The following is a 434,523-nucleotide window of genomic DNA, read 5'->3' on the forward strand; positions in this document are numbered from 1 at the left end:
GACTGAAAGGGATGTTTTTTGAAGCTAGACTAAAGCTAAATGTTGGCCTGTTAGTGGCTACATACGTGCATTGTGAGAGAAGGGAAGAGAAGGGAACAGAGGAAGAGAAGCGGGGAAGAGGAGAGGAGAGGAGAGGAGAGGAGAGGAGAGGAGAGGAGAGGAGAGGAGAGGAGAGGAGAGGAGAGGAGAGGAGAGGAGAGGAGAGGAGAGGAGAGGAGAGGAGAGGAGAGGAGAGGAGAGGAACTACTTTCAGATGAGAGGGATTGTGCCCTAAATGCGCCTCTTAATTTCCAGTGAAAGTTAGCGCCCTTTAAACTCAGATGTAGATACATATCAGAGTTGATCAGAGGAATCCCATACTTGGTAATTTGAATTGCCCGTTTTAACAATGATATAAGCAGTAAGCTTCTATTTTTAAAATAGTGATGCTTGTGCTGCTTTTTTCTTGTCTTACTGCTTTTCCTATAAAAGGTTCATTTTCATTGGTTAGAAAAGCAATTAAAACAAATGAACACTTCATGCTCAATTTGTTGCTTGGGATTTTTTTAGACAGAAAGGACACCTACGGAAATATTTATTTAAGCTATTAAATACTTGAATGTTTATCCATATTCTCAATGTTTGCATTTCCTCATCTTAAAAAATGGCAAATAAAGCATTTCTTACTTACTGAATTGTAATTTTTACTGTGGATTTTATCAAGCTGCATTTAGATTGAAACTGTAACTTGACTGCTAATGGTCAAAAGCCGATGTTATAATTTTAGTAATTTACTTGTCAGAAAGTTTTGTGTGTAAAATTAATAAAGATAATGGCTCTATGAAAGAAGCCATAATGATATCACAGGCTCGGCCTGTGCACGGCCGTGCTCAGCATGGTATCGAAGAGACATGTAAGGTAATCTCTGTCCTCGGAAGGATTTCTGGAAGAGCCCAGCCAGCTCAGTGCCCAGCCAGCTCAGTGCCCAGCCGCTTTCATAGTAATCAGTGAGGGATGAAGCCAATGGGAATTGCACCCCCTGGAACATCTATGTTTTCTCATGCCTTTGAAGGGTGGGTGCCTGTTCTCCAAGAACTGATCCTGATGGTGGATATGCTATGTTCAGTGATTTCAACAGGGAAATCAATTTTCTTGCTTTTTTTTTTCAACTGTCTTATATATTTTTCAGTGGTGCAAATGAAGTAAAGATTCGTCCTGCTCCTGTGAGCTAACTTAAATGCTCAGCGCAAATTCAGGAAAACTTTTTTTTTTTTTTTTAATGTACAGCAGAGTCTGAAAGTGCTTTCAGTCAGGAGAAATGTAAATATCAGAACTTGCTCAATTGCAAAGACTGAAAATAATGTAAATATTTAATGTAGTGCATGACTTTGCAACATATTTATAAGGTGAGCTGACCTCAAAAGTTTCCTTAACTACATATACCTAAAGAATAGCACCTTTTATCTCATTGGAGTTTAAGGAGAGCTCATTGACTCAGAATATTTTTAAAGTGTACGTAAACAATTTTCAGGTATTAAATCTTGGCCTTAATGTAGTGTGTTATAAAATTAAATGTAACTTTAAGCAGGCCTATTTTTTTAAAATAAAAGTATGTTTAAATAGGAAAAAATACTAGCTGCTATAAAGCAGCAAATGTTATCCATCCTGTTAGAATTGTTTAAAAATGCATCAGTTTTATAGGTTATTTTGGCTCACGTAAATCAAAATTTATCAGGCTGGCTGAGGCTGGTGATGCTGATAGCCTGTGTCCTTCTGTCCAAGGGACTAAAGGTCTGGCAGTCAGATGGTGAGTCTGGCGTGGGCGTTTCAAATGTGGAGACTGATCGAGTTGAAGTCTTTAGACAGAAAGGCCATTTGTTGCCTCAGCCAGGAAAATAAGAAAGCATTGTGGGAGCTGATAGACTGGCCATGGAAAGCAGAGGCTGTTTCCTTGACTCCCGGTGGGGATCGGGATCCCACCTTCTCGGCAGGGTGTGGTTGACCAGGTTGGAAACCAACCCACGTCTTCATTTGAAGAACAAGGAAATGGCTTGTGGAAGCAGGCAGAAGCAGAGCCTACCTATGCATCATTTCTGTGACCGTGGTTTGCCTCTTCTGCCTATGCCCTCTGCCATCCAAACTCATCCTCACCACCTTCATCTGCAGGGAGCCACCTGGGCAGTGGGTGATGCAGCAGCATCAGCCAGGAGCTCTTTGAGATCTGTGTGATCAGGGAGGAGAGGTACGTAGAATGGAGAAGAAGATGCATGGGTCATGGAGAAATCTATCACCAGGTCATACATCCTTTACACAGCAGAAGCACCACTGGTAATACCTAACACAGCTCAGTCACACTTGTCCCCGTGAAGTTTGATTCACCTTTTACACTGTTAATGCAACAGCAGGTGAGTAAACCAACAAGACGAAATGATAGACTCCAGTTGAGTGGTTCAACAACCTCTCATCCTCCTCGTGAGCCTGCGCCCTGGGGGCCATATTTCCTTGGGAAAGGCCAAGAAGATTGTTATGTCTGTAGAAAATGCTGCTTTTCTTTGCAGACATTTCTCTTTAAGAGAAAGGTGTTTCAAAGGAAAGTTAAAACTCAGCATATTAAGCCTGCCTCAAATGGATGTGTCACTTTTATTGGAATTCTAATTAAATGTAGACTCATAAAAAAAGTATACCTTCCCAATTTAAATATGGCTGGCTCCCACGTCCATACAATTCCAAAACTTATGACGACAGATTAATGACTAGGCTGAAAGTCTGTCATAACCTGGTAGGATAAAGCTAATCTAAATCGACTATATGCCATGATTTTATGACACAAAGTTATTGAAAAGTACAAGTATAATTAAGTGGAAATATAATAGAGGAAGCATTTTCTGAGCTCTGGCAGTGTGGCAGAGCCTGCCACCTGATATGGTTGGTTAGAATAGCAGGTCTAGAGTAGTAACACATTTTTATGCTACTTTTTAAAGAAACTGTGGCTCAAGTAGTCCATCACTGAAATTCATTCTGAAAAAAAGTGTGACAGCTTTGGCACTTATAAAACAGAGGTGCCTTGTTTAACCGGGTGACACTAATTATAAGTAAAAGCTCTATAAACACACTCCTTTGTTCTCTGGAAGCTGGACAACATATAATAAAACTCTGGCATTACAAAAATGTCGTCTATAAATAAATAGAAAATAACTGCACTTGTTTAATTGAATACAGATAAGAAAATAAGTTAGGACCACTTAGGCTTATTTTTGAGGCTTTGTTTTTTTTCTTCCGACAACGCTGTTGAAATGGTTTTTGGAGTACCTCCATCTGTGGCTTTCCATGGTGTTACTTACATACAGGATCAGCTGCGCACTGACCAAAGCTAGTCAGCTTATAAACTGAAGGTAGCAATTTCGGTCCAGATCTCCCTGTCTGCTTCAGACTGGCTACAGGTACAGTGCAGATGCTCAGGCTAATGACTGACAAAGTCAGAGGCAACACAGTCATGTCAGCATTATGTTCTGCCTGAGCCAATACGTCCTAGTGAGAGGCTGAAGTCACAGCTTACATGTGATTTAGAGACAGAAGTAGGACCTGTAGCCCTCCATGCGACATACCGGCTTATTTAATGCCAGCTGGATTTGCCCACCCTGTGCCTTGCCGTTGCACAGGGGAGATGTACGCTAAGTGATGTTGCATCCTTACCGTGGAAGTAAGAATGGACAAGTATAGATAGATGTCTATTGGTATAGAGAGATGAGACTTTAAGGAACAGATGAGTTAATTACAAGTATTATATAAACTACAGGTGAGATTCATGGCCATTATCCCGTGTGTCTGAAGCCTACACGAAGCTCATCTACGCTATTTATCCAGTCCTCTCTGTAGCTGGTGGAGGGAGTGGTGCTCTTCCAGAGGATGAATTACCACACAAGTAGTAGACACCTACGCTGCGTTGTGTTGCTATTACAGAACAATTTTTTACTTACTTGAAAATGCCTCAAGTATTGTAGGTTCAACATGCTTTGTCACTACTTTACACACCATTTTGACGTCAGGCCTTAATATATTTCAGGTACTTCGGTACAAATAATATTTTAAGTACTGCCATACTGACTATGAATGTAGAACCAAAGAAACAACCTAAAGTTGTTCTCGTTTGTGATTAGGAATATGTGTTCTGTGTAGATGAAGTATGTTTGGGACAAGTGAGGAACTGCACGCAGTGGAGGTTTGGGTGGTGGATGAGGCTCCCCTGGCAGGTGGCAGGTGCTGAGGCACCGCGGTGCTGAGCACAGCACGAGCAGCCCTAGAGTGGGCTGGAATTTGCTTGTGAGGCCAATGTTTCATCACCCAAATGTGGAGTGAGGGAACAGGGATACTGCTCCTGTTCAGCCTTGAAAGCCTGAGCTTAAACCATTGCTTACCACTTCTACAGAAGGGCTTATTCCAAGTCACTGTGAAACGCCTTCCTCCCTCAGATTCGTCTCTCATTTCACTGTTTGGAAATCCACCTGCTGATCTCTGTTGTGGTGGTCACAAGAGACGTCAGCAGGTCCTTCAACATGGTGGATTTTTGGAGCGTGAAGAAAGGTGGCTGCGGGCTATGTTTATGAGATTTTTGCGGTCTACTTCAGTGGCTGATTTATTCGGGGTGGTTTTTACGTGTCCTTTTATCCCCAAACCTATCCTATAGGCCAAGCTGTACTTTGATAATTTGGGGCAATGTATTGTAACTGCCCTCGTGTAAATAGCACGAACTCCAATGATCTGGGTATTTTCACAAGTTGTGTTGGCATCAGTCGTAAAGTCAGTAACAGCACAACTGCGCTGCTGACACCACTGTGGACAACGGGAGGAATTTGCTGTCCCTCAGCTTCTCCTTTCTGCCTCCCCGTTGAACCTGCTATGTTTTTTTCCCCTCTGTGTTGCACTGAGGAGCCGAGCTCCAGGCCTGGTGCAGGATGGTTGGGGTGGCCACCGGCTGAGCGCAGCCAGATGTGCTGGGCAGCGGCGGTGCGGGAGCGGTGGTGTGTGGGGGGCAGTGATGCCAGAGATGGCGGTGTAGGAGCAGCAGCAGTGCTGGGGTGGAGGGGCAAGACCAGTGGTGTGTGGCGAGCGGCGGTGCGGGAGCAGAGGGGTGCGGGAGTGGATGTGCGTGGGGAGTTGCGGTGCGGGAGCAGAGGGGTGTGGGAGTGGAGGTGTGCGGGGAGCAGCGGCGGTGCGGGGAGCGGAGGTGCGGGGAGTAGCAGTGCGGGAGCTACGGTGCGGGAGTGGCGGTGTGCGGGGAGCGGAGGCGCGGGAGCGGCAGTGTGCGGGGAGCCGCGGTGCGGGAAGCGGTGGTGCAGGAGCTGTGGCGCAGGAGCAGCGGTGCGGGGAGCGGAGGTGTGGAGAGCGGCGGTGTGCGGGGAGCGGAGGTGAGGGAGCGGTGGTGCGCAGGAGCAGCGGTGCGGGGAGTGGAGGTGCAGGAGCTGCGGTGCAGGAGCAGCGGTGCGGGGAGTGGAGGTGCAGGAGCTGCGGTGCAGGAGCAGCGGTGCGGGGAGCGGAGGTGCGGAGAGCGGCGGTTCGGGAGCAGAGATGCGGGCAGCGGAGGTGCGGGAAGCGGCGGTGTGCGGGCCCCTCTAGAGGGAGCCCTCCGCTGAGGAATGGCCCGGGAGTCAGGGCAGAGCCAAACGCGCATCGCCGCGCTTTCCTCCCGTCCTGTTAGAAACCCAGCGCGCCCGAGCCCTCTGGTAAGCCTACCCCTACCTAACACAAACACACAGCCTTATCATCCTTCATTTTCCAAGGAGCAGCACCGCCAACGCTTCCTAACCGTCCCCGAGTTGGGATTGTCGGCATGGCTGCAGTTCTTCGCCGGAGTTTGATACTTCAGCGCACGCCTCCAAAAGGCTGCTGAGAAATGCTATTTGTGCGGAAATACGGGCTGTGGGTCGTCGGTGCCAGAGCAGATGGGCCGTACGTAGCGTTAGCGAGGAAATACAAGGAATTACAAGGAAATAAGTGTGCGTTGCGGCTTATACAGCTTGCACATTTTAAGCATGAGACGTAAGGTGAAAGGCCAAGTGGCTTTAATTACAATTGCAGGCGTACAATTGGCAGCCCGAGTGCTTTCCTGGGATCAGAAAATATGCTTGTATTATTCGGGATGAAGGAAGAATATAGACAAAGGTATTTAATAAGTTAGTTTTAAAAAAATAAATCTGTATTCTGAGCAAGTTTTCATGCCTTTGCAGTTACTGTACTTAAATTACCAGATGTATCTCACTTTTCAGCAGACACTTTACCAAAGTTTCAAATAATATTTACTGATATTTAGTTTCTTTTAAACCAGTTACTGCGGAGCAATAACAAAATTTTAGGATAACTTCATTATAAACCAGAGCCAAACTAGGTAGCTGACTCTTAGAAAAGCTGAAATAACTGAAGTACTGGAAGCGCAGCAGCATGCAAAAAGTGTGCTAGTTAGAGCTTTGCAACATGGAAATAAACACAAAGTTTTATGTGCCTTTCCTATATTATTGAGCAGTATATTTGAAAACTCCAGTTTGCCCTGGAGTTGTGAAGAACATTAAATATGTTGGCAATTGGAAATATGACTGTTTACTTTAAGTGGCACCTGTAAATTAAAAATGAAATAGAAAATCAAACTGAAAAGAGAAATTAATTAAATTGAAATAAGCCTGAGTGAATAAGTGCAATCTCTCACACACATGAAAAAGCACGGGGCAAGAGCTTGCTTGCTGGAGACTTTTTGTCCTCCTTAGATAGTTTTTAGCCTGACATTTCTAAATGGTATAAATACTTAAAAGTTCTGGGTATTTTCAATTACTATTGTTAGACAGAAAACAAGCTCCGGTTTCTTCAAACCTTATTTCGTTGAATGTGTCTGAGTCATAGGAAAAGTCATTCCATCATGTCTAGAAACTGTTTTTATTCAGAGCACTTGTCAGGAAAGAAAATAAACAAGTATTAGTTCCTGCCACCATTCATTTCAGAACAGTTACAACCAATATAATTAGGTCTCAGATTTTTTAAAAAAAAAAAAAAGTCTGAATGAAAAGATATAAGATTATATGTGTCAGTTGCTGAGCATTTGGCATGAACAGCTTTTCCAACACTTGCTCTGGTTATTATAAGGTTTGCGTTGTAAATGACTGCATTCAGCAGCAAACCTGTCAGGTTGGAGAGCTTTTCATTAAATGTTTGATCTAGAAATTTTTAATCAGCGCACAAATAAAACAAATTATTAAAGCACTACATCAGCTACAGTATATGTAATTGGGATGAACGGGGTGATGTAACTGGTGGGGAACAGCACAAGCATTCTTAACAGAAGGCCTGGAGCTACAGAACTTGTTACCACTGGAGATGAAACAGAGCCTGAGTCTTAACCTGTATCTTGAAAGTGGTAAGATGCACCTATTAAAGACATTCCCAAATAACCTGGTGATAAATCATGTACCTTGTACAGCTTTACTGGAGAAGCTTGGGAGCCGTCCCCTTCTAGAACACCTTGTGTTTGTGAAATAACACTGGGGTGAAGCGCGTGCTGAAAACACAGCAGATTTTATTTATGAAAGGAAAAACGAGCATTTTATGTTCTCAAGTGTTTACCGCTGTTCTCTGTCCTAGATGAAGGCAAGTCTGTAAGATCTACTTTAGGAAGTTATCTAATTAAAACTATTTTGTGACTTCAGTACATACATCGGGGGTCGCAGTTATAGTTGTGCTGAAGTCGATGGACCTACTCTGACGTCTGTGGTCAAGGCTCTGATACAAGTATCATTAACATTTTAACTTAAAAACAACGGTTCTTTTAGCTAGCCTGAAATTTCTGAAAATATCAGCAACAGGATGTTACAACTAGGCTAACAATTAAAACGGGAGCTCATTTACATGTAGCAGATTAAAAACCAGCACCACATAATAATCAGACACAGTGTTACTCTGCACTTCCTAGCAGGTTTCTAGGACTTCTGTTTAATTTTTGTTTCCTGTCTTTGAAGGAATCAATTTAGGAGAGCTAATGCAAAAGTGAGGAGTTACGTTTTGCTCTGAAGGCTGCAATAAAGCTGATGTTTTGTGGCTGAAGAGTCTGCCTGGTGTCACTCTATCAGTAGCTGAGAATGAGACTGTGGCCGGCAGGTTTGTGTGCCTGAAGTCAGCAGCTGAGGTCGGTCGGTGAGAATTCCCGTCATCCAGCTCAAGGCTGAAATCTTACCCTCCATACGAATCACCAGAAAATCTACTGCTGTTTTTAGAGGAGTCAGAACTTCACTTTTAAACATTAGGTTTGGCGGCAGCAAGGGATGCCAGCAATCCAGAGGGGCGACATGCCAATCCAACGCCTGTCGGCTTCGCGTTGGGCTGCACCTACGACTCTACTGAAGCTGTACATTTTCAGCTTCAATCCCAGATATGACAGCAGTAGAGAAACTCCAGCTCTGCTTCTGATCTGGAGCCTCACGAGCTCTGAAACAACAGGAGGAGAAATACGTCTTGAAAATGCAGGATCTGTCAAGGTTAAGCACAACCCTGGTGACAAAAATTCAGTGCAACAAGCAGATCTGGCTCTTGGTCTCTAGACACGTATGTTAGCTAATATTCGCCACGCGGGAAGGCACCAAAGATAAAAGAAAGCAATTATTGGTCAAAAATCTTTCAAGCCCCAAACTTTAATTCTGTTATAGCTGCCAGGCTTTGGTGGTGCCTCCCTGCAGGGTGCAGGACCTGGAGGTGTTGGAGCACCGGCCAGAGGGGCAGGAATGGTGCCGGGGGACTATTACTAGTTGCCTTTGGCAAATGTGCCTGGAGTGCTCTATAGGATAAGGGGATTAAGAGGTTTTAATAATTGCTTTAGGATGGGAGCTAGTTCTGCTGTGGCGCCCTGGGCCGTAGGCAGCCCCACGTGTAGCTGCACAGCCCGACGGAGCTGCTCCATCTCCCTCCCGGCGTGTCCTTCCGGACCGCTGTGGGAACAGAGAATGTGCCTAACACAGTTTTCCCTCCCTTGTAGTCTTTACTGCTGCCGTGCCTTCAAAATAAAATGTTTCTTTCCTTTTTTTTTTTTTTTTTTTAATTTTATCCCTTGCCTTTCAAACAGCAATTTATATCCTATGTGCCTTATCTCAGGTAAGATAAAAATAGTGGCTTCACTCCATCGGTGTAATCAGTTGTGTTAATATCTCTGATAGTAGGCTTGGCTCAGAGTTTGCATTACCCCATAAGGGCTTTGTCTGTGCAGGCAGAGTCTATAGATCCTTTAAAAAACCACCACACATTAAAAAAAATAAAATCTGCACGGTGAGATAGTAGTTTTAAAGTTCTGTTTTAAAACAAAAAATTAAAGATGCTTTCCTTCAGTTTACAAAAATCTTTACAGCGCAAGGAACTTTTCTCAGATTGACCAATTTAGGATGTTTTGGGTTTTAAATTGCTTTTTAAACACACTCTACGAAATTACAAGCTGCTGCTTATATACATTGAAAAAAGATTTCAGTTACAAAGTATGAAAAATTGTCATGTGTTTCTCTAAATATGGTAAACAAAAATACAATTAGAGCATTCACCATCTCTGAAGAGGGATGACTTCGATACGGCCAAGTATCTAATCATATCTCTGTAAGCTCTGATCGGTTGTATTTCTTTTCTGATTCCCTGAAAATGTCCCCACATACTACATCTCATGATTTGCCTGGCTATTTTTTGCTCCACTTTTAAGCCCAATGCTTCCAAAAGAAATTAAACTCCTTAGGAAAGGCTCAGCTCCCTGTTCCAAAATTACTCAAATCCAGAGTCTTTCTCTTCTAGAAATATTTAACAGCAACAGACTTCTAGACAAACTTTCTCTTTGTAATTTCATTCCTGAGTCGTCGACGGCCTCGGCATTTATCTGTGTGTGTGTTTTAGTAACTCACAGCACTTCTTCACCGCCTCTGATCGTCTTACCTGGTGTGTCTTTTATGTCCTACCCAGTGGGGAACAACTGGGATGTAAACACTGAGTCAGCAATTAATAGTAAGACTTGCATGAGCATCACTGAGTCTAGGATTTCAGCGTAAGTCTTTTTCCCCTTATGTTTCCAGCAGGCTTTTTGCCATCTCTTAGGGCTTTCCACAAACAAATTGATGTCTCAATCAGTCGCAATTGCGTTCTTTTCTTCTACTCTCCTGCACACAAATACGCCGTCACGTGTCTCTGTTTTCCCAGGTATTTTTCCTAAAGAAAACCAGCTCTATCGCTGTCTGGCCGTTTAATTTCCATTCTAACCCTGTGATCTTTACAGCACTGTTTATTTCATGCTACCTTGTGCTGGGTGTCATTGGATCTTCTGGCAACAGTTGTGTCGGTTTTCTCTCCTGACATTAGCTATTTATCTTCGCTACTAAAACAATACTTGAAACCGTTTAGAATTACAGCTTCAGAAAAACAAGTTCTCTCTTTTTTCCATGATGCACCTGTATTTCTTAAAGGCATTTCTAGCCAACCGAGCTATAGTGCTATAGAAACACTACTTTTTAGTAGTGCTGTTTGCTTAAAGGGGGTAGGTAATTCATCCTGGATGTTTAAGTGCATTCATCTTTTCTAGCAGCAGAGAATATGAAACACTGTTTTCGTCCCCATTCGAGCTCCGATATGTCCAATCCAACTATACAAGTGGGGGCGATGGGTCCTCTGTGCCTGGCTCATACAGCAGTTATAGAGGTAAAATTCCCTGGAATTTAAGGTGGGCTTTTATTGAGCCAGAAGGATGAGATTTAATTTCTGTGCTTCGCTGGTTTTTGTTCATACAGAGCGCCCCGTCCAGCCATGCTTCCTTGTAATCTATTGATGGGGCCTTGAGAGACTCTTATGATGACAAATATACTGGGAATTTACTTTTATTGTTGCTCTTATGAATGAAATATATCACTTCCAAAAGAAGGAGTTAACTTACTATATCATTCTGTACCAAGTGAGTCCGAATTGGAATTTCTTGTTTATTTACATAACATGTTAATTTGGTTGCTAAAGTTCAGCTATGTCTGAATAAGTGTCTTATTTATAACTTTGTGTTGTATGTGAGAAAAAAAACTCTCCTTGGAGCTTTCACTGCACTTCATGTACCTTGTATTTTAGGAACCCTGGGCAGCCGTTTTAATTTGCTCCTTTTAAATATTACATTGCAACTATAACTGTCTTTGGAGCATACATTGTGTTGCTCCATCTGTGAGAGGAGCAGGAGGAGAAGAGAAAATCAGGGTTCATGCCATGTCCTGTGTCTGTTGTCCTACTTCTTCATTTTCTGTCACTTTCATATGTCATTTCTTCTTTTTTTCATACTACTATGCTGAAGTTTGGAGACAAACTTAACACATCGCAAAATAAAATAGGTGCCTTGCAAATATTTATCTGTCTTGTTTTCTTGCATTATCATTTACGATCAATGAATGTCTCCATTTCAGAAGTGAGGATATTTGAATGTTTCTCCTTTTCAACCAAAGACCAAAATGTGCAAAAGAAACTTGCAAAAGTAACAAGTGAATCATTGAGAAAGAGTTAAAACTGATGTATTTTTTAGTGTCAAATATAGAACATGCTTTGAAAAATCCAATCTGGAACTCACCTACATACATGTACGAGTTTTGTAAATGTTTTTCTAGGAGTAACTAGGAGAGGCATTAATGCCCGAGTCCCGTCTCCAAAATATTTGCAAACTGCTCCAAGTATTTTGCTGTAATTTTTTTCCAATGTAGTCACTCATTGGACCCTGCTACATTTTAATGATTGATTACAGACACGGGATGAAATGTTGGCCCCACTGAATCCATGGGAGTTTTCCTATTGACTTCAGAGAAGCCAGGATTTTACCCATGGATTTACGGCATCAAAACGCAACAAACCTGATTCTGTACTTCAGCTAAAATAAAACCCATGACACATTCTGTGTTACAAGAACGAAAGCAAAGCTATACCCTTTCTCAAGGTGGTTTTGTGCATCTATAAGCTTTTGATTAAATGAATGTTTTTGCACCTGCTGGGGTAAAAGTAATAAAAACTCAAACTGCTGTCGTTGTTTCGGTATGTATATCTAATTTTATAATACATACTGCAGTAGTTCTACCTAAATTAAAAAATCGGAAGTTAAAGGTTTTTTTTTCATACACTAGTAATATAATCTCTATGTCACATGTGAAAGTACCGTGTAATTTATATAGTCATGATGTCAGCAGTATATTATGTAAGTTCTTAGTGGCAGAGGAGGTTTAGTAGCGCAGGCTGATTTTTGCGTTAGTGATTTTTAGTAATTTTCTCGGCGCAAATAGTATTTTAACCCTTGGGTTGCTATAGCTTTTCATTTCTTCCTGATAGGGCTGCTCTTTGCACGTGTCTAAACCGAATCGCACCAAGAAGTCGTTACTAACTTTTTGTACTGACTGTGTGAAAAGCTGGCAGCGCGGCGCGGCAGCCAACACTCTCCTTCTCCTGCCGCACTCTCACAATTACGAACGTCGCAATTGCACGGGAACTGCTGGAGTTATTCCTCGTCAGCTCCTTCTCAGCTTTTCAGCTAGAAAATCAGGCAGAAATTTGACTCTCCCTGCACAAAGCCTAACTAAGCAGACTGCGCAGAGGGCTTTAAGAGGGGCTGTGAATCCAACAACTGTGGGGAAGCTCCATTACAACCCCTCTGCAGCCCTCACCTATGGGCCAGAAAATGACAGTCCGCACTTTTGCCCTTGATTGACACAACTTGAGCTTCTGTAGGACTCCTCTGTTAGGGCAGCTCATGTATTTCTCCCCATCTCTTGGGTTGATGTAAGCGCCGGTGTTAGTGGAAGCCTTTGAAATAGAGGACCTGTGGATTCTCATGCGAAATATTTATTCCCCTTCTGTTTCAAGCAGCAAAAAACTCAAAGTGAGTCATATGAAGGCATGAATGAGCCGTCTTTATAGCACATTTAAAGGAGGAAGAGCAACCTTTGTATCTCTGACATTCTTGACACCCCCAAGAAGAGAATAGGTAAGAGAGAGTCTGTTAAAAAAAAGTTAATTGCACTTCAGTATCTTTAAGACCTTTTTGCCATATGACCCCATGATTTTTACGCATAAATAGAGCTGCTATGTTATTCTAGTCCATTAAGAATCAGAGATGTGACCAAGTGATGCAGATCAGAATTTATAGAAGAGTTTGTGGCTTTTCCTTCTTATTTAAATATAGTTTCCAAATTGGACTCTCAGAAACATACTCTCTCACCTCTTATTTCTCATTCTGCTCCTAAGACTAGAAAAACCAACAAACCAGGCAACAAAAAACAGGCCCCAATGCCCAATCAAAGAGCAAAAATCTATATAAACCTCCGTTTGTGTTTGACTGGAGCTATTCTATCCAAAAAACCTGTATCAAATCAGTCTTCTATATTCATGCACTAAACAGTTAAACTATAACTAGGAGTATTTCAAAAAGAATCAAAAATATCAAATAAGTCATGCAGGAGCTCTATGAGAGAATAAAAATGTGAATAATTTTGTGATCTCATCCAAAAAAAGTATGAAATAACGGTGTCCAAGTATGGCGGAGACAGACTGTTGTTTGAATTGTTAGGGATCTAGAAGGAAATATAAAGTCTCTCTTTTCTGTCTCCCTGGAATAGATCACATGGCATACAGCTACGATGAAGAGATCGTTCGGTATCAGAGATCAGAGCCACTTGGAGGACCATTGCGTACTCACTCATGCACAAAAGGCGAGGAGTTAAATGGCGTTGTGTGTCAGAGCTGAGAGAAGCAGCGTGCTCAGCACAGGCATCAAGAACATATGTAGGCTGTGACCTGAAGGAGAGGAGGTTGGACAAACACCGTGTGTGCTTCCTGACATACTGGGATCCCTCATGAGCGGAGCAAGAGAAACGATGAAAGAAGAGAAGAGACGACTCTCTGTCTTGCAGTTCTGGGCCTTGCGTGTGCCCTGGCTGTTCTCACCGGGTTGAGGAGGCCAGCACACACCTTTCTGCATGGATTAGCTTCCTTCAGGGTCTTATCTGCAGGAAGGACTGTGCCTCTCCATTCTCCTGCCCATTCTTTTTTATATGGCACAAACATAACCCATAGCTCCTCTTAAGTTTACCAAGAGTAAGAAGCAGCATGGAATAAAACTGACTTTGGGTAACTTGGGAAGAGCTAAAAGCCATCATTTTAAAGTGTTGCTTAAAGCTCAGTTAGATGTCCCTGACCAGCACATCGCGAACTTTAGTTAAAAGCCTGCAGGTCTAGAAAGAGCCTCCTTCCAGCACCACCTCTGTTGCTTCTCAGTAGTAACGCACACTGGTTTTGTCCTACAGACACTCGGCAGTTTAGTTCCGACCAGGAAGCTTGGCGTTAAGAGATTTTATACCTCACAGGTAACCCTCCAGGAAACGGAAAAGAAATGGCATCATTTCTGGGCTGTGGCTTCTGCAGTACAGATGTGTCGAAACACAGATAGCTCCTGTTTGGTACAACCGAATTCAAGTCCGTTTGCAGATAAATGCTGTCAAAGAGAACGTGAATCCCTTGTGAGGTCCATTCTCAGTGTGACACAGTAGCTGTAGGAGTGTCAGAGCCTAGGACATCATTCAGAAATAGGAGACGATTAAGATTTCTATTTGATGTTGTAAAAACCAGGAAGCATCTTAATTTCTAGAAAAGAGAGAACTGTGGCAGTTAATACTGTTACGGGACCAAATATGCTGCCATGTAAATCAATCCCATAGGGGTACGTAGAAGAAACAGGGCACATCATTAGCCTTCTCTCGCAAAGCACTTTTTTTTGCATTGCATGTGCTCCTACTGAGACCTGGCTCCCTTTATTTTATGTCACCTGCTTAAGACAGAAGAATGTCATTAGGTAAAGGCGAGACCATCAGATGAATGAGCGAGGAGATGTACTTAGAGCAAAGAAATGCAGCTATGCCTTGCTCGGTATCCCACAGGACTGTTTCACATCCCTGTGCTGTATCACACTTCCTTTCCTCTCCAGCCCACTGGAGAAATGACAAGTCTGAACAGGAACATTGCTTACCTTTTAAAACTCAGCTAATTGAAGTTTTGAAAAACGTTGAATACTGCTTAACTTCTGGTTAACTCTACTTATTCTCCAATTTCTCTCTCAGCTTTAAGACTAACCTGGTACTTTCTAGTGAGCCCCCGAAGCCATAGAGAGTACTTGGTTCCCTTTGCTCATATCCCTTTCAGTCTGTTACTAAAATAAGTAGAGATGAGACCTGAACAGAGATATCATAATTACAGAATAAAGTGTTGCATAAAACCACCAGATTTACATTTCTTCAGGATATCACTAGGATTATTATACATTAAATAGCATATTTTTACCCCCTTTTAAAATGCATTTTACTATCACCATGGATTAAAGCGTACGTTAAGATCTAGAAATCAATTTTTACCCTTAGCATTTTATTTCTAAGGCTTCCCTTCTGTGTGCCTAGGATAGATCTTTACTAAAGAGAAAAGAGTGCCGAATGGCTTGGTTTTACTTTTTGCAGGTAGTTTCACATGATAAATGTGGAGATCTGAAGTGTTTGGTAGCATGTAAGGAGGTGAATAAATTACTGTTCGATTAGACGAAAAGATATTGCTGAAAAGTACTTGTAACGAGATAATTGCAAGTGCCAAAGCTGAGAGTAACACTCAACACTGGCAGCAGCTTAGTTAAACATGTGGTTAATGATGTTATAGGAAGAATGGGTATGTAAAATATCCAACTATGCTAGCAGTAAATATTAATTTTATGTGACAGCAATAGTGTCTCACTGAGACTGATATTTGACATACAAAACTCCTATAATTATTTTAATATCTTTACTTCCCAATGATTTTAATGATATGACAAAGATTTTAGGTGTTTGCTGAAACAGCACTACTGTCATTTACCATCAATCAAACCAAATGTCATTCTAACTCATTTAACTGCAAAAGTCTGAGTCGTTTTCATACCAATTAAGCTACTGCTGTAAAGAATACATTCTTTTTTTGGCCTTTTATAATTAAAGAATAAAAGCGACAAAGACCTATCTGGAAAACATTTATTAGAACATATAATACAGAAAAGTATTTAAGGAGGGATTTTGCCATCAGAAGAAAGCAGCTTTATAAAAGCCTGACTATAGAAATGGAAAAGCACCATATGACTTTCTACCTTTAAAGTGGTTGTGAAACAACATTACAGATAAAACAGGTAGTTGATTGCTCATGGACTTGATTGCCCAGTACTTTTTGTTATAAGTTTCTTCAATTGTTTAAAAACATCGCCAAGTTTTGAACCGTTCAGGATGGAGTTTTCCATGCCAGGTGCCTGCCCTAGGCAGGAGTATTTTGGAAAGCTGCTTCCAAAAGTCAGTCATTCCAGAAACAATATTCCAGAAAAGGTACGTTTCCTTGCCTTATCATTACCCCAAATCTCACAGGGCTTTTTTTTTTTTCTTCTTTTTTTTCTGGGAACATCTGGTGCTTTTGGAGCAGGAACTTGAAGTTCTGCAGAATGATCGTCTCACTGTCACAGGAGGTGCCTTTGATGAGCCTCTAAGATTTGCCCAAATGTGTCCCCCATATAGAGCACGTTCTCAAGTTACGGCTTGTCAGATGAGCTGTGGTAACTGACTCTGCGTACATTCCTCATTTGCTGAGTAAAATATGCTAATCTAAACCACCTTTATAGGAGTTCATATTAAAGAGATGTTCTTCACAGTGACAACACGCAGCAGACATCAGCTCAGCTGGAAAGCAGCAACTTTGCAGGCAGGGGAGTTCCTCTTGTCCTGTCATCACCCCGCCGTTTGTATCAAGAAAGAACTCGGCAGTTACGTTTTCTCAATGTCCCTTCTCTGGTGGGGGTCCTCAGGCTGGGGGATCAACACATTTTGTCCTCTGTGAACTGCTCGGCAACCAGGCACTGAGGTGAGCGTAGAACAAAACAAAGCTGCATCTCTCAGTGCTCCTTTTCACATCCCCATTCAGAAATCAGAGGAGTTGCCCGAGGATGGAGAGAGGGTTGGTAACAGGTGAGAAGAAAGCAGAAATAGGTGAGGAAAGAGCTGGACGAGGCAGGGGGAGCAACAGGAGCTGAGGGTGACAAGTGAAGCAGAAGCTGGGCATGGGGGAAAGCAACGCTATGTGACACATATCGCAGCACATTTAAACCCGAGAGGAACCGTTACTTTACTCTGTACTCATTCCCCGCCAGGACTACAGCTCATTTCAAGAGTCAAGAGTCTTCCCTCGGGACGTAAGACTCATTTCAGGAATCCAGAATCTCTCTGCTCTTCTGTCAGCGAAAACCAAGGTAACCACCCCTGAAAGCATTTGTCACCACCCTCCCAGTGGCAGACACACACACAAACCGCTGCTGAGAGCTGCCCGTCTCTTCAAGTGGTAGAGATCTGTCCAAACAGGTACGTGGCAAGTAAAGTTACTGATCTGACTAACGTGGCAGTCTTGTTCATCTTGCTTTTCGGATGTCTTTTTTTGCATGACACTCTGCACAGCGCGGGAGGACACACAGAATATTTAAGTCAGGAACTTTAAACAAAACCTATTAAATCAAAGCACACTGCACACCCAAAGTGGGTCCAGTTATGAATTCACTATAATATGTGTACATGTCACACGGGGTCTACAATATCATTCATAAGCCAGCATCACCACTAGACTGATAACATAAAACTATGGCTAATACTTCACCTTGCATTTTTGTTTTGCTTCTATCTGTGTCAAATTTGCCATAACTGATTCTTACTACACAGGCACCTGGGGGATTTAGGCCCTGTTACCCTTGACTGGCATCTGAATTCTCCATTGCCAGTTCCAGTTTGTTCTCATTGAGAAACCTGGAGAAAAAAACCGCTGTGCCTAGCCCAGGAAAACCCCATCGATCAGCCACAGTCACGGCTGTGCGTCTGTAAAAAGTGTGAGTACATAAATTGTCTGATGAAATCTCAATGAGAGATGCAGAGCTGCTTCCCGCACTTAAATCTTTTTGTCATGGCCTTAAATAACTGCAGTGTTTCTGTATGTTAAAACCCTTCCTGTGTGACAGAAGTAACTGCATTTATTAATTTAGTCATCTCTGTAGTTTATAATTTCAGGACGTTTAGAGGTAAGGCACTTTGCACTCAGTATGCAATTTCCCAGGATAATACCTGACAAAACGAAAGCTTACAGTGACAGCATCATTAAGCCTTATCCTAAGTAGTTAAATGAGTTCAAAACCTATCATCAGTCACTGAAAGGATCCGCTTCTATCTGCTTTAAATCCTGCATAAAGTGCCAGTGAATTGTTAAAAGCTGAGGAAGACTATTAGATTGCCTAATATAAGCCTGGAAAAGAATGGCATTATTGGGAGAAAAGTGCTGTATTATTGCCATTTATAAAGTATTTCCTGATTTTGGCAGTGCACGTTATATTACTCGCTCCTCTGCTAATTATCAGAGAAAAACCAAACCGAGCAATGTGTTGCAGATTCTAAGACCCTGCCTTGAAACACTGAGGTTTCCTCACGAGTCACCCCAGGCTTAGGTGCTAAAACACCGCACTGAAATTAAGTCATACCTCCTGGCATGAATCAGCAGCTAAATCCAGTTAATTATCACGTATATCTTCGATAATACCTCCTGAATAGCTACCGCGTGGATAGTTAGCTGCTAGAGGAACCTCCAGACCCAGGTGCTAGAGGCAGTGCTGAGGAATTAATACAAGAAAACCCAGGAAAGGAGGTACTCAAGTCGTTCAGGGTGGAACAACAAACTTGTCACTGTCCCAGATACCCACAGACGTTCTGTAACTACCTGCAGAACGTTAAGCGTCGAAAAAGCAGCGAAATACCCGATTATAGCAGTTAAGGCTCTTTACCGCTGTGCTGCCCCAGCGCCCCTGGGCCCGCCGCGGCACCCGCGCCCTGCGGGGAGGACACGCGTGGATCGGGCACACCTGGGCAGGCGGGGACGCCCCCCCGCAGCTCGGGACGGAGGTTCCCCCCCTCCCTTCTCGGATACTGCGTTATTTATTAGCCAGTTGCTACGTAAAAAAAACCCAAACAAACAAGCGAAAGAGTTTGGGACTGCAGGACCGAGTCCCAGTTGAGTGCGGGCCCCCCCCACCACTGCGCCCGCGGCTCGGTGGGGGCTCCGCGGCCGCCCGGCGGCGGGGGCACCTCCTCGCCACGGCCGGGACACCGGCTGCCCCCCCGCCCCAGCCCCGCGCCCGCTGCTCCTTGCCAAGCCGCTGAGCCCGGGGGGAGGCAGACGGGGCCGGCAGCTCCCCCCCGCCCGCAAAACCCCATCGCCGCCTGGGACGGGCGCACAGCCGAGATCGGGAGCCCTCTCCCCAGGACTGGGGGGGTCCCCGCGGGGGCGACCCCCGCCCGGGCGGTGCCGGACCCCGGCGCGGGGGGCGGGACATTGTTTCCAGCCTGACTCACCCCCGCCCCGCCTCCCGGGGGGGCGGCACCGAGCGGGGACACGCCCCCGCCCCGCGCGCCCGGCCGTCCCCCCCCCCCTCCCCTTTCACCCCCCCCCCCGCCCGGCACGGACCGCAATGATTTAGAAGTTCAGGAATCCCACGTGACGTCACGGAGGGTGATGTAATGCTTCTCTAAATAGAACGTATTGTAACCGTCCCTCAGTCCAACGTGGTTCCTCCGGCCGCGCTGCCGGTCCCGTCCCCGCCGCGCCGCACCGCGCCGGGCGGTAAGTTCCTAAAAATACGGGGCTGCTCTCCCCCCTCCCCACCCCGCTCCCGGAGAGGCGCCCGGCGCGGCCAACTCCGCGCTCCGTCGCACGGCGCGGAGCGGGGCAGCAGCGCCGGGGTGAGCGGCTGGAGAGAGGGGGCAGCTTGCGGCTGGGGGGGCTCTTCCCTCCGCCACCGCATCTGCACCGGAGGCGGGAGCAGCCGGTCCCTTGCCGCGCCGCTGCCGCCGGGTGCGGGGATCCCGCGGTGCCCCGCCGGGGAGAAGGGGTGTGCACGACCCCCGCGCCCCGCGGAGGGTCGGGCAGGGTGGCGGGGAGCTGGGGGTGCACGGCCGGCGAGCTGCGGGGCAGCCGGGCTCCCCGTCCGCATCTCGGGGAGTTTGGGAAGTCTCTGCGCGCCGCTTCCCGGGATGGGATGGGGATGGGGCGGCTACCGCGGGGCGCAGGCAGCAGCCCGCTGCGCGCTGCAGGGTGGGCAGGTCCCGGCGGAGGGTCCGCGGTCTCCCCGCGCCCCGCGGAGTGCTACATGGGCTCCCCGCCTCCGCCTGCCCCGGCGGCACCCGGCAGTTGACAGCTCGGCTGCCCCGCCGCCCCCTCTCCCCGCCGCCCCTAAACTTCTGGGCAAGTTTCGCGGCGGCGCCGGGGCGCCCCACCGAGCCGGGAACCGCCGGCGGCGGGCGCGGAGGGGTGCGCGGTGCGCGGCCGCCTTTCCCCCGTGGGAGACCCCGGGTGCCGGGCTGCTCCCAGCCCTTACGTCATGCTGCGGGCCGGTGCGGGGCTGATGCTCCGCTTCTGATGCCGTCGGGTCCCGGGTGGTGGTGGTGGGGGGGGGGAGGAAGGAGTGCTGACAAGGTCCCCTCTCTGCAGCCCCGTTCTCCCTTTCCAGCCCCGCTGCTCCGCTCGTCGCCCCCCCCCTTCCCCAGCTCCGCGCCCCCCCTCCCCCTCCGCCACTGTCCTCTCTTACAGGGGTCTCTCTCTCCCCAGCGAAGTTTTCAGGACGCTAAGAGCTTCAGGAGTGTAAGGGGAATACTTGCTAAACTCTGCCTCCTCTATTATTTATGTCCAAGCATGGTGAGTGATCCTTCATCTCCAGGGCTTAATATAAGCTTTACAATCGGAAAGAGAGAGGTCGTTCGAAGATGGGGGTAGGAATAAAGGAAAATGAAATGTCCATATGTGTGTGGTTTTTTTTTTTTTTTGAATCCAGACCGATATTAGGAGTATCTTAAGCAGCAAGATTAAAAGATTTCCATATATTATCAGTAAGAAACAGTGCTTAGCTAGATGAAATTATAGCTGGAACGGAAGCATAATAATTACCGCGAAGCATCTTGCTTGGGCTTTCCTTGAGACCGTGCAGTTTTCAGAGAGATACTTGCCCGCTGGCTTGCACCAGCCTTTCCTTGTCGGGCCGTTTGGACAAGCAGCAGTCTGTCAAGTAACAGTGGCGAAGGAAAACTTTCTTGTAAGGCACTGTCAGACAGAAATAATCCAGAAAGTGGACTGAAAAAAAATTGGGAGCTGGAAGGTGAGAGCCGAATGCAAAAATGTAGCATAATTTGGGGGGTGTGTGTGTGTTTGCTGAAGGAGGTACACTTTTATAAGGGTATGGTTTATTTTCAGTAGAAAAGTGTGCAGTGTTGAAACTCCTTGCTCGCTGTTTTGTAACTTTCATGTGGTGAATGAGGCTGTCGGTATCAAAAGCTGGAAATTCTTTATTAAAAAAAATGGCTGAAATCCTTATTTGTGACTCCTTAATCCTAAGGGGAGCTGTACAGGTCGCAAAGCACTAGGGAAAAGTGTGATTAATGATCAGTGATTAGTGATAAGTGATTAGTGGTTTTATTCAAACTGTTACCTCTGACCAGAAGCACACATCAGAGGATTAACAGGCTCTTTAGATAAATGCTCATTAGTGGAAGGGGGAAAGCAAAGATAATAGGCGTGCACACAGGGACAACTTTCTAGGAAAATCATTCCTGTCTCTGGCATAATAAGCTCTATTAGCAGAAAGGCTCTTTAATTTAAAAGTTGCTTTTATCTTGTAAATCAAAGATAGATGTAGAAGTTCGCTGCGCTATTATAGCCTAAATTTTCCCATATCCACTAGATGTGGATTATCTCAGTAGTGATATTTTATTTGAAAAAAAAACAAAAACAACCCAACAATTGAATCTTTAAGAAAACTGAACATTCCCAAGTGCTAAAGCCCTGCATCCCGAGGCATCCGCTCCCAGCAGTTAACTAGATGGCGCAGTCCTGTTCTTTGCGAGTATATAGTCCTGGGTTATGAACTTAGCAAGTAGCAGCTTGCTAGGTGTCCTTCAACACTTACAACAAAGTTGATTCTGTGCTGGCTTGGAGGCTAGACAGTGCTCTGAGTTTGTAGTCACATTTTCCACGGCAGTTAATCTAGTGAGTTAAAGGCTACTGGAAAAATTAGTCTCATTTACTGAAAGAAACGGCGAGAGAAAGGAGAGAACGAGAGAGGGGCGAAGAGCTACAACCTGGGACGTAACTCTTGGTTGAACTGTGTTATACGGCTTTAATGAAGTACAGTTCTGATGGCCTTGATTACTGAAGCCTAAAAGCTCTCGGGAGTTTTCCCCCCAGCTATCACTGGCAAAGTGAGGTGCTTTTTTTATTTTATTTTATTTTTTTTAAAAGTCACTAAAAGGAAAGAACAGTTGGTGTGGTGGTTGAACAAAACAACTTGAACCTGACTGTGCTCTGCAGAAAATGGTAAGGAATCTATTTTTATGATAACTAACCAGGGATTTCTCATTACTCTCTATCGTGCATGGATTTGTGAAGAACTCGTATCTACTGCTGTCCAGAGATTTGGGGATGTTTCTGCCGTCCTGTTAGCTTACGTGGGATTTCTGTTTGTTTGCATCTGTGGAGAACATCAAAGTTTCAAAACTTTAAATGAAAAACTTGAGTGAAACAGGAAATAAAAATAATGAATTTATGGCATGAAAAAGAAACTGCGGTGGTCTTCTATTGTTACATCTTTAATTGGAGACTGTTAGGAGCAGTCAGACTAATGCTTAAAATCAAAAAGTTTTGTAATAGCGTATAAAAAAGGCAATAAGCTCTGTCTGCCATTCTTGAATATTGGATGGCACTCTTCCAGGAGTCAAAACTGCAGTATTTTAAAAACTCTACGCTTTTAGAACAATCAGAACCCTTTACCCTTCACCAAAATATCCATTAATAGTTCAGCTTCAATTTATCGAACTCTGCCTCTGCTAATTTAGCCCGGGGAATGTAAAGGGAAGCAAACCATGTATATAGATTAAAAGAAAAGATAGAAGCGAGATTGTACATGTCATTTTATTTACATCACCATTTATCAGAATTAGAATTACTTTCACAAATAAAGTGTCATAGGTACTTTTTAATTTGATGGTCACTTCCTCACGTTGAGAACCTAAAATAACGCTTACGTTTATCCCGTGCACTGCAGAGGAGTTTTCTGTGAAAGATGGTTTCAGTGAGAGCTGGAGTTCACTCTGCAGTTGGTGAGCGAGAGGCAATCTCACAGAGCCTTCAGAAGGCAGCTTTTTACCTACTAAACCTTTCAGCTTTGCGTGGGCAGAATCTCTGCGAGCTCAGTGAGTGCTGCAGAGCGATTGGGAACTTGGTTATTAACTTGTCTGCTTGTGGCCCCCTTTAAAAACCCGTCTCTGCGCCCCTAATCAAGGCACGAGGATCTTAACTATTGGAAGAGTTCTTGCAAGGTTGTTGTTGCTTTTAAAACAATTTATTTGATCAAGGACTTTTCCTCTAATCTTTGACATTCTGTGTCTCCAGTTTCTGCTGTTAGTTAACTTTCTGGATTTTCCATAAACCTGTTGCTTTGAGGACTTATACCTACGTTTATGTATTATTAGCCGTCTTTCAAGCTCTATTTTAATTCCAGTGACCATCTTTCCTATAAACCCTTTATTATGAGAACGTTATTTCTGGACAAGATTTTGCAATAAAAGAAGAGCAAACTGTTTCTACTTAAATATTTTTTTTTAGTATTATTATTATTATTATTATTAAGGACCATATGATTTATTATTGGAACAAAATGGTAATTTTTCTCAAGACCCGCAAATACTGATTTTTCTTGTAGCTCGTTACAGGAAAACTCTACTCAGTAGATGCAGTTGCTGGGAACACGGACACATGTATAAAGCAACAGGTCTCTCGGTTCCGCTTCATAGGTCCAGGTGATTCTTTTGCTTTGATTTGGTTATGGTTGTCTCATACTAACCAAATTAATAGGTAGACGTATATAATTAAGATAGCTTATTTGGCCTACTCTTTCCTGTATAAATTCTCGTTGCGACGAATACTGATGAGTCCTAGTGGAAATATTTAAAATGCTTTGAGATTCTGTCAGTCGTGAGTACTAACGGCAGGACTGATCAGGCAGTTTGGTAGGTCCTTACCACTCTGCAATATCTCAAAAGAATTTTCTGTTGATTTGTCTTCTCCACACTATTTAACCCCTGAAAAAACCCCACCCTTATTTCTAGGTAAATGATATATTCTGCTCTGCAAATTTATAATGCTCTAGGGCTTTTAGGGCTCTAGCCTTAAAATAGTATTTTTAGGACTTTTGCATTTTTCTGCCTTGAGAAATGATCAAAGTTGATCGTAAATTTAAAGCAACAGTTTGGAATAAGAACTATGAAAACACTTTTTCCTCTTACCAAAACTTGTATTACTATGCCAATTTTTAAGGTGTCGTATTCCCTGACACTGGCAAAACAATGATCTCAGACAATATCTTATCATGCCGTATTTGAACACTGGCCATATTACAGCAGTATGTACAGAAATTAGCTCTTGTAGACTTGACATGTGAAAACAAAATGCTGTTATGGAAATACCTTTTTTTGTGTGTGTGTGTGTGGTTATACATAGAATCAAAGAAATGATTTAAATTGTCTCAGGTGTACGTAACAAGCACAACATAACGTACATAAAATAATGATTTCGGTCAGTGAGGAGGTAGAAAGACTTGTTGAAGCAGACAAGCTGTTGCGTCTCGTTACATCCAAGGAGCTGTTCTGTTGGTTTGTGCACTGACCGTTTGCTCCTGCTAAGGCTCAGCTTGAAGGGGCAACCCCGGCACTTTAAAATAATAGTATGCCTACAGTTTTTTCACTAAGGTGTTATTTTACTCTGTAATTAAAAATAGTGAGAGTCAGCAATTTTTTTTTTACTGGCCATCACATGGGAAATGCAGCTGTTATTTGCCCTTAGAGAGTTTGGAAAGGGTTGGTTGGAGTGGTTTGTAGGCTTCTAGACGGTGATATCGAATGCTATTTTAAAAACACAAAGAGATTTTCCAAGGATTTTGCTGAAGGCTGTAGGATTTTCGAAGTAAAACATTGAAAGCTTACGATAATTTCCTTAGCTTAAAAGATGTTTTGCTTTTGGTTCTTGTTTCCGTCTTATGTATTTTTATTTTTTTTTTTGAGAATTTGTTCAAGGAATCAGTCCCGCACACAATTTCAAACTAAATGCCCCGAAACATTGTCATCAGCAGTGTCTGTCTAGGTGTGTGGTTTTAATTAGCTCATCCTTTGAGATGGCTCATGTCACTGTCCTGACACCCTTCCGCGTAAGGTGACTTGAAGGTGTGGGGTGCAACCCCGCTTGGCCAGAGAGCTCCACTCAGCGGGTGATAAGAAGGGCAACATCTTTAGAAGAAGCCAGGAGGAACGAGATTTGAATTTAATTGGGGGGAAAATACTACAAATCCCCTACTACCTTTGCCAGCATCAGGAGCCGATTCTGCTTTTCTTTGGCTCTGAATGTTTTCATGACTCTTACTAGGGTACCGAGACCTCTGTTAGCTCAGGGGCTGGGCATGGTTTGATCTCACTCTCCACTTTCTACCCCACGTAAACTCTACAAATAGTTTCTATCGCTTTTTTTGGCCTTTGCAGTTTTTTCTCAAACAGCTTCCTTTGCTCTCATCTCAGTTTCTTTCTGTCCTCAGGGCCTTGTCTTTGGGTGCCACCACGCCGTGAACATTTTGATGCAGTTGAAGTGCGTGGTCCCAATCTCAGTATATTTCTGTGTTTTGAAGTTTTCTGTATGGGGAGGTACTGAGCTTAAACTGGTCATCCTTGAAGACACTGCCTAAATTTAATACAAGGGTTATCACGGAAATTTATTTAATTAGGCTGATCTTCCTCTCATTTAGAGGAAAAAGTGGCCTTTTTACCTTTTTGCTTTGTGGGCTTATGCCTTCAGTTACCCTTCCATTACCTGTATGGCAGCGTTATTCATAGCCAGCTTTTTTTTTTTTTTGAGCTGTTTGCGAGCACTCAGAAATTAATTTGGCTCATGTGGGAAATTAACCTGAATTAGTGGTTCCTAGATTTAACATCTGGGTTTTTTTTTTTTCCTTCTGGCCAAACGTAAGTAATGCTAGTTAATGTGTAATGCTCAACACAGGGGGCTCTGTAGCACAATAAACGGAATCTGAGATTGGGTTTAGGATGCGTTGTATGGAGTGACTACAACAGTAAGAACTAAATTGAGATGTTACCATATTGCACTCTCTCTCTATTTTTTTCCCCTTTATCGTGCTTTAAATCTTTCAATTCTGGAGTGCTGAGTTGGTATGGTAATTACCTGTAGAATAGTATTCTGTCTAAGTAAACAGCAGAGCACTCCAAGATGTGGATGATGGTATTAGTGGGTCACTCTGTTGTGCATTGATGCTGCAAATCAATTGGCAGTAATTCAGTCATGTGTGAACTAGCCTACCATCATTTCCAGTCCAAATATACGCCTTATTTAACTTTTTTAAAAAAGTTGTATTTAATAGCAACAGTTGTTTGCTAGGTGAGGAGCTTCAAATTGTGAATTCATACCTCTGTAGGTACTACTCGGAAGTGATTTTTAGCTGATTGGTTTAATCTGTGCCTGCTTTTGGTTCTGGTCAAGTCAGTGAATGAGTTTGTCACTAAATATTATTAGGAGCCCAGCTGCAACTCCAAAGGTGACCCGTGTGTGTGATGGCAAAGAGCTTGGAATTGTGTTTGTCCAGAAATGAGCACTGTCTGTATTAGAAATTTGGGCACGCTGATACCTCGCTTAAAGGGAACTTCTTTTCTTGGAATAGTAGTAAAATACAACCTGAAGAAACTAAAAGCTGAGCAATGAAGTAGGAAAAAGATAATCGATCACATTGTTCAGGAATATCTTTTACTAACTACTGTTTAACTTCATTACTGAGTGAACGTTTTAGGAAGAAGAAATCTTTGTTAAGGGTTTGTGACGATTTCAACCACCACATCAACTTCATTTTTTTGTGACTTTAAAAACAAAAAAAAGGCTGCTTTTGTTGGTGATAATCGGGGCGGGGCGTTGGGAAGGGGGGCATTTGCACATTTTTATTTTAAGGTTGGAGAGATCAAGATCAACATCTGTAGAGACTTCCATCATTTCCCAGGGAGTGCGCAAAATGAAGGAAAAGAAGAGATTCTGTAGTTAAAAACAAGTTAAGGAATTTTCCTTCTTTCCTCACTTCCATATCCTTAACTGTATCTGTGTAGCACTTAAACTTATATTATACCTGCTATTAAATAAGGTCAGCGTATGGTTTTTTACTGGCTGTGCAGTGGAAAAGTATTTTAAAAAGACAGTGGGGTAAAAATGATGTAAAAACTAAACCACATTCTACAATTCTCGTACTGCTCTTTTCATTCTTCAGCACAAATAAAGCAGCGCAAGGACTCGAGCATGAAAATAGGTTAAATTCGAGTAATTGCTGGTTTATCACAAAAAGTGAGAGAAAGCAGTAATTTAACTATTTTCATGTGAATCTTTAAAAGACAAGTTTCTCTAAATAACCTTCTATGAAAGTAGAAAGGATCAAAAGAGCCCTGGGTTTTATGAACGGGTAAGGAGAATTACATTCCTGTGGATTTAAAAAAAATATCATAGTAGAGCCTAATTCTCCACTCACCCCGATACAAATCTGGAGCAACTCTATTGAAAGCTGTGGAGTTACCGACTGCTGTAACACTCATTGAGAAGAAAATTAGATTCACGGGGTCTATTCTGAACGTAGCCTGTCCGTTGTGCGCTGTGCAAATCCCATTATTAAAGTAATAGCCTGACATGTCACGTTAAGGACGGCTGTTTCCCCAAGATGAACACGCTTGCAGCTCTCCTCATCTTGTGACTACTTTTAAGGGGGCAGGGGGATATTGAGAATACTTATTTTGTGCTCAATTAATATTCCTTCCGTGCACTCTCCTTCCTCTCACGCGCTTTATGTGTGGGTGCGCAGTCTGCACTCTCCATCATCTATCTGTCTGTGTCTCTTTGGCTGTGACAGTCACCACGCCGGCCTCAGGCTTGCACGACGTAGGCGAAAAGCCCACCGCGATTTTCAGTGAGACGGGGCAGGATCTAATTCTGCTCCTAAATATGATGCGCGTTTTCACTCTTAACAATACATATTGTGAATTGGGAGGAACGCCTTAGGCTTCAGTTATGTTTTATTTTTTGTGGAGTTTTGTAGGTTTTTTTTCCTTTTTTTTTTTTTTTTTTAAAAAAAAAAAAAAAAGAGATGGAAGGTGGAAAGAAGCAGGAAGTCAGTGTAGCCCTGTAGTTTTAATAAGTTTAAGTATTCATTTGTAGGACTGGAAAGCAAGGCCCAAGCCACTTGAGCATCTTGCACAGTTCCCAGGCTGACCTGTGAGAGCAAAGTCTTTCAGAAATTGGGAAAAATCTTGTCACTGACTGAGCTACTCTGATTTTTTTTTTTTTTTTTAAACTGCAATCAACAGGGAATACTGAGTAAGAAAAACATTGTAAAGATTGGTAAATAGACAGTGTCCAGCGTACAAACATTACCTTCCCTAATCGTGTCCACTTGCTTCCAATTTTCTTAATTTGACCCAGGATATGTGGGGTCAGCTCTGTAACTCTTGAAACTGGTATAAATCCATTGACTTCTCTGAAACTGTGTGTACAGAGGGTATGGCCCACAGTTGTTTTATTAGTGGCACGCAATGGGCAACTTCGGCATATAATCTTTTGTGGGAGGATGTAACAAAAAGTTTTAGGTCTTATAACTGACCCTGGTGTGGAAGGGTTCTCTGGAGCTTTAACGATCCAGAGGTTAATTTATAAAAAAAATAATAAATGAAACAAATGCACAACTATTATTTCATTGCCAAACATTTTAAAAAAGCACTATTTATGTAGGCCCTATATAAGCACACATTGTCTTATGTTCCTTCTGCTGGCTTTGCGTTTGACTAAACCATTATTCTCGGAGTGCTGCTGTGCTGAGATCATCAGTGATGATGGTGTGAAAACAAACGAGTTTTAGCATGAGAAGTCACTATATAATTTGACGGGGAGGTTGTCAGCACCAAAACATCCACATTAATTTCATCTCTGGTTAAAGCAAAATAAAAATCAGGTGGCTAGTGGGAAAAATACGTTCTTAGGAGGAGGGGAAGGGGATTGGATGTAATTCTGCAAGGTGCTGTGTCAACTAAAAGGAGGACCTGTCTCAATCCCCATTGAAGTCAATGGGTGTTGAGGGCACTCGGGGACTAGTGGCTTTGTGTCCTTTTTCTCCAAAGTTTAGAAAAACTGCTGAGATGAAACTTAATTCCTCATTAATTCAAACTCCTAGCAAGTTCTTGGGAGAAAAGCTCTCTTTGTTAAAGATTGAGATACCCTCCATCTCTTCAATAGAGGGCTAAAAAAGTACGTGCTCTAATTCTGTAGCCTTCAAGGAGTCCTTCAACGCAAAGAGCAACAATAAGAGCTGATATTCTGCACATACCTTAACGGTACAAAAATTCCACTTCAGAGAAAAACATTTCTGGCCTCTGTTACATTACATAAAATAAGGACACAGCTTCCTATTTTATTCCATTGAAAGTGATCTTTAATGTTACCAAGAAGGATTTTATATTCCCCCATGTGAAATTAAAAAGCTTTGGGACTAATGAATGCAGCTACGTGTAGTCAACTAGGTGCTGTGATAAATAAGCTATCAAATGATGTGCATGCCATCTGCCCCCTTCTTTTTTTTTTTTTTGTTTCACAGTGAAAAATTACGATGGATTCTTTTCAGTATAAGTAGTTAAAGTCAATGAATCCCAGATGAGTCAATCAACTTAATGCCCTAAAATTTAGGGGTTCCAGATAGTTTATTTTACTGCTATACTGTGGCCTTACACTTGTACCTCTTACTGGATTATCTAAATTGAGCGAAGTTTGCAGGATACACAAGGAAACGCTTTGAAAACATTGCTCCCTCTGTAGCAGTTAGGATGTTACGTCTTGTATTTTCTCTCTTGCGTGATGTCTGATTCTATACAATTTTTCTTGCCAAAAAGCTGGCATTCCAAAATATTAGGACAGCCTATTTCTAGGCTGTCAGTCTTCCAGTTTTCATTTCAGAGTTTTTAGTCAGTGCGCCGTCAGCCAAATGCTTTTCAGCAGGCTGAAAGTTTTCAGGGACGGAATAAGCTTAGGAAAAATATTTTAGGCGTTGTAATGAATGCTAAATTAATTTATAATGAGGACAATAAGAGATACGACGATGACTGTCTTATCAACCTAGTCATGGAAATAGATACTTCTTTTTTTCTTTTAATTTGAGCTTGCTATGTACTGAGGATGCCTTGCAGCGAAGTGTTGGTTTGGCATGCTGCGTACGATGAGGTCCTTGTTGTAGCTCTTCTTTTCAGTAAACGCCCTTCTTTAAACAGGGGAAGATGCGGTATTGGGAGTGCTGCTGAGCCGCGTGGCCACGTTGCGGGGTGTGGGGGCACCGCACTGCACGGCGGGTGCGAATGTGGCAGTGGAAGCCACCACCTTATGCCTTTTCCCATTAATAAAATTGCCGGCCACCAGGGTTCAAATGCCTTCAGAAAGCCCAAGAAAGATTTCAGCCAACTCCTCCTTGGCTCCAGTGCTTGGAAAATACCGGTCTATGACAGGAAAGTGCCCCTGTCTACATTTGCAGAGGTTTTAGTGCTACGTAGCACCTGAAGCGGGCAGGTATCACACGGAGAATGCATTTTGTAAAATATCGATTGTTTGTAGTTCTGATGTTGCAGAATTTTAAGAGCAAAACCAAGGCTGCAATCAGGCAAATTGGCTTGTATGGAGAGGCTCTTGTGTACCTAGTAAATGATACACAGCAACAAACGGTGTAGCTTATTGCTGAGGGAGAAAAAGGCGAAAGCAAATACTCAGCGCTATGGAAATAAGCCTGTGTTAAAGGCTGGTTGTGAAAGAGTGAAATGAAAATGCAGAAAGTGGTACTTTTTAGCCTTTTATAATTCTCTGGATAGCATTTCCCTCATATGCCCAGTGCCTTCCTAATAGCTATCATCAAAATATACCCTAAAAAAGCGTCATCCTTTTGGTGCCCACATTAAAACACTGGTTATTTCTCCACCTAATGACCAATTCTGCTTAGAGCCACCCGTGCTTTCAAGTATGGTGTATGTGAGATGGACTTTAAAACGTCGAGGTCCTGACAGAGTCTCTTGTCTCTTGCCAAGCCCCATATTTAGCACAGAGGGGATTTCCTTGCCGTTGTGTAGAGAGAAGACAGTTGGGCCACAGGGTTTCCCTGCAGCCCCATCCCATCCTGCATTAAATCAAGTAGCAGTTGCCGTGGGTAAGGTGGGCATCCTGCGAGCAGCAGCTTTGGAGGGGAGTTCGTCCTGTGCAGACAGGCCGGTGACTCTTTTGGAGGCAAAAATAAAATCTTCACTGAAGACTTTCACGTGAAGAAGTTCACTGAAAAATGCGGAGGCCTGAAAGCGTTTGCCGTTACAGCTCAAATTTTGTGACTATCTTCAGCCAAAATGAAAGGGGAGGAAAATATGTGAAAAAGTAAAAATACTCTATTTCAACATTTTTTCAAAATGAGATACGTCTCCTTTGGAAACTGACTTATATTAAGGAAGACACAAGGCATTAAATCTTCCAGAGATTAATTTTCTTTTTCTTTTTTTTTTTTTTTTTTTTGGTGCTGAATAAAGTCTTTCAGGTTGATGCAAACGTTTTTGTGTTTATCTGTATTTGTCTGCTCTCGGTTTGGGGGGCTTGGGTCTCTTTACCTTTCTTGCCTGCACAATATAACGCTGTGTATGTAAGACAGGGGCAAGCTCCTGGAAAGCTGTGTTGGTTGAGAGCTTCTTGTGGCTATGTAGAGGCCTTTTGTTGGCCAGATCTCCTGAATATTTCCTAAGGCTTGGTCTGATCTGGTTTGATCTGACTGGGACAGAGAAGATGACTGCCTTCCCTGGAGGGCAATGCAAAATTGGCTTAATCAACCGATGGGATCAGAAAAAATAGTCTGAAAGAAACCAAGTCTTTGTATGGCAACTTCGCTGAGAATAGGTTTAGTAGAGTCTGTTCTCTAGGAACACTGTCAGAAATATCTTGGAATTTATTTTCAATTAAATCATTGCATAATTGTGAAATTCAGAATTGGAGTAAATGGAGAAATAGTCTTGGTTTTGCTGCTGGCGTAGGTTTTTAGGGTCTTATTTATTTCTTCTTTAGGGGAAATGTGGATGTCTTAAATGGAAACCTATTACTGGGAATTATCTGGTGGAAGTTCTGATAAAAGGTTAGATTAATTTGAATATTCAAGGATGGATTCAAAGGGAGCTGAAGGAACAATTAATGTTTTATAGCTACAGATTTTTTGTTTGCCTTTGAGCAAATTATTTTCTCAGTTTTTATCGTGAGACATATCGGGTTTTGGGGAGGAAGAAATTCTTGCTTATTCTAGTTAAAAGTGTGGAATTGCATTTCTTGCAGCTTTTCTTAAATCATGTGGAGTATTTAATCTCCATGTGATGGCTCTTTAACTTGTCTTTTCAAGTGTGTTTTTTGGTGGCTTGATGGTATGTAGAACATTTCCTTCCTGTACTTCAGCATTTCCAACCAAAATCGGAGCATGTTTGAAACCTTAGCTTATTCACACTTCCTAATCATAATCCCCTTGGTTTCCTTGTCAGCACCTTTTTGTGGTATTTCTCTGGACACCTCTATCTAATATCTCCAGAGGTTATTCTACAGAGTAACCTCTGACAAGATCTATTACTTACTACTTACTGCTTTTAACAAGGTGAAAAGAGGTCAGGCTCTGTAAAAGGCAGGCATTATTAGAAGACTGCTGTAGAGTCTCTTGGTGGCTTGTCCATCTCTTCTGGCAGCACCGTCTGTGAATCAGTTCAGAAGCCTCCACCAAAGCGCAAAGAAAATACATTTATGACTGGATATGTTCATATGTAGATAACATACATCCTCGGGAAAGCGGTTACTACGTGTATTACAAAGCTCCAGGTTGTTTCTCTGTCAAGGTTGTAGCCTCCCAATGTGCCCACTGGAATTTGTGAGATTTCTGCTGTCGGCTTCAAGGGTAACAGGTTTTGAGGCTGTTTAGTTTTTGTATGATCCATTTAACTGAGCTTCGTGACCAATGCTAATGACTTCTGCTGCTGCCAGAATTGAATTGGTAATTTGGTTACCCCTCCTGTCAGAGTTCAGGATCTTCTAAATGAGAGTTGGTGTTGTCTATTTCTTTAACCAAATTAAGATGCAAAAGCTACCTCTTCTTCATTTGAAAAAAAACAGATTGCAAAATCTCACTTTGTCAAAAGAGTAACTACAAGATCCTTTTGGCTGACATACAAAATCTTAGAAATTAGGCAAAACATATTTTCTCCCAAATTAATTAAAAAGCTGAGAAATTTTACAGGAGAGTTTAGACAGATCCCAGAGGTATCTAAAATGCAATTAAAAAAAAAAAAGTCTAGTCGATTTATATGCATGCATCCTCTAAAAAGGAATGAAGAAAATCTTTCTAGGGAGCTTTGAAATATCTTACTCTGGGGTTTTGCCAATGAAAGTTGATGAATTTTTTTTAGCCTGGTTCTATCAGTTACTTACCGCAGCTTGCTCCTTTGTGATTTCTGTACATGTAGAACCTACAGAAACTGCCGGTGTACCTTTCAGATGCAAATAGCTATAGTACAGGGGGAAAAATAACCAACTCGCTATCTGAGGCTTAACGGTAAGTCATAAGGATTTTTCCTCTCATCCCCAAACACTGAAAACCAGGCTAACTTGTTGCAAACATAGCTTTCATTTTTTGTCCAGAGCCTATCAATTAACCGCAGGCATCCAGTGACTGAAGTGCTCTGCCTTGGGATAGACTTTAAATTTGATTTACCTAATGGGAACCGATTGCCACATGACTACCGTATGTGCATGGCACGGGCAGCTGGGGCCGAGCCCTTCGCAGAAATTAGGCATGATAACTGGCTTGAGAATATCTAAAGGTATATAGGGAGAGCAGGGTGTAAACGTGAAATGTATCTTACTTATTTTTGCTTCAAACGAGAAAATGAAGAGAAGTAACGCTTTTTTCCAGTATGATCACGTAGAGGTTAATGTATATACTGCTAAGGCAAACCAACTTTCTGCTAGGTGAAAGGAGGTTTCCTTGTTGGTTATCATTCTTGATGTTCTGTTTGTTTCCCATGTCAGCAATGTCCCAAGAATTCATTCACTAAGAACTTACATGTAGGAGTGTCTTGGAATATTCCTTTTTGCCAACCTCACTCTCTATTTTTCAGCATGCAGACAAGTCCTTTTTTGATTTTTTTTTTAAAGTGTTTTTAATTTTATTTATTAATTTATTCTAATTGCATCTCCCCCTTCGGTTCAAACTCTTTGTAGCTGGACACTTAGTAGTTTACCAAGCAAATTGGCCTTCTGCTTAAATGTTAAAATTAAAAGCTGTATCCTATGGGCAGAGTAAGGGCTCCGTGCTTGCTCAGATGAACAAGCGTTTGCAGAATGTTTCTTTGAGACTGAACCCTAGAGAACAAGACCAAGAGGTTGTAAGGTGACGGGATGCATCAACATGGTAGAGCAGCAGAGGGATAAACGGATCCTTACAGAGAGGTGGAAAAGCTGGGAGTCAGTTTCCCGGCCCATTTTTGGAGTGAGAAAGATGAAGACTTATCTAGTGGGGGCTTGGGAGGCAGGAGGTGGTGTAGAGGCAGGGTCGGGCCAGCCAACAGCAGGGAGAAATCTGCTTCTCTCTAAAAGACTTTGCGTTTTGTGGAGCCTCTGAAAAAAAAGCCATGAAGTCAACCTCTGCAGGTGGAATCCATCCCTGCTAGAAACTGTTGACCTTTTACAGTAAACCTAGGCCTTAATACAAGTTCAATACAATGATCCTAGTATTAGGATTTGTACATTTTAAGTTCCAGCCACAGAAGTAAGGTGCTACCAGAATAGAAAGGAATTGCTTTCTTCTCTCTACCCTGTTTTGACTAAGATACAGTAACTCACAGTTGGTGAATAACATCTGATTTACATTCTCTGAGATGGTTGTATACGTGCTTCTTTGTATTATTTTTCCCCTAAAACTGCCACAAAAGCCCTACTGCTCATTGGTGTAAAACCTTACACTGTCTTAAAGGGGAATTCCAGGTACAATTGCAAAAAAAAGATGCAGAGCCCGTAGTGTGCGGAAAAATAAGGGTCACGCTCTCTCTCTCTTCACATCTGCTTTCATGCTTCCTTTTACTCAAGATTTTAAAATATTAGCAGTGTTAGAAACAGTGTATGCCCGATTCTTGTTGCATTGGTGCTGTAAGGCGCGTTTGCATGGATTTCATTTTGCCACAGATGAGAGAGATGGCTCTGCACAATGGGCAAACTGTCACTTAAAACCAAACTCCCGCTTGGCAGTTCCCTTCGCCAAGTTCTAGGTGACACCCAGCTTTGCCTCCAGCCCCGACTCTGGTGGCTGGGAAATCTCTCTGCTGAACTACCAAACCCCTTATTAAGTGTAGAAGACTGTGAAGCTGTAAATACAGAGAGAGTGAGTACTTGGAGTGGTAGCTGAAGGTCAAAGAAGATTAGAAGAATAAAATTAAAAAAAGAGGAAAAAAGGAAAAGGCCCAATGAATCCTGCTGGGTGTGGTAACCGAGAAGATGTGAATTCTCTTGACTGTTAGCTTTTGCATAGCCTGGTTGGGAGAATTCAGTTCAATCTAAATGCATTTTAGATTTTCTTTAACGTACCTGTGTGACGGTTAACTTTTATGCAGATGAAATTACAGCTACAAATCTGTTAGCAGCTGAGAAACTCACCGCTCACCACCTCCTCTCCACACGTACCAATGGCAAGACCAAAAAAAAAAAAAGCAGCTACAGGGCTTCCTGTCCAAACTCTTTGCTTTTATTGTAAGTTTTGTTTCAAACTTGGAAACAAGAGATCTGCTTGGCTTAGCTGGGAGCTTGCTTGTCACCGTGGGTATGGTCTTTTCAAGTAGTGGTTGACCACGTGCTTGGTTTGCATCAGCTGGAGCAGAAACCTGGGCCCTGCTGGGAACTGAGGCTCTTCATCAAGAGTTTGGGCTGTGTTAGCTCCTGCCACTCATTTGACTCCTGCCCAGGAGGATGCATCTGTCTTCCCTTCATGGGTTCCTCCTGGATAGGGGGAAGGCAAGTCCCATGCCCTGCCTTCTCCTGTAATGTTCTCTCTAAGTGGTCTGCCTGGGCTCCCTGGGTGAGCACAAGCTGTGGCACGTATATCAGGGAATTCCCCCAAATCTAGGGTCATCAAAATTATGTCTAAACATGGTGTGCTACAGCGTTTCTAACAGGAAGCACCGGTTTACCAGAGCAGAAGGGATGTTTGCAGGTTTCCGTAGGTATTCAGTTGTGGTAGGTGGGTGAATATTCCTTCCCCATGAGCTGGACCCAGTTTGGAAGATGAGATTTTCCTTTCTGGCAGGCCGTGCTTGCAAGGAGAGAAGCTCTTTCCTTCTAGAGCAGCATCTTCTGGTGGCCTCCTGTGCTCAGTCTCTTAAGGCTGTTGAAACAGATTCGGAGGAAACAGCCCCAGGTGAATTGGAAGAGGGGTGAAAGTGCGGAAATGTGTTATTTCCCAATCAGTGATGTTCTCAGCCCCTCCCACATCTCCAGGATAAGGTTCATTTGCCATAAGATAAGGTAGGTTTTCTTATCACGAACAGAAGACTCCAAAACAACATTGGCTTTAATTTCAAAGCAAAGGGGAAATGCTAGTTCAGAGGAATCTGTAAGTCAGTGAAGGTGTTTTGTGTCAAAAGACAAGTTCTTTTCTGGCTGTAAACATTGTTACACTATTTACAATATAATACTGCTGTTTATACTTTAACTTCTTGCCTATTAGAACAAATTTACTTTCAAGATGATTAAATGCTCTTACTTTTTTAATGTTCTTCTTACCAAGTTGTGTAGCGATCATGACTTCTTACGGAATAAATGATCCAGGTTAGGTGATTCTCCTGTGCCAGATGGATAAAAAATCTTGCAGTAAATTGGTACGGTATTAAATCAGATTGCTGCTGTTGTGCTGGGCCTCTGCTCTAAGATGCTTGTAACTTCTGCATTTCCAAAGGCTTGGAAAAATACTCTCATGACAAACTAAACATAGTGGGTAATGAAGGCTAAAATCGTTTATACTCATCACATCAATTGGAAAATAATCTTCACTCAGCAACTCTCTTTTACCAGCAAATTAAGACAGGCAAGTGAGTATGTTGGTGTTAGGGATTGGGTTTACTTTCCAGCAACTTCTGGTGGGCTCTAGCGCTGTTTTCTGCCCCAAACCAATATAGAATCGTAGAATGGTTCGGGTTGGAAGGGACCTTAAAGATCATCTAGTTCCAACGCCGCTGCCATGGTCAGGGACACCTCCCACTAGACCAGGCTGCTCAAAGCCCCATCCAGCCTGGCCTTGAACACTTCCAGGGATGGGGCATCCCCAGCTTCCCTGGGCAACCTGTTCCAGTGCCTCACCACCCTCACAGTAAAGAATTTCTTCCTGATATCTAACCTAAATCTCCCCTCTTTCAGTTCATCCTCTCTTCCTCTGGGTGAGGGCTTTTCTTCTCAGTTAAGTCATTTGTGTAAAAAAAAAAAAAAAATTCGTATGGATATGTTGTAACATGTTGCAGTCTATCGAGTAAAGTCTGGGTTTGTTGTCTTTGCTATCTAGGCTTTTTAAGTGACTGCAGGCTGTGTGCATCTGCCCGCACTTCACTAAACATAATTTTTTGGTTACTTTTCACGTTTTGTTTTTTTGTGTGGGGTTTTTTTTGGTGTGGGTTTTTTTTTTTTTTTTTTTTTTTTTTTTTTTTTTGAGATGGAAGCTTGCAAACCCCCCGGAACGCCTCGCGCTCTTTTCTAAATAATGGGAAGGAGGGAGATCGTGGCGCTTGGAAGCAAAACACGGCTCCTCGCCCTCCCGAGCGTTCTCGCTTTTTATTTTCCGCCGGTCCTTCGTGCTGGATTAACTCCGTTTCGCCAGCAGAGGCTGCTGCCAGCCCGCGCCTGCTGGCGGGGCGTGGTCTGGGCGTGGCAAGGCGTGGTCTGGGCGTGGCAGGGCCGGGCGGGGCCGGGCCGGGCCGGGGCGGCGGAGCCGTCCCGGCCCGGTCCCGGCCCCGTTCGGCCCTGCCCGAGGGTTTGGTGTCAGAAATTATTACAAAATTCCAGAAAAATGAGAGCCTGACGCACTCTTCAAGTGACACCTGCTTAGGAATAATTTGTTAATTGCTACTTGGCGGCTGGTTCTTGTGTTCTTCAAATGAATAGGTTTTCGTTAATATCGCGTACTAATTTACCGAAGAGCTACTCGCTCTAATGCAACAATAATAACGGGTAATTACCTGCTGCAGTTACTCCAGCCTGCTTGCAGGGTTCTGCTCTGGAGGAGAGGGAGGGGGAAATATGTGGGATAGAGAGGAGGTTGTATTCTTCTCTGGTGTAAAGTCACTTTATTCCCTCATGTCAAGAGGTTGTAGTTTGTAAATCCACCACCCACTTGCTCGGTGTTGGAAGCCTTTTTCCCAAGGAGCTCTGGCGTGGTACGGTCCTGGCTTCCCGCAAAGAGGGCTCGCCGGAGTCAGCCTGCGACTGCAGCGCTGGCGTTTGCACAACTGCTGTTCTGCGGCATGTAACATCGACATTTTAGTCTAATTACAAGCCGAACAGCTGGCCCACGCTGAAAATGATTGAAAATTTTTCCTAGTGAGACAAAGGGAGTTCAGTTTTTTTGGTGAAGTAATTCTGCATATTTTATTGCTATGCCCGGTTTGAACACGAAACGTGTATCTGACATTCTAGCAGACTACATATATGCGTGTATGTACTTTTGGTAATGTTATTTACTTTGTATGCGTGGAAATCTGTTAACTCGGAATGCGGGACTTCAAAGCGAAGCCAGGCACGTGACTGAAAACTGAAGGTACTGTGTTGGGCGTACGCCACTCTCACTGCGGTCAGCTGGAGCTGTAAGTGCTCAGTCGGTGAAAGGTATTTGCTTTGGACCTATGTACTGCTGCTGTAGGCCAGATTTCTGTCCATGAAATGGTACGTATTTCTTTTTATGCAACTGTAGCGAGTGCTTTTATTGGTGAATATTTGGTTGCTCGCCATAGTTTTGTTTTCATGGCATGTACCACCATATACACCAGTAACGCATACAGTGCGTAGTGATACCTCCCAGTTTAGTGCAGGACCCTTAAATTAACACATGTAAGAAATTTTATATTCTAGCAATGTACAAGAAAAGTTTAATTAGTCACTTTACTATGGGAAATAGATCGTACTGTCCTGGTTTCAGCTGGGATAGAGTTAATTTTCTTTCTAGTAGCTGCTGTGTGTTGGGTTTACGATGAGAATAATGCTGATAACATGTATTGTTTTAGTTGTTGCTGAATGATGTTTACATTAGTCAAGGACTTTTTCAGCTTCCCATAGAAGCTGAGAGGGAGCATAGACAGGACAAGCTGGCCAGAGGAATATTCCATACCACAGACATCACGATCAGTGTATAAATGGGGTCTGGCTGGGGGCCAGGAATCTGCAATTGCTGCTTGGGACGGGCTGGGCAACCCATCATTGGGTGGTGAGAGCGACTTGTGTTGTGTCACTTATTTTGTATATTCTTTCACCATGATTATTATTTTTCCGTTATTGTTCTGTTAAACTGTCTTTATCTCAACACGAGTCTTTTTCCTTTCCTCTCCTTTTCTCCCTCTTCTCCCTATCCTAGCAAGCGGGGAGTGAGCGAGCAGCCGCGTGGTCCTAGTTGCTGGCTGGGGTTAAACCATGACACATACAAAAGTATGTAAACAAATGTATACCAACAAGTACAGTATGTAAATAAGTATATAAGTTACAGTACATACAGGAGAGTAATGATGGCAGTATTTGTCATTGATTTCCCACTTGCTAGTAGGTCTATGATGGTAATGCATTTGGCCACAAGGACAACTATGAGAGAAAACCTTTTGGTTTATAGCTCTCCTCTTCTATACAAAACGTACTACTGGCAAACAGGAGGGAGACTCCTGCTGTGAAGGGGCAGTGGCCACTAAGCGCATGTTGGTATTTCGTGTGCAATAGTCTGGGTATTAACGTGAGCGGACACCATGTTGCTAGGAGAAGCTACTTTTAGGAAGATAACTGTTTGCAGGAGTACTGCAGCTTTGGCTATCATTAAATCCAGGTGCACGTAAACCGTATGCATGAGCTGCAGTCACTTGGGTGATCTCACAAGTGGGTTTGGGCTTTTTTGGTGTGGGTTTTTTTTTGTTGTTGTTGTTTGTTTATCTGGGGGAGGCTGGGTTGTTGCTCACTTATGACTGGTGACCAGGTGCCCATTCATGGTTTGGGAGTGAACTGCTGGGATTGCTGTAGTCCATCTTAGCCGCTAGGTCCTTCTCAATTGTATATACTTTTTTTTTTTTTTTCTTTTTAATGTGTCTGCTAGACATTACTAACAGAAGTCTGTGGGTGGCTAGCTTTGTTCCTGGGCTTCCCTGTTCATGTTTTTGCTCTGGCTGCAGCTCGTGCTTATAGTGCCTGAGAGCTGGCATCTCACAGCCGCCTTTGCTTGTTTCCACTATCTGGGCTTTGACTTCCAGGCTCCCTGCCACCCCCACCCCCTCTGCATTGCTGGATATTAACTGAGTACAAACATCAAATCACTGATGCATATCAAATCTGGAACGATGGTCAAACACTCTACCCACTTGCGTCTGGGTGTTTCTTGCAGGTTTTGGATTTCTTAGGATTTAGCATTGAGTCCCCATGTCCAAAGCAGGAAGTCGGATTGCTTTTCCATTTCAGCTTGTGTTTAGGAATAACTGAAACCAGTTCTTACAGTCTTGAAATGCCTCTTCCTTAACATCTTCTACAATGAGAGCAACACTAAGACGCAAGTCTCTTATGTCTGGTCCAATTTACAGTAGGCAAGGCTGGTGCCCTTGGTGTTTATATTTGGTAGCCAATAGATGCGGCAACATGCCAGACCTACTTTTATCACCATAAACAAAGATGCCCTGGATGTATCTTGGTAGAATTGCCTCAGCTGGTGCTAATGGATTTTGACCTCTTTGCTATGCCTTCTTTCTTAGCATTTTTGAATTGGTGTACATCCTCTGATTTTTATCCCCCCCCCCCTCTTTTTTGCTAGGGCGGCTGATCTAATCTTTACTAGTTTCTACAGGTAGAGTGCCTTTTTGCAGGATTGTTGGATTCAGCAGCTCTCCTCAAGCATAGAAAACTCCGCATTTTAGTGTTTTTCTTTTTTTTTTTTTTTTTTTTTTGGCTTGGCTCTACCTCATTTTCTAGGTGTCCTTGTCTTTGAAACTTAACCTATGTGTTCAGCCAGAGCACTGCGTGACCTACAGTGGCTATTCATCCTCAGGGTATTAGATGAAGGAGCTGTGGTGTTGTATTGCATTCAAATCAGTGTCTTGCTCTGCCCCCGTTGCCCAGCGGTGGGTGGTACTCCTGTGAGTCATCTACTATAAATGCCAAATGATAGCATCTTTTGCTTCATGATGTTCTTATTGGCAGCGTCGCGCATCACCAGCACTCGGTCACATTTCTCCTGTCTAATATTGCTGCTCATCACAATTGCAGTGATCATGTTGCAGCTGGCTCCGTAACCCGGCTGGAATCTAGCTAGTTGTTTGATCCAGTAGCACAGTTGCAGATATAACTGATAGTTTTCTTATAGTATTTGCACACAGACAACCTCTGCTTAAGTTCCATGTAATATATTCTCCTCTTATAGGGATTTTTTTTTGTCCTGAATCACTGCTCGTACAACTATGTGAACTACTCACCTACCTCCCCAGGATTACTGCGGCATTAGTATATAAAGCAGTTCTGTTTCCCACAGTTGTCCGTAGTCTGTGCATTTATTCTTTTTTTTTTCCTTTCAGCCTTTCCTGATGATGCTTTCCAGATCCTGTGCACAGGATCAGGGTGCCAGCAATCTCAGTTAGTCTGTCTTTGTTCTACCCTTTAAATTCTTCAAATGTGTCTCTGTGTACCTCATCTTCACTAGAACTTATCACTGTTTTGATCCTTTCCCTGTGTAACTCAACTGCCTGTTTTGTTTGCAGATATTTAGCTTGGGTTAAATTTGTTTCCTTCTATTGATTGTTCTACAAATGCTCTTGTCCTAAGTAGTGATTTTTGTGTCTCTGAACTTGAAGTGGATGGCCGCATTCTTAGTTCTGTAATGCAAGTATCTATTCCTTCCTAATGTCTCATGGCATCAGGTTGAATTTTTTTTTCTACAGTATCCTTTTATTTGAGGTCACAGAACTCACTGTACACAATTTATATTTTTTCCAATATTTCTAGCATTTTAAACATAATCTTTTCATTCACTTTTTGTGTGTTTCTTTCCTGTACTCTTCACTGTCAGTCTGGGGGAATGATGGGACAGTGAAGTAGTAAAACTTCTAAAAATTCATACAAATTCAGGTCTTGCTCCTATGACTGTGCAATGGATTTTGTCTGGAAACTGAACTTTTTTGGTCATCTGAATCCCTTCATGTTGTCAGTACTTTCTAAACGCTACATGTGTGTCTGTTTTTAACGCTCTCCCTTGCAATATCACACTTAGGCTGGTTGCTGCCATGTTTTTTTAGTATGTTGGGTGCTGGTTATTGATGCTAAAGGATCCCGTTTCTAAAGCGAAACTTTAAAAAAATAAAAAAAATACCCCGCTACTTTTGTCAATGCAAAATGCTACATAATACCTCTTTAACTTTCTGAACTTGTGGGCAGTTTTATAAAGTCAATGGCAATCAACTGCTCTTCATCTCCTGGCCTACAGGTGCCTGGGGGTACCCTACGTACCCGGTATGCTCCGGATGTCCCGGTGCAGGAATGCCGCAGTGATTTAGCGCAGGGCAGTCCAGGTCTGCATGACCCATGGTGAACCACGCCGAGGCAGACCTGGCTGTGGCAGAGCTGCTCAGATGTCTCTGGACCATGTTCCCTGGTGCTCTGACTCCTATGGAGGTAAATTTGATATGGCGCACACTAGTCTGCATTGGTCTCGTGACAATAGCTCAAGCAGGAGAGCGGCGTTTGAACCATCAGCCTGACCTCAGAGCCTTGCCAGAGCCTCACGGGCTCCGTGTAGCACCGGGTACAGCATTTCTCTGTCTGCAGCATAGTTAATCCAATGAATCTGGTTAAACCACCCATGGATAATTGAGAGCTGAGAGTGCTTGTGTGTGCTGAAACTTAAGCATGCAATCCAGAGCTTTGATGAATCGGCGCACTAATGATTACCCAAGGTGCAAAGCAGTGTGGAACTGGAACCAGGATTCCTGGGACTTCAGTGGGAACATGGAGAAAACAAAGCAAGTAACCCGCTTTAAAGCTGATTTACAGAAGCAGGTGTGCTAATCCTGCAACCCCCTTACTCATGAAGTTAGCTTGGGAAGACCAAAAATACTAGTAATACTCCCGTTTTTTCTGCAAACTTGTCCCTCCTTAAAGTTTTAACTTTGAAGCCTGTCTCATTTTTCATCTGTTCTGAACACAAGACTTCATGGTGCATCGTCTCTTGTTTTAATTTGTTCTGATATTGATGCCATCTCTCCCCTGAAGTCCCTTTGCTCGTGGGCCCTGTCAGTAGAACAGAGAAGTTACCACCTCCGTACTTTCTGATGTTGAAAGTTTATGTATGCTAAGCTCTTTACAACTGAAAAGTGCTTATCATTATTATTATTGCAGCATTATTTTACTGCGGATCTCCTAAAAGTTTTTAACTTTTCCAGATTAGTTCCAAACTTGCATTTCTCCCGCATTTGCCAAATCTTGAGACTCTTTCCAGATTCAGAGCCAATAACATTATCACTGTTAGTCAGAACTTGCTTGGAAAGGGGATTTCTTCCATATTGGCCTGTGTTCCATCATGGCATCGAACACTTGGAAGGTCTTGGCCCCTTTTCTGAGCACTGTTTCAAACACATTCATGCCAAAGGAGGAAAAAGTAATTGGCTAAAACCAAGTGATCATCATATCTATCTTTTTTAAAAGTCATTATGTTAATTTTCCTTGAGGGACTTCTCTTTGGATTGTTCTGTAACTTAATTTTTTAAAAAAAGTGATCTTGGTTGAAAAGCTCTTTCACTGGTTATGAAGGGATTGGTACTTTGCTTACAATGAATTTATCTCTTTTTTATTTTTTTCTTTTTGTGCAGCAGAAGGCAATCAGTATTTAATAAATTAAAGACAAATGAGGAAAATGCAAATATTCCCTTCTGCTGGAGGGATATATTTCCGGGGAGAAACCAGGCCAGGAGTGGCTTTCAAACTTCTAAATCTGTTTTATGTGGTGTATAAGAGATTGCTGTCATCACCCAGATGCAGGAAATACCAGCGCTGGGCTTAAGGGGGACAAAGTAAACTCGACAATGGACTGAAAAGAAAAATAAACAATCGACCAACCATTTTTATGGCTTGTTTTTTTCTCTTGCTTTAACAGTAACATTCACCTTCATTTACCAGAGTTCTGTGAAACATCTGTATCAAGCCTTAAACTTGCTTGACCTTAGTTTAGGTTCAAGGTTCAATATATTCCATGTGCATGGATGATTTTACAAATCCACGAGAGCTCTGACTCTATGCAAACCTTTTTCCCTGTCCCAGATTTGGCCTCCTTCTCGCTAAATAAATCCAAGGACAACTTTCTCTCTCTGTCTTTCTTTCTCTGAAGATTGCTGCAGGGGTGCCCTTGGGGCTTGCAGGGTGTTACAGGGTTTAGGAATAGAGAGGGAAAGTTGCCTTAGAGGATGAAGTCAACCTACCATAACAACTGCCCTGGATGCAGTCTTTTATAACTTGAAGAACTGAATTTAAAGGCTTCGTTTTGCTAAATCTTCCAAAACAAATGGTTCGGCATCTGTATGCTGAATTACAATTTTAAAATCTGTACTAGTTCTCATTTGTAAAATCGGGACCAATCTCTAAATGTCTCTGAGCAAGTCTCCGAGATGAACAATTTCTCTCCTCCAGCTGCCTAGCTATATTTCTTCCCAGGGCTCCTGCGGCTTAGTTTAAAGCTATATTACAAATAGTTGCATGTATAAGGTACAAAATTTGGGTCTTAAAGATCCTGATGGCAGCCAAACCACGAGGCTGGAAACAGAAAGGAAGTGCTACGAATTTGTTACAGCTTCCCAACACAAGTTATATTGATAACATTATCATTTAAATCTATTTCAAAAGTAACTTCTGTATGCAATAGCATACAAGCTCAATCGATATCTAAAGTGATATTACAGCTATTATCTGAACATGGATGGAGTTTGGGGAAAGCAGGATGAGAAAACGTGGCTTGTTTTCAGTGGTTAGACAGTCTCTGTGCGGGATTGCCCCCACAGGATGAGATACTCCACCCTGCTCGGCGTCCTGCGTCATGGTTGGTTTCCACCTAAGGAAGGCCTGCACATGCTCAGCTGGAGGGTTGTTCTTACATGATCAGGCAGGTAACCATGTGCAGGGCGAAGGCCTCCTTTCCCCTGGGATGGTGTGGGATATTTCCTCGCGCTAGTTCCAGCCAGTCCCACAGCTGGGTGGTGCCATGTGAATGGAAGTGTGGAGGCTGGAGGCAGCCTTCTGCTCTGGTGGCAGCAAAGCATGATCTGGTTGCAAAAAAAAAAGAAAAAAGTGACCCATCTTGGACACTTTCTTAACCTATCACTTTCTCTCTAATCTGTGCTTTAAGAACATGAATAGCAAGTGTCATGCTTTTTTTTTTTTTTTTTTTTTTTTCCTTCCCCCAGTGTGCTCCTACCCATAGGTTTAAAGGCACTAAACGGACAGGCAGCCAGCATTATCCTAGCTCAGACAGCTGTGGCAACTTTGGGTATGGAGGAATGGGTTTTTCAGACCACATACAGGCATCTGTGTGGTGTCTGAGCTAATCCTCTAGGCTTCTTTCGGAGTCAGTAGAGAGAGATTGGCAATTCTAGCTCATGATTCCTCTCTTCCCAATATGGATGTCTGCGTCAAGTGGGTAGTGTTCATGTGCCTGTTTCTCTCCATTGATTATGGAGGAAGTCTGGGCTGATCGACTGAGATGGAGGTGCTGAGGATGCTTAAAGTCAAGTTGATTATGTGTGCCTCATGCACCGCAGAAGCCTCTCAGATTTGCATGGGTTGGCAGATTTCTATCTGGAAGGGGCATATCGACATCAGCAGAGTTTTGTGTGTGGATTAGTCAGTCCCGCTGAAAGACATGGCTGATTAGCTCAAGAGCAATGTTGTGCTGATAGTCCTTCCACAATGTGAGCTATAGTATCTCTGCACAGCTCTGCATCGTGCCACCTAAACAAGCATGTTCCCTCAGAATCGGCTCAGATATTTTGTGTGGCACAGCAGGGTCATGTTGTGAGCCCAGGCATAACTTTTTGAGGCAACAGACTTAGAAGTTAATTTGAGATTTTTACATACCTATGGGCATGTTGTTAAATTGAAAGCTTTGCTTTCCTGAGGGCAGGAGTTTTGTTGAAGAAGCACGCAAGGCACTGTTGTGTGCTGCTTCTTAATTGTTCCTCTTACCCCTGAGTGGAAAGTGCCTCCCTGCAGGCTGTCAGGAGACAATTCTCCTGTAATGATTTTAATGTCATGAGATGCAGGCCTTATTTATCAATACACCTCTGGGAAACTATAGATCCCTACCGCCCTTTCATCCCCCCACAATCCGTTCAATTTTTGCCTTGAAGTAAATAAACTTTTAAAACAACTAGGGTTTATGGAAGAGGGTTCACGGAGCTGTGATAAAGCACTTCAGGCTGTAAGTTACACTTGTTTCTGAGGCTTCACTTTTATTGCTTTAAAAAATTCTCATATGATCTCATTTTAGAATTGGGTACTTCAAAGGTTGTTCAATCCATGTTCCTTCGAGGCTGCCTATGCAGGCCTATAATTTTTTTCCCATGTTCTGGTCTCTTTTTTTTTTTTTTTTTTCTCCTTTCATCCTTATTAACTGGAAAACACCAAAGGGATTTTCACACACCAAAATGAGTAGTCTTGCAATATTCTACCCATGCTTCTTTCAAAGTTACTGCAAAATCACAGTCCATGGTGGATATGTGTTTTCATGTTCATGCTCTATCAGCAAGTGCCCGAACTAGTCTTGCTACCCGGGCTCGCTTACAGTAGATCTGCAGGCAGAACTGTTCTGGTAAAGCCCTCCAAAAGGGATCGAATTTAAATTAGAAAGCATTGTTTTACCAACTATGAGTTATCACGCAATTAAAACCTTCCATCAAAAAGCACAAGCTATACAGGCTTTGTGAAAAGAGATGAAGGAAAGAAGGGATCTTTCCCAGCACTTATGTAGTCAGATTTTCTTCGCTTCCTCCTTCCTGCCCCCCGAATATGGAGTCATATCCAGTAGTGAAATGGGCTTGACCTGTCCTGAAATTGGGATCTTCACCATTATGAGGTCTGCCTGCTTGAGTTGTGCGTTCTCTGGCTGGAAGTAGTGATGGCCTTACTAACATTGCCCTGTCAACTCCTGCAAAATGGATTTCGTTGTCAGTCACGTTATGTGTGTGAATGGGAGGGCCGATCTGGAATTGTAAAATTCCCTAAAGGCTGCATTGAGGATGAAATGCAAATTATTCTGTAATTCTCCCCTGAACTCTGTCACACAAACACCCTCCACAAAATATTTTTTGCAGCGTGGTTTCAGTTTCTTCTCCCTTTTTCAGTAGGAAAATAGGAGAATGGGAATGAGGTTGCCAGAGAAAGCCATCAAGAAAAGAAGATAGAGAGAACTTTCTTGGAAAAAAAAAAAAAAAGTACATTCCTTAAGTTTCTTGTTAGTGTGAAGGAACACAATGACTGAAAATGTTTTTTCTTTTTCTTTGCTCTAATACTTACCTCCCAAAGTGATTCTTTTGCTCTCTTGTACACCTAAGATTGAAACCTATAAAGAAAAATGTAAAGTCTACTTAAAGAGCTAAGCATTGGTGCTAGAAGCAAGACCACCTGTGAATACTTCTCACAAACAATTAATTGAAATGAAATAAGCTTAAATGTGTTGATCTTTGCTCTTTTATGTTTGTTACAGCCTAGGTAATGCTCAGTAAAATTTTTTCAGGTTAACTTCAAATAGAAGATGCAGCCTGTATCTCTACATGTGTTTTTTCTTATTTGTGGAGTGAATCACCAGGAGAGATCCTTGTATTTTAAATTGGTTAGTTAGCCCAAATGTTCTTTCATGAGTAAGGATATTTCTCTGCTGCCTTTCTTACCATCGCCTGCGTAAGGGAGTCTACAGCCCAGCCAAGACAATACCGGAGGTGTTGGTTTACTATCAAAGTGCCTCAGAGAAGGACCTAATTTCTTTTAAACGCCAGAACAAAAAAAAGTTCGTAACACAGTGTGTACTGCAGCCACATGCATGCTATGAAGTAATACAAAAATGCATAAAATAAATTGTTATGTATGTAAATGCAAAATGAACAGTCCAAGATCAGAGGCTTCTTCATGTGAGACCAAGGCTGTACGTGAGAAAGGAGACCAAGGGGAGAAGGAGAGAAATGTAGCACAGGAGTCTGCTAGAGGTGGTGGATGGTAGACTCATGATAGTCCCATTTGTTCTCAATGCTCTCCAAACATTTTTTGTTCTGCAGAATTATGCAAAGAATCGTATTATTTGGATGATCCAGTCAAAATGGGTGTTAAGAATTTTTTTGGCCTGTTTTGACACATGAGAAGATACTAGAACCTGCTAACGGTCCCGAAAGAAAATCTAGTGGTATTAATGTTCAAAAAGCTATTTGTGGCATTGATAAATGCAAAAGCATTAGTCAGTATCTGAAACTGTTCATATAAATAGCTCTCTCTGTGAAGAAAACTTAGCCTCACCTATAAAAATATTGGATGGTATATCAGGCAAAATCACGATACCTAGAGTATACAGACCTAACGGCCTTCGTATCGCTAGCATATACTTGTAAAGAAGTATTCTGCAGTAATACAGCTTTCTGAGAAGAACTCCTGACCCTCCTCAGGTGCCTGATCAGAGGCAAACGGTGGACCGAGAGGGATCTGTCAAGCATTTAGGATGAAAGCGTCTTTCAAAAAGTGCTCTGCAGTTGCAGACACTGAAGCCCGCGCTTGTAATCCCTTTATTGGATGCAGTCACTGGTATTACTAACCTGTAAAATCTGCTTTCACAGGAATTCTGACACCTCTGCCACCTCAATTACATCTTCATTTTATGATTACATTACCTCTATAGCATAGGTACTGTGAAGTATAGATAGATCTGGTCAGTTGATATAAGATATCCATAGCACGTTTGCTCTCCAGGCATATAGATGACAGTAAGGTTAGTGACTCCGTATGCAAAGATCATGGCTCTTTGTTTTGTTTTGTTTTGTTTTTTTTGTAGCGGGTTATAGAATCTATATTATTAGGGAATGTTAACCGTTACATTCTAATTACTTTCAAAATAAGGGTATTTTCTCACTGTCCTGGTACAAATCTCAAGTGACCTTCTGTTCCTGCAAGGGGGGGACAAAGGAATTATGTATTCATATGCTTGCTAGACCATCAAAACAGCTTATATATTAAATGCTCTTTTTAGAAACTGAGGCAATTACGTGTTGAGATAGCTTTTTAGGTTTTTTGAAATTCTATTTTAAGTTCTCACACAAAGAATTCGTTATTCATAACTCTCTGCACCCTAGTTCAAAATGAGATAAATTGTATTAATTAAAAATGCAAAAAGCCAGATCAGTCTATGCAGTCCAGTCCTAAAATAACGATCTTGTAGTTAAGCAGCACACTGTAACTATAAATATATATATATTTATTTCCTGGCTTTGCCACCAATTTTGCATGACTTGGGATATACCATGTAAGCTAGGATTTTTCAGATGAAACTACAGATCTAAGATATTGAAAGCTTCTTCCTTATTATTTTGGGTATCTATAAGCTCTGTTAAAAAATAATATATCAGTCTTTAAATGTGTATTCTTTAGCCTCTTGTCTATAATTCTGGTGCAGTATTACATTTTCATGTCAGAGGGAATACTGAGAGAAGAATGATCAAAATAACATGTGTGTGTGTCTGCCCTTTCCTTATTTGCTTACTTTTAAAGATAAATATTCCCTAAAGGGATACGATTGGAAGAGGGTGTGTGCAGCATGAGTTGAAAATGAAGCCTTTTAAAGTATTTCTGATTGGACACCTAAAAACTGGAGGCGCTCAGTATCGCCGCTTGCTCTTGAAAATCTCAGCCAAGATTTTTTCATTTTTCCCAGAAGAGCTATGGCCAGGATGGCTGAGGCTTGAAAGCTGTGTATTTACATAAGCGCAAGTTACAAATCTGTGGTTTTTAGAGATGTTTGAATTTCACCGCTTTACACTTGCAGCATGTTATAAGTTGCTGTGAGTTGTTCGCAGATTGTGAATGTACAGCCTACAGAGAATTACTCCTTACTTTGCCTCTTTCTTTTTAGGAAAAGTAATATTTTTTTTTCATGTATGTCGGCTTTTAATATTCTCGTTTGTAGTTATGGATTGGTCATTGACAGAAATTTGTGGCTAGTCACTGGCTGGGAATTGTTTCATTTTGATGTACTGCCTCCTTAACAGAGGCAATATCCATCAGCCAGAAAGGTTGCTTTTTTACTGCGACGTAGCGGTCTTCTGAGAAGATTTCTGGGGAGTTTTGTATCACTCAGATGTACTCGCTGCCCCTTAGGAAGAAAAGAAATGTCCCTTTACCCACTCCCACCGCACAGATGTGCATGCCTGTGCACACTGACTCCTCCTCAGTGCCTGTTGAGCAGATCTCTCTGTTGTGTATCTGCTCCTGGGAGGGTTTCTCACGGTTTACATGTGCATTTGCCTAATGACGGGCAGCGCTTAATTGATTCTGGAAAGCAGACTCAGCCCTGTGCCCAACCACTGGTAGCCGTTTGCTTTGCAGCAGCTGTATTAGTCGAGAGCAGAGTGGCAACCCGTGTCAGATGTCCCCTGCTTGTCGAGCGGCAGTGGAGCAATGACTGCATTTCTGTCCCTTTACCTCTGCATCCCAAATCTCTCACTCCTTGAAGTAGGGCTTGAGGTCTGTCTAGGCAGAGGCTGTACCGGTCTGGGTTTGTTGCAAGAGTCCTGGGTCCAACCCTAGACTGTGTTGGCTTGGGAGTGCTCCCAAGGGACCAGCAGCTGAGCAGCCTCCCCGCAAGGGCTTTGGGCTGTTTAACCCACACAGCCCCCTCCAATAGAGACCACCAGGAAAGCTGTATGTTGGGGCCAGCGGGGCTCCTTGAGGCTGGGTCCGCAGGGGACTCCTGGGGGTGTCAGGGCAGGACCCATCCCACCTCCCCAGCCAGGGAGCAGGGCAGCCCCAGCCCCAGGCGCCAGCACATCCCTGCCTGCCCTGGGGCTCCTCTGAGATGCTGATGTTAAACTGCTGCTCCAGGTAAGGAGGAAGAGGTAGACTTGTTTGTCTCTTGCGTGCATCAAAGGTATTTCATAGAACGGTTAGAGTCAGAAGGGACCGTAAAGATCATCTAGTTCCAACCCCCCTGCCCCGGGCAGGGACACCTCCCACTAGACCAGGCTGCTCAAAGCCCCATCCAGCCTGGCCTTGAACACTTCCAGGGATGGGGCATCCACAGCTTCTCCGGGCAACCTGTTCCAGTGCCTCATCACCCTCATAGTGAAAAATTTCTTTCTGATATCCAATCTAAATCTACCCTCTTCCAGTTTGGAGCCATTATCCCTCATCCTATCACTACCTGCTCTTGTAAAAAGTCCCTCTCCAGCTTTCTTGTAGGCCCCTTTCAGATGCTGGAAAGCTGCTATAAGGTCTCCCTGGAGCCTTCTCTTCTCTCGGCTGAACACCCCCAACTCTCTCAGCCTGTCCTCATAGGAGAGGTTCTCCAGCCCCCTGACCATCTTTGTGGCCCTCCTCTGGACCCGCTCCAACAGGTCCATGTCCTTCTTATGTTGGGGGCTCCAGAGCTAGATGCTGTACTCCAGGTGGGGTCTCATGAGAGTGGAGTAGAGGTGTCATTGTTTGCTGGTGTCATTAGTGCTGGGGGCTGGAGGAGCCCCTCCGGTCCTCCCGAGTGCCACTGGGGCACTCTCGCTTTCACATGAGTTGCAGGGAAGGCAGGGATCACTGCTTTTGTGCTCAGATCAGGCATATATTTGCAAAAAAAGTCTTTGGAGACCTGTATTGGATTCTCATCAAAGTTAGCCCCTCTCTTGGGTCCAGTCTTTTAATGGTCGAGAAGCTTGACCCAAGGGTTGCAGACACATCCAGTGCGGAGGCGGGTGCCAGAGCCAAGCTGGGGGGTCTGCAGGAGGGCAGGGGGAGCAGCACGAAATGGTTTGTGTTTTTTGTGTTTTGTGTTGGATGTCTGCCAAGCAGTTTGTGGACTGTCCCGTGTTCTTTCCAAGTCAGAGACCTGAGTTGCCTGGGCAGAGGGTCCTCAGCCTTCGCTCCGGTGCTAGCTGGAAGGAGTCCTTGGGTGCTATGGGGGGACTCTGTGCCGCTGGCCTGCGTAATGGGGGGAGAGGAGGGGGCTTCAGCGCTGAGCCTGCCTGCCCCCAGCATCGCTGGCCTCTCCTGCCATGTTTGGCTCCAGGCCTCAGTAGCGGCTCCTGATTTTGGAGCCCTGGGGAGGGCTCTGCCCACAGCAGGGTATCATTTATTGATGATACCTGCACCGGACGTCCCATGATTATTGATGTCGCTTCAGGTACTCCAGGTGACTGAGGCTAAAATACTTTCTCCCCTTCCCCAAAGGCTTTAATTAACTTTTGTGAATTGTTTTTCTGGTCCATAATTTTAACTGTGTTGATAAGATGAAACCCTCCAGTCTGACAAAAAAAATCTCCAAGAAGGAGCTGGCTGTAATATGTAAATGGGCCACCAAAACCCAGAAACTCTTGTTTTAACATCTGCAACTTCTCTGAGTGTATCTCTTTTTCTGAGTTACTAGTTAGTTTCAGCAAATCCTTGCTTACTGCTTTACTTGCGTACTGCCCTTTTAAAGCCCAATTGCACTCTGCTATATTCAATGCAAATAGTAAGGATGATTTAGAAACAGCTTTTTAACCTGGTTCCAACCCTCAAAACCTCTTATTTTAATGAAGGCATTTTAACAGTAGGATGACTCCATCTTTGCATTCCTAAAAACATATGGATAAGCCTAAATCCAAATGAAATGTACCCAAAATAGGTTGTTTTGCTGCTGTTAGTAAAACGACGATGATGAGAAACTAAGTGTCTGAAGGTAAGGTGTATGTATTGGAGATTGCCGGGAGCTTTGCACTTACAAAGTTTAAAGTGCTGCAAATCAGCCTGCCCTTGATTTATCAGGGCTGAAAAGAACAGTTTTTAGTTTTTAACGTCTAAGACTCTCGAGTGCTGAGTTCTGCCTGAGGGGACGTGCGGGCTGCCAGTGTTCTCAGCAGAGATTTGTAACCCCAGAGGATTTTATCTTATACTAAGAACAGCGAATGCTGAAGGTTTGATTCAGGATTTTTTTTGGTCATTTTGAAGGGAGAGAAGTTCCCAATAAAAAAAAAAATCTTTAGAAATTGTAATTAAAAATTGGTGAAAGTTAATTATTAATGGCTTGTAGCTGATTTATTAATGGCCTCATTTTTCTATGTAATGAAAGTCTTAAGCTGTCTTGTATGTTAACTATAAAGCAAAAAAAAAAAAGTAAAAAGTGAGATTGCCTTTAATTTAAAATTATTTTAAATACACAGAATTGCAGAGTTTTATCCATAAAATGTATAAAGTTGGTTTGCAGAGTTCTGGCTTAGGGATTATTTTATATAATAAACCAGAAGGAAAATTTGGGCTGGCAGAATTTTCAAAGCTCATGTTAAAGCCCCTAACTGCTTCTGGTATGAAAGTCAGCTAAGCAGCCTTGTGTTGTTGTTTCCCCCAGGATATCTTTTATGCTTTCTTTTTTTTCCTTCCTTCCCTTTGGAAATCTAAGCGTTTATTTGCATGCAAGGTAGGTGAATTCTTTTATCTATTTGTGTATCGTAAACCAAAGCAATTAGCATACTGCAGTTACAGTACACTTAAAGAACAAAACAACCCTTCAAAACCTTCAGTCAATATTATTCCTGGAGGGAAAACTCTTAATTAAATTGTATGCAAACTACAACAATAGGCAAAGTTGTTTGGTGTTTAATAATAACTGTTGGGGGCGGGGGGAAGAGTGAAAAAAAGTAAGTGTAGCAGAGAGCTTTGCATGCCATTAACCCAAGGATAGAAATGAGGTCAGCCTTTGAAGGGACAGACAACACACTTATCTGCCAACATTGGAAAGTCCCAAAAGATTAGCTTATTTGCCAGATGTTACTCGGAGTTCATCATTGACACCCTTTGCTTCATGGGCTTCATCTCTCGCCACAGTTGCAGTTGCCTTTTCTGCCCTTTGCAGGCTTCCTGGAGATCTTCTCCAGTGCATAATACTTGATTTTTTTCCTTGAAGTAGGGTTGTTATTTTTTTTTTTTTTTGTTTCACAGCAATAGGCGTGATGAGCCATCTTAACTTGTGAAGATGATCTGAAGACTCTTTGTTTTTCTTTCAGACACCCACGATAATGCTCTTGGCATAGGAACCACTGACGTGAAGCATAGTGACTTCTACAGCTCTGGGAATGGGGCTGTGTTTGTGAAGGGGTTTGTGGAAAGGAGAGGACCCACCTCACTTAATAATATTAACCTTTGGGAGATGAGTGAAAATTGGGGCAGACTATATGACAGTCTAAGCATCTTCTGTTCTTTGCCTGGAAAATAACTGTAGGTACAATTTTAAGCAGACTGTTCTTATGTTTTAAGACAACTTGGTAGGACATCAAATATTGCACTGTAGTGCTGTTAAGAGTGTAACCCACTAAAAATTAGTAGTGAGAGAGAGTGGGTGCGATTAGATCCATGTTAATCATGACTGTAAGCGCCTGGAATGGCGTTCTCTGCGTGTATCTTCTCCTTTAAATCTTTCAAGAGTTTGGTAGTAAATATTGATTTCCGCTAATGGTGGTTTTAACTTCTGTGTGTGTATTCTGTGCCCCAAAGGACTGTGTCCCAAAACAGGGAGAAGCCAAGACTTGCTCGTAAAGAACAGAGCAAATATATTTTTCCTTTAAAATGCTAGCTGTTAGTGGTTGCCTCTTGAAGCAAGATTCCCGTCGCTTGTGTTACTGCGGTTGTTCTGCATGTTCCCCACCTCCCTTTCTGCAGAACAATTTGGGAGATGGACAGTGACTTATGTAAAGGCAGATGTTACCACCGTGTACCACAGGGTGTCCGATCTAAGAAGTCTGAGGGTTGGAGCTTTGAGGTAGTTAGTGGAGAGTCCTTTTGTAGCAGATGATTGAAAGCATCTGTTTGAATCCTTCATACTTTCTTTCCATTGACTATCCCAAGATCCTTAAGTCTAACTTAACCTTCTAACGTGAGCACTGAAGTCGAATGCCTGGTGACATGCAGCAAGAACATTCATTTATTTTGAGATAAACATGAAATACTGATGCTGTTCGACTACCGATAGACACTTGACGTTCTCCCTAACATTTGGCATGTTGAGTCCATAGACGCAGATATTGGTTTTACTTCAGTAGGTCTGGGTTAGCTGTGGAATTTCCAGCACCAAAAAGATAATAGAAGAATTGCACGTGGGGAAAATGGAGAAGTGATACAGGTGTTGTTTCTGTTTGCCGGTGTGTGAAATGTTCATCGTTGAATAGTGCCTTTTTCTTGCATTGCGTGACTTTGTGGTTATATTGCTACAGCTTGTGCTGCTGCTGCTGCGTGTTAAGAGACCCTCTGTGGTGTCAGCGAGGTTACGGTCTGGTCTCTTGTGTCGTTTCAGACTTCTAACAAGGGAGAGCAGGTATTGGGGTTGTTCTGCAAATGCCATCAGTGGGGGACAGTTGCGGAGCTACAAGCCTGGGACGCTTCCAGGTCAGGCCGGCCCTATTTGACCAATCACAAAGTGCAAAAGAACCACGTTATTCCTCAAAGTGTTTTTCCAGAGTTGAAGTAATAGCCATCTTTCCCTATAAAGATCTGATTTCTCCTATAGAATATTTCTGTGCTGAGATAACTTTCATGAACTGTTTTCAAAGGTGCTGCGTTTTTGGCGTTGTGGGGGTTTTTTTGTTGTTTTAAGTTCACTCTTAACTCCGTTCTCCTGTTTCCTTTTTTTGTCTTCTATTGCTTGTGCTTAATAACCCTATGGCCGTTTCTGTAAAACAGCAAATCCTTTTGCTCTATACCAAGTAAATCCATGATGGGTTTCCTATACTGAAATGGAGAGCCCAAGAAATGTAGAGTAATCATTTAGGCTCGTGCATTTTCACCAGACTTGAGATACAGCTCATCCAGCATAGAGGACAACTTGTGTCCTCTACCAAGTACTCTACCTTGCATGGATGATATACAGTGTTGGGCTCTCACGCTGCTGTTACGTGGGAAGGCAGTAGGTCATCTGCGTTCTATTTTGAGTTCCTTTTTCAGAGGTGTCCTTTTACTCCCTTCCTCTTCCTCATCCCAGTCCTCAGTGATTTACAGTCCTCACTTCCACTTTCTTTCTCTTTTCCGTTTCCACTGGTGGCTCCTTGCCCCCAGCCCCTTTGGTGGTGTTGTTCTTCCCTTTATTTCCCTCTCTCCTTAATTCCAGAGTTTTACAAACTTCATTCCGGTTCCTTTTTGAAATTTCCTATCTTTGCACCTTAATTTTTTTAGTTATCCTCAGTTCTGCTCATTCTTCCGTGAGAAGAAAGCAGCTCTGCGTAAGCAGAAGAAAGCCAGGAGGCAGCTATTTGGTTTTCTTTGATAACAGAAACAGAGTTTTTCAGTGAGGGAGCAAAAACTCTTCTCTCTCAGCTGATCTGGAGGCAAATGGCTTTACCTGGAAGGTGGGACAAAGCCTTAGGACTGCTGGGGAGCCTTCCCAGCACTGTATTTTGTTTGGACGGGCACTAAGCAAACCGAGGGTTAATTTTAACTGAGTTTTAAAAGAACTGGGGTGGTTGGCAGTGTGAAACAAGAATCTTTTCGGTACTCCATTCGCAAACGATCCTGAAACATGCCAGTGGCCACTCGCTCCACAGGTGGCAAGGGGCTGACTACTAGCCAGGCACCCCCTCGGTGCCACACAGAGGGCGCTTGCTGCTGGGCGGCAGTGCTGCCAGCCACGGGGAAAGGACCGAAGGCTGCTTGCTGTTGAGGCAATTCACACATCAACCGCTTTTTGAGAGTGCTCGGCTCTGCCCAAAGATTTATGGGGCTCTCTTCTTTTAAAACAAATGAATAAAGGCCCAAGCTGAGTGTTTTTCCACATATAAATGTCAGAAATGCAGTCACAAAAACTTCACTGGAGTACCAGTGAGGGCTCGAGCCTCAGCTCAAATGTGCATCACATTAAGGCCTTCTTGGGGACTCCAGACACAAATTGCTTTCCAGCATCCAGAACCATTTGGAAATGCTTTAATCCTGAAACGAGGGGGTTTCTAATGGAAATGCTGACAGACCCTTGGTTGTAGCAGCCGAAGCAGGCAGGGCCGTGATAATGAGCCCTGTGTGTGTGCATGTGGAAAGCATGATGCTAGTTTCAGAAAACAAGCACTTCCACTGAACAGCCCACGACGACCAGAAACACCATACACCGTTTCGGCGCAAAGATACCTAAAACTGGCTTTGCTCATGCAAGGACGTATTGGTAACCACCGTAGGCATTAACCCTGCGTGTACTACACTTCCAAAACCAACAAGTCTTAATAGCGTTTGTAGTAACACTGTAATTACCTGGAAATAGTGCTGTACTGAATAGCCACGACTAGCAGTTTAAAATGCTGCATACACCGAGGGGGTTCTTTCATATTCACAAGCGTGCCATAACCATGTCTCCTCTCACTTTTTACATATTGTGGCCAGGACCCTGAAAAATAGGCGATGCTTCATTTATTACTCGTGTCTGCACATACTGCCGCTAACGTTAGTGACTGTGTGTTTTGTACTTGTATTTGGAAATCTCAGTGACCTTGGTCACACCAGGCTGAAGAAACCTGTCTTGCAAGCATGTGCCCAGGTGATTAATTTCAACAAACAGGTTGCTTATAAGAGTGTAATTACTCACTCGTGCAAATGGCAGGATGGGTGCACTGACCTGTATTAGACATGTTGTAGTATACACCTCCCCATCGGTTCTTTTTCACTGTTAATCAGAGGACTGAAAACCTTGCAACATTTAGACAGCTTGAGGTTGAAGGCTGAAATGTCACTTTTCAAAGAGGGTTAAAAAGGTCGCGCAGCTGCAAATAATAATAGCCCAATGAAAATCAGATTCTTACTGCAGCCCACTTCAAGAATAACATTGAAACAGGAAACAAGCCTGCTTGATGTTTTTACCAGTAAGGCAATAAGATTACTGCTGAGTTTAAAAAGCAGGAGAGAGAGAGAGAGAGACAGAAAGGAGCATGCTTTCTTGGTGTTAGAACTATTTTTCTGATTCAGAAAGGATGATCATGGGGCTCTGCAAAAATCTCCTTGAGGAGCCCGAGGACGTGGGGTCCTTCCCTCTGGATGCTGCTGAGAGGGGATGTAGATTGTGGCTGTGTTCTCAGGGTGGTTTTGTTTCTTTTGTTTGCTTTTTATTTCTTTGTTGTGTTCTTACATTCCTCGCTGTGGGCTTCAGTTTTATTAATTATAATAAAAAATGTTTAGAAGTATCTTATGCAGAAGTCAAGGAATAGAAGAAAATCTTGGCTTGCTGCAGAACTTACTTTTTTCTGTTCCATGTGACATAGCTTGGAGAAGTCTTTCTGTGTTTCTTCTGTATTTCTGTTTGTTTATTTTTCTAATTAGGACACCTTAACCTCTCTTAAGCAGAGTGATATTTCAGGAGAATGGCAGGCTACAACAGTGTAGCAGATTTCCTCACTTACATATTCTGCCAATAAGGCTCTTTACGTGGTCACAATAGGGCAATAAATGCTGACAGATGTTGTTAACATGTCTATTAAAATTCAGCCCCATTTTCTGCTGCATAATGCACTCATGCCTATTTTTAATAATATCAGAACTAATGCTGATATATCAATATTAGCGCTCGCTTATGTTCATAATCCTTGTTTGTTTCTTCGAAGAGGTCACAAAGTTGCAGTAAATTTAGCTATTGATAACAGAAGTAAAAAATTCAGGCCTGAGCAATTTTTTAACTTTTTAGTCATTGTCGATTTGCCTGATATTCTTCATGCGCGTTAATTGCGGCAGTCCTATGTAGTACTGTGAAAGGTGCACGAGTGTAGCTTGAATTGTTAAGATCCCAAAGGTTAATAAGCACCTTAATTTAGGTGGAAAGGTGGGTTTGGTTTTTTTATTTATTAGGTGAAGTCGAAATATTGCCGTTGGTTGCGTTATTTCCTTTGCGTATGTTGAACCACCTGCACACACGAGGTGGCCCAGCAACACACGAGCCGTATGAAGAGAACTGTGTGCCAGAGGCTGTGCACCCCTGTCTCTGTCCCGAACTGAAGGATGGGAGATGCCTTCATCTTGAAAAGGATGCCGTGCAAACCATGCCGTGCCTAACACAAAAACCCGAACTCCTCTGTTGCTGAGAGCTCCCATCCTGCTGCAAACCTGGGGTGAGATCCTGCATTGCTTGTGCATCCGCAGCTCTTGCGGAGTTCAGCAGGGATGGGGGTGGCAGGAGGTTCACACTCACAGCCCAGGTTTTCAGCTGCTTGTTTCTGGTCAACATTTAAGCATAAAGCTTGAATTACTGCCATAAGATAGCCAAGCACTGAACACCCTCTTAAAAATTGTGGGTAATAGGCAGTTTCTTTCACTCATTTACTATTGTAAGAGAGTCAATAATACTACAGTCTCAACCAAGGTCTCAAGCATCACATGCAAATACAAATTCTGCATGGTGCATATTGTCTTGAGGGCACTGTACTATCTGGTAACACGTTATATGGGTAAGTTATGCGAGACAGTATCCTGGAGGGCACGCACGATATAGCCACTCTGGATTATTATTTTTAGTTTCTATGAAGAGTGATTCTCATGGGAACCCGCAGTTGCTTGGACGTTTGTGGTAAACAACTAGACGTTGAATCTGACACCTTTTCAAAGTACTGAGAATAAAAACGAAGTCCGTGTTTTCCTGCAGTCAATCCCCACGTTCAGGATTCTGGTCCTCATCGAGTATGTTGTTTTGGTGCTCACTCCTTGTTGATCTATCTGGTAACCTTGAGAATCATTTAATTGTATCAGAGCGTGTACTGATGGATTCAGGGACTAAAGCTCAAGCTCAGGGCGGGGAGGGCAGTTTTAGACTTGCAATACTCAATAAGAAAACAAGCGCCAAGTAATTCCTGGTAATGTTTTGAAATTCACTTGGACACTTGGGACCAGAATTTTTACTCTCTTGTTTTCTTTAACTGAGTCTCATCCATTGTTCTGCTATTGAAAATGCAGTTGTCGCTCTCCCCTGAGGAGGGGAGAAAAGGGTAACAGAAAGCTTTGGCAGTGCTTCAGTTGCAGGAGTAATTGAGATATCAGATAAAGCCTTTCATTATCCACACATAGCTTTTCTTTTTTTTTTTTTTCTTTCTTTTTTTTTTCCTTTCTGTGAAAAGGTCTTTAGGAAAGACAACATCCCGGGGTCACATCCCATAAATAGAGGTGGATTTAAAAATCAAACTTAGCTGGAGGTTTTGGTTTTGTTTTTGTGGGGGTTTGTTTGTTTAGTCAGTTATCTCTCCGCTGCTTGGCTTGTTTCTTTCAGACAGAATAGCGTAATTCAGGGCATTTTTATTGCTTCACCTCTGAAGAGCTTGTCTATGCACAGTCTGGAACTGAAATAACCGAAATTAGAAGTAATTTAACACCTTTAGTTATTTTAGTATAAGTCTTTATCCGAACATGCTCTTTCGTTTCTGATTATGAGTATCCTATTTCAGTTTAGCATAGCTGTAAGTTAAATCAAAACAGGATATGAATAATCTTAAAGGAGTAAATTAGGTACAATTTTAGTTATTTCAATTCTAGCCTCGTGTAGATAGATAGGTTAGTCCTGAGTTAGGGTCTTTCTTGACACCTGATTGTATTTGGTGCAATAAATCACTTGTCTCGGGCCAGATATTGGTAGAGATGTCCGCATCAAGAAAATGAGTTGATGCTAATCATCACCTTTACGGGGTAGTGTCCTTGTGGAGGTTAAAGGGCAGATAAAAATAGAAATTCTTCACTTCTGGATGCTGCTTCTGGGAGTCAGTAGAGTCAGGCAAAGGGTGCTCTGCTGCCTTCTTTTTCTTTTTTTAGGTCAAGCAGGAGAATATTCTGTCAGGCTAATGCTGTCCACCAGAATGAATTTTAATTAAAAAGAAAAAGTTATCATCCAAAATTTTGGTTTGGTTCGGTTTTTTTTTTCGAGAACTTAGGACACTGAAAATAATTGCTGTAAGTACAGGTCTGGCTGATGTTCAAGTTAACGGTGTGTTTATTGTTTGCAGGGGATGGTAGCAGCTCTTCTGAAAATAAAGCTTTTCTAACAACAAGTGGAAATGTAAAGATATTCCTGATAATAGGAAGCAATGAATCATAGTTTTAAAAAAAGAAAACAGGGTTGAGTAACTTTAGCATGTGTCCTTCTGTGGATTTTTGTAATTTTAAAATCAAATTCTGCATCTCCACCAAGGTATTTCTCTTAGTTTTATGAAAACATCAGACAAACACAATTCAGGTATTTGCCTAAACGGGGCTGCGGTGAGGCTGAATTTTGAGGGTTTTGAGGCATAATGTAAGCAGAAGTCATATGTTGTGCTTTAAGGTGGGTTATCTACTATACTCTAGCTTGCAATGCAAGTTGTACCAACAGGCTCAAAAGATTTCTGCAAGAAGTAAGTGACTTATTTTAAGTCCTAGAATGTTACTAAAAACTTACTTTGTTGATGCTAGTGAGGCACACTGCCGTGATATTGACCCAAATTCAGTTGCGTTACTGCATTCTGAGCATAAATGTTTTCTCCTTCAGTTTTATTCGAGACCTGGGAGCTCTCCCCCAGGCTTTAATCCAAGGTTACAGGACTGGAACTGCTATGGGAAAGCTGCAGTTTTAGGCAAAACCTCACTTCTCAAGCTCCTGAGGATCTAGTTTGCCTTTTAAAGGATGGGGAGGCACAATTATCTTGTGTGTATAGAGAGCATGTATGTAATGCATTTAAGTTATTAATATCGAACGGTATGGATGAAGAACTTCAAAAAGTGGGTTCTTTCTCAGAAGTAACCTAGACGTCTGTTTTTAATGTTGTTCAGCAGGAACTGAAAAAGGAAAGGTAAAAACCCTTAATTCGAGATATTTCTGAGCAGACACGGTCTTATCTAATAACAACACTGAACATATGCTTTTTTCTGAGGCAGATTTCTGCTGTGAAAGCTTAATGGGTTTTTTTTCTTCCTTCAAAGTAAATATGTGTTCAGGAAGGAGTAATAAGAACTTAGACTGTAGGGAGCCTGCTGAATATTAGCAAATTTAGTACTCTGAGGATGAAAACTTTGTTCTGGTCTGTTTTGGGAGTTTGAAATAAAAGCACAAACCGTGACAATGGTATGTTGCATGTATGTGTGAAGTTTAGAACGTGTATATTCATAGGTTCCCTTTTTTTCCCCCCTCCCCCTTTTAACATGTAGATTTATGAGGAATCAAAGATGAACTTGGAGCAGGAGAGGCCTTTTGTCTGCAGTGCCCCAGGCTGCTCACAGGTGAGTGGAGTCAGCAGTGATATTAATTGAGTCCTCAGCACTAGCTCTGGCTTGTATAATGCCTCCTGATATATTAACACATGTCTAATAATAATATGTGTGTTGGTTTTTGGTTGGTTTTTTTTTTTAAGTCCTTCCCCCCGCCTCAATCCCCTCCTTACCCCACAAGACATTATTACAAAATACTTAAAATACAACAGCCAGTCAAAAGTGAGTTGGTAGAAGTGCTTCTCAAGCTGCTTTTGTGCCTTCCCTCATCCCTGAGCCTAATGTTTCAAGCCAGGTATTGCAAATTCCTTTAGTAGCTAGCAAGAAAGGACGCACTGGGCAGGACACATTTGTCTGTCTTCTACTTAGATGTATGATAGAATATATTACGTTTCCTATTGGATGTGGGTTACCACCTCCTCATTATTTTTTTCTTTAATACTTAAATGCAATGATATCTTATCAGCTTTTTTTTTTTTTTAAAAATCTTTGAGACATCTTCCTACTAAAGATTCTCTATAGAAAGTGCAGCCTGTAGATAAATTCTGCCCCAGGATGTGCATTTGGGATTCCTCTTGACTGGTGATCTGCCATGTGCCTCTGAGGGTATAATCTGACCTGTAACATTAGATATTTAATGATCTTAAAAAACCTGAAGTGACAAGGATTTTACCTGCTGAGATTTTGAATTGGGATTTATGTGTTTTTTCGATGATTTTGCAGTGGTGAGGGAAGTTCCCCTCCCATGCAGTGATGAGGGAAGTTCCACATGTGGTGCTTCTGACCCTAATTCAGTTTAGTGACAAGAGATTGTGAGTAAAATCTTCAGGCAAGGGCATCTTTTGGGCTTTTGCCACAGGCTCCTCGGATGCATCTGTTTTAAGTGATCTAGCTTACCCATTTACCAGAGTCCTCTTCTCTTAATGAGGGTAACTTGTCCCTGCTTTAACTGTGTGTTGGGAGTTTTCAGCTGGCTAATATTTTTACAACCCTTTAGGTTCTTGTGGTGGAATGATGGGTGAGTGTTACTGGAGTGTAGGTGTTGATTTTGCCAAGAGCTGAAATAAGGAAAGGGAGAAGCCTGAGGTCTGGGTAACAACTGGCTGAGCAGCTTTGCTGTTTCAGTAGGTGGGAGCCTTCCTACGGGTGTCAGAGTGCATCTTTTGGATTGTCCCTCCAGTCGAGGATTTGTCACCTCAAATCTCCACACGCAGGGTTAAACTTTCACCATTCTGTCACGCAGGTAGAATAAAAGTATCTGAGTTTTATAGTCAAGTTTTGTTTACCTTTTTGTTGAATCTTAAAACTAACTTCCACTCAAATCAGTGGACATAGGTGTTTTCATGTCAGCTATTAATTAATTTCTTCAGTGGAGGAGAAGCTGATCCCAAACAAGCTCATTTAAGTTTTCAGAGAGCGGGTTTGGTTGTGTGCTGTTACAATTTGGAAAGACAAGCAAAGTAGGTGTGATTTAATGTTAAAAAACATTTCATTTCCCATTTAAAAACATGACCTCCATTTATTGGAAATGAGGACTTGACAGAAGTGCACGGTGCAGCCCTGCTATCCAGCTAAGCTGCCTGGGGACTGGCTTCTCCGTCAGCCAGTGCAGATGTGCACTGAGGGCTGAGGGAGTTGACCTTCTGCACAAGGAAGAAAGTAGCCTTACAAAAAGGACAGAGAAATCTGGGTTGGAGGAATAGCTTCTCCTCAGTTGCCCCATGCGCTCTTTAAGCTGGCTGATTTCACCCTGAAGACAGAGCGTGGCGTCCATGAAGGAAAATCCATTTCCACAAGAACAAAACGTGGGTTTTTTTTGTTTGTTTTTTTTTTTCCCCTCGCAATTTCATCAAGCAAGGTCTTTCACATATTCCCTTTGTTCTTAGCATGAATTTCTAGTCCTGCATTTCTTCCAGATGAGTAAGCAATGAACCAGGATTTCACAGTGAGGAAAAGGTCTTCGGGATTTTTTTTTTTCCAGAGAATTCATTCCTATTATTTATGCTGCTTTGTCTATGGGCTTAGAGAGATTCTCAGAAGGTGTAACATACTGCAACTATTTATGCTATAGCCACAAGCAAAGTCACTTAGCCAAGAATACACTGTGCTGGAAGCATTAAGTCACTTTAACTCTGTTGTTGCCAGTTTTTTTGCAGTCTCCTACATACCTGTTGCTTTAAAAAGCTGCTTTTAAATTCTTTTTTTTGTTTTCTCAAGCCCTGCTGATACAACTTTTGGCCTTTGCTAGCCCTGGAATGACCTATTACAGTAGCAAAGGTCTGTGTATGCACCTTAAGGAAACTTAACAGAACCAGTCTGCTTTTTGAGCCCAAGTGTGCAAGTGCTTGAACATTTATTCAAGCTTGTCTCTTTGTCTTCTTCAAAAGAACCTATTTGTTGTAGAAGTCTGTTATCAGACTGTGAAGCAAACTTAGCACACTGATTAGTTTCTTACAAAGCACATCTCTCCACCTTCTCTGCTTGAGAATAATTTAATTTAATATCATAAAGGGTCATAAATAGTTGTTATATACTGAGCACTATTGCCTTGCCACTTTGAATCAAGTCAAAGTATCAGAGGTTTCCGAAATTAAAGATGCATTTTGCCTGAATACTTTTGGGTAGGGAAAGGCTGGCTTATTTGATTATTTTTATTGCTGTTCAGCAGATACCGGTTGCAGAAAGACACAAAAGCAGAAAAATCCAGTAAAGTGATTTAAGATATGCCACATTACTTTGCGTTTGCCGTGGGCTAAGAGCGTACACAACAGCAGTTATCGCAGATCCTCAGGCACGTGGTGACTTGTGAGGCTGCGGTAGCTGGAGCCCGTGTCTGAGACCCTCAGAATCCAAAACTTGGTCTGCAACTTTTTCAAGCAAATGCATGACACCTTGCGGTTTGCAACCCCAGAGAGCACTGCAGCAAGTACGTTTCTAAGTAGAGTACAGCTATTTGTTACTCATACTCACTTGCTTTTTCAAATATTCTGTTTCCTGTGCCATTTGGACACATTTCTAGCTGGATACATTTCTTTCTCTCTCTCATTTTTGAAATTCTGTCCAATGCCAAAAGTTTATTAGAGAATTAAATTCTTCTTTTTTTTTTTCTTTCTCTCTCTTCCTCTCTCTCTCTGTGTTTGCCTGACAGCGTTTTCCAACAGAGGATCATCTGATGATTCACAGGCACAAACATGAAATGACTTTGAAGTTTCCTTCAATAAAAACAGATAATATGTTATCAGGTAAGAAGACACAAATTCAAGAGTCAAGATAACTATTCAGATGATGTTGAAAGCATGACTCCTACTGGAAAGCTACTGGCAAAATACCTCCAAGATTGGTTTTAAAGAGCCCCAGCTCCAATTAAATAATAAGTAGAGGTGGAATAAGCTAGAATGCATATCTTTGAACAAAAAGACAGTTGCCATGCTTATGCCTTCCTGCAGTTTTGGCATGAGAGGGAGAGAAATTGTTGAACCTCAGCCACGCTGGCAGCTCTATCGCTGACTCCCGTGTCAACATGCCGGTGAAATGCAGGCACTTGAGCACATGTCACCTGGGAGCCCAGCAGTGAGCGTGTTAATGAAGTGCATTTGTACTGTTCCTATAAGACTCACTATTTAAGTTTGACAGGCTCGCTTCAGCAACTGTGACTGGCCACATCGTATGAGCCACCTTTATGGTGGCTCAAGACCTGCCCACTGTAAATAGCTGTAACCAGAAAGGTAATATCCAGTGGGTAATACCCAGTACTCTTTCCCCTTAAAGGTAAACATCTTTCTCTGCTCTTCCCCTGTCATACACAGAGATTATTTGGTATTATGTGCAATTACATCCTTTAGTTTCCTATGTAGTTTTTTCATACTCTTGTCTGAGAAACCATGCATCGGTGGCTTGCTGGCATTCAGTGAGTGCTGGGTACGGTCAGGCTAGCCTTAATCTTACCACTTCTCTCCTCTCCTATTCCCTTTCCTATTGTATATTCCTTGGGCTATAGTAATGGATTATTAATAATATCACTAGGATTTTTCCGGTTTCAAAGTAATTGTAGAAAAACCCCTATGATGCAAATGTGTGTGTGTGTATGTTAACCAGTGTTTGATATTTATCTTTTGAAATGGGCTTCTTCACGGTAAATTGTGCCATTTTAGGTGCAAATATATCATGGTTAAAGGGTCTCCAGCAGACTACCCCTTTTACGGATAAACCGCTTTCATTTTTATGAAAATCATAATTGGGCAGCAATTGCTTGCAAATACTTGATTTAGGCTTTTTTTGTTGTTGATGTTGTTTTGTTGGGACTTTTTAGGCACCAGGTGAGAAATGAGACAGATCTTGTCCCAAATAGAATTTATGTTCCTCTTGCACTTGAAAATGCCATAGTGGACTAAGTTTAGAAAGATGTACACAACACGTTGAAGAGTAGGACTTGTAAAGCGCCTGCATGCCAGCTATGCCCACAGAATCCTGTGTTTGCAAGCACGAGTGAGAAAATGCTGCTCTTGCACTTGGCCGTGTCCTCTGGCAGTGAAACCGCTCGAAGACATCTGTACTGTGGGCACATTCAGCCTGTGAAAGTGCTGGCTTTTGTTAGAACTTTCTGTTTGGCAAGACTTTTACTCGAAGGCAGTTTCTAAGGAGCATATTCTGTCGTCAGGAGTCCCCTGAGTAGTGTAGCTCCATTTATGTTTGGTAACTTCTATGAGATAGAATCCACTGCTACTTCCAGTGGGTTGCTTTCCCAGGCAAAATGCTCTGACTGGCTTCCTCCACCACCACCACCAGTAGTGGGGCCCCTAGACCTCCCGTTAGCCAACTAAGTATGTAGAAATGCAGAATTTTGTGCCCAGAAAGGCTCCAAGATTGCTTTTGAGGGATGTACTCTTTGCGCTTTGCGGATGATGATCCTCTCTAGTAAAGAAAGAGTAAAAAGCTGCACGTGTTCTCAAAGGCTGCGGCAAATGTGCCTGACCGTAATGGTCTGGCAACCTGGTTCTGCTGTGTCTGATTTTTCTTTTTGTGTTCGTTTGGTGGATTTGTTTGGCATTTTGAAATCCTTAGTTTGGAAGCATCATAGATCATCTACTCTCTGCAGGGAGACATTGAAAAATAGTTGTTTCATTACCCACCTAAACCCTGGGGAAATCTAAATACCTTAAAGTTTAAGATGTTTTATTCTTAGATTTTGTAATGAAAAATTAATGATATATGGCGAAAAGAGACAGACTTTTCTCGTAGACATTTGTCTTCATGTCTTCCTTCTTGTTTTTGCATTTTTGCTTATTTGACTTTTTTTTTTTTTTTTGGAAAAAATTGTTTCTGTCATCAGTAGGTTCAAAGAATGGCAGCAGCAATTGCCCTATAATAAGCCAGGTGCAGTGTTAGTGTGCATTTTTTCCCTCCTCTTTTTATTAAGGTACCTAGATGTCAGTCTTTCTCCTTTTTTCCAGTATGTCGTATACTACCTTTTCATGTGTTGTATTTGAATCCATTCATTATTAGAAATTAGTAATGCAAAATAATGGACTGTATGCTTTTAGGTAGCCATTAGAATGATCTTTGATTCCGGAGGTAGCTAGTACCCAGTCTGGGGTCAGTATAACATCAGTAATATTTAACACATGTTAAGCATGTCTTCTATAAACTGTTATTGGAGGTAGTCACTAAAACTGAGGGGCTGTCGGTCTTGTACCAATAAAAAAATCTTAGAAACTAAGCAAAATATGACTTGAAGTAGGAACTTGTTTCTTGTGTGAAATCTGTGGTAGAGTTCTGAAATACCAGTTTGTAAGTGAGACGTAAAGTTATGTTATGCGTTGTTATGTAGGTGGGGATAGTGTTTAATAAACAAGGCTCTGTGACCTTATTGAAATTATTGGTGCTATGGTGGTTTATCAGGTATGTCTAGCCAAGAGCTTCCTGGTTATCAACAAGCTCCACTATATTTCCTTAAATTTTTTTGATGCTGGCTGAAGAAGGACAAGTCTTATTAAATCCAGTGACTTCTAAACTAATTCAGAAACTCCAGGCACACACATACACTAAATAGCTTTATGGTCTCTGCCTGTATAAATGGAAGGCACATTCGCTAAAGGCATTGCATGAAAATGCAGCTGATCTTTTTGTTGGATATTTTGACATTTGTTTAAAAAGACAGAAAAAAGACTGTAATATTATTTGTTCCTTTTTGTGTATGTATTTTTATTTTTGTTTGTTAGAAAGCCTTGTTGTGAGTATGGATAGAGAGTTATTGACGGTTTCCATTTCCATCTTTCTTAGCCAAAAAAGAGCTGTTTGAGATAACACAGAATATCTTGTGTAAGTTTTGCATGCTAGTTATCATTGCAGTAAACTCTGTAGTTAGGTTGACTGAAATAGATGTCATCTCTACTGTTGTGCTAACTAAACACTGCATTGCTTTGAAACGCTGTAGTTTGTTGTGTGTCAAACCTCTTGTTGTTTTAACACCAAAATATTAATGTCCATGGGACAGGTGGTTTCCTCCAGGTAAGGACTAAAAGTGGTGAGGAACTGAACTTTGGGAGTTGGGGACACTGAAATTCCTGTGGTATCAAACTTGGGAAAGGAAGGGATGACACCGTACCATCACTGGAGGGCGGAAAGTCCTTCCAAAAGAGCTGCTAGCAGGTACAGGAGAGGCCAGGACTATCTATATAGAAACCTTGTTTCTTCCTGCTTCTATTTACTTGAAATCCAATCCTCTAGATTTTTGGTGGTAAAGCCCACTGTGGAGATAGAAACAGTCTTCTCTAGATGAAAAAGGGTATGTGCTAAAAGTAATGCAAATGTATTACTTTTCCCGGGTAGTTGGGTCAGTGAGGTAACTTATGGCATCCTTGGTTGACTTATTTTTTTTTCTCCTTGTGGTTTACACAGGGAGGTTTATCTAGGTATGAAATTGTGGAGTGCAAAATGATTGGTTATCAGGAAAAATAATTTTGTTTGATTTCTTGTTCGCTTGTGTGTCCCTTGCTTTACCAAATAATGAAATGAAAAGTCTTCTAAAATTCAACTGGTCAGGTTCTGAGTGACCAGACGAGGTAATAGATATGTTGTACCCAGTACGTGTACCCCAACAGAAAGTCCAACCAGTGCTTTAAACAGTGAATCTTTAAGCCGTAAAGTTCTTGGGAGCCCTTGTCTGTGAGCCCCTGGGTGAGGGCAGTTCCACCACTTATGACTGGGTGCACCTCTTTCTCCTCTTCTCTTCCATCACCTGCTTGAGATGTTGAGACCTTGAGCTTTTTGGTGCACTTGGGAAGTAACCTGCCAAATCAACAAAGAAACCTTCTTGAATTTCTCAGGACGTTCCTCTTTCCTTGTGGCTGCTTGATGGGCAGCCCTTCAAATTTCAGTGCTAGCCTTATTCCTCTGACTTTATTATCATTGTGTGAAAGTATAACATGGGTAAGTATATAGCTTCAACAGAGCCCACAGCTGAACAAGCCAAATGCCTGTTATTACTGCACATCAGACTAAACATTATTTTTTTTTTTAAAAGAAAGATGAAGAATCAAGTTACACACTTTGGCGCTGTGCTGTTAGATATCTCTTACTGAATCTGGCTTTGTATTTTTTTTTTTTTAAATGAAAGCTTGTTTCACATAACTGTCCTTTGGTTCTCCAAGTTTTTCCTTAACTGGTATCATGCTTTAAAGTTTTCATTCGTGCTTTGGGGGATGAAACTCTAGGATCCAAGGTAGTTTTACAAAATGCATTCAAATAAACTCTCTATAGAGCAAGCTAATGTTGCGTTTCCTGGGCTGTTATTTTGAAAGCAATATATTGAGATGGAGTGTCCTTTCTTCAGTAATTGCAAAAACAGCCCTAAACCAAACAACAACAACAACAAAATTAGCATAGCTAAACATAATGAATATATAATGTGATCTTTTTACTGAAGTCTTCAAATTTCCCATTGACTTATACGATATATTTTTTAATTACTTTGGAGAATCAGGCATCGCTTCAGACACTGAGGACAGGTTTTCAAAATGGTCAGCAGCAAAAAGATATTCAGTATGTCAGGTTCTGGTCAGAATCCGATTGCTGAGTGCTTCTGAAACCCTCTCCTGTAAGATACAGTAGGTTGACTTGGGATCTGCGCAGGTGAGACCATTTGATCTTGCTCTGGGGCTTTTATGTTGTCCACTTACGTTTTTGAGGTTTATTTGAGCTTAATGTTTCTTGCGGCCTTTCTGGCCACGACTGTGTCATCAGAGAGGCCGATTATTCACCCGAGTAATAGGCTGAACAAAACATTTATTGCCTAGTCTGAAGCTCGATGGGTTCTGTGTTCAATCTGGTGGTAGAGGAGAGATAGAAAGTATTTCCTAAGTAATTGTCAGGTGACGCAGGTTCGCCTGTGAAGTGGCAGGTGGCTAGAGGTAGATGCCTCAATGCATACTAGACTAGTTCTGGCAGCAGTTGGGGATGGAAAGATTTTTATATGTTGAACAACGGGACTGGGTTGGGACGGCTGGTCAGTACGATAGCCAGATATCCAGGGTTAACCCAGACAGACCTGTATCCCAGGCTGCCCAGTTCAAAATGCATCTTGGGCCATTAAAACCCTGGGTTGTGCATGTGACAGCTTCCTACAGTAACGCGTGTCCTCAGCAGGAATGCTGAGAGTGGTGCTAGCTCTGTCTGAGTTTTGGTCCAGATGGGTCTGGCACATCCAGTTGCTGAAGTACAACAAATCAGAGCCCTGTTCTCAGTGAGCCTGCAATAGTTGTGGGCGCTGGTGATAGCAACAAAAGGTTTGTTTGTACCAACAGGGAACAGTGAGGTCAGGCACAAGCTGTTGGAACTATTAATGCATTTTTAAGTGCTGAGAATTAGGAATATTTTATTAATTCTGGGAGACCTGAATGTACAATTTATGCTAGGGTCTCCTTTGTGATATCATTCTCAATTAAAACACAAGGGCTTGCCTAATGTAGGTAAAAGAATGACCGTGGTATTGAGAGTAATATCTTCTACTAGTTTCCCCACCTCCTGAGGGAGAACTGGTGTTTGGTAGGGGCAAAGTAGTTGGTTGCCTCAGGAGCAAAGAAAGCCCATTGGACTTGGCAGCCCCAAAGTCCTGAAACCAGTGAGTGCAATGTATGTGAAATGTAACTACTGTACTATGTAAAGTCTCAACATTTTAAAGTCTGGATCTTTATCAGTTCTGCTCTCATACAAACACAGTGGTTTCGTGGACTTCTGTTTTCTGTGAATGTTGAAGGCCGAACTATTGTAAGGTAGAAAGGCAGCTCTTGGTTTACATCTCGCTGAGCTGGCTTCCAGAAGGTCTGTGGATGGAGTTTAGGGGGGTTTGGTCCCGTCCTGTCCCGTCCCCCGCCCCTGATTCTTGCTGGTCTCATTTCTGGATCATGGAAACTACAGTAACTGCATAGGAAGACTGAGGTAGTAATTTAAGATCACTGTGTTAATATGTAGGTGGTGTAAATAGTGTCATTAATCTATCAGCTTTGATGCTTAAGATAATAAAGTAATTAATTGGGAAGGTCAAATGTAGGCAACACAATGCATGTGATTATCTCAGGCCGCTTGTAGTGCAGAAGATACACTTTCAGCATGTGCGGAGAAAAGCCGATGAGGCATTTGTGCTTTTGAAATCACATTCTTGCTCTGGACTGCTTGGTTTCACTGTTAAAATGGATTTACTTTACTGAGATAATTTTTTTTTTTTTTTTTTTTTTGCCTGTCTGTCTAACATTCATGGAATAGACGCTGAACAAATTGGGAGCTTCAGCTGCATGTGCCTGATCACCATCTTGTTACCCATGAAGTTGCCTCTGGCCTAATGTAGCCTGTTGTAGCAATGCCTGATTTCTGGATCAGCTGCATACCTTGATGAAAAATAATATGACTTTATCTACGTTAGTGTATTCTCTTCTACACTGCCTCCCAGATTCTGGGATCAAGCAGCTCTGAAAAAATAATACGATTTTTGATTTTAGTGAAAGTGCTGCCATCAACTTCTTTATGAAACCCTAGTTTTTCATCTTGGTCATAAAAATGATACCCTGCTTATTTGATAGGGATATACCGCTTCTGAAACCTGTATTTGCTTCACAGTCAAATACTAACATACCCTTTATGTCCAGGAAGTCTTGGCAATGATTATCTTTGTTTTTCTACAAAGCAATCGTGTTGTTCACTAAAGTAATATTTAAGCCTCTTTGGAAATAGAATCTATTTCGCCTGCTTTTTAGTGTACTTCATTTCCAGTACAAATTCTAGTTCAAGGGCCAAAGGCAACCCTGGTGTAAATCTACTAAGTTCAGTGAGGTTACCCTAGAGATTAGTTTGGCACTACTTATTTAGGATATGGACCTGTAAAGTGACGAGTGTCCTCAGCTCCCATCAATGTCAGCACCTCATTGACTCCTTGTGCTGAGTTCTTGCAAGATCCTTGGAAAGCCTTATGTTTCTGACTCTGGTAATACAGTAGTTAGTTAGCTGTGGAAACTAATAGATAAATATGTGTGCGTTCCCAAACACTCGAGTTTTGTTTCCTTTAAGCTCCCAAGTATGATGCTCAAGCCAAAAGAAATAAAACAGACTTTTAGCATTAAGGACTTACTTTTTATGTTTCATTAATATGTTCTATCAGGAATATAAGTGCAAACAAGTGTGTTTACCCTTGAATTACTTGAGAAGGTCAAACCTGTAGGACCACACCTTATACAGGTGGAAATTGGCTTCAGCTGGCTTTATGATGGAGGAGTCTGATCCTCCCTCTTAGTTTCCAAGTGGAAACTGTATTTCCTTTTTTACGAGTTCCTTTTGTGCTCCTTTTGTTTATGGGTTGCTGTGTGTTTCTATTCTGATCATGTAAAGTTATTAGTGTCTGGTGACTGTTCCCTGTAAGGGGGAAATATTAGAACTTGACCCAGCTTAGCTAGGTGCAAGAAACCAAATTTTTCTTCCAGAACTCACTGAAGCGGGAAGCTTTTTTCCTGAGGTCAGAATTGGCCCAATATGGGCAACTGGGATTAGTATGACAGGGTTTTCATTTTTTAAAGAATGAATTTCAAACAATAGGGTAGTTGTCAATGACTATGCAGAAGATTATTTTTGAAGAGTGAGTCTAATCTTTCCATAAAATTAGGTACCACAAAGCAGCTTGAGCTGGAATGAAGGCTTGGGAAGAAGAAACTAACATGCAGGAGAGGACTTAATTTATTTTCTTTTCTTTTAATTTGTGTAAAGCTGATAGAACCATATGGATTCTCCCCTGCTTTTGCTAATATGGTTCTGTATTGTAATTTTGAGGGGAATATGGGGAAGCTGGGGTGGAGTTGTTAAGAGCTCGCCTCAGAATGAATGGAGTTGCCTCAGAGCTGACCTCTGAGGAGTCCTTCGTTCCCAAATTTGGGCTTTATTTTTCACTTTCTGAAGAAAGACTAGCCAAGGTCATCACTGAAACTACAGTGCACAGGGCAATTTAGCTTGTCTCTCTTGTGGGCTTTTTGAAAAGGCATCTGAAAACTTTGTACCTTCTTGAGTCCCTCCTGCCTGTGGCATTAAAGAGAATCCCAAATTATTTCTGAGAGGGCAGAAAAGTCCCTAGAGATGAAGGCATGCATTAAAAATCTTTTTGACTCGAAATCTCATGTTTTATATGTACTATCAACACTTCTGGGTATAAAACACATAAGGATACTTCTTTGTGATAGAAGTTTAACATTTCATACCTTTCCCAAGTGTCGTTTCGCTCCTTCTTCAAAAATTGTGTTAGAAGCAGAACTCCTTCTCGCTGTGGGTAACTTCGTGTGTTTTGCAAAGTATGTGTATGATTGAGGTGGTTTTCAAGCTCTTGAAGGTGTTAACTAGTGCGTATCTGCGGCAGTTACCTGCATGCTACCCTGTAAACGTGCATTGTCACATACACTGTGAGTTGTTCTGCGTTGCACCTATTATTGGGGATTTATAGACATTTATAATGACCATTTGCGCAAGTGAAGGATATGCACTTGTGTCACGTGCTCTTGTGAAAACCTGGCTTCTTGTCTTTCTGGTTGAACGATGACTGCTGCCTGGTTTTGCACACTGTTGGCGAGCGCTGCCTGCCTGCTGTCCGTAGCATCGAAATTCAACGCTGTGGGATTTGTTTTTAATGATGGTGGGATGGGAGTGGGAAGGCATAGAGAGGTTAACTAGGACCTCTCTTTTCCTGGCAAACTACTTAATTCTCTCCCTCTCCTTTTGATATTAAATACCGATGATCCTTTCTTGTCATATTCTCAGATCAGACTCCTACGCCAACACGCTTTCTGAAGAACTGTGAGGAAGTGGGCCTCTTCAACGACATCGATTGCTCCCTAGAACACGAGTTTAGAAAGGCACAAGAAGAAGAGAACAACAAAAGGGTGAGTGTGAACACACTGAGCCTTTCCTCCCCTGTTGGTTCCTTGAAATGTTAAAGGACTCTGCGTGAAAGCAGATTGAGCTCTAGTACCTGGTAGTAACCTTTTGGTTAGAAACTAGGTGGCACTGTAAGTTGTGACATGCTTTTTAAGCTACTGAAACAGTTAACAAAAATAAACCCCCCGAACCAACAAAAAACCAGCATTAAATTTCCAAAAGCGTGTAACTGTGTTTGCCAGGGTTTCATTCCAAGTCTCTGCTTTTAAGTAAACTATAACACAAACCACACACCTCTTGAGGGAGAGGCTTGGGAAAATTATATCATCTTTGAAGTGAGGATTGCAAACTTGCTCAAATACATTATAGGGAAGTGTGGATTATGAAGGGGCATTTACTTGAAAAAAAAAAAAAAAAATTTTTGCCCTTTCCTGCGCAACACGATGGGCCCCTGAATTTATTTGTCATCGTTACCCGCTTTATCGTGTTTCTGTATTTCTCATAAAGTATTCATGTTGAAGGGGGAAACTTTAACTTGTAATACCTAGTAGATAACATATCCGATTTCCAATTAGTATTCTTTTAGTCTCAGTATTTGTAAGTTTTGGTTGAATTATATAGGCCACTTTGTACGGAGTTAAGTGTACTCCCGTGCCCAAAGGTTGTTAGAGTGTTTTGAGGGATCCTAAAGAGCTGTTAAAATTTTCAAGGAATTGTAAAAGAGCTTAATGCACTACAGAGGCCATCAAGAGGTAATGCATGAAATTCTAACTTTTCAATTAAGATGCAAAGTTCCCGTTGCTTTTGAGAACTAAAACACATGAGTAATGTGGGGCTTCATACAGGAGCATATTGCTCCCGGCAGCCCTCCAACAACCTGCCCAACGCCGCCCCTTCACAACGTTCCCTTTTGTGCCTCTGTTTTCCCTCCTCCTGTTTCTGCAGCTCTTGGAAATTATTGTGTAATGTGTCCCCTGCAACAGGAGTTCCCCAGTTATTGAACACTCTGTTATTTGGCTTAGTTCTCACAGTAATCTCTATTTGACTAATTTGAACATTAACCGGGACCATAGACTAAAAGTCGGAAATGGCGGCCACGAAGGAGCTACGGTGCTGAAGCCAGAGGGCACTTCTCCTTAGCTTGCCTCAGCATTATTTTGCTTTTCGAAATGTCTGTGCCTCCAATTGCAAGGGCTTCCTATAGGTACTCTTTCTTATAGCTGCTGTATTGCCATTTGCTTTGCCTGTCGGTGATTGCTCTCCAATGCAAAATTCATATGTGCGTGGCATACATGTGCTGCTGGGGCTCGTGAAATTTGGAGGCAGCAGCCTTTAGGGATCTTGAGGTCTGCGAAGTAACGGCCCAAGAGAGCTTTTTGGAAAAAAAGAGGTAAAGCTGATTGCTGAGGTGCAGAATGGGAGAGCAGGCTGGTAGAAAGAAGATGGAAAGGGAGTCTATGAGCGGTTTGGTTTTGGCTTACAGGGAAGGGAGCCTAGGAATCATTTATTTGTGGATCATGAGGAGAGAGACTGGGACAGATAGAGGAGAGAGGCTGCAGCATGTTATTCTGAGCAAGGAAAAAGAGTGTCCAAATGTGAGAGAGTCCAAGTTTTTGGTCAAGGATTGGGAAAACAGCCCAGCCTGACCCTCACAGCTTTGTGTGCAAGACCAATACTAGGAAACAGCGCTTAATGAGATGTGGCTTAATTTTAGATGTGACTTGTTAATACTTTGTTTCTTGTGTGCTGCAGAGGAGATGCTTGGCCAAAATCAAGGAGAACATTTCTGTACATTCCTACTTCTTTGTGAATTAGAGGATTCCTCAGCATTTCTTTCTGCGTGGTGTTTGTGTTGCAGGAGTAGGAGATGAGGAGAGATCTACTGATGTGGAGTGCTCGGCAGTTAGCCACAGATTGCAACGCCTGATGTTGCAGAATCCATTTCAGCTCACAAAGGGTAGTTGCACAATCTGATTAAAACCTAGACATGGGCATCAGGTTACCTGATAATACCAGTTGTTTAACGGTCTCTGGAAGTCTTATTCTGCCCTTCTTCTACCAACTCCTGCAGCTGCCACTGGTGACCTCCAGGGAGCAAATGAGTGATCCGGGGAGGGAAATAATTAAAAAAAAAAAAGGGGGGGGGGGGGGGGGAAAGAAAAAAAAAAAGAAAAAAGAAAAAAAAAGGAAAAAGAAAAAAAGGGGGAGTGGGGGGGCAAAAGTCCTGCTAGCTAGCTAACCTGTGCTCTGTGTTTCCAATTAGTCTGCTCTATGTTCATTCTTATGTTACCGACTGACTGTCAGATAGGAATCTGAAGCGGGCCCCAGTAGGGCTTTACGCAAATTCAGGAGACCAAGGCCATGACAGAAAGGGACTCCTCTGGGTGCAGCTATCGCTAACGAAATGCTTCTAACAGCCTGTCCCTGGAATATGAGTGCGATGTAGCGTTGCCCTAATGGACCTACCAACACTTGGAGACTAATAGTAGCCGCATGGAAGACTTACTCATGGCTCAGAAAAGCCTTCCAAAAATATTTTGGCCGTGTTAATTTCTCTGGACTCTGAAAGAAATAGTTTTGTTTATTTTAGTATATTACTGTGGCTTAGCACACAGCTTGACACTGAAATCTTGTAAGAGAAAACCTCTTTAGATTATTTTTTTTCATCCTTGAGAGTTGTCGTTTGAAAACTCAAAAGAATAAAGTCCAATTAGCTGCATTCTTTCTTTTTTTTCTTTTTCTGAGTGGGAGCCCATGGATAATCCATGATAATTTGTTGTGATTAAGCTGGTTATATGGACTAGTGACATTCCGAATCTGCTGTGAAAGCCCTGAGCGCACGGTTCTAGGAACACCGTGTGTACCTTTTTTGTAAAGGTAGTATTGACGTGAAAGCACTTGCATTAATATCCCAGCTGCTTATCCAGGAACAAATCGCTTAACATCTTTCTGCCATAGTTGCTCATGTGTGAAGTGGGAGTAGTGTCTCTTTCTGCTCACCATACTTGATATGTCTTATTATCGTAACCTTATCTGTCAAGGACCATCCCTTCGAATATATGTGGGTCAGCCTTTGCTTGGGGACCGAGTGGACTCAAGTAATAATAATGATGATGACTTCCAGGACCTGAACTCCAATGAGAAAAGTTAAGTTATAAATGGAAGTGAGACTATCAGTTTGGTTTGGCTCCTCTGTTGCCTACACCATCAAATATTAGCTGGAAGTCTCTGCTTGAGAAAGGCCTGCTCCCTAAATGCCAAGGATGCTATAGATCAGCAATAAGCATATGAGAAAGAGGCTCTTTGCATCCTCCTGACAGCACTCTTCCTGGTACAAGCATCCTACCTGCCAAATTCAACACCGAAATTAGCACAGGTAAAAGCACACCTCTACTATATTTCTACTTGCAAAAGTGTAAATATTAAAGCTCTTGGGAACTTGAGGCAGGCAGCAATTGACAGCTCTGCCCCAGACAAAATTTGCAACCCAAATCAACAAGGCGGGTAGTGCCAGCAGATCGGATGACGATCTCAGCCTGCTAGCTGCAGGTTTTAGGTTTACACTGCTCAGAGCATTGAGTATCCAAAGCATTTGTAACAGGTTATACATGACCTTTGCTGCTACTGGACAGGCGCTGCTGTCGCCTCTTGTTTTGAGCATTGAGGTTGCGTCTGAGGGAATAACGTCAAAGACAGGAAGAGTCAGGATGTGTTTCTGAAGGACTAATTGGATGTGCTTTATTAAAATGCATCTTGCCTGACCCCTCTGAATGAAATGAGAAAGAGTGGAAATATGCTTAGTGTAGCATGTAGAGTACTACATCAAGTAGTATTTAGAAATAGCGAGTTGAATATTTTCAACATGAGGTTATTTTTAAAATCACATTCTGCTTATGCTAGAATTCCTACGGTTTATCCTGCCATTTTGAAATCTTCTAACCCGTGCTCAGTGCTGCAAGGTAATATGTAAACTGTGCAAATGAGACAAGGAAACAGTTATTCTCAACTACGGCTTGGTTTTAATGCGAGTTGTTCAGTGTCAGTTCAGGAAGGCCACAGCCAACAAGTCCTCTGCGTGGCGTAATATTCCTGTTCCAAGGATACTATCCCACCACAGGCACCTCACTGCTAGAAAAGCATCAGCATATTGAAGTAGTCCAATGAAGGAAAAAAACCCAAAACAATCAAAAAACAAATACAGGGCATTTGGTTGTTGAATAGGCTTAGTCTACAGAATGATTAAAAAGTCTTGAACATTCAGTTTAGTTGTGTTAAGCAAGGGATGATGCTAGAGTCTGATGCATATTTGAAAGGCATACATTTGTTTTGTACCTTCTATGTTCTCCTTCTGCCTTGTATACACCAGGATAGATTTCTGTCTATCAGCGTAAGACGGTAAATAAATTGCACTTGTCTAACTTATACTGCTTCACCATTTTGTGCTGAACTCAGTGACTCTCTGAACTCCAGAAGAGAATTCTGGCAAATATTTTCTGAGTGTCGTAGCTCTGTGCTGTAGCCTATGAGTATGGGGAGGATGATCTAATTCAAGGCAAGCTGGAAATGATAGAACCTGTCTCTTGGGCAGGTGTAGTTTGGTGGAAAATTTCACTTTGTTTCTACACCTTGTTTAAATTTTACGCAATGTATACCTGGCCCATAGTTTTTTTTCCCTTTGTCTTCTAAAAAGTATGCAGGAAGAAAAAAGTGTGATGGGTTTTGCTTGATTTAAGTATTATTTTTTTTTAAAGGAAACATTTTACATTACAACAAGGAGGTAAAAGGTAAATACCAACTCAGTAGCCCTAAATTTGATGGAATAAGAATGTCTTTCTTGTTCAAGCATTTCTTGTGTTCCACAAACTTGGTGGGCTTTGCTGCTGTTTTTCTTTTTTGGAGGCTTATTTTAAAGTAACGACCAAACCTCCCAAAAAAGGGCCTGATCCTGTTTGCTCACGTCAGTGGTGGAAGAAGCAGGCCCTAGGAGACATGCTGCTTGTTTGCAACAGATGCCACTTTTAAAGCTTCTGACTTTCCCAGTAGGACAAGCTGCAAGAGCTGTGTTGGCTGGATATAAGAAAAGACTTCATATCTTGTTTTAATTTGGTCCCTCATTTTATCAAAGCAGAAAATTCACTCCTGCATTGACAATACAGGCTGAAACTAGCAGTGCGGCAAATGGCACCCCTTACACAGGAAAGGGTGGTATTAAAATAATACGGTACCCATATATGACAAGAAAAAAATCTGTATGATAAAGCACATTGTATAAGTGTTTGGGTTTTTGAGGCCTATATTGATGCATATAGTAATGTTGGCAATGCACTGCGTGAAAGTGAGGAACAGGGATGAAGGGTTCATTGTGGTGATGGACTACAAATTCAACACTGTCCATTTATGAAAAACAGCCACCCTCCCAAGGAGTGCCCTCACCTGACTCTTTCCCCCTCGCGTGATTAATGTGCGGCACAGAGCCTTGTTTCAAGAACACGTATACGCTTTCTGTCCAGCAGGACAGGAGATCTGCAGGTTCATTTTCTCTTAAGCATGGTCTTGTGGGAGGTGTTGTCAGTGCTGGAGCGCGCTGGTGCAGAACAGCAGGGCTTCTGAGTGTGTGCCCTGTCTCTACAGCAATCACGGCAGCGGTGATCTGCTCTTGTTGAATACTCTGAAACCCCCGTGGGGTCATTGAAAAGAATAGTGTGCTGGTGGACATTTCAGAGGCAAGTGCTCTGAAACAGCTGAATTGCACTCATCAAGTCGTACAAACCAACAAACTTATAAGCCTGATCCCAGAGCGCTTTTGACTCATTGACTGACAGTCTGTACAGCAGAAGAAAAGACCTATGTTTAAATGCTTGCTATCTTGATTTTTTAAAAAAATATGCAATTATAAATACACATATATACATTCTCTTTGCATTTGCCTAAACGTGGTGTAAGAATGTCCATATTTTTTTTCACGTCAAAGGTCCCTTTGATGACTTATTCTCCCACTGAGATTGAGTATCTTATAATATAGTGAGTATGTTCTAGGAGACGGAAAATAAGACTAGGAATGATTTATGTTAATGTAGTGCTTAAAGGCCAGGGTACCGTTGTTGTAGGTATTGTAATAACTTCAAGCTGTTACTTTATCAATCAGTTAAGCTGTTGTCAAGGTGATACCTGAAAATTCTTAAGTTCTAAGTCCAAAATATCACCCCAGATTCAAAGATTTCAGTATAATAGATCCTATACTTCAAATTTAACATCTGTATGTGTGAAGATGTGAGTATCTTCACAGCATAGCATTTCTTCTGGGTGATGCATTAAGGTACTTTAAAGATACATAACAACTCTGTATCGGAATTTTCCCAATGCGTTATTCAGAGTTTTCGTATTCATTAATTGCATCAGGTTATTGATCTGCTTTATGGGCTCACTGTTGGTTTATAAAACCTCCATTTTCTTAATTATTAACTTTTGCAGCATTCCTATGGAGAAGGGAAATGCTTTGTCTCTTATTTTCTAAGGAAAAACAGATTCCAGAAGATGTGGTTTTCCAAAGCTTGCTCGTAGTGTGACACCAAGCTCTTGAAGGGATCGCAGACATGGAGTGAGAATTGCAGGGGAGCTGGGTCCTCTCCACTGTTCTGCCAAGCAAGCAGCTTTGTGTCTCTCCTGGTTCCTAAATATCTTTAGCAGTGTGGCCCCAAAAGATTGATAGACATCTTCAAAGGCATTTTGGTGCCTTGCTCTCACTGAAATAAAGCAGGAGCGAATCAGTGAGCTACCAGAAAGGATCTGGGCTCAAGTGACGTGCTAAAAATTGCACAGGAAGTCTGTGGCAGAGCCTCGGATTGATTCCATATCTCCTCGGTCTCAGCATAGGGCATCCCACAAACCATGTGTGTTAAAGATTTATCAGCTGTTGTTCAGTGTTGCTAAAGACAGGAAGAATGCTCTCCTCCTCTCTCCAGATGGGTAGGCTTGCTGTATTTTAACTGCTTTTCTAAACTTGTGGAGCTTTCATGGTAGACATGGGGTGGTATATTTTTTTATGACAATTCTGCAGTTGGCACCGTAGTCCCTTGACTTGGTGAGTCCTGTTTTGAGCATATTTCTATGTCCAGGCACTTAACTCCCACACTGAACTGTTTTACAAAAGGGATGCTTTCTGCATAACGGTGCGGAAAAGCTGTCAAGACAACAGAGTTCATAAGATGACCTTGCAAAAATATTCAGAGGAATAGGCTTTAACTTAGGCTTATCACTGACTTTACAACATCTTGTCTTCTGCTGGCGGGCAGGCCTGTCTTATCTTCTTCTGTAGCAATGGACTGTGTTTGGATGGATTTATGGATTTAGGTCCTCGTACTCTGAGAGAAGACCTAAATGTTTTTCCAGCATTAAGTGCCTATATCATGCAGAAAGACAGTTCTTGAGGGCATAAGTTTTTGATTGAGCTAAACCTCCCTAACTATAATCCTTCCATGTTCTTCTGAATTCCAGCTGATGAATCATCCTGCAGAGCTCAGTCAGGACAGTCCACTTTCCTTCTGATTCTTATTGTCTCTGTCCCAAAGAAGTTGAGTCACCCTCTTGTAATGTTTGGGTTTTTGTTGTGTTTTGTATATTTTGGCTACCCCCAAGAAAAGGAGGCCTGTCTGATTTCATTCTGACGTTTCTTTGACAACAACATGGCATAGTTGTGCGTTTTGCCTTGGTCTTCCTATGAATGTTTTTAATGGCACAGCTTTCTTGTTGCAAGTTCAGATTTCAGCAGCATGGACTGGATGGCACATGATGAAGGGATAAAGCTTCCCCGTAGTGGCATTTTTATAAGTCTATCTCTTAGGTAAAACCTCTAAATCTTGGCAATCTCTTTAGAGCATATGCTCTGCTATTAAACACAAGCTCCATGCTCCCCAGAGTGGACTGCAGCCGATATGGTTGGGTAGGTAATAAGATACTGCTGATACATTTCAGAGCAAGGTGCACTTTTACTTTATTTATGAAGATAGACATGCTGGTCGAGGGCTTAATCACAGCTGATAAATCATTTTAAGAAAGCCTATTAGAACCATATGCTGATTCTTTGCATTAATATGGTGTGTCTGTTTCTAGTCTAATAAGGCAGGGTCTCTTCCCCCTCTCCCTTCCCCCTGCCTGGTGTGCGAACTATTTATCTGTTTAAGTGATATCGCTTGCTTGGGGGCATTTCCCTCTTTAAGAGGTATCATTAATAAAGCAAGGTGAACAGAGGAGAGAGGGATTCTCGCTCTCCAGAGTGAGTGAAGTTGCGCGTTTTTGGTCACCTTTGTTGAGATGGAATTGAAGAGCAAAGGTCCAAAAGCTGAGACGAGGAAACCTATCAGTTAAAGACTGGAGAACCATGGCATGGCCTTCACGGCAGCATAAGGTTGTCATTTTGGCCCAGGTGGTTACAATCCTGGAGCCCGAGAGCCGCGAGGGGGTGGGTACGCTGACATTTCGGTTACCTCACTTTTCCCTCGCTCAGAGAGGGCTGCTGCAGGAACAGGTTCCACGGCCATCTAATGAGATCCACATTGGTGAAGTTATCCCGTGCCAAGTCCTATTTATCATTAATTGGTGGGTTCGCTTGCAGATCTTTCCTATTATTTGCTGATTATACCCCTACACATTTTATTATCTTGCCAAAATTCAAATGCTAATAATTTCTTGATTTATTGTTTGTTTATAACTCTGTCTACTGCCTAAATGGATGTAGTTAGAAGATTTCAAAACAGCAACTGCTCTTATGCTGACTGGGTTTCTTTCACGTTTTGCACATGGCAGTCGTCTATTTATAAACCTCCGTAGGGACTCCTAAACCTTTACAGTTGGGTTCCTCCCACCATTTCAACCCCCTTTCTCCCTTGCTTCCCCAAGGCAGTCTTTTTTTTTTGGCATGAAGACAATGATGGTGATTGTTATGTGGAGAAAATGTCCACAAGTCATGAACCGTGCGTAAGGATTTTTAATTTGTACTGCAAGCAAAATAAATTGGAAATTAGAGACATCCATGAGAGTAAGGGTATTTTCACCATAAGGTAGGAGAGCTGATCTGAGTTGCTGGTATTCTTAAGTCTTACAAAATGTGAAACTGAAAAACTGAAAACTTGGTTGATGCCCGTTGTGTGCACTCTGTGGCATGACCCATTTCCAGCACTGTACCAAATTACTGTATTTCTAAAAGCCCCCAAAGTTAACTGTTAAATCGGAAGTACTTTGGAGTAACAGAAGGAATAGTGGAGAGGAGAAAGAAGCCAGAGCAACTGAGCACGTGCCATGGCAGTTAATGAACGCTACAGTTGGATGTATAGCCTCATACATCTCTGGGACAGTTCCATTGACTTTAATGGAATTTAAATTTTTAGCCTATTACAACTAGGCAAAGATCTGAAGGGAGAAAAGCCTTTGCTCAGAGACTAGAAAGAAAACCAAACTGTGGTCATGAAGTGATGTGAAGTATCTGGGTACTTGTTGATGTCCTGATGATATGTAAAAATAGAGTCTTTAAAAAAACATACTGGGGAGGGAAAAAAAAAAAAGAGTACATTTTAACCGTTTCCGTATTTTAGTTTCTCTCTCACATGCTTCTCTACAGAAGTTGCCGACTCCACTCTTATCAAATAAATATCAGCTTGCTTTCTTCCCTGAAGTGTGAGTAAACTGCGTGTGGCTCGGTCTGGTCCCTGGGAAGGGAACAGACATGGGTTCGCCATGTGAATGTACATGTCAAAGTGCAGCTCTGCCAGCCAGTCTGGGGCTGGGTGGGGAGAGACACGGGGAGAATGAACTCAGTGTTACAAACCGTCTCTTTTGAATTTCTACAACCTATTAGTCACAGCAAGCTGCCCTTATTGATTTTGGTAAGAGAGGTCACTTTTAATCCTCTAAAGTGGAGAGAGCTGCATGCACTCTCCATGGCATGACATTAAAATTGACACAGCTCTGCATCAGTTCTATGAAAATGCCCTAAACCTCCTAGATGGATTATTGCCTCGCCTTTCAATGGATACAAGCTGCTAACCAGAGCACGCTAACCTAGATTAGGTGTAAAAGCTTTAAAATACTTGATAAGGAAAGCACAGCCAAAAGAAGCTAGAAAATATGTGAGCAGACTAAAAAAAGCTGCCCTTGCAGAAATAGGCCATTAGTCTTAAGAAACTTCATTTTCTCCTTTTTTAAAAATTAAAGAAATCAAACCAGAGGAGTTGAGATTATCATATGAAAGAACAAACAAAAGCTGACCTTACTCTATGATTATGAGGAAAGCTTTATTCTGGCTTATGGCCCTTGCTAGTTTTGTTTATGTTCTTTAGAGAACTAAGTCTTTGAATACAATTAGAATAGTCCGACTCGAATCTTAAGTGTGCTTCAAAATAAACAGCAGAGGTGAACTCTCAGCAGTTTTCTTTTCATCTTTGTTATCCTTCCCCTGACCCGTTTTTCCTGCCTAATGATCATTTGTGGCATACTATTATTTAGAGAAGTCTTCTTGATGGAAAAATGTGCTTAATGGGGATAGGAAAATTGTTGTGAGCCTGGAGAAGTTTTGTGTATTTTTTTTTTCTTTCTGTGGAATTCCAGAAAATGACTACTGCCTCTTGATTTTATGCTAGATTTTATTTGGAAATTTGTTTTCTGAAGGTCTCGCTGATTTTTTCTGTGAGTCTCAGTAAAAATGTACAATGTAATGTTTAGGGAAATTTGTTGGCTTGTCATGTAAGCCCTTGTGTTCTCCCTTTTCATTAGTTGTAGCTTGCTCCAATATTTCTTATTAAAGGCTAGAAATTCCCTTTCTAAATAAAAGACATCTGCAAGAGGAACTGCAGTAAAAGAAACCATGTTAATGTTAAACTCTAAGCTGTGTAGCCTGTAAGTGTAATGTGCGTGATGATGGAGGTGCTTGATTTCCATGCCAGAGCACCTTTCAATAAGCTAAAAGTACTCTACAGTTGTTAGTTGAGTAGATTTCACCTCCTTCTCGACAAAGATTAAAGTATGTATGTGTCTGTGTGGGCACCGTGGCTTCCCCTCCTACAGTAAGAGAGATTTGCTCACCTGAGATGGGGGGTGGTATTATCTCCTTATTTGTGGACTTATCAAGACAGGGAAATTCAAAGTGGGCGTGGAAAGGGAGCTGGCTTTTGGCTTCCCCACTCTCAGTAAGAAATGGTGCAGTAGTGGCACCTGGAAGAAAAGGTAAAAGCTGCCCTATCTGTGGATTGTGTGTGCTTCTATCTGTCACTTTATTTTTGTCCCAGTACTGCTCGCTCTTTCCCTATCATGGGAGAAAGAAAAATAAGATATGTTGCCAGTCCCTCCTTCTTTGTGTTGGAAGAGTCCTCCCTGATGTAAGGGATAGGGAGGAGAGAGAAAGGAGATGATGGGAAAGTGTGGGTTGATGAAGGGAAGAAAGGAATGAAAGGAAGAAAAGTATCTTTCACTTTTACTTATATGAAGGACTTATTCCCGGGTCAGACTTGGTGGGGAAAATGGAAAGGAACATTCACATGGAAGAAGAGGAAAAGCAATATTAATCAGACGTGGAGAAAGCTGAGTGATACTGTGAGGCTGTACAAAGGAAAGAGAAAGAAAGCAAGCGAGAAAGAAAGAAAGAGAAAGAAAGAAAGAACAGCACTTATATGAGGCAGACATTAAAAAGGCAGTTTTTGTTTTCTGAGAACTGGGGTATTAAAATATTCCTGTGATGTACTTGTTAGCAGAATTGGATGAGCAGAGATAGAGGAATGTGAAAAATATAATTTCCTTTTCTGTCCCCCCACTGCCCTCCCCAGAAAAAAAAAAAAGAAAGAAAAAAAAAAAAGAAGAAAGAAACTTTGCTTCAGGGAAACTGAGTTAGTTTCTCGGCTTAATGTTGAATTGAGATGTGAAGGGATGTGTCTGTACAAGAGAAGAGGAGAGATGGAGATGCTCGGTTGGTGTTAGGTATTAGAATAGTTTTTCCCTGAAAAAGAGGAAGGGAGAGTAAGCCTGGATGCTGTTGTTTTTGCTTTCAGTGGTCTTTATAAAATATTCTTTCTCTCATCACACTCCATTTCTTATCTCTGAGATTTACGTGTATCTTGCTTGGGATGTATAGATCTATGGTAAGGCCTGTTTCTCTAATGACAAGTAGTTACCATAGTTCTCTCCCATTTATGCTATTTATTTTTTTTTTCAATACACTAAAGTCATGCAAGTGTAAATGCCAACATATATATTTCAGGAAAACCAGGAAAGCTATTAAGTGTATTACACCTCTGCACATAAGTTCTTATTTTGTGGATTATTGTTTGGCTGGAATCTTTTTCAGGTACAGTTCTCTTATCCCGATTTCTTTTCTTTGCTTCATCCATCTCAGCCAGTTAAATGTGTATATAACCGATTTTTCTGAAATGGGGCCAAAGTCCGTGTACTTCAATAGCTCTTAAACATGTGGTTAACTTCAAGCATGTGTGTAGAGGTTTGCTGAATAGAGATAGTTTGCTGAATCAGGACTTCCCAACACTAAGATCTTAAATTGCAAACAATCCTCTATTTTAATGTATTTTAACTACTGCCTCCCATGGACTATAGGTAACCGTTGTTACTTGAGTCTTGCAGGTGAAGAAAGTTGTAGTTGGTTGAACAGCAATTTAAGGGTAAAAACAACCTTTCCGATACCCTGCTGTGGCAACTATTTTTTTACTTCCTCCTAATAACTTACTTAATTATGTTACATGAAAAGGAATAATGATTGGAATTTCATGTTATGATTAAAAACTTATTTTTCTGGATGAATAAAAAAGATCTGTTACTTTAAAAAAAAGTTAATTTGTTATAGCTTTTTTCATTTTTTTCCCCCTGAGATTTCTGTACTTTCTAACAAAAAGTGGTGCTAAGATGGTAGTATATGTATGCCATTATTGACCAAGTAAACATGAGGCACCTATCCAGTCTTCTGTATACATAAATTTGTGTGACTTCTTGAGAAAGTACTTTTAAAGAACAATAAAAATGGAAGAAAAAAACAACCAACCCAAAAAAATCCAGTTGCTTTTCTCCTTCACTTGCACCCTTCTGTGTGCAGGAATAAATGGGGTAGAGCTGCCTGCCCCGTGTTGTTTTGGTTTTCTCCGTCCTGGATCACAGGTAGGGTGGGGTGGAAAGTAAGTTCCACAGAGCAAATGCATCTGTTGGAAGGTGCAGGCAAGGGGAAATGGGCAGTGAGGGAAACGTGCCTTTCAAAATACTACTTTAATATGCTATTAGTGATGGAGTGCTCAAATAGCCTTCTTGATGACAGTCGGGGAAGGAAAAACACATATTTTACTATTGTGGTTGATAAACTTAGTACAGTGTTTTAAAACAAAGTGCTCTTCCCTTGTTTTTACATAAGGTGGTAAGTCTTAAAAATATAATTGGGCTTTCCCCTTCTTTTCTTACTACTGCTTTTCAGTCTTCACTTCCTCACATTCCATCTTCAAACCAGCTAATCTGTGTCCCCTTCTTCTTGAATTGCATTATCCTGACAACAGAGCAGTGAAAAGAGCCGAGACTGCAGGACTTCGAACAATGCCGGAGGGCCCCAGGAACAGGAATGCCCTGAAAAAAATGTGCTCCCATCCAGCTGCCCTTCATATTGTTGTCTCCCTATCCAATTTACTAGAGAATTTCCCACTGGCTCTTGGCTCATTCCCAAATGAGAATGTAATCTTTTAAAGATTACACTGCATAATGGAGGGACAAGGAGCTCTTTATTAACTGGGATGGGGAGTCACTTGCTATTAGGCAAGGGAGAGAGGGATGGGCTGTAGTAGTGTTTTGTGAGCTCTGCTTTCTGCCCTTTCTTGTCTCCGCAGCGATAGGACGGCAGGTTGGGAGTGGGAAACCGCTGCAGCCGCACTGTAGCAAAAGAAATAATTCAATGTAGGTTATGATTATGGCAATTACTTTTATAACATGAGGGATTATACCATAACTATTATATTGCCAACAAGATTAAATTACTAGCCTAATACCACAGCATGTTTTTCCAAGAAAAGAAAAAAATCTCTGCTTGTTCCAGAGTTGATGAATTCAAGGACTATTAATACAGTGTGAAAGAGCTGAGCAGCTAAGGAACCTAATGTGCTTTCTGTACAGATGTTGTCTGGATCAGATCCCTGTCACTTTGACTTCCATGCCAGCAAGACACCCTCACCCCTTTTAGGATGTAAAGCAATGTGGTACTCTGGTAATTTTAAATGCTCCTTCTCTTTCCTGTCAAGCAGATAAGCTTCTGCCAGTTATAGTTAATAAAGAGATAACCAGAAGTTATACTTGCAATGCAGAAATTTTTAAAACTTCAAAAAGGGACCAGATTCGCTCATGTAAACCCATCGAACTGATTGGAAAGCTCCAGTTTAAAAATATTTTTATAGTGCACTCTCCTTTTACTACATCTTTTGAAAATGTTGCTTGATACAGAGGATATCTGTATCTTAAACGAGGTAATCTTAGGTCACCTCTAGCATGAGGTCAGTTTTGCTGGAGTTGTTGGAGTGTGATTTTTGCCTGCATGCATAGCAACGCCAGATGAGACTGTCATATGGATAGTACAGATATCGCCTTGTATAGACTGTTCATGATAGGAGTATAAGCTAAGTTAATTATGCAGGAAGAGCAGTTTCCTTTTGTTCATCAGCTGGAAAATGAGTAGAAAATTAAATTTTGGAGACTTCAGAAATATATCACGTGTTGATCATTACCAGCAAATTAACTGGCTTCATGGAAAAGCCAGTTCTTATTCTGAAGAGAAATGTAGGTGAACAATATCATTTTACAAATATTTTAATTAATTTTTTACATGCTGTGTGCTGAATGATATCTTAAGCAGTTGGTTTCAGTTTTGTTATATGTACATTTAAGTCCTCTCATACTGTTGTGCCTTATGAAAATACCTGTTATCACACAAAACTATTTGATGCATTCGGAAAGATTGGACATGTGTTTGTAAAGCAACCTTTTCTTCTTCCTTTTCTAGTGAAGAACTGGAGTTACAGATTACAAATTGAAGTGAAATGGGAACACATTACCATTGTTTTTGGCAGAATATAAAACCTCTGAATGGCAGGCTGCACCTTTTTTTTTTTTTTCCTTCCTTCCTGCTGAGTCTTTAGTGTACAGAAGAGGAAGTGAATCTGATTTCGTGGTGAATCCTTCTGTCTTGTAGATTGCAGATCTGATGAGTGCCACGTATGTTTGCCTCCATTACCTAGGCTCTTTGCTTTTTAACCTTGCTCTTCACCTGAGCTTGAAAGAGAGAGCAAAAGGTGCTCCCGGTTATCTTCTGGTCTTGAGAGCACTGTGTCCTGTTAAGAAGCTGGTATTGAAAGTTGTTTTCATAATTTCTTGGTGGTGTCTAACCAGGCTGATGAGGTTATACCTCTATTTGCTAACTGCAAAGCATCTTTTTTTTCAGATGAGGGTATCTTTCCATTCCCTCCCTTGGCTTATATCACTTTCAGTGATAATACAGTTCCTATGTTCCAAGAGAAACATCCTGTATTAATCTTCTCCAGAGGCTTTGTAGGTTTGCCCCTGGTGCATCAGATCCTCAGTGGCAGGAACAGTTGCACAAGGAATCAACTTGTTTTCTTATGTCTCCTCTTTCCAGGCATCTTATTAAGTCTTCAGTTGCTGCTTACTTTTAGAAAGAAGGTGAAAAGCCAGGGGTCAGTACGGGTTTATGGCACATTTGCCAATAGGTTGCAAAATGCTGGATCCTCATAGTGGCATATGTGCCCACCAGGCAAGTGTTACCTTTCCGAAACTGTGTGGACAGAATCATAACCCATGGAAAGGGGCCGACCAGATGCCTGAGGGCCATACTTCGAGCTGTCACAGGAGTTTCACCAGTTCTTGCTGTTCATCAGCTTTCCTGACCTCTGTGCACCACGTGCTTAAGCACCTTCTTAAAAGTCAGGCTGTGGCTCAGGGCATTAACTGCAGGCTGTAGTGCAACATGATCTGCTGGAAATAGTAAAGTCAGGGATACAGATTTGTGTGGACTTCTGTGTGTGCCCTCTCACTGTTAATAGGTAATAAAACACTAACGTTCCAGTGTGACGGGGTTTGGGTTTTTTTTTTTGTGTGACCCTGTGTTTAACTGCCATAAAGACACAGGTGTAAAAATTTTGAAGTTCTATGAGAAGTACTGTAATACCACCTAGAAATGCTGGTATGTTCAGAAGCTCTTGCAGTAAAGTTTGGGTGGTTTTCTTGATAATGTTGATCCTAGAGCATAAACTGGATTGAATACAATTCTCTTTCTCTCTTTCTCTCTTTCTCTCTTTCTCTCTTTCTCTCTTTCTCTCTTTCTCTCTTTCTCTCTTTCTCTCTTTCTCTCTTTCTCTCTTTTCTGCAAACATCCCAGTGGAATTATTTTTAGAGCCAATGGGAAATTTCTGTAAGACCTTCTCGTAAGCCACGTTTTTGTTTTTTTCTTGTTTTCCTGATGACCTGTAACTTCCCTAAGTGTCGCCTTAACACTTTGAAAACTTTTTGTGTTTTTATGTCAGTGATGTTGAAATCAGTTTCAAAACCACACCCAGAACTTTTATTTACCAAAATATTTAGCTTTCAGGGTAGCCTGGCCCTAGACTGAGCACATCTGAGTTAAAGTAGCCAAACAAGTTTGCTTCTTTTTATCTTCTCTGACATGCGACTGGCCATGCGAATACTCAGCTTGCCCTAAATATTATGGATGGAGGGAGAGAAGCATGTAAAGGTCATTACTGTGGTTTACTTGATGGACGGTAGTTTATTATAAACTGAGGTGACTCAATTGTTTTTGATACTCTGTTTATCATATCTCAACTGAAAGATGTTAGGGAAGCTTCTGATCTTTCCAGCAGTTAGAAGAGCCACATCTCGTGAGACATTTTTTTTCTCCATGACACAATATGGACTGTAAACTGCCTGCATGAAGCATCATATTGGCTACATGTTTGTAGAAGACCAAGGTTTTGATCGCATCTTTAAGTAATACTGTAGTGCACATAACTCCTAAATTATGAACCTTATTTTAACATTGAATCTTTTCAGCTGGATGATTTTTTGTTGCTTTAAAACAATACGTATTTTTGTAATACATGAGTGTAACATAGAAAACGTATTGCAGTTCCTTTCGATGATTTTTTTGTTGCTTGATATAGTGACACGGCACTAGCATCTAGCAAGCAAATACATTCCTGTGGTGTTTTCAAAAGCATATAAGAAACCATATGTTTTCATAGGAAAACAGCTGTTGCCAAGCGTATGCTTTCTTAGATAGAGTGACAGTTATTAAAAGGGCAAGGTAGGACAACGGCTTGTCTTTTAAGTTGAATAAAGCTGGCAATAACTGTCGCTTTGAATGTGCAGTGGCGCTGCCTGTAGATATTGCCATGTAGACTTGTAACCGGAGGGGAAGAGAGGGGGAGAGAGAGATTAACGTCCATAGTCTGCAGCTTGGAAGAGACAATATAAATCTCTGTCCTGCTTTGAGCTGTGAATGCCTCTGTAGGAGTTATAGTAACAGACAAATTAGCATAATGTAATTGGCTGGCAAGGTCAGCCCCTCTCCAGGAGCATTAGCAATGTTTACTGTAAGAAGAGACAGACCAAGTATTGTAGGGTAGTACGTTGTCTGTCCTTTTTGAAGAAAGAGTAATCATTTTGGCCTCCCTACATCACAGGCTCTTTACCATATCTTATTAAAATTCAGACTATCATATTGCTGCCTTAAAGCAAATAATCTCAAAGAACAAAGAATATTCTTTAGTATCACACAAATCTTCATTCATTTTTTTTGCCTTGAATCTCATTGAGTTTACATCTTTTTTTTTCTCTTTCTCGCTCTTTCTCTCTTTCTCTCTCTTTCTCTCTCTTTCTTTGTTGAATAGCTTTTCTCTGAATGCTAAACTTACATGCGCATCCCTGCCAATACCTAATAAATCTTGTTGGGAGGATTAAAATTTCTGGTCTTACTATATGGGAAATAATTAGTAAATCCAGACAAACTTACCAGCTTTTTTGTTTGAATCTTTTGAAAGTATGAAACTCTGGGCAAAATTCTGGGCCAGCTTTAGCAATCCAGACTCACTGGATTCAGCTTTGCAAACTCATTCACAACTGTGTGTCAGAAATGTGAGATGGTGCCCCGTGTTTTGAAGGAGACCTTACGCTGAGTCACAAACAGCACTGGCTTTTTAGCCGTTGATCTCAAATATGACAATTTGTGCCAAGTATTTGAAATGAGTTCAAGCATTCAGTTATGAGATGTTTGGGAAATGGCTTTCAGAATATCACACACGGGTTGCATTGCCTTTCCTATATACGGATCACCGGGAATGCTGAAGGTTATGCTATTTAGCAGCTATCTTCAGCTTAAGTCTGTAAAATACTGTCTGTGACCAGGAGTTGCCACTGTAATTTTCCTAGAGAACTGGCAGACAGACTAAAACATGCAGAGAATCACCTTCAGAGCACTATCTTACTGGAAAACCTATTTCCTTGTGTTTAGACAGTGTGATCCAATGGATTTCCAAAGCCCAATCCTTTCCGTGGTCTTCTGATGATGAAGAAAAACCAGACAGCACTTCCTGGACTCCACAGCAGCTGTATTTTGAGTCTTGTGTAGTAATAACTTCCAACCTAACCGTAAGTTAGGTGGGTTTAAAAAAGCTGCTGTGTGGAGAAGGGCAGTCACTGAGAGTACCAGTTCTCCTTGTGCAGCTAGGTTGTTCCTCAAGGATTCACACCTGCACTGTTTCGTTCATGGCTCAGCTGAAACTCCTGCTTCCCATTGCCTGAATTATGTTTTGCCTCCTTGTATAAAGTTGTCCATCTGGCTGGATCACACCACTACAGGAGGACCAATTGTTTATTATGTAGGAAAATGCGTGTTGTGGCTCCTCAGGTGGAATGAGGCCTCCCCGAGCCATTTCAGAAGCGTGTGGTACTCTAAAGGAACAGCACGTAATTTCCCCAGGATGGCTCCACACCACATTTAATTAGTGTGACTGGAAGCGTGTACATCTGGATGGTTGTCTGGTAGCATTATCAAATATAGTGTGGCTTGTTTGTTGTTCTCTCCGTTTACTCCGGTCAGAAAAGAAGCTGAGCCGTGTGTCCTGTTTTTACAATTGATCATTCCCTGCCTCCTCCACCACCACCACTGTGTGACTTCAGTAAGGTTTATAGCCTGACTCTTCTAAAATGACTTGCGACTTTTAGTGCCCAGATTTGGATGCGCACCCAGGAGTGCTTTAATTGTGTCCAATTTTCTGCTGAGGATGAGCTCCCCTTCTCTGAAGAATAGATTCTACAATGCTATCTGGACTTGAGCATGCAGTCATCCTTCGCTTTTACTAATGGACACGTTCTCTGTTTTCCTCTTTCTAGTCACCAAAGAACTGTTCTTTTGTTTTGCTAGTCTTCTAACGGTATTCATTATATAACTCTTCTGTGTACTAATTAGAGTATCTTGGTTATGATCTCTTGTCATTTCTGTGAGGTTGAAATTCAAATGCATGTGACTCCTGTAGAGTTGTTCTCTTACCAAAAAACCCTTCTGCTCTGTCACTACTATATTACTGCCTTCCTAGGTATACTGTGTTGTCTCTAAAAGCTATTCATGTCTTGTCACTTCCAAGCACTCTGTAGTTGTTGATACTCATCCTGTTTTAGATGTCAGGCAGAAGAATGTGAAGTAATTTGCTCAAAGTTATGCAGTAAATCTGTAGCAGAGTGAGGAGAAGGACAGCTATGCAGTTCCTGGTGTACCTGACCTGCAGAACACCTTTGGAGTCCAAGGGGTTATTATTTCTGATCTCTTCTGCTGTCCCAGTCCTGGGAAGCTCTGTGTCCCGACTCGAAACCAGTTTGCTTATTTGATTTATTTCCTGTTAACAGTAGCTCTTCTTTCATTTCACCAGCAAGCTGTGCTTTTAGACAGTTGCGTCCTTTCATCAATGGGCGGTCAACTGTTTTTTGCAGGAAGACTACTATTGGTTTCTCTTTCTTCCAAGCACGTTTGTTCTCCGAGTCTTAGTGTTTTTTTCCTGCCTGTCTGCCGCTGCAGAAGGTAACTGCTGAAACCAAGGCAGACATGGACAAGGGCGTACTTCTCTTTAACCAAACTGCAGAATGTTAGAAACATCTTTGAGGATTCAGAAAAGACTTTCTTGTGATACCTGTTTGTCTTTATCCCTTGCTGTACACACTGAAAGTGAACTTTTCTTAGCTACAAGTGTATTTAACTTTTTTGCCTTCTGTGTACACAGTCTGATTACCTTCCTAAACTCTAACGTTTTAAACTCTTATGGCTACAAAGATTATCAATTTTGTCTGAATGTTTCCAACAGATGAACCTCATTCTCTAAATTCTTTCAGTCCAAGATCTAGACTAAGCTAGCTTTCCTCTCCCAAAACATCAATGTAAAATTGATTGAAACAATTGTGGATGCTGCAAAACTGCATGCTTGCCTTTGGGATTACTTCCCAGGAGGTCTGGTGAATTAACTTGATCTCAGCTTGATGCTTCGGTATTCCTTGTATGATTTTCACTGACAAAACTACTTCCTACCGCTTTGCTTGTCAACCCACTCCACTGGTTAGACCTATGGTCCCTTGTATGTAGCAAATGGTCTGTCTGGGTGCTTTTTGAGGCCACCGTTGGCCTTGGCTCCTGGACTTTTCCCAGCATTTTGTTTTATCCCCCATGTAGTCCTAGTCAGCCTGGCCCAACATAACTGATACAGTGAGGTGGGATTAAAAGAATATTTAGGAGATCCATTTTATTACCAGGGTAGCAGCGTTTCCACTTGACTTCTTAGCAGAAAAGTTAAGCCTGCTGGTTTTCTGCTTGAAACTGCCTGAATGGAAAATCACTGGCTGTTTTGTTGCTATCATCCTTGCTCTCCTTTACCAACTGCTCTGTCTAAAAAATGCTCTGGTCATTGAATGCAGTCAAACAGCCATTGCTGTAACTCGTGCATGATGCCAATAACTTACGCCAGTGAAATCAATGATGAGGATTTCAAAGAAGCTTTAAATAAAATATAACAAATTTAAATGCCAAAGTCCTGTCTCTGTGAATTTGCTAGTAACAGATTATAAATGGCTTGCATAATGTTGAAAGGCCTAGTGCCTTCAGTTAGCAGTATCAAAGGCTTGTTTAAAGCAATTCCTGGAGGGCTGCCGCCTTCCCCCCCTCCCAGCTTTCTGTTTCACGATGGATAAAAACAAAACTCCTTACAATAAAGAAAGGAAAGCCAGGTTTTCAACTACCCTCTGACTGGCCTCCAGATCTGGCAGCTGCTTTTGGACGTCTAATTGCTTGTCCTGCAAAAGTTGACATGCACCTACTTTGAGAAGGTTCTTTGAGTACCCACTTTGTACATGCATTCTGTCTGATTTACAGAAATGAAATTATAGTGCTGGAAAAAATGAAGAGTAGAGCTTATAATACTGTTTTTTTCATTTTTGCTTTTTTTTTCCTTAATTTAAAGTTTCCTGGTTTTCTGAATTCATATATAAATATTAGATGCCGAGAAACCACGCAAAATAGTGGCTAAGACACTGGACTTGGAAAAAAGATCCCTTCCATTGAGTCCTGATTTTTGGCTACAAAAATCACTTTCTCTTTTTTTTCGTTCCGCTTTCCTTACTTTGTCTCTGGACTCTAAGGCTTGCGAGCAAGTGTAGTCCATCAATGTGTCTATACAGATTTTAGCACAATAAGGCCTTGATTTCAACTGAGGCCTCTAGGAATTACACCTAGTAAGTATACTAGCAAATCTCTTTTCTTCCTTTTCAAGTTTCTCACTATCCCTTCTCCATTTGAAATTCATAGCAAGCTCCCTTGTTTACAGCAATCTAATGGGACCATAATTGGGTCCCCAAGATAACATTACAGATATAAGCCAGTTTTTCCTTAGACAAAGTTCTATGGAGAATGTATTTTCTTATAAACATGCTTTTTATAAAAGGGTTTGTTGTTTTGTGTTTATTGGTGTTCCATCTGCTCTAGAGAATACATTTGAGAAAAACTAGCTCCAGCATGGCATATAATGTTTCATTAGCAGGCATAACCTTGTTTATTTGCTTTTTAAAATTGTATTTAGAAAAGGAAATCAGTTTGCACCATTGACATGCTGCCAGGTTCCTGTTTATAAATGTCACAATAGGCAACTTGGAAGAAACGAAATAGTCAGTTTATGGCTTTTGCATAAAGTATGACAGAACTGGGTAGAGCCACGCAGCCAGTTGTGCTTCCCCTGTTTTGCAGCCTCCCAATTAGCAGGACGTAGTGTGGTGTCAGCAGTGCAAAACACCCTGAGTGACCCGAACTGGGCTATGCACACTTGGTGTTACTGATGTTTATTTGAACAGAAGCAGCCCTTTGTGCTATGTTGCTTAAATCGCTATCTTGGGCAAGTGGTTGTGTATGAAACAAGCAGCCCTGAGGAAAATAGGAGATATCTGTAGGAAACTTCAAGACATAAGCATGCAATCTGATGTCATCTTTTCCCATAGAGAAGCTATTTCCTTTCAAACTCTGGTGAGACCAGTCTTTCAAAATTTCCTTCTCCTTTAAAATATATTCGTTGCATTTGCTTTATATTGCTTTTTTCCTTTCCCCTAGTAAATGGTTTGTCATGGGTACATCTGGTACGCACCATATATTACTTACTGTGTATGTAAAGAAGGCTTCATATGTCAAAAGCATAGTCTGGACAGACACGCTGAAAAGGGCATGAGGAGGGTAGTGGGGGAAGAGGGGAGGGAATCGTGGAAGACAAGGGTCATCTTTCAGTATTCATTTCTACTGGTAATTAGAGGGCACCACTGAATGTCTGTAATTAGATCATGTCACAAAAATTAAGATAAAAGACCAAAAATTCTAAATCTCCCGCATTTCGTTCACAATATCAGAGGAGTCGGAGCATTTGCTCAAACCAGCAGCCGAAGTGGAGGATGGGCAGGGAGGCTTAACTTGCCCCTGGAACAAGTTTCACGTACGTTTTCCCCAGAAGGTGCAAGGAAGAGACCAGAGGAGGTGACGGTGCACTCCGGGAACCCAAGGGCCAGAGGCCAAGTGGAGGCACGTCAAAGGTTCTCCCGCGCCGCGAGCTGTGTTGCGGAGATTTTGTGCAGGGCTGTCACCCTTCAGGCAGCGGCCTTGAGAGGATTAGTAGTGCTTACATGGGCCCTTCGGACTTCGAGTTATGGTGGTGACTGCTGCAGCCTTGAGATGGCTTATACCTGGCTTAGCACTTCATATGTCTGTCCTGTGCCTTGTGCCAGGCTTCTTAGCAGCACCGTGCAGTCTGCCGGAGATAAGCAGACCTGAGGTTTCATTTGCATCATTCAGTGTATCTCAGAAAGCCTTTGTGATAACAAAGTAACAGCTATTGAAAGAAAACAGGATAAAAAGATTATTTATGAGTTTTTTTTCTGGTTTTTTTTTTTTTTCTGTTTTTGCCACTTCAGGAGCAGCTAGCACATCTACATTTAAGACTAGTCCATCCTATCTTAAAACAAATAGGAAGTTTCCCTGCACGCTCCAGCATATTTAGGAAAAAAATTTGCAAGCCTCCCGCCAGCCCCAGAACACAAGTCCGATCTATTAATTAACAGTAATTGTTTGCTAAGGCTCCAAAAGGCTGAAGACATTTTGAAAAAAAAGGACTCGTGCTACTGAAGTCTGTATATACCTTTAGAAATGTTATCTCTTTTTGTCAAGAAATTCTCGTCATGGTGCTCTGAAGCGGATTTTGGGTGATGGTTAAACTTGGGTCTGTGAACTGCTGGTGGTCGCAAAGCTGCGGTGAGGCATCTGCAGCTGGTCTGTGGAACCATCTTGCCTTAATTACACAATTTATGATAAGAGCACAGAGTGCTCTGTGAGAAATTCAGAGGGTTGACAGAGGTCTGTGATCCAAAAAATTGGAAACCAGTGGCCGAGACTGATAAGTACGGATTCAAAGCTTTATGATTTCAGTGAGAGTAATGTTTCCCTTCTTCCCCCATCTGCCTATCATTACTTGTCATTTTTGAGTAAGGGGTTTAATTTTTCTTTACATTTTTACCCCTAAGAAGATCAGGTTGATAACATTTGACTGAGCAGTGGTGCCCGGGGTTCAAGAAGTCAGATGTACTCGTACTGCTCGTGGCTTTTGAGTCTCCAGCATTGTGTCCAGTTCAGGGGTAGACGTTAGATGGGGCCTGGGGGCAGGGAAGAGTCCTTCTGCATTCTGGGATGTATCATGCCTGCTGGTTCTTTTTAATGTGCCGTTTTTATCAAGTAGCTGTTAAGTGAGCATTTGCCTTTCTTTGAAATGTTTTGAGGAATCGATCCTTTGGCACCAGTTCTGTATTTTTTTATGTGTCAGCCTCATTCAGTGACTTCATACCTCTCGCTTAGTAAAGGAGCTAGATTTTAGCAGTCTGCAATAAGATCTTCCTAGGGCTTTGTCCCTGTGTTTAATGGTACCACACAGCGTTTTCCAGCAGTTCCTTTCTGTGTCCTTTTTTTCTGCTTTAGTGCTTTTTCTCATTCGAGCTATACAGATGTTACAGTTTAAAAAAAGAAAAAGTATTGATTTCAGTCTCCACCAAGTTTACATTCTCTTGCATAATGGAACTTTTTCTTTTTTTAAAAAAAATTTAAATCTTTGTAATAGATTTTCTTTTTCCTGTAATCCTCGAACTGCATTAGTAATATGATTCATTTTTTTTTATCTCCGTTTTCTTCCCTAGTTCCTCTGCCATGTTTGCTGGCTTTGGGTGGACAGCAAGCTCGCTTAGTTCCGTGCTTATGGCAGTTCAGATGTTGCACGCTAGTAAGAGATGAAGCAGTTGTGATGGGCTGGTGTTGAGGGTGTTTTCTTTACACATTGATCTGAATAATGAGAAGATAAATGAGTTGGTGCTGTTTTCTGGGGAGATTTGATAACTTTTGTTTTGAGATGAATTTTTTTTTTTTCTCTGGCGGGAGAGAATTCATTTTGATGGAGGTTGTATATGATTAAAATAATTTTGAAGCCTGCCGTGATTTGCCACATTTAGTCTATAATTTTCTTTACGGCAATGTCTTCCAAGTTTCTAAGGCAGCAGGTAGTTTGGTTGTGTAAGCAGCGTGTGCAATGGGTGAGTGAGTCACTGGTGGCTTCCACTCATGTGTGCATTATATGTATCATGAAGTTACCATCTCCATAATCAGGCAAGATGCTACTGTATGCTTCTTAAAAGGGCACATGTAGCTGCCATTTCAATGTGTATCTTGGTTGCCCTCAATCCTGTGTCTATAGAGCCTTCTGGAAGACATTAGGTTATGTGTTTTCTTTCTCCATAAACTGTAAAATGCTTGAAAGTGGGACAGCTTAGAATATTTATCCTTGTTAAAAGATATTAATTGAGAGGCCAGGCTATATAAGTTCTAAAATATTGCTGTATATTTGATTTCTATTTTTTTTTAAAGTTAATGCCTTTTTTCTTGAATTATTTGAAAAATATTTAAAGTTGCTGTTTGGGAAAGCATCGTTAAATGATTTTTTGCAGAAAACAGAAAAAAAATGCAAAAAAAGTGCTTTGTCTTTGTTTTAGACGAATTGGATTTTTCTGTCATTTTTTAATGGCAAATACCTTCTGACTTTAGAATTTACATAATAATCTGCAAAATACATTTACATACAACTGGTTGTAGGTGACAGCTCTGTTGATCTGAAAGCTCACTCTGAACAATCCTGAATGAGTCTTCAGTTTGTATAAAACTAGTATTTGCAATTTTCATTAAACCTCACAGCTGAAAAAGAATAGTAGGAAAATATAAGCTGGCTTTGGTTCAGAAACTAGCTCCTATGGTTTAAAACCACAAACACAGTCTGTTTGATACTCAGAATATTATACTGGATGGTAAAGGATGTATCCACGTTCTTCATCCTTTGCCTTCAGTAGATGGAGATGTGTGACACAGGTGGTGCCGTGTGACATGGATGGGTGTTTCTCTGGAAGAACCGGGGTTTAGTGGAAATGGTGACTGCCTGGAGACGCGGGGTGTATTTCGCCTGTGTCTGTGGAGCCGTCATTTCTCTGTTGTGCGTGCCAACAGGGTGTGTGTTCTTGCGGAGTGATGTGTAATCCTCTCCACCAGAACATGGAAGCATGACTTCAAGAAGTTTTTAGCTTTTAGAAAAAAGAAGTGTGTTGCCTATCCAACGTTAAATGGTTGCATGTGGGAGAAAAATGCTCAAACGTTTTCTTCAAAGTCTGAAGCTAAAATGGGGAATACAGTGTAACTGGGGAGAAGTCAAGCTGATGATGATCTATTCCCTTTCCTCTGGCAGCTGGAAAGGTTGAGAATGAGCATGTTGATTTAAAAGTGGTTTGTGGATATGGCTTCTTGTTTTTTATTTTTTCTATTTGAATGTTAAATACCGCTGGAGAGTACAGTATGAGCGCATGGACAAAGGTTGCATTTCTGTAAAAGCTCTTCAATGTTATAATCCTAGTTTCTGCTTCAGTGGGAGTGACTGGGAACTTTGGTGAGGATGAAACTTAGTCCTAGAGGAGATAAATGTCTCTTAATTTATTGGATCTTAATTAAGATTCATTAAATGAATGTTAAGGGCAGGGGATGTCTTTCATGTCTCTACAGGTCCTGGCATGCTGGTGGCCTGTTCCCTGTGTGAACATTTAGGTTCAGTTTAATAAAATGGATAATAATAACAATAAGCTCGTATGCCCTCTTCTAATGCTGAAGGACAGTTGTGAAGATCTCTGAGAAAACTCTGAGTGTGTGTCATACTCTCTCAGAGTATGGGCAGGTCTTGGGAGCGTTAAAAGCAGAGGGAGAGCTCTGTCTGCATCATTGCTCTCTGAGTTGGAGTGCTGGGAGCTCCCCACCTAGTACCAATTAATCTTAACCATCGGCTTAAGAGCTGGAAGAGAGTGAAAAGGGGAGTCAAAGTGAGATGTTCTTCATGGATCCTTGATGGAAGAGCAGGCAGAACTCCTTAAGAGTAAAGCTGGAAGCAGCCTAGCCAAAGAACAACTCAACTATATGTTGCTGAATTTGTCCTGTTTCTAGAAGGGCCCAAAGTCTTGTCTGCAAGGAGCTCATTAATATGCTATCCAGATCCATTCAGAATCAGGTGCGGAGCTCAACACAGCAAGGCCATTTTGGGAGTTCTGAAGACCGTCTGCATCACATATGCAACGAGTCTAATCTTGCTGTGCTGGTGATACAGAGGTATTCTGCATGTCATGATGCATGTGACTAAATCACATAGGCTTAGTGTCAGATCTGTTGTGCGTTACCTTCCTGCTATCTTTCAAAGCACAGGCATTGTCATTTAAGTATGAACTTGCTTGAACTTCTCTGTAAATTCACAGGCATCTCACTGATGTAAATTATTCTGATATTGCCACATCCTTTTCTTATGAATGTGAGAGTCATGCTGAGTTTGACATTTTGCTGGGAAATCTTAAGCTTTCTCTTGGCAGCACAGTACAAAGGTATACACAACCTGCCCAACAACAGCACTTGTGTTACTGAGAAGAACGGACATCTGGATGCATTGACATGTTTTCATTCTATTTTTGCTTTCCATGCATCACATATTCAAAAGATACAGTTTATTGGAAATTGTTAAAACTTTTGAAACAGCGTTACAAGTTTATGCGTGTAAGCTAGCAATTACAATGTCTTATGTGCAAACAAAATTTTTCATAGCTATCGTAATTCATACCAGTTGCACCTTAGAGAGGTATTATAGGAGACAAGGGAAACAGAAGGAGAAGAAAATGGAAAATACCGAATCTAGGAGCACAGGAATCTGATATAAAATCTTTAAGTTCTGCCCTGCCACGTTACAACAAAATCCAGTCAAAATCTGGGCAAGTGCTGGGGTATCACTTGTGTGAAGTTCATCATGGGTTTACATCCTGTCCCTTCCCAGGCCTCATGGACTCATGGCACCATCCACGTTTCCTTTAAAGATCCTCCCACGTAGCAGATCAGTGTTCTGTAGCTCTTGGAATTCTGTGGAGCCTGTAATCTAGAGAAAGGCTTTCTGAATCCTGGGCAGTTACATGCCAATGCTCTGGCTTCGTGCAGGCAGCCCTCCTTGGAAGCAAGGCAGGCGTGTGCAGGCAGATCTGTGCTGGAAGCGGCAAGGGGCAGTTGTGCAGCACTGCAGAGGAAACTCCTTGTGAGTGACTGATGGCTTTCTTCTTGGTTGCTTCCCTGTGGACCCAGAGGTACACGTACTGTATACCTGTCTTGCAATTTAATAGTTACTCTAATAAACATACTACTGAAAAGCAAACAGGCAATACAGAAATATATGGAAGGATTCAGAAACTGGAGGGCAGTGTAAAGGAGAAATTAAATGAGGGTGAACTTTGAAAAAATTAAATATGACATATTGATAGGTTTTAATTGAAACACACACACTTAATATAAAGGGGAAGCTTTAGGAAGTGATAGTGCTAAAAGATTTACTTGCAGATGGTTAGATATTAGACCTGGTTTTGCAAAACCTTGTAATGATCCAAAAAGTGAGCGCAGTTTTGAATGCTGAACTAGATTTGGCTGGTTTTATTTAGTTATTTTTTAAACAGAACAGGTTTTTCATCAGAAAACACTAATCCGTTGAAGAAGCAATATTTTAATAGGAATGTGGTAGATGAGGGAGAACTTCTTTTGGAAAAGACTCCATATATCTAAGGTTATTCTCTCTTGTTGCCTGGTGGTCATGACATACTAGTGGGCTATGAAAAATTACAGTTAAAGTCCTTGGTCCGGCTTCTTCATGCAATCCATGCTCCTCAGTGAACACTGGAGCTGCTGGACCTGATTCATACTGTGTAAATAATTTTCTGGAAGAGGAACTCAGAGCTGGGTTGTCTTCATACTGGGTGAGTGGTCTAACCATGTGGCTGTCAGCAGCACCTCTGTGTCTTTACGTGTTTATGAAGACTGGAACAACTCCTGTAAAAGAAACAGAGAGATGCCTGTGTCCACAGTAGCCTGGGAAATCACCTGAAATATATAAGAACTGGGAGATAGGGGGATAACAGCTAAGGCCTTCAATGTGGATCCTCAAATTATTGGCTTCTTTTTCACGAGGAATGTAATACAAGGGGTTTATTCTTGTTTTGGTTCAGAATTCAATCTTTCTTTTAGGTCTGGGATTCAGTATGATGTCTGCCTGTCCTGTCCTCCACATTTGATCAGAGCTCTGAGTTTCCTTTCTCACCAGCTTTATCTATCATCATGCTGCGGTTTTTATGCGTTTCCTAGACAAATTAGCTTATAAATTGGAATTTTGAATGAAATTTAACTTTAGTTTTCAATCCTGAGTATTGCAGTGGTCAGGAAGATGCTTTATGTGAGTCTTGGTGGCAGAGCGTGTGTGTAAAGATTTTTTATTTTTTTTTTTCCCCTCTTTTCCTCAGTCTAGTACAAGGTGACAATGGAAAGTTTCTTTTTCCTCTTACTGCTAACAATTCACAGTTTGATGCCTGATAGGCAAAATAATGCTTTCAAGGTTACCGTATTTTTCGTATGTATACACTGTGGGTTATCTCTGGCTTGAGAGTTTTGTTTGTTTTTAAACGCGGGCCAAGTCAAACCCTGCGGTTTAGCAGCAGCATGTATTGTGTGTTCAGGCATAACAGGAGAGAAGTTTTATTCCATGGTGACTTCCTTAGTAGTATCATTATCTTCTGTGGCTTGTTTGCTCTGTGGATGTGAATTATCTGTGAACTTTTTTCTTTTTTTTTGGAAGAACCTTTTAAGGGCTCCAAGTTACCTGAAGCAAAGGTTATATATGTGCAAATACAGTGCTATTATTCTAGGCTTCTGGGATATTATTGCTCTGCAAAATATATGCAGTCTAATAGAAATGGCTGTTTCGTGACGTACCATGTACTGTTTGTTACTTTGGGACTATAAAACTTGATTTGCTTGTCAGTCTAAGCAGACCTAGTACACAGTAAACAACCCATGTAGTAAATCAAGGTGCCGTGCACTCACCACAGAAGTCATTTTCAAACAAAATATATATCCTGTTCAGTTAGGAGAATATGCGCTAAATATCCCCATTATAAATCACAAGTCAGAATCACAGAAGAGTGATTAGTCAGCTTGCGGTTATTTTTCCATTTATATTGTCCTGTAAAAGTAAATAGTTATTTTTCATTTCTTTATTGTTGTTGGTTACGAGATCTATTGACTTGGGATTTACTAGAAGCCAGTAACTTTTCATATTGTTGATACTTTCAGATTTCTAATTGTATTCCTATAGAATGGAAAAGCAAGATATTTCTTTTTCATTTTCCTCCACCATCTCCCATTTCCCTTATTTTTGCAGAATATCTCCATGCATAACACAGTTGGAGGAGCAATGGCGGGACCTGGATCTCACCAGCTGACAAATACAAGGATGCCAAACCACGACACCAGCGTTGTGATTCAACAAGCCATGCCATCTCCACAGTCCAGCTCAGTCATTACACAAGCACCTTCCACAAATCGACAGATTGGGTGAGTCTTTCCATTTTCTCATTTCTCCAGTTCTCTGGCTCCAGCAGCTGCATGCAGGACCAGATGGTGTCCTTGTGGTTCTTAAGGTTCAGCTGCATGCAGGACCAGATGTTGTCCTCGTGGTTCTTGAGGTTAGGGAGTTTGCACTTGATCCTGCCAACGTGTGGCAAGGACCCCCGCAATATGTGTTGCAGACTGTGGGGAAATGGCCAGGTTACTGCATCCACTCCAGACCTGGCACTGTGGTTCAAAAGGGGCAGAATGCCGTACTTGCAGGGGAGTCCTGCTTTCGCCGTCCAGTTTTTTTTTTGTTTGTTTGTTTTTATCTGCTTACATTCAAAGTTCATATTGTTTCTATAACTGCTCTGGGAAGAAAGACAGAGTATTTCTGAAGCTGATCCGTTCACTTCCTTCAACGGGAATTCTGGGTGCTCAGTGGCATTGGGCTATTTCCTACGCGCTCTGTTTAATTGAGAAATTCTCAAAGACAAAATAAAAAGACCGTCAAGATAAATGGAGCTTGGCACAGAGATCTCTGCGAACAGTTGCTCAATTTGTGATGATGGATCCATATTTATTCCCATAAATTGACAGTATGGATGCTTATTGTATTGGCTTGAATGCCAGTTGTGTGCTTATGTTTGGAGAAGTGTGTGAACAAAAACATCCGTGTTTTGTACACTTGGTTACTTCCAGCAAACATGAGGTCCTTGTAAGTCACAATAACTTGTTTTTAATTATAGAGAAACTGCCCAGATGGTTTGAGGGTACAGTTTTTTGTCACACAACTCTGAGAATTTGGGGGGTTTTATGCATGAAAACATATGAATAAAAAGATAAATCAGTAGACTGAGAATGAAGCAGCAGTGTGGATTCATTATCTGTCATTTGTAATTTGGTCACATCCATTATATGACAAGTGCAAAAGCAGTCTCTGTCCCCAGCCATTGTCTAAATAATTGATGAGCATCTTGCAGTCTCTTCGGAGTAAAACCAAAAAGTTAAATCTGGCACTGAAAACTCAAAATCCAGTTATTCTTGAGTTTTCTTTCAATATTCCTGATGGGTGGGGCAGGATATAGACCACATGCTCTCTGTCTCCCAGTGCCGTGGTGGCAGGGCTGGCCCCTGGCTCTTACTTCTCCGTAAGAAGTCAGTCAGCCAGCCAGCCAGCCATGCACAGGACGCAGAGTCCATCCCCTGCCCCAGTTTTGTGCTCCTGGCAAAGTTCCTCTACTTTCCTTTTTACTGCTACTTCAGGATTTGATTCTTAATATAGAAATCTGATCGTATGGGTCAGGTAAACATATTTGATAGATGTGCCTTTGTATATATTACATATTGACAAAACACAGTGTTCACTGAGGTGTCACATGCAGTACCGTTCACCTGTGAATCCAAGAAAGTTGTTGTTATATATATGTCCCATTCTGTTCAAAGACAGACGGCTGAGAGGGAGAAAGGGAGGAAGAAACAGTTTCTTTTTCAGTTTTAGAAAGAAAAACAGCTAATGCCATTATTTGGGTTAAGGATGATTAAGCTCCTGTTCAAATTGTGACTTAATAGGTCTAGTGGTAATTATGATCCTAATTAAAAACAAAAAAAAAACCCCAAACAACTTTTAATACTCAATGGTGAGGTGTTTTATATGGGATTGTACTTGGCTTCCAAACAATTGTTTCTATATAATGAGCAAAAAAATGCATGTGGTTTTGCAAGACCCTGTCAGTCAGGTTTTAGGTTTGTGTTGGTTTGGGGCCATAGTGATTAGAATCTCCAAAGTTGGAAGGGTTGGGGATAAAAAGGCCTGTTTCCTAGTCAGTGGTGAGCATCTTGTTTGGGAAACTTTGTCATGACATATCTTAATTCTCTCCTGTGACTGAATCACACAAACGTTTTCTAAGTTTGAGTCTGAAGCTGCTCTATTGGGAGGCAATTGTCAGCATTTTAGTCTCTGTGTGAGTTGGTGTGTGAATGAGACTTATGGTGTGACTCCAGCATACTCTGTTCCCTATTCTTCCCTCTTCCTAGGAGGTTTTGTTTTTTGTTCATGGTGTGTCCTAGGAGATAATTGCTGCATTTTGGACTTCATCTGCTTGCCAATGTGTTGAGCATCCTTGTTGTCTTTTTTTCCTTCAGTCTTTTCCCTGTGGTGCCTGTTTTATTTATTCAAAGAACATATCTTGTCATTTCCATTTATCTTCATCTTATCCTTCTAAACGTGCTAAGAATTATATCTAAGACTCACTCATGAGGAATACAGACTGGACAATGGTTTCAATATTAGGCAACAGAAGAAAAATCCAGATGGATTCAGAAAATGTTTGAGTTCTGCAAAGTTTGGTGGTTTGGGCTTGGCTTTACAAAGTTGAGGTGGTTCAGCTTTTTAACAAGCCCACGTTCTGAGGTGCCTAAATCAGTGGTTTTGGGTTGGGTTCCCCCTTTTTTTTAAACATCTGAAGCTGCCCCAGAGGGTAGATGAATCCTTACCATGGAGAATTGTGCCTTTTAATGAGCAATAAAACCAGCGGAGAGCAACGAGGCAAAACTCTCATTGCGCTAGTTCTGTAAGAGCAGGATCAAGCCCTAAAGGTTATATAGAACCATCTTGTAGCAATATTCTGATTTTTATCACAACCACAAATATTTTAGTGTCAGACTACGGCCAAGCCACCTGCAAATGTTTGTGATGGCCTTACTCCAATGAAAATAGGGAACAGCAATGAAAGTCTTCATTTAGACCCTGCTCATAGGCTGTGCTCCAGTAACAGAGAACGGGACCCACCTGTGCCCGCACACAGCTTGTTCCATGGTGAGGAGTGGGCGAGTTCACAGCAGCTGATGTTCCCGAGGGATGTAATTTTTCCTTACTTTCTTCTCTCCTCCTCTCTTTCCTCCCTCTCCCTCTGTGCCTCTCTCTCTTTTCATATCCCCTCCTCTGGCTCTGGGGGCTCGCATATAAAATGAGCTATTGACACAAGGCATGGGAAAACATGATAGCATGAGCGTTGTTGGGCATGCCTTACTGGCACAGTGTATATACACACATTGTTTCAGGTATTAAACTTCAGCTACTACTGAACGGGCATCCAGCCAGATTAATCAGAAAAAGGGAAGAGCACGAAGGTTAATAACTTGAAAAAATAAGACAGGGTGCAGTCCCACTTTCCTCCCACCATGGACTTGGTTGAGAACAAACAGCAACATTATCATTACGGCAAACTGGCAGGTTGGTATAAAGGTCCCAGATAGCATTTACACGGTGAGGCAGTCTCCTTGCCATCCCTCCTCCCTCTCTCCCCCCCCAAGCCTTTAGCATGTGGGAGGAATGCTGTAACTAGTAACTACTTGTGCTGATGAAAAATCAGTTGAGGAACACTTAGCAGTGAAGGGTGTCTTTGGCTGATTAATAACACATCATTTGGAGATAAGATACATGGAGGGAAAGCAGTAAGGCATATGGAGGAAGGGGAGAAAAAATGATATAAGACATACATTTGTCAAAGGTATAGAAAGGCAGATAAGCTGAATCAGCTCAAGATATGGGACTCTGGACTAGGCTGTACAATAGCAGTGTTCATCTTTTTTTTTTTTTAATAACTACATTTTTTTCAGTGACTGAGTATTCATCATTGTATGTGAAAATTATGGTTGGACAAATTGGTGACAACACAGTAAACTGGTTGCTTTATCTGGGCACGTCTTTTGCTAGGTAAGATGTCTTTTTCAGACCAACAAAAACTGTAGGTGGCTGCAGCCTAACAGCTCAGCTTTTCTGGAGAAAGGAACCTGCTGCTGTTTTTCAAGCTAGTAGCAGACATGACTAGTAATTATTCCAGCTCGAAACTCATTGGTACAGCTCTGTAGCTGAAAGGGAACATGGGAGGATTCAGGATTGTCACAGATCCAGCAAGTTGTTAACACTGTACTAAATGGAGAGAGAGATGTGTGTCCAGTTTCAGTGAACTCAGGCTCCAAAGTGGACATAGAGCACTAACCATGTGATGTAGATTATCTGTTTTCAAAGTGTTGCAGAGCATTTTAATCAAGATAAGATGGTCTTCTGGCACAGCATCAGAAGGGAAAAATTGCAACCACATTTGGTGAAAGGCAAGCAGGTAGGAGAGGCAGCAAGAGGGATTTGGAAGATGCCTCTGGTGCCTTTACGTACCGAAGAATCATGGTACCAGTGGGAGGACATCCTTTCAGTCCCCACATGCAGCATTCATTTTAACACCTATGCATTTCCTTCCTGTTCCTCTCGCTTCCCCCTCGTGATGCCATATGTCTCTCTCTGTGTCCAGTTTATCATCTTTTCATGGGGTTGAATGCTTTCCAAACAGAGGGGCATGGGAAATGAAGTGGTCATGAAAACTGCATGGGACTAACAGACATTTGGTGACACAGTGAAGAGTAGACTCATTGTGACTGGTCTTGGGGATTTGGAAAATGAGAAAAACCTTCTCAGCTGTAGTCTTAGTCTGAGGGACCCAAGATGGCAGAAGGACAAGGCTTCTTTCTGGCAAGCACAGGAGTTTTGACATAGCAGCAAGCTATCCGAGACTGCAGCTGCTGGTTGAGTTATCAGAGTATCTTGCTATCATCCTTTATAGCTTGAGGAAACAGAAGAGACTCCTGTAATAGACGTTCACCGGCAGAAACCCTTCCATAATGCAGCTAGTTCTCGGAGGCACTTGGAACAGGCTAGTAACTCAGAAGGGTCTTTGTACATGCCAGAGAAAGACTCTCCTTAAGCTCCTAGTAAGTCGGAGGAGTGCATGGCATCAAAGAGGCTATGGAATGATGTGCTTTTACTAAATACAAAGACTGGTTCCCTTTCCAGGAAACATGGGATAAAAACCTCAGTTCCAACTCATGTGTTTGAACGGAACCACCACAATATGTTGTGAGATGAGAAGAAATGTGCAGTGAGAGATGAAGTATAAAATCATGTCTCAGTTACTTGATCAGGTCCATTCCATACCCTTGGTAGAGCAGAATGTAAGAACATCAATTAGATCACTGGAACAGGAGGACAAGGGAGAGGTGGGAAGAGGGAGCATCTGACAGTGTTGTTCTGTCCAAATATTATTTTTTTTTCTGTCTTTGTACTCAAAATTGGCCTTTATTCCCTGATTTTTTTCCTTCTGTTTATGCTAAAAAATGTTTTCTGTAGTCCCTTCTACTACGCTGACCTCAGCCAACCTTAACATGGAATTCCATCAAGCCACATGTGCTCAGCAGCCACGAGTCTCTGGGAAGCTCAGGTGAATTACTTAGGAAATTATTACAAGTGAGACATTCACAGAAACAAGTTTTTTCGTAGCTTATGGCTAGTAGAAAATGGACTCTGATGGATCCTTTCAAGCCATTTCATCCCTTTTAGCTAGCTGCTGCCCAGGTCCACACATTGACCTGCAGACTGAACTGTGCCGCTCTGTGTGTGACGTTTGGAAGCTCTGTCTGCTCCCCAGCCTCCCCCATTGTTGTTTGCAGCGGCGTGTTCAGGAGCTGCTGACTCAATCTCTCCTGACACTGCTGAGTCAGGCAGAAAAAGAGAAAACAGCACCGGTCTGTGTCAGACACAGCACAAAGGGGTGATTGTGCACCACATCTCTCTTCTATCCACAACCGCATACTCCCGTGCCTTCCCAAAAACTCTTGCTTGCTGTAAGGTCTAGGGAGGGGTTGGAAAGTACTGGCATATATCAAGGTGACTTTCAGAGGACCGAAAGGAGGATCATTAGCTAGCTAATAAATAGCCTGTCAACCAGGAATGGAGGTGGTTTAGTGTGTTTCTTATCTGACTTGAAGTTAACTGTTATCCTGAAAGTTACGCGCCTGTTATACGTGTCAGTTCAATTTTTTAATGAACGTTGTATCTTATGCCTCATACTTTCTACTTGACAGAAGTCCTAAGCTTATTAGAAAAGTTGCTTGTTTACAGCATGAACCGCAAAAAAAAACGTGTTAGGGATATTGTGTGACTTCCTGATTCTTTTTAGGATTGTTGTCTTTTGTTATGAAGAGAAACCAGCTCTCTCCCTCTCCTGATGGTTGTTTCAGATAAGCAGCGAAACCACACTCAAGCCAATTCTTACATGAGTGGTTTCTAAGAAATGGATCATGACGTTTCCACTCTGGAAAGCTCATCCCACTTGAGTAGTATAGGAAAGCAAAGTCGGAATAGCGTACTGCACCCATAACTATCTGAACAGAAATAGCGAGCTTTCATAGGTGTAGGTTGGCTCTCACATCGGACTGTCATAAATAGGACTTAAGTATGATATACGGAACATGAAGAATACAGGACTCATTGCTTAATTTTAGTGGTTGGTATCTCTTATGTACCTCTCATATATATATATAAAATACACACTGTATAAATCTTCTTTAAAGGTGTCATCAAAATTTATAGTCAGAGCTTCTGATTTATATGACTCTCTGAACTAAACCAGATGTAAAATCATTTTCGGAGGGAAGAGGATCTCAGAGTTGCAGTGGGTTTGATGCGACAGATCAAGCTTTCCTAGACCAGAAATGATCATTAGAGCTCTGCACAGCCGAATCGCATAGCTCTGCTCTTCATCACAGGTTTGCACTTAACGTGCCCTGATGCATGATTCCAGCATGTGTTTTATCCAAGTGTCAGCCTCTTTGACAGGTTACTAAGCCGCAGTAAAACACTAACTCAAACAATATAGACTTTGTTTGGTGTAAGGCTTTTTTAAATTTTTTTTTTTTACTCTTCTTTTTATTTAAGGGAGTAATTTTGAGGTTTCAGAGAAAGAGCAAGCTTTGGGATGCTGCCCCACACCATGTCAGTTCAGAGGAGGGCTTAAATGTTTGCTGGGGGTGGCACAATGGCTATAATGATGGAGTAAAAAGTGAAGAGCTTTATGTGTAAAGAATTTTGATAAATATTTAGTTGCTCACTAATAAGTTATGCTTGTATCTGTTTCAATAAGGGAATTGGCATTGATGTGGTGAACAGAAACCACCTCGATTTTACATGGTTTGTCTTGCCAGTGTATTTTTTGAACATTTTCAAAGGAATATAAAAACATACTATAAGTTAATAAAGTGTTAAAGGTTTTCAGTTTGTGTTTTCTGTTTTTTTAAGTTGGTACCTGGCTGAGACCCAATGACAATAGTTCAGACAAAAATGCCTGGGGGAAAACATAAAAATTATAGACTATGCGTAAAGTGTGTGAATCCTAGTTTAGCATCTGTAAAACGAGGCCTCCCTATTAATTGATTAGTTGAGTTTTAGAAATCAGTGGTACAGTATGGTCCCACGTAAGACATATATATGGTTTTGTGCATACTTATGAGAGGCCAAATGCCCATGTGGAAAAAAACCACAACCAACCACCAAAAAACCCAATACAATCTAAATCAAAACCATAGATAAATCTAAGATGACAGCAGCACCAAAATGACTTCTTTTGAACAAATGAAATGATGCTTGATTTAGAGGGAAGAAATAATTTAAATAAATCTGTCATTTTGGAGACCTTCTAGCAAAGTTGCACATGATAAATCATAATTTTAAATTATCTTAGCAATGTTTAGTATCAAATTGCAAGGAGCTGGTGACTAGACAGAACCTGCAGGTAGATTGAGAGGTGTTCATTTTGATGAGTGCATGAAAAGTGTTCCTTAGAAGAAGGAACAAATTAGTGCGTTTTAGAAACATTTGCTCTATGAGCATCTGTATTCTGCCAAGAGAGACCCTTATTCTGAGCTCACATAAATGAAGTGGAATTTTGCCAGTAAAAGAAGGGGTTGTGTTACTCCAGTTGTAGGATCCAGGTCCTAATTGGTTTATGAAATGAAGGGGGCAATCTTTGAGCTATTACCAGCTTCCTCTGCTGCAAGTGAAGTGAATCGCAGCTGTTCTGATGGGGTCCATAAAAACTTGGTGGGGTAATAAAATGTTTGCAGCGGACAATTCTCCAAATGAGTGAAATCCAAATCCCTCGCTTATTTGACGGTCTTTAGAGAATTGTATATACTTCCTGGGGAATTCTGATTTATATTATGTTACTTTTATCTAGTTCTTTAACCATAGCATCCAGGCTGACCGGTGCTGTAAATATAAGGGCTCAAAATAACATTCTTACTTCTTTTTAACCCTACAAATTGAAATACAGCGTGTACATATCGAATGCTTGATAGAAGAAAAAAGTTGTGACTGTTGTTCGTTTTCTACCTTTTCTTGCGTGTGTCTTTGTGCTTTTCTGTCCCCTCCAACTCTTGCTCTTTTTTGTGAGATAAAAAAACCAAAGGCATGGTTAACATCAAATGGTTCTAGACAAAAATTCTTCTGGTGCTTCTAGTCCCACGATTTCTTTACTGGAAATGGTAGCTTTTGGTCTTCGTATATTTTCTTCAAGCAACTAAAAATTTTCTAGACCTGTTCAGAAGTCAGATATGTTAATCCCAACTTCTTAGAAAAGCAGTTGTTCTGAACCATTTGTTCATTTCATGGCGGTTTTGAGAGTGATTATGTACATCTAATAGTCCCTAAAGATGCCTGGCATGGGTTCAAGTGCAACCTGACATTTGTGATATTATTGTCTAGGTTAAGGAATTCAGTTTTCCATAGGGACCATTGAGTGTTTGCTTGTAATTCTGTTCTTCTCAGCATTCCCGGCATTAAGGATTTTTATTTAGGGCCTGGATATCTTTAAACATATTTCCCACCCCCACCCAATGTCTGTGATTTCCCAGGCAAAGACAGGATGAGCCTACCTTGAAAGTAAGATGACCTAAAAAGAATAAAAATAGAGAAGAGAATGAAAAGTTTCTTAAGGACTAATGAATTGTGTTTCCACGTTGGTTAAATCTCAGCTCATTGGGCTTGAGGCTCACGTTGATGAGAGAATCCATTTTCATACCTTTAGCTGGGCATTTATACAACATATTATTGAAGCGTCTCCCTTTATATTAGTCCTTGTATGGCAGATGCTGCTTGTCGTATCTTAGATTGCTGCCTCTGGTGTCTAGAGAGCAACCGTGCCACTGCAGTTCAGCTGCAAGGTGCTGGCTGCGGGGGTGTCTCTGATCCTTTAAGCACTTTGGAAGCAAGTGCTAGCTACAGTTGAACTTTCAAGCTAGCAAGTGCTAGCTGAAGTCGGCTTCCTTTTCTGACTGGTGATTTCTCATACCACATGTCCCTGCCTTGTAACGTGCAGTAAGGTTGTCCCACGTATTGCATAGGAAGATGATGCACAGACCTGAATGGGGATGCTCTCCTGCAGCATCTGTGCAGACTTGCATGCAGACAGCTTCCCTGGCATACTCATGGGTAAAGCTTCTGTTCTCAGCAAGTGTTTTTGGGCTGTTACTGGAAACTGCCCCTGGAGGGTTGAACTGTTGACTTAATGTGCCTGAAGGAATCTCTCTTTGGATATGCTGGGCTTCATTAATTCATTATCGCTGCAAGTTGTTGACATAACTTTTTTGGGCAGCACATGTAAATGAGCATTATGAAAGTGGGCAAAAGGCAGCAATAGTTTTTTAGATACTCAGTCAAACCAGAAGGTCTGTTAAACTCAACAGACTGTTATGGGTGGCTGATCCTGGTTGAAATACTATTGCAACATTTGAAGACGTGAACTGGAACTGGTAAACAAAGGAGACCAAATTTGAATCAATTTCCTATTATTTATCTCAATTTGTGCCTGTTGTGAGTGGTTTCATTTGTCTGAGGTTACATGGTACAGGTATCGAACTAAATCCATACCGAAGATACGTGGTCAGTATTTTATAAAATCAGAGCCAGTTAATATATACACCAAATGGAAGAGTTGTGTGGAAAACTTTACCTCTTTACAATTAATTTCCTTTTTAGCCTGTTTTAATTTCTTCTTTCTCTGCAGTCCATTCTGGGCCCACAAAGGAAAAAGACCTAGAATGTCTTTGAATCATTTCTGATCTGTGGGGAAATAAAATAGGAAGCAGAATAATATTTCTACTGAGAAGTAGCAAAGAAATCTGGAAGAAAGCAGCTAGTGAGTTCCCTTTGTGCCATACTAAATGGTTGTGGAGAAAGATATGGATTCTGGGCTCCACGAGAGGGAAGAAAATCCATACTTGCTTCCAAATTTTCTCCTGGCCTCTATATAGTTCTATTGTTCCAATAAGAAATTTGTGACTCAAAGGATTTATTCAAAATCTATATAAAACATAATAGGCAAAGTTCATTCCAGAAGCCATCAAGTGAAACTATATTTTTCTGTGGGGAAAGCTGGGGTCCCTTCCAGTCTGGTCTTTTTCTGTACACAGCCTAGTAGCATGGAGCTTTTTGTTGCACGTTAATGCAACATCAAGGGTTGTGGGGCCCTAACTCCTATAAAGCAAATGCTAGAAACAATATTGGACCCAAGCAGAACCCATAAATGCAGAGGGAAGCAGAAACCCATATATAAAAGAAAACAGGGGCTGAGAACAAAAGCAAAAAACCACATTTCAAACCTCCAAGGAAAAAAATCAATTTTTGTTTTAGAGGAAATGTCCTTGGAAATGTTCAATTTTCCTTATGACCAAGTTGGGAAGCTGTAAGATGTGTCCTCGAAGACAGCGTAAATGACTCCAAGCCAAAAAACCTATTCCATGTTGACAATAAAACCCCACCACTGAGGTATACATTTCCTTCTTGCTCCTCCTGCCTGCCCATTATATGAACAGGAAAATAGAGACACCCCTGCCAGGTTTACAGGCCTTGCCTTGTTATTTGTGTGATGGACAGAGAGCTAAAAACTGTATTGCCAACGCTGCTTATTGGAAAAATCTGGAACTAATTAAGGGACCTCATTTGTTAGTGCTCATATGTTCACCAGTGGAAATTACTTGAGAGAACAGTTCTACTAGTAAAGAACAGTGCTCTGTAATAGAACTTTAGAAAAATGACAAAGGCAACAACAGCTTTGGGGGAATGGGATGAAAAATATTAACCTAAAAAAATTTACTACGTTGGCTTTGAAAGTCAATTTGTTTTTTTTTGTCTTCCAGTGGGGAAAAGAAAATGTAATTTGCCTGAAGTAGATGATGACTTGTAGTCTTTCTACTTGTTAATGATTTACTTACTTGAACGGAACTTACGAATTGTAGTGGAAGTTTTAGTTGAGTAATTTTCAATATTGGGTTATGTTATTTTATTATTGGGTCTGCTGAGTGTTCCTTTCTACAGTGTCTTCTTCCAAGAGCTACGAGCTCTGTGAATCTTTTTCATGGTATTTTTTCAAAATCATAGAATACCAGGTTGGAAGGGACCTCAAGGATCATCAGATCCAACCTTTCTTGGCAAAAGCACAGTCTAGACAAGATGGCCCAGCACCCTGTCCAGCGGAATCTTAAGTGTCCAGTGATGAGGAATCCACCGCTTCCCTGGGGAGATTATTCCAATGGCTGATTGTTCTCATTGTGAAAACAAGCTACCCAGGCAAAGGGACTTTTAGTATTTCAGCACTCTGCTCCCTTTCTCCCTACGCTTCTCCTGAGCTGTCTGCTTAATTCCAGATCTTCACCCGCAGGCTGACACAGGTCTTTGTTTACAAGTCGAGTCACAGGATATGAGGTGAGTTTACCTGTTGTACAGTGCCGCCTTTGTTGTTGCTGAGATGTGATGTGCTTTTCTGGATGGGAAGCAGCAGAACTGTTGTTTCATCCCAGCAAGGCACATGGCATGACATGGTGCAACAGAGAGGAGAGTTTATGAGCAAATGATAAGTCATTGTTATTAAGGTAACGCAGTGTATTGCCAAAAGAAAAAAAAAATCCAAAATCAGTTGAAGATCAATCTCTGAAGATTTCGGGCTCTGCTGTAATTTCTGTTTGCAGTCGCTTCTGTATCATGTAGTCTGTGTTGGATGCATTCTCTGTTTTGACATTTGCTGGGACAGTGTAAGGCATACGTATGTACACATGCTTGTGCACGTTTTTTTAGGCTACGTGATCACTTACAGTTGCGCGTAGATCTTCTCTTTCCCTCTGGTTCTCTAGTTTTGCAGAGTTGCAAGGGGACATGATCTTTTGCTACAAGCTGTGACATTTCCACTCCCAGTTCAATGGTGGCTCCAGGGTTCAAACTTGCAGCCTAAAAATGAACTAGGCTAAGGGGCCGTTACTGTCAAGAATAAAGCCATGTACTGTAGCTGAGTGTAATCAGTTTGGATCACATTCGCAGATTCTTTGTATTAGCTTTATCAGGTCGGGCCATCAGAGAGCAGATAGACAGGTAAGACCGAAAGACCTCTGAACCCAATTAAAGTTGTACCACAAAGAAATCAAATTCATGTGGTTTACATTTCAGAAAGTTACATTTGGTGGGCTGTACTTACTTTTATTCTGTAACCTAATGCAGACCATGTGAACATTTGAAACGCTTTTAACAGTTAAACCAGCTCAAATAACACAGAACCAGAGCAGCAATAAAGAGTGAATTAAGACTGATTGCAACTACAGCCAAATTTTTTTCCTCTTAAAGAAATATAAATGAGTGATATATTTAAAAACTGCCATATATTAGTAATTTTGTCTTCAGCTTTTAGCACTACAATAGCCATTCCCTTATCTTTTAAAATAAATGTTTGTTTGAAAAAGCAATCCTAAACCCACCATCTTTTATTTGCAGTGTTTCAGGGTGAGTTTGGATGTGCTGTGGAACCACTGATATGCCCATTGATGCGCATAGTTTGGGGACTGGTCATACAGCTCTGAGATAATCCTCAGGAGCTGACATTTAAAATACTTGGCACAATAAGAGCACCAGTACATGAGGGTAAGAAGATAGGTGTTTAACTTGCAGTCTCCTTTCTTATGAGATGTGTGTGCAGCTTTTCATTCACAAACACTCCTTGCTGATGCTAGGTAGAGCAAATGGGGGTTCAACCGGTGCAGACTGGTACGTGTTCAGCTTCTCTATTTGCTGAACAAAGAGACTGAATGGAAGTCCTAAAGCTTCCAGAAAATCTGGCTGGAGATGGTCAGTGCCAGATGTGCCTATGTCCCGCATCTAACTTCAGGAAAGTGATGTGGTTTACATCCAAAGGGAACAAAATGACTGGCTTAGTTAGGACCAGGATCATTCAGTGAATCAGTTTCCTCATTTTTGCTCTGTAACAATTTTCCAGGAGTCTGGGAGGCCTTTCAGGCCTTGGCGAATGAGATCAGGCCCGCAGCTCTTGTCTGTGGGATTTTGAAGGAAGAACTTCCTAGGGCCCCAACCCTTTCCCAGTATCTCCAAGACACTGAAACGCAAACCTTGTGCCATTCTGCTTTTTGGCACAGAGCCACCTGGCTATCAGCAATGGAGCCCAGCTTCCTGGCTCCGGAGCGCAACTGCTATCCTGAGTGGATATAGCTCCTTTCCCCCAACAGCTGTCCTGATGTGTCTGTGTGTATAACAGCTTTCCTCACTGCTCCTCGTGTAGAGCTGGCTGCTGTGTTATCTTTGTCCCCCCCCAGCTTTTCCCGTAAGCTTTCGGGGCTGATGTGGCAGAGAGCGTGTTCAGGCACGGGCCTCTCAATTTGGCTGAGGTTCTGTATCCCTGAGACGTATTTGTGACTGCCCTTCTTTCCATGGGACACAGGCAGGAGTTCAGAAGCTCTTCTCCTCTCCCTGGGGTGAACAGCTCGAAAATCTGCCCTCGTGCTTACTTTCCAGAATCAGGCAATTAGAGAGGAAAGATCTATGTAATTCTTTTTTTAAAATTTATTTTAAAAAAAAAATCTTACTTAAAAATGTAACAAAACACTTGTTTTCTGTAAAAGAATGTCCCTTGTATCGTTGTTCCCAAGCAGCGGCTGATGTACTGCTCGTGAAATGCAAGCTGTTTCAAAGTGTTAATGAAGGGAGCTGGGGCTGCCGTTGCTAATTCTCAGAAGTGGGGGGACTGGAAGAGAATCTCCATCTGCACAGATGCATAGAGACTCTTCTAATTTGTGGGGACCAGAACTGGTGAAGCAGAAGAGGACACAGGGACACGCTTCCTGCTGTCTCTCACTTTTGTTATATACTGGGCTTGGCAGGGTGGTTCAAGATGCTTGCATGGAAGTAGGGAAAAAAGGGATGTATCCTGGGAAGATTAAAATAGGAAAATGGCTGCTACTTCTAACACTACCCTCTATCACTCAGAAATGAAGGATACCAGACCAAACTTCATCAAGTTCTTTAGAGAACAGACAGTGTAAATGCAGAAAACACTTAAGTTCTGATTATAATAACAACAGAAAATCTGTCACAGAATAAATCAGATCGAGTGGATGTTGGATGATGGGCAGAAAGCAACATCAGAAATTATTAAAGTGCTAGCCTGGACCTAGGGGAGTTCACTTTGGTTTCTTTTTCACCACTGATTTCTTTATAATCTTTGGCAAATTCCTCAGCCTCTCTCGGCCTCAGTTCACCAACTGTAAAATTAGGAAAGGAATACTCCTTCACCTTACAGGTATGTTAAAAGGAATTTAGGTATTACAGGAGCAGAAAATTCCTCTGATACAATGTCTTGAACATTTGATGTAAATAAACATCAGGAATTTTTCTGAATATATAGTTCTTTGTCACAGAAATAAAGAATGATAGTAATGTGTAATCATGTCTAAAATAAGGTACTGTTAATTTCCTGCAATCTAAACTGTACCATGGAAGATGCTTTAAACAGAGTGAGAAAAATCAGAATGCTTATACTAGACCTTATCCAGACATTATGATAATCTAGTGTGTCACCCTCCCATGGCAAAGGGGTTGGACTAGATGATCTTTAAAGGTCCCCTCCAATGCAAAACCATTCTCTGATTTGCAGAAAACAAAGTGAAATGGGAGTTAATTATCAGATGTATTTTGAAAAGGCAACAGAATGCTAATAACACACAAGAAACATAACCGAAAGTAATGTAGGAAGACACTAATTTTCCTTCTCTCTCTTTTTTCCGTTAAAATAAATTTGTTAATGTCCTGTTGAATCAGACATTCACAAATCCTGCAAACACTGATTTTTCTTTTGAAAAAGTATTATGCTTCAGTTATGTTTTCTTTTCTTATTCTGGTTAATTAATTCTATTATAGTAACCCCCAAAGACTCTAAAACAGACTCCATTCTTTGCAAAATACTCAAAAAATGAGTTTTGTGTTGAGACAAGTATGAGCCTACAATCCTCTCCCTTGTCTTCAATCTCTCTATTACATGCTTTCTTCTCTTTCTTTAGAAGGTATCCATTCATTCATCATCTTCTCTGTGTGTGTGTGTTTGCCTTGTTTTCCCGAGACTGGGCTGTATAAACTGTCTTAGTGGCAGACAGACTCCAAGGAAGCTTTCCATCCTAATTCCTTTCCGTTAATGAAAGTTATGAAGCACTGCCAGCGTGTGTACTGCCCGTGTAACAGAAGTGAAATTAAAGTAATAGACCTCCCTAACCCCTCTCCTTCCATGGGGTGAGTCAAACGTGCAGCAGATAAAAGTGGCCCTATGACAGCAAATGTTGGGGGCATGTCCATGCAGACTATTTAAATTAGACAAAGTGTTTTAGAAAGGAAGAGAATTAAGTTTTCCACATACATCCAAGCAAAAGGAACTCCTTTTGCTTCCCCCTAATGGCAAGAGCCTGCTGAATTCCACAAGAGTTCCTCCATGGCCTTCAATGGACAGTCTGCAATGGCCTCACAGGGCAGCTGGAACGGTGATTAGAGACTATAGGAAAATGCTGCATGGGCTCTCATGCCAGCAAACTTGAGCTTCTCATTAGGGTATGAGAATACCAAGCTGTAGGTGTAGGAGAGGAAATCCGTTATGCCATACCCAGCTTTATGATCAGGGACACGCTGAACACAAACACTCGATTGTCCAGCAGCCCTTCAACCCTTCAAAGTAAAAACCTTTCTAAAATAACTTCCACCTGGTGTGCTTTCTAGGCTCCTAGAACAGACTGCTCCAAGAGCATTTAATGTCTTTTGTTTTTTCTAACAAGCTATTAACAACAGATGAAGAATAACACCCTCCAAACAATTAATGCAGCCTGGGGCCTAACCAGAAAAATCATTATTTCCCAAAAGTCCTATTGACAGAACTGCTGCAGCAACCTTTCAAAGCTGCACCCACATCCGACGACAACAACAATAAAATGCTGTGCTATTTTTCTTACCTCGTAAAGTTGTCATCTCAGCATAGCTAAACATCTTAGTTGCCACCCAGCCCGTAAACATCCTTATGTGGGGAAGGTTATCAGATAGGTCATTGAGAAGCAGCTCTCACATTATCTAGAGTATTATCTAGAGCCCTCAGATTTCCTGGAGCCCTTTCAATCTGGTTTAAGACATGGTTATGTTACAAAGACACAGCTATTTCTTGGCGATTGCTAGTCTCCCTGATTTATTACCTTCTGCTAATGGATAAAGACTAAGTGCTCAATCTAATCTGACCTTTCAGACATGCTGGCTGTCAGAGTGCCTTTGCTGGTCAACCCGTCTATTTTACTGGTGTCCCTCTAGGAAAGTGTAGCGATCTAAGGAGGAGAGTACATTCCCTTTGGGTTACCAGCTTTAAGTCTGTGCCCTTCACCACCGTGTAGTACTAAATGTGGAATACCAGGCTGTTCCTTCTGGGAACAGGACCAAGCACTCTACCGTTCTAATCCCCTCGTAGCAGGCACCCTTTCAAAGATGCCCTCAGTTGAACAGGTAACAGTCTGCGCAGCATTTGCACCAGTTTGAGAAACCATCTTTAGTACCTATTTGCCATGCCAGCCTCTAGCCTGCTGGCTGCCGGTCCCTCCTTTCCCTGTTTTCTTTAGGACTACTAAAACAGAGAGTATGCACCGTTCCTATTCTGCAGATTTAGAGGTTCTGTAATCAAGTTTTGCTGACATTAAAATTGAGATTACATAAAATATAGATGCCTTGAAGTATTAAAAAATGAAGTGGTGAGGGACACTATCTCTAAAGATCAGCTTTCCCCATTTAAAAGCAGTGTATTCCCAGATTCTGGGTCCCCTTAAAGACTTCTCTCTCTGCACAGCCAAGCGCCTGCACCTCATCAGCAAACAATGGAAAAAAATCACGTAGCAGGATCCTGCCCAGTTCACATTTATTTAACCCTTTGTCGCCACTAGATTCTTTTCACCAGGCATCCTCTGCTCTGTCTAAAGCAGATGCTGGGATGGCTGGTGCCAGAGAGTTAATCTTACTAATAGTTTCTGTGTTTATTGTCAGAGGGACTTGGTTGCACTCTCCGCTCTGGGCCAGTAGGTCAAGGGGTTCAAGTTCCCCACCGAGGCTTGGAGCGAATCTCAGTGCTGACTGTGCTTGTTGGCCTCGGAGAGGGGGAACACGCTGCACTGGTACAGACCCTGATTTTCCAGTAAAACATTAAAGTGAGCTCACACCTGTCTTTTTCAAATACGCTCCAGGTAGAAATTACTGAACTGCTTCAACATTAGGGTATTTGGGGGCTTTTTTTGTACCCCAGGATATAGACTTGGTTCACTGCGCAGCCCTCCCTCCCTCCCCGAGGGATGCTAAACACCCGTATCTGCCTGTCTGCGAGTGCTGCACATACTAGGACACCACAGGAGATTGTAAAATGATGCAACGGTGCTGTCTAGCACCTTGTTTTGTTAAGCACACTTTTTTATTTAAAGTTGGGAGAAAGGAAAAGGCAAAAAAGAAAGTCAAGAAAAAAAAGAGAAAGGTTTGAGTGAACGCGTTACCTGAGAGCTTTGTTTGGGCTCTGTGAACTTGTAACCTCTGTAGTAAGATGAACGTATTGGGTATAAAAGCCAAATGTTGGCAGCTGCACTTCACTTTTTTCAAACAATGGAAAACAGTGAGTTTGTATACCCCACACTAAACTCTGGAGAAGGGAGCACAGTAAGGCTAACTCACCACTCTACCACCCAGCAGGGAAGTGTCCTCTTCCCTTCCGTCCCTTAGGAGGGATGGCGGGAGGCAGAGTTTTAAGTGTCAGGGAGCAGGGCCCGTGCACTTGGGGTACAGGGGACTGACACGCTCACTTCAGACTAGTAGTAAGTAAACAGATTTATGTTGGGAGCAGGAAAGAATGAGGAATCCAAACTCCTTTTCATGGGATGGTGTGATGGCTGAACTCACAAAAAGGGAAAGGAAAGGAAGGGAAAAAAAGCTGAGAAAGTTGTTTTCTTTGGGCTTTCCCGGGAACTGTCCCTTTGTCTTCACTAAGTGGAAACTTCAGGAGTTCATCTCAGCCGTTCACCCACCACTCCTCTGCGCTGGGAGAAAGCAGCAGAGGGGGTAAGAATGGAAAATTGGTCGTACTCAAAGTGTTTCCAAATGTTTCACAGCCATACGCATTTATCGGTTCTCACCCTCCACCCTATCACCACTCCCTCCACATAAAATCAGACACTGAGCTCAGGCATCCAGGCAAGAAGGAAGCCTCCTTCTCCTTTCATAGAATCCCATGTAGTGTTTATAATGCACTAGGACTCAGCTAGGACAACTTGCCAGAAGGCAATGTCAGAGGTGCTGAAAGAAATGCAGTTCAAAGATTTCCCAGAGAGTCAGGTCATTCAGTGCGGGAAGCAGGCAATAGTCCTTTCTGGTCTCATGGACGTAAGGAGCTTCAGCTAGACTGAAGTGAAGGATTAACAAAACTATTCTCCCACCGTACCCCCTGCCTTCGCTGCAAAAACAGCAGTTACTTTCCACTCCACTCCGCGTGCAAAACAAGGCTGAAATATGATATTTAAATTATTCCCAAGGATGCATCTGCTGAAAAGGAAGGCACAAGCCAGATCCTCCCTTGTGCTTGTTCTTTGTCACAGTCTTGAATTTTGGATCGTTATAAGGAGGGAGAGAACACACTAATTCCTAACACTGCTAGTGTTTCAATGAGCACTGCTATCAATCATTTAGGTTCTCACTCTTTCTTATTATATTTGGATAAGTAAAATTGCCAGTAGTGCGACAAAATCAGCCAAAGTCAGCCCGCAGAAAAAAACAATAGGATTGAATGTGCTCCATTGTCTATTTCTGTATGGTACAGAAATAGTAAACCAGCGTGAGTGTATGAGAGGAGCTCGTGCTTAGATGGAGCCATGGCGCAACGGATGCCGAGCTTCTACGTACAGGCTGCAATACTGCAGTGCTGCTTTGCTCTTGGCTACTTGAATGGCTGGTTGTGTGGCCAGGTCGTTTAAATGCTCTGGACCTGAATCCGGCCTCACTGCTGCTGTTCTGTCTGCTTTATAGGGACAGTGCAAAGAGCCCCATGTTTATGTGTCAATGCAAGCATAAAACGGACTTTAGAAACTTTCACTCAATGTCATTATTTTCAGCAAGAAAGTAACTGCTGCAAACTGCTTTACAAAACATGCATTTTCGTCTTTTGAAGTAAACCTGTTGCTGTTCCTTGTATTACCAACAAAGGGAGCAATATTAGAATAGTTACTACATTTTCATATGCAAGATTTAAAAAAAAAATAATAAAAAAATTGAGAACGTAGGGGCTCTAGAAAGACACCAGAGCTGGGTGTGCAAACTAGGGTGCTCCTTGTCACAGCATTGCCCACAGGTGACTTCGTTGCACATCTTGCCATTTGGTGTTCATTTAGTGAAGCCCCAGCTTCCACATTTCCGCACCTGTAGGAGATGTTTAACTTCCATTTTCAAGACATTTCAAATCCTTACAATTGGAGAAAAATCTTGAAAACAACCCAACAATTCTCTAAGAAGGGAAAAGATGTTTGCTTGTTTTTAATCTTTCTGGCTCCAATCAAGAGTGAGGCACAAACATTAATAAAATTGATAATAAAGTAGCTGTTCCTTTCGTTTGACATCTGTTTTTTCATCCTGTGGGGTTATGTTAAGACATGCTTTCAGGTCTTGCTTTCAAGGTTTTCTCTGTGTCCGTGAGGGCTAGTAATGTAAGTTTTCTTTTTAAACGGAGCATTAAAGTCTTCCAGAGCCAGCATTTGAAGAAAAGAAAGACACGGGGAAGCTCATGGTAATAATGTTAACACTGAAGAGATAATAACGGAAGACCAGAAAGGGTCTCCTATAATCTTGGCAGTACTCAGTTACCTCTTTTCTCAATATCTGTCTTGCTACTGGGGTTACTTACAGGCTCTGCTTATGTAGCTTTTCACATCTTTTTGTAAAGTGTCAGAACCAACTAACCTACTATAGATGAGTGACAGAGAAGATAGGTTGAATGGTTTGACCTAACTCTGAGATTTCACAATGCCGCTCTGCAGTTTTGGTGTGGGCCTTCCGGTGAAGTTTCTGGGGTCGCTTTCCCGGTGGTGGCAGCCATCTCCACTACGTGAGCTGTGCCTGGGTGAAGGGCTGCTGCCTGGATGTCTGGTTTCACCAGCAGTTACTTACACATGAAAAACATCATGGAGACTTTTGCTTGTGTTACAAATCCTGGTGCCTCTTAACTCCTGATGGTTCTATAAGTGCAGGATGTGTATGTATTTTCTTTGTATTTTAACAGTGATGAATTGCAGTTGCAGGGAGTGGGAGGTGTAAATGATGTTAGCTACTGTCAAGGTCTCCTCCTGGAATCCTGTCTGCTCTCCGCATCGGCATGAAAGGTAGATCGCGTTGAAATTGAGTGCTTGCTTTTTGTTGTTGCTGTTGCCTACCCCAACTAGGAAGCTTTCCACCCACAGGAGACGACAGAATGGAAAGGATGGCGACTGTGCTTTAATATGTGCTCTTTCAAAGAAAAAGAAAGAAAGGGGGGGGGGGGAAAGCTGGTAAATAATCCTTGCCCTGGCGCAGGGATGGCTGGCGTGCTGCTGCTGAGCGCAGCCTGCCCCTTTGGGCAGGGAGGGATGAGGGCTGGCCGGCACGCTGGCACTGTCAGGCTGCTGAGGGACCCGTGTCCAGCCTCCCTCGGCTGGAGGGGAATTGACTGGGAGAGTCATCAGGCCTTTGGGGATGGGTGGGAGAGAGGGAGGGAGGAACAGCCTGCTAGCAAACACATGGTAAAAGGCTTCCACCTCTCAGCTTCGGAAAAGTCTTGAAAAGCGAAGTCCCGTGTGTGTGGCGTTCGCATAGTAATGCACTAAGAAAGTACAAATTTGGCTGGTATATAAATTAATGCTTTTTTTTTTTTTTAATGAATGTATCTGTTAATAAAACTTGTGTGGAGAGCTTGGAGGATAACTCATGTAGATCTAATAAATATCTCAGTGTTTTATTGACGAAATGATTTGGAAGTCAACTTCTTCAGCTGGTTCTTAGTCCCAGTGAAGCTATTGGCGAAACTTTTATTGGTTTCAGCATCGCTAAGACTTCTCTGTTACACACTACATCCTTTTTTGTGGAGCAAGTTGCCATAATCCAATTTACCAAGACTGTCCATTTTTGTGAGAGCTGAGCAGTGGCGTGTGCATTTTAAAAGGCAGTGTACCTATAAAGAACGTTTTGTGCTGAATAAGTTAATTTTTCTTTGGCATCTTGGTTTAGAAGAGTTACCACAATTTTTTTTGTTTCCAGAGAAGTCTCTTTCTCGTCTTTTATTCAGAATGTTCTCTGGGAAACACAGAATAGCACAGGACACAGGATTTTCTGGGCTATGTCACTGGTCGAAAGAATTGTTTATCAGTTCTGACATAGGGGCATAGATATTTTCTTATATTTCTTCATCTTGTCCTAGACAGATTTCCCTGAACCCCCTCTGCTTTTCTTCTCCATTCATGTCTGCCCTTCCTCTCTAGCTGGAATCAGGATGTGGATTTCTTCCAAGTGCCTTTAACGTGCTTTTTTTCCTTTGTTTTGTTCTTGTTGCTTCTTAAAAGGTTGATAATTCTTAAAGTTAGAAGAGACGAAAATAGAGGAATTAAACCACGTTACCCTGAGCAGAATGAAGCTAAATTATTTGTCTTATTTTTGGAAAATGGAAGATGAATTCTGGAAAATTTATGAAATGGTGACTTTGGTAAATGCTGACAGGTTTGGGAAGAAAATAAAAATGCATTTTAAAGAACCAAAGTTCCTCTAAGGAATTGCTTCTGAACTGCTACTGAGTTTGCCATAGCTGACTTCTTCCTCTCAAATTATACTTCGGACTTACCCTCTCCATTCCCAAAAGCCCAAGTCAAGGACTGGCATGTGTGGTCCTTATTGTAGCATCAGGACCTATGTCTGAGGATTGAGATGAAGCCAGTACAGCACTTCTTTCTCCCCTGTTTACCACCGCTGCCCATTTAGCACCGTCTCTCTAACCTTAACCGTGCCCACTGTTTTGCTTTGAAATCTCTAACTGGACACATTGTTTTTGCTTTGTGTCTTGCTTGTCAAAAGCTTGCTGAAGGTTTCGAAAGAATTTTGTCATGGGCTGAAACTTGTCAGAAAAAAGGGAGCAAGTGTAAAATGTTATAAGATTTAAGCCAAAACTATTTTTGAGGCTGTAGCAAATTTATGCTTCACAGGGGCTTTTTCTCTCCAGACTTTCCCAGAGCTAGGTCCACGTCCAGGTCTGATGCTGCTGAAATTAGCTGGTTTCAGTTTCAGGACATCCTGCCAGGACACTGTAAATACTTTGGGATGTGCAAACTTTACATGTTCTGCTGACTTTGCAGCACTACTTACCTGCTTGCAGTGAAGCCCAGGCTGAAATAACTAACTGCCTCAGAGCTATATCCTACTGTTTTGCAAGAACTTAAGATGTACAAACTTACTTGTGAGTCGTCTTGCTGCCTGAGGTCTTTCAAAACACTGAATTGAAGGATATTCTTGAGATGTTTGACGATGCTTTAAAGAGGTTTTTTAATTTCACTGAAAATTAATTGATTATATTCCTAAATAACTTCTGAAAATGAATTTTACTTATGCTTACTGAGCCATAACCCTAATCCTGCATTTACCTAATTTGATGTTCAGGTAGTCACATCTACTTCCACATGAACAAACTTAATGCAGTTGAAATCACTGCGGCTAGAATCTGTCAGCTGCTTAACTACCCTCCTTAAGCAGGGTATCTGCAGTAAAGATGAAGTAAGGACTTGTGTCTGCTGTTGTGAGGGAACTCCCTCTGCCGTGTCAGTGGGGTTGGTACCTAAGCGTCCACAATGACAGCCAGCTGCTGCAGAGCACATTGCCTTGTGCTGGCAGTGCTTTCCTCCCTCTCCACTGTCCGTGCTTTTGTGATAGCTCAGGCAGGCTATCGCTGTGCAACGCACCTTATCTTGCTCTATCACTACCAGCTCCATAGTGCTCCCTGACCTTTTCCAGTCCTGATGTCTCTGAGCTGACAGCAGCTTGTGCCAGGCTGGTTTTTTTTTCTGTTCTGCGATGATGGACGAAACATGATGTAGCTCAGCCTTGCGCTGTGCTCCTCTGATCTGCACAGGGAAGGACACTGAACTTGTCAGAGGTCTAAGAGTGTTGAATTGACTTGTAAATAATGTGAACAGTTATTAATAGCAATTAAATACTTTCTTTCCTTCAGTTCTGTTGTCTTTTTTTCCTCTTTTTTCTTTTTTCTCTGCTTAAAACCAGAAACTGGTAAACAAGTAAAGCTGCAGGTTTCTGCAACATCGCTTGGGTCACATTAAAATCCTGTACCAGAATTTAACTATCTTTAAAGGCTTGTTTGCTCTATGAGATATTTCAGTTTACAACATCTACTGAATCTACAGAACCGGTCTTAAAATGAGACTTTTCTCCACTCGCCCTGCCTTCTGTCAGGAGCCCGACTGCGGAGCATCAGTGGTGGTTTCGTCTCCTGCCGGCAGCTATTACTGTTGTGTCACACCCTACCGTACACATCGTCCCCAGCCCACAGCCAGCGTGTGCCCCAGCCGGCTGTTGGGGAGTTAGAGCTGGTGGGTGGGAGAGGGGTGCCAGGCTGGGTGCCGGTGGGTGGTGGCCCCGGGCAGAGAGGAGCAGACCGGCGGGAGGACGCCACTGCCAGTCGCAGAAGAGCTCCGTCATACAGCAGGAATCTCTGCCCTGGGTGACGGACAACGCTGATTAGAAAAAGGCTAAATGTCAACATTGTTCTGAACTGGTAATTGGAAATTTTCCAAGAGCATTTTAGACACGAGACTTTGGAGGTTTTCTCCTCCCAGGCTGCTTTCCCTCCTCCTCCTCCTCCTTCCCCCACTAACCGCTGTAACTCATTCTGTCAAGTACTGAGTGCCGTCCCTTCAGACCTTCAGATAAATCCTTTACAGCAACAATTTTAAAAGCTGCTGTAGCGTCTCTTTCTGTCTGTCTGTCTTTCCGTCTCTCCTTCCTCCTTCCTAATTTATATGGTGGCGAGGGGAAGGTGGCTGCATGTGGAAGGTGGGGGTGGTGCAGAGCAGAGGGCTGAAAGCCGTGTTTTGACACATGTGGCTTTCCATTTTTGCAGAGGTTGTTAGCACTCTGCTTAGTGACCGCAAGTTGATTACAAACACCATGTAGCAGTGATGCTTTGCCAAAACGCTTGGAGAGGGGGCCTGCGTTTTTGCTCCCCTTGTCCGACTCATTTTAGAATATATTATTACCAAAAAGATTTAAAGAAAAATTTATTGCTTGCAAAGAGGGACCCAAATCCCCAAGGCAGAATAAATAAAATAAAAACATGAGAAGTGCATTTATAGTACTCCTGAAAATAAGAGTGCAGTCTTAAAAAGGTTTCCTTAAAATGAAAAATGGATGACTGAGTCGCCAACTGCTACTAATCTAAAAGTTAGTGCTTTTGATAGTGATGGCTGTGCTGCTAACTCTTCGTTAGCAAGGGTATTTAGTTGTAGGATAAGAGGGCTTTATAGAACATTTGCTCCCCTGTGGTTTAGAAATTAGCCTGTATATGGAATAAGTGAGCAAAGAGGGAATGTATTTTCCATTGCCCTGGTTATTCCTATGCATGTGTTTGTGTGTGTTGGTGTGCTTTTGCATGTGTGTGTGCATGTACTAATAGCTTTGTGGCGATGATGGAGATGATCAAGATGATACAGAATGGAAATACTGTGTGATTTTCTGGAGTCAGCCTTTTAGGACTCCCTTTAAATGGGAAAGGCGAGGATTTCTGGAAAGCAGGTTTGCCAGCAGGCTGCAGTTAAGATCCTCAGATGGTATTTACTGCAGAAACTTACATTCCTGTGATGTGTTTGAATCTGGAAATAATTTTTCCCACAAGGGAGAAAACACCTTGTCATAAAATATATTGTATTTTACTTGTTTATTCAGTGTTATGTCTTTCTAATAAATTGTGGACTTAGCCTTGTTTGCATTTATGTTAGTGGAAGATTTTTGCTTGAATTCAATCTAGTAAAATCAACCGTATCTAGTTCTGATCCCCAGCATGAGATTTGTCTTACAAAGCTAGCAGCGGCATTTCTGAGGTCAGAAGCTGCAGCTCTTCCTCAGGCCATCAGCAGCAATGTGAGACCCAGCAGCGAACACGTAAAACTTTTTCTCCTGCATTAGCTGCTGCTTTTTCAGCCTGTGTCATACTTTGCCTGAGGACTACATCCAATCTTCAGTGGTCTCGGGGCAGCAGGAGCAGAGGCACTGAGGTAGGATTACACGGGAGCTTTCCTCCAAGCCTTGCAGAGAAGCGATGCCCGCTGGTGGGGGCAAGAGCTGGGAGAACCACACGGGCAGGACTTTCAGTCCAGCCGCCAGATCTGCTTTTTTAAGAGCGGCTGGCAATGGGGAACTGAGGTGTTCAAACTGATGAGAGTCTTGCTTGTACTCTAGAAAACGGGAAGTTTTCTTCTAACTATGCTCTACTGGAGGGAGTATGGTTTTCTGCTTGTTCCTGGGAGAATATCCAGAAGAAATCCTTTTTTTCCATATTGTTTGTTGAGCTGTCCTCTGTGCGGGTGAAACTAAGTCCTTCCCACTGTACACTTCACTCACCTCACTGTCTTTTTGTCAATTGGTTAAACAGTGTTGAACCGATGAATAGCTTGTGCCCTGGGGCAATTTCTTCATACTAGTAATAATAACCATTTATGTAAAATTTATATTTTTTTAAATTGAAAGTGCTGCTAGCAATTAAGCGAACCTCTCATTAGGAACTGCAGTGGCATAAAGCCTTGCGAACAACAGCAGGAGGACTCTTGGAGAGATTGTATGTACAGTATCACGCCGGCACCATTTGCTGATTTCAGTTATTTCGTCTCAGCGCAACGCTGGACATCCTTGGCAGAGTGACAGTGCAAGCCTTAGTCGTTGAAACCCTTCCCAGCACTGCGGCCACGAGAACACCCCAAGTATTTTAAGTTAGCTACGTAGGTCCTATTCTTAACTTTTCATCTCATCAGATACTTTTCTTATTAGAACTTGAGAGCCTTCCCTCTAAGGTAATGATGATGTACGTTAAACCTCCGTGATCAAGTCCTAGCTTGTGCGTTTCTAATGTGTTATGGCTGTGATCTGTGCAATAGCTGTGCTCCAGCCTTGCTGGGCCATGTGACATAATGGCGTTTTTAATTTCCTCCTTCCAGTCCCATCGGCTGTTCGCATGTAGGAAATTACTTTGTTTTTCATGTTAATTGATAGCACGACCTGTTTCAGCAATTCACCATCTCAAAGGTATGTCTGAGATCTCCAAATGACTCACTGACATAAATGCAGATGAGCTAAAGCCACTTGTGTTGCAGAAGGGCCGAAAGCCAAAGCAGAGTATCTTGATATCCGAGATAGCCTTTTAGCCTGTCGGACCGTGAGCCCGTGGCCCGCTTTGTTAATTACCGCGTTAAAGTCTAGTGGCAAATGGTAGGTTGTAAGAGGCAGCCTGCAGGAATAGTCATGTTAAATTCATGGCCTCTAGCTCACTTGATCAATTGCAAGCTGGTAGACATTTATTTAAAATTTATACCACATGAATGTCTGAGGTAATAGGTGAATACTGTAAAGGGTTTATTTAAAAAAATATTTGACCAGTAGGGTCTTTGGAGATCAAATATTTCATTTTCAAGGGTGTCCTGAGTATTTGAAGAGGAGGAGGGGGAAGTAAAGAGGGATTTGGATAATGCGAAATACCACAGAAAGCAAGATTTTCCAAGGAAAACACCAGGAAGCTTGGTATGAGCATTTAATGTATGCTGGAGTTTTTAAAAGGAAACGTTAATGGTGAAACATGCCCTCAAAGGACAAGCCAGCAATAAATTTTGTGTCACAAAATTACCTGTCAGTGAGATTATGTTTAAATAACGTAGAATTGTTCCTGCTTCTTGAGGGGTTGGGAGAAACTTCACGGGAGAGTGTTCAAAGTATTCAGAATTATGTGCACAAATCCCATTAACAATAATGGGATTTGTGTGTTCAACCCTGCTCAAATGGCATTGAAAAATGTGGCTGTTGGTTGTTCTTCCCCAAAGCATAGACATAGCAAGGGAGCAATGAAATCCAAAATATTTTCTCTCAAGACTTCTTTTTTTTTTATTACCTTCCAGACACAGAGTATCTCACTAGCAGCCTGTGTGTACTGCACCATGATTAAAGCCCACAGGCAATTCTTCTTTTCCTGTGGTGAGGGGTGGGAAAGAACAGCAACAACGAAAAATCCCACCAAACCGATTTGACATGTCACTGTTCCCATTATCTGTGACAATGGGGAACGTTATGGCATAAAAATTCAGCAGGACAGTGAGCGTTTTGAGGGAGTGGACTCCAGTAAAAGGGTTTCGGTGTGGTGGTGGGTTTTTTTTTTTTTGCTAACGTCCTTGTTTAAAAAAACACGGTCTGTGTTTTGACGTATTGTAGAAGAGACTAAATCCTTGTGAACTGGAGAACGGTATAGGACAGAGAATGCTCTGAAGGTGGAAAGCACAGGAAGCAAGGGGAAAAACATACAATTAAGACTTAAATACGACTGAACATGTTGCCATGGGATTTGATCTTATCCTATTTACAAGAGAAAACTTATGACTCATGGGTGCTAAATGATCGAGCTATTACTCATTTATGGAGTAAAAAAAATGGATACCTTTTATGGGATTTTTATAAATAATGATTATTACTTCCCCATATTTGTGAATACTGAGCAAATACATGCTGCAGTCATAAAGCTCGCTGCGTGCTCGGCTTCTGTGCAGACTTTTTACGAAGTATTTAGTGTTAACTGATTGTTTCTCTCTTCAGAGTTTTATTCTCCGTGGTGTTGTGCTCATTGCCAGTGCTGAGTTGTAACCCTCATTTCACAGAATCACAGAGGGAAAGCAGGGTAGGTTTTGCCAAAATCCAGATTGATGACACCTAAAGACCTTGTAGTGCAGTTCAGGATGGACATGTTAGAGGTATTTTTTTTAACTGTTTTCTTCCCATCCAAGCCTGGGAGGGCTGTGCAGGATGCCAGCACTGCCAGTTGCCAGTGGTCTGTTGTGGTGGTCATGATGCTGCTTACCACGTACTTTTCCCTAGTGAAGACTCTTCAGCTGTGCCTGAGGAGCTTAAAAGACATTATCCTGGCCCTGCTACCTTTCGGGACGCTCCTGACTTGTGGGTTATCACCCTGTGGCTATCTGGTCCAGCTTTAGTGCTGGTTTCTCCTGCTGGTCAGTGTAAGGCACAGTTAATGCTTTCTTTTATCACTACCACAGCCCTCACTCACAGAGTTATTAAAGAGTAAACACTATAATCTGTTTTTGAACTCTGGCTTTTTGCCCTAGGAGGGATCCATGCCTTTATCATGGTGTATGTAAAGTGTTAACCTTTTGTACTGCTAACTTTCCTATATGGGTTTGAAGAAGTGCATGTAACCATTAATAGGAAAGAGATATCTGCATATCAAATTGGAATCTGATTCGGTGAGAGAGAAATCTTTTAGGAGCTTGGATAATGTAGACAGTCTTAAAAAAACTAATCTTTTTAAAAGTTTTGTTGTGTGACAGCTGGGCGGACGTACTAGGAAGATGGATTTTTCTGAGTGGAGCAATTGTATTTTTTAATTTTATTGTTTGGTGCACAGCCTGTGCAGTAACATTTTCCCTTGGGTGGGTAGTAATTTTATGGCGGCCCACAACTGGCTTCTGACTGAATTCACATCAAGAGTGTTCAGGATCCTAGGGGTCAAGCCAAGCTATAAACTTTGCATTTGAAGTTATTCATGTTTTCCTGGCAGAGCGCGTGTGAAGAGGAGAGGATGTGGGAGCAGTGAATGCTACATTCAAATCTTGGGTTACAGTCTACCTATAATATCTTACCAGTTATGTTTGTGTATCCATTTTCTTCATGTCCATGAAAGTATCTCTCTCTGAAAATCAGACAGATGCTCTACAAAAAATTCATGGATGTGAATTCTTGAAACAGCTGGCCATGGTATGGAGATACATTTCCAAGGCTTTACTTTATCCTCTGGAGAGGAGAAACAATTGGAAGAGATGTATAAAATCAGTATGCTCATACAAGAAATGTAGACATGAGAAAACCCTTGATCACATTAATTCCCATCCCCAGTCTAGTTGTACGGCGATGCACAGGGTGTATTTTTAGGTAAAATGACACTGGATGCCAGAAGAAAGTGGCCTCTACTTTGTTGTTAATTCTCTTTTTGTGCCAAACTGTGTAAGTGTGTGTGGGAGATTATGGCTTTTAATGTACTGGGCAATGAAACCCAGTATTTGACTTAGTATGATTCTAGCTGGCCTATGACATCCTAAGTGTTACAATAACATTGACACATTTTAAGTGGTTGCTCCAACTCCTACAACCAGTCAAGGAGAGCCACAGGCTGCCCTTGACACCGTGAAACTGTCCCATTTTAAAATGAGAATTAGGCATTTATATTTCCCCCCCTCCTCTGTATGTATCATTGAATTGCAAGCTGTAGAGAACCCTTTGAAGTAAATGGAACTTAGATTATTGTCTTGAATAGAATTAGATGTATATCTTGAATAGAAGACATACAAAACATTCGCACAGACTTTGCTGCAATTTTACTCTCAAAAGCCTGTCAACATCGTGTTCTCTTCCATGGGACATATGTATTACCAGCTCTGTGGTTTTTGCTGCGCTAGGTCAGAAAATGGCCGCTACTCAGCTGGGGCTTGTCACACTTGACACTTGTAGCACTTACGCGGCGTACTGTCCTTACACACGTCGTCGATGCTGCCGATAGTTCCCTCTCGGAGGTGTCATCCTCTTCTGTCACCGTGGCAGGTCTGACCCATTTATCTATCGTATGTGCACCAGAGTGGTGCACATCGCCCATCTGAACACAGGAGTCCAGGGGAGCTGCAGGGTTTGGGTTAGCAGTTAGGTGACAGGAGAATGTGGGATGCTTTTTAGGAAACCATATGGGGACCAGTTGCAGTGTGGGAGCTGAGGGGGCCCAGCCTTTGCATGGAGGAGCTTCGCATTGTGCGAGCTGTGGGATGTCTCCTCTAGTGTGATTTGCAGATGACATCCAAAATCCATTTAAGCTCAAGGGGTTTTGTCAGGACAGAAAATATTGAGGGAGCCCCTTGTTCGTTGTTGGCAGAACACCACTATAGCCGTGTCATCTGTAGATCTGAGGCACTGAGAAATTGTTCCTCAGCAAATGCTTTTTAGTTCTAGTAATCTTTTATTGGCACTACCCAGTGCTCAAAGAGCCCTTTTTTGTAAGTAAAAGAAGCATTAAAACTTCACACATGCTTTAACTTGAGGATGTGGAGAGAATTCTGGACAGCCGCGTTGTTCCTGTGAGCAGAGCCAATAAACTATTATCCAAATCCTTCTTCTGCTTTGGTGTCATACAGAGAAATCAGCCAAACTGCTGGACTTTCCTGGCCTGTACTGGGTGTCAGATATGAACAAAATCCTAATGCCAGCTACCAGAGTCATATCTCGTATCTGCTTTCAACAAGTTAGATCAAGAAAGCTGGTTTTTTTTAATCATTCTGCTCTGTGCAAGTGAACTAATGGTAATTGCGTTCTGGATGGCTGTTGGACATCACAGCTGTAACAACAAAAAGTAAGATTTTCTTTTTAACATCATACTTCAAAAGTTAAATTAAAAATTCTCCCGCAAAAATAAGACTGTAATAAATCGAGTATGCATCAATAAATGTACTGAGGAAGGGCAATCTGCACCTGATATAATAAAAGTATTTCTCACGAAAGCTCTGTTCAAAGAAGTGTAACATTTAATCGTGATTGGTGACTTCTCTACAGAATTTTAGAGTTCACCTATGGGATGGAATTTCTGTTATAGTAATGTCCCATTTACACCATTTTGGCTTCATAAAAGGCACTTAAATATATATGAAAATCTCACCTATAGAACGTTTTGCATTCTGAGAAGGATTCTTTATTAAATTTTACAGGTTACCATAGTTTTCAGGTCCCTTTTTGTAGAACTTAGAAGTAAGTTAGTGTAAATATGGTAGGCACCTATTGCTTTAATTCACAACGAAGCATTTAGCATTTCCCGTTGTATAATTATGATTAAGTTTATGCTTAATTTATGCTTAGAACAGCAGAGAAAGATGCTGAATTGTCCTGGAAACACTTGACAGCATTGAAACTATATTAAGCCAAACTCCTGCTGGCCTATCTGACAGAAGTGATTCTTCTGGCAAACTTCTTTTGGTTTGTAAATACTTAACATGCGGTAAAATCACTGCCTGATTGAGAATTGCACATGAGATGAAGGTCTCTGGCCTTGCATCAAGCTGGTGTTTTAAGCTAGCTTTTGTTTTCTCTCTCTCTTTTGGTCCCCTGCCTTGTGGTTTTCTAAATATTTGTATATAGCTCTTCCATCACGGACAATCATACACTGGATTTAAACCTGCAGGTCATGTATATGAACTACTGGCTATTTTGCATGAAGTTTCCAATGCCCTTATTTATCAAGAAATTGTATTTTTTTCTTACAAGTGAACACATTCAGTTATATCAATTTTAAGACAGTAATATATTAATTACTGTGCTACAGTCTGCTGTGAACAAACTGCAGCTGCTCATGTTATGTGATCTGAAAAATATCTTTGTGGAGTCAATGGGGTGTTTTGGATTTTGAAACTACACATGATTCTGCAAACTGAACCGGAATGGTCTAGCACCTTTTAGTCAAGTCACTGAGTAGTCACGTCACTCTCTTCTGGTAATTATCAGGTGTACGATGTTGTCTCTTATAACAGTGATAAATACCATATCGTGATAAACAAAGATACAGTTTTGATGTGTTGTAGAAACAAGATGTGCCTTGATAACAGAAATGATTTCTCAAGTGTCATGAGATTTGGTTTCCACTTAGTAAACTAATAAAGCTGAAGAACTATTGCCCCTTAATACTCGTATTGCCTGTGTAAGTGATACAAATGGAAATGCCTGATTTCTGCTCCTTATACCGGAACCATTGCTACAGGAAAGGTGTAAAAAGGTATGAGGCACTGCAAGCACGAACAAGATAATGCATCTTCTGCCAACCTCTTTGTGTGCTTGAAATCCTGCTTACATACATTACTGCACATTTTGAACAGGGATTATTTAAGACAGGACAGACAAATCTTTCACAGTCTAACAGCCAAGAAATGAAGTAAAGGATGATGAGGAGTTAGAGGCTAGTGTCAAAATTGGAGAGATTGCCCCCTCTGCATCTCCCACTGCTCCTGCCTCGTACATGCACCTCTGTGCTTACTACGTCCTAACTCCTGCTGCAGCATCACTTCTGTTTATCCCTGTATCTTCAGCTCTAACAAAATTTAAAGAACTTTTGGGTTATTAGTTATTATTCTTATTTATCATCATTATTCTCTTTTTCTACCATTGCTGCACTTTCATCACAGAAGAGCAAGACATTGCTCAGAGGTGCTGGTTTTCCGCCCCTCGCTGCAGGATTTCTCTGTCCTTCCTCCCGCTCCTCTGCGTCCCCAAATTATTATGCTGAGAAAACTTGTCTCTTCTGTCTACAGAGATAGCCTTTAATTCAGGGTAAGGTTTACTTCATAGCCTAAAATTGGCTCTTACTCCTTGATCTGACTCACTGTGTTACAGTACAGTCACTTATAGATCAATTTATTTTTAGAATCTCAAAGAGACGGATTCTATGGGGAGCATTTGTTTCTGATCAAGAGATGGCTCCAAACCGAAATATGCTGCTGGAGGGAATATCCTTTCAACTTGACCCTTAATATAAGGACCCTCTGACAGTTGTTTCATGCCTTTTGAATCTCTGTTGCACCCTTCTGCACTCACTTTTTGTGATCAGCTTAGGCAAAAAATATGGGCAAATGCAGATACACCCATGTCCCATGAAGCATCTGAGTTTTTGTTTGCTGCTTTTCTTCCTGTACACAAGGTAATTGCGTTGAGGGTGGTAGGTTTTGCTCCTATCTGCTCTCTGAATTTTCCTTTTCTAAGAGGAGAAATGGGCGCGTTGGTGAAAGAATTTGGATCAAAATCCACATCGTCATAGAGTCATCACTCAGTGTTTAACAGTTTTTAAGACAGTTTGCTTTGATTTTCCACTCAAAAGTGGAAGGGTTGGGAGCACTGTGGTGCACTCTGTGCTCACTCAATCCTACCTGACAGAAGTGGTAAATTAATGCGTCTTTGTACATAAGCTGACATTTCTTGGTTTTTGGAAGGACAATAAATACTTCAGAGAGTTTGTGTTGATGCGTCGTCACTACTAGCTGGCATGTTAACTCTATATTCCCCTTAGTATTCCAATTTTTTTTTTATGCTTTACTTTTTTTCTTTTGCATTTTAAAAAAAAGTTCGTAATGAGAAGATGTTAGCATGCATGGTAAAGTAACAGTATGCTGATACTGTCAAAAAGGAGGGAGTCCCCAGACCTACCTACTGCGGACCTCTAACATTCAGCCAAGCCCCTTCATGATGCTGATATGTTATCAGATGTTTCTGTCTACTGGATCCAAACCAGCCACTGAAACTACCGTGTCATGCAGTAGATCCACAGGGGAGAAAAGACGTGTACACATCTGTAGTAATCACGATGAAAGTTGCTGCTAAAGTAAAATGTAAGGATAACTTCTTGTATCCCGGTGGCGTATCTAATTATTATTCGCAGAAGTTAATGGTAGATTTAAAATGTTATTCTCTATATGCTAAGAGGATAGCAGCAAGACAATCGAATTTTACCTCTTCCGGTGGAAACTATTGCTCCAGCTTTGACCTTTGAACACTTTTTTAATACAAGGGAGACACTCAAGGATCAACAGCCTGAGCTTGCTGTAACTGGTAAATAATTATTTTTTTTAAAGGAGCGAAAAAAGACAACAGTTTGTCTTTTCTTTGTTGAAGAAAGAAATAGAAAGGGAAGGAAAAGAAGGAAACAAAACCAGACATGCCTTTTCCTCATGAACAGAACTGCAGAGACACATTTGTCTGACACATAAGACTTTTGAAAGCATTTGTTTTGCTTAGAAAAGAAAAGGAACAAAACACCTACAGAAAGTTTGCTTACAGATTTTCCTTTAAGCATGTGAGGGAGAGCAGATATGGATTTGAATACTTGTATACTAGCCTTTTGCAATCCTTCTGGCTATTGCAGAAACTTCTATTTGTCCTGGTACTAAGTACCTGAGTGTTTGGACTGAGGACCATGCTGGGGGCTGCCACGTGCTGACAAGGGGTCGGTGAAGTTAGAATGAAGCACTTGGGCATCACACAACATGTGCTCCACAGATAACCCAGGAGGAATTCTGGCTGAGTTAGGGTTGTCCTTAGGCTATCCCTATTGCTTACTCCCTATGCTCTTTTCAGCTAATTGTAAGAGATAATGCTCTCTCCAGGCTTTTAGTCTTTTTCTGTATCCCCACAAGACAATCTAATTAATGCCTATTACAGCGTTGCCTCTGTGAGAAGTCATTTAAATGAAGCTATCAATCTGCTGTCCAGCTGTTACCGATCCAAGCTGAATTTGAAATTCAGAATTTGACAGCAGAGCTTGAGAGGAGCTGTTTATGTCTTTACCAGTTTCTGATGCATCGCTTTAAAAGTGTGCATGGTGATACACAGGGTTCCCAAATCTGTATTTAGGGACTTGACTTCTAAAGGGGGTGAACACCTGCAGCTTTCAGTGAGTTGTGTTGAAACTGCAGATTATGCCTCTGCAGATCAGGCCCACTGGACTTCTTGAAATGGGATTTCAGAAGTGTGTTCTGTGGGGAACTTCATCCAGGGATCCTTCTTGATCACCGTTGCCTCTCACATACAACACCAGGCCTACCACAACCACTCCTTCCCTCCACACAATTAAAAATGGGAACTGATATCCCTCAACAAGCAATTCAGCTTCCCCTTCAGATGACTAAAGCTTCCTTGATGCAATGGTTACCACTCATAGCGTAGTGTGACCGTTTTCCTTCCTGCCCACACTTCATTAAGGCCTCCTGTCACATACAACACTAATTTTTGAGTTACAAGGAAAATTACAGAGGTTTACGGAGGTCAGGGCTATAAGCCAGCAACTCTAGTAAATTTAACTCTACACAAGGGCAATGGAAAAGAGATCCACTTGGATGTGAGAAATAACTGAGCAAGGGAAAGCTCTTTGAAGTTTGAAAGAAGTTAATGTGTTTACAAGGTTGCCAAAGTATTTTGGGCTGTAAGCAGTGGGAGATGGGAATGGGGGAGAGGGAAGGGTGGGAGGCTTGTGAATTCTTTAAAGGCGATTTTGTTCTTTCCTAGAGTGTGGTATTTTTCAATAGTGGAAGTTCAGTTACCACCCATGTGCTAGTGCTTCACGCGTACAGCATTTATCCTTGTCTTTCGCCGTGGTCCATTTGATAATATTGGTGATCCTTTTCTGTCAGTGATGTACTTCTAGAGTATCACTAATAAGCTTTGTGACTTGCTTAGGAAAAAAATCCTTTAACTTCTTCAAACTATAGACAGCTTTTGACGTGGAGGTGGTGGTGGTTGAGGCTTGTTACTCTGGCTGTGATCTAAAGCTTGTTGAAATGAGTGGGAGTCTTTCCACTTACTTCAATAGGCTTTAGATCTGTATCCCTCTGTGTAAGTGGAGCTAAGTCTAAAACATTGAATATTTGGAAGAAGACAGCAACACAGCTTACATTTCCTGGTTCTGGGGTTTCCTTTATGTTGTCCTCAGGTCAAAACTTCTCTTCAAATTCTGTCTCTGCAATGTTTATTCCCACAAAAGGAGGTAAAGGTCTTTGTTCCTCTAGAAGTCCCTAGATTACTAGATTGAACAAACACAGCAGCAATGTTCTCACTGTTTTCCATCACCTACTAAAGTGCAGAACCTTCTCCCTCCCCCAGCGTTTCCATTTCCTCTACTTCCTGTCTTTGGAGATTGGGTAACAAATGCTGAATATTTCCTGAAGTTGACTAATGACAGGACATTGATGCCTGCAGCTGAGCAGCCTGGCTAGTGCTGGGTTGAATTCTTGACTGAAAGGAGGTGCTACGGCTGTGTTTATGCAGCCACCCCCCAGTACGCTTCTGTCTTTTTAATACCTTTAGGGTATTGTGTCAGCCCAGTCTAAGCACTCTGTGGCAAACATACTTCAAATGACTTTTAATTTGTTGCAGTATTGCCTTAACAAAACGAAGATTATCTTAGGCCAAATCGAGATACAGTACTGTGATTATATAACCTTTTTCACATGTTTTGCTCAACAAAGACCATTAATGATTGGGAAAATCCATTATTTGAAATGAATGACCTTTACAATTAAGAGGAAAAGAGGATAAGATCTTCCACAGGTGGAAATTAGGTTGTGTTTGTTTTACACAAAGTTAGGTTATGCACGCCCAAAATGAAGAATGTTCAGAACTGGATTTCTTAGGTCTCCCAGCTATCTTTTACACTGAGAGTATAACTGCCAAGAAGGAAAGGAATTTAATGAATTTTATTTTATAGCTTAGGCTTATGCTCTTCCTCTGAAATGGCTAGACTGTCTCTCCTCTTGGCTAGGGGATTTCTTTCTCATTATGTCATTAAAACTTCAATTGCTTCATTTCTTTTGTGTCGACTGAGATGCATAGATTTATGTTTCTATATGTATCAAATTATAATGATGTTCTATGAGAAAAAAATCAAATATCCATGTACCCTTACTATACATCCCTTGGCCTGATTAGTAATGGTATTGATGTGAGCAAATAGAGTCCAGTAGCAAATTAAAACTGACTTACAGTTTCCTTCGCTGACATGCAGTGGCTGTCGATTCCAGTGTCCTAAAGTGCTACTTTATATGCTTGCTTTGGAGCGGGAAGCACCTCTTGAAAGTTGGACAAAGACTGGCAATCAAAAAAGTGGGCAACAGGAAAAATTAAGCTTCTATGCAAGGAAGATGGAAAGATGGGATAGAAATGAGTTGTGTAGTGATACAAGGGTTAAGAGGAACACGGAGTCACTCCCCTGTGGTAGCACTGCTACATGGATCTCTGATCTAGAATCAGATTATTCCTTTGTGGGTGAATCTAATTGATGTAATCCACACCGAAATACCTGCTGGGAAATACACCTGTGAAGAAATCTTAAAACAAGTGGGCACAACTCCTGACATACTACAAAAAGCTTTTTCTTTAACATATATGCTTAGTTTGATGGCATTGGCTTGTTCTTGACTTAAATAGGATTTTAGCCTTGTTTGGTGAATTAAAGTAGAAGACATCTTTGAGTTTTTATAGCAGTAGTGAAAGATTAAAGTCCTCTAAATTTGGGATACACTTAGAACCCTTATGACTACTTCTGGGGCATGTTTTTACTGGCTATAACCACCCATTCTTTTTCAAATTGAATAATATCTTTGCTTTTAAATAAATTAAATTTCTGGACGTTGAATATTGCAAAACTAGGAAAAAATGGGCAGTTCAATAAAAAACCTACACACCACAAAATCCACAATGCTTTTCTTCCTTTTCCCCATCTCTTCCATTACTGTATTATTTTTTCCCTTTGCTGTATTCTGATTCTCCAGTGTGGAGACTTTCCAATGAAAGTTAACAGATGCTATTCTATACAATCTGACTGCTCCTGGGGGGAGCTTGTTCCCACCAGACGTTTTACAACATCTGTTTGAAGCTGACTTTGCGCTCCTTCTGTTCCATCTCAAATTGGAAGCCCCGATGAGAAGAGATGAGAAGGTACATGTACCGAGGCAGGGCTTTGATCCACGATGCCACACACTGACTGACATTTCCACTTACATTGAAACATGCTGCTCTCAGATATATGGTAATAAACAGGACCGTTCAGCTGGCTAACAGAGATGCTGTTGAGACAGCAGGAAAAAAATAAATCACCTTTGTTTGTAGAAAAGTCTTTTTTAAAATCTAAAACTCAGAAATATATTACATTGTTTATACAGGCTGGTTAATCTTGTGTATTTTATTCACCTACAGCATGAAACACTGTGATTTTATTGATATAGTAGCACTATTTCCCTTTCTCCCTATTGGGTTTACTGGAGTTCCTAGGCAGAGCTTGAGGATTTTTCCCTATACCCAATTATATCACTTCAAATTTATGCTGTTATAATGTGCAAATATAAAATTTTCTTCGTCGGAGCAATGCAAACCTTTCTGTTCATATTAAACTTGTCATACCAACAATTCTGTCTTTCTGTTCTTAATTAAAAAAACTGTTGCCTTTGAAATGATACCATTCAATGCTGTCTCTTTAAAAAAAATAGGGAAACAAAGATATGCATTTTTCAGAGGGGAGGATATTGCAAAATTGTTTTCACAATTGTTCAATACATCTAAAAATATAACACTGCAGAAAGAAAGAAATTATTTCATTTCAGTGACATAATACTACAGTTCTGAAATTAACTCATAACTTTATCTACTAATACTGATGAACAGTGTTCTCTAGATCTCTCTTTCTTTTTTAATGTGTTATCTTTTGAATGCTGATCTGGGAGAATAAAGACATTTTATGCAGCATTTAAAAAGCTTTGATAGGATGTAACTTATTTTCCTTTTTTGAGACCTGTATGTTTTGTTATTTTAATCTATAGGCTGAATGCAGTAGAAAAATGGTGAAAGCCTTAATTTATTCTGAGCATTTTAAGTAAAGGTTCTGAAGGTATATAAATGCTTATATACTTTGAAAATCTGTAGGAATTTTACCCCTAGACGTCCCCCTGACCAGTGATCACGTCGCCTCTCATTCACTTCTGGCTCCTCAAGGTTTCATAAGATGTTGAATCTCTAGTCCTCTGAGAGAGGAATTTAGGAATAAATTGGGTCATCTTTCAAAGTAGTAGTGTGGACCAAGTAATAATTGTAATAAGATTTCGGTGATCTTCCCTGAGATTCTCTATATCTATACTGACAATATGTCTCCCATTCAGATTTGGCTTGTAGTGCTTGAGACAAGGTGGCCACACTCTGCAGGAGAAGGACAAGGAGAAGTAATTGGGTGGAGGGAAGAGCAAGAGTGTTGTTTTGTCAGAGTCCAAGAACAAGCTTCTGGGAGACTCAATTTAACGTCATAACCACCTCAAACATCCTATCTTTTTAAAATGCTTTGGAAGGGAAACAACCAGAGATTTTTCCTTCCTTGCTGAACTTGAAATACCTCCCTGGGATATAATTTGGGGTTTTCAGTAAACATAAAGAAAATATTCGTGTACTACTTTCTATTCTAAGATCACTCATTTTCCTCATTTATTGTCTACTTCATTGTGTTGTGTTAGCGGCTGCTGGAAACAGGGCTTAGTCAATGAAATAGCAACTGTGCCATAACCCTAAGAGTCACAATACTTTCCAGACTCAGTATTTGAACTGCTTCTAGTTGAAACATCTCTTTAAAATTGTCTCCCAAAAGGTTTGAACTCATCCTCAAGGCTTCCCAGTTGTTTATATGCTATATTGTGTGCATCATGTGACTGACTGACTGCATATCTACTTGAAGATCATCGCTCGGTCTCACTATGATGGACACCAAGGGACACAGGAAGTCCTATGAACTCTCTTACTTTGTCCACAAACTAAATAATTTGGCACAGTAGTATCTCACCAGATCAGTAGTGCTGAATCAGTGAGCCAGGCAGGGGAGGCTTCTCCCGGATGTGAGAACCTGGTACAAGAGTTTCTAAGATTTGAGTCTTCTGAAGTTTGCTTTCTGTCTCTTGGGAAGGAGTCTGAAGTTGGCTTTTGACAGGACCAAGCACTTTAGTGGCAGTATCTGACAGGATGAGGCCCAAGTGACTTTCCCCATCTTCTTCCAGACCTTTGTGAATTACTGTATCATGGCAGAGAGAAAGTGTGGTATTGTCTTCTCCATGCATTTCAGCCTCAAAATCCATAGTTCCTTCCTTTCCTAGATGGTTAATTACAAGAAAGATTGGAGATTTAGACAGTCTGGTCACATCACTTCGGATTCATGGTGGTAGGTCTAGTGTCAGTGACATGGATGAATTACTTCAATAAAGAAGTACAGTGGAACAGCATCTTCCACAAACCTATTTGTACCATATGTTATGCCCTAAAATGCTGTTTTAGTAGAACCCCCAACCTTGGGACCTTCTGTTTGTTATTAGTAACATTTGCTTTCAGTTCCTCATCATTTTTTGCGGGGTGGGGTGGGGGGAACACAGAATATCTGAAAACAATAACTCTTGTTCATTGACATAAACCGGCTGTCAGTTACTTGTGGGACCCAGGCTGATAAAAACCAGGGAAAAACTATTTTATTTGCAATGTAAGGAATTTTAGCCTGTGGAGATTTTTAGTTCAACAGCAGTAAAGGTAGGGATAGCAACCAGTGAGGCTGTTAAAGGTTACATTCTCTCCCACCCTCTCCTTTTCCCAGTCCCTTGAGTCATAATTAAAACTCCAGAAAGTGAGAAGCTGTTACTAATGCTAACATACAGTTTGGCACAACAGAATCATGCATTTACTGACTTGTGTTTTTTATTTAATTTCATTTTTTATAGGTCAAGCTGAAATTTTACTTTACCATTTGGTTTACAAAGGGCTTTTTCTGAATCTGAAACTTTAAATTTGATTTGAGAGTTTCCCAGGTATAACGATTACGGAAACAAACACCTTGTTCAGCAGCTTGGCAATAATTATCTCCTAATGGAACAATTAGGCACTTTAATCAGATGTGAATTCGGTGCCTTCAAGTTGAAAATGCTGGAGATGGTCTCTTGTGCTTTGTACTGCTTAGGATTTCTCCCAAGAGAATAGCTGGACACAGAGATGAGCTAATTACCCTTCATATCTTTTTGAGAGCTGTCCATATTTGAAAGAGCAGTTGCATAATGATGGTATTTATACACCGTCTTTCTCAGGACTGAGACACTGTACAGGATTACTTAGAATACCCCTACTCAGACAAGACTTGGTGAATTTGGTAGGTAAAGACTGAGAAGGAGTTTAAGATTTTGTAATACTGCTTTCATCCATTTCCTTAATGCTCAGAAGTGTTTTGTGACACATTCGTAAGAAGGACCCTCTGTCAACACAGGGCTCCTTTGAGTATCTGTTGAGGAGGTTTATTTACAAGTCTTTATAGCCACTCATGTTGTAAGTAACTACTCACAGGTCTTAGAAAGACATTCTTCATCAGCAGGTGATTGTTTTTTTAAGAAAAGTTGAGTTGGAAGGGCATTGCTCAGTCCTGAGGCTCCTCTAGTGTATGAGCTTATACTTCCCATGTACAAATATCAGCAAGGCAATTTAAACTGGTCAGTGGTATCCTTGGAAAATCTCTCAGTGAAGGAGAAAGAATTTTTGGCACCTGTTGGATCGCCATTGCCATTTCTTAAAATAAATAGCACCTTTTAAGGTCATCCATTAAACTACTGGCCACCCCTGACCCTGCAACCTGGTGTGATTTCAGCCCAAGGTAATATGAACTGGTAGATTAAAAAAAAGTCTCCCTCCTGCTGCAGACACATTTCAGTGCTTAATAGCCATTTCTGTGGTCTTTTTTTTCCCTTTCTTGTCTATGGGCTAAGCTGCATTTCGTCTCAGAAAGCCTGGAGAGCCTTAGACCTCGGTTCACCTGAGGGTATACTGTTCACAATGGATCTCAATTTTTCTTGCATACTGAGATCACAAAGTTTAGACCAGTCATTCCCCGTGTCCTGGTTTGGTGTTGCTGTGCAGGACGTGACTTACTGAGGCAAGAGATTTCTTGGACTTACTGCAAGACCCCTTGCTGGTGCAAGAACCCAGACGTGTAGATGAAAAAAGAACGCATCTCTTGAAATGCAGCTATAATCCTTGAACAGTACTTCATCAGCTGCCATCGTCACAGTATGCCTTGATGTTGCTGTCCCTCCAGTACGACACCAGAAATGTAAATTATGGAGAAAGCTTGCCTAGTTTTCATTCAAAGGATAGCAGACAAGGGCTAAGTCTTCTCCATAAATTGCAAGTAACCGAAGACTATTGGATCAAGCTGCTTGCAGAGAACAAGATACTGCAAATTATGAAATCGAAAAGTACTTCCCCTCTAATTGTCTAGATAACATACCAAAGTGTACCTGTTGCCATATTTAATAAGGCAGAACTGAAATTTTGCATTCAATTATAAGATAGAACCCTAAATATAAGTGCTTTTTATTAGCTTAGCCAATAAGATTGGAAAAGAGAATAGAATTACTTAAGAAATTTACCTGTGCTGTTGCTTCTTGGAGTACTATTTTCTTGTGCTCATTTTCTACAAATATCCATTCATCCGTTTTTAATAAGAGTGAAACTCAGACCAGGATACCAACTTCCAGATGCATTTTTGCTATCCTGGGGAATGTTTATTTTCATTTTGAAACAAAGTGAGCTTTACTATCACAGAATATTTTAAACTCAAACAAAAAAATCTCAAATGGTGTATTGACACAGTGCACTTGTTTCTAAAACCTCATAAGAAGCCAAATAAGTATCCATACTGAGTAAACAGATTATTTACTTTTTAAGTATTTTTAGCTTCTGGTACTGCTCCCAGTTTAATCTCTGGCTTCTTGATTATTGAAACCTGAGGGTAGGGTCAGAGAGCCAGATGTTCGCTCTCTTGCTTTAGGTCAGGAGTTGGGAGTACTTCTTTCATGTCTTCACGGTTTGTGACCTGTAGACACCACCAGAATATAAGTAATAATAAACACATTGATGTGCGCCTGGTGGAACTCCTCTGAAGCCAATGAGGTTATGTTAGTATAAGGTAAAAATTAGTCTGATTATTAGCCTTATGGGCATCCTACACTTTTATATACCTGTAAATATTATTAACAATTAATATCTGGGTAGTATTCACAGCTATGGTGCAGGTATGGTCCTATGGTGCACATGCATGAGCTTTTTCTAATGGTTTTCATCTTTTTCCATCTCAAAATGATATTTAAATGTATGTCACCATGGAGGATTATTAGTGCATCCCTGATATTGCTGAGCACCTTCTTATTTTGTAACGCAGAAGCATTATACATGGCAGTCTCTAGTGCCATTTACAGTAGTACATCCCAAGCTCCCAGGACTGTTCGCCTACATGCCATGATGGGAGATGGTGCTTGGATTGACATTCCAACACCTTTCTTGTCCATACAGCGAAGCTCCAGCATTGCCAGCTGACACCTTCTTTTCACACTGGAATTTAGTAGTTATAACTCAGTCTGTTTGCACGTCTCAGCTTCTATTTTTAAGCACTGCTAATCCTCAGCGAAGGGCCGGCCTCCATCTGGCCTTACAAGGGTCGCGGTGGTGAGGGAGGTATAAGGAGCCTTCCCAGAACTTGTACAGTCCTCCTGAGATCCAGGCGCAATCGCTACCTTAAAAGAGGGGCCGGGCAAGATGCTTTTGTGTTGTCTTCCCCTTGAATGCAGAGACGGCAGTGACTGGAGGAGCCGTGCCCCACATGCGCCAGAGGGAGAATGCTCCCTGTCTGAAGGACACTCCTCAAATGGCAATGTGAATCTAGCGATCTCTTGTACCGCAAGCGTTGTCTGGAGCATGCAGCTGGACTTTGAGGTGGTCAGATATATTTTTTAAAACTGCGAAGGTCCTCACTTTGTGTGCATTCCCTCAGGTTAACAGTTGTCAGTTCTCTCAGGGAAACGTGGGCTGTAGTCCGTGCAGAGGTAGCCTTGCATTTGTTGCATATTTCCCTGAAAAACAGGAAAGTAGAGATAATAGAGTGGAAGGCATGGTGCAAGCTGAGCAAGCAGCCTGAGTGCTGCTGAAATGGGTAGGGAAATGGTCTTCTGCCTGTCAGAGGGATATTGTTTCTGCTGGAAAACTCTGTTGACGAGGAGTCAGGGAACCAAGATGTGGGCACTTGAGCAAACAGAGAACTGTTCGTTTGAGAGGACCCTGCTCTTGTTTTTCTTTTGTGTGGTTTTGCAATCCGTCTCCTCCTCCAGTGAAGATGTGGAAGGAGGCTTTCCTGCCACAGACTCCTCTGGCTGCCCAGCTGCTGTTGCATCCAAATAGACCGTGGAGACTGGAGGGCTGGTTTTATAATCTTTTGAAATAGTTGCCTTATTGAAGCAAGGCAGGATCAAGTCTGCTCTCTTGTTGCTCCTGGGAATGTTAAAGACCCTACAGATAGGGAATTATGTTACGCTTTCCAAAGAAAAGAGGGTTAGTATGTGCTATCGCTTCCTGGTGAAGGCTCTTGTTTGTTAAGCAGCCAGCAGAAATCTAACTGCTAAAGCTTGAAGAAGACATGGTTTCAGCGTGCTTTTACAATCAAAGTAGCTGAGAATGACATGGTCTTTTGGAGTTTTTATTCACCTTCCGTTTACTTCCTTCAGTCAGGTGCTGAAATCTGTCTCCTGTTACGTCTCAAGCAGTCCACCTAGGTCTGGAGCAAGTGTTATTTTAGCAGGGCAAGGCCTTTGGCTAATGGCAGTTGGAAGAAGGATGGTGGTTTGGAGGACATGCACAAAGAAGATCTAATCAGTACTGCTATCAAAGGATGTCAGCCAAGCTTGTCTTGTAGAAGGTATAGTGGCTATAAGACATCACGCTTACTGTGCTGAAGAGGCCCAGACAGTTGACGTGCCTCTAGGTTTAAAAGTTTCTATCCATTAACATTAACCTTTTGTGCCAAACACATTCAATTAACTTTTTCTTTCAAGTTAGGATTCTCAATTAAATGGTTTTTCACCTTTCTTTCTATTTGTATATGTTAGGGCCCACTTTCCATCTTGTGCCTGACTCCCCACTATCTTTTAAGACCAACTGGGGAAGTCTGCCACGATGAAAACTCATCTGCCATGTGTCATATGCAAAGCCTAAGAAAGAGGGGCAGTACATCCTGTGCAAGTTAAATAAGTTTATTTTCCAACAAATGTCTTTCCACATATCTTGAGAAACTCCAGTTTTTCCATTACTCGCTTGCACTGATACTTAGTGGGATGGTAGAGGTTGTGGTACTTGTGTGCTTGTGCTGATGTTGTTCTGCTTTATTCACTAACTTCAGTTACGGTGTTTCCTTGAGTAATGTTAAGCTTGTATGAAATTGTCCAAGTTTGGACCTGAATGAAACATGCTCATTAGTATCTGCATCAAATCCCATTCAGTGGCGAGCAGCACACAGTATTCGGAAAGAATCGAGTATTAAAACTTCATTTTGTTCATTTTTAACAGTAGAAATGAGAAAAGGAAATAATTGGTGCTCTGTGTATGAAGAAGCTATTAACAATTTTTTGTTGTTTATTATTTTACTTCATTATTGGAGAAAGAAAATATACTATACATTTTGTTTTGCATTAAATTATATAGGCAGTAAAAGTTTGTGAATGAAGAAACACATTTTGCACTAATTCCACTGCACTTCTATTTCATTTTATGATGTTTTTTATTTCACTTCTGAGAGTACTTCTCCTGAATTTAGGGAACAGTAGGAAACCCACCCACCAGCTAATTTAACCTGTAAAAATTGTCTTTCTGCAAGGGAAAAAAAAAAGAATTAGCCTGCTGGCTATTTTATATATCTCGTTTCTGTTTCCAAGATTATTCATTCATATCCTGTTGAACTTTGATTTTGTCTTGGCTTTTTTTCTCCATTAATTTTGTAATGCATTTCTGCTACTACTCTAAGCTAGGAAAAAAGAGTAAAACCATTTATGTGCTTAGAAAATCAATCAACAAATTTGCAAAAAAAAAAAGATGAGCTATATGTATAGATGTGGAATCTATTTTTTTAAAAAAAATAAGGAAAAAGGCCAGCTGTTCTATTGGTCAAATGAAATAAGACAAAATCAGACTAAACATTCTAAAATAAAAGCCTGCAATCATTTAACGGTTTGTCTCCATGTTTATGTAGCAAGCCTTTATTGACATGCCTGCTTATCTAGGTAAGGCATCTTTATATGGCTTAATTGCCCTTTTACCAGTTGTCTTTTAAACTACCACGTGACATATTTTTGACCTTCAGTTATAATCCTGTTTGATGCTTATCTGAGAGTATTTCTTCTTCTCATTTAGAAAGTCTAATTGGAAGGTGACTGCAATCTTTTCTTTTACTTCACAATGATTTTACTCAAATGTTCATGTTACTTCTTCAGAGTAGTGTTTCCTTGTAGCCGTTTTCTTCATTCAGTCACTGTAGATTATGATAATCAGATAATCATAGCTATGGAGTTACAGAGCGGAGGGATATTTTATTTAAATCCAGAAGAGAATAAGGATTTGAGTTTTGCATTTAGTTGACATCTTTACACATCCTTTTTCTATTATTGTGCTTTAGTCCATGGTTCCAATTCATTTAATTTATCATAAGAAAAAAAAATACTTCCTTGTTCTACTCCTCTTACAGACACATGCATTTATAAGGCTTTGAGCCATCATGCCCCTTCACATTATTTATGACCTGAAGAAAGCATGCTTATTTAGGAAGTTATGCGACTTAGACAGCAAACGCTGTTCAGTATCCAAAAAATAAGCTGTGGAGACAAAAGCATTATTATTTAAGAAAGAACATATTTGATAGAATATTTTACTGAATTCCTGGAAAATTCTCATCCTTGAATCGAGTTCAAATCAAAACAGTTTGCGACTATATACAAAAGAAATGTATGTGAAAATGCAGAAGTAATTTACATATGCACTACTTCAGCCCTGCCTACGGGGCTCCATCTGTGCTTGCAGTGAAATGGGGAATTAGCAAGCCCGTGTATCTTAGCGCATGTGCCACAGGTGGAGGTTTGACCCAATCAATTACACATGTGATATTAATAGAAGTTGGGCTGTGCATTGAACTCCTTACAGGAGCAGGAGATTTATACTTGTGACGAAGATGTATTTCAGGTTGAATTATGGCATGGTTCCCACCTAGGTTTTATTCTTTGCTTTTATTGTGTGTCAGACTTCTTCCTTTTGCACTCCAGGACAGCCGTGTAGCTGGCACTGCTATTTCGCTTGTTCCCCACAGGTAAAAGTTGATGTTGTATTGATGGTTGAGTCTGGGGCACAAGGCAGAAAGGAATAGTATTTCTCCTTTTTCCCAGCACCCTGCCCTGAATTTGGGTCAAGGTAAGCCTAGGGTACTTGCAAAGGAGCTTTGCAGAAGAGCAGTCTGCCACCCTGGTATTTAAACACCGTAGAGCAGTGGGAAGTTTCATGTGTAAGTTTTGGCCATTCACTCCATCTGATGTACAGCATTTATTTTCTTCCCTACCCCTCACCTTCAGTCCTTTCAATTATTTAGCATTATATAGAGCAAGCCTTGTGTGACTCCTGTGTGGTCCAGCAGATAGTAGGCTACTCAATATCAACAGTTTAAAACCTGGGATTAAGGGGAATGTTGTACCTAATTTATCTACAGAAGGACTGTGAGAAGAGAAGAAGTTATCTAAACTGGTACTTAACATTGAGAATAAAGTGCTAATCGTTAGTCTTATGAAAAATGATGGGGGAACAGCATAATCGCCACTCTAAGTGGCATGGACTTCAAACGTAATCTTGCAGAGCCCTGCCAAAGAGCTCCTAATACCAATACAAGGATTTGACTTGTCGTCAATTGACATTCAGCCAGTTTTGACTCAGAGGGTAGAGTGCTACTGACTGAATTGTTAACACTGAGCAGTTGGGTTTTCCTAGGAGGCCACTAAGCCAAAAATGTGATCTTGCAGAGCAATGTAGTACCTAATGGAACACGATGAAATCATAACTTCATATGCTGTGATTTCCTTGAGGCTGATAACTTTTAGGACTTAGCTGGCCATCAGATCTGGACCAGTTAACTAGACTTTCTAGGCTATGAATTGTGATGATTGCAAGATTTGCTTTTCCACTATTCGCAGCTGTTGTCCAACTATGACTGTTATCTGCAGGCTGGGAACATCCATTCTGTGGTTCATGTTACTTTCCGTAGGCTGGCTAAACTCCTGTCATCTCTGCAGGCTGTGCCACATGGAGGACAAGCGAGTAGTCCATAATAACCTCTCCACTGTCATGGCTGTGTTGCTTACAGACCCTGAGCTACATAGCATCAAACCGACTCGGCATACTCTGTGAGTTACCGTCAATGCAGTAGAGGCTTAATCCAAGACTATGGTGAAAACTAGTTGGATCAATCCCAATCCCCAAAAGAATCCAAGTCTGGCATCAGCGTAGCTTTTAACCTTGAAATATTTCCTTTTAAAACCAAGTTTTTTGCCATGTCCAAGCTATTTCTTTCGTGTCATTTTATGACATGGTTTTTCAGCTATCAGTGCACATGAAACTCATGTTTGTGTTTTGTGTACTAACGTGCATTCAGTACCTCTTTATGAGGATTCCCCATCACTGCAGTGCAACCTGTTTGGCGCCTTAGGCTTTTTTCCATACCCCGCAGAATGAATGACTAATATGAAGGATCACTGGAACGCTGATCTTCAAATACAGCTTGCCAGATTAATAAGTAAGTGATCTAAAATAGAGGCTCAGCTCATACCTTTTACTACTTTACCCTTTGCACCTGGAGGTCTAGTTTGGACTGTGCCTCTGTCTCATGGTATGGTGATGGTGGGGTAGTTCGTTGTCATTTGAGGCTCCGAGTTTTTGCTTGAATAATTCATTTTTCAAAATTCTAGCTGGCCGGTCTCCCGTGTAATATAGTGGAACCAATCAGCCATCTTAAACCGGCTGGTTAGAGACATGCTGGCATAGCTGTTAGTGCAGTCACACGCTCGTTCACGGCGATATTCTGGGAGATGTTTTTATTGCTTTATTATGTTTGTAATCTCTTTGTTTGCGCATGCTGAATACTGATTGAGCAGAATGATCAACTGCTAGTTATAACTGCTGGGCCGTTTATTGAGCAGGTGTAATAGCCTGGCTTGTGACTCTCTCATGCTTTTAAATCAGGTACGGCTGACATTGTTCACTCTGCACCTATCACCTCTTTAATGAACAGGCACAAAATAAGGTACATGGACAGGACTGTGTCATGTGCGGCTTGAGCCCTGCCAGTAGTTACTGCTAATGAAATAATACGACGTGATGCCAATTTCTGTCTCTCCACCATCTCTGCAGGCAATTGTCGAACTGCATGCTTCCCTGTACTGAGATATACTGATTATCTTATGTACTGGGAGTCCAAAAGTAAGCCCAGTTTCAAAGACTGCAACAGAACATTTTGCAGCCGTGGATAACAGTGGCTGCCAATTTCTATACATAACACTTTCGGAAATACTTCTCAAGTGTGCCCCCTTGTCATGCCTGGCCCTGATCGCTTTTTCCTCTGCGCCTCGTGCGTGTGCACACGTGTGTATCTTTTCATGTATCTTTTCTTTTTTACCCACGCTGTATCTTCGTTATAAAAGATCGCTCAGATCTCACAGCTGTGCTGGAGGGCTCTGGCACGCACCAGAAAGAGCACGTCTGCACTGATTCACACAGAAATGTAGAAGACGGTATCAGATAGACAGCTAGAAGAGGTCTAGCCCACTGGCCCACAAGCAGCTCCGAGTGCTCCCAGGAGGACTTAGGCCGGGTTTCTCAGGCTCCAAGCTGATTAAAACAAGAGGTAATGTTAAGGCCATATCAAGTCTCGATTCTGGGGTTAGGGGAAGAAGCTGACAGCTGTCTTGCAACAGGAGGTAAAAGGAGCGCAGATAGCAGCCGCGAGTATGGGAAAATCAACTTTAGGGAGAGATGGTAAAGAATAAATTAAATTCTAGTATGCCTGTGTTTTTCTTCAGGGTATGCATATGTGCACAAAATAGTCATTACATTTCTGAGTAGATGTAGAAGGTCAGAATTAGGGACCAGAATGCTGTGCTTACTGTCTCTTAAAACAAGGCAGTGGTGCTAAAAAAAATTTTAAGTATAAATAATACTAATATACTGAACGCCATGAGCGCTTTTTGTTGTAGAAGACACATGGTATATACAGCCCCTGTCCTAAAGACCCTGCAACATAAGCAGCATCTGACCCAAAACAGACAGAGCTCACTGGGAATAACTAGGACACATATGTGGTGGTGTTTATGTGCTTTATAGTTGTGATTAGGAGTGTCACAGGAGATCCTTTTGAAAAAAAGTAATCTGCGTGGTTTGTCCCTGGGCATCATGTAAAGGTATTGCTTTCTTCTGAGAGGAGGCAATGTGTTAGGGAGTGGAAAGCAGGTACTGGTTTGGGGAACTACAGACATGCTTGTATGGAAAAGTAGGCTTGGATATCGGTCCTTTTGGCATATCATAAAAATAGACATAACTGTCGCTGTAGAAACACAGGCACATCATCACAATAAAATCTAGACCCCATCTCTTAATTTTGCAAAATTCATAGTCGAGATTTGTTGAGGTCTTTTTGCCTTACAGAAGTCACAGAAAACTCAGATCTGAAAATCTGCTGTGACATGGGGTTTTTGTAATCACATTTTTTCCCTACAGCTCTTCTCCTAAAATGTCATTGTTACGTTGCAAAGTGCCTGATAGGAGTTACCAAAGTTCTGGGCAGAATTTTAAAGCAAGTACTAAGGCCTATTGAAAATGTATGAATGGGGTTTTATGCTCCGTTTAGCTCATGTTAAGTCCTGTAAGGTGAGAATCTTTTTGAGAATTTGTAATGCTGAATCTGAGGAACATATGAAGTTCAGAGGCCTTTCAGAAAGGATTTGGATTCTATAATGCCTACGATGTGAAGCTACCAAATCCTGTTTGACAAACTTTGCAATTACATACTTTCTAAAAGTCTCATCAGTGACTTCAGCCAATAGGACTTACACAGAAAGTTAAGCATCTCTGAATTTGATCCCTTGTTTTTTTGGTTTCTTAAAGAGTTGGTGCCTAACTTACTTTCTTATGATGGACCATATGATAACAGCTCTTCAAAAAAGTACAATAAATTCACTGTAGTCATAAATAGACAGCTTGCCAAAGACTTACTCATTTGCAGAAAGTATTCTTTCCTAACTGATTCGCTGGTGTCCTTTGAATTTTCTGCTCTGAAGGCTGTTTTTATAGGTAAATTCAAGATTGTGTGGCTTCAGTCAGATTGCTGTACAGTTTACAGTTAAGGATGGGCTGAAGTCATGAAGGATGTGGCCAGCAGGTCGAGGGAGGTGATTCTACCCCTCTGCTCCGCTCTTGTGGAGTACTGTGTCCAGCTTTGGAGTCCTCGGCACAGAAAGGACATGGACCTGTTGGCATGGCTCCAGAGGAGGGCCATGAAGATGATCAGAGGGCTGGAGCACCTCTGCTATGAGGACAGGCTGAGAGAGTTGGGTGTGTTCAGCCGGGAGAAGAGGAGGCTCTGGAGAGACCTTATAACAGCCTTCCAGTACCTAAAGGGGCCCTTTAGGTGGAAAAGTGGGGAGGGAGTCTTTATCAGGGAGTGTAGTGATAGGACAAGGGTAATGGCTTTAAACTGGAAGAGTGTAGATTTAGATGAGATATTAGGAAGAAATTCTTTCCTGTGAGGGTGGTGAGGCACTGGAACAGGTTGCCCAGGGAAGCTGTGGATGCCCCATCCCTGGAAGTGTTCAAGGCCAGGTTGGATGGGGCTTTGAGCAGCCTGGTCTAGTGGCAGGTGTCCCAGCCCGTGGCAGGGGGGTTGGAACTAGGTGATCTTTAAGGTCCCTTCCAACCTGAACCATCCTATGATTCTATGATTCTAAGTCACACAGGCTGTAGTCCTGGGCTTAACTTCTCACCCATACAGTCCAGGTTTAACTGCCAGAAAATGAAGTAATGCAGTGCATACCATATCATCTCCTTAATTACCTCACCTGGTCTTTTAGCTGACTACATAATGGAAAAGAGGAAGAATATTGACTGCCACCTCTTTCCACTAACCTCTTGCTCCTTGACTACTTACTCTTTATAAAATGAAGTGCCTTGAGCTCCTGAAAATGAAGACAACAGCTTGAATGTCTTTCGTAGCAGGCAGATCAGTAGTTGCTTTGTCAGGTTACAGGGTCCATAAAACACTTCTTTCTCCGTTCTATAGTTCACTAAAATCATAGTGAGCTCTAGAATCATTCCACTAGTAATTACGCAAGCTTCATGTCAGCTCTTTTAAAAATAAATGTATTTTTTAAAAAAAAAAATCCATAACCAAACCATTGCATCTAAAGAGTAGTTGCTAGTGTAATGGACTGTTGACACTAAAAGAAAATTATTTTTACTGATTTGAGTGCAAATTTCTGCTCTACTTTCCATGCACTTCTATTACATACTTCAGGTTCCAAAATGCTTTTCAAGCTGCAGCTGAGCTTTGCAAGCTTAATTTAAGATCCCTTTGACATTGAAATATGAGCAATTTGGTGCTGCAAACCCTGTACTAGGATCACTATGAGCATCACTAATGCTTCAAAGCAGCATCCATGACAGGTAATAGGTACTCAAGTAATAACTATTAGAAATTTTAGGAGAACTTATGTCAGAGAGTGTCGTTTCCTGAGTTGGATCTGAGCTGTGGTATCAACCAGGCTGTCTCAGCAGAGTGGCGTAACCATGGCGTTTATTTCTCTGAAAAAAATATTTTTCTCAGGAATAAAATAAAGCAAAAAATTTCAGTGGCGACTATCTGACTTCTCACTCAACACCCAACAGTGTTGCCATGTCAATTTTCTGCTGGGCTGGGGAAATAAATGAGGGCATTCTTGTGGAAAGCACATTTTCTTTGTGGAAAGCAAACATTTTCTTTGAAAATGAGAAACTACAAAAGTTCTAGTTTTTCAAAGGTTCCTCCCTCTCCCCAAATTTAGCAAAATATTCTTAACCATCCCTTACCCACACTGTTATTAATTTTGCCATGGGTTCTTTAGAAATCAGAGATAGACTCCACCGTCTAGTGGACAATGTAGATGAAATGCTTTTTTCCTAGCTTAGTGACTTTTCTGATAACTTACTATCTTTCCTGATACTGCGCTCCGAAAGCACAACAAATGTTTTTGCCTAGCCTATGCATGTATGAGGCTGATTGATGTGGCTGGGATTTCTAGCAGAAGCAGATGTGAGGAATGGGAAACACTGCTGATGAGAAGTGTTGCCCGCAGGGATGGGATGTACATATTCTGGGGATAAAGGAGTGGCTAAGCTGCTTCCTTAAAAGGGAAAGTGTACCCTAAAGTGATTTTCACAAGCTGTCATCCTGAAAGGAGTCATGCCTCATTTAGGAAATAGATCTTTAAAAGCAGGCAACATGGGGGAAAGAATACACCTTGGACTTTACAGAGTATTAAAGAAGCTGAAACAGGGCTGAGAGACTGAATGTTGCTTTTAAGAGCTTGGGAGTTTTTGTCACTGCTGGAACTTTTCTGGAGGCGGAAAGAAGTCTTTCTCCTAAGAAAATGTGGTGCTACAGATGTGGTCTTACTTAGTTAGCAAATCTTGGAGAATAAGGAAGACCTTCCTCTTTTCCAAGTTGCACGTTGACATGGTGTATGCTTGGGAGAAAGTAATTGCAGCCACATCATGCTCTGGGTGTAACCTCACTGCAGAGCGCAGTGGGAAAGGGTGGTACCTATTTCTTGAAAAACCAGCAAGTACAAGAACGTTGGAGTTTGAAAAAAAAAAAAAATGCTTGTTTCACATGAGACATCGTATCTTGAAGCGTGGAAGCACAGTCATTGATTTGTCAGTATATAGTTGGTCTTGTACATCCCCGTTAGCCATGTCATACATGTTGGAAGCATTTTAGGCACGCTGCTCTGTTTGCTTTAGCAGAAGGAGCAGGCAGTGGCGTTCCCATGCGTGGACTCCATCACTGCCTGCACATGTGCCTGTCCACAAAACCGCAGAAGCACCAGGGGCACGCGTGCTTACCTGACTGCTTTGGTGTCTTTGAAACCACGTCCACAGAAGATTTAGTCTGACTTCCCACAAGGCGTTTTCCAAAGTGCGCGTTCTGGTATTCCTTGTGCTTATTTTGAGGAATTTTCCCCCCCGCCACTAGAAGGGTAAAGCTATTCTGCAGGACAAATCGTATACATGTTGGGAGGGAGGAAATTAGTTCAAGGGCTCATAAACAACAGAATATTACTGAAGCGAGTTTGAGTTACAAAAAGCAAGAACCTGCCTTGCACTTTTCTGGCTATTTTGTTTATATTAATAAGCAACTAATTGATTTATATTTCCAATCACATTTTGTGCTGACGGGACTCTATTTTTCTCTCTAGCATGGCAGCACGGGTCGCATTTTTCTGTTGTCATTTTTGAATTGCTACCCATTTTATGTTACGAGCTTTCCAAGGCACGTTGTAAGAGTTTATATTAAAACCAAAGCAAGAATCCCACATGCCTATATGTGTGTATATAAAATACACCGAGAAAAAGAAAGTTGTGAGCAAATGATAGTTGCCCCTGAAACAACAGGCAAACCAGCCAGCTGTGAAGGAAACTAACATGATGTACTAAAGCAGAAACACAATATAATGGGGAAATGCGGTTCTTTGTTCAGATCCGTTTCCTATTAACACTTATAATGTTATGCTTGTGCATGCCATCCCCTGAGGACCACTTGGTCAGCCTTAAATGAATAACAGTGGAATATGTAAAAACTGCTAGATGCATAAAACTTCTGTGCACTCTTAGTCTGTTGTGTGTATTTGTTCCTTTTAAAGGAAATCTGAGCTATTTATTGCATGGAAGTTTGAGTTAAAATGCTGTTGTGTTGCCAGGGGCCAACCACTAACAGTGATTTTAAAAGGTGAGAGCAGAGTGAGATTAGGGCAATTTGAGCATGATACTTAAGGTCTCTCTAGCTATTAGTGAAGGAGAAAAATTATAGTATCAAAGGAGGGGAAACAGACATTGTAATGCCACTCGGACGGGCTGATAGCAGTGAGGAAGGCTGCAAATTCGATGCCCTGTTGAAGTCATCTGTTTCTTTGCGCTGTTGGGTACCGAAGCAGATGCTAGACAGGTGCGTGATGGAGGTTCATGGGGAAGGCTGCTGCGAAGCACTCTTTCCTGTTGATTCAAAGCTGAGGTGGAAGATTTAAAATAACGGTCCATATGTCAGATCTTATATTCTTTGCCTAATTTGGGGACGGTTGTTGAGCAAACATTTCTCATTCATGAAAATGTGTTCAGTTGAGAGAGTGTGGGCACACACATGAAAAGAAGATAATGCGGATAAATGTAAGGAGCTGTTTTATTGACTACTTTAGGTGCAGAACTTCCCCCGATGTTAAGAGATCATGATTTCGGGTATTTAAGCATCTAGAATACATGAGAAAATTAACACTGTATACAGTAAGACTGCAAAATAATTCTGAAAGAAGCTGAATGTAACAACCTGAACTACCAATGACACAGGAGCTGGCCTTTATATTCTGGAAAAGTAACTGAGTTTGCTAACTGATACATGGGTTGCTGCACTGGGAGGATGTTCCTCTGGCTGTGGACTATCTCCTAAGCCCATGCGATGTTTTTAGGGCTGTGCTGCCCAGGGAATCACCAACGCTGCTTGATCCAGAGCTGTGGTCTTCCCTGAAGGGCGCTCTGATCACCATACGAGGATATAATAGCCATGGTCTGGATGTAAACTATTATTAAAAGGAGAGGATTTTTCTGTGTTAGACAGCTGTATGGCTTACTTAAAAGAGTAATTGCTGGCCTTCCTTCCAGGGAAAAAATTAATTCAACATATATTCAAATAGCGAAATAACCATTTTCCTGTTCAGTCCTATTCTAACAAGGGTGGGAGCTAGGAGAGGAAGCTAGGTATTAAAAATAAAACAACAAACTTTTTTAAGTGTAACAAAATTGGGATCTCAGCATCTGTAAGGGCAAAAGAAGTGGATTTTTCGTCTCAGCTTGTTAACTACCTTATTTATATCCCTCCCAAAAGCACAGCTTCAATATGGCTGTAATTAAGCAGAACTACTCCCCTAAAAACTCTCTTACCACAAGACGTTCTCTCAATGTCTCCCTGTGCAATATTTCTGAACACTCATCATGTCCATTTCTCCACCCTGAGGTCTGACTAGTTGAGACTGATGAAGTCTGAACACAGACTTCGAGGGATTTCTAATGGGATAATCAGGAGGTGGGTGTTGAGCTTCAGAACATAAGTCATTTTCAGGCCTCAGTGTTTGTTTTAAATCCTAAAGGGCACCTTAGGATTCCTAAAAGATTAGCGAACAGGGCCTCCCAAATCTGCGCTAACGCTCGTTTTTTGACAAAATTGACAGCACAGTCGAGAACCTGTCAGGTAAGGGAGATAAATACAATGGAAGAGCAAACAGCAGGAGAAAAGAGAACTTGTGCGATAACATATTCTCCCTGGATGTCATAGACCATGTGCAAATAATGAGCACACTGAAAGAAAGGCAGAACCTGGTTAAGTATTGTGTCAGGAGAGCCTGTGATCTCAGGCTATTAAATACTACAGCGCTCTTTCAGAGCATCATAATTCAAAAGGAAGGTGACAGTGTGGTAACCGTGAGCTGCCGCCCAGCATCGGGCTGGAAGGGAGGGGGGGAGCAAGATCAGAGCAGGCTTTGGGATGAAAGGAGGTTATCTCATTTTCATAAGGAAGATCGCTCAAATACCTGCTTTGACCTCCCGTGTCAGAGCATGAATTTCAATGAAGGGATAAATGGTGACATCTCACCCATTAGCCAGTTTTTGAGGATCGGGTTGTGTTATATTAAATCATGCTTGGAAATCTCTGGTTAATACATTTAGAGAAACAGCTCTCAGGAACATCTACCTCCCTTCCTTCCTCCTTAAAACAGTAATGAATCCAAATTGCTAATAAAACATAAGAGCTCAAAGATGTTGTACACAGACCATGTTTCTAGGCTGGGTATTTTTTTAATGTCAGTTTTCCCACAGCTGTTAAAATGTTACAGTCATTAAGGTATCAAAACTGTCTAGCCAAGAAGAGAGACTTTTCTTTCTTTAGGCTCTTGAATTGTTTGAATATTTTGTTTAGAAGGGCTCTATTCTTTGTTTCTTTCTATGGAGAAAGTAAAGCTTGTAATCTGTCTGTACTGTAAATCTCAGTTAAGAGCCATTCATTGAAGAATAAACTATGCCTTCTCCTGCGAGGCTATTTTTCTAACAAATCTGATTATGTGCCTGCAAACTAACAAAGGCAATTAGCAGATACATGTCATCCTATCTACATTCTGAAACTGTTTACCGAAATCGTAGGAAAAATGCATTTTAAGGTTTATAAGAAATTTAATTTGCTCACATTCAGGGTTTTTTTCTGCTTTGACACAGGTTGCCAAGCAAGACCCGAGGGGCTGTATTGTTGTTCTGAATTAGAAAAGGAATTGTTGAAGGGATCAGGAATATTTTGAAGTATATATATATTTACTGCAGGAAATTAGGTCCTTTTCTCATGAGCGTGGGGAGCAATCGAAGGACCAAGGATGGCGTCCCCTCTGCAGCCCCAGACCCCTGTACTCAGCATCCTGACCCAAAAGCATGTTTTTTCTCAGGGCCACATGCCAGTACTGCTCAGGCTGTGTTAAACCTTTCTTCTTCTTATATTTATGTACTGCCTCTTCATCTCTCTCCAAGGTGACAACGATCTACCCACATGGCCTTCCCTAAAAAATAACTTGGCAAAAACTTTTTCCCCCAGATCATCCAAATTACTGAGTAGCTTTGTACTTTTTTGCCTTTGTTCAAAAGAGAAAACAAAACAAAACAGGGAAAGGAAGGGAAGTTTCAAGGGTGTTTAAGCTGGACTTTAGCAATATATTCTCTGGGACTATGCTTTTTTAATGCAGGGTGCAAGAGGCCCCATCAGAAAAAGGGTTATCAGTTAGTATCAGTGTAACTTAAGCTCCAGGGGGGAAGACCCAAACTGCCCTGAAATCAGGAGCTAAACAGGTACCCAGTTGAGGAGCAAGCCTCCAGGAAAAGTTGGTGTGTTTGTTGAGGTCGTAATTGTGCTTCAGGGAATGTGTTTCTTTTTCCCTTTCCCCCTATTTTCCCCCCTTTCTTCTTTAAATAGAAAATGATCTGACACTTCCCGAAGTGTTAGTAGATTCCTCATTGTTCATGGCATTGCTTATTGACTCAGATATGAAACTCATCTCTTCTCTGTGACTTTCCAAGGAAAGAATGGTGGAAAGCTCTGATTATGTCTATATAAAAGAAGAGCAAGATCACAAGACTCATTTTGCATAAAACTTTTAAGAATGTGTAATTTTTGCTGTCATCCTCCTAAAATCATGGCACAGTTTTTTAAGGCTATCAGATGTGATGTGTTTTAGGCTTTTTTTTTTTTTTGTAGGGTGGAATTATTATTATTTTAAACTTAATATAAATAGGAAGAAATCTGTAATGCTAAAGCTATAAATCTTTTGCTTTCATAAAAATTATGGAATCACTGAGCTATATGGCTGGAGGGGACTTCAAGTGTTCATCCAATCCTCTGCCCAAAGTAGGATTAAGTAACATCTACATCATTTCTGACAGAAATATCTCTAATGTGTTTTTGACAACCTCCAGAAATGCAGAGCACACATCCTATTGCTGTGCTTAACTGTATTCAATTTGAGACAAGTTTTTCTTTCAGTCTAACCTGAATCCTCCTTGATGCAAAAATAAAAGTTCCTTTTATTTTTGGTTCTACTCAATGTAGATAGGGAGAAAGATATTATTTCTTCTTTCTGTCTTCAGCAGCCTCTTGTGTATTTGAAAATGTACGACGTCCACCCTGTCTTGTCTTCTGTAGACTAATCAGCTTGCTCAATCTGTCCTTACTTCTTTTCTAGACTTCCAAGTGTTTCTCTAGCTGTCCAAAGGTTTCTCTCTGTCCAACCCACCTTTAGGTAGGAACAGTACCTAAAAGTGGATGTGGTACTTTAGATGGGACCTACTGATGCAAAGGAAAGGATTCACACACCTATGCTTAAAACTGTGGGTAGGAGGTAAAAAATTCGCTGGGTATTGGTGAGAAGCAAAAAGCCCAGCAGCACTTACCGATGGTTCCCATTTGAAACAAAAGGTTTGCAACTGAAAAAGCTAGAAATAAATTCTTTCAACTTCTCCAAACCAAAGGAGCTCTGCAGAGAGAGGACTGCTCAACAGCAATGACTTCTTTGTTTTTAACTGCAGAATCCATAGCTTCACTAATAAATCATGACAGTGTGACAAATGACCAGTCTCAGCTGAGGGATCCTGCCTGAAATCCCATTTGGTTAATTGTGTTGCACCTACCAAGGTTTCCCTTGGAGTGGTTGGTTCATTGCTGACTCCAGGGGAAGTGTGCCACCTACTGAATCACCGTCTCTGCTTCCTGAAGCACCCTGGGATTTCCTTGGAGGGCTCCCAAATGCATTTGGCCAAGACCAACCCTGTTTAGCTTATGAGAGCAGACCAGATCACAGCCTGAGGCTGTTATGGCTGCTGGCCATATTACTCATTGGGGATGTTTAGTCATGTATCTCTATGAAGGGAGACCATATTGCATTAAATGTCTCAAGTTAGTTCTGCGTATATTGTTTGTAAATTGCTTTGTGACCCTTTCTGAGTGGAGAGAGCTGCATATGTATAAAATATTAAGACTTAATGGAGTGTATATAACGTGTATGGATACTTTCAGGTAATTTTTATAATAACCTTTCATGATATAGCTATATGATAGAAAATGCAATAAAACAGGCTGGGAAGGCAGTCTCTTTTAAGTTCTGCTGTTTTAGGACAGAATTATTCTCCTTTCACTGCTGAAAGTCTGGTTTTGATGCTTAAATATTGGTAAATCTTCATGAGTCGTAGGATCAACGCTACCCAGCTAACTAATTGGAATACAATTCCACTTGACTGCAACAAGTCCTAACTGATATTTTGTTATTAATAAATTTACAAATAGTAAATGGCTTTGCACAGCACCCCTCATTCTAGATAAGCCCTGCCCCCTAATAGGTGGCTTACAGCAGTATTGTGTGAGTCTTCCAATATTAGGAGAGGTTATAACTGAAGAGAGCAGCTGCTGCTATATTTTATAAGTTATTTACTTTCTCTCTCTCTGGTTTTTGTAGGGGCTAAGATCTAGGCAAAACAGACATTGGTAGCTGAGTATCTTCACTATAGGCTGGACTACCAGAGTTGGTCTAGTTTCAAAAGCAAAAATAAACCCCAAACCACCACAAACTGGCATGCTTTATAACTCTGTGCAGATTACTAAACCTGCCCTTATCTTTTTTTTTTTTTTTCTTTTGAAGGTACTAGTGTATGTCTGGGATCTTGTTCTCTATGAATGGTCTCTGATCCTGCCGTTAACAACCCTTATGACTTCCCTGTCTGAAGTCCTTGCCTCATTGTACCCCTGCTTTGAATGTATACAGCAGGAATTGAAAATAAAAAAGCATTAAAGAACTGCTGGCACCTTGTGGTAAATGTTTGAAAAACATTTTTAGCAACAGTTTAGACTGTAAAACATATGAATTCTGAATTTTTTCAGTTATTAAGACTATTCTGATGAAAAAAGGATCCTTATTATTTTATTCTATTTATATCCATTCTGTGACCCTTCAGTCCATTTTCTACCTAAAACGTTACTGGCACATGCTAAAAACATGTTTCTTAAAGCAGTTTGTAAAGGTACAGTGGCCCTGGCTGTTTCCAAATGAGATAATTTTGTTTGCAAGACTACCGAGTGAGAGGCAAGGCTACCGAGCGAGAGCAGATTCATAGGTGGGAAAGAAAGCTTAGCTCAATGCAAACATGTTTAGGCAGAGAAGATACCTCAGCTGGTCCCTTGTGCTGGTTTTGCAGCTTATTAGCTCGATGCAGATAGGCAATATGAAGGATGTGAGTTGGGTGGGATTTGAAAAAAGAAGAGTAGTGGTTTGGTGAACTGAGTTGTGAGTTTTCGCTCAGGAAAAAGAAGAACGAGACTTCAAGGGACTGGTATTTTTATTGCAAGGGAAGAGATGGGGTGGAAGGGAGCAGAAGGACTAGGGAGGTCACAGATGTAGCCTGGAGTAGGCTGAGTAAGTGAGAACAGGAAGAATAAAATTGGTATCGTAGACTAGGAGAGCCAACAGATTAGATCAAATATATGTGTGAAGAAGACAAAACAGAAAGCTCTTATATGAAAACATTTCTTGCAAATGAGCTGAGCTGAGTTCCAGACGGTATATCACCCTGTCTCTCATCTGTGCTTCTTTCTAAATTCACTAGCACTCTGCACTTTACAGACCTTTTTCTTAGTCCCTATAAATTTTTTATGGAAGCCAGGTTAGCTGAAATGAAAAATAGAGTTGTTTTTCTGAGGTGCGTGATTTAAAGCTTAGCAAGAAAACTCGTGGAAAACATAATTGGCCTAAACAAAACAAAACTTTGAAGGGCTTCACCAATTAAAACCTAATTTTTATCAATGCACTCTAAAGCTTTTTTTTTAGTGGACTGTTTTCATGGCAAAGGTCAACTCTCAGTTCCCAGGGTTTCTGACTGTACGACTCTTTACACTTTTCACTGTCCTTATAAAAGACAGACAAAATGGTTTAAGGAAATATTTTTTAAAATATTCATTAGCTGGCAAAGACCAGGCCTGCAGTATTTCAGCCTAAAAAGGGAAAGTTTTGGAAGGTTTTAAAAGTATCTAAAAAAGGGAGATAGAATGAAAATGAAGATGCAACTGTAAACATAAGTTTTAATGTAACTAAATGTCAGCTTTATCTTTTTACATAGTCACAGTTGTAATATATGTATAATGCTTTCTATATGATAATATCTTTTATCTAGGTATGTGTGAGATATATGCCCCTAAATATGTGTATTATGAGCACAGCAGCAAGGCAGGTGAAGTCACATCACATCAATCACATCCCAGAATTAATTTTGGGGTTTTGCTTTGTGTTTACCTGATCAGCTCCCGTTTGACTAAATCTCTTTAAGAGTAGTTGCAAGTATTTAATACCTTTTTGTTTGAGCACTCTGAAAATGCTGACCAACTAAGGAATCAGATGCAACTGAATAGAGATTTCACGAATTGGCCTCCAAAATATAGAGGAACGAGAATCATTATGAGCTTTTCTGGGTAAGAGCTAGATGATGATTGTGGTGGTGGCCCATTCTTAGGTCTCTTCAGGCTGGAGACACAGAATGGCCAACATGGACAACCAAAGCAAAACTAAAACACAGCAAAGTGAAAACATATTAACTGACCAATAAAAATAATAACATTCATGATAATCAAGCAACCCGACTGCAGTTTGTGCTCTGAACCTTGCCAAATTTGGGGCTGCTGGCAGGCCACCAAGAATAACAACTCCAACAGACAAGGGCCCCTCATCTGAGAAAGCCTTGCTGCAGTCCCCGGAGAGCTTTGCCCTACGAACCGACGGCAAGAGCATCCCAGCCACTCCGAACAGACAGCGTGGAATTACACCATGACATTGCTGTGAAGGGAGATTAAGCTAAACTTGTGTTTTGTGTGAATTGAGATTAAATGAAGGGACTCAGTTGTTATTTAGTAAAAACAGTTTCCTAGGTTACCTTGGAGTCATTTTTACTGTGTTGGTATGATGTAATCGGCTGGTTTAACATTTAGAGCTAGTAAAACATGTGCGTATAAATTTTTTTAAAAAAGGATGTGCCTAATCACTTTCATTTTGCACTCACTTAGCTCAATATTAATAGTTTGGATTGGCTGAGGATTTACAAATGGTCTTAGGAGTGTAACGGTCTAGATTTCTACATCTGATGGCCTGAAAGTTAGAGGGAGTGAAGAGTTTTGTCAGACTCCTAGATTTTTCCTCCCACACATGCTGGCCACAAGATAAATCATGTGTATGAGTTTATAGTGGAGTCGGTGCTGGATGTTAAGCAACACCCAGAAGTGAAGTTCTTGAAATAATTTCCTGTGAAAGCAACAGTAGACAGATTTGTAATCACAGATCACGGCATTAATCAAGTAAACAAACCATCCATTTTTTTGCTGTGGCATTCCTGAAATCCCTTTTAGGAACGCTGAAAATTCTACATAATGATACTGCCTAATAACGAGCGTAATCAGAGCAGAACGGCATGCAGCGACACAGGGGGCTTCTCAGGTCTGTGGGGCACAGGTGCAAAATTCCTCTGATAAAAGTGCTGAGAGTCAGGAGACATCTGAAATGTTGCTTAAATATTTCAGTAGTATTAATACAACTTATCTCCACTGTAATTAAAACATTTCTCCTCTTCAAAACTTTCCAAAAGGTTGTTTATCCCACCCTATCCGCTAAGAGAAATTTCAGGCAGGGCTGGGAGTGAATCAGTAAATAAGGGTAAACTTTGTCCTGCACTGTTATTCACACGGACAAATTCCCACTCGGTAAAAGCTGCTGACAGCTGTGGTCTGCTCAACAGCTACGGCTAATGTGGGGGAATCTGCTTTAGGAAATAGGGCAGGTAGGTTTCGTTCAGCATGCTTAAAAACGGGGTTTGCTGGCGGGGAAAGAACCGGGTGGTGTTGAAAAGGAAGGTGTTGTGTTGGAGGAGGCTACTTGTGGAGCTACACAATGTTCAGTACAGTCCTGATTTCGTTTAGTTTTCACTAATGACGGTAACTCAAGTATTACAAGTACTGCTGGTGACGCAGGGTTTGGAGACATTGGCAATACAGAGAAGGACCTGGATATCGTACAAAAAAGAAAAGAAAAAACAACCCAGAAAAACCTGGATGAGCTTTGAGTACTGAAGTAACGGCAATGGAATGAAATTCAATATTAAAAAATGCAAGGCTGTGCCTGGGGGGACTAATAAAAATTTCTAGAAGAAGAAGAAGCTGGGAGCTCATCATGCGGAAACAGCTATGTAGGAGGAGGGCTCATGGAGAGTGGTAAGTGGTCATGGAGTGGCAGGAAGCTTTTGTGCTGGTCTGCTATTTCCTAGGTACCAGCACTCTTAAATAATGATGCATCAGGAAGACGGCTTTCCAGAGGCATTGGGAGGTATTAGACTGGCATGGTGGACTGATCTGGAGCTATGTTTTAATACTGATTAGAACACTCTAGGGAAGGTGGGGGGAGGTTGGTTACCAAGGGTCTCGAAAATGAAAGTAAGTAATTTCAGGAGGAAAGACTGAGCTGATTAAGGAATGCACAGAGAGAGTTGGCATGTTCAACGCAAAGGGTTGGGAAAAAAGTCTTTGCAGCAGGAGTCTGGACAGATATGAAAGAGGTAAAATTGCATTGGTAAAAGCCAGAGAAAACGATGTTGCAACTATTGACGTGCAGGGTGGTGAGACATATGTTCCAGTTATGAAGCAATTACAAGAATATATAAGCCCTGAAGTGGTTTCAAGCTGAATCCAGATTGGCATCTCCATGCAGAATAATTAATGCAAAAAAGCTTGAACATGCGGGACAAAGACAGTAGAAAATTTCTAAATCCTAAGAAATTAAATTCATGCTACTTGGAAGGAGGAGGCAAAGGGAAAGTTTTGGCGAGACGAGAGAAACAGTAAAGGCTCAGGGTTTGGAAGGTTGAAAACTGAAGGGACACATCCCAGTTAAGCAGGGAAACTGATCTAGGCACTGCTTCTTTTGTATCAAAACTCTTCAGCTATATTCACAAAAGTGTCCACTTACGTTAGAGGGAATCTTGGGCTGTAAGTGAACTCCGCAGGTTCTCAGATGAGTTAGTCATCATTGTTTTAATCTGTTTATTCTGTTTCCATAATAAATCTTTTTTTTCTTTTTCATTTAAACAACTTAACAGTCTAGTTTGTTGGGGTTTTTAAAATTGAGCTGACTGCGGTTCATTTTTCAACAGAAAATTAATCTTCTATCCTTATGTGAAAAGTCACCAGGGATGCCAGCATGCCAGTGAGATTTTTCCAATACAGAATTTACAGAAGTGCCTCACTGACATGGGCTGTGGTCACTAAGGACAAACACAACCATTTGGTTTTGCACGGTGGCAGGCAGGCTGGTGTTAGGGGGTATGCAAGCAGATGACTGTTCCATGTGTAAATCTGGTAGGCACAGTTAGTGTGGTGTATGTCCTTACCCACTGGCTATTTCAGTGCACACAAACGTTTTGTAGCTAGGTTTTTTTATTCTGCGTTTGTTGTTTGGGTGTTGTTTTTTTTTTTTAATGCAAGAGTAGAAAAGCTGTCTGTACATTTTGATTCACAGGAACTGGTGTTAAAAGTAAAGCAGCATCCTGCTCCACAGAATGTGGAAGTGAAGTTAGAAATAATTTCTCTTTCATTTCTCATTACAGCAAAACCGGTGGTGTAACTCTGGCGCTGATGTCAGTAAAATGCAGATGCTTTCCTTTCAGAGTCCTGAAAGGATTTGTGTGAGTGTCTGAGAGAGATCTGTTTATTTTTAATATGTTTAGAAGTAATAGATAGCCATACTTTTCCAGGAGAAAAGCATTGGAGTACTAAACAGAGTATGTAAATCCTAAAAACATAAGTGGGTGCAGATGGACCTCACTTGGTTTCAGAAATGAGGCTGTGACTGGAGAAGTTACTATGAAGGAAACTGAACTAGGATTTCCTGTTTCATTCCCATTTCAAAAAAAAAAAAAGGAAAAAGACAATAGTTTTCCCTTTTCAAATAAAATGCCTAATCATGTAATAGCTTTATGTCATCAACAATAGAGTTTTAATTCTTATGGCTGACTTGTTACGCTGAAAACTTTACATTACGTTATGTTTCAATGGGAGTCACCGCAAGTTAGGGAATTGCAGGCTGGCCCTCGGCTGTGGCCACATCTGAGTCTCAGTGTTGCAGACTCTTTGTTTTTCAAAAACATTCTCGAAAAATTGTAATCTGTACTAAAAGTACAGATCAGGTCTTTGGATAGAGCCGAGTTAAAAATGGTACCACTTGGATAATGAATTCTCATCATCCTGATAGTGATTGAGTGGTGTAAACTCTGTGCCTGAGGATGAGCCAGGACCAACAGAATTACTTGGCTGCCCGTAATTCATGGAACTTCAAAACTTAAGTCAATTTGTCCAGCAAGAGTGCAGCAAACGTTTCCTAGTGGTTGCTTATAGCTGTTCGTTTTCATGGAGGAACTATTGTACTATCAGCTGGATTACTAGCAAAAGAGGATGTATCTTTAAAAGCAAGTGGTGTGTGTGTGTTTTAATCAGATAGCACTGTAAATCTCTTCTGCTGTAATGAGGGAGATCTGAGTTCCAGCATTCTCCTTTTCCAACTGGAACCCAGTCCCAGAGCTTTGGCTATTTTTTTAAGCATCATTGGAATATCAATTATTTTTATCATGCTGACAAATAAAGATGAGGGCTAACAAAAATGCACGAAGAACACTGTTTAGGGAAAGACTAAAATTTGTTTCAGAGCTAATCTGTACTATTGTTCAGTGCTTACCATACTGTGCTCTGCAGCGCATATTTAATTACAGCATATGAGTTTGCTCTTTCAATCCAGATTTTGCAATTTCATCTTACTTTTCTGTCCATTAGAAGCACAATGGGGAAAGAACATCAAAACCAGATCCTTTTCCCTGCTCTAAGAGCAGTGATGTGACTATATGTGATACAAGTTTTAACCTGGGTCCAAGGTAAAGCCTGCAGAGTTTCACATTAAAGATTAAGGTGTCTGGGGTCAAAATATTTAGGGTACATGGATGGCAAAGCTTCTTCAAGCAACTCTAAAAATAGCAGTGGCTCCACTTTTCAACCAGCACGTGCTGATTATCCATTAGAGCAATCAGAATCACACTGGGGGAAGGGAACCTCCTGTTCATTATGCATGAGCGTTAAAGATTACATGGCATTTTTAAAATAATTGCAGCTGTTTACTTCTGTCCTTAGTCAACATCTCCCCTCTGCGCTCCTGTGCCGTGTGCTGGCTGGCTGCCATCTCCCGTGTCAAGGGTGATCGCATTGCATGACTTTTTATGGCTGGCCTGCAAGGTGCTTTGGGATCTTTCAGGGTGAAAGGTTCTACAGAAATGTAAAGCATTATTTATTATTTTGCATAAATTGCTGCGTTATTTGTCTTAGGTTTTTGTGGTTTACAGTGGTAATAAAATAGCTGGCTACTCGGACCGGATGACTCAGTGATATGTAATTGGATACAGAGCTCTTTGCTTCCAGATCAGACGCTCATCACTGGCCCACAGCTATTTGGCGAGTGTATAATAAGTAGGCAATTCCATTTCCTAGTGGTTGAGTGTCCCCAGCACAAAAAACATCATCCCAAGTGGTATTAACGTGCTTAGGACTGTCACCAGGGAAGGGTTTCTTATCTTGAGATCGTCCTTAAAGATTTGGGTTAATATTCATTGCCAAAATGTTGTGGAGAAGTCTCCTGGGTATCGTGCCCATTGCACATATGCATGGATTGTGGCAGAACACCTGTTTCTAGCGCTGTTGGACCCAAACTCTTGGTAGTTCTTCTTCCTTAAATATTTTCAGTAGTGCGTTTCTAACTTAGCGGCATGTTTGTGCATATGAGTGAGAGAGGGAGATCTTTGCTCCAGGATTCATTTAGACTTAGTCCAGTCCAGTTTCTTACAGTGCTTCTGTACGAGAAATCTGGGGCAGTCCTCACAAAGGATATTTCCACGTATTCTATTTCATAACAATTTGGAGAGCTCATAGAAGAAACAGCTCTACCTCTGATACAGCTCAATGCTGAGCACTTCCACCTGAGTCTCCTTCAAGGAGAACGGCTTTTACCGAAGCACCCCAGTGACTTGGGAACATGCGTCCCATTATTTCATAAGCAATTTGAAAAATCCACTCTTGACCCCGCCTTACTTTAGTTCTGCTGAAATTGGTGGACCTATGCATTCTTACGTCCCTGCTAGGGACAGCCAGCCTGCTCAGACCTCACAGTCTCCCTGTGCAGGCACTTGTAAAGACAGTCCCTCTGTCCACTACAAAAACATGGGACACCCAAGTTGAACTGAACACTGAATAACACCACATGGGTTTGCAGTGGTCTGTAACTGAAAAGGTTCACTGGAAGCAATTTGCAAAGAAATCCTTAGGAAACCACCTGGATGGTTATTTTAAATTAAAAAAGGAAGAGATGCCACTTTAAAAAAATAATTTTTAATACTAGGTTTAAGGTTCCATACATGTGATAGTCATTAAAGCTTATTTAACCCTGAAATTATCTGGCCTCTTTAATTCCACAGGGACTGGAAGGCTCTTGGGTTAGAAATGAAAAATAATGTCAGAACGAAAATGAGACTTTCCTGAGTGCAGGACCATTATTACAGAATATTTTCTTAATCAAGCCTCTTTAAGAGCCAAGTAGTGGAGAAAAAAATAATCCGGCTAAACAGCTTTCATCCACAGATAGGGTCTTAGCCGATGCTTTGGGCCACTGATCAAAATAGGCACAAGTCAGTCCCAAAGGCTGTGATACACTCACCTAAAATGCATGTAGAACTGATGATTTGTCCATCCTCAATCTCAACTGTAGTACACCCAGTTCCTTGTTACAATACGCTTTTGAGACGATCCCAGTGCGCTCTGACATTTGGGCTCTCAAAATTCAGAGCTTTCTGGTTGTTCAGACTGGAAACTTTCAGCAGGAGCAGTGATTTCTGTCGAGTTTCTGTTACACCAAACATCTGTGGTGTGCCCCACCACCCTCTCCCCAAGGATGAAACATGCTGCGGGGAGGGTGTTGCAAGCATTCCTGAACTAGACAGCTAAGCTGGAGTCATAACTGTGCTGGCCAGGGCGCTGCTTTGAAGAAGGCTCCCATTAGAATTAAAACATCCCACAACTCTCATCACAACAGCCCTATTCTTGAGCGTGGCTGAACATGGAAATTTAAGGATGGGGGCGGAGTGGGGGGGGGGGGGGAAAGACAGGCGAGTAAACAGATAAAGAGGGAGCTCTTGCATGCAAGTGGAATTTCCTCTGAGCACAGGACATTCTTTATCATTAACTGGTCTGTCACAGGAAGGAAAATGGGAAAACAGTGTTTCCTGTTAGGGGGAAGAAAAAATCAATAGGCCTTGGAAATACCTGCCTGGAAAGAACCTTTTGTGTTCCCACCAGCAAGCAAAATAAGTTTTTAACTCCTTTGGAGCGTGAGCTCTGTTTTAAAGCAGTTTGCTTCTTGAAATGGGAATTCTGTATAAACACAACAGTTAAAAATGACTGGCAGTTCAGGCTGCTTGGATTTTTCTTGCTTGTTTCAGAAAATGCTCTAATTCCTGGAAATATCTTCTATGAGACAAAGGCTGTTTTCAGGACACTTGAATTCTTCTGAGTTTATGCCTATGAAGGTAATACTAATTAAAAGGGCCATTTGCCATACAAATGCAGTCACTCCTCTAATATTTTGATTAAGATGCTCACAGGTGGACAATGGGTCTGCTCTTGCTTCTGGTAAACAAAGTTTTCTTAAAGAGCACAGTTGCCAGGCAAGCGCTTGAAGCCTGGGGAGGACAGTGACCTACCCTGCAGCTCCTGCATCATCTGTTTGGCTGCATTTTGCCCCGAATACAGCCGGGTGGTGGAAGCGTGGGTCTTTCAGAAGGGTGAGAAGAGGCCGGTTCACTGACAAAGGCTACAGGAATGGATGCATATGCACAAGCAGTAACCCGGGTTCCTCAGGGTAAATCATTTTTCTCTTTGGTGGCAGCTTCCTTCCTTCCAAAGGTGGGCCTGGAGACTTAAGTTTGTGCCTCAGTTGTAGCCACATTCCCCATCAGTTTCAAGCTGTTCTGAGCCAGGGATCTGCCGGAGGCCCATGACAAAGTTTATAGCAATGCCAGTGGCATAACTGGCTGAGCAGAAGCTATGTAATCCAGCAGTGTAAATGTAAGAGGACAAAATAAAAAGGAGGAAGGAGGGAAGATGACCTCTTAGACATGCACAGAAAAAGGGTTGGAAGTCACATTTTTTAAATGGAGAGGGAGAAGTGGGCTGAGCTTAAAATGAAACTATCAGCAAGGCTGGAATTAAAAGAAAGCTTTAGGAATGATCTAACTTTTATTTTATTACATTACAGAAGACAAAAAATCAATAGCTGGTAATTCAGACATAAATGAGTTATACAGGCCATTGACACAATGGACCAAACTTTATAACAACCACATCTGATGCTGTCAAGCCACAGGCTTCAGTGGCGCCAGTAATAATTATGGCCGATCACCTCTAATTCAGAGCTGCCTTGCTTGATAAAGGTGTCACTCTGAGTGGCTGCAGCATCAATATCAATTGAGGATGTCATCCAGCAGGTCAGCCTGCTGCAGAGAACTGTGTTTTTTTAATTGAATAGGATAAACCCTTGGTTTTTCTGCTCTCATTCTGTCTGTAAAAATCATATATACCTTAAGCAAAAATCATTTGAACACATGTACTTGAATTCAAGACTGAACCCATGACTGTGGGATCCATTGTGTTGATCCACAGAAATATATTCTAAAGATAATTTATAACCCTAAGAGCATCCCTGGGAGGAAAGTTTGGTATTTTACAACAGTCCCTTTTCCTTTGCTACATAAGGAGCATTAAATCGCTGCTGTGATCACTTAAGGAATCCCCTCCCAAAAAAAACCCTTTTTGGTAAAATGCTGCTAGGCAATAGAAATTGTTTTTCTATAAACTCACATCATTATAAGGAAGAAAACACATTGGCTTTGATGTTTTCCTGTTGCTTTCTGAATTTGGGGGGATAGGTATGTCTATTGACTGTCGGAAAACTGAGTTTCACTCTGAGACATGGGGTGAGGCGACTTTGTAAAATATGCCAAGTTCTTGATTTATAAAGAAGGGAATCACTTTTAAATACCTCTCCAGTGTTTCAGGTGCTATTAATGCTTATGTCTCTGCAGCCTGACATTGAAACTGTTAGTCTTTGGATTGCTGAGGGATGGTATGTCTGCTTAAGCATTTTCACGTACTATTGTTATTATTGCTTAGGCTTTGCATTCTTTTGTGGAATAACTGTTTTGTACTGTGTTGGTTACAATTAATTTAATTGTGAGTGATGAACAGTGAAAAAAACCTCTGTAGGGGAGGACACAGGAGGTATTTCAGCCCTGGTCACTGTAGCATTCAACATGAGGAGAACTTAGAAACCGCAATGTGATGCAGCAGAGCAGTCCGCACCACAATAGCTAATGCCTGCACACTTGAAAAGCTTCTTTCTGTTGTGAAAAATTATTACTAGTTCCACTTAGAAACATTCTCTATCCTTAAAAAAGTCAGGAATATCAGACTCAGGAGATAAACACCAGAAGGGAACCGTTTTAAATGCGGGGTAAGCAATAGCAGCAACACATCGGTGAGTTGGTTCATAATCTTGCAGTGCTGTACAGTTTGGGACTTTTCTGGTACTTTTTAAGTAATGGAGGAGAAAAGTGCCTTGCACCTGTACGTTTGCAGCAAGAAACAGCCCCGTAGTTAGCCTTCAAAAACTCGAGCGGGGCTGTATTCCAGCCCTGCGCGGCTGAGGCAGAGAAATCCCAGTCTAACGGCGTACCCTGTAAAAGCAGCGCTACTCATTCTCCCCAGACCCACGCAAACACGCTGCCTCCCCTTCACGGCTTTTCCGCTGCCCTCCTCGTCTACCGGCTCGATCTCTTCCTTTCCCAATTGCCGGATCTTCCCGAAGCTCGGGACCATGCGGGCATCGGGGAGCGAGCCCGGTTTGTGCGCAATATCTTCTGATCAGCCCCCGTCAATCATGTCAGCCCCATCCCTGGGTTTTCCTGCAATCCGGCCGGCAGCTGCGCAGGCCCTTCAGAGGCGGCACTGTTTCTTTCTCTGTTTACTCGTTTCCAATGGCAATTGCACCACCGAGTCTCAGTACGGCTGGAACTTGGCCTGGGGCTGTTTTGGTTACATTGAAGTTTTTGCTTCAGCTCTGCCAGATTTAAATGGTGACTTCACCAGCAACTGAGCTAAAAAGGAGAAAAGGGGAGGAGGGAGGTAGTGTAGCGAGCGGGAGCGAGCGAGGGAGAGGGCCAGAGCATTACATCATCACTTGGACGGGAATCAAATGGGAAGGATATGACTCACTCGGGCTAGTTAAGCTTTGGCTCAAGTTCTACATACACTCATTCCAGGGCTCTCATGTTCTGCACCTCAGCAGGGAATTCAGGCTCAGTGATGTCCATGAGGTTTGTTTTTAATTTTCTTTTCCTTTTCTGATTTCTATATACTTCCCCCCCCCCCTCGCCTTCCTCCTCCTCTCCTCCTCCCCTCCCTAGTCCCCCTTTCCCACTCTCTTTTCCACTTCGACAGAGTTTGCTTTCTGGTGCGTGTGTAACCTCGACTCTTAGCAGCAGAAGCTGGTTTTTCGACCAAACTGAACCCAAACAAGGAGCACAAGCAAACTTGAGCGAAGTTTGGTGGCTTGTTGTGTTTTGTTTTTTCTCCCCCGCCTCCCCATCATTGTGTTGCTCCTAATCGGAGGAGACGGGGAGAGAGTTAAAATGCAGGAACCAATCGCTTGGACGGTGATGTAATGCTGGAACTGCAGGGCTGTTAAGTAATGTGAGAGGAAGGGGGTCAGGGTTGCAAAGCATTTACCTGCTGTCAAGGGGCTTTAAGTTTATTATCAATTGCAGTGACTGTAACTGGCTTCAGACTGCACTCTCTAATTATTCACAGACTCCCCTTTTTTATCTTTTATTATTAAAAGTAAAACTATATTACGGTATTTTAAAAAATGTGATATTATCACAGCTGCAAATTATTTTCCACCAGGGTTTTTTGATATTTTTTAAATGGCTTGAAACTGGGTGTCTCTTTCACAAAAAGCCCGGAGAGAGCAAAAAGAAAAGAGAAAGGCAAAGGCAAAAAGGGGTGGTTCTTCGAGCGGAGCTGGCTAATTTGAAACTGTACGAGGAGAGCAGTTCAGCCTCTGCCTAGCAGAGTGAGTAAAAGCTCCTGCTGTTGGAAATCCGCTGTAGAAAATAAAACATTTAAGGGACGCAGTTTGCAGAGCTCATGCCGAGGAGGAGCCTCGGCGTTTCATCCCTAACACTTGTCAGCCAGTGTTCTGATCCTTAGCTCGCCCCAGGCTCCTTGCTTGTTTGATGGGCTGCTCTCTCACCATTGCTGGGACCGCTGAGGTCCCGATCCAGCAGGCAGATCCCCCTCCTGTCACACTTCTGCTCTCCAGAACTACCTGTGATTTGGGGCATCTGCCCATGTGGGTTTCTTTTGCGGGACAGAGCACTGCGATTGTCTTATTAATGCTGTCTGTCTCCCTACGGACCTTTTAGTCTTTTTTCCACCTAGCAAACAGCTTCTAGGTCTGGGGGGGAGGGAGAAAAGTTACCTCTTCCTCAAGTTCACTGCGAGTACACCCCCTTAGGGTGGGCCACGTAGGGTTTAACACTGACTAAGCCCCTGCTCAGGCATTGCTTGTGGGATGGATGTGGGATACCAGGTGTATGCTGGTGTCCTCGGGATACCCGTTCTGCTCGGAGGAGCTCTGCATCAGGTTTCTGTGTCAAGAGCTGTCTGCTCCTAAGAATGCTCTCGGAAGTGCCCCCTTCAGGGAATTTCTGTCTCAGAGGGAAGCACTGTATTCATGTCCACTGGGTCATCAGCGGACCAAAGATTTGCTTGTCAAACTAAAGATAGCGTTAAACACACTTTTGAGGGTTTGGTGATGTTTTAAAAAACCTGTATTGGGGCCTAACTGAGCAAAATACCAAACAGTGTTGTTCTGAGGTGATGGCAAAACCTCCCCATCTCCGTCTGAACAAGGCAAGAGCCCCTGACCAGCTCCTCCTGCCTTTCCTTCCCTCCAGTAGCCCTCTGCAAAGCCATCTCGTGTCTAGCTGTTATGTCCCTGCACTTTACTCCCAGGTTTTTCCTAAATGCCCTGATTTTGAAGCTCCTCAGTCAACTGCTCAAGCACAAACAATTGCTCATGTGCCAAACTTTTATCATTTGAGAGCCTAACGTAAGGCCGCACCCGGCTCTGGCCCACGTTGCAGTGCAGATATACCATATGGATTAGATTGCGCAGTGCTCTGTTGAGGATGTGTGGGTTGTGGAGGGAGCTGTGCTGCTGCAGGAGTTCCCGTAGGATTTCTGACTCATATTTTCTCCTAGAAATGTTGGGAAGTGCAGCTCCACGGACCATCAGAGTAAAGCCGCGTAGATTCCTCCCTTTGCCTGCCCACTTCAGATGCTGGGGTGGACTTGTCTTCACTCTTTCCCTTCCTGCTTTTTCTGGCTGGAGGCTTTGTGCGGGAAAAGTCTGTCACTGTTGTCCTAGGACAGTGTCTAGCCATGTCGGCAAGATACTGGGCAGAGGATGACAGACTGTCACGTTCTATCTTTGCCCACGCAGAAATGCATCCTTGCTGTTTCTCTTACAAAAAACACATATAAAGTATGCTGTGCAACGTGGCTTGGAATTCTTTGGGCATGGGGTTGCATTCCACGGGGGATCAGAGTCTCCCTTGTCTGGTACTAGCTATTAAAATTTCACCTGGCTGGGAGGGCAGCAAAGGAGAACATCTTGGTGCTTTGGTCAGCCTGGACTGACTGATGACCCTGCCTTTTGCTCGTGATTTTCACAGAGCAACTTCATCTTCTCCACCCTGCTGATCCGTGCTTGGTGAAGTTAAATAGAGGATGTAAAGATGTAAATCCTTCTGCACTCTCAGCAGTGCATTACAACTCTTAAGTTACAGTTTACTTCTGCTACTTCACTGATTTCAACACAGCACCACAGAAAAAAACAGTTTTAAAGGCTTCTTTCAAAAAGTTGCACTTGTAAGTTCCATATGTGTACTTGTGTGTGTCTGTGTGTGTGTGTGTATGTATATATCTCCTATTGAAGCAACAAAGCATATAATTAATGAGGTATAACTGTCCTGATGAGAGCCAGGCAGCTCTGGTGCTCTGGTTGTGGTTGACAGGTGCTTTTGAAATGCACATTCATCTTGGATAACAGAAAAATGAAAGTAGCTGCCCATCTTGTGCTACCTTGGAGCCAATCTGCAGGTATGCCTGTGGACAGTCAGAGGTCAACAGCTCCGACAGTCAGCCTCAACATGTTTGAAGCCAGGCCTTCTGGCAAGAGGATTTTCTTACTGAAGGATGATATCTTTAGGGACCTAATTTTTAAACAGCAGCCAAGAGAAACGTTAACAGCAGTCTGAAAATGAGCATCAGAAGATATATTCAGAAGCACATGTAACCTGTCAAACAAACCAGAGGCCAAACACACCAGAGCTGGGAAGCGATGTTTGCACTGGAGAGCCGACCGTGCACGGTCGCCCTGTGAAGAAAGGCAATCTGCACAGAGCAGAGCTGGGCTGGAAGAGTCCCAGTAAATTTTCCCCACCAAGATCCCGAGTAACATTTCCGCCTGCATTGTTGAATGTGTGCATTGGCAGAACGTCCGCTCTATAAGCTGTGTGATTTTAAGCCGTAATTTGGTGCTCCGTAGCTGGTCTCTGCATGCACAAAAGGATTGGCTCTGCAGTTGCGGTACAAATGCAAGAGGTGAAAATCAGAGTGCTTATTTTTATTTCACTGAATGTGATCCCTCTGCCCCTGGATTCCTCAGTTTTCCTTGCTCTACAGTGAGACTATTTCCCTTAAACAGTTTTGAAAGGCTTGGCTGGTATTTGTGAAGCCCAATGAAGTTTTCAGAGTTGGCGTGGCGAGTGCTGGGGTCAGAGCAGGCCAGGTGTTGGGCAGAGGTGGTGGCAGGGCTGGCCTCTCGTCATGTTTCGGACATGGTGGGCACGAAGGCCAAGTTGTCTTGCGTACGTGGGTGAGGGTGCTGGGGCAGGAATGGGCCTCCTCCTCCTCCCTTCCCCGTCTCTCTCTGCTCGTCTTCCCACCCTTCTTTTGTTCGTCCTGCACATGCCTGGGCCGAGTTCAGCCCAAACTGTTGAGATCAGCTTTGCCGAAAATTACACTTCAGATCAAAATGTGAGTTAGGTTCCTCCAGTGTGAAGTGAATGCTGGGTCTTTCTCTGCAGCTATAGATAAACCAGATATGAAGGTAATTACATCTCATTCCTATCTGACTCTCTTATTTGCCATAATCTCTTTTAATCCCTTTGATACTCATCATAATAATGTTAATCTTAATGAACTCATTTGGTATTAATGCGGATGTGATTTGTAAGTTCAGAGCAGGCTTGCCATCCTTGTTTAGTGTTCATTAATATCCACTTAACTGTGTTTATGCTCTCTTTCTCCTGCAAATGGACTTGCGTGTCTCTGTCTTCCACCTAGCTGATGTGGCAGTTCCTGTAGTGGAACTCTCTTTCCATGCTCACGTTTATATTTCCTTTCTATTCCTCTTTCTACTTATACAATCCCAGAGAAAGGAGCTGATGGTTTCACTGCATCCAGCTGCTAGTGGCTTTCTGTACCCCATCACTTACTCATTTCTTCCACTTTCGACGTCAAAATTGAAGAAACCCTTATCCTCTTGCTCCTCATTCATGTGGCATTCCTCCTTAGATTGCCTCAGAGATATTACCTTACTATAGCCTTTGTTTTATTGTCTGAGAGGGTGAACGAGTAGGAGACACAACCCCTAATCTTGGCAAAGAGACAAATTATTTGTTGCTTACTACCGTACTCTCCCCGAACACTCTGTTTATGGGTGGGGTACCTTGCCCAAACAGTTTCCGACGTGACCAGCCAATTCTAGTGAGGGAGGAATACGTTTGGATGTTGAACCTGATCCAAAGCTTATTGCAGTGAATGGGAGTGCTGCCTTGACGGGCTCTGGATAAAAATCCGTAAAACTATCCTCTTTTCATTCCTTTGAGCACCCACGTATTTTTCAACATCTCTAGTTTTGGGATGTGCCCTGCTGAAAAACTACTTGTTCAGCCACAGTGATCCCAGAGACTGATGAACCTTGGACCCCCGTTAACGGGCGATTTCCTCTCTACGTGGGTGCTTGTGGTTGTTTTTAAACATGGTGTGGAATTTCTGTGTTGTGGTTCTTGCCATCTTCCCTCCCCACTTCCTCCAAACACGTTTTTAAGGCCTTGATTGTCAAATGGCATGAATTATTTTTCAGCCCCAGTGACACACATTTTACTTTTTAGGGCTTTTGGATCTTGACAGAGCCAGGAAAGTATCATTTACTTAGCAGAACACTGTTTATTCCATCCCCACTTCCATTCTTTATTTTATTTCCTGATGTTTCCTTGTAGCATCAACTTCCTATGTTAAAACGAATAACTGTACTGAAAACATCTAACTTTCAATTTACTGAAGGATTTCTGCATATTATAATAAAACCGGCCATTGTCTTGGTAAACTTACTAGTCGAGAGTGAGAACTGTAGTCTCTCAGATCAGCACAAGCTGTATTTCTGTTGTGGTCTTTGTTTTACCGTACTATCTTTCATTCAAGAGCATCACAGGATGTTTTGCAAATTGCAGCCATTAGTCAAACATATTAAGTCAAACATATTAAAGCTCTTTATTAGTATGAATACAAGTTGTATTCATATAAATAACAAGGTGGAGGGTTTTACTGCAGATATCTACAGCTCTTGTGCTGCTCCATGACCATAAAGAATACGGGCCAATGTCATTCCAATGGGCACTGTTTTCTGGAGATCAATAAATCTGTGCCCATTAGCAGCAGCAAAATAATAATAATAAAACTTCATTACGTTGTCTCTAAATGTCAACTAGTTATCAAAAGCCCTGTCAAAAATAATACCAGTAGAATGTTTTACCCCACTGGAAAAGCCCATCAGCACCAGAAATTTTATATGTCAGTTTTAACATGAGGTAGTTTTTTCCAAACCGAGTCTCAAAAACCAGAACAGAAAAAAATTTACTGGACCGAATCGTCTCTTGACCTCAGTTTGAGGGCACTCAGTATCACATAAAAAAAAGTTCCAGTGCTGTGTTCTTTGTTGTTATTCGGTTTCCAGATCTAAGTGAACTTTTCTTTCACTGCAGCTAAGGGGGTGAGCTGTATTTCTCTCGCGCTGTCACTCACAGGACTGCAGGAATTCGCATTGCTCTGAAACATTTTTAGTTTTCTTTTGTAAATTCACGTAGAAATAAGGTTGACTAAAAATTCAAAATAAAGACTAAATTAAGGTTGAGTTTACAAATTGCCTGAACCAAGAGACTCCTTGGAATCCAGTGTTGACAAATACCTCCTGTGGCCATTTGTACGAAGCCAGGATGTGGTGCACCAAGTGCAGATTAGTACAGAAATCTCTGTATGCGTGGATCTGTATGTGTATATAGTCACCCTGACCCCCTCACCCCCCCCCAGTATATTTAAGGCTGCAAGGCAAAATTAACTTCTGTTATTCCTGAGCAATCCTATCAGAAAGAATTTATCACATGAATAAGATTCCAAGTTGCATGACTTAAGGTGGTGATGTAGGTGTATACATTGGAATGCCAGTTTCTCTCTGTTTGAAATTGAAACCGTATTAGCACCCCTCAGCTCTACCTCCCACTTCAAGTTTTTTCAGAATGAGAAATCAAATATTGGGCAAAAATGTAAACAACAGTTAAAGGGGGACATTGCTGTGCATCACTAAGTGTTTTGTTCTGTTTTTTACTTGCTAATCTTGTGCAGTATGGAACGTTTTCCATTCAGAGCAAAACCCGATGAAGCTACTGCAATTCAGTAGGTACTGTAATATGTTGAATGAACAAACACTATGTAGCAAGTTACCTTTTAGTAATTAATTTAGCCATTTTTTAGTTTAGTTTAAACTATTTTGACAAGACTTCGTAGTGCCCTGTGACAGAGCTGCAGAATACTTCAGGAAAAGTACGAAACCTTACCAGCAACATCTATAAAAATATAATGAGAAAATAAATGAATATTACAGGAAAAAAATTGTATAGAGTTAGTTGTAAAAGCATGGATTTGTAAAGATCTATTTAGAAAAGTGAAATGTGGTTGATTGAAAAGTTTCTAACAAGGTTCAATAATTGTTGGGCTTTTGACAAATAACAATTGTTTTAAGGGAAATTGGGAATTGCTTGAAGAGAAAATGCTTTCTCTTCCAAATTGGTAATTGGTTTTGCTGAGAAATATTTTTTTTTTGTTATTTAAAAAAGGTCTTGAAAAAGAATAGCAGTTTTGCACTTGCTGTACACTGAAGGATGATTAAGCTTCGTGCATTTTATTTTCTGTTTGATGGCCAGTTTCTCTTCTCAGTGGTTCTGTTCCTTCTGATTCGTTTCTGTGGGAAAATGCCCAGAAACTGTGAAGAGTAGCAAATGATAAAACAGGCAATAATACTCTGGCAATCGCACGTGTTACATTCCAGAGTTTTAAACTTCGGTCTCACCTGGTGCCTGGGACAAATTCTTGACTGATAGCAACAGCCAGCAGCAGTGCTATCTGACATCTCCTTTTTTTTCCTTTTTTTTTTTTTTCCCCTTAAAAGATAGTTCATCTCGGGGAGACTTGTTTTAAAGAAGCGGACTTTTTGGAGTGTGGAACTCACTGAGCTGGATGTAGGAATGGTATGAGTCTGCTGCTTCCCCATGCAGCACTGAGCACAGGGGCACTGGATTTTGGTGGCACATCTGCATTGGCATGTGCCTCTCGCGCATAGTAATTATCAAACAGGACAAACACTAGATATAATAATTAACTGATTGGCTCAGGGTCACATATTTGGGTTTGCCCAAACAATCCCCAGAGGACTTAGAAAGTTCTTCTCTACTGTGGGGAAAATAAAAAATCTCTGCACCCAGCCAGAACCTTGGGGAGTTTAGGGTGAAAAATGTTTGGACTGCTGAATAGCTCCAAGCAAATGGGCACCCCAAAACTGCGCACACGTCCCTGGGTGAGCCTACAAAGACTTACGGCACTGCAGCCAAGGAAAGGTGGGTGAGTTGCACAGAGGACAGATGTCGTTACTGCCATCTTCCCTGGGTTGAAGGGAGAGAGTATCAGGAGAAGCAGAGAGCAGGAGAACTCGGTTTATTTAGCCTGGGAGAAATGGATAACGGGGGATCTAATTGCAACCTTCAGCTACTTATAGGGTGGTTACAGAGGAGACAGGGTCTGCCCCACTTTGCAATCTGAAGACAAGAAACAAGTCACAGTTTCAGTGAGAGAAGTGCCCCTGGGACCTAAAGAAAGGCTCCCGCAGGAGGAGTGTGGCAAGACACAGCAGCCAGCTAGAGAGGTGGTGCAGTCAGTCTCCTTTGCTGGATATTTTCACACTTTGTCTAGAAAAGGCCTCCAGCAGCCTGCTCTGATACTGCATTTAACCCTGCTTGGAGCAGGAGGTTGGACAAGGTGACCTTCAGAGGTGCCTTCTGACTGGAACCGTCCTCTGGTCCTGCACTGGGCAGCAATGGCAGCACCAGCTAGCTGTGCAGCGGGGGAGGCAGCAAGAATTTTGATGAGGAAAAAGCAATAAGAAAAGCAAATGGCGAGATAAGAACATAATGTCATCTAAGGCATAACCTGTGCCTGCTTGTGTCCACCTTGTTTTGAGAAGTAAAGAACATCTGCACCTTGTGTGAGAGGTGTAACCGTGGACTCTGAATTGCTGCTACTGGGGAGAGAATGAATTATGCTTCATTTCCTAGCTTTCCCACCACACTGTAAGTGACAGTCACCTACGTTTTAGGAGATGCCTGATAAACATGCAAAGATAAAACAGGAATCCTGACAACCAGCCATTTTTGACTGAAACGAGAGCCAAAACGAAGCCAAATATCTTTTCAGTTTATACACAGCTGAACGAAGTCTTGTTCCCTGCTTGACTAAGCATCTGTATTTTCTGATTATAGTCAAGAATTGCAAAGTTATAAAATGTTATAATATCCATCTCTGAGGTATTTCCAAACCAGTCTGCCGTTTTAAGTACCACTTTTTTCTCCCCCTCCCCTCCCATTTCTTTTTACAAAAATAGGGGAATTAAATCACAACAAACAAAACTTTTAGGCCTTCATGGTAATTTTCAGCATATTTTGCAAAACTAGGAGACAAGCTTTGTCCATCACCATGTGAGGGATCCATTTGCTAATATCCCTGTAAGCTCAAAGGTATGTTTTACAGGAACTTGGCTAGCAAAAGCTGTTCCCACTATAAAAGTAATGGCACATTAATGCCTTTTTGCAGTGAACCCCTTGTATACCTTATTCTGCATTCATATATGTCCATTAACTAATGACTATCCAATATGCTGTCACTAATATCACATGTAAAATCATGCCTTCCCCTTCTGCATGCTCAGTTATTTTTTTATTGCAAAATTAATAATTTATTGTGGAATATAATGTAAAGACTGAGGAACAGTCACTGAACATGAGTTTTCACTGACAAAAGCCTGTGCAGTGACGCTGACTCAATCTTACATTCATCTTGAGCTAAAAGCCTTAGAGAAGGATATTGTTCATGTTCATGAAGTTTCAAAAAAGTGCAGTCCTAGAGCGTCCAGCCTGGCTCTCGCTATGCTGCTGACACATTCTTTACTGTCATGCATTCACCTGGTTTGCATCCTCTTTTCTTCTAATCAAGACAAGCTTCGTCCTTTTAAAGCGCTGAGCCTGACCCTTCGGTAAATCTCAAAGATGATTTTGTACCACTGTCGGACCTGGAGCAAATCACTGGATCTAAATGTGTGGTAAAAACTTCCTGGCTGGAAGAGCTAATCCCCTTGGAAAACAAAAAGTCCCATACTTTCCTGTAGAATAAACTATTTTCCCTTTGCCTTGAAAACAACATTCCTACCCGGTTTATTTATTAATGAACCTAATCAGTCTTGAAGTAAGAAAATATCAGTGTTCTGTTTTTCATTAATACATCGATATTGATGTTCAGGTCTCTAACTAGATAAATCAGTTAGGAAAAACCTAGGAGAAAAGACATAAAAGAAAGGAACGAGTTGGAGTATTACGTTGTTTTTAATACAACAGGAAATTAAGAAAAACTGTCAGATTTAAGGTTTCTTTTGTGTCATTCGTGTGCTTGTGGCAGGTGAGCTGTAATGCTAACTAGTTCTCTGTGAATAACAAACTTGTTCACTTAGTTACTGAAATCAAAAATAATTTAGGTTAACTCAATATGACTTAATTTCTTAATTATTCTGTTCAAATAAAAAAGAACAAATTTTTTTTCAGGTTTACAAGAAAATTAGCACTTCTAAAATGAGCTAGGTAAATTTCCGAATTAGTATGCCATTTTAAACTGCAACATTTAGAAATGTTAAAAAACTCTCCTTTTCCAAATATCTATTCTTGTCCACTTGAAAGAGTTATTAAATATAATTTATTAGTGAATTTAATAATTTTGGTCAATCTGAAAGTACTGCTTTGGGTAAATTTTCTATTTGACTGGGAGGAAAAAAAGGTCCAGGTCTAGCTTTTGAGCTTGGCTGCAATTTTCTGTGTAAATCACATCTGTTACAATGCAAGGGACTTCACTGCAATAAAGAGTATATTTAATTCGCACATACTCTGTAGATAATCGAAGTCTCTGTCCTCATGTAACTTTGGCATTTGAGTTGGTATCGGGAACCTCTCGAAAAAACTTTTCATCATTTCTAATACAAGCAGGGCCCCATTCACGCTGTGAAAAATAAGGGGGTTGGTGCAAAAAAAGGCTTTTGCAACTTGATTTTTTCCGGTGTGGCTCTGTCCTCACCCCGTGCGAGTTGCAGGGCCAGCAATGCCCCGTGCTGTGCTTTCGTCATCTCCGCCATCGGTAGAACGAGCTACGCGTGGCTGAAGAAATCTTGCAAGGTTTGTAAAACTGGAGAATATTAAAGGAGGGCATGTAAATTCATGTAGCTAGATGCTTGCAGGATTGGAGACTAGATGTCCATAGAAGATGATTGAAAAAACTTGTTTTCTCGCCAGTGACAGGTTAAAAATAACTCTCTACTTCAAGCTGCCTGTAACACCGTTTCCAATCTTTGCAAGGCCTCTGGGAAAGAGCTGCTTTTTGCTTTGCACAGTACCTCGCGCGTACTGACCTAGAGAGTTAAATCTTCTGTTTGGTGCCTGTATTCCCTGGAGTTTCAGTGACTTACGATTTTGTCTGTCTGGGTTTTTGATGATTTGAAATACCAAAGGGAGCCGTAAGGGTTTTCATTGTCACGTAGGCCTGAGGGCCGGTGGTCAGTAGGGCAGGTGTGACTGGGTGCCCAAAATGTTCATCGCCTTTGAAAATCATGATTCTGTTCTGATGGGAAAATTCGCAATAATTTTTTCTTCTATTTTGTTCAGGGAAGAGTCAGAAGTTAATGAGGAAGCCCATAAAACTCCATTTTAAGGTTGCATTCTTTAAGTTATAAAATGAAGGTCCTTTGGGTGAGACAAAATGCATTAAATCTTAAACGCATCATTCAGGATGTCTTTTTTAATGGTCATTTTCCTCAGAAAAGAACACAACTGAAAAATATGTATACCTACACAACTGAAAAATATGTATACCTAAGTCTAAGAGGAAGCCTGTCAAAACCTGCCAAATTTGTGGGGGGTTTTGTGTTTGGTGAGTAGCAAGGTTCATCCTGGCTGGGATACACTTTCAGTTGGCATCCTTTTTATCCAGTAATGTGGGGTTCTCATTTGGTTATTTCTCTTTGCGCTGATTCTTGATATGTCGCTTAAAAAAAAAAGAAGTCTGAGCAGTTGAACCATATGTTTATATCGTAGCTCCTAATGTCAAAATTTTAATTGATTTTCTCATATTCGGGGTTAGGAGGGGGCTGTATCGTGTTCCACGACGTCATAAAACCAAAAATATTTAAAATATGTTTCAAATAAAATGAGGGGGGAGAAGAAAAAAATGCTTAACTTAGAAAAGATGTGGGATTCATTAACAAAGGAAAATACTGGCCACGGACCAACGGCAAGCCAAATGTTTTGCCAGCAGTTTGCAGTTCCCAGTCATCATTGCATGTCACTCTGCCTGCTGCACCAGCCCCTCCAACCATATATGCCTTCCTTTTAAAGAGAAACCTGTCTGGTTTGAGTTGAATAAATTAATTTGGGTTTACTTAGTTTAAAAACAAAAATATAGAGGGCCCAATTTTATTTCATTATGCCCGTGGGTAAAGCAGTCCAAGGTAATTACAACCGCAGTGCTGGTTGCTCTATCTTAATTAAAGAGGGTTTTTTTTGCACATAGGTTTTTGCACAACATAATAAAATAGTTTGTGGTCTGGCTAGCCTCAGTGTCACAAGAGTGTACTCACTTGAGAAATTGTCCAGCTTTTCCAAAAGCTGAGGCCCTTCCATGCGAGAGGAAGCGTGGAGCTGCTCAGCGCAGCACAGGTAGTTTACAGTCCCTCCTATTTGGTGTTAAGGGCACCATCGTAAATCACGCAGCAAACAACCTTTCATACAAGCTCGTACACTAAGTGGCATGCTTGTCAGCAGCAATGAATGTGGGCTTCAGTAAGACTTTAAGCAATAATGTGCTCTAGAAATGTGCAACACCGGTTACACACCTGTGACCAAACTTCTTATTTTTCCAAACTTTCCTAGTAATGTTTTGGGTTGCTTGGAATTTTTTTTTTTTGGGGGGGGGAGGGGAGGGTCTCCTTTGCAAATAAATATGATTTATTGCTTAGCAAATCCTTTTAAAGAAAAGGCATCAAAGACATTTAAATAATGTACTTGGGATGGTGATTAAAAAAACCCCAAACTCAAATCCCAACAAGCATGGCTAAGATGGCCTGTTATTAGAAAAGTCAAAGGAGGCATGTTTGCTAGTTGAATAAATCAAGTAGCGTTGTAAAAACACTGTCTCAGGGATGATTAAGGGTAAGTGATTTTCATTACTACATTAAGTTCTCCTTTCTGTTGTGGTGCTTTTTATATCACATCAAGCTTAGCTATTCACTTACGCTGCTTTAAAAAGCCCCAGCGCCTCAATTACTTAAATCACGACCCGGTGCATTGATTCAGAAAGACAGCAACACAAGCTAGCTTTACTTAATGCTCAGGAACCTGACATGGGGCCGTTCTTTGGCTGCTCTGTCTCACGCAGTTGGTAAAACTGATTGAATTCAGTTTTGCAAATACCGGTGGACCAGATCCCTGGGTGGCTCAAGTCAGTAAAATTTCACTGCCCCCAACAAGTTCACCTCCCCACCTGGCGCTTGTGCTTTCCTTCAAGTTGCACAACTTTCCCTTTTCTTACATTTGTATTGTTAGATAATTAGGGCCACCAATTGTCCTCGATCCAGATCACAGTTCATAGAATCATAGAATGGTTCTACCTTACTCATTTGCAAGGGCAAGGTCCACCAATATTTCTGAACCTTGCGAGAAGGGTCTCAGGGTTGGAATAAGGAACATCCAAAGGGCCCTCGATGCTTTGGTCAGTGACCAGCAGTGGATTTTGTTCCTCTCTGTTGGGGATCCGGATTCTCCTATGGAGGGACAAGCAAGTTTAGCTTCTGCTGCTTGGTCTGACACAGTTTCACCTGAGCTTGCATTTACAGAGGAGAAAATGCCATGGGGCTGTGCGGTGTACCCCAAGCCAGGACTCCAGCCAAGCAGAGGGCGGCCCTCAGCTGCTTTTGGGCTGCTCTGAAGCACGGCTAGCAGTGGCTGCCTGCGGGACAAGGGGAGCTGGAACGTGTGGTGCTTGACAAAGCTGCTCTTCCAGCCTCCCTAGGCATGGCCCAGGTCCTTGGCAGCACTGGCTGCGTAGGGCTGGGAGTGTCATCATAGACACCTGGGCTTTCTAGAGGTCTGCATGCCTAGAATTAGGCATGTGTAAGTGGGGAGAATTAGCCTAGAGGTGGACCAGGGAGACTTCCACCCCCTTACTTAAGTTCAGGACATGAAAATACTGATTTACTTTGCACTCTTTGTGGTGATACTGAGGCAACAACATCCAAATATGCTTCTAGGATGCAGCTGCCAAAGAAACGTTTCACAATGAACACAGAGGGGCATCCCTGTGGCAGCCTCAGCTGAGGTGCTAATGATTTCATAACCTGTTCTTTTATTATGCAAGCTATAAAACCTGCTGAGACTGTTCGGCACAAGGGTGCCTGCTGCCAGGGCAGGAGCCAGGGCGCAATGGTGGATTGATAATGGGTTTCCATGTGGAACAGATCTGCACTGTGTGTTTTACATACATGGCTTTCAAACTACAAGAAAACAGCCACTTTCTATTTCCATTTGCATGAGAGGCTTCTCATGAATATCTGAAATAGACATTTATTGTGACCGTAGCCCTACCACAAATTAAAATCAGATCCTAAGTCCCCTGTGAAAAAGCTCCTCATTATAATGTATGGAGATGTCAGAAATGATAGTAAATGACACTTAAATTTAAACCCCCAAACACTATGCTTATCCATGGCTTAGAGTTAAATCTACAGTGGATATAAGACCAGGAGCTAAGCAAGGTTTTCAGGGGTGGGGGACGTCCCAGTAGATGTATAGCCACAAGCTAAAGAACAAACAGCTGGTTGTATGTGTCTGCCAACTGCAAAGCGTCTTGCATATATACTGCTGCATTTTCTTCTTCTAAGCCACAGATTACTTTTGTTACATATCCTGCATAGACCGGGCCAGATTTATATGAGGTGCAATGTCGTTGATTCAGACGGTTTGTTGCTATAGAGAAAGAGATAAAGGCAGATTTCTGTGTTGGTCTAAAAGGTGCACATCTGAATCATTATTCCTGAACACTTAAGTTTTCATAAAATTTTATGCATAAGCCATTTTAAAGACTTGCTATCTGGTAGGCTAATACCAGGGCTAAATCACAAAATAGAGTCCAGGCGGGGAAAAAACCCTAACTGTGCTGACCTGCCATCTGACTTTGCCACTATTGTTTGCATTCATCGTATTTGCCTTTCCTATTTAAAAAAAAAAGAAACAGAACGACAACAGAAAACGCAGAGCGGAGCGAGTAAGCCATGGCTTCCGACCCCTGGAAATCAGCCATACTCACTGCTGTGCAAATTCCTGCTGCTCTCTGAGCTGAGATCATACTGTTGGAGATGGCAAGTGTAGAGAGCACAGATCTGTATCTTTCTTCCATTGCTAAATATTAACAGTAAAAAATAAATGCAGGTGATGCAACAGGCTTTGACCGGGCCTATTTATGTGACTGCTGAGATATTTTAACCAGATCAGTCAAACGTCTGGCTCCCTGAGAGCCAAATCAAATAGATCTGATGTTATTGTAAACTGAGCGGAGCTGCCACTTCGTTGTTTAGGTAAATTTAACATTTTTTGCACGTTCACCTGCACTGTACTGGCATGACTCAGGGTATGTGTGTGACAAACACTTTGCTTATTTTATAGGAGACATCTAGAAAAGGGCACGTCTTCTTGTTTCCATTCTCCCTTTCCTGCCTCTTCCCCTTCCTAAGCCGACAGTCCTTTTCCTCTGCCCTCCCAACAGCTCTAAGCAAACAGTTTAAAAAAAAAAAAAAAAAAGGAAAAAACCCACCCAAACCAACTAATGTTTCTTGAATGTCAGCATGTTCTGACTTTGTCAGGCCAGCAGGAGAAACAAATTACATTGTCAGAGGCCTTCCACTGACAACTCCACTGTACCCATTCCCACAGTTTAAATCTGGAAACTCTTAATGCCAGTGCTGCAGTTGATTCCGATGGCTGTAGTGGCACTTCAGTGGAAAGTGGTACTTCGGAGCTGGGTGTTGCAGCATCAGGCAGTCAATGCGAGTTGAAACAGATGCTCGTTTTCCTGGAAGGGCTGTTTTCAGAGCCACATTTCTACGGGACACTTGGGCCGTGTCTAGACAAGTGGCATTACTTCAACCGTGCAAATGCAGCTAGCGAAGGTACTTTTAGCCTGGTCGGTCTGGTCTTTTTAAATTGTTTTATACAAGGATTATTCCTACTTGCTGAATTATGATGCTGAAAACTGTGAGGTGAATCAGAGAAATGTGCAAAATCTTAAGGTTTTCCAGTACCCTCAGAGTTTCAAAATTCAGCTAATTCAGTTTTTGACTCTGCTGATCATACTTCCGCTACATTACTTCCCTTGACGTGGCAGCTTTCTAGCTCAAGCACTGTTTCAGCAGTGGTTCTCAAAGGGAAAGTGGGGGAAAAAGAAACTGTGCAAACCAAAAAGTATTCATGGAGTGTGTGAACAACTTACGGTTCATGTTAAAGACATATAAAATAAATAATCAGGGAAAAAAAAATTAACAGTGTGTTAGTTCATACTGCACACTCTTGGAAGCTGGCAGGATGACCTGGGCTTTTGCATGACTGCCTACTGACCATTAAGCCCTTTTCTCTAAATTGGTGCAGTGGATGTTGCACAAAGTTCTGTTTTGGGAGAATGTTTCCTCTTTGAGACAACATGTCTCTCAAGACCAAAAAAAAAAATAAAATCAAAAACCAGCTGTGAAACACTACACCAGAAACATCAGCACAAACTGGAAGGTAAAACAAACTTTTTTTCTTAGTGGGATGTAGTGTGTTATTAACGTGTAAATCAGCGTTTCAGGGTATAATTTAGGAAAATATCTTCATAGGTGTCATACATTTTTACGGATCTGATTTTGTTCTAAATGACTGTATTAGCAGTACTTCTGTTAACTTCAATGGCAAGAGCATCAATGCCTGAAAGAACATCTGCCACAGCAGGGTCAGCCTCTCCTTGTCTTTCTCAACTGTGCTGTACGTGCTGCTGCACGAGGCAAATATGATGAATGCAAAGAATAGTGGAAAGCTGGATTGCAGATCAGCATATTGGCTTCAGTGATGGTATCAAGAAGAGCAGCAAGGGTAGAATTTGGCCAGTGCTTTCAGGAGAAATGCTGTGACTTTTGTACTGATCCTCCTGCTTCACTTCATAAGCTAGTCACCACCAGGGGTCAGGAGAAATTACTCAGTAGTAGTCCACAGATGTCAAGGTGTAAGGTGGGGATTTTTGTTTTCTTTTGAAGCGTAAGACATAGATCACTGTCAAAGCTTGCTTTACAACTAGATGTAATGCATGTTATATACTGCGTGTTTATGGAGTGTGCGTGCATGTGTGCGTATGAGTGAGATTCCCAGTTGGTTTAAATCCATTGTCTTTGGCAAAGCTGTGCGCTGTACACCATTGAGAATTGGCTCTATTGCTGTTGATATATTCATGCTTCTCTTATTGTTTTCTCAAATTATTGAGTTAACTAGGCTACAGCTCGTGAGCTTTCTTTATTTTTCAGGTTTATATTTCCTCGGTGATATTTTGCTCATAAATAAGCACATTTTGAAGGTCACCAGGTAGACTGGTGTGCAGAGCTCTTTAGGAGGAAAGTTTTGAATGAGCTTCTGATTTGCTCATTCCAAAGAATGATTCAAAAGAGAACAGCAAATTCCTGTTAAAAAAACCTAGAGATATTTGCCTTTTCATATTTTATCCGATTTCCACTTGCTTCTATTTAAAACATCTTGTAATAGTAAGTATCCTTTCTGCTTTAAGCTGGAGAGTCTAAAAAAAAAAGTGCTTGGTATCTGACATTACTGACCACTTAGACTTGCTGCTTTTTATTATAGCTATTGGCTGGTTTGCATGCATATTTTTAAACTAAGATTTAAGATTTACATGTTATCTGGAAATTGATCTATAACTTGAAAGGCTACTGTAGCCACAATAAGAATGAAAATAACCCTGAACTGTTGAAAATTCAACTTGAAGCACCCAAAGTGGTAATGACTGCAATAGTAGTTTTGTCGATATTTATAAATCAATGTAAACCAGAAACTGGATGTTTTAATTTACTACAGTTTCAGTGTAACTGATACCCTCAAGTTTAGAGCTTTAAGCTTTGTGAAGAGCAGTGTTATTGCAGGGCATGCATCCAATTTTTAAAACATTATATAGATTGGAGACAGATGAGCTTTTCAGAATTATTTTAGGCCTATTTTGATTGAATGCCTGAGATGCATTTTCCAGTGGAAATTAATTGCATTGATGTGAAAACAAATGAACTCCAACCTCAAAATTAGCTGCAGGTTCATGCTCAAACCAGTACTTAAAAGGGAGGGAGCGGGCACAGATAGCGACTGGAAATTACAGTGACAATATACACTTTGTTGCAAGAATAAAATAACATTTTTTTCAATGCCTGCTCTTTTTTTTGCTGTCTCTTAGCATGCATGCATGTGTAGGAAGAGAAATTTTCCCGTGTATCCCATGCATGTGTGGACCGTGGCTTTTACTAGCTATCACTTCTTCCCCTTGCATATTTCTGGAAACCTTTGCTGGCCTGTGTCGGCATCTACGTGTCAGCAAAATCTCCAGCAGCCACTCGCTACCTGTAGTGCTTCTGTCATTGCCGTGGGGCATTTCTGGAGCACACCGTTCAGTAAAATACACCGTTCTGGGGGACTTTATTAGCAAACAGCAGCTAACATGATTTCCACCCTTCGGTGAAATTTGCCTTACCTATGTAAAAAATGCTGTAGATGAGTTTGGGATTCCTGTTTGCTTGACTGATGCTCTCAATCAGTGGTAACTCCCATTGAGATGTAGGCAGAGAAAGCAACGTGAGCTCTTTAAATAACGAGAGCAGACAACGCTGGCTCGGAGCTGATTTGTGTTGAAGTACAGCTGCAGCAGTTCTCCCCAACTTTGTTCTTTCTGCCTTGAGATTCACCTCTTCCCTGTGCTTCTCATCATTTGTACTAATACAGCTGTCACTTGGGATTTTTAGCATGTTTAAGAGATGAAGCGCGTGCAAAGGTTCCTCCCAGGAAATGGCATATATTCATTTTGATCTTTATGAAAGTTTGAAAGGAATCAGTGAAGTGGGTTGGGGGTGGGAAGAGGGTCACTGAAGATATATAGCTATTTGGCAGCTCTAAGATATTTTTACACCTGGAGGTGACTTGCTAAACAGATAATTGAGAATACACCCTCATGTACGTACTCTTCTCCCTCCTCCCCCACTGCCACCCCCTGAAACAACCAGCAGCTTTGAGACACTGGGCACATCTGGGGCTGTGACCGTGGTGGGCCATGCACAAGTACTAACTTTTCTCTGGGCTGCAGAGAGAGCTTGGCACCGCAGGAGCATGTGCTGATGGCAGAAGTTCTAGGGAAGCAATGGGTGTTAAAAATCACAGAGTATCTCTACGGTATTCTTGTTAAAGGATGGGATTAAGAGCTGGATTTTGGTTCGCTGCTGATGTCATATGTCATCTGAGACTTTTCGAAGCTTCTAATTTTCTATTTCACTTATTTGCTATTTTGTTTAAGAAATCATGTTTGTATTTTCTTATATAATGCCTTTCTTAAGGATTTCTACTTTTGTAGTGTTTTTGGTGTTGAGGGTAGAATTTAAATCTCAATAAATGAATTATCTCACATGTATATACCTACTTGTTTTCCTCACTAGTGACTGTGGGCAAACTCTGCTTTCCATAGTGTATACAGCACGGTTGTGTCTTGTCGGTGTTAGACAGCTTGAATCTGCCAGCAGCAGATGCTGGAGTGCTTTTCTCTCACTGAGACTGTTTTCAGTAATCAATTTTTTTCTAGCAAAATTGTGACCAAATCAACACTCCAGGTCCAAGTGCAGTGTTATGGCTATGTGTACTTGATGATCTCAGAGGTCCTTTCCAACCATGAAGATTCTATGATTCTATGGTCTTGAGACCCAGCAACGTTTGGAGCCACTGTCTTTGGCTTTGTACAAGCTCTAGACTGACGAAAATGAATGAGAAGCTGATGGATAAAGTTTTATTCATTTTCACAGATACGGAGCTGAAGAAATGTAAAGATTCAGATTCACCCTTGTTTAAAAAAAAAGTAAAAATTGCTGGAAGCTCCTTTTGGGGTGCACCATGTCTTTCTGTTGACTATGCACAGCAGCTGTATTTCTGTGGAGACCTAAGTTAGGTGCCTGAAGTGAATTGTCCACGATCAGAAACCAGCCTGGGGTTGAACTCCTGTCAGTTAAGTAGCAACCTAATGTTTTAATTCAGGACCCTTTTCCCAACATCTTTGGGGACAAGAAACTTTCTGCTGTAACTTATACAACACTGGCTGTGGGGGCACATGGGGGCATGTTGAGGAAGTAAAAGTCAAGAGATGTTAAGCCATCCAAAGCATACGGTCTCCATAGCAGTCCCGCCTGCCTGCAGGCATATGAGAAGACCAGCGAGTACATCTTTCTTAGACACCCAGGCAGGCAAACCTCTCCGAAACACAGGGGCATGAAACTGCTGCCGCGGCATCCATCATCCTCTGGAGGACAGTGAAAACATGTGCTGTCATCTTTGACATTTTAATTGAAAAGAAAGCTTACACAGATTTCGACCTTAAGCAGTGTGTTTATACAAGTGTATACAGAGAAATAATCTGTCAGTTCAGAGCAGGCTCATTGCTATAGGAGTTGGTTTAGTAACTGAACAATCCAACATTAGCTCACACACCTTGCCTTGTTCCATGCCTCAATAATTTTTAGTAGAAATACTTTGCCTAGAGGCATGCAGTTATTAAAAAAGAGGCTCAGCTTGCTTAAAGTCTGGAATTATTAGCTCATGGTAACAAGCCTGCACTGGAGAAACTGTTGGTTCTTTGTTTTCATGACTTTGCTGTAATTCACCGTCTTATTTTCAGAGACAAACTTCTGCTTTGTTTGGGAAGTAAAAAAAAAAAAAAAAAAAGAACAAAAAAAAAGGAAAAATAAATCACTTCAAAAAGATTCTTTTTTTCATTTTTTATTATAAAGCAGGGTTTACAAAACTCTTTTATCTTAGTATTTCTGTTAAATTGCACTGGTCCAAATAATAAGGGTAAATAGAAAGAATTTTGAGAAATTTGTTTTATCACGTTTCCAGTATAGGGCTCTGTTGGTACTGAGTACTCACGGAGAGCTCTCCAAATACCCTCTCAGCCCTTTAAGAGTAAAAGGAGCTTTTTCTCTATCTTTTTGCAACCTACTGTTCTTTTTGATTGCAAAGTTATGAAGGTCAAATAAAATCCATTTGCACTGTTGTAACGTGTTTGCAAATGGAGCCCCTTGAGCAAATGAAGGCTCCAGCACCTTTAGGTAGCACAAACCTGGCACTAGAGTTACTTGGTGTTCAGTTGTCACTTTTGTCTGGATGCTGAGGTTAGGTTTCTTTCGAGCTGTTTAACTGGTTGCCATTTTTCCTCAATGAGCCTTAAATTTTCAAGTTTTCTTGAATTTACTTGCTGGGCTGCAGTCTTAAGCCCAACTCTCAAAAAGAATGGACGTGCTAGCAAGGGTTTCTGTAAGCTTTATTGCAGTTATTATTCCTGGTTTTAAATCAGCTGCCATTTGGTACGTTTGTGTATTATTGCTACCTTTTTTCTTCAATTAAAACTGATATACCTTTATTTGTGGTGATGCAAAATTACTTGATTTCCTGAAGAGCTAAGCTTGGTCCTGTCTGAGCTGGGAGACCATGATGACAGTGGAATCAGTCTGACATTGTTGCTTGCTTTTACGATCAAATCATGTTTATGCTTCAGTTTCTTGCTTTTAATCCCACTTTTTTTTTTATTATTTTATTACAAGAATGTGCTTTTATATGAGTTAGTTCTTTATAATCCCTTGAACCTGCCTTTCGCAGCGTTTCCTTGTTTTGCTTTAACTACACCATTATCCTCCACGTATCATTTGTGAGTTCCAGCTGTGTGCATAACACTGTGCAGAACATAAACTTCTCCAAGGAGGTTACAGTCTAAGAAACCATTCTAGCTTTTCTTATTTTTCTTGTAATGGGTCAGGCAATACGACCCAGTGAAATATTTAGAGGGAAGGGAAGATTGAAACCAGCAGTTTCTAAGACCTGTAAGAGCCAAAAGGCAAATGTTAATGGGTTCTGTGAGGCTTCCAAGGACCTGCTGGTCCTTGTACTTATGCTGAATTTGCAGAGGTTCCTTAAACATGTGTTCAGGAAATATAGGTGGCATTAGCACAACTGAAGTTTCTAAAGGCAAGATTTATCATTGACTAAATCTTTAAATAAGATTTTGGCCCACTAAATACATTACAGCAGTGGGGCTGCTGATTTGTGGGACTTTTCTCCTACAAGCTCGGGTGAAAACTACAGAATTCTTAACAAATTTTGGAGGCATTTTTCCACAGGTTTCTAGTATTTTACTGTACATATATCTATCCCCTGTCCTTTGGTTTTGTTGGGGGTTTTTTTGTTTTTGTTTTTGTTTTTTTTTTTATTATTCTTTCCCTTCAGTTAGATATTCTGTCCCTGGGAATTAAAACAAGTGAGTAAGAATGCACTTCTGATGGAGTTGCTTTTTTCCGAGTGAACAGCTTCTCAGGTGACATCAAGGGGTATGTGAATTGAGAAGTAACATCTCTTTGCTTGCTTTTGACTTTGTCTGTATCATTTCGTATCTATGTGCTGCATCTTGCTCCTTTTGTGATGCTTGTTGCTGAATTCCTTCTACCCCTGTGCCAATATATAGCTTGTTATCTTAATTGTGCCAGATCTCCTCAAACACTTAACATGGGCTATCCCTTCACTTCTGAATCAAGTTTCTTGTCTTTAAGACTTTTCGCAGCTTAGCCTTATCTTATCTCAGTCCTCCAGTTTCTCATTACAGTGTCAAGCATCACTTTCACTTTGCCAGTGTCTTTACCGTCAGCTAGTTTCTCTTTCCCAGGCTGAAATCTCTTCTTGTCCAATACTGGGAAAATACTTTAACACATATATGAAAATATATGCACACTTTATTTAAAAATGTCAACAAAAAGTATAGCTTTGTCTGGATGCTCCCCAAATTCTCTAAGTTGAGCCACAATTTTCCCTCTCTAGAGTATTGCCCTTCCTGTGTCTCAATCTTAGTTACTCCCTTCCTCTTGCAAACTTCCTCGGTCCTGTCATTTCTGAGCATGTGAGTTAAATAAAAAACATACAAAGAAACAAAAAAGCAACCAGAGGAGTGCCACTAAACTGTCTCCAATTCTTTAGCATATTTATTTGCTTGTGTGTTCTATCTCCGTCTTCTACTTTTCATCTGGTTTTTGTCTCTAGATTGTAAACACACTGTGTAAGAATTGTCTCTTATCTGTGTTTGTACAGTGCCAGGCTCAATGGGGTCCCGGTCCCGACTGGGACCTTTGGGCACCACCGCAGTATAAATGTCTGCTACTGATAATAATAATCTACCCACATCACGCAGATGTCTGAATTGTCTGAGAAATACAAACAAGGATCTTTGCTAGGTTGGCAGGGAGCCATGAATTTTAGGTGCCAGTTTTCTTTTCCCCTGAATATGGTTTGGCTGTCTGAAAAACCTGGTGACACAAACCTCCCACTTCTTGGAAAGCTTGGCGCTCTGGTGATGCTGTGATTAAAACATCGTTAAACATGGGATACAGCAGGTCAGGTGAGGTCCTTGCAACTATTCGAGGTATTCCAAGTACTTGTCTGATGCTTTGTGGTTGCTTTCCTTTGTGTTTGTTTTTTCTTTCCTCCTCTGAATGACAAATGAATAAATTGAAACTAGACAGAACTGCCCTACTTTTCTGGGGGGAGGGAGCACCTCAAATAAAGGGCCACAAAAGAGGAAAGCTATAGTTGGACTGATAGGCTTAAATGATGGCACTGTGGATCAAACAGCCGCAGACCAGCAGTAAAGGAGGCAACCCCTCCAGTCAGTACACTTTTCTCAGGGTAAAACATCCCCTCTACATCTTTGCCCTCTGACTGAATTTTTCAAATATTGAAGGCCAAAGAGAGCGCTTGGGTGCTCTGGCCTCAGTAGCTGCTGTGAAAGGGGTTTGCTGTTGGTCTGTAGAACTACTTTTTAGCAATGAAAACTTTAATTATGACAATACCTGGTTATCCATGAGACATTCAGAGAGTAGACCATAGCCAACTGTGCTCATTCTTAGCTGCTGGTAAGAATGAGGCTGCTGGTATGCAGTGATTGCTCCTCATTGCATTGATCATAATGGTATCATTGCTGCCGTATTCACCCCATGTCTCCCTATTGCTTCTACTTGCTCTTCCTCATTTTATCCTTGGTCTATAAGCTTTTTGGAGTAAGACTTCACCCACAGTTTCTAAATCACAGCTTCTAGGCACCGTTGTAATAAATATATATATGTATATATGTGTACATACATATATATACATACATATATATAAAAATGATGAAAGTCTGGGCAAGTCTGCGTTGCGCAACTGGAGCGTGGTGCAGAAATCCCTGAGCCAGTGCTGACCCAACATGGCAAATTGCCACGGCACAAGCAGCCACCTGTGGGCTACTGCTGTGTGAGCTGGCTGGGTCTGGAGGCCACAGAAAGTCAAGAGATGAGTTCCTTTGCTCCAGTGCAGCTCCATATACTTACGACTTTACTTTTTCCACACCAGAGCTAGCGAAAGTAGAACAAACTGGGTTGTGGTAGGTATTCTTGCTGACCTTGCATGAATACTACATGCAGGAGAGTAAGGAGCAGGAGAGAGGTCATGGTAAGACCCACTGACCTGCAGTGCTTTGCCATAATAGAAAACATACTGCAGTGGTACTTTAAATAGTATCAGTCCTTCTGCACGTAGCCCTGAATGGTCTAGGTCAGTATGGACCTAATCTCATGAGACCTCTGCAGCAAATTGTCACCTCAGAAACTTTCCTTGAAGACTTCGAGTTAAGGGAAGCCTAGTCTTTTAATAGACAAATGTAGTGTTTAGTCATCAGACAGTCTAGAAAACTGGGTCAGATGGGTGTTGCATCATAGCAGACAGAATATTTGGTATTAATCAAGAAGGCACATAGCGAAGTATATAGCATAGATATTTGATTACATTAGTAGAGTTATCTTTAATCGTTGGGTAGAGTCATATGATGGAACATGATCGAGTCACCGTGGCTTAGCGGGGTACCGCCCATCTGTTTAAATGTTAGTAAGGATGACTCACGGTGTTAGCACGACCGTGCGGAGGGAGGGGAGCCAATGTGGTCAGTTACAGCAGCTTGGCTAACGCGTGTTATTTTACTAAGCCATCGTAACACTATGCATCCAGGCCACGTACGCTCAAAGAGATAGTGTATAAATGCTGACTGGGACTCCATTGTGTCCAACAGCAGGCTCCTGTTGGAACACACTGAAAATTCTTAAATGTGGGAAAAACCCCACGGATGGCCAGATTTTCAGCAAGGTTGAGCAGTTCCCAGTTTTCTATCTTATCTGTCCTTTATTTGTGGGCTGTTTGCCCAACAACCCTATTTATTTAGCAACACAGGTGCCAAGGAATTAAAATCCCTCAGTCAGCAATATTGACTGACAGGCTGCGGGCAGCACCTCCTCAGCATTTACAAAGAGAGGAGCAGAGTCAACGTGTCTGACATCAAAAATAACAATTATAAACTCTCATTGACTTTCTTTGCTGCAGGATAGAAAGCAACAACAAAAGAGATTGTGTTGTCCTTGGAAGGAGAAGAAATGTCTTAGACAAATTGAGTATCTCAGCCTGTTACGGTTCTGTGCCATACGCATTCCCTGAGCTCTGTGCGAGTGAGTGCGTGCGAGCACGTGCTAATTGATGACCTGTATTCAATGTGGAAGCAGTAGAAGTATCCATGAGTACTGGCCAATGTCAGCTTCCCCGATGGGGAGTGGAATCTGGTGTGCATTACATAGCGCTTTTATTGGTGGCAGGAGCAGGGCAGACTTTTTGACAAAGAGGGTCAATCTTGAAGCACAAGGTTTCTCTGACTGCTCTTCACCTCTTTGGAAAAACACACTTGGGAACAGACTAGCAGGAATGTAGCAAGAAAAAATACCTGAAGTACTGAGGATTTTTTTCCTTCTAGCTAAGTGCAGATCCCCAAAGCGAAGCAGCATTAAAGGTGAAACTGGGGACAGCAAGGAAGCTTCTTTGCCATTTTAATAAATACCAATAATTCCCTTTTGCCCAAGTCCCATATTCCCAAACTCATTAAAGCAATTTCAGAAATTTTTTTGGCTCTGGAACATATAAGCAAAACTCAAACCGTGCAGTCCCTTGAGAATCGCTTGCACAAATTGCATAGGTCAGGCCAAAATAAGTTTCTGTCAAACAGCCTAACACCTAAGGTTATTATGAAACTGGTGAATTGTACAAAGGGTCTGTATGTGGGACAGTCTCAGAATGAATGAGGCGGGGAGGGGCTGTTGTCATGGTACTTGTTTTACTTTGGTCCCACTGAAAACTCAAGTGATAGTTTTATTGAATGCGTTACTCCTGTTAACCAGCGCCGTTCACGTAGGCTGTGTCTAAGCCGGTGGACCCAGAGGGCTCCAGAGCTCCGGCAGGTGGGTGTGTGCACACCTCAGTCTCATCCCAGGACAGGCATGAGAGTGCACCAGCGCTTTGTCCTCTCCTGCCCTCTCCTCCCTGCCTGGTCGCCTGGGGAAAAACCCAGGGTGCGTCCCCTGCAGCACACTCTCTTCTGCTCCTCAGCCCCGTCAGCGTGGGGGTCTCAGCCTTCCTGTCTTGTGGCTGTCGCACGGACTTTAAAGTACAAGATAGAGAAGACCTGTTTGAGCTTATGGTCTGCTGGTCTGTAGTTGCAGTGACGATGGGCTGGTGGGAGGTGGACTCTGCTTGTGGGAGGTGGACTCTGCTTGTGGGGGTCACCACAGCCTCTGGAAACCAAACCAAGATCAGTCTCCTCCTCACATTCAGCCTGGTACCTCCTCACTTTTTTCTTTTCAAAGGATCACTGAATCTGTTTTTCGTGCTGTTTTGACCCTGTCCTAATGATTCATCAGCCCTCTTGTGTGAATGAGTGCTGGTATATGGAGCAGCTGTGTTTTAAGTGGAGAGGAGGATGGGTCAGGGGCTGTCTACTCTAAGTGTATTTTCTGCGCTCATTTTTCCTGCGCTACATCCATTCCAGTTACATGACCTCCACAGCTCCCCAGGCTTAGCCTTGTGCTGAGTGTAGAGTCCCCTATCCCAGAAGCTGATTCATGCTCCCTCACAGTGCTTCTTGCACCCTCTCACAGGGTTACACCATGTATTTGGGAGACATTGTCCTGACTTTCTTTCGGGGGTTATGAAGATGTAAAGTACATCGTATTCCTCTATCAGAAGCCAACCAGGGAGGCATAGGAAGAGCTTCTTGTCTGTATCTGAGATACATTTGTTGTTGTTTTGTTGGTTTGGGTTTTTTTCCCCCTTCTGAATAAGTACTGTATGTGTCTGGGAGGATTTTTAAAACATCTTTTAAAACACAGGCTTTTTCTCTCCATGGAGAACCAAGACAAGAGGATGGGTTCAGTCATGTGCAGCTGCTAAAGAGAGGGCAGCTGAGGGCAGAGGGGTGGGAGGAGCAGGGGTGGCTGGGAATGAGGGAGTTGGCAGGGCAAGGACTTTGAGGTGGCATTTGTTGGGATGGAAATGTTTCTGGAGGGAATGGGCTTGAAGAGAGGAGGGTTAAAGGACTGAAAGTCCAAGGATGGGAAATACTGGGGAGTTTTTGGGAAGAGGGGATTAGGTGGTTTGGGGTCTGGGCAGAAGAGATTGAGACTTGTAGGTCAGAAGGAGCTGGTGTTGCCATGAGACAGGCACCTCCGCTTTGAGAGCCTGGATGTGGTGTCCTCCCTACGAGATGTCTGTGAATCCCATTGTTCACAGCCTTTGGCCTCTTCGCTCGTTGTTAGATAAACGGGAGTGACGGCTAAAGTTAGCGAAGGGGTGGATGTATTCATGATTGCCAGTATCACTTACAATTGGAGGGGCAAGAAGTAAAGTCCCATCATTTGGTGTGACACGGTTCAGACCAAGCGGGAGAAGCAACTGTCCTTCCCCTCGCAGCTCTGAGGTTATGACTCTGCTTCCCCGAACCCGCCCAGCACGATTTTGAAGCTTTCATGGCCAGCTGTGGATTCGTCACTGAAGGAAAGGATGCTTCTGCCAAGGCTGAAAATCAACCCTGATGTTTAGAGGTTCCAAAGGTCTTTAGACTCTTTCCATGTTGCGCCCTGCAGAGGCTCTTCAAGCTCACGAACTATGCCCCCTTCTCTCTGGTCGTTCTCACACCTTTAGGGATATTTCTCCTGCCTAATAGACTGTGTAAACCACGTACTATGCTGCAGAGCATCCTACTCTGTGAGAATTTAACATACTAATCTGTACTAGCAATGTTTTTGAAGTACTGTATGTGAAAGCTTTCCTATTTTCATGCTTTTTGAAAAGGTTACAAGTTATATTTACCCCAAACTTCAAGCAACTCATACGTTCTTCAAAACTAAAGGAAAAAAAAAGCCTGATTAATTTAATTAACTCCCAAGACCCCATTCTTAAAGGCTATTTTCAAAGTGTAGTCCCAGTTTTGTTTAATCCATTAATTTTATGATTGTTCTTCTTTGTGAGTGGGCCTGCTTTCTCACATGCAGTCTTTTCCCTGTGGTGTACTTAGAAAAATCCTTCTAATCTTTTGAACTCCTTTTGCCAAAATAACTCATTCTGGTTTTTTATAGTCCGTAATTTTTGCCTTTACAAGCTGCTTAATCTGAATGCAATTTTGCTAGTTTTCTTTCTTTTTTTTCCCATTTTCTGTGCCTTGGTGGCATGCTAACTGGTAAAATCTGGAACCTTCCTTTGGAACAAAGGCTTGCTAGAGTTTCACAGGAGAGAATATCAAGAACAAGGTGAAATACTCATTTTAGAGTAGTTTATTTACAGGTGACAAAATTTCAAAATTAATTTAAGAGCGTTTCATTTTCTGTCATAGTCTGGGAAACTATCATCCAGATACTTTTGTTCCCGAGGGCTGAATTTACAGCAGTGCCCTGATGTGGCATGCCAGGACATTTTCCTGCTTTGCCTGTAGAAATCTTTTGCTGGCCACTGTAAGATGCAGAGGTGCACAGGGCGAGACTGGCTGTTACGTTTCCATTCATGTTCTGCCGGATGAACTGTAGTGGTGCTTTAGCTGGTAAATAGCAGAGGGAAGGTGATTCATCTGTTTCTTGAAAACTTTCTGTTCTACTGATTTATGCAGGAGAGGACAAATGCTGGATTGGTTTATCTGTGCCTGCTTGTCTAGAGTTGCCTGTGCCTAGCAATGGCTGGCACGGTAAGGCTGGTTTTGGTCTCCCTAGCCCATGACGGCTTTCTTCGCTTTTCTCCTAGGCCTGTCCCAGGTTCTCTGTCTTCACTGCTGCACCTACACAACCGACAAAGACAGCCTATGCCTGCCTCTATGCCTGGCACCCTGCCCAACCCTACCATGCCTGGATCTTCTGCTGTACTCATGCCTGTAAGTTTTTTGGTTGTTTTGTTTTGTTTTGTTTTGGGGGGAATGTTGTTTTTTCACTCGATTCAGCGTATGCAGAGGTGAAAGTCTGCTGGATTTTCTAAAAAATCAAAGTGTAATGAGTTAAGGAAGCTGGACCTTTTTCACACAAGCGTATTTCTGATGCACTTAATGGCATGTTAATTAGCGTGAGAGTGATTAGAAACAGTTTACATGAGACTACAATTTCTGGTTCTCACAGCTGGTCATGTAGGTGAGATCAGTACACTGGAACAAAAAGATTTTTCTCAAGTCAGACAAAACTGGAAAATCCATGTACGTAAGTTATGCCAGTGAACTCTAAGTAATCCTCTTGTTTGTGGGAGATAATCAGCTAACGAGAAACAAATGTGGCTTACTTTTCCAGCCTGGTAAATTGCCCTTAATTAGAATTTGGTCATGATCGCTGCTCATCTTCCACTCATTTCTGCAGAGTTGGGAATATTCCCCATCTTCTAGGACAAAAGGAGTGCAATTTGCAATTGTAGCTTCAAATTCTTAACTGATTTGAACCCCGATAAGGGGTGGAGATGAATAAGGATGGCATGGGAAAGAAAGGATTGGGAAAGGAGAAGTTTCTATTTCATTGCATGATGTTTGGAAGGACACCTGAGAGCGATTGACCATGGGTGGGGAAGAAAGCGCTGCTTGTTCTGGCTCTTTTGGAGCGAGGGGGATGTTTCACAGGGCTACAATGATTCAGGTTTGGCTGTTATTTGAGCAGGCATTAATAAGTTATTAGTTAATAACTTATCAATAAGGCTTTCCGGGAATATCGACCAGGAAGTTCAACAAAAAAAAAAATATTAGACATGTCACTGTGGGCAGGTTTTTTTCTGGCATGATTCCTGAGGAACCTGAAATGGAGCAAACATCCTGCTTCAGTGTAAGCTCAGGGGCTTTGGGTTGCAGCCGGGGAGCCCTTTGGGCAGCTCTGCTTGCAGACAAGCAGCTGTGCTCCGGCTGAGAGCTCTGGAGACATCAGCATGGAGGCAAGAGAGACCCTACCAGCTCTGGTTGCCCTGGCCACAGCTGCTGTTCCACAGCCCTCCTGAAAGGGCTGCAGAGGAGATGGCGGTGGGAGCTGCTCCTGTCCCATGGAGAGGGTGAGGGCCCCTGCTAGAGGCAGCTTCTCCCCGCCAACGATGTTGTCCTCTCCCCCAGCCCCAGCACCCAGTCTTGCTGGGATCATGGAGGGTGGGAGTCACTTCCTCACCACAGGGCACAAAAAATAGCTCCCCCCCTTGGAAGAGCTCAGGAGGATCCAAAAGGACTTTCTTGTATGAGCCAAAGATTCAGGGGACTGGCCCGAAGCAAGGCAGGATGCTCAGCTCCAGCTGAAAGCAGCACCGTAACCCTATTTATCACCCCTAGCAATACCAAGCAGTGTTACAGGGCTTGCCTCTTTTTGGGGAAGACAATCCAGGAAATTATTTTATCCAGGCCTTACTGCCATTAGGTTGTGTTTGAAAACTGTGTCCCTCCCTCCCAGCCTAGTGAGATTTGCTTCCAGAAAGGGCTCTGAATAGCCAGGAGGAGTTCTCCTTCGTATTTTGCTATCTCAGCAGTACATGAAAGCATCCCTTACACGACATATGGAAAACTCTTCTCAGATGAGCAGTCCGAGTGAAGGAAAAAGAGCCAACTCGTTTTCCATATACTCGAGATTGTAGATTTTTATTTATGTTTTTAACAATCTAAGTTGGGCTGCACTGACAGGGGAAGCCACAACTTTATACAATGATGCTTTTAAAACCACTTAACTCCGAGTGTTGTTATACTGAAAGGGAGAAAATCATTACAAAAAAGCACAAACCTGGGTGGCTGCTACATTTGTTTAGTAAAGAACCCTTTTCTTTATAATTGGCTGTGAGTTTTCAGGGCCGATTCTGACGAAACACACACCGGCGTGCATACACACATGCGATTCACGACACAGATGATTGTTATTTTTCCAGTCATGACTTGAAGAAATAAAGCTGAGTCCATTTAAAGAGAAACTGAGCATAAATTCTTGCAAATGTCTCCAGACGATTTCAAACCTTTTTTTTTTTTTTTCTTTTTCTTTTAAAAGATGGAGCGACAAATGTCAATGAACTCCAACATCATGGGGATGCAGGGGCCGAACCTCAATAATCCATGTGCTTCACCTCAAGTCCCCCCAATGCATTCAGAAGCCAAAATGGTAAAAAAGACAAAATTTTTAAAAAATCATTTTCTTTTCTTATATTGCTCTTGCGTACTGGTTACCCAGACAGTGGGGGATGTAGCCAGACACTGCTTACTTCATTCTTAGTCATATGTTATACTCTTTTTTAATACGCTGCAGTAAATTGCCTTTGTGTCTATGAACTTTCAAGATGTTCCTAGTCCTAGCTGAACTCTCGGTGAGAGGGAACTGAAGTGAAGGGTGGGCTATCTGATCCGTACTGTGTTAAATAGGATTTTTTGTGCAGATTAGTAGAATTTAAGTAAATGGTCTGGCTGGTTCTCTGATGGTGTCAATGCTCCACAACTTGGCTTAAAGAAAATTGTCAGTTAATAGAGAGTGAAGTAAAAAGTGTCTAATGTGGAGGGAGTGTACATAGTCTTTGTTTTTTCCGGATAGGTGCATGGTATGCCAGGGAAATGGCAGTGTTAGAAAAGCAGACCAAGCAATGTATATAAAACTGGGATATTTTCTTTTGCTTGAGTGCAACAAAGGTATTACTGTCAAAAAGAAGAGTCAGAATTTGGACAAAAATAATTGATTTGTATGAGTCAAATGTCACAAAGAAGAGTCAGAATTTGGACAAAAAGAATTTATTTGTACAAGGCAAATGTCACAGTGTTTTTTAAAGTTGTTGTAGGTCTTACAAGGTCAAGGCTTCTCAGGATATGTACTGGTATAGGATTAATGTAGGTAAACTAAACTACAAGTGGGCGTTCGTAAGTTTTCCCCAGCTTTATATGCACTCTCATGGAGGTATTCATCACTAATATCCCTGGAACCGAGTTCATCAATGTAGAAACACTTAGGCTTTTTCAGCTTCAGAACTGCCATTTGCTGGCTAGTGGAAATACGAGGACACAAGTTTGCAGTTTAACTCTGTAGGGTTTTTATCCTCTCAAGATATCTCATCATAGTGGAAAACAGGAGTAACTTCATTGAACTTCTTTCAGTGGCATTTCGCCAAGGTAAAATTGTCGTAAGTGAGAGAATGAAATCAAGCCGACAAAGATTAAGCAACCACATGTTTTTATATATTTCTACTTTGCATGACTGGTACAGCTTTTAAAGTTGTTGTCATCTATCCTGAGGCAAAGAAAAATATCATCGCGTCTATAGGTATGGTGCATGCAAGAGATTCTGGGTTAAGAGCAACAACATATATGAGCTTATTCTATCTGTTTTCTTAGATTGGATAGGTCATGCCTTCACCTCACTGTTGGTCTGGGTTAGGCTGTTAACCCAACCTCTGTTAACACCCCGTCTAAAACCACACTCCGTAAACATGCAGCCAGTTGGCCAGAAGAAGAGCGATAGCCAAAAACGCTGGCTCCCCCAGCCAAGGAAAACCTGTGGTCAAGAGTTCTCTCTCTTCCGTACCACACAGTGACGGTGACATGCCAAATGGCAACAGCATCTGCAGCAGAGCTTGTTAAAAACTTTTTGGAATAGGCAAGTGTTTTTTCAACGCAAGCGTAGCTGAGCCAAACTAAATACTCCTTGGCTGAATAAATCTAAAACTGGCATCTGTTTTGGGGACTAAAGGTTCTGTAGTTTACTCTACCCCCGCACCCCCTGCCTTTTTTTTACTGGAAGTGTGAGGCTACTTAAGAACAAGATTAAATTATTGGTGCATATGGTGAGAATTCTGTGCTTTAATAGCTGAAACTGTGCATTAATACAAATTACTTTTTAATCTGGATAAGCAGGTTTTGTCCCTAAACCTAACCTATGAAGGCATGGTTCTTTCAGACAGAAATTGCTATCGGTTCCAAAACACAGTATAGTGAACAAACAGTGCCTTTGCTTCTCAGGGGCTTTCTGCCACTCTTCCAGAGGTGGAAAAAATCTACATGCATTAACTCTTAGGAGTAAGAGGCATAATTCAAAGCTCCAGGACCTTTCTTCTTTTCCAATGCAGGGTTTTTTTTTAATATTCTGTATTCTGGTTTTATACTTCATTTCTGTTTGAGCACACGCGTAATGTAAAAAGCCTCTTCGTTTAGCCACTGCTTTGAAGAATACGAATCTATTAACAATATTCTGCATGAACAAAAGTGGAAAAAAAGTAGGAAATATTCAGAGCAAAGTTATTTCTTACGTGTAAGTTCATGAATTTTAATTCTGAATCATCTGTATTACAGGCATGTTTGTTCTTATTATTAACTATTTCACTTTGCTTCATGCTCAAAGCATGAGACTTTGCATACTCTGGCGACTTTTTTTAAAGAGTCAAAAATGAGGGTGCTTAGTACCTTACCGGCTTGCGTCCTGCATTAGGAAGGAATTTCAGATTCTGCTAATGCTATTACTGCTGGTGCATCCAGCACTGCTTGTGTTCTCTTTGGTTGGCCCCACTCTGCAAAGAATATACATGTTAAACATTAGGCAGAGTCATCCAAGCTGCTTGCAGCTAACGACTGCAGAAACTGGAGAAATTTGGGGGATTTGGGGCCTGATTCATCAGCCGTCCAAATCCGTGGCAGATGGATCCACAATTTCTTTGTGCCTACATGAGAGAATGCAGGACAGGCTCCTCTAGAAGTGAGATCCAGATGTGTGACCAAATCTTTCTGGCCTCAGGGATGTATGTACCTGTGCAATGCAAGCATGATTTGGTATGCAGCAGTCGTAAGACTATTTGGTGACACATGTGACTTCATCTGCTTCTATAAAATAAATATGAAGAAATAATATCAGTATGGATGCGGTATGATGCCAGGTTTCTTCGAGAAAGAAGGTAGATGGCAAAAGATTCACACCCTTGGTTGGTTCGTTATCACTTTGTAGCAGGAAATGGAAGCCAGTCTGATAAATACATACATTATCTGATATGCAAGCACAACTAAAGACACATACAGAATATGTGTTGCATTAGTGTTATATTTCTATAATAAGCAATTTATTTATCTATACATATGTTAATAAGTTTGTATTACCTGTCATTTATAGAAAGCCACACTCTGCCACCCAAGGTGCTCATTTCCTGGTTTAATTTTTTCGGGAGAATGTTCCTTCAAATATTAAAGTATTGTGGATGACATCCCAGAGCTGATTTAATTTATCACAACAATCTCAGTTTCCCTCACAGTGTGCCTCTCAATTAGGTTATCACCTAATGCTTTAAAACTGTCCTAGGAAATGAATGAGTGAACATCTAAATCAATACTGCTTTCTCCTTAGATTCAGAGCTGAGTGGATAAAACCTTTTTTCTGCTGCCCACCAAAAACACACATTGATTTTGTATTAAAATATATTGCATTGGAAAGTGGAGGAAACGTATAGCTCTAAGTGTACATGGTAAAAATATGCAGAATAGCACGTGTAGCATATTAACATGTGGTTCAGTAGGCTGAGAATATTATGCACTCGAAATTGTTGGCGGTGTCTTCGCCTTAATATACTGCTTACATACCTTTTGGTTTGCAGTTTCAGAGTATTCAAGGTTTTATAACTCGGAAGTGCAATACCGTGTGGATTACCGGAGTGAAAGATAAATAGCGTGCACTGAACTGCTGGAAGGCTGCGTGAGAGCAGGTCTTTCCAGTGGAGCTGATGCCTCTCTATCTGAATTTTGCACAGCATTGATCGTTAACCTGTAGAGATTTATGAGCTCTGAAAGGAGATATAAAAAGCAGAATTGAACTTTTAAATACAGTTTTCAATTTGACCAGTTAATTTTTTTCTTTTGCCCTCTCTGTCTTCCCCTGGCTGGATACATAGCTTTATAAAATTTAAATAAAATGTAATATATGTGGCTTGGCTGTGCCTGCCTTCCTGACAGAATCTATATGGTTCTTTAAAAAAGAAAAGAAATTATTTTCATATCAGAAGCGTGTAGGTTTGTGGGCTATTGTTCTTGCCTTACTAGGCTGAACAGTAGTAATAAGAAAATTAATTCCAAAGTGTCTATCAGATGTAAGACTGAAAACATAACCAGAAAAGAAAAGTAATAAACCAGTAATGACCATGTTCCTAATTATAATGGTAAAATATCCATATTAACCAAACCTCATAATTTACCTAAGAATGCCGGACAGCTTTGGCGGCGGAGGAGGAGAGGTAAAAGAAATTGCGTTTAGCCAGTTGTCATCAGCACTAGTTTTTATTCGGCTTAATGAGAGTTAAGGGTCCAGATCCGACTGGTGTCTGTGAAAAACATGGTCCAAGTGCCTCTGAGCTCTCCATCCTAGCAGAAAGGCAGGGCTGGCTGCGGGGACACGGGTGCATTTCGTATGGCTGTCAGGCAGAGCTCGCTTTCCCCAGGAACAACCGAGTGGGAACGGCTTGGCCGCAGAGGTGGCTGGTTTTCCTCGGGTGCAGTTTGAGGTCTGCATTTGGATGGAGTCTTCTGCTGCTTCTTGTTTCTGTGCCCGTGAGCTGTGATGCTGCAGGGAAGGGAGAAACTGCTGGAGCAAGCTCTTACCCCGGGCCCCGGTTTGGTACTCGGCTTGGCCCTTGTAGCAGCCGTTGGATGGGGAAACAAGAGCGCTGCCCAAACAGCAGTGGCATCCTGGGACAGCTGGTGGCCTTGGGAAGGACATCCCACTGGGTACCAGCTCTGGGACCAGGTCTGCAAGCGTTCCATACTGATTTCAGGGCAGGAGACTGGCGTAGGCAGTCTGGACAGGATCAGAGTCGCTGAAGCTCTAGGTTTAGCTACTTAACACTTCATGACTGAAGGTATTTTGTTAAATATAATAAAAGGTTTGAAGTCTGTGTTTTCCTATCGAGCTGGCTGGGAAAGGAATCGCTTTAGTAGAGCAACACGCATTGCTTCAGGGCCAGAAGCCTTTGCTTCGCAGGGATTCTGGACTACCGAGCAGAAAGAGAAATGTCGCATCTCTGCAGAGCTTTCAACAGCAATTGCTCATCTTGTCCTCCACAATAAAGCAATGAAAGCAGCGTAAGAAAAAATAAAAAGTGCAAAGTGAAGCCTTCCAATATAAAAAAAAAAAGAGTTGTGACAAAATTTCCTGTATCGGTAACTGAGACATGTTTTCAAGAACAGGACTGTTAAATAGTTAAAAAACACAGTGCTTCTGCAACTGTTGACAAAACTCACTGTTCTGAAATCATATCTCCTGTTACATTTGCGCTCGTGTTTTGAAGTCCCCAAAGCAACCTTTCAGTGTGGTCCTGATCTACGCTGTAAATCCTCCCTGGGCAGTAGCTTTGCCTGCAGACAGTATGCCTTGCGGTGGATTAAGGTATTATCGTGATGGGTGAAGCTAATCATATTTTGTTTTGTTTACTGAAACAGGACCTTGTACCCGTCATGCCTAAATGCTGGATTATGAACTAGGCTGGGTAGGAACTAATTCTTCTTAAGCTGTCAGTGGCCCAATAAGCACAATAGAGAAGCGAGGGGGCTCAGTTACTCATAGCTGCTGCGAATACGTGTTGAATACTTGATCTCGCTTCTCCCAAGTGCATACAAATTGCGTTGCCTGTTGCAGACACAAGTTGTAACAATTCCTTGCATTTTTCTTTCTTTGTGTCACTTTATCCTGCGGTGATCTTATCAGTGCTGTTTCCCTAGAAGAACTTGGATTTTTATTATTTTGTTTGCCTTTATTCAGCTGGGTGTTAAAATGACCTCGCTTTCTCCCCCACCCACCAGCCCTCACCCTTTCTCTTTCCCTCTGTTTCTCCACCACCCTCTCTTTCCTCAGAGGATTTACTGTCGTCGTAGATTTGTTTCTCTTTCTCCTTTTCCCTCCGGTGTCCACCCTGATTTTGTAACCATAGCAATAATTGAAATACAATCCCAATATTTGCTTGCTGTAGCTATCATCTAGCCCAACACATGAACTGCTGGCTTTTGTGTGTTGCAAGGTTTTGAAACTTAAGTCAGATGCATCTGTATACATGAGGGCGACTCGTTTGGTGCTGAACTGTCCATTCCAGAAAAGATTTTGTTTGTGTAAAGTTGTGTGTCAGTGGGAGCTGGTGCAAGTGAAAGCAAGTCCTTACAGTAGTGAAGCCAGGGAAAAGGAAATTATAAAAATAAAAACAAGGTCGTGTTATGGGGAAGTTCTGCTTCACATAGATACGTTTCAGTCTTTTGCTTGGACTTTGTACAGCTTTCACTTTCCAAGATTTCCAAGATGAATAATGGAATTTGTTTTGCACTTCAGGCCGTTGCATGTTAAGCCCGGCATTTGCTTGGGATGTACAACTGCATCTTATGACAAGTGATGGGCTTTGGGGTGGAGGGGGTGGTGTTACACATTTTACCAGCTCCATATTTTAACCAACGAGGACACAAGAGCTGGAAGCAAAATTCTCATGGCAATAAATCTCTTCTTTATGGACAGGCTTAAAAAGCATTTTCTAAAAACTATACAGTAGCTAATGAAGCAGTTTATTAATTATGATAGTGTTCCTGTGAGATAAATAATTTTAGTCTTGAACTGAGAGAGAAAAGTGAAGTGACTCACTAGAGGCCACACAATTTGTCAGTGGAAGAGCTGAAACAAGCACAGAAGAATTTCTGGCTGCCACTTCCAGAAAACACAACTTCTGTCTGAGTAGAATTTATGTATATGTATTTTTGTCACGTTAATATTTATTATTAATATTGGAAATATCAATATAATTGTTGAAATATAGTGTCTTTTCAGGACTAGTGGAAGAATGGGGAGACTCTGGACTCCTCGAGCTTATGGTGGGGCAGGCTCAAGTTTAGGGTTCAGATTCAAATAAAGGCGACAGTTTGTGTTTGGATTTAATGCCCCTGAAATTTCCTGAACTTTACTGATGAGATTTTGGCTCAGAATGACAAAAATTAACTGATCTTCTGAGACTTCTGTCATCTGAGATGATGGAAGCCTTGTGAGATCAGCTTCCCTGGCATCGTGGCTTTCACTGAAATCTCCGGAGAGCACTTACTTTCACATAATGTCAACCGTATCCAAACCAGGACTAACGAATACCCCTGTAGAGCTCCTTCTAAGATCACAGGCATATTTGAAATACTGCTACAAGCTGTGTTCAGTCTGAGGAAATGCTCACAGCATTTGTTGTTTCTTCTGTCAGATACGGCCGGTGACACTTTTCAGCGGTGGGAGGGTTATATACTGTCTTCCAGATGTTCATTAGTGCAACTTCTCTTATTTATGTTCGGAGAGTTATCAAGGAGGTAATTTAAAAACTGGGACAGGCTGGGTCTCCCACCCTGGAAACACTTACGCAGCAAACTTTGCTCCGCTTGCGGTTTTTACTAACAAATCGCTGGCCAGTAATGTTTATCTGAGATTTTAGTGGATGAAATGCTATGAATAATCTTCCCAAATGTGCTCCCTAGTGAGACTGTATGGGATGTAGTGTAGTTGGCTGTGTCCTCTGCACTCTGTATCCTCCTTATACTACAATTACTGCATAACCCACCTTACCCCCCCTCCCCCGGCCCAGGGGACCGGAGCAGTCTTTACTCACAGCCTGTTGCTCGCATGCTTGAGGACTGACTGCAATTTCTCTGGCAGCGTGGGCACCTCCAAGTTACTTTAGATAGTTTACCCCATTTTAAGTGACTTATGTTACAAAGAAGACAGGGAAATACTTGATTTAACTGGAATCATTTCCCATTAGTGTTGCAGAGGCATGAGGAAGATGGACTGTGACCAGCTAAAGATGAACTTCAAAGATTTAACTAAAACTAAAACACTGTCTTTTAGGAATAGAATTTAATTTGTGCAAACCGTCTCTCCTCTAGTCATGGATGTGTTACTTTTATTGTATATATTAAAGTCACACTGAAAGCAACTCATTACCATATTGAAAAATGTTCTAAAAATCTTATTTTAAGATAGTATCAAATTCTTCCTTTAGTAACAATATCAGTGTGGAAGTACTTTAATGTAGGATTGGTACCTTTGTGATATTACATTTTCATTCACAAAAGCTTGGTCTTAAAACTATGTTGTAAAAAAAAGAAAGCTTTTGTAAAATAGAAGATCAGCAACCGGGGTTCCTGTAGCTTTGTTTTTCAGTCTACTGGGAATGATTTAAAACAAAATAGACACCTTTTCACTGCAGCTCTGCTCTGCTCTGCTCTGCTCTGCTCTGCTCTGCTCTCCTCTCCTGTCCTTTCCTCTCCTTTCCTCGCCATTTTAATTTTCCAAAATAAGTGTTCAGAAAGAAAACAAGCCCCACGAGCAGCTTAAAGTAGAATTTCATGCTCCTCTACCTTTAAAAAAACAGAAGCAACATTTTTTGGTATCGTCAAAGATTACTTTTAAAATCTAGCCCTGATCCTCAGCTGCTGTAAACCTGTATAAATTCTTTGACTTCAAAGGAACTGTGTGGTTTTTGCATCAACTGAGGACCTAGTTTATACTTCTGAATCTCAAAATTTTCCTTTAGGCAAGCTCTGGCCCTTCCACAGTTTGATACTGCCAGGTAAGCATTTTGTTGGTTTTGGCTTTTGGTTTTAGTGTTATTCTTTTATGTAGAACACAGTACAGATTTGCCTCTTCTTTTTGCGCACTGGTGTTTTGCCAACTCTTCCAGCATCTTGTATGAACTTTTTCTGACTAAATTTTTCAACTCTGCTTCCTATAAGTGTTCATTACATAATATTTAAAGATAAATTATTTTCTCTATGCCCCAAAATAATATCAGGAAATTTTTTATAATTGATTCATCATACCAAGTAATCACTGGGAGTTTTTGACTCTCCTGTATCAGTCAGTGACAGGTATTGGTACCTGTCCCTAATGATTCATAGTGAAGAATTGTCAGATCTTTCTTTGAAACTGATGGATCATTCATGTTGTTATATTTAGGCCACATTATTCTGGAATGTTGAAATTAGACTAAAAGCCACCTCTGAGTATACATGTGCAAACATAGGGTACATTTTTAGTTTCCCATCTGGAAATACATATAAAGTCCAGGGCTGTTTTCAAGTCGCAAGAAATATTGTTATATTTTTATTATGGTATTTCAGTTCACACTCATGCTAATATGAAAAGTTTAGTAATGGCATATCCTCAATACTGCCCTCAAATGCCAAGGTTACACGTGAAGTCCAATGGGATCTAGCAAATGTTTAAACTTTTATTAAAGCCCAAAGCCCAAAATAGACTTTACTAGACCTGTACAAATTATTTTAAATTATGTAAATATTTTTAATATGTCTGGCTTCTGACAGAACACCACTATACACCAAAGTATGACATTTGCCTTACTGTGCCAACTTTTTGATTTTTTTTTTTTCTTCCCAAAATACCTAGCATCATTACTGGATTTGACTAGAGTTTGCTTTATGTGCTGCTTGTGGTTCAGGAGAAATATATGTAAAGAGGATGGACTGTGTTTTCCGACTGTTAACAGAAGCTCTTTAGCACAAGGTTAAGCGTGAACTTTGTTTGGCTGCCAGCATAGCAGGCAGGAGATACCCAGGATGAGGGTGGGTAAAGTCCTGATCTGCTTTCCATCTGATGGACATGTACAGCTGCTCTGTAGGCTGGTGTTGGTGTGCCGTGTGTGTGTGTGTGTGTCACAGAAAACTACGTATTTCGGTTTTTGTAACAGCTATTGCTCTAACTTCATCTTCCAGGAATCCTCTTAAATTAAAAAATCCTGCCAAAACATTAATATCTGGATGTGTACGAAATCTGGACTGAGTACTCCATTTAAACAAGAGGCAGTGGGAGACGATAGTAGAACTAACAATCTGAAGAGCTCCAGCTTTGTTGGCCAAATGTCTGCAGGTGTGCGTGTTTGTGCACATGTGCATGTGTGTATTTTTTTTTTTCTTTTCTGTGATTCTGGTGTTGTTTTTTTTTTTTTCCATCTTTATTCTGTGCACTTTTACTGTGCAAGCATAATCTTGCATATGCCTATTTTGCCAACTTTGTCCATCTGTTTATTTGTGCATTGCCTTATCTTTTGTTAGGAAACCACTTTTCCTGAAATATTTCACAATGTTGAAGAACAATAAATAACTGAATATCCATCTGTATTATCCAAAAATCACTTACTAACATTTAGGATGACTACCATTTGCATGAAGAATGGGAAATTTGTTCTGCTACATCAATTTGCTGAGAGCTGTCAGTCTTCTAATTAATGTTAGTGATGGATTAGTTTGATTGGAAACTTGATCCAAACAATCTTTGAATTAGTCAAATAAACAGTTCCCAGAGTAGTCTAGGGTTTATGTGAAAACTGGTATATAAATGTATTACTGCTGAGAATTAAAATAGGAATGAATAGTCCTTGGTGAAATTTGTGGTTACTGGGATTGTCCAAGGATACCCAAATCCTTCATTTTAGAAGATAAGGCAGCTTGATCCAATTTTAAAGATTTTAGAAAGTAAAACTTCCCTTTCTTCTACACTTAAAATTCAAGATACGTTTATACTAGTCTTAGTAAAACTGGTATATGTGAAACTATTTTAATACTGCCCACAAAAATCTAAATGGCATAGCTATGAGTTGTAGGGCTTCTGACCACCACAAACTGGGCAATGACCAGCTGGATGAAGTAGCTTGAGAGTTCCTCACTTTACTAGTTCCCATCTTTGGTTTGTCCCCTCCACAGTGAAAACAACAGAGACCATGAACATGCATTTCGTTGGAGCATGTGAGATATTTCTGCAGAGATTTTTAAGGTCTCAAGCAGAAGCGAAGGTTTCTTGACCTGCATGTGTGAAGGAGATGATAAGCAACCAGGGTTAAGTCCTGGATGTCTTTAAGCAGAGATGCTGTAGATCGTGCTGAGCGCTACATTTCCTGAAGTGTCTTTCTTTCAGAAACACGCTGCCAGCCTCCTGGCTGTTACAGGACAGGAGAAATCATGATGTGCACGTGGTTGGGAAATGGCATTTGCTTGAAGTCGTGGGCTACCTGCAGGTTGATCTCCATCTTTTGTTTCTCAGTGGGATGTTAGTATCACAAGTGATGGACCGATATCCACGGAAGGCTAATGGTGACAGCATGTATGCCAGGAGCCTCCCTGCAGGAGCCTCGGCAAAAAGCAAGGAGAGGAGACCAGCAGGCTCCATCCAGGTTCTGGGCACTCCCAATGTCGACACTGGGCAGCCATGTCCAATGAGGAGAGAGGGTCCGCGGTCCTGGTGCCCTTGAAGTAAAGGAGCATATATGCCCTCTCTGTGAGATGTAAAGCAAGACCTCTTCCCCCATGGTGTTTGTAAAACACCGTGAGAGCCCAGTTCTCACCAGCAGACGTCTTCTGCCCCTTCCTGAGCCTTGGTGGAGGGTAGGCACTGGTGTTGGGCTTTGGTTTCCGGGGAACACGTGCAGGAAAGCTGGCAGTGCATCTGTGTCTCTGGGGCTGCTCTTCTTTGAAGAAGAAAACCACACAAGACACACCCCCAAGCCCCTCTCCTCTTCATTTACACATCCAGTAGGTAATGTTAGCATGGTATCGGTGAACAACTCTACCTGTCCACTTGAATCTCCACGTGGCATTTGATGTATCTCCCATAATAAATTATGTACTTCAAGCAGCAATAACAATAGCTGAGATTCTTGAGACGGGAAGAGTCACGTTACCAGAAGTACCAAAAAGGCTGATTAAAATTAAACCGTAGCAGACAACAGTTGTGTTACAAAGGAAGGCTCGATTACAGCCAAGTCACTTTCTTTGCTAACCTCTGACTTATTTATTTCTCCTGCATGCTGCAGTCTGCATACTCTTTCTGGTTGTAATGAGCATTAATTGATTAGCTGGATCTATGAAGAGCTTGAGCACTCGTAAGTACTGTCCCAGTGGGTACGCAGCTAAATAGTTTATGAGGTAATTAGTATTTTAATGCCTTTTCTAATGAGCCTTTTCAGTAATGAAATCTCATGAGAACATTATTGGTTCATATATATTTCTTCAGACACAACAGAAGGTAAGCTAATGCTATTAAGAGATTTTAAAGCTAGTTTATAAAATGGTTTTTAGTAACTTATTTTTGAATACGTGCCTTGGTTCATTTTGCTTTATTAAAAAAAAAGCCGTCTTAATTTTTCCCACCGCTCCGCCTCTTGCACTCCTCTCTCCTGACAGAATTCTTACACTAGACTGCAATTTCAAATAATTGGGATAATTTCTGAGGCTGCTACCCGATCTCCTAAGCTCAGCTGTAAGTAAATAATACCATACTGTCTGAGCGTGTTGTTTCAGATGTGTTCTCATCCTGGGAAAAAAAACAACCCTGTGCCTGGCTGCACTGTGCTTTGGATTTATGACTGTGTCAAGTTTGAGAGAATGACCAACCTCTACAAAGCTTTTCAATGTCAAGCTGAGCTCTATTCTGGAGGCTCGAAAGCAGCCCAGAGCTTGCAACCATACAGGCAGCCTTACTTCACCTCCTGCTTCAGGTTCTTTGGGTGTACCCCGTTTTATCCAGGTTTAACCCATGGTGGGAAGGGTGCCTTGCATTTTATTTCTCTGATACCTAAAAGAAGACGGCTTCAGATGGCTTTGCTGGGAAGAGCGTTTCGGTGTGTGAATGGCTCATTTTATTGTTGACCATGGGGACAGTACTTGCTTTTTGTCCTCTGGAGATCACAAAGTATCATCAGCTTTTTATGTACTCATCTCTTAGTACTCACTTCTTCCAGCTGGGAAGTGCAGTCTTAGTCCTGAGCGGGACTACAGCCGCAATTTAACAGCACATAGCGATGCTGTGAAACACCCTGGGCCAAAGGCCGAATTGTGTATGTTTTGGAAACCTGTTTCACAAATTAGTTTTACATAGTCTAGGTGATGTATGCCTTAAAATACTTCGGAAACTTCATTTTAAGTTAAGGATGTACAAATCCTATTTAACACTAGAAGCTGTAGCAGTAAGACTATAAGAAATTTCCCTGTACAGATCTCATTATGTAATGTAAGATGTAATGAGTTTAATTGATCCTTGGGGTGTCTTTAATGGTGTCAGCACAGTTTCGTGAAGGATGGATTTGGCCTAGGGACACCACCACCATAAAGCCTGACTGTCTTCCACTGGTATTTCTTTCTCTGTCTCCAAAGCTTTACTGAGACGTGTCACTGTGATATATTAATGACCTAGTACTTGTTGATGATTCTAAGTTATTAGTGGTATGTGTATTGTCTTCTTCAAATGATTATGAAAGCCACATTTTCAGTTAGGGTAACTGTAAAAGCCCCCTCCAGAACATACAGAAACAGTGTCCTTTGACTTCATGTATTTGACCTTGCTTCCAACACCACGCATTAGCAACGCTTAGGAGATGAAGAACGCCCAACGCTGACCACTGCTTTCCACATTGCCTGCCATCTCCACACCCTTCTGCAATATGAGACCCAACAGCACAGGAGAGGCTAATGCCTCCTGTGTCAGCTCCTAACAGCACCCACAGGGGTTTCAGTGCTCGCCCGCGCGGCACGGTGGAGCCCTCAAGGCACAGTCAGACGCACTCTCAGGATGGAGGCTGAATGGCCGAATCTGTTCCCTCAGATGAGATGTGATAGCTTCCTAGGTCCATGTTCATGGTCTATTTAAAAAGCAAAATAAATCAGATTTGCCTGAATTGGCTTCAGAGGTGAGCCAGCCACCCCGGCTACTCCAAGACCTTCTGCAGGGTCAGCAACCCATGCCAGTGCCCGGAGAAGAAAGTTCAAGCGAGAAGGTGCACATCAGGTTACCAGCCCAAGAGCAGAGGAAAAATATCCTCAGAGAAATATTTTGGTTTCCATTCTGGAAATTTCGTAGAGGGTGTTTCTTCTCTATATTCAGAAGCTTCCTTAGCGGAGAAATGATCCGTGAGCTGTCGGAGGGTAGGAGCTCTGAACTGTCTGTCTTTGGTAGCCTTTGGACTTTACTAAAGCCATCTCTGAACACTGATGGAGCACAGTCAGAATTCAGTTGGGGTGGTGGGGAGACTAGTTGCCAGACATTGCTTTTGATTTTGGTTAATATTTCTTTTAAACTTGAAACGGGCTGGAGTTGTTTTGCTTACTTTTTTGGAGACTCTATTTTTGTTTGTGATTCCTGAGTCATCACCTGTCTTTGCCAAGACTTTATTACATCTAACAAAAGGTATATTATTGATGCACTGTGGCATGCACAAAGCCTTTCTATGAACTTCACTGGACTTGTGGTCCTCCCAGATTCATTTTGCTCCTTCTCTCTTCTCCCGAGCAGGTCCATGCTCTGTGCTCTGCTCTGACAGGAGGGAAATGCTGAGCAGGCTTTGACACCTCATCGGCTTAAAAGCTCAGCTTTCTCAACTTCTGATGCATTTAGATCCATCCTCTTACCTTTCATTCTGTAATAATGTATATGTATATACATTTATTTTTTTTCTTTTTGGTGATTGCTCAAAGAACAGTGGAGAAGTAGGCACTGAAGAAACATCTTGCCTTTGAAATACTTGGAAAGAGCAAAAGGCACTTAAAAGATATGTTTGGCACCTTCTATTTCTTTCTCCTCCTTGTGTGTACCATGAGGTCATGATTAATGGTTTTTGTGATGTTTGGAGGGCAGAAATCGCTTGCATGTTCAATTCAGGAAGACCTCTGAATCGGCAGGGCCCAGGGGAACTGGCAGCTCTGGGTCTGAAGGACCCGTGATGTCATCTCATGTGGCCACGGGGGATGCAGCTATTACTTCTTTAGGCATTATTCTTGGATAGGACTAAGGTGTGTGGGTTTTTTTGGCCTCCCAAACACATTAATTCTGCCCTGAGCAATGGAAAGATTCCCCACCCTCAGAGGAGGCTGTTTAGGATGGCGGGAGTTTTAATGTGCAGGAGCAGGGGGCTGTTGAGGGTGTGCATGCAATAGGACGACCAGAGAGGACTCTAGACTTTACAGATACATTTCCAGTGATGCAAACTGAGCTCAAAGGAATGGGAACCTGTAAATGAAGTTTACTTGAAATAAAGCTACTAAGAGAGAAACATACACAGTAGAGAAATAGGATATTTTGACATTTATTCATGACTTTCCTGGGGTGTCTTGGACTGTATAAACTCACTGATGTTGTGTTAGTGGAACCCTAGATTCCCTGAGGCCACAACTGGGACTGGAATTTAACTTGTTTTGCTTTGAAGAAAGAAGAGAAAAAGAAAATTCATTACACTAGTGTAACTCCTGTCAATTCTGCACATAAAGGAATTATGAACAAACACGTCATTTAAGAAATTATGGACAAACTCATAATTTCCTGACAACCTCCTTCCAAATCATGTGCATTTTGAGACTATATATTTTCTATATAGAAGGAGGAATGGAGTTGAATGCCTTCTTTTTCTTCAGTCCATTTGTTTCAGTAAAAGAAGATGCTATTGAAGACATGTTGGGTTGTCTGTCTGGTGTCATTGATGAACTCTGCAAGAGATCTGCTATCTCTGTTTTGCTTGTAAGCTAAATGGATACATTCAAAAGGCATGGATAGTTTAAGCATCGCATTCTCAGAATATCTTATTTTCTTGCAACCTACTAAACTTTAATTCAGAATAATTGTGTCTTGTATTTACAGTTCAATTTAGATGTTGTTTACTTATGTTTACATATTGTGCCTGGCTAATAGATGGCAGATACTGAGTGAAATTAAAACACAGAGAACCCAGACAATAAACACCCCAGCTCACAGTTAGACTATGAGTCCTTGTGCTTTTTCATAGTGTGATTTCAGCGTCTAATTAAGCAGATGCTCAAGTAGTTTGGGGAACAAAATCTTAAATTGCTCAATTAAATTACATTTCCCTATCAGCATGAGCTTCAGTGTCAAAAGATAAATTTGCAATCAGGAGCAGATATTTAGGATGAAAAGTATGACATAAATTAAACCACCTCAAAAAGCCAGAAATAAACTCTTAGTTAACAACACAAAGTGCACACTGGGAATGTAGGAAAGTACAGTAAGTCTTACTATAGGGTTGCCTATTTTGAAGAAGACAGAGCAAAGGGTATGCCTGAATTTCCTCAGTTCTGAATTGTTTTCTGGGAAAACGCTACTCTTTCGCATATAGGTGTTATTCTCGTTACTAAGTTGGAACATTTCCTTTCCCACCCCTGTCAGTCACATTCCAATCAAAAATTTGTCCCAGTGCATTTTTGGTGATGGGGAACAGCTAGTGGCATATAATTTAAGCTAAGTAGGGTGAATATCCTCGTTTATGTGCAAATAATGTAAAAATTAGGGATGTCTTTATGGTTAAGTTTCTTTATTAATATTGCTGCTTTAATTCACTAACAGTTTTACTCCTGAGCAAAAAAAAAAAAAAAAGATTTCTGGATTTTGTAAATGAAGCTGAAACCATGGGGTTCGCAGTATGAGGGCTACTCTGAGTACAATGTCCGCATTAATCTTTGCTCCTTGCACAGGAGGCTGGAGCTGCCTGCCAGAGCTAATGAATGGATTCTGACTCTGCCACGTTAGGCTATTTCCAAATACAAAGGCTGGTCACAAATTACAGTTTGTCCAATGGCATCAGATAGAAGCATTAGAAAAACATTTGCTTAACAGCAATAATTAGTCAGCGATAGAGGCAAGATTGCTTTGGAGCACTGAGGCAAATGTGGCTTTCTGTGGGAAAAAGCCTGTTGCCTGTCCAGTGATTCATAAAAAGCAAAAAAAGGTGCTTTAGTTACATTTCTTCTAAAGGTGAGACCAAACCACAGCATTTCTACAAAACCCAAATAACCTCAGTCTTTACTGCAAACACTGTAGTATTTTAGGAGCACTACCTTTCCTCAATTAAACAAAAAAAAAATATCTCATTGGAGAGTTGTTTCTGGCTTGGGTTAGGATCATGTTTGCATAGATAGAGTGCTTCACTGAGTGAATTCTTTTTAGCTTAAACCTTAACAGTTAAATTAGAAGAAAACTCACAACTGGCGCAGAGGAGCTCAGCAAATCACCAGGCAGCCTGGGCTGCTGAGATGCTTTCGTTCTTTAGCAATGAACTCATACCTTGGGCTTTTGTATTCTCGGGGAGAAGAATCCATAGTTCAGAGAACTGCTAGAAACAGGATGGTTAAATGAAGCCCAACAGTAAGCAATTCCTGTTACTGAAGCATGTCATTGAAACTTGGCACAAGCGCTAGCGCTGAGCTTGTGCTGTGGAATGGTTTTAAGTGCTTGTCATCCCATAGATACTGCTGCAAATGTTCTGTACTGTCTCTCCTTTCCTGCGCTGTCTGGGAGAGTGAGTACAAGAATAAGTCTATGCATTTTCATTTGTTTGACTTTGAGTTTTCTGCGCTTTGGTTTCAGTAGCGTGGCTATCAGATGAATGAGGTTGTATCCATGCCAGGAGAGATGCAAAACAGCCCATTACTTCATTGTGTGGTTGATTTGCTTGTTTGTTTTAAAAGTTTGCATGTACTAGTGAATGCAAGGGGGTGATAGCATCTAATAATTGCCGTGCTGGCAGGAGCGATGCGAGCTCACCCACACAGCCTGCCAAGGTACCTCTAGTCTGGCTTGCGACACCTTTTTTTTTTCCAGCGGTTGTCCCGCTGCCGTAGCGCAGAACCAGAGAGCAGCTTTCAAGTGCTCACAACTGGCGTATGCAGTGAGACCACCTAATTAATTTTCCTTTTTGATGTGATTAGGTTTTGACTGCGATGTTGGCATCTCTTGTGCCAAGGTATTTAACGGGGGGTTCCTGCTGTGAAAGTCCTCGTTTCCACTTTTGCGCTGGTGCAACTAAAGGGATATTATTCCCTTCCCAAGCTGATCGTTCTGCGAAAGATTTTGAGAGGGATCTGGCAAGAGCAAAAACTATGAATAGATTAACAAACACTGGTAATCCCGGCGTTGCAGAAAGATTGGCTTGATTGCTTTATATTTGCAGGCTTGTGTCAATAGTGCAGAGAATTGTAAGAGTATCCTAAAAAGCTCGTAATAGTTTCAGTGTGTATAGTTTGCTTCAGGAACTGTCGTTCTACAGTTCCGAGTGCTAATTAAAGGTATTGTGATGAGGGCTTCCTCCGGTGCCCGTATTCTCTCGGCGTGGACTCAGGCACAGTAAGGACCTCAGTGGGGCAGCCTGTTACTGTGATTTCTGTGATCTGGAGCAACAGTGGATGGTTGGTTATTAAACAATCAATTTTTTTTTTTTTAAGGATGTCTTTACCAATGCTAATTAAAGTACCTGTAATTACTAAATTGTCTCATTAGTTAAGATAATCCTCCAGATTATTTTCTGTTTACTGGGTTGCTAGGGGTGCCTAATACATCAATATGTGTAGAAGTGTTCGATGAGATTGCCAGATTTTTTGAAAGATAAATAGTTTTACATGCTTCAGAAGTAGACTCCAATTGGCTAAGGAATTGGCCAAAGACTAAAAATGTGACATCATTCTTGGCAAGTGATAAAGATATATTTTTGTTAACAGACACTATATAAAAAGTGCGCTATACTACTTCTAAGCAAAAATCTGTGTCTCAGAATAATGAAATGTCTTTTAGTCGAGAATTTTTTTTTAAAGAAATGCAATTTACTGACCAGTCCTGTGTATGAGTCTGCTTAATGCAATGGATTTGTTCTTCTTTATCCTTTTTTATTTAAATACAGTTAACACATATGACATATGAATACTTTTAAATCAATACCGGTATTTAGCAGATAAATGTAATTATTGCCTATTAATTCTTCCATCAAATCCATGTTTGTGTAATAGACGTACTGTAATTGTCTTCTTGAGTCCAATCACATACTTCAGCTTTCAGCAATTATATTTTAACTTAATTCCAATGACTGATTAAAACCATGTGTATTCAGGTTTAGATAGATGTGCTTACTACGGGATTGTTAAACCTGCAGAAAATATGTTTTTAATAATCCATTAGTATTTAATTAGCATGCAATAACTGTCTTATTAAATCTAAATTAAAACCTTATTTGAGGCATGTAATTGAAAGTGCCACTGGGTAAAATCTAATCTGTCAGGGATGAATTTACATGGAATAACAACACCAAATTTTTCTTTTCTGCAGTTTTCAGGGTCTTCCCAAACATTTGCTTAATCATCGCAGTGGAATCTTGCAAAAATCAGTTTTGTGCAAGTGCAGCATTTGAAATGCTTTTTGGGTCAGAGCTGTCCTCTTTTGAGAGTTCATCTTGATTTGAAAGATGATTCTTTGGGTGGAAGACGAGGAATTCTTAAACCTTTACCAGATGCCAAAATGTGTGTAGGACCCGGTGAATGTTTCCCACTAGCCAGTGAAGGAGAGCTGATTTGCAACGCCTACCACATGGTTAGGTGTCCCTCAGCGCCTCAGCATACGCTGACAAACATGGCAGGAAGAAGTTTTTTGGGACTCTATCTCTGTTCATAGAAGATTTATTATCACATGTTGCTATGTACGAGCGGTCACACAACACAGCTGGCAGGACCAAACTGCAGCAAAATAGGACAATTTACAGAAATTGTGACACTTTTCACTGCTCCAGAGTAAAAGTGATCCAGAATCCATCCAGAAAACATGAATTCATAAATGCTACTGGTGGATTTGCTTCAGCAAGACTGATGGAGTCTGTGTAAATTATCAAACCAAATTACTTGTAAAATTCTAAGCATCATTGGTTTGAGATTAATAGCTACGCAGATCCCTGTAAAGATGTGTTTAATTAACTGGCTAGCAAATTTATAGCACAAATCTTCTCTGAGATCTCCTTTGCAGAGTCCAAGTCTGCTGTTCCCCTTCCTCATCATAACCCCGTCCCTCCTTGACAGTAAGTGGGAAAACTGCAAGTGCAGGAAGCGCAAGATAAAAGACCTGTAATTTAGCAGGTGAATCACAGGAGATAATTTTCCCAGGATATTTTATGTTGGTGCTTAGCCATTATCAGCTTCAGTCTGCTTTGGGTGCCAGTCTCCATGGACATAAGGTCCCATTTAGGAGCTAACCATCATCTTGGTTGTATCTTGATATGGGCGACGTTCTCATGAACCTGAGGCGATTCAGCAGATTGGGATTTGGCTGCAAAGGATGGGGTAGATTCCAGATGTTGTGATGGGGCTGTCTAGGGATGCAAGACTGTGGTTAGGAAGGGAGTAAAAGATTACCATGGATAGAGAGCAGGGAGGAACGGCAAAATATTTTGCTGATTCCCTAGCCAGTGTTGGCCAGCAACGCCTAAAGTGTTGACAGACCTCAGTTCCTGAGTTGTGGTGGACAGTTCTGTCCCTTCCCGAACTGCTCACAGGACAGAAATTCAACTCAATCCTCTATTTTTATTAACAAGCTGGGGAGGATTACGGTAAAAGACCATCAAAGAAGGATGTAAAACAAGGAAACTTTCAAAGGGGAATGAAGAACCTTGAGAGCAACCTCAGCTACGGGCAGAAATGTAGCCTTTGAAGGAGGATGGGAATTTGCAAAGACATGTACATGCAACAAGGCGAAGTGAACACAGAAAGGCATCGGAGCTCACTTGAAAAGGGCCAAAAAAAATTATGTATCCGTGATGGGAACAACCCCTAGGACTACACAAGTCAAATTAAATGGTTCCTTTTACTTGTAATATGTTTATGATTAGGCCACCCAGGAATGGCTGTCATGGTGAATGCGCTACGTGTGTAAATTGTGATCTGTTTATTTGAACTTAGACTCTTAAGTGTTACTGGACGACCATGCAAAACTGGAGTGCTCTTACTCTGGAACAGTGAAAACTGTCACAATTTCTGTAAATAGTCCAATTTTGCTGCAATTTGCTCCTACCAGCTGTGTTGTGTGATTGCTTATACAGAGCAACATGTGATAGAAACTCTTTTATTATAAAGAGATACAGCAAAAGCCGTGGGCAGCAGAATTCAGTAAAGAATGCCTGAACACTGTAGTAGTAACCACACAAGTACCTGAGATACAGTCAACAAAAATGACTATACCCCATGGAGTTCTTCCGAATCAATGGCAGGGAGGTAGCTACGGTGGAGAACTGCTGACCAGAGGAAATAGGGTACAAAATTATTTAATTGCTCATCTTCTTAATTTGAAATTGGTGGAGTGTCAGGTCTAGCGATTGAAACTACCCAGGGGTTTATTTACACAGCCCGATTTGAAACACCTGTCTAAATCAGGAGCCAAAGCTCCTAACAAAGTTAATGGAGCACTTAGGTTAAAACTAATTACAGTCTAACATTAGGTTCTCTGGATGGCTCTCTGGTGGCACCACAGGCCTGGGGGCAGCTGAGGGTCCCCAGCCGGGTGACTGACACAAGTGGCGTGAGTAAGCACTCATCCCCCGAGCTTCAGAAAGTTCAACGGTGGAATATGCAGTGTTCATCACTATCGTTATGCATGGTTAAAAACTCTGCGAGTCACAGAGAGGGACACGGTAATGCTTAGTGAAATAGCAAATATTAGAGCATATTACTATCAGTCTGGGGTTAGAGCTTCGGCAAGGAATAAATCGAGTAGCTATGGAGCTATGTTGACTTCAGCGACATCAGTTTACACTTGCTGAGAATCAGAATCGGGGTTGGGTTTTCATAATCAATCTTTTATCTTCTCCTGGTGCATGTTTGCATATGCTCTCTTTCCCTCTCTCGCTAATATTTTTAAGAAAAGAAGCTGCTGTGGGTTCACTGAGGACAAGGATATTAACATGGTTATCAGAGAAATTATTACGTGTGCTTCATTATATTGTTTTTCAGTGCTGGCTTGTAAAATCAGGATTACTATAAAATAAAAAAGTCTCTCCCAGATTGCAAAAAGTAGAAGTATTTGGCTTTCGTTTCTAATCAAACAGGCTAAATATTCATGTTTATGTGCCTAAATGAAACTTTTGTATGCAGTCTTCCACCCCATCTGCATGAATAGTAGCATTGTAACAGGATGAGGTCACTGCAGAAGGGAAAGTGAGGTAAGAACACAGCTGAATCTACAGCCTCTCTGCTTCATGGTGCACCAGCTTGTGCTTAAAGGAATACAGCGTTTTTTGCCCGAGCCAGAGTCGCCGCGGGCACTGCCTGCGGAGCTGAATGCCTCTCGCAGGGCTCTAGATGCATTCCTGGCTCTACTGTATGGTCTGATGCACAGTGTACGGTTTCCTCTGCTTTTACAAACTGCTCTTCGGAGACCTCTTTACACATCTAATATAAGTGAAAATCCATATGGTTTATTTTAAAGCCTTCATTTAAAAAAAAATAAACAGTTATCAGGACTCATTCTGCTCTGACTTATGTGGCGTAAATCCTGAGCAGTCCCTTTGTAATACTTGCTGATGTTCAGGATTTATGCCAGCATCAGGGGGAGCGGCGTTTGGCCCATCAAAGGGCTTCTTCCCCCCTCATTCTTTTAAAAAGAAGTGACTCAACTTTATAAAGACTGATGTCTTCCTTTTGGCATCACCTTTGTACCTAGTGGGAACTCTTACAAATATACCGTATGGCATATCCTGGTGCGCGCGTCTGAGAGCTGGGCAGTGGAAGGGTGACATAGCAAAGCGGCGCTTGAAGAAGTGCGAGATTCGCTAAATCTGTATGTCAGTTCATATTTTACCTATTCCTTGTATTAACTTTAAAGGCCATATAAACAGGTTGCCAAGGGTATACTGGCAAATCGCCTCTCCTCACCCACCATCATAATTAGAGCTCTGAGAACTTGGAAAAACCTGCCTAGTGAGCAAGCCCTTCTCGCCCTTTTTCCACAAGCCTCTCCAAGCTCACAAACCTGGGTAGACTTGGAGCAGCTGCTATTTCAAACAAGACTGTCCATCCCAGCCTCACCACCCAGCGCGGGAGCCAAAGGGGCTCTGTTTTCATCCCACGCCACCTCTTGCTGCTTTAGCTTCCCAGTGTGGCTCCATGAGTTCCCAACGAATTTGTCCAAAATAGAAATACCTTGCTCATGAATGCCTTTGCCACGTCGTGCGGCATTGAACCCACCACTCTTCTTGACCCAGACTTTTTGGAGTAGCCTGTTTCTATCTCATATATCAAACTCTTCCACTCAGGCAGCTGCTGATAACCTTGAGGTCAGACTGATATGCCGTCTGATGTTTCTGGAAGCAGGACACTCAGTACCATGTTCCTGCTGCGGAGGGCTTCTGATCAAGCCAACACCAGGGTTTATTTGCTCATTTTGGCATGGGGTTTTTTTTGCTTTGATTTTTTTTCCCGCTCCCCTCACAGGCAGTGGGTTGAGCCAACTGTTATCAAAGTAAAATCATAAAAGTTTTAGAAAGACTTTGTGGCTCATTTGGAACCCTCGTCTTTGCCCAGCACAGGAAACCAGGTAGGAGATGGTGAGGCAAACAGAGAAGTCTGGAGAGCCTTTTCCCTGGAAAAACTTGTCATTTTCTGGTTACCTGAGACAAGACTTTGTTCACCATGGGTTGCCAGGCAGGACAGCATACGTGCATCCTCCCTATAGAAAGAGGAGCTCAGAGGCTCTTTTAACTCTGCTCCAGGCATCCCCCAAACACCAAAATAATTTCTATTTTTCCTGCCCCACCACATCCGACGTTTACTCATAAGCGTTGGAGCTGCACACGGCAGGCTGAGAGCTGGCGCTGGCCTGCCCTGCTCTGGCCGTACTAACATCTGTGCTTCTTCTCAGCCTCTCTGCCCCAGCTGGGAGTTTGGGACTGTGGCAGCTCGAGGAGAGAGGGAGGGAGAGATACGAGCCCGTGTGATAGAGTGAGTGATGATGGGATGAAGAATGACGTACAAGTAGGGGAAAAAATGAAGCTGAAACCAAGAAAGAAAAAAAAAAAAAGGCATAACCGTATGAAGACCCTGCAAAAGGAAAAGGGTGTCTGGAGCGATATGGGCAAAAAACAAGTATCCGGGTAGCGCTTTGAATAGCCACATTCAGTCTCTGGAAGCTGGACGTGCAGCACAAATTGCTTTTATTGGGAGAACACAGTAAACACGACACAAAAGAGTAAATGCTTGTGCTTCTTTCCAGTTCTGTCCTTTGGTGTAACTTGCATCTGACTCTATTCTGGGAAAGGAAAGGTTATGGGGCAGAAGCAAGAGGAAACTTGCAGGGCTGCCGGAAGGAGCGAGCACTCTGCTTCCCCTCCCTCTCCTTCCTCCTCCTCCTCCCCTTGGCCACCTGTCAGCATCCCCTCGCCTCCCCCATCATCCTCACTCCCGCCAAAACCTCCCTTTGTCTTAATGTGCATTTTAAAGCCCAGTCTTTTTATACTTTAATTATGTTTTCTGGTGGCTGTTGCTCCTTTTCCCAGTGTCTGTGTCCTGTTTTTGTCTGACTTTGGAAAGGCTGAGAGTCGGAAAGCAGAAGGGGAGGAATTCAGGCTCTTGCAAGCCCAAGCATAAATGTGCCTTTTGCTTCCAGGTCAGTAGTTCAAATCCAGCCCACAGAGGTCGAGCTGGAAAGCGATAGCTGCTTTGGAGCCCGTGTGGAAAGCATTAGTTGGTGGTCTCATGTGGGTTTCGAAGCAGACAGGTGTCCAAATCGCTGCTGGCCCTAATTGGCATCTTTGCTGGCAGCTTCAGAAGCGGGGCCAAAGACTGCATGGGCACCGAGCCCGTGATACCCTCTCCTGGGTGGTCCGCCTAAATCGGCGTTAAAGCAAGCTGGCAAGGTAGCCAGGGAGGGCTCAGACTGCTGTTGTCTGTGTTGTACCCGCTCTGTAAATAAACAGGGATATTCAGCTTTGAGTGCTGTTCCTGCAGCTTTGATTTCACTTTTAAGAAGGTTCTTTTTCTCCTCTTTGCACTCTTTTTTTTTTTTTTTTTTTTTTTAAGCCTTGAAGTAATTAAACTTTGAGGAAACTAACGGATTTGGAATATAGAACTAAATTTGCAAAGAGTAATTCAGGGAGGGGCCCCGTTTTGAGGGGGCTGGTGGGGATGGATAAACTGGTGTTACTGGGAACAGCCTCTGTTCAGGGCAATTTAAATCATTTTTGTCTACCAAACAGTTCCAGCCGAGCTACCTGCCTGTCCTCGGTGGAATCACCCTTGTGCTAGTACGGGATCAGTGAATGTAACTTGGAGCAGAATTATGTCTTGGTCCGTGATGTTCCTGCACCATCTATCTGTTTCTCCCTGCATGATAGCAGCTTCCAAAAAATAAAGATCTGCAGGATTTTTACAGGCATCCCTGGAAGCCTTGAGGAATCTTATTTTAAATATGTGGTTAGCAGGTCAGCAGGTCAGGTAGCTGCTGCAGCTGAGAGCTCAGAGCGTGACGGATGCAGCGATGCCCGGATGAAATTCTCTGAGACTCTGGAGCCCCCAGACAGTGGATGGGGAGTGAGACTGAAGGATTTGCGGCACGTGGGAACTGGTGAGTCCCTGTGCCCACAGAGCAGAGCAGAGTTGGCTCTCCCGGCCCCGATGCACAGGTCTCCATTGCCTAGCCCACCTCCAGGTGACCAGGACGAGCTGGAAATGAATCCCAGTGAACTCCTCGCCCCCAGCTCGTCTCGGGGATGCTTGGAGGACCCTCACCTTGTTCCGCCCATGTGTCCTACAGCTTTGCCTGCTGCGGCTCAGAGCCCTGCTAGGGACGTGCTTGAGCAGCCCGTGGCCTGGGAAGAGCCGTGCACGAGTGTTACAGAAGTGGGGAGCGCTCGGAAACGCCGCCCGTGATATGCTCAACGTCTTCAGCTGCTTTTGCAACTCAGACGGGGCTTTATATTCCCAAGGCAAATGTAAATTGTCACTGTTCGGTTGACTTCAGCGCGCTTTCGTCCACTCACTCCAGGTGCGGTTCTGCCCCATAATCTTTAAAACAGTTAAAACAAACTCAAAAAATGTTCCCCACCTTCGCTCTGCTTTTGTGAAGCTGTTTAATCCAAATTCTGCCTGGGCCTCACTGGGTACGGCTGCTGCTGTTGGATTATTTAACTCTTACGGTTGTCCTGTCCTTGCAGGATACTGTAAAATTTGCTTTTTGCCTTAGTCCAGGTTATTGTCGCTAATTGTACGTTTTCATCTACAAGTGCCAAGTGCCTGCTTTAAAAAAAATAAAACCCTAACCCCTCAGCCATATGCTAAATTCCTAGCTGTGTAGTAAAGATTGATTACATGTGTTTATGTGTAATTTAAAAACGGTTTGTTCAGGAAGCGTATGGTCTCTTAAAGGCAAGTTTAAAAACCTTCAATTTTACATAAGTTTATTTATATTAGGGAAAAGGGTCTGGAGTACTAAGGAAAACCCCATGATATATAGGGTTCAGCCTGAGAATTCTCAGAACTATTTTATATATTTTTATTCTATCAATATGCTCTTTCACAGCTACTAATTAGTTTTGTTAGTTGACTTACAGAAAAGCATATATAAAGCGAGGAGTAAGTAATTCCACAGCACTAATAGTATTAATGAAAAGCACAAAGTCTGGAGGCAATTGTAAAAACACTAGTTCAACCAAAAAGTAAATCTCATTTGAATTAGCATGATTAATTACATAGTTTTTCCTTGTCACAGTACACTGAAATCGAAACAGTCAGGATGTTTTAAAGCTTTCAGAGTGTAATTCTAGTATATGGAAGAAAAAATGTATATAGACACTGTGTACATATGCATAAAACAAAGCTATAAATAAACAAGAAACAGTAAAGTTCAATTCTCCTTTTAGTTGAATTTTTTACTCAAAAGACTGTTTCATTTAATTGCCTCGGAAAGCAAAATGTGACTTTAAATTGGCGTTGGTTGCTCCTATGTCATGCAGAGGGGTATTGGGATACCACAGTGTTTGCACTACGTGCCTAATTGCTTTACACGCTGTACGCATTCATGCGGCTTGAGCTATTTTGCCTGGAGGGGTGCAAGAGGAATCACCCTGGTTATTTCTTTTGCATACTAACTGTAGCATTTGCTTACTAAATAGGTTGACTCTGTAAATGTGTGGCTGTTTGCTGCTGCTGAACGTGGGCTGACGGAGCGCTCGCCGGTGCGGGCGGAGGATGGCGGCGGGTGTCATCGCTCCCTGCCCGTGCTTGTGCAGCCCCGGAGTGTGAATTGTTCCGCTCTCAAATACCTCGCATCCTCACAGTGTTCCTGACATGCCCAGGTTCCCTTAGGCCTGCGGTATGCCATGGGTGTTTATTATGTGGAAAAAAAGGAAATCCTGCCAATCCACATCACTAATGCAAGTTTGTCAAATGACATCAGCAGCAGAGGAGAGTTTAGTTCCTAACCACATGCAAATAGGTCCCAGACTGTTGGTTATGCCATGATGTCAGCTCTGATTCCTCATCCATTATTTGATGGGCTTCAATGCGTAAACGCCAGATATGTTCCCCCTGCCTTTTCCTCCCCTCCCACGCAGAACTTCTGGGTTTGTTTTGATTTTGTTTGTGGAAAATGTGTTTTGAGCAACAAACATACCTCCTCAGAAGTTTATTTCGAGGGTGATTTCCTACGCAAGCTTTCCTAGTCTTTGTTATCATTTTGCATTATGGTGAGCCGTTAATTACTAAAACAGTTCAGATATTTTCCCAAAGGATTCGACTAAGTATGGGTAGTAGTTCCAACGTTCTTTGTCATGAATTGGCATTAACTTTGTTAATAAAAGCTACTGTATCATTTTGGCTGCGTGAAGCATTAAAGCACATCAGCCTGCAGGTACGCTAAGGCACAGCAGCAAAGCAGGTCATGTCGTGCAGGCTAACGTCAGGTTAGATTTTATGGCATGTACGTCTGCTTAAAATGGCACGGGCCTCCAGACTCTGTAATTTGGGGTACTGGGACATGGAACTTGTCACTGCCGGGTCTAAGGGTCGAAGCCAGCTGAGCTATGAAAGGTGCGCCTCTTGTCACCTAGCATTAGCTGTCTCGTTCAGCCTGGGCTAAACTCCTCCTGTTAGCAGTAATCATTTCCAGGGGGTAATTCAGCCCCCAGACATGAGATGGTTTTCCCTGTGCAGAAATAACCTAGATTTGTATTTTAGCCTACTGACCCTAATTTTAGATTAATTCTGACCTCTCTGAGCAGCAGATCTTGCTCCCTAACTGGTGTTCACTGCCATTTTAAAACCATTTAATTCCAGTTTCCTTTTTACTGGTATCTTTCCCAGAGGCGTGAGGAGGGCATTGGCACCTTCTCAGCACGGGTTGCGTCCTTCTGCCTGCCTCTCCGTGGGCCTCTGCCCTAAGGGGACACTGCGTTAGTTGCTCTTTCATTGAAGAGACAGAGATGGGGACTTGGGAGTTCTTCATGACTATTGGATTTAGCCTGGGTCAGGCTTTTTCAGATGGAAGCTCTGACAAGGTGGGAAATGGGGGAACTTATGCAGATGTCGCCAGCAGTTTAATTTGGTTTTCAAGCAGAGGTCTCTGGGTCTCTTAACTTCACACAGATCTGCCTCCATCAGTTCAAACTGTTCCCTTATAAGGCATTATGCAAATCATATTTCCAACACAGGGGAGATAAAGTCTGTTTGCAAAGCTACTGAAAAAATATACAATACCAGCATAGAAATCAAATTACAGGGGCTGATGTCTTTCTAACGATGCTTAGTTTAAGTAACGGAGGTATTACAGGCAAGTGAGAGATGCCCCCTGAATCACACAGATGTAATTAATTAATGTCTACATTGCCAAAAAAAGGAAAGTATTTTGACTACAGTTATTTGGAACAATTATGAATTGTTCTTTCTTACAGCCCCAAAAGGCAAAAGCAGGAATGCAACTACAATACATTGCCCTATTTTCCCCTATTTTTTCTTTCTGATCAAGTTGTAGAGCTCACATATTAAGTAACTGGGAGAGAAGCCAAAAGCATTCCCTTTACAAGTGACTTTAAACTATGCATGAGGTGTGTTTTTTCCTTTTGTTTCATGGAAACATCTCTGTTGTTGGCAAAAGGTTTAAGTTAGGAAAGTTGGTCTATAATGCTGCGTTGCCAAGGTTTCAAGACCAGGCCTAGATGGTCCATAAAACGATTTCCTCTTAAGCAAGAGTTCTGCCTTATTAAAAACAGAGACCGTGGTCATCCCTTGCCTTTCCCTGGTTGCTAACTCTCCCTTCGGGGGATGCACGGATGGTGGGATGTTCGGCAGCCCTGCGTCTGCCCCTTCCCCTTGCTGGAGCTCTGGGATGTCTGCGAGGTTAGTGTGGAGGTAGAGAGGGCTGTTCCTGTCCCTGGGACCCCACTGGTGTTTTGGGGATACTTAGGAAGGTCTTCAAGCAGCGGGCCTCTCCTGTATCTGCTGTTGTGCGGTCATGATGGGGACCGTGCCAAGGGCAGCATGCTTTTGGGGAGGGAGATGCTAAAAGAGTAGACAGGGGACAAATCCGTCGCAGCCCTTCCCTTCCAATCTGCTCAGGCTGGTGCGTTCGTACCTAAGGCCTCCCCTGGGGGAGGGGACTCGAGGGAAAATCAAAGGAGGGAGGCAAAAGTCTGCAAGTAATGGGGCGTCAACCGAGCAGGACTTGGCCTCCAGCTCCAGTTGGCAGGTCCCTGAGATCGTATTCTGAGAACTGAGTGCGAGACCTGGCTGGAGCAAAGATTGCTGCTCACCGCCTGACAGACGGTGGTGCCCTGACTGACAGCCAGCTCACGGGCAGCCCACACCCGCCTCCCTACCTCTGCCAAGATCTGTGGAGGGGCAGGTTTAGGAAATCGTGGTAAAGCTGCTCGGGCTGAGCCATCCCTCATCAGATCCCTCATCAGCTGTACAACCCAAGTCCCTGCTGGTGGCTCGGCCTCTGCTCTACTTTGCAAGCCCAGATTTCCTTTGGAATTGGGAGAAGAGCCCTGGTATCTGTTTACATACCAACCCCCCCCTTTCTTTTCCCCAAGCTTCTTTGCAAATTGATAAGTCATTGCCAGAGCTGAATAAACCTCTGCATCGGTTTTGACTCATTCAACCTAAACAATCTGCGTGATTAAATGGAGAGGGCTTTGTTTATATAAGAGCCAGAATGGTAAATGGGGGGGTTTGGACGTTTATTTCGCAAACTTTGTGTGGTATAGATACAGATTGCTGGAGGCTAATCCAGGAGAATGCAATTAACCCAGGAAAGGAATTCAATTTAAGAATTACTCTTGTGTCTGTTTCAAAACTACCTGGAAGAGCTTGTTGGGCACTTCAATTGAAAGCAACCTTCTCATGGGTATTTATCCCGATCTCAACAGATTGACTCAGTGGCACATGGGATGTGGGCTGAGGTTGCTGAGTGCATCTGTGAGACAGATGTGTCTTGCATTTTGACTTCTCAGGTATACAGAAGTTGATTCCACCCCCGCTTGCATGCACGGAGACAAAATTTGGTCTCACTCTGCTTTTACATGCTTGCAGCCTTGCTGCAATTCTTCTGGATTTGTTCTACCATTCGTAAAATTCAGATCACATTTGTGATATGAACTGAGATGAAAATATCGCTGCCTGCTTTATTTTGAGGGGAAGGAGGGAAGAGGCTGATGCGTGTCGGGCTCGATACAAACTGAAATACAATGATGTTGTTCCTCTATAATTTATACAAAAGAAACACAAAACCCTTATCTTTTTATTAAAAGAGAGACACGTTTCCCTTTTCTTTTAAGTTAACAAAATGAATCAGGCTAGACGACAACGCCGATGGACTGTACAAGCTTGTATGCTTGCGAATGCAGACAAGCTATAACTGACCAAAGTAGCTGACAGTTCTTCCTACTTTGTCATCCCTCTGCTGCACACACCTTGTGACTTTCTGCATTTCAAGCGCAGATGTCCCAAGCATGATGGGATAAAAGAAATGTCAGAAATAGGTGGGATTAATCACTCTCTGGAAGTGTCCATCCCTTGCATACACTATAAAGGATGCTCAGGTGACAGGTTTGGACAAATTTTCTCATTGAGGAAGTCAAGTAAGATAAATCCTATTTTTATGTGACTGCTGCTGAATGAAACGAGCCGAACTTTTTACAGGACATTTTACATCTGTGCAGCCTGACTGTTAATGCGGAAGATCTCTGTGCAGGAGATGATTCCTGCCTGAGTCTGTTTTAGGGACATGGTGTGATTGCACATTAATTTTCACTGAAGTTATAGGTGTTTCATCTGTCTCTGTGTTTACAGAGAGTGAATGGTGTACATTTATATTAAAATTTTTACCTGTTTTTTTGTCTCTGTACACATGTGCATGCAGGGCAGTATACATCCTTAAGAGTCACTGTCACTGTTAAGAGTCTTAGCAGTAATACTGCTGTGACTTCTCAGCACCTCAGAAAGGCTGTGTTAAAAAAAAAAAAATTGGTAAGTGCATATTTAATTTGTTTCATGTGTTATTTCACTTAGTCCGTTCCCATGAAGATTGGAAGCAAAATTCAAGCTGATGTCAATGGGAACAGTCAAGTTTATTATGTGGAGTTCAGACCCAGATTTCACTTCCTGTTAATATGAAAAGAAGTTCAAAGCAGTAGATTAGAAAGTCTTTATCTACCATATTACTCGCTATTTTCTCTGATGCTTTTGTCATTTAGTAAAAAAATCTTTCATACTTTACCTACAGTAATTGGAGACTGGAGATCTATAATGCTCCTGCTATTTCCACATTTCGGTTGTCACCTAGGAATTTATATCTATACTTAGGATAATGAGATTTAGTGGGGTCATTTACACTCAGTGAGCATTATATAAATCACCATTACCCATTTGTGTATCATGTGGCTTTTCCCTTTTCTTTCATAGATAAATATTTTATACAGTATGTTACCATTCATATCCTCTTTATAAAATTCAGCATATACTATTCATTTAGACAATGGCAACAACATGAGATAATGTCAGATTTTGCCTGTTCCAGTATTACTCATTGGAGTGCTGTTTGGGGTTGTTAAATCAAAAAGAGCTGAAAGCACAGGTTGCCTTTCAGAGCTCTATTTATTGTTTTCAGATGTTAAAAGGGCTCTTGCTATAATATAAGCAGTGGTTATAAGCACTTGCTACCACTAGAGACAGTTAAAGCAATTGCATTGCCAAAATTACATTTTAAAAATCAAACTAATATAGTAAGTTGCAGTATGTGTGGTCATTCCCTGCGTGTCTTTGTTAAATATCCATTGCAATACACTTGATTATGTTCTTCCTTTTTTTTTTCAATTGCTCTTTTTTTCCTTCAAGTGTAAATGATGAAAAACTCTCTTTTCCCTCTCTTCTCCTGCACTTTTATAGTACATCTAAATGAATTCAGAAAGTGCCTTTTAAGCTCTTTACCATCTCTTTTACAACTCTGATCCTAGTAAAGCAAGTGGGTAAACAGATTGGTGCTTACAGCAGTTCCATTTTATGCATTTGTCCTTCTTGGCCTGGGATCTAACTTATATGCTTTACTATCATTTGCCCAGACATTGTGGCACATAGGAGCTGTAATTTTGATTGGGGCGACGTAGACTCACACAGGAAAAGATGTTTGCTAGCAGGAGAGATGAGAAAGCACTGCCTCTTCAGCCCTTTTCTGCAGTCTTCCCATATTTGAGCAAACTTTTGTCATCCCCTGCGTGTTCCCAACACTACACTACAGGACTGATTTAGAAGGACCAAACTGCACCAGGGGCAGTGGGGACGACCTATGTGCAAAGTGTTGACCAGAACAGTAGCATCTGACCGCAACACCTTGGTCTCACCTTGTGTCCTGGCCCTGTTCAACATCCCTGCATTTCCCTCACCCCCCCCCCCCCCCCCCCCCCGCCCCAGGATCTGCAAAACCCAGCTTGGGCTAAGGAAGGAGCATCGCCCTTAAATCTGTGCGTTTGGTCATTTGCTGGAGATCAGCAGTGGTTTGAGCCAGGTTCTTGCTCTTACTTTGCCATCTAGTTTGCAGTAAGACGTAGAGAGAACTGGGCAAAAAGACATGCACTGACAGACATTCAAGGGATCTGAAACTCCTGCTTGCATTGTATTTTGACAATAGTCCTATTAAATGTGAATCATTCTGTGTATTATTCTTATTAGTCATTCACCTCATATAACTGGCTTGGTCCAAGCACTGCTGAAGTCTTTCCACTGACTTTACCGGGAGTGGGATCAGGTCCTTAACGCTACATTAGCTGGGTGCTTTCATGGCCAGTTGTAAAGCCGCTGTTCCACACAGCCTGGAACAAAAATACGGAAAACTCATCTCTTAATACTAGCTAGGTTCTTTTTACTTTCTTTAGCTCGGCTGTTTTGACCAATGGAGATAGATTAATATTACTAATAACAAAGAAATGTATCCTCATAATGATGGAATTGTTTTAAGTATTATAAAGTACAAAAATACTCTAATGACCTTCAGAAGGGAAATGGGTGCTTTGGGTCTTTACCATGACCTGCTTTGACCTCTGTAGCCAAAAATCAAAAAGGCTCCGGATGAACTCTCTCTGACTTTGAAAATGCTATACTAAAATAAGCATATTGACATTATCTATTTGGAAATACTCAAAAATAGTTGTTAAGTTGAAATGGTGCAAGTCTACACAATAAAGATATCATATTCAAGAATTAAACCATATAAATGAAAATCGATGTACACTCTAGCAATATCTCTCTGAGACATCTCTGCATGTAATATCCTTCCCTGAATATGTGTCTTTCTTTTTACAAAATAGGGCCAATGAATTGTACCCATTAAATGCTAAATTTACTAGCTGGTGTTTGCTGAATCTGGCTCTTATTAAATGTCCAGACAAGCTTGTTGTAGTTTATTTTGTAGGACGTCTGGTTAGAACATTAAATACAACAAGGAAAAATAAACTTAAAAGTAAAATGGTTCAACCCTTGCCCTACTGGGAATTTTTTTCCTTGATTGGATGGAAGCAGAAACAGGTCACTGTTTCCAAATGAATTAGCCCAAATTTAAAAATCGGATCAAGTAATTTTTGGGGGGTAAATCTTACTTAACTATAGCTCTTTTTAAAAGATCAAGTGAAAATTGTAGCCTGTAAAAGACGATATTGCATACGAAAGTGTGCCAACCCATGACAGGCTCTGCATGTGCCACTGGAAAAAAAAAAGAAGCTGTTTCTTTAATTGCCTTTTTTTTTTCTCTTTTTCTCATGGTCTGATGTCCTCAGCAAAATTTTAACTTACCATCAGTCAGCAGTGTTAGCAAGGAGCTTCTTTATTTCTTAAGCGGTCTAGCAGAAATTTCCACATTAATTTTAATTACTCACAGATTTTTAACAATCTGAGATCACTGAAAGTCAGTATTTTCCCCTGTTACTACACAGCAACAGTGATAATATCATTATAATTCCCAAGCTTAGCATTTCTCTGTGTTAGGCTGAAGGGAACTGAGTTGTCTTAGGTGCCCTGGCATATTAAAGAGGTAGTTTATTGACAATAGGTCTGTAATACAAGCCCTGTAGTCAATTTTTTGTGGAACTCCTCAGAGTTTCTATGAACTTCATATGTACTAGTATGCTCAGCAAGCTGTGATGTTTTCAATAATGAGGCTCTGGTACATTGTGTGCTAAGATTTGCTATATCCCAAAGCAAAAGCTGTCGGAGCAGTTGTGGGGAGGGGTTGCCTGCTCTGTCACCCCCTCCCCTTCCCAATTTGGATTCTCATCCTCGGGACATGTTTGGTTTTGGTCGTTTTGAAGTGGCAGGTTTTGTTAGCTTACTGCTCCATCCAGTCCTAATAAACATCAGCTGTCAGCCACCATCCTGCCAGGCTATTCCCATCTTCCCCTTGCTAATCTTCATGATATTTTTAATGTTCTGCTTACACTTGCAAACACTTTCACATGATGTTGAGCAAATTGGGTGAAATGTAGCCATTTCGTGGTTTTGATTAGACAAAAACAAAATTAAAAACTCCTTTGTATCAAGAAGTGGGCTTCTGAGTCACGCTCTGCTGAAAACGAAATGTTTCCCACTTTGATGGAAATGAAAATGAATGCGATGATAACAGCGCTGGGCTCTTCTGTAGACATGTCCCCTGCACGCCACCAGGCCCGAAGTAGCACCCTTCTGTTGGTCACAGTGCAGCTCTCTCGGTAAAGCTCAAATCTGTTCCTGCCCCAGCTCAGGAATTGCAGGAGAAGGCAGGGTGGGTATGCAAATGTATAGTAATGTAATTATTATGTATCCGTATTGTCATAGTGCCTGAAGAGCCCAATATATTGTTCGGAGAACCTGTGGGCGGATGCTGAAGTAATAGGAAATTACAGTGGCTGTGGGTGGTAGAACAGAAACCCAGAGGTGCAAATCCCATAAAACAGGAGATGTTCGTACTGGTAGGATGAACCAGGAGCACAAACCTTTACTGAAGCATCCCCTGAATGTTTATGTAGAGCAGTGATTCTTCCCACTTTTGAAGTGGAAGGGCATTTATATTTAACTGTTAGGAACAAACTCCATAGATAACGTTGCATCCCGCTGTTGTTTAGCTGTTGGGCAGGGAAGGCAGTGGTGGCAGTGGTGTGATAGATGAGATATGCAGCGCTTACTGTATACTAAATATTGTTTTGTGAAATTTTAATTTTGCTGCTCTAATTACAAACATGTTAATTAGACACTAACACGAATTGGGCACTGACTCCCAGCTAGAGCCCTGCCTATAGACGCTGACTCCTGGCTGTGCAGGAACGTGTCTATGTGTTTCCCCCCATTTCAGGGACCACCTTGTGATGTCTTGTAGACCACCAGTTGAGTTATACTGCCCCAGGATATACTGGGTCTCACTCTACAGGCATCTGGCATTGACTTTTTACACTTACGTAAAATGCAATCTTCATTGCTCAGATGGTGGGATGTTGCATTTTACATGGGTGCAAATGACTACGCAAGATGCAAAGAGAGTTACGTGTGTTGTATTTCATGTCAAAACCTTTAGCGAGCTTGAATGACTTTTTATACTAAAACCCTTTGAGGTAAAATGTTGTAGCTTCTTACAGAGAGAACTGAATCCACTCAATATCTTAAAACGGGAAAGGGGGACACATGTTTTGGATGTGCAGGCGTAATTTTAAGGAGACAGAATACAAATCAGGTTAGATTTTCACCTGGATATCTCTTTTCATGTGACCGTTCTAGGTGAATTCTTACAGTCCTTCAGTGATTTTAAGTGACCCAGGCTTCAGCTTGAAAGAAGAAAGGGGAAAGTGCTTTCCACCACCGAATTCCTGCCCCCTCACCCACCGCGCAATGCTGGGTGACTGTTTTTTTCTAAAAAAGAAAGCAGCATGCCAGCTGGATATCTTCCTGCGGTAGCTAGGTTTTCCTTGGAGGTTTCCCATCTCTATACTAACTAGGCTTGACTATGCTTGGCTTATGAGCTTTCACAAACATCCTTGCCAAGGTGGGATGACTGTAGGCAAAATGAGTGCAGCAAGGGAGACAGAGGCAAATAAGTGGGAGTGATCAAAGTCTAGAGATTTGCTGGCAGACGCACCTCCTTCCTACGCTCTACAGCCAGTGGGTCCAGTGCTTTCCCCTTCTCCTACGTATGAATCAACACATCTAAGCAAGCGGTGCCAAAGCAGGGGGTGGGTAGGAGACAGCCTTAGCACTGTACGACAGCTGTTGTTTTGCCAATATATTCAGTAGGAAATTCAGAACAAAACTCGCCTTTTGGACCACAGATCTCATTAAAGTTCACCGATGGCACTAGAAAAGAGAGAATTTAGAAGGTTTGCTGGGTTTCTTTTCAATGCTGTTACAATAGAAGACACTATGTAGATGTTATAAAAGGCTGGCTTTAAGGTTTGGTGAAGTTGTCTGCCGCCAGTCCTAGTGAGACGCTAGAGGTGGTAAAAAAGTGAATTTGCCAGCAAGAAACATTTATTACTGCATGGCAGAATGTGCTTCCTGTTGAAATGACAGATTGGCAGAGATGCTGAACCCGATTCCCTTTAGTTTCTTCATCGGGGTTTTACAGGAAGGTAACGGTGGGAGCCGATAGACGGTAGGGCAGCGTTGCTGCTCTCTTAGAGTTTCTTTATTATTCTCTCCTAAATTCAGCTGCATGTACACATATTTTTAAGGCTTTTCTCTTGTGGCAAAGACCTTAAAAAACAAAGTTAACCCAAAACATGTAAGGAAGCCTTTAGCTGGCACTGCACCTAATGTTATAGTGCCAGCTGCCAATTTGCTGGGCGGTTAGTGTTTGATTTATGGTTTCACATATGTGTTTGAGTGGGTGGGTCACAGCTTTTTGGTGCCTTAATTTCCTTATTTTGTAACTTTGGTTAATCATTTCACTCACTGCAGTCACTGTGTCCAACAGCAGAGTCCTACCCTTGATGGGCGGCATGTTCATAACTCTTCAAGCGCTGAGCTCCTCCTCAGTGGTAGATCCCCTCCTTCTCCCCCCTGTTCCTGTAATGTCTTTTCCTTGCTAGGCTGGAGGAGGAGGAGATTCTGTGCCAACTCTTTGAGCTCTCGCTCAGCTGCTGCCTTCACAACAACTATAAACGTTACCAAGCGCCCCCGTTGTTTTCATACTCCATCCGTATACTCTATACTCGCTTGGAAGTGAACCTTGTGGAAATTTTGGGCTGTGAAGAACCTCGCAGATATTTCCACTTGAACTGCCATGGTAGCAATAACACGCTATGCTTGCAGCCTGCTGTCCACCTAGTGACCTTGAACTGCTTTGCAGTGGCTGCAGAGCCAGATGCTGAGATGGCCGGAGCCTTGCCCAGGGACCTGCGAGGGGCTGAACGGGGGCACACAGGAGGGTTTTACAGATGGGCAGGTCAGTGGGGGTACAATGAATAAGGCACACACACCTGGGTGTGTGCACAAATGTACAATCTTGAGTCCAGTCAATAAAAGCATGAAGGGAAAGATGGAGAGACTTGGTTCAACTACTGCCAGCCACATACGCAGCAATTCACCGCTGTAATCTCTATGCGCAATCACTGACAACACAGATCACCCATTCTCCTTCACTGTCCTACAGGCCGCAATCATCATTTGCAATCTAATATCGTACCTCACTGTCCTTCCAACGCTAATGCAAAACCACATCAGAGCAACGTGCAAGGTGACCTGCAAAATGCGTATAAACTCTGTGTCGCACCGTCAGTACGAACAGCTGAATGGCTGGGGTGCTTGCTGGCACCTTGGGCTGAGCTTGGGCTTGCATGGGACATCTGTATTGGAGAACCATAACCTCGCCGAGAAAGCTGGCTTTGGTGGGAATGATACACACAGAGGCACACATAATTCTCTACAGTTTGCCGCACCTCTTGCGTACAGTCTATACAATTCAGAGTGTAACGTACACAGACATAGCCTTTGTGAAATAAGTCCAATCATGCTTGAATTCTGTGGACTACGTAAAGCCTATTACCCAGATTGCTCATGTTATCTAGTTCATTCCTGTTTTTTGGTCGAGGATACTGCTTTAGCACGGTATTTTGAGGAAGAAATTGAAATAGGGGAAGATAAAAGGTGTTCTGTGGTTTCTTTTTAATTGGAGACTGGAGGCAAAGTGCCTCCAGATAATTTCTCAAAGAAAAGTCATTGTCTTCTCCCACTCTTGTCATTAATCTCTAAAATTATTGCACAATTTCTGTTTAATGTGTTAAGATTTCTTAATATGTTAAGACAATGTGGAAAGACAAATTTGAACAGGAGGGAGCATGTTTCTTTGAATGCATAATTTTTAAATCTTTGTCTGAAGTCTTCATTCGTCATGCCAGGCCTTTTGCAGTTAAAAACTTAATCAAACTCAGTACGATTAAAAATACGTATTTTTATAAGGGCAATTCATCAAAAGAATTGGAAATTGCTACAAATATTGAGAGTGATGGTCATTCAGATTTTGCTGAAGCATAGATTGCTTATGCTGTAGCTGCGTTAACCAATGCTGAAATCGGGGATTCCCAACATACGGCTCACATGATACTTGCAGTTCCCCAATTTTTTATGTGTTACAAAGAACTTGATACATTCACAGTAGCGAATGTCATTGTACTGTAGCACAACATGTGCTTAAATGTAATACCATGCCTAAACGCGTTGCAGTGGACGCATGTTTTACTGCATTACACGATAGCCATCGTATTGTTTCCACAAGCAAAAATTTGGGTTCCCTTGGTCTAAATTTCTCAATCTATAATTTAGTGCAACGTTGCATTAGTGAAGCCTTTTTTCATCTAGCAGAGTCAACAGACCTAAGTTTGAAGTACGATGTGAATCCGTGGAGCCCTTGTACAAGCTTTTTTGCTTAGTTTGATTAATGAAGCTTAAAAGGAAGAACAGAAATTAAACTGAAGTTTAAAAAGCCTACAAAGCCATCACTTTAATTTGGAAAATTACTCAAGCCACTCTTTGATAATTCCCAGGTATTTCTTTTGTATTTACCCCCACTCCTAATTATTTCCATTGGCAGATTGACACGTGTAACGGAGTTTCCTTCTTTGCTAGTAAAGGCTTTGGTCAGCTGTTTCTGTGCTTTGTGCATTACAGTCACCAGGCAGAGCTGCTGGTACTGATTTCTGGTCATATTTTGACCCTCATGTTAGCGTGGAATAATTCACTTGGGGAGTCTCAGTGAGGGACTCTCAAATTTCCAGTAAGAGGGTCACCAGCAAGCTGTTATTTTCCATTTCAGTTCTGGTGTCACAGCCCAAGCGGTCTTCTGGTTTTTGTCAGCACATCGCTTTGAAGTTCACTAAGCCTGCACAGGTATCCATGTTGACAATCTGGTGTTGAGCACCGCATCAGAAACACCAGCTGTCTGAACACGACGATGGCATTATTTGCAAAAACAGTTACTGTGGATTTCTTTTTTTTTTTTTTTTCCTTCAGATCACTCTTTCATTCCTTGGATTGTTCTATATCCAGCTCAGAAGGACATATTTATAAGATTTGTTATTCTGACTCACTGAGTTGAACAGTATTACACAACTATTTTTCTGTCAGTCATGGGACAGTATTGCCAAAACCTCTCTGTATCTTTTCCTATGCATTTGCTGGTTTTGATGGATATTCTACTAATCAGCAAGGTAGGAAGTATTGAACGGGTATCAAAACACGGTCCCTGCCGCTGCAGAGGGTTACTCAAGCAACAGTCTATAATTCAGATGCTCGGTAATCAACTCAAGGCATTGCGACAGTTTGAGTTGTTTTTGTTAATAGAGATGAAATTATGGGTGTAACTAGCTGGCAGTCTTCAAACAGACTTTTGCAAGCTGTTTACTCAGCTGTCCCAGGGCAACAACTGCATACGTGAAGTGAATTCTTCCAATATCTCTGCTGTGGTATATTTAATTTATCCTATTTTGCCACAGTGTGAGAGAAACAAATTTTGAAGAAAGTAGGATTCATGTCAGATGCTACACTGCAGCTAGGCTGGGATATTAGCTGCGCAGTTTGACATCATGGGCGAAGATTTTGTTACTTCAAAGTATATTCTTACTTATTTCCCAGTAATTTAAACCTCCAGAATCAAAAGGAGAAAAAGACCAAAGAAAAATAAATCACAGTGTGTCTAGTATATGGACAAAGATGAGTTTCATTTTAAAATCAACACGGCTAATAACAGTACCCTCTGGAAGCAGCTATGGAGATTTGTCTAATTCTAGTTTAAACGAGTATATGCCTAGTTTAAGTGGATATAATTTGGTCTTCCCAAACATGTACCAGTTTAAAAACACTTTTAAAATAAATTATTACTCCTTTTGGGGCCAAATCCTGTCAGATGCATATTGCTCTTGATAACATTACTTCTTACTCGAAATATAGTGATTTTAAGGTCAAAAAGACACATTCATCTGTGCCTCCATGGTTTTCAGTCAGAAGAAGATAACGGAAAAAATAGTCTTTCGGAAGTATGGACTTTGAAGACTGGTGAAATTATATTGGGCCCTCCTTTAAAAAAAATAATGATTTTAAATGAGTAAGGTCATCTCTAAATCTTACTAAAATATTTCAGAATGCTTCTATAATGGGGAAAAATGCTGATAAAATTGACGGGAAAGAATTAGGGAAAATTTTAAACAACTTGCAGGCAGTGTTAGCTGCCACTGAATCCTGTTACATTTTCCTCTCCACCTCAAACATAATATGAAATAAAATAGTAAAGCAGTTCTTCCAGCAAGTGCAACAGAAAAGGGCTTGAGATAGGAAGTAATATTGCGGTGTGATTCAGAGCTGTTCAGGGCAAAACTGGCTGTAATACTTAAGTACAGAGCGAAACGAAGCCCTGCTTGCTGTCCTGCGCAGCTCTTCGCTAAAATTGCGTATGTGCCTTGATGGATGTTGTGGTCGGAGCCATTTCTGGGGCAGGGAGGGAGGAGGGGAGAGGGAGAAGGGGGAAGGTGAGGCAGTTATAGGGAGTGAGCCCCATCGATCACTCCTATCAGTTGCACAGAAAATTAACTACTTTACAATTCACTCGTGTATATAATATGTCATATTCCTCAGCTCTAGAATAAAAAGGTGTGGCACCGATGCGGTTAGGGCCGAGACTGGCTTACTGTCTTTGGCTTGTGATCAAGTTCATTTGAGCATGTGGAGCTGTTTTTGAATTTTTCAAAAAAATAATTCAGAAAAGTTTTAGCGGGGTGCTTTCAACATTGTTTTTTAAAAGTTGGTAATGTCTAGACTGATTTCTTACATTGCAAAACACAGTGAGTGTCCCTCTCCCTGCAAAACATTCCTTGTGATTCATAGGTCCTGGACACCCCCCCTTAAGAACTGGAGCACTCGAGCTATAGATTTTCACTGTCATAAAGGTGATAAAATACATTAACCTAAACAAAAATGTCTCTGGCTGGCTTATGAGAACTCAAACACAACCAGATGCGGTGCTAACCGGCAGCGCTGGCGTGGACTCGGACGGACGGGTCCAGGTTCTCAGCTGACATATATCAGCGTCGCTCCCCTGCAGCCGCCACCATCCAGCTGGGAGGGGAGGGCAGGGGAGGGGGGCTGCCTGCCTGCCCCTGCCTGCCTGCCCCTGCCTGCCCGCCCGCCTGCCTGCCGTGCTTCATCTGCCAGCACTGACTCTAGAGAAAAAAAAAAAACACAAACAAGCAGCAAAAAATATGGGGTCCTTGCTTAGCTTTACATTTCTTTGGGAACAATTTATGAACTGCTTTTTTGACCGCTGAACGGTTGTTTATAAACCAGGGAGAGATGAGAGACAAACAAGATGAGAAGGGGGGGGAATCAAATAGCCAACCACTTGAATCCAGAATAACTATGTCCTGCCAGGTGATGACAGAGTTGCTTCAGACTTTCTCTTTGAAGGTGCATAGCTTGCTGCACTGGCCAGTGAAGGAGTGAATTTATTAGCTGCTGAGAGAGTAGGGATACCTCATTTAGAAGAGATAAGCTGGCAATCAGAGGGAAAAGCTGTGAGAGAGAGCTTTTCTGTCCCAAAAAAGTAGCTCCTTATCAAGTCCATCTTTGTCAGAGCTTTGAGGAAGCACAACTGCTGAGCTAAGAAGGAAAGGATAGCAGAGAAGAGAAATTTTCTTCAATTCTAGAGCAAAGTACATCCCTACATACACCCCCATGGCCCTGTCTACATCCCCGTGTACATCATCTACTTATCTGAGTAATTTGTTTAGGTCTGTGGCGCGTTACGTGAGAAGAATTATACATTCACTGATTTGTTAGATGAGTTGTACCATTAGATTTTTTTTTTTTGCATTACATTAACTGCCCAAAGCAACCACATAGTTAAAGCTAAAATATGTATATATATTTTTTTTCCTATTGTCTGTTCATAGACATAAGTAGAGTTATTGCCTCTAACAAGGCATAAGAAGGTAGACCCTTATTGCATCCTGGGGACTCGCAATGCCATTGACAGGAAAGAGTTAAAGGGAGCGGGACTGTTCCCTGTTTGTAAGCAAGTCAGCTCTTGGACTCTGTTTCTGGCTCTGCCACTGAGGGCTTCTATGATATTGGGGCAATCTCAGACTTTTAGTTCACTGATCTGTAAAGTGGGTCTCCCACCACCATTAGTGACGTTGGGCTCACCTTTAAAGCAGCGTGAGGTGCGGCAGCACGGACCCACGCAAAGAGGCCAGGCAACTTCCACAGTTGGGTCCGATGTTTACAAAATGCTTCGGGATTCCTGGAAAGCGCGAAGGCTTGTTGTTCGCTCACAGCAGATTGTGTCACCGATTCCCAGGCCAGTTGCCTCATAGACCTGAATTAACCAACCAAATGCTCAGAATATAAAATATTCTAAGTAGCATGAAATTGTGCCTGCTGTTGGGGAAAGCTGATAAACTTTCCAGCAGAGCCAGACTCCGCGACTGCTGGCAGGTTCCCTTCTGCCTGCTCCTGTCTGAAGACCACCACCACCTTCCTCACCTACGTTAGGTCTTCACTAGACGGGTCTTTGTTTTTCTTTGTTGTCTGCCTGATGTTTGAGTGAGCAATAAGATTACACACGAGTTATTGAAAACCCAGGCTGCTGCTGTACTAAATAAAATCAGCACAGGCCCAGATTTATATAGGACAGCTTTGCGTTTAAGTTTAATAGTTTAATTTCACATAATGCTGCCTCACATACCAGATTTTCTGCAACGTGACAGTAAACACTTGTTTCTCTTCTTTTTTTCTGCTGTTGGCAATGCAATACCTGTAAACTTACGGTTTCTTCTTTGGTGTGGTTGTTTATATTTATGATGGCAAGGAGTAAAACATATTGAAACAGTCGTGGTTACAATATTTATAGATTCTGAATGCATATTAAATTAGAAGCAAAGGAGAAGCGGAATTACATTTGTTTTGTAACACTGTACAGTTCAGGCCAGAACCATTCCTGCCAACGCATCTGCAAATGTTTTAGCTCGTAGCTGAGAATCAGAGGAACATTGCTAAACATGGGAGGATGGTATAGTACAGCCCGAGTGTCACCCATTGAACGAAGAACCCCACAGAGAATCTGGCTAGAGTAATTAATGAATCCATTTGGAAAAGTCAGTGCCCTTCAATTAGCCTGAATGTAGCGAAGCAGATGGGATCCTATCCTCCAGGGAGAAAATTGAGAAAGATCCTAAGAAATACTGCATTGGACTGATTTATCTGGGTAATTATAAGCCTCATTTGCACAAAACTGTTCAATATGGCTGCAGTGAGAAAATTAAGAATTTATAAAATGTTGATATGTGGCCTAAACTATCGGTGGTAGTGGAATCATCTGTCAAGCAGGATCTTGGTTCAGAATATTAAACTAATCATCAGCCAGGAGAGGCTGAAAGGCAAACTTGGCCGTAGAGCTGGGGGGCGGAGGGGATGCATTTCCAGTGAACCTTTTGTTAAAGGCTCCTGTGAGCTGATGTGCAGTGGAAATAGTCACTGCCATCCTAATTTGATATGGTGTCCTGCCGCGAAACATCCTGCAAGATTTCAGAAAGTGAAAGAATGCCTCTAAAGAAACAAAAAAATATATTTTTTTAAATGTGAATTTTCTTTAAACATCTGGTAGTGGAGGAACAAAACGAGAAGAGTAACGATAGCAGCATTTGAGAGAATGTGCATTCTAGCCTTATCCCAAGGAGACCCCTCTATCCTTGTCAGCAGTCTTATTTTTACGTCAAAGCATTGCAGGACTTAATTGTATGAGTGGGAAGCCACCCAGTGTCTTTTAAGGGCTAGACTGGAAGCCAGTACATCTATATTGTAACTGTGTTTAAGTGTGATAGAAAAGGAAGCCGGACAGTTTACAGAAGCAGCAAGAGAAAAATAAACACTGTTTATGACAGCACTGAAATATCATAGAAATTATTGTCTGCAGGTTCTACGGCTGAGGGGTTGTTTTGGCTATCGGGAAATTGCACTCCAGCATCATGGACCTTCCACATTTTTTTGTGTTTTTAGACACACCTCAGCTCAGATAGCTCCGAGCAGCATTTTGATCAACACTTTCTGAATTTGGAGCTTCAACATTCAGAAGTCTTGGGCTTTTTAAACAGACAGGAAAGAAAGCTGGTAGTCCTAGATAGGCAGAGCAAAGAAGTGGGCCTCACCACTCTTCCAGCCCTCTGAAATGCTTTCCTAGTTCAGGGTATTTCTCTGCCATTCCAAGGCCAGCCTTTTTTTCTCCCTTTCTTTCTTTCCTCCCTCACAAACGCCCCCTTTTCAAAGCTGACAAGTGGTGGGTACCTGGGCAGCACCCTCCTTGCCCTCTACCCCCTCCAGCAGCTCGGTGCTGTATTGATGTGTTGTTTTGAACACTATCCCCATTGAACTCGAAATTCAAAGTGTATTCATCTGTTTTAATGAATTAAAAAAAAAAAAATCCGTTCTGGGCAGAATGTCAGACATAACAAATGCTTTTAGGGCACTGAACTGGTGGCAGCAAAGCCGTGCGGCTCCGGTTGTAAGCCTGCCGTGCACATTCACTGGTGTGCATAATGTATGCTGTTAAAATTTGTATTCTTTTTTTTTTCTTTTCTTACCTCAGAAGGCCTGAGATAATGCGGTGATGAGCGCACTGGCTGGAGCAGCCAGGGTGGGATGTTCCCACTCCCGGTTGTCCTCCCAGCCCGATAGCAGGCGGTCTGAGACTGGCACAGTTTGGCCTGTGACTGCACCTCCTCGCCCTCTGCTGATAAATAAGCAGGCTAATTGAATTAATAAACAGATAGCTCTTTTCCCTGCCAGCTGGAGCACCATCAAAATGTGTGATAAATTATCTGTCAATGCTTTAACCGCAGGGAAAAATGAAAAAACTAGCTGCCTCAACCTTTCCTCTCCAACTCTTCTCCCCCCTTTCCCTTTCCCCTGTCCACCCAAGCTCCCGATTTGTTTTGCCTCCACCCTCCTCGCCCCTTGTCTTTTCTCCTTTGGCAGATCTCCAAAGAGAAGTAGCCGTGAGAGAGTAACTCATTTAGCCAGGCCGCTAATGGGTTATTAAGGCTGTAGGCGGCTGGTGGGATGCTGTCGTTCCCTGGGAAAGAGGGACAGAGGCTGCGGGAGCGCAGGGCACGTGTTTGGGGTGAGACTGCCCGAGCCTCAGCTGCCAGCGCACAGCGATCTCTTAATTGCCCTTAAATTGTGAACTTCTGTGGCTGAGAGAGAAGCCGCACACGAGGGGCAACGAGGGGTGCGACCAAACAGGAGGAGACAAGGTATCAGGAAGCTCACACCGACTTGCTGGTGTGCCAGCCGAGAGGGGGAACTTCATCATAACCCTTCATCCTGATTGTCACAGAGATGGGTAGTGCGTGAGGCATTTTAGTTTCAAAAGAGAGAGAAATGATGGGAAAGAAGGACTCAGCAACTTCCATAATACAGCCAGGATGTCCCTGCCATCACCTCCCAAAATGCTGTTCCCTTTTGGAAATAACATATGTCTTACACTGAGTCCCTCAACAGCCCTAAGTAACAGGAAAGGAGAAAGATTTTGCTGCTTCACATTCTAGGTAGGAGCCGAATAGCTGAAGTCTCTATGGCATTACCTTGATTTCCAACATACCTGTATTAAGTGCTTGTGTGACTTTACTGGCCTGGTTTCCCTCACTGCATCTCCTCTATAAGCTTCCCAGTGAGCAAGCTGGAAAAGCTTCCCAGTCCCTCTCTTTCTAAAGCAGCAAGAAATGGGAGGTGCTGTAGAGTCGCTGAGGAGTCTGAGATGGGAATGAGATCACAGCGTTATGATCTTGTTCAGAACATGACATTTTTTTCTGGTGCATATGTCAAATGAATCAGACAATGGTAGTGTCAGGAAGATGGATAATGCTGTCGGCAAGGCTGGGAGAGGAGACAGGAAGATGTGTTAAGCACCAAAACCAGACGGTATTTATGCCTTTCTCCCACACTCAGTAGAAGTACACAAGAAATATTAAAAAAAAAATGAAGGTAGGGCAATAGCAGGAGCAACTGGATCCCTGATGTGCTTTTCAGAAGACTCGCCCGTGCTGTGAAGGATGGTGAGCACGGCCGGATAACTGGTGTGCAGGAGTTGCCTGTTCCTGTGATCCTGGCAGCTGCCGCTGGTACGTGGGGAAGGTGTCTGGGTCTAGCGTCACCCTGTCCCCATGGGGGATGCTCACCCACCACGCGACCCGTTCTGCCTCTCTCAGGGTGCTATGGGGACCCTCTGCCTGCCTGTCCCTAGGCAGGGCACCTCTGCCAGGAATTCGCCCTGAAGTGGTTATTTCTGCCCTTTTTCCCTTGGGCAGGAGGGACAGGGAAGAGTCCACAATGAAGCAAGGCAGGATGCGCTGTACCTGTCACTCGGTGCTGGAGAGGATATCCTGCTCCTGGGACAGCTGCTGCAACTGTGGGTCTAGCCGGGCCCCTGACCCGTGCAAATTTGTTCTGTATCCTGTGGTATGTGCTGTAGGAAAGCCAAATCCAGCTGTCCAGAAACGGCAGGATGAGTCAATGGCTTACCAAGCAGGCAGCATCCTTCCCTTCCCTGGGGAAGGCTGTTTTTTCGGTTTGCTCTGACATGTTGCTCTGAAAAGCAGTATTGCCAAAGAGTAAGCATACTATGGAGAAGAGAGTGAGCAGCTGATACTGCATTTTAGTAAGCCATTGCTTGTCAGCCAAGCCATGGGAAGTGTGTGAGGATGCATTCCTACCTCCTTCAAAGACAAAGTAAAACCTGTGAGTGCATATCACAGTCATGCTTTCTTTTTTCCACTGAAAAAAACACATTTGGGGGCCTGATTCTTCTTATGTCTTGTTTTGCGCTGTAGCTGTCCTAAAGCGTATTAAAAATCCTCGTGGCACTGATAGAGTAGCTAGCTGGTATCTGGTAGAGGGTTGAGCTGTTGCTGTTCCTGGAGCCTCAAGTGGCTTTGAAATTCAATGCGTCTGACCCAAGATGCTGCCGTTTAAAAGCAGCTGATATACGCGGGGTGGTGAAAAACAAGGCAGGAACTTGAGCTGTGTGCAAACGGAGGGGATGGCGTTGGAGGTGAAGAACAAAGGGGAGACGGTGGAGGGCAGCAGCCTGAGGGATGTAGTCAGGGGGAGAATATACGGAAAGGTGGGAAGGCGTAAGAGACCGTGCATGAGGGTGTAAAAGGACAGCACATATCAACTCTGAGATGTTGAATGCTGAATATTCGTGATTTCCATGCAGGTAACTCTCAGCATAGATTATATTTTATTTATAACAAGGAAAATTGACGCAAAACTCCTTACGGATTTTATCCATGTACTACATGTCATAAGTGAGTGCATGCGTTCAAAAAGCCCGAAGTCACTATGTTTTCATAGGAAGATAATTGAAAGCTGTCTGCTGAATTAAAATGTTATTTTAATTTTTTGGGTCAAATTCTGGAATTCAGCTTTAAAAAATGTGAAATAACCCATAAGAACATTCTCATTCTATATGTCCCTGTACGGTACTTTAAATTCTAGTCATTTATTCAGAAAAAAAGTAATCCATGAATGCTTTAAAAATGTTTCAGGAATCACTCAACTTTAGAAACGAAGGAGAAAAATAACTTCACCTGAAACTACATGATAATAAGACGTCTAATTACTTGCATTGAATTCTCCAGTTGGGCCAATAGGCTAATGAACATCAATACTCTTTCACAAAGAGCCCTGGGATCCCTAATGGCTTTAAGTGGTCAGGGCTTCGGTTTTAGTTTCAGGGTCTGCTTGGTGTAATCTTGAAACAAAATCTACGGATCAGATCGTATCCTCTACGCAGCCCGTGTGTGCACGTGCGTGCGTGCATGTTGTGTGTGTGTGTGCGCGTGCGTGTGTACGCCCTTGAGCACTGCATGCACATCTGGGATGAAATCAAAGCACTTTTAAGTGCACATGTAGCCCATTTCTAGCTTGCTAGTAGCCCTTTAAATGTGCTGGGTTTAATCCAGGAAAAACGAGTATTCAAAAATCACACCAGTGAAGGAAAAAAAAACCACACACCCAAGTTTTATATACTTGGATGGCATTTTTCTTTGAATATGAATGACTTAATCATAGTCAGCCTTAGTGAGAGGTGGGTGATGAAAGTTCAGAAATCTTCTGACAGAGAGAGACTTTGAACCTGCCTTTCTCATGTCCTTGGTGTGTATATTATGCTCATGAGAGGGAAAAGGAAAGCAAGCAACTTGCATCCTCGGCAAGAAACTGAAGTCACTTTGTAAGGAGTCTCCAGGCTTCAGAGCAGTATTCTACAGAGAGAGATTTTTGTGGTGCTAATCCTGTCTGATCTTTGAGTATAGATTAAAATACCCAAACCCACAGTGTTCTTCCCAGTGTTAGAGAGTGCTCTGATCTGAGGATTTGCTCCGTATCTGGCTCGTGTAGGAAGTTCCCCAAACTTCCTCTGAAATCAATTCCCACTTTTCTCATGTCATGCATTCATAACTGTTCATTGTGGGCTCAGGCAAAAAATGTGTATAGCAGTGCAAGCGCTGAACAAGCTCTTGCCACTTGCATTGTACTAGAAGATGGGAATGTGATTTTAGAAAGCTAGTTACAGCCTTTACTTATGGGAGTGAGGAAGACCCCAGCTCCAGCCCCTTTGCCAGAGGCTTTGCCAAAGTGTTTCATGTCCACTGTGAAGAAAGAGTCTGTGGTCTCTTGGCTCAGGAATGAGCTGTAATACAGGCGTTAGAGAATAGATCTGGACGGTGGGCAGTACAGACTCAGGTCCCCAAGTTTTCCCACTGCCTTGCAGGGGGCTATTAACACTGAGTGATTTTATTGCCACCTCCTTTTTCTGAGTTTTCCACGGGTGACAACCTAGCATGCATGGGAATATCCCATAGATTAATCTGGCAGAGCAACTAAGCTAAAGCTGTCTATTTGGGGAATTAGGATGGTTATTAGGTATGTGCCTGCCTACTGATAGCAGGCACAGGTAATTAATCCCCGAAGTGTCAAGCATTTTGCTGTCAGAAACTTGCCTCTCCAGGGGTAGGTAGCAGCTAAGTAGCAGCTTTCCTTTCGGACTCTGGCACACAGAGGGGAAATCAGGCAGAAGCTGGTTGTATTTCTTGGATCCTTCCATTGGTATTGTATGTTGAAATTATATGACACCATTTGCCAGTAATAAATCACTTTGCTGTCTGTTGTGTGATTACATAATTAAATATCCCTTGTCATGGATACACATGGAGGGATTGACTTAGACTTGGTGGGAATTAGGGGTTTGATTTTTTGAACTTTACATTTCCTGACTCCTGTGCAAATCAAATCCAGTTGTTTAACATTGCATTGAGGAATGATTCATGCAAGAAATACTGTATAGTGAGAAGGACAAACCATACTTTCAGTGCATTTTCTGTCTTGATTATAATTTACTTGTGCATTAAAAATGCCTGTAGAATAGGAACGGAGAATTTAGTGGGTTTGTATTTCTAATCCTTAAAAAGGCGGTGCATTGCACAAGGATAATGATGCTTATCTCCTTCGCACGGTGCTTTGAGATGAACAGAAGGCAATTGCAGGGTGGAGATGAGATGTAAACTCACCGGTGTTTTCTGCTGTCCCTGGAGCCGTGGCCGTTCTCAATGAAATGCTGTCACCAGAAGATGGCAGTTCTGGCAGAGTACCCTTGGGCCACCCTGGCTGCGACCTGCATTGTATTACTTAAAAACTGGCAGTCGTCCGGAGAGGTGTCACTTGGACTGATGTCACCGGCAAGCGTGGCTGCTCGGAGCTCCTCCGTGCCCCGAGTTCAGGGACACCGAAGCTGCTCTTGCAGCTGACCCGTCCTTGAGCAGCATGGTGTCTATTAGTTTTATTGCTTCTTTGATTGTTTGCAGTTGATTCTCACTGCTTTTTTGCTGAAGTTTAATTCAGTTTGTGTTTGGAAGGACAAGGGAGCAAATTTGTTGTTTTTATTAGAGGCTAAGCTGCACTGAAGGCTGGATGACAATCCATTGTTCGTGTTGTTACAAAATCCGACTAAGTAGGGAAGAAAGCACAAAGGAAGGGAAAAGTATAATTCAGATTTGCCAAACAGCCTGAGAATAATTAGAAGATTAGCAGTTTGGCGCTGTTTACTGGCGAGCTGTGAATTAAATGCATCCCCCTTTTCTCTTTACATTAGTGTAATGTGTCAATTCGGTTCTGGATTTCATGTCCTTCACACACCTCTCGCTCCTCCTGCAGTGAATATGCAGGACTGTATTTTAGTGCACAAGGAATGTAAGAGCAAGCGTTTCATGTGGCATCAGAGACTTCCTAATCACCAGTCTCCGAAATGTGCTCAGACGTATCTGCAGTTCACTTACTGGGTGGAAACGAATCGCCCCAATTTGCTTTTAGAATGTGAATGGAACATTTGCGGAGTGGTTTCTGTTATTTACACTGTGAAATGCTCGTAAGCAGCCAACTATAAAAGACCTGAGTGACATTTATGCTTAAGTTCTCTCATCACAGTCATAGCTTGAGGAAAGGATAAAACTCAGTGTGATGCTCTGAAATACTCCATGTATTCGTCTTGGGTGTGATGCTTAGAAGAGCACGAGTGAAAAAGAAAACTTGACCATCACAGATGAGAAAACAATATTAGTGCCTCTGAAGTCAGTGGTATGCTTGCCATGAAGTTTGGCTAATCAAAATTTTTACCCTGAGGTTTCTACCTGGTTGCAGATGTGTGGGGATGCTTCATGTCTGTATTTATTCTGCTTTCCCATCCCTCTTTAGTCTCTTCTTTTCCCTGTGGGGGACTTATTACACCCCTGTATAACAGTGACTCGAATCAAAGTCACTAGTGCAAGAAAATATCTTTGAGATCATATTCCATCTGCCTACAGGGGTCTGATATAAGTTCCTGATAAGAATATACCAGACGTTAAGCTGATAACTACAGCTGGTCTTGTCTCTTCTCTAATTTAGTGGGATTTGGGCATGCAGACCAGAAGGGGAAGAGAGTTTTTTTCTGAGTGCAGCAATGCATACTTATTCAGAACAATTCAATCCTATTCAAAACAACCACTCCATGTCTGTCCCAACCTAAAATTCAGCTGGACAATATAATAGCTTATTGTCTGATGCAAGCACAGATCTCTCAGGTAATAACATCTGTAAAATCTGAGATTTTTTGTCATTTCTCCACTGAGGAATAAATGGAAGAAAGTTGTAGTTTAATGTCATATACAGATTATGGCATATAATATAATATTTATAGCCTAAATGTAACATGCTACAAATATTTATGCATGTTTATATACATGTGAAAACCCCAACATTATTTGAGTTTTTAGTTGTGGGAAAAGCAACCTCCAAATTTACAGTTTTATTTATCATTTTTTCCTTCTAGCAAACTGAAAAAAACGCTCTCTGTTTTTCACTAGCAATTTTGGAGAAAGAAAGGTGGGGCAAAAACCAAGGCAACCTTGAAATACATGCATGATAGAGAAAAATTAGAAAGCAGCAAGATCCTGAACTGCAGAAGTGTTAGGGAAGCTGACATTATTTTTCATTGGTGATCACAAACACTTGTGGCCCATTTTTGGCAGGCTTAGGGTTTGCCCAAAGACGTTCAGCAAATAAATTATGATCTATGTTGATAAAAGGAAACATCAAGCAATTCACTGCACCATGATGTCAGGCTTGAGATGGAGGGAGCACTGTGAAAACTGCCTGTTTCCAAAAAAAACCCCACCCAATGTTCTGGGTACAATGGTAACTTCTTTGAGGTGTTAACATCATATGACATTCAGTGGGGTGGCTTCAGAGTAAATGTGCCAGTCAGGGGCATTACCACGAGCAATAATACAGGCAACACAACGCTTATACCTATGGAGCACTAATATCCACTGTTTCTATTTCCTCCTAAGCATCAAAGACGAGAGCTTAATGTGCTTCTGGCTTCCTGTAGGATCGAAAGGGAATTTTCTCTATTCACTTGATCCGAGGCAAAGCAGGATGTTCTCTGTGAAAGATTTCTTATGTTGTCTGTGTTACTGACAGCTGTTAATGGAAATGCTATGATTGAGTGGAAATCAGCTGTAACTGGTCTTGGTCACCACGTTACTTTGATGAAATAAGAAAAAGAATCAGTAAGGGCCAAAAGGCAGGTAAGATGAGCACCTGCATTTCCTCTTGGCTTGAGGTTGGTGGGGATTTTTTTTCATAATTGCACTATAAAAGGGAGACAAGAGGGATTGTACCCTAAAAAACACTCCCACTGAGGTTAGTAGAAATTTCGAGTTTGGGTGAGAGCAGATCTGAGTAGCAAGCCCTCTGTTTCAGCCCCGATAAGTGAACTGCCAGGTACCCGCAGGCTCTGGTGAAGACAGTCACACAGTTCCTGAAAAACCAAATGGCTGCGGGATCAGGTCCCGGGTTATCGTTTCATTCTAGAGGGGATTTGCTAATGCAATCAGCCTGATAAGCTCAATTTTGATGCCATCGCGTTTTGCTTGACGCTAAACCAAACCAGCTGTTTGCAATTAGCAGACATAAAAAGAACAATAACAAAAATGCAGCCTGCCCTTCCCGCTCCACGCATACTCAATGCAAAGAGTTCACCGAGTTCTGGTGATTTTCCCTCCCTGTGCTCTAACTGAAACATCCAACAAAATTGATCTCGCTGAATGCCACACGGGAAAAAAAAACTAATAGTTTATCATTCCCCGAATGTTTGTGACGGGCAGCAGTGACTGGTTAGTGGAAGATAAAGGTTGCTGCGGGTGCAGGCAGTGCTCTCGCTGCTGCCGAGCTGATCTAAGCACCAAGTTAAAGGGAGGCGAGGGCCGGGCCATGGCTGACGCTGCGCTGGGACAGGATGAGGTAGAGAGCTGGTTTCTTACCAGGACTGGGATCCAGGGCAGCTGGCCCACCCTCCCATTGGGAACAGGGAACAAGGAGCTTGTAAAATACACAGACCAAATGGAAATGACCCCTATTGACTGAAACCAGCTGCATGTCAGACCTCTCACTGTCTCTCTTGATTTGCTATCTCAAATAAATGGATGTGGTAGAAGGGGCTATGGAAAGAAAACAAAATAATTTATTCTCCTTGAAGTCGTGCCACACTAATAAGCCACAGTTTTTACAGCTGAAAAAAAAAATGTTTATTCGCAGATTAAGTTTTTCCCTCTTTTTTTTTTTTTAGCTTTGAAAGCCTGCAGTTTAGAATAAGACATGCTGTAGTTTAGCTTCAGAAGTCTTTGACAAACATAGCATTGCTAGATTTTGTTAGGTATTCATCACATAAAACTGCTGGCTAATGAGAGCTTGGGTTTTTTGCATTTTGATTCAGAAAACAAAGATACGACAGCTTTTGTTGGTGCTTTGGCTTAGATCTGCGTGGCGGCTCAGTCCCATGAAAAAGGTCGTAGTGAGTTTTGAAGAAGAATGATGTGCAGAATGACTTGACTTATTCACGTGTTGTTTTCCATATTTTCCTTGTTATACTCCTGGGTAGCAACAGTTATTCTGAGCATTGTAAAGAGCTGCTTGCAGTAACCAGGGTAGTACTTGAATTTGGAAATGTTAAGGACAACAGCTGCTCAAATCCTCCATTTTATACCCAGAATGGGTTACTGCTATTGATGATACCTTGAGCTCCGTTCTGACTTTAGAGGTAGGGAAGGAGGTATTTAACCTCACTGCCGTAGTTGCCTCAATCTCTTTTTGAGATGATCGTCAGCTTGTGACACATGCCACAGTGCAGTCATGGTTTGATAGGCCTTCTTAAGGAAACTGCTTAAAAGTCATCAGTCTAGTTTTCCTTCATGCAAACTGAGGCACTGATGTGTTTTGCAAATGTATTTTTTCTTTGTTTTAAAAGTCTTGTTCAGCCAACTGATCGTTAGTGAAATAAGCTACCAAATTTGGATTAATGGATCTATTAGAGTGTCTTCATGGAATGACCTTCATGAAGTCTGATAAAACATGTGGGATAAAAACATTTGAGGGTGATACTTTGAGTTGACCTTATTTTTTTTTCTGTAATAGTTTTCTTTTTTTTTTTTTCTCTCCTTAACAATTTGTTTCTTCCTCACTCCCAGGTGCACAAACACAATAGGGCAGCGGCTTTGAACGTAGGAGTCTTTACCTGTGGCCATGCAGTGGAGTTGCACAGACAGATATTTCAATATAAAGTAGATTGACATTGCTGTTCATGGATTCCAAGTGCCCTGGCAGTCACTCTCTTTGCTTCAAAGACAAAACCAAAATGCAGTTTGGTCTGGTCATTGCTCTTCCACTGGCAGATTTTGGCCACACTGGCTTGTAGGATCTTCTGACCGTCATTTGTGACCCACAGATATTGCACACCTCTGTACCTTGTACCACTGCTGTTTCTTGCTGGCTGTCCTATAGGTGGCATCTCTTACTAATGAGCTATCTGCTATTCACTCTATCCTCTGGCTGGGTAATGAATTTTGAGCTAGTTGATGGGTTATTCAGATCACGCTAGTCTGGCATCAAGTGATACTGTGTTCCTCCTTCCTTCCATTTTTATCTTACCATTTTCTGCTGACTTGCATTAGTGAGAGTAAACCAAACTTGTGCTGAGTTCTTCAAAAATGTAAAGAGGTAAGGCTACCTGTAAAGAATGTTCTACATAGAGCAAGATGTAGAACCGTCGATGCAAAGGAGGTTTCCGTGGATTTGGAAGGAGCCCTTCTCCTAGCTGACATCTGTCAGGCTTACTCTTCTAGGGCGCTGGTGATTTCAGTATTCCAAGGGTAGGATGACACCAGCAAGGTGTCTGTATGCCACTACAGCTCACAGCTTTGTTGTGCTGAAAGGGAACCTTCTTTTCTCTGTATTTCAGCTATAGCTTTAGTACACAAGGGCTCTAAGTTGCAGTCCAAAATGTGGCAGCCCTTCTCATTGCCCTTTGGTGGCGTTCAGGTAAAAATGAACGAATCGCACTGATGTTAAGAAGGGTTTTGCCCTGGTCAGGACTCCAGGGCCCAATCCAGTGACAGTAGAAAACATGAGGAGTACAAAACAGAGAGAGGGATTAGCATGTGATAACAACACAACAGACATTTGAACTTGCCAGCAAAGATAGAGGATCAGGTTGAGGCCACCCTCATCATCTTCCTGTCTTTCTGATCAAAGACCAGGTTGGGTGCTCATACAACTGTAGAATATATTCGAGCCTGACTTTGAAAAACACGTCAATCAAATATATTTATCAATGAGTCTTTTACGTCGTATCTGTAGTAAAAACAATAGGGGAACTTTGTTTCGCTTTCATTTCAATTAGACTTTCCTTGTTAAAAGTTGAAAGAATACAAGCTTGATGAAGCTAATGCTACTGAGCTGGCCAAAGAGAAAAGGATGAGAGCCAGTTATTTTTCCTCAGCAGCACAGTAGGAAATGCGTAACGGTTAAATTTCAGTTCAGATGTTTGTATCTTTACATATTTACAGTGGAAAACTAGATTAGAGCCCAAGAATATGTTCTCAAACTGAAATAAGATGCCTTTTATCAAGGGAACAGCAAGAAAAAACCTAAATAAATCTCAAAACACAGGACAAGGCGCCATTTCTACAACAGCGGAAATCTTATTCTGATTGCTTAGACCATCGTGTATGAATGTTGAATTTTCTGCCTTGTTCTGTTCCAGAGACTGAAGGCAGCGCTGACTCATCACCCTGCCGCCATGTCGAATGGGAATATGAACACCATGGGCCACATGATGGAAATGATGAGCTCGCGGCAGGACCAGACGCCACACCATCATATGCACTCACACCCTCATCAGCACCAGACACTGCCACCTCATCACTCATACCCACATCAGCACCAGCATCCGGCGCACCATCCTCATCCTCAGCCTCATCACCAGCAGAATCATCCCCACCACCACTCCCACTCGCACCTTCACGCGCACCCAGCACATCACCAGACCTCGCCTCACCCCCCGCTGCACTCAGGCGGACAAGCACAGGTAGACCTTCGTGCCATGCTGCATCACTCAGTGTTGCTGTTATGCTGAGCCAAAGCTTGATCCCTGTATTGTTTCTTCTTGCTCACGTGTCTTGTTAGATACAGGGCCCTCAGGCTATTCATAAAGGTCTACTACTGGTGGTGGGGAAGCACAAACTTTATTCAGAAAATGGAGTGAAGCAAGAACTTGTTTTGATGCTTAATTTGATAGACGTTTGTAATATCTTACTTTATAAGGAGCTCCAAGGTTTTTGAGTGCTCTGAGCTCTGCAAATTGCCACATATCCTTTTATGGATGAGGTTTATTATGGAGACTAGCATATTATATGTGTTGCTTAATGTGCTTGAAGCTGAACTTCTCAGGTCAAGATTTAAAGAGCTGTATGTGTTCTACTGACAGAAATAGATAGCACAATCTGTAGTGAAGTAAAATGGCACTTCACGTGTATACTCAAAGCAAGAAGTGAGTGTGTGTAAATGAAGAACCTCACCGAATTCAATGAGCTATTTATTTCCTGTCAAGACTGGAGATAGTAGAGGTGGTTTTAAGGTAAGATACGCTGGTTTGGAGGAAAAGAAAAAAGCGGAGAATGACAGAAAGCCCAGATTAGCTGAGAGTGTGGGCAATAGTTGGTAGATGCTATGTCAGGAGAAAAAAAAAATGGTGAATTCAGTCCAAGGAGAGAGACGTACATCAGGAAGGCAATTTTCAATCGGATTCAGGTGATGAGAACTCAGTGAAGGTCTCCATTGAACAAGATGGAGGTCTCCATTTTTGGACCGGATATATTGGCTTCAGCAATTTGTATAATTCGACATCTGAATGTTTCTTGAACTAATGAACTAGTGAGCATGGACTTTAGCAGAGCCATTTTTAAGAGGAATTCTATTAATGTCTTAAGATGATAGGCTTCTGCATCAGGATCACACAAGAAAAATAAAGCTCTGGGGGCAGTGACTGTAACATGTCAGGTCAGTGGAGCAAATTTAAGGAGGACAAGTGGGCAGTGCATAGAATGAGGACAAAGAGGAGTGCCAGCCATAAGAAGTTCAATCTGTGAAGTATTGTGTTGCTTGCAAATACCTTTCAGACAAGCTCTTAGAAAACATTAAAGAAAATGAGAGGATTTGGCTGACATCCCAGTGTCCCACAACATTAACTATTTACTAACATCTAGCTTTATTATTGCAGAGGCTGCAAGCACATGGGATTTCCCTAAAGCATTTGCTAATGAAAAATGAATTGTTAGCTTTAGAGTAACAGTCTAAATAAGAGAGCAGCAGACTCCCCTGTGAGAAGATGTCCAGAGCTTTCCTAAGTTTACTTCAGTTTGTATTTTGTGAATTCAATTATTTTCCCATCTGTTAATGAGTTATTTTCCTTGGAGTTGTTTAAAAACTCCAATAAAAAGACATTATCTCATAACAGAGAAAACCAAAAGTAACCTGATGGCTGTCTTGGAGGTCCATGAGAGATTAAGAATGAAGTTGTGCTTAGCAGACTGAGGACTCCATGGATGAGATGGAGGAAGTCAATTAACCTCTCGCAGGCTTTTAAAACAAGGGAAGTACTACTGACACCTCACCAAGGGGCTGGGAGGATAAACATGTTAATGCAGGTGGAGGAGTCAGATACCATGGTACCACTCCTGCAAAACATCCATAGTACCGCTTTTAACAGGTTTGGAGAAAACAGCTACAAGAGAAAACAAACATCCCAGGTTTAAGGATAAGACAGTGTGGATAAGCCAAAGAGCCAGTGTGCTACAGGCACCTCTTCCTCTTAAATTACGTGCTGCTGAAGCTGGTTTTGAGTCATTCCCCTTAGGACAGCCTCGACACCGTGTGCTTTGTATTATTCCCTGTTAGCTAGGCATCTCAAAAGATTTGCAGGCAGGCAAGAAGACATATGGGCACCAGGGTGGGTAGGTGGGCTGACTGGCAGCCACAAAGCTATGTCAGATTCATTCCAGTCTTGAGCTGGGGCCGCAGTCAGATGAGTTTTGCTGTGTACAGCACGTCACTGGAGGCAACGGGCCCCATCAGGGATCAAGGAGGTCTTCACCTTATCCGTAGGTGTAAGCGTCACCAAGAGGATGGGAATGAGGGCGATGGCTGACAAGGCTGAGCAGGACTTCTAGGGTCAGTGGCTTCCCTGGGCAGCAGAGCTCTTGCTGCTCCTCTGCTCCCGTGGTGCGAGGACAACAGTGATTTCTGAACAGATGCATTAGTGGGGAAAAAAGAAGGGTTTGCAGAGTAATAACGGCATGGTTATTACTTTCTAAGTTCATCCATAGTCCCCATGGTAATGGCCTCTCTGAGAGTCAGATTGCTCCAGCAGACATTAATTTTATGGTGCGTTTTACTAATTATTAACCTCCTTATTCTTTTGAGCCAGATTCTTCCCTTCCAAGCCACCTGCTAAATGACAGCATGGTCCACGCCGCTGTGAGCCTTGTGCTCTCATGCTGAGACTGTTGTTATTTTACACCACACCCTTTTGTAAAGTCAGAATTCATTTCATGCTTTTCAGCTACCACTTTGATATACAGGAGCCCAACGAATTATGCTTTCATAGAATGAATGAAGGAATGGGTATTAGTTTTGTAGGAAGTTGCAAATAACAGAGACAAGTATTGGATCAAGGGTAAAAGTAGAAATCACCTTCGGATAGGTATCTTTCTGAGAAAGAGAGATATTTTATCAAGTTGTAGCTATGTTGCCTCAACTACTACAAAAATGACAATATTATTCTTGTGTTGGTCCCATGAAGGTTTCTTCTTATCAAACTTGCCAGATTAATAGCTTAAGCAGAGTAGCGGTTTCGATGTTGTTGCATTCTGTTAGCTGTCCTACATTTATATTCATTATGGATACGTGATTAGTGTCCTCTTAAAAAAATACTAACCTCAATTTTAAGATATGTTCATTTTCTTTCTTATGTACTTAGGCAGGGCAGCGAAATCCTGCTAGAGACTGATGCTTAGACAGTTACTAAGATATAACCTAATAGATTTCAGGGTTAAGAGCTAACTACTAAGAGTCAGTTAATTATCCCACGTGACATTATTAGTGATGTAATGGCAACCTTTACAATTAATATCTGCCAGAGACGGAGAGAAGATTTTGTTGTTCTGAAAATGCTCTCTGACTGCCCAAAGACTGACTGGTACGTTCAGGAAAGAAATGACTCGCTAGGTATTAAGGAGAAAAAGACCATATGAGGGGAAAGAGGAAAAAAAAATGGGATAAGGAAAGTGTTTGCTGTCTGGTAACATAAATATCAGATCTCTGAAGTCCGGAAAGGTGTTGTATGTGAGAAAATGGAAGGCCTTTGATGAGATGTTGACATTAAAAGGGATCTCTGAGGCCTCTGCACTCAGACATCTTGCTAAAGAGGCGGCGTGCCCGGCCCCAGTGGACGGGGAGCAGCTGGCATCCCTTGGCAGCCATCTCCTGGCCAGCGCTCCTGTGTGGCTGCCGTAGCCCGGGGACTCCAAACCCCGGTGTAGACAGAGGGTTGGACATTTTACCAGCTAACATAAGGACTTAATATGAGCTGAAACTTTAAAAATGAGTCAGAAAGTGTGGGGCGGCTTATTTATTTTTAGGAGGTTATTTTTTTAAAAACATTTTTTCTGCCACTGTGAGAGAGATTCCCTGACTATGCAACATAAAGCTGGGAAGAAATTTGGCTTTATGCAAAAAGCGTTATCAGATGCACAGAATAATTGCACGTAAAATTGCCACTTTAATTGACACGAGTCAGCTGGGGGAGGGAGCAAACTCTTCTTCGCAGTTTGTGGCGAGATTCTAGACAGAAAAGCGACCTCGCAAGACGATAGTATCATTTTAATTGAGACAGACAGAGGTGTTAGGCAAACATGTGTTAATTGCCGCAATTGAAATTCAGGGCTCAGTCTGACAAAGCGCTGAGTACGTCCACTCCCTGGAGTCAAAAGGAAGCACCTTGGAGGTTTGGGCCTTTGCCAGAGCAAGAGGGTTAATTTTGAGTCAACAATTCAGGTTTCCAGAGTGTTCCAGACTGTGCCGAAGCGGCGGCAGCAATGTGAGCAGCGGCTCCTGCAGCAACTCCAGCAATGGGACCCATGGGTCGGATTGGGCTCCTGAGCCCTGAGCCCAATCCAGAGCCCTGTGGCCTGGGCACCACAAGGAAGCAGGAAAGCAGACTGCATGGGGCTGCCCCCACCGTGTGCCTTTTCTGTAATGGCATGGGCCAGTTGCTCTCAGAAGCAGGATCAATACTGTCCCGCACTTGAAAAAGCATAAATATGTATTTTTCCATAGTTTCATAGCAGCAGGGCTGGATGTGGTGCACCTCTGCTGTCAAAGGCAGGCTGCTGAATACAGGAGTGTAGAGACCGCGGGGGTCAAATGGAAATGCTTGAGAAGGGGAATATCCCTTCTCCACATCCCTTCTCCACACAGTGCAGGGATGCTAAAATGCAAGTTTGAGTTTAGGTACCTAAATCCTTTCCCTTGGTCCCAACTGAGGGGCCTTGTGTGATCCCAGCCCTCAGCTTTCTGGCTCCACGCAGGCGTGAAGAGCCTCCTGTCTCCGGAGGTGGATGGGGGAGCCTGTGAAATAGAAATGTCCTAAAATTTTGGAGGCAATTCGGGGGGGGGCGGGGGGGAGAGAGACAGAAATAAGGCCGCTACAGTCTTCTGCTTTGATTAAAACAGTTGCTGAGAGAAACTTGACATTTCAGGTTTGAAATAGGTGGTGGCAGAGAAAGTACCTAAGTGAAATGTTTTTAATAACTGTAAGGGGAAAAATATTTTCCCTACTAATATTCAGAGGATCGTTTCAAAAAAAATCTCCCCTTTGACCACGGCAAGGGTTTGCCAGCAGCTAATTTCAGTGGCATCTGGCGCAGCCTTTTCGACTTGTGCCTGTTGCACACCTCGCCGGGGAGCGGGGCGAGGGTGTGAGATTTCCCTTCCCCTTCCAGCATCCCCCTCCATAACTTTCCCCCCCGTCACCACCCCCTGCCAAACCTCTTCTTGCCCGCCAGGTTTCGCCGGCAGCCCAGCAGATGCAGCCCACGCAGACGATACAGCCGCCGCAGCCGACCGGAGGTCGCCGGAGGAGGGTGGTGGACGAAGACCCGGATGAGAGGAGGCGGAAATTTCTGGAAAGGAACCGAGCCGCCGCCACGCGCTGCAGACAGAAGAGGAAGGTCTGGGTGATGTCACTGGAAAAGAAAGCAGAAGAGCTCACCCAGACAAACATGCAGCTTCAGGTGCGAGCCACTGTCTGCGCCCCCGAGGACACAGAGGGGCTCTTTGTGCTCGGAGGGGACGGCGGGGACGGAGAGCCCTCGCCGCCTTCGGGGCTGCCCCCGCACAGCCGGCGCCTAGCGGGAGCGCGGGCATAATCAAAGTCAATTAATCAAGATGTGTGTGCTTCAATTAAAGAAATAATTGCATTTTAGTGGGATAAGCCAGGAAAAAGCTGTCTTGGCATCTAGAAGCCTTTGCTAGACGGAGATGTATTTATTTTCTTTCCTTGTCACCGCTTTTTGCGGGGATTTTTTTTTGGAAGTGCCATTAACTCAGCTATAAAAGACTTCTTCAGAGCATGTAGCTAACCCCTCATTGAAAGCCAGTGAGATAGGAGTGTAAATAGATCAGTCTACCAGTAAGGAAAAGAATGAAGTGGATGGATGAAAATACCCTGAATATGATAAATAAAACCCCTTCTTATGGTGGTGCCCCTCCTTATGGTGGGCACAGTACTTCTGCCCCATCTGGAGGTGTGCCTGTGCACTGCCAAGGGTGGAAAGACGACTGCGTAATGGCACTCCCCGGAAAGACAGAGGTGTGAGCAGCACCCGGGCACCGGCTGTAGTGGAGCCGTAGGTGACATGCTGTAGGTGACAGCAGCCCTGGCTGCCGTTTGCCCCCAGGGGTCTGGCCCCCCATCCTGATGCAGAGAGCCAGAGCATTTCCTGAGCAGATTAAAACACTGACAAAAGTATCTCTCGTGCTGTGGAGGGTTAGTTCACTTGTCACTTTATGTCGTCAAATCTGGAAGACAAATTGCCTTCAGAAGAGGTTATAAAATAATGTCACAGACAAATGTTAACGTAAACCCAGCACACGAGCACCAAGTGGCATTTGTGCTCAGTCCTTCCAAAGTTGTGGAGTGGTTTCTACGTTTTTGGGTTTAAACTTTGCGGAAGAGCCTGATTTAAACTTTGTGGCAAACCGAATCCTCTCTCTCTTTTCTAGAACGAGGTTTCCATGCTGAAAAATGAGGTAGCACAGCTGAAACAGTTATTGTTAACACATAAAGACTGTCCGATAACAGCTATGCAGAAAGAATCACAAGGATATCTAAGTAAGTAGCTGGTATGTTTGCCCTGTCTCCACACTCCTCACAGGAAAGCCAAGTTTCTAATTCTTCCCTCCAGAACCCCTTCTTGGTCATACATTCACTTGAACCTGTCTTCTCAAACATCAACCGAGCCATCCAATCTCCTGCCCTTATTTATCCAGCCCTGCTCAAAGCCAAAAAAGCCCTGGTTTGCATCCCACACAGCAGAGCTAGCCTTCCCCACCCCTCCCTTCCGCAAGGAGATGCACACGGATGGACGCTCGCTCCCCTCTGGAGGATCCCGCTTGACCTCACAGCTCCAAACCTCCAAGAGTCCTCCTGGGCGCAGCACTGCCAGCACCTTAAAATAACTCTCAAAAGGAAAGTTAAAAAGGAAAACATTACAGTCCCCTCCAGCGAAAATGGTGCTGTGCTCTGACAGTGGTGCAGACCAGGCGTGGCGCAGGTTTTCAAGGTTTGTCAACTCTTTTTTTAACTCTTATCTTTCATTTTTTTTTTTCAAAAACTCTCATCAAATGGAGATGTAGAATTGATTCTGTCTAGTCGATGCATTTTACAAGTGTGGCATTTAGGGACAAACTCTTTGCTTGGCTCTAGAACAGCTCAGAAGAGCCTCGGGGTTAATATTTACTAGATTGCAGCATTCTCTTAAAATAGAGCCCATTTCTGTCTCCTCTGCATCACTATGCATCTGGCTCTTTAACAGTACTCAAAGAAAAAAATACGTAATTGCATTACATGCCTATCAACTGTTGCTTGAATTAGATTTTCTGTGCTGCACTGCACCGCACTCTAATTTTGATTCCTGCTGGAGCAAATAAAGCATTTAAGCATCCCAACTGATTTTATAGACCTTAGGATATCAGACATTTTTTTATTCCGACATTGGTTGCATAATCATTAAGGTCTTGGACTTTTTTCAAGGTCCCAGCTCCTGAAGTCAGGTTGATATCAGAGAAGCTGGCTTAAAAAAACAAAACAAAACAAAACAAAAAAAATGCAAAAGATCAGCAGATGGAAAGTGGTGGATAACTGTGTATTTTGAAATCCCGGGACTTGTGCATGCCTCAGGTTGTTAGTATTGCTGCCGTGGTAGTACATCCCTTTTCCAGGAGTGTCACCCAGCCTGGGCTCGTCACTCAGATGGATAATTGAATGTGTGTTGTCTCTGTGCCCTCACCCCCTTCCCAGGTCCCGAGAGCAGTCCTCCCGCGAGCCCGGTCCCAGCTTGCTCCCAGCAGCAAGTCATCCAGCACAACACCATCACGACCTCCTCCTCCGTCAGCGACGTCGTGGGAAGCTCCACTCTCACCCAGCTCGCCAGCCACAGAACAGACATCAACCCCATCCTTTAAAAGTGGTTGATTAGAAACTGCTAGGGAAGCGTGGTAGCGTATCAAAGCGTCCTCTGTGCTAAGGACATTTGCAACCGTTAACTCAAGCCTGGAAGATTCCTCAGTTCTTGAAAGACTCTGGCTTTCATTTTTATAGTTATTAAAATGTCTTTTATACTTAGTTACGTAAAAGGGAGTTATGCAATTAATATGCTATCAGCTTGAGAAATGCTTTGGTGCTTTCTCCAGTTTTTTTTTTTTGGTACCAGTTACTTGTTTATAAACCTAACTGTTTCTGTACATAGTCATGTTTCCTTCTCACCAATCTAGCCTGAAGCCTCAGAAATACAGAGTTGTGTTAAACTGCAGCTTGTTAGCCAACGTGAGGCATGAAAAGTATTAAACAGAGTCATACGTAGGTAACTAGGACTAATTAGGCTATAAATATAGAGAGAGGGCATCTGCTGACAGCATAATAAAAAATGAGTTAGCGCTGTGCTATCAGCAGACCCCGTCTTGCATTCAGAGCCTCTTTCAAAGCGGTTACATAGGATGTGGCTATCAGGACAAAATCAAGCCCAAATGGCGTGCTCTTTTGTCTAGCCTTCCCCCTTCTCCTCTCTCCCCTTCCCTGCCCTTTTTCTCCTCCAGTTTTTCTTACACCTTCCTTTTCCCCTTCCCAAACCCGGTTCTTCCCCAGCTTTTTTTTTTTCCAGCTTTTTTTTTTTTTTTTCATTCCAAGGCTTTCTCGCTTCCCTCTCTTTTTCTCAAAGAACGGTGATGAACAAGCGAAAACTTCAAGCCCACCTAAAAACTGTCGGCGCAGCCGCTGCTTTCACTAGCTCTTCACCCACAGCTGGGCTGTGCCAAGCGTTTGGCTTTTAAAAAATAGAAATGCTCCTGATTTAGTGTTTTTAATAAACAGCGAAAGGCGACAGCAGCGCAGCCCCAGGTGAAGCGGGAGTGAGAGCCAGCTGTGTTGATGCTAGCAGCCCTGTAAGCTTCTGTGGCGCGGCAGGGGCGTAGCGAGCAACACCTGAGAATCACAGCAATTCTTTTGCACTGCCAGTCGTTAACATAGAAAAAACCTTGTAGTGTGTAATAATTCAGGAAAGTTCTGTTCCCTAACCCGGTTGTGTTATTCTAAGCAACGAAAGCTAACAGCCTCAGGTTTCATGGGCTATAAATGAGAAATAAATCAGCGTAACGGTTCTGACCAGTTGGAAAAATGCCATTTTTAATTCCCAGGGAAAGACCTGCTCTCTGCAGGCGTTCCTTTAAGCATCCATGGACCGGTCCCGAGCCGGCAGACAGCAGTGTAGCTTCACTGGCTTCAACAGCACTTAACGCCTGTTTATCGCGGGTAAGGGACTGTCTCATTAGGACGCTAAATAATTTTTAGGAGGCATGCAGCCACTAAAAAGTGCTGCAAGAATGGCAAACCCCACTGCACTCCGGATAAAATTCAGCCTGCAAAGAGGCTCTGGAAAAGAGCCTTATGCCACAATTAAGGTTTTTGTTTGGACTCTGGGCATGGCCCTCAGCACAACTGATTTGCATCCCGGAGTGGTACCAGTGATTGATGGGAAAATCAGGCGGAGATGATGCCAGTTAATTACGCTGCCTTTGCCGTATACTGGGACCTGATTTTGCTCTCAAATCTGTCAGCGGCAAAACCTCCCGCTGCTTACCCGGGGAGGGGGCTCCGAGCTGGTGATACATGTTCAAACATTTTGAGCTGCATCTTTAATAGCAAAAGCTAATTCACATTGTTCCCAGCAAATCCACTAGCCCTGAACAGACTTTGTTCTGAAGCGAAGTTGTGAAGGTTGTGTCTTTGGTTTTTGGAAGAGTTGGGAAGTTTAAAAGGGTGGCTCTTCGCCGTGCAGGAGGGAGAGCTGGAACAACCGGAGCGTGAGGCACTGTAAGGAGCAGGGCCCGCCTGGAAGGGAAAGCAAAACTCTGAGGATCGTTCATTTCCGAATTACTTCTTATCTTGGTGAATAACCTTTTATCAGTATTCTTTAACAGCTCGCTTTCTGTTTATGCAAATACATTCAAAAGAAGAAGACTTTTAATGTACAGTGTAAATCTTGACTTGATTATATAGTCTAAGAACCAAAAAAACCTACGAAAAATACAAATGTAAAGGATTTTCTATTATATTTTAGACAAACATATACTTTTAAAGTGTTTTAAATACTGAATCTATAATTTTTTTTAACCTCCAGTTGTAATAGATAAATGGTTTTGCTTCACCACGGCTCCCAAGGGAACTTTTTTCAAATATGCAGTCGAGCAAAATGTTCCAGCTGAGTATCCACTATGTAAAAAAGCCCAAATAAGCATTTCCCCTGTGTCTGAATTTCATCGTTCACCATGAAAAAGAAAATGCCATCGCAGGGTTAATTTAAAAAACTTTCCCTCTACACGGGTAGCACTTAAATACATTAAAAAATAAAAATCAAAGTTTTTGGTAATGTTAGAATACCCGGTTGAGCTACACTGCACTAGAATTACGGTTTAGCTTCATTTTATTCAGTCTCCTCAATTAAAATATTTAGCTGTTAAACTGAAAGCCTCTACATTAAAAAGAAAAAAAAAAAAAAGCAAAAAAATACAAAAACCTTGCCTAAGTTTTGTTAAAATTCAGCAACTTGACAGTTTGACTGATGTGTATTATATATAGCTCAATTATTTCTTTTTTTAATGCTAACTAGGCAAGCCAACCACACATGTTGGCCTAAATGTGTAATTACAATGAAATGTCTCCTCTCTATACTATTGGCCTTTAGGTATAATCCTTGCTAGTGATGTGGAAATAAGTAAAGGATGAAAAGCTATTTGCTATTGCTTCTTGTAACTCTGTCGCAGGTTCACAGGCCAAGACAACACGCAGCATATTTCTATCGGCTATATCATTGGTAAAAGGACCAACCGTACCAGGCACCTTATATCATTCATCAGATTTGCTTCCACATTAAAACGCTCTTGTTTTCCAGGGGAGTGATCCGGCAGCCTTTCCTCAAGCTGCCGGTCCGGCCGGGCACCGGGGGCGGCCTGAGCAAGGGCTGCGGGAGAAGCCCCTGCCCCTCTGTCCCCGGGATGTCCCTCTGCCGCGGTGGCTGCGGCCTCTTCCTAAGCACGTCCCTCTAAATGCACTTCCCAGGCTCTTTCCGTCGAGGAGAAATCCTGCTTTTCCACGAGCTACTACTGGCGACGGGCTCCGCTTTTCCTCCTGCCTCGCAAATCCAGCTGCTCGCCAGGGCTGGCCGGGCTCCGTGCCCCGTCCCGCCGCCGGCAGATGACTCCGGACCACTTCCCTTGCCCGCTCCGCCAGGCACTGCCAGGGCAGAGGAGGTATTTCCACGACCGGCACCTCTCCTCGCGCGATGTCGGAAGAGCACGTTGGAAATCTCAGCCACGGACAACTGCAATACTTTGATCGGAAAGAAAGGATGCTGTGATCCGGTTCCTTCACCCCCAGTTCCCCCCCACCACCCCACCTTCCCCGAGTCCATTTATGCAAGCCATATTCGTAACGCTGCCTGTGGGAGACAAGTAGTTTGTGTGCTATCATGGTGTGTTTTATAAGGACGACGACGACGACGATGACGATGATGATGATGATGATTTATGGAGAATTTCACGCTGTTGGGAGTTAATTCCTGCTACGAAGCTAAATGTGTGCTGCCCATCTTCTGAATAGTGGAAAGTCAATGGTTCAGTGCCTCAGTGCGTGTGGATTTAGTGTGTTAACTGACTCTGTCCCGTCAACTAACAAGCCAGCTATAACTGTTGTTAAATGCCCAACTTTGGAGGATTCATATTTTTTTAAGCAACAATATTTAGTGTCGAAAACTAGCCTTTTAGTTTAGGCAAAATGTGCTTTTTAGCAGCTAATACCTTTTTTTAAGAAAAAAAGCGTATAGAGTGAATTTATGAAAATTCATGAGGACCAAAGCAATTTTAAAACAGGAATCTATTAATTTAGTATTCGCATAGAATTTTATAAAGTATTTATTAATAAATGTTATTTTAACACATTCCATTTGAACAGTATTCTTGTACAGAATCTGTTTGGTTTTTTTAAGTTACAATATTAGTTTTGCAATAAACTACTCTAGGTGTGTGTGCATCTTAATCTTTCAGGGTCTCAAGCAGAAGTCATCCATCTAAGATGGAAAAGCTTGCTGAGGTCAGTTGTACAGAAATTCCTAGAATTAAATGTTTTCCTTAAAGCAGCATCTGCTTTTTTTTTTTTCTCCTTTTTTTTTTTTTTGGTGACAACAAAACAAATTACAAACCTTCAGTTGTTTCCTTTGTATTGGAAAATGTGCTCTCTCATTTCAGAAAGCACGGGTCAACATAGAACTGGAAAGCCTGTCTTTTTTTTCCTCCTTTTTTTTTTTTTTAAGGCTGATTTTATACATCACCATGAAAGACCTAACCCCATCCTTGTTTCTTTTCTAATATCACATAGTGAGTTGCACTATACTGCCTTATCATTGCCTCTTCTGTCCTCTTACTAAGCAGTGTTCCTTAGATTTAGACCATTGAAACTCCATTATACGTCAGAGAAAATTACTGGAGGGGGAAGAAGAGAAAAAGATTGATCTGTAGACATAAAAACTAAACTGTGCCTATAAAACAAAACCAGTTACAACTAATTAGTATCTTATTTCTACGTTTCAATTATTTATATTATTTTAAAATTGCACTTTAGCTCTCACTCTCTTTCTTGCTCTCCCTTGTTGAATCATTTATAAATACTCTTGTAAAACGTTTGCACCAGACACATTTATATGCTTTCACTGGTGGCATATCTACAACTTGTCTCTCACACCTGCCCGAACGGAGAAGCTGAGAACAGCCAGTCTGCAGTGTGACTTAAGACTTTACACCCTCTTCATGACAGCATATAAATGTTTTATTATGCAAAGTGTGTGAGGCAGCATCTAAGCTACGTTTATAATCTCTCATCCTGAGAACCAAAGTGTCCTGTATATCGTAAGGTCGGGAGACTGGCTCTGTTGTGCATTGTCGTGCACTTTGACTGTTGTCCAACCCACGGTAGCTGCGAAGCTGCAGTGATAACAGTGGCCATACTATGTATTAGCGTTCTGAATCAATAAAATATGTTGCCTTATAACTTGACTAGGGACAGCACCTTTAAAAAAAAAAATAAGAAAAGAGACTAAAAACTTCTAAGGACAAACAAAAGCAATAAAATCTCACGTGATCTGAACACCAAAAAAAAAAAAATTGTTCAATTTTTCATCATCTGAAATAATCATCTTACTGCAAAGACAAAAGAGACTGCTTACATCCATAACCTTTTTTTTTTTTTTTCAGAGCTTACAGTTATCTCAGCTTTATCAGTGGCTTTACACTTAAGAGCTAAATTGCTTACCATTATTGGGTTTCCATAGCTTTCAAAACGGCTTTATAGCAAATCCTAAACTGCATGAGGCCAAAAATGTCAGCATTCACATACACTCACAGAGAAGATTGATTCTCTAAGTGGAAAACTGATCCTTTCCCAGGCCCTCCTTGGACTGGAATCAATAATAGCAACTCGCTATATTTAGACCAATATGTAATACCTGGGATTCAGGATCTCCAGTTCTCTATTTATGTAAATTAAGTGTTAGCTATGTTGAGTTTCACCTGGTGGAACTGTTCCCAGAGCCCACGGTAAGAACGTGCCATCTGGTGCCGTGAGACTCTTAGACCCAAACCTCTTTTTTTTGACTAAAAAATCTGCGCGACAACCTTCTGAATGAAGACTGAAAGCTCCTTCTGGCTTTGCAGAAACTGCAGCAGTGTCAGGAAGTGCGGGAGGCGGGAGGGCTGATAGGGCATTTCAAGGGAAATGTTTTCCTTGCTGGAATTTAGGAAATTCCAGAGAATTTTTTCCCCCATCCCTTGGAGCAGAGATTGCACAGAGATCCCTGTCAGAGACAACCTTTACCGTGCTTCCACCAGAAAAACTATTTTGCACGGAAGCTGTATTCGCTCTTCCGAATAAGAATAATGGCCACTGAGAGTTTTGCCAAGGACTTTATCATTGGGACCCAAGCGTTTCCCAGTCCCCGGCCATGAGCTCTGTACCCCTCTCTCTAACAGCTCCGTTCAGACACTGGGTAGCGCTCATCGCTGAACGTGGCTTCTTCGGACTATTGCCGTTGTCCCGGTTTTAAGGAACTTTTAGCACTGCTTGGAGTAAGCCTAAACTATCGAAGTCTATATATAAATATATATATATATTATATTAAAAAAAAGGTGCTGTCACAGTAAGTTTTGGGCTTGAGGTTGTTTGTATTGTATGCAAAGGTTTTGTGTTTGTTTGTCTGTTTGTTTTATTCTGTAAAGCAACCACCTTCCTTACCGGAGGGAGATAATTTTTTTTTTTTTTTTTTTTTTTGGTACATAAGTGTAAATACTTGCTGCAGCATTTAATATGTTTAAATTTATGTTAAGCTTTTTGTTGCATTGTGAACCCATTATTGTTACAAATGGACAATGAGTTCATTGAGACTGTTCAACTAGGTCAGATTTTTACATCTCTTTCTAGCTAGAAGAGACAGGAATTTTGTGCATTTGTACAAATGTTAATAATATCACTGCAATTCCAATATAATAAAGCACTCAAATACAAATAGTTCCAGTAGTTTGGCTGTGTCTATACCCCGGAGATTTTACAGTACGGATAACTCCTGCAATTAAACCAAGCTACTCTTCAGTGATTTCTACTCTGAGCTGCAATCCCTCATCTCCCCTGAAATCGGAGGAGGACCACGGTGCTGGGCATCCTCCTGTCTGGCCACAGGAGCGAGGGGCTGCGCGGACCTTACAGCCCACCTTTGCCCTTCGGCAGCCGTGGCGACTTTGCAAGAACAAGTTCTCTGAACCTTTTCCAAGCAGGGAGGCTGCAAAGCCTCAAACAAAAAGACTTACGTGGTGGAGCCTGACGTGAGGCCTCCGCATAAGGATGAGACAAGCTGTTATTTTACTTTTCCTTGCAGCTGGAGTGTGCTTATATCAAAATACACTCTATGCTTGTTATCCCGCCAACCTTGCCTCTTGCCAAAAGCTGCCTGGAAATGGATTTCCTGCTGGGCTAATTAGCTCTAATTGTGATGCCCCTGTTATCTTGCCAGCCTCATTTCTCACTATAAATTGGTCCAATACAGACCTTGGCACAATAATGCGTAAACTGTAATCTAAAGTTAGTCAGGATGAACCCATCTCCCCAGCGGGAAAGCCAACTTTAGATTGAGGCAACTTGATGACCTTGCTGGCAGTCCCACGGCGATGGCCTGACCCGATGGGGTCTGAGATCTGAGAGGTGCAGCCTCAGCTACGGGGACCAGCCCGCCCACAAGCCCTCGGTCCCAGTGTCCCGCTGCAGGAGACCAGCCCTGGGTGGCACGACCGTGCTTCTCCCTTGGAGGCCCTGGCACCAGCACAGCTTCTGCTGCTCGCTCTCCCCCTGGTTTTCAAAAGGCTAAATCCGGCCAAGAGCGTTCACCCTCCTAAAATGGGTAGGAAAAAGGCAGAGCCATGCCCCTCTTCCCGTTCTCCCTTTGCAAAAGCTGGAAGATGGGGCAGTGGACTCCTGTGGATCCCTCTTTAAGGGGGTACAGCGGATGTTTTTGCAATACACCAAGGCATGGCGTTAGCTGGAGCCATTTCTGAGGCCATATACTCCTGCGTCACCTTTAAAGCAGGGCTGTCGTGCCGCAGCTTAACCTGTATTCATACAGCAGGGCTCTCGCTCTGGGACCAAATACTGGAAGAGGGTCATCATGTCTGTAAAAATAGATGCCTCTCATGAAGGCATATCACAGGACTATTTTGCTGTCCACACGGTTATATTTACACCTGACAGTATGAGCTAAGCAAGATGTATTCAGGCTGAGGTAACACTGCCCTTTACAGCTGATTCATGGTTTCCCAAACCTGATTGCAATATTTGTTCCTCTTCCAAGCAGTCTACTGTTACTATTGCTCTCTCCGGGCTGCTCTGGACATCATAACAAAGTTATTATTGGAGAAAAAATGAATCGGTGTGAGCACACACTCCTTCCCATCTCCTTTACAGGGATTCAGCCAGAATTAGGCTGAGCTGAGGATGCTCTGCATCAGCAAGAGGGTTGCTCCAGCTTACATCAGTCGGAGCAGTGGTGCAGACAGACCCCTTCCCCCTGCCAAACCAGCCCCTCGTGCTTTCCTGGATTCACTTTGCCTCTCAACCTGCACCCAGCTTTCTCCCAAATCCAGCCAACCCGGGCTGCAGCCTCCGTTATTTGCTGTGGGGGCACTCAAAATTAAAGGCAATGTAGCACTGAGTTTGGGTAGGGATGATAAGCTAGCAGAGAGGACACTGTATGTTCCCAAAAGGACTGGCACAAAGCAGGCAGCATAACAGATCAGGAACAACCATCTGGAGAACGCAGACACCTCCCCAAAAAAGGGGTGTGGGGCTGGAGGAGGGGGTCAAACTCAAAGGAACCCCAACATAATCAGAGGCAAGAGCTGAGAAACGGGAAGTGGTCTTCTGCTAAAGAAACCTTGCAGCAGGGGGATGGAGAAGCAGGCAGACGTGAGTGCTTTTGTGTTAGTTTTGGGGGGATTTTTAAAAAATACTGGGACAGAGGGAACACTGAACATGCAAGGATGCAAAGCTCTCTGATATCACGCTGACTCACAGCATAAAAGAGCCAAAGTGAGTCTGACCCCCCTCCAGGGGAACCTCCCCACACGCAGCACTTGGGGACAGGCTCAGAAATGGGGCGGTCGGTTCTGCTCCCCCCATCAGCAGCCCTTGCCACCCACAGCCCTAGCAAAGACCTGCAGCACAGACCTACCTCTCAGCTCTCCCTGCCCACCCTGGGGCCAGCGCTGCCCGCCCGAAGGCGGGCAATGGGCTGGTTTAGAGGGAAAACCAGTTTTCCTCTCCGCAGCACCTACTGGCTGCTGAGGCCCCTCCACAGGAGACTCCAGCTCTGGGACTACTCCCAGAATTACCCTGTTGCACCCACTTTCTTTACCGAAAGATTTTGCGCGCAGTCATTTGAGAGCTTGGCCCACCAGGAATAAGCACAAGATTAAACACAAAACTTCCTGAGAGCCAGTTTCAAGGGAGTAAAAAAATTAATCCGGAGTCAGAAAGGAGGGATCAGAGTTAAACCAGGACTGCCACCACCCTCCAGATCAGAGCCGGCATACGAGGGTTTGGGGCCATTTGCTCAGTTCTTTGGTCTGCTTTGTTATTGCAACTGCCCTAGCTTCTTTTTGCCTCTGATCTGCCCTGCTGCAACACGGACGTTCGTTTTAGCAGCTCTAAGCAGGGCATTAGTGCTTGTCATTTGCTTAAAACCCTCTTTCTGCAGCACTTGAGCACCATTTTTCCTCCAGCCTGCTCTATTCTCCAGTGCAACACAATGCCACGGTATGAGAATGACCCTGCAAAGCTGATAAAATATTTAAGACGCGTGTTCTGATTGTGTTAGGTAAGCAAATACCACAAGAGCCCGACTATTAGTGAACCTGATCAGCCCATTCCCCCAGGACTTGTGGCAGAGCAAGCCAGAGGAGCCTGAACTAGAAGCAATGGGGCAGCTGCCTTTCCCAAAAGAGAAGGGAGCTTAAAAGTGTATTTTGCAGAAGCTCAAGGAATTTGCAACCTGTATGCCCTGCTCTAAAAGCAAATGATATACAGATTTAGCTATAGATATAGATGATATAGATATATTGATATCGATTTCGATATTGACATTGATATCGATATCGATACATAGATTTATCGACATATAGATAGGCAGATATAGATTATATATACACATATAGATTATATAGATGCATAACGATGACATAAAGATGCAGATGGTATCACTGTATGCATGGGTGTGTGTGTACACAGCAGGTCAGCAGGTGTTTTCACAGGGCATTGCATTCAGCTGACAGCAAGTCGAGTTAAAAGAAAGAAAAATACTTGACATAACTGGGCAGTTCACGTAGGAAATTGAGTCAAGAAAAAATAAATAAAGGCAGAAACAGATTAGTTTAAATCTGGGGCCCTCTGGATTATAATGGCTCACATAGGAAGACAGGAGGCTTTGTATGGAAGGACCCTATATCCTCCTCGCGCTTTCTCTTTTGTTTCGGTAATCATTTTCATTCTGTGTTATAAGGCAGCTGAGCCAATTCCAGCTTAGTAAAAGTTTTTCTTAGCTTCAAGAAGCTGTGCTGCAGAGACAACACGTAGCCGCGGATGAGAAAAAGGAACCGTCCGCAGCGGGACACGGCCACGGATTCCGGTTACGCAGGATTGTGTTTGGTATCACAACACCGGCCGTTGTTTTGGTTTGGGTTTTTTGTTGTCATCGTTTTGCTGTAGCTATTCCCTGTACTTTTGGCTATTCCCTGCACTTTTGGCTATTCCCTGCACTTTGATCTAGAAGTTAAACTGGCAGAACTGAAGTTAAAGCCAGGCAGTTTAACAAGCTGAATAGGGAGAATGAGAGCGCTGTAGCTTTGCTTTTGTCGCGCCGCAATGGTGGCTTGCCTTTAGAGGCCAAGTTTGTATCATTCAGCTGGAGCAGGTGCAACCTGCACTGACTGACACCTTCCTTTCCCCCAATTCCCACAATCCTCCTAAGCCCATCCCTGAAAACAGCTGAGGGACTATTACCCCTCTGTGAGGGTGTTCCTGCTAGCTCCGTGGGACGAGGTGGGGGGCCTGCGGGGACACCCACAGCCCCACTGTTTCCACAGCAACACAACACGGTACTGAATCACCCTGGCCGTGCTGGCAGCGAGCTTTGCAGGGGTCTTGCTAGGCTGACCCGCTCAGCTCCAGCACTGCAGGAGACTCCTACCACCACACCGCAAGGGCTGAGCTAAACGAAGGTTGGTCCGTTGTCCAACTGACTAAAACCAGGGAAAAAAAATGCAGCAGAAGGTATTTATCGCCTTGCCAGCTTTGCAAACTGGCATGGGCGAACAAGCAGCTTGCTGTGGGCAGAGCCCCGGGAGGGCAGGCGGGAGCCACGGGTGGGTGGGCAGGCAGAGAGCAGAGCATGGGAAGGTGGTGGGCTGGAGGTGGCCAAGATGTTTGTGAGTTGCTGCGTGGTGAATCCGTACCCCTGGGCAGTGTCCAGTGCACCAGATGGAAACTCGGGCAAGATGATGTCCACAGCTTGTGCCATCAGCAGCAGAGGTGCCACCCTGCTGTCCCTGCAGGGTTTACCCACCTGACTGCACTTCTGGGGCTGACCCACCTGTAAGGCTTCACCCAGAGTTGTACTGCCCCTCTAAAGTCCATGAAGCCAAAAGTAGCCTTGAAACATGACCTGCTGTCTGCCTTCAAAGAGTCAGCAAACCTCACTCTGCAGATAGAGGGAAAACCAAGCTGCTGATTAAAAAAAATGTATTTTTTTCCTCTTTTTACAGTTGCTTTTCTCAGCGGAGACCATGTTTTTAACTGCTTAGGATGAGCTTTGGGCATATCTCAGAATCACAGAATCACAGACTGGTTAGAATTGGAAGGGACCTTAAAGACCATCTAATTTCAACCCCCCTGCCACGGGCAGGGACACCTCCCACTAGACCAGGCTGCTCAAAGCCCCATCCAGCCTGGCCTTGAACGCTTCCAGGGATGGGGCATCCACAGCTTCCCTGGGCAACCTGTTCCAGTGCCTCACCACCCCCACAGTAAAGAATTTCTTCCTAATATCTAATATAAATCTCCCCTCTTTCAGTTTAAAATTGTTACCCCTTGTCCTATCACTACACTCCCTGATAGAGTCCCTCCCCACCTTTTCTGTAGGCCCCCTTTAGGTACTGGAAGGCTGCTATAAGGTCTCTCTGGAGCCTTCTCTTCTCCAGGCTGAACAACCCCAGCTCTCCCAGCCTGTCCTCACAGGAGAGGTGCTCCAGCCCTCTGAGCATCTTCATGGCCCTCCTCTGGACTCGCTCCAACAGGTCCATGTCCTTCTTATGTTGGGGGCCCCAGAGTTGGACTCAGTACTCTAGGTGGAGACTCATCTTCATGAGGGCAATTTCCTCTGACATGTTATCCTGCACGTCACTCCAGGTGAATTGTACCAAGTCCTTTTTGCTCTCCCAAAAGTCCTTGCTCCTGTCACAGAAACATTTTTCCTTCCCTTGCAAGCCCCAGCAGAGTGCAGGGAGCGCGCGGGGCTGAGCCCTGACGAGGGAGGAGGCATCACACCCAACGAGACCCTGGCACTCATGGCTCCTCTCTGGGATGGGATGAGAAAGGCCCGTTTTTCCTAGTTGGAAATGAAGCCTCCTTGGCTTACTGAAGCCATGGAAGATGTCAGGAATGAGGCAGTCCCTTTTCCAGGAAAGCTCTGCTCCTAGCGTGGTATGAGAGCAGTAGGATCCCATTGGTGCCGCAGAGCGGAGCTCCGGCAGCCGCTGCTGGGCTAATCGGAGCCAGCAGCTGGGAGAGGAAGCCAAGGACAGCTTTTAAATGCACGCGGCGGAGAGAGGAATGAAAAATATTAATTTCAAATGGATCGACGCTGGCCTTGGAACCAGGCAGGCAAACATCCAAGCCTGTCAGGAGGGAGTAATGAGGGCTTTTAAATTAGATGTGATCACCTATCTGTGGCTGTACAGAGTATTTGCTGTGTATCCCCCGTGCCTTAGGGAGAACCCCAGACACGTAAGGTTATGAGCGTGCTGTCCGTGTACGGGCTCTTTCATCAGAGAGTTTCAAGTGCTTCTCAGGCTTTAATTTAGTGCCTTAATTACCCAGGGATTTAGGTAAATATAATTGTCTTTGTTTTTCCCAGCAGCACGCAGGGAGGAATAGACTGACAGAGAAACCAGAAAGCGTGAACGTGCCCCCCACTCCCCTACCCCTCTTTTCTGCTCTTGCCAACACCCCCGTACATCAGGGCCCTGCCAGGAGACTTGAGGCAGGTGAAGCTTTACCTGCTGAAGGCTTATCCATGCGCTCCTCTCTAGAAATCCTAATCCTTGCCCTCAAGGAGAAATGAGCTGTTTTGCTTTCCATTTGTCTTCTTCAAAGCTCTGGCCGAGCTCATCCTCATTAGGAGGCCATTAAAACACCGATGTTCTTCACATTATGATTTCCTCTTGGATTAGATGGGAAGATTTTTATACACTGTAAAAAGATTCTCCAGTTCTGACATCTCTTTTTTAATTTGCCCAGACCAAAAGCTTGCGAGGGACAGGAATGGGAAACCATATCGGTGTTCAAATAAAAATGCCACAATCATCCACAGAGGCGAGGGGAAAGCCCTGCAGTCTCATTAGCCAAACTTGCACATGGTTATAATCAAACGGGTGGGAGGGAGACATTCCCTTGGCCACGGATACCACCGATTTTTTTCCTTAGGTTCCAATTCTGGAACTCTTATTCATCCGAAGATAAACGGGCTTTTCAGGCGGGGAAAGAGGGCTTTGGGACTGGGCTCTAAGGCTTTTCATGTATTCAGTTGTCACTTGCCTTTTACATTCAAATTCTGATGGGTCAGACTTCCTAGACGGTGTCTTTCAACACCTAATAACTCACCCTGCAAGCTCCAGCGCTAATACAGACGTCTTCTTATCAAGCTTGAAACAAGGGGGTTTTTTGGATTATTTTAAAGACACTTTTTGGTGCTCTCTCCCTCTAGGTTTATACTGAGTCCTTCACAAGGATTATTTATGTGGCATTTCTTTCCCATTACACAGTTGAAAACATCACCTGTTTTAGCAGGAGATTTCTGGGGTGAGTGCAGAAATATTTTGAGGAATTTGGTCATCGCCATTTGCTAATGGAAAATCTAGTAACTGAAGCGGGGGTTTTTTAAAACCACAATAAATTTTATATTTGTTACTGCTGGATTCCCATTAAATGCATTAATTACAGGAATGTTTAATGAAGCAAATAAAAAAAAAAACCATTATGTATAGAGCACTGTGAAAAACAAGGTATTCAGCAGAATGTGCTCTTATATACTCTTAATAAAAGACCTTACCTTAAGGTAAAAACCCAATAAAATATGCCATAATGTGCTATGGGACCCACTGTTGATTTACAATGCATTACTCCTTTAGCAGTAAGCAACTTTTGCACAATACACAGCAAGCTTTTATATATTTATATATAAGACCTTTTTTCTTCTAACAAAGATTTATTGAATTTCCCCAGAGCATATGCATTTTCTAAAAAGTTCTTTGTTTTTCTCTACTATATTAGTTGTAATAAAGGCAACAATCTCCTTCCTGATTGACACTTGTGATATTAAAATTACAAAAAATATGAGAGTCAATATCACAATACTTTATATAGAAATATTACTCTGTATGTTCTATGAGACTAAATGCAAACAGAGCTTCGTTAATATCTGCTGTTTCGCAAAAACATAGCATGTTGGGCGAGGTCTAGAAATACACGGTGAAATTATCGTAAAGTCCCAGTTTCTAATTCCTCCAAGGAACTATAAATGAGTAACTTTTAAAATAAGTTCACACACCTTCTGTTCCCCCAAATTTAAACCATGAATATGTAAAACCCATACCAGCAAGTTCAATCTAACCGCCAAGAAAGTTAAATTATGCATAACATGATGAACATGGGTTGAAACCCTTGAAGAAATAAAGGAGGATTCCCTGAAAGGCACTTGCCAATCCTTCACATGCCATCAAAGACTGTTTTTTCAAGCACGATGTAATGTCTCATAATATAATGGAACAGTTCTCGGTGTTCCCTATTAGTCACACTGATTATTATAGTTGGCACAGGGTCCTCTTCACGTTCGTTCCTCAGAGGTATGTTTGCTCTCCGATTCCCATTTACTCCGCTATAAAATCCCCTGGTTTTAAAAGGGCCCCCTTCTGCCTCAGCTTCACCTGTAATAACGGGAGGGGAACGTGCAAGACCCTCGTCCTGCAAATGCACACACACACATGCGAGGGACCATCCCACCGAAGGCCTCTGGTTTACCCCCGTATGCACGTACATATGTGCAGAACTGTGGCCTACAAGTAGAATAAATGCAAAAGATTTTGAGGGAAAAGATGCCTCTCTGCTTGCCTTGGTCACCTGAAAAAGGTCTGCTTTGCAGACAGCAAGTGTCCTCCATGTTCACGCACCTTTGAGGCAGCAGAGCGAGGAGGAGACATCTCTTTTGACCGCAGAGACCAAGGCTGGCCAAGGCACTGGGAGATGCATGGGTGAGGGGCTGGTGCGGGCACGGCAGCGTGTAAGAAAACTGCGTCATCATCCGCACCACAGGGACTGGATTTCTGCATTTTAGTTTCAGCCGGTGCTTTCTGGGGTGTGAAAAAAGCAACCGCTCCTCCTGCAATTGGCCAAATGTATTTTGTTTGTGTAAAGAAGACCAGGGTCCATACGCAAAATCAGGTTTCCATTAATGGTTACCAAAGCTTTTCAACACCCCGCCATCAACTACAGCAATGTGAAACAAGCCAACTTCTCCTGTATACAGGCAAGGGGAAAGGCAAAGAGAAGGGATATAGGGGAAGGGAAGGGATATAGGGGAAGGGAAGGGATATAGGGGAAGGGAAGGGAAGGGAAGGGAAGGGAAGGGAAGGGAAGGGAAGGGAAGGGAAGGGAAGGGAAGGGAAGGGAAGGGAAGGGAAGGGAAGGGAAGGGAAGGGAAGGGAAGGGAAGGGAAGGGAAGGGAAGGGAAGGGAAGGGAAGGGAAGGGAGAGGGAAGGGAAGGGAAGGGAGAGGGAAGGGAAGGGAAGGGAGAGGGAAGGGAGAGGGAAGGGAAGGGAAGGGAAGGGAAGGGAAGGGAAGGGAAGGGAAGGGAAGGGAAGGGAAGGGAAGGGAAGGGAAGGGAAGGGAAGGGAAGGGAAGGGAAGGGAAGGGAAGGGAGAGGGAAGGGAGAGGGAAGGGAGAGGGAAGGGAGAGGGAAGGGAAGGGAGAGGGAAGGGAGAGGGAAATGTAAGGGGTAGGGGAAGGGAAGGGAAGGGAAGGGAAGGGAAGGGAAGGGAAGGGAAGGGAAGGGAAGGGAAGGGAAGGGAAGGGAAGGGAAGGGAAGGGAAGGGAAGGGAAGGGAAGGGAAGGGAAGGGAAGGGAAGGGAAGGGAAGGGAGAGGGAAATGTAAGGGGTAGGGGAAGGGAAGGGGAGGGAAGGGAGAGGGAAGGGAGAGGGAAATGTAAGGGGTAGGGGAAGGTAGGGGAAGGGAAGGGAGAGGGAAATGTAAGGGGTAGGGGAAGGGAGGGGAAGGGAAGGGAAGGGAAGGGAAGGGAAGGGAAGGGAAGGGAGAGGGAAGGGAAGGGAAGGGAGAGGGAAATGTAAGGGGTAGGGGAAGGGAAGGGGAGGGAAGAGGAAGGGGAGGGAAGGGAAGAGGAAGGGAAGGGAAGGAGAGGGAGAGGGAAATGTAAGGGGTAGGGGAAGGGAAGGGGAAGGGGGGGAACCTGAGAAATGTCTGTTTTGCAGACAGCAAGTGTCCCTCATGTTCGTACACCTTTTGGGCAGCAGAGTGGGGAGGAGACGTTTCTCTGCCTCCCACACTTCTTCCAGCTTCCCCACGGAAGCTCCTGCAAAGGGCTTCGCCGCCCACTCCCCAGCCTTCAGGCCGACGGTGAGCGTGAGCATCGCCGGGCCCCGCTCCCCTGCTCCCCCACCTGCCGCCCTCCCCAGCCCCGCCGGGCACAAGCCCCGCTCCCGGCCAGGCCAAACAGGCAGGTGGCCCGGGACAAACCCGGAGGGTCCCCGAGTTTTGCCAAGGTCTCCGGCAGATGCGTTTGCTCGGCCAGGCAGCCCGGGCACCGCCGCAGCGGTGCGTCTGCCCGGGTCGGGGGGCGGCCGCACCCGGTACCCGCCGGCGGGTTCGGCGGGGAGCGGCGGGGAGCGGCGGCGGCGGCCAGCCCGGCGCGGTGCGTTCCCGGTCCGGCCGTGCCCCCCTGTGGCCCTCCCGGGAAGCTCAGGCGGCCGCCGCCGCCGCTCGGCCCCGGGCAGCCCGGCTCTGGGGCTGGGGGCCCGGCTCGGCAGCTCCGGGCCAGCGTGGGGTGGTGGCTGGTGGCCAGCGTCAGCTCTCGGTGCGGGTCGCTGTCAAAAGCGGTGATGTTGGGTTTTTCCGTCCTGCCCTAACGCAGGTACGGGGCAAACTGTCCCCGTGAGCTCGTCTGATTGAAAAATAACTCATCAAACCCCAGCAAAGTCAAAATTACCACTGAAAAAGCCTGGAATTGGTTCCTGCCCCGGTCAGCCAGCACCGTGGCAGCACAATCACTAGGTCTCACACCAAGGAAGAAGCAGTGCAATACTTTTTTTGAAGGAACAGGGAACAGTGTTCACAGAATCACAGGATGATAGGGGTTGGAAGGGACGTCTGGAGATCATCTAGTCCAACCCCCCTGCCAGAGCAGGGTCACCCAGAGCAGGTTGCACAGGAATGTGTCCAGGCGGGTTTTGAATGTCTCCAGAGACGGAGACTCCACCACCTCTCTGGGCAGCCTGTGCCAGGGCTCTGCCACCCTCAAAGTAAAGAAGTTCCTCCTCATGTTTAGGTGGAACTTCCTATGTTCAAGTTTGTGCCTGTTACCTCTTGTCCTGTCCCTGGGCACCATTGAAAAGAGCCTGGCCCCATCCTCTCGACACCCACCCTTTAAGCATTTATAAGTGTTGATAGTTCCCCCTCAGTCACCTTTTTTCCAGACTGAAGAGACCCAAGTCCCTCAGCCTTTCTTCATAAGAGAGGTGTTCCCGTCCCCTAATCATCTTGGTAGCCCTTTGCTGCACCCTCTCCAGCAGTTCCCTGTCCTTCTTGAACCGGGGAGCCCAGAACTGGACACAGTACTCCAGGTGCGGCCTCACCAAGGTGGAGTAGAGGGGGAGGATGACCTCCCTCAACCTGCTTGTTACGTGGCAACCCCACAGTACACCAGGTTAGCAGCGATGGGGAAATGCTGCCCTGATTCACGTAATGGCTGTCTCTTCTCAAGGTCACTCTTTCATCTGGGGGAGGCCACTGAAAATCAAAGGGCTGGCATGCCACTCTTCCTGCAATGCTACCAAAGAGAAGGGAAGGGGATTGCCCTTGTGGTTTCTTCCCTTTCGTACTTCAGAGCTGACAATTTTCACTGTCCTCTCATGTACCTTACAACATACCTGAAATTGCCATCTACTTCTGTTTTTCAGCAAGACACCAACCATGAAGATGCTTCTGCGGGAATGTGAATATAGAATTCCAGCCAAAGAATGAAAACAACAAGGGAATTAAGAGTTGCCATCATAAGCAGCATCCTTACTCTTTACATATATATATGTGTGTGTGTGTGTGTTTATCATCTGCTTTCTCTGTGGACTGTGCTATTTCTGTTACCAACTTAAACCGCTGTAGAAATGACAAATTGAAAATTTGACAAGAAAATGCTCAGCTGGAGTAAAGCTCCAAAGCTCATAAAGTGCATACACAGACATGTGCTGTGAATAATGCCTCTCTCTCTTCCGTACAGCAAGGGCAGTCTTCAGCTTTCTGAGGCTTTTCCTGTTAAAATGCTAATCCTGCAAGCACTGAAATGAGCAGCATGGAGCTCTCTACAGAGGGGGCAGCACGGCCTGCAGAGGGACCCTGTGCATTGGGCATAAATGGCCGGGGTTTGGTAGCAGGGGATGACCAGTGTGGAAGGAGCCCACGAAGAGTCAAGTGCCAAGCACAATCATCTCTGAAACGTGTGGAAACACCCCATTACCTGCCAAAACTTCTGCCCATCTGGGGAGCACATGGCAGCCTGGCTTGGACATATTTGAGAAAGCAAGTAGCAGCCTTCAGGGACAAGTGATGCTCTTGGAGACATGGGGCTGGAGACGCTGTGGGGGAGACAGCTGGAGAGAGAGGGGCTCTTGTCTGGAGGCTCTCTCTGCCATAGAGGGGGACACCTCTGAGGGACCATGGCCTGTTGGCAACCCACACTGTGGCAGGGACAACCCTGAGGGACTACAGCCTAGGGTGACCCAAGTAAGAGGCAAAAAGCAGCAGAGGAAAACCAGAAAAAAGCATTCAGGAGCTGAAAGAAACCAATACACCAAGCATGGCAGACAGAAACCAGCTGCCTCACCAAAGGGACTGGGAGCTACACCAAGTGCAACCTGCTGGGAAATCAGAGAAGCTGTGATGAGGCAGGGCTAGGAGAGGTGTTTGACCTAAGCTGAGCGTTGGGAAGGGGGAGGAAAGCTGTTTACTTCAGTGTTTAGTTGCTGCCGCTTTGTTTTTTTCAGTACCAGTAATCAGAAGTTTATGCTAATTGGCAATAAATAACGAAGTAAAAATTCGATAAATTGAGACTATTTTGCCCGTGACACCCTGAGCACATTATGCTGGCTGACATGAATAAGGAGGCCATAACCCCTTATTACCCATTCACACCGTAAATCTACCCCAGTGCAACATACTCTGCACTCACCATCTTGAAAACGACATTATTCATCGCAAAAGTTACTCATGCATTTCCAATGATATAATTCATCTTTGGACCTATATCTTATGGGAATCTGGCAAATTATCATTTAGGTTATTGACGCTTGAGGCGTCAATGGGAAGAGCAGGAACTGAGAAGAAATCCAAATCTTTTGGACACATGGGACTTCTCACAAAAGCCAGATAGGTTTTGTGTAAAAAATATTTGAAAGTTTTCAGGCCATGTGCAAAGATTTCAGTCCAAGAGAGCGCTCATGCATTTTAGGTAAAAGCACTTAAACAAGGGGTTTAGACAGCAAGAGAAATCTCAAATGTCTTAGTAAAATTCAGAGTTGCACACATCTTACAGTTACAACATTGTAAGTATACAGCAGAGAAAAATATTGCTATTATTCACAAGTAAATTGGTTTTCTCCGTTCTGCTGTGTGTTCCAGCAGCTCCCTTTTCTTGAAGGGATGCTTGTCAACACGGCGCAGCTACCCTTCTTCATGACATTGTTTAGAACGAACGTCTGAGGCGGACAACCCAAACAAATAAAGCAGCCCTTTGAATCATGCTACCGAAAGTGGGTTTTGCTGGAAACTACTTCAAAAAAGTAGTCATTAGGTTAAAAACAAAGCTGAAACCCTCCCTCTTCATACTGATACTCCAATACGGTACAAAAGCTACCTGTGCATGTACTGATTTTTATGCCCGTGCCTAACTTTTAGTACCATGGGACTATTTGTGGTGGTACAGATAAGCACAAGCTGAGTGTTTGCAGAAACCGAGCTTATCTGCAGCCCGTATTAGCAGGATTCAGAGTACTGGAGCAGACACACGCTGCTTTCTCTCAGGAGCCACAGGGTGAACAGCCTCCAAGTTTCAGATCTCCTTTTCCACTCTAACTTTAAAGTTAAAACTTCAAAAGTCTGCAGCAAGAACCTTCGGGGATTAATGTAATTCATTCTTTCCTGTCCAAGTTTTACATTGTGAGGTTATTACGCTGCTCACCACAACTGCAAGCTCTTGGCCAGAGACAACTGTTTCAGTTTATTTTAACAGGGTGTTTACCTTATTAAAGTAATAACAAAGAAGGATGATTGCATTAATTACTACATCAAACTAGCTGCCATGTCACTCCCCTGCCAACCCTCAAATCAATTAGTTGCATCTGTAAGTCGAGTGATTGAAGGGTTTTTTATTATTATTCCTTTTCCCCTCTTTTTTTTTTTTTTTAAATCCATTTTGCCGTTAATAGTGTCTCTTCAAGTGAAAGCTATTGTTCTTCACTGAGAGGATGGGAAGATTTAGGTGGTCTCCTAACATGTGGTAAGAGGTTCAAGGCTTGATTCATGGTTACTCAGAACCTCCTGAAGTGATATATACCCCACAAAGTGATTTTAAAATGCAACTATTTTCAGCTGATAGCAGTTTAAACTCCCTTTCCCCTGGTGTAATTCGTTACAGGGGTGCAAAGAAACATTAAAGCTTTGGGGTTGTCATATCCCTATGAACGAGTGGCATTACTGGTGTCACACTAATGTAAATCCAGCATTAAGAATATGACCAAAATTAACTACATTTCTTGTTTTTATTTTTAGACCTTGTTTCCTAAAGAAGCTGTGGTTATGAGCTGCATGCAAGGGACTGAGCATATGTATTTATGTCCCTGGTAATGACTTGTGAAACCATCGGACAGTTTCAAAAAGTCAGATGGGCAGCACCCACAAAGCTCCAGCCAGTTTCAGGGAAGGAAAGGGCTGGATAAAGAAGAGAGACAACGCTTGTCCCCTCATCGAGGGATAAGGTGAAGATGTGAGCACACTGCTTCCCATCCACACGGGAGGCACAACGCCACGGTTCCACCACTCCCCGGCCAGCGTGGACTAAGCATGTAGTCTGGTGGGTTTGAAGACACCCACTGTTCGCTTCCCCCCCCAACTCAGAGCGCTGCAGACGAGCACCCAGGGTGTTTCTTTGCCCCCGAGGCTCTGAAGGAATATGTGCGATCAGGATTTTTTAGGAGCAGGAGTTAATTTTTTACATCAGAGAGGGAGGAAGCACCTCTTCCCTGGAAGCTGCCTGCAGAGACAACAGCAGGCACAGTATCTCTGATGGGGATAAGCAGCAAGTCCCTGGGCATTTTTAACAGTACCCTACAGCTGCCAGTTGCAGCTATAAGGTAGAAGGACGACAATGGAGCTGGCTGCTGCTTCCCAATTCTGATTTTATCTAAACCAGATTACGAGAAGTTAAAAAAAAAAAAAAGCCTTGGGGCTGCTCTAAGCTAAAGCTAAACCAGCTGTTTATCAAGAGCTCACAAGGGCAGGGGACAGCAATACTGTTCCTGTCATCTCTTGTCTTCAGCGTTCTGCCTGCCACCAGCTGCAGAAGCCACTGGGGCTAAAGATTTCCCAACAATGGAATTAATTGCTCGGTGGGAAGATCCATCTCTTTCTGGTCCCATTGTTCTAACAGTACAAAATGTCTCAGTGCAGCAGAGAATCTGGCTCTTCACATCTCTCCCAGCTTCTAATAGGTTTCAGGAAGAAAATGTGTTGCTTGTCCCATTTTCTTGAGAGTATATAATCACAGTCAGAGACATTCAAATGGATTTTTGGGGGGGAAAAAAATACTGCACGTTGGACATGTCAACTTAGGCTGCTTGAGATGGGAGTAGGGGAAAATACACGGAAGGCCTCTGCCCTGTGCCACAGGGGAGACCTTCACAGCAGAATTACCAAAGTGGGGACATCACTTTTTAATGTAAGTAACAACCTCTGTGTCACCATTCCAGCTAATTCACAGGACCAGGAATTCTCCTGGTATCTCTGGGTCAAATTCTGCTAGTGGATGCTCCATTGGCTTCCATTTCCCTCAGCTGGGCCTCACATATGCATCTAAGAGTAGCATTTGGCCCCAGAAGAGGAATCAGCACTTCTGTTATAAGCAGAAGCATTTGGTACGCCTCACGTGGGATTTCATTCCTGGGCGGAAAAGTCTGGGGAGATCAACAGGGTTCCTTTGTTGCCCAGTGATTTAAGGTGTGTTGATTTGCATGACTTCATCTTCCACCTTCCAACACTCATGAGGCTTTACAGAATTAACTGAAAGGAAAGAGAGGCAGCAGAGGAGTGGGAGAATGGGACCATCCCGCATGGATCATTCATGTGTGCTGGTACTTACAACATTAGAGAATTCCTGTGTTCAGCAAGAAAAAGAAAAGAGCCCACCCACCATCGCTGCACCCTGGTGCTTACGGTATTACGCCATGCAAGTAATAGAAGGTATGTTTGTATTTAAAAGAGTGTTTCAAAGCCAAGTGTGGTAAAGAAAATACCTAGCATGATAATAAATCACCTAAGATGCTTGCAGTCTTACAGAACAGGGATTGTTGAGAATTTTCTTGTTTCACTCCACATTTTCTTTCAAAGGAATGGGAGGAGAGAAAGTTTTCAATTTGTCTTGCAGACGTAATTTTCATGTTTGTGTTATGTCTTTAATTATGTCATTGAGAAGCACTCAGCAGAATTTGCTTCAGTTCTTCTGAAATGAAGAATTAAATTCCACGCTAATTGGAATTAGGAGAATTTTCATCTTCATAAGAAAAACCATGTTCATGGCCAAGGCATTTCAATGGGACTCAGGGCACATAAAGGACAAATCAAGTGCCAAAGCACAGGCACTTGATGCAATAGATGCAAAGTAGCCTTTGATGCCCTACAGTTCCAAGACACCCGCTTGAGGCTGGCAAATGTGACATGGGACTCTACAGCACATCTGCAACCTCTGGAAATGCAGGTGGAAGATAGGCAGGGTGTCTAAGATGGCACTGGTTACTATTGCTTAGGCACTAGAATTGCTACACACTACTGTAATGTATTCCTGCATAGGTTTGAAATTCTTCCGATTCTGGGTTCAACGGGAAACACAAGACAGCAGGTGTTTCTGTCTTACTACTTGTAATATCCTACTCTGTCTCTCACTGTAAAGTAAGTTCCAGTATAGACTGAGGTCTCTTCTGTAATACCATACTATAAGTAACTATTATAGCAATTTTACTCTCAGTAATTCATCACAAATCCAAAGATTACATCTTTTAATGCAGGCAGATAATCTTATACAACATGAGATATTATTCACCTACTCTGATGGTTTTTTCCCCAGTACTGCATGGTACCAACACTGATGATTAAGTGACTGACAGGTGCTTATTTAAAGGCTGCAAGAGCATAAGCCTTTGAAAGTATGGTTGAGCAGCAGATTGACCAAAGCAAAGGCTTAAATTGAGCTAGGATATATTTGATGACATTAACGTGCACTCTGAGAAGGTGACTGTACGACGGAGCTTATGAAAGAATATTGAGACATGGAAAGACAGAGGGAACAGATGCTGCTGGCAGGGCAGGCATTAAAGTGAGGCGGTTGGAGAGAATACAAGTCGATGTAAACTGGGAGAGGAAATAGCATCTCTGTGAAGAAGTAGACAGCAAGTAGACTGGACAGAGTATGTTTACATTGTAGTGACTCTAGAGCAGACATACATAAGCAAGAGATGCATAGAAATGATGCCATAGTGTTTATTGGACTTCTTCTATCTTACTGACAAGATGAAGATCCACCAGGAGTTAACTGCAGGTGGGAAATCCAGAGCAAAGCCAGGGAAGTAAAGTATTCTCAAAGGCATAAAGGTAAATTCAAGAGCACTGGCCTCATCTGAGTTACCTTATGAAACCAGTATGTTCCAACTGACTGTGATATGAGGAGAAAAAAAAGTCTCTGGGCTTTTCTACAGTTGAGCATTTAGTGAAATAGTTACTCCAGAATAAGCATCCCTAGCAGCAGATACCCAAAGTGAACTGAATTGAAATCAGAATTGAATAGAATAAGGCTGTCTATGCATGGACTTACAGCAAAATAACAATTCTGTAATAGTTATCCGGGAGAAACTCAAGATTAATCAAACTTACGGCCTTGCAAAGAAAATAAAAATAACTTTAAACAAAATCTATCGGGGTAGTGCTTCAAAGCTTTCCCTAGGTTTTGGCCTAGGAACTACATTTTGACTGGAGCTTTACTGCTTTTGGAAGGTTGCAAATAAGAGCACGGAGTTATACAAACTCGTGGAAATTAGAGCTCCTTTGGCAGCCCAGTGTGGTACCGTTCCCCATGGTCTCATTTGGAGGAGAACTGCCCAAAGGCCAAACTGTACCTGTGACTGGGAGCACACACACTTCTCACTAGCGTCAATAGAAATTCCATACACAGACCTAGGTAGTAAATCGCACTGCATACTTACTGTAAAAATTGGTGTTAAGGAGAAACATAGGAGATTTTTCAGGAGCTTGTGCTTTGTGAGAATGATTGATGTCATCATGCATAAAGTATTGAATATTTAAATGGGCTGGGGAATCTCATCTGCTGATTACTTGATGTTAAAATATGTCATTTCAGAACTCAGAATACCCTTTCAAAGAATTTTCTAACTTTCTCACTCTCTCTGGAGTCATTAATTATACGGTTTTGAAAATCAGTCAAGGGACATACTCAGTTTTTTTCTCCAATAGACAGAGAAATCCAGTACAAAGTATTCTACCTAGTCTCTCAGCAAATTAATAGACTGGCATATGTGCCTCCTTGGCTAACACTTTTCACCTGTGACAACTGCAGGTAATTATTTTGCCCAAGTGAAACTGATTCTGGGCATTCTCAATGAGAAAACCTTTCTTTCCAGGTTCAATAAAATTTGGTATGCGTTTCACCCTTGGAACTTAGATCTTTCATTAAAAAGTTGTATGGCAGTAAGAGTTGACTCTTGCATTTGAATATTGGTCTCCGAAGGGACAGCGATAGTGGGAGCGAGAGTGCCAATATTATTCTTTAAAGATGAGGTAAGTTACATCCTGCCCAAGCTTGAGAGAGAAATGAGTTTGTGACAGTTATTTTTATTATGACAGGGCTGCTCGCAATGGTTGAAAGAAAGCAGCTGCACCAAGATTTTTCTTTTAGGATAAAGGTTGGTAAAAAGTTGAGTAATTCTCCTATTTCAGATAGAACTGGCTACAAATTGATCCTGAAATCTAAAGGCCAACAGAGCTTTGGCAAAAACCACTATTCTAAAACTACTGATTGTTGCCCAAATGCCACCGAAAACCCATCAGAGAAACATCAAATGAAATATCATGTTTTCCAGGCAGACCTTTGTAAAAGTGTGTTCCCCTTTGCAAACATAATTAAAAAAAATAAAAAAAAAAAGACAAAGAGAAAGCCACAGCTTCAAAACTGAAACGGAAGTGAGGGTTCTCCGGCCATTGTGGTCGTAACCTACCCAGCAGACCACGCCGGTAGTGCCTCCCTTCCCATGTCCCTCTTTTCAGACTGACACCACCACGTGTGTTGCCGTACCTGATGCTGATGCCACACCTTATGTCCCAATGAGTTTTCCTGTTTGGGTTCCATTCTCCTTTCTGAGCTGTATGGCCGTTTCAGCATCCCGCTGTAGACTAGTTCACGTACACTCAAAGAAATGTTAGGGCTGGTGCAAAGAAGGAAGGAAACAATGGCTCCACTCAACTTGTGTTACGTCTTAAGCCATTAATCTTGCCTATTCATTTGAACGATCTGAGAAGAAATAAACAGCACACTAAGGAGACAGCATGGAAAAACTAGTGCAAGCATGGTGTTTCTGAGACTTGTTTGTAAAGCACTTTCAAATATTCAAATGAAAGATGGTGGAGGTTGGGTTATTGCTAGTAAAATCTGAGTAACTTATTGAAGTATTCATGAGGTGAATGTAAGAGTTACATCATTAGTTGTCTTAAAACTTTTCACAATTGAATTCTACAAATCAGCAAACAATGAAATTACTCTTTTGGTTAGTGGGTGCGGTAATATTTACTTCACCACTACAAGTTGCTTTAATTGGGCATTGTTACATCAGCTAATCATTAGCAGGTCTGCCCTTAGGAAATTTTGTTTAGCAAACCAAAAATATATCTCTTTTTAATGTGAAACAGTTGACATGAAGGATTATGGATATTAGATGAGGGTTTGGATTTCGAAAGGGGGAACTGGAATATGAGAGGCCCCAAAGCACATACATTTCTGAGCCATCTGTTGTGCCAGCTACACAAAAGCCAGAGGGCCAAAAAGTGCTTAGGCTTGGGAGCGCAGCCACGAATACCAAGGGAAGAAGGACCCACAGGCAGGACCCTAACAGCCACTGACTTTTGGGCAGGGGGGAAAGAGGAGCATCTCAAACAAACTGAGGAGTCAAACTCCATCCACTTTGCTTCTCAGACTCCAGCACTCCCACCACCCGCGTGCTAGAAACAATTGCAGCTTTTAGAGCCATGAGTAGTTCAGAAACCTTTCAGGGCAGTGCTGGAATTTGGATGCTGGGGAGTGCTCAACAAATTCATTTGGCCCATCTCATGTTGAGAGTCTCTGCTATTTTTTTATATTTTTTTTTTTTACTTGAACATCGGCCTCTCTCTCTCCCCTCTGGAAAAATTCTAATACTGACGAAGACTGAGAAGCAACTTAAAAAACAAGAAATAGAAAAAAGCTGCATCCCTTCATCCCAGGTAGAGAGGAAATCAACCCACTTTCCATAACTTTGTCAGAAACACCAGAGCTGTTTCACTGTTTCTTTTCTTTTTGCAATGACCACTGGACTTTTTGCTCAGTTACTTTACAACTCTTTAAAAGCTGGATTCTCTCATAAGCGTTTGAAAAGCAAGTATTAAATTCTTGAAAGGTCAAAAAACACTATAAGATCCATGGAGCATTAAAACGTAGCAAAATAGATATGCAAAATAAGTTTAAAAGCATAGAAGCACTTGATGAAAACTTCTGCTACAGCAGAAATATACAGCACCCGCACTAGTAAGTGGAAACACACCGGAAGTGGTTATTTCAAAACCCATGTTTTCCCTCACAAGACTCAAACACTTCTGAATGCCAGTGTGATTGCTTACAGGAGTAAGTAGAAATTCACTGTATAAAAAAATGGTGCAAACTCAAAAAAACCAGTAAGCTAAGAAATTTGAATGACTGCCCTGAAATTTGAAGTTTGTTTTCCCTATGAGGGTTGCTGTCTAGAAAATAATAGGAAGAGCGTGTCCCACCAAAGAGCCTTGAGCAATGCTGATGGATTCGAGCCGCTCCTACCAGCACCAGGTGAGAGTTCACATTATAACAGGCTGCAAGTGAAAAGAGGAGTGCAACACATCTCATCTGCATTCATTTCATGTGGATGTAGAAGATCAAGGACAATGCGGAGTAGACGTAAATCTCTCAGTCCAGGAAACAAAAAGACTTGTTCAGCCCTCCTGCCCACCAAATGACGCCTCTCTACAAGTTCATGGAAACATACCTGTTGAGGTGGTGGTCTTCTGGGACGTAAACATCACATCATTTATAATATCAGAAAGATCATTGGGTTGTTTAAACCATTTGAATGAGGTGACAGTTTTCAATCACTGCTTAACTGAGATTTAGGCTTGAATCCTATTTGTGGGGAAAATATATACCTTCTTCAGCCATTCTGTGACTGACTTGCAGCTTCTGGATTTCCAGGCTGGTGGGTATAGCTTTAAAGAGGAGCTCTTCACTGTTATTGTCACCTTTGACTGACCCGAAAACCAAGAAAATTAAACGTACCATGCCAGGGAACCGTGGGTTATCAACCTCAAAGACTCTTCTCTTATCCATGTGCTACAGAGAGGCATAAATACAGAGTTCTCCCATTTCAAATTTGTGTGATGAAGAGTTTATTTCTCACTCGAGTCAAGAGACACTATTTATTTACCAAAAAAATCACTTGTTTGTTTTGGTGTATATTTACCGTCATGTCACTAATGCCTGCCTGCCTTCCACACATATGCCACCGTAGCTCCTCTATTGCCAGCACCATATCCTCAGTTTACTCCCCAGAACAGCAGGCGGTTGCAGCTTAGCTGGGCACCCAGACTTTCCAGAGTTGTTATCTTGATACAAACAGCTTACAGCAGCCATCACCTTGCAGGTGGACAAGGTGGATTCAGAAGGCAGTATTTTTCCTTTCCCTGTACAGTAAGGACGCAGCAGTTGGCTGCTGCTGCCAGCTGGGATACAGTTCATCTACCCACATGGAAATCAGTAGATAGATAATTCCACAAAAGAGAGACAGCTTGGCTCTCATGGTGTCCACTGCAGCACTGTCATTGACTTCAGGGTGGCTGTGAGGTCACCTCATACCTTTTATATGAGCTAAGTACATTGCATGATACCTCTGCTCCCCATGGACAATTTGTTGTGTATGTTTCAAACTTTTGAAAAAGGACTTGATTTTCTTTAATTTGGCAAGCAAAGGAGGTAGGATTTTCAAAAGAAATTCCCCATTGCAATTAAATAACAACAGTCAAAAAAGGGGAAAAAACCCCTACAACTTCTATTAGGAAAGTAAGAAGAGTAAGATCTACTGTGTTTCCACAATTTTTATTTATAGTTAATTTATTGTTTAGAGAAGTTAGATAACGTGTCTAGATAAGATAATGCTCCATATGGCATCACAGAGATTCCACTATAAATGTCTTCAGCTTTACTGAACCGCACTTTATTTAACCTCATTTGTATAAATACCACAAATGATTTAATTGCTTTCCATCAAGCAAAAGTTAGATAAATATTACTGAAACACAACCTGATATTTTGAGCTTTTATTTAAACTGCCTTGACAGCAATGCACTCTTATAAACCAATGTTCTTCATCACAGAGGGTTGATGCCTGAAGTAGTGTTTGATCAGGAAGCTTCAAAGGCAACAGAGGAAAGAGAAATTCAGAAACATCTTTCACATTTAAAGAAACCATCAAATATGCTCTGATAATTCAGATCACACCAAACTGTGACCAGATGCTCACCAGATCTCACCTGTGGTTCAGCATTAAGAAACTGGCTGCAATTTCGCTCTAAGAAATGCCCAAGAAATCTCAAGACAAGACACCTATTATCCCAGTGGTCCGTTTATAAAGCAACATAGAACCATGGTAACAATTTAGTGCCATAAGGGTATAGTGTAACTCATAGAATCGTAGACTCATAGAATGTGTTGGGTTGGAAGGGACCTTTAAAGATCACCTAGTCCATCCCCCCTGCAGTAAGCAGAGACATTTTTAACTAGATCAGATTGCTCAGAGCCTCATCAAGCCTGGCCTTGAATGTCTCCAGGGATGGCGCCTCCACCACCTCTCTGGGCAACCTGTTCCAGTGTCTCACCACCCTCATTGTAAAGAATTTCTTCCTAATGTCTAACCTAAACCTCCCCTGCTCTAGTTTAAAACCATTGCCCCTCGTCCTATCGCTACATGCCCTTGCAAACAGCCCCTCCCCAGCTTTCTTGTAGGCCCCATCTGAAGAGAAGGTTTTGAATACATCAAATCTATACAGTATGTGTGGATATGAAGAATTCCATTGAGCTTTTTGCAAGCTTATAAAGCATGTTAATCCTAATGTTCAGCCAAATTCTAGTTGCAGCAGTTACTATTTCTTTGAAGATTAACAATGGGATTCAACAGCAAATGATAACATATACACCCCCGGGGTCCATCCAAACCGTCTCACAGTTCCCACCTATGACTGCTATCATAGAATTTATGAAGTTTTCTGGATTTCAAAGAGCAGTCCCAAATAACCCATCAGTTTTAGAATTACCTTGGTGAACTCCATTTGTGAAATGCATATGTTGTGAAATCAGATTTCCCAAACTGAAACACTGTCACACTTGAAGAAAGTTAAACCCAAAAACTTTATTTTGTGGCTCAAGCTTTGGTGTGGTTCCCACAAACAGAAGCTATTGCTTCCTAAACACAAATCATGTTCAACTGACATTTGGAGATTTCACTAAAGAATGTAAATTTATTTATCAGAAAGGGCAGAATTACATTTTTATGATGCTTTAGTAGATACCAATACTATTCCTTACCTCACTGTCCCTCAGTAGGTGTCCAACTCATAAGAATATTCTATTGGCCTGTCACAATTTGGGCTGGGTTGGCCAATGACAAGATGACAGATGCTCTCTCCCACCTCTCACTCCAGGGAGAGGAAGAGAGATAAAGAGATTTATGAGTTTAGAAAAAATTAAACTACTTTAATGAAATACTAATAATAAAATAAAAAAAGGAAATAGATACAATATATGCAAACATACACAAACCACATCAAGCTCCCAAGGAGGTGTGGCCAGCAAGCACTGGGGAAGTTCCAGACTGGACTCAGTGACAAATGGGAACTGGAACGCACTGGGACCGGGATCAAAGACAAAGTCCTCCTCAGACACCAACCATGGCAAAAGAGCCAACAAAGAAAAACCCATCTAACCCCTCTGATCCCTCAGCTTTTATACTGAGCATGGCAGATGGGATGGAAGACCCTATTGGTAAATTTGGGTCACCTGACCTGTCCACGCCTCCCCACTGGTGAGACCCTTCCATGGGGTAAACAACCAAGACAGCCGACCCTGGTTGCCACAGCAACAAGTGTGAGCAAGAGCCTCTCACTGAACAGAAAGATGCCTCTGCTTTACCCCAAACCAGGACATTCCACCCCTTATTTCATACCATTTGCACCATGCTCAGATCACTAATACTTCTTATCCATCAAATATATACATATATATATATACAGATCGGTCACTTATGATTTATCTCTATACACAAAAGTTCATTAAGTCCATCTAGTGCATAATTGCAGAGTCTCATCTATTATAGCAGACTCAGGATTGAGTATTCTCACCAAGGGTCAAATTTCCTTGAGGCACACGTTGAACTTCTCCATTCTCCAGCATCACCCAAGTACATCCAGGTCCTTGAGCAAACACAGTCCCACTAATGGGTTTGCCTTTGCCTGAGGCCGGAAAAACCCAAACAGTTTTCCCCAGCATATTTCTTTAATGCACCACAGGGACTTTATCCCCTTCTACAGTATGTAAAAGGTCTGGCTGAGCAGGACTAGCTCAACTGATGGATCCCCTGGTGTTAACTAACCAGGTAGCTTGTCCCAATTTTTAAAGGATCCACCACCCATTGCCTTCAGGGTAGTTTTTAGCAATCCATTATATCACTCAGTTTTCCTTGAAGCTGGTGCATGGTAGGGGACATGATATACCCACTCAAAGCCATGTTCTTTTGCACAATTACTTATAAGTTTGTTTTTGAAATGAGTCCCATTGTCTGACTCAATTCTTTCTGGAGTACCATGTCACCACAAGACTTGCCTTTGAAGGCCCAGGATGGTATTCCAGGCAGTGGCATGGGGCACATCATAGGTTTCCAACCATCCGGTGCTTCCTTCCACCATTGTAAGCACGTAAGGCTTACCCTGGTGGGTTTGAGGGATTGTGATATAGTCAATTTGCCAAGCCTCACCATACTTATATTTTAACCATCATCCCGCATACCACAAAGGTTTTAACCATTTAGCTTGCTTGATTTTGGCTCATGTTTCACAGTTGTGGATAACATGTGCAACTGGAACAGCCTGCCCAGGGAGGTGGTTGAGTCACTGTCCCTAGAGGTATTTAAGAAACGTCTAGATTTGGCACTTCAGGGCATGCTCTAGTGGCAGAGATTGTAGGTTGTTTGTTTGTGGTGGTTTGGGGGGGGGGTTGGCTTTTTTTGTGTGTATGGTTGGACTCGATGATCTCAAAGGTCCTTTCCAACCATGAAGATTCTATGATTCTATAGCGTCCATGGTTAAATCCATCCCTCGGTCATGGGCCCATTTGCATGTTGCATCCCTTCCTTGATGACCTGAAGTGTCATGAGCCCACAGAGCAAAAAATAGTTCACCTTTATGTTCCCAGTCCAAATCTGTCTTGAAAATCTTAGCTGCCTGATCCCCTTGCTGATTGTTTTGATGTTCCTCAGTGGCCTGACTCATGGGTACGTGGGCATCTACATGGCGTACCTTTATGACTAGTTTCCCTGACCAATCAGTAACATCTTGCCATAATTCAGCAGCCTCACTGAGATTTTAAGGAAAGCCTGAGGACAAAATTATTGAGAGACCATGACTAAAATAAGAGCCTTGTTTAGTAAATAGAAACAGGCATTTCAAAGAGGCTTCAATTCTGGGTGCACCATGCTGGCCTACTTTTCAAAAATGTTCAGCACCTGCAGTTTCCCCTGCAAAGGAGGCTGGAGAATGACACATTCCACACCTCAATTAGTGTACTGAAGGCACAAAAGCTTTAATTAACATAAAATCCAATGCAGTGATTTATGCAGATTAACCTTATTTACAAAGTTGAGCTTTAACAGGTGTTTTGCTGTCTTCCCTCCAAATTTAACAGTGTTTTAATTTTTCACTTAAGCAATCAAGCTCAAACAGAAACTAAGTTAAACAAATACACGACTCTGCTTTGGCCATTCTCACTTCACAAAGATCAGTAAATCACAGAAGACTGGACATCATCATAGCAAGAATGAATGCCTTATAACAAAGGAGAAAAGAATTACAAACAGTCCTGCATGTGTAAGAGTGCCTTCCAAGGGAGACTGAATACGAAGCAAAGCCTTGCAGTCCTTGCAGTAAAGCTTCGTGTATTGTACCTTCACTCTTGGATTGTCAGCCTCGCCAATTCATAATTAACATCTGCTGCATCTAAAGAACCCAATGCCAGATGCACACTGCTAAAGTCATTTCAAATTGTCGCACCACAAGTGCAAAACCTGATTTTCCTGTGACGGGGAAAGAGGTTCAGGACATGCCCTACAGAATGATTAACTTCGAAGTGATGTATGGCATTATTTAGCTAGGTTCTTTCTCTAGTTATCTGAAAGGTGGGGATACGGATGGAGCTGGTGAGAAGATGCCAGACTATCACAACGTGTCACCATTACCTCAGTGGTCTGCCTTTGAGACTTCATCTTCACCCGACATCTTAAATCAGAAAGGTGGTTTGGCCTATGTCTTATACAGAGGAAAGACTTCAACTCCATTTGGCTGTTCAGGAAGGTTTTTGTTAGGATCACCTGCAAACCTTTTTAGATGACACGTAAACCCAAGAAACAGATGTAAGAAAATAACCTGGAGATCTCCTGTCAAAAACATCCTCATATTCAGTAAATGGGAAGGTGAATTTAAGGGTGACAAGAACCAGAGCCTCCTCCAAAATTAAAATTCACTGTGGTATCAGCAAGCAAAGCTGTGTGTGTGCATACAAAATTAACGCTGCCTGTGAAAATAAATAGCCTTGGCAGCAACACTCCAGAGCTAGAGCATAATTGGCCTGCATTTTACTCCCTTCTTTTTCCTTGTAATTTCTTTGTGCTGTGTTTCTTTGTGTAAAGAAACCCTCATTCAAGGGATTTATAGCCTTTCAGGGAGGAAATTAAAGATTCAGTGTCTCTCCATCACTCACAAAGAGAGAGATTTGATTTTTAAAATAAATTATTGTTATTATTTGTGAACACAGTTTATCTGCATGTCTTCAGACAACTCTTGCTGTTCTTGCATGAGAGTTTGAAATACAGCAACCAGTGAGTGTGACAGGATGGAGGTTAAAATAGGAAGCCTTTTTCTTTTCCCTCCAAGGCATATTCAGAGCATGGGGTTCATCTGAACAACGAGGAGACAGTCCATATTTGTACCTTCCCCCTCACACTTATGTGGATCAGCCTGATGAAGGGACCAGATTTAGGTTCATAGCATTCCTTCCCCCGCTCCTCCCAACACTTGATAAAAATAAAACTCAGGCAACCGATTATGGATATTTCCCCTCCCTTGGCCCCAACATTACATTGAAACTTCAGAAAAAGCGTATTCTAAAGGGGGCCTTAAAGAGCAGGATGAGAAGTTATTCATTACCTCCTGCAAACCAGACTGTGTTAAGTGCCTGGTCCTCAAATAGATCTGATCCTGCAAGAGGGGGAAGGCCTGGGTCCCACAATGGGCTCAGTGTGGCAGCCCCCCTCACCCGCACAGAATCCCATTGACGGCACTCAAACAATCTCGCCCGCTGACGGACGTTTAGAGGTCTACATTGGCCATGCCACAAGGTTTTTTTCCAAGAATAGCTACGGTTATTCATCCTAAATGGCCCAGAAAATCTGGAGACAGCTCACATATTTTTGTTGAACGTTAGGCGCGCAAACATGAACTCACAAGGTTTAGCTGCAGACTTGAGGAGGGAAAGACGCTAAGTGCCTAGGTTTGTTCTACGCATTTAGATCCGTTTTCTTGCAAAAGTGTGAGAATTAGTCTGGCGATATATAACCGTAGTCTCTCCTCTGAAGATTGCAGCAAATGGAAACAATGAGAAGTGCTAAATCTAAATCCAACCCCTGGGTAAATGACATAATCCTCCCCAGTGCCAAAATGTTGTCTGAGGAATTCCTCGGTTTTTTACACTAACCTGCTGTAATTCTTTTAGATGTCCCTTAGCTCTCGTACCCCTCCCACAGGCACATGAGACGTGTCCATTTTACTGGGCCCAAATGTTGGGACTGCACAGACGGCAAAAAAGAATTTCACAGGGAAAAGGAGCAGGTATGTTGTGAAACCAAACCAGGACAATTTTTCAATATAAATAGCTTAAAGGATGTCACTGCCTCTTTGTTGTACAAGCCTCATGCAGAATGAAACTAGCTGCTCTCCTCACCTTGTTGACCACAGCCAAATTTTACTCCTAGTTCATTTTGCCTCATTATTCTGGGACAGCCATCCAGTATTTCACCAATGGGCCTTTCACTTTTCATTCAAAAAAACCTAATTAGCAGAAAAAGCTCTCTTTGGTTTAAACTCAACTATAGACTTATCTGCTTGGTACTGCCTTATACTTTCGAACTACTATGCCTCTTTGGGCATGTATGTCTGCTTCGTACAGCAGCATCTCCAATGCTACAGTAATAAGGAATTCTAGTAATAGGACACTTACGAGTTGAATCCAAAGGCAGTTCTCCTGGAGACACTCTGATGAAGACTGAACAAGACTCTGAAGTACAGAATAATGCCCGGGCCAAGAGAGGAAAGGAACTCATCACTTCTAAAGGAGAAGGAGAAACCTGACTCTCCCAGACAACAGCCATAGAGAGCGTATCTACAAAATGTTCCATAAAGTGTCAATTCTGTGGCTTGAAGAAGTATGGCAAAGGCTTCAGTGGTAGATGCAATAAAGTTATGTGTAAGGAGTATTATGATCAGCTGAATAATTCCACAGGCAATAGGAAAGAAGTCTCTGATACCTCATGAATATATTAGAGTTCATTAAAAAAACCCAACCAGCCCATGGTCAAGGAAGCAACAGCTGATTTTTTGCTTGAATTTCTGAAAGACGTTAGAAAAGGTCTCTCACCAAAGACTGGAGAAGAAGCTAAACTGCCACAGAGCAAGAGGGAAGGTCTCTCCAGAGAGTAGGAAAAACCATTCAGGTTTCTCAATATAAGAACATCAAATACTCTGGTAGAGTCTGGTGCTGGGAGCCACGCAGTTCAACAAATTGCTAAAAATGTAAAAAGTGGGGTGGGTAGTGAGACAACCAAATTGTTGAGGATTGTAAGAAAAAAGAAAGAACTGCAGAAACATCAGAAGATACTAACTGTGTGAAGAAAATGGCAAGATGAAATTCACAGGGACTGCAGCCAGGAAAAAACTGGCCATTACTTGTATATTAGATACATGGTGGAGGCTTCTGAACAATTCATGGCTAGTCAGGAATTTTGAAGTTAAAATAGCTGTATGAAAATGTATCAGTTAAGAAAGGAGGATCATACATAAAATAGTAGGAAAGGGGGAAAGAATAAAATGGAGAACGCTCCAGTGCTGCACCTATAAAATGGATATCGCTGTGCAGTTCTGATTCTGCCCCACCTGAGAAGTTATAAAAGACCTAGAAAAGGTGTGGGAAAGGCAACAATGGTGATCAATGCTAAGGTACAGCTGTCATATCAGGGATGATTAGGGAGGCAGATTCTCCAAACCTGCCTGCAGGGTGGTATGCTACAAGCTAATGAAATCATTAGTGACGAGAATAAGGTAAATGGGGAAAGAAAGATTGTTCATTTTCTTCTAATCCAAGAACTAAAAGCCATCTAAAGATAAAAGTAAGCAGCATGTTCAGATAAGCGAAAGGAAATACTTTTTCATTCAATGTCTTCTTAAGCCATAGGACTGTGCTGTGTCCAAAATTGCCTGTGTCATCTTGGGTCCAGACAACTCCTGAGCATGAATCCCTGAGCAGGCTGGGAGAGTCTGTCAGGGAAGCATCACTACATGTTTTCCTCTCCTCAACCTCTCCCCCAGACATCTACTGTTGACCAGTGTCAGGGACTAATAGATTTGGCTCCTATAGGTGAATTAAACCGAAAAAGCCTCATATACTAGAGTTGCAGGAGAGTCAGGACTTAATGCTGTGAGGGAACATCATGGTTTTGGCCAGACTGGACAATCAGAATGACAGATGGCCCCTTCTGATTGGCCAATCTGGCCAAAACCGTGACAGGGAACACCTTAGATGACAAGTAAAAAAAAAAGAGACATTGGAACAGTATAAAAAATAATACATTATTCACAGAACAGAGAACACAGAGAAGTTCCTAATCTCTTTCATAACATGAACTCAAGGAGGCATTCAGTCAAAGTTAAGTGTTGACAAAACTCGGAGCTCGCCGAAGAAAACACCTTTCCGCATGACGTGCAAATAGGCTTCAGCATTCACCGCAATGGGAAGTTGTCAAGGCCATGAACTTAGCAGGAGTCAAAAATGAACCAAATACTCATGTGGATAAATCATCGTTAATGATGATAACTTTGGACGGGACATTAAAATTCACACTTCTGAGGTTAAGCTTATCCTTAGAGGCTAACTCTAATGAGGGAGGCGAGTCATCCAATGCCTGCTGATGAAGGATTCTTACACCTTCCCTTCTCATCAGGCAGGACACAGCCAGCCATAGCCCCTCAGATCAAATCACAAGCTCTACAATGGGAAGCGGTTTGTATCTTTTTCTATTTTTGCACCAGCTGTAGTTTCAAAACTGATTTATTAGGTGCTCCTTCCTCTTTTTAATAAGAATTAGTAAGGATATTTATTATGTCTTTATGTCCTTTCTGTTCTTTTGGGAAACTAAGAGTGGGAGAGGCTTGGAGGCTCCAAATGTACTGTCTGTGACCATTTGCCTTGGCCAGGAACTTGATTTATTGGCCGTGTCACCACATCCTTGGAAATAATCATAATAACCAACCCGTGAAAAAGGGATAGAAATGCCCAGCCATGTCAAAAAGGAAAACCCAGGAAAAAACAGGTCAAAGTGATAAAGCATGGAGCTATTACCCAGAGCCTACAAAGCAAGCACAGCGATGGTACTCATAGCCAGGACTGTAACAGTAACAGAAAACAGCACCAAATGAATCCATCCAGTTAACAAAGATCATACTAAAACAAAAACTAAAAAAGACAACATAATTAGCCTATTGAGTCTGTCACTTGTAAGCACAAGCACAACCTCCCATTGATTGGGGGGCAACCAATAAACCCCCCCAAAGAAAGATTCACAAGGCTGGGAATGGTGAGAATTATTTTAAAGCAAAACGAACAGGTTAAATTTATCCACAGTTCATTTATTTTCATAAAATTGAAGCCAGTCTAAACCCATACCCCACAGAAATATTTCCAAGTTAGAAATTAAAACAAAATCAATCTCTCCAGAAAGCAGTGCATGAAAAGTCTTTTGTATCCCAGCAAGACTGTATCAGTCTGTGAGACGAACTGAAAAAGGAGTTAAAATAAATCCGAGTAATATGTTTGCATGTGTAAACAATGGAAAAACAGAATACGGTAAACCTAAGTGATGAAAAATGTTTTCATATTTTAAGGTGTTTCAATAACCACTGTTACGGGTAACAACATGCATAATTCACATCTTTCCCACCCGCCCCCCCCCCCCCCCATGAAACACTTACAACTACTAATTTAGTCAATGGTGTGACTTGTTGACCCAAAGTTACCATATTTCATTAACCACAAATTGGAGACAGTTTGACTCTGTGGCAGGAGACACCTGCATCATCCCACACCGCCACCATCCAGCCACCACCCAGGGCAGGGCTGGGAGAGCGAGCGAGCAGATGTGGGAGGTGAAAGGAGAAGGACATGGGCAAAAGCAGGGAGGTGGCTTCCTAGGAAGGACTATGGAAAGACACTTTTGGAGTAATAAACTTCAGTCCTGGTCCTCGTTCCCCACCCTTTCCCAAGTTATCACACCCATTAACTTCATAAAGGTGGCAGGAGGCTTCACTGACATCTGTGAAGTGTCTTGAAATTATGTCATGTTATTAAATGTATGTTGTACATGCCAAAAGGGCTCAAATCCTGCAGCTCTGGCTTGCCCAAGTGGTTCTGCTAAAGCCAATGGGAATAGTAATATCTGGGTGTGCAGGAAAAAATTCTCTTAAGGAATAACATGGATCAAACCCCAGAGCATTTATTGTGAGAAGAAGGGAAAAATGCGTATTTTCTTCATTTTATGACAACTATTGCACAAAGGTGCCGTCACTTGCTTACCCCCAAGGGGTTATACCCTTTCCAGGGATAGTGGCCCTTGCTATTTGCATCAGACATTTTAGTCCCAAGCTCTGTTCTCATCAAAGTTAAAAGAAGTTTCACGGGGGCCTCCCACAGCAGCCTCCCTAGCCTGGCCGTCGTTGTTGACATTTAGTGCAATCAATCTTGTTTCCATCACTGAAGTGAGGAACTGGGTAATCTTCTGTGCACATAGTTACCAAAATAAGCATTTATACATGAATATACAAAGGACTTATTTAAAAGCAGCACAAAGAGGACTTGAGAGGGTACTGGACTTTGGACTTTGTGACCCCAGTACATAGTTAAAGTGGATGGACAAAGGGGTGGGGGGAGACATGAAAGAGTTAAAGAGTTGTAAGGATGGAGTTTTAAGAAGATTTTTGGCATGGAAATTGACATGAAAGGGAGACCCGAATGATTTCTTTTTTGGACGAAAACCTGTCCTGTGTATGTTTTAAGGCAAGGTTGTGATTCAGTATTTGCCTTAGTCCATCCTGCTGCAGAAAGATGCTTCCCTCCCTCCCCCTCTCAACCCTCATCGTGCCGCTTGCCCTCACCACCTCTCTCGTGCCAAGGTGGCTCTGTGGAACTGATCCAGCTGAAAGCAACCATCCCCCAATTTTTTCTTGGTTTACTCATCAACCAGCTCAGTTCCCAGACTTGTCTTCCTCTGCAGGTATTGGTGGCACACAGTGGTGCAGGCGAGGATGGAGCTAAACCACAAATAAACAACGAAGGGACAGAAAGAGGGAAGGACTGACCTACAGTAGCGGGTGAATTGATTTACTAGGAATTGCAAGAGAGATCCCTTCCCACTCAAAAAAAAAAAATAAAAAAAATTTAAAAATCCAGCTGTGGATTATTGTGAGCTAGCAATCTCAAAGGGAAAAAAAAGATCCCCAACTGAGAAATTTAACAGCCTTTCAACTTGCTGGCCTTGATAACAATTTGTTACGCGGCTTGCAAATTGCTCCAAAAAGAGCAGCATACAGAACATGTAGAGACTCTTACGTTCCCACATTCCTGCTTCTCGCCTGTTTAAAGGCCGAACAGGATAACTCCGCCTGGATTTATACGACAGCAGTAGAACAAAAAAAAACTACGAGAGTAACAAGAAAGTAGGTTTTTAAGCAAGTGTCTTACTAACTGTCTGTTTAACCCAGTTCTGGTGGGAATGTGCTGCATGAAGCGTTTGTGAAGTGCTCCCTTCAGCACTGGTGGAAAGTCCCCTGTAAGGCTTGGAGCTCCCCTGTGGTCAGCTGCTGAAATATCAGTCCGAGCTCTGAAATGAGCATCTCTTAACTACGGCACAAAAACAGGAACACATCAGCACACCCAAAGGAGATTATTGCCATTCTTAGGGGAGTCAATAGATTTTGGTACATTGAAAGGAACAGGCTAATGTTAATTGCATAGTTAAAATAAACGTAAAATATTATCTACAGCATCTAACAATTTCAGCTGAGCAGTTCTGTATTAAAAAAAAAGTGGTTTACATGTATCTTCTATTCTGGTGTAGTGGATGACTTTCTCCTCTTTAGCTTGTTTTGTTTGTTTGCTTGGGTTTTGTTTGTTTTTAATTTGCCAAACTAGTATAGCACCACGGATGGTGTTAAAATATTTCAGGACCAGGCCCGGTATTGAAATTTGGACAAAAAGCCTAATGAAACGTACAGTGTCTTCCAGAACTCTACATGTCCACACACATCCCTAGTGACAGGTCGGGGGCATGAATAAGTCCTGATATTTAAAAAAAAATAAATCATAAAGCTGCTGAAAGTTATAGATGGAAAAACCCTATTAGATCATCTAAACCACCACCCCGCTGCCGCACAAAGATCTCAAGTGTGTTCTCTGGCACCTTCCAGACTCTACATCTTTAGTTCAAGTCTGAAATGGTTTAGATTGTAATGAAGGCCTTGCTGAAATAAAATAATTTTAAATTACTGGTTTTGTATGTGACTAGGAAGACTTTAGACTCTGCAAAATGAAGAAACAAAGGGGCAAAAAAGCCACTATGTTAACTGTTTTTCGCTGTCTGTGGTACATTTCCCTTTTACTTTAACTTTGTTTCTGGTTTCATTTTCACAGTTCACACACACTACCTAATCGTATAATGAATACACTAGGCTGAAGGGGTTTTTTTGTAATTTTTGCTGCCAGTTTTTTTAGAGTTTCATGAGAACCACCTGTTGGATTAAGAAGATTTTATTTTCACAATCTATATAGGAATTGAATAATCATACTTTTAAAACATGTTTTTTGCTCTGGCACATTTAAAAAAGGGCAAAATAGATTCAGACTTGAAGGCTTCCTGTAAACATGATACAGAATTTAGGTCTGTGAGTGTAATATCAAGAGAATAATGCAGTTAATGACAATATGACAACCACAACATATGATCAGTTACAACCTTTTTAATTCTTGCAATATTTAACAATGACTTTCTCCATTCTTTATAACTCCATGGGAAAAAAAAATATTAAGAGGGTTTTACAGTACTTGAACTATCTTTGAAATCTTGTTATAGCCTTCCATACATTAAATAATGTTTTCATTTCCCATTTACAAAGAAGCTGTGATCACTGACAGCATTACAACTTTTTTGAAGCTGCGTAAAATTTGTGGGTATCCAAACACCTGTGGTCTGGAAGTTGGCATACACATGTTGTTTTGCAGAAATATTGGCAGAATCGGAGTAAAACAACTTGGAACACCTCAAACACAAACAATCCCTCTGCATCCAAAGGAGGTAATGCCACATTTGTGACCCTCTGCTGCATCCTTGCTTCCAGCCCTGGGAAGGACACTTCGCGACAGCGAACTTAGACCACTTCTTTATGGATATTATTGGCCTCGTTTCTCGCTGCTTCTTCCACGAGCGGGAAAAACATGGCATTTTTACGAAATAGAAGGCAAATCCTCCGAAAACGTGTAATAATGGCCAGCACCACTGGGTGGTACTAGCTGTCTTCGGGTGGGAAGCGGAGCTGCGCCGAGCGGGGCTGAGCCGGCAGCGCTGCATCCCGCCGGCGCCTCGCATCCCGGCCCATCCCAACCACGCGGGTTTCAGGGAATCCACAATTTACTGCTGTCACAGCTGGTTTAAAGGGCTGCGGATATCCTGCAGGTGCTCTCTTGCCCGTCCGCATAAGCTGTCATTCCTCTTGAGAGGGCAGAGCAGGGCAATGCACGGGTTCCGCTGCTTTCATGCACGCTTGGTGCTTCCAGCACGGCTGAGAAAATCCTCTTCCAAGTTAAAAAAGAAAGCTTTGCTAGACACAAAGATCACCTGGAATCCCATGAATGAAGACGTTCTTATATGGCAGTCCCAGTGAAATATGCAGCAATGTAGACACATACGCTTTTATTCACATTTTTGCAACCTCAGTATCTTCACATATGTTATTGGCATTGCTCTTCAATCACTAATAAACTCTTTTTTAGGAAGTACATCTCTTACCAGGCCAAATAGCAATACCTTCAGTTACTTTATCCACTGCTGAGTCTTGACAGACAGCTCACCAGCACTTGTTAGCAGGCAGTGTCGATGTTATGTTCACAAGTAGAAATACTGATTAAGCTATGCTCGGCACCAATAGGGTCGATAGGGTATCCACAGGTATCTTTCAGCTTGCAGAAAACAGAAAACTTATTACTAGTGATAGATAAGCTGAAAAAACATAGCTTCCATCTCAAACTCAGCTGGAGCTTGGGACCAGAAGCTACCAGAGGCATCTTCCTACTTCTAAACTGAAGAAATACCTTACAGGATGATTGGACAAAGCTAAACATAAAAGTAATGTGTCTCCTTTCAAGCCCTCTAAAACAGGCCAATGAGTCTTATTACAGCTTATAACAATGTGCTGCATGTTGTTAGTTCTTACCCAAGTGACTTTAAAATCTTAACAGAGTGAGGATGTTTGTCTTCAAATCACATGTAATTCTTTCACACTGCTGGAGTGGTGAGCAATTTCTATAAGCTTGACCACACTGTGGCTCACGCGAGGGGTGTTTTGTTCTGCCAGAAGCAACACACCGTGAAAGAAAGCAGCTAACTATGTAAGGAGGGGTTTGTTCACAACAGGGAGGTGCTGGATTAGCAGCCAGTGAACGGTTGTAAATCTGTTGCAGCAGCTCTGTGGCCTCGCTATCTTGATCCATTAACTGCACCAAAGTTCCAGCATCCTCTCTAGCATAACTCCGTCAGCTGATGCTTAAAGCACCACCTAATCGTGCTGTGCAGACTTATGCGTCAGGGCTGAAATTCAGCATTACAGCTGAAGATAACCCATTCAGGCTTTGGAAGTCTATGTGCTTTTGTTCTATACTGATGAATGCATTTGACTGTAAACCAAGCCAGAAGCAGCACAGAAACCCTGTGACCATCTCGACGATTTTGGCTTCCCCTTCACCTCCAGACATGAAGACTGTGAGCTGTGCTTAAGGGAAGTTTGATGATCTGAAAGGCAAGTTGCAGCCCTTGCCTGCAACTCAAGCTTGGTCCAAAGACCGTATTTCAGTTCTTCCCACTGAAGCGCCCAGGGTCAGCAGCAGGACTTTCCCTCTTGAGCTGCTATTAGAGCTGGAGTTGGTGCAGTTCCAGCACATGTACTTAAAACGCATTTATGAGATTTGGCTTCTGTGTGATTCCCCCCCCTGCACATGCACTCTCTGCAAAAAGGGCTGTAATTAATGCTACTCTGTGCACTGTGGATATCTTTATTTAATTAGCGTTGTTAAATTACATGGCAAAAAGCAATTCCTCCTCTGCTTTCATGTGCATGAAGGGTCCCACAGACAGCAGAACCAGTATCTTCCTGGGAAGCAAACTTTTATGACATGAGACAGGAATTGTGCATTCCTTAATGCACCACAGACGGTCTCCACAGACCCTGTGTGTGACTGGAGACAGAAGCAAGAGCCTGAAGAGCATTAAATGGCAGTTCCTCTCAGGGCAAGGTCTAGCACGTTGTTGATCTCTTTCAGCCCTGTTGCTGGATCACTACTGTCTTGAACAAGGGTTACTTTTTGCCCTATTTCTTTCCTCACTATATTTATTTCCAAATCATAAATTTGGGCAACGTACAGAGGAGTCATTGTCGAGTGTCAGATTAGCATGACAACAGGAGACCTGTCATTCAAAACACTGAATAGGAAATAACTCTGGGGCATGTTTTAAGACTCCACAGTCTTAACACATGGTCTCACTAACGCATCCCTCTTTCCAGGAATGCAGATTTCAGCACTGCGTCAATGTTATCGGCTTGCTTGGTACCTGAATAAAATAACTTTCCAGCGAGCACTTAACTACTGAAGCTGGATATTTTATTAACTTTGTTTCCTTTACATCAAAATGAACTTCTCTAAGGGATATATATCTTTCCCTGGTTTAAAAGTACTGGTTCTGCTCCAGCACATCAAATCATTTTATTCTGTAACACAACTGTACAGTGCAAGGAAATGGGGGGGGGGGGGGTAAAGGGGGGGTTTCTCCATCTGGCAGATGATCCTCAGAAGTGGAAAAGAAGATGTGCAGGCTTATGCTATTAAACTTTTTGAGTTCAAATGGGATCCAGCTGTTTGGGATCCACAACATTCTTGCAGTTTAACTGCTCACAGTATGTATACTTTCAATCCCTTTATTTTTGTTTTCTTTAATTGTTGGGGCCTGAGATCATAAACGCCTCAGTCTTTCAAACGTGAAGTGCAGCTCTTGGTAATTTGTTCTAATCAACTGCAGTAAGAAACGTCTGCTCCATAACCTTGAATGCTTTTTCTCTCCCCTGACAACAGAATAGACTTCTTGCAAAAAATAAACATCTGGTTCGAATTGAACATCAAATTGCAGTTACTTTAAGTGCCAACTATTAAATTACCTCAAATGTTTTATGTTTGAACATGATTTTTCAAGACAGCAAAATTTTTTAACTGTAGCACAAATGGACATGTACAATTACTTTAGAAGGTTAATTCCCTTGAACACACTTCTTTTTTTTTATCATGTGTAGCTTGGTCAATCTTTTTGCTTTCTTTTTACAGAAATTGTTATTCACAAAGGTTTTTATACAACCGAATATGCCTCATCAGATGGTAAGAGGAAGAAAAGCTCTATCTAGAACTCAGGGACTTGATTCTTAACTCTTCAACATATGGAGGAATTGTCAAGACTGTCCAGAACTCATTAAATCAAGCCAGAAAATCACATGGACCAAGATTACAGTCTACATTTTGATCAGAAAGCTACATTAAAATTCATATCTAAGACTTCCCTCATCTGAAAAACCAACCCCCTTTCTTTATCTAGCACTATTTTCTGGGGATGAGTCTTACAGGATGATTTGCATGACGACATTTCGAATTTACAGCTTTACATAAATGTTGCTATTTTCCTTATAACTACCCAGCTCTTGATTCACCACATTTTTGCAAGATATTTTCCTTTTTTTTTTTTTTCCTTACTTTATTTTTAAGCATGTTTCCAGCCCCCTCAGACACAGGGAAATTTTTAAGATAGGAAACAATAAAATTTGAACGATTGAAAGCAATCTAAAATGAACACCAAATCCACCGTTTTGCTAATGTTTGTAATTTCTGTATGACTGGGACTGACAGTGTTGCTGAAGCTTCTTTATGCTGCTCTGGGGAGGGGAAAAAAAAAAGTGAATATTTTATTCACTGTGAGAGGGCTCTAAAAGGGCACAGGGGAAGTGTAAATGAAAACCATTTTTGTATTCCCTTCAGTATTTCGGCAAAACCCTCCTCCAAAAGAAAACAGAGTAACTCCAAGCGCAGACCAATACTAACAGTGTTTACTTCTTCTTCCCAGACACTGATCAAAGTGAAAATACAAGGAAAATTGACTCAAAAAATTTAAATTAAAAGCACAGATGACTGCAGCTGGGCAAATTGCTGGCAATTATTCTAGTGACTTCTAAATTGGACATGACCCAGTGTCAGTGGTTGTCTATGCTTGTGTTTTCACCAAAGGTGATTGTAATTGTTGTGATGATAAAATTACTCCATGGAGGAAGCAGCAATTACAAACGTGAGGTCACCTGAGCAGAAGTTTCCATGTTATTTAGATGGCTATTTACAATACTGACTGTGGTTTTAGCTATAATATTTGAATACGAAAACACAGATCAACCCTCAAATTCACTGAGAAACAAGATGAAAGCTTTATCATAATAAAAATCTACTGTATTGTTTCAGGTAGTAAATGGGAAAAACAGTGACTGTTTATGGACAGTAGATAGACAGGAAGAATGACTTACTACGTTGTTTACTACATTGCTGAAAGTAATCTAAACAGGCTTAAGAGTCACAAAGATGAAGTTAAAGACTACGAAGGGGACATTTTCATTCTGGGGAAACAACCCCCAACTAACCAACCCCACCTTTGCTAGACGTCCAGAGTGTCTAGACAAGGGATGTATTTGATTTTCACTTAATGAACTTCAGCAGCACATGTACTCCAGTGTAAGTGACTAGGGGAAAAAACCTGCATGTCTTCAACTAGCAGTTCTGCTTGTAGCTTGTGTGAAAAGAGCTTCAGATACTACTTAAATAATGCAAATGGATATGGCTGAAAGTTAAGTCACAGAATCACAGAAGGTGAAGAGGTTGGAAGAGACCTCTGAGGCCATCTGGTCCAAACCCCCTGCTCAAGCAGGGGCGCATAGAGACAGTTGCCCAGGACCATGTCTAGACAGTTTCTGACTGTGTCTAGATGGTTTTGAAGTCAACTTCTCACTAATTCTATTCTTTAACTTCTTTAGTTTGACAAATACATTTCAATTTATGTTACTTATTAGCAAAACTTTGCTGCGAGAAAACATCGCAAAAACTATTTGGTTTCTTTAAGTGCTTTGAATCATAGAATCATAGAATGGTTTGGGTTGGAAGGGACCTTAAAGATCATCTAGTTCCAACCCCCTGCCCTGGGCAGGGACACCTCCCACTAGACCAGGCTGCTCAAAGCCCCATCCAGCCTGGCCTTGAACACTTCCAGGGATGGGGCATCCACAGCTTCTCTGGGCAACCTGTTCCAGTGTCTCACCACCTTCACAGGAAAGAATTCTTCCTGATATCCAATCTAAATCTACCCTTTTTCAGTTCGAAACCGTTACGCCGTGTCCTATCATTACACTCCCTGATAAAGAGTCCCTCCCCATCCTCCCTGTAAGGCCCCTTCAGGTACTGAAAGGCTGCTATAAGGTGTCTCCGGAGCCTTCTCTTCTCCAGGCTGAACAACCCCAACTGTCTCAGCTTGTCCTCATAGCAGAGGTGCTCCAGCCCTCTGATCAAACAAACATGCAGTCAATACCATTTGCACCTACATATCCTAACAAGCAGGTATATTCCCAAATACCTATTCAGCTGCATAAGCCAGTTTTTAAAACAGTATTCATTACTTTCCTTCCACTTTTTCCACCAAATTCATCTGCCTGGTTAACGTTAACAGTAAAAAAAAAAAACCAGAAGAACCAACAACCTTAAATTAGTTTTCAGCTGTGTTACTATTTATTGAAAGCTGTGCTGAAGTAGGCCCCAGCTTCCTCAAGCAGCTTCCTTTCAACGTAACCCATGACGATAGGCAGGCCCTAAGGATCTGAGGCATGTTAACATGTTAAAAAGTCTTCCTGTTAAAATAATTTGTGTCAGTCTATTCCAGTTGAAGTTGTGACATAATTATGGAATAGCATTCATTATCTGAGCAGGATTGTTTCCCAACTCTGCCGCACAGGAGTCTACAGTCAGTCTTTAAACCAAGTATCATCTGTTGAACTGGATATGCCTCGAGCAACAGGGAGGTTGAAACCTAATAAAGCAACTTTTTCTCTATGGCTAGGAAAGTGGTTGGAGACTGAAAATTACTAATTTCAGAATAAATATACTTCCAAATTGTATGAAGGAGACATATAAACTAATTCACCAAGTCAAATAAGGATGTTTGGACAAGGGAGAGAAAGAGATAAGTGTGCTTTTGTGTTCGGAAAGGGGATCCAAGTAAAACAAGGAGAAAAGGGTCAAAGAAAACTAGCTGCCTTAGAAATGCTCCACAGTTTTCAGGAGGAACTATGTACAGTGAGAAAAGGCCTGGAGGCACAGATGTTGCAGACTGCTAGGGCAACTCAGGCAGAGAATACATATGCCGAGGTTTTTTGTATCATCCAGTTTTGTATATACATTATCAAATTAATGACTAGCTTGTTTATAATCCTAACATATCAACTCTGTAATTACATGCGACAACATCAGAATTCTGAGGAGGTAAACTGTGCATCCCCAAGGATGAACTTGTGAGGAAACATGCTTGAACGAAGACTTTTCAAGGGGCTTAGATGAGATGATTTGTAAGCCTCACATTTTTTATGAAGGAAGAAAAAGACAGAAGCTACGCTCAGGAAACGGGTCAAAGTTACCATGAGAAAATCTGTCAGCAGTGATGCTGGGAATCTTCAAAATATAATTAATCTTTTTTTTTTTCTGCAATACAACATAAAAGGCTAATGAACACACAGCCAGAAAGAACACTGTGAGGGCTCTAACAGATGTGTGGGAACAGTGTCAGTAGCAGGGAGTTAAGAGAAAAGTAGAAGGAAAATGGGTGAACATAAAAAGTGAAGGAAAGAGAGAGAAGAAAAAACCAAAAATGATACAAAGATAAAAATAGCATAAGGGTTGCATTTTAAGAAATGCGTGCCTGTTTGTACTCCCTTCTCTCTATCCCTAGTTCCAAAAATTCAGCTACTATTTTGGACATCCAGTACAGCTTTCTCTTTCAGTCAGCTTCTCTGGCCTTACAGAGTCTATAGGGGTTTTAGTTCTTACTGATCTCTGACGCTGAGTAGAAAAGACATGAGGTTTGAGAAGAACGGGTACATGCAGGAAGTCTGCATAGTGCCTGCAGTGGGTGGCCTGACTGTTTAAATGCATGCTTAAATAACTGTGTACCTTGAGCTATTCTCAGAGCTGAGCCCGCCAGTGCCTCCAGGGGCACACACCACCACCAATCCAACTCTCAGTCTAGGAAGCACCTCCAGATCTTCCCCCAAGAGCCTTTATACCAATCTGGGCAGGTCATCTGCAGCAGGGAATTGCTCCCCACCTCTGCACACTCTGCATGGGACCTCCAGCGAGAGCAGAGGAAGAAGATCCCATTCCCTCTGAAAAAGCCCCCCCAGGACTCAATTACCTTCCTGTTTTGTGGCTGAAATACGAACTGAGTTTAATCCTACGTACCTGCCCACATACCACCATCTCTCTTACAAGCAGAAGAGCAACTCCATGCAAATTTGATAAAAATTATCCTGCAACATGCAGCCAACACCACCATTACCCTGATGGGAGCTTACACATACACCTCATTCAGCAGTACAAGTTTCCCATGACTTTCAGCAGCTTTTAAAGAAATTACTTCTATTTCCAAGAAATGTGATATTTGCCATTACTTGTGATTTAACAGCATCAGCCCACAGCCGTAAGCTTCGTGCCAGGTGCCTGGCGGAGCGAGTGCGATGTACTGCAACATGTGCAGGGGGAAAGAGAGAAGCAGCAATGATGTTTGGCAAATCAGAACTTGGCTGTGATGCCTCTCCTTCCAGCTGTCCCAGAGCCAGGAAGAGTCTCTGATCCTATTCAAACTGCTTTTAGACCTGCTTGCTGCTAAACAATGAGACTTTGCTACTGGAGGTAGCAGCCTACAGTGTGCGTGGGCACTTTTTTTTCCAAAAGAATTCTGTCACCAGTGATCTCTGACTGCTCAGCGTGCAGGTGGGGAAGCGGGGTTGTGGGGTGGGGAGAGTGTTGAGACACTCATATTCCTTTCTTCTAGAAAAACCCAAGCCAACAGGGAGCTCTGTCTCCTGGCTATTAGACAGGGATGTAACAGTGGAACAATTCATCTGGCCAAAACAACCCTATGAGCATTTCTGGCCTTGAATTTTCATAACCCGGTCAAAGGTTCTGCATGCTGCAACTTTGTTTCCTCACCAAGCCCCATGTTTGGCCATCATCCTTGTGGTCACTGCAGTTTTGTCTCCAGGCAAAGTCTCCCTCTCTTTTTTTCCCATCCCTGCCTACTGGCTACACAACTGGTCTTAAAGCTACAGCTTTGTCCTCTGGGCTTCTTGCCCACACATGGCTCTGGTGGAAACCTCGATGTTCCTGTGCCTTCCCACTCTCCTTGCAGCTGCTCCCCTCTGGAAGGCGGAGGAAGGTTGTCCTTTGTATCCCATCCAGTTAGGAGAAGCCTGCAGGGACTGAGCACTTGCACACAGGGAAGGACTCCAAGATCTGAGCAGGAGGAACTGCTGTGGATGGAAAGCAGCAGCAGCAAGGAGCGAGGGAGGCTGCAACAGTTGGAGAATCACCTGTGATATTGAACACCCAGCTTGAGCAAACCAAACCAAACTACCCCTTGTGCACTGAAGGTCTAAAATGGAACCTCCTTAGGTAGGTCCATGGCGTATAGACCTACCGCATAATAATCCCAGACATCATAACAGTTAAACATTTGCATTTATCCTCCCTTCCCTGATGATTGCTTTATCTGTTCACCTGTTAAGAGTGGGATGCCATTTGATCATAGATCTATCATTTGCTTAGCTGAGCTGACTGTTCCTATTATTTGTGCATTGTCATTCACAGACGCAAACAAACAATCCAGTGATCTTGCCAACGAGTGGCAAGAAGCGGCAATATGTGATACCAGCAGTGCTATTACCCACCATGTGCTGGATGGACAGATGGAAGGAATGAGCATCCACCAGCAAACAGGACTACTATTATAACAGCATTCCAGCTTGTGCTAGCTTAACCTCACTGGGAAACTACAGTTTGTTTTCCTCCCCAGCTTTGCTCAGCACACCAACAAACAAGGGAGTCACAGACTTACACGAGCAGAGGGAACCTTGAAATCCACACAGTGTTTTAAAGAAATATGTGAAAAAAATATTCAAAGCTAGCGTGTGTTAACATGCAACAAGAACACTGATACGAAACTGCAGTCCACTGAGGATATTTTCTTCCTAAGAAAAAGCTTTTGAAAGAAAACCATTTCCCACATAATATTTTCAAGACCATTGTTTTTCTTCATCCCCTCACATTTTATTGCTGCTTGAGATAGCCCTTGTCAGGAGAATCTAGACAGGCTTCAAGAGGTGCCAAATTACAGAGACCTCAGGTTTTTCACAGTTAGTTGTTCTTTTCACTGCTGGACTCTTCTAAAGCAAATGAGATTGAATTAATATGTTTTTACTGTATCTGTTCCTCTGCTCTGCTGTTTCCCATGGCCTAGCAGAGGAAGTCTGATTGCCAAGTGTTTTCTCATTTTGTTTAATCTGATTCAAAAGGTCACCTCAAGTATCCTTTTGGTATTTGCTCTAGAGCTGAATATAATAGGTGGCAGTCCCAAGAAGAATGCGTGTTGATAAACTTCAGAAATGTTTGGGTTTTTAGATACAAACAGATGTTTCCTTTTGGTAGCTTCATTTTCCGCGTGATATTCCAAGAAGTGTAGCGGGCGTAGCCGAATCACAGATGAACATTTTCCAGAAATTAATTAGTTTCACACGCTGCATCACAAATGATGAGAATAGAACTTCCCAGTTATGTGAAAGAGATCAAGAATTGATTTGTTTAATCAGACTCCTGTTTAAATAGACCACCAATTCCTCATAATATCCACAGATAATTTTTGCAGCGGAAGCAGGAAAACAGAAAGATTGGCTCACATTCAGGTCTCATGCAGATCCACTGAAAGTAGCAAAAACTGGGCTGCCTTAGGATTCATTGTGTACACCGGTTTGGCATAATGTATTTACACTGATAAAACAAATAATTTTAGGAATAACAATTTAATCTGGAGGATTAGTAAACAACTGTGGCTTTATACTCTAATCCTGTAGTCTAAATTTGTTAGTAATATAGTTTAGTTAGTAATAATAATTAAAATGTTAGTAATATAGTAAAAACATAGTTTTAGTTACATCCCTGCTGTTCTCCAAAACAATCCCTTTTGCAAGTGATATTTAACTTTGTGTAATTTTAAATGGATGGTTAATAAAGTCTTCCTGGATATATTGAGAGGGCTTCTCTCCCCTCAGGAAAATACATGCCATTCCGACCTTTTCAGATGCAAAGTATTTGCTCTTTGGAAGTTTAAATTTATGGGTCAGGCATAATGATTTACATGGAAAAGATGAGGGAGAAAAACTCCTCTTACTTTTTTAGTAGAGTAAATTGAGAATTTGAGGACACAAAAAGGACCCAAGAGGAATTATTAAAGATTGTTTAAAATGTTTCAGCATTATAAAGCATTGATTCTAACTCCTGACTTCAAAACACACAGAGGTCATTACATCAGTTTCAGCAGCTCTGCTGTGATGACCCAGTGGCTGTAATCCTGATGTTTTGTAAGCCTAATAAGGCAAAAAAAAGAGGGGACACGGATAGGGCCCATTATACATCAGGAAACAAACAAAACAAGAAGCAAAATAACCTCCACAGGCTTCTGAGAAATGCAGGCTAATCCCAGCAGCGCACAGAGGGATGGCATGGGAGAGGCGGATGGCTCTGCAGGGCAGATCCCTTGAGGACCAGAAAGAGAAGGCTGCTTAAAATGAGCTGAATGCCTTTGAGAAGAGTTACGCCAGATTCAGAATTCCGCTGTGTAATGTATGACATACTCTTGGTTTGATTACTCAGATTCATGATTAAAAAATTGGGTTTTGACTGTTCCTGTCTGATTCTGACTGCTTTAGGTCCAAAGGGCACTGCCTGGAAAACAGGCAGCTACACAAGCTCTTTGATGTGAAAACATATACAGGTGATAAAAGCTCTACCATTGGCCCGTATGTCAGGATTTTACCTCCTTCTGTAAGGAAACTTAGGAAACTAGTTTCATCCAAACCGGAAAGATCACAAACGCAAAATGGGAGAAGTCTGACAGCTTTTCCTGTCTCAGGAGAGCGGCAGCAGTCTTTCTGAAGAATCAGACCAAATTATAGATCACTGGGGCTGTCTGCCTGGATTATCGTCAGCTGGATGGTAAAGCTTTAGGCAAGAAACACATTTTCTAAATCCATAATCCTTTTCCTCTTGTACCTCGCTGATACTACATAAAGCCAATACGCAATACATGTTCTGGCCGCTCTGGAGAGAAACGCAACCTGAGTGGCTGCAGTAGTCAGGACCGGGTCAAAACACAATGTGAGAGGTGCAAAACTTGACACCTCAAAATCCTTTAGCCAGATGGAGAAGGAGGTAATAGAATAGGGGAGAAGAGAAAGAGTATTTTGGAGAAAAAAACCCACAATAACATAACTGGTAAGTCCTAAAGCTCTAAAATCAGTTCTAGAGATGGGCACATGCCCAAATTTTGTAGACTTCCCAATCTGAACAGCCAAATGATTATTCCAGTGCATACAACTGTAACTACTGGTAGACACTGGCAACTGTAGTATATTTGCAAAGCCCTAATCCATCAGTTATTTATCACAGAAAAAAAAACCCAAACCAAAACCAACCCCCAAAAACCCCAACCTGTTCTGGTTGTTAGAGTTTGGCTGTGTTTTGAAGGCTGGAAAAACTGTCCATTCTCCTGTTTCATAAGGAATTTAATATCTCAGGGCCTAGGAGATTGTAGATTAAAATGGTTTTCTGCATTTTCTGGCGTAAGTGAAAAGGCTAAAAGCAAAAAGCTGTAAGTGAGAATGGCAGCAGGTTCCAGGTACAGTTGTACTAACTGGAACGGTAGGCAATTTTAGCAGGTTGGCTAAAAACATACGATCAGACCGAAGTTCAGGAATGCCTCAGGTACACTTGCAAGTGCAAATTTAAACAGCAGATGAATCCAAAATCTAAGTAGGTCAGCATCATTACAAGCTAACAGTTTGGAATTCATTAGTATTTTCCACCTGGGACATATTCTAAATACCTCTAAATAAAATATATGAGAGACTATTTTAACTGAATAAAATGTACCCAGTCGCGTATTACAGACACCTCAAAGAGCTGTTAACACCTTCAGCAAACTGCCGGTTACTTCAGTCTGTGCTGACTTCGGTTTTAGAAAGGAAAAGTAAGGAGGTTTTGTCTCCAAAAATGTCAGTTTTCTGATGCTGCCTTTAGTGTGAAACCTATTTATAACTCTCCAGTTACAAACTCAGCTTAGTTTGTAGAGTAAATAAAGTTCTTAGCCATTCCACTGAAAAAGATGCTGACCTTGAATCTCTTTTCCATTTGAGCCACAGAAATGGAAGGAAAGGATATCCTTAGCTCCCACTGGACCTCTGCAGTGTCAGGTTCTTAGGGATACATCCTGGCAGGAAAAACAGAAGCCTCTGCAATTCCCTTTGCACCAGCAGAATAGTATCAGTGGGATCCCAGTGAATCATTCCAATCACAAATCGTTCCTGAATAAAATAACTTCCGTTTAAACAGGTTTTATTTAAAATTCATGTACTCCTTCCTTCTAAGAGCAGACTCTATTTAAAACGGCTGATATCCCTTATTTCAAACCAGATAAAACCAACCCAAACAAACTCCCATTGCATAGAATTTAAAAAATGAGATAAGAAAAAACACAAATAACTGAATGGACAGCAGGCTCACCAGAATGTCCCTAACCTGTTAGAGAAAACCCTGTGCCAATGAGTAAGATGCTAGAAGAAGGTAGTTCTATACCAGCAAGACCAGTCGGGTGGAAGGCAGAAGCAGCACGGCAGAATGGTACAGCAAGGAACCCAGCACCTGCACCGGGCTTACGGGAACTACCGGCAAGTTCCAGATTTGTTGGCACATTTACTACTTTATTCTTTTTCCTATTGAACTCAGTGAGTACAGTTAGCTACAAGTTACTTCTGCCACTCTCATGTTATAAAGCTGCAACAGGTTGCAGAATTTTATACTGTCAATACCTAATGCAGGGGTGCTGCTGGGAGAAAGAAAAACTGAAGGTTTTGACAAAATATTTTAAATAATATGTAGATCTTTTTAGGCAACAAGAGGAAGTGGGTAAGTTTGGTTTGGGGGAAAATGAGTTAATTGGGTCCTTATGGTAATGTCATCAACAATGAAACGGTGTTTAGTTTGGCATCTTTAGGTTTCAGAGTTAACAACTTACTACAGTGACCATAAAAGATTCCCCCTCTTCAGTAATTATCAGCTGAGAAAGACATTTCCATGCCAGTTAAACTGAAGTTCATCTCTCCAAGCTGATCAGATCAGAGAATTAGATATTTTTTTTCTTTTTAAAGATGAACACTGACTCTTAGAGCACAGTTCTGCAATACAATTAATTCCATTGCCACAGACCTGTTATGGATGGGTACCTACATTAAGAATCTTGAAATCTTTTAATTCTCACGCAGTGAAAACAGAAGAAGGATCAAGCTGTTGCTGAAGAAAAAAATTGGCATGCTAAATCATCTGCTATACGTACTGAGCAACACTCCAAATTGTCTCATAAGTCTAACATATGATCGTTGTCTTGCAGTATACTTGTTCAAGATTTAGATCATGACATAGTAATGGCAAATAAACCATGTGATCCTTCAGTTATAAACAAAACAATTATTTTTTTTCTGAAAGCATGCTTTTCCTGAGCATGTTCCTCTAGAGTAAAATTATTTCTGACCTTTCATCTGATAGGTATCACCACTGAGTACTCTCCCTTATTTCAAATTGTTTTACAGTACTCAGACAGGGGCTGCTACAGTGCTAAGTAACTTCAGTATTTAAATTGAATGTTAACTTCAATATTCAAATATTAAGCAAGATGGGAAGAAAATGAATATCAATGGTACAATGACAGACCTGTCAATGGTACAGTGACAGATGGGCATCGGTACAATGGTACAATGACAGATGAAGTTAAAGATTGTACTAAAACGTGGATTTGGACATACCAAAAGAGGTCTTTCTCACTGTCAGGATGAACTACAGACATGTAACAAGGAATCCCTTAATTTAAAAGTGGTAGCACAGATATGCTTTCAATGAACTTCTCTGGATCAGATAGGATTCATGCACATCCCCATGTAATATAATTTGTTAACGTAATACCAATCTTTGCTCTTATTGCACAGGTGCTAAATGCAACTATCTACAATCTTCCTACCTTCTTCTTGTTCCAAGAAAAGAGAATACGTTTCTTGACTTAAAACTGGCATTCAGGTTTATTTTAAAGACAACAGCCCTGAAATATTTGTCCCTTATGAGATAAATCAGTCTCTCAGTAAGAAAATTTGTCTCATTATCTTTCTGTGTATCATTTTTATCTATTGTATGTAGCCAGGCCTTCAAATGACTTCTAAACATTTACTACAACTAAACAAACATACACTAAACTAACAACAATGAAACAAACCGCACATGTGAGAAGTTAATTAAATAAACCAGGCAAAAGTCTGGTTAATGGGATTTTTGCCAAGGACCTCACAAAAAACTTATCCAGTCTATTTCCTTGCAATTCAGGTCTCACAATCAAGTCTTTTTTTCCAGTCTCACAGGACAAAATAAAATGAACTAGACTAGACCAGACTGATGTATAAGGTGCAATATTACAATAATATATTTGCTATAGCTAGAGGGCACTGCTCTGCCCCTCCGTGAACGTTTTGTTGGTTGTTCATTCTCACAAGATTATGAAAAATAAAACCCTCACTTCACAACCTCTGAACACTTGCTACACGTCACGGTTTCAGCTGGGATAGAGCTGACTTTCTTACTGGCAGATGGTATGGTGCTGTTTTGGATTTGGGATGAAAATAGTGTTGGTAAAACACTGATCCTTTTGGTTGTTGCTAAGCAGCCAAGGCCTTTGCTGCTCCTCACACCGCCCCGCCAGCGAGTGGGCTGGGGGTGCACGAATAGTTGGGAGGGGACACAGCCGGGACAGCTGACCCCAACTGATCCAAGGGATATTCCATGCCATGTGACATCATGCTCAGTATATCAAGCTGGGGGAATAAGAAAGAACGGGGGGACGTTCAGAGCGATGGAGTTTGTCTTGCCATGATGGAGCCTTGCTTCCCTGGAGACAGTTGAACACCTGCCTGATGATGGGAAGCAACGAATGAACTCCTTATTTTGCTTTGCCTGCGTGCTCAGCTTTTGCTCTACCTGTTAAACTGTCTTTAAAAACTTAAACTTGCCTGGAGAAGAGAAGGTTGAGGGGGGACCTGATTAATGTTTACAAGTATCTAAAGGGTGGGTTTAAGGAGGACGGAGCCAGGCTCTTTTCAATGGTTCCCAGCGACAGGACAAGGGGCAATGGGCACAAGCTAGAACATAGGAAGTTCCGTTCAAATACACAGAAAAACTTCTTTACAGTGAGGGTGACAGAGCACTGGAACAGGCTGCCCAGGGAGCTTGTGGAGTCCACCTCTCTGGAGATTTTCAAGACCCGCCTGGATGCAGCCCTGAGGAATGTGGTTTAGGCAATCCTGCTCTAGCAGGGGAGTTGGACTAGATGATCTCTAGAGGTCCCTTCCAACTCTGAAGATTCCGTGATTCCATGATTTATCTCAGCCCATGAGTTTTTTCTCACTTTTACTCTTCTGATTCTCTTCCCTACCCCAACTGGGGGGAGTGAACGAGCGGCTGTGTGGTCCTAGTTGCTGGCTGGGGTCAAACCGTGATGCTGCAGTACAAAGTAGTACCCATATGTTGACTGACAGATTGCTCCAATGTTTGTTCAGATCCTCTCTTGGTACAGGTTCCACATGGATGGATCTCCAAAGAGCAGTAAAGTATTTTGAAATACCGAATATACAAAAAATCGAAATATTTTGAAAAGAATATTAGCGTGATTTGAGAATATGTTTGTCTGAACATTAAAAAAACTTGGGTAAAGTAAGTAATAAGATTACACCTATCTATCTGAAGTCAAGAGACACCATTTAATGTATTAGCTGAGGACTGCTCTGCCTGGCAGCAACTTCAAATGAGCTTTGCAATGAAAAAACAGGTAATGCTTTAGTAACAATTAATCCTGTTAACAAGACCCCAATTTTCTTTGTAGCACTCAATAGCTTTTAAGATTATGTATGTGGGGACCTCCTCATCCCTGGACAAATTGCTTATTTCTATGACATAAAATTATTACTCATAGATTATCAAATTAAAAATAAATGTACCTTTAAAAATCCAATAACAAATGAGATACGCATCACACTATACATGTCAGGTTCTTCTCTGCTAGTAAATATCTCTGTTATGTTTTTAGGCAGTTTTCTTCCACCTATTTGTTCATACTGCATTATTCATTTTAATTCTTACAGCCTTGTTTGTAAAAACAAATGAGATAGATTTATTCAAAAAAGCATATCAAGGAATATCTATATAAATAAATTCATGTACAGTGATATTGAGATAAATATTTGTGTTTAAAGAGAATTGACTATTTTTCTCTGGGAATTTAATTTCTATGGGAATTAAAGCATGCTCTTGAGAAAACTCATCTTTTTATGGAGAAAAACACAACAGCAGTATTTGGACAGGCTGCCAAATCTATGCTATATTTAGCATGGAGCAAAAGGAACAAATCCAGCGTCCAGCACACACACAGTTTCCTTACATTTATTCCCCATTTCTACTTAACAAATATCAGATTATAGATCAACATTTATAGAGCAACTCCTCTTAGAAGAGTTGCCCGGGTGAAAAATCAAGTACACCACTCCGTACATATAATTTGGCTGATTTGATTTTAAAAATAATTTTTTTTAAAGCAAAGCTTCAATTGTGGACCTCACACAACATATGCACACCCTTGGTGGCCAGAGAAAGGTGAATTCGTGTTAGCAGTCAGGTTTTTGGAATTGAAGTAGTATTTCTTTTGCTCATTGAAGCAGTTTTCTCCAAATACATATACTGTCATGAAAACAAATGATTTTTTGTGGACTTATCTACTACTATTTAAGTCTAAGTTTACTAGTTAAATAAATATCCTGATGGAACTGGAGTAGACTCTTTTTTCCCCTCACAATACCTCATTTTCCAAATCTCTCCCATCAAAGAGCAGAAAAGAAAAGGCACAAGAGACATATATAATTTACCAGGTCCCTTCTTGTAATAACATGGCTCAAATGATGATGGTATTTTAAAATGTGGCATTTGCAGTGCGTTGTGAAAACTAAAAGTAGCACTGCATAAAGAAATCAATATTTTAATAAATCCCCCTGTGTTAACGCAGGCTCTGATAGTCAAGCGGTGCGTTCCAACGAGGGTTTTTCATGCACGTGTAGACCTTCACTGACACCATTGCAACGTCAATGTTTCTAGGATCTCATAGAGAAATTTTAAGCATTTACAGTTTTGCAGATCATTAACGATTTTCCAGTAAAGGTATACACTCTACATAGGATTTTTATCCAACGTGAATAGCCTACATTTTCTTAGACTGCGGACACACTGGATGTCAAGAGTACTTGAGATTGTTTAAGCAGCTTCCCATCTTTGACTGTTTTTTCTTGCCTCTGCGCTGCACCCCCACATTTTGCCACTTCCAATACTTACACGAGTTGAAGAGAATTAAAGAAACGGAGCTGACTGAAAAACAGGGGAGAGGGGAGGTACCAGGAAAGGTTATTTTCCAGGAGGATCGATTTCGCAGTTCACCTTCCAGCTGCACAAACAAGCCTGCCAGCTGACTGCAGCCAAGGGTCAGGGACTGCGGGGGGGGGACCAGGAGGTGGGCAGAGGCTGCAGAACCGAGGGGTGCTGCCACCAGGGAAGCCCCCGTACCTTTTGCAGACCCCCCAGCAGTAGTCCGTTTATTTGGATGGGACGATATTTTGGTGATTTTCAATCTTTGATAGATAACGTGTTCCATAATTACTTAGCAGACTTGGTTCACTCTTCCCCAAGCTGCGTGGATTCCAGGAGAGGACAGGGCAGTACAACGCTATTTCTGCTAAAAGGAGAAACATTTTGAGCACAAATTGATGCCAGGTCATCCATTTAGAAAGGGCTGTTTCTACAGTCATTCTTTAGAAAGGACCTTCCTTTAAAAAGACACAAATATGTATATAAATACTACTGGTAAAAATAGAGCCATGTAATATTTACATCATTCAGTCATTGAATGTCACTGACGTTTCTTTCCTCAACCAGCTGCTAGTACTGTTCCCTCCCCCTGCGAAAAAGCTGTAATATCTGTACACAAAGCCTGAGTAATCCTAGTGTGACTTTTAAGTCACCAACTTCATTTTGTTAACCATCTTTTTTTTGTTGTTGTGTTGATTTAGGCATTTACTTCTCCCAAGCTGGAGCAAAGACCCACTTCATTCTATCAATTCTGCAGACATTTGTATAAATTCAAAAAGAAGCAGTGAATTATTAATTAGAACATTAGCCTGGTAATACTGAAAAACCCTCAGAACTGCAATTTCCAATGAGTATTTTTAAATTGTATTAGCCCAACCAACCACCATTTCTTATTTAGCTTAGAAAGGATCATTAGTTCACTGATGGAACAGGACTGTATTAGTCTATCTTGGGACAGGGATCTACCTGCTTCAGAACTGACCGTTTATTTTAGTGTTTGCACCATCCATACATATTACAACCAAAATAGAAAACATAATGCATGGTGAAAAGACATGACAGAATGAACGATGAGGCATTCTCTGCAGTCCTAAGAAACAGCAGCGCTAATAATATGAAGTCACAGCCAGCCTATGATTGAAGAGTGAGGCATTACGAGATACAATCTAAGACACCAATTTTCTTTCAGCAAACAGATTTATTGACATAATTGATTATAACCATGTACAGCATCTATGCATCTCCCATTGGAAGAATATCCAGTGATAGAGCTAATGTTAGTGTGATACACAGCTTTACTCAATAATCCCCACTGCATTTCTAACATCAAACAGTGGTGTATTCCACAGTCAGTCGCAAATGGCCAAAAGCATCCAGGGGTCCAAAAGAACAGAAATTTAAGATTCTTAACAAAAAATAAAACCTGATCCTGGATTCCTTCAGTTTTAATTCCATCCAACATTGTATCTGTAAGAGTTATGAATTTTAATCTATACACTAACAATCGAGTTTGGCCCCTGATATTCATGAAAATTGCTGCCTGTCAAAATGAAATCCCAGAGGACTTTTTGCTACTGACTCAAGACTTAAATTTTTTTTCTCCATTTAAAAGGCACAGATTAAGACAAAGAATCCCTACACTCTCTCCTTTCCTCCTATTTGAATTTAAAGACTGAACAAAATTCCTTCAGAACATAAAGTCTTGTTCTCTCCATTCAGTCACTGAACTCCAATTGAAGGTACCAGTTACTATGGTGTCTTTTGTAAACACTTGTTCATCTGAAAAAAAAAAAAAAAAAAAAAAAGAAAAAAAGAAGAAGAAAAAAAAAAGAGAAAAAAAACAAATCGCCTTCTGGCAACTATGGTAATAAACAACTTGTAGTCACGAACAACTCAGGTCAGCAATGAATGCAGGATATTGAGATGAATGTCTCCATAGTCCACTAACACTTCCTTCAAGCCATTCAGTTCCACAAGAGTTCATCTGAGGTTGCACATTAAATTCAAAGGAGCAGAAGTAGTATCAATGGTCTCAACAATTTACCAAACTCCACCTAAAACATTCGCATTTAAAGTGTAACCACAGTTTGGACCTTTTTAATTAGCTCACTTCTAGACCACACAGAGAGAATTATTAATGTAAACTAAGCCACCATATTTCATAGTAAGAGAACCACATTCTGTAAATATTTAGGAAAGTAAAAGTCTGAGAAAATAGAGAGCAACTGATCATAAAATGATTAGCATTGCTCTAAAACCAAAATTCAAATTAAAAAAAAAACCAAAACAAAACCCCAAACAAAACAACTCAAACATCATATACTACTGCATAAGTGTTTAACTTTAGCATTACCCACTCAGCTACACAAAACATGGAATCTAGATTAATATACAAAAAAACGTTTTATTTCACAGTGAGGTACATAAAGCTTCTAACTTTAGTAGGCTAAGGCTAAGAGAGAATTGCCTGTTAGGATAAAGACTGTTTCACATTCCTGAAATACTCTCACCTATTATTGTTTCTGAAGAAAGGCACCAATATTACTTATCCATCAAGAGTTCGCCTCTGCATCCACCCATTTAGAAATGAAGATGGATTATGTGAGGGCCAGTGACCTACTGACCATCACGGACCCAGACAACTACAGCACACATTAATGTGTACAAGTACCAAGCAGTATTTATTCAAAAAACAACTTAGAAATAGCTCATTTGTAAACATATTACAAAACGCTGTTAGTTTTTCCTAGTGGTGTCAGCAATATATTCCTGTAAAACTAACCAGCTGCATTATTGTTTCCCGTTTACAAAAAAGTATGAAAACACACTGGCGCACATGAAATCGCCATCCACTGGGTTTGAGCTAAAACAGCACAGCCTTCCAACTGCCCGGCGCAAAACACACCATTCCAGCCCTCCAGATGACCCACTGGCTGCCCACAGTTCAACAGTAACATTAAAAGATGACCCTCTCAGTCCAAATTTTTAATTGGGAAGAGCTGGTGCCTCGGAAAGGCCTGTTCCAAGCATCCTCGTGCGAGGCTGGGTCACCCGCTGTTGTTCCCAACCGCAGTCCAAGAAAACCACCTGTAAAATAGCACACTGAAATTTAGGACTCTGAGTTTGTGCAAGGAAGGCACCAGCACCAGTTTGCAGCCGCTCCCACCATCTTGGCTCTCCTCATGGCAAGGAGCAACTACCGCCACAGTCAGGCCTTTAGCTTGGGTTGAGTGATCGTTTCTGAGAAAACGGGGATCTCCTGGCAGCGGTGACGGAGGAAGCTCGTTCACAATGGTGGCATCAACCCCAGCCTGCGACAGGGGCGGCTGAAGGCAGCGATGCGCCATAGCGCTCCCCTTGGAGGCCGCGACCCGCGCCATCCCCTCAGGGACCTGCGGCCGCCTCCCCTGGCCGCGCTGACTACAGCTCCCGGGCGGGCCTCGCCGCCCGCGCCCCCGCGGAGCCCGCTGGGAGCTGTAGTTTGGCGGGCTCAGTCGGCGAACCGCTGCAGCAGGTGGTCGTCGCCGTGGCGGGCGCCGCTCCCGCCGCTGTCCATGAAGCGTTCGCAGGGGAACTCAATGAGGTCGGCCTCGCTGAGGGCGCAGGCGGCGGCGCCGCGGGGCGGCCGGTGGGACTGGAAGCCCGAGAAGTCGGCGGAGACGCCGGTGCCCATGGAGCGGAGGGGCCGGCGGGTGGAGTAGAGCTGCCGGACGTGGACGGGGGCCGCTTTCCGCCGCCGCCGTCCCAGCACCTTCTTCCGCAGCACGCGGGAGGCCCAGGCGGCCAGGGCCGCGAAGAGCAGCAGGGCATTCACCGCCAGCAGCACCAGGGTGAGGAGCTGCTGGTCGGGGCCGCGGGGCCCGCCCGCCGCCACCGCGCCGCCCTCGGGCAGGGTGACCAGCCCGGCGCAGTGGTCCCGCGGCGCCACTGGGCACACGCGGCCGCCGAGGACGCCCTCGACGCAGACGAGGTAAGGGGTGTCCGGGCGGAGCTCCCGCAGGGTGGCGGCCGGCTCCCCGCGCTCCGGCAGGTAGACGAAGCGCTGGAACTTGACGGCGGTGCCGAAGCGGTCGAAGAGGAGGCGGAACCGCGCCGGCCCCAGCAGGCGGGGGCTGCGGTGCGGCCGCACGGCCCAGCGCACCGTCACCGAGCTGGAGCCTACCGCCTCCACCGACAGGTTGCAGAGGAACAGCTTGTTGAAGTCGCAGGGGTCGGACACCAGCGGCGGGACCCCGGCGGCCGGCGCCGAGCGGGGCTTGCCGGCCCGCCGGGGCCAGGCCGCGCTGGGGGGCTCCGGCCCGGAGGCCGCCGGGCGGGCGGGCAGCGGCGGCGTGGGGCTGGCCGTCTCCGCCCTCGGCGGCCCCGCCGCGGCCTCGGGCGCTGCCAGCAGGCGGGCGGTGGAGGCGGACGGCGGCGGCCCCGGCGGCCCGCGGGGCAGCACCGCGCTGCCGCCGCTGCTGTTGCTGCCCAGCCCCTCGGCGGCCGGCGGCGGCCGGCGCTGCGCCTCCGCTGCTGGCGGGGGGGAGGCGGAGGAGGGAGAGGCACCGTCGTGGCAGGGGCCGCCGTCTTGCGGCGGCGGGAGCTGGGCGTCCTGCAGGTAGTCGAGGTACTTGCCGGCCAGGGCGGGCGGCAGGCGGCACTGCACGAAGACGGTGAGCAGGCGGCCCTGGGAGTGCCAGGCCCCTAGCCAGTGCTTGAGGCCGCGGAGGCGGCAGTCGCAGCTCCAGGCGTTCCCTTCCAGCTCCAGGCGGTAGAGAGCCGGGCTGGAGGCAAAGAGCTCGCCAGGGAGGGTGGCAAGCGCATTGTCTCGCAGGCTGAGCTCCCGCAAGCGGCTGAGGTGGCCGAAGGTGGCGGGGTGCAGGGCGGTCAGGGCGTTGCGGCTCAGATCCAGTGCCTCCAGGCTGCTGAGTGGCTCCAGCAGGGCAGCGGGCAGGTGGCTCAGCAGGTTTCCCTCCAAGCGCAGCTCCTTCAGTGAACCCAGCCCTGTGAAGGCATCTGGGGCCAGGTGAGCCAAGCGGTTTCCACTGAGCGAGAGCTTTGCCAAGCCGGGCAGGTGCTGGAAGAGCCCCCCTGTCACCTGCTGCAGGCTGTTGCTGGCCAGCAGCAGGGTGTGGAGGGAGCGCAGTGGCACAAAGATGTCTGGGTGACGAAGGGAGTTTTGCTGGTTCCCTGAGAGGTCGAGGAAGCGCAGCTTAGCCAGGCCAGTGAAGGCACCGCGGCTCAGCCAGCGGATGCGGTTGGACTCCAGGTGCAGGTAGAGTAAGTTTGGCAGCCCTGAGAAAGTGGAGTCGCCCAGCGAGCCCAGCTCGTTGCCATCCAGGCGCAGCTTGATAAGGCTGCTGAGACCAGAGAAGGAGGCAGCACTGAGGCGGCCGATCTCGTTGGCGTTCACGTAGAGGATGCGCAACTTAGCCAGGGCGCTGAGGGTGCCAGGGGCCAATGCTGGCAGCAGGTTGTTGCCCAGGTAGAGTTCCTCCAGCCGACCCAGGCGCTCAAAGGCTTTGGGATGTAACGAGCGAATCCGGTTGTACTGCAGGTCCAGGCGCTGGAGCCCTGCCAGGCGGTGGAAGTCGAAGGCGGAGATGTTGGCGATGAAGTTGCCCCCAAGGCTGTAGGTGAGGATATCCTGGGGCTCGGCAGCCTTGGGCACCGAGCGCAGGCCCCGGTTGGTGCAGAGGAGGTGCTGGTGCTGCTGGCAGTCGCATGGCTCGGGGCAGATGGGCTCGGCCGTGGGCAGCAGCAGGAGGAAGAGGGGGACAGAGCCCCAGAGCACCCGCGGTAGCACCATCAGGCGGACCCGGCGCGGCGCTCCCATTCCGGGACGAGCCGTGGGCTGCTTACCCCGCCGGCTTTGTATCCCACCGGCATCCCCCCCGCCTCCTCCGCGGCTGCTAATCGGCCCTTCCTCTGCTTCGCGCCGGACTGAGCTCCGCGCCGGGCGGGCAGGCGCGGCGGCGGTGGTGGCTGCAGGTCGCGGTGGCCGGCACCATGGGCTCTCCCGAGCCGGCCGGGGGCGCGGAGCGGCCGGGAGGGGCTGCAGGCTGTTGTTGCCGCCGCCCGGGCTCCGCCGCCCCTCGCGGCCCGCAGGCTGCGGTTCGGCGGACGCGGGGCCGGTGGTACCGCGGGGGGCGGGCGGGCTGCGGAGCGGAGCGGCGCGGCTGCCCGCTGCTCCGCCGGCTCTCCCGGGGTGGAGGGGGCGGGCGCAGCGGAGAGGGGAGGGGGGTTCGGCGGGCGGAGCGGGGAGCTGGAGAAAGACGAGCTCCGAAACTCGCCGAGAAAACTCAGCGGAAATTCGTACTTCCCACACTCTGCCCTGGGGGAGCGGAGGATCGGATGGAGCGGGGGAGAGGGAGGACGGCGGGGCGGGGGGGGGGTGGAGGGAGGAAGCCCGCAGCCGGTCCTGGCTCGGCTCAGCCTCGGGAGCGAGCAGGGGTGCAAAGTGGGAAAGTAGGAATTGGAACCGGCTGTGGCTGCCTCCCAGCCACATGGGCTGCAGATAGAGCTGCGCATCGGGGAGGGGGAGGGGAACAGAAGTAAACTAGTCGTTGCCCCCCCCCATCCCCTCTCCCTTTTATTTTTTTGGTTGTATTTAGAAACCTGCCAAAAGCAATAGTTATGGTTTACCACAGATTAAGGACTTTGTTTTGATTTAAGGAAACGGGAATCGGAGGACTAAACCACCTATAGTACATCAAAGAATGAATTTTCATTCTTTCTCTGCACTGTCCTGCCCAGTAGGTTCCTGACAAAGCTGCCAGTGAAGATGCAGTTGAACGTAGCTCCAGCTCCACGAGGGGCTCGTCAACGTGATTAAGATGCTTTTAAAAAATAATTCACATTTTAAAGAATCTTCCCTCTCAGCAGCATACAAATTCGGAGTGAAAGGAAAGTGTTGGAAAGCATACTGGAAACGAAATAGACTGTGTACCCATCCATTCAATGACTTGCCTTTCTTTCCTGTTGACATTTTTTTGTTTTCCTAAGATGTCGCCAATGGGGTAAATAAGTGTCTAAGGGCTAGGAGGAAATGCCTAGATATGAAGGGTATATAAGGCTGTCAAAGGTGATGAGAGAAAGAAGATAATGCCCAAAATACCATGTTGTAAATTTAATAAATACTTTGGAAGCTGTGTTATCACGTGAAGTTGTAGCCAACTGAACACCGTTGGCATACGGTTCTGGACTAAAGCAGTGTACAAGCCATGCTCCTTTTTCTTAGCAGAAGGCAGAGTTGAGATAGCTTTTGTGGAAACTTGTTTTTAGTGGCTGTGTCACCATGAACAGGTAGCATGGTATGGTAGTTTGTGCTGAGTCCCCGTTGTCTGCTTTCATGGAGGCATGTTGCTTTGATCTAACTCTGATTTGGTCCTGCTTTTAGCAGTTGGAGAATATGAAGCGTGCTCTAAGTCCGCTCTGGAGCATGAAGCACAGTATTCTACATGGAGGTGGTCAGCAGATTTGCCTCAAAAGCACACTGGCAGTCTGAAGAAAACTTAGTGAGAAAGGATAAGGCTTGTGTCCTGGTTTGAGGCTCGGTCAAAGGAACATCACTATAAGCATCTTAATTCTTAGCTCTTGTAGTTAGCTGAGGCTGGGACTTATGAAGAAGAATCTTTTTGTAGTGGTAGCTGCATTGCCCTGGTGTGGGAAGTCATATTTGGGGCAGGACGATGGTGTTTTAGGTAATCTGAATGAATTTTGTAAATATCTTCTATAATCAAGTGACTGTCTCTGAATTGTAACTTACTTATTGGGAGAACCCAGTGTGAACAATAATGTGCTGGAATATGGTTATGACAGGGTGAGCTGGTTAAAGAGGATCATGAAATTTAAAGCTAGAGATTTTTTTTGGTGAGAAATGGCAATTGCGCAGGCAGCCTTGATAAGCTAGAAGAGTAACTGAAAGATTAGGTACTTATACCCAAAAATGTACTTATAGGGGAAGGCATCATAGTATATTGCATCAAAAATTAAAAATTTGGAAACAAAAATGGTGGAAATCAGAGTTGTCAGATTCCAGAACTTGCTGACTTCTGCAGACGTGCACTATCTTGTCATCAAACAAGTATGTTCTTAGATTAACTTGATTTAAAATTGTGTCCTAAATTGTTGCCGCATTGTTTTCTGCAGGTGGACAGAGTTTGTCTGCTTCTTGAGTGAAGTGGAAAATTTCTGTTTTGATTATTTCTAACTGCTTTATTTCGAGCAGTACGTGCTTGATAGCAAGGTATTTTTTTCCTGAAGTAAATCTGAGTAAGTTTCCCAGGAGGAAATTTTCGCTAGCCTTTTTTCTTCTTTTCCCAGTTGCAGAAGTCGTCTGTGATTCTAATGTCCATGGGTTAAGAATCCAGACCTTTTAGCTCAGTCTCTTCCTTATTGAATATGTCTTTACTTGCCACCTCTTTCTTTCAATTTGCAGTATCTTTCACATCATGTCTAATATTCAGGACAAAGTAGAGGGATTTTTTTCACTCTACAAAGACTGTGTGTTTCTTTCCTCATTCTTAAAGCCAGTACAGTGCAAGGGAAGTTGTCCTGGCTCTCAAAGTTTTCTTTAATTCTGAGCAAAGCCTAATTGACTAGTGACTTCCCCCCCCCCCCCCCGATTTGCCTCACTGTGGTGTACTTTAAATAGTGAAATTATAGAAAACCATTCTGTATAATGGTATGCTTATTTTCTGTTCCTTTGGGTTTTTCTTTTGAAACATGCTCAAGCTTATATGGGCAATTTATGAACTGTCCTTCCTGTAGAAGCACTGTAGATCTTTTTCTGGTCACGTGTCATTGCAAATACTAAAAGTTTAACTCAAATGTGTCTTATGTGTTGCTTTTGATTTATGCTTTCTGACATTTAGCCAACATTATAATTTTCACTAGGTTTGGGGAATTATAAGTGACAGGAATTTAATAAAGAAATTTTACTAGTGATTCTTAAGATGAGAATTCATTACACACTTGCTCTCACACTGGAAATATTTTATACCAGAAACAAAATAAACAAATACAATGGGATTTTTGCTGATTTTTTTTTTTTATTCAAGTAGGAAGTTATTTTTCAAAATACATTAGGAACACATCTGTTCAGTTAGAAGATGTCACATTTGTTTTCCTACTTTGGAATAGGAACTTTCCAGCTGCAGTAGTTCTTGTTTCCTTTTTCAAGCACACAATAAAATTTTTAATGCATGATTGAGAAACAATAATCTTTTTCACCCTGAAATGAAAAAACATAAATCTAACTATGAAAAACTGCAGGGGGGGGGGAATTAAAAAGTAGCCTTTTAAAAAGCTTTAAAGGTTATCTTAAAATACACCTTCATGATTAAGATTTGAAGTATGAGGACTTTTAAGGGCCAAGAACAAACAGCAAAGCCAGAAATCTGTCTTTCCACTGATACGTATCTATTCCTATAATGATTATGAGAGAACTGATCTTAAATAAGGTTTTTGTTTCATGGCTAAATAGTATCCATATGTTTGTTATACCTAAGACCAAATACTCTGTGATTTTCTTTTTGTTGTTGTTTTTTCAAGGGATGTTATCTAGGCGCTGATCAGAGGACTGGTGGTTGAAAGTGGTGAACACATATCTGTAGGTAGAATGCAAAATGGAATGAAAGAAGCAGAATGCTCAGTGTAGCCTATCCCAGTTTATATTGGGACTGTGGCAATATTCCCCTGAGAAACTTCCATTAAACAAAATTACTCCTCCTTGATTCCAGAATAAGAGAACTGGTGATGAACTGGTAAGTTTAAGGGCTGATGCATCATAGCTCTATGTAGTTACCAGTAATGGTAACTAGTTATATGGAAATGGAGCTTTATGTCAAAAGAGGAATTTTTCGTCAGTCTGTACAATTCCTCTGCCGGCTGCACATCACAAGCATTTTCATCTGCATTTGTACAAAGTGTTTCTAGACGTGTTAGCTTTAAACTTTCTTTCTCACTGGGACAGCTGGCTTCATAGAAATGTTAAACTGTCCAACTTTAGTGTCAGAATTCCCATTTAAAACAGGAAAAAAAAATCTGTAAATTGATATATCAACATGTATAGTTGGTTACAATATAAAAACTTAATTTGGAGTTATTTGACTTACACTGTCATTGGAAGTTGTGGTATACATCATTACTCCATGAGTCATGCTAAGTTCATCCTGAGTAAGCATAAAGAAAAACAGAAAGATACTACTCCATTCCAGTTTTCTAGATGATAAAGTGTCACTCTGTGAATTTATACTTTGGTGTCTATCTTTGCTTTTTGAAGAGATAAAAATATTGTGGAGCACTGCAAAGTATTAACAGAACAGTTCATACACCACCAGTGTCTTTGTTAGTGGCTCCTGCAGCTCATGGATTAAAGCATCTTTTAAGTGGTCACCAGTTTCAGTGCTATTCTATATGTCTGTGCCAGTAATGCAAATACCATACTATAGGAAAATGAGAATTCTAGTGCCAAATGTGCTAATTTTTTTCCTTTGAAATTGCACAAACAGTTCACCTATGTTGTATAATATATGTTGGTTGCACTTACTGTAGTAATAAATGTTTTAAATAAAACTTTTTCCTGATACAACAGTTCGTGTTCATTTGCAATCAGATCTCGCTTGCCACATCCAGTTCTTCAGAAATAAAGCACAACTCCCAGGCCAGCAGTTAATATTACATGCCTGTTCTGCTCCACAGAACGAGAGCTACCAGATGTTTAATAGATATCTCGTCCCATCATCCATAGAGGTCTGTGGCTTACACGGCCCTGCTGATTGCACATATCTTTAAATCTTTTCAGAATTAAACATCTGAATAAAGTATTTGTGGGTTTTTGACATAGGATGCTAGTCTAGACATGCATTTACCATTGTGTGTACGCTGTGTCAAACAAAACCCTTTGAATTTCACATAGTGTAGGTTGTGCCTCTTAGTCTTCCTCTTAGCAGACGGTCCCAGGACTTCATATTGATTACAGCAACTGATTCCTTTGTGCATATTAGTTTACTACCCAAGCAATTTCAAATCTGGTTTTTGGTTTTTCCTGTGTAGACTGTGTGAAACTAATTGTAGCTGTATCCACAGGTAACAATGTATTCGCATGTTCTGTCTGCAAGTGAAAATCAGCTACCACCATCTGTACAATTAGATGCAAATCAAGTAATGTCAAGTTAGGCATCTGCGATCTTCTGTGTATGGATCACTTATAAATTAGCTTTCATCCATTAGATTGGCTGAATCATACTTGCAAAAGTCTAACCGATTATTTAGCTGATCTATTTTGTTTTATCCAACACTTATTTCCTGAGGGAGAAACTCTTTAGCAGAAGTATATACTTTTTGTGTAGTTCAACATCTGTGATGGTAAGAATGGGGAGAACCCTACTTGTGTAAGAGTGGTGTAATTTATGTAAAACAAATGCTTTTGTAGCTTATGTAGGGCCAATTAGCTGTTGGAGTGTCAGCAATTCTTTTGCATGATTATCTGTTTATATATTGCAGCTTTGCAGTATTGTTAGACCAGTTTTTCCATAACTGGGTAACAGATCGGGCAAGTGTTCTTGCAAATATTTTCTTCTCTTTCTCCATAAAAGGATATGTGTACTTCTGGCAATCTCTTTCATAAAGGATAATACTCTCTTACCATGTTTTTAGTGCGATAGATGTTCTTTTCTATTCCTATCATCCCATAATTCGCAGAGTCTGTAGCAGAAAAACGCTAAAACAAAATACCGCTTGTACCAGGACTTCTGTTACTAATTGGTAAAACATGTTCTGATAGATATACAGAAAAATAGAAAACATTCACTGCTTGATGCAGTTGACCTATATCAGGTTAGAAGGGATTGCTCAGTATCTTTTAGCACAGCCTCCCAACTGGGTCTGGTTGCTCAGGGCTCTGTCAGCTTTCCAAGAATGGAGGTATCACAGTGCCTCTGGTCAGCCAGTTTATGATGAAAAAAAAATTTTCTCTACATCTGATTGGAATTTTCCATGTTACAGCTTTTGTTGATTGCCTCTTGTCCTGTCCCTGTGGCTTCTCAGAATAGTCTGACTTTGTCTTCTCTATACCGTCCCATTAGGTAGGTTCCTGGGAGTGGAGGCAAGACCAGAGTGGCCTGTAATCATAGAATCATTCAGGTTGGAAAAGACCCTTGGGATCATCAAGTCCAACCATCAACCCCACTCTACAAATTTCTCCTCTACACCATATCCCCCCAAACCACATCTAAACGACTCTTAAACACATTCAGGGGTGGTGACTCAACCATGTCCCTGGGCAGCCTATTCCAGTGTCTGACTTCATTGCTCTCCTTGAAGATGGCCTTTTTCCAGTCATCGGGAACCTTTCCCAGTTCCCATGATCATTTAAAAGAGCAGCCTTGAAATGGAATCAGACAACTCAGATGCAGCCTGTCTGGGTCCATGGCCTTGTATATGTCCAGTTAGCTTTAGAGGTTCCTGATTCGATCATCGTTTCTTGTGGATAATGCTTCACTCCCACAGACCCTGTTGCTAAAGGCGAAGGAGCTGGGAAGCCTAAGGAAAAATCTTACCAATAAAAATGGAGGCAAAAAGGCATTGAATGCCTCAGACTTTTCCATTTCCTTTATCAGTAGGTCCCCTGCCCTATGAAGCAGTGCTCTCACCTCTTCTTTAGTCTTTTTTTTTTTTTGCTGCTGGTATTGAAGCATTCCTCATTTTTGCTTTTCATATCTCTGACTAGTTTTGGCTTCAGATGAGCTTTGGCTTTTGCGTTTGCATCTCTGCAGACAAGTGCTCCCAACTCATGTTTCATAATTAGTGTACACGAGTCTTCAGTCATCTTAAATAATTGACAACTACATGCTAGACCCTGAACTGGAATGACTCGGCCTACCTTTGATGCTAATAGAGCCATATGCTCATGTGGTTTCAACCAAAGATCTGTCTTCAGGTCCTAGATGGTTTCTAAGAAAGCATTTAAGCATATGACTAAGTTTTGATTAGAAAGACCGACTAGATCATTAGGTTTAGTCATCTGCTATCAAAGTACGCCATGTGAGCCCATTCACATCCTTTTGAGAAGTTATTTCAGGTTTTTTTTTCTTTTTTTGCTGCTATTGGAAGCAGCTTTGAAAACAGTCTGGCTGTAGTAGACAACCTTCCAATTTCTGACATAACTTCTTCCTGTTTAGTATGCATTTCTTCTCGGGGGTCTAAATTATCCTTTAATTTAAAAACTCTACTTATCTTTTGGCATTTAGTGTTCTGATACTTAGAGAGAGCCCAGTGCTATCCCTTCAGGCTGTTTTGCTGCGATAAACAATCCAAGCTGGTTTAAACTGCTGTAGACAGATAGACTCGTTTCCCCTGTAGATGCTAATGTGTCTTGTCTCCATTTTAATTACTCTTTCTTGTATATGAGTGATAGAAGGCTACACCCAACTCCAGATAAAGTCTCTTTAGTGCCTGGAGAGAGTTTCATATGCTAAAAATTATGCTTGATTTGAAATCACTTAAGGCCACTTCATTTAACCCTCTTCACTAACTTGTATGTTTGTGGTCATATGTCAGCAGTGACACCTCTAGAATTAATTGAAAAATCTGTAAAATTTTGTCACTGCTTCTTAATACCACATTTTGGCTAAATATGGTGATATGTGGAACTAAGTGTCTTAATTTTTAGTGGAAAATGGGCAGTAAGGCAGCATGACATAATCCTTCAGTCTTAAGCACTGAGCATTTCTGTATAAATTGACCTGTGGATATATGTGTGTTTAGGGGTGCAGACATAAACATTGTCTTTCTCTTAACACTGCAGACAGTAAGCCTTTGAAGCAGAAAAATACATATTTTTAATCTTGTATTGGGAATTGCTCTCTGCAGCCACTTCATTTGTATAAGTACCTTGATAAAGTGTTTGTGGAGTTTTTCAAAACATTTACTAATTAAAATGAGAGAACCTAGAAAAATGAAGTAGAAGCAAAAGCATTGTAGCCCTTGCATTCTTTTATTTTTATAAATATTTGCATTTTGATTACACTGTACTTAATACCACATGATGAAATGTGATATTGGATCAAAGCTGTTGCTCTTGCCGTAGCTGAAACTTGTTTAAAATGGCTGATTTATTGGTAGTATTCCATTATACTTCATAGTATTGGGTTACAAATAACGTTAGCCAAATGTTCCAGTTAGCTCCAAAGAGGAGTAGGTGATACTGACCAGCATTGTGGACAAAAGAGAGGCTTTCTATGACACGTAGCTTAATGTATAGAGCTGCTGAGGAGAGATTCGTAAGAATGCCCAACATAAATAATATTCTCAGAGTCTAAGAACACGTAGGCTAGATGATAATAATGTAAGGTGGGGCTGAAAGCAGCTGGAAAACTTGCACCTGACCTGCGCTGGTGATTTCTCTAAAACTTGTCAGGTTTATCAGCTTTGGTTCTGCAGGGATTTATTCTGTCTGCTGTGTATTATTTGTCGTTAAAAATCTGGCTGATGGAACACAATATGCTCATTTGTTTGCTGGCAATGCTACACAGAGGAGGAGCAGCAGATATTGAAGGGTAGGGTCAGAGTTCAAAATTAACTTGACAATTAAATGGTCTGAGGAAAAAAGTAATTCATCATCCCAAAAAAGATGTGGTGAAGGGGAGAATGTAGGCAGGGAGGGCAGCAAGGATGATGAGTTTTACAGCAGTTGTGGTAGTAGGAGAGGATATATAGGCTGTTGTAATATGCATCTCTCTTATTTTCACCACTATAAGTAACAAGTCTTATATTAAAAACATGCTGATGAGACAAGGAAGTATTACTTTATTTTTGCGGCGGTTAACTGAGGAACAGAACTCAATAATTTTTGAGTGTCTAATTTGAGAGGCTCATCATCTGTATTATAGACATTAAAATTTATGTAGTATTTAAATATTCAGTATATAGCTTCTGCTAACTAAACTTGCACCTTTGATTTAGAGGTCACTTCTTTTGAAAATCAGACTTCCCAGGTGTTTCAAATTACACAGCCATGAAAGAAAGGACTCCAAAGTTGTGGGGTTGTGAGTTGATAGAGACAAAGATAGAATCTACTTCTCCATGGCAGCATTTAAGTATTTGGATTAAAGAAATGCTTTTTCTCCTTAACGTTTCCAGTTTTTGTCTCCTGTACAATTTTGTTCTCATGTCCTGCTGATAACCACTTTCTCAAGCCTTTGAGTTTCCATACCACTACCCCAAGATCCCTGCTCATTCATAGAGAACTATGCAATACTTAATATCAGAATGTATGTTAATATATATGTACATAAGTGCTGACAAGGTATGATGGCAACCTAAATTCTGGAATTTCTTAATAGCTAAATACTTAACTTTTAGAATCACAGTATATTTTAATGTGATTTTTATGTATTTTTAACTCAAGTTCTTAACATTTGAAGTACCCAAATATTCCTGTGAACTATGATGGCACTATATTTTTCTTCATACATTGTAAAAGAAAATATCTAAATATTAACTGGTTTTCTTTCCTTATCAGATTGTGAAGAACAATTCTCATCTGCTCCCAGGTATCACCATGATAACTGATGGTCCTGCTTGAAAGTCACAATCTTCGGGAAGTCTAAAGTTACTTTGACAGTGGATGCTGAGTTATGTTCTTAACTGAGTGTTTTCTTTGATTAAGAACTCTTACGTATTTCTCATGTAGCACACTGGATTTAGAATATAAATTTCTATAATCATATACAACATAGTTTTTATTTCTGTAGCCTCGTATAGTGTGAATAACATGTCATAGAGTCTTCAGAAGGCTTGTGCCTAGTCTTGTTCAATTAGTCACTGTAAAATTAAGTGTCAAAAAGAAACTATTTCAGATTAATGCTGATTATTTAGATATCTACATCAGCCTTGTCTAAATCTGTCAGTGTTGTTTTAACTCACTCTTGGTTTTTTTCGACCTCCCCACCTCTGTTTTTTAACATGATGGGTAATGGTTTTGCACAAAATTAGGAAAACAAGCTTGTACCAAAATTAACATCCTGAAAGTAATAAAACTTAACAAAAGCCACGTTTCTCATGGGCTGCTTGTTAACAGCAATCTATAGGATCAGTGCAAATGTATCATGTTACAAATCTCTCATTCTTAATCAGTGTAAGTTCAGAAAGTTGGTTTCAGAGGCAGAGGAAGGGAATAGGGGCAGAAGGGACAACTAGAGACATAGTGGAAGAATTGTGTTGGTTTATATTTTTTATGGTATTTTCAGATTACTTATAGAGGAATTCAGTCATTCTAATCTGTTGTTTATTACTGTAAATGGCTTATTTGATTGTCCTTATTTTTTCATAAATAATTTTATATTGCAGTGACTATTTGTACTTGTCCTACTGTTGATTGTACAGTCCATGTGAGAAAACAAAGTAAGTGCTAATGCCACCAGGATACTTGCTTAACACAAACCAGTGCTATCCAGCCTGAAAGTAAGGAGACTGGTCTTTAAAAAAATACTCATTTAGCTGGAATCTCTAATGAAACAATATACTTGGGGCTGTGGTACAACATACATGTCCTTTTCTTAAGGGAAAATGTAGTTCACACAGAATATTTGACTTGTATTGATTTCTAGGCCTCAGCGACTCCTCTGTTAAGCTGAATAGATGCTGTATTTTGGGCCAGATCTTCATCTGGCATTATGTGCCATACCATTACTGGCTTTTCCTTATACCAGTTAAAGTGCTGGTCCACCAGCATGCTACATTTTTACTCAGTCCCTCCTGTAAACATTTTAAAATCTTCTATAACCTGGAGAGATTGAGTTATGAATGAGGCCAAATTACCATAAAAATGAAACATGTCCAACAAAATAAGTCTTTTTTTTTCTCCAATGGTAATATTACCGTGTTCAAAAGTTGAAATATAAGGGAGGTGCAGAGGGTATAGTTGCAACTTTTCAGTTACAACATCCATTCTGTTCATGCTGTAGAATACAAATGTACCTGAAATAGGTCATTCATTAAGACTTACTGAGGACTTCACCCTGTATAATAACCCCTGGGAAGAGTTTAACATTCAACATGAATTATAGTGATAGCATGTATTACATAGATACACAGTATATAGTGATGGAATTGTTTAAGCACATTATTAAAGTTTCTAATAAGAGATTAAGCAGTGTTAAAATTTTGTCAGGTAAAAACCCTTTTCTTATTACTCCCTTACTTCAAAAACTGTAAGGAGAGAACTTCCCTCTTCTCCAACGATGTCTGTGTTAAGAACAGCTTTGTGTTTTGGGGTTGTCCTTTCCAGCTTTCCTCCTTGAGACAGTTTTACTTGAAATAAGCAAAACCTTCCTCTGTGGAATGCTGCTTGTTATTTCCATACTTAAAATATCACAGGAAATATAATCTGTGTGTTGAAGAACTGTTACACTTTCGGGAGATGATCCTTCTCTTTCCCTGCTAGTAGCAAACAATGCAATTTTATATTATGCCATAATTATTCACAATTATTTGTGAATACAATCGATTTAGAAATTTGCAAGTTAAAATTAGCAAACTCAAATATCAGTTCTCAAAAGACCAATTGTATTAATAGGTCAGGAAATAAATATCTGAAGCAGAAAGAATGGAAGAATTCCCACTGGTTGCCCCTTGGGTATAAAGGCTGTAACATTTTTGTCTTATGTGAGAAGCTTTCAAACTTCCCCATTTCAACGAGAAGTCATTTTTTTTTTCCATTTCAGAGTTGCCAAGTGCACCAGCAAGAATAAACACAAAACGGGATGCTTGGAAGGAATATTGGAGTACAGGTGGGACTCTCTTCCTTCAGGTTTAGGGATCTCAAGTCGGAAATGTCAGTGGCAGTGGGGTCAGTGCACCCTCTCTGGCTTAATAAAAGTGAAAGAGAGTCTCTGGTCTTTCTCCTATTTCAAAGGCACGCTTCTGACAGAAAAAAAAAAAGGCAGGCCCTGGTAGGTTAGAGAATAAAATACACATTAAGCCTACTGCTATGATTGTGTTTAAAATAGATGTATTTTAAGAAGTGGAATAAAAATACACAGATTTTAGTCAATGGACAACATGAAAACAATGACCACGTTTAAATAAGATTGTAGTTGTATGCAAACAACTTTAGGTCATAATTTTAATTGAAATACTTTATTAAAATTGTGACATTTCAAAAACTGTATGTGGATAAGGAAATATGGGACTGAAGACTTCAGCTGTGAGCTAATCTGGCCTTAATTGTCCTCACAGAATGATAGAATGGTAGGGTTTGGAAGGGACCCCTGGAGATCATCTAGTCCAACCCCCCTGCCAGAGCAGGGTCACCCAGAGCAGGCTGCAGAGGAGCGCGTCCAGGCGGGTTTTGAATGTCTCCAGAGACGGAGACTCCACCACCTCCCTGGGCAGCCTGTGCCAGTGCTCTGCCACCCGCAAAGTAAAGAAGTTCCTTCTCATATTTAGGTGGAACTTCCTATGTTCAAGTTTGTGCCCGTTACCTCTTGTCACCTCACTGTCACGTGACAGTGATGCCAGTATATAAGAAATGAATGGTGTCTGAGGCCAATCCAAGGCTATGTGTACAGTGTTGTGGAGTAAGGTTGTTTCTTTACTCTCCAACTTATCTCCAACGGTTGAAGACAGAAAAGAACTTACTGTGTCAAAATTCTGTGGTAACAATAGCAAACTAATTGCAGATGAAGATGTAGAACAACCTATCCTGCCATATCCATGGATGTTTCCTCTTATTCACAGACCTACCTCTTTTTCTCTTCTTTTCTCTTTTTCCCTTTTTCCCTTTTTCTCTTCTTCTCCTCTTCTTCTCTGTTTCCTTTTTCCCTTTTTCTCTTTTTCTCTTTTCTCCTTTTCCTTCTCATTTTTCTCTTTCTTTGTCTTTTTCTTTTTCTTTTTCTTTTTCTTTTTCTTTTTCTTTTTCTTTTTCTTTTTCTTTTTCTTTTTTCTTTTTCTTTTTTCTTTTTCTTTTTCTTTTTCTTTTTCTTTTTCTTTTTCTTTTTCTTTTTCTTTTTCTTTTTCTTTTTCTTTTTCTTTTTCTTTTTCTATTTTTCTCTCTTTACAGATTTAGAGTTACCCATAAAAATGTCAGATATTCTTATTTTTGACACCTTTCTTAATTGTTTCTTTTGATTTTGATATAAATATCTATTTTCTGGAAACTAGACTTGCTTCAACAGTAAAGGAAGATTAATAAGCTCTTTATGTATCACCACTTGCAGTTCACTATGAAACTGCTCTTGTGCAGCCTGATCAGCTATTTCTGTTGGCACACAACAGAGCTGGAGTTTTGCCTAGAGTAGCACAATCTTTTTATTCGCTGGAGAAACAGCTAGTCACCACCTCAGCTATATGATACTCTGCCTGCTGCTATGCAGGGACATGGTTACTCACTGCTTGTGCTAGTGCCTACACCTCTGTGATGTCCACACTTTAACATTTCTTTTCCTAGCACTTCTCTGTGTTCCTGGTTTTTAATATGTTTCTGTTGTTTTCTTTTGGCTTCTTACTCTCAGTCGGTGCCTGACTTGACTACTTGCTTACAGTTGTCATGCCAACTCGCAAGCCTGGAAACTCAAGTAGAGAGAGGATTTATCTTTTTTTTTCCCTTTTTTTTTGTGTCAAGTACTCACTTCACAGTTACCAAGCTGCATGAACTGAATGCATAAGTATGGCAAACAACTCTGTGACTTTGGTCTGACACTTACATTTCTAAATATCCATTTCTGCTTCATGAAGACTTTTTTCAGCCCTTCCTTAATCCTTGCTGCTTGTCCACATGATGAAAGTCAGGAAAATTAGATCAATGAAGTGGGGAAGGGATTTTATAGACTAGTCATTGCATTTTTCTTATTTAAACAGAACTGCGAACATATTTCAAATACCCTACATAGAAATAATTTTTAAAAAATCCATGAGTCTGTTCAGTCTTTCTGAAAGTTAGGTATTACTGAATTTGATTAACTTTTCATGCCAATTCATTCAATATTTATATGTATCAGCTTTCCAAGTAACCAAGTGAAAAATACAAGAGAGGTACAGGAAATTAAAAATGCACACTCTTAACTCCTTATACCGAGGTTGTATGCCATCATTATTCCTTGTTGTAATGTATGTAACAAAGACATAGTTCTGTGAAATAACTGCTCTCCAAAATAAACAGTAGTTTTAATAGGTTTGCTCTACTCGACAGCTACATTCACAGGTGAATCATGTTGGAAAACGTAATGTGTTTAAAGGGAATAGGTTTAAAGAGGAAGAAACATGGAAATTTCATCTCAGACAATATTGCTCTTTGGAGATTCCTGTTGGTGAGTTTGTTCTAGGTTTCACAGGAACCACCTGTAGGACTTGTGTAATATTGCATCTAATGTGTGTTTTGCTTTTCTCAAGTTTGAAAAGGTGTGATTTATCATTGAAGATATTTCATGTATAAATACTTACCATAGTACATTACAGCTCTTATTTGAAATTGAGCTTTCCTGGCTGCAGGAACATGCATTGAGAATGTGCATTTATTTTTCATGAAGGACTTTAGAGAATCAAATAAACTGGCTCAGCCTTTTCACAGTTGGTTAATAGTAATTTCCTTTTCTTCTACTGTATCAGACAAGTATGTTTGGTTTAACTGAGCCCATTCTGAAGTGGAAGGCTTTTATATTTTATTGAAAAAGGCAAGAAACCTCAGATATCTAAAGAAGCTTTAATCTAGGAGGCAGCAGTTGTGGATCAGGGTTCCAGAGCTATATTAAACGTTATGCTACACTTGGGCCACCTTGTAATAATCTTAGATAATTTCACTCCAAATACTGGAGATTCTGCAATTCATCTAAAGCATTGACTTTCTTCTAGCTGCAGCCCTCTAACACAAGAGTCTGCAAGTTGCATTGGCCATTTATAAGGATGGAGGAGTAGAGGTAATGGCATTGGTCAACAACTCCAGGTCTTAGTGATTGTAGATAACTGTGCAATAGATGCTTAATCTAAAAGGATCTAGAGACCATCTGTACCTCTTGCCAGCACACACTCTACAAAAGCATGTAAAAAAGGCCGAGAGTTCTAAAACTGCTATATGAAGAAAGATTAAGCATTGTAAATGTCGTGGGATCCTGTGGTATCACAATCTTTGATCAGTAGTTTCTGCATGGTCTTTAGAAGTATATATATATATGGTGTATATATACATGCTACAGGCAAAAAATCCCCTACAGGACTTGTCTTTCTGATCCTAATTCAGGTGACTTGTTTAAGTGGGCATGTGAGCAAGGTGGAACAGGCTGTCCTTGAGAGGTTTTAATACTTTGAGGAGCACCAGCACAGCCCAACTTGTTTATTTCTTCTTGGGCGTTCCATCGTAATACTTGCTAATGACGAGACGGGATATAAAACACATAAAAACAGACGATCAAGCTGCAAAATGACCAAGAAAGGTTGTTTATGTTCTACATCTGCCAAGAGGAAATAAACTCTTGGTCTTCTATGCTAGGAATGTAGCTTGAAAAGCAATGCTACTTTCACATCATCTCCCTGGTACTTCCTTGACACTGCATTTTATGTAACTTCTCCTAACTAGATTTATTGTGAGAAGATCCTGGGATGGGGGGAGACGGCCAGTTAGAAGAGCTAATCAGCTGGAATGCTGAGAACCATTGCTTTGGAGGCCTCCCATCCGCACGGCACCATCAAATGCACTTTGCTGAGGAAAGGACAACTTGTTTATTTTGGCCATGGCTCATGTGAGCAGAGATAGCAAAAAGCCAGGGAATCCAACTGGATAAAGAACATCTGCAAATGATGTTTTGTTAATGCGTATTCTATCCAAAGAAGCCTTGATGCTTGGTCTCAACTCTGGTCTTGGCCACACATGTTGATTTGTCAGGTTCATTCAGAATCAGCTTTTGTTTCCTGTAAATAAAGGGGGTGCAGAGTCTGTTTCATGCTATTCCACAATAACAGTGTAAACTGTTTAGCAAAAAGAAAAATACATTGTTGGGTATATGGAAATCCATTCTTGAATTAACTTAAGAGACTAACTGTGGATTTAGGAGCTTGGTTAAGTCTTTTGTTGTTTGAATCTTGCCTGTATTTCTCTATGTTTTCTTTTACTTTAGTAACTAAAAAAGATGGACTAATTCAGCACTCCATCAATAGAATGTGAGAAATAAGATGCCTGATGCTCCAGGTGATATAGAGGCCAAAGAGTTAAGTATAAAATTTTGAAGAATATGCTAGGTGACTTTAAGGAGGAAATGGGGTCATCTTGCTGCAGGAGGGGCTTTTCAGTGTTCTTTGTAAACTGTGATTTTGATCTAGACAGCTAGGAGGACTGATTTAGGGTGGACTTTTCAATAGTCTTGTTTCTAAGGATACTTGCAAGGTAAAGACACCTCATTCAGTATTTATTACCAGTTATGTGAACTAAGTTACATTCTAGGAAAAAGTAATTTGGGCTTCAGTCTGATAATCTTTTTCTGAAGAAGAAACATCTCTTTAATTATTCACTTTCATGGTCCTATTGTATTAATAATCATGAATAACTGTTTATTTCAGTTGTATGATTTCTTCATTCATTAATTCTGTTCAGTTTATTTCCAGTAAAGTGGGATGAGTACAATTTTGAAGTTGTTTCCAGAGAGAAAATTATATACTATTTTGAGAACATAGAGTTGGAGAAAATTTGCATTTGGGACAAACTCACATTTAGTTCAATTGCTTGAAACCACAGGCTGAATTTCATGTCCTGCACACATGCTTTGCATGGACTCGCTGAAATTGATAGCTGGTATCACATCCAAGAAGGTATTGTTGCAATACTTTTTATGAATCTTCTGTCTCAAGGATTCAACCTTTGATTTAGGGTATCTTCTTTGCAGCCTTTTTTTAGTGAAGAGCAAAAAGATTCATCATCCATTTAATTTTTATGGTGTAGTCTCCAACAAGGTAAGCAATAAGTTGATGGCCAGTATTTCACTGTCTAACAACTGCAAACATTTGTGTCTACAGTGTCCCCTTGTAGGAATTTGGATTGTTTGGTAAATTAAGATAATATTGAGATAATAGTATAAGGTAATAACCTTTATTTATTTTACTACAAATTAATTTACTCTTAAAGCTACTTAACATTTATACAGTTGTTTCAAACAATTTTACAAATCAAAGAGTTTTAATATGAATTATTACTTGCACAATAAACCATAATAAACCAATCAATTAAGCTTTCTTAATTGACTTTCTGAATTGACTGCTGTTGCATTAATGCAAACATTTTTTTCTCTCTTTTTTGTTTGCTTATATATTCTATGTAATGGATCTGTGTGACTTGGCTGACAGTAAGTGTTTCTTGGTTCTTTTTTGTCTCATCTGAAGTTCTTTGATCCTCTACTTTTATTAAACTGATTCCGTTAAACTGATAGGGAAAGAACACACATGCTCTGTCTTGGCACTCAACGGCCGCTAACTAGACCACGGTGCCATGTTTCTACATTATGAATAACATAGAAGACGACAGTGAGATTTCCATCTTTTCATCTTTATGTATAATTCTTGTTCTCCCCTCTGCTTTTTCAATATTAACATTTTATATTTAAATAATAAAAAGTCTTCTTATTTCTTCATGACTGTAGTGTATCAGACTGACTTGTCAGCAACTTGGGACACTTTGGGGAAAAGAATACTTAAAATTGAAGCGATTTAGCTCTTTATACGTATATCAGTACTCTAATCTATGAAAATTTCATTTTGTAACAACACAATTCTAAATCAGCCTGTCAAAATTGTCAAATATCCTAAGGAGTAGCTGAATGGGAACCAGCTGCACTGGTTCTCTGTCAGCTGGGAGTTCCAGTCGACCTAGGAAACATTTTGGTTGAATATACCAGGCTGCTTTCCGTTTGAGAAATGTAAAGAATCCAGAAGGCAGTGCAGAATGGACCGCATTCCACAATGACAGACCAAAGAAAATAGTTTCCTGTGAGATACGCTGCCTCTCCCCTCATCACATGAATTACTTCAGCCTATGAGAATCTTGGGGAGTTTGTGAATTCACTCAGGAACTCTGCCAGTCTCTCTAACTCAGGATACATAAGCTTGAGTCAAGATACACGGCCCGAAAATGTGCTGCTGTGTGGAGAGAATAAGAAAATCTTTTAAAAGCATTTATATAAATATATTAAATAGCGAGTCATAACAAGTCAGTTTATGGCAAACTTCAATTTACTGACTCAGACTAAGAACCAAAGTCCTACCTCTAGAACTAACTGCATTGCCTTTGGAAATTATCTATGCGTGATACCATACAACTGCAGGAATTGGGGCTCCTATGCGTGTATGTAATATTAAGTAGTTTTTGTAAACTATTTTATATCTTTTGATAGATTCACTCTTGAGATTTAAGCATTTTCATCATAACTCTAGGCAACTTCAGAAAGTGAGATGCAGACAATGTTCTCCCTGGCATTTTATCAAAGTATAATTTTCATCAAAGAATAAAGAAAGAAAAAAGGATGCTTCCATCCACTTAATTACTGTCGTTCTCATTTTAATGATATTTCCACATGACAGTGTTCTCTCTAAAGTTCAGTCATAATTTTTCTGAAACCCTTGGAAGGGCAACTGATTAACACTGTCTTTTTAATTCCAGTGCACTATCTTCTTCCAGTCCAAACCTGTCCATCACATCCAGTGTTCTTTCAGGCTTGCTGGGGGTAGTGCGTGTGCTCCATCTTGAACAAGTAACTTTGAGATGGTGGGGGATGGATTAACCCTAGTTCGTTAGCATCAAAAGGTACCTTTTCACAGTTAATTACCAGTTTTAAGTTTATAAATTTTGGATAGTTTGATGATTTGGTGCTAAATAGTGACTCAGAGTCAATAATTTGTAAACACACCCATTTTTATTATAGTCGTGGTATGCTGCACCCAGTAATGTTAGGATTGATAAATGGAAAAATGCAGCTGATAGGCTTTGAGGCATCGCAGTAAGGACAAGGGTCAGACTTCAGGTTAGATTACCGTGTCAGGCTAGGGAAGGTTATGAGGTTGGCATTAGTTTTGGATTTGAAAAGAACTTTTTAAGCTAGAGCTGGACCTGGTGCTGTTTGGCTTCTGGCAGATAGTGTTTTCATTTTAGCTGGGCAGATTTAATTTAAAAAGTAAAATATTTTTAAGGGCTAGAAGTCAAGCTGATGTGGCGGTTGAGTCCACGTGACTGTGGGATTTAAAAGGGAATATTAGAGTATTTTGGACATGTTTTAAATGGGAGCTAGTAAGCCACACTTAGCTTTTGGTAAGGTGTGAGGAGCTGAGATACGGGAAGGCCTGGTGAGGGGCTGTCCTGGTTGGGGTGAAGCTGAGAGGGTGAGAGGCTGTTGCACACACTCGTTGCTGTGGCAACCAGGGTCAGCTGACTCGGTTGTTTACCCTGTGGGCAGGACAGGTGACCCAAGCTGACCAATAGGGTGTTCCATCCCATCGGCCATGCTCAGTATAAAAACTGAGGGTCCAAAGGGATTGGGTTGGCTCTTTGTCTTCTATGACTCTTGTTCTTCTATGGCTGATGTCTGACGAGGACCTCCTCAGCTCATCTGCCTTTTATCCTGGTCAGTGTGTTCCCATTCCCGTTTGTCACTGAGTCTAGTCTGGAACTTTCCCAGTGCCTGCCGGTGACATCTCCCTGGGAGCTTGATATGGTTTTGTACGCATTTATATATATTGTATCTGTCTCGTTATTTCCTTTTTTATATTGTTATTAATATTTCGTTAGTTTAGTTTTTTTCTAAACTCATAAATCTCTTTATCTCTCTTCTTCCTCTCCTTGGAGTGAGAGGCGGGGGAGAGCGTCTGTGGTTTTGTCATTGGCCAACCCAGCCCAAACCACGGCAGGGGCAAGGTGAAGGATCAGGTGATGAGAGTCACAGCGTCAGTGTTGCTGCCCAGATCTCGGTGTTATCTGTGTGTCTTTCAATGTCATCACCTGCAGGAGCACCGAGCTGTGCTTAGTTCAGAGTTTGACCGGGGTTGCTAATCTAGGTGTAGCTTTAATTTCAGGATTAGTGTTAATGTTGGGGTTCATGCAGGTGTGAGCAGGAAAGACTGCAGCTTCTTGGTCTAATCAGGTCAGCGGGGTCAGATATGTGTTTCTGATGGTAGGATGCAAACACTGGTCCTAAATGTAACAAAAGGCCCTTTGCGTACACTCAGTCCCATAACAAGCCCTGCTTCTCTGAGCTGTAACCTCCTGCTTTCTGGCCCATTTCATCTGAGGGCAGCTCAGTGACAGGACTCCATGAGACACCCGGCCATGTGAAGATGTACATAGGGAGAAGTGTTCCTGGTTACAAATGATTTGCAAAGGATTTATTGCAGCTTGTAATAGCTAGCCTTCGTATTAACCTTCCATGCTGAAGCTCAGGAAGAGACTGCTGCTTCTCTCAAGCCTCACAGCTGAGGCACGGTTAGGTGATCTCTAAAACTCTTGAAGTTATCTCATGGATCCTGTTAGGATTTTGATTCACATTTGAAGGCAGTGCTGACTCCTAAGAAAGCAGTGACTCCTATCAAGCCCAGAAGTACTTAACAGCTACATTACCCGATGCTTAACAGCTTTTGTAGACTCAGCAAGAAATCAAGTTAATTGGGTAACCCTGATCCTATCATTAACCCTAAAATCTTCCTGAAACTCTGCCCTATTCAGAGGGTGGTGGATTGGTGTCACTCTTAATGATTACTCCAAGCAGAGTTTGACAGCTTTTCCAGGATCTGCAGCAACTTGGGTTTGCAAGCTAGTATCTCCTGCCGACTCAGGACTATGGTAAGGGAATCTGCAAACAACTGTCCACCCACCCCAAATTAAATTGCCTCTCTCCTTCTGCAGGAATTGCAGCTCACCAGTTTTTATCAGCCTAAATTCTAGTGCTACACCCTCTCTGAAACTGATTTTCCAGCCTAAAATCTCTTATGAATGCTGCAATTAAGTGCAGTCAGTTGGCTGTAGCAACTCTAAACACACCTTGATTGCCGCATCTTTAGTAACCCAAACTCTGCCATCCATCCTGGGCGGTAATCCAGGCCTCTCCTCCAACCTCTGTGCTCAGAAGTGTAGTCACAAATCTTTCACAGCGTCTGGGCGGTGTTAGTAGTTCAGTGCTGCCTCGTATCACGCAGTGACGCTCCTTCAGTGTTAATCAGGGGCAGAATCCTGATTCAATAGGCAGTTTGTCCTGGTGAGCTGCTTTTTAATGCATAGTACCAAATATGCCTTTTGTAGCTTACTGAAGTACAGAGCAAATCTTGCTTCCCTCCAAAACACCATACAGCATAAAAAGGGTATGGGTTGAAGTTTTTGAATTTCTTTGATTGGCTAGTAGAGGATTTTGAAGTGGCAGTTAGGCAAATGGTTTCAAATGCCTTTAAACAATATAAAGACTGAAAATATCTTTTTTTTTTGAGTGATTTATGCTATGCATCCAGCTTGCTTTTGAGAATAGGATATTAGTGGCTTTTGAAAATTTCTCCTCATATTGTTAAGATATATTTTTTAAAAACCCTATACTTTACCAAGTAGACATTTGCAAATTAATTATTACTATATCGTTTTCTCTGCTAAAAAAAATTGAATGGATTAATCATGTTAAAAAATGAGTACAGTTAACTCAGTACGTATTAGATTGCATACAGCTTTAGCACAGCTAGATACATCCAGCATCAAATGATATCTGAATGGTTCATCCAACTATATATAAACACGAGCAAGGAAGTCTATTAGCTGATCTTCATTGTTTTAAAAAAAAAAAAGTAAAACCCACAAAAGTAAAATAAGGAAAGATCTGATTTACATTACAGAATGACAGCTTTTCTTTAACGTCTCTGCTATGTTCTTGTCCTACAGCATGTATGTTAAACCCCGTATCATTTATGTTTTGTTGTATTTTTGCACAAAAGACTCTAATCCAGACTATTACCTTCAACGCATAAAGTGCATCTCTAAAAAAAAAGTATACTTCTCTACAACTCATTTTGCCTCTTTAATTAAATTCCACAAAGAAAATTTCTGTATATGACTTTGTAAGGTATGAGATTCTCTTTTCTGGAGATGTGTTTAAAATTTATAATTATTCCCATAGGAAGATTAGTAGATTTACTAAAAAATGTCCAGGTTCCTGGATTTCTGACATTCACGTGAAGCAAGAAAATGCAGGTAGAGAAACGTTACAGCGTGACTTTTTCCCTTCACCTTGACACTGCGTAGCAAAACCTGGACTTCAAAGGGTGAGAGAAAGTTCAGGATTTGTGCTAAATCAGTTTTGGGCCTCGCTCCCAGGATTTGCCAGCTATGCCCATTTTTTTTAGGACATAAACTGTAAGATAATGTTAACGGAAAGAAAACCACAGCCACCACACTCATTTTCCTTTGGCTGGAGGATCAGTTTAAATCCCTAGAGCGGCCAGTGCTGTATCCTTCCAGACAGCCCTCTCTTCCCTAATCCAATCACCACCATGACCAGAAGCTGCTAACTGTGCTGTGGATTTCCAGATTTCTGCCTTAATTGTCGGCATGCAGGAACTTGAGGCACGAGACAATAGCTGGCTCAGTCAGACGGGTAAACATCTGCAGCCCCCCTGCTCCAGGCTCTGCTGCGAAGGACCACCAGGAGAGGGTCCCCCAGCAGAGCCCGCGTGCTTTGGCAGCACTTGGCACCCTTGTGAGAAACAAGGGTGGTGGTGGGATGCGGTGGCCCTGCTTACATTGGCTCTGACCCAAGCTTCCTCTTTGACCTCTGTGTTGCTGGTAAGAAGGGCTCTGGGTGTAGGATGCAGCTTACCCTCTGCGATTGTATCAGAAATGGTGTGTCCAGCAGGACTAGGGAAGTGATTGTGCCCCTGTACTCGGCACTGGTGAGGCCGCATCTCAAAGGCTGTGTACAGTTTCAGGCCCCTCACTACAGGAAAGACACTGAGGTGCTGGAGCATGTCCAAATAGCACCAAAGCTGGTGAAGGGTTTAGAGAAAAGTCCTGTGAGGAACATCTGAGGGAACTGGATTGTTTAGCCTGGAGAAAAGGAGGCTGAGGGAAGACCTTATCACTCTCTACAGATACCTGAAAAGAGGTTGTACAAGGTGGGGGTCGGTCTCTTCTCCCAAGTAACAAGTGATAGGACGAGAGGAAGTGGCCTCAACTTGCAGCAGGGGAGGTTTGGAATATTTATTAGGAAAAATTGCTTCACTAAAAGCATTGTCAAGCATTGGAAAAGGCTGCCCAGGGAAGTGGTGGAGTCACCGTCCCTGAAGGTATTTAAAAGACATGCAGATGTGGCACTTGGGGACATGGTTTAGTGGTGGACTTGTCAGTGCTAGGTTTACAATTGGACTCGATGATTTTAAAGGTCTTTTCCAACCTAAACGATTCTATGATTGGGGACAGGCAGGAATTTAAATAAGACCAACAAACGTTGAGTTGGTTGAACGACATCATTGTGGTGTGTCTCAGTGGATGTACTCCTGCTATGTACAGTCCCGATTAAAATAATCCTGACTAAAATAGTCTCTGTTTTTAGTTGTATTAAGACTTGCAGGAGAGATTGCATGCTCCCTTGCATGCAGCAAACCATATGTATGTCAGACAGAGGAAACTGCAGATAGAAATTGTTGCTTTCACCATGTGTCAGGTTTACCACGTGCAAGGACAGACAATGAGTTTAGTATTGTCGGCCTCTCTACGAAGGAAGCTACAGCAGCTGGCTGACTTGGTGCCATGGTGGATCCCACGGGCCAGTGATGTGCTGTGCAGGGCAGTGTTTCTTTCAGGCTTGTATTTACCTTCTCTTTACTTCACACTGCCTTTTACTCTTTCATAAGTAACGCAATTTAAAAGGAAACTGGGGCTTTTTTCTTGCTGTAACCTGCCTTTTCCAGTAGCTGAAATAATCGCTTCCAGCTGTCTTTTTCATATCTATTGCTCTATCGCTTCCTTCCCCCCAATAGTCCTGCTCTAGTGAAGAGTGGTGGGGTCTCCGCAGCATAACTCCTACCAAGAAGCCAAGATCATTATGGACATAATTGTTGTTATTTATTGTTATTTATCGTGCTCAGCTATGGAATGAATCCTAACAACTGCCTCTGGTGGCTTGCTGTCAGGAAGGCTTTGGATAGTTGTCGGAGCACTTCTGCAGCACTGCGTATGAAAGAGCTGGAGGGAAAGTGTTTCTCCACACTGGACTTTCCCAACACAGAACAGCATTGTCCCACATCTTAGATGAGCAACAAAGTCAACATCCTGCAAGTGATGACTTCTGAAGTTCAACCTAATTTGTTAAATGGTTAAGCCTATTGTTTAGAATAAGTACTAAAACAATCAGTGGAAGTGGCCAGTCTCCCTAAAGGTTATTATTAAAGAATGGATTATTAAAGGGGCAGTATGTTTGTCCTGGGTCTCAACAAAAACAAGCTCTCACTGACATCCTTCCTTTTCCCCAAAAAAAGTCATTGCTAAGGGTAAGTCAGAGATTTAGAGTGAAGATGTGAGATTTTTTTAAGTAAAAAAAAAATGAATGAAACGTATGTGTGTAATTAGCAACACCTGTGAAGAGAAAACTTGTATTTATTTCTGTGGTGTGGAAATAAAGATGACCCTACATTTATTTTTGTTAAAATGCTGATATTTCTTTGTCTGTCTTTTCTCCTTTCTTCATTAGCTAGCTTTATACAAGTTGTTCCTTGTGGTTTGTCTAGGATATCGGTAAGCATGTACAATTAAGCCAGTGAGAGGAGTACTGTGAAACAGATGTGGACAGACCCCCGCATAATTGGGTGGTTGAACTGCTGGAAGCACCGAGCAGAGAAGGCTGAGCGTGTTCTTGTTTTCTGATCTCTGGCAGGGGAATGGTTTTGGCTGATAGTGGGTGTTTTGAACAGCCCTGTGGCTTTGTGGTAATCCAGTGCAATATCTTTTGGGAGAGCAGCTGGATTCCTGATGTGGAATTATTGTTCCCTGGCTGGGATGTGCTGTGGAAGCAGCGAGCTCTGCTCCAAAACTCAAAGGGCAACCTGCCTTGCATAGGGAAAACTGGAGAGCAAACTCTGATAAGAGACAGCTTCACTCCTCACGCAGATGGCTGGCAACTGCAGGAAACGGAGAGGCTCAATGTGGAGTGAAAGACGCCCAGGAGCTGTGGGGTGGGTGGAGATCGAAGAGCCTCAGGTTGATTTTGGAATAACTTTGAATGGGTGGAGTGGGTGTCTTGGCTTACGGTCTAATCTGCAGTTCCCAGTAGCTGTAATCAACCAAACTGGAGTACTGAATTAATAAATATCGACATCCCATAATTCATGTGTTAAGGTCTTTGCAACCAGATTTTGTGCAGATATTAAACATTATTTGCATACTGAACTATGAAAACTTTGTATTTTTAGATAATGCTGTATGAAACATTTCAGAGACGTTCAAGTTTTCTTCAATTTAAAGTTTAAATGGAATGTAACTACAGCAATCAGTTGCTTTTCTTTTAAGACTATATCTTGAAACTTCTACAATGGCTACAGACTAATAAAGATAGTGAGAATTTAATGTGAACTGACTCACATACCCAACAGGAAAAGATGAAACAGTCAAACATCATTGTAAAATCTAAGCTAACTGTACAGTTTAAAATAACAAATCCAATTTTTTATGAACCAAACAAGTATGTTTCCTTTGGCTCCCTACATCAGCACTGGAAAAGAACCATTTATTGTCCTTTGCTTCTTTCCTTTTTTGCAAGAGTTAATGGAAGGGAAGAGGATCCTGCTGTCCCTAAGGAAGAGCGTTCAAGACGGATTCACTCCTCTCTCCACAGCACGCCCCAGAGAAGTCTCCACTGACTCGTAATCAATGCTTGCAAAGGCAATATCTATTTTGTGTCAGCTGTGAACATTAGGCAGTAAAAAGGCCCTTTTTATTTGCTGCTGCGTATTACTATGAAAAAGAAAATTGTGCTATTTAAAGCCCCTTTTTTCTCTGCCAGCACAAATGAAAGTGTCTTCTCAGCTATTTTCCATACACCAGTGGCTTGTGCCTGTCCAGTTTGACCCTCACCAGCCAAAATGAATGCAGCAGTTCTTCATTCTGTACATGCTAATGGCAGCGCATACCATGTTTTGAACGTGCTGTGTAGGCTGTTCCTTGCGGCTGCCCTTGTGTTGTGCGTAGCGGTTGTGTCAGCTGCACCACTCACAGTCGTGTTCCAAGGCAGAGGAGTCCCTGGTGATTCAGCAACTAACTGGGGGAATTTAGAGCTTCAAAATAACACTGAGGTCACCAAGTAACTTGTTTGAAGTTTGTTAAAACCATCAACTTCAAATGAATGCAGTAACAATCTTGGAGGGGGAGGTGAGGAGTTGCTTGCTCTATGAAGAAGGCCCCATTGATGAACAGACTGGGGTCAATCCTACTTTTTTCCAGTAAATATTATTCAGGATTGGATCATGTAATCATAAAATATTATTTTACAGTAATGTCTATGAAACAGCTAGATAAGACTGCAGTTTTTTTGTGCTGTAGATCTACAGGTGTAGGTATTTATTTGGAGTCCAAGGAAGGTCCTTGGACTTAATTTGCAGTCCAATCTAAATGTCTTAGAGCAGGTCACTTCCATACAGTATGATGGGTGGATAATTAGTCCTATCTCTTTTCAGGAAATTTTCACCATTTGCTACATATTTTCTTGCATGTTTACTTCAACCAGAGACTGCAAAATAAGGACTGTGCTATTTTTCTTGATATATGTGAGTAACCCAATTGATTAAGCTGCATCTGTGTAAGTAGCTGAAGTGAGATGTTCACATCCACTTCACAGGATGAAAGGAGGAGAGCGAAATGGACAGCAAAAAATTTGTAATTTTAATGTTTTCATTTTATAAAGGTAACAGTTAAACTAAGTTGCATTCAGATTGCATTCCGCACAGGAATTTGTGTTACTCGGGCTACTCTGGGAAGGCTCAGCTGCTGAAGAAGTCCTGGAAGCACAGTAGGCAGTCCAGGACAAAACTCAGTTACCATGTGTGGGCCTGAAGGCATATATTCCAAATTTCATGAGCAACAGTTCAGGTGGAAAGCTACAAATCATTTGGCATGTTAGTTTTTTCAGTGGCTGGACAAGAAATGTTTATTTAACGCATTAGGATTACAAAGGCTGTGAAAATAAGCAGACTCACAATAAAAAATAAAACACAGATTTTTACAGGATGGACAACCACCAAAGATATTTTAAAATCTAAATTTAAAAGGTGATATTGTTGGCAACAATAAGCTACTGTTCTGCCACTTCCTAATTTGCGGAATTGTTTCCTATTTAAAATCGCTGCTATCTTAAGAATGCAGAAGATGAGTTAATTTCTATTGTATTTGACTACCCAAACAAAATCCTAGTGTAGTTAAGCTTCTCTGAACTCAGGCAGTGGTACACATGATTGAGTTTTTTGGTAGTGGAATTGCGAAAGGAACATAGGCCAAAGATTGTATTTCGGGGAAAAAAGGCGAATCTAATGATGACAAAATGTATAGCCATCCATTTACTGTGTTTGCACACACATGGATCTAGCAAGAAGTGGTATCAAATACTCAGAGGGCCGATACTGCCTATGTGTTATACCCAAACTGTCTACCAAGTTTTCTTTTCAAAGAGCTGTGCCGAAAGAGCAAATGTGAATCCAGTTCCATGCTTTGCAGAGCAGGCATCTGCATTTTTAATTTAACAATGACCACAATAAAAATCAAGGTTTTCTTCCTGAGAAAGAGCTGCTCCAGCAATAATTATCCCAAATCTATTTAGCAGTTTGCAGATTGACTAATATGATGTAATGCAATGGGGAAAAGGAGAAGTATTTGATTAGGACTTGTTGGTTTGCTACCTGTATATTTTGTCTTTAAAAGATCTTGCTGAAGCAGTTAATAAGCATTTGCTTTTATTTATTCAATTGCTTTGGTTAGAATGTTGTACTACCTCCTCTGAGGTCATTATATACAGTAATATTTGGGCTTTAAAAATTATGTTGCAGATATTAAGGTTTGATATATATCACATTTGCATCATTGAAATTTAAACTCTCTAGGCAAAGGGATTTGGATTTGTTTGGGGGATTTTTGATTTGGGTTTCCTGACAGGCCAATATGTCTAGACCTGTTCTAGTTTGGTTTAATAAACTAGCATTTGGAAGGTTAATCAAAATCCCATTTTCAATGTACAAGTATAGCAGCCTATTACTAAAATATGCTTTAAAGTGACTTTACCTCAAATGCTTTGACATTCCACTATGTCCATCTTTGCAATGTGTAATCGTCCTACATGGTTTTTTTCTTATTTTACCAAAGTATTGGCATGTAACAACTTTGCAACTATTTTCCATCTCTGTCACATATTCCCCCAAAGGTTGAATATTGCATGAGGTTATCTTTCTACCTGCCGCTCCCTCCTCCACTTGAAAGGGTTAAAGTATAACTGGGAAAGGTGCAGAGAAGGGCAGGAAGAACAAGGAAAAGAGTGGAGCAGCGTCCACATAAGGAATGGGTGAGCAAACCAGCTCTCTTCAGTCTGAGAGAGAACAGTTGAAATAAGATATGCATCTAGTAAATCACGAGAGGCCTGAAGAAGGTGGATAGCAATTGGTTGTTCACTGTACTCAATGCAAGCACTACAGAGTATCTAGTAAAGCTAATATGCGTCATAGTTTAAAAAAAAAAGGGAGGAGGTTCTTCATCTAACTCATAGGCAGGCTATGAATCTCTTTGTCTTCCAGTACTGTGAATACTGGAAACTGGTCGGCAGTCAAAGGGAGATGATGCAGGGATTGCGTAGACACCACGTTTGATTCAGAGAGTCCCTGAGCGACCAGTGGTTGCGGGCTGGGACAGCCCTTGCTCAACTTCCATAGTCTTCCCTAGGAATCTGCTTTTGGCCAGCATCAGAGGCAGGACAGTGTCGGGCCAGACCGACCTTTAGTTTTACCCAGTCCCTGTAGTGTCAGTTGGTGTGTGAACTCATCAGATGTGCTAAGAATCATATTATTGTCAGTACTAGTGACTTAAGACATGCGGCTGTAACGTGTCCTTAAATCTTCACGGTCTTTCCTTTCCTTGGCCTCATCTATACAAGGAGATTGTACCAGGTAAAATGTATTGTAAATCGAGTCAGCCAATTGTGCAAACTCCAAATGCGTAGCTACACTTAAATGTGTTAAACCTCACTTCTCTCAGTCCAGCTTAAGTTGGTAATAGAATCATAGAATCGTAGCTTTCGTTCCTTTGAATAACGAGCTTGCACTGCATTGAAGATCAAAAACTTAATTGTACCCAGTTACTTGGACTTAGGTTTCTTTGCTCTTAATTTTATGACTTTTTTTTTTTTATAGATAACATTTTCTTCCTTCTCTTTAACATACTGAGCGTAGACAGTAAGCATTTATCATACTGTAGTTTGTTTTAAAAGTTAAGAGCCAAAGGGTTTGGCAGAAAAAGTTTTCATTTTGGTCAACACAAGCATACGCTTCTGTTTTATGTAACTAATGCTAAAATGAAAGTCCACAGCAATTACAGCCCATTTTTCCATTACCACACACTTACCATTTGTAAAGTCTCTACAGATGCAAGTTTCATGGAGAATGCTTTTTTGTTACAATTGCTCAACAATTGTATTTGATTTTTTGATCAGTAAGAAGACAGGATCTCTGCCAAAATTTTTAAATCACCTATATAAAAATGCAAAGGCCTGGATATAGAATTAAACACTTCTTACTTATCGCAAACACATGTAAGTCTCTTTTTTTTCCCTTTCTGCATGTTATGAAATGTTAGAATCTCTTCTCAACATATGTGTGGTCTATTGGATAAATCACTAGGCTTAGACTTCTAAGACCCGTATATTCTACCCTTGAAGCTGTGACAGGCACCAGGGAAAATCCTATCGCATCTTTCTGGACAAGTTTTTCACCAGAAAAATATAATGACATTAGAGCCAGCTAGAGGGTGTTTACTTATGATTATGTGATTTATTTTATGGAAAGAATTGCATGCTGTAATTTGCCAGTAGTTTCTGATAAGGCTTTCAATAAACTGGTTTTGCTTGTCTTCTCACGTATCTGCTATTGGCTTATTCTGGTTTAAATTGGACCCACCTTCCAGGCTGCTGAGTTCTCCAAGATTTGGAGACAAATCCAGTTGTCACAAAACCAGGCAGAAATGTGGGAGGTTGCCTACACAGTAAGAAGATATAGGAGAAAACACGAGGGTTTCCTAAGACCTTGTTTTCAAAAGGGGAGCTTATTGTGCCTAACATTTTTGTTCTATCATCTGCTGTATATCTCCAGACACAAAACAGGAAAAAAAACCACCCACAAACCGAACTTTAAAATCATGCATGGTTTACACTCTCTGCAGTAGATTAAACTCCAGGAAGGCTTAGTTCTGTTTCACTGTAAAGTGTGCAGCAATAGAGGACATTCAGGCAGGCTAAATGGTTCAACTAATCCTTCAGTTTCTGACCTACAGTAAATCCACAGCCCTTCGAAGAATCACTGATGTGACGGTGGAGCCCCTTGGGGACAGCTGTGATAGAGATACGGAGCAGCCCTGCAGGCCGCCCTGGGACAATTCATCACAGCAAGGACAGGGATGCTTGAACCACAGCAGAACATAGAATCATAGAATGGGTTGGGTTGGAAGGGACCTTAAAGATCATCTAGTTCCAATCCCCCTGCTACACCTCCCACTAGACCAGGCTGCTCAAAGCCCCATCCAGCCTGGCCTTGAACACTTCCAGGGATGGGGCATCCACAGCTTCTCTGGGCAACCTGTTTCAGTGCCTCACCACTCTGTGGTGAAGAATCTCTTCATTATATCTAATCTAAGTCTACCCTCTTTCAGTTTAAAGCAATTACCCCTTGTCCTATCACTGCATGCACTTGTAAAATGCCTCCAGCTTTCCTGTAGGCCCCCTTCAGGTACTGGAAGGCTGCTATAAGGTCTCCCTGGAGCCTTCTCTTCTCCCGGCTGAACAACCCCAACGCTCCCAGCCTGTCTCAATAGGAGAGGTGCTCCAGCTCTCTGATCATCTTCATGGCCCTCCTCTGGACTCGATCCAACAGGTCCATGTCCTTTTTATGTTGGGGGCCCCAGAGCTAGACGCAGTACTCCAGGTGGGGTCTCATGAGAGCGGAGCAGAGGGGCAGAATCACTTCCCTCTCCCTGCTGGACACACTGCTTTTGATGCAGCCCAGGATACAGTTGGCTTTCTGAGCTGTAAGTGCACACTGACAGCTCATGTTAAGCTTCTCATCAACCAACACCCACCAGTTCTCCTCAGGGCTGCTCTCAATCCATTCTCTGCCCAGCCTGTGTTTGTGCTTGGGCTTGCCCCGACTTGTGTGCAGGACCTTGCACTTGGCCTTGTTGACCTTCATGGGGCTCGCACAGGCCCACCTCTCAAGCCTGTCCAGGTCCCTTTGGATGGCAACACACAGCTTGGTGTCATTGGCAAAACTTGCTGAGGGTGCACTCGATCCCACTGTCCATGTTGTTAACAAAGATGTTGTTAAACAGTGCTGGTCCCAGTACTGATGCTGAGGTATGCCACTCGCCATGCATGTTTCTGTGATGCTCTCCTAGGGTAGGAGCAAGGGCAGGAGCACCCCCACCAAGGAGGGACAGCGTGTGGCAGGGCAGCTGCTCAATACACTCTGTGCAATGAGCTGTTTAAAAAATCCTTCCTGTTGGAGAAAGTCTGTCATCAAACAAAATATTCAGAAGGCATTTCTGTGACTTCCCAGAGGCGAGGAACTGAGCGGCCTTCAGCCAAGAGCTGCACGGTCTCTCGGTGGCAAATTGAATAGAAGACGGCTGTGTGGGTGGAGGGCAGAGGGGGCAAAAGGGGGAGCAGACACATGGGAAGCCCACAAGAGCAGGGCAGCACAGAAAGCTACAGACCTATTCTCAAAGGAGATTACTTCAATTTGCACAATAAAAAATGGAGGTACAGACTAAATTCAACCCGAAGCACTTACAAATCCATAGGATGTCTGTGCTCTCCAGGGGCGCCATTTTTATGCCTGTCTGAATTGGATCCTGAAGGTCGCAGACAGAATTATTCTTGGCTTTAGCTATAGGATCAGTGTGTGCTCTGGCTTTTTTCTTAACCATTTCGTGTGTAAGTGGAATGGAGTCAAATTAAGTTTCTTTCTAAACATGTTTAATTTTCTCCTTATAATCAAGAAGCAACTACAGACAATTTAAAGCATATTGTAGCAAGATGGAGTTCTGGAAGAATATTCAGAAGAAAAAGAACCACTTTAAGATGCTATTTACGAAAATAAGTGTTTTCTCTCCCACCCTGACAAACTTGAACTCATTCCTAACACACCTTTTTATATATTTTGGTGTTTTTAAAAGAGGTCACTAAAGAGATCAAGGAAGCTATTGGTTGTGATATTAATCTCCATCTGCTGCCAGCACCCTTAGAGAGCTTGTCTTTCATATTTAAAGGCATTTATTGGAGCATTTTGCCAGCTTCTTAGTATGACCATAAGAGGCCTCAGACTCTCAGCTTTCATAGCTATATTCCAAAATTAGAATGTTCTCACAAACTGGCAAGTTTCCAGTTTCTGAAACAAAGTATGGCAAAATCCAGCACTGTGAGCTATTAGCACTTATCCTCAACATCTAATGTCCAAGCACCTCTCCTGGTGTTCTCCAGCTACCCACAAAAGTTACCTGCACTGTGGTAAAGAAATGACACACAGTTAGAACTGTAATTTGCTTAACAGTAAATTTAACAAGGGCCACATGAGGTCGTAGTTAAGAAGAAAAATATCACAGGAACCTTCTGAATACTCTTCAAACAAGTAGAGAACCCAGATTATTCTGATACTTGCATTTCCGTTGTTAATTCTGTGATAATTTGTGTGTGGAGGCGCAGTGAAGAATTTAAAGAAACTAATGTCGTCTTCTTATTACATATTTTTTCCACTGGGGACCAGGCTCTTGTTTTAATTTGGAGCCTAATGAGTCCTAGTGAGGAAACATCTTGAGCCTCCAAGTATCTTGCTGAATGCACAGTGGGGTTGTGCCCACAGTTGTGGGCTGCCCTCTGCCCTCTGCCAGGGCTGTGTTGGTTAGTGACACTCAGCAGTGATTTCTCTGGCTGTTTCCTGGGACTAGACACTACCTTTTCCCAAACCAAGAAGACACTGAGCTTGGCAAACACAGGCCATCCTGGTTTGCCTTCATTTTCAAACACAGGGCTTCTAAAGCCAGGTGGCCTCCTTCAAATGCGTTTTGTTTCCTCGGGAAATGGTCTGTGTTTTCCAGCGTTGTTGAGAAAACACTTCTCAGAAACCCACCTGAAAGAAGACCACAGAGCAGCAGTGAATTAAACTCCTGATCCCACAACACAGCTACAAAAAAAGCACGAAAACAAGCTGCAAAGTTGGACTGATGTCATTCACCTGTCCTAGTCCTTACTTAGTGCTACCTGCAGCACCTTGAATCCTAAGGGATTTCTTGTCTATAACCCTTTACAGTTTGTGCTCTTTCCAGTTTTGTATCATCAGCAAACTTGCTGAGGATACAGTCTGCCCCATCATCCAGGTCACTAATACTGGACCCAGTAGGGACGCTGGGGAACATCAGTAATTTCTGCTTGATTACTTTGTTAGATTTATCACCTTTTGAAGCAACCTACAATTTCAAAAGTCAAAATCACTTCAAGCCATCTTTGCCCGTACACTTTGCCTTTCTCCTTCTTCACCAGGGCTTCTGCAGGCCATCAGTTCCCAGCCCTTCTCCTCTCTTTTAAGAAGCAAACCGCTAGCTGATGATCCCTAGTGCATTTGCAGAGACTGTACTAGACCCAAATTGCCATCAGAAAGACCTAAAAATCCAGATATTACAAAGCGTGTTTGACTCCAACGTTCTCCATAGACTCCTAACAACCTCCAGAGACTGAATAAAAGCATCACTTTTTGAGAAGTTCCAGTGGCAGCATTTTATCTGGCTGTTCGTTTTCCTGTATAGTGTATATGCATTTCGTATTTCAATGACAAAAGAGGAATTCACAAAGGTTCACTTCAGTCAGGAGGCGGGTTACGATAGGGAGTTTCGGGGGGTGATTTAGAGCAGGAGCTTAACTTCAGACACTCTAAATCGTACCTCTGAAGGAGCCCCTTTCTTTCCATCGCCTGTAGAGGAAGTGGAGAGAGATTAGCCTCCATCAACACTCCTCTAAATGTCAATGCAAAAGATTGCATATGACGGCAGTTAGGAAATCAGATAGTTTAATGCAGCCATTAATTAAACAAAAACATTAAGGCCGTCTCACCACACATTTTCATAACTGTAATTGAACTAGAATATCAGTGTTTGGAAAGATTTTTTTGTAATTAATTGCATCTGTAGAAGCAGCAAAATACTAACAGCGTCTGAAAAATTACCCCTTGATGCCCTTTTAGTACATTTAAGTGAGCAAAAAAGGTACCCTGTCTTTTCATAAGTGCACTTATGGTACAAAAAGAAATGGTTTGAACAACTGTCATTCAAAACGTGGTATATAATTGTTGCAGCATATAAATAAAACAGGGTGAAAACTTTGTTAAAATATTTATGCCCACTGTAAAATTTAATGTTTCCTTACAAATGCCATTTACGAAACTGGTTGATATAGTAAAAAATGCACTTAACCCTTGGACTGTGTTTCTGAGCATTTCCTGGTGTAGGTTCGTGGTGGCAGCACAAGGAACCATAAATCCACAGAAGACACTGAGATAACTGTGCGAATCGTGTGTTCTTGGACTCCACTGCAGGTGGACTTCATCAAGCTGGGGGGAAGGAAGCTGATGCTTTTTGTTCTCCATTGGTCAGGGAGCAGGAGTAAAGAAAAAACTGTACCCATATGCTGAAAGCACACATCACTTTAGAGGAAACATATTATCAATAGTCAAAAAAAACAATACATTGGGTAATATTCCTTTCTAAACTCCAGGTTGAAGTAGTATTTATATTTTGTATCGATCAGGAGCTAGCAGCAATTTGGTAGGATTTAAAGCAAGATAAAGGTCTTTTTTTGTGTGTAGAATGTGAATGTTTCCTATACGAGCGACTAAAAATCCCAAGACAGGCACAAGGGCTTTTTTGAAAAGGCTCATCCCAACCAGATGAAGAAATACTTGCAATGTTTATATATGTAAGTGGTGTTGAGAGACCTGGATTCCTCATAACGTTGAGAGAATTTCTGCAGTTGCTATATTTACCACCTACAGACACCATTATATCTGTGTTATACACCACATTATGGGTGAGAACACAGAAAATTACCATATACCCAAGATTATGCATTTTAATTGTGGTATTCTTCCATAAAGTAGTCTTTCTGAAATGTTAACAAGCACTCAGATTCCATTCATTGTTAGTATTAATTTCTTCTATTGTTTGATACTGCTAAATTTTTTTATTACAGCGTACGTGGTTTTATTCTCATAGGAAATGCAATGAGACGTATTCCAATGTAATGCAAATATGGGACTACAATACAATTCAGCTAGAAATCATAGCCTTTCTCCATCATTTTCTCCATCAATAATTGTTGCAAAAGGAGCTTATTTGACACAGAAGAATGAATTGCTGCTTTAATGATTTTTCTGAAAAGAACAAGACCTCTAACATGCAAGAAAACTCAGCAGGACTGTATGTGTTAAGCAGATTATTACAAGAATACAATATGGGGAGATGAGCTAGACCATTCCAGTGCATATAAAACATTTTCTCATTAATGCTATTTTATTCAGAAGCAGTCAGAGACTTATTAAATGCGTTACCAGTTTACCAGAATTTCCTTTATTTTCAGTTCATAAAATTTCTCTCTCTCTCTCTCCCTTTTCTCCTCCTAAGGCTCTCTCAGTGGTAATTATTAATATGATATCAGTATTTTGGCCCCTAGTATATAAATGTGTATTAGATATGCAGGTACCGAGCCATGCAAACACCATTAATTTTCCGATGAGGAATTCAGGGGGACATATTGATGGCAGCTGAGTTACGGCTGATTCGATATTACGGCTGGGCTCCGAGCCAGCCTTACGATCCTTCCCGTATTACCAGCCATTGAGGGCACACAGTCGCTGGTGGGGCTGTCAGCTTGAGGCTGTAATAAGGAAGCTGAGACCCCAGGAAAGCCAACCGTATGAAAGGCAGGTCTGGGCTGCAGGACTTGGCAGCAAGTCAGCTTCTAGGTAGTAATGCTTGTATTAAAGATATTCTGCCTTCCACGCTTACTAGTAATAAAGTTTGATTGAAGACATGTTCAAATCGCACTCTGTCTCATGCCAGGTATTTAATATTAAGCAGTTTTGGGGAGGTTTGCTATCTGAAGCGAAAGGGATTTAGATTTATTCCAGACTTTCACAGTAGAAACTTGCTCTATGGCCTGAAGCCACTGAGCCAGAGAAGGGGGGGGGGGAAAAAAAGCTACTGGAGGTCTGATCATCTTCCTTTTGGCAGAAAAACTCATGGTTCTTTGCATGCTTTTCAGAATTGTTCCACTGGAGGAGGAGTTACCCTTTGCTGCAGCACCAGGAAATCCCCGTTTTGCCTTGAAATTGCTGCAGGGTCCAATATGATGATATGATTTTTCTCTGGAAGTGCGGAGCTCAGGCCTCCTGTGACAATGAACTCCCATCTCCCTCCCTCCTTCCCTCTCTCCCTTCCTCCCTCTCTCCGAGACGCTTTCTAGTCCTTGTGTTTGCAAAGTTAAGTTTGCTGCAAACAAGGGGCTAAAAAAACCACCAGAGAAGCAAATTAAAAGAGCCACAAGTTACATATTGGCTTTTTTTTGTTGTTGTCATTTAGAAAGCCTCCTGATCCGATGGCAATCCAATTATATTTGAAGCCTGGCACATGATTTTTGAATGCTCTACGGCACATCAGATATCCTTGGGGATCCATGGCAGGCTATGGCTGTTCCATAAACCTGTGTTAGGTTAATACACAGTTCTCCATTTAAAAGACAGATAGAGGGACAGCCTTGCCAGTACTAATTCTTCATTTACTTTTAGGTGATAGGAAATACAGTGCCTCTATTTGAAGCTCTGATTAAAGAATTTATTAGCTCAACATTTCATATCACTAGCTAACAGCACACATGCAAACACATGTTATATTCATTTGGATTTACATTTGCATGGATGGTTTCACCTGTAATGCAGCCATAGACGTTTAGAGGATAAGAACTGTCAAGAAAGTAATCTGTATATGGAAGGAGATAAAGCCCTACCTGGAGCATAAACAAAGAATTTTAAATTCAGAACCATTGGCGTGAAGGGTTTTGAAATGTGTCTACAGGAAAAGTGTCCTTTTGAAGCTAAGCGCAGGTAGCAAGAGGAAATTAGGGAACGTCCTTCCACACGGAGTCATGGCCTGGGAAAGCAGGTAAGGGATCAAAGCATGCAAACAAGTCACATCATCCCAGACACCCTTGTCTCCACCCCTACAGCAGCAGCTGGAGGTTGTTTCAGGCCCTCTGCTTGGTGCAGAGAAAGTTTTACTCTTCCATCTCAACACTTTTTGTGTTTTTAAATTATTTTCATTGCTACATCTCGGCATATTTCTAGGAGAGGATCATATTTTGCAGACAAACCTATGTGCCTTCCCTAATGACCCAGTGACCTTAATCTCTAACGTTTTGTGGTTTCCTGCGTGAGGAAGCGCTAGAGCAGCAGCCTCAGCTCTTTCAGCAGACCCATCCCAGTTGACTGCAGCGCATCTGCGTTTTCAGTACTCTTCTGTTCACTCACCAAAACAAGCCGATAGTCAGGATGACAGCAAAGCATCTGCAAGGAAGAGCACGTATTTCTTCCTTCTCCTGCTGGAGATTCCTGGCTAATTTAGGAACGCTCTTGGCTACAGCAACGCAATAGTTTCAGCTTGGTGCTGGTTTGTGTCTCCTGTGTTTTTCCCTTGCTGCAGGGGAGGAGAGGAGGAGTTTCCCTGGTGCAATTGTTTGTGTCAGGTAAACTCTCCATAAATCTCTTCTTGAGGAATTCAGTTCATTAAAGCCCAATTAGACACCAATGGCTTGATTTACTTCATTAAGGCTCATTTAAGGTAGCAGAAACAGCAAACTGCTGTTAGGGATTTATAGCTGGATTTTTAGCGGACTGTGAACAGACAAATACCAAGGCAAAGACAGTTCCTTTTACTGTACTTTTCACTCATATTTTTTGACCATAAATACATATTAAAAGAGCACCTACTAAACCTGGGGTGAAACTCTGAACATGTAACAAGGAAAACATTGCCAAATACAGTAATTTACCCGCAATTCTTTTTTTGATGGTTTGTTTAAAGCATAACTATAAGGTTTTTTGAGCTATATTAGGTGAAAAGACTAAGAAAAGAGAAAACAGTCTGAATAAATTTTTTCCTTTACCATAAAACTTGTAATCAAAGAAAAGAAAGTTTCTACAGAATTAGCGTTTGCTTGCGTTGCATCTACCAGCACTGCAAGAGCAGGTTTATTCAGCTTCTGAAGCAATTAGCAAGAGTCTCTGCATCCCTGAAGGAGAAGGGTATGGACATTATGAAATACAATTTCAAGAACTTTCCAGAACAATCATTTTAGGTAAAAATGACCCAGGTAGCATAACCAGCACTTGCAGAGGCCCAGGTCCCTGCGAATGTGAACTTTGGTTCTTTTCCTTACCAAGCTGAAAACATTATCTGAGGCTTCAGACAGCACTACCCTGGAAATGTCTGCGTGAGCATGGCAGGAGAGCACCTACACACGTTTATGTGCAACTAGAACTTTATTTATTTGGATTCATAAACTCAACTTCTGTTCCCAGAGGCCTGGAAGCAATCAAGAAGTTTGATATCTAATCTATACTGCTCATCTGGGCTCCCTCTAAGGTTAACAGAGAGGCAAGAGGACTTTTATAGGTCCTCTACAAGAGCTGTATAGCAGTTGTCTTGTCTCTATTGCCAGATTGCGTGCTATACAAGTGGGTTTGCTGAGGTGCATTGCTTTAAGAAGGCAGACGTTAGGTAAGGTCCCAAGTTTTCTTTTTTTTCAATCTTCAATCAACCATGGTATTGTGCAATACTTCAGAGGCTTTACTAGAGGCAAAATGTAAAGATTTTGAGTAGCCATATCAGACACCAGGCTCTAAAAGCTGCACTAAACTACAATATGGCTTTAAATATGTGTGAGTGCACGTGTATACACACACCTATGATGCTCCATTTGACAGACAAAGGATGGCATATTACATCTCAGATTTATGCCAAACGGCCTTCCCTAAAATGAGACAATCTCAGGAATTACTTAAACCCGAAATTTATACCCTCCTATCTAAGGTTAAGTGTGCTTTAGGTTAAGTGTGCTTTAGATAAAAGTATTCAGATACATCATTGCCATCGGTTTGTGCTTTTTCAGCAAAAGACTCTTAAAGGTGGTGGGACAGGTCGCGTAACTCAAGTGTTTGAGCATTTGAATTTAATACTGAAGTTCACAATAAAATTGTACAGCAGAAAAACGGTGAGTTTGAACCACATTTTTCTCCTGTACTAGAGACATTGCAAAGACGTGCTCTATCAAGAACAGTTTCAGCTTAAAATATCAGTTCTTTTCAGTTAAACCCTTAGAAAAGCTACAGACTGGGAGTTCATCAAAGCCATTGAGGCATGTCAGACAAATCAAAAAAGATAGGCGTGCATTCAGCAGTCAAGAACAAATGCAAACATTAAAATAAATATATTTATCCATCTCAAATGGAAAGTTATTTCTGATATTCTGAAAAGAAGCTAAAACAATAGCAAGAGAAGACAAAAGATAACTGCAACCTCTAGGTCACCAAAAGTTCCGTTAAAGCCTTATAGTCGTGTCTCTTAGTAACAAAGAGATAAGTCATAACCTTTGACTTTTGGAAATCCATCTTCAAAATATCCACAGTTGCCATAGCTCTCTGTTCCCATCCCTCCCTCTGACCCTTCTCAGAAAGCTTGACTAGAAATGGGATGCTGAGAAAAGACAGCCTCACAGATCTGGAAGCTTCTTTGTATTTTTTTAATCTTCCTTCTCTGATTTTCCTAACAGTCACTGCTAAAAAATGCCCATCTCTTCTGTGCTAACGCTCAATATCATTTTGAAAGCAATGTTGAAACCTAGCTGTTAAGATGCACTTCATCTGGAAAAGTTTTCTCTGGTGAGGTTCATGGGAGAAATTTGGAGATCATTTTACATGGAAAACCTGAAACCTGTCATAGTAATTTAAGCAACTTGAAGCCAGTTCTCTCATTTAAACTGAATTCCCACTTTCCCCACAGAAAATTTAGTATCTGAAAATTTGCACACACCAGCTAAGGGGAGTTTTTAAAAGGAGCTGTGCAGAACAGCCTTCCTCCAGCACTGCCTGGGCTGTGAGTGAGTCTACATTTACCCCAAAGTTAAAATCAACAGTTAAACTCTTAAAAACTCTTAACAGCGTGGTCTGGTGAGCAGCTGAGCTGGTCTAAGAGTCTGCTGTTGCCAGAAGGCAACACCTTCACCCCACTGTCGCTCCTCCTCCTCCTGCAGCCCCAGCATCTCACCCGTAGGCTCACCCCCTCGGAGGTACCGCAGCCCCCTGTGCAAAGGAGCCACAGTCGGAACAAGAAGGGAAAACAGAGGCCCAGAACCTAAATGACCACCTCAAGATCACACAGTAAGCCGGCAGAGAAGAGCAGACCCAAATTCTGATTTTTCAAATGCCAGCCCCTGACAGCGGTCTGCGCCCAGCCTTATCTAAACAATCACAGATCGGCCAGCGCGGGAAAACAGGAAGAGGTAAAATAAGCCGAGGGCGTTTTACTCCCTCCTTTCAGGGAAAAAAAAGTGGTCAAATCAAAGGAGCTGATTTTCTGCTTATGTTTAGAGGAAGGCATTGATATATAGATCATGTTTCAGCTTGACAAGTAATACCAAATAATACCCACTGCGTGCAAGTGGCAGAGGAGTGCAGCAGTCTGATTTTCAGGCTGATTTCTGAAGGATCCGGGGCTGCTTCTGCAGCGGTGATGTCCGTCTGGCTCTCCCCACCTTACCCAACCACTTTGGAACCCATTGGCCGACTTCAGCCCGATGTTCATGAAAAGCTGTGTCTAAACAGAGGAGAAAGAAAACCTGAAATAATACTCTAAGAAAAGCAAGGCTGCAGGCGATGGTGATTCAGGAGGCAGAGGAGAGAGACCATGGTACTGTGGGAGGATTTAGGAGGCAGAGAGGTTATTTAATGATATTGCAGCAAGGAATAATGGAGAGGAGACCAGTCTATGACTGTAAAGGGTCATAGGAAACAACACCATAGGAATCTAAGTTTTTTAATTCTGCAGTTTCTTTCATAGATGAAAAAATATCTTTGTGGGGTTATTAAAACAACATGAGGTGTTTGAATCCTTCCACTCAAAATCTTTTCTTCTGCATGATCATCTGCTTTCAAAGAGGCAGGAAGAGCTTATATCTTTAAGTCTTTCGTGGAGGGAGGTCCTACACAGAAAATAAATGATCAATGCATTTATATCATTTTGAATCTTACATGTCCGTAGTTTTCCAAAACAAAAATAAACACACAAGCCTGCAACAACGTCTGTATTTATTTTGGCTTTTTCAAAGTGAAGCTCCACAATTTTTTACCAGTGTGTTCCTAATCGCTAAAGTAAATGCAAAATTACATCCAAAATCTGAAATGAGATACCATAGTGCCTGACCTAATTAGGAAAAGAGACGCTTCTGCTAATGGTTTTCCGATGAGTCAGAGACAATGCAATAATGCTCCTGAGCAGTGGGACAAATTCAGAATAAAGTGTACGGTCACAGGCAGTTGCACATCATGGATTTTGTCCTTTGGAAATTAAGGAGCAAGGTAACCGTGAAACAGCCTTAACATTTTCCAGTTCATTCAGAAATAATGATGACAAATATTCCTGCATGATTCAAGTCCAGGAAAGTAAAGAAAGTCCAGCACTTAAGTAAATGTTACTGTGCTCCAGAGCTGTCACTTCTGTTATAATTATTGGAGTGGCACGTGCAGCCCTGGGATCCTGGCACAGCCTTTGTCGAGGGCTTTCCAAGCCCCAGGGGGACCAGCGTGTTGAGCAGCGCTGCTTCCATCTACAGAGGCTTTCACAACACAAAGTGTGTTGCCTGAAAGAGCAGAGGAACCCCAGCTTGCCCTCAGGCTGCCACTCTGGCTAGTGGGGCTTCGGGGGTTGAACAAACCTGCGCGTGGGAGAGCCGCCACCTTCAGATTCTCCACGGTTGTCTAAGAGCTGCAGCGTTAGTAACAAACAGAGGTATTTCAGCAAGATCGAGCAGTATCAGCTTTGTAAAGAGTAATAGCGTGGGCATGCTTTAGTATATAAACCAGGCTGCATGAGGAGTATCCCGCCCAGATTGTTCAACAGTCCTGTCCCCTTCATACAATGAAAACAAAAAAAGAGGTCTGAGGGAAGACATTTGGCCTCCAGCAGTTGATAAATTAATGCAAATTAATAGCTGATCTGTGACAAACTGTAAAATGGGGGCTGAACATTTGTATTTCTGTGCGGAGGTATGCAGGGGCAGAGCGCCTCGGCATCAATCAACAGAGGAAGGGGAAAAGACTCCAAGACGGCTATCGAGCAAACAGCCACGCGAAGCCCTTGCAGGCTTTCCCGGGGAGCTTGGAACACTGCCTCATTTATTCCAGATGTAACCTACAAGACTCATTTGTTCTGATGATGGCTAGATAGCAATATTTCATATATGGGTCTCAAATGGTAAGCGACTAGCGGTTAAAAATAGCAGTCACACAAGCGCTGCTCACATCAGCGAGCAGCAGATCTGGGATCACGCTTTACAAGACCATCATTTGTTCTGGGTCCACGAAGGCTGAGAATGTGACACCGAGAGTGGCACGAGATGACTCTGCTTGGTCTCCACATGAGCTTTAGCACCAGCTCCTCGATATTTTCTCTGTAATTTGCCCAATGGTAACCTCTAGGCTCTTGGGGTTTTCCATCTATAAAACGAAGAGACTCCATGCGTCGCTCAAGTTCTGCGAGACCTAATTTGTTAGTATTTGTAAACCTGCTCTAGTATGGAAAAAAGTACATCTCATGAGAGAGTATCAGGGTTTCAGAGTTCCTTAGTAGGAACAATTGTGCTGAGATCATCTTGGATAATTATTACCCAGGCATCAGTATTCAGTATCAGAAGATTCATGGGCAGTCTTGCAGAACTGCATTGCCACTTTCTACGCAAAAAAGGGTGGCTTTTAAAAAAAATAAATTCATGCTGTATTACAGCCTAGAGAAATCTTCTTGTGTTTGGTAGATTTTTTAGATTAACTGCAATATTTATTTTTTTTTTTAACTTTATGAGTTTTCCCCCTTCAGGATTGATCTTTATTGCTTTCAAAAATATAGTGTGACTGAAAAGACAGCCCACAGGTAAATGCAATGTAATTAACAGAATCAATCTAGGTTAACAAGTATAGTAAAACCAGCAGCAAAAGCTAATGTGTTAGCATGCTTACTCGCAATTTCGACTCCTCAGAAAATCGCACAATGCGAACATATCTCGAACAGGGGGTTTAACTACAAGTTGAATTTATTTACCAAGGTGGTTCATTTGAAAAGACACTTCGAATCTTGCCTATCAAGGTGGAATAATTATGATAAAAATGTTTAAAAAGCAGAAGCTTCATGCAAAAAGGCAAGACTTTTAAATTTATTTCAGTGATCTAAATCCAAATTATAGTGGAATTATTCCCATTGCTACAAAAATTCTTAAACTTGCATAGCAAATATATATACTACTTACAGATCTTTTTGTTTGTTAACCCAAAAAAAAAGACTTCTGTCAGTTGAAATGGGCAGTTTTGGAAGAATAAGAAAATAGCTTTATTTGCCTCATTGTCACATATGCATGACTGAAAGCGATTGGTTTCTTTAATTGCAAAATAAAAGTCAATCATTCAAGCAGGGATAATACTAAGTGTGGTGCGTGTTGTCTCCATCTTCAAAAGCCCATTCTGGAGAAAAAAAGCACTCTATCACAACTCTGAATCGTGGATTGCTCCTGACGTAAACTCATGTGAAATTATGAGTGATTCTAAGTTATAACTTTTGCTTTAATTTGTCATAAGAGGAAATACCCAGTTTTGTTAAAAGCATCTGAGGATTAGATGCTTTTTATATTTCAAGTACAAGATATGATGTATTCCAGCATGCTTTTTAAGTTGGACATTGGCAGCAGAACTTTTTGGATGTGAAAATATACTTTGAATGTTCTAATGAAATGTAAGGATGTGTTATTTATAGCAAATAACCACCCAAGAAACTTTTCTTGTGATTTTGCTTATGAAATATTTCTTTGGTTGTCAAAGAGACGACTCTTCCCAGCAAATCATGTGATGACAAAAATGTGATAGATAATTTATAGATAAATCTTCAGAGAGTTATTCATGGGAAGGAACAGAAGGAGCGAGAGAAATACAATGAACAATAAATGAAAAAGAAACAACTTTCATGCACAAACTGGAGTATCTTGCACTTAAAAAATGTAATTTCCTCTGCATTTGCAGCCACTTTTGGGAATAAGTATTTACTTCTTCAAAAAGTGAACTAAAGGATTGAATAACCAGGGTGCAATTTTTACTTTTCTGAAGAAGTTTAGCCTCTGCATTCCATTGCTTTCTGTACAAGAAGTGACAAAAATAAGGAAAATCAGTTGGATTTTAGGATTTCAGTGTGCTAATTAGGCACAGAAACATTAGGACCTGGATACTAGGATGAAGCTGCAATTAGCTGAGGTTTAATGAGCTGTGTAATGATAAGTGACAGGGCTATGTAACTTTACAGCCATAATTTCCTGACTAGATGAACTCTTAAACGCTGCAATCCTACATCCTACCCCAAGGCACGTTGACCTTTCTAGCTGCCCAGAGGAGAAAAAACTGCCTGCAAAGTTTTTAGGACCTACACAATATTTTAGCAACAGGAAATTCCTATAGTTTCAGGGCAATTTCTCACTCTGATCAGAGAAAGCATCATTTTCCATGCTACTCTAAACATTTTTTTCTGCTCCTTATAATCTAGTTTATGTGGCTAGAAGAGTTTATCTGATGACAAGAGGATCCTCTGAAGTAGCCACAGTCGGATAGGATATCAAGGGCATCCAATATCCGCAGCCACATCAAATACAGTTTGGGTGATGGAGAGGATGCACAAAGAAAGCCTATAATAAAACACCTCATAAAAGAGGACCAGAAATGCAATTTCAGAAAGAAAGCAAAACCCAACACTAGAAAAACTCTATTTGTAACATTCACGAACATCAAGGAGGAAGTCTGCTAGAAAAGCATGGGTCTGAGAAGCAAGTGATCTGCAACCATTAATTGCTTCTGACTGCCCATGACTTTTGACAAGTCAAATTCTCGCTGCTGATCTTAACATGGGGAATGTTGCAGATGATAAAAAAGTTATTTGAAGCAGATAAAAAAAGGTTATTTGAAGATGATGAAGTCCTCAGATTCCCTGTGGGAGACACTAAAATATTGCTAATGCTTTCAAAACCCGATAAAGGGAATATTTTCTTTTGAATCTTAGTCTTTCTAGGATAGATAAACTGTAACGTGTGCCATACCTTTGTGATCACTTAAGACTTTTTTATCCTTCCCTCATGGTTTGCCTCCTTCAGCACAGAGCACACGTTTGTTCTGACTGAGATACGCACTCCGTCGAGTGGAGCCTGAATTTTACCCCAGCTCCTCTTTTCAGCCACCATCCCCTGTTCTGTCCATTCTTTTTAACGGAAATTACAGTAAACAAGACTGAGAGATAATGCAGTGAAAGAACACATGGAAGACAACTAGATTCTGATACTAAATACTGAGATTTTGGAAGAATTTAAGTATCTGGGTCAGCAAGAATGATAAAATTCCTGTTGTCCTGCAACAAATGTCCTCGGAGGCACTCACCACCTTGCTAGACCCCAACTTGCAGCAAGAGGCTGGACTGAATAGTCATCTCCCACTCACACTCAAGTATGGTCCATGATTTCTGGCATCGATTTAGCAGCATGGACACATTCACGGAAAAGGTACGCAAACTGTATATATACAGAGTGCACGGCACTGCTTGCGACCTCAAAACTGAAAACATCTTTTGAAAGTGGGTGGCAAGAGAAGAAGAGATGAAGAAAACAGATCAAACACAGCGCTCCCCAAATACCATGTCTGTTATCTCTACTTTCATATATGTGTTATGGAGGGTGTATAAAGCGAGCAATATGATACTAATGGTATGCTTATCAAAAGTCCCAAGGACATAATACTTGTTCTGACACGTAGTTCAGAACCTCCAAGGCTGTGAAATGTGCGGTGACATGGCAATCCTCGGGAACGTTACCGGGCTGTGATATCCCTCTGCCTCTCTCCACCGCCTGCCATTCTTTGCTTTCTCAGTGGCTTGACGTGCAGGATGATTATTTTTTTTCTGGGGCTGACAGCAAATTAGAAACTTTTTTTACTTTTCTGTTTTTTTTTTCCTGTGCTGTTCCCCGATCCAGTGCCCAGCCTGGCTGACAAGAAGTCACATTTGCACAGCAGAGAAGGCACAGCTGATGTGACAAGGGAGCAGGAGTACATTAAGCCAATTTCGCTACAAGAAGAGTAATGTGTAATGAGGTTGTGTGAGAACCGTGGCCTTATCTAGCTGTGAAAGGAGTCAAATACAATCGCAACTCAGTTAACATCCTTAGGAATTAATTACCAACTACCTTTTGTGCTGAAAAGCCGGCCTAGCCCCAGACAAATATTACCAATGCTTCATTTGCACTGTCACCAACACCCACTACTATTCAAAACGGCCACACGCTCTCCACTATTTAATTAATTAGGCAAGGAGGCACATGATTATGAAAGATAGATCTTTGCATTTAAAGACTGCAAGTGCTTTGCTGTGGAATTCTCCTATAATCAGCTTTCTTCTGTTTTATCCTAGTGATGGGACGGGAAGCAGGGATGCTGCAGGCAGGGCTCCAGGACACTGCCCCCTTGGGCCAATCTTGTTCTCAAGGAGATGCCTCTTACTAGCTTTTCAGCTGAAAATGGGCAAAGGCAAGTATCGGGAGTGGAGAAGGACATGGATTTAGTTGCTGTCTTGGGGGCCACACTGCACAACAGTGTGCTGCTCCGGGAAGCGTCTCTGGGGGACAGGCAGAGCCATGATCCATCTGCCTTTGGAGAAATCCAACTCAGGACAGGCTTTGTAAAGAGGAGTCCCCTTTCCAGCAGCACTGTGCATTGTGCTCCGTGGGAGGGGAAGAGTGGGAAAAGGAAGAAACAAGAGGTCCGAGGCATCTGGTTCCTACTACCTTTGACCCTGGCACATCTATCTGCCTGCTCCTAATGCAACTTTGTGGGGAAGCCGCATTTTCACAAAATCAGAGTTAATGGACTGCTGATAGGCCTTGCTTTTCTTTATTTCCTCACTTATCTTTACAGGCCACTCACTTGCGCCCTTCTCAGAGTCTGAAAAAAGGCTTTCAGAGATGGGTGGATAATATCCAACTATGACAAAAGCTTTCAACAGTCATCTAATGTCCCAACTGAATAACTCAATCTGGAACACAAAGACCATAGAATGAAGTGCCAATGCTGATTATATCCAACCTTTCCCAAATAACTGCCGCAAAGTGTACAATTATCCCTTGACAACTAACACAAGAGTGAAAAGTGATGTACCACGAGTCTTTGGGAGAGCAGAAGAGTCACACAATTCGTGCCGACAGGCCACATAGTACCTGAATTTTGTATCATTCTCATATACCAGTGGCATAGCACTGAGTGACATAGCGCGAGAGAGTTTGCTATGTTACTGTTGTTTTATGAAACCTCTTTCTCAGCCAGTCACAGGGATTTGAAGAATACAGTATACCATTCACCTTTTTTTTCAATTAAAATAACAGCAGCCAAATACTTAATGCGAGAAGATTAAATGTATGTGAATTAATTCCTGAGGTCTTTTTCTGATTTCAGTACAAACAATACAGCCAAAGTTGTGGGAGAGCCTTGAAAGATGGCCAGTTTGCTCATGTGCCGTATTTTAATCACTGCCTAAACCTATTGGTATAATATTTCCTTGAAAGTGGCAGTGTAAAACGTCTTCTGGAAAAGCTTGATAAAAATCTGTAAACAACGCAATGAAATTCTTAAACAGCTGCAAGGGAGAACGCTACCAAATTCTTTCTACTTTAAAGGCAGCTTGATACAATCATATGGGGATGGAGAAAAAACATAGCTTAACCTCCAAAGCATAGCCAGAAAATAGCCCAAGGAAAAAAATCCCTGTCCTATGTCCAAGCAGTGAAAATATTTTCATAAGATTTTGCACACTTCATCTTCAATGAAATAATATGAATTAATTAAAACCCCTTCTGAAACATGCTGGAATCTAATGTGACTTGGGAGGATGAAGCAGCAAGGAGTTCACCAGGTTTTTGATCCCTCCAGAGGACCGAGTCTGATTTAGCCATCTATTTTGCAAGAATTTCCAGCCAAAAGTCCCCCTAATGCAGCAGCTCCCTTATAACTGTAATTTATCAAATAGATAAACTGATGGAAATTATCCACCCCCTGCTCCAGCGTGAGCGGTGCGTGATGAAGTGTAAGTGACCATTTGGAAACAATCACCTTCCCTCTGCTCCCTCCAGTTTCTTCCAGTAATTCCAGTAGTCCTCTTAAACTAAGATTTATAGCCAAAAAAAGGTTTCCCAGAAATTCTAGCTCAGTAATGCTATTGCGTTCCTATATAGTAAAGAGTCACATACACTGATAATCCTTCACCAACAAGACCTCTTGCATCTAATTTTCAAAACCAACTTGTTCCCGCTAGCCACAAAAGCAGTTCTCATATTAATTCCACCTGGTTTTGCTGCCACGCGGTGAATACTCTTGCTATGATCAGGGCAACATGGAGCTTGAATCCCGAATAGCACATTGAAAGCATCGAAGGCAGTTTTTGCCTATCTGCTCCAAGGCAGTGCAAAAGTTGTTCATCTATGTTCTTCTGTATCTGTTGCACTTCCCTTGAAGTGTAATCTTAGTCTGGATTTCCTGAGGATGTAATGCTTAGTCTTGTGATAACTATGTTAAATGACTGATTTATACACAATCCCAACTGCAGTTTAATACCGCTTTCAAATAAAAGGCCTCCCTTGTGTTTTTAAAATGAAAGAATTTATACGTATAATCTGAATTTTAAAAGTCAAAGAAAAGGTTTTTGGTACAAGAGTTGTTCGAAGATACGTACCATGAGAAAACATTTCCTCCTGCAAAGTGGTGGGAGTGGTGGGTTTTCTGGTGATGGGTGCTCTTTGGTGCTTTAGAGCAGCGTGAAGCAGTGAGTACCCAGCCACGGTGATTTCTAGCATCCCTTGGCCAGGTAGGGGAAAGTGGCAAGCATTGAGGCTCACAGGGCTTGGAAATGGTGAAGGCAGCAAGGCTGCAGGAGGCTTGGTGGTGAATTTGGGGCAGGCAGATGGCTAGGAAATTGCTGACAATTGTAGCAAACAAAAACTGCAGTAAGGGCCAAAATCACCAACTCCAGGGCATTCAGAAGAGTGAATAACATTAATTACAAACAACACTGAGATGTGACTGAGGCTGGAAAACAGATATTTTCTCCTTCCTTCCTTCCTTCCTTCCTTCCTTCCTTCCTTCCTTCCTTCCTTCCTTCCTTCCTTCCTTCCTTCCTTCCTTCCTTCCTTCCTTCCTTCCTTCCTTCCTTCCTTCCTTCCTTCCTTCCTTCCTTCCTTCCTTCCTTCCTTCCTTCCTTCCTCCCTCCCTCCCTTCCTTCCTTCCTCCCTCCCTTCCTTCCTTCCTCCCTCCCTTCCTCCCTTCTCAGACTAGGAGGGTAGATTGGGGGCAGCCACCCAGTTTTGAGGAGGAAGAGATAATAGGTATAGGGATACAAGATAAAATAAACTAGGATGCTTTGCCGCAGGGGTTTTGAATAGCCTCTGGCCTTTTTAATTCAATCATGTCAATGGTAGCTGTTGAGTCTGGGAAGCACATAAAGAGGTAATTTTACATGGGATTAAGAAATAAAGTCTGCTGCATGGGAAGTGAAGTCTGTGAAAGGGTAGCTTCATCTCTGTGAGAAATGGGAAAACACAACCATTATACATTCCCTAGAGGCAGCTAATGCATGAGATTTCACTGATTTTTTAACTAAATGAGATGTTTAAAGGTCTATATTGTTATTCAGATCAAAGATGTTTTTAGTAAATAAGATTACATTCCATTAAAGAGATTTATTTCTTCTTATTTAATTTTTGCCCCAAATAACTATTAAATGCAGCCATATTCTAAAGTTTTCTCCGTAAGTTTGAAGAAGTATGTGATGTCATTTGTGCTTAATGAAATACTTGAAAGCAAAATTTGGCTCTTAGATGAGGAAAAGGAGAAAGAAGTGACTGAATTATTTCTTGGTGAATAATTCCCTTGGAGAGAAAGAAACTCAGGCGCGGCAGCTGGAAAGCATGACAACGGCTGAAAATTAATTCAGACGCGTGGAAAATAAAGGATATTGCACAAGGCTTAAGCTAATTGTAATCAGTAAGTTAAAACCCCTTCTGGCTTGTGGACTAGCCTGGACCCGTTGCTTCGCTTTGTATTTGCATTCTGCACAGATAAGCTGAGCGACACCTGCCTCAGCAAGTATTCAGTCAGGATTTGTGCGCTCGGTTCACTCCCCCACTTCCAGCTCGCGGCTTGCAGATATATTCTACGACAAGGATTACGCTCCGTTTTGGAGGACAAAACATATATCACTCATCGGTGCAGAAGCTGTGCAGCTAAGAAGCTTTGTAATTAAGAACCCTCGCGATTGCATTCCATAATTTATTCATAGTATCAATTACAGAATTCCTGGTAGAGGAAGTCAAACTAATTATATTTTTTTAAAATTTAAATTAGTTTCTTCTGTTCAATTAAGGGAAGCCAGAAACTCTTCAGGGTACCCACACCGCCAATGGCAAACTGTAATAGCTTTGCAGCGAGACGGTCAGCTGGAGCAGCTGCTGCAAGAACGCTCTTTGCAAAACAAAAACTCCGATAAAGCTGTGTCGGCCAGTTTAGTCTTGGAGAGCGAGTGCTTAGCCTGCTGATGACATAAACACTACTGGGCTTACATATGATTGTAATTCTGCAACTTTTAAAACCTGAAACAATGACCAATATATTCAAGGACTATGGTCCGCCTTTCAGGATGATGAATGAACCTCTCTCGGCCCAGATGCACAAACGCGGATGATTGCTCGTGAGCGCCGTGCTGGGGACACTGTCATCCTGGACCCAGATCACCTTCTGGGATGTGCCTGGTCCTCCTTGTTGCTGAATAAGAGGTGGAGAACAACCACTTTCCGAGGGCAGGCCCCTCGGACGCGTGAACTGAGGGGGTGGATTTGGTCCTGCATTCCCAGAGCGCAGCCGACTGGAGCGTTTATGTCGCCCTGATGCCATGTGGGTCCTGCTGCCCGCTCCACACCCACACTGATGGTTTGGGGGGCTGAATTCAGCCGAACTGCCCCTTGCAGCCTGGGATGCATCGCTGCCTCCTCCCGGTCCTCATTTCACTGGCCCACGGACATAGCTGCAGCTCTTTTTTTGGGAAGGGGGAGATGAGGCTTAAGCTTTCACCTAAAACCAAAACTAGTCCATTTGTATTAGATCCTCCAAAGACAAACATCATCGCTTGCAAGGAGAGCGGTGCTCCAAGCAGCGTTTCTGGCAGAGAATGCCGTGGGCGTTTTCTGATGTAATCTTGACTACCAAATAAAAAAGCGCTGGGCATGGCATCATCCGCAACTGCTTATGCCCTGATAAAAGAGCAGAGGGCCCCAGGACCCATCACGGCAGTTATTACAGGACATTCCTGCACATATCCCACACAGTGAGTTACAGCGAGCCGTATTATAAATCCAGCTGTATTTTTAGGTGCATTAGTGGTCGCTTGACTACAACTGAGTCTGGTCAGAGTTCAGATGTTTGGTGGAGCCTTTTTTCTTCCCCCCTTTCCTCCTAAGAACTATAAACTCATTTTCCAGATATTTCAGTGAAAAACCTCAGGGCTGCAACTTCCATCTACTGATTGTGGGGGGATGGGGTGATTTCTTTCAGGAAATTTTCCAGAAGGATTAGTATTCTACCTAGTAGTTTAGTGTCTTTCTTAACTATGAAGAGAGCACATTAACAGATCTGACAAAAGCAGCGCCTTAGCTTTGATCCTTTCCTCACGATACACCAGCAACCTTTGGTAGAAACTCCCCAATGTCTGGATCAGTGATTTGTGGATGGCCAGGAGATGGGATATAGGCAGCATATAAGCAGCGGGGAAACTTATTTCTGCACAGAAACAAGACCAGAGACGAGGTGGTTAAAGCTCTTGTATGCATTAATGCTAACAAGGCTTTATTGTCTTCATCATATTTTCAGTTCAAAACTATGCAACTACAGTCCCGCTGTGGAAAATGCGGTTTCTCACATGGGTGAATTTATTCAGTTCTGGGACCAATGAAAAGTTTGCAAAATCCCTCCAGTCTACAGGCTCCTGTTGTAAGGGAAATTTGCTGGGAAAGTTGCTGTAAACAGAATAAAAAGTACCCCAAACAACACAGTTAGCACCTATTGCCAACATCATAATGCAGAAATTCAATGGCATATTATGAAAATTACCACATAAATAAAGAAACGCCTCTCTCGGTTTTTGAAATCTCTCCTGAGCACTTCAAAGTCCTAAATCACTTGACAGGTTTCATCATCTTTGTGTCAGAAGAGGGAAAAAGAACAACAGCAAAGTAACCCAAATACCTCCTGTGATCTGGAGGACGACAGGTTTTCTAACAGAAGGGAAGGTGGAAGAAGTTTTTCTTTGCAAACCAGTGAGGTTTCAGACATCATGGCCACAATCCCACTTTCTCCCAAGAGAAAATGCCACGGGGAAGCAAAGGTGTCACACGTAGTCTGTCTTCGCTCCCCAGCTGTGAGAAAGGGAACGAGTAGCTACTTAAATTTACATTTTATGCATGCCAGGCAATGAATTGAAGCTAATTGTATCAACCCCACTCCCAGCAGTATTTGAGCATACTCCTGGTCAGTTGAACTTACAAGGTCGGATATAAGGCTTTGCTTCTGGACTGTGGGATGGGATGCAGAAATGTACTTTATACAAAAGAGATGAACCACCTGAGCTTTAAATTTAAATTTCAGTCTTTTAAATATCTCTTTGTAGCAAAACATGCAGAGTTTGAGGTACGTTTTTATCTTCAATCAGTCATTTATAAAAAAGACCGCTATCAGTCATGTCAAATATCAGATCTCCTCCCAGATGCAGCACATACAACTAAGACTCTTCTAAGAATTTGTTTTCCCCTTTTTAGGTAATTCCATAGGGAGTATAAACATTTTCTGACAGACTTAAACATACCAGTAATCAACAAATGATACCTGTAATATCAGTACCAAGCAAAAAAGTCTCTTAAATGACTGTTTACCTGGGGCCCAAACATCCAGTTATGACGTACTCTTATCAAATATTTTGGCTCATTATTGTGAGAATTCAGAAAGATCCTGGCTCTTGGAAGGATTACACCGGTTACAGGGAGTGTAATCAGATACATCATTTCGGCGTGTAATTTCATATCCAAATGCCAAAAAAGCTGAGCAGCAATTTTCAACAGTTTGACTTCAGGCACCGAGATCAGACCGTAATCCGTGTCATTTAAGCTTGCTCACAGCATTAGTAAGTCCACTGCAATCCTCAAATAACCCCTACCGTAGGGGGAAGTGCCTTGACAAAAAATGAAGTTGAGGAGAGGGGAGACCACGACCATGCAATTAAGCTGTTCTGTTTCTGACCTGCGTGGAAAGGAATTCCTCTCCAGCTAGAGACAAAGCTCCAGTATAAAATGTGATTGGGCTTGAATACAAGAGCTATCAAGAAGCCCATTAATGTCTCAAAATGGCCTTACTAAAGGTGTCTTATAGTCTAACCTTTAACTTAAATGAGGGCATAAGCCAAATGTTACGTGTATGAGTAGCCTCTTTGAAATCAGTGGAGCTGCTTCTACACTTGCATCAACTTACTGTGAAATGCATGAGTAGCTGGCAAGGATAAACTAAATTTTAGCTGGCAAGGATAAACTAAATTACTAGCTGCATTTAGGCTAGTTCCTAGTGCTGGTATAAGAATAAGATATTTATTTACATTAAACTATGGTTTTTTTGCTTGTACACCAGCTGGGTGGCGCAGCAAGATCATTTGTTTGAATTGTACTGAGCTTCCTGGCAATAAAAGAAATTATAGAATTTAATATATTCTGTAACATTCTTAGAGGGGGAAGGAAGATGGTTTTCATTATTATATAGCCAACCTGATAATACCAGGAGAAACAATCACCATAAACCAAGATGAATGTCTGTATTTAAAACATAACCCCTATAATCAAAATCTTCTTCTGCTTGAATTTGTTTTTTAGGTCATTTTCTGATGAAGTTTATATTTGAAGCGCTTTCTGAGTATTAATATTAAATGACTGTTTATATTTCTCATACTGAACCCACAGTGAGAGAAGAAAACACCTTCATATTGTCGTACAAAGGGCTCTCTCACACCTGGAAGGAATTGTATTGCTTTTTAATTTAAGCAGTTTCAAATTTACAGCCTAGCTCTAGTATAGAGAAGAGTCAGAGGTTATCTGTTCTCCGTGGAAGCTAATTTAGGTCTGTTTGTACAGTGTAGGATAGGTCTGTTAATATTTTTAACTACTTGCATCTACTCATAGTCATTAAATATTGCTTTTGTCTTTCATTTTCTGTAAGAGACTGAGGTCTGCACTTGCCCACAGAGAAAATTCCGTCTGAACTGAAATATTCTGTTCTCCCATGAATAATGGGGTTTCACTTTCTTTTTCCCCACCTTAACATGAGATTCTGTTTAGTTTCTGGGTTCAGTTCAATTCCAAATATTAAGATCTTCAGGACTTCATGACATTTTTTAGCCTCCATTCAATAATCCTTGAATTCATGCCCAGCTCAAGGTGTTCTCAGAGAAACTTTCCAGTTTGGATTTTAGTTCAAAAGACTTGAGGCCTAATGTTTTTCAAAAGGATCTCTGCTTAGTTTCCACCCTAAAAAGAGGGCTAAGAGAAGGCTTATACATGCATATGAATGACAAGTCCCTGCAGGGCTGAAAGTGGCCTGTCCTTACCTGTGATACCATTGCACTTCAAAATACTCACTGGGAGACAGATCCCATTATGCCGAGCAGAGTGCAAATAGAGAGGAAAAATTCAGCTTTTTCAACTAAATTATAGGTAATTTCAGTTACTATTTTACAAGTCCCTATGGTACCCATGCATTGTACTATAAGAAAAGCTCAAATGCATTGGGTGTTGGCTAATTATCACAAAACTTCTCATTTGAAGTAACTGTAATGCAATTTATTTTCTTTAACAGCAACCGGTAAGTGCTGAATTATCATTTGCCCTAAGGTTCTACCATAAAAGCAAAGCGATCCTTAAGTTTGAACTTGTCTTATAAAATGAGATGTCTTATAAAATGAGTGAAGGTGAAGTCTTTCACCTTGTTTAAATTTAGTCCTTGTGATTATCTGAAATTTAAGGTGAGTGATAGTGCAATTTATTCTACTGTTTTACTGGACTTTTATCAGATACGTTAAATCTCTCATAAAATTTTTTGGTTTTTTCACCTTGGCTCCCACAGCAGGCCTTCCATTTCTAAACACCAAAGCTTGTGGTCATATGAGAAAGCCCTGAGTTGGGTTTAGAATTGGTCTGGAACACCTTGTATTGCTCTATGACATTTATGTCACAAATTAGTTCACTTAAGATGGCAGCCAGCAACAGTAGGCTGAGAAAAAAATAGATTAATGATAACTTCATAGCCGCTGAACTTCTGGCCTGAACAAATACCCCTTTTCTAACACACTGTGATAGCTTTTATTACTCACATTGATGTAATATGTGAAAGAATCTCTCGAATACACTAAATCAGAGACACAAAATTCTTACTTACATTTAAGGGTTGACACATTACTTCATTTTTGCTGAGACAAAGATTAATGGAACAGATAGCGTAAATCAGCTTTGTAGCCCAATAATTTTTTTATTGCAAGGTTACGAAAGCTACCTTTAAACATTTGTTTTCTTTCTGCTTGACACCTTGTTATTCAAAACATTCATTTTTCATGTGTGTTGTGACATTAAGTTAGAGCACATCAACGTCTCAGTCCCTTTGCAGTATTCAGAACCCAACAGGACTAGGTCTTTCTTGTCACGTCGTGAAATGCTGTCCTTCTCTAAATATCTACCACCTCTTAGAATTTTACCGTAAGATCCTTCTCTGCCCTGTTTTGGTAAAGAAGTTGTTGAGCTGGAGAATAAATGTGAGCTTTGGTGTTCCCAAGGCATCTTAACTTCTGGGTTCAGGTCGTGGGGTTTTTTTCCTTTGAATTCAAACACTATGCCATGATGGAGCACACAAGCAGATTTACAACATCTTATTTCAGAGATGTTGAGAACAATATCATGCCCTACTTAGGCAGGCATTTGTGTGAGTTTTGCCATGTTGCTTTGCTTTCATTGGCCTTAAGTGTACTGATCCAAATTCAATCCAGGATCTGGAATATTCTGAGCAGCTATATGGCAATTTTCCAAGAGTGCTAGTCTGAAGCAAAGAAAGGCAAGATTGGCTGAGAAAGGTAAAATCCTTTATTACGAAAGTCTGAAATTGGCTTTCTGTAAGTAAAAATACAAACAAACAAAAACATATGCCTGTGGAGAACAGGGAGAATGTTCCCTGTCACACTTTCAGAGTTGGATATCCCAACATTACCTAAATGTGAATGTAGATGTACAGGTATTTATCTGACCTTGTTCCTACAGTGTCTGAATACCACATTGTCTTTAATGAATTTGTCTTTGTAGCATCCTTGTGAGGTGAAACAGGCAGCTTTGCCTACTTTACAGCAGGGACACTAGCACACAGGGCCCTATGGCCTCATTGAGAGCCTTTAAAGGCATTGAGGTAATTGGAAACAGCCATCATTGGGACTAAGACGGAATTTAGGTCAGGTGAATCTGTGCCTTGCCTAACTGAGAGATGTTACAGGTTTTGAAACATGGAGATGTTACAGCAGCAGAGTATTTGTGCGGAGGGAGCCATATCAGCAAAATGCGTGCCTTACGCAAACGGTCCCTCCAAAGCCAAACGAGACGCAGCAGTAAAAGCTGGCAGATGCCTCTAGCCCACATGCAATTTTGCTGGGCTATTTTCTTTGCCTCCAAACCGAGTGGTGGAGTTGTATCAACAAATTCTTTGCTGTGAGGGTGGTGAGGCACTGGAACGGGTTGCCCGGAGAGGCTGTGGATGCCCCATCCCTGGAAGTGTTCAAGGCCAGGCTGGATGGGACTTTGAGCAGCCTGGTCTAGTGGGAGGTGTCCCTGACCATGGCAGGGGATTGGAACTAGATGATCTTTAAGGTCCCTTCCAACCCGAACCATTCTATGATCTCATTGTCCCCGGGACAGCCGTCCCAGCATTACGGACAGGCTGCTTCAAGGCCAGCTGTTCATCAGGATGATGCTCTGCCCTGGCTGCTGAGATGGCAGCCACTGTGTCCCTGGGCCAGGAGAAGGCGCTTTTGGTAGAAGTGGCTGGTTTTCTCAAGCCCTACTCTCTCAGCAGAGCCTTTATGTTTTGTCTCACATAAAGTGTGAAGTTTCCAAGGGCTTGGAGGCAGGTGTCCAGCTCTCAGAACACACCAATCAAAACTTTGCACCACGCTGGATATGTTTCAGGCTCCGGCCTTATCAAAATATCTAAGTGTTCCTCTCCAAAATGTGTACTGTACTGCCAGACCTCTTGGAAGACTTGTAATAACACTTCACCTTTTTTGTTAAAGTATAACGTTTGTCTTATTCTATTGCTTTTTTGCAAATGTTAATGAGGGAAATATTTCTGCCTATTAAACTTGTCGTAGCCCGGCTACAAGGGATGGGCAATACTTATGTGCAAATACTTATCGAAAAGCAAAGTTAGACATCAGACATACGAATGGTAAGATTATTAAAGTAGAACTGGCTGTAACTTATTGGGAGTGTATTACTTTGTGCTTAGAAAATGTCCATACAATGTTGGCAGCCAGGGCCTGGTATCCATCAGAGAGCACAATGCTTCCTCGCAGTCCCTACTCAGCTCTGCCTTAAAACAGAGCTGCTACTCCTGAATGTGAAACTTATAAAGCGTGCGGTTGCGTCCGCATCAGGTCTCTAGACTGCATTTCTTCTGATTTCCATGGGATAAGTCAAACCTTCAAGGGCTCGCAGACATTTAGTTAAAGAAATTAAAACAACTCATGAAAGACAGGATTGTGTAAACAGAGTCTAAAGGCACTCTGTTTGAAATTAGGCCAAAGCAAACGCTGCGGCCGGCTCTTCCTTTCCCTTTGGTTGCCTCTCCCCCCTCGGCGCCGCTGCGAGGGACACCTTTGCCAGACGGCTCCTGACCTCCCCCGTGCCCCTTTCTGACCCCCAGCCGCTCAGCTGGTTTTAATTGCAGGAGGCCAACGCAAAGTCCTTCAGCATGTACTTCAGTGGCATCTCTCCGTCTCTTCTGCTGGATATATTTAAGGGCCTGCTCCGTTGGTTGCTGGATGTGCCCCTCTACTTCTTGCCCCATGAGCCCATTGGGGAGGGGACTCTGCAGCCATCATCTTTCAGATGGGCATGCACGATCCAAAACCCATTCCCGAGGAAAGGATATTTTGCTCCTCAAAGATAATGTTTGTTTGCTTTTGGTAACTCTAAGAAAAAAACAGAATGCGTTAGAACACATTTTATATTAGACAGCAAAACAAATAATCAGTTCACTGACATTTGAATTTTTTTGAAGGTTACTAGAGGTTTAAAGCTATTAGAAAACAATTTGCAAAATGGCTTTTATCAAAGTAGGACAAATGAGACTACTTAATTGCAAAGAAGAGAATAGAGAAAGAAAGAAAAAGTAAAGCTCATACCACCCACCTCCATAAGCAATTCCTTTGAAGTTGATCATACCCTGGGAGCCAGGGTTGTAGGTGTGAATATAGCACCTGATAGTAGGTGCTGATTTCCCATCCTGAGACTGGAGGGAGCACTAGGGTGATTGGTTCGATGAGATTTAAAATGAGATTACATGGTCTATCACGTGTCAGGGTTGGAGGATTTCTCTGTTAGACTGCCTCGCAATATTTTTAAATTCAGCTTTGATATGGTGACAATAGATTTCTGGTCTTTTTATTTTCTACGTCTTTGCTGCATTTACCTAATCAATTCCTAACCAGCAAATATTATGCTTAGTGTCATAAGCAAAGGGGTTCAAGATTCTGTGGGCAAAAACTGTCATTTGACAGTTCCGGAGGATTTGAATAACAAAATCTCATTACCTACAATGGAAATTGAGCAGTCCAACCACATAGAAACCTAATCCTTTAAAAGTATTTTTTGCTGAATGATTTTATGTCATTATCCAGAAACACGGAGGCATGACATACCAGCTTTGTTTTCAAGCTCCCAGTTGACCGCGCACAATATTAGGTTTATTTAACCAGCGTCTATGATGGTTATGGCTGCAAAGAAAAAGGCCAATGTCTGAGCAGAGTAACAGGTGCAGAGCACCTGGAACAGTAGCTCTAGGACCAGTGAACTGCCCTATTCATCCCTGTGAGCCCAAGGTGTAATTTTACGATACAGCTGAGACACTCTACGTGCAAACTGCTCGCAAACTGGCCTTGCTCTCCTCCTCCACCATTTCCTTTGAGCCAGCTCTGGCGTCTGCTTGAACACAGAGTGAGGCAGATCAGGGAAATGGCGCAGACGAAAACTTGCCTTCCAACGCGTCTCTACCCCCTAAAAGAGAAGGAAGAAAGAAAAGGCTCCATGAACTAAGAGGATGAGAAGAAACAGCTTTGAAATCTGCAGCCCTGAATCTGACGTGCCCCAAGAGGCTTACAACTGTGACCTTCTCTTTCTCCCCAGCCGAGGGTGCCCACTGCTCTCCTGGGGAAATAGTCATGCTCATTCCCATATTCACCCCTCCCCGCAAAAATATTCATGCAGCCACCCAGCCATGAGATGAACGAGTTGGAGTAAAGAACGGGGCAGGACTGGCCTAGATTGGGTAGCTCTTTTCGGCACCCTTAGATCACCTTAACCCCAAGAGAATTTTCTAATGTGTGCAGGTGCGTGTTCATGGCGTAAATGTGCCAGCAATGCTTTCTAGACTGGCCCGGCCTGTTTACTGGCAATCAGCTGCCAGTGTGGTGTCCTGTTTTGCTGTCATTTAGGAGACTGATTGCTCCTGTTTGATTAAGAGTCAAGGCCAACGGGCCAACAGAGCGCCTGGACCAGAGTCCTGTGAGAGTGGGGTGTGCACGTCTTCCATGTATCTCATTTCAGAGTCTTACATGGGCAGAAAACAGAAGGGGTCCATTATTGCCCCCTCCAGCCCCAAATTTACTCTTTCGGCTATCTGATAGGAAAGTTTTGCTATTAAACTCTGTTATAATCTGAATCAATGACCCACCAAATAATAGAAGGAGACTTACTTGTCTCTATTCTAAGATTTCCTATTTCATCTAGTGACTCCACGAAAGCATCTTCAGGAAATCAAACACTTGAATAAGAAGCAGCTGGCACAAGCTGAATCTGGCAGGAATGCAGTGATTCTGGTCAAGACTGAAAAAGAGAAACGCTTCAAAAAGTCTGCAGTACATAAACGTTATCTTCCCTTGCCTCTATCTCTGCTCATGTCAGCACACAGATCCTAAGTCACGCTAATCCCATCATCAAGTTTAGAAAATCATTAGAGCATCAGTAAAATATGCCTTTGACTTTCCTTGCAAGATCAGATCTCAAAATGTTTTATCATTCTTGATGCTAGAAAAGTGGGGCAGTGGTGAAGAGTCTCATTCTGGCAGAAAAATGCAGCCTACCTGTGCTGGCAGCTGCAGACGTCCCCGCTGTTCATCCATCCTTTTGTCTTCCAAACACTGCTGGTCTAATTTCAAAATTTAATCTTCACATTCCACTGTCACCACAAAATTCACCCATCTCATTTCCCAGGCTAATTATACCAGACCTAAAGAAAGTATTTTTCTTATCAAAAGGAGTTTAGTTCTCACAAGCAGATACTGTGGAGTAAAGTTTCAGTAGTTAAAACAGAATTAATCTACCCTTAAAGCATTCCTTATCATTTCCTTTTGGACAAAGATTTTCCCCTTTAATATTATGTGCATATTTTCATTACCATAACTCCACTTTTGCCCAAGGCAGGAAGAGAAGACATTTCCTGAAGCATAAACAAAAAAATAAGTTCAAGCATGGTTCCCTTAAGGGAAAGCCAAAGAACAGTGATCTGGGGCTTATTTACTCTCATAAATCTGAAGAAAGCCATATATGTTCAATACCATAAAAATCCAGGTATCCTATGAACAAAAGATACGAAGGCATTGTATTTTGATCTGGAGGTGGAGAGTGCTGTACAGGAACATGAGACCAGGTTTGTGTATCAGGAAATGGGAGACCAAGTTTACACTAAGTAGATGTAAAATGATGGGCTACGGTGGTAGAGAAGCAGAATGACAGCATACTTCAACTTCTTTACAAAGAGTAGAGAGTGTGTTTTATTTTTTTGAAAAGAAGCATTACTGGTTTATATGTCTTTTCTGGCCTATGCTGTATGAATTAAACAATTTCTGTGAAAATAGGCTGACCTATTTTCCAGAAATGCAAAGCATAAGGAAAGGGACCCATCCCAGGTGTTAGTGCTAGACACTGTCTAACCCATGCTGACATTTTTAAACAAAAACAACCATTGTCAGGGCTTTTTGTGCTTTTTCTGTTGTTCATTACTACTGAAGCAGCGGCTTTCCTAATGAAGAAATTAAACTGGAATCCGACACTTCAGAGTCAGAGTAGCTGCAGAGAACAAAACTATAATGAAAACAATATATCCTTCGACCAGAGTTTCACATGTGTTAACGGTTACTATCGCCGCCTTTCTCAGTGCTGCCTATCTACATAACCATGGTCTGCAAAGCGAGTTCAAAGGGCTTTTCGACGTAGGAACCCGTGCTGCTTCGGTTACAGCACAGCACATCCCCGCGTGGACGCCCGGCAGTTTAAAGCGGAGGAGAAGACCTCGGCTTGCTTCTGTCATCGGGAAACGCAAAACCTGGCTTGGTGCACGCAGAAAGATGGACCAACACTCTTCTGTTGGCTTAGCTGCTTAATTATTTTGTCAGATTAGTATTAAACGCTCCGACTAATTAATAGTGTAACTAATTAGTAACTATTAGTAACTTATAACTATTAGTAACTAATAGTATTAATTCTCCGACTAAGAATTCTCTGATTGCTTGTCCTGCTGTTATGTGCTTTTGCAGGCGTTGCTGTTCCTCTGCTGCCTTGGGCAGGATCATGGGCTGAGCAGGCTGTAGGTCTGATGTGATACAACTATTCTTATATTCCCTCGTTGATACAACTCTGTATTTAGACGAGGGATGAACACTTGGCTCTAATCCAATAAATTATACTTTACCGTTAACTTCAGGTGGTCCAGGATTTCACCTCAGACCTTTAAAATCAAACAGTGCCGAGTGGGAATAAGTTCCAATTAAAAAAAAAAATAATGTTCTGGACAAGAATGTAAAATAAAGGAGGAGATCAGCCCCATCCTTTAAAAATCACCACTGTCAAATCAATTCTGACCCAAACTATCCCGCATGAAAAAAAGTCTCTCAGATGTTTCACTGGAGAGTTAAGTGAAGCAGACATAATAACTACCATACTGTTTCTTATACAAGTCCCCTAAAATCCATTGTGCCGTTACTGAAAAGCCGCTGGCTTGTGCTCCCTCAGCTGGTTAATTCATGAACATTTTCTAGAGCTATGCTATTATTGATGGCTGGATTTTGTGCAGCTCCCTAATATCTTTACATGTGCAAAGAGATTTCTTTCTACAAAAAAAAGTCACAAGAGTTGTAACCGTATGGTGCAGAGAAGCAGAAAGACTGACTCTTAGGGCCCTGCAAATTACCTTGAGTTGTCTGACAGTAGTATCAAAAGATAACAAATAAAGGTGAACGTTGACTCTTCCTTCTCATCTCCACACACTTAATTAGACTTTACCTTGACAAAGCCCTATTCTTTAAATAAATAACATGAACCTATAATACTGTGCTCTTGTATAGCACTTCATATGAGACTGTAATTAATTCAGGAAAATAGTGTTTTCTACTATGGAATTCCCTAAGGCATTTTTATACTGTTATTGTCAATGGATTTTTATTATTTAAGCACTGTCCTCTCAGTGAAAAGCACACAGGACTGACCACATGCTCTCAAATACGCAGCCGATGGAATCCATCCACTGTAATAACCCAGCGTAGGCTTAAATAGACCAGTAGCGAGCTTCTCATCCACCCAGCTGAGGTTGGTTTGAGGTTTTACTCGGGATACCAGGAAATTCAGTTTTGTCTCTGTACCAGTTTTCTTACCAAGGAAAATTATTTGCCATTATCTTTTATTCAATTATTCCCTATGCTTATTACTCTCTCTTCTTTGCCTTCCTTCTTAGGCAAATCTAATTGAAATGTGGTAGGCCTACTCTCTCTTATTAAGTTACTATGAAAATAAAATGCTGCTTCAGTATGTTTAGTGAAAATATGTAATGAAGTGTCAGCAAAGGAAATTTAATAATTCTTTTTAATTTACACCTTTTGAGTAGATTAAAGTGTTACACACTTTCAGTGTAAGTGGAGGTTTCCTTTAGATGCTGAGAAGAAAAAGAAGAAAAAATAGGGCTTCTAAGAAGTAAATTTCTTCAGTGAACAATTCTTCCATTATTTGCGTTTCTTTATAAATAGCCAGATATATTACAGATGTCTTTCATGAAGAGCTGTGTTGGATCGTTTGGTCCGTTTTTTTCAGTAGGGACCTTATATTTGCCTGTACTGGACAAGTAAGTTCAAATAAAGCCATGGGAATCTAGTTATTCCATTTATCCATGCAAAACTGACACCAAAAAGTGCCTCTAGAAGAGCAGATTGCTCGTATAACACCAACCTGGAAAAAGTAAGCATCTTTTTTTTTTTTTTTTTACATATCTGAGATACAGGTAATATTCCACAGAAATAACACAACATTTGCTTGTAAGCGATTTGCTACAGGACTTAGAAATCTAATTAAGAAAACTTTGCAAGCGCAGTTGAATTTCAAGGAATGTAACCATCTGCCAGGGACTCCTATTGAGACTGATTCCTGACTCTACTAACTTCCAAAGTCTGTAAATTCATGCATAAAGAATTGAAAAGTCTTCAGAAAGGACTCAGATTTTTTTCACGGTTTCCGGCAATGCCTTGAAACAAGGATAAGGCCAGTTTGGTGCAGAAGAATAATACAATGTCAAAGTGAATTAAGTGCAAGTTGATGAAGAAGACAAAGTAGCAGCCCTGGCAAATGAAGAATGTGCTTTTCCCTGGGTCTGTCAAGGCAGTGGCGATACCAGACCATGGAGGGATGTGCCTCAGCTCTTGCCAAGGATCTTCAGCGGGAGACATTAAATTCCAGCCAGCTCTGCACTGCTCAGGGTGCAAAATGTGGTGGTTCAAGGGGTGAAGGCCACAAAAAAGCTAGCCTTCAGCTTTTCACCTAGATTTCTGTCAGGATTTTTAAGGTTGAGCAGCTAGACAAAACATCTGTACACCTCCAAGCTGCCCTTGCATATACATCATGGAGTTTCTCTAATCAGAGAAAGGAAGACCAGCAGAAGTCTCAAAGTCTCTCTCACCCTAGGGAGTGAATGATGGAAAAGAAAACCTTTCAACTGGTAGAAAAAATTGTTTAGAGGAAATTATTTCCCTAGATAATGCCTAGCAGCACCTTCTAGCAAGCTTCTAGATGAACTCCAGGACTTGGTTGCAGGGGAATTTACAAATTTCCACATGCAGTTGGGAGCTCAGCTTTAGAAATCCAAGTTTCAGGATCCAAACTTGTCTAACAGCAGGAGCTGTTGCCTGTTCTACCAAAATGAGAACCCAATGAAAATCTGATAATACTGTAAAAGCTCCAATGACAGTTTCATGAATTTGCTGTAATAACGCAGCCCATGAAGGAGCTAAAATGAAAAAATCTATTCCAGGCAGGTGTCTAATCTTAAAGTATAAATCCAGTCAGTAACAAAATAGTAAAGCAAAGCTTTATCTAAAATTTATCTATAATAAGTTTTGGGAAGTTGGTTAATAATTTATCTCATAGACTTTAAAAGTAACAGTAGCATGCACTGATAGACTGCTTCTCTCAAGTAATTTTCTGAAGGAACTGGGGAGGAATGTGTATAAATAAGAAAGATGTATGTGACTACTCTCCCTGTGAGGTATATAAAGAATTTACATTCACCCTTTTGCCAGGTGATCTTTTGCTAATCCGGTAACAAAGTGGAAATACACCAATAGAAACCTTAACGAGTGGACCCTGATGCAGAGAATTATGTTGCATTTCAAATGCTTCATATTCACCTAAGAGAAGGAAACAGGATTTACAACAGAAAATTGTTCCTATCCCTCTTCACCATAGGAAGATCCTAAATCTTCCCTTTCATCATTCTGCTCACTGGTCTCTGTCACTGAGTGTAAGGCAATGAAGATTTATTTCTCAAGCTCCCAAGTAATTATAAAGTAAGATAGTTTCCAGGGACTGGGGGCAGTGTTATCCAAAGTCATTTCTCCAGTAACATAGAAATCATTTTTTCTGGTAGCACAGAAATCACTGGAAAAACTGGGTAAATGTACCAGACTATAAATAAAAATATAAATCAGGCTTATATAGGAAATGTTCACCCAATCCAAGCAACACATTTTCAAGTACATTTACTTGAAATACACAGCAGGATTCCATATAGACTTTGCAGGACATTATTGTTTGGATTGGTAGTCTTATCATTATAAAACTCATTTTGCTAGGTTTATGTCACTTTAAAAGATACAACTGTCTCTTTACGTGGTTTTGAATATATAACTCCAGGCTGAGCAGACATCTCATCCAGAATTCACATAGTTTCTGGGAAATGCAGCCAATACTAAAGGACATCACAGGTCACAACATTTCTAAATTGACCTTTGGAGACAGCATTTTTTTTTTGCAACGAGATGATATTTAGAATTTCCTGGCTCATTTGAAGGAAATTTGCACGGTGTCTATGCAAGCATTAAAGTTGAACTAAGTTCTGTTTTCTTAATTCCGTATCTAGCCAATAGATATCACTCAGTCTCAGTGGAAATGGGATATGACAGCTTTCATCTGGTGAAGCTATAAACAGTGTTGTCGAAGGAAACAGATCTCTCCTTTCAAGAAGACAAAGAGAGGGGAAGTGTAGCTGGATTTGGCTTAGGCCCTGGCCATAAAAGGGGCTGTTTTCTCTCCGAAGTGCTATATGTATATACCTCCCTGGTTACAAGTAAGCAGTAAACATGTTTAAGGTTGGAAAGACCAGTCCTGGGTTTATGAGTGGGGAAAGTTGGTTAGTCCTGAAGGCAACCATCAGCAGCAACAGCAATGACTGAGTATTTAAGTGAAGAAATGAAGGACATAAAGCTAAAAATGGCCCACTAGCCCTTAATTTCCTGTAGCTAGACACGCCTTTCTGGAACTTTAAACTTGCCTTTGCTTTCCTCTTGGTTCTAGGGAACGGCACTGTATTAAGGGGGGGTGGGGGGAAAGATGCTCGAAAAAATGTGAAACCTATAAAGAGACAGCTGAAATCAGTTTTCTGCACTAGCCTTTGATTAGCTGCTCTCCAGCTCTAAACCCCTGAAGCTAAAAGAACTAAAAAACCCATCCATAAACAATGAACGCTTTGAATTAGCCTCTCTTCATATGTCATGCAAGAGGAGAGGAGTGACGTGCCCGCCGTGAATAGCCACACAGAAGGTCAGCCGGAATCAGCAACAAAATCCAAGGGTGGAAACTAATAGCTAAAAGCATCTCTGGGACTCTTCAGAACAGATGCATTAAAATCAAGGCGTCTGTTAATTAAGCAAGTAAAACATTTGTTAATGGAGGACAACAGCCACAATGTACACCTGCCCGAATATGTGGAGGTGCCGGGGGCCCCAAACTCTGTCCCCGTGCAGCCCAATGCTTCTGACCTATTTCCTTCAGCATTCAGCCTCCCGTAGGGTCACGACTCGCTGCTCAGGGATGCATGGAGACAATGGATCTAGAGGAAAATAAATATATGTAATACAGGAAACTCAATCCATCCCCTAGAAGATTTTGTTCCTCAAAACACCACTAAAGCCTCAAAACAGCAGGTGACTATCTGCTTCAACTAGGAATTAAAAAAAAAACACCCCAAAACGATCTCACTAGTTGATAAGAGGCTATGCATTCTGAAGAAACCATTAACACTCTGCCATTGTAGTCCTGTTCTGAAAGCCATTCAAACAGGCCTGTAAAGATCCAGGCTTCAAGTCCACAAGCAGACTTTTCACACAGTGTGTTTATTTAAACAAAAAGATCAAGGCAGACACTTGCAAGTGAGCTAGTGGAGAATTTTTTCTCCATGAATAAAGGAAGCATTTACACCAAGATAGTAGGAGAAGAGCTTAACGACATAAACCAGACAAATCTTAGGAAAAATTAATATTTTTTTTGCTAGAGATAAACTTTTCCAAGCCTTGTTTCTGTGAATCAGGTATTATGAGGGTGAACTATGAAGCAAGTGATTTTTTTTTAACCATTTTGAATCATTATTTAACTATCCACCATTATTTTTCCCTTAAGTTTTCTATTTCTGATTTTCTTTCAGTTAATAATTTATATTACAGGTATTACAGACAATTTGGTGCCCCAGAGAGACTTCTTAACACCAGCGATTATCACTAAAAGCAGTAACTTATTCATAGCCCCTTTTTACATAAATTTCTTTAAAATGTAAAGAAGAAAAATATGAACTGTAAAGATTTTAGAAGTTGCCCAGGAGATGTTAGCAGTACCAACTCCTGGGAGTCCAGGGGGCAAGTGTTTAAAAAAGATAAATAATATAAACAAGGAAGCAGCATTTACCTGTACAAAACCCTTCCCACATCATCTTCATTTACTACACATCCTGTTGCATTAGCATAACCAAAGCTAATCCCAACCTAACAACAAAAGAAAATCTAATACACATGAAAAAGAAAAGCCTGCTCCTAGCTCTTCATCTGGTAGGGTTTTTGCCCACTACTTGTAGGGTTTTGCCCACTTTTACCATCTAGGAAAATGACATCATGTTGCTTCTTGACGTTAAAATCAACAAATTACTCTTCAGGACACTAAATTTTATAGAGCCAAGCTACACTTGTATAGTTCTCATTTGGTGTTCTACACAAGCCCAAGAAGAAGGGAATCCGTATTTCATTTTATCAATCATTTTTTAAAAACAGAAAGAAAAAACTAAACTGCTTTGAGTCACCTGTGAATTTGTAGCTACTCCTCGGCAGTTACGCTTACCGTGCTCCAGGAACAAAGAGTCTTCCAGAGGCTTGCATAGCTCAGGGTGGACTTTTTATTTTTTAATCAGTTCCTCTAGTCAGAAGGAAAGTGCATGTTAAAGTGCAGTTGCTCATTTAGCCAAAGAGGTGCTCAGACAAAATGGTTAGATGCTTAAAGATAGATGGGTGCTTTCATAGATGCAAAAGCACATGCAGCTGCCATTTTCCCTGTGCGTGCACATGGTTCCGAAAGCTCTCAGTCGCCAAAGGTTTCTTTGTGCCTTAAGAGCCTATTGCTAAGAGGTAGTTGGCAAGTATGGACCGTTGACTTTCAGGTATGAAGGAGGAAATATTCAGTGTCTGCACTTAGAAGATTATCAACGGAATGCATGGAAAACCTGGATGTACAAGGAAACTTGTTTATTCACTTCTAACAGATTTTTTTTTTTTTGTCAGGCCTGACTCTTTTTTAATAAAGGCATTTTTCTACAAAAACACTACTAGAGAACAATATAGTTGATGTTTCCTGCCATCTCTAAAAGCTAGATGTTTCCCTGTTCTCCCTTACATGTGCCACTAATTTCAGTGGCACATGTTAGAAATAGCTATAATACCATTGTTATAAAATGAATATGGCTGTGGAAAATGTGCACAAAAGACACAGCAGCTACTGTATTTTCCCAGTATGTTTTGTATTATAAGTGCTGGACCCTTTCCACTGTAAGACCTGTTTCCAGTTGCCCAATTTCAGCCATGTTAATTTGAAATTTTCCGTGCCGTGGTTCTGACCCAACATAATTCAGGGCAGAACATTTTCAGCTCTACTTGTTTGATCATTTCCAAGTGTCATCTTAAAGCGTCCTGCTGATTTTCCCTTTAAACAGGTCCTGTGTTTCTGGACCTTGAAGCGAGTACTTTGGCAGGATGGTTACTCTGGCCGCGACGTGCCAGGGGAGCTGAAGCTGATGCAGAAAGGAATGAGGATAGAAGATGGGATGGTGGATGGGGAAGGGAAAAAGAGAATACACAGATGGTTGGGACGAGGGTGGTCAAAGCAGTCCTTCTCCCTGCTAAGGCTGGAAATGGAAGTGTCTTGAGATGGAGAAAACTAAAATTGGAGGAGAAACTGCAGGAGGGAGAGCTTGGGAAGGAGGTAGCAAAGTGGGAAGGAGAAAAGATTAGACAAGGGACTTTGCTCCAGGGGAAGGTGGACGTGGTGGAACAAAGTGCATGAGAGCAGCTGAGGAGCCCAACGCATGCTGATAGGAGACTGGGAGCACTAGGGGGAAAATTTCAGATGGCAGGCCTGGAAGGATTGGCTGGGTCAGAAAAATTATACTGGAAGCTGGAAAAACGGGGAGGAAGATACAAAGCCAGGGAAGAGACAGGCCTGGCAAAGAAACAGGTGGGAGGGGAAAGATAGAGCAGTAGGTCAGACAAAAATCAGACAAAAATAGCTGCCTTTCGTTAGAATGTTTTTGTCAAGTGAAGGGCTCAAAAGCTAGAAAGTTTCAGATTAAGGCTGCCTGTGTAACCCTTGCTCAGTCTTCTTTGGGGTATTTTCGTCACAACTCTCACTCGGATTAGCAGCTGTTTGCTTGCGTGGCGCCTCGTCGCTACAAGGAAATCAAAAAGAGGCTGCACAAGCCATAATCTGTTTTGCGAGAAGAACAGCCATACGAAATAAGTTGTCTGAATTTCTTTCAGCTTCAGTTAGTCTCCTGTAAAATCCTACCTGTTCCAAAACGCACCCAATACCAGCTGTATCAGAAGTTACATGTCAATTTTCAAAAGACCTCAACAAGGGATATCAAACATTATGATTACCTGTGTGCAGCAAAGAAAATACAGAGGAGATAACGTTGGTGAAAATATTTTTTCAAAGTGTAAAAGTAACAGAGAAACAGGCATTACAGAGTTCATTGCAAAGAAAATGCTACCGTATACTCTAGGTAAGTGTAAGTCATCCATAACATCATCCGTTCCTGAAAATTGTATACTAGGGAACAACCTGTATCAAACAGCAAATAAGCAAGCAGCACACTGAATGGCAGGCAGAACCACATTGCAGGGACACCTCTCTGATGGCGAACTGTGGCTGTGATTTATGTTGAAGATAGGCAAAAAAAAAAAGGTATTGCAGAGCTAGAAAAGTGTAGCAGGCTACAGAAAAGAACAGAGAAAATATTTTATATCATTATAAACATTTAAGATTTCCCTCAATGGACTATCTATTGGGACCATTAGGATTTGGGGCCACTTTACAAGCAGAAGAAAAAGTCCAATCAAGAGATACCAATATAAAACAGCAAGGGCAGAAGCGATAGGGAGTATGGGGCAGTACCAACAGTGAAGATTCAGGAGAAGAAAGCGTAGGCTACCTTTTATTCAATTGTTCCAAGTCAAATTCTCTATATCTGATCTCACAGTGCAGCAAAGAAATGCGGATGCTACCAACAGTGCTTTTTCTCCATTATAAATGCAACAAATAACGCCCAGATAATAATGCTTTTTAATACTCAAAGGCAACCTATTTCAATATAAAGAAAACACAGTAATTTCTGAAATAGTCTGCCTTGTTTCCTAGAAACTTTTAAAACCTTCTAAATCTTATTGTTAATGGTGACTGAAGTATTTAGACGTTCCTTCTCCCGTGACCTTCTCTCCAAGTCTTTTCACATAACAAGACTTTGGAGGATGAATGTGTTTTAAAATCCACTCTTTCTTTATAAAGCAACCAGAAGAACCAGAGAAAAAAACAACAGTGAAGTGTCATCCTCTCTTTTAATAAAGTGCATTCTTCAACTTTTTAAATTTAATGGTAAAATACTTAATTTAAGGGTTGCTATTGATAAAAAGTTACAGTCAGAAAACGATGTTCAGTGTCCATTGAATTCTTTTGATGCCCCCTGCAGGCCATGCCGGCTAGGAAGCCTAAATCCTCCTTAAAAAAACCCACCCTGTAGGTAGTATCAAAATACCTAGTTTATTAAGAAATAGAGCTGCTTCCGTTTAAGCTCATCTCACGGACTTACTGATATGCAGTCCTTCCTGTTCCAACACGCACGACCAAAATGCAAAACAGTTCTAGATTCCTTCTCGCTGACCTAATTAGGCAGAATAATGAAGGCTGATGGAGCAACGCAGCATGGAGACGTGTAACACCAAATAGGGGAGTAAAATTGGACACGCTTGTGGTATGTGAGACTCAGAGGAGTCTGCTCCAGCCCTGTGGGGACACGCAGCTTTGCCGTTTTCTAACCTAAAGGTACCAGCTTCTTGTCAAATGCTTTCGCCTCCATGCGATAGTGACTCATACAGATGAGCAGACTTCTGAAATGAGTCCATGGTAGGGCTAGTGTGGAGACAGTTGCCTTGGAGAAGCTGAGGGCTTCTCGTTGTGGTGGCGTCTCCCTACTTAAATGCCCTCCAAGACTTCAGAGTACCTGCCTGAGAGTCAGTCCTTGCTGGGCTCTCTTCTCCAGCTTGGTGCAGAGTATCAGGATCCTTGGGGACAAATGTGATAAAACCTCACTAGCTGGTTATTTTTCATTATTTTCCCTTTTAACCGTGGAAACTGCACACATTTCTCATAAGGGATCTATTTTGCTAGCAGTTTGGAAAACGTTGGCTTTCTGAGATGAAATATTCTACTTCAGTACTCAGGAGGAGGGAAAAACTGTAATCACACATCATTAAATGAATCACCCCACTACCCTAGCAGAATGTAACAGGATACAGTGTGCTGTGAAAAGCTGCTTTAGAAAGTTAAAATGACTCTTTCTGTAAAAAACAGGATCAATCACCCATTATTTTTTGGAGAAAAGATGCATAAGACCTGGAAGGCATGAGGAAAATACGGTGGGGTAATTCCCAGCTAAAGAATATTAGGGGGATGGATGAAAGAAGAAACAGAAAACAGAAATTTCTAAAGGATGCTTGTGAGATGAGTTGCAGGGAAGAGAACAGCACTGAGAATAGATAATTAGCAGTGGGAAATTGGTACAAAGAAATGTAAGGTTCTCATAACCTTTTTGTTCCTGCTGTCATCTGTTTTTTGGAAAAAAGAAAAGCCCTCTGAGACGGGTTGTTGAAGTTGATGGATGCACACGAGCTGATCTGGGATCATCCTGGACCTCTAACATGAACCTGCAGCAGCTTGGAACCAACATGCAGCCAGTGAGAATGTGGTGGGTAGGAGCGAAAGGACACAAAGTGCAAACGAGCCTCTCCAGAGGAATCCCTGCTGTTATCTGGTCTCCATTACACAGATGTTAACTTCAAGCTATTCTGTGCGCTTGTTTGATAGCTAGTGTCTACGGTATAGTGCTTTTCTTCTGAAATGTCATCTTTCTATTGTGAACTGTGAAAGAACTGCCATGCTGAGGTTTGGGGGTGGCTTGTTTTGTTTTGTAGGGTTTATCTCTGCCAGCCTCTTGCATGATAACGCTGCCTTGGCAGAGAGGAATCAAAATAAGAGATTGGTGTTTCAAGTCCTGCTCAGTTTAAGGAATCCAGAATAACTTTTCAGATTTATTCCTTGGAGGGGACCAACCAAACTTAATTTCCTTCCCAAAGAGTGAGAGGAAATTAAAACAAGTGTTTAAAGGGAGTCAAGTGTATGCTCAAAATGTTTGCGACAAAGTCAGTTTTAGTTAACCCACACACACGGTATTGTGATAGAGCTTTCAAGGCATCATATATTTTACACATACACGAAAAAATCAATATATTTACAATTCAACACACCCATTTGTACACAACATTGTTCACCTCAAGACTTGTTCTGATTTATTCTGCTAACTGAGGTGACAGTGCTGATTCAGACTTCTTCACACCACAAAAAAAGTGGCTGGGTGAGGAAGAGCCCTGGTTTCAGCAGACAAAACCAGGCAGTTGTTGAGCTGTACAGCGTGCCAGTGGACAGACACAGGCCATTCAGTCCAATGAGTCTGTCATTGCAAGGCATAAACTGATGGACAGGGATTTCTTGCCCATGATGAATAGAAGAATAAGAAGGGGACAGTCCGACACCTGGCCCAGCTCCGATTGAGCACAGGTGAATCGGGGCCCAGAATGAGAATAGAAGTGATTCTCCCGTAAAACAGAATGTGTAAAATGGGGGGGACGGTGAAGGGGGAAGGTAATTTGGCTTATTAATGATCTTATTTCTTCTGGCATGAGGCATTTCACTTGAACTAGTTTTATAGGATCCTGGGTTTTTTCTAGATATTTAGTAGTAATTTGGAAAATGTAAGCACTTTTAAACTTGTTATGAGAGAGGATGAAAACAAAAACCTCTTTGGTTAGCGCAGGTTGTAACTCTCATGATTTTGTTTTCCAAATTTTAAGAAAGTTTTCAGAGCAGAGGTCTCGTGTTCCCAAGAATTCTGTTAAAAATCAATCACTCAACAGTGCGTTCAGTAATATTTCAAGCATCAGTACAGTTAATGAACTGTTGCCATATGAGCAGTACATTAGGCTGTATCATTGGAGTCTCATTTAATCCCTTGCTTTGATTCTTAATTCTTGCATCCTCAGAAACTGGTGGTGACAGGGGCTTCCACACCCCTAGTGAAGGCTAAGCAAGGAGACTATAAAGTTGTTTTCCCTGTGTTGCCATTTTCAAAAGCAGAGGTAAGCAAAAGCAGCTGCCCTGGATCTCCTCTTGATGCCTTGCCATCCTTGATCTCTTCGAACACAGACTGCTGCTGACTTCTAAGGTTCACACCAGCCCAGCAAAGCCAGCAGAGCTATTGCTTCAGACACTGTCATTTAATCATCCAAGGTAGGAAAATGTATCAGAGGTCTGAGAGAAGAAAGGAATTTGCTGCTGTGCTTACTTTGTGTTGCTTAATGGTCTATCGTGTCATTCCATTTTATCCCCATCTTAACATGGTATGAAAAATCCTCTAGACACCCTTTATCTAATATCTTCTGCCGAACAAATTGCTTTCACTTCTTTAAGTTGTTCTCACTTTCACAGTAATACAGCAGAGGAAAAGAAAGTTTCTGATGACTTATGGCAGGAAGCAGATAACGTGCCCTCTTGGCATCACTGAAGGAGAAGCGGAAAGCTTTCATAAACGCGTTTCTAAAAGGCAAGATCAGAAACAGTACATTGCAACTTCAGAAAGGCCCCAGCTACAGAATTTGCATTTATGTCCTGAATCTCTTGCACTTTGGGATTGTTCAGCTCTCAGATACGGATCTAAGGCTGCTTTTCCATGATATTATGAGCTAATCCTGAATTTTAAAAACAGCACTTCTAGAAGTTTTTACATGTTGATGTCACAATTGTTTCCCAAACAATGGGAAACGAGAAGAGAAGAAAAGCAGCAAAGACTAGGAAGACTTCAAGCTATTCAGGCCAGAAATCTTTTTCTTCTGTGTATGCAATGCCCTACAAACCTCTGCTCAGGACCTTGCGACTATGGGAAGAATGCTGAAGTAACATTCTAGCTAGAAAAAATCTCCCAGGAAAAGCCCCATGGACTTGGTAACACAAAAACATTTTTCAAATGTATGTTGGTTTCAAATAAATATTCACCTAGTGCAGCAAAATAAGCTCCATCATTTTGACATTATCAACGTAAAGGAAGAAAAAAAAAGAAGTCTAAACACAGTTTCATTTAAACCTGAAACAGTTTTTCTCACTGTTCAAGAGCTTCCGGCAAATGAAAGAAAACACATATTTTGTGGACCTTGCCTTCAGATGTTGTTCCGATAAAGAATAGATAGTAAACTTTCCTTGAGGCCTTCTGACATTAGATTTTGCAGAGGAAAAGAAGGAAGTATTTTTCCCATGTTCATTTATATTTTTATAAGGATTTAAATAGTACAATACAACAATAGGATACCAGGCCCTGTAGAAGGTCCAACATTTTCACAGCTCAGGGTTCGGGAAAAGGTAGTCCGCAGGTGGATGTAGTTCCACAACTCTACACGTGCAAAGCTGGCAATAAAAGCTAAAACCTGCTGTTCATTTGAAGACAGGTTCTGTGGTGAGGTACAGCTCTTTGTTTGAGCTAAAACACGGCAAAGTAAAGCAGCAAACCAATATCACAAGTTTGCACCCACACCCTAACATGTCCATTCAAGGCTTTAATTGCGTTTATAACAGACACCAGAAAATATGCTACAGGAGGGCTAGAACAAAGAGAAAACAGACATATGTGTGCTAATTCAAAGGGCCAAGAAAACGGTGTGAGGTTGGAGACGATGGGAAGGAAGGTGGCAGCAGCCTGGCAATAGTATTAATATGGCTCTGTGAATAATTGATAGTCTTCTGGAGATTGTCTGTGTCCTGAGGAAAAAGAGAAGGAAAAGGTATTTGTTATTGCTGAAATGAAAATCTGGAAGAACTATTTGGTAAGCAAGGTCACTCGGTGGTTTTGGACACCGGATAGTCCATTCAGCCTCAACCCTTTTGGATCTGAATCAAGAGAAACAATCTAAAGAAGGGGTTGGATTCATACAGTTGCTGGTGCTGTTTAAATGACTCATTAGTTAAAACTGTAAGCAAGCAGAAGAGAGTGCCAAATTTTATTATTTTATTTTATTTTATTTTATTTTATTTTATTTTATTTTATTTTATTTTATTTTATTATTTCAGAGGCTGAAACCAGTATCGCTTGTTCCCCAGGAGAGATCCGTTCTGATTTTCCTGCCCATATGAAAGTGCTACAAGAGGCAGCACTAAACACTCCATGCTCTAAAATAGCTTACAAACAGGTGTTTAAGTGAGAAAACAAAATTCAAGGTTTCCTTTCTTAACTCCATGCAGCAAAGAGACATCCTAAGCGAAACAAAGAAATAGAACTTCCTCACTCATCTACAGCTCTCGTTTACTGAAAAGCTTCACAATTTTACAAAATATTACAGATGGAGCCTCATTCATATAAATGCTGAACTGTATTACAAGTGAAGCTGTTTGCCTCATGCTATAAACCTAGACAGGTTAGGCAAAGACCTTGGTTAATCTGTGGATTAATTTGGGTTTGGCAGTTGTTGGAACAGATCTGTTTCGCGTTTCATAACCTATTGCAGTATTCATTGGGACTGTAAAAGCTGTAGCAGAAGTAACTTGGTGGTTACACCTAAAGATATTTCTCAACTATAAGCGGAGGATGAGCTTAAACTGTTCCCTTGATTTGCCTTTCCATTTTTAGCCTTAAAGAAAAACATTGCAGGAAGAAGCAGTTGAATTGCAACATTGCTAAAATCTGAGAAAAAGCTGCAGTTTGCTCCTGGGTCTCAATTAGTGGAAGTGATTCACTTGAAGATGATACTAAGTGCTCAGTAAGCATTGTTCACTCCCTACTTCTTTACCAGGCAGAAATCAATGCACAGCGCTCCATTCACCAAGCACAAGTCGTTACAGTTAAACTCGTGAGCACATTCTGATTTCCTGACATGACCATTGCACAGACTGCTCTGAAAAGGCATTTCATGCAAGTCATTTATGTCCTTTACCATTGGCTTACTGCTAATTGCGCTGCACAGACCATGGGAAGAAGATGCTTAAGAGCAAATCCTTGTGCTAGGACTTCTTGCAGCGCGGCGTAAGGCTGGGAATCAGTCTCCTGGGATTTCAGTCACACACAAAAGCTTAAAGAAACACCCACTTTCTGACCAGGCCTCTTGTAGTGCTGACTGATTTTGCTGACCCACTGTCTCCACTGAAGCTTGCTTTTGAAAACTAATGCTCATTGGATAATTAACCGATATTAAAGGAATTTGACAGCAAAAGCAACCTGCTGGGTTCCTCTTGACCGTGGTCCAAAGTTATACCGCTCTGGTTAGCGAGATTAGTAAGATGTCATTAGCCTACAGCTATGCTGCGGAAACATTAGTCCACATTGTTGCCTCTCTCCTGGAGCAGTTTCATGCAGGTGATATGGATGAATGCTATCAGTTAATATCAGTTATTATGATCTCATAACAAAATCATACACCACGGGAGGGAGGTTTGAACCAAATCACTTACTTTCACAACATTATAGAAAGCTAGTAATGTTACATGTGAAGGGAAGGTTAAAGTCACACTTTTTTTGCAAAAATAGCTGCTATAATTCCTAGTAAATTAGTATCTTTTCAGATGCTCAAGGAAGTTCAAGCGTGAAGTAAAAAGACTGTTTTTTCTTCTGACAAAACCATGTAAAAACACAGTGAATATGGCGGAGCCAAATACTTATTATTGTAGGCCAGATTCTTCAAATCACAGCAGCTACTTGCTACTCTCCTAGTATAATCTATTAAACAGTCTTAATCTGACAAATGAAGGACAATGGCATTGTAGTAATGGTCTTCCTATCCGCTTATCAAGCCCGCAAAGGGGCTCTGAGGACTCTCGCTCTCATCACACCCCAGAGGCAGACAGGGAGCTCTCCCTCCCTGAGCTCCTTGAAGCCGGGTGTGCAGGACGGGGGCAGAGGGTCTGGGAAAGCTGCGTTTCCCGTCGGCTTGAGCACACACCGAGAGCGGCGTGCAGCATTGCTCGGCTGCACACCGGGATCTGGCTGTTGCTTTCCACTTGGATTTGTGTCTCAGAAAGACCAAACTGGCAACGTGGCTTTCTTACACCAGCAGTGCTAAAATTCATTTATCATGCTGATTTCAGTCAGGGTGTTAGTCACCCTGCCAGGACAGTTGCCAACCCTCAGTCATTCTTCCTGTATGAGTCTCCCAAAGGCTGACTTTTAGACGAGGCATACAGGGGTCCATTGCTTATTTTTGTTCTTCCAAGCATTTTTTAAGTTCCTCGTCAGTTCAGCACGGTAATACCTGATGAAAAGCAGGTGAGCAGGAGGCTGTGTAAATGCCCCTCACCCAGCCGTGCAGCAAGGTAGGTCTTCTGCAGGTAGAGGAGACAGAGTGGAAAACAACACTAAACTGGGCTTTTGCAACAGGATGAGAAGCACATTAGTTCCACTCATACAAAACCAGTCGACCTTTAGTGAACTGCTTGCCTGTCACTGGGAGTTTTTCAATGGATTTAAAGAAGGAAACAGCCAGCGGGAAGGCTCAGTCTTGAAAACACAGATTAGTAACTAGACAACCAGGGCGGCCCAGGGCCACTTCCGATACAAAATACCAGTGAGTCACTCCTTCAATATTCTCAATTTAATCTTGTGTGTGGCAATACAGAGTCACCTGGCGGTGTTTCAGTCGTCGCTCCGCGTTGCTGTGGGCGCAGCACTCTGAAAAGCCTGGGACGTTTTTATTTTGTGGCCTTTGCTTTTGGGAAGCTGGGGTGGCTGGGAGGGTCACAGGTGGGACTTTCACATCCACACCTGTGTAAGGACTCGCTGGAAACACAGGAGCACACTGAGGAGTCAATGAATGCACCAGACCAAAAATTAGGTGCAGTACCTTGTTGGATCAACGCAAGTTATAGAGCTCCTTCCTTTTAATCCATTTGGCGCTGCTGCAGCCTTTTGGCTTAGGAAGAATGGATGCAGCAAGATGTTTCTGCTGAAGATGTTAACTTCTTGTAAAATTAAGTCCCTGATGTAAAGTTAGGGAAACAAATGGAATTCACATCAAAATGGGAGCTCTTGGTTCAGCAGGCTGCCTAAAGACAAGCTTTCTGACATGGGTAGAACGTGTGTCTGTTATGTCAGCTAGATATTTTGACAGCATGGTGTTTGTGTGTTGCTTGTGTTTTAACCATCTGGTAAGCACATTAATTCCTCCAGAGAAGGGAGGGACGGCGACAAGCACGGCAGAGATTTACGCAGTTTACATTACGGCTTTACACCCGACCATGAGGTCACAGCACCGAGCCCCCGGAGCAGAGTTTGGCAGTGAACACCACTGCGTCAGGAAAGACCAGACACAACCCCTGCACTCGCAGGGACTGCATTTCTTCCTCCCTTGGCGGCTGACACGGATTTGTGAGAAGCACAAACACAAGGAAAACAACCCTGAGCAGACCGTCTGTGGGAGGTGCCATCAAGGCCCGTGGAAGCGCTACCACAGCACACCATGATGTGCCAGTCTGGTTCAATCACTGCTTCTACAACCTAGCAGGAGCAAGCCACAGGAAATTGTGTGAAGGGGGTAACAGCTTGGAGAGGACACCAAAACCCAACTCCAACACAGGTTAGGGGAAACCAACACAAATAAAAGCTGGCAGGCTGCATCCAGCAGGGTGGAAGTTCTGCTTTCAGAAAACAGGCAGGAAAGGTGTGAGGGAACATAACTTCCTTTCATACTTGTTGGTTCTCCTACCTTGGCACAAAAAGAAAGCACGCAGATTTTATACTCTGACTGACTCCAGGTCACTGGAACAAAACACTTCCTTTAATTTTAAACACAACCGCTAAACAAAATTCTGCTACTCCAAGAGGTGCTGGTAGGTAAGCTTTCCACCTTGTCAGCTCTGAGATGCCTACAGAGGAATGCATCAGTCAATATGGCTGGGATTGACACAGTCTCAACCTCATTTTTGGTCAATGAATCTTTCTGCCTTCCTCTGTTAACCTCATTTAAGGTTTCGCATGAGGCAGAAGGGTCAGTCCCCTAACTAATATCATCCCTGCCTCCCCATTCCCTTCCACTGTTGCAGCCTAGAGATGTTTATCAGATCAAACAGGTTCAGGTGTAAAGGAAGGTGCACCTAAAATCCTTCCCTGTGGTTTGTCATCACTTCTAGTTGAGGCAATTTTTGGTTTTGGCGGCGTCACTTTAAGTTATCAGAAATTTCACCCCATTTCAGCAAAAGTAGATGAGTTTTTTGATAAGGTGCACCAAGATGCCTAAATTTTTGATATTCAGTTTTCCACATCTCAAAGTGCAGGTGCCAGACTGAGTATTATAGAAGGATCAATTAAATGACTTTCAGAAAAAATGTTTGGGTCTTTTCTAGTGCTGTTAAGTGACATGTAAATGAGCTGAATTTTGCTGGGTGGCAAGCTACGGTTTAGAAAAATGATAAAATTCCTCAAGCATAGGTCTTTCGGATGAGTGCAAACCAAAACACTGTTAAGAGAGTAGGTAACAGACATTGGGCATAGTCTGTCCGTAAGTCACCACACGAGCCTTTGTGTTCCCAAAACTTTACACTTAAAAGACAGTTATTTTCACTGTTGTTTCTATGTGACTATATAGAGGGGATGGAAAGACAACCCTGAGTGACATGTCTCTTGAGCGCTTCCATGAAGGTGAAGAGGGTAAGAATTTGGCATCCAAAACCGTTCTAACTTTACAGGACATCTCAAGATAAGGCTAAGCCAAGACACTTCTTATTTATGTCAAAGTTGTTTCTTGGGAAATAACTAAAAGCAGAGGCCTTGCGAGAAGCTGGTTTAAGGACCTTCAGATTTTCTGTATCTTTCACCTACAAACAATAAGCTCACAGAGAAGTCCTTGGTTTTCCATGTGAGAGACACGCTATTAACTTTCAAAATGAAACTTCTGCTCAGAGTGAAAAATGGGTAAGCATGCTGCACTGCTATTAGTTCACAGCTCTGACACAAATGCTATTCCATTCACTCCCATACACAGTCCTAAATCATACCAAGAATCCAGTTTACAGCAACTAAATTTGTATATAGTTAAATCCACAGCCATGGAGTTTGATACTGCACTGGAAACCGATTTATTTCCTTTGGGAAAAAGACGAGTATGAAATTTCATCATACATGTTTGTCCCTGCAAAATTACTACTATAATTAAGGAAGGATCTTGTGGTTAAGACATGTGACTACAAGGCAGAAGTGACAGGGGCTGTTTACAGCTGCCCTACAGCTTACAGAAGTTCTGGTTTGAGTCTGCAGAATGAGGATAATTTCGTCGTAATATAAAGTAGGCAAGATAATGCGTATTAAAATCCGTCTGCAGAAATAATTCATAACTGTGCATTACACCATATGCAAACACAGTCAGAGCAAGACGCCGTATTTTATTTTATTGAAAATGCATTTTACACATTTTAATGAATAGTAAAAGCATCAAGAAGTTCGAGGCGCTGCACTGACACTTCATATGAGAACATTCCTCTGATATTGAGAGTATTTGATTTAGAAGGTGTTTTGTTATGGTGTAAGCTAGAGAAGCTTATAGTACCGCTGATATTAATTAATAAATTCAGATTTTGAAAACCTCATGCTTCAATGTATGCTCTATAATCAGAAGGCCAATATAATCTCTGAACATGTTTCAACTGCCCTTATAGTAATTCATTGGGTTTCAGGAGAATGAAGTTCAAATTCAAGATCTGGATGTAAATCCAAGCATATCTGGTGGTCAGAAAGTGAGTGTAGACTAACATCAGTTCAAGAAAAAACAAAGCTTATTCTGTCCTGTATATAATACGTTTGGCTTGTAGGCCTCTCCTTTGAACAGCTTTAACCAGAGGAATTCCATTTTACTCACATGCATATCAACTGTAGTGAACCAAGACTTGAAATTAGAATTTTATTAGCCATAACAAAGTTAAGAAAGTAATCTTTCAGCGTAATACTTCAGTATTGTTTACTCTTCCATTTTATCTGGCGGCAGTTCTTGAGCCCTTCAGGAAAGACCGAAATACTCCACTCTTAGTGGCCACTATCAACACATGTGGCCCATTGACCTTCTTGACTGAGGACGTCACAGTAGCCAAAAAATCACTCATAGACACAACTCCACAGCTTTCTGTCCTCAGGATAGACCTTAAAGCCTTAAGTAATGAAATTCTTGTATATTTCTGCAGCAAAATCTCCTGACTAGTTTCGAATTAAGGTCACCATAACCACATAGTTCACCCATTGAGGACAACTGATGATATTTGTTCTTACGTGTTAATCTGTTTGAAAAAATGCTGCATTTAAAAGCTCAGAAAAGTACACAGACTGCTGCTTGCAGGGGCTGGATCTACAGGTGTGGTATTTGTCATCAGCTTGTAAAGCATATCCGATATGATAGCGAGAGTTCCAGAGAAAAGAGCTAACAAATGACTAAATCAAGTGCTTATGAGATGCCAACAGTTGTTTATTCCCAGAGCATAGAACAGGCTTTGACTCCTGCGCAAAGCTCTCACTCGCTACCCTGAGCTTGTACCCACTTTCCTTTACTTAAGAAGTCATTCTAGACAGTGGAGTCTCTATAACAGGAAAGGGATAATTAACCAGTTGGTTATTTTAAAACTGCACGCTTTCTATGAAGTGTCAGGACTCTTTTCTGAAAAATGTCCCAAGACAGTGACATTAACGGAGAGACTCCATGCCAGCACCAGCTTAACTGGTGTGTTGGCTTCTAGACTTGTTCCAACATATCTTTGATGGTAAACTCATTTGCAGGCTGTTTTTTGTCAGGAGAGAGAGACAATACTCTCTCCTTAAGCTTGTAAAAGATTTGCATTATGGGATTTATTTGCAAAGTTAATTCCACCATAACTTCGGTTGGAAAGATTTGTTTGGTTTCTATTTTATTTTGAATGCTAGAAATGCTAGAAATATTTTCTGTTAAGGAAAGTTTAAGATTCATTAATTCGTTCTTTAACTTACAATGGTATGAAAAAAAGTGATAGAGAGCTGGGACTCCAGTGATGGTGTGGCCAGAATTAAAGGAAGTACCTTCTCTCACCACACATCCCCAGGCCTGAGAACTCTTTGCCCCAGGGAGCTTCACAAGACCTGAAGAGTAGCGCAGAAAGTCCTGAGCAATGCCTGTATTGCAACAGCATCGAACTGGCCAAGACTGTCCCGCTTCCACAAGTCCAAAGATCTCAGCCACTGCAGGATCCCGTTTCACTACAGATGGCACAAATCCCTAAATAGAAAGATTTAAATAGGTTAAGGTTATTCTCAAGCATAGAAAAGGGTCAAATAGAGGAAATAAAACTGCACAGAACATAACTTACCTCTGTGATACTAAGACCCTCACAGGGCAATTGCCTGAAACAAAATGCAGTAAAGAGAATGGATTGGCCTAGTAAAACCAATCCCTCATTCTAATCGCCGTAAAGCAAGCCGATGAAAATCAGTAAACCAGATCTTACTCACTGGGCTGAATAGCTGGAGTTTAATAAGATGGAAGATTTAGAACATCCAATTTTTTGGAAACTCTGGGTAGGGCTCAGCTACTGATGGGATTCAGCTGCAGCAGAGCAGAATCAGCTGCTCTCTCTAAAATAGATACTTACCTCCTGGGCAGCTGAGTGGCCCTTTAAGATCCGTTGACGATATTGGCAAAATCTTGATCGACTATTATGGGACCTAAGTCACTAAAACATCGAGATGCCTAAATGTAGGTGTCCTGATATTGTGGATCTCACTCATTATGGGGTGACTCGAATGGTCCATAGCAAGTTTTCTGTCTTGCTATCTGTCAAAGAGCACACAAGGACCTAGAAGTTATGTCAAACTCCAGTTAAGCCTGAAAGACATTCAGCAGCCTAATCAAGGAGCAAAAATAAATATCGCTACTCTTCATATCTGTTTAGCCAGAAACTATAGTTTTGACTTTCCAGCATGTTTTGAGATACACTATTACAATTAGAGAGAAAAACCGAGAGAAAATCTGAAAAATACAACTAGATATCAAAAAGATTGTATCTTGTTTCAAGGTCATAAAGACATTCTGAGGTATATTGAGTTTAGAACAAAACCCACATTTCTATAGCTTAGGACAGCTAACTATAGTTTTGAGAAAAAATCAGAGACTAAATAGTTTAGGAATTTCAGTGAAAAACTGCTGTTCATGTGACTAAAAACTAGAAGAAATAATACTAAAAAAAAAAAGATGCTGATTCTGGATTTTGGTAAATCTATTTCTTATTATACCATTTCTTTTTTGATAGTTTGATTATCAGTTTTTCTCTGATAGTACTGGTTTGACTCCCGGGTCAAGTAACTTCACTGACTCCCGTTTCTTGGCTCTGTGTATTGCACAGGAACAAGTTCTTTTGGCTTCATCACTTTCTTAGCTGTAGCTTAAAGCTGAGTTTACACAGATTTTATTCAATAGACTTCTGTCAAATTGTTTTCCAAGAGCGTATCTACAACAAGAGGTTTCTAGTATTACAGAATCCAGCAGTCGTGCAAGTTGTAGGCATTCACCCATCTCGCACCACTTCTGGGTCAGGCAGGCAGACGTTACCGGCACACTATTCCTCTTCCATTCCCAGATGCAGCTGCATCTCCAGTTCTGTCCTAGGAAGTTATAATGCTTAATCATTCTCTACTACCGAGGAATCCATAGGGGATGCAGTTTCTAAGAAGACGGTCCAATTTGTTTGATGTCATCATCCCTCAGGGAATTGCGTTTACGACTGAGTTGAATGTTAATGTTCAGCATTCCATATTCTAAAAATGTCAGAAGGTCTACGGAATAATCTCTGTAGCTATGTCTTTGATGCAATGTCAAGGATAAATATTAATAGGTCTGCTATAAATATAAGCATTTGCCCTACAAAAAACACTTCAAAGAGTATAAAATCCATCCCAGCATCTTACATAGACCAAATCATGCACAATAATGACTCCCTGTATAATGACGGTATTAAATTGCAGCTCAAATTTGTGTCAGGGAAAATTCATTTAGTATTTTTCACTTACAGGCATCGGAGGAAAATGAGTTAAGACAGTCCTGATACAGGCTGTGACAAAAACATTTGTCTTCCAATGCTTGTAAATAAGAAAAAAGGAAATAAGAATTAATTGATAAAAAGTTGACTGGATAAGAGTTTAGCCATTTATTAGCAGGAAGCAACAGCTACTCACAGATCTAGTCCGTATAATGCACCATACTGGGAGGAAAGGTTTTCCATCCAGCATAAGGATGAAATGAGTAGTCACAAAACCATACCAGAACTGCTGCTCCACTCAAGTTCTGACTGAAGCTTTTGACAACTAGTTTCTGATTCTAAAAGAAGTAGGATAAGGTCTTTTATTAAGAGGCAAAATAATTTAAGATTCATTTAGTGACTAATGTTCTCTATTTCCAATACCATGAGAACAACAGTATGTGTGTGAGCTAATTTTAACATGTGGAAAGAACATTTAATTTTATCAGAAGGAAACAATGAAGAATCTAATTTATTCTCCACATGTGTGCATAACCCCCATTGATATTAATAAGAGTTAAGCAGCCTATGGAGAGGAAAATAGGCCCTCAGATGTGGCAAAATGTTTTAAGAAAATTATCTGCAGCTTTCTAATGACCACAGAAATAACTTCTTTTTCTATACCAGTGCAGAGAGAGAAAGGGCTTCATATCCAGCCAGTCATGAAATGTTTCTGGCTTTCCCAAGGCTATATGTATGTGAGCAGTGGTACACACACACACACATGCAGTCACAGATGTGTATATGGGGTAGTGCCTCACAGACTCACAGAAGCACAACCTCCTCAGTTGCTGACTCTTCCCAACCAGGGTGATCCATGGCAGCGGGAGGACTGAAATTCTACTGCTCTTCACACTTGCTGCTCTTCCCAAATAGGGAGGAAAGAAGAAAAATTTTGCCTATAATTCATATGGTTTGGGTTTTTTTTGAATCTGAGCGTTTAACACCCTGTCAGAGGTAGCTGACAGGACCAAGAAAGGCTGGTGAACAACTTTATTTACCCTGTGCCACATTTTACCTTAATTCTACTAACTTTGGTGAATATGGAAGGTTAATCTTGGCTAGTCATCAGCAAGTTTCCTCAGCTGCCCAGTGGCATTCCCGCAGAGGGATGTGCTTTGACTTCATCCTTAACATCTGTAGCAGTCATTTTCATTTTCTTTTCAGGATGAACTTTGATATAAGAGGTTGGTCATTAGCAAGTCATTCCACCTAATTCTTCATTCTTCTGAGGTATTTCCTTCTGAAGACATACAAATACTTTGCTCTTTCTGTGGTGGAGCTCTTTCCCTTCATTTTCTGAACTTTTTGAAAGGACAGTGCTCCTAATGCTCTTGGGCAAACTCACCATATCTAAATGGGACCTCTGCAGAGCCTGAAAAGGTCATCCCTTTATTGGTGTTCACAGCAGGAGTTTAACTGAATGACACCCAGCTTTCTTTTCACAGCATTTCCTGGGGAACTGCACAGGACTTGAAATCCTGCACTGTATGTTCTCCGCAGCCAAGAACTTGCAATCTTGAACCAAATCATCCTCAACTCGTCTACAGCCCCCATTCTGTCCAGCTAAGCTCATGACCTATTAATGCTATTTACACACAAATACTTATTTAATGCTCTTTTATATACCTTTCATCTGATTTTATCTTTAGTTTAATGTACATTTTTAGAATCATATCATTTGAGGCACTTGCCTCTGATAAAATTCCCAACAATTTGCATTTCACTCAATGTTTTTGCATGTTTCCAAATGTCAGCATAATAATGAGAGCAGGACTTCCGAGGTTTTGATTTCTTTTTATATCTGTGGAATGAAAGGCAGGTTGGGCATGGGCACCTCTGTTTACTTTCCTTTTGAGTCATAGACAATAGGATCTTCAGTCGCTGATGAAAGCTCATTTGTACTCTGAATGTTTTCCTGCCCACTGCAGCTGATTTTATATGACATGCAAAATGAGTATTCAATATTCAGTTAATTATGCACCAAATGGAGTAAACCAACGAATTAGCTTAATCAAGCATTCTTTTTTCCTTAAAAAAAAAAATAAACCCAGACCAACCAGAAACAAACCAGAGAGGAGCTATGACAGGTATTACAGACAGGCTCCTGGCTTGACTATCAGGAGGCATTCGTTCCCTTCCTGGTTGTTCACCTCCGATGCTGATTTTAAACGGGAGGCTTCATTTTGCCTTGGTTTACTTTGTCAGCTTTTTCCATTTTCAGTCTTAGATAGCTATTTAGCAAAGTTCTACTTATGGTGGAGACTGTATATATAAATATTTATAGCAAGCTATTTATGGTATAGACATACTCTTTACTACGTTTTCATTAAAATGTTCCCTCAGTTGTGCTTTTATCTTTGCAGGCCCCATATGCCCCCCACAAATAACAGGTTTAGAAATACAGATTTCATCAAAGTATTACTGGGACTTTCAGAGGGGGAGATTTTGATGATAGCGAATTTGATGAAGGTTTGGTTTTAACTGCACTGGGACCAAGACCTGGCCTTCCCTTCAAAGTCAGGGCTGTCATGTACTTAAAATGGATATGTCCTAGGAAAAGAAAAGGGGCCCAATAGGCCAAGTTGTACGAGTTCCCGTCCCTATTGCTATATCAATCTGTACTTTTTACAGTCTGCATACACGATAACTTTATCCAGTTATGAACGGGAGACAAAGCTTATCTTTTTTTCCTGGGAATTTGGAAAAGAATTGGTTGCAGGATACAGGCAGTTTTATTTTAAATTTTTGTGTTAGAACTCCATCCATATATATTTTGGACCAGATGCTTAAAACTACAGCAAAGGATCTCAGACAGCAGATGCATACTTGGAAGAACTGGACTAAATAAGCAAGGTAATCCATGATGCCGTTTCTTAGAATAAAGTTGAACTTACTAAAATCTAGGATTCCGCAGGATCATGCTTCAACACCGAAGATCTGCAGAGCTTTGATACTGGCCCCTTTCTCACAAACCCCTTAGAGCTCAAAATCCCACTTCTGACCCTCTTTGTGACTGAGAAATGGTAAGAATAGATTTGTCAGTAAACTTGTGCTTACCTGACAGTTGCCCTTGGTGGAATGGTACTAAGCAGGTGTATGGGGGTTTTATTGCTTGAAAAGGATGTATTTTCATTTATAAAAACAACAAATACTCTGAGTTGAGTGAGTAGGAACATTTGTCTCTCCTGCCTTATTTCCCCCTCCTACCACTACCTAAAAATATATATTGACGTTGCCTTGTGGCATTACAGTTTTTACTGTGGTGCATTATAGTTTCCAAAGCACATCACTTTTTATGATACATGGTAGCTCAAAGGGAAAAGCACTATCCAGCAGGGAAATGCAGGGTGAAACACTGGCCTCTTTGAAGTCAGTGAGAAAAAGTATTACTGCCTTCAGCAGAGGCAAGGTTTCAGTCCAAGCATTAAGGGAGAAATGTGGAGCCATATATTGATTTTATCTCTTAGGTAAAACCGTACAGAAGAGAAATGCCTTCATCTGGAACCTAGGATGTTTAATATCAGTAGGCCTTTAGGAAATTGCATTACATAGCTGAATGGTATGTTGGTCCAAGGAAACATCCAAAATCTCTACATTTCACCTCTGATTCCATAAATGAAGAAAAAAGAACCCAACTGCAAAACCACGGTAGCCCGTAAGATTTCTGTTTACATATGTAATACAGAGCATTCAAATCTGAACATATTTAAGAACAAAACAGCCAAGCTTGAGGCTACCCCAGCCTACATTAATAAATTGCAAAGTACACAAAATTACATTTAGACAGAATTTTATAAAGGGGCAGAAAACATTTATACATAAAAAAGACATTAAGATGGGAATTCTCCTCTGGTAGCCACCCCTCTATAATTTAAAATATTTATAGCTAATTAAGAGAATCTGGTATCACAGTTAAACAGGGGAAATATTGAGATAAATAATTCATGAACATCTGAAGTAAATAATTTCTAAATAGATATTTTGACTAATTTACTTTTGACAAATAAATGAGGAAAGCTTTGTTTTTGCAAGAGCCTGACGAACGCAATTTTCAGTTCTGTAGCTGAAATAGAATTTATTTTGGACAACTGCCGATTTAGTTTCTAAAGGCTCCTAACACGTGACGTAGATAACAAGTCATGGAGCTCCATCGCTGTTTGTGAATTTTGAGCATCCAGATATATTTTTGCATTGAACAGTTGTCAAACAAATCCATTAGCCAAAATTTGTCAGTACCAAGAAATGCAGCGAGGATGCTGGAACAGCAAATGAATTAATTAAATCTGCGTAGGTTTGCATACAGTTCACATACAAGGAAAAAAATGACAGAAGAGTTAGAGCAGCTCTGCCCTGAGCCCCACTCTTTCTTCCATCTTAATGAAAGAGTAAAGCTGAGGCTTTGATATCACTGCGTTGTCACGGTAATTGGGAAGCTGTGAATTCAACATGATGGCTTTACTGTAGGTTCAAGAAAGAGGAGATGTTGAACTATGAGGAAAAGGATTTATTTAAATGTCAGTCCAGATAAAGGGCCAAAGGTTAATAAAAGCTATGCGGCATACGTCATGGAGCTTTGTTTTAAGTATGATCTACTTGGAACAATTTTGTAAGAAAATCTCAATTTACTATCAGTAGGCCCATATTTTGTATTGAGTTTGTTAATACGTAGTAACATGAGAATCAGAACACTCAGAAAAGGGGGATGATTGTTGTTAAGTTCTTCAACGTTTTTTCTATTCTTGTTTTTTTACCTCTTCACCAACATGAAATTATGTGGTACTGCTATTGTTTCCAATAATTATAAAAGAGAGGTTGAGAGTAGCTTTTACACAAATGTGACCTTCACACTCAAATGTGATCCATTCTGTTCAGAGAAAGGCGGTACAGAAACATGGAGAAAATTCCTCTTTTCCTGTGTACATTAGACTTGTCTGATACTTGTTGCCTGGACCAACAGAAGGCTTCACAGTCCAAAATTATGAGTGTTTATGATTCGGTAAAAAATTAGATGTCTGCTTAAATATTTAGTAGCCTTGGGTTCCATCCCTGGAAACATTTAAAAGAAATGCTCTCATGTTCCAAAGTAAGAGCTTGATCACAATGTAAAGGAGAACTATCCTGCAAGTAGTTTGGACTTTTAAACTCTGTTCTCTACAGCAAAGGATTTGAAAGTTACTGCTTTTTATTAAGAAAGGAAAAGCACACTAAAGTTCAATTTCACCAGAAATTTTTCTGTACCTTTCTTTTTTTTTTAAATCAGGTCTAATGGCAGTTACATAGTTGACTCTAGTAATTTCAAATTCTTTATCAGCTTCCAATTACAGATTAGAGCTCCACTGCATAAAAAACTTTGAAAACAACATAACAAGGAAATTCTCTGCCCCAGTGAACTCTCAATCTGAGATTTAATTAAAATAGGATGTATGAGACAGGAAGAAAGATGAAAGGACAAATAGGATGAATGTTCATAAATTAGTCATAGCAGCAGGTTTAGCACTCACAAGTGACGACCAGCCTACTTGCTGTATGTTTTTTGCAGAGCTTATAAAATTCAGTGTATGCCTCTAGTTTGTTCTCCAATTAAAGGTGCAGAGCTAAAAATTGCACCAGGCATTAGGGGTCTCAAACCTTCCTCTTTGGAGTATGAGGAAAAAAGTGAGAAATTAGAGAGTCTTGAACTACACCACCACCTGCTGTTGCAACCATTATGGCTCACATCATTTATTTATACCCAAATACAGGATGCATCTGCTATTTATTGATATTTTGGTTTATTTTTCTTATTAGGGCTTGTGTTCATCTTGAGTAAAATTTCCAAGTGCTGTGCAGAGTATATAAATATGGATTGTATATTGCTTATAAAGGCCTTTCCCTTTCATAACATCAAAGAATGAATAATGCATTTCCTCCCTTTCCAGCTAAGTAATATAAACATCAAAGGAAGGATTAGCATTTTAGGTCTTTGACAACGCTAAATCCTTGTGTCATATGTCTTGCTGTCTTGTGCAGAACATTTATATTTCTATACCTATTATATAATCAAAGCAGCAGGCCAAACATCTTTACTTTCCTCTAATTTGCATAATTAATTAAAACCCAACATTTTTGCCAAGCTACCTACACTCACACTGAAGTAAGGACTGCCAGTTTTCATTCTGAAATAAATTCGTCAGCTGGGTTTCAAGCTCCTGTCCTCCCCCGCCAGGCAAAAGTTTATGGCGCACGGTAAACCCCTGCTACTCTGCTGTAATAACCCAGCAGTCGGATATAGCGGATTATGCCAGATTCCATAAACATAATCCAAGATGCTGTGACTGCAAAACCAGAAGGGCCTTAAAGATTGTACTGCAGCCATCTGCAGAGGCTTCGCTGCTCCGCGTCAACGTGACGCTTGGCTGTAGCATTGGATGGGGAGGGCTTATGGCTGAGGAGACTCAAGGCGCACTGATTTCAGGCCACATTCTTTTAGGAGGGCTTTTTATGGAGTCTTCTGTATAATGGAGACTTCAACAGGTGGAAGACAGCCATATAAATGATTGTCTGCCTTAGATGAATTTCTTTCAGACTGAGCAAGCCAGGCTGATGCAGAGATTCATGTTGCTACAGGCCCTATCTAGTGACCTATCTTTTTTTTTTTTTCATCTATGCTTGTATTTCAGATCTCTTTTTCTGCAGCAGGAAGCATTCTGCCAAGTCAGTAAAAGGAAAAAAGTTCTAAGCAGAGGTCTTTGCCTCCACAGTGAAAGTGCCTACTATGTCTAAAGTTGAATGAGAGGAAACCAGGATGTTAAATATGTGTGGATACTTAGCTATGCAATAAGCAATTTGGCCAAAGGGGAAAATCTGGCTTCTTGATGGAAAGCGGCACAGTTCTGCCCACTTTCCTCTATTTGTTATTTCTAGGTTTTCATCCTGCTGTCCCTGGGAAGGGTGACTTTCTGCCTGCTTTTACTGCATGGGAACATAAAAAGCTATTTATCGGCTAGGATTTGCATTGCCTTCACCAAGTCATTACAAGTTAGCTGTGATACTAATGGCTGTGCAGTGGGCAAGTGGCCTGTCTGCTCCACAGAGCCTTTCTTTTGAAACAGGGACACAGCCTGTAAATACCAGTTGGCTGGGGAACCAAGGCCACTCCAGAGGCCACTCCATAGCACAAAAGCAGCACAGACATGTCCTCAGCTGTCAAAGGCACTAGGGTTTGCACCGATGTCTCTCCAAATGCAGGTCCTCATTCCGCTCATACCTATAATTTTACCAAAATATGCCATTCCACCAGAGTTCATGTGACAATGAAATTGTGCGTGTACCTACACATCAACAGGTTCAGAAATAATCTGTGGAAATGAGTTACTTTCGAATGTCATTTCACTTAGTTTTCTATTGGGTTCAATAGGTCTTGGGCCATAAGACTTATTTGCTGTAATTCCATGGCATTTATTCATTTCTGGTTATTGGAGAACAAAACGTGTGTAAGGTCTAGCTTGAATAGGAATCCTACCATGCAGAAGTATGAGAGTGGATAATTAGGGTACAGAAATAACCCACTACACTGAAAGTTTGGAGAAACTTTTTAGATATTTTCATGGATTTCTTTGGAAATGAGCAGCAATGCATTTGGGTTCCTTTAATCCTCCAACTGCTACTTTGGTTTCCCATATCTGTTAACTTGTGGAATACAATGGCCTCTTCCGTGGTGAGTTTAATGGTATTTCAAATATTGTGTTGCTAGCTGGGCTTTAGTATGAGGCAGGCAGTCACTTCTTTGGAATTTAGGTATAGCCTGAGGACTGGTTTCTTATATCTTCATTCTTTGACAAACTCCCTTATCTCTTCATTAAATAAAAAAAAGGCAAAAAACCCACCCAAAAACCAAACATTGAAACTATGTCAGTAAAAACTGCATCGAACCAATCTAGAAGCAAGGAAATCTTGAAGGACTCTTCCCCAGGAATGAAAACCAGAAAAGCTTCCAGCTCTTTCTCGTGCGTAATACAAAGCATACGGTTTAGTGTTTTTCCTTTTCGAGTCACTGTTAATGTCAATGGCAGTTTCCACCCATGGCGGGTTTCTAAGGTCATACACAGGGAAATGTTATTTTTCTGAGTTCCTCAAAACTTTCGGAAGCTGGAACTTCTCATAAAAGTGCAGGCAAGCAGGCACTACGTTTAGTTCCATAGGGAGTGTAAAGTAGAAGATTTTTATCAGGCTTATATGAAGCATACACTTGTGGAATGCTCAGGAATAGTCTACACCAAAGAGAGTATCTAGTTTACAATTTAAAGTTTATTCTTGTTATGTGAGTACTTCCACTATCAGTAATGGATAAATCTGGGCTCTGCATAAATTAGATTAGGACAGAACCAGTTCGCAGTTCCTATAAAATAGAACTGAGATTTGATTGCATTGTCTTCACTTTGCACTTTTTACACATAACAAGGCTACTTTTGTTTCTTTTAAATTTGCTTCCCCTTTGATCTAGCAATTTCCCCTCTAATATCATGGCTTTTATGTTCTATGCTACTAACAAGAAAAAGGCCATCTTGTCTTGAAATGTGAAAGAGTTTCTTTTAATCTACAGTACGTTTCACTTAACTTTATTAATTCACCTTTCAATGTTGTGGAAACTGAGATTACACAGCCTCATACCTGCTATTATCACAAAGATTATCAAGAGTTGCAGGTCCTTCAAAGGTACACACATTCACAAGCAGACATGTTCAGACTCACTGACTTTGGACAGTAAGTACTTCATTTGCAATTATTGGGATACCTGGAGTAGTCATTCACTGAAGAAATTCCTCTCTTGCTTTCTCCAGATCTATAGATGCAAAGATAATTGAAAATTAGTTATGAAAATTCTTTTCTGTCTGCAAAGGCTCAGCAGAGTGAGGGTTTTTTCTCTTTTTTAGGCTATTTACCTCTTTCCCTGCAGATTCTGCCAGTGTTGTTAACACCACTGTACTTCACCGACCATATGAGACAGGTTGCCGACAGTTGCTGGAAAGACGTGAGGGCAAGACAGCGCTAGATTATGGAGGGGAAAATGAAGACATACGGCAGACTACAAGAAGACAGATACTAGAAAGAAAGATATAGCAGAAGGAGCTGAAAAAACAAACATGTAGGAGACAAGCGAACACCGCTTCAACACATTACCTACTCTGTAAGTGGAAAATTTACTAGTACAATCTTGATGTTTACCATATTACCTGACACCCTACAGTGTTTTTCAACATCCCAGGTACCAGCCTGGTTTTATGAACTAATGAAGAAGATAAAAGAACTTTCCACCTTTCTCATTTTGCTCTCAGCATTCAATCTTTAAAACGCGTGATGTGAAATCCATGGGCAAAGGCCAGAAGAGCAGTGACGCGCCTGCCCTGTTTTTCTGTCCGTTGTGGCAATTTACAGATTAAGAAGAGTCAGTGCTAACGCCGGGTTTAAAATCTCGCTCCTTCTCATCCGGAGCAGGCTGTCATTACCTGGAAACCAAAACCAAACCTGGAAAAGCAAGCTGTCCCCAGAGCTCCTGGCAGGGGCCCCGCTGGCCGCCGCGGCGGGGACCGCTGCTACGGGTGTCGCTGCCGCTAGAGGGGGTCCCGGTACCTCTTTTCCAGAGGAAAAAAAAAAAAAAAAACAAACCAAAACATCCAAAAAATACAACGGGAACCGACTATAGGATCTGAGGGAGCCCGGGACTGGATTTTTGGCTCTGGGAAGAGAGGGAAGCAGCTGGGAGCGGGCTAGAGGGAGGTCAGGCGGCTTGAGACGCAGTATGTAGCTGGGTGGGTAAGGCTTAGTTTGCCAAAGGAACTTTACTGCGCTTCCCTCGCCCGTCCCGAAGTAACTTTTGCGTTACAGACTCTCTGTTACGAAACGTGGCAGGCTTTTTCATAAACCATCATCACGGCAAATGGCTTGTAGGCTTCTCCCAGCTCCCGTGCCAGCAAGACTTTGCCATGCCACTGGGCTTTTGACAGCCGTTATTTGGCAGCCCACCACCTTCCTGCAGCCTTCTCGCCCTCGTCTGTAAGATGAGATGGAAGCTTTGGCTGGCGATAAAGGGCTGCGAAGGAAACACGAAGGGCAGCCCACGGGAGGAAGCCTCCAAGCCATGCTTTCTTGGCTCTTCCTCTTCCCC

General features: G+C 42.0%; 3 protein-coding genes across 7 annotated transcripts; 2 read left to right on the top strand and 1 right to left on the bottom strand.

Moving 5' to 3' along the window:
• The first annotated feature begins 5,119 nt into the window (after positions 1-5,119).
• Positions 5,120-5,674, top strand: LOC134510588 (spidroin-1-like). Its single transcript, XM_063323882.1, has one exon. The coding sequence runs from the start codon at positions 5,120-5,122 to the stop codon at positions 5,672-5,674; it is 555 nt and encodes a 184-aa protein (XP_063179952.1).
• A 13,938-nt stretch (positions 5,675-19,612) lies between these two features.
• On the top strand, positions 19,613-280,309 carry CREB5 (cAMP responsive element binding protein 5). 5 transcript variants are annotated; one of them, XM_063325089.1, is made up of 12 exons: positions 19,650-19,689; positions 20,674-20,760; positions 62,812-62,883; positions 66,020-66,113; positions 75,157-75,278; positions 105,675-105,847; positions 207,021-207,147; positions 209,258-209,368; positions 265,661-265,984; positions 271,020-271,247; positions 272,239-272,347; positions 273,536-280,309. In XM_063325089.1, exons 2-12 carry the CDS (start codon positions 20,758-20,760, stop codon positions 273,697-273,699), a joined length of 1,527 nt encoding a protein of 508 aa, XP_063181159.1. In that variant the 5' UTR covers positions 19,650-19,689; positions 20,674-20,757; the 3' UTR covers positions 273,700-280,309. The 5 variants fall into 5 exon arrangements, with proteins under 5 accessions (XP_063181160.1, XP_063181163.1, XP_063181159.1 ...); XM_063325090.1 differs by lacking the exon at positions 20,674-20,760 and having other exon boundaries at positions 19,613-19,689; XM_063325093.1 differs by lacking the exons at positions 20,674-20,760; positions 62,812-62,883; positions 66,020-66,113 and having other exon boundaries at positions 19,637-19,689.
• Positions 280,310-334,360: 54,051 nt separating this feature from the next.
• On the bottom strand, positions 334,361-339,524 carry TRIL (TLR4 interactor with leucine rich repeats). The gene has a single exon (XM_063325095.1). The coding sequence runs from the start codon at positions 339,038-339,040 to the stop codon at positions 336,716-336,718; it is 2,325 nt and encodes a 774-aa protein (XP_063181165.1). The 5' UTR covers positions 339,041-339,524; the 3' UTR covers positions 334,361-336,715.
• Positions 339,525-434,523: the final 94,999 nt, after the last annotated feature.

This window comes from Chroicocephalus ridibundus, chromosome 2 (assembly GCF_963924245.1).
Source record: "Chroicocephalus ridibundus chromosome 2, bChrRid1.1, whole genome shotgun sequence".
In the NCBI taxonomy this organism is placed as follows: domain Eukaryota; kingdom Metazoa; phylum Chordata; class Aves; order Charadriiformes; family Laridae; genus Chroicocephalus; species Chroicocephalus ridibundus.

Bases quoted from the DNA above. Each gene is read 5' to 3' on its own strand.
- LOC134510588 (XM_063323882.1), top strand. From the start codon at position 5,120: ATGTGCGTGGGGAGTTGCGGTGCGGGAGCAGAGGGGTGTGGGAGTGGA.
- CREB5 (XM_063325089.1), top strand. The intron at 66,114-75,156 runs GTAAGAAGACAC...TCATATTCTCAG, and splicing joins AACAGATAATATGTTATCAG to ATCAGACTCCTACGCCAACA. The intron at 75,279-105,674 runs GTGAGTGTGAAC...TTATTTTTGCAG, and splicing joins AAGAAGAGAACAACAAAAGG to AATATCTCCATGCATAACAC.
- TRIL (XM_063325095.1), bottom strand. From the start codon at position 339,040: ATGGGAGCGCCGCGCCGGGTCCGCCTGATGGTGCTACCGCGGGTGCTC.